Source organism: Ceratotherium simum, chromosome 15 (genome assembly GCF_057802395.1).
Source record: "Ceratotherium simum simum isolate JZ-2026a chromosome 15, ASM5780239v1, whole genome shotgun sequence".
Classification (NCBI taxonomy): domain Eukaryota; kingdom Metazoa; phylum Chordata; class Mammalia; order Perissodactyla; family Rhinocerotidae; genus Ceratotherium; species Ceratotherium simum.
In genome coordinates this window covers 8,874,170-9,308,883 of record NC_141914.1, presented here as the reverse complement: position 1 = coordinate 9,308,883, position 434,714 = coordinate 8,874,170, and the positions used below count along the sequence as shown (strand labels likewise).

At 37.5% G+C, this 434,714-nt stretch overlaps 3 protein-coding genes, 1 long non-coding RNA gene and 1 pseudogene across 11 annotated transcripts; 2 read left to right on the top strand and 3 right to left on the bottom strand.

Annotated features, from left to right (window-relative positions):
* Positions 1-63,103: 63,103 nt before the first annotated feature.
* ALCAM (activated leukocyte cell adhesion molecule) lies at positions 63,104-245,119 on the bottom strand. The gene is made up of 15 exons (XM_087439532.1): positions 244,979-245,119; positions 112,780-112,880; positions 108,797-109,016; positions 102,445-102,509; positions 101,120-101,207; positions 100,474-100,656; positions 96,273-96,400; positions 94,668-94,800; positions 90,913-91,025; positions 88,680-88,815; positions 88,442-88,579; positions 85,793-85,921; positions 83,894-83,932; positions 83,223-83,340; positions 63,104-63,216 (listed from the first exon to the last, which is right to left on the bottom strand). Exons 1-15 carry the CDS (start codon positions 245,049-245,051, stop codon positions 63,129-63,131), a joined length of 1,752 nt encoding a protein of 583 aa, XP_087295658.1. The 5' UTR covers positions 245,052-245,119; the 3' UTR covers positions 63,104-63,128.
* On the top strand, positions 245,045-345,925 carry LOC147915116 (uncharacterized). 7 transcript variants are annotated; one of them, XR_015554419.1, is made up of 8 exons: positions 245,045-245,368; positions 336,834-336,914; positions 337,189-337,292; positions 338,566-338,681; positions 338,958-338,987; positions 342,930-343,082; positions 344,999-345,093; positions 345,267-345,925. XR_015554419.1 is itself a non-coding variant. In XM_087439535.1 (3 exons), exons 1-2 carry the CDS (start codon positions 245,045-245,047, stop codon positions 336,906-336,908), a joined length of 399 nt encoding a protein of 132 aa, XP_087295661.1. In that variant the 3' UTR covers positions 336,909-336,914; positions 338,566-338,622. The 7 variants fall into 7 exon arrangements, 5 of the variants coding, with proteins under 5 accessions (XP_087295661.1, XP_087295659.1, XP_087295660.1 ...); XR_015554420.1 differs by lacking the exons at positions 336,834-336,914; positions 337,189-337,292; positions 338,566-338,681; ... (2 more) ...; positions 344,999-345,093; positions 345,267-345,925 and adding exons at positions 260,308-260,407; positions 294,311-294,479; XM_087439535.1 differs by lacking the exons at positions 337,189-337,292; positions 338,958-338,987; positions 342,930-343,082; positions 344,999-345,093; positions 345,267-345,925 and having other exon boundaries at positions 338,566-338,622.
* LOC147915115 (uncharacterized) lies at positions 295,315-385,577 on the bottom strand. Its single transcript, XR_015554422.1, has 3 exons — positions 385,423-385,577; positions 296,438-296,509; positions 295,315-295,765 (listed from the first exon to the last, which is right to left on the bottom strand). It is a non-coding gene; the product is annotated as an uncharacterized LOC147915115 (long non-coding RNA).
* Positions 357,032-412,725, top strand: LOC147915113 (uncharacterized). Of its 2 annotated transcripts, XM_087439539.1 has the most exons (3): positions 357,032-359,075; positions 362,961-363,116; positions 411,851-412,725. In XM_087439539.1, exons 1-3 carry the CDS (start codon positions 358,920-358,922, stop codon positions 411,875-411,877), a joined length of 339 nt encoding a protein of 112 aa, XP_087295665.1. In that variant the 5' UTR covers positions 357,032-358,919; the 3' UTR covers positions 411,878-412,725. The 2 variants fall into 2 exon arrangements, 1 of the variants encoding a protein (XP_087295665.1); XR_015554421.1 differs by lacking the exon at positions 411,851-412,725 and having other exon boundaries at positions 362,965-367,208.
* Positions 408,433-410,749, bottom strand: LOC147915114 (large ribosomal subunit protein eL18 pseudogene; annotated as a pseudogene).
* Positions 412,726-434,714: the final 21,989 nt, after the last annotated feature.

Genomic DNA, 434,714 nt, shown 5'->3' with positions numbered 1-434,714 from the left:
TCTTGAAATGACAATACCTTTAAGTTGATAGGATATAATCTGAAAAACAGCACAAAATAAATATGGATAATATTTATTGAAGTAAAGAAAAAATAAAAACCATAAAGGTGAAAAAAGAACAATAAAAAATTTGAATAAAGATCAGTTAGAACATCTAGAAATAGAGACTGAATAACTGGATGATGGATCTGATACATTATAGTGAAATTCCTAAAGCCTATGGAAGAGAGTTTAAAAGCAAATAGAGCAGAAAGATGGATCACATGCAAATGGATAAGTAGAATGATAGAAAATGTTTGACTTCTGCTTCCAGTAATGAAGATATAAGAAGAACAAGAATTAACCTCCTGACATAAATAACCAGAGAACTAAGCCTGCATGTTTGAACAATGTTTGAAAAACAACTGCTTTCAGACATTGGACAGCAGGCGGTTTCCAGACCAGGGGCAGAGAGAGGTGGAAACTAAACTGTATGTGGTGGTCTTACGGAGTTGAGAAGGTGGAGATCAGTGTTGAGGGAAACCAATGCAGGTAAATTTGCGAGCAGAATTCCAGAAAAGGAGAACTTTTTGCAGAAAACGTGCTGCCGACATCTGCATTGGCTTCTCCTTGAGTCTTTGATAAGGACTACAGCTCACGTGCATGAGTAAAACTCCACAAACCAGAACAACGAATGACCAGGGAATTGTAAGGAGAACAATTCCCAGAGTTCATGTGGGTGGGGGGTTATTTGAGTTCCAGCCAGAGTGGAAAGTCCTCAGTGGTCATCAGGTCATTCAGGGGATACCCAGCCACATCACGCCTTAGCATTAGGGCTGAATTACCTCTAGCATGTAGGCTACTCTAGAAACACCTTAATAAAGCTTAAAAGCAGGACTCAAAGGGATCAAATGGATTTGTAAATAACTTAATTACTTGTTAAAAAAAAGCCCAGCGTTCTTTCAAGTTAGACAACAAAATCCAGACCTTCAACAAAGTAATCAGCATAATGTCCAGCATCCAGTCAAAATCACTAGACAGGCCAAGAAGCAGGAAAATGTAACTCATAACCAGGAGAAAATTCAGTCAGTGGAAGCAGCTACAGAAATGCCAGAGATGACAGAATAAGCATAAAAGCATATTACAATAGCGGTCATAACTTTATAGATGATATTATTTATGTATTTGAAGGAAAATATGGATAAAATTAGAGAAATGTTAAACATTAAAAAAATAAAAGAAACAAATGGAACTTCTAAAGATGAGAATGACAATGTCTGAAGTGAAAACTTCACTCGACTGGCTTAACAGCAAATTAAACATAGTATTTTAAGATGCATCGACACCATACGCCTAAATTAAGCATAGAGAGAGAGACTGAAAAAGAAGGAGCATCAGTTGACCTGTGGGCTAATTCCAAATAGTCTAACATGTGTATAATTGGACACCCAGGGGGGCATGGAAAAAATATGTGGAGCGGGGCCGTCCCGGTGGCATAGCGGTTAAATGCACACACTGTTCTTCAGCAGCACAGGGTTCGCAGGTTCTGATCCCAGGTGTGCGCTGAAGCACTACTTGTCAAGCTGTGCTGTGGCGGCGTCCCACATAAACTAGAAGAAGATGGGCACGGATGTTAGCCCAGGGCCAATCTTCCTCAGTGAAAAGAGGAGGATTGGCATTGAATGTTAGCTCAGGGCTGATCTTCCTCACAAAAAAAAGAAAAAAAATATGTGGAGAAATATTGTTTGAAAAATTTGAAATTTGGTAAAAACTATAGAAGTAGATTCAAGAGGCTCAACAAATCCTAAGCAAGATAAATACCTGGAAAACTGTACCAAGTCACACAACTTTCAATTCTGTAAAACAAATATTCAGAGAAAATTCTTACAAGTAGCTTCCCTCCCTGTACACACACAAAAAATTACGTACAGAGAAATGACATTTTTAAAGTGGTAAAAGAAATAAACTCTCAATCTAGCATCTATATACCTCCAAAATAGAAAAAAGAAAACCAAATACAATTTTTTTTTCAGACAAACAAAAGCTGAGATCATTGAATTTAAGCCCAGGATGACTAGAAGAACATAAGCTTCCACAAGAATATCCAGGGAGTAGAAGGAATTCTAGGTTTCCAATTCAAGACCATTTCATTTGATGCCCAAAAGACAAGATGACCTTTTCTGATATCTGGCCTATATTAGTTATAATTTCAAATCAGTAGGGAAAATCTAGACTGTTCAATAAATGTGTCTGGGATAACTTAGAATCTTAAAAATGTAAATTTACATTTGTTATTTCATATAATAAATTTGAGCTGGAGTAGAGACTTAAACATAAAAGATGAAACCATAAATGTGCTAGAATACAACGTGGGAAAATATCTTGTTTGGGGGAAGACTTTTTGAAACAAGACGTTAAAGCCAGAAAATATAAAGGATAAAGTATGTGTGTGCATAATGGACGGACAAATGCATAACTCCCCTATTTTTCCTTCCCTCTTACAGAACTATATGAGGAATAAGGCTCATGAGATAGAGGTCAAAATATCAGTTTTATTACTGATAGAGTTGGCTGGGGAACATGACTTTGTTCCTCAGCCAGTTTGCTCTCCACCATGTGAGAAATTGGCCTGAATAGTCTCTGCCTCTGTGGGGGAAACTTAAGGGCAAAGGGAATGGAAGTTCTCCCCAACAGACAAAATTCACAAATCTCATTACGTAGAATAATATAAACACTCACAGAAAGTGAAAGGCGTCTTCAATGCATATAACTAGGGGCATTACTTCCAAATTCCCACAATCTATGTGCTCTAAATGGTTTCAGATTATAATTCTTGTGCCTCGGGGTAAGAAAGAGGCTGGACTTTTCTGGAGGTTCCATGCTTGACTCCTTGAGGGAGACGGTGGCCTACGCCTTCTCCCCAGTTCCTCTTCCATCTCCTCACTCCACAGCTGTTTTCCTCAGATCACTAGCAGGTGCCTTGATTTCTCCAGTGAGGTAGAGAGGGCAGCAGACACACAGATCTTATTTGTTACTGACTCCACCACTCTTTCCATTCAGTATGGGCAAATATCTTAAAAAATCTGAAAAACACGTTCTAAAATACTATCATCTCTGGGTGGTAAGATTAGATTTTATTCTTAATTTTTCCCCAGATCTCTTTATTTCCATCAGCAGAGGTCAAGAAGGACCTTCATATCCTGCTAGCTCCGAACCTCATGGAATCATATTAAATCAATGACTTCCCCTTATTGTGGCAGTCCTTCACTAACTCCTGGGTCATTCCCCTTCATTTCTCAAAATGTTAAGTCCTGGATGAATAAAATTCTCTCTCACACTATTACTGTTGTAAAACTTCATGATTTTAATATATAAGTCAATGATCCTTCCAACACAGTGGCCTCCTAGCACTTTGATGCTCTCTACTCCAATTATCTCATCTTCAACCCTACCTCAGCCACCCACTCCTAGGGTCACATCCTAAACCTCGTCATTGCCATAACTGCAGCCCTCCATAATCTCAATTTCATGCAGCAAGTTCTATCACCATTGTAACCCTCTAGTATCCTGACTTCTGGGCCCTCAACCCTACCAGTACCTCCTCTAGTCTATGGATCCCACCACCCATCATTCTCCCTCGTACCCTTGGGGCCAACCATTATAATCCCTTCATTGCACACACTCTCCATTTTCCTACCCCTCTCTTGTCATCATATTTTCCTGGCCATACTAAATCCTGATTAAATTAAATTTAAACCCTGGTTAGATCAAATTCTCTGCCTACTCCACACTTGCAGCCATGCAGCTGAACATGGCAAAAGAAACATACAAACATGCTGACTGGTCTCACTTTAAAATCATGACCACAAACCTCAAGAGGGTCTTCAACGCTGACTAGGAATCCTACCATCTCTACCCATTATTCTTACTGCCGTCCAGACGATTCTATATCCCTCTCTTTCTCCTCAAACATCCAAACCTCCTGCTCTACCCTCACGGAGCCAATGACTTTGCTTCCACGTCACTTGAAGAAATGAGAAAACCGAAGCAATCACTAAAATCTCCCTGAGATTGCCACTACCATGTCAACCTACCAAGGAGCATCTGTCCACGTATGAGCATCCGCCCACCTATGAGCGTCTGCCCACCTCTGAGCTTGTGTCCACCTACGAGCCACCTGCACTCTTAGACTCAGCCTCGGCACCTGACAACATAGGAGAGCTCCCTTAGCTCCTATATGAAGTCAATCCCTCTACATGTGGCTAGATTTCACTCTCTTTCCAGGCCTTCCTCTAACAATGGTGGGGTGCAGGGCAAGAGGACAAATGAAATCCCACCCCATGCACATTTCAGTGCAGTAAATATATATGTACACACTCATATATATATATATGAGTTCATATATAGTAAAATAATATTATACTGATATACATATATTGTACGTTATATAGTGTGTGTGTATCTAAAATGGTGGTGAGGAAGACACCAACACAAAGAAGAAAGCAAATATGTAATAATATTTAAAAAGAAAAGATAATTTCTCTAACCAGTAAGCAAAAGAAGAAAACAGAGATTTATCGAACACCTGCTGCGTCCCAAGCACCAGGCTAAGGTCTTACATCATCTCATTGACTACAAAAAGTAACACATATAAGGAAACTGAGACTTTGAGCAATTAGATAACCTGCCCAAGACCACACAGCCGGTAAATAGTCAGGCTGAGTTTTGCCCCCAGGAAAGTCTGACTCCAAAGCCCACGCTCCATTCACTATGTTAGGAAAGAGAAACACCATAATTTCCCGATGGCTGATCCTAACGTCATTTCCTAGACATTCTCATTTCAAGACCATGCTTTGTATACACAGCTCCATGGCACTGAATCAGGAGCTGAAATGTGGTTTGGTGAGGACTGGGCCCTCGGTGCCCCTGTCTAAGTGTGGCACGGCTGTCTTTTGCTAAAGAGCTGCCAGGACGGGGCCCAGGGCAGCAGTATTTCAGCTGTAGGTGCCCTGATTCCTAGATGTGTGGTTTCTAATCAGGTTATAAACAGCTTTGGGATTCTTCCGGATGAAATGTATCCTATAAATGTAATTTGTAGTTTCATTTGCCCTATAGTTTGGAGCTGCCTGGTGATTTAATTCTCAGTGCACTGTATTTTTAAAAGTGTGTTTAAAGAGCATCTTTTATCTTGTGGCAAACTTCCTAAACTGCTCTTGCAAAAGTTTCTAAAACAAAGGGGAAGTTCTATAGCAATTTCACAAATAACCATTTTTTATCTCTGAATTTACTTGTCTTGATACTTTATCCTCTCTTGCTAGCCCTATCCTCCAAATTGCTGTGCAGTGAAACAGAGTTTCAGCATAATGGAAGATATTCTGAGGTTAGGCGCTTAGAGGAGTGTTTGCCTCATTCAAAATTCCTAACTCTACAATTTAAAAACACTAATGTTCTTTGCAGCAGCAGGAGTGGCAAACATATTTTGAGCATATTTATTTTCTGAAAGCATGGAAAGTTAAATAAACGTGGTCTCTTTTCCTTAAGGAGCCATAACTTAAAATGTAAGGGATAGTAGTATAAAAATTGCATTTCTTATGTTGGAATCAGGAGATCTGGTCTGTATCTACCACTGTCATTGTGTACAGTTCTATAGCCCTGAGACTCCATGAAGGAGGTGGTATGAAGTTGGAGTAAGCACAGTGTCCTCATCTGGAAAATAAGAGGGCTGGACATTCCATGACTCCACGAAGCTTATAAATTGACATCAAGATATGTAGACAGGTAACTTGGTGCACTTGGGTGGATACTATTATACAGTTCACTGACTGAAACATTCATCATTTCTTTTTTTGTGGAGATAGAATTTTAGGGTAGAAGAGTGCTCTATAAATCATTTAGATCAACCTCTCATCTAATACTTAAATATATTCCCCCCTATTCCCATCTGGTGGAGATCCAGCTTCAGTTTAACTGGGCTTCCATTCTAGGTCAACCCTTATTGTAAGATTTTTACCTGTTTTGACAGTTTTTCTACAACTGGAAAGTTTCTTAATTACTGTTGTCTCTATTAGGGGACATGCATAGGAAAGAGACTGTTGAGCCCACAGACTGAGTTGCTTGGATTTAGTTTGTAAGGCTAAATTTCTTTTCCAAAAGTGTGTTGAATTTTTCTTAGAATCTTTAAATTGTGATGAACTGATGAGCTTGACAATCAAAAAGGTATTGTCACCCACTGTTCCAGTGTTCTTTATTACTTTTGGCTCTTTGTACTAAATGTTTTTGAGATTAATTTTCAGTTATCTTTTGGTTAGATTTCTTTTCTGTCTCCCTTGAAGAAATCCATAGCCCTCTACACATCAAGGCAATTTAAAGGTGGACAAAGCAGACTTCAGAGACTGTAGTCATGGGACACGTTTTGAATAAATGAATGACCTCATTTGAAGATACGAAACTGGTCGTTTGATTCAGAAATAGGGGCAGAAAGTCATTGAAGTAGAAGATTTCATCTCCTCAAGTTCAGTGTCTCCCTAGGAGGCATCTCTGAACCTTTCCACAATTGAAGAACTACCCCAAATTCTTCTCATTTGTCTTAATAATAATAAACCCAGTATGATTCATCTGTCCCACTCTTTTGGGATTTCACTGTGCTCTCAGATGTGAATAATATGAAAGTATTTAGCTTAAATTAGAGAAAGAAATATTGCTTTATTGAGACAGACGCAGGATATATTTCTTTGCATTCAATATTTGGTTGCACAGTATCTGACAGAGAGTCATATAGAGGCACCTGACTTATAAGGAAGATTTAAAAGGCACACATTTGCCTATTTAGCAAAGCAAAAAGGAAGCATTTCTATATTTGAATATTGCTCACAAGGAATCAAGGAAGATAATATAGTTATTTTATTGTAATATAATCCAGAACCTTCTGGGGACAGTTCATGGGCATATAGGTGAATCAACAAATTAGTAGATTATCTTTAAGACAGAACTGAACTTCTCTGGGCACGCTGTACCTCTCAAAGGCCAAACATCATTTTATTCATATTTCAAATATGCACAGTTTTACTTTTTCACTCATTAATTCAACAAATATTTATTTTAAAATTCCCATTGTGTGCCATTCTGGGTACCATTACTAGATATTGGGAATACGATAATCAGCGAAAGCATACAGTCTACAAACTTTCATGGGAAGACACTACACAGACAGTCATGCTAATGAATATAACAAACTGACGCAAGTTCTGAGAAGGAAAGAAACATAGTGCTAGATTTAAGGATCATCAGGTGTGCGCTCAGCAGCTTTCCAAAGGTGGTCTAATTAACCAGTTTGGGAATCCCAGACTGACACATCCTTTATCCCTTTCCAGACAGAAGTCGCAGGGATTGGATCAAGCACCTTGAATCAAGCACACTACCTAGACTTCTAACCCTTCCCCTTCACTTCAGAACAACACTGAGCTTCAGAACTATGTGGTAGCAGTAACAGTGTCGGAACTACACCGAGCAGGTATACTGACATGCCTCAGCCTGCCTCCAGGGTGAGCCAAAGCTGTACCTAAGTGACTACTTCCTCAACTCTGCTAGGAAGCCAGAGGTCCAGTGTGGTGCTGGAGCCCACTCTTGAAGGTTCTCAAGAGTTGATTACGCACATCGCTTCCCATGCTCAGTGGCATCGGGTTAGTAGCTTGACATCGACCATGACGTCAGAGGGAGAATTTACACTCTGAAAGCAATACACAGTACAAATCAGGGCTCCTCCTCTCCCTGAGTTGTTTGACATTCCACCGCTGTAGAGGTCTACTTGTAACCTCTACAGAATTTTGTAGAAGTCTTAGAGTAGAGAATTTTGTAAGTGTCTTAGAGTCCTGCCATAAGGAATGTCATATATGTGGCATAGTAGGATTAATGTGCAAGGTCTGGGGTCAATATTCCTACTTACGAAGTAGGGAAGCCTGCCTAGGCTAATCATTTTGGGCAGAATACCAATACAGGTCCTGATAATGAGCTCAGTGCCCTTCTGAGCAGTCCTTTCTCTAGTCTACAGGCCTTGTACTTCCTGGGCACAGATAGAATTGAGGTCACTATCGGAATGAAGACCAGACATCCTGTAACCTATAACAGAAATTGTAGGATTTTAACAACAGGAGACTCCACATGTGACTCAAGGCTGCAGGACAGGTCCTTAGCAAAACAATTTCCTAGGACAGGTCTCCACTCCTTAAATTTCTACTTCTTCTTCTTCTTTTTCTTTTTTTCCCACAGAGCAGGTCTCTACTCCATAAATTTCTACTTTGTTTGTTTTTGGTGAGAACACTTAAGTTCTACTCTCTTAGCAAACTTCACTTATGCAATACAGTGTTATCAACTGTAGTCACCATTTTATACATTAGATCCTCAGACTTTATTCATCTCATAACTGAAAGTTTGTAGCCTTTTGCTAACATCTCCCTATTTCTCCCACCCCCCACTCCCAGATCCCACAACCACCATTCTACTCTCTGTTTCTCTGAGTGTGACCTTTTTTTTTAGATTCCACATATAAGTGATACAATGTAGTACTTGTCTTTCTCTGTATGGTTTATTTCACTTAGCATAACACCCTCCAGGTTCATTAATGTGGCAAGTAGCAGGATTTCCTTATTTTTTAAAAGGCTGAATAATATTCCATTGTGTATGTGTGTGTATATATATATATATATATATATATATATATATATATATATATATCACATCTTCTTTATCCCTGCATCTGTTGACAAACACTTAGGTTGTTTGCATACCTTTGTAATTGTAAATAATGCTGCAATGAACGAGAAAGTATAGAGATCTCTTTGAGATAGTGATTCTGTTTCCTTTGGATATATACCCAGAGGTGAGATTGCTGGATCATATGGTAGTTCTATTTTTAATTTCTTGAGGAACCTGCATACTGTTTTTCATAGAGGCTGTCCCAGTTTGCATTCCCACCAATCGTGCACAAGTGTTCCCTCTTCTCCACATCCTCACTAACACTTGTTACCTCTTATCTTTTTGATAATAGCCATCATAACAGGTTTGAGATGATATCTCATTGTCATTTTGATTTGCATTTCCCTGATGATTAGTGATGTCGAGCACCTTTTCATGTACCTTTTGGCCATTTGTATGTCTCTTTTGGAAAAATATCTATTCAGGTCCTTTGCCCATTTTTAAATTGGGTTATTTGTTTTAATGCTATTGAGTTGTATGAGTTCCTTGTTTATTTTCCATATTAACTCCTTATTGGATATATGGTTTGCAAATACTTTCTCCCATCTAGTAGGCTGGCTTTTCATTTTGTTGATGATTTCCTTTGCTGTGCAGAAGCTTTTTATGTTGATGTTTGCTTTTGTTGCCTTTGCTTTTGGTATCAAACCCAAAAAGTTATTGCTAGGACGAATGACAAGAATCGTACCCTCTATGTTTTCTTTTAGGAGTTTTACAGTTTCAGGTCTTATGTTCAAGTCTTTAATTCTTTTTGGGTAGATTTTTGTGTATGGTGTAAGATAGTGGTCCAGTTTTATTCTTTTGCATGTGGATGTCCAGTTTTCCCAACGCTATTTATTGAAGAGACTATCCCTTTCCCCATTGTATATTCTTGCTGCCTTTGCCAATAATTAATTAACCATATATGCGTGGGTTTATTTCTGGGATGTTCTGTTCCACTGACCTATCTGTCTGTTTTTATGCCAATACCATACTGTTTCCATTACTATGGCTTTGTAGTATAGTTTGAAATCAGGAATACCTTCAGCTTTATTCTTTCTCAAGATTGCTTTGGCTATGTGGGTTCTCTTGTGGTTTGGTTCAAATTTTAGGAATGTTTTTTCTACTTTTGTAAAAAATGCCATTGGAATTTTGATAGGTATGGCACTGAATCTATAGATCATGTTAGGTAGAATGGACATTTAAACAATATTAATTCTTCCAATTCATGAACACAGAATAACTTTCCATTTATTTTTGTTTTCTTCATTTTACTTTCATCAATGTTTTATAGTTTTCTGTGTATGGATCTTTCACCTCCTTCATTAAATTTATTCCTAAATATTTTATTCTTTTAGATGCTATTGTAAATGGGATTGTTTTCTTAATTTCTCTTTCTGATAGCTCATTGCTGATGCATAGAAACACAACTGATTTTGTGTATTGATTTTGTATCCTGTAACTTTACTGAATTTTTTTATTAGTTCTAACAGGTTTTTTTGGTGGAATCTTTAGGGTTTTCTATATATAAATAATATCATGTCATTTGCAAACAGAGACAATTTTACTTCTTCCATTCCAATTTGGATATCTTTTGTTTCTTTTTCTAGCCTAAATGCTCTGCTAGGACTTCCAGTACTATGTTGAATAAACATGGTGAGAGTGGGCATTCTTGTCTTGTTCCTGATCTTAGAGGAAAAGCTTTTAGTTTTTTCCCTTTGATGATGTTAGCTGTGGGCTTGTCATACATGGCCTTTATTATGTTGAAGTATATTTCATTTATATCTAATCTGTTGGGAGTTTTTATCATGAAAGGGTGTTGAATTTTGTCAAATGCTTTTTCTGCATCTGTTGAGATGATCATATGATTTTTAACCTTCATTTTGTTTATGTGGAATATTACATTTATTGATTTGCATATGTTGAACCATCCTTGCATCCCAGGAATAAATCTCTCTTGATCATGATGTATAATCTTTTTAATGTACTGTTGAATTTTGTTTGCTAATATTTGTTGAGAATTTTTTCATCTATGTTCATCAGGGATATTGGCCTATAATTTTCTTTTCTTGTAGTGTCTTTGGCTTTGGTATCACGGTAATGCTGGCCTTAGAATGAGTTTGGAAGTGTTCCCTCTTCTTATATTTTTGGGAAGAGTTTGAGAAGGATTGGCATTAATTCTTGAAATGTTTGGTAGAATTCACCAGTGAAGCTGTCTGGTCCTGGACTTTTGTTTGTTGGGTAGTTTTTGATTATTGATTGAATCTCCTTACTAGTAATCTGTTCAGATTTTCTATTTCTTCATGATTCAGTTTTGGTAGCTTGTATGTTTCTAGGAATTTATCTATTTCTTCTAGGTCATCTAATTTGTTGGAATATAATTATTCATAATAGTTTCTTATGATCCTTAGTATTTCTTGTTATCAGTTGTAATGTCTCCTCTTTCACTTCTGATTTTATTTGTCTTCTCTCTTTTTTTCTTAGTTTGTCTAGCTAAACATTTGTCAACTTTGTTTATCTTCTCAAAAAACAGCTGTTGCTTTCATTGATCTTTTCTTTTGTCTTTCTAGTCTCTTTTTCATTTATTTCCACTCTGATTATTATTGTTTCCTTCCTTCTACTAACTTGGGGCTTAGTTTGTTATTTTTCTAGCTCCTTGAGGTTTAAAGTTAGCTTGTTTATTTGAGATCTTTCTTTTATCTTAATGTAGGCATTTATTACTACAAACTTCCCTCCTGGAAGTGCTATTGCTGCATCCCATAGGTTTGGTATGTTATGTTTCCATTTTCATCTGTCTCAAGATATTTTTTGATTTCCCTTTTGATTTCTTCTTTGACTGGTTGTTCAGGAGTATGTTGTTTCATCTCCATATATCTGTGAATTTTCCAGTTTTCCTCTTGTAATTGATTTCTAGTTTCACAACATTGTGGTAGGGGTAGATGCTTAATATGATTTCAATCTTAAATTTGTTAAGTCTTGTTTTGTGTCTTAGCACATGATCCTGAGCTCTCTGATCCTTTCTTTTGCTTGAGCTAGTTTACTGTTGAACCCTTCTACTGGATTTTTCAGTTCAGTTATTTTATTCTTCAGTTCTGTGCTTTCTGTTTGACACTTTTTTATATTTTTTCCTTATTTAAATTCTCACTTTTTTCACACATTGGCCTCCTTACTTCAGTAAGCATTTTTATGACTATTATTTTGAACTCTTTATTGGGTAAATCACTTATTTCGGTTTCTTTAAGATTGTTTTCTGGAGATTTATCTTATTCTCTTGTTTGAAACATATTCCCTTCTTTCTTCATTTTCCTTAACTCGCTGTGTTGGTTTCTGCACGTTGGATAAAACAGGGACTTCCTCTCTATTTTGACAGACTGGCATCATGTAGATGACCCTTGTCAATCAGCCTGGCCTGAGCTCATGATTGCCTCTCAAGCCTTTGTGATTGTGCAAGCTGCTGTCTTTGTTATTAGTGGCTCCCAGAAGTTGGGGATGTGCCAAGACCCATCAGTTTTCCAAAGGCGTGGGAAATGCCCATATGCCTGTTCAGGTTCCAGAATGACTACTAATTGCTTGCTCCTTCAGCTCCCTGATGCAGGCTAATTGGAAGCTCGACTTTCAGGCAGCAGATGGGGAAGCCAGGATGTTAGATACACAGTCTAGCCCCTATCAGGGAGCAACTGGGAGCTGGGTGTTTTTGCCTATGCACTCTGTGTTGAGCCAGAGGGAATAGTCTCCGAAATTGCTTATGTGCCCAAATAGAACCATCTCTTTATTTTGTGTGGTCCCTGGGGACTCATGAATGCCAATTCCTGTCAGCTCCAAGTCCTAGATGATTTGGGAGCCAGTAACAGTTGGGTGGACAGCCCTAACAGTTGGGGTGCTAGCTTCTTCCAGGGAAAAACTAGACACTTGAGTTTATTGTTGGAGCGAGCTGGGAGAAAACAGCAAGGGATGTGCCCACCAGCTCTATCAGGCTCCTGGGAGGATCCCAGTCAGCACGTGTGTGATTAGAAGCCTGAACCTCAGGCAGCAGATGGGAAAGCATGTAGTCAAATCACTTCCATGTAGAAACTGAGATGGAGTATTTGCCTGCTCCTGCTGTGTTCTGCCCTGGGCAGATAGCTGCAGGAAGTGTTTGCACATTTGAAACTGCTTTTTTTTGGTAGTGTAGGACTTGTAAAGGCTGAGCCCTGTTGTCTATCAGAGCTAGGTGATTTGACAGCCTGTCCCTCGGGGGGCTGCTCAAAAGTTGGAGCCGCTGGATGTGTGAACAAGCTCCTTCTAGAGAGAAGGTGGAGTCTAGGTTTTACTGTTGGAGTGAGTCAGAAGGGGAAAGCAGGGGAAGTGCACACTGGCTCCTTTGGGCTCCCAGGAGGATCACAGTTAGCACCTGGATGTAGTCTGATTACAGCTGGACCCTCAGGCAGCAGCTTGTAAAGTATGCAGTCAAATCCCTTCCAGGAGATGGGCGCTTTTGCCTGCTCCCTCTGCACTGAGCCCTACGCCGATAGGCATAGCCAGTGCTCATGGGCCCATTAACAACTGCTTCTCTGTTTGTTGTGGTCCTGTGGGACTCGTGAATGCAAGCCTCATTGGCTTTCGGAGCTAGGTGATTTAGGGACCCATCTCTTGAGGGGCAGCCTTAAAATTTGGGGTCTTAGGTATACAGAGAAGGCTTTCAATACAAGGAGAAGCTGGCAGTGGGAGATTCCCTCCGGATTTTCTGGGACTGTGGCAGGGATGGGGTTTTTGCTGAGAGTGAGTCTCTACCTTTCCTGCCTGTTTTGATGTGGGTTTTTCTCAGTTGCCTGATGAGTAAGAGTCACTTAGCTATTTTCTGGATTTCTCTCCGAGGGAACTGTATGTAGCTGCATAGTTGGTGTGTCCGTGGGAGAAGGGAGATTCAGGAGCTTCTTATGTCATGGTCTTGGTGATGTCCAGATTTCCACTTCTGATAAAAATGGAGGAAGGGCTCACTCAAGCTCCAATGCACCATCCTATTAGTGAGATTAGGAAGGTGAAAACTATTTTCTAGACTCCCTTGCAACTTAGATTCTTTATCTGAATTAGATTCTACCTGTTAGATGGACTGGTTTAAGATTTGGAAGGCTTAAGAGAGGCAGTGTTAAGAAGCAATGTTTAAATGTCTATTCTCTTTCTTCCTCCAGGTAAAGACACAGATTCAGTGACAGCTTCTTATTTCCAATATTATGAAGCCTGAATCAGAGCCCCGGGGCATTCTTGAACTCATAGCTCTAGTATTGGCCTCCAGTGAAATAATGCTCTTGTGAGTCATTCTTGTGTTTATCTGCAAATCATTTCTATAGACGAGACCCAGAACATTCTCTTGAGCCCTTCAAATGATGTTCTAACCACCTAATTTTCTGTATTAAACTTTTTCTTCTGAATATAAGTGGTTTCTGTTTCCCCCACTGATAAAATATTTGGAGCAAGAAGTTAACACTTCAGGATGAACATCTGGGATTCTCTTACCTGGTTTAGATTAAAGGCAGTAACGGTGTCATGCCATTGGAAAATGGAATACACAAAAGAGATTGCATGAAATGGCTAAAAAATTTACTTAAATTTTCATCCAGTATCACCTTGAATGAAGGCTAGGCTTTGTTAGAACAATAGGTTTCTAAAATGGGCCTTGAGAGAGACAAAGGGGAATACAGAGACTGTAACCTGAGTGAAGCTAGCATCTATAATCAGTTGACGTTAAGCGTAGAAGATACCCTTGATAATCTGTGGGAGCACCGTGAGAGCAAAACTGGAAGAGAGTGAATTACCAAGGTGGCCACATAGGTCATTCCTGACCCCCCTTCCCCTCACGGGAACAAGGACTAATAACTATTTAGGAACAAGACACCACTCAGAGAATCCTAGAACACGAGGGTGAGGATGAAGCAGCCCCTGCGCCACAGAGACCCAGACAGACTGCAATAGAAGGGCGAGAGAAGCAACTACACGTTGACCACACTGCCCTCTCTCAGGCTGGGGCAGCACCACGCAGAGAGGTCTGCCCTGAGCTTCTGCTTCTTCCAATGGGAAAAGAGAAGCTGGGAGGACAACTAGCCCAACCCCAGCATTGTGGGTCACTGTGTGGGAGCCCCTACTCTGATCTTGCCCCGTGGGAATCGCAGGGAATCTGCAGGGCTCAACCACTGAGGATCTGACTGTGACAGAGATAGGGGAAGGGCTTGCAACAACCAGCACGTGGATCTCGGCAGACTGAGTTCACACCTGCAGTGTCCAGGTGGTACTCCCACTCAGAAGCTTTGCTCATCTACAGAACAAGTCGGTGGCACACACTGACCAGGGAACTCAGCGGAGTACAGATCTGCTTGCTTCAGATCCTCAAAGGAGGAGTTTTGCTGGCTCTTGAGCCTGGTTTGCATATGCCCAGGCAAGCAGCAGAGTCACAGCCCACTCATTGTGGAGAGTATCTTTGGCCACATCTGACTAGAGGGGCTGGTAGGAAGACCTGGACACAGTGTAGCCCAGCAATGCTCGTGCCAAGAGACGAGCAGGCAGAGCCGGTTGCCCCCAGAGCAAAGCCAGCACCAGGTGTGGAGAGTTCCCCTACTATGCACAGCCAAGGGGATTATTCACAGCCAAGGCTGAGGGTCTTGCCCAGCCCCTCCCAACTGGAGAGCTTGTTTGCAAAAAATTGAGAGTTGCCTGGAGCAGCCGCTACCCTTCCCACTGAGGCAAGGAAACTGAGACAGAGCCTACCCACTGTGGCTCCTAGTCCCTTTGGACCAGAAGGATTGTTGAGAACCCCTGAAAGGTGTGTAGCCCAGGAGTGCTGGAGCCAAGAGAAGAGAAGGTAGAGCCGATAGTTTGCAGAGCAAAGCCGGTGGCCTGTTCGACCAGGGAACTTGGAATGTGGGTCGGCTCAAGACAACAAAAAGCTTTACTAGCTTTAGAGCTGCTTTTCCCTCTCTGCCCAGGCAGGGAATCTAATTTATAGCCCTGCTCATTGCTGAATAATACAGCCTCCAGCCTTCCCAACCAGAGGAACCTAATCAGAGCACACAGGAAGCTGTGTAGCCCATCCAACAGCCCTTGTCACAGTGGTACTAGAACACAGCACACAGCCTGTGGTTTTCCCAGCTGCAGGGCAAAACTGGTGGCCTCACCTGACCAGGGAATTTAGCGCACACTCTTGCCTGATTTGGGCCCCAAAACAAGGAGCAGTACCAGTCCTAGGCCCTGTCATGCTGCCCTGCTAGGGCGAGGAAGTTAATTAGTAGTCCGATCTACTACTGAATATATTACTCAGTCCCAACCATCTAGTAAGCCTGACCAGAAAACTAAAGCAACCATGAAGCCCATCCTACAGCCTCACTTGGGTAGTGAACCAAGCCAGCAATCCTATCCAAGTGTTCTCAGCCAGAGGCAGACCCCCATCCCTGACCTCAGAGCTCGAACAGTTGCCTCACCTCCAAAATAGACCATAATAGCAAGCCCTACCTGTCCAAGAATATTATCAGCAGACACGCCCAGAAACCCAAACTGAGTTGACTGATGAAGATCTGTCTCTGCCAAAGCAAACCCGTAAACTCTGGAAGAGGAACCTAATTACTCAAATGCACAGATACCAATGTCAGGAATCAAGAATCACAAAAAATTAGGTAAATATGACACCATCAAAGGAAACTAATAAAGCTCTATAACTGGTCTCAAAGAAATGGAGATCAATTAACTGTCAGGTAAAGAATTCAGAATAATCTTCTTAAAGAAGTTTAATAAGTGTCTGCCTCAGCATCAGCAAGAGCCCAAGACCTCTGGAGGGCATCATGCCTGCCCCATGCAGCCCACTACGTACAGTGCTCATGGAGCACTCAGCTGTCTCCCAACTCGAGGTGACTTGGCTGTGTTTTAATAGCAGCTTATGTAGTTTATCAAAGCAGAAGCTGCCTGAATTATTGATGTGCAAATTTTCTTAAATTATTCTAGTTTTAATCAGCACATTGAAAACAAAATGAAAAAAGGAAAATTTTATTATTGTTCCATTCATGTGGTAGCAAGGAAATAACTCAACATCACTCAAATGTTAGTTTAGCCAAATATTTTGGTGGCAATGAAAGGGAGTTTGGGGAAATTAGCCTTTAAAGAATTTAATGATTTGTGCCTGCATATTTTGTATCATTCACTGTTACTTCAGTCTGCTGAGTGTTTACTATGTATTTCTGATCATTAAAATGTCCTCATTGATCCTGGTTGCAGCCCCGGCTCTAGTTCTTCAGATGTTACCACCAGGAAAACTGGGTAGAGGGCATGTGGGGTCTGCATTGCCTCTCACAACTGCCTGTGTATCTAGTTATTTCAAAATAAAAAGTTTCATTAAAAAAAAGTTTAGTGGGGTCAGGTTAAGTTCACATACTCTGCTTCGGCAGCCTGGGGTTTGCAAGTTCGGATCCTTGTTGCAGACCTACATACTGCTCGTCAAGCCATGCTGTGGCAGCATCCCATATACAAAATGGAGGGAGATAGCCAGAGATGTTAGCTCAGGGCCAATCCTCATCATCAAAAAAAAAAAAGAAATGTTTAGTGAACTACAAGAACACACAGACAGACAGGTAAACAAAATTAGGAAGACAATGGCATGAACAAAATGAGAAGTTTGACAAAGCAATAGAAACCCTTGGGAGAAAAAACCAGAAATCCTAGAGTTGAAAAATACAATAACAGAACTGAGGAATTCAGTGGAAAGTTTCAAAAGCAGACTCAACCATGCAGAAGAAAGAATCAGTGACCTGGAGGATAGGACATTAGAAATTATCCAGTCAGAGGACGAAACAGAAAAAAAGAATGAACAAGAGTGAAGAAAGCCTACAACACTTATGGGACATACAAAAAGAAACAATATTAGCATTATAGGAATTCCAGAAGGAGAAGAGAAAGGAACAGAAAGTTCCTTGAAAATTTTCTGAACCTGGAGAGAGAAATGGACATCCATATCCATGAGGCCAAAGGACTCCAAATAAGTTGAACTTGAACAGTGTTACACTAAGACACATTATAATTAATTTGTCAAAAGCCAAAGACAAAGAAAGAATTTCAAAAGTAGCAAGAGAAAAGAGAGAAAGTATGTACAAGGGAACCCACTAAGACTATCAGCAGATTTCTCAAGGAAACACTTCAAGCCAGGAGAGAATAGGATGACATATTCAAAATACTGAAAGAAAAAAACTGTCAACCAAGAATACTATATCTGGTGAAGCTGTCCTTCAGATATAAAGGAGGAATAGAGACTTTCTCGAACAAACAAAAGCAGAGAGAGTTCATTGTCATTAGACCTGCCTTACAAGAAATGCTAAAAGGAATTCTTTGAGTGGAAGTAAAAGGATGCTAACTAACATCATAAAAACAGAAAACACCATAAAACTCACTGGTAATGGTAAATATATAGGCAAAGTTAGATTCTGTAATGTGGTAATGGTCAGCATAATTCACCTACAACACTAGTTTAAAAGTTTAAGAAATGAGCATAGTAAAAATAACCATAACTACAATAATCTGTTATTAGTTACACAATATAAAAACATGTAAATTCTAACAGCAATAACCTAAAATGTGAGGTGGAGGAGAAGTAAAATTGTAAAGTTTAGGAATTCTATTGAAGTTAAGTTGTTATCAGCTTAAAATAGGGTGCTATGATTTTAAGATATTTTATGGGGCTGGCCCTGTGGCTTGGTGGTTAAGTGCGCGCGCTGCAATGCTGGCGGCCCGGGTTCGGATCCCGGGTGCGCATCGAGGCACCACTTCTCCGTCCATCCTGAGGCCGAGTCCCACATGCCGCAACTAGAAGGATGTGCAGCTATGACATACAACTATCTGCTGGAGCTTTGGGGGGAAAAAATAAAATAAATAAAATCTTTAAAAAAAAAAAAAAAAAAAAAAAAAAAAAAAAGATATTTTATGTAAGCCTCATGGTAACCACAAAGGAAAACTTGTAGCAATTACATAAAAGAACATGATAAAGAATTCAAAGAATTCTGATACCAAAAGTCATCAAAATACACACAAAAAATCCAGCAAGATAAGAAACAAGGAACAATGGATCTACAAAACAGCCAGAAATCAATTTACAAAATGGGAATGGTAAGTCCTCACCTATCAATAATTACTTTAAACATAAACGAATTAAATTCTCCAATCAAAAGACAGAATAAAATTCTGGATCCATTTTATCCAGAATGGCTGAATGGATAAAAAATAATATCCAACAATATGCTGCCTACAAGAGATTCACTTTAGCCTTAAAGACACACATGACTGAGAGTGAAGAGATGGAAAAAGTCATTTCAAGCAAATAGTAACCAAAAAAAGAAAAAAAAAGCAAGGGTAGCTATATTTGTAACAGACAAAATAGACTTTAAACTAAAAATGGTAAAAAGAGACAAGGTCATTACACAATGATAAAGGGGCCAATCTATCAAGACATAACAATTGTAAATATTTATGTGCCCAATATTGGAGCTCCTAAATATATAAAGCAAAAACTAACAGAGCTAAAAGGAGAAATCAACAGTAATACAATAATAGTTGGGGATTTTGGTACCCTATTCTCAACAATGGATAGATCATCCAAATAGAGAATCAATAAAGAAACAGTGGATTTGAACAACACTATAAACCAAATAGACTTAACAGACATATACAGAACATTCTATCCAACAGCAACAGAATACAAATTCTTCTCAAGTGCACATGGAACATTTGCTAGGACAGACCATATGTTAGGCCACAAAACATGCCTTAGCAAATTCAAGAGATTGAAATCATACCAAGTATTCTTCCCTGACCATGGTAACATGAAAATAGAAATGAATAACAAAGGAAAACTGGAAAATTCGTGGACACATGGAAATTAAACAGCACTCTCCTGAACAAGCAATGGATCAAAGAAGAAATTAAAGGGGAAATAAAAGTTTCTTGAGACAAATGAAAATGGAAATATAATATACCAGAACATATGGGATGCAGCAAAAGCAGTTCTAAGAAGGAAGTTCATAGAAACAAATGCTTACATTAAGAAGCAAGAACGATCCCAAATTAACAACCTAACTCTACACCTTAAGGTACTAAAAAAAAAAAAAAACTGAGCCCAAGTTAGATGAAAGGAAATAATAAAGATTAGAGCAGAAATAAATGAAATACAGAACAGAAATCAACAGAAAAGATTAACCAAACTAAGAGCTGGTTCTTTAAAAAGATAAACAAAATTGACAAACCTTTAGCTAGACTATCCAAGGAGAAAAGAGTATACACAGAATCATAAAAGAAATACAGAAAATCTAAAAGAAATACAGAAACACAAAGAATCATAAAAGCCTACTATGAACAACCCTACGCCACCAAACTGGACAACCTAGAAGAAATGGGAAAATTCTTAGCAATATACAACTTACCAGGACTGAATCAGGAAGAACTAGAAAATCCGAATAATCAATTACTGGTAAGGAGATTGAATCAGTAATCAAAAATCTCCCAGTGAAGAAAAGCCCAGTACCAGATGGCTCCACTGGTGAACTTTACCAAACATTTAAAGAGTTAACATCAATCCTTCTCAAACTCTTCCAAAAAATTGAAGAGAAGGAAACATTCCCAAACTCATTTTATAAAGCCAGCATTATCCTGATATCAAAACCAGATAAGGACACTAGTAGAAAAGAAAACTACAGGCCAATATCCTTGATGAATATAGATGTAAAAATTCTCAATAAAATACTAGCAAACCAGAATCAGCAGCACATTATAAGGACTATTCACCATGATCACGTGGGATTTAGCCTGTGGATGCAAGGTTGGTTCAACATATGCAAATCAATGAATGCAATACATCACTTAATAGAATGAAAGAAAAGAATCATATGATCATCTCAATAGAAATAGAAAAAGCATTTGACAAAATTCATCACCCATTCATGATAAAAACTCTTAAATTAGGCATAGAAGGAACATATCTCCACATAGTAAAGGCCATGTGTGACAAGCCCACAGCTAACATCACACTCAATGGTGACTGATTGAAAGCTTTTCCTCTAAGGTCAGGAATGAGACAAAAGTGTCCACTGTCACCACTCCTATTTACCATAGTACTGGAAGTCCCAGCTAGAGCAATCAGGCAAGAAAAAAAAAAATAAAAGGTATTAGAATTGGAAAGGAAGAAGTAAAATTGTCTCTATTTGCAGATGACATGATTTTATATATAGAAAATCCTAAAGACGCAACCAAAAACCTGTTAGAAGTAGTCAACGAATTCAGTAAATTTGCAGGATACAAAATTAACCTACAAAAATCAGTAACATTTCTATAAACTAACAATGAATTTTCTGAAAAAGAAATTGATTTCATTTATAATAGCATCAAAAACAATAAAATGCCTAGGAATAAATTTAACCAAGGAGGTTTAAGATCTCTACTCTGAAAACTACAAGACACTGATGAAAGAAATCACAAATAAATGGAAAGGTATTCCATATTCATGGATTGGAAGAATTAATATTGTTAAAATGTCAATACTACCAAAATCCATCTATGGATTCAATGCAATCCCTATCAAAATTCCAATGGCATTTTTTTTACGGAAGTAGAAAAAACACTCCTAAAATTTATATGGAACTACAGAAAACTTCAAATAGCCAAAGAAATCCTGAGAAAAAATAACAAAGCAGGAGGCATTACACTTCTTGATTTCAAGCTATACTATAAAGCTATACTAATCAAAACAGTACGGTACTGGCATAAAAACAGACAAATAGACCAATGGAACAGAATAGAGAGCCCAGAAATAATTCCAAGCATGTATGGTCAACTAATATTTGACAAGGGAGCCAAGAATACTCAACTGAGACAAGAAGTCTCTTCAATAAATGGTGCTGAGATCATGGGATATTCACATGTAAAAGAATGAAACTGGACCCTTATCTTATACTACTCACAAAAATTAACTCAAAATGGATTAAAGACTTAAATGAAAGACCTGAAACCATGAAACGTCTAGAAGAAAACATAGGAATAAAGCTCCTTGACATGTGTGTTGTAATAATTTTTTGGATATGACACATAAAGCACAAGCAACAAAACAAAAAATAAACAGTAGGACTATATCAAACTAAAAAGCTTCTGTACAGCAAAAGAAACAATCAGCAAAGTGAAAAGACAATCCACCGAATGAGAAAAAATACTTGCAAACCATATATCTGATAAGCAGTTAATATCCAAAATATATAAGGAACTCATACAACTCAATAGCAAAAAAACCAAATAACTCAATTAAAAAATGGGCAAAGGACCTGAGCAGACATTTCTTTAAAGAAGATATATGAGAAGCCAACAGGTACATGAAAAGATGCTTATCATCGCTAGTCATTAGGGAAATGCAAATTAAAACCACAATGAGATATCACCTCATGCCTGTTAGAATGGCCATCATCAAAAAGACAAGAAGTAACAAATGTTGGCAAGATGTGGAGTAAAATGAACCCTTCTGCACTGTTGGTGGGATTGTAAATTGGTACAGCCACTATGGAAAACAGTATGGAGGATCCTCAAAAATAAAAATAGAACTACCATATCATCCCGCAATCCCACTTCTGGGTATTTATCTGAAGAAAAGGAAAACACTAATGTGAAAAGATATATGCACCCCCGTGTTCACTGCAGCATTATTTACAATAGCCAAGACATGGAAACAACCTAAGTGTCCATCAATGGATGAATGGATAAAGAAATCGAAGTCTATATATACAATGGAATATTATTCAAACATGGAAAACAAGGAAATCCTACCATTTGTGACAACATGGATGGACCTTGAAGGTATTACGCTAAGTGAAATAAGTCAGGAAGACAAATACTGTATGATGTCACTTACATGTGGAATCTAAAAATACCCCCCGAAAAATAAAAAGCCAAACTCATAGAAAAAGAGATCAGACTTGTGGCTACCAGAGGCAGGAGGTGGAGGATGAGGGAATTGGATGAGGTGGTCAAAAGGTACAAACTTCCAATCATAAGACAAATAAGTACCGGGGATGTAATGTACAACATGACTATTGTTAGCACTGCTGTATGATATACAGGAAAGTTAAGCGAGTTAATCCTAGGAGTTCTCATCAAAAGGAGAAAATTTTTGTTTCTATTCTACTTTCTTTTCTTGTATGTATCTGAGATAGTGGATGCTAGCTGAATATACTGTAGTAACCATTTCCTAATATGTATAAATCAAAGCATCATACTGTATGCCTTAAACTTATACAGTGATGTATGTCAATTATTTCTCAAAACTGGAAAAAAAAAAAGAGCAAAACCGAGTTGTCCCACCCGTGGACTGCAGTTAGCTCTTGCCTTGAGAGGTGCCCACCTGCACTGCAGATTTCAGACTCTCCTGTCTCCACAATCATGGAAGCCAATTCCTTAAAATCTCTCTCTCCTACTGCTCCTGGCAGAAAGAGGACTAATGAGAGTAGCAGAATCCATCAGCATGGCTGCTGTAATGGAAATCAAGTCCAGATTGTTAATCAAAATGCTTTGATTCACTGACAGTAACTTAAAATATTTGGGCACAAGACTGTTGCCACACAGGTTTTTGTTAAAAAACAAAGCAAAACAAAAAAAAAGAACTATCAAACTATACGTCTGGCCTGTGTATACCTACCTTGAATGGCTGTCACTATGATGAAGTGTCATTGCCTCTCACCCACTTACCAGACCTGTTTTATCTAGACTGGTTTATCTAGAGACCTTTGAATCAAGAGACAGCATGTCCCTTTGAAATTGTCACAAGTATGTAACATGAAGTTTCTTTATGGCCTTCCACCTAAGGCCCTACATCTCTTTACTAGAGTTGCCATCAACTAGGAGAGGGTGATACGCAGGTGCTGGCTCTGGCATTCGGAACGCCACCATGAGACAAGTCAGATTGTGGGCTGAGGGTGTGGGGTCGGGAGATAAGTGGAATTTCAGCCTGAGTCCATATCAGAATAGGCCTAGTGTGTTTTAAATACACTCTGAGGTTATTTTCCTTGTTTCTGAATGCATAGTTGGTACATACATAAACTGCAACTAGCAGAATCCCAGTATTGGCTCCCTGACCAATGGAGTGAAGACTATTAAAATAGAAGGGGCTTATTTGAAGCCTCTGAAGTAATCATTATCCACAAAACACAATATTGAATCTTTAGGGAAATTTTAGAAATGAGTACCAACATCAAAGTCTTGAGAAGTTATAGGGGTGGTTTTGTGTGTTAAATTGTGTCCCCCAAAAGATATGGTGATGTCCTAATCCCCAGTACCTCAAAATGTGACCTTATTTGGAAATAAGGTTGTTGCAGATATAATTAGTTAGGTTAAGATGAAGTCATACTGGTGTAGGGTGGGCCCTTAATCCACTATGATTGGTGTCCCTATAAGAAGTGGAGAGAGACGCAGAGAAGAGAATGACATATTAAGACACAGACACACACAGAGGGAGAATGCCATGTGACAATGTGGGCAAAGACTGGAGTGATGCAGCTGCAAGCTAAGGAATGTCAAGGATTGATGGCCACCACCAGAAGCTAGGAAGAAACAAAGAAGATTCTCCTCTGCAGATTTCAGGGGAAGCATGGCCCTACCAACACCTTGATTTTGGACTCCTAGCCTCCAAGATTGTGAGAAGATAAATTTCCCTTGTTTTACCTAATGCAAGTGGTATTCCTTTCACATCTTCACTTAACTTTCCTCTTTCATCAATGAAAAGTGTAGATGGGTCTTGGAGAATAACACTGGAATATCTTAACAGATCAGGTGGTAACTTCAATTGCAGCTGATTTACCAGATATGGCCACTTGATTGGAGAAAATCATCAAAGCCTCTAGTAACTGGTATGAAGTTATTGAGATGGCAAATGATTTTTTTTTCCTGAGGAAGATTTGCCCTGAGCTAACATCTGTCCCAATCTTCCTCTATTCTGTATGTGGGTCACCGCCACAGCACGACCGCCGACGAGTAGTGTAGGTCTGTGCCAGGAAACTGAACCTGGGCCGCCAAAGCAGAAAGCACTAACTTAACCATTATGCCGTGGGGCCAGCCCCCAAATGATTTTTTTTTAAATAATAATAAACCAAGACTATCAGAATCAATTTTCTTTCACCTGGTAGAGCCAACAGTATTTTTTACAATCTTAATTCATCTCTATGTTAACTTTCTGGTTCTCTATCACAACTAAGTCCATGGGGATTTGATCATCTCACATTTCCACAAAACATTACACTGTCCACTACATTAAAGACACCGGGCATATTGGACCTGGTGAGCGTAGTACACATAATATCATGGGAAGAAAAACGCATGCAGGAAATTGGGAGATAAACCCTGAGAAAAGACATGCCAGTTCAGTGAAATTTCTGGATGTCTGGTTTTCAGGCGTGTTATATCCTTCAAAGGAATGACAATTGCTGCACTTTGTTATACCAACCACAGAGAAGAACTTAAACATTTAGTGGGCCTCTTTGATTTTGGATGCAACATAAATCACATTTGGATGCACTGCTCTGACCATTTACCAAGTAACCTGTACAACTTTAAATATGGCCTAGAGAAGGCTCCCAGTGGTCCCAGGCTGCATTACAAGCGCTCTGTCACTTCAGCCTTAACACCAAGCTGATCTAACGATGTTTAAATTTCCTGTGGGCTATTGGAACACTAAATGGAGCCTGCCACAAACCTCCATTTGAGTTTCGGAGTTTTGAGCAATAAAACGCTCTCTTCAGCAACTCCTCTCCATTTGACATAGAGCTCTGGATTGTTGCAGGTCCTGGTAGAGACAGAAGATGTCAGTCACCATGGAACAAGTGACCGGGATCTTGAACTACCCATCTTACAGTGAGTGTCGTCTATTGCACTAAGCTGTACCTGGACATGCGCAGCAGCAGTCCGTTATCCAATGGAAGTGGTTTATATGGGATTGGGCTTGAGCAGCTGCTCATGGCACAAGAAATTGTCATAAGCAAGTGATTGACACTCACAGCACACTTAAACCTGATGCACTGATTTCTCTCTCTCAACCCACTCTTTGGTTCCATGAGCGAGTTCCCGATGACAGGTTGACTGAAGAATAAATATTGGCAGCCTGCTTTACTGATGCCCTCTTGGAAGATTTGGAAGATTGTCCTTTTATTGCTGTTTCTCCTGGCAGAATCTTCCTGGCATGGGAATTGGTTGTATTTTAAATACAGCAGAATCCCTTCTCAGAGCTCTAATTTGAGCCACAAAGCACATGTATAAACTGACTGGTAATTAATTTCTGCTTTAAAGATAATATTTCGATTTTGTTTGTTTCTATAATAGAATACGGGGTAGCTGAAATCATGGTGCTTGATTTTGACAAATTCACAGACCACTCACAAGGCTGAAGGGGTCAGAGACACGTGGGAGAACACCAAGCTTGGAATAAAAGTCTAAAATCAAAATGTGAAGTGAAAATCGTTAGTAGAAAATAGAGAGGGATGCAGAAGTCAGGATAAATGCCAAGATGTTCTAAGCACACAGGTCAACGTGGCAGGTTTGCAGTTGTCTTGAGGGTGCAATAAAGGGAGCTCCATGACAAGCAATGTAGAGTCTATTAGGGTGAAAAGTATGGAAAGAACTGGCAGGGAGATTTCTCAGAAGAGACCAGGCAGATGAGCATTTGAAATTTGGGGTTAGGTTGGATATTATTGAACAGGTTTTATCTAATAAAGGGAATACACAGAGAAGTATTCCAACCTTCCCCAAAGAACTAAACTTCTTTTAAAGCTTTTCTTTAAAAAAACTGTGAATTCTTATCTGGAATTCTAATATTTAAAATAAATAAAAGCAAAGACACTCTGATTGAATGGGAGGGATGGTGGAGGCTGAGAGCTCCCTTGTCTTGGCTTTCCGCCCCCCTCACCTTAAGCTGCCACTGGTTTGAAAACAATCAGTGTTTGCCCAAGTGTTTTTTTTTTTTTCGCTGAGGAAGACACTCTCTGAGCCAACATCTGTTGCCAATCTTCCTCTACTTTGTTTGTAGGTCACCGCCACCGCAAGGCCACGAGTTGTGTAGGTCTGCTCCCCCGGGAATCAAACCCGGGCCACCGAAGTGGAGTGCGCCAAACTTAACTGCTACACCGCCAGGCCCTTTGTCCAAGTTTTTATTGAGAGCAAGATCACTGATGCATTTTTAAAAAATAATATTGACTTAAAATGGAAGACAACCTAAGTTTTCCCAAAAAATGTACTTGAGAACCATAAAAATGGCAGTGGTTATAAATTCTTCTCCTATAGCTTTGACAACTTTTGTAGTTATAAGTCTCTTGACTCATTTTTTGCAGTCTCAAAAAAGCCTCAGTGTGATTCTAGAAGCACAGAGTAATATGAATGCTTGAAACAGGGATGAAATGTTTGTTTACCAATTATGTCTGAGCTCCGTGGGGGCTTACTCATCCTATCCTAGGCCTACCTTGAAGCAAGAATCAACATTTCTGTCAACCCCATAATAGCTACTATGGCTTTGTGAAATGACATTTGCTTCAGGGATTCACCAAAGATTTTGTAGGAGAAAGGAGGAGAGGGTGGTATTTGCATGCCACACAAAAATAGTTACGCTATTTCCCCATCAGACATCTCAGTTCTGCCTCCAAAGTTCTAATTCCTCTACAGTCAATCATTTCTCTCCCACCCTTCCAGAACTCAACTTTCCCAGCTCTCTTGGCTTCGGTTTTCTCACCACTCCTACCCTCAGATCCGGCTGTAATTCTTCCTTTTCTTTTTTCCCTAGAGAGCCATTTAGCAGTCATGCTCAGCCTCACCATTTGCTCAGCAAAGAATACAACCTCCCTACACTCCATTCCTCTGAGAAGTCAGTAAATAGCTGATTATTTTTCCATCATAATTTTTTCTATCATATTTTTAACTTACTTAGCATCACATAACCAGTGGAGCAAACCTCCATCGACAACCAGTCATATATTTTTTCTGTCTCCTTTGTTAATTATATAGTTGATAGCCGTACCTCTATCTACGGCCTCTCCATGACATATTATGGAAATCTTTCTAATATTGTATGGATTAGTCAGGAAAGGCTAGATTATGTTGCCGTAACAAAGAAGTCCAAAATCTCAGCGACAGAAAAAAAATCTAAATGTATGTCTTGCTCATTCTATACCTCTGCTGTGGGTCAGCTGGGGTTTCCTGCCTTTTTACCACACTCCAGAACCCAGTCTGATGAAGCAACCGTCATCTCAAACACTGGTGGTGGCACTGGAGAGGGACAGAGAGCTCCAGGGGTCTGGCCACTATAATTGGAGGCTTAGGCTCAGAAGTGATGTGTATCTTCTTCTCATGCCTCATCACTCATCCATAAATGGGCCCAAAGCACATTGTTCTATGTGCCTTGAAGGTGGGAAGCCAGAAATACTTGTAATCGTCACTAGCGATCACCACGTTGTGTTAGTAACTTCTCAACCACCCTAATTTTTCACCCCCACAGATGTGGCAGAGTAGTTCTCGGGTGGTGACATTATCTGTCCCTTGTCTCCTTATTTTATTTCTTACAGGGATGCATTGCAAAGACAGCTCTTTCTACTCTGCCGTCCATATTCCCTCCTCTTTCTCTCCTTAACCTCCAGTTTCCTTTTTCTAAGGATTATCAACAAAATATTTTATCCACGCTCTAGAGCAGCCTGAGGTTGAAATGTGGAATTTTGCCAAATTCATTTTAAAATGTGATTTGAAATCTTTCCTGCATTAGAATTGTCTGAAAATAATCAGCAGATTCTCAGTCTCTTCTAGTCGGTTATTCCAAGGAATGGTGAGAGCTAGCCAGCTCTAGACTTGTGGTGGATAGGAACAAAGTTGCCTTTTGTCACTTGTCTCATTTAGTCTGCTTGTGAGGGGAGCAGTAGTAATTCACCCGTGGGTTATAGTTGATTAAAAAGATTTCTCCTTTCTTTTTATGTTGGAGGTGACTGGTGGCTTGTATCATAATTTCTTTCTTTTTACCAGAGTGTCCAATACTGATTTGCATATAGTTGGGGTTCCTAATTGTCAGTTACACTGTATGATGAAACACTGATTGGTTGCTTCTTGGGAATGCAATATAAGGCAGCAGAAGCCAGGCCTTTTTTTTTTTTTGCAAAGACCTCTTATTAATTTATAATTACTATCAATACTCTAAAGTATATAATGCACTTTCATAAATAGTTTTACACTTAATTCTCACAACAACTTTACAAGTATGTATTATTTTCCCCAGATTCTCAGAAAGATTCAATTGGAGCAACAGATTCTCAGAAAGATTAAATTACTTTCCTAGTTGTAAGTGACAACAGTTGTCAGGGAAACCCACCACAGGAGCCCATGTTTTCTGAATACAAATCCAGTCTTTTTTCCACTAGTAACCTACCTGTGATAATTCTTGAAGCCAGGTATATTAGTTAAGGGCACATCAGCTGCATATAGCAGCAGCAGCAGCAGCAGCAACAGGACTGAAGTTCTCTTTTCCTTAGGCCTCCGTCTGGAGGTGGGCAGTCTTGAGCTGCTCTGGTGACTCTATGGAATTATTAGGGACCAGCTCCTATCTCTCTTCCTCATCACCCTAGCCAATGGGTGCCATCCTCGCCATCAGTTTATGTTCCAAGAGAACGGCTGGATTTCCAGGGTTTCCAACTATCACCTCCTGGTTGAGTGTTACGTGGAGAATTGCAGAATACTGATAAAAATGAGTACTTCCCAACTGAGGCTGCTCTTTATAAGCAACGTTCCCTGAAGTCCCCCACAACATTTCCAGCTATGTTTCATTGGTTAGAACTTAGCATATGACCACATCTCACTATAAGGGTGGTGGGGAAATCTGCAGAATGTAGTCTTTAATTCTGACAGGCAAAGAGCTCAAGGTAAAACTCAGTCATTTTTCTCTAAGGAGGACAGGAAGAATGGATATTGTATAAGACAACAGCAGTCTCCGCCACAGTTGGGTACCTCACCTCAATATGAATTCTCTCACCATCTCCAGCCTCCAGTTAATAATAATTAATTAAGAGATTCATTACAAAATTGATAGTACTGCATTTTATCAATTCCAAGGTGTACCCCTCCACTCACATCTTTTCACATGATGTGTCTTATATCAATAGAATCAACAAAATTGGTGAGTAAAACTTTGATTATCATTACTTGTTGACTGTCATAACAGCCCTTGCTTCTCTTTGCCTCGGTTAATCACACATGATCCATAGACGCTGCCTACATGTGGGCTTGCAGGAACCCCGGGACCCGAGCCACTCCTGACAAGCAGGACAGAGCTCCAGGCCCTGCCAGTCTTGGACTCACCTCGCTTATTCACTAACTTATTATTCTTTCATTTGATCAATAATTCAAAACTATTTCTTTTTCTTTTTTTTTTTTTTGAGGAAGATCAGCCCTGAGCTAACATCCATGCCAATCTTCCTCTTTTTGCTGAGGAAGACAGGCTCTGAGCTAACATCTGTGCCCATCTTCCTCCTTTTTTTTCCCCCAAAGCCCCAGTAGATAGTTGTATGTCAGAGTTGCACATCAAAACTATTTCTTAAGTGCCTAAGGCCAGGTACTGTACTGGGCCCTGAAAATACACCAGCGAGCCATGCCCCTGCTATCGTGGATCTTGCATTCTTGTGGGAAAAATGTGACAGAGAAAATAAACTAATTACATAAAAAAAATACCAGAAGTGATAAGTGTAAAGGAAAACAGAGTAGGGTATGAGACAAGGGTGTGTCTGTGGGGAGTGGGGAACATTTTAGAATCTATAGTCAAAGGAGGTCTCTGTGATAGGTGACTTTTGAGTGGCTATTTAATCGAAGCAGAGTGCCCATGTGCACACGCAGAGGAAGGGCACCCCAGGCAGTGTGGGATTTAGGACTAAGCTACTCTCTCAGACCCAATATCTGGCCCAGAGACCCATGGAGTGGGCTTTCATTAACTATGTCACCTTATTCCCAACTCAATTCTATTCATCTGCCTGTTAAATGTCTGCAAGGTTCTCTGTGGCCAGGCTTGGTCCACTTGCCAGGATACCACATTTGCCCTCATTGGATTCCCTTGACATTTCCAAAGCCACCTTTCTAGAACACCAGTAGTCAATTGCCGCCTTTCACTATGCTATGGTGCTACCATGCTCCATCGCCTTATTGGTCTCCCTCATCCCGTGGCTGAGTCGGCCCCCAAAGTGCCCATTAATTTTCTGATTATAAGTCTCTCGATGCTACTTTTCAAACTCTGATCTGATTTTGCCCTAAGGTTGGCCTCTGGGATAAAGCATAGCAGGCATTTCAAGCTTTCTTGTGTCTGTACTTTCTTAGATAACACCTTGTACTTGCCTTGAAATGCTTAATTCCGTAATAGGCAGGGCTCCTCTGACACAAGGAGCTATACGCGTGTAAAAAAATGGGTTAGTATGATTAAAGAAGTCCCATGGAAATGTTCTTATCATAGTTCAGTGTTTCTTCTGGAATAAAATGAGATTGATCTTTATAGAGTACACTGATATTTGCAGATTTTCCTACTTATGAATGAGGCATTATTTTAAACTCCAAGAAGAAATGGATTAATGTTCTTTTCCATAGTTTGCTCTCCTACAGTTGTTTTTTTTTTTTTAATTTTTTGTTTATTGCAGTAACATTGGTTTATAACATTGTAAAAATTTCAGGTGTACATCATTGTACTTCTATTTCTGCATAGATTACATCATGTTCACCACCAAAATACTAATTATAACCCATCACCACACACATGTACCGAATTATCCCTTTCACCCTCCTCCCTCCCCCCTTCCCCTCTGGTAACCACCAATCCAATCTCTGTCCCTATGTGTTTGTTTATTGTTGTTATTATCTACTACTTAATGAAGGAAATCATACGGTATTTGGCCTTCTCCCTCTGACTTATTTCACTTTGCATTATACCCTCAATGTCCATCCACGTTGTCACAAATGGCTGGATTTCATCGTTTCTTATGGCTGAGTAGTATTCCATTGTGTATATATACCACATCTTCTTTATCCCTTCGTCCCTTGATGGGCACTTAGGTTGCTTCCAAGTCTTGGCTATTGTGAATAACGCTGCAATGAACACAGGGGTGCATGTACCTTTGCAAATTGGTGTTTTCAAGTTCTTTGGATAAATACCCAGCAGTGGAATAGCTGGATCATATGGTAGTTCTATCCTTGCTTTTTTGAGGAATCTCCATACTGTTTTCCATAGTGGCTGCACCAGTTTGCACTCCCACCAGCAGTGTATGAGAGTTCCCTTCTCTCCACATCCTCTCCAACACATGTTGTTTCCTGTCTTGTTAATTATAGCCATTCTGGCGGGCGTGAGGTGATATCTCATTGTAGTTTTGATTTGCATTTCCCTGATAGTTAGTGATTTTGAACATCTTTTCATGTGTCTGTTGGCCATCTGTATATCTTCTTTGGAGAAATGTCTGTTCAGGTCTTTTGCCCATTTTTTAATTGGGTTGGTAGTTTTTTTGTTGTTGAGATGCATGAGTTCTTTATATATTTTGGAGATTAAGCCCTTATCAGATGTATGGTTTGCAAATATCTTCTCCCAATTGTTAGGTTGTCTTTTCGTTTTGTTGATGGTTTCCTTTGCTGTGCAGAAGCTTTTTAGTTTGATGTAGTCCCATTTGTTTATTTTTTCTATTGTTTCTCTTGCCCGGTCAGATGTGGTGTTTGAAAAGATGTTGCTAAGACCGATGTCGAAGAGTGTACTGCCTATGTTTTCTTCTAGAAGTTTCATAGTTTCAAGTCTTACATTCAAGTCTTTAATCCATTTGGAGTTAATTTTTGTGTATGGTGTAAGGTAAGGGTCTACTTTCATTTTTTTGCATATGGCTATCCAGTTTTCCCAACACCATTTGTTGAAGAGACTTTCTTTTCCCCATTGTATGTTCTTGGCTCTTTTGTCAAAGATTAGCTGTCCATAGATGTGTGGGTTTATTTCTGGGCTTTCGATTCTATTCCATTGATCTGTGTGTCTGTTTTTGTGCCAGTACCATGCTGTTTTGATTACTATAGCTTTGTAGTATATTTTGAAATCAGGGAGTGTGATACCTCCAGCTTTGTTCTTTTTTCTCAGGATTCCTTTAGCTATTCGGGGTCTTTTGTTGTTCCATATAAATTTTAGGATTCTTTGTTCTATTTCTGTGAAAAATGTTGTTGGAACTTTGATAGGGATTGCATTGAATCTATAGATGGCTTTAGGAAGTATGGACATCTTAACTATGTTAGTTCTTCCAATCCAAGAGCACGGAATATCTTTCCATTTCTTTGTGTCTTCTTCAATTTCTTTCAGAAATGTTTTATAGTTTTCGGTGTACAGATCTTTCACCTCTTTGGTTAAGTTTATTCCTAGGTATTTTATTCTTTTTGTTGCAATTGTAAATGGGATGGTATTCTTAATTTCTCTTTCTGCTACTTCATTGTTAGTGTACAGAAATGCAACTGATTTTTGTATGTTGATTTTGTATCCTGTAACTTTACCATATTCGTTTATTACTTCTAAAAGTTTTCTGGTGGATTCTTTAGGGTTTTCTATATATAAAATCATGTCATCTGCAAATAGTGACAGTTTCACTTCTTCCTTTCCAATTTGGATCCCTTTTATTTCTTTCTCTTGCCTGATTGCTCTGGCTAGGACTTCCAGTACTATGTTAAATAGGAGTGGTGACAGTGGGCATCCTTGTCTGGTTCCTGTTCTTAGAGGGATAGCTTTCAGTTTTTCACCATTGAGGATGATATTAGCTGTGGGTTTCTCATATATGGTCTTTATTATGTTGAGGTACTTTCCTTCTATACCCATTTTATTCAGAGTTTTTATCATAAATGGATGCTGTATCTTGTCAAATGCTTTCTCTGCATCTATTGAGATGATCATGTGATTTTTGTTCTTCATTTTATTAATGTGGTGTATTACGTTGATTGATTTGCGAATGTTAAACCATCCCTGCATACCTGGAATAAATCCCACTTGATCATGGTGTATAATCTTTTTAACGTATTGTTGTATGCGATTTGCTAGTATTTTGTTGAGGATTTTCGCATCGATGTTCATCAGTGATATTGGCCTGTAATTTTCTTTTTTTGTGTTGTCCTTGTCTGGTTTTGGTATCAGGGTAATGTCAGCTTCGTAGAATGAGTTAGGGAGCTTACCCCCCTCCTCAATTTTTTGGAAGAGTTTGAGAAGGATAGGTACTAAGTCTTCTTTGAATGTTTGGTAGAATTCCCCAGGGAAGCCGTCTGGTCCTGGACTTTTATTTTTGGGGAGGTTTTTGATTACTGTTTTGATCTCCTTACTGGTGATTGGTTTATTCAAATTCTCTACTTCTTCTTGATCCAGTTTTGGAAGGTTGTATGATTCTAAGAATTTATCCATTTCTTCCAGATTGTTGAATTGGTTGGCATATAGCTTTTCATAGTATTGTCTTATAATCTTTTGTATTTCTGAGGTGTCTGTTGTAACCTCTCCTCTTTCATTTCTGATTTTACTTATTTGTGCCTTCTCTCTTTTTTTCTTGGTGAGTCTAGCTAAAGCTTTGTCAATTGTGTTGATCTTTTCAAAGAACCAGCTCTTGGGTTTATTAATTTTTTCTATTGTTTTTTTGGTCTCTATTTCATTAATTTCTGCTCTGATTTTTATTATTTCCCTTCTTCTACTGATTTTGGGCTTTGTTTCTTCTTCGTTTTCCAGTTCCTTTAGGTGCATTGTTAGATTATTTGAGATTTTTCTTGTTTGTTGAGATATATACTTCTAGTTTGTTGAGCTATAAACTTCCCTCTTAGAACCGCTTTTGCTGTATCCCATAAATTCTGGCATGTCGTATTTTCATTTTCATTTGTCTCCAGGTATTTTTTGATTTCTTCTTTGATTTCTTTGTTAACCCAGTCGTTGTTCAGTAGCATTTTGTTTAATCTCCACCTATTTGTGGCTTTTCTGATTTTCTTCCTATAGTTGATTTCTAGTTTCATACCGTTGTGGTCAGAAAAGATGCTTGGTATTATTTCAATCTTCTTAAATTTATGGAGACTTGTTTGGTGGCCTAATATGTGATCAATCCTGGAGAATGTTCCATGTGCATTTGAAAAGAACGTGTATTCTTCGGTTTTTGGATGGAATGTTCTGTATATATCTACTAGGTCCATCTGTTCTAGTGTGTCGTTTAAGGCCAATGTTTCCTTATTGATCTTCTGTTTGGATGATCTATCCGTTGGTGTAAGTGGAGTGTTAAAGTCCCCTACTATTATTGTGTTACTGTCTATTTCTGTTTTTATGTCTGTTAATAATTGCTTTATATATTTAGGTGCACCTACATTGGGTGCGTAGATATTTACAAGTGTTATATCCTCTTGTTGAATTGTTCCCTTGATCATTATGTAATGACCTTCTTTGTCTCTTTTTACAGTTTTTGTTTTAAAGTCTATTTTGTCTGGTATGAGTACTGCTACCCCAGCTTTCTTTTCATTGTCATTTGCGTGGAGTATCTTTTTCGATCCCTTCACTTTCAGTTTGTGAGTGTCTTTAGGTCTGAAGTGTGTCTCTTGTATGCAGCATATATATGGGTCTTGTTTTTTTATCCAGTCAGCCACCCTATGCCTTTTAATTGGAGCATTTAGTCCATTGACGTTTAAAGTAGCTATTGATAGGTATGTACTTACTGCCATTTTTTAACTTTTTTTTTTTTTCCTCAGTGTTGTAGTAGTCCTTCTCTGTTCCTTACTTCTTCTATACAGAATTGATGGTCACTTTAGTTTGACCTCTGTCTGAAATCTGTACTCTTTAACTCCCCTCCTCCCTCCTTTTATGTTTTTGATATCATATCTAACCTCTTTTTTGTGCATTTGTATCCATTACGTTCTAATCGTGGAAATAGATAATTTTTCCTATTTGTGGTCTTCTCTTTTCCCCTTAAATCAGTCCCTTTAACATTTCTTGTAGCACTGGTTTCTTGGTGACAAACTCCTTTAATTTTTGCTTGTCTGGGAAATTTTTGATCTCTCCTTCCATTTTGAATGATAACCTTGCTGGGTAGAGTATTCTTGGCTGTAAGTTTTTTTCTTTTAGCACTTTAAATATATTGTGCCATTCTCTTCTAGCCTGTAAGGTTTCTGCCGAGAAGTCAGCTGATAGCCTTATGGGGTTTCCTTTGTATGTAACTTGACATTCTCTTGCGGCTTTTAGGATTCTCTCTTTATCTTTAATTCTGGACATTTTGATTATGATGTGTCTTGGTGTGGGCCTCTTTGGATTTATCTTGTTTGGGGCTCTCTGTGATTCCTGTACCTGGATGTCTGTTTCCTTCCTTAGGTTAGGGAAGTTTTCATCTATTATTTCTTGAAATAGATTCTCTGCCCCCTTGTCTCGCTCTTCTCCTTCCGGGACACCTATAACACGGATGTTACTGCACTTGATGTTGTCCCAGAGGTCCCTTAGACTGTCCTCACTCTTTTTAATTCTTTTCTCTTTTACCTGTTCACCTTGGGTAATTTCTTCTAGTCTTTCTTCCAGCTCACAGATCCGTTCTTCTGTATCCTCTACTCTGCTTTTGAGTCCCTCTAATGAATTTTTCATTTCCAGTATTGTATTCTTCATTTCTGATTGGTTCTTTTTTATATCTTCCATTTCTTTGTTGACATTCTCACTGAGTTCATCTATTCTTCTCCCCAGATCAGTGAGCATCCTTAACACTCTTAGTTTGAACTCTCTGTCAGGTAGGTTGCTCATTTCTGTTTCACTTAGTTCCTTTTCTGGGGTTTTGTCCTGTTCCCTTACTTGGAATGTATTCTTTTGCCTCCTCATTTTGCCTCTTTCCCTGTGCTTGTGTCTACATATTAGGTAGGTCAGCTACGTCTCCTGCTCTTGGATAGGTGACCTTATGTAAGTGATGCCTTAGGAGGTTTCCAGTGTGCTTCCCTCAGTTCTCAATGTTCCAGGGGTGACCCCTATGTGGGCTATGTGTCTTCTTCTATTGTGGCCTGTTAGCTCTCCCTATAGGCGCCCAGGGAGGCTGAGTTATGCTCCTGGCCAGCTGTTGTAATGCTCAGCTGTTTGTAGTTGTTGTGGGCCCTTCAGTCTCTTTGTCAGGTGTGCGGAGCCCCAGCACAGTTGGCTGTAAGTTCTAATACCACATTTGTGTTGCAGTATTTCTTCTAACTGAGTAGGCCCCCAGCGTGGCAGGTTGTTAGGATCAGGGCCTTACAATTGCTGTAAGCCTCTTGCCTATTAGGTCTCTTGTCAGCTCTCTGAGGATTGCAGCTGGGTGGGGCTGGCCTCAGGCACAGGAGCACCCAATTGTTTCAGGCTTTGGAAGGTGGGGCAAACCTCCTATGTGGGTCTTTGAGAAGCACAAGTCTTCTGCAGCTGACAAGCCCTGTTGCCCACAGGTCCACACACACAGTCAACACAGTCCTGCCCCGTGTGAGCGCCCCGACCCCGAAGCGGACCCAGTTTCTCCACGGCGGGAGCCCCACACACTCTGCCACCGCCCCACACTCTCCACCCGCTCCTTGTGCACACCCTGCCGCACTCAAGTCGGCTCAGTTGCCAGGCTGCAGAGAATCCAGTCACCAATCTATGCAGGCCCACACGTTGCCTGAGGGCTTGTTGTTGGGTGGGGCCAGTCTCTAGGGTGGGCTGCCTGCCCTGGCTGAGCTGGATTAAATCCGTGCTCTAGCGGGTGGGGCAGACCCTGGGCTAGCAGGCCTCAGGGAGAACTCCAATGGCGTCTGTGTCAGCACGCCCACACCAGGCCTCAACAATGGCCGCCGCCAATGTCCCAGTCCCTGGAGAGGTCTCACCCCTCACCGAGATGCACTCAGGGCCTATTAGGTGAGTCTCTTTTCACCCCAGCACTGTGCACCTTTCTTTCTGGTGATTTTAGGATGCTTTCTGGAACGGGTGAGTTTGTGCGCGGGCCCTTTAAGAGCCAGTTTTAGTTTCTTTGTGAACCGGGTTTTCTGGGGGTGCTCCCCAATGCTTTAGTAGCAGGCAAAGTCAGATATTATGCTGCTGGTCTCGATTGTGCTGGGTCCACAAGATGCCCACAGCGGGGGCGCTCCCGGCTCAGGGCCCCGCGCCTCCAGGGAGGCTGCGTACCTGTGAGCTGCTCCCGGCGGCCGTGACGCTGGCGGCTTGTGAAGGCGGCGTTTTTCCTCTCCGGAAGGGAGTCTCTGCCTCTTCCACCTCAGTTAGGATTGTCCGTTGTTGCAGGAGTTCCTCTCATCCAGTTTTCAGTTCTGTCTCACGGGTAATTTTTCCACGAGTAGTTGTAAATTGGCTGTGTCCGCGGGAGGAGGTGAGTTCCGAGTCTGCCTACGCCGCCATCTTGACTCCGCCTCTCCTCCTACAGTTGTTTAATGCCATTTTTCTGATGATCATCCAAAAGTTTTGATCCTCATAATCTCTTCTGAAGACTAATGGCAATAGCTTCTGAAATAATCTTATTGTTTCTAGGGTCTAACTTGGCTTATTCATCATATCACACAGACTTGTTTATATTTAGCATATGGTGTGGCATTGGTATGTTAACTTTCACTGGATGACAGACCACCCCAAAACTTAGTGATTTAACATACAACCATTTATTTAGTCGAAAGATTCTTGGGTCAGCCGAGTGACTCCTCCGATCTGAGCCAGCTTGGCTGATCTCTGCTGGTCTGTCACGTATATGAAGTCAGCTGACAGATCAGCTTGTGGCTGAATGGCTTGGGATGACCTCCCTGGCCATCAGCCAGGACTGACAGGGACAATGGAGCCTCACGTCTCATCAAGCAGTTTAGCTCAGCTTCCTCACGTGGCAGTTGCAGGCTTCCAAGATCAGCAAGTAGGCAGGTCCCAGGGTGTTTTTGTCATGTTTCCTAATGGCTGTAGGCCACAACTCGTCAATGGTCAAGCCTGGTTTCAAGGGTAGAGAAACAGACAGCATGTCTTGCTGGGAGGAGCTGCAAAGTCACATTTAAAAGTGGTGTGCGTGAATGTTTATAGCAGCTTTATCATAATTGCCAGAAATTGGAGGGGACGAAGGTGTCCTTCAATAGCTGAATGGATAAATGAACTGTGGTACATCCATACAGTGGAGTCATATTCAGTGGTAAAAAGAAATGAACTATCAAACCATAAAAATACATGGAGGAAACTTAAATGCATATAGCTAAGTGAGAGAAGCCAGTCTGAAAAGGCTACATACTGTGTGATTTTAATATAAGACATTTTGAAAGGCAAAACTATAGAGACAGTAAAAGATCAATGGATACCAGGGGTATGTGAGGAAGGAAGGATGAATGCATGGAACACGGGGGATTTTTAGGGCAGTGAAACCATCCTGTATGATACTGAAATGGTGGACATGGACATGCGTTTATCAAAACCCAGAGAATGCACAACACAGAGTGAACCCTAATGTGAACTACGGCTTCCAGGTGATAATAATGTGTCAATATTGGTTCATCAATTGTAACAAATGTACCACTAATGCGAGATGTTAATAATAGGAGAAACCAAGTGCAGGAGTAGGGGGAGAGTATGTGGGAAATCTGTTTTTCTGCACAATTTTTCTGTAAACCTAAAATGCTCTAAAAACCAGTCTATTTATAAAAAGGGGGAGTGGTGTGCGTAAAGGGGTGAGAAGAATTTGTGACTGCTTTTGTAATCTACCACAGCATCTAAGACCATTCGACAGCTTCCAAACCTTGCTTTCCAGATTCATCTCCTAATTCATCTCCCCAGGCCACCTGGTCCAATGACCTAGCAACCAACCATTCCCTAAATACAACTGCATTTCTACAGCCTGGCACATTTTCTGATGTTCTTCCCTTAGCTGGGGAGCTCCAAACCTCCCCTTCTTTGCGTATTAAAGTTATTTTCATTTCTTCACCAGACTTGATTACTCCCTTCATGAATCCTGTCAGCATCCTTTAGTCAAAAAGACTCCTTCTTCCCCTGCTTTCCAACATCGCCCTGCGAGGACCTTATTGATCCCGGTCGACCTTTCATTATGCTCAGTCTTCCCATCTGTTTCTGTCTGTTCTCCATGAGAGCCGGTCCCTTGTCTTATCTTTCTTTGATTCAACCACAACACTAAGCACAGTGTAAGGCACATAACTGGAATCGAGTGAATGTTGATTGGAAACAGTAATTAAACACAAAAGAGATGTGATAATTCAGTCAGGAAAGCCTTGTTTTCTTGACTTTTTTCCTAACTAGTTTGAATTTCCTGGTCTTATTTCACTGCTAATGACCCACATGCTATTTCATTTGTAAAATATAAAGAACAGTTTGGGGAGAAAGTTATTAAATTACACAAATGACAAATGGTTTAAATTACACAATAGCAAATGGTTTCATGTAAAGTATGCGGTAGAAAGTGGGATCAGATCTAAGGTGCATAAGGAATATCACGTTTAACTTATGGACTGTGGTGAAGGAAAATACATATAAATTATTATCTATTACAGCCAGCAGGTTTCTGCTGTAACTGATAATGCTAATATTATAAACATTGCCTTAGACACAGTTTCATAAGAATATATTTGGTAGCCAATCCTGTACCATTTGGGGGTACATCTTTCTTTATCACCACGACAATTGGAAACAGTGGGATTTGAGTTTCTAATTTTCACTGATAAGCAGATTGCTTCTTCCCAAGTTTTGAGCTCCAGTGGCCTAAGGTCTGCTCACTTTTTCAAGATCATTTCTGTGCAATTGAAATAAAATGATCCATTAGTCTTTTAAGCACAGCATCTGTGTTTCGAGGGCAAGTTGAGAACAGAAGTCAAAATCGATTTTGTGGATGAGTCTCAGAGGGGTACTGGCTCTTCCCCTGCAGGAAAGTTCCCATCCGAGCAGAAGGCAGCGATAATTACGACAGAGTGACAGATATGCGTAAGGTTAGTACACGACCTATGGTGGAGTTTTAAACTGGTAACAACTGACATAACTGAGTGCGAATCTAATGCTACAGTAGCTGAGAAAAACCAAAGAGAGCGATACCGTCTCAGTGTCGCACATCTGGAAGGGAAAGAAAGCCAGGACCCTAACTATACACGGGATCTAACGCTGCCTCTATGAGGGACGAGCTGGGCTGTGACAGGGGCTGAGGAGGGAGACTTTCCACTGCTGGGAATCTCTAGCCTCTCCAAAACTAGGTAATGATGTCACATAATCCCCTGGGGTGTGTAACGTATACTTGCCAATACAGATGCTTGTGGGGATGTGCTTGGGGAGTACTGTTTATTTAGAAAATGGCCCTCAGAAATATATATATTTTAAAGTGTGTACATAAGACCAACATAACACCAGAAGAAATAACCCATAGTAAGTAAGAATCTTAGGTTAACGCACGTAGCCCAGAATGTAGGAAAAAATGGGCAAGATCATGATATGTATAGACCCAACTGGGTATCAACGTCTTACCCTATAAGCAAGACATGCTAAGTTGGAAAAGCTCCACCGATTCATTGACACCCAAAGTTCTGGTTAAAAAGATACCCTCCTGTTGTTTAGTTCTCAGTGATGGAGCCTAGAGCTGATCAGATCCATTCCATTGCCATCAACACCAGCCCAAGAAGTCATCTATACCCTTCCCCCCTCCAAAACACACACACACTCATACACAAACACACACACACACACACTCCTCCAGCCTCAAGGGGAGGAAAGACAAAGTTCTTCGTGTCTTGAATCACAATAAAAAATATTTACCCCATTTGGTTGTTTTGATTATCAAATGAGCCAATATTTATAAAATGCTTAGCACATAGAATTCTCACAAAAATTGCTGCTGCTGCTGCTGCTGCCTGGCTCCAAGGTGATATTTAATCTTTGTTGTTGTTAGTGGCATGGAGTAGATTCTGACTCCTAGCGACCCTGTGGACAGCAGAGCAGAATCCTGCCCGGTCTTTTTGTGCCATCCTCTCCCCTTCCGGCACTGTGTCAGACAAGGCTCCACTGCCATTCACAGGGTTTTCATGGCCAACTTTTCCGAAGTGGGTGGCCAGGTCCTTCTTCCTACTCTGTCTGAGTCTGGAAGCTCTGCTGAAACCTGTCCACCATGGGTGACCTTGTTGGGATTTGAAATCCTGGTGGCCTAGCTTTCAGCATCACAGTAACATGCAGTCCTTACAGTATAACAACTGACGGATGGGTGGTGGGGTTCCCTGACCAGGAAACGAACCCAGGCCACAGTGGTGGGAGTGCGGGATCTTAACCACTAGACGACCAGGCCTGGCTAATATATAATTTAGGTATTAACAATTATGCATGATGAGTCAGTTGTGGTACAATGCAAAGAGCTGGTCTTAGAATCACATCAGCCTGGGTTTGAAACCACTTACTGACCACGGAGAAAGTTTGGCTAACTTAACCTCCCTGAATCTCCACTTCTTCTTCTGTAAAATGGGGCAGTAACATTTGCCTCAGGATTGTTGTAAGGAATTAATGTAAAGTAACCAGGAAGTAGGAGGTGATTGATAAATGTCAATGCCTTTCACCATTTCCTCCAAACCTTTCCTGTGAAAACCTCCACTCCAGTGGAGTGGCCACACATAATAAGTGGGTTAAAGCCCCATGTACTCCTTCCTACTGTGAGTGATTGATGGAAGCCCGTTATCGCTCTCGGAGCAGCAGCTGCTGTTGACTGCCACACACAAGTATTCCCCGGAATGTGCTGTGAGCAGATAGGGATGTTTTATTGCCTATAGTCAGCTGACCATTTCTCTGGAGGAGTGAGAAACCCAAATAAAGTGTGTGAACCAATGCTGCCAACTGAATCAGAATATGGCCCTGGATGGATACAAGAGTGATCACATCCTTACCTACCCCATTTCTAGCAACTCCACATGCTTACATAGTACTGAAAAACCCGTTCTTCATAATTGCACATCTAAAAGTTGCCCCAGTTTTTATGTTCATCCCTAAATTTGTTTTGTAAGATTTCTTCCAGGAAATTTCAAGCCGCTCTCTGGATTTCAGCTATTGTATGCCTTTTTATCTCCTTCCACAATCTTCTCCCACTCTATTTTCTACCCAGATGTTAGCTATTAGATTTGAGGTGAATACTAAATGTGAGTCCTGGACTAACCGTTCTTCAAAGAGGCCAAGTGATTTTGGAGGCAAGGGCCTGGGTTTTACAGTATGATGTAGTCCTTATTGTCTATCTGTATGGGATGTATGTCAGTTAAACCTCAACTCTCTCAAATGTCACATGAAGATAATAATGCTTTCTGGTAAAGAATTATTGACACTTAAGTGAATGCATGAATGGAAAATGCTGCACATGGAGTTGATGATCAACTTTTTAATCTCCTTTTTGTACATACTGACTTGCTCAGTCTATCTTCTTGATCCACCTTCTGCTAAAAACTCTTACTCTGAACCTATTTCCCATTCCAGCTAGCGGTGTCACGACTTCAGAGAAGCAGGTGCTAAGCGGCTATAGAAACGCCTCCAGCTTCTAACTCCAAAGCTTTAGTGCTTGGTGGCAGGGATGGGAATGAGGGCTTCCTGGGAAGGAGAGGTGACACTATGGTCCCACCTTCTGTGAGACCTCAGGTGGCCTGACAGACAAGAACATTTCCTGGGCACGCACTGGGCTCAAAGCACCTGATTAGGCTCCATGAGGGATGACAAAGGAAGGAGAGGATGGGCCTCCCGCCTGGCTGCTCTGTCTGCCAACTGCTTAGAAGCCCGAGAGGGCAGGGGAGTCAGGTTAGCTGGAAAGATGTCACAGCACCATGCATGCTACTCAAGAGGAGCTAATCTTAAGCTGGCAATACTCTATGTGTTAGCACAGAAAATGTTCATTCCTGGAGTAAGGGAATTGGCAGTTAACCAGATCCAGGGCACCCAGGGGCCTTGTAAATCACAGAGCTACTGAGCAACTTGAAAACTCCTCTGAGACAGCGAAATGACGTGTTCCAGTCACAAAGGAGTACAGAAGCCTCTGTAAACCGAGAGGAGGTGGGTGCGACCCCTTCATAGAGAGGCCAGAATCTAGGACAGCAGCAACAATAAAGCCATAGCGAAGCCAAAGTCCTCCTGTTGTCTTTATTTACTCAGTCCTTTTTAAATGTTCCAATTTGTCGTTTGTGGATATTGCCCGATCAGGAAAATCTCGTTTCCCCAGAGAAGGGCTGGGGTGGTGGGGCGGGGGAGGCGAGCAGAGGCCGAGGGCGGGCTGGTGGCGTTCTGCCGTGGATCCATCCCCCTGCCTGGCCAGAGTGCGCTCTGAAGAGCGGGTTGTTCCACCACGAGATAAGGTGGGGTGATTTCCCCTGCTGTCTCAATTATTTCTGAAATGCAAACTTGCAAGCGCTGATTCATGGGCTTGCATTTTGGAAAAAACCCAAGCCCTCCCACGCAGTCACGGGCTGTGTTCTCACGGTTTTTTCCTGTGGGGCTCACTCTCCCCAGGATACTTGGATTCTTGTAGAAGCTAAATTGAAGCAGGAAGATTAATCCGGGTGGGTTCCATGTTAGTCATTTTATACAGACCTTCGAAGGTGGATGGGTGACAGGCATTTCTCATTACTTATAATAACACTTTTATTAAGATGGCTCTTTTCTCCTAAGGATCCTCCGAGTTCAGTGTGCCTTAGAAGACTATTGCTATTCATCACAGCTTATTTATTTAAAAATTGGTGTGAGGTGATATGCAAACAAGCAATCTAAAACTTTCCTTTAAAATTACATTTATACGTTTCCATTATTACATTTTTATATTGCCAACAGTGTATACTTTCCTGTTTCAATTAAATTATATTTTTTAAAAGGCAAGTTTCAGAGTTGTAGCTTAAAACAGTAATTAAAAACAACCAACAGTCAATAATGCTTAGAAGCAAAGAGAAAGAACTCCAGATTTGTGACAAAAATACTAGGTTTAGTTGAGCTGTACCACTTTAGAAAGTATTAACCTTTCCAGCTTCAGTGTCTTTAGGTATAAAACAAGGATAAAGATGTCAATTCGACTGAATTGTGGTTATAAGAATTGAATGTGATCAAGGGCACAAAAGCTACCAGGTGAAAGAGTTTATGATAATTAGTGTTTCCCTGGATAAAGAGCATATAGGGAATAATTTTCACAGAATTGAAGGATAGCTTTGAACAGAGGTTCATATCTGAGGATTATGGCTAAGGATCCAAAGATGGCTTCTTCAGGAAGCCCATGAATGGCCTGAAACAATGTGCAAAACTTCTGGTCACCTATGTATGTTGGGACTCGCAAGTGAACAGAAACTGAACCAACACTAGCTTATCCAAAAATGAGCTTAAATAAGTCAAGTACAGGTGGAAGCCTGGGTACCTTGGGAACAGTTGGAACCAGGGCTTAGAATACAGCCAAAGTGCTCACTCCACCTAGGGGTTCTTTTTCTTCCTTAGGTGGGCGTTATTCACTTTCACACAGCCATCCAGAATCTTGGAAACACATTGAGGGGCATGGATTCAGACGATTACATCACCCATACTAGAGAGGAACTGAAACTGGTTTTCTCTCTTCCCAAGAAGTCCCAGAACAGGACACTGATCATCCTGTCTTGATCAGAACCAATCACTGTGGCCAAGAGGCAGGATATTTGAGATGCTAGTGGGGACTGCTTGCATGGCATAGAGCAGGGGAAAAAAAATTTCCCAGGGAAAAAAGATGCTTGAGTGTGGTGCTGGGGAGACAAAATTCACATATACGGACTATTTTGTGGGAATTCTCTCTCAGATTTTCAAATGTTTTCATTCACCATAGAAGAACCACGTATCTGTAGATCTGAGAATGAAAAGGATGTTTCCTCTTATAGAAATATCTTGTGACAGACATTTCTTAAAGAAACCCAATGTTTCTGTGAATATCTAAAAAGTTTTCATTTCACTTCAGTCCTATAATTAAAAAATTAATGAAAAGTATTATTTATTAATAACCTTTACATAAACAAATTATTAATATTCCAGTTGAAGTGCACAGAAGACTAAGCTTTAATGATTCTCAATGGGCATCTTAAGATCTATAAAAATGGCTATCTGTAATTAGATGTCAATTTCAGTCAACAAATATTCGAAGACTTATAATGCATAAGATTTGAGCTAGATGATGTCAAAAGATAGTTGACAACTTGGGAAAAAGATCCTTAATATTTGTGATGGTTCATTTTATGTGTCGATTTGCCTAGGCCATGGTGTCCAGTGGTTTGTCAAACACCAGTCTCACTGTTGCTGTGAAGGTCTTTTTTAGATGCGATTAACATTTAAATCAGTGGACTAAATAAAGCAGACTAAGGCCAAAGGGCCTTAGTCTGGACCTGAGGACTAAGTAAGGCCTCATCCAATTAGTTGAAAGCCTTAAGAGCAAAGACAGATTCTGCCTCAAGACAGCAGTATAGTAACCCCGCCTAAATTTCCAGCCTGTTCGACAGATTTCAGAATGCAAGTGCCCACAATATGTGAACCAGTTCCTTAAAAGGTCTCTCTCTCTCTGTATATATATCCTATTGGTTTTGTTTCTCTGGAGAATCTTGACTAATACAGTATTCCTAAAATATAAAGAGCATCTAAAATTGAGAAGAAAAAGCCAACAACCCAAGAATAAAATGAGCAGTGGCAGTGCAGCAGCAGCAGCAGCGGGCCCTCCCCAAGCTCCCCCCCCCCGTGGCGTGGAGCCGGACCAGCTGCTGGCGTGTCCTAGGGCAGCCGATGGCCCTGTCCCGCGCCCGCAGGGTGGCGGCGCTCCCTGCTGAGCCACCGGCGCAGGGCCGAGAAGGAGGCACCCGCCGTGGAGCAGCCCAGATAGTAAAGATGCACCTGCGGGTCCTGATCATCCTGCCCGAGACGGGGGGCAGCATGGTGGGCGTCTACAACAGCAAGACCTTCACCCAGGGGCAATCAAGCTCGAGATGAGGGGCCGCTGCCAGGGCGAGTTCCGCATCACCTGCAAGCCTGTGAGGCCCGGTCTCCTGGCGTCTGGGCCACATCTTCTCCCGCTTCTTCCTCTTCCAGACCCCTGCTCGCCCAATAAAGTCACAGACCTCAAAAAAAAGTGACTGGTCTGTGACTTCACATAAAAAGAAATACAAAGGATATTTAATGTTGCTCAAAATAAGAGAATTCACATTAAAACTAGATTAAGATATATTTCTTACATATCAGAATGACAAAAAATGAAACTTGGTCACACTCCTTGGTTGTGGGAAAACAGGATGCACACACGTTGCTGGCAGGACTTAAAAAATAACAACTTTGTAATGAGCACTCGGTAATATCCAGCAAAACCGCATCCACGTTTACCCTTTGACTCAGTAATTCAACTTCTAGGAATATGTTCCAAACATACACTGGTAAAAAATATGAAGTAAAGTGTGCACAAGACTATTCATTGAAGCTTTATTAGTAATATCAAAAAATTGTGAACAACCAAAATGTTGACCAATAGAGGATTGACTGAATCAATCATGGTGCAGTCACAGAATGGAGTAGTGTGCAGCCAGAAAAGGGGATGAAAGTGATCTCTCCATACTTATATGGAGTGATGGCAAGGGCGTATTATCAGGTGAAAAATGACAAGGAGCAGAATAGTATTGGTAGTACACTTTTGTGTAAAGGTGGAGGAAATATGGAAATATGAACGTATATGTATGTGTATGTATGTATGTATCTGTCTGTATATATATGTACATACATATTTACTTATATTTTCAAAAAGAAACAATGGAAGGATAACTAAAAAAATCCAATAGTAATGATTAACTGTCAGGAAGGAAGCATACAGGGTAGAGGAGGAGATAAGATTGAAGTATGAACTTGTGTTACGATTTTGACATTGAAATCACCTAAATATTTTATATAATAGAGAAAAAATATATTAAATAGGAAAAACAATTTTAAATTAAAAACAAACTGAAACAAATGAACTCAGTTGTTGATTATATAACAACACAGAGACAAAAGTAACTTCAGATTAAAAAAAACTTTGTGGCTACTTTTAGTAGTATATTGTTATTTTAAAACTACAATGGGTATATTTAAGATAAAAATAGGTAATTACATTAACATATTTAAGGAAGGAGATTTTTAGCATGAGAAAACAGCAAAGAGATTCCTATGTGAAGTAAAAGAAGTTAAAAACCTGCAAAATCTTAAATTTAAGTTGGAAACTCATTTTTTTCTCTTAAAAAGTTACCTTTATTTCCTGACTTTGTCCACAGAAAAGGCCTAGTAGCAATGAGAACCCATGTGGTTTGTAAATATGATTCTCTACTAAAATATTCTAGGACTCTTGGTGAAATAGCTGATTTCAGCCAGACCTGGGGCAGTTCCTCAAAAACTTAAAAATAGATTTCCCATAAGATCCAGCAATTCCACTTCTGGGTACCTACCCAAAAGGATTGAAATCAGAGTCTTGAAGAGATATTTGTACACCCACGTTCATAGCTGCATTATTCAGAATAGCTAAATTGTGGAAGCAACCCAAGTGTCCATTGAAGGATGAATGGATAAGCAAAATGTGGTATATGCATACAACGGAATACTATTCAGCCTTAAGAAGGAAGGATGTTCTGCAAAACGCTGCATGGGTGAACCTTGAGAAGATTATGCTAAGTGAAATAAGCCAATCACAAAAAGAAAAAATGCTGTATGATTCTTCTTATGTAAGATATTTAGAATAGTCAAAGGCATAAAGACAGAAAGTATAATGGTAGTTGCCAGAGGCTGGAGGGAGGGGAGAATGGGATTTGTTTGTTAACAGGTGTAGAGTTTTAGTTTTACAAGATGAAAAGAGTTGTGAGGCTAGATAGTGGTGACGGTTGCGTAACAATGTGAATGTAATTAATGCCACAGAACTGTACACTTAAAAATGGCTAAAATGGTAAATTTTATCTTATTTATATTTAGCACAACTAAAAAAAGAAAGTGAGACTACCACACGTGTGCCTTCTGATGTGATTTGAAAGGAACTGCTTATTACAACCTATAAGAGAGGTTTGCCTAAAGAATTGCGCCTAAATCTACGCAACCATCCTCATTCACCAGTTGACGGGGAGTACAGGGTGACGAATGAGTTGAATTTGGAATGATACATAGGATTTTGAAGTTTGACAGGAGGAGGGAGGGGTGAGAAGAAATCATGAAAAGCAGGGTCCAAACCTCAGGAACACGGGAAGAACAAGTAGATCCTGAGGGAAATAATAGGTATTGAACTGTCTTCTGGAAGACCTTGAATGTCTGGCTGAGAAAGGTGTAGACACAAACAAATAATAATAATGGCAATTGCTTCTGAATGCTTTCTGAGAGACCAGGCACTGAGTCTCCTGTACTCCTTTACTTCTCACAGCAATCTTTTGCGGAAGGCGTTATTTTTGTTGTTTTACAGATGAAGAAGCTGGGAGTTAGGAAAGGTTTGAATAACTTCCCCAAGGACACTCAACACTTAGAAACAGAAAACGTTTCAAAGGTTCAATGTGGTTACTGTCTTGACTGTACAATAGCAAATTCACTGAAGAGAGGATTGCTTAGACCTTTCCAGCTAATGCAAATCGCTCTTTGTGATTTGTCCTTGTCTTATTTATTTATCATGTACTACATTTCATCAATTCAAAATGTCATCTGTTGCAAGACTTACAATTATTTCAGGTACTAAGAAAGAAAAATGCTGTCAATTAAACTATCACACAATGTTTTATCATTTAGAACTCTTTATTGTTACCTATGGAAGGAATTCTTATAGTATTAATTAGGCATTTATTTTGATTCATATACGACTCTTACCATACATAAAATCAACAACATTGGGCCGGCCCCATGGCTTAGCGGTTAAGTGCGTGCGCTCTGCTACTGGTGGCCCGGGTTCGGATCCCAGGCGCACACCGAGGCACCGCTTCTCGGGCCATGCTGAGGTTGCGTCCCACATACAGCAACTAGAAGGATGTGCAACTACGACATACAACTATCTACTGGGGCTTTGGGGAGAAAAAAAAAGGAGGAGGATTGGTAATAGATGTTAGATCAGAGCCGGTCTTCCTCAGCAAAAAGAGGAGGATTAGCATGGAATGTCAGCTCAGGGCTGATCTTCCTCACACACACACACAAAAAAATCAACAATATTACCAAGCTATGTTGGCTAAGAATTCCTAAAATTTCTTACCATTCAGAGTATGATTTTTCCACATTGCTTTTCAATTCAGTCATCAAGTCTATTTTTTTCCACACATTTTCTTTTGTGCCATCAAGAGCCAAAATATAGCTAAAGGCTGTTGGTGCTGGGCTCTTAAGTCAGTTTGCAATGATATGGAGGTAGCCTACCTCTGAGTTCCATTAGGAGCCTACTCAACCTGTTTGATCCTTCTTCCTCCTTCAATTGTTTATCTCCTACAGGTTAAAATAATGTTTCTGATTTTCCTCCAATGCACTGAAATTTAATTTTGCAAGTTTCAATGCTGGAGTTTTTCATATTTTCTTATAAAGTGACAATACGTCATGATTGCTGCCAGGCAAAGTTAGGCATCGTTGGGCATGACTTGTATCTTGATTACAGAGTATGTGAGAAATGTGAGAAAGAAAAATGCAGGACTTTGATTGCTGAATATGATAGTTAAAAAAAAATTTGGCTTAAACACGAGCATATGGAGACAGAATCTAACTAGAGTAGCCAGGTAGCAGACTGCCTGGGTTTAAGTCCTCTCTTCACTTAGTACTAACTGTGTGTCCAGTGGCAATCTCTCCCTCTGTCCCTTCCATCTCCCGTCCCCTCTTCCTCCTTTCCCATACATATTTATTGAGTGTCTGTCATGAACTAGACATTGTTATAGGTGCTTGGAATTCATTAGAAAATAAAATAAGAATCAAACCTTTATGCAGCTTGATTTCAGTCTTAAAGAAAGAGAAGCATTTGATAATTGTAGGGAAAAAGACACAAGTACTTTTTCCCTAGTATCAATGTAGACTCTTCCATAATTACTTTTCTGAACTTCAAATTCTTTATTTGCATATTAGATGAATAAATTGTGTGTATGTGTGCATATTTGTATTACAGTTTAAAATCAAAATACAGATGGAGCTATCTTCTACAAAACATCATGTATCCTTCAAAGTGAAGAAGAAAAACTTCTGTCTAAGATGATGATCAGTGAAATGCAAAAAGGGCAACAGCATGGAAAATGGAACATAAATGAGGTTTATGAAATTATCTTAGTTATATTTCTCTAAGGTGTTGTTTGCAGCCCAGATGACCCTCTCATTTAGCACATGACTTCTTGGTTAACTAGTTTGCCTTTGGAGTTACTTTGCTGTCATTCATGTGTGTTATGGATTTTATTTTTCCTCCCTTCAATCCACTGAGAATATATATCATCACAGAATGCACACAGTCACTTTGAATTTGAAATATTTCCATGGATTCCTCATATGGGAACAAATCTATTATTTTGTACAGGAAATATTTTTTTCCTTTGCTTGATATGACAGGCTAAAGAGCATATCATTTTCTGGAATTTAAATTTAAATGAATCAATGCACTACCTTTGATTTGCCTCTGTTCCTTCTCAGCCACACACAGTAATTTGCATTAATCAAATTAATAATAAAGGGATTAAAATTGCCAGTTTCTAAGGGAGGGACATGTCAGTGGTATTAAATGTTGCATTTGGAATGATTGTCCTTGCATGTTAATTATAAGCTGCCTGGGATGCAGAGGAAGTTCAAGGAAATGTTGCTTGAACCGTGTGTTATCTTAATTTTGGAAAAGATCCTTTAAAGGATGAATTGCATTACAATGGGCTTTCTAATCAGACCATGTGTTAATTTAGATCGACGACCTCCAATCCTTTAAGTCCACTGGCACTGGCAGTGAATTGCGAGGATTCTATAGGCTGTTTACAAAGTTACCTTTCAGGACACGACAGAAGATGTATTTGTTTACAAAATCAAATTTGTAATTGTGTACAATAGAAAGATCATATCATTAGTTGTAACGGTGATCAGATAATTTGTTCATCTTGTGTTTGGTGTATGTGTAAGACTTGCAAATTAGGAGAAAAGTAGAAGGGATGGTAAGAAAGAAATCACCACTAACATGGTTCTTATCTACAATCACCTAATTTCTTTCAGCAGCCTAACTGATGTCAGTTACAGACTCCATAGCACAGATGATCATTTTTCCTTTGCTTAGGCATACCAGTAATAATGAGGCAAAATTAGCAGTTGTTTGGTTGCTGTATTGTCCATTCAATGACTTTCAGTCTAAAGAACCAGACACACAAGCAGAAAAGAGCCTTAGTTTTAAGTTCCCTGTCACTGGATGGGAACTTGGGCAGGGCTCATGAATTTTTGGTTCACTGAGAGATAATAGACAGTTCTACAGCCCCTTGAAATCACAAACATAGTCTCAATTCAGCAAGTAAGATTGTCCAGTCCAAGATGTTGATCACAACTCAGTCTTCATTGTGAGGTAAGGCTTTTCTTTTTCCATTTTGCCCTAAGTAAATAAGGTTTGGGCACAGAGTGAGATGTGACTGCTTTTTTCTCCATTGCCACCCCATTCTTACTTTGTTTCTGCAGTTTCGACTCTCTAGACTTGAAGTATGGAGAAGGAGGAGGGAAAACGCTAGGGAGGTAGAAGTTGCTTATTTGCTGATGAATTCAAGGTCTCTGGCCTTAGAGGATTTTTAAAGCTGTCTCTTTTAATTATTTAATTATTATTATTATTTTTCTCCAACATAGCATACCAAGTCACGTAGTTGCAATAGAGTAAGATATAAAGGAGGCAAGAACTAAACATTGAATTGGAAGAGGTGATGTCACCCCAGACATCACTCCATCAATCTTAGCTGTACCAGGTCACCTATGTCCATATTGCTGCTAAGTGCAGCAGACCAGGACAAAGCAAGATGAACTCACATACAGAGTGCCTACCATATACAGGTACTCTGTTCCTTTTGTCACGTCAAACTTTGACATTGCCATCTACTCTGCTGACAGCAGCACAGAACTGACTTCAGCTAAAGTGAGAATCATTTCATATACATGCAGAAGACCATTTCCAGGAATCACCACAAACAGCTAGGCCAGCATTTGCCGGAGGACTAATCTGTTAGACCAGATACACCAGCAAGTCAGCAGTTCCCAGAGACTTGCTTTCCCAATGTGGGAAAAGATACTGTTTGTAGTTTTCATATTTAAAAAACATACCTATTTCTTGGCTTACTGCCTCCATCTTTGTAATCTACACTCTGTTGAACTGGGTTTTCCTGCCCTGTGGTAATCTCCAGTCTGCACTCATTAGCGGACCCCAGTCATTTTCTCTTTAACATGAGCGTTTTATTCTTTAAAGGACAACAAGCTCTGATGTAATTAGTATTACTGCTATTTTACAGATGAGGTAACTGAGGCTCAGAGGTTTGGCATAATGCTCAAGGCTTCATTGCTAATAAATTACAGATCCCCATTCATTTACACATCCATTCAAAGTCTGCTTGTTTCTAAGGACTATACTTTTCCCATTAAACCAATAAGTACATCTATCTCTCAAGAATGCCCTGTGCCATTTAGGGGACACAAAAAACTACTCATCTCTCCCCTCCCACCATCACCACCGTTACTTCATCCAGGATGTGGTGGACAGTCACGATCTGTGCGGCTTTCAGGAAAATTTGGTGATGGTGTGTGCATGTGTAGGTATATTTAACAACTCCTCCCCGATTATTTGTTATTTAAATAGTCCTATCCATATTCTCATCTCCTTACACTAAACCTTCCTGCTGAGCAGTTTTATAAGTCTAGAGAACTTGTGCCTGAAACGTGAACACATAAGGAAAAGGTTAATGAAAGCAGTGAGAAAACTTTTTTGATTTCTTTTAAGATGTTACCTGTGATCTTTTCCATGTTCCGATTTAGTGCCTGGACACCTGAGTGCTTGCTGATTTGTATGATTGTCCTAATGACCAATGACATGAATTACTGAAAACCTAATTAGACCTTTTGAGCTGACAATATTTTTTAAGAGACTCTGACATATGATGAGGAATGTGGTGTCAGCGGAATATCTAGCCTGAATATAATTTCTAATTTTGGGAAAGGTATTAGCATGTAATTATGTGGGCACACAGAGAGAGAAATTATATGACCCTGCCTTGAAAGCTAAACTTTTGAACAATGAGAAAGGACAGATGCAGGCCAGAGCCAGACGGAACACATAATGTGCCCAGTCTGCCAAGAGACTCGTATATGATTTACATACTTAAGAAAGATCTCTAAATATCTACCTGGCATTACTACAAATAATTCTTATATGTTGATGCCAAAGTGTATTTAATACCATACAGAGGGGTTGGAGGCCCTGGGGAGTGAATGTTGGTTCCAGAAAGGTCAGAGAAGAGGGAAGCATTTCAGAAGCACAAAAGTCTAATCATTGGGGTTTTAATAAAATGGCTTGATTTTTTGTGGAAGGAATGTTCTTGATATTATCCTGACCTAATAAATCAACCTGAGGAAGTGTACCAGTTAGCTATTGTTGCATAAAAACAACCGCAAAAATCAGTGGCTTAAACCAACACTCATTTATTATTGTAGCCCATGTGTCTGTGGATCATCTGATTGACAGCTGGTGTAGACTGGACTCAGGTGATCTTGGCTGGGCTTGCTCGTGTGGCTGTGGGTTAGCTAGGAGCTCTGCTGTAGCCTGGGCTTGTCTGAGGCACTTTACCTGGTGCTGATCTGCTCCATGTGTTCTCAACCTCCTCCTGGCATTAAATAGCTTGCCTTGGCTTGTTCTTCCCATGGTGATGACAGAAGTACAAGAGGGCAAGAAGAAACATAGTAGGCCGCTTGAGGTCCATACCCAGAACTAGAAAACTGTCACTTCCACACAATTTTATTGGCCAAAGCAAATCATATGGCTGAGCCTAGTGTCAAGGGGTGAGAAAATATGCTCTGACCCTTTCATGGGGAGAAATGCAAAGTCACTGCAAAGCGTATGGAGACAAGGAAGGTAAAGAACTAGGGCAACTAATGCAAGAAATGGACCATAAAGGAAACAGGAACAGCATGCTTTTTGCAAAAGCATTTAATTTTAGGAAGCATCTTCTGAAACATACAAAGAGGGGAATGGAGGGAAACGACCTATAGCCTGGTGTAGCTGTAGTAGCTTCTTCTAAAAAGAAAACATGAGCCGAGGACAAAATCAAAGGTTGTGAGAACTGTTGCTGACATGCTTCATCACACAAAGTCATCTTTTAGCAAAAGCTCAGCTAATGCAATTATAGTATATATGCTTTGAAGCTGGAAACTCGAGCTGATTTGGAGAAGCAGATCATAGCTGAACAGCTCCCTGTGCTCATCCAAGTTTCCGAACCTTTGCTGCTTCACTCTGGTTTTTCGTTTCTAAATTGGAATGGAGACTATTTTGGTAAAGCCCACTTGACTTTGCTCCCAACCGCATGATTTCCCCATTGGATCAAAAGCTTGGAAAAACCATTTTGAAGGAGAAATTGAGAAGCAGATTTCCCACTCCCTACCCATACACACATACATACCCCACTCCCAGGAGTATGAGTGGGGAATAATGGAGCTGACCCAACACGAATGGCCTCACTGCCAGTTTCTCTTCAGTGCAATGCAAGAGTCACTTGGCAGTGATGCTGAGGGGATCAATGTAAATTTCACTCCATCTATGTTGCGGAAATCCCATAAAAACAACAGGATTAATATTTATAAATCTGCACAACACTCGAATTCAACACTGAATCCACACATTGCTATTATCATCAGGACAACAACAAATATAACGAGTCCTGTAGTGATAACTATGAAGTACATATTTAGTATTTTATTTTATTTTATTTTATTTATTTATTTATTTATTTATTTTTTTAAAGATTTTTATTTATTTTCCCCCAAAGCCCCAGTAGATAGTTGTATGTCGTAGCTGCACATCCTTCTAGTTGCTGTATGTGGGACGCGGCCTCAGCATGGCCGGAGAAGCGGTGCGTCGGTGCACGCCCGGGATCCGAACCCAGCAGCGGAGCGCGCGCACTTAACCGCTAAGCCACGGGGCCGGCCCGATATTTAGTATTTTAATGACTTCATTTTATTACATTCAAGAAAACTTAAACTCAAAAGAATGAAAGAATAACAAAGTCACTACAGGCAACTTTTTAATCTTATTTCTCTGAAAACAGATTATCAGTTAGGAATATGGGGGAAGGTCTGTCTGTTGTTTTTGTGGTGTTGCCAATGTGACCAAAAACCCATCAGCTTTTCAACAGCTTTTGCACTACTGTGTGAAAACTGAAACTCTCAAAATTAATAAAAGTCACAGAAGATTACTTCTGTAAATGAACCTGCAAATGTTTAAAAAAATAATCTTTCCTCTTGGAATCAGACTCAACAATAGGTAATGTCTATTTGTCTCTCAATACAAAGACTATATGAAAGATTTTGGTGGGCAATTCTAACCAAGCTGAAAAAAGGAGCTTAGTTGTTATTACCAACAATGTAGAAAGCCCCCAAATTTCCAAGGAAATTGGGTTTTAGTAACTGTTTAGCATCCAAGGAATGACTCTAATGCTTAGACATAAACTTTTTCTTAACAGAAATATTCCATTTCCTTAATAAGCCATTCCAGGGAAAGTGCTGTGAATCAATTTTCGAGCAGTAACTACATCTTGTTTCACTAATAATGTGGTTTTCTTACGGATGAGAATTCAAAGAATTGTATAGGGCTTCCCAAAGTTCAACTATCATTTCTGTGGAAGTGAGCATCTCAGATGGTATATGAATCAAGCCATAAATTTAAATTGCTAATTGAATCTCAATTTATCCTGGCCTACTTGGGAAAATAGAATCAGAAAGAAAATATTTATAGAAAAAGTTGAGATTTTATTTTGATTATTTATCTCACAAACAGCCCAAATTGAGTGGATGTCAGCTTCCAAAGGCACGTTTTATCAAATATTTTACCTTCTGGAGTCCATAGCCCGTTTTTTGATAATAAAAGTGTTCTCAAAGAATCTAATAATTTATTTTGAGCCTCTATGATTTTGAGGCTTTCATTTATTTCTTGATAGTATAAAGTTTATACAATTAGGTTTACTCATACAAATTTCATTGCAACTATTGGGTCTAGTATGTGCTATTGTATCTGTCTGTTACACTTACAAATCCTTCCCATCACAGTATCAGGAATATTTTCACCCCGTAGCTGCTTCCTATTTGACAAATGTTTTGTAGTTCTTCAGACAAATTCCTTTTCTGATAAGCAAATTCTATGTCCTCCTTTCTAGGAAAATGGGATAAAATAGCCCACACTGTGTTTATGTGTGTGTGTGTGTGTGTGGGTGTGTGTACACACGCACACACCTTTATATGTAGTTGAAAATCTTTTCTCTCATTCAGCTGCTTGGCCATCACAAGGTAAAACCTTTTCCAGAGCTAGCTAATAGAAAGGAACAAGACAGACAACTTGAGAATTGTATTTGCTTTTGAAGTTGTATGCCTGTGTGTTCATTTTCCAATGAATATTTGTCCATTTGAGAAGCATTTAGAAGGAAAAATGAGAGAAATTGGATTTGGGGGAAAAAAAGAAATTGAATTAGAATGAGGATGATGAAGGTGAAGACAGTGTGCTGGGAAAAGAATGAGCTCCAGTTTTCTGACTTCATGTTTCCCAAATACAGTGCATCTTAACTATATATATATATATATGTATATGTATATGTATATGTATATGTATATGTATATGTGTGCGTGTGTGTGAGGAAGATTAGCCCCGAGCTAACATCTATTGCCAAGCCTCTTCTTTTTGCTGAGGAAGATTGGCCCTGAGCTAACATGTGTGCCCATATTCCTCTACTTTGTATGTGGGAGGCCACCAAAGCATGGCTTGATAAGTGGTGCATAGATCCGTGCCCAGGATCTGAACCTGCAAACCCCGGGCCACCGAAGTGGAGCGCACGAACTTAACCAGTACACCACTGGGCCAGCCCAACAATATTTTTTATTAAGAAGCTTAGATGAGAAATATACATTCTGTGTTTAACTGAAGTATTTTTTATTGTTACAGTATGATATTTGTAAAGCCAAATCTACCGCATTGATTTTTCTAATAGCAGAGTTAGTTCTATTTGAAACATTAGACATACAATAAAGACTAATATTTATATAATTTATCATTTTCAAAGCAGTTTTCACATATTTCTTATCATATTACTTTGAGTATGAAAGACATTAGTTACTAAGGGGATCAAGCAGTTTATTCATTGCAAATCTATTTTTGGCATCCTGCCCAAGCACAGACAGATATATATTCTTAAGGCAGGGATGATAAACAATACGGTGAATAGAACTTGGACTTCAGCATCTTGAACACGGGTCCTGGCTCAACCACCTCCTGTGTCTGTGACTGTAGACAGTTATTTCCATTGTCTCCGTCTGTAAAATGGAGACAGCTCCTCTTGTAGCAGGAGGTTGAGCAGATTCACATAAAACAGTGTAAATAAGACATCAATACAGGGCCTGTCTCATGATAGGCACTTAGCATATGATGGCAATATATGTGTTTAAAAATGTGATGTGACATAGATTTATCACATAAATATAAGCGATATATATATATATCACATAAATACACGTGTTTTAAACACATATATAATGTCTAATAAAATATCTAATCATCCAAATACAGTTGAATATTATAATATTGGCCCATCATATGATTTGAACACCTTAAAATAATCATTTATAGACGGTATGAGCAGTTCATATGTCAATTAATGTTTCCCAATTTTACATATTATGAAAAGGAGGATTCTTTATTAAAGAAATTTGGGAACTATAGTGGACGGGGGCAAGCATAGCCTTTAGAATCAAATCTGTTTGATACCCAACTTATCTACGTAGAAGCTAAATGCACTTGGGAGTTATGGAACCTCCCTAAACCTTAATTTTCAGCTGTTAAATGGGGGGATTTTTAATACTATCTACAACTACTAAGGATTAAATAAGATAACGTATGGATAGCTCTAATATATAGTATGGATCAATAAATGTTTCTTTCTTTCTCTGATGTACACAGCTAGCTTTACCTTATTTTGAAGAGAAAGCATTTCTTATTTTTTTAATTGAAGTAACATTGGTTTATAGCATTATATCAATTTCGGGTGTACATCATTATATTCCGATTCCTGTGTAGACTACAACATACTCACCATCCAAAGACTAATTACCATCCGTCACCACACACATGTGTCCTTTTACTCCTTTTGGTCCTCCCTCTGGTAACCACCAAGCTAATCTCTATATCCATTTCTAAGAAAGTTCATGCCCAAGTAATTCCAAATGGTAAGCTGAATGGTGTGTTAATGGTAGATGTGAAGAAATAGGAGAATATCCTCTTAATTAAGTTCCTAGGACAGCCACATGGGACATTTACAGTAAGTATGATCCTATCATTGAGGACAGAGACACACACATTACAGAACCAATGACTGGTGAAATCTAGGACTAGCTAAAGTGGCCCACCTGACATAATAGGAAGGCATGGACGATTTGATTTTGCTGCATTCCCTCTCCAGAGAGATGGTGAGTCACAATGAGGTTTCCACTCCTTAATAAAGACAACTATGTTCTATACATGACATCCTAGCTTAGAAAGAGAAGACAGCTGTGAGACATATGTGAAGACATATTTCAGTTTTATTATCTTTTAGGCATAGACGGGTATGTTAATCCATTTCCACAAACAATTCCTGTAATCACAGATAGGGAATAAACCTTGACCTGCCAAAACCTGTTGCCAAAGAGTTAAATCGAAGAGACGAATCCTTAAAAGTTGAGGATTGTGCATTATCTTCCTTCCCAGCATCGCTATGCATATGGCTGCTATTACACAAACAAGCTTTCCTTCTTATCCAGGCATTGATTCAATAGTAATAGTGTTGTCCTCTTTTTCCCGACACACTTTCTGCCTTCTGTCCAGAGCTCGGCATTTGCTGTGTTCCACTCTCCGGGTTCTGACCGCTGCTTTTGGACTTAGCTCACCACAGCAGGAGGAAGCCAAGAAATCATAGTAGTATGAGCCTCTCTTTCTATTGTCACATTGCTTCTTTCTGCAAATATATCTTAGGAGTTAGACTTTGAACCTTTGATCTCCCACACCGAAAGAGAAAAAGAAAAAATATCTATATGGAAATAATTTCATTTTAGTGTTCATGGTTTACTATGGAAAGCAGGTGTTTAAAAATTTTAGAATTTTTTTAACAAAATTCTAAAGAGAAAAGAAAAAAGAGATCACAGTATTTACAGAGATAACAGAATGGCTTAGCCATGCAAAACAAATAACTTTGGTTTTTCCCCTTTCACTTTGGTTTAAATATTGACCAAGATTCAATTTCTTTTCCTGCCAAATAAAACTTCAATAAATCAAAGTTTAGAGGCAAAATAACATATTTACTTTTTCCCCATAATATTTTATACAGCTTCGAGTCTAATAGGATATTTTATGTATTTAATCCATACCAATGCACTACAGGAAGCTTTTATTAAACTGAGTCACTATTGCCCAGCCAGTGAATGGTCGACAAATGTACAATAACATGTGTTTCTAAATAATGCAGAAGTGGCAAAATATTATTCCTAACATCCATCTGACTTTAATCTTCCATTTATTTCTCATTGCCTTCATTTTTCATTTCATCAGTCTAAAAAACAAACACCAGTTTTCCTTTTTCCTCCCAAAGAACAGAGTTCTATACCTGGAAATCTGAGTTCATTTTTTTTCCTATAAAGTTATGTAAATCCTGGGACAAAAATGGGTGTGCAGTGTTCTCCCAGAAACCAGGCTTCTGCTTGAAAGAGCAAAGTTTAAAAGTCTAGTCACAAGCAGCTATTGGCCCATATCCAGTCTGCTTCAGAAAGTTTCCATTTATACTACCAGCCTAAAAAGTTCCTCAGGCATAAAACATGTTTATAAAGTTACAAATTTGAATGTAACTAAAGATACATAGACATTTTATTATTACACTTTCATGTACTGCTTGATAAATTATGTACCAGTTAAAAACACTAAATTATCTCAAGGTGCATTCAATATCTGTAGCGTAGTTAACAAAAACACACACGAAAAAAATATATATTCTATATTCTGTGGAAAATAACACAGCTTTGATCATGACCACTGTTAAAAATCTCCAATTCTGACTGATATCTTTTTAAAAAGGATATAGGTATAATTTTAAGGCAGTGGATAACCCAAAGGATTTAACACCAATTTTAATTACAGTGATTTCCATTATGATGTATGAAAATGGGATCCGTGATTTTTCCAAACTGTCTCTCACACATTGGTTTGTTTTTTTTTCTTTTGACAGAAAATAATTTACTAGCAAGTGTCTCTAAAGGTAAGTGTTACCCAAATTCTGTGTTAAGTTTTTTTCAGAATAGGCAAAATTGTCAGTTTGGGAGTACCATTGTCATGTACGTGTGTCCGTATGCATGCGCAATTTCCTTCGGAGAGTCAGCCCGCGGTGCAAATGCAGAATCAGCTCATCTGGTGCTTACAATCTGACTCTCTGCCTCCCGCTTCCTTGTGATCAAAATCACAGTTTTTGAATAGGGCAATGTGTGTGTCCCCAATCTTCACAAGCTGCCACCTTTGGGATTTAGGTGCTTGTGAGAAAGTTTGGGGGCATTACCGATAGCAATCAGAATCAGAAATGTACCTGCTCAGATTATCCATATAAACAATTGAAATAAAAACATTACATTATACATCAGATTAACAGCAACTCCCAGAACAAAGCTTACAGTGTATAAAAATAGCTACGTAAAAAATTTACATAAAAGGCAAACCAAAAAGAAATCATCAGTGCAGACATTTACAGAAAAAAAAAAAAAATCAAACTAAACACAACATATGACCTATTATCATGGCTGCCAAAACTTGTTGTTATTGTTTGTAATTTCATTTCATTGTTTTACTTGAGATAATTCTCTAGAATCCTGTGACAGCTTGGTAGAATGAACTGCTTAATACTTGAACCATGAATTGCTGTCAATGTCTTTGTATATGTCTTAAATACAATCCACGTTCATGCTTCAATTGGTCTATATAGTTATTTTTCTCTGAAATAATGAAAAAAACATAATTTAGTAAGTTACCACAGCAATCATTTTTCACCATCAACAGATGCTTTGTACTAAAAGTGATGGGAATTACTTTATAGGAGCCTTTCATAAAACTTCATTGTCCCTGAACCCATCTGTAATCCCAGGCATTGCTGGGTCTTCTACAAAGAATTTTTTGGAATTGTTGAGAGTCTTTATTTTTATGAAAATTGCTTAATTCATATGAAGATTATAAGGTTTTTCATGAAAATATTTCATTCCGTTTCTCTTCAGGTTAAAAAATTCACTTATCCCTTCAAATCAAACTATTTTGTGAGCTTTGTCTCAAGCTCAACTTTCCTTTGAGAATTTACTCTGTCCCATTTTGAAGAAAACAGAAGGTAATATCTATGTTTACAAAGGACCGAGGAATGAGCCTTGGAGAAGCAGAAGAAAACAATCAGGTGCTGATGCTGTGTCCTCGGCCTCCAATGGAAGGCAGAAGAGGGGAAGGAATCCAGTTTTCACTTCTTTGACCCAATGTGAGATACCAGTTTTCAGATTTAAAAAATGTCTTATTTCAAATATTCCATTTTTCTTTCCTGTGTGCATCTTTCAATTACAATTCTTTCTTACGCCCCCCCATCTTCTCTATGGAATTAACTCAGTGACCCACTCAAACTGTGACTTGCCGTTTATTTATAGTGAACCAAAGTTTTACTGTGGTTTTGGAGAATTTTTACATCAAATGAGTGAGCTACAGTAACAGTTATTCTTAAGGACACACAAAATTATTTGTCCAAATGGCTTCTCTGTTTGGGTGGCTCAAGGGAACATAATCAAAAATGAAAAGCTCAAATTGCAAGTGGCAATACCATGGAAACATACCTCTTTGGGAGATTGTCTTAAAAATCACACTCATTTAGTTATTATATATAAATCTAATCAAAATACCAATTAATAAAATTAAGCTTCTTTGCACTCAGCAAAATTTTTGGCATTAGACTACAAAATGCTAACAGAATGTTAAAAATCTCAAAATTTTTAAAAATTATTCAGAGGATAATGATTATTTTTTGGAGCATGGGGAGACTGTTGAGATTCCATTCCTCTGAGAATAGCTTCCAGTTACCAAAGTTTCCCTTTGAGAAACTCTCCTCCTGTTTTTGAAAGCTGAAATTATGAAGCATCTTAATGTCCAGGCTTTCCCTTTCGTCTCCCAGGATGTTTCCTACTTTCCTAGGAAGTATTTCTAGAAAGCTCACATGGCCCACTCACCTCGACAAGTATAACAGTTTCTCTCTTAGGCTTCTGTTTTGTGATTGTTTTCTTCTAACTTTTTGTTTTCCTCCAGATTACCCAGGTCCTTATTTACGTGTTTTGATGCAGTCCTATAAAAGAATGAAATAAACATTATCATGTTGACACACACACATTTAACTTCTCTTTTTTAAGTTTAGGGTTCACGTTAATGTATCCTTGAAAAGCATATGTTTTACATTAAACACAGACAAACCACTAGGGCGAACAATTCCATATCTGTGAGCCTTCACTGGTAACAGAACACATTCCAATGAAATTACCTTGGTAGTGGGGTTGCATTATATATATGCTAAGAGAAAAAGAAATCAATTATTTTGAACACAGACTGTACATACTTAGTTGCACCACATTTTTGGCTGGGTTGTTTTTCTCTCCACTTTCTGGGAAGTAATTATTATCATTTGATAGCCACAATTTTCATTCTGGGCAAATACTTTGTGTAAAAATCTTCCAGGGGAGTTTCTTTAGGGCCCTTCCCTTTTGGCATTCCCTATGACGTATCCAGCCTGAGCCAGAGCCCTGTCTCTTTGCTTATGGATTCTGTTGTATTGAATAAATCAAAAGCAAGATTAGAAAGAGAACCACATTTATGAGAGAACATTGGCAGCCCAAGCTAAAGCAGCTGTAACGTGGGGGTTCTCAAATTGTGGCCCCAGACCAGCCATATCAGCCCCCCTGGGAACTTGACGGAAGTGCAAATTCTGAGGCTCCACAACAGAACTGTGGAGACAGAGACTCTTGGATGGGGCCTGCCAGCTATGACAAACAAGACCTCCGCTGGCTCTGCTGCAGCGAACTGTTGGAGAGTCACTGCCCCAGCGGCTGCCAGGCTTACACATGACTAGGTTCTATCCCTCAAGGGCCGAAATCAGGTCTTCTTAAACGCACAATTAAATTCCTTGGTTTTACCACTCAGGAGAAATCATAACTGTATTTCCAAGAGTGTACCATTTCCTCCCTCCCTCCCTCCCTTCCCTCCTTTCTCCCTTCTCTCCTTCCTTCCCTCCCTCCCTCCCTCTCCCCCTGTTCATAGCATATCAGGGAAACCACAATGCTATGGTACTCCAAATTATTACTACCACATAATTCCTAATAATAATTCTACTTTTAAGAATTTGTATAATACCAAGTGTGTCTCTTGGTTAAGGAAGCTGGGGTAGAAAACTCCATTTTTCCCTAAAAGTTGTTCTATGCTTTAAATAGAATTACTTAACTCATTTGCTAAGAATCACAACTTTACTAGAAAAAGGGTTGTAATGGTGTATGATATATGTCCAAGTGAGATAAAGACATATGGCTCATTCAAACTGGGACATTCATCATATTTAGCATGCATTTAATTTAATTTGTGATTTAAAAATTCTTAATTTACCTTAAACTACAGCCTTCTAAATCCATTTATAAGGCAGGAGCAACCTCAAACTCTGCCAACCTAGCTAAGTCCTATAATATGTGGTAGCATTTTACAAGACTGACATTAAAAATGCAAATGAGGGGGCCGGCCCGGTGGGGCAAGCGGTTAAGTGCGCGTGCTCCGCTGCGGTGGCCCAGGGTTCACCCGTTCAGATCCCGGGTGTGCACCAACACACTGCTTGTCAAGCCATGCTGTGGTGGCGTCCCATATAAAGTGGAGGAAGATGGGCATGGATGTTAGCCCTCGGCCAGTCTTCCTCAGCAAAAAGAGGAGGATTGGCAGATGTTAGCTCAGGGCTGGTCTTCCTCACACACACACAACAAAATGCAGATGAGAACATGTTGTAAATGTGAGTTTATGTCTTGAATTATATCACATCCATATTTTCTATATTGTACTAAAATAATACATCATAGTGAACAACAACTTCTTCACCATATATATTTTCCAGACAAATGGAAGAATAATGTAGATGGGCTCTCTTCTATACATATATATGTTATAAATTATATATTTATAATATATATATAAAATATAGACACATATGCATCTACATTATATATATCACATTATATATATGATTTGAGATCAAGTCTTGCCAATAAGTTACTTAACTAATAACTAATAAAGTCTTAGTAACCTCCACAGTAAAACGTGAGAGGTGGTGGATTAGGATGCTCTCTAAGGACTTTTCTTAAAGCTTGAATTTTCTATAAATCTAAGAATCCTTTCAAAAATTGTTTTGCTGAAGAATAATATCCATACAAGATAATGCACCTACCACAACAGTACAATTCTATGAATTTTCAAAAACTAAATGCATGAATTGAACCAGTACCCAGCTCAAGAAACAGAACAGTTGTAGACCCAGAAGTCCCCCATTATACTTCCTTCCATCACTACCAAAGGTTAACACAATCCTGAACTCTCACAGAAGAGTTTTACTTGTTCTTGTAATTTATATATAAATGGAATCATACCACATGTATTCATTTCTGTCTGCCTTTTATTTAAACTCAATGTTATATTTGTGACCTTCATATATAATGTTGCATGTAGTTGTAAGTTGTTTATTCTCATTGCTATATAGCTTGTCATTGGGTGAATAAGTCATGATTTATTTATCTGTTTTACTGGTGATGGGCATTCTTGCTCTGTTCTTTCTGGGATTTTAATTATACATAAGTTAGATCTTTTGTGTGGGTCTGACATGTCTCATACTCTCTTATACGTCTCATCTATTCTTTTTCCTCTCTGTGCTTCAGTCTGGTTATTTTCTATTCATCTGTGTTCCAGTTTACTTCTCTTGTGTTTTTCTGTGGCCACTCTGCTTTTAAATTCATCCACCAAATACTTATTTTTTAATATTATATTTTTCAGTTCTAAAATGTCAATTTGATTTAAAAATATTTTTAATGGTTTCAATTTTCTATTCCTTTCATCTCCTTTGACCATCTTTTCTTCAATTTTCAGTATATTATTTATAGTTATTTTAATGTCCTTGGCTGTTAACTACAATATCCAAATCATGCATGGATCTGCTTGTCTCCTTTTTCTCTTGATTATTGATTGTATTTTCTTGACTCTTGGCATCTAGTCCTTCTCATTTTGCATGACACCACGTATAAAAGAACTGTAGAGACTCCACACAACGTAATTTTCCATCAGATGAGGTCCTCCTCTTTCCTCTGTTAAGTAGATAGGGTAAGCAGCTGATGGCTCCACTTCAATCAGGGTTTGAGCTGGGTCAAGGCTCAGTTGCAGTTTTAGTAAGACTCAGTCTGCCTCTGGTTTGCCCCATTCCTAAGTCATGGCCCTCTCAGGCTTCAGATGGAGATTGTGGCACGTCTCACATTCTTCAGCACTTAAATACAGAGAGATCTAGCTCTGCCCTTTGGAGACTCTCCACCCAGATCTCCAGCTGTCTGTCCCATGATGCTTCAAGATGTGGCCAATCTCTTCAGCTTCCTTGGCTTGAGTATAAGCTCCTTGAGAATAAGGACCATGTTTTATTTATATTTTACCCACAGCACATAATACACTGTCTGAACATGGTAGGCATCGAAAAGACATTTCTTCTATTGTATTGAACTGACTTTATTGCAGTTCATATCTATTTCCTTTTACTGTTCCCTATAATACTAGTGTTCACCAATATCAAGTCCATACACACCCAGCTGCTGTTTTACACATAGGTGAAATAGAGAGAATACTACGGTGAAATGACAGAACTTGAGTGATGTCTTACACCAATCTTTTCAGATAAAACTGCACAAAATTATATGCATAAACACGTACCTTGATTATTCTAATAGCTCCTAACTATATATTCTAATATACACTAATAACTATAATTTCTATAAACCAGTAAGATATTGTGGCAATCAAGGAAAGCCACATGATTCTCAAAGCCTCTCCTTTCCTCTCTTTTATTCTCCTTGCCTTCTCTCACCCCTCTGATTTTTCCTCCATTCCTTTTCTCTATACTTCTACTTTTACTGTGTCTCTCTCATTCTCTTTCTTCTTTCAAACTCACTTCATTAACTACTATTCTTTGCCTCTAAAGTGAAAATTCCAACTTGTGTGGAACCACTAGAGAGAGTGACAGATAAGAGTCAATGTTCTGTAGGCATATTCTAAAAAAATAAAATAAAAAATCTAGCAATGTAATAAATCAATTTTGCAATTTTGATTTTTTTCAACCTGCTTTGACCTGTATGGGAAGAAGGAAGTTATATTAAGGCTGAAGATGTAATGATTTCACAACTTTGAAATAAAGCATGGACTATAAGAAGTTCTGCTACTAGTAATGATTTAAAAAAACTTGTGTTTAGTTAATCCTTACATTTATAACAATTATAAACTCTCAGAAAAATACAGAATAAACTATTTGACCTGTTCAAATAGGGAGATGGTGGTTTTAAATGCAATATATCAAAAATTATGTCAAATGTAAGTTGGCTAAATCCTCCAATTAAAAGGTAGAGATTGTCAGACTATACTAAGCAAGCAAGCAAGAAAACTAAGTGCTCTATACCAGGGGTTAAATTTTTTCTGAAAGGTCCACATAGTAAATTTTTTAGGCTTGTAGGCCACATGGTTTTGTTCCAACTCGTCAGCTCTGGCACTGTAGTGTGAAACAGCACAGATAATACGTAAAGAAACGGGCATGGCTGTGCCACCATAAAACTTTATTTACAAAAATAGGCAGCAGCCCGGGAGTCACAGTTTTGTCAGCCTTACTGTATATGAGATGCACTTTAAATATAAAGAGACAGACAACTGAAAATAAAAGGATAGAGAAAGATGTACACATCAATAGTAAGCATATGAAAGCAGTGTGGCTATATTAATATCAGGTGATGTAAAATTCAACACAAGGAATAGGACAGTGATAATGAGAGACATTTCATAATTCTAACAGGTTCAATACATAAGGAAGTCACAAGAACTGTAAGTGTGTGTATCTAATGAAAGCATAAAGCAAAAACCGACAGAACTAAAGGGAGAAATAGACAAATACACATATTTATTTAGGGAATTTAACACCCTTTTCTCAGTAGCTGATAGGATAAATGTACCAAAATTCAGAATGCATGATCATGATGAAGTAACCAGTACCTGTACTCTAGCACTGGAAGTGCATGTTTATAACCTTCTTACATTTTATGTGAAGTGATTGCATAGAATTTGAAAAAAAATCTGTAAGGATAAGAAGATTTAAACAAATTATTATCTACCTTAACCTAACATAGAGCCATAGAATACTGTACCCATCAACCACCAAATAATTTTTCTTTCAAGTGCCCATGTAGCATTCACCATGAAATACTGCATGCCTGTATGTTAGGCCCAAAATAAATCTCAATGCATTTCAAAAGACTAAAAGCTTACGGAGTAGATTGTCTTAAAACAGAATTAAATGATAAATGTTTGGAACTTAATACAGTTCTAACTACATGGCTCCAAAGAAAAAACACTGAGAATTTAACAATATTTTGAACTGAATGAATATGAAAATACAACATACTGAAATTTGTGGAATGCAGCTAACACAGCACTGAGAGTGAAATTCATAGTTTAAATGCTTATGTTATAAAAGAAGAAAGGCTAACATCAATGATCTAAATTTTTAATTTACTTTATAAAGTCAAAGAAATAAGAGCAAGTTAAAGACTAACTAGAAGAAAAAAAATGGTAATGATTAAAGCAAAAATAACTAAAATTAAAAAAAGTGATAGAAATAAAACAAAAAATTATTTATTTGAGGAAATAGAACAAAGAATACTAAAATTCATGTGGGGCAACAAAAGACTCCAAATAGCTGAAGCAATCCTAAGAAAAAAGAACAAAGCTGGAGGCATCACAATCCTTGACTTCAAAACATACTACAAAGCAATAGTAATCAAAACAGCATGGTACTAGTACAAAAACAGACACACAGATCAATGGAACAGAATTGAAAGCCCAGAAACAAAACCACACATCTACAGGCAGCTAATCTTCGACAAAGGAGCTAAGAACATACAATGGAGAAAGGAAAGTCTCTTCAATAAAAGGGAAAACTGAACAGCCACATGCGAAAGAATGAAAGTAGACCACCTGCTTCCACCATTCACAAAAATTAACTCAAAATGGATCAAAGACCTGAAGGTGAGACCTGAAACTATAAAACTCCTAGAAGAAAATACAGGCAATACACTATTTGACATTGGTCATAAAGGAATCTTTTCGGCTACCATGTCTACTCTGACAAGGGAAACTAAAGAAAAAATAAACAAGTGGGACTTCATCAGATTAAACAGCTTCTACAAGGCAAATGAAACCAGGATCAAAATGAATAGACAACCCACCAGCTGGGAGAAAATATTTGCAAATCATATATCCGACAAGGGGTTAATCTCCATAATATATAAAGCACTCCCACAACTGAACAACAAAAAAGCAAACAACCCTATAAAAAATGGGCAGAGGATATGAACAGGTACTTTCCCAAGGAAGATATACAGATGGCCAATAGGCGTATGAAAAGGTGTTCAACATCACTAATCATGAGGGAAATGCAAATCAAAACTATACTAAGATATCACCTTACACTGGTTAGAATGGCTATAATCAACAAGACAAAAAACAACAAATGTTGGAGAGGTTGTGGAGAAATGGGAACCCTCATTCACTGCTGGTAGGAATGCAAACTGGTGCAGCCTCTATGGAAAACAGTATGAAGATTCCTCAAAAAATTAAAAATAGAAATGCCCTATGATCCAGCTATCCCACTACTGGGTATCTAACCAACGAACCTGAAATCAACAATCCAAAGAGGCTTATGCACCCCTATGTTCATTGCAGCATTATTCACTATAGCCAAGAAGTGGAAGCAACCCAAGTGTCCCCTGACCGATGATTGGACAAAGAAGATATGGTATATATATATATACAATGGAATACTACTCAGCCATAAAAAAAGACAAAATCGTCCTATTTGCAACAACATGGATGGAACAGGAGGGTATTATGTTAAGTGAAATAAGCCAGAAAGAGAAAGACAAACACCATGTGATTTCACTCATATGTGGAATATAAACCAACACATGGACAGAGAGAACTGTATGGTGGTTACTAGGGGCAAGGGGGTTGGGGGGTGGGCACAAGGGGTGAAGGGAGGCGTTTACATGGTGACTGACAAACAATAATGTACAACCAAAATTTCACAATGTTATAAACTATTAAGATGTCAATTAAAAAAAAAGTTACTTATTTGAAATCATTAAGAAATTGATAACTCTCTAAAAAGACTGAGTGAGATAAAGGAACAAAATACAAGTTAATGATATTAGAAAACAAAGACGTGTTATTACTACAAAACCCACAGGCGAAAAGGATAAGGGAATCTTAGGAATAACTTTTTCTTTTTGCAAAAATGTCAACAACTTAAATAAAATTGACATTTTCCCTGAAAAACTTACCTAAATTTACTCAAGAAGAAGCAAGTTTATATCTATTAAAGAAATTAAAATTATAATTTTTGTTTTAAAGCAAATTCTCATAAAAAGAACTCCAGGCGAAGGAGGTTTCATCATTGAATTATATCAAACATTTAAGGAAGTAACAAACTCTTTCAGTAAAAGAAGAGGATGGGACTCTTTCCAACTCATTTTATTAAGCCCACATTACCCCAGTACCAAAATTTGACAGAGATATTACAAGAAAAGAAAATTATGGATCAATATTCCTCATGAATATAGACAAAAAAATTCTTAATCAAATTTTGGTAAATAGTATCCATCAATATACAAAAATTATGATACATCATAATAGAGTGGGATGCATTCCAGGAATGCAAGACTGGCTTAACATTCAATAATCAATCAATGTAAACTACCATTTTATCAGAATAAATACTATAGGGGCTGGCCCCGTGGCTTAGCGGTTAAGTGCGTGCGCTCTGCTACTGGTGGCCCGGGGTTCGGATCCCGGGCGCTCACTGACACACCGCTGTCCGGCCATGCTGAGGCGGCGTCCCACATACAGCAACTAGCAGGATGTGCAACTATGACATACAACTATCTACTGGGGCTTTGGGGAGAAAAGTGGAAAAAAAGGAGGAGGATTGGCAATAGATGTTAGCTCAGGGCTGGTCTTCCTCAGCAAAAAGAGGAGGACTGGCATGGATGTTAGCTCAGGGCTGATCTTCCTCACACACACAAAAATAAATAAATAAAATAAAATAAAATAAAATAACCTTAAAAAAAAAAGAATAAATACCATGAGGAAACAATATGACTATTTGTAGAAATAATATAGAGGTAGATGTAATGTAGAGGTACAAAGAGCATTTGAGAAAATTCAACAATGATTTGTAATAGAAACTCTTAGCAATATTAAAAAATTTCTTCAACCTGTTAAAGGACATGCGTAGCAAGGAATTTGGCCTTCCCAAAGAGAGGTCTGGCCTTTGTCCTCAGTTCCTGGGAGATAACCTCTAAATAGTTAGAATTCAACCTCTACATAATTAGAATTCTGAGTGATAGAAGTGGCTTTCTTATCCACGGTGTGCCTCTTGGACCACACCTGATCGTTTATGCTGAGGAGATGTCTCAGGGTAGGGCCATCAACACCCATTTGTCTTAGGGTGGGGTCTGGCCACACCTGAAAGAACAAGCATATGGTGTAGGGTGGGGGCTTTGGGTCATGTGATATCAGCCTGACCTGTGGGGAGGGGAGGGGTTGGAGATTGAGCTCAACCACACAGACAATTAGTCAATCAATCATGCCTACAAATGAAGCCCAAATAAAAACTCTGGACACCAAAGCTCAGGTGAGCTTCTTCGATTGGCAATACTCCATGCTTGTGCCACACATCGATGCCAGTAGAGTAACATGTTCCTGAGGACAAAGGAAATGTCACATTTGGAACCCTCCCAGACTCTGCCCTATACTTCTCTTCCCTTGGCCAATTTTAATGTATCTTTTACTTGTAATGAACATAACCATGAGTATAATAGGTTTCAGTGAGTTCTGTGAGTATTTCTAGCAAATTATCAAACCTGAGGGTGGTTTTGGGAAACCTCCAAATGAAGTTGGTATCAGAAGTGAGGGTGGTCTTATGTGGACTCTTCCCTCTAACTTTGTATTTGGACCCTAACTCCTTGCAGCTGAGCAGAAGTCTTGAGCAGACTTGGCATCTGGAAGACTGTACCCATAACCTTGCAGTTTGGCTAACTCTGGATGAAAAATGTACAGCTAACATCATACATAATGGCAAATATTGAATAAGTCCCTCTCTAAGATTGGGAATGTGTAAAAATGTCTGTCCTCAACGTTTTTATTCAATATTATATTGGAGGTCTCTATGAGTGCAATAAAGCAAGGAAAAGAAATAAAAGGCACACAGAATGGAAAGGAAGAAGCAAATTTCTCATTTTGCAGATGAAATGATTGTGAATGTAGAAATCTTAAGGAATCCACAAAACAACTAATAGAACTAACAAGTGAATTTAGGAAGATGGTTGTACACATTTCAACAACAACAAAAGTTAATTATATTTTCATATACTACTGTAAAAACTGGAAAATAAAAATTACAAGATAATTGCATTTATAACAGCTGCAAAATACATAAAACATAACTTACACATAAATTTATAAGATGTATTAAATGTCTACATTAAAAGTTATGAAATATTACTAAGAAAAATGGAAAATATTTAAGTAAATGGAGAGCTATATGATATTCATGGATTGGAAGACTAAATATTTTTCAGATGTCAAATCTACCCAAATTTATCTGTAAATTCAAAGCAACTAATCTCACAAAGCTTTAAAAAATTTTTTTGGTAGAAATTAACAAGTTGCTAAAATTTATATGGAAATGTAAAGAAATAAGACTGCTAATACAAGCAGAACATCAAAGTTGAAGGACTCATTATTATTATTATTGTCATTATTATTATTATGACAAATGTGCCAAGGCCAAAAGAAAGTCTTTTTAACGAATGGTGCTGGAATGACTTCATAAATATATAAATAACAAAAGCAAAAACCACACAAATAAACCACATTTATCTTTCACCACACACAAAATCTCATATTAAGATTATATATATAATCTTATATATATAAATCTTATATATATCCTTACATCATATCCTTAAATGTTAAAGTTAAAACTAGAAGGTTTCTAGAAAAAGACAGAAAAGTATCTCTGCCACTTTGGGATAAGCAAAGATTTTGTAAAGTGGACACAAAAAACACTAAACATAAAGAAAAAAATTGATAAGTTGTTCTTCATCAAAATTAAAAACTTCTGCTCATCAAAAGATAGCATTAAGGAAAGAAAAAATCCAGCCACAGACTAGGACAAAATATTTACAATGTATCTATAGTAAAGGGCTTTTATACAGAATATGTAAAGAACTCTTGTAAATCAATCACAAAAAGACAAATAATAAAATCATAGGCAAAAGATTTGAATAGTCATTGCACAAAAGAAGATGACCAATAAGTTCACGGAGCTTAAAATCACTAGGTCTCAGAGAAATGCAAGTTAAAACCAAAATTAGATACCATTTCACATCACCCCAAATGGCTTAAACTAAACAGAATGACAACACTAAATTTAGGCAAGGATGCGGAAGAACTGAAACTCTCCTACTCTGCTGGTGGCAGCTGCAAATAGGACATCTGCTTTTGAAAATTGTTTGGCAATTTCTCCTGATCAAATTTACCTTATGATATAGCAATTCCATTTCTAGGTATTTACCCAAGAGAATGAGAACATATGCTCACAAAAATGCTCGTATGAGAATGCTGATTTTAGCCATATTGTTCATAATAGCCCAAACTGGAAACTATCCAAATGTCCGTAAACAAGAGAACAGATTAAAATAATGTGATATATTCTAACAATGGAACACTACTCAGCAATTTAAAAAAATGAAATCATTAATATATGTATCTCAGAAACATTACGTTAAATGAAAGAAGCCAGACACAAAAGAGTACATTCTGTATAATTCCACTTATATGAGGTTCAGGATTAGGCAAACGTAATCTCTGGTGATAACAATCAGCACAGTGGTTAACTAAGGTAGCAGGGATGGTGGGGCTGGACAGGAGGGGAGTCCAAGGGAACTTTCTGGAGTGATGGGATGCTCTATATAGTGACTGGAGTAATGGTTACAAAGGCGTGTGCATTTATCAAAACAGATTTAATTGCACATTTAACGTAAGCAAATTTTACCTTAATATAAAAATGTTATACAGAGAGAAGCTAAAGCATGAAGCTTGTGGCCAGGGATAGAAAGAACCAAGCAAAAGGTGCAATGAGACACTGTATGCTGTTTGCATTTCCCATTCCATTTACTTTCTAGGTGGCTTTATTTGTCCATGCATGGAGAGTAGTCTCTGTGATTTCATCAAGTTGTATCAAATAGAAGAAGGAAGTATCTACTGAGAGGAAGGGAGTGACTAGATTTCTCTCCAGGGAAGTTGTGGTACTCAGGGCAAACCACAGCATCTTTCAGAATATCCGTACAGGTAAATCAGGCTACAGATCACTGCTCGCGGTGTGGAGTTACAAAAAAGGGCAATATGAAACATGTTTGTAGAATATGTTTGTAGAATAAGAGTTGGGTAACTTCAAATTGATTATTTTTCTTATTTTAAAGTTTACAAAACAAAAGAAAAAAACAATAAGAAATAGTAACTGAAAAGCAAAAATCTCCCTTCTTTTCTTAATCTCACTCTCCAAAATAGTAACAGCTAACACTCTCATAACCTTAATGTGCCTTCATGTGCCAGGGACTGCTCTAAGTGTTGGGTAGATAAATTATTTTAGCCTTAGGATATCTCCATTTTACACTGAGACTAATAAACTTGCTTGCAGTCACACAGTTAGTAAGTAGCAAAGCCAGGATTTGACCTCGAGCAGCCTGGCTCCAGCATCCCTGCACCAAGTTACACAGTTATACAAATATGCTAAGTGTTAACCACGGTGAAATGTACTAAATTGAAATAAAAATAGTGTTACTGGTGGGGGAGGGGGTGTTCATTGAGTATATGTATATATAAGATATGCAGATGGTCCCCAACTTAACGATGGTTTGATTTAGGATTTTTCGACTTCATGATGGTGCAAAAGCAATATGCATTCAGTACAAACTGTACATTGAATTTTGAATTTTGATCTTTTTTTGGACTTTTTTTTTGTATAAAGAAAAGTTCTAGTTAGCTACTTGCAAGATGCACTCAGAACAGACTTATTTCCATTTACCTAAGTTATACCCACTGTGTAAAGCATGTAGGGGCATGTTTCAAGACATTGCTTAAGAGATCTTCCTAACAAGCTACTTGCTAGCTTCTCTCAGCACAGACTTTTCCAGGGCTAGCAATATGCCGTACAATCCTCTCCTGATGCTGTGCACTGGCAGCAAGTGCAGCTCCCAGGCAGCCATGCAATCACAAGGGTAGACAACCAATACACTTACAACCATTCGGTACCCATCCAACCATTTTGTTTTTCACTTTCAGTCCAGTTCCAATAAATTACATGAGATATTTAACATTTTATTATAAAATTGGCTTTGTAGCAGATAACTTTGCCCAAGTGTAGGTTAATATAAGTGTTCTGAGCATGTTGAAGGTAGGCTAGACTAAGCTATGATGTTTGGTAGGTTAGGTGTATTAAATGCATTTTCAACTTATGATATTTTCAATTTAAGATGGGTTTATTGGGATGTAACTCCATTTTAAGTTGAGGAAGATCTGTAGATGAATTTTATTATGAATTTCTCCATTTTTGTTACTGAAAGTCCACTCTCCCTAGCAGGAAGAAGCCTTTAAAAATTATTCTGATCACTTCTGGCTTGGTTTTGAGATTGGTGTGGTAAAAATAAACATAATTTAAGGGGCCAGCCCGGTGGCGCAAGTGGTTAAGTGCGTGCGCTCCGCTGCGGTGGCCCTGGGGTTCGCTGGTTTGGATCCCAGGCGCACACCAACGCACCGGTGGTTAAGTGCGTGCGCTCCGCTGCGGTGGCCCTGGGGTTCGCTGGTTTGGATCCCAGGCGCACACCAACGCACCGCTTAGCAAGCCATGCTGTGGCGGCGTTCCATATAAAGTGGAGGAAGATGGGCACGGATGTTAGCCCAGGGCCAGTCTTCCTCAGCAAAAAAAAAAGAGGAGGATTGGCAGATGTTAGCACAGGGCTGATCTCCTCACTAAATAAATAAATAAATAAATATAATTTTATGGATGCATCTTTTTTAGCTTTGGAAAATTTCAGAGATTTGAAAGAATTACAGAGGTTAGAAATCCACATACTATTTGGAGAGAACAAAAATTTATCTAAGTAATGCTATAGCAAAATATTTTTCAGTCAATTGATTTGAGGGACAAGGTTAGGCATTTATAAAGAATGAGTGCTTGGGTTAAAATACAAATTATTATGGTTATTTGTTTTAAACTTTCTTCATCGTTCAACTTTTTCGAAACTTTAAATATGGGAGAAAATTGAAATCATGGAATCACAATAAATTTATGTTGGAAGAAGCCCTGAAGGTGACCCCCTAGTCTAATCTGTGAGGCAGAAAGGAGTTTTGGCATGGGGTCAGTGGGCCTGGGTTCTCATCCTCGTGTGTCAAGTCTGACCTGCAAGTCCTTGGACAAGTCCCTCCTGTTAAGCACGCTTGAACAACAGGATCTACGCCCAGGCTGGTGTGAGGAAAAACGCAATAGTATACGTGAAAGCCCCCAGCAGGTGACAGAACTCACCAAATTGAAGGTGAGTCAGGGAGTTGTGGCCTGAGGCCATACAGCTACTGAACACAGACGGGGAGTTCAAACCTAGGTCTCAACTCCTCGTTCTGTGTTATTTCCATAAGTGCAGTACCTATTTAGGGTTCAAGTTGCTTTTAAATAACTTTTTAGAAGATTCTTCAACTTTTTTTGTGAGATTTTCCCCAATATTTTAAACTTGTTTCGAGATCTCCTTCAAAGGAGGTAGGGACTAACCTGGTGATGTCTCCTAAATGTGCCTTTACGCTAACACTTCAAAGCTGCTAAGAGACCAGATCTTAAATGTTCTCACCACAAAACGAAATGATAATTATGTGACGTGATGGAGGTGTTAGCTAATGCTATGATGGTAATCATATCGCAACATGTAAATGTATCAAATCAACACGTTGTGCACCTTAAACTTACACAATATTATATGTCAGTTATATCTCAATTAAAAAATAATTTGGGGCCGGCCCCGTGGAGGTGTAGTTAAGTGCTTGTGCTCCGCTGCTGGCGGCCTGGGTTTGGATCCGGGGCACGCACCGCTTTTCAGGCCATGCTGTGGCGGCGTCCCAAATAAAGTGGAGGAAGATGGGCACAGATGTTAGCTCAGGGCCAGTCTGCCTCAGCATAAAGGAGGAGGATTGGCATGGATGTTAGCTCAGGGCTGATCTTCCTCACAAACACACACACAAAAATAATTTAATGGGTGATGCAGGAGGTTGGAAAAGTGAAGGAGGATGCACGTGGCAGGCATAACCAATACATCACAATCTTGGGGGGTGGTATCATTTGAAAAGATGGATAAAATATAATAGAATTGTATATTTGGAAAACAAAAACAATACCCACTTAAAATAATTCACACACGAAAGAGTTCATAAGACTTTAGGTTTTTCAAAAGCAGGCAGATGTATAACAAATTTGAAAATGCTCTTAGAGGGGGCATGAGGAATCTTTAACACTTCCTAATTAGAGGGGCATCTTCTATGATTTCTAATTTATAGTATGCCTGGGACACACCACAGAAGGGCACCAGGACTACTGCTATTTAAGACTGGGACCCAGGCAATGTGGAATTGCCACTTTCACCTAACTGGTCATTGAAACCTGGGCAGATAATTAAGGTCATGTCCAACAGACTAGTTACTTTTCCCTCTTCCCTGGTCATAGCTCTCAGCAGGGTGAGTCTTCTCTTGGGCCAAACTTAATACAGAACTAGAGGGAGAGAGAAGGGCTCCAGTCCCTGCATCTCAGGAGGACAGTGGTCAGCAATTTCTGAGTTTGAAGAAGGAAACAAAGAAGAATAAATAGTCTTATTACAACTTTCAATTTTATATCCTTAGAGTTTTTAAGACTTTCCAAAGAAACTCTCTACTAAAATAGAGAATCCTTGTGTCCTCAGTAAATAGAAAATGGCCTTTCCATTTGGGCCAATAGTAAATACGGGGACCATCCATTATGTAAAAGATTAGGAGATCAAAATAAATGTAATAATACTGAATATGTATGAAAACACAGTGCCACCTGAATGCATTCAGCATCATGGTTCAAAGCATATCCTTAGGGTGGGTAATGTGGGGATGGCACACGCCCTGGCTCATGGCAGGTGCTCAGGGAACAAGACTTCCCTTCACCTTTGAAAAGATCATTAAAACAAATATTTGAAGTTAAAAAAAAAAGGCATATATACAGATAGCTAGAAGAGATTAAAAAAATTGAAACATTGTGTTTTGATGCAAGCCGTTTCCTCAGGAAATGTTTCAGCTCATATGTCGTAGGAGAAGGGAGGGCCACAGGAGGTTCTGTCGTTTGAATGGTCAAGGACCTCGTGACTGACTGGATGGGGACTCCAGCATTTCCACATTAGCTTATTTCCCCTCTAGTCTACTCTGCTATTTATAGTTTTATAGAATAATAGGGCAGTTTCTTTTCTTCCTTCTTCTGGCTGCCTGCATACTATGAGTAGGGAAAGAGAAAGAAATCAAAACTTGGATTAGCCTGACCTCTAATACAAGAGCAGAGGCCACGTCAGCCTTGCCCTTTAGAGCATACCATCCCATCCCTAGACTATGTGAAATCAGCAGGTAACCAAAGTCACAGATGAAATTGTAATTTCAAAGAAGTCCTGATGAGGTATCAAAATATATTTGAAAGTACGTGGGGTATGGAAGAAGATAGTACTACATGTGTCATCTAGATTGATTTCACTGAGCCTTAGATATTATGAAATAGAGTTAATTGCATTTACCTCATTAAATTGTTGAGGATTTCAGTAAAAGAACAAAAAAAGAAAAATAAAAAAGAGTAGTAGGTGTTTACATAGTATTAAATGAGGAAAGTCATTAAAAACGTGCTATAAATGGTCCTCCAGCACTATCTTTTCAATTTATTCAGTGGGGAGCCAATCTGCCCTCATGGGAATGTACATTTGATTTTAGAGGGAGTACTAATTGTAAATAGAATTCAGGTAAAATCAACTTTCTTGCAAGATCCTGTTCCCATATATCAAGAGATATTAATGAGAAAGGTTTTTGAAAGGCTTAATATTACATTATTTCTTGAGGTTTTAGGGTTATAGGCAAATCCTCTTTAGTCTTTCCCCCAATTTGTGACTGTCCCTGTTTTTTCTCTGAGACAGTAGTGGAATAATATAGCATTAAAGCAGGAAGAACTGACAGAGGATATTTGTGACTTTTAGACTTCCATATTGTCTACATATTACACAATAACTTTATGAACATAGTCATGAGATCCACAGTTGCAGAAGATAAATCTCTTGGTAAGTTTCCAAGATTCACACAATGTGTATTTTGAGATTACAAATGTCTGGTTAATGCTTCCTCCCATGTAGTGATAAGAAGTGTGGTGGTCAGGGATCTCTTAAATGCAACCAACCTGGAAATTATGGTTTTAATAAACTTCTGAATAAGTTTGTGGCTACATCATTCTGCCTTTACATTTTTCCTTTATCTTTGACTCTTAATTTTTTGTTTGTCTTTGTACTCTAAGATACACAGGAGAGGATCTGGAACTCAAATAGTAACATTTAACTTCCTGCAGAGCTAAAAACAATGTTTAGACGACAGGATGGAGAGAAATGGAGTAAATAATAAAAAATAATTATTAGATTATCTCTGGTTCTTTAATGTTCTCCAACCTGTTAAACAACTAGACATGGAGTGGGCTTAGTCAATTAATACCTTTTGCCTAGATGTCAGTTAATACTCTACATACATGGGAAATGATCAGAATCATCCATTTTCACTATTGAAAAATCTCCAATTTTAAAAAATCTTTCAGTGAGAAGTTATATGAATCAAAGCAGCAGAGGAATTATGAGTCCTTACTCTGCAAGGAATATGCCCTATCACAATGCCAAACATAATTGCTAAGCATTGCTTGCTGCAGTTCTCCATATTTGAAATAAATAGATATAAAAATATGTAGCCCCTATTAACGGAATGGGGAGTGCATGTTAGCTGAGGAGCCACTACGTATGTTAACAAATGTACTCTTAAATTCTACTTGGGCATAAGAGATTGTTTCTCTCATTTCTCTCCAATGACTTTTTATATTGCCAATGCAAAGAATTTCCCCTAAATGTTGCTCAAACTTTACTGCTTTGCTAGCTATATCACTGAGGCCCTTAAATAAAATGCTTGACTTGTAATTTAATTGTTGCCCAAAGTTGTTTGCAACAATGGGCGACTCACTAAGATTGTTGATGGTATTATTTTGCAGGATGGTAAACACAGGGCTATATTTCTTTAGGTATCTGGAGAAAAGTCTGGACCATATCTTCATTAAAAATCTCTCACATCCATATTAAATGGTGCCAAATTAGCTAAAGATAAAAATGAAACCCTCATATTGATTTGTAAAGTTGAAGGAATTATCGAGAAGGAGAGTATAGTATACCCTCTAGTACACCCAAAAATGCCCTTAGCAATTCATAACTTGAAAGCTCTTATTATGAATCTGCACATACTCTGGACAAAGGGATTAACAATATTTCACATTGCAAAAATCCTGGCTTATCTCAGAGGGCACTAGCAAGAAATAACTAATCAGGAATACAAAGCACTTACTATAAATCTGAAGAGTTCCATAAATTTGTAATAAAAACACTTTGATGCTTGGGATGAGAATTCCAATTTACTGCTTTGATTACCAATAATATTAACTCTAGCAAAGTTGGCGCACTTTCAATTAAATAACAGTTATTTAGCCTAATGATCAAGTCAGATGGTAAAAGTTGCACTTAATTTAATGAAGTACTTTAAAGGAAATGCATGAATTCTTAACCTTTAGCCTAAAGACACTGTGAAGCCAAGTGTCCAGCATTTATTTATCCATGATTTTAATTTTGGGTCACCATATGGTAATAACCTTGAAGTAACAAAAAAACCCACTCACACACACATAAATTCCTTCTATTCAAAGAAGGACAAATGGTGTCTGATGAGATACTGGCATTAGAATAGGCTGATTAAGGACATTGGGGGTGCTCCAAAAAGAATTTAACATTCATTTGATCATAATGCAGAGAACTGCAGGTTATTTTTCAGCTCAAGTCCAGGATACAGGGAAATTTTATTTTCGTTCTTTGAAGAAATGAAATTACTTTGGAGTACATCAGAAATCCTAAGTAAATAAAACGGAAATACCCTCAAACCCAAGCTGTTGGATTTGTGAGTACCTTCTTGCAGGTTCTAAAGGGAGGATAAGATTGTGATCATCAGGAAACTTACATGAGTAGAAGAACTTCTATATGACAGATATCGCCTCTGGGCAACTGTCTGCATGTCTTTTCACTTTCACGGCACAGGCAGTCTCCTGTATTTTCCTTGGAAACCATGGACACAAACCCACACGCAGTGTTTGTATGTCAAATATTCTTTGGGAAAAGGAACACGTTTGTTACCAAGTGCGAGTGGGGACTGCTCTGGATTGAGGAGGGAGGTGCAAGATCAGAAGTGACTGTGCCCCAGTGTGAGCGCGGACATGTACTTGAACCACAGCACACAACAGGAAATTATCAAAAAAGAGAAAGTAAGGCCTTAGTGATTAAGCACCAAGACTCTAAAACATCATTACCTTAAATCATATACAGTTCTGTCCTTTACAAGCTGTGTAACCTTCAGCAAGTCATTTAACCATTCTCTGCCTTAGTTTTTGTAATGTAAAGTATGAATAATAATAGTATCTACTTCATAGATGGATTGTGAGAACAAAACAGAGCTCAGGACATGCTCATATTATGTGACTTTACAGCTTCTGATCTGTTGACTTCCTTTGACTGCAGCTCGATTCAAATATTGCTTCACTGAAATTTCCATCTTTACAGGGTACGATCACGATGGATCCTGAGTGAGTCTGCTTTTTCTTTGGTTTTCTTTTAAGTTAACTAAACTGAGCTGCTGAAAGGGGTTATATCAGACATCAGGAAAATATAAAATTAAGTTCAAAGTTGTCATTAGCTATACATATTCCTTTGCAAAAATCAATTTTCTCATTTAACAGACAAAGGGGTTAAAAACCCATGTTTGAAACCAGAGGTATACCACAGAATCACCAATGGAATTTTTTAAAAATGCAAAAGCTAGAACCCCATCTCTGTCCAATTGCATCTGAATTTAGGGTCTGGGCTAGGGTGATGGGAAGTACTAGGCATGTGTGCATCTTAAGATTCTTCATTGGTTAATTGGATTTTCATTATAAACTACTGTTAGATAATTTGTAAGGTTGATACTACCCGTATTATTTTATGACTCTAATAATTTTTAATCTAAACACCATCTAAATCATTTTAAAGTAGTCTTGGTACTTTGTTTAATCAATTTTTTTAATTCAAGCCAAAATAATGATGATTTTTTTCTCTGAATTAGGTCCTTTTATGGAGCAAAGTGACCAAATAGAATAGAGGAGTAGTGACAACAAAATAATTCTACCTCCCCAGCAGTTTCACTGCTGGCCAGACCTGTGACTGCAAAGACACCTGACACTCCATGCAGGCTGTCCTCGCCATTTTCCATTAATCTCCACCAACCTCAGCCAAACGGGTTAGAATGGTTGATCTTTAGGCAGTATATGCTCTTAAAAAATCCACTTTGGCATTGAAAAAAATCAAATAATTTAATTCAGACTATTAACAGAGAAAAATAGGGAGACATATGAAATCACACCCCAAGCCATGTCCTCAATGTTGGCAATGTAGTCACTGTGAGTGGAAAGCAAAACATGATCAGCCTGATTTGGCGCATAGATCTTTGCTGTTATAGAGATGACATGCCCAGCTGCAGTGGGCATAATTGACACATTGTATTTCCTCTCAGTGAAAGTCAAGGAACAAGGAAGATCTTTTTCCCACAACTTACTTTGATTTCTTCATGTACAGCCAGTAGACGACACCAGCAACCAGGGCAGCGAGGAGGAGACCAACAACGATTCCCACAATGAGTTTCGCCTGGTCATTCACCTTTTCTCTGTTTTCATCTACAACAAAGAAGAAAATTCCATACAACTACAGACAATGCCAAGGATTTTTTTTTTTGCAGGGGAAGGGTCGCCTAAGCTAACATTTGTTGCCAATCTTCCTCCTTTTTTCTTCCTTTTATTCCCCCCAAAGCCCCAGGACATGGTTGTGTATGGTTGTTAAGTTCTTCTGGTTCTTCTATGTGAGCTGCCGCCACAGCATGGCTGCTAACAGACAAGTGGTGCAGTTCCACACCCGGGAACTGAACCCAGGCCACTGAAGTGGAGCGTGCCGAACTTTAACCACTAGGCCGTCAGGGCTGGCTCTAAGGATTTTTGAAAGAAGTCAATCGAGTTATTATTTCTTATTAAAAATGACTAAGGCTCACTACTATGAGTAACATGCAAACTTGTGATTTTAAAGGATAAAATTTTAGCATTCTTACTATCTTGTCTCATCCACTATTTTAATTCAAGTTAAAATTGTGGCAGCTAAGAAAATTACTTATACAATGACACTTGATAAATCTTGAGCTGACAGTCAAGGAAGAAGAGTCGGCAGCATAGTACCTACCACTTATCTCGTCTGCCTCATCGTGTTCTGGAATACTTACTGAAATGAAAAATGTTAATATGAAATTAAAAACAAAATTTGTTGATATATGAAAGTCACCTTTACCATTATAGTATGATGTAATAATACTCAAAGATAAAATATCTATTCTACAGCTAAGGGTAGAAAAAATTTACATTTAATAGAGCCTGAACTTCCCTACAAAGAACTTAATCTTGTATTAAGGAAAGGAGAGTAGTTAAAACTGCAAAGTATTAAGCTACCACAGAAAATTTCACAAATGACAAGCTATGGTATTAATCCGAAATCCATATTAATTTCCCCACTATCTACCACCTTTTAACAGGACTTTCTTTTTTTAAGAGAAACAAGTTGCCACATGTGAAATCTCCCAAGCAGTCTCTCTCAACTTTTCTCAAACTTTTCCTGCCTCCAGCAAGGAAAATTCATTTTCATTCTTAGGGTCAGGTCTCAAAGTGGTGGGGGTGGAGGTTAAAACTGGGGGTGTCTCAGAAGCGACAAGGCAACATACGTGATGTTTGCAAAAGCCCTCCAAAGGACTCTGTTAGCGCCACGCTCCTGGCCCATTTTAAGAACCGCCACTGTGGTGGACTATCATCTCATATCAAACTACATAAATATTCTTCTCCATGCATGGGCCTGAATCAGAACGTCCAGGGATGTTTGTTAAAATGCAGAGTCCCAGACCCCTCCTCATATACGGTCAACTGGAATCTCAGGAGGTGCTCGCTGAATTGGAAAATGAGTATATTAAATGTTGATCAAGCCACTGTAGCGTCTGGAAAACCACTATTCAACGGGTAAGAATAAAGAGAGACTTGTGTTCAGGAAGAAAGGATCAGTTCCTTTTCTAGTTGGGACAAATCAATACTCACTGAATTGAATTCTGAGAAGTCAATGCTCCTATTTTAGAGTTAAAGTTGTTTGGTTCTTTTCTCTTGTCAATCCATCAGGCTTTTTTATTCCAGTCACAATCTATTAAGGACTATTATCTTTGGACAATTATTTTCTGCTAGCTCTAGCTAATTCCTAGCCAGTGTATCCCTATCCTGCTAACACCACAGAGAGAATTCCAACTGACTGAAGAATAAAAGTTTAGAGGGTCAGCTAGCATCCTTTCCAGAATTGAGCCTCATTCTAGGCCAGTCCTGATTTAAAGTTGACAGAGCAATAGGAACAATGACAGAATTGAAGATGATGGATAATTTCAAATTAAATGACAATTGCTTTCAGAAGAAGATGCTACTGGTATGTATATATTACCCTGACTTTAGTAGTGACAGATTTTTTCATTTTTTCTGAGATAATCTCATTTGTCTGATTTTAGCTATGGCTTGAACATAATATTCAAAGCCATCAATTTTTAAAACTAGATTTCATGGATTCTAATACCAATTTTACTACCAATTTGCAGAATGACTTTAAGCATGTGGCATGCCTGTACAAAAGAAGGGTAGGATAAATACCACAAACAATTCGAATGCAAAATAATAGATTAAAGGGAATTAAAAATTTACCAAAATTAAAACTGTTACAGAAACGTTTTAAGATAATCTTTGAATTGTCTGTACTCTGAACACAAATCATGGATTAAATAAGAGCAACTCAGTTCTTATCATCTGTTGCTCTTGGGAACTATTCCTATATGAGATAAGGACCCATAAAACATGAAATGATTTACCTGTCAAGACAAGGATTGTACAAGAATGGACACCAGGAGGAACAAAAAGAACCTTATGACGATGATACCAAATGCAAAATAAATAAATAAAACTTACCATAATGTAGTACAGGAAGATGGAATTGAAGATTTTAAACTAATGAAGAATAACTTCAAATTTTCTTATTTTTTTTTAATGCCAGAAATGAAATACTCACTAGCAGAGACATTCAAGGAGTTTACTGTTCTCTCCAGCTGGTTTTCTGCTGTGCAAGTTAACGTAACATTCTCTTCAGGGGAAATGATAATTTTACTATAATACCTGCCATTGACATAAGGAGATTCCTCTGTCTGGAAAAGAAGAAGGAATACGGATTTAGAAATGGAAATGGATTAAAAACACGGGGAAGAGTAGTATGAGTGAAATAGGGTTGGTGGGCGCTCTGCAGAGCTATCTGGTGTTCAAGGGTACGTGTAAGGTCACAGATCAAGACCATTCAGGTTTATATTCACAGCAGGGAGGAAAAAGAGTAGGGAATCCATAATAGGATTTCTGTTTATGTTTCTCTTGTAAATTCTAATAATTAAATTAAACTCTTCGTTTTCAATAGTTAAAATTTGGGATGACAGTACTTGTCTCAAAATATTTAATTAGCCGTTAATCATTAATTTTCCCTTCATAAACTTACGAATTTAATTCTTATTTGTAAATTATGACATTGTTTTTCATTACAGGGGTTAATTCCTTTATCTTAAACCATTATATCTAAGTGCATATGTATATATGGGAAAATCAAACTATTTTTTCTCAATTTTCCTGAGCTAAACACAGAGGATGGGTTCCTTTTCAGTGACTTTCAGTAAGTTCACTTGGTTTTTGTGAGGTGTCGATGAGGACAATCACTGCATTTAATTCCTCCAAACATAAGAGACAATTCACTTTAATCTCTTTCCCAGGACTTGACTCCAAAGTCCAGCTCGGCTAAAGCGAACACGTATGTGTGCTCTTTTCTCAGTCCTATTATACACACCGATTCTTCCAGGATTGTTCTCTATTTGCTTTCTCCTGACTGCATTGTGAGAGCCTTGAGGACCAGAGCTAGTCTCATGCTTAGGAATATCGTCCAGTCCCTGGGGCAGGGGCCGGGCAGAGGTATCAGTAGTTGTAAAATAATAGATTCACCATGTGATTGAGGAGGGAACAAATAAAAGATTATGGATGGATCAGCACAAAATTAGAACAAGAAAAATAACATATCACCTAGAAGGCCAGAATCAATCCTTCTCGCTGACAATGAAGAATGGCATTATTATATCTATCCTCATAGTAACTTCACCTGCTATTTTTCCACTTCCCACTAGTATTTTTCATATGACTTTCTCACTGACTCTTTGTTTTTGTTACTTTTATCTCTACAAAATATATTTGCTCAGTTCTAGGATGGCCTTTTAAATCTTTGTATCTTTTCATTCATCAAATACTTATTGTGTGCTTATTGTTCTATTTTCTATGCTTACATTATCAATACCTAAAGGTTCTTTTTTGCTGTAATTAATTGAACTAGAGAGCAAAAAAGAATAGAGGAGAAAAGAAACAGTCATTTTTGATGCTAAAACATAGACCTGTACATTGTCAGCAATTCAGGTGGTTCAGGTCTTTACCCTGAATCAAGAAAACTCCATTTCCTTATAGTTAAGAGGCCCAGAGCCTCTTTGTCTCCCTCGTGCATGCTTTCCTACTTGTGTGTTCCCATCACACCTAACCAAATCAGAAGTCATTTGCTTCAAGTGCACCCACTCCTTTGGGGACCTTCCATACTTGAAGCTTGGCAAATATATATGCATCACCCATAGGAGAAAGAGCTGAAATTCACTTTGCTCTGCAAAGCGACATTTCCTAAGCTGGACCAGCAGCTCAACTTCCTTAGACAGAGAAAGAGTGGAAATTTTAATTTAAAACTAAATTGCGACTCTGCTTTATGCATGCCTTCTCAGATTTCAGCTGGGTCCAAAGTGGGGAAGAAGGCAGCACAGAAGATTCAAATAATCAAATAGCACCTCTGGGTTCCTGAAAAGTCCACTCAGTGGTTACACTGAGACAAGGGACATGAAGACTACTGTAGAGAAAATGGAATTAACGAGTATGTCAGTAGCCCAAGCAGATTGGTAATTTAGTGGGATTACAAATCTGAACCCCTGGTAACAAGCCAGATTCTCATTTTATTTTTTTTTGTTTCTCTGTTATAGAGAAAATTACTGGTAGTAGTCATAAGTTCTTAGCCCTTTACTAAAATGTCCCGACAAAGGTACAAATACTAAGGTTCGGTTTCTGTCTACTTTTGTTCAGAAGGAAACATCCTAGACACTATATATTAGCTAGCCTTATTCTGGCCCTAGCCCTAGTGTATGCAAATCAGACCATATGTTTACAAATAGTGACTGTCTACTTCACCACCTCCTAGGGCCCAGTTTTAAGAAGGAATATCCCTTCACGTGCATAAGTAAGCAAAGTAATGGAGGCCACTTATACTCAGATGCTTAAGTTTATGATGCAGAAAAGTGTGTACCTTAATGTTTTAATCACCCAAGTTTCCGGAATTAACAATCATGGACCAACATTCAATTTACATCCAATTTTAAAAACAGTTACTGACCACAACATAATGATTCTTTCATTCTCCATGGCCCTGGGATTTAAAATTTCTCTTGAGCCATGTTCTTGCTTTGGGAAAATTAAGAAGTTAGCAAAAACTTCCTCTGAGAATATACTGCAAATTTCATGTTGCTAGTAAGCCAGCCTACAGTTTAGGTACCTAAATAAAACCCCATGTTAGACCAAGGGCAGCATATAACAAGAAGACAAATACTTGCTTGGTTTATGACGCTTCCGCTGCCAGTAATTGTCCACTGTATAGCTGGCTTCGGAAAACCTTCCACGTGGCAGATTATGGTTTTAGACAGTCCACTGGGATCAGTTTTCTTTGTCATTTTGATTTGAGGTTTTCCTAAAATATCATTACGATTAAAATAAGATGTTGAATTGAGATCATGAAAGAAACCAGATATCAAATTCTCAAAGGAATTGCAGCTCAAGTATTTTATTACCTTCTACAACAAGAGTCAATGACTCTCTTTTCTTTAGTCCTTCAACTTCCTGCAGAGCAGTTTCGCAGACATAGTTTCCAGCATCCTGATAACGGAGACTAGAAAATGATGGGCTAGATCGAAGCCTGATGTTATCCTGATTAAAAAAAAAGTTAATTACTTCACATGGCACAATTATAACTCTCAATGTATTTATTATATAATAATTAAGCCTAAAATTATTCTTCTGGGTCTAATGAAAATGTAAGCCTCTTTTTCTTAACTCAGATGCTTTCGAAAATAGAGATTTCCTTTTTCCTTTGTAGTTTTAGAGTTAGACATATCAAAGTTTTATTTCAGACTCTTCCATTTACTGAATTTATAATTTGGAACAAGTTCATAAACTTCTGAGACTTGATTCCTTATTTGTGGAAATGGGGTGATAATCTTACCACACTGAATTGTTATGAGGACTTAATTATATAAATAATATAATGTGTCTACATTAAGGAAAGTTCTCAATTGATAGTAACTACTCCTTGTAACAAATGTAGATGAACTAGGATTGACGGACATTGGAGACCTGTGCTACGTAATCAACAATGGGTATAAATGCCTGAAAGTCATTTTATAGAATACAGTTATCAAGATAGGGTATCAATTACACAGTCATGGAAATTATGACAAAAATGCTTTCTTAAGAAACTCTTAATAACAGATTGCTATCCTAAATTCTATGAACAAAGGAAATGCAACATTTAATTTTTAAAATCCCTTGATATACAGAAAATAACACTATTTTACCAGGAATAGAATGCTCCTAAGCAGAAAATTAACGCAGCCCTAAGATCACGTGGTCTTTGTCCACTATAAATTTTTCCACTCCCTATCAACTAACCGACGGCCAGGCAATACTGGTCCGCGCTACTGACATTAGGTATTCAATTAACAACAGTGACTGCAGTTGACATAGACACTGGTTTAGCTATAGTAAACTTAGTTTCTCTAGTCCTGTAGTAAAACACTATGAGTGTTCAAATGATGATTGAGTACTCTAGTTGCCTAAAACTTGTCTAGCCCTTTGACCATCAACCACTACAAATATATCAAGTTAAATATGCAGGCTATGGAGGCACATTTTAATTACCAAGTGAGCAAAAAGTTGCGATGAGGCTGTTGTTAAAAGAGTGAAATAAGAAACTGAGCTTTAAGAGTAAGAGGGCAAATAGCAGAACATCTAGCATTAAAAGTGATCATAAAGCAACACAAAATAATTTATATTTTCATCAAGAAGAAATTCTAGTAATAAATTTCTCCACAATTTTTTATAAAGATAATTCTTGTCCACGCCTAAGTTAAATGCTTTGTATGAGCTGTCAACACATCACCGGTTAAGTGTTCTGTTATACGCCATGCACTGGGTGTTTAGAAAGACTAGCCAAGGATGTGAGTGGGGAGTCACAGTTACATCTTTTCCTTTGGTGATAATCTTGTCTCAAATCACCAATCACCAATCCTACTTTCTCACCCTAAAATGATAGCAATGATTGGGTCCCCAGGTAACGGCCCACATTCCAGATAATTACGGAACAGAAACACTCACTCAGGAAATACTGACTAAGCTCCTCGTCTGTTCCAGGTGTTCTGCTATGGCCCAGGGGTGACAAGGGATCACCACCTTCAAGGAGCTAGTAATTCAGTGGAGCCCGCATTCAGAAACTTCAGACCCGTTTCAGCAGAGACGCAGAAAGTTATGCGACTAGAGCATAGTATTTACATGCAGTAAGCCTGAGCTTGAGTCTCTGTCAGTGACAAGCTTTCTCTGGGCTCAACTTCTTTATGAATAACGTGGGGAAATAATAAATGTCCTGCATATTTCACAGGGTTTTTGTGTCATGTGAGAATAATGCGGGTTAAAACATACTGTGAATTGTTAATCCCTGAAGTACACAACTGTATATATGCGTGTCCATGCACACGTGTGTAGGTGTCTAATTACTTAATATACACACATAATTAAATTAATGCTCCAAACTAAGTTTCAGAGCATCAATTATGGCTGCCATTCTGTTCTTGAGTACCTCTAAGATCTTATTGTGACATGATTTGTACTATTATATATATAGAGAGTGTGAGTGCAGATGTATAAACATATTACCCATGAGCACATATATTTGGATATAATACAAACTGCAAAAGAAGCTTAACAAGGAATCAGTTCAGACAGTGGGATATTACCAAGGATATTACTTACTTTCATCCAGACCACAGTGGCGTTCCTACTAGCAGATATTGTGCATGACACAGGCAGGGCATCGCCAATCTGCTTGGTCACTTCCCCACTTGGGTTTAAGGACAAATCCAAATCTGTGAAGCAGAAAATCTGCTTGAAATGTAAACTCCAGGAAAGTAAGATAGTCAAAATATTTTGGAGAAGAAAAGATGACAGAAAAAAAATCCTTTTAACTGCACTTGAAAATGCAGATCTTATTTCCATGGCTGAAATAACCGAACTGCAGCATAATCAGTCTAGCGTTTCAAGCCGGTTTTGAGACCAGTTTGGCCGAGTGAATGGCCAATCTAATTGATTATGCATTTATTTGCTGTTAGCGTGATTTATATTTTGATTGCATGTAATTATTCCCCCTGGGGTCTGTCACCTTAAGAAAAAAATTCTTAAATCACTTCTGGAAGAAAATAAAGATGATGACTAGGTAAATATTACAAAAAGAGTTGGTAAGGCATAACGTGGGAAAATCAAGTCTATTTGGCAGCAGGTAATAAACTAAAGAACCAAGAGACAGTCTATGTGTCTCTTCAGAAAGAGTTGACTATAGTATTTACATATGTTTTTAAAATGTTACTCTATGTCTCATGCAGTTGAAATTTTAAATAAGATCTACTGTTAGGGACACCGTCAGCAGATACCATTTTTTAAAAACAGAGTATAAACACATCTAAGGATGGAAAATAATGTCTATAAAAATCTAGTATCGTGGTATGATCTGTGTGAGGAAAATCTAATTCAACTGGACATTTATTGTACAGCTACTGTATTCCAAGCACCGATGAGAGATGCAGAGATGAATAATGAAGTTACAATGGACACTTTTTGAGGTAGAGGTAATACGCACTCAACTGACTACAATACACAGCAGCATGAAATCAGCATCTGGGAGCAAACATGCTATAGATTAGGAGCTCAATAAATATTTGCTGAAAGAGTAAAGCAAGGACCATGGACAGAAGTACAAGCAGAGACTTCTGGGAGTGTGGAGAACAGAGCCAAACTGGGCTGCAAAGCAGTAAGGAAGGCTTTGTGTAGGAGACATATCTGTCTGCAGCCCCTAAGGGTTGAGAGGGCTTAGAGAAGTGCAGACACAGGGAAGAACTCGGCCACATAAGCAAAGGCAGAGAGTTGAGAGCTTGGCAGAGTTCACAGTAGTGAGTAATCTGGTGTGAATGATGATAACACACAGAAGATAAACCTGTAGAATTAACTGAGGCCAGACTCTAAAGGACTGTCCTTGCCAACCTGGGAGCTTGGACTTGATTCTATGGCAGTGGGGATTTGCTACTGCACCTTGTGCTTCTCCCTGGTTTTACACGGTATAATCACAATTTGTTGATTGTTTGCAACATCATTTTTCATACTTGTTTCTCCTGCTAGGCTGTATGTGCCATGAGGGTAGGGACCATAACATGAGTTGTCACTGTGCATTCACAGTGCCTGCCACGTGGTAGGCTCTCAAAAACTATTGTTGACTGAATGAAGGGAAGAAGCATGCTCTCTGATTTTCTCATTAATATTAAAATATGCATTATCATACAGAAAAGTGGAGTTTCCTCAGAATATTTGGGTGAATAATATTTAGATAAAAATTCTATTCAGGGAAAGTTAGAAGCTTTTATTAGCAGGACAGTTAACTTGGCAGTGATAAGATAAAAGAAGTGATTTTAAAGGATGATGATGGACTTTGGAAGTTCTGGTGAAGAATCTATAGGTGCATGAGTTGGCGGAGGAACAGCAGCCCTTTCATCAGCACTATGGATGTGTGGGCTGAAAGCAAGGCATCTGTTCTGCAAATATGTGCAAGGATGGTGAGGTACTTCTCTAGTCATCCTCCCTTTACTCATCTGTGGAAAGGAAATAAATCTCGTTTTTGGAAAACAAACAAGCAATCAAGGATAAATGGGCAAAAATAGAATTTTTATGTTTTCATTTTCATATAATTTAGAGTAAAATCTTGATTTATGTGCAATACTTTTTTCAGCTTTTAAAGAACAATATAGGCCTCAAAGCCCAGTGTTACAGTCTACCCGTCAAAACCCACATGCATTTAAATCCAGTTAAATGCACTGAAATCCAATTAAACTGTTACATGCTTTTGTTTAAATTTTTCTTTTTCTTTTCACAGAGATCATCAAGGTACCATGTGGCTGCAGCCAAGTCTTTGGCCTTATCAGCCTGCTCTCTATCCCTCCCTGTCTGATCTGCACTGATACACATAAGAGCCCTCTCCATTTAGAATCCTGAGTAGCTAGCATCTCTCAAACATAAGCACATCTCTAAGCACAGGATTATTGGTTATTGGCCCAAAGATCTCATAAGTAATGATATTAGAGAGTTATTCCACAGGCAATTCTATCTGCTGGTTATCTTCCCTCACTTCACTATTTTTCTTTTTCACGGAAGAAGATGGATAAATGGTCCCATGACTGGCTGGTCCTCAGAGAAAAAGCAGCACTGTTGTTATCCCGAGAGCTCACTGTTTTCTCTCTAACTAGCCCCTGATGGCAGGCACACTCAGATCCGTGCAATATGAACATGGAGCAAACAGAGAAATGGCCTGGCTGTGAACATTTCTTAACAGTCCACTGTTTCTACAGGTTCCCCAGGGCATGCTCCTAACATCAGACACTTAAAAGCAACCATCTTCTTACTCTGTTCCCCAGTGTACCTCCTTGTATCTCCCTCAAAGTTTTAGCTCATATCCTACACGTTTCCAAACATTATGGGTAGAGTGAAAGATTTAGAACCATTTCCTCAGAATAACTTCTAAAGTCTTTCAATTTTGAAACAAAGAAACTCCTCACACTCAATGAGATTGTAGTGGATTGCGTCTAGAGGAAACTTATTGTAGTGGATCATGTCTAGAGGTACAAAGGACTTATTAGAAAGTTTGGCGTATACCTCCAAGCAAGGTTGAGATTTGTTTCGCCCAAAGCACTCTGAATTCTAGTATCACCAGGGAGCAGTTCAAATTAGTTGCCCGTTTCCATGATGTATCATGTATATCAATAATATAGACTGTCAGGAATTACAAAATAAAGAACTCAAGTAAAGTGTCTATTTTCCATGCATATCTTTTTCTATTACACTGGAGTAAATATAACTTTTGGGGTACATGGAGATCAAAAGCAGGTTAAAAGTGAATAAAAAGGTATGTGTAGGGTAATTTTGAAGAGGTTCTGTTTCCAGAAATTTTCTATCCTTCTCTGTAGAAGCCAATAAATGGCTTTTAGTGGTCTCTACCTCCTCTTCCAAAAGTTGAGTCTACAATGACTTTGTGTTGCTTAGGTTTGAGTGTTAATAGCATTCTGTAATAAAACAAACAAAAAAAAGATACTTAATCTACACTTTTCTGGGCCAAATGCAAACCTTGTGAACTTAAGAATATCTAAATATTTTCTTAAAATATAAAATGAGTTATCTCTTTAAGATTCACGTGAAGATTTTGTTGACACCACAAAATGAAGACACTGAGAAAGAAGATGGAGGTTTACCACTGCTAAAAGTTGCAATTATTAGATTCAGGCAAGATTTCAATATTGCAGTGCAAATCTGAATGCAAGCTGAGCTTGGTCTGACGTTCTTCAGGGAGTCTATTGAAACCAGGTTATTTAAGAAAAATATAGCTGCAATTTATTTGAAAAGATAGCCAAGTTAGACTATCAGAGGCCTTTGAAGTGACGAGGCCTTTGATAATGAAGAATAAGGTGACTCACAGTGAACAGTGACGGCTGTTGAAGCAATCATGCTTCTTTTGTCTATCAGGGAGCATTTGTAGTCTCCTGTCGCATTGCGCCTCACATCTGTCAACGTGTAAGTATTTGAGCTTCTTATTCCTTCGGGCTGTCCCTTTTGATAGAGGCAAAATGTCAGATGATTACACTTGGTAGCTATAATGAGAACAGTTGTATTTCTTGATGAAAATGACGTTTTCTCAGATAAGAAAAAAAGGGAATGAGTTTTTTTGATTGGACAAATAAGAGTACAGTTTGTATTATCTGATACCTGGAAAAATAATTAATATTTTGGTTCCAAAGAAATTGAAGAGCTAATTTACATTGTATCAATGACATCTATTTTATTGAGAGCATGGCTTGTGTTTGAGGTTTAAAGCAGCTTTTTAAAAAATTTCCAATATTTTATTTTTATATTTATGCCTTGCCTAATTTGACAAAAAGATTTGAGGAAGCTTGAAAGAAAACATGCCAGATATACAAATGAAAAGGAGAGAAAGGAAGGAAGGAAGGAAAAGAGAAAAGAAAAAGAAAAGAAAACAATTAATAACAAACTAAATAAAGAAAAAATGTAGATGAACTAGGAGTATCTATTAACAAAAAAAGATAATCACCAGGTATTGCTGCTAAAACTATGACACAAATCTGGCTCTGGTCTGTGATAGCCAAGGTGGAAACATAATTAGTTTCAAAATCTCATTTGCACATGAGATACAAACAGTGTGTCAATTTATTAGGAGAAACAAAGTTTTTTGTCAACATTTCAATCTAAAAGAAATACCTTATCCTAGTCTTCTGAGGACTGCAGTGGCTGATATCCTTACACACCACTGAGGACTGCAGTGGGTGACAGTTGTAAGCAGAGCCCTGCAGTAAATGCAGTGTTGCGCTGTCTATGGCTTCTCTCAATGGAAGGTTATACCAAACACAAACTGGGGAAGAGCTTTGGGAGAGCAAACAAGCATTCTTAGACGAGCTCTCTCCTAGTCTGGCTCCATGTCACTATAACATCCAGAGCACACTCTAGAGGAATTTTCCAAATTATCCTCTATACATATCATTTCTTTCAGCTATGATACTGACAAACGTTGAGGAACTGACCATTCAACACTATATACAATGGCAAGATACAGCCCATAGCTTATTCTATCAAACTCAATACAATGTGCAACAGCACCATCCCCACTTCTGGCTCAGAGATGTGTTCGTGAAGGCATTGTGGGTAGATTTAGAATCCACAGACCATTTGCTGTCATCATTCTTCACTTTTTAGTTACCTGCTTCTGAAGAGCAGATTCTTATAGTTTATTGGATAACGAACCTTGAGTTTTTGCAATTATGGTTTCCTGTGATCAGATTTTTTCTCTTTTGTCCCTGAAATCTCTTAACATTGAGAAAAAAGGCAAGAGTGCTGGCAGATGCCGAAATAGCTTTCAAAGGACATCCTACAGGTCCCTTGTCCCCAGGAAGAACATCTTTTCTTACTTAAGCTGCCCAAGTACATACAATTCTTAATGTCAGCCAGCTGCCCAGCAACATGGCAAAATGATAGTAGTCTAGCTCAAGTAATAATCCTTAAGTACTTACTGGTAAGTAAAACAAAAACTCCGCAGGAGGAGGGTTACCATTTCCTCGGCATTCAAGAGTGATGTTGTCCCCTTCTTTGATGGCATTTTTTGGTGGCAGCACCTCTATTGTCACCTGCTCTGTAGGATCTGAGAGAGCCACAGACACAAGTTAACCATTTTCGTCAAGCACCAAATTACTCTGCACATACAATGTAAATGACTAAATTATACACAATTTTCTCAAGAAGCTAGTAACGGTAATTACTTAAATGTATCTTTTTATAGAAGGATTGAAGTTAATAGCTACTTGCTATAGCAAGTACTAATCTTAGTTAGACCAAACTACAAAGAGACCCTGTTACATAAAAATCAATTTCTCCTTAGCAAAATATCTTTAACTGAGGCAGGAATGACCATAATTATTTTATGGTAAAAGACCAGTAGGAACATTCTCACTATATGATTTCATTATAAGGACACTTAACTATATTATATGAATCTTACAGTTTGGAAAGATTGGATCAGCGGGCAAAGTAGCTAAAGCTATTAGGTACCCTGCACTCCTATTACATAATAATACCTTTTACTAAATAAAGAGTCATGAACTAAACAACGCCAGCAAGATTTTTGGCATGCAGGAGAGCAGGTCTGCTTTCAAAAAGATAAATCCCATAAACTGAGTGAGATGCTTAACACAATCAACAGGACTGTAAGTGTACTGTAATTCCATTCTGTTCATTGGAACCAAGATGCAACTTTCATTCCATTTTGGTCATTTTTATGGAGAAAATAAGGCTAAAGAGTATTCTTTGTTAGAGGCTATGGCTCAACAGTAAGATGCTGAAGAAATTAAAGGCTGGATACAGTGGACCTAGCTCAGGTGAGAATCTTACATCTCACTACTCCCTACATATCCCTACATAGTAACCAAAAGAGTCTACTCAAATTTTCTTCCACCCATCTCTCCACTTATCTTTCTGTCCAGTCATTTATTCATTTGTTTAGCTAATATTTATTTTGTGCAGGCACTAAGTGCTGGAGTTATAAATTTGGAAACAGCTTATTCCTTGCCTTCAATGAACTTTCAGTCTATTTATGACACGAAACAATTAAGACCATACCAACATAAAAACTGCACATGATGTAAGCATAGCGAGCACTCATAACTTATAGATGCATGAGTCTGGGAAGCTTCCAGTTGGAATTGACCCTAGAGCTGAGTTTTGAAGAATAAATAAGTGTTTGCTAGATGATAAAGGTAAATTGGTGACAGTATATGGATTGCCTTGTAAGTAGTATTCTACAGGAGGAATCTGGAAAATAGGACAGACTATAGAAGTAAGTGATGAAGAAGAGACATAGTGCAGGATCACGGGACTCAGGCATATTGAAATCAGGAGTGTGAAGATTAATGTGAGAGATCTGGGAGAGTCACTGAAGAATTTTAATCACAGCAATTAACATGGTCACATTTGTGTTTTAGACAGATATTTCTGGCAGCAGCGAGGAGGGCAGTTTGGGGTGAACAGACAGGAATAGTTTCTCGAAAATCGTGCAGAAATACAGGCAGTGAGTTATGGTAGCATAATCTTAGGCAGCGTCAGAAGGCAGAGTCAAATAAACACAAAGATTAGAGAGCTAGATTCTATAAAACTTCATTCCAGACTGAATAGGGTGAGGTGGGAGTGGACTAGTGCATCTTTCTCAAGATGAATTGATCCATTTTCTTTTGCTTGAATGTACTCTTCTGTTCTTTCCACCTAGCTCCCTCCTTCTCTTCTCTGAAGTCATCCTAGAGCAGTGGTTCTCCAAGTGTGGTCCTCAAATAAGCAGCATTAGCACCACCAGGGAGTTTGTTATAAACGCAAAGTGTTGGGCCCCTCCCCACATGTACTGGATGAGAAACTTTAGAACAGGGTCCAGTGATCTGTGTTCTAACAAGTCCTCCAGGTGATTCTGATGCACTAAAGTTGGAGCATCGCGGTCCTTGGGCATGTGAGCTTTTAGGACTGTTCACTGAGTTCCTGTGTCACTCACCACTTGCTACCTTGCACTGACAATTTCCTTCTGATGGAGGCGTCTTATTTCCCTATTGGAGTAGTAAATTCCTTGAAGGTCAGGACTATGTCTTAAAGGCTTTTGTGTCTTCTCCATGAAGCCCAGCACTGTATACATTGAGCCCTCTCAAAAGCCGTGCCAAATATGCTGCACACAGCCAGCCACAGTAAAATCATTTCCTTCATATTCATCCAAGGACTTTTTTGCCCACCCAGCTCCTCATGCCTGACACACATACACTCCTGTTCTTTCTGAAGCCCAATCCTTATTACTCATCTCTGTGTTCTTTCCTGTCTTGTACACCTGCACTTATACCAAGATAGTTCATTTCCAATTGAATATTTTTGAATAGACAGAATTCTGCCTTAACTTACAGAAATAACAGCTTGATTTTAGATAAGCTGTACATGATGAAATTCTCTCAATCCTCACTTTTAAATCAAGTTGAAACGTATTTACAAAGTTTAAGGCAAAACAACCCTTTATTGTTAGGACAAGTTGAATTTCCGTTTTGTTCTTATATAAAGTTCTGCACTTTATGGAACCAAAACAAAAATGTAGATGAGATAAAATTCTCCTAAGGCTCAACTGGCATTTCTGCTCTTTCTCCAGAATAGACATAGAAGTATTAGGTTATTCTACAACATATGGCAGTATTACAAGAATTTCTGATTCACTTAAAAAATAATAATAAAATTTTCTTGTATTTTTCCCCCAAAATGCAAAAAAGATATCTGTAGCTCTCTGCTTATGTAGTAATAATGATTGTATAGTAATAATGACAATAGTACTTAACAACGAGCATTTAATGTGCCATATAGTGTGCTATTTTAAAGATTTTATTTATTTATTTAATTTTTTTTCCCCCCAAAGCCCCAGTGGATAGTTGTATGTCGTAGCTGCACATCCTTCTAGTTGCTGTATGCGGGACTCGGCCTCAGGATGAACGGAGAAGTGGTGCCTCGATGCGCACCTGGGATCCGAACCCGGGCCACCAGCATCGCAGCGCGCGCACTTAACCACCAAGCCACAGGGCCGGCCCTAGTGTGCTATTTTAGATTTGTAATTTCACTTAATCTCCATAATGACACTATGAGTTAAGTATTATATTTTTCCCATTTCAAGATAAGAAAACTAGACCTAGGCTGGTTAAGCTACTCTTCTGGAAACACACAGTAATTGACAGCACTGGGACTGGATAGCCAGCATGTTTGCTCTTAATTATTAGATTTCTTGACACCGGTCTTACAGGAAAGAGCACACAGCATTGGAGACGAGGATTCTAACCCAGTCCCTACAGCTAATTTAGGGCCAGTCTCTGGGTTTCACTTTACTGCTAAGTAAAATAATGGAGTTAGACTAGATGATCATGAAGGTTCCTTTGCAGTCTAATCTTCTAGGTTTCAAATCTATGAAATAAAGTTAACCAAAACATCTGGGAATACAACACCCTATTTAACTTATGCAATTAATCTCATTATTAAAATAAATCTCTTCACTAAAATGGAAATCCTTTATCTGGAAGATCAACCAGTCATAAGCCTCTATTCATCTGTCATTCATTCAGAAAACCATCAGGGGCCGGTCCCGTGGCTTAGTGGTTAAGTGTGCGTGCTCCGCTGCTGGTGGCCCGGGTTCGGATCCCGGGCGCACACCGACGCACTGCTTCTCCGGCCATGCTGAGGCCGCGTCCCACATACAGCAACTAGAGGGATGTGCAGCTATGACATACAACTATCTACTGGGGCTTTGGGGGAAAAAAATAAATAAATAAAATTATAAAAAAAAAAAAAAGAAAACCATCAGATGGCATTTTGAACTCCTATAAAATTCATGGGTATGTGCCAGGGCTGAGGACTACCAGAAGAGATCAGACTAAATTAGAGATCTTGTCTTTAAGGAACTTAGCATCTAGCAGAATACAGAAGAAGTGCTCATAAATAAATAAAACAAAGTAGAGAGTGAAGGATATCATAAGATGGGTAAGCATTTATTCTTAGGTCTTCCAAGCAGGAAGAGATTATTTGGGTGCCATGAAGTAGAGGCGGGGGGTTGGAATTAAAATCCAAAGAGCATTTGGATTGGGACTTAAATGATCAGTAAGTATTTGAATATTCTTTCTAATACATTAAAATTGCATAATTATATATTGAGTTACTTACAGTAAATATCAAAGACTGCTTGTTCAGAATCAACTGTTTTCTGGCCTGATGGTCCATAGTATGTCACAGAGCAAGTGAATGGAATACGTAAGTCAGCCTTGGTTGCCTTGTACTCCAGGGATGAAGTCATAGTATAGAGCTGAGTTACTGGATCCATTTGGTTTTTAAAAATTATGACCACCACTGGAGAAAATAAAGAACACAAATAATAGGAGTTTTCATCAAAAAAATCACAATTTTTAATTAAATGTCACAACACCTTTGAGAAGTGGTTTGGTCCTTCTAACTGTATTTAACAGGAGGGAAAACTGACAGGTAGTGAGGTAGGGTGTGTTTTCAAAACCGTGAATCAGAGACATAGACAGAAATAGCATCCTGGAATCTTATCTCCCACTCACTATAATTAACTTCTAGAACATGCCATATACAGAAATAATTTTCTCTGCTCTTGATTCTTCTGCACAAGGGCTAAAATGGTATTTTAAAAATCACGTAATGATTTAATGGATACTTAAAGCAACAAAGCACAGAGTCATAGATCAAAAGAGGGCAACACATTTAGATGCAGGATAGTCTAAGCAATGCCTAGACAACAGAAAGTCAAAACAGGGCGTCTGAATGTATTGCCCAGTTCATTTACACCCACCTCCTTCCAAAGGCTGCAGCACTCTCCCATTCCTGTACCACGTGATGTTGCCATCTGGATAGCTGTCTTTTGAAATGCAGTCACCCAACTGCAAAATAACGAGGAAATGTTATTACCTTGGTTCCATCCGTGGTTGTCAATTTGGAAACCCAGAATCCTCAGGGAATTTTAGAGTTATTCCAAAGGTCCCTGACCCATTCATTTTCCAAATACCAACTAAGGACTGAAAAAATGCTGTCTTGTATAAAAACAATGTCTTAAAATTATGGTGTTGCTCAGTTAAAAATATGCAATAGATGCTGTCATTATTAATAAAATCACATTCATTTAAAACCACTACCAAATTCACTTGACATTATTCATTTTTAACATTAACTAAATAACATAACTACACGAACATTGGCTATTACCATGGTTCATAGATCTGTGCGTGCAAGAATCATTAACAGTGCTAAAGTGGGGCTGCCTTTCCAGTTTCATATCTCACATATTTCAGACTACATATACTTACCATGATCTATAATCCCCACCACTTTTCTTCAAATGTGTTTTAACTTTAATATTTAGTGTTTATCAAACACTATTATGCAGTAAAATTTAATCTGATTCAAAAAACTCTGGACTTGTTTTTTTCTCCCACAAAGGAAAATTTAGCTATTTTTAGCTAGTGAAAATGAGATTATTAGTCAATTGATGTCCCCAAATACGCAACTCCAGTTTTGCCCCTAGTTCAACACAGCCTCCCTTCAGACCTCTACTAACGTGATCATTCAAATCTGAGCTTCTCCCACCTTTACTTCAACTTTCCTGTAGTTTAATTTGTCAATAGAATGAAGTCCAAATTCCCTACATGACATACAAGGGTTGTCACCAGCCAGCCTCTCTTTGCCTCTCCAGATTTATTTCCTGCTGCCCTCTCTCGGCCACTGTCTTAGCACCCAAAGTTCCAGCAGTGCAACTAACTTGATGTTTCCCGAAACGTCATTCTCTTTCACGTCGTGTTACTTCATGTTGTTGGAAAGCCCTTTCTACCTTTGGCCTGGAGAAAACCTACTCATCCTTCATGACTCCATTAAACATTCAGGTCACTCAAACAGGAAACATTTATGCCTTTTTTACTCGTCTCCCTCTTCTCCCTTCAGAAATGGCCACACCTTCCTCCGTGTCCCCACTCTACCTCGCGCAGACTTTCTGACTGTTGCACCTGCAACACTGTCAACTCCACAAGAGGCAAAGTTTGTCTTATTTGTCCTGGCATCTGAGGCCAGGAGAAGGCACTTAATCCTAGGTTAAGTAAAGGCAATTAATCACAAACAAGTTCTTACCTTTTTTAGCTGCTCAGTTTCGAGAAATGGTGCTTTGCTTACAATTTCAGGTTTAGATGGTTGCTCTAAAGTTAAGTAGAGAAAGGTTTTAAGTACACATCGAAGAATAAAACGACATTTGTAATTTAACTTATACAAAAATAATTCATTTACTCAAAGTAGAAAAACAAGCGACAAAATAAAGAATAATTTCCCATATAATCTGTAACCAAGAAATCTGGTTAGTCCATCCCCTCCAAATATTGCTTTATTATCTTAAATGCTTACAACTCCTTTGAATAAAATAAGATTTACGTTTTCTGGATTCTTTATAAACAGTGAATATGGATTTGATAGTGAAACAGAGGTTAATGTACTAAATAGGCTGTATTCTCTCCAATTGATTACCACATCCACTTTCTACTTATCAGTAGCTTCCAACTCCTTAGGTGAAGACCTGAATCCACATGAATCAGAATCACAGGGGTACTTGTTTAAAATGCAGATTTCTGAGCCCTACCTGGCCTACTGAATCAGAATCTCTGGGGGAAAATCCTATAAATCTACATTTGCAACAAGTTCTATAGGCGATTCTTGGGTGCAATGAAGTTTAAGAATCATTGTTCTAAAATCATGAGAAACACAAAGCTAGGTAAGGGATGTAGAAGCCTAAGTTTCCAATGGATCTCAAACTTTATCTTTTAAATTAAGTCACGTTATAAAACTGTAAATGTGAGGAAATCTTTCAAATTTGAAACCTGAGATAAAGGACAGAAGTATTTTAAACACAGGAAATTCTGTAAGCATAAATTCTAATAGAGGCCTCAGGAAGAACTGATTAAAAATTGCAGTAACAAGGTGTTACTTAAACTTATTTTAAGTTATTTTATTCTGACCTGCTAGGTTTCTATCATTGATGGATTTTTTTACTTTTTAATTAGCTCTAACAATTAGTCTAAAGAAAATAAATATTGCCTTATTGTCATTGATTTTGAATCTCATGGAGCAGAATTATTCTACTCTCATATAAATAGACACATAAAAACAACTAGCTATTCTTTCTTTCTTAGTCTTATTGTTTACCACCTCCAATACTTATGATTTTGATTACCAAACTACAGTAAATTGGCTTTTGTATAATTATTACTCAATTTAGAATTTAGTTATCAGACATGTTACCTACCCAGACAATTACAGAAAACAAGGATGAAGACAAAAAGTCTTTGAAGCAGCAAAATGGATATCAGCAAGTCTATATGTGAAAAAAATGTAGCCTTCAGGTTAATATCGAGAGTTAATTTCCCCTTTGCGATTATGTTTTATATTAGAAATTAGAATAATGAATAATAATAGTAAATCTGCCTATGTGTTGAACTCATGCACTTAATTATAGGAGGGTCTATTTACTACGAGTTCTAAATATATAATTCTCCTAATACAATTTTCACAAGAGTGATTGTCTATTTTCTAAATATGCAGATTGGAAACAAATCATAATAAAGATAGAAAAATAAGAAAAAGAAATACAGAAGAAGACAAAGGTATAACAGAGACAATTACATTAACACAAGGAAGAAGTGACACCTGATTGTTAGGCATGTGACCAAAAAATTACAGAAAACTCAAAATATACAGCCATTTTTGGGAAACATATGGTGGGGGATTAAAGCCTTCCCCATATCAGTAAGCCTTGATGTTATCACTATTTTAATGTAATATCATTAACGTTCATAATTACAACTCTGAGTTACCGATAAAATGTTAAATGCTGCTTGGAATTTAGGTTTTAAGGCAAATGTCTAATCCACCTGAGAGAGAGCTGCATCCAAAATACCTAAACAGAATGAAAATTCTTGGGGCTTAAGTAAATCAGCCGAAGTTCTCTGGGAACTAAAATCAGTTATTTAGTGACATCTCTCTGAGAGCTCAAGAGAGGTAAGATACTGTATTAATTTATGTGGTCAATCAAGAGTCAAAACTAACAAGAAAAAAGAACAAATAGTTTTGTGTCTCTTCTTCAGTAGTACCTATGCCTGGAAGATGTGGAGAGATTTGAAAAATCTTCTTCAAAAACTGAGGCTATTAATACAAAACGTGGGTTGGCGGTTTTGCCAAGTTGTACTACTTTCTATTTCACCAAAATTACATACCAAAACAGCTGGGCACATATTTCATCTTATGCAAAATATATGTCTCTACTCTGCTTTCTAAACCCTGTGATGTGTTATCAATGTACATAAGATCATAAACACTTGGTGTGTTACAATGGTTGGTCCTTCACACATGGCCATGTGTACTTTGCCTTCATAAATATTTTCTAAATCTATTATTTCAGTAAAATGAAACTGTAGCAAACCCAGGGAAACTTGATGAAAAGATGCTTAAAGTTTAGTCCTCTTTACACGGTTATTCACCCTTCTATTTGGAAGAGAGAGTCACAGTGGGTATTGTGGAGGTAATAGTAATACCTACTGCATTTCTTAGAGTTATTTTCTCCTTAAACTTTTGTTTCAAGCCCTATATATTAAGTACATATTTTGTATGTAATTTTCTCTTATATTAGCCTATAACAATCGATGAATATTAGTTGGAGGACCATAAAAGAGGACACGTACTATTTTAGCAAAATTGCATATTGATTCCAAAGTGTTTAAAGAAATACTTTACATGAATTATGTCTCAATATGATTCAAGGATTCATAACCAAGTATAGAACTGAAAGGAAAAGTCATGCCACAAATTTATTTGCATTATTAAAATAATTATGTCAAGAGTCTCACAGCCAGGTGAGGATGGAATGATGAATATAAAACTGCTCTGTATCACCCACAGTGTACAGTGTTATTAGCAAAAACCACACACGGGAGAGCTCAATTTGATATGGCAGAAGAGCGAGAAAAGGCAGGTGCACTGGTTACATTGATTCAAGAGTGTTTCTCTCAGTACTTTGCCAGTAATCACCCCTCATAAATCCTGATGTACTTAAGTAAACCATTGTGTGCATGGAATCATAGTTTATTTTTCTCAGGAGAAGGGAAAGATATTTTTTATATTTAAAGAATCAAAATGAAATATATGGTGTAGGTCTCATTTGTTAAATAGGTCATTTTCTGCTTTCTTCATCCCCCCCCCCCAAAATTACTTGCACTTTGATTAATGTTCACAGGGAGGGTAGGAGGAGGAATGCTCAATTCTGATAAAACATTGAGAACGTTATCTAAATGGAAGCTCTAAAATAACAGTATGAGGCCAACCATCACTGCCCATCGCTAAGAGAAGAGCTGGTCCAGATGTACACAGACTGTATGTCATGGGAACAGTCTTCCTTGTAACATTACAGACACCAGAGTACAAGAGGGCTGACAGATTAGCCTGGATTGTGGTCTTCAATTGCTTTTTTAGAGCTGGAGTCCTTCTCCCATTTTTTTCCTGTGAACGAATTATCATTAAAAAAAACTTTGAAATACTGAGTAGGTGGAATTCTAGCTAATCTAGTAGAAGCAGCTCCTCACTATCCTCAGCACTCTTTATTAGCTCCTCAAGAGGATCGTAGGAAAACCACCAGCTAATCAAAGGCACACATTTTACTGACGAGGAAGGAATCGTAGCCCCGGACAGGGGAAGTGACTCGCTCAAGGTCAGAAATTAGCAGCAGATCTAACGAAGCTAAGTCTCCGGATGGCCAGTTCAGTGATTTTTCCATTATACCACTGACAGCCAACTGGCAATCTGGGCACCCATTTGACCTCTAAGACTTTTGCATAATGATTGGAATGAATCTTTGGGAACATTTAAAGGTCTACTCTTGCTTCTGAATGGTTTTATTAACTTCAAATGTGCATTAAATGCAAATATAGTTTGATTTTGATGACATTCAACTAGGAAAAAAAAAGCTGTGTCAGTGGTGACAAAGCACATGATTTATTTGGATCCGGGTTGCTTTACGGGCATGATTTCTTGCATCTGAGGTACAGTTTAAAACTAAACAAACAAATCCACACCAGAGGTAACAAAGTCATCAGTCAGCACCTCCAGTTTGAATACAAACAGTTTGACTTTGCCCATGAGGGTGGCACTCTGCAGCAAGCTGATCTGGATTAGCTCACGTTAACCACACTCAGTTTGGTGGTACACAGTGCATGCTGCTAGGTGATTTGGTAAGAGACAGAGGACTGATGGACAAGCCTAGTAACTCTTAAGTGACTGCAATATACACATCAGAGAATGGAAGCCTCCCTGTCACAGCTGCTGTTTGTTTCACAAAGAGTGACCCAAAGTAAATTCATTATTTTCAAAAAAGCAAAGCCCCTATACACTCTTGCAAACACTTTCTTTATCATGAGCTGTGTTGTTCATTTTATTGCACATGGAGTGTCCCACGGTTTCTGGTATAAAACGCCATTTTCAAGAGTGTGTAACTTGTCTATTTAAATTCTCCCTGGCCCAGAGCCTGGAATGCAAATTCTGTTTCTGAGAATCACTTTGTTTTCAACAACATTCAAAAGAGAAGGAGTAGGGGGTGCTATCGGCATGTGGGGTGTGAGTTTGTTTTCACAATCATAGAAATCCTCTGTGTTCCAAAACAGCTTACACATTTTATCGAATTAGACCAACTGAATTTTTTTCAGATTGCTGTATGGCATTTTTTTAACGAAAGAATATTCTGAAAACTGTCACAAATGATTCTTCTAAATGGAACAACTTGGATTTTCTCAACTTCCTTATATAGTATCTTGATATTTGGTAATTTTAACACAGTGAAAAAGAAACCTGACAATGACAAATCAATACACATAACCTTTAGAGTGCTGTGAATTAATCTCTGTAGCCACTGTGGTACATTCCTGATATGAGCTTATATTTATGACCTCATGGCCTAATAATCAAAAAACTTTGGTTGCTCTATTTAGAAAAAGTGTCCTCAGCAGTGCACCACCCATCTTTCTAATAACATCAAAGTGAAAGAAAAGAAAATACATGGGACATTGGCAAATACAGGATGCAGATTATTTGGGTTTTTAATGGAAAGGGGCATGGTGGGCAAACACTTGGTACTTGGTTTGATTCATAAAATGATTGAGAAAGGTGGATGGTTTCTGGAAAGTGCCTTCTCAGCTGAAAGATAATCAACTGAAACATGTAATATGCTTTTACAAGGTTCTTCTGGAGAGCAAAGGTTTCCTTTGATAGTATAAGCACTCTTTGAATCCGTGTCATGAGCCCATAGGAGCTTTGAAGTTCATATAAATACTTAAGGGAGAGTCCTACTTAGTTGCATAGGCTATTACAAGAGAAACAGGAAAAATCCATGGCTACTTGCTGTAAGCAGAAAGGCCCTCTGGGTTTCTTTCTTCTCCATTTATTTTAATAATTTCTAGATGCTATCAAGTTATCAGAAAGCAGAGGGAAACAGTTGAAAAGTGAGACCTTCTTCCCTAATTAAAAAAGACTGGCATTCTGAAACTTTTGAGACCTATTTTTCTCCCTGTAATTTCTAAAATATTATGATGTAACAGAGGTGGGACTTTTTATTTGAATATTAAAAGATAAATGCTTTAACTAGAACTTCTCAAGTCATTCATTTGCATAGCTATTTGCACAGTAACATTAACTATATATTATCATTAGGCAAAGTAACTTTGCCTTAATGACTACAGGAATTACTCCAAGTTTCTTCTACAAACTTCTCTTCTGCCAACCCTACTACACTTTTTCCCCTTGGCGTATTCCACATACACATTCAGTGCTGGTGAACTTCTTTATTGTAGGGCAATTTTCTAAACCAACTGAATACTTTGAAGAGGTAAATCAACAAGCATTAAAGATCAGGATATATGTGTGTGTGTGTGTGTGTGTGTGTGTGTAGGATACACACACACATATATAGAGAAAGCTTAGAACTCTAAGTCATAAGATAATTTGGGTTTACCTGTATTTTATTGTTTTTATCTATCAAAATGTCAATTTTACATGGTTCAGCCTAATACATATATATGTATGCATGATATGCATGATTGTGTATGTATCACGTATCTATGTATATATCACAAAACATTTATTTGTACATTTGTACAGTGAAAGTTAAAGATCACATGCCAGTTTTCACTTAGCAGTACTTCATATCACAGGAAATTTTACCCAAGAAAACAACAGAGAACATTCTTTTAGCTTCTCACTGCAATGCTCCTATTTGAATTTCAGGTGTTTTGTTTTCCTCGCTGACAGCATCCATGGGCAGAATGAAGATCGCTAGAGGTCCTCTTATATAGATGCCTGCTCTGGAGACACTCCAGAAAGTTCAGTCTTATTTCTAAAGAACATTTTCTTGTCCGAGCCACCAGTCCCACTTAGGAGTTATACTACAGATACTTACTGAACACCTTGACTATCGTAGGTGCCTCAAACACGTTGTCCTCAGTGACTAGCATGCACACAAATCTCTTCTCGTCACTGATCCTTGCATTGCTAATAGACAAAGTGTAGTTTTCTGAGAGGTTCAGTCTGTCTTTGTATTCTGGAACATCGTCGTACTGCACACTTTTCTTTGTAGAGGACCTGAAGGCAATAAATACTGGGGAGCCATCGGGCTTTTCCTAAAAATTAAAATAACAATAGATTTTAAAAACCAGCATATTCATATGTTTCAAGATTCCATCCAGAGTAACAAAATTTCCTTGGCTATACTCTTTCACCAATATTTATAGTTCTGTCTAAGAAGAATAATTTTGAATATGAGCCTCACATAAATCTTTGGTTTGGAAAATGACTTTTCATAAGAGGAAAAGCTGTAAGTTCTTTCACAGGTATCAGTTTAAATATGGGAAAATGAAAGGACAAAGCTCCAGGAATCTGAGCTTTTCTTGCATCTGGAGGACAGAATTAGTGACTGTTTTGAAACTGACAAGGGCTGGCCTTATGTCCAATATAAAAGAAAAAATAGATGGAAACAAACATACAAATGTACAAAATCATATTCAGCTAATCATCACAGCAAGCGCACACTTGGGCTGCAAACACTCGTTTAGAAATCCTGGGCAATTATCTTTTGCATATTCATTACTTTAATTCGCATACTTTAAATGTCCACACCTTTCAATTTCTGCCAAAACTGTCACAGCTGACCTTTACACATAACCTGGTTTAATGAGTCTTCATGGACGAACAGCATTTGCCCTTGTGAAGCAATCATGGCCATTAAGCAACAGAATCAGATTAATTACTAAAATCCATAGTTTTACTATCTCAGTTATAAAACTTAGCTCAAAGAGCTTTCATATAGAAGCTTATTATGAAAATAAAATATAATCTGGCATATACAATTACATCAAGAGCACTGAGACATATAATTCAGTTCTTCCTCTGCTCCCACAAAAATTCTCTTACCTAATAACCAATTTAATCTAAAATAGAGGCCAATCCCTCTTCTATTTACCCCACAAGGCCTTTGAGAAAATAAAATATGATAAAACATTTTAAAGTGCATGGCAAATTTCAAGGTGCAATGGGGAGTTACCTTTTAAAAATTATTAATATTTCTTACTGTTATGGACTAAATGTTTGTGTCCCTACCCAATTCATATGTCGAATGAATACCCTAACACTCAGTGTGTTGGTATTTAGAGATGCAACTTTGAGAAGTAATTAGGTTTACATGAGGTCATGAGGATGGTGCCCTCATGATGGGATTAGTGCCCTTATAAGAAGAGGAAGAGACATGAGAGCTCTCTCTCTCTCCATGAGAGCACAGAGAAGAGGTCATGTGAGCAGAAAGCAAAATGGCAGCTGTCCGCAAATCAGGAGCAGGACCCTCACCAAGCATCTGCTGGCATCTTGATCTGGACTTTCCAGACTCCAGAACTGTGAGAAACAAGTATCTGTTGTTTCAGCCCCAGTCTATGGTATTTTGTTATAGCAGCCCAAGCTAAGACAATTAAGAAGCTAATCTTGGAGTCCAAAAGTTTTAGTTGGTTGAATATCTGAATACATCGATAATATTCTCCTTAAATCTTTTAACTTTGTCACAGGTTTATAAAACAAATTCTTGCCCTAAATATTTCCTTCATTAAGAGAAATATGTTAGACCAGTACCTTAAATTTCTGTATTCATTCACCTGTGAAAATAAATAATAGTTACTAAATTTTGAGCACTTAACTAAATGCCATGTACTTTCTTTGGATTTTCCATGCATTAATTGACTCAATACTCATAACAACCCTGTAAGTTAGAGTTATATTATTAGCTCCATTTACAAATTAGACAATGCAGGTAGAGGCTGGTTAAATAACTTATCCAAGTGCCCAGCTAGTGTATCTGAGCAGAGCCAAGATTGGTGCTCCGCCTCCCGGCTCCATTACGACTGCACTGGACCACTCGTGGGGCAGTCAGATGCCTCTTCTGTACGAGGCCCTGAGGCAGGTGCTGGTGGGAGTGGGGTGTGGAGGGGGCACAGGGAACCAGGACCTCCATTTACAGGGAGATCACCGTGCTGTAGGGGAGAAACGAATCCGCCCTTCCTCTATCTTTTCTCCCTTTCACTCTTCCCAAACCCGCCATTTGTCTTCAGGTCACATTAAATTAGAGCTTGCAGACTATGTCTGCAAATCAATACAGCACATGGTACTGCAAATGTATCTCATCAGTTTATTGCTGAAGCTTTTTGCTTAATCAACAATTTGAAAATTGCCATTATTGTTTGTTTCCACTACCACTGTGCCAGTTCAGTTTGGGTGAAAAATTTTCCCTGGGTTATCGTCAGAAATGTCTGTGATCACGGAAGTTTTTCACCATCTGTGTTCCATTAATTCTGGCAGTTAGTTTGACTCAACAGGTGAATTATGTGTAGACTCCCAAACCCTCGGAATTTTAGGGGTGTGAATAGACTCTGTTTTCATAGGCCTTAACTTCACATTTCCACTTTTATAGGGAACCAGAAATAGTTCAAAATTACCCCACGTGAGCTGGATCACAGGAGGAGACAACAGAAAGGCGCTATGCCGCCTCACCTCCTCTCTCTCCATTCACATGCCCCTCCCACAAGCACAGCGTGCTTAGAGCTTTGCAGCCCCATAGTCAGAACAGCTAACATTTTTCATGCAATTACCAGGTGCCCAGCACTAGGTAACTATTCTGATATGAATTACTTCAAGTAACCCTCACACACTATAGGGAAGATCATTTTAATGATCTCATTTTATAGATGAGAAAATGGGGATTAATTCACTTTTCCAGAATCCCACAGCAATTATATGGTAGAACAGGACGGTCTCACTTCAGAACCCACATTTTAAAAGACTGTGTCTGACTACCCGCTGAGTAAAACCTTAAATGCATTTCCCAAAGTGTTTTCTGCAGAATGTTTGTTCTTAGAGATATTTGAGGGGAAAAGTGTGTGGTTAAATATATCTAAGAAACGAACCAAACTCAGACAATCCATATCGCATTTTACTATATGAAAGGCTCTGAGAAGTGTGGCAATAAAGAAATTTTTAGAAAATTATTTGACCGTCAAATCCTTTTCCTATTCAAATACCTTTTAACATTTCAAGGAGCTAGCGAAAATCTGCCATTGTGTTCAAAGGAACATATGTTTACTTTAAGCTAAGAAACCACCATGAGTCTCATGTGATCCAGCACTGGGAAACTGTGCCACCCAGGAACCTTTTGTTGATTTTGGTAATTAAATAGAGATATTTCATCAGTTGAAGTTACCTAGCCACTCCACATCCACCTACCAGGATATCTACCCTCCGTTTCCAGACCCATCTGTACTCAATACCTGAGAAAATATCAATTTGCTATCTGCAAGAAATGGATAAAATCAACAATGTTAACTATAAAAAGGACCTACCGCATCCACACAGTTCTAAGATAAAATACTAGAAACAAGGTTCTAATGCTGATGACTAACTCCCAATGATTATTTGGGTACTCTGCGTACTGGTGTCTTTCAGCTTTGCAATAGCCACACCAAAAAGAACATGAGTATGTGGAGAAGGGCTGCCATGTCCCTCCAAGCTCTGCTCTGTACTCCCTTGAGTTTATTCTGGAAATAATAAGAATAAATTATAAATAAATTAAATAATTTTCCCTTTGCCCCTAACACTTAGGGTTGAATCTTTCAGACTAATACGATCTAACAATTACGTTTATTGGCTTTATTTTAAAAAAGCATTTGTTAGGTGAGACTTAGGAATTATTCTTTTGAAATAGTCAACACATTAATTCTACCTTCCTCCATTTGTACCTACAGTTGAATATTGTCATTATGTTAATTTGAAATTCACATTTACTCACAAAAGGAATTTTATTTCAAAAACTAGAGGCAATTAACCAAGTCGAAGGTAGGTCACACTTACATATTTCCATTTGCCAAACATGAGATTCTGAGGCACCTTGAGTCGGCAAGGCATGACAATGGTCTCTCCATATGCTGAATTTACAGTATCCCATCCAAGGCCTTTAGGAAAAAGGAAAAAGAGAGAGAGAAGATTTTAAGTGTTCTCTTGAAGTAACAAAGTAAATAACTTCAGTTCAAGGTGCATGTCTTAATGAAGGTTATCCGTTATAATTTTATCTTAAATGACATAGAAAAAGTACTAAGCCAGAATATACTTCCTATTTAAACATCAACAGTTCTTATTTAGCTACTAAGCCTTTGAATGTCACACAATTCAGATTTACAGACCCCCAATTTTACCAGAGAATAGCTAAGTAGTGTATTCCAAAGGAGCAAGTGGAATCTCAGCGTGTTCACAGGAAAAAATTTCACTATAGTTCATAGACATGTGGGACAAAGATTAACATGCTTAAAATTCTCAAAACTGCGTTAAACATTTTTGTTTCATTTGAAACATTCATTTGAAAATATTGTCAAATTTATCTTCTGGAAAATTTAAAAAACTACTAAAACCTAAGAACTAATAAATGTAAGACCACAACTCAAGTTTAATTATAAGGGAGAAAATGGGCATGCAAATGGCTTAATGTTTAAAATATTAATTTTAATTTTACATAAATTATTAACATGGTAAGAATTTATACCATGAAAATTCTTCATAAAGTGTTGCTTACAAAGTGATTACTCTGCATTTTTTGTAGACAATCTAACAAAAACCATAGTTTGCTACTGATGTACAGAAAATTCCTGGTCTTATTTAATTCTTTATTGAGAAAAAAATGTAAATGATACATAATTAAATTGTCAAAAAACCCCACGATTTTTGCATATGTATTAACATACTATTCAAATCTAGATATATTCATGAAGTTTAAAAACTCAGACATTTAACTTGGCAATAGTATTTAGGAAACATCTCAGGGTTTTTTTAATCTTATTTTTATCATTATCTTACAATGATCTTTAAGATTAAGTACTTTTACAATGAAATATCTATTAACATATGTCATAATTGGATATAGAATGTGAAGGAGTAACTTTATTTTAAAACGTAGGAAAAAATAAACAAATGATATTTTGTCCACCAGGTGGTGCTACAGTGCAAAACTAAAGCAAGCCACAACACATAAATAACACCATCTCTGGACTTTCTGTAGAAACAGCACTGGGTGGAGACCATCTTTCACTGCTACCCATCGATCATGGCGTATACAAAAATTTCATATAGGGATGAAAAGCCATTAACCTTAGTGAAGAAAAATAAGGTAATAAAATTTCCATTTTAAAATTCTGTCAATTGAGGAGACTACTTCCCCTTAAAGCAATTTTGCCCCAGTGAACAAAAAACATTACAAAGAACACAAATATCATGTAAATATGCCACACTACCACCAGTTTCTAGCTTTTTAACATTGTTAAAATAAAGAATGCAAAATACAAGCCATGAGAATGTGTTATTCACTTGCTATTCAGACAAGAAGTTTACTAAAATTTTTTTATTATACATTCAATTTTATAATAAAAAATTACCTCAATTTGTTTAGTGTTCGCCACACTAACTTTAATTTCTTTTTACTTCAAACCATTGAAAAGCTTAAGACTTTAAAGACTTTAAACTTTGTTAAAATAAAAATTATGAACGTTTTGATATGTGGTTACGGACATACAAACTAATGACAGTTAAGAAATTGCTTTATTTCACAATACAGTACTTGTTTCTGCAATACTTTGGCTCCTAAATGCAGAATGTCTACTGTGTATTTTAAGATCTGTTTATGCCCTACACAGGGGCAGGAGTGCTAAGCCATGGAAACCATTTTGTGATTTAATATTTTGCTTTCTCATCAGTATATAACAAGGCACTTGAATATGTAATAACTCTAAGATGATGTGGATCTCTACCTTAAATCATGGCAGGACGTGCACCTCTAATTATCTCCTATCACTATAAAGCACACCTTCTTTTGACAACTGACAGTGCTCCCATGGTTGGTCAAGGAGTGGAAACAGTTTACAGAGCTTAGGCACAAATGGGGTGAATCCTTTGCCAGCTACAGGAAAATATGAAAACTCCTTTTCCAAAAAATTTAATGCTTTGTCCTTTCTTAGAGACCATTTTTCTTTTCTCTTCCCTACAGAACTTTAATGTGCCCAATTTTATAACAGATTTTAAAGCTGTATGGATTTCCAGTACACAGTGTATTACTGTGATGAAAGTGCATTACAACAGGGAAGGGACCACCTCTTTTTAATCTTTGCGTCCCCAGGAACAATGCCTGGCATTGAATGGGCATCTAATAAGACAATTTCTCATTTGAATGTTGTGGAGTCCTTTCCATTTTGGTTATCAAATTAACGTCTTTGAAATCAGGGAGGAGCTGATAACAGTGGAACTTTGAGAATTCTTATTCCTAGCATATACTGTAAAGGCTCTCATATATTGTCTTCATTGTGCAGGGGACATGGATTTGTGGATAGATGGCACTCTCTGTTTTGAAGAGAATCAAACACAAAGCAAACATTTTTATAAGACTTCATGGATGAGACTATAGAAGAAAACATTCTTCCCCTTCCCTTTCAAGAGAAATTAAGGATTATTTGTGCTCTGTGATTTGTGAATGATAATATGTAATGCCTTTTTCCTTACTCGTGATGACCACAAAGCAAAGAGCTGTTTTTAAAAGTACTTGAAAGTTCATGGGTTGGGACTTCTAATGACAGCTTGATATCCAAAATTAGCCAGGACAGGACGCTTTAAAGAATAACAACATAAGAGGAAGAAGGCATGTGACAAGGAAGGCAGGAGGGAAAAGGCCAACAGTTACAGACAGAGCACTGGTCCACAGACTGTGGGCAGCAGGAATGATAGTAAGTTGGATGGCACCAAAAGCCACGATGGTGATGATTTTAGGAATAATTTTCAAGTTAGCTGCAATCATCAATTTTCCTCTTCCAGTGAGAGTATACTGACTCCCAGCTTCATCTGATGGAAAGACTCAAAGCTGCACCTGTGAGGGATCTACTGTCTCTCACCCCCTAGGGATGAGGGGCTGCAAAGACGACTGTGATTTGATGATGAATTAGCATCCTGATTTCTAGAGATGTCTCAGTCTTTGAGACGAAGTGCCAGTGAGACGCAAAGTACCTGTCCACACATATGATTCTGTTTATACTTTTCATAGAAGCAAGAGATTTTATCCTTGAATTGCCAAGTCTGAATGGAATTTAGCTTACTAGAATTCCCCTGAAACTTTCTCCCTGTAATATTAGTTGGTTAAATTATTCATGGTTTTGTAGCCTAGAGATTATTGGACACTATTGTAAATATGGAATGTCTATGATGTCCTTCCTCAGAGATGCTAAATATAAAATATAGAAGGAATGTGTGTGTGCATTTCTGTGTGCTCCATGTTATATCTATGCATATATGTATATGTTATAGAGACTTTAAACTGCAGTAGAAAGCTTCTATATTAAAGGTGTTCTATAAATATGAGATATTATTATGAATTAATATTACTGCGGTTATCAAAATGTCTTAACATAAAATATAAAAATGTGTTATATTTGAGGGGCAGTGTGTAATTATTTAAGCATTTTTTATGAAGAGTTATTAACTAAAGATAAAGAGCAACAGAACTAGCAAGGCTACATAGGAGAATTTAGTGAAAATACAATGGGAAAAGCACAGCAAAAGAAAAATCGCTTGACTAAACAATTCCAACATATATAATCTCAGGGTAGTGATCATAAAATATAAGACAGCTATACTTATGCACTTTGGATAGCAAACAATTTAAGGAAGCACTGAAACAGACTCTGGTAAAATTCTGAAGTTAGGTGAACACTTTTCATTTCTAATTGAACTAATAAAAATGTAATAATTGTGGCCATACTGGTGAGATATACTTTTTCCATATAAACATTCTTCAGGACTATCAAGTTCCGAGTAATCATTCTCTTTGCATTGCTGACACATAGCCATTTGAGTTGAGGTAGCTTAAAATTCAGAATCTGCTACCACATTTCAAGCAGAAGAACAGCAAGGAATATAGAGAATAGGATGAGAAGCAAACAGAGTCTATCTTTTACCTGCTGTAATTTAGCGTGGTTAATTAATTTTTATGGCACTGATACTTTAATGGCATCATCATCCTTAAAAGCATTTTTGACTCTGCAGCTCTGTTAGGTGCCCTAGAAGGGTTAATCACAATTACATTTGGCTCAGAGAACCAAATTCCAGTTCTGCAGAAATTTTAGAGAAATTTATTTGTGCAGATGAATTGTTGGGGAGGAAGTAGGTAGAAATGAGAAAGATATCCTTAGAAACTTTCATAATTTTGACTAATTTTGACAGATAAACATGCTAGTGTCCCTATGTGTTATATAAATGAATTAGGATATGCACAACTGTAATTAAACATGTCAATATTCTGTAACATAATTTTATAGCAGTGTTTCTCAACCTCATTACTATTGACATTTTGGGCTGAATAAATCTTCGTCATGGGGACTGTCCTGTGTAGTGTAGGATGTTTAGCAGTATCCCTGCCTCTGCCCAATAGATGCCAGTAGCACCCTCCTCCCAGTTATGACAGCAAGAAATCTCCAGTCATGACACATGTTCCTTGGGAGGCAAAACTGCCCCCTAAACTCCCATCTAGTAGAGAACCACTAGTTTAGACCTTCAACTATTGGTTTCTTTCATTCAATAAGACTATGGTTTAGAATAACGGGATCACTGTTGTAAAATAGCATCTTAGTGTAGCTCTGAATAATCACTGAATAGGAATGGAGGGATGGAGGCAGAGAGGGCACATGACAACACTTGGTTATGCTCAAATTTGTTTTCCTCACAGAAACATCTTACGTGATATTAAACTATCATAGGGAGATTGACCCCTGACTCTGGGAATTTGAGATCCAATCTCTTTACAGAAATTATAAAAAGTACTCTGTTTTAGCAAATCTCCTCCATGTACCACAAGCACAAATTATACATACTATATATTCTTTCTAAACTATACATATCACATATATTTTATTTAATATGATAAAATATCATAGTTCTATTGAGAGAGGTTGAAGTAGGTGCCTTTAAGTGTCTTCCAAACCTGTGATTTTATGATTCAATGATACCAAGTTATCTTGTAATTCCTCCCATACTTTATTGCATTAAACAAGAGTTTAAGATTTTTGTCAAGGTTATGTCATATACAACAAGTAAGGTGTGTGTGTGTGTGTGTGTGTGTGTGTGTGTGTTTGTGTGAGATACAAGGTCCTGTAATCCCAAGTAATTTGGAATGAATGGCGGATGGGAGAAGACATCTGAGGCAATCTAATGTTATTTTGAGAAATAGAGAAAAGGGTTTCTCTACCCTCTTTTTCTTTTTCAATTTTCCTTCAACAAACTTGGGTACTTGGGGGCCAAGCTGGGTCTTTGCTAAATCTGAAGCAGAGATACATTTGTTCAAAATTCACTTTCTGCACTGCCTTTCACAAGTGTCATATATTGTAATGTAGGTATAATTGTGTAATGCCTATAAATAAGAAAAATAGTGATTCTTCTTTTCTCTTTCTCCCACCAGTTCCTACAATTCTATAAATGCATTGCATTATATCTTTTAGATAAATGGTTAGGCCACTGTGAAATAACAGTTAGAGGGAAGAGGACCATCTTACTAAATTTTGAAGCACTACTAGTACCCAGGAATATGTTTTAAGATATGGGCTCTTTACTTCAAAGTTTAGTATATTATAACACTCAAAATACTTATCGGTTTAGTAAACTATAGGTCAATATAATAATGCATATTATATCTTAGAAAGGAGATCTACAAAAACAATACAACTTTAAAAATACAGTATCAGTACTTGCATTACTGTGCTGAAAAATATCTTATCAATTTACTATTGCCTGAAAGTTCATTGTACTATAAGCATGGAATGATCTATGAGGCTGGATAACACAGTTCTTCCCAATTAATCTAGGCTTTGCCCCATCTCTGCTTTATTTTTATCATTGTTCCTCAGGCTCATCTGCCCTGGCTGAATTCCTACATAACCTTCAAGGCTTATCTCACAAATAATTTATTCATATATTCAATCACGCATCAAGTATTTATTGAAAACCTACTACAGGCAAAGTGCGAGATGTTCTTTGTTGGAGAAATACACTCCTCAAGGAACATGACGGAATTCATGTGAGCTGCTTAATAGGTAAATCAAGTGCTGTGGGAATGCAGAGAAAGGAATTCCAGCAGCGAGCTTGAGGATATTGGTAAAGACTTCTTGGAGGAAATTTCATTGACCTGAGCACTGAATAAATGTTCCTATAGATGGGAAGATCAGAACTACTTCACCAGCATGTCACAGCCAGGGAATGTGCAGAGGCACTGGGTGTCACTTGGTTTTCTCTTTTAGGCAAACTCCATTTTTTATTATAGCAGTTTTCACAGAGTAGATCTTTGGTCTTCACAAGGAACATCTCCTAAGACTGGCAGTTTTCCCAAATTCTTAAACGCACATAAAATTTCCCTAATAAAATGCAATAAACTGTTAGATCTCTTTACTTTCATCATCAACACTAGCATTTGGATTCCTTTTGGGGCCACTTTTAAATTATAAGCAAATATTTTATTTAGAAATGCTTTAAAAGCAACAGAATTGATTTAAGTCCTGGATCTTTACTTTTGTTTTCTGAGAGATGCCTCATGAATTTTAAATCAGCTAATGTACAGATTCGATGCTTGTTAGAATTTCTTAACTTGGGATCCATGAATGAAATTTAGGGCATCAATGAATCCTCTAAAGCTATTTTAAAAACCCCAAAACCGTGGTATACTAAAACATTTGTTTTTATAGAAAGAGAATTCAAAGCTTTCATCAGATTGTCAAAGGTAACCTTGAATAAAAAATAAAATGTTTCAGGTAACTATTAAATTTTAAAATGCTAATACCCTTTGATCCAGTAATTCTGGGAATCTATCCTACAAAAGTTTGTATATAAAGATATATACAATTGTATATAAGGATAATACAGCATTATTTTGAACACTAAAAAAGTGGAGGAACCTAAATGTTCGCTAATATAGGAGTAATAAAGTGTATATCCACACAATGTTCTGCATGAACCCATTGAAAAGAAGTGAGAGTCAAATATGCTGTTTTTCTTTTTTTCTCTCTATATTTGAGTATTTGTAATTTTTATCATTCATTCATTCATTGACTACTGAGTATCTACTCTGTCCCAAGCTCTATTCTAGGGTGGGTGATGCATCAAAGATCAAATGAAAAAAACAAAACAAAACAAAAAAATGTTCTCATGGAGTTCAAATTCTAGTCATACACCATATATTTAAAAGTTTCATTTCTTTTCCAAAAAGAGAAAAATTATAGGTTTAATTCCTCCAATATGCTGCAAGCTATTTGAAGGAAAGCCTACATTTTGAAGACCGTTGCCGCACCGCAAAGGTAGCAGGAGCCCAATAATAATGGTAACACGGACCCCGCGGCACCATATTCAAACGCACGCTCTAACTCCTTGTCCTTATAGCCCATATCCTTCTCTCTGCATTTCACACTCCAGAAAACCATATACTGTTCTTTGAAATTCTAGGGAATCCAGCAAGCTGAGGACGAGGGGCAGTGCGGTGATCAGAAATCAATATCTTGACATTTTTCCCAAAAAAGCTATTTTTGCTTTAAAAAACTTTTTAATGGAATATAACATACATGGAAAACAGCACAGAGATCTAGACTTACATTTGAAATGTCATTAAAAGCGCCAGACTTTAAGGTTTCTCTGGCAACCCCCCTCACATTCTTTTTTCTCTTGATGCGACTGGGATTCCCGTGCATCTGTCCCACAACCGGCCTCTGTTACCAAGTCATCATTCCTCAGTGATGAGAGTCTGACCAGGCTATGGGGTCTATGCCAACATGCCAGAATACTACATGTTCCTTTGTGGGGGCAAACTTATATAAAAACACTTCCTGCTCTACGTGGGGGGAGGGGACAGGGAGAACACATTGTACCCCAAATTTTAAACTTTGCATATGGAAACAGCGATATTCTATATTTTATTTTAAAACAGATTTCCATAGTGAAGGAGACTAAACAGGAGAATGCTTAAGCCTATTTTCCTTTATACTATATAGTTTGCTGATTACAAAAATTAAAAACGTGTATGTAATTAATAATTTGTTAGTTGACGTTCGTAAAGTTGACTATTCTCTATTATCACACTTCTCCTAATTATTTAGAACTTGACACTGTGTCTTTAAGATGCTCATATAAAGAGAGTCTTCCAATCAGACAGTTAGTCAATACAATGAAAATAACCAGCAAATATTATTTTCCTTCTGCTCCCCTCCCCCAGTTCAGTCCCCTGCATTAGTTCTTACATCGTCTGTATCCAGATCCTGAGGACTTCATTTGGGAACCAGCTCAACTAAGGAGGGAGGTGAAAGAAAGCAACATCTGAACACTCCCCCAGGTTAAAATAATGCAAAGGAAAGGTGAATACATTTATGCTCCATTGCTTTAAACATTTTCTCAGCATGAAGGTCCAGGCTTAACTATTTAAGAGTATCAGTTCTATTTGAACGGCGAAAAGTTACATTTTCCTCTGCGTTTTGCCATATAAGTTGTATTGAAATTGTGAATACAATTCAATTATTTTAGCAAGAACAATAACTGTTCTGTATTCATGAAAACACTATCAACAGGAAAGCAGACACAACGCTTCACAAAAGACCTTAATTGCATCATCTGAAGTAATGGAAACTTCTGGAGTTGAGACTACAGTCTGTCTTCAGAAAGAGTTCATAGTTATTGTGGCATTATTAAATTTGTTTTCTGCAAATAATTTAATGCCATGACAACAAAAAGACCTCTTGATTTGAGAAAATCAAAGCTGTCCTTCATAACACTCTCAAAGTTCCAAACAACAAATTCCTAATAGCTTTAATATTCCTCAAACGCCTTAGAAAAAATACATCACAAAGACTTTTAGCCAATAAGATCATTGTTCTCAGAGAGAGCTTCTGTTAATAACAGCTTGTGCTAATTGTATTGCTTTAGCATTTAAAGTAATATTCAGCAGCAGTAGACAATTTTATTTTACTGAGGTAGTGAATTACCAAGGATACCAAAAGAATTGTTAGGGCTACTGAATGAGCAGAGTAGTAAACTTTTGCTTCTGGATTGGCTGAGTGATCTTGTCCAGCCTGCTCGCTACTGATGTATTCCACATTAAGTATCTAACTAGATACCAAAAAATGTTTACATAGGTTGAAATAGGTTTTTGCTCTTTTCTTCATATGAATCCCAATTAGCATTGCCTGTATTTCCTGAGGATATAGATTTGTACAATCAAACATGGTAAGTAATAAAGGTTAAAAAGCTGTTTAATAGGTTGTCCCACATATTCGGTGCAGATTACTGGCTGATTTCTGAGACATAGATTTGTGTAAATTCCATGCTTTTAATTGACAACTCCCCAGAGATGTTGTAATATAAGTTAAAGTCATAGGAAGAAAATGATGGCTTTCTGTGGCATTTTCCCTTTCTTTGAGAACTAAACTCAGCTTGCTATAGAATCTAGCTTTCTAGTTTTGAGGAGGAAGAAGAAACATTTGTCCAGGATAATTTTTTTGAAAGAGATTAAAAACATAGGAAAGATAAAATTTAAAAATAAAACAAAGAGTTTCATACACTTAGAAAATCAGCATAATCTGTCATATGAAACTGAAATCATCTTCCAGAGTTAAGAGATCTTATGTCACCTCAAGAACCAAGGAAGCATGGAGAACCATACCCATTGTAGCTTGTCCACAGTGGGCGCTCAACAAAGCTACTCTGGAATGCATGAATTTAGAGAGGCAATACTGTCATCTATTAATATCAGCAATAACTTTTCATATATGCCATTTTCCTTGACAGTCATTATTCTTAATTGATGAGTGGGAGGAGAAGTGGGAAAGAGAACAAGATAATTTAGGAAGGCAATGAGTAGAGATGAGAAATAGAGGAAGCTGCACTGAAAGGCAGTTTGATCATTTCTAAGGGTGTCAGAATGGAGGACTGTTTTAAAGATCTTGTGAAATTTGGACCTGAACTTGCCACCAGCTTTGAAACTTACCCTTACTGCCAAAGATTTTAACTCTGAAAGCTTCATCTTATAGCCCCAGATGACAACTGTGACTTTAAAATGTGCTATATTTATGTTGCAATTTAGGAAATGGTTTAATGCACCACAGAAGAATTTTTGGAAGACTAGCTGTCATGGACAAGGCGGGCAAAAAACCCCCAAACAACTAGATAAGGAAAAGAAGTTCTTAGAGCAGGAAAATGGCTCTTCTGCAGACTGCAATCACAGAGGAACACAGGCACGTGGATAGGGCTCACGAACACCCGCCCTGAGAAAGTACCTGCATTCAGTTGGTTTTCCATGCTTGCTACAGTTTGCACCATATCTCACCTGCTCTGCTTCACACCTTCACATCCTTATTCAAGCATCGACGAAATAAATACCTCCTCTTATTTATTATTCAAGGGAAAAATGTGAGGTGTGATGGACATGAAAATGTACCTCATAGACCCCCAACTGCAGGAAATATAACTTTCCAGGGACCCCAACTGCTGCGCTCTAATATCCACCATTAACTTTGTGCTAAGGCCACACTTTCCAGGAGCTGTTCCCACTCATGCCTGAGAGCGGCAGGGAAAGGAAGGCAGGCAAGGTTATGGGAACCAAGGGGCTCCTCTGAGGGCTGACTATGGTTAAGGACTCCGATTTCCTGACGAATCCTCCTTAGACTGCACGACAGTCTAGGATGCGTCCACCCAACCTCCTTTCCCTTGGGGTCAGATTGACATTGCAGTCTGACGATTCTCCCAGCCCACCAGCTCCCTCCGCATTTTTTTCTCACAGAGGTGTCCCCCAATACAATCCTGGCATGTTTAATCCACTTGGCATCTGCTTCTCAGAGGCTCCTGACTAACACATGGGGGAAATTAGGCAAAACTTAACTGTATTGACCCTTTGACCTTAGTAGACTACCAGATTCCAGAAAATTAGGATTCCAATATGGATGTGGTGAAAAAAACTACACTTTGATTTAGTAAAAGGTTAGCTAAATTAAAAATAAATAATACATTAGAGCAATAATAGTAATAATAATGGACATTTTTAAGGTGCTTTATAGTTTGCAATATTCTTTTATAAGCATTGTACATTTTTGCATTTGGGCCTCGCAAAATCCCTGTATGATGAGCAAATAAACTTGTATGGTGAACAAATATTATGATACTTCATTTTACTGATATGACAGTGTTTGCCCTGCAAAGCCAAGAGACTATTCCAATGTCACCAAGGCAGTAGGTGGTGGAACCAGAGCTCAAAATTATTCTCAACTCAAGTCCAATTCTCACCACTATTAGATATACAGAAAATGATTACATGTTCTTATTTCATTTTATATGGTGGCTAATTTAGGAATATTGTTCGAAAAGTATTAAAATGCTTTTCAAATTTAGACTGAAAAGTTAAAAAAAAATAACCCTACAGACTGGAGGGTCTAGAAAGAAAATAAACTAATATATTTGATTACCCCTCTCTCCATGGAACATTATATAGCAATTGAGCATTTATTGCCAGGAAATATACTAAGACCTGTCAATGATGCTCACCTAATTTTCAAAATAACACAAAAAACTGCAAATAACTGAGGAGGTAGGCATCTTTCAGACAAGGAACCCAGAGGTATAACAAGGCCCTTTAATGTAGACAAGGCATTCAGTTAACAGGCAGAGTAGCACTTTATCTATGCATTTCAAACACCCAGCACAGATAATAGACTACCAAGAAAAATTTATTGGATGAATAAAATGGAAAGGCTGGGATTCAAATCAAGTTTTTCTAACATCAAAACCTGTGCCTTTCCTCTCCATCAAAAATACTTTTCACAATTACAACTTTTAAATGAGTTGAAAATTGAAGTTCACACAAACACCTGTATGTAAATGTTATAGCATTTTTATTCATAATTGCCAAAATTGGAAGCAACTAAGATGTCCTTAAGTAGGTAAACGGATAAACCAACTGTGGTACATCCAAACTATGGAATATATTCAGCAATAAAAAGAAATGAACAATCAAGCCATGAAAAGACACGGAGGAACCTTAAATGCATATTGCTAAGTCAAAGAAGTCAATCTGAAAAGGCTACATACTATATGATTTCAACTATACAACATTATAGAAAAGGTAAAACTATGGAGATAGTAACAAGATCAGTAGTTGCCAGGGGGTTGAGGGGAGGGAGGGAGGGGTGGATAGATGGAGCATGGGGAATTTTTAGGGTAGCGAAATTATTCTGATACTATAGTGGTGGATACAAGTCATTATACACTTGTCAAAATCCATACAATGTACAAAACAAAGAAGGAAACAATGTAAATTATAGACTTTAGTTAATAATAATAATGTATTAATATTGACTCATCAATTGTAACAAATGAACCACACAAATGCAAGATGTTAATAATAGGGAAACTAAGGGATGGGGACTGTTGAAGGAGTATATGTATTTCTCTACTTTCCATTCAATTTTCTTGTAAACTTAAAACAGATAAAAAATACTCTACTAATTAAAAAAAAAAATTGATGCACATAGTTTCTTCAGCCTCCGGAACGCATTCTATATTTAGAAAATCTCATCTAAATTCCCTTGGTTACAGTGGAGGGAAGGACATAAAAATCTTCAAGGGCAAAGCATCACATCTACCAGCAAAGGTGATCTACCAGGCAGCTGAATACCCAGGCAGATCTCAGCAGCTGCTGACAACACCAAGACCTCTGCTGAACAGAGGGTCCTGGGTGGCTGTGCTGCAGCCCAGCGATTGCTGTTTTATAATTATGTTTCCTACATATTCCCAATCCTACTGAGGTGCTAATACATTTGGTTCATCTTTCCATTTAAAAGAGACAATGTCTTTGATAATTTGTTCATGGTTACTGCTCAGGTAGATAATGACACTCAGAATTCCCCTAAACTGAATATTATAATGTTACCTCTTTGGCTCTGCTATTTTTAACAGCTTTTAAAGACAATAGTGTCACTAAGGTTTAAAAAAGTTCACTGTTCCTACACATTGACAGGACACCAGGTTATAGAGACGAGCTGTAAGAATCTCAGCAAGGTTTCAGATTGTATCATGTCTCTGTTTATGAATCTTATTTGGGTTCTGTAACTGAAAGGACTCCTAAAGCTCTCCCCCCAGGAAGTAATTAATTAGAAAACAAACAAACAAAACAAATAGAAAAGACTGACATGCTTAGACTGTGTCACTGTCTGAAATCCAAGGGTAATTTTCAAGTTAGTTCCCTCTTAAGAGTCCTACGGAAATATGCTATAGGTATGTGTTCTTCAGCCCTGATTCTATCTCTCTGTGTATATAGAACAGATGATAAAGAACGTCTCTAGAATCAACTTTAAAATGTTTTCTTCTTCATCATTGTTGAATTGCAGGCAGCCTCAATATACACATATGATTATTGGTACATGTTCAATCAGTAAGTATATATTAAATACCTTCTAGGCAATCAGTATGACTTTAGAGACTGTTAGTCAGAAGTCCATTAGTTCTTACTCTTAATTTTAAAAACCGGAAGCTATTCTACAAAGGAAATTTCCAACACAACATCTTACCTAATAGTCACCTGAGGTAAACATACATGGTCAATGAAAATAACTGATACACATGTACTTCAGAAAGACATCATCATGGAAAGGTGCTATTCATTCTAAAACCTTTGTAGCTCTAAGACAATTTAGGATGCTGTACATAGGAAAGCTAGTGCAATCTATTGAAAATGGAAAATTGCATGTACCTGAAGAATAGACTATAGTAAACGTGGGTTACACATATATCCAATATTGTTGATATAATTGAAAAACTATAAAAGATATATGCAAAACATCAACAGCCATAGGGTGCATCTCATTAGTATCAAATAAGACATTTATTATTGACCCATGCCAAACATTCCTCAATTTTTTCTAAGAATTTTTTCTATAAACTTTTGAAAATCAAATTTTCCTTAATCCAAAAGATTCTATTTCATATTAATTCAAATACACTGGACAGACAGCTATTGACTGGCTACCATTGGTCAGATGCTATATTCCTGCTGGGCATACAAACATAAATAAGTTACCTATTCCAAGAAGATTAAAACCTAGAAGAGGCAAATGAAACACAACTAGCAGCACAGCAGAGCAGTTAAGACATGGTCTCCGGACTCAGACTGCAAGGCTGTGATTCCAGCCCTGCTACTAATAAGGTAGGTGACATCCAGAGAGTTGCTTCACCTATATGTGCTCATGTTTCCCAACTGTGAAGTGGAAGACAATCATAGCAGCAAGCTCAGCGGGTTATTGTGGATATTAAATACATTAACATGGGTCACTTGCTTAAAAAAGTGCTTTTCATACAATAAATGCTCAATAAATGTGAGCTATTGTGAAAAGATGTTCAACATCACTAATCATTAGGGAAATACAAATCAAAACCACCAGATATCACCTTACACCTGTTAGGATAGCTATTATTAAAAAAGTCAAAAGATAAGCGTTGGTGAGGATGTGGAGAAAAGGGAATGCTTGTGCACTGTTGGTGGGAATGTAAACTCGTGCAGCCACCATGGAAAACAGTACAGAGATTCTCAAAAAATTAAAAATAGAACTACCATATGGTCCAGCAATCCCGCTTCTGGGTATATATCCAAAGGAAATAAAATCACTGTATCGAAGAAATATTTGCCCTCTCATGGTCATTGTAACACTTATTCACAGTAGCCAATATATGCAAACAACCTAAGTGTCCATCAAGTATGAATGGATAAAGAAAATGTGGTATATATACACACAATGGAATGTTATTCAATCTTTAAAAGAAGAAAATCCTGCCATTTGTGACAACATGGTTGAACCTAGACATTATGCTGAGTGAAATGAGCCAGACAGAGAAAAACAAATAGTGCATGATCTCACTTATATGTGGAATCTAAAAAAAAAAAAAAAAAAATGAACTCATAGAAACAGAGAGTAGAATGGTGGTTGCCAGGGGTTGGGGGGTGGGGGAAAAGCAGAGCTATTGGTCAAAGGGTACAAACTTTCAGTTATAAGATGAGTAAGTTCTGGAGACCTAATGTACAGTATAGTGACTATAATTAATAATAACGTATTGTATACTTGAAATTTGCTGACAGTAGATTTCAAGGTGCTCACCCCTACACACACACACAAAGGATACCTATGTGAGGAGATGGATATGTTAATTAGCTTGAATGTGGTAACCATTTCACAATGTATGCATAGATCAAAACACCACAATGTAGGGCCGGCCCCATGGCTTAGCGGTTAAGTGCTCGAACTCTGCTTCTGGCGGCCCAGGTTCGGATACTGGGCGCGCACCGACGCACCGCTTCTCCGGCCATGCTGAGGCTGCGTCCCACATACAGCAACTAGAAGGATGTGTAACTATGACATACAACTATCTACTGGGGCTTTGGGGAATAAAAAAAAAAGGAGGAGGATTGGCAATAGATATTAGCTCAGAGCAGGTCTTCCTCAGCAAAAAGAGGAGGATTAGCACAGATGGTAGCTCAGGGCTGATCTTCCTCACAAAAACAAAAAACAAAAAACACCACAATGTAGACCTTAAATACATACAATTTTTATCTGTCAATAGTACCTCAATAAAGCTCAAAAACCTGTTACCTATTATGTCTCTCTGACTTTTATGTAGTGGAGTAAAAGAGATTATGTGCCAAATGTTGTGGGAGTAGAGAAGAGATTGATGAATAGACTGGAGAAGGCTTTACCCAAAAAGGACATTCATATTGACCTTCACAGATGAAGATTTCTTCAAGTAAAAAGGAGAATGAGGGAAACTGCATGCAGAAGAAAGGCTGTGGGCCAAAGGCACGATCGACCGTGTTCGGCCAGCGTGGCCGAGGGTTAGGGCGTGTGAAAGGCAATGAAGGAAAACACAGCTGGGAAGGGAGCTTTGGGGGTGATACTTAAATAATAGCTTCAAGACTTTGGACTTTCTCCTATAAGGAATGTGGAGGCAATAAAAGTGTTTTTGGTGTATTTTTAAGGATGATAGCGAAGTGCTCAGATTTCTGCTGTTGAAAGTTATCGTTAGCAGTAGCGTGGAGGATAGCCAGCCGGAGAAGGGACTAGGGGAAGGTGACCCTGCTAGAAAGTTAAAATGTTTAGAAGGTCATGGGGTCATAGTGAAATAGGGCTGGGGAGTGAAGAAGAGGAAGCAGGGTGAAGAGGAGACGTTTCCAAAGCGGAATCCCATGAGCTTCAGTGAAGTCGCTGCATCAGGCAGCAACAAAGTTCACATTTCCCAACGTTGCTAAGTATGCTGCTCACGTGAAGAACAGCTAAGACTTGTCTCTGTAGGAGCACATCACACACCATGTGTGCAATCACACACTCACTAGGCAAATAGGAGAGCCGCCTCTTTGTGTTAGCTCTTTGGACAAGCTTGAGACTAAACAAGCAGAACAGTCCAAAGCAAATATTAACTCCGGTGGTGTTAGGTGCCTGAATTTCTAAACACAAATTGTTAACGTAACATGCATTTTGGCTTTAACACACGCGAGCCCTTTTCGGTAAACACTATGAACTACAGGAAGAGAAAAGCCCAAAGCTGGAACTGAAATAGTCCAAAAGAAATATTGCCTTTTAAAAAATTTTTTCTTTTAGGCTTTGTGCTTACCATTAGAGCTTTGATAAAGAAAGCACAAAAATAAAATGTAAAAGAAAAAGACCTACCATATTGTGCTTTTCAGTCACCACTAATTTCCTTTTTAGAGCAGTTTCTGAATTCATCTGGAACTCCAAAAGTGTTTCTGAAAGCACTGAGGAGTGGATCAAGGACCTCATGCAAAGCTCTGATATAAAGTACAAAGCCATCATGCTATTATTGTGCAAACATTCCAATCCAAGTGACAGTGTGACCAAAGGTTGTTGCCAAAGACTATTGCTGCTAACTTCAGTTACCAGTGAATTTCAGTTTTGACCCGATACAGAATGCCTCCCTCTCCTATACAGGCAGAGAGTGGAAAATACTGCTCATCTATCTTTCTCTTAAAATATCTCTTTCCAAAGTTGCTGGTAGCCAGGAGCTAGCAGCCTCTGGTGTCCTTGTCTTTCTTTCCCTGCTGTACAAAAGGGTAATTGAGCAATCTGTGCTCTGGTCTGCCAGGAAGTCAGTCCATGCCACTAACCTGCACCTGCCTGGTAATGGCCTTGCTCCTATTCACCAGTCAGTTGTTTTTGTGAGCTCTCCTTAAATGCCCCCACTCTGGGAAATAATTTCCAAAATTATGGCCTCAAGACCCCAGGATCATGGACTGTCATGTCCACCCAGCTCTTCATTCTTAAAATGTCTGCCATTGATGTTATGTAGCAAGATGTTAAGATATCTTTATTAAAAATTCATTATAATATCAGTTCTGTGATTCACAGGTAAAAGAACACTGGCGTAGGAGTCTAGAGACCCGAGTTCTTGCGTCCTCTTTACCTCTCAATCATCGTGACCTTGCTTTCCTGGGCCTCAGTTTATTCACGTATAATATGATATGAAACAAGGCTTAAATATTCTAGGATTCACATTCCCCAATATGAGAAAAGCATACAGCTAATTTTCAGCTGGAACTTGAAGCCATATTACTTTTGTGTCTAAACTGGCAAAAGCTTAAAAAAAGAGAATATGTCATATTTCTTATTTTCATTTTATAACTTAATTTGCTGTTGGAGTTTCCATTGAATGTTTTAGTAACTTGACACTGAACAAACTTTGCTTTTGGTTTCTAATTCTGTATCAACTGATGAGTGTTTTTAGATGGAACTTGAGTTTGCTTTAGATTGGTTATGACCATCACTTAAGAATTATTAGAAATTTTTATTACATTGCTTCAGCATGTAATATGCTTTGAGTATTGGCATGTACCATGTTTTATGTCTCTCCAATAGTACTCTCATAATAAGCTCAGGGGTTTAGAAACAGTGCTGCAGCAAATTCTAAACCAAGTATAGAATCATTTTGTTTAAATACGGAACCAAAGGAATTAATACTGTTTTATCTTAATTACTTTCATTATGGATAATAAAAAATTAACTGCGTTTCAAAGTTAGAGTAATATTTCATGTATTCACGATTATTCAGATATAATTTTCTAGGTAACTGAAATCTAACCACTTATGTACCATATAGATTTCAAATTTATAATTCTTTTAGATGGAAAACATTTGTACCACGTTACATACTCTCCTGCTTTCCAATCAAATTATACGATAATAATTAACACATATTGTGATTAAAAATGCACTTTCCAAGTCATCTTCTCTTAATCCAAATATTATTCAGAATATAAATGAACTTTTCTGTGATAAGTCAGTTACTTCTATAAGCATACACTACGCTATAGTTCAGTGAGGATTTTGGGAACTACTGAAGTGATTAAACCTATTTGTTGGTATACTAACCAGCCCCACCCCAACAGGATAATGAAACGGCTGTTTTGTTTGAAATGATTTCCCTTTTCTTTCACTATTGTTGTCTTGCTAATGATGACACTCTTGCTAATGACGACAGCTCGCATTTGCATAGGACTTCAGAGCCTACAGAGAGAGCCCTTGCCAACACATTGCTCCATCCTGTGATTGCCTCGAAGTCCCTTTCCAATTTGCCACTTAACTGCAAGGCCTTTGAAAACAAGATAATCAAACTGAAAAAGAGAGTCTATGTAAAGAGTAAACAGTCTCTGAGTGAGGCCCCTAGGAGTCTTCTTGAGAATAAGGTTTGGTTCATGGACATCAGCATTTACTTTGGCTGTTCAGAACCTTTGTGTTTCCCAGGGATCCCTGGCTGGGCTCTGAATGGTTGAGGCTGGCACATAAGAAGCCTCTGGCTCTATGAAATATGTCTGTTACTGTGCCTTTATAAGGAAATGTCTAGTGATTTAGAGACATTGTACATCAGAGTGAGAAATAACCTTAGAGATTATTTACTGCAGGTCACTCATCATTTAACTAAGGACGCTGAGGATCAGAGAATTTTTAGTGTTAAAGGCAGAACTGACTTAAGGAAACAACTCTTCTGATTCTTGATCCAACATTCTCTTTATCAACCCCAAACTTTGCATTTGTTCTAAATCACCTTGGTATTTTTAAGACACTGAGTTTTTGGAAGTTTGGCAGAAATGATATGAGAAAGATAATATATTTTCAAATGTAGGTACTATGACATGCAGTGAAGCATGTAATCGAATGATTGTCTTTCTTGCTATTAAATTCTAACTATTGTATCAGTATTTTCTCCATAGTTTCTAAAGATAGAGAAGATGCTTTTTTCTTTCTTTCTTTTTTGCTGAGGAAGATTTGCCCTGAGCTAATATCTGCTGCCAATCTTTCTCTTTTTGTATGTGAGTTGCCAGCACAGCATGGCCACTGACAGACGAGTGATGGAGGTCTGTGCCCAGGAACTGAACCTGGGCTGCTGAAGCGGAGCATTCTAAACATAACCACTAGGGCACTGGGGCTGGCCCGAGAGGGCACGTTTTAAAAGAGATATTGATTTTTTTTAAATGTCATCTGACAACCCACCACACACACAACCTATATCTTGAAAATGCAGAATCCTAAAATAAAAGGAAAGAAGGGAGGGAGGGAAGGAAGGAGGAAATGAAGGGAAGGAAGAAAGGAGGAAGGGAGAAGGAAGGAAGAAAGGAAAGAAGGAAGGAAAGAAGGAAGGAAAGGGGAACCGGGAGAAAATTGAGTCACTCTTTGCATATTAACATTAAAGAAATATGGCAATTCTTGTGTTTCAATAGTTTTCTCCCATCCTAATATAAACTAGAATTAGTTTGTGGTTAAGTCGGCGTAGATATTTCAATTTCAGCTTTCTGGTGGCAGGGCAAGCGTGGCTAAATCGATCACTTCTATTCTAAGTGGTGGTGTGACTGAAAAACATTACTATTCCCCTAAATACTTCACTGTCAACTAACCAACACAATTAATACCAAACATGTTGGTGTTCAAGCGAGTGACAGCTTTGACTTCATATTTAATTCTTCTTAGGTATTGAGGGTAGGAAGAAAATGATTACCTATTACAATCTTTAGTTCATTCTCTTGTTTGTCAAACGACGACTGGAATAGAAGGAAAATGGAGCAAGGGCCTTGAGATTACAATTTTTCATTTTAATAGAACATACATAATGAAATAAAAGTGGTCTATACATATCTCACTTTAGAAAAGCCAGATTTTTAGCTCTTTATTACCTAACAACTTTGCACCATGTTTATACTTAACAGAAAAAGTGAAGTACACTTTTTCCCTTGGTTAGGAGAAATTGGCTTGAATACTTGCAGATTTATTCTCATGACATATTCTTGGTGATTCATATATTTAGCCTTGGGAGTAGCATTCTGGAGAAGAAATTCTACTGTCAATTAATGTGGAAACTGTGCTGGTAAACCAAGTATAACATCTAAGAAATAAATGGGGGGATTTTAATTGATATGAGTCCTAAACAACACCTGTAATGTGTGAGAGCAGATCCTGAGTGGACTGCGTGAGAGAAGCCAATTAACCCGCAGCTCACCGACCTTCTACAAAGACGCTCTGAAAACCAAGTGGTTGTTAGGTCAAGTAATTTGAAACAAGAAAAGATAGCAGCTATTATATTAATTTAAAGGACCAGTATTCATTAGTATAACAATTCTAAAAATCTAGTTTTAAAAAGTCGTTCTCCCTGGGGATTCCTAGCGTTCAGTGGAGCTGGAGTCCTGAAGAATGCAGAAGAGAGAGCTAATCATGTTTGAACCTGCTGTTCTCTGTAGAAACCACATCAGCTTTCCACCAGAGGATCGTGAGGAAATGTGTTTGTTCTGCTTGCCATCCTGCTAAGGTTTACCCTACTTAATCATTTTGTTTAAACTTGATAGGCCAATTACATCAAACCACCACCTCTCCACCCTGCAGATTTTAATCAATGAACAGAAATTAATTGGTATGGAGAAGGATGGACATGAACTAATTTATAGAATACATTTTTAAGGCAAAAAATATTTCTTTTCTCTAGCAATATAGGATTAAAAGACTTTTCTATGCATGGTTGGAAATCAAAGCCATGTTCAAGTTATGCTAGGTTTTTGGCTGGGAATTTGGAAAGAATTAATAAAACATATTTTATCACTGGGCCCATTTACTACACTGACAATACTATAGTATGAAGAAAAACCCACATAATTTCTACATTCTTTGCTAGCTATAATTTACATTCTAGTCTGATCTTGTGTCTTAATTGGTAATTCATTTATCAATTTTGGGCCTCCTCTTACCTAAAGTCATTTACTCAGTATGAAATACGTGCACATTTTAAATTATTTTCTAGGTCTTAGATATTGAAGATATGGGATCTCCACTCTACATGGTTTTGAAAATTCTACTTTGCTTGGATTTTTACAGTGATTTAAACATCATTTCTATTCAGCTGGTACATTTTAACCACTTTCATGAACTCAGAAGTAATGTCGTGACATTATACTATTGAAGTTGATTGCCATTCATTTCCCTAAAGAAAGGTGAGACAAGTTGTGTCCTTCCTTTTGTTGAACATATACATCATTCTGAACACATATCAACACAATTAACAAACTCTGAAAGACATCAGTATGTATATAACATATTGGAGAAACTGTCTCACTCTATTTTAGAGCAGTTTGTGATGGAACTAAAGCTATGGGGAAAAATACTAAAGGCATTGTACCATATGCCATATTGTATTCTTGTTTACAGGAATAATACAATAGGGATTTAGCAAGAGGTCATTTTAATTATTAAACTAAAATGTTTCTATTTGAACTTTTGTATCATTACTAGATCATTCTGCGTCTCTGAAAGTTTTTATACTGGAGAACTTTACTAGATTCCTTCAAAGCCAGCTGCCTCTTGCAAGGTGCGGGGGCTCCAGGCACAACACTTACAGGTATTATAAACAGTGGAATACTCCTAGAATCTTCACTAATGGAACAAAGTTAATATCTTATGTCATATTGACCAGATGACAGCAAGACAGATAAATGGACACTATGCTAATAAATAGATAGATAATTAAAACACACACATGCACACCACACACAAACACACAAACACAGCAGGCTGACAAACAGAACATGCTGGTAACAAGGTTATCTAACTTAAGACAAATTGCATTGTGATTCTTCTCTATTAGTATTGAGACCTAAGTCCTGAATTTCTTAGCACATTACTCACATATTCAATTTTTAAAAAATTCTGTTATGCTGATGTTTCACATTTTAGTTTGTCTGACTGGAAAGTACTGAATAGTGAGGCAGAACATTGTAGAGAGTGGGGAAAAAACCCCAAAGGTTTGGTATTCAACACTTCTGGTCTGAACCCTAGCACCATGACTTCCCAGCTGTATAATCCTGAATATATTTTTCAACCTCTATGCCTCTCTCTTCCCCAAACTGTAAAATGGGAACAATTGTACCTTTCTTTCAGCATATAGTGGATAACGAATGTAGGACATCAGTCACTCCAGCACATAGTAGGTGCCAAAGGATAGACCAATCTCCCCTTTCAAACAGTAAGAGCCAAGGAAATTCTGTTTGGCAACATGTGAGTTCAGTGACCACATCTTCCAAATGAAAAATTGGGACATAGTTTGCCAAGTATAAATGCATTTATGGTGACAGCAGGACAGAATATTTGAAAGTGGAAATGTCACTGTGAAACCTTGATGGGTGTTTATCACACCATGAGGAATGTAGACGTCAGGAGAGGGTCCAAGCACATTGATTTTAAAGGAATTTTATTTTAAAACCTTTGGTGTTTTCACTTAAAAAAAAAAAAGAGAGACTAACTAGAGCACAACACATATCCATAAAGTCATTTTCTCTAAAAAGATACCTGCATTATACTGCATTATTGTAAATTGCAGTGGTGACCAATTCTGATAAATTATATACAGATTCAAATTTAAAGACAGAGAACTTAAAGGAAGCTCCTTATCACCCCGAATGGCTGAGGAATACTTTTCTTCCTTCTCTATCTCCTTTTTCTATTTAGTCCAGAGAGAAATCGTTTCTTATCTTCAATATATTCTGTGACCTTTTAAAATTTCCCCTTTCCTAGGAAGAAAGGATCATTGTTGTTTAAAGAAAATAAAGAGAAAACATCCTCATGGTTTTCTGGGTTTAGGTGGCAAGTACATTTTATTTGCATTCTTTTCCTTAACGGATACAATAAAACTTTCTTTTCTTCATTGATTCAATTCAAAAATAGAGTAGAAGACTTTTTCATAGCTACTAAGAATAGTTAGAACAAGGTAATGGGATGAAAGAGGAGATGGAAAAAGCCTATTCAGTTCATTTCACATTGAGAGCTAATCTTTACTACACATCTTCATTGCTCCTTCTTGGCTCTTCCTTATACTTCTGCCATACAAACACACACACACACACACACAGACACACCCACATTTTTTTTAATTGGACAACCAGAATATCTAACCTCACTGAGCCGGGTGAGAAGTAATCTCTTCAGAATGGACCTCTTCTATTAATAACAAATTACCTCACAACTTTACTTTAAGATAGTCTTATCTACGTCAGTCACTCTGTTCTGTTAATGTGCCTAACACCAAGCATGTCAAAAGACCTGATAGAGAACGGCAAACGAGAGGGGGCATGCAGAGTGAGGTCTGTGGTTTCTGGTACACCCAGTCCAACAAAACTGAAGACAATGAGGGAGATATAAAACATATATTTCCTCTTCGGTGACTGAAGAGGACATAAAGCTTTTAAAAAATCTGTATAGGTGATAGTGTTTTAAGTGTTAATTTTTCTTCTCCTTTCCCTCCATCTTTATCTCATATTTCTCCCTGTCCCTGCACACAAAATAAGAAGTAAAGCTCTTTGTAAATTCTTGAAAGAGAATTGACTTTTTTTTTGAAAGACTATCAATCCACTTTGAATGGCATTAAAACAATAATATAAAATACTGTTATGTAATAAAGATATACCAGCAGCATTACACTTCTATATGAACTAAAATTATTGGCTATGAAACATTTACCTGATTTGCAAAATTTAGATATATTCCTCTATGTGACAAACATTATTTAACGTTAAGAAACTGTAATGCATTGTTGGGCTTTGTTATTATGTTGTGCAATGTTTCACACATAGAAAACCTTTTGGATCATATCTATCTTTCCATAGTTCCCTTAAGTTTTTCTGACAGAAAAAATATTGGGTATTTTCAAATTCTACATATTTCAAAAAAGACTTAAAGTGAAGCTATCAGCATTTCTGCTAAGCATTTTAAGCTTATCATGAATAGACGTATTTAGGCTTTGAGAACAGTCAATTGTTACAAGTTAAGAAAAAGCTAGAGAGAGAAAGCAGAAAGAGTTTAGTTTTCATTTGTAAAAAGTTTACATGCATTGTTTAACTTACGACATCCCAGGGCCGGTCCCGTGGCTTAGCGGTTAAGTGCACGCCCTCCGCTGCTGGCGGCCCAGGTTCGGATCCCAGACGCACACCAACATACCGCTTCTCCGGCCATGCTGAGGCCGCGTCCCACATACAGCCACTAGAAGGATGTGCAACTATGACATACAACTATCTACTGGGACTTTGGGGGAAAAAAATAAATAAATAAAAAAAGACACCCCATCATTCTATGATTCTCAACGCCCTAAATTTTCCCCTACTTGTAGGTAGAACCGTCAACCTATTCTCAGTTAATCATTTATTTGCAGCCAAAGGCAGTCAATGGCACTTTGATCTTGTTTGCTAATTTTAGACATGAACTGATTCTGAGCGCTTTCTGTGTAAAATGGATTCCACCCTGTATACTCGAATATAACCTCAGGTTTTTCAGACAAAAACAAATTCTTATTCATGTTGCTTTTTTCTTTTTTAAAAGTTTGATATCTCACTCTTCCATTGCTTGAGTTGAGTCTGTCATCTTTTTTGGAACCAGGACTCTATCTTTCACTGATTCTCTTTCTCTCTATACCTATCTTCATGTTTTTTTCTCCCTCTGTAGAAACAAAACAAATGTCACCCTGTTCATTCTCCTCCTCTTCACACCAAAATGTCCTCCTTGTACTGTAGTTCATATCAAAGAGGAGCCTTCTCACTGAGACTCTGAAAGACCACCAGCCCCTAAGTGGCTTCAAGGGCTTGCAGCATGAAAGAAGAATAACCTAAAGAGCTGAGTCACTTTCTGGTGGATCCAGCTTTCTGACGTGGAATGCGCTGTCAGGTGCAGTGGCAGAGACCTCATAGCGCTCACGAGCTCGTCACCTCAGACACCATTCAGACATGGAAAAAATGGTGTTATTTTGCTGAAGAGATTATAAAATGTTCAAAGCTCCCCGGCAAAAAAAATCCCAATCTGAATGAGCAAAGAGGGAGTTAGGAAAGTTTTTGAAAGAACGGAAAAAGAGCATTAATTCACCAAAGAGAATAGAGGCATCTGGCAGTAGCAATAGAAAAAGGAGAATAAGATAAATAGATGGGGACATCCTAAGTGTCAAAAGAAAGCATTGTTGCCGGCAAATTGGCACTGAACATATCTTTTTTAAGAGGGACCAAACCTTTTTTCCTTCTTCTGAGGTAAATGAGTTGCTGCTTCGGCAGAAAAAAGAAAAAGAAAGAGGGAAGGAAGGGAAGGAAGGAAGGAAGGGAGGGAGGGAGGAAGGAAGGAAACTCCATCATCACACAAAGACCCTTTGCTACATTCTAGGATATGTCTGACTAGTGATGTCATGCTTATTCTTCCCTTATAAAATACTACCAAATCATGCTGATTACAAGAAATGTGAAAGTTAATGGCTTCGGAAAGAGCAATGAAACTAATTTTACACAAAGTATACAATAACCTTTTTCTAAAAGGCCCAAAATCCTCACAGAGATATCCGCACTGGCCCTTCTTTCCAGCAAGCAATTGGTAAAGAAAAATTGGTTTCATTCTACAGTAAAGGAAATGAAACAGGGAAGCTCTTAAATGGTTTTGATATATAGGAGGATTTTAAACACATCATCTTTAGTCAGACAAAACAGTCCTGGGATCAAATGTCGGCTTTATCATTTCTAAGCTGTGAGCTTGAGAAGTTACTTAAACACCCTAAACCTCAATTTCCTCCTGTGTAAACTGGGGATAATGATGGTCTTTATTTCTTAGAGTTGTTGTGAGGCCAAAATGAGTGAATTTAAATTACCATAGTAGAAAGCTTGATACGTCAGAATTTTTGATTGCTGCTATAAAAGATTACCACAAGCAAGCATAGTGGCTAAAAAATAAGAATTTATTATCTGATAGTTCCTGGAAGTCAGAAGTCTGACATGAGTCTCACTGGGCTCAAATCAAGGTGTTGGCAGGGTTATGATCCTTTTGGGAGGCTCTGTGGGAGAATCCATTTCCTTGCCTTTTCCAGCTTCTGGAAGCTGTGTGCAGTACATTCCTTGTCTTGTACCCGCTTCCTCCATCTTCAAAGTCAGCAACATTGCATCTTTCTTTTTCTCACTGCAGCAGGAAAGCTTTCCTGCTTTTAAGGACTCATGTAATTAGGTTGGCCCCACCTGGATAATCCAGGATAATCTCCCCAGCTCAAAGTTTTATCACATCTGCAAAGTCCCTTTTGTCATGTAAAGTAACATATTCATGGGTTTTGGGGAATAGAATGTGGACATCTTTCAGGGGGAAGTGGTCATTATTCTGCTTATCACAGCCTGGTACATCAGAATGTGCATCATAAATCTTATTACTTTATTATTACTATCATCATCATCATTACTATTTTATTGGTATTAGCATGGTCATACACCTATAGACTCCTATAATTTAGGTATTATTTAGTGACCCTGCCCTCTAACACACATTCACACTGCTCATTTCTCAGGTGAGCAATTAGAGACCAAGAGACGGAAAGTGATTTGCACCAGGCCATCCAGCCAGTTGATGCTGATTTTGTACAATTCACAGTTCCTGCCTCCACACAGTGCTTCCCCCATATTACAAGGCTGAGAACAGTAATTTAAAAGGTGTACCTAATATTTATACCTAATTTGAAGTTTATTTTATATAGAACCTCAAAAATATCAAACTAAATTTCTTAATTTGCATAATCAGGAACATAAAAAAATCAAAACAATAATTTTTCTACTTTACATAGAAATGCTTTAAAATGTGTTAGGGAGAATGCTTATAATTGCTAAACTTCACTGAAGTCAGGTTAGAATTTAGATTTGGAAAAAGTGAGTTTTTAGAGCACAAATATTATATTTCTATGCCCATCTTTTCGCTTGCTTGCTTTGTCTTGCATTTTTATTTCCTTTCCCTTTTTTCTTCCCTAGTTCTGAATGAATATGCTTCTTCAGAAGGAAAAATTAACACCTTGAGAACAACTTATTTCATTTCTAATTTGTGACAGCATTATATCACTAACCTATTATTTCATTTTTCTTCTAAAAGTTTCCATGTTGATTCAAATAGGCTACCCACCAAAATTGTTTGAAATATGCTGGGTTACAGTTTGAAAATGTCTACCCATTCACCCTGCTAGAGAGAAATAAGCATAGACAAATGATATCTAACAAATCTAATAAGCCAGTAGTTCTATTTTGGTTAGATAAACACCATATATAGACAAACCTATGCAAAACTATGTTTCTATTCTCTAGCACATTTAAGTCAAATTATGATAAGGTGTTTGATGGGTATTATCTCTTATTCCTCCAACAAACTTATGAATATCTCCACTTTTTAGTTGTTCCTCCCAGGCACACTTTTCAAATTTCTATTCATCAGATGTATGGCAATATTAAACTTACTTGAATAATGAGAAACAGTGATAGAAAGGTTCTATCAATATTTAAATAAATCACCCCTAATCATTACTCCTTTTTGTAAACTCTGCATTATTTTTTTTCATTAGGACCCCATGGGAAGAGGTTACTTTATTAACAGAATAACTGGTATTGTCTGACCAAAAGCCTATTTAGTAATAAATTTAGCTACTTGAAATATGCATAGGTGATGGAACTTCTGGTTTACATGTAACTTATAAACTGATAAGTATAATTTTCCACAATATCCCAGCCATGTTCAATATATCTTCTCATGGTAGTGTTACATCCCTTAACATACAAATGTCCTGAGTATAAACACAAGCATACATGATGCTCAAAGTGTATATTATTCTGTTACAAGCTGGTTTTTCTTTGGAGAATTCTTCCCTATTATTTTGTATTCAAATTACAGGTTAATGTTAGGTAGAAACTACAGATATTGGAAATTCATCTTTCATTTATGGGAGCTCATACAGGGTCAAAGATAATGGCTATTCAGAAAGCTTAGTGCTAAGAACATCCAAAATTTATTGAGTCCAGTTCAATAAATGATGAAAGAAGAACACTTTTACTCCTGTTTTCAAAGGTACTACAGGCTAAGAGGATGGAGTGTCACAAAACAAATCTGAACAGATACAGGCTTCCTCCACTATCTGAACGCTCACTTTATGCCACTTTGCTTTTACCAAAAACCTAGATAAGCACCTGTTTTGCTAACAGAAAGAAATCCAAAGGAGATTTTTCCTTTTACGCAAAAAGGCAAAGAGGGAAAATAGCGTTCAGCGTTTGTTTTGCAGCGAGCCTATAGAGGCTAAGCAGACAAGTACATTGTTTTATCTCAAGCCTTTCACATCAGCCACAACAGACGACCAACCTCAACCCTCCACATCCAGGTAGGCAGACATAGAAGAAGGTACAGACGGTAGTGACCTGCCTGCGCTGATGGATTCAGACAATGAGATGTTAATAGATGACCATCTTTCTCTCCCAGACCCCAGTCTCCTGTACCTCCCACCACCCCAGCCTCCAATGATTCAGCCTAACACACCGTCATCACCACCACCACCACTTCTAGCCTTCCAGTGTGCCCATTGTCTTCCCAATACTAGTAAGTGAAACTGCACTGTACATACACTGTTTCTACTTTATACAGGCTCTGTATTTATCATATCATTCCTGCTTTTATCATATGTTAGTGTTATTTTAGATTTTGTGTGTTATTTGGTATGATTTGGTAGGTTATTTTTGGGGTCTGGGAATGCTCAAAAATGTTTCCCATATAAATTAATGGTAATTGCTTCTTTGCTTTACGCCATTTTGGCTTACAAAAGGTTACATAGGAACACTCTACTTTTGGATAGCGGGGAAACCCGTATCTTTATTTCCTGGACTTCTTTCGTTAAGTGTTTACATAATTTTATCCAGCACGGTCACTTGATATCACTCTTCTAGTACTAAAGCATCAACTGAATGTTTGTGAAAGGGTAGGGGCAGAAGAGGCTCAAACGTTTGGTATTTAGAAAACGTGAGATAATAAAAACTTGACTCTAATGCCTAAACAAGGAAGACACTTGCAACCTAGAAACTCTCAAAAAAGAAAACCTTTAGGAGAGAAGCCACTTGCAGATATATTTTTGAGCCTCACTTCTCCAAACTCCTTAGTTACTTTGCTAGGGAAACAAAATATCTTAAAATGTATGTTGGAATCAGAACTGAGTGATAGGAACTGATAGCAGCAGCACTAATTCTGCTTCTGAAGTGTTATTGGCAGACGAGTGGAATGTGAAAAATAACACAGGTGAAAATCATTAAGTGGTGACCCAGCTGAGTGCGTTCAAGTGATGTAGGAGAAAAAAATACCCAGATACATTTTTTTTTACTGTAATAAGTCTTTTCTCTATGCCAACACAGTCTTCAGAGAAGGTAGTTTATATTCAGTCCAATAAAATAGATTGGATTATGCCTAAAGGCAGATAAATGTGTATAGTTACACTGACACCTCTTTTATATATTTTTCCCTGGGGATTGAAATGTTCTTGATGAGATTTTCAAGGTAACTAACATATACCTATTTAATTATAAAATTATATTAACAAAACATGTTTTGACATTTTGGGTGGCAATTTTCCTAAAATGTATTGAACACTCCACTGATTTAGCCATTAAATGGATAAATCATAATCTATCCACTCTGGGGGCCTAATCTATCCTGTTTTTGATGATATGAGGCTCATAACTATTGTGCTGTATTTAAGAGAATGAATCCCCTGAGGTACCATCATGTTGTTTCAGTGTGCTAGACATGCATTCTAGATTGCTGTATTTTTCTAGATTCTAATTCTTCAATCTCATTCATCACTGTCAACCATCATTTCTTTAGTATGTCTCCTTTAATGCTTTTCCCTTCCTTTCCTTGCTACTTCTAAACCGTCTTCCACTAAAATGAACTAAATCATAGGAGAGAATCACACAACTGAGATTTAAAATCCAGAAGTCTTAATTTTTCACATAAGAAACCAAATCAGTAGGCTCTTAATTTTTTTTCATTACCTAAGCACTTTCTCCTCTTTACTTAAGGATAGATACAGAGCTAGTTCTGCATGAATACTATTGTCAAAATTGCCAAAAATCTGACTTGTGAATGAATATGGTATACATGGATTTGCTTTTTTTCACCTTAAATGATCAGAATATAATATGTAGTTGGATATGAAAATAAAGTGGTACTTACGACATGAGAGCTTGTTGGAAATAAGAAGCTCGGCACCACTCCCATCCCCAAGACCTACTGAATCAGAATTTGACAATATCCGTACATGATATTTATGCACCTTAAATTTGAGAAGCACTGATTTATAACATAATGCTCTGCAACAAACAGCTCTCCAATGATGAATTTTAACTCCTACCACACGAGAAATCAGTATTTTCTGTTCTTGGATCTCAATTTTTCCCTTGAATTCTCTTCAGTCCATCTTACTGGAGTGTCTTTGTTATATGACATACACTAAGCAAAAATTTTATCTTCATGATAAAATTTCAGAGTTTAAATAAAATTGTTGCAGATAAATAGATACATTATTCAAATCTATTTAGAGCCACGAATCACAGGTTTTTAAATCCTTAGGGAACATTATAAATCATCAGGTTCAATCTAACCCCCTCATTTTGCAGAAAACTGAAATCCGGAGAGGTGAAGTGACTGGTTTACCACATTAATCAACATCAACATGCTTTACTTTTACTTTATCTTAATCACAGGTCCACACATTCATTTCTGGCTACTCAATTCTTTCTTTCTCTTTCCTTTCCTCTTCTTTTTTTTTTTACTTTGTTTTCCGTTGAAATTCATGCACTTTTTTTCCATACATCAGTGTCCAAGCTGTTCAATGTGTTTGTTCTTCCTTAGCTTCTTCTCTGCATATCTTTATTACGACTTGTAGTAGGGTTCCCATTTATTCACGCCTCACTCTTAGTTCCAGCTTTGCTGCTGGCCCTGTGTCTAAACTAAAGCGTTATCCATTTTCTGCTGGAGTTCTTTAGTCTTCATCTCTGCCTGAATTGACCTTTTCATTCAGGTTGACGGTACTCTGTGCAAGCCCCTTCAACTTTGCTGGCTCAATCTAGGAACTTTTCTTAAACTAGCAACTTAATCTTTTCCTATTACATCACTAGCTATCCTGAGCGGTTCTTGCTCTCTATCTGTAAGTCTTGACAGTGTCATCTCTGGGATTAGGATAAAAAACTCATCTCCACCTCCCTCTCTAACCCCACATTTAACTCTGAAGAATAAGTACTAATGTTAGTCATAGCAAAGGTATGATTGTAGGAGAGTATCATTTCTGGTGAAAGAAACACAAAATTAAGAGCTCTCGCCTTCTTGGGATCTGCTATGGCTCTTGGATCTCTTGTCTTCTCTGCATTGTTTTTCTCTTATTCCTCCTGCAGCTAATAGAGAACATGAGGCAGGAACACTTCATTTCCTTCTCACAAGCCTATGACATAAACCAGGAAAAGAGGAACAGGAGTTGACTCCACAAATTAGATTTTAGTCTAGGCTTTATGTTAGGTATAACTCCATTAAAGGGAAGTTCAGCCCAGCTGGCCAAGGGCAGAGATTACATAGGGATTTAAGTTTAAACCCTAATTAGCAATAAAAAGTATTAATTTACCCGGAATCTCTCTTGGGCATTACTCTCTTTCAGGATCTGGGAGATGGATGCGACTGGAAGAATAGAACGAAAGGAGGCTTTCTTATTGAAAATGTCAGTGGGTCCCAGACAATTTTGTATGGTTAGATTTTTAAAAAGTAGTTATTCTACCTTAAAATTTTTGACTCTTGAATCTTAGCTGGTTTCCCCAAATGGAAGCTTTCCTTTTTATGGGGCTTATAGATAAAACTCTCGCAAAACTAGGCAAAAATCCTCTTCCTTCACTGGTAACCTATTTTGAATCTTAGCTTAGCACAGCAACTAAATAAATAAATAAACGTCTTGTACTCTGCTCACAGAGATAGCACAAGAATAATTCACTGTTAAAAATAACCTAACGTTCAATGCAAGTGTTTATTTTCAACATATAATTCATTCATTTTAAAGTTAGGCCTTATGCTAACCAATTTGAACATTAATGTTGAAAGATAAATAGAAGCTACTTCTTGAAGCAAGTTTTCCACCTATATTTTTAGGAATGCCTTTGGATTAGTTAACTGTCAGAAGCTGACCTTCCTAAACACCTCATATCTAGTGAATTAATTTAACTGTATATGCAGCCTGTTCTGTGGTAAATTACACAGTAAACAACCAGTGCAATTATAACAGATGCATGCTCTCTAAGATGCATAAGATGAGAGTTCAAAATGATGTCGAACACATTCTGCCCTTATTAAAAACAAAAGCTAATTCCCCCTAATATGGACTTTGTCATGCAATTTGCTCTCCTTCCCCTTCCCTCCCCCTTAAAGAAGAATTAGTGAGATACAGTTAAGCATAATATAAAGACACAATTGAAATTTGCTGAATGCCCATTTGGAAGGTAGGAAATATATCAGGCTTTATAAACTGGCATAATAGTCTTAGAGAACAACAATTTATGTGAAAATTTAGTTAAAGGCCACAACATCTCAAATAGCTGAGTACAGTAAGCATCCACTATGCATGAAAGCATTTTTAAAAAGTCAAGCTGAGCTTTAGAAGTATCTATCACAATATTAAGATCTTCATTCAATAAATTGGACTGGTGTCTCTCCCAGTAGGACTGTCATTGTAATGACACTGCCCAGCAGGGTGCTGTTTTATGAAGCATGGGAGGATCAATGCTTTCATCTAAAACTATTAATTTAGAAAGTTTCAAAGTTACTACAAATAGATGAACTCTTCTAATGCTTTAGTTAGAAGTTATTGAAACAACTGTTTAATCAAAAAAGTTTTGTAAGCAAGAACTTTCCAGTAAGAAATCTGACCTTGTTACTTTGGCAGCTGGTAAACCATCAAGAGGAGCAAGTCCTTGCTTGACTCAGATGTTAAGAATTATTCTTTTTGGTAAATTGATATAATTTGTGCTAATCTGTATAGCAGAGTCAAAGCTTAAATTTGCATGCCATTATTTTGATTCATATAAGTTTGCGCTTTTCTTAAATTGTCTTTACAAGCTGGTAATTAATATTTATCATTAGAGTACTCAGTAACAAATCAAATACTAGGTTCAAAAATATGGAATAGCCTTTTTTGAGGTAAAAAATGATCACATCTTGGCAATTTCATATTGTTTAACCTAAAACTAAGGTTGGTAGATATATAATTTCATGAATACCATGATTATCACTCAACCCAGATGGTTGGTCTGCACTATATATTTATTGAATGAATGGATAAATGGTGGATAGTTGACATAACTCTTTCGTCTATCAGTCTTCTTATGGACCTAATGCTTAAATTGAACTTTCCTAGTTAAACCATATTGATTTAATGCGTCTTTTGCATTCTAGGAAGCATAGAAGCAGATGAGTTTCTTAAGTTTTTGGTTTATGGTTACATGTAGTTTTTGGTTACATGCAGTGGTCTTACCCTCTATCTCTTCTCTTTTTTCTCTCTTTATCTTCCTCCCTGTGCGTGCGCGCACGCACACACACACACACACACACACACACACACACAATGTGGTCCTGTCTGAAGTCTCAACAAGACGATTATCTAATAGGGTTCCTTTCAGAACTGTAATCACACGATTTCTTCCAAACATTTATCAATGGAGTGCTCAAGGCAAAACACAAGGGCATTTTTTGACCAGGAGCAGTCTGTGTGTGAGTGTTGATGACAGCAATTTGGACGCACCATCCACAGCCTTCTTTGTACGCCGCATTGGAGATGCAAGATTTGGCTTTGCCACGATGTCTACTTTTATTTTTATCTCCATATGTAAAGTAGAGTTTATTTTCATAACTCAAGATTTGATAGCTAAAAATTGGACAATGAAGAAAAAGTTATTATATTCTAATTTTTGAGCAAGTATTTATGGCACACTCAGTGAATATCGAGAATGTTTTGAGATTTCTACTATTTTCCAAAGAAATCCTTCCTGACTTTAATTTCGTTTATGGGCTCAGTGAAAAGTTATTTGCTTTCCTAAGGTATGGGCATGTACCGGTTCACTAGCTTCCCAATCATTTCTCTGGCTGAGCAAAGCCTTCATTTTGGTGGCACATATCCATGACAGGTGTTTATTCCACATGTTTCCATTGAAAGTGTATTAACCTGAGCACCTGGGGATAATTATCATCATGTACAAATGCCTTTGGATGTTAATGATTTCTCTTCTCCACTCTCTTTTGATTGTCTTGACCCTGCTATTACAATGTGCTAATATCTTTGGGTGTTCATGGTACTGATAACACCCTGAAAGTCATCCACATTGACTTTGGTTAAGAAAGTTTGAGTTTTGGTAAATATTTTTCATTATTTTATAATGTGCATACTCAATAAATAGATCTTTCTTTTTTTCTCATGAGGATATGTATTAATATTGACTAGTAATATTAATGTGATTCATTGATCTTTGTTTATCTGGAATCACTCAGATTTAACATTTTTTTCTTGAGACGTGGGTGTGGCAATCATATAAGATGCCATTTGGATTAAGCTTGTGAAGGAAAACACATCACCAATATCCTAATTATAGTTATTCTTGATTTGGTTTCCCAGTTGTTATATAATAAAAGTAATTCATCCAGTAGAACAAAAATGACAATAGTTGCTCTTTAACTTTCATATTCATTCGATTTCAACACTTTCTTACATAGTTGATTTGCTGATATATAACATGAACTTGACCTAGATGGCTATATTTGTCTACTTTTATTCCTCAGTAAATTGCTTCTCACCAAGAGCGCTGTCCTGCTTATTTCCAATACTGTATGTAAAATATTAGAGCTAGAAGGATCATTGTATTGAAACTTTAAATTTTACAAATAAAGAAAAAAAAGATAGAGAAACATTGAGACTTGTTTAGGAACACCAGCTTGTTAAAAAGTACTTGGTAACTTAATTGGGTTTTGTAAAACAGACAGACAGCCTAAGCTCTGGCATTCAGAATATAGCAAACTATAAATCTGATAAAAATTGTTCATCATTACGTGCAGTTCATGTTACCCCCTTTGACCCCAGAGTAACTTGTGCTCACGTGTGTTCTATGATACACATTCCTTGCTGACCTTCATGGTATCTTGCTCTCTTGCCACTCTTCTGTCCTCTCTGAGCGAGCCTTCTCTTCCCTGCCTGCCTGGCTGTTTAGGTTACATCAACTGCATCCAGTTGTGGGGCTCTCTCTGTCTCTATATCCAGCCCTGACTGTGCTCCTGTGGTCCAGACCCACATCTGCAATTGCTCACAAGTCCTCTTCACCTGAATGTTTCACAGACATGTTAAACTCAATATAGCCCAACCTGAACCAATTATTTTCCTATTCTCCTCACTCTATCATCCATAGGCTTCTTTTCTTCTTATATTTTCTACTTGGTTACAATTCAACAATCCATACAGGCAGCCAAATTGGGCATTTGGGTGTCACTCTAGATTTCTCTATCACCCTCAGTTCCCACATCTCATCGATCACAAAGACCCCTTAACATCTTATATGGATATCTGCCATCTGTCCCCTCCTCACCTTCCCCACTCTACCACAGCTCACTGTAATACTTAACACATAGTAGGTGCTCCATGAATATTTATTGATGAATGAACAGAATAAGATCAAGCAAATGAATGAAGACTAAGACATAGTTTCTACCCTTATTTAACTCATTGTCTAACAAATGGAGTGAGACAAAGAGATATTTACATGGTGCATGCCATGTTCCAGGAGAGGTCACATATGAGAGGTACTTCACCTGAGCTGGGGATCAAAGAAGTCTTTCTGAAGAATGAAAACCTAGGTAATGAATAAACACATTTACTCCTTTATAATCTACTTAGTTTTCTACAAATCTCTTTAGATTGAGTTGCAGGAGAAAATTCAATGATGACAAAGGGAAATTCAGTGGTTTCCACAAACACTAGTTTGGCTTTTCTATTCTCCAGGTAGCCATGACTGCTGAGACGTTCTTGGGCACAATCTTTCCTAAAGGATCTCAGGTCTCTGTCTTACAAAATTAATGACTCACACAGAAAGACTTGACCCCAAATTTTAGTCACAAATCATGAAACATGAGGCTTCAATTAACTAGCAGATCACATTGTTCTAAAACTTTTATATGAATTCAAATGAATCCTATGTTTTAATATAAAGTATAGACTGTACAAACATACTGATAAAGCTATAGGATCAGATTCAGTGTCAGCCTTCTTGTGAGGTATGCTCCAATTCTGGGCTGATCTCAGCTATGTGGTGACACTCAAAATGAATGGGCTTTTCTAACGGTCTTTACTAGATTTATTTGTTCTGAAATGGACAAACCATGCACTAATAATAATAGTAATAATAATAATGATTCAACTTTTCCTAATACAATCTCTGTAAAAAAATTCTACTTGAGAATTCAGAAATTTTTTCCTTTATAATATAAATTAATATTAGCAGGAAATTATCAAGTTTCAAGCAATATTTCTTGGCTCTTTTCTTTATTTGTTTTCCATTAAACTCTCTTTTCAGGATTAATTAGTCTGCAGTTATGAAATCTATCAAATAATAACCCTGTTTACTCTCTAATTACTAGATATGATTCATTAAATAGTGAAGATGCCAATAGATTTAATTCTCATTTTGAAGTTAAACATACAAACTATCTCTAATGAATTAGTCAAACAGCTCAAATAACACCTGCGTGATTTTATGAAGAATAGACTAGAAAATACCTAAACAACAGAGGGAAAACATAGCTTTATATTTTTTCTATTGAATTTTTTTTGTACCAAGAAAACCTACTATCACTAAATTTGTACCACTCTATGTCTTAATTCCCATTATAAAATATGTAGGGAAATTCAATAAACAAAAATACTCCCCTATTTGGTCCTTTTTGGTAAAAGCAACATCTAAAATCAGTGTTTAGTCTGCACTACTTGCAGAATTAGTCTTTTTGAAAAAGATAAGAAAAACTTATTCAGAATTACGCACCACCTTTTATCATCATTCCACTTATTTTTAAGTCCTGTTAAGACCTAACATTACATTTTTAACTTGGCAACCTATAACCTGTGCTATGAATGTTCTGTCCTTCAGAAAGGAAAGCAAAGCCATCACTTCCATCAGTGAAAAATGGAATTCCAGTTGTTTCCCAGTACGGGAAGATGAATCACATCAAGCAATGCATAATTAAGTCTTCTTGGTTCCCCTTGCAATCAGTGAGTAACATTGAAAAGGTGATTATGGGCTGCAGTTATGTGCTCAGTTTTTGGTTTGGGAAAACAAAATATTTTTATATGTCTTATATAAGTGCCAAATCTGATGGCATTTGCTTTATTAGCCCCATTAAGCAACCTGAGCTCACCAATTTTCTCCTAGCTTTCTGGCTAAAAAATACATTCCACTTTCCACTATCATGGCTGCTGATGGTTCTGGTTCTTGTAAACAGTGTTAGGAAAAAAAAATTCACAACTTCTTGTGTCCTAATTTTGTGCTACTCTCAGCTTCTCTGGGGGTCAGCAGATAGGGCAATGAGATGAGTTATGCGCTGTCACAGCCTGAACAAAATCCCATCAGTCAGACAACAGGATTTCACTCTCTGGTGCCTTCTTCCACTAGAGTGGAAACAAAGGAAAGAATCCCCAAACAAGTAATTCTGTTGAATTACTGTGTAAGACCAGGGGAACAAATGACAGTGCTTGTATCTCTAGTAAGCACCTTCCAACATGAATGAATTGTTTTCAGAAAATACATTTTATGTGAAATTTTATTTCATAAACACAAGAGGTTCAAAGTAACAGCACATAAAACTTTCAAAAAATCTAAAGTCAAGCTTTATTTTATGTATGGAGAAAAGTTCTCAACCTGACCAGATCTTTTTTGCTGTGTGTGTATTAGCCTAGCATGCCCTTCAACAATCTCAGAGGACTGCCATGCTGAAGCCATGCTTTGAGGGGACTTGGATCTGAGCTCCATGATTTTCTGTTAAGTCAATGGCTCAGAATTCTGCTCCATTCTCAAACCACCTCTTAGGAACTATTTCAAAGACTTCACAGTACACACATACACATACACACAGACACACTCCAGCAACATGAGCTTTAAAAAACACTGACTGGACCAGAAATTTGAGGCCAATGAATGAATAAACTTTAAGTTATTCTTCCTTCCACTGTGTTTTTTCCAGATATATTTATTTTTGTTAACAGATTGTGCCAAAATGTGTATATTTGTGTTGTTAGGATGGGTAGTAAGGAATGCAGAGATGCTATGAATAAAGGCTGACCTTCTATTTCAGATTGTACCTGATATGGGGGAGGAGTAGATTAGCCACAACTGAGTGGAATCCCCATAGTATATGATCTGGTTAAAGCTTTGCAGATATAGACATTAGGTGGGATTGGATTTTAGGGGACTGATATACACCATTAAGTTCATAAGGAATGGCTATTTAATCCAAATACAAAGAAACAAATATTGCAAAACAGATGTATGGAAAAAAGATTCATGATGCTAATAGTAAACATAAAAAACCTGCAGTGGCTATTTTATATCATATAAAATAGACCCAAACAAAGAGTATTACTAAATATAAAAGAGGCATTTCATAATAATAAAAAAATTAATTAATAAGAAGACATAGTAATCATAAGTGTAAATGAACCTAATAACAGAGCTTCAAAGTACATGAAGCAAAAATGGATGGAATTAAAGGAAAAAATAAACAATTCTACAGTCATAATTGGAAATTTCAAAAATCCTCTCAGCAACTGATACAACAACTAGACACAAAAAACATAAAGATGTAGATAATCTAAACAACACTAACAATCACCTTCACCTAACTGATATTTATATAATACTAAAGCAAATGCAAAATACACAATCTTTTCAAGTACACATAGTACATACACCAAGATAGGCATATGTTGAGCCATAAAACAAGTCTCAAATGTAAAAGGATTAAAATCATAAGAAATGTGTTCTCTGACCACTATGGAATTAAATTAGAATCAATAACAATAAAATCTAGAAAACAATATTTGTTACTTAAAGTACTAAGCTTTAGTTACTTATGAAATATATTTATGAAGAAAATAACCTTCCCAAACAATAGATATGATGTATTACTCTAGTATCCTCAAGTGTTCATAGTACTTAAGAGCTGAAAAAGAACTCAGAGGTAAGCAAAAGGCAGTGGTCTTACTTCTAAGCGTCTTTAAAATATTTAAATATATGTGGTCAATGAGCTAGTTAGTGAAATTTCTTCAGAATCTGTGTGTTTTCATTTTAAGACCTTAAAAGAAAGGGATATGAATGGAAATAATAATTAGGAAATTGGGTATCTATTTTTGCTACAATTCAAATCTCATAAAACTCATTAATCAATCTTTGGTATTCAGTATTTTTCACTGATTGTACCTATTTGTAAATCTATTTGTTAATATACAATCAATCTTGAAAAGAAATCTCTGTTAAATATGTACAATATGTTGTACAATAAAAGGAGAAGATTTTTGTAAAATATTGACTCCATAATTTAAAATACAGTTGCTGAACGATTTGCAACCTGATCAACAACAAAAATTTTAATTCAGTTCTTTAAATGTGACTGGCAATAAGCTTTAAAAAAATTTTTTAATAGTTAAAGCACTAAACATTTATTTTATTAGACTTATTTAATCAAACACTAATCTTGTATTCTGTTTTAATTTTTGAAACATTTATCTTTTTAAATCTAATTAGAGAAGAAAAATTCCACTGATTATGTATTTATTAATTTGATAATTATTTTTAAAATACTTTCTATGTACATGTGAAGCATTACGCCAAGTTAGGGATATAATCATATCCTCTGCTCTAATAATGTTTATATCCTAGTGGGGAGGAAAGAAAGCAAATAAGAATACAAAAATAGCTATTTAATTATAACAGTGCTAAGAAGGTGAAGTAAATAATGATATCAAAACATGTAGTAGATGTCCTCAAGTGACAGAAAATGGAGCTGAGCTTTGAAGAATGAATAAAAGTTAACTAACCAATGGAGAGCGGTTTGGATAGAGGAAGGAATAAGTGAGGCTGTGAATCAGAAGAGAGAAAATGTGTTTGAAGGACCCGAGAAAAAGCCTGTCAGTGGAGCACAGAGAGAAAGGAAGTATGGTCTCCAGGTAAGGCTGACAAGGTTAACTGAGCCTGGGAGGCCAAACAGAGGAATTTTTTTCCTAGGTGCAATGGATGGCCATTTGAAGCGTTTTAGACAGGGGATTTAAAATGGAAAGAAATAGGAGATATTCTGGATTTGGAGAGTGAAAGAAGACAAAGCGAACGATGGTTCCCAGGTTTCCAGCTTAAGTAACTAAATGGATGTTGATGCCACTTGCTAAGATGGCAAAGACGGAAAAGGCAGAAAGCTATCGAAGAATTATAGAGTACTTGTTGGGACATATCGAATTTTTGTGGAGGTGGTGTGAGACTTGCAGAGGAAGAATTTAGGCATACAGCTCACTATAGAAGCGGACATCAGAGAAGTGTTTTGGTTAGATGTAAATTTGAGGACCATTAGCACACAGATGACAATGGGAGCCATGGTTGTGAATGTGCACATTTAGAGAAAGAAGAGAATTGGTACAGAAACATGCCACCTGAGACTCAAGGAACTCCAAGATTTGAAAGTCAGGTAGATGCGAGTGAGGCAGCACAGGAAACCCAGTGCTGGGAAAGGAAGGAGTGTTCTGTGGTGTGGTGGAGGACTAGAAAATAGTTTCTGGAGGGAGGAATCATCAATAGCTGGTAACGCACCAGAGAAGTCATGGAAAATGAAGATGCAAAAATCCCACTGTTTTAGTAATATAGGCCACTGTTGACCTCCGGAGGAATCATCTTTTGTGGAGGGCTGAAGCTTGAAGGAAAATTAGACTCTGAAGAGAAAGGCATGTGTAGAAAATGAAGAAATGGAAACAGCAGTTGTAAGTAGCTCTTTACAAGAAGTTTGGCTGTTAAAGAGGAGGAAGGAGAAAGAAGATGGCAGTTGGTAGAATGGAGGAAAGTAGGGTTATGGAAATACATTTAAGATGGGAGAATTCTGAGCATGGCAATGACAGCAAGGATTCAGTTCAGAGGAAGAGAGTATAGAGGGAGAGAGTGCAAAGTTCCTGAGAAACTGGGAGAAGCTATGACAGGTCTGAGTTATTGAAGCTTTTAGAGTCAGTCTGATAATCAGAGACAACATTTTAAAAGAGTTTTCTCTCAAACTTATTCAAATAATCTGATATTTTGCTGAGCATGAAATTTATAAAATCTTATTTGATGCTGGAAAAAACTTTACTGCCAAATTTTGTGTGCGTGTGTGTGATTAAGTCTCCTGTATTTAAAACTTATGCCCCAGTTAATGAAAAGTTATAGATATGTTTTATCTACTCAGCAAAGACCATTTTAAAGGGAAATGCTAACTTAACCAGCAAATTATTTTCAAGCAAGTATACAAGTGAAACAGATGAACAGAATGCAATTTAGTGTTTTATTTCTGTAGATACACCTGAGTGATTTCTCCTCAGAGCCACCTGAGTGTTTTTTAAATCTCATTTTAAATTTTGCTACCTTACAAGCCAACCTCACATGAAGGATATTATATAGAGTTATCTGTACCATTTTAAAATGTATTCATTGAGGAAACTATAAACTTAAAACTTTGTGCATTAATAGACTTTGCTTGATGGTTTCAATTCAAAAGCCAGGCTTCAAAATATACCCCTTTTGCCTGCTGACAATGTAACCAAACACTCTCAAGGATAAAAGTAGGTTAGAAAGTGCCTTGCTGGGTTCTTAGCCACAGCAGGGGGCTAGGTAGGTGACTCCGGCTATAGCTATAAGAATGAGGCAGAATCTAAGATTCTAAGATTAGATGACTCCACCAGCCACAGTTCAGCCACACAGCTGTTAGATAATCAGATATTATTTGCTCTAACTGAGCTGCTATGGGAATGATCTTCAACTGGCCAGTTGAATCAATGGACTGGCTGGAACCTATACAGCATTTTATCTGTGACACAAATAAAAAGAACTGGGAAGCCAAAAGAGACTTAAAAACAATAATTCTTACAAATAAATTATACTAATAAGTGAAATATTAGATTTAGAATTATAGTATGTCTACTGTCAATGAGCTCCACATTCTTCATTATCGAGGTAGCAGAGAGCTATACCTTACTCCCAAATATGAAAAGAGAAAGTGATTGACTTTTGAATGTAAAATGATAATAAAGCTTCCTTTCTTCCTTTTTTTTTTTTTCAATAAGAAAAGGCTTAATCCTGAACATTTTCATTTGTCTTTAGAATCAGAGCTACCTAGCAAATGAGATCAATTATGAATGAAGTTATGCATCGTTGCTGTAACTCTTAGGTGTTAACCTCATGTTCTGGGGACAATTTAACAAACTGAATATCCTCTCATAGAACAAGAGAAAACACATTCTCATAACATTTTCCATGTAACCCCTCCATCTAGTCTAGGAGTTGCAGTATGGAACAAGCTGGAGAGAGAGAAATTATATCTCTCCGATACGTAAACACACGAAGCTGCTTCATGAACACCACAGAGAGGGGCTGACATGCAGAGTGCATACCAACAGTTCTTTTCAGTGTCTAATTACATCTTTAATTCAAAATTATGAGAGGGCAAGTAACAGAACAGCATCAAAATTCTTGTAACAAAGTCTACATAATCTATTTGATCTTGTTGGAAAAACAGCATATGTTTTGGGTAATTGCTAAAACCTCAAAGGATACTTTCCCAATTACTGAGAGTAAAACCAAATGCTACAATACCTAACCACTACCTGTGGACCTGATAGAACCAGAGGTACATATCCACAGTGATGGAGTTGAGAATTAAGTAGTCATTGACCCTTAAAAGCAAGGTTTCAACCTTGAGTGTAACCTTTGAATAACTGGGTACAACAGACATTTGAAGACAGCCACCTTAACTTTTTAAAGAAAAACTGTCTTGTTCCCCTTTATTATCAGCAGCCCACATCAGCTAGTGGCTTAATTGACCTAAATACCTTTCCAGGACTTCAGTGGGGGAGGATGGTGTAGGAGATGAAATGTGCCGTGCAATTCTGTGGACGGGAGTCTTATACACACATTCCTTAGTCATAATGCGCTTTGGTGAGAAATTGTAAGCATATGACAAAGGAACTTACTAGGGCCATATTGTAGGATTCCTGAGCAGAGGTGAGTGTTCATTTGAGATTTGTGGTTATACACTTTATATGAGATTAGTTATAACAGTTGTGTAATTTTTCTCCAGTAATGCTCACCAGGTTGTATGTAAGTCTAGAGTAGGTGGATAGCTGAATTTATAGAGTTTTGGGGTTTGATAAGTAAGAAAAATGGAAGATGAAAGGGACAAGAGAATTATAGTTTTTAAGGATCTAATTACAATGAAAGATTATGGGATCTAGGTTGGAAAAGGAGGAAGAGCAAGATAGGGGAAGGCTGATGGATCTTGAAAAGAAAGTGTCTTGTCACGTCAAGACTTTTTTGGAGTAAGGTAGAGAAAGTAAGCTAGAAGGATATGTGACTGTGGTCAGAAAATGGGATGTTTGAACCTAAGATTTTGAATGTGCAGCCATTAATGATAACGACACAGTACAAGGGTCTACCTGTGTAGCAGGGTCTATGCTAACTGCCAGAGATACAAGGATAAGCAGGACAAACGTGGTACCTGCCCACATGGATTTTGGTTAGTCCACTTGGACCTCAGTTTCAGACACAGGTATGTTACAATGTAGATTGATATGAATATTTAGCCTACCAGAAAGCCCAGTTTTAAGAATAAAAGTGTCGAGATAAAATTCTACAAAAATTGAGGAAGTACTACTTTTGCTCCATTGCTTAGAGAAGAAAATAGATATAAAATCTATCAATCTAATGGTATTTTGCAGTCTTTCCTAACATTCCTATAAATATTAATTGAAACTATCACACTATAACAAAAACTCTGTTACGAATGCGCTTATAACTTGAGATTATGGAGATATCTTAGCAAAATTGACCTTTAACACACAGACCACAAACCCAAGAAACTCAGAGAACACCGAGCTTGATAAATGTCAAAAAAAACTACACCTAGGTATATCATATTCAAACTTCAGAAAATCAATTTTAAAAAAATCTTGAAAGAAGCCACAGAGAAAAAAAGACCTTACTGATACAGGAGTAATCATGAGAATTATCTGGTTTCAAAGAAGTTGTGTATTTATTTTTTATTATTATGGAAGTACGGTGCTTTAAATTTCAGCTGATCAACTCCAGTGCCAATTTTCCAAGTTATTTTGCCATAACAGTCTTCTCCCCAGAAGATAAATAGTGTAAAATTAAGTAGCATTTATGTAGAAGTTCTCCACACCACCAAATGTGTCTTGATAAAGATGACTCCTTTTATTTAGACCCATTTTCTATTCGCTGACCTTTTTATAGGATAATAATCAGGATTTTTACAGCCAAGATGGTCTTAGAAAATGACATTGTTCTTTCTCATAAATTTCTTTTTGTATGATTTTCTTTTTCTTTTCTCAACAGTTTGGCCAGATTAGATTTAAATTCTGGCTTCCAAAAGAGAGTGATTTTAATTATTGAACAGTAAAGAATCTTATTCCCCACATTCTCAAATTTTATCTGTTCCACACTCATAAAATCTTCTAAGCAATAGTCAAATTAAATGTCTATAAACCAATAAATTGATCTACATGTATAAGAATAAACAGCTCTCATTTCTCTTATTTTGTTTCTTCTCCTTTCCCTGGTCTCATTCTTTTTTGGGAGTTGAGGTTGAGAGGAAGGACAGGAAATTAGTATAAAAGTAAATGTAACATTTCACAGAGCAGCTTGGAGATTTAAAAAACTCTTTATATACTAACAGTAAAATGCTTGGAAAATGGGATGTTCTGACTAAACTTTCTCATGTACTTAAACTAGGGAGGAAAAACATTTTTTTAAATTTCAATCCTTAAAAACCTTTTGAAATTGATTTATTCTCCTTCTTAGCATATTAAGTATTATCTATGGAGGAGAATGAACATATTTGATGAGTTAGATTGTGTGACTCAGAATCATCATTATGAATAACAATTCTCATTGTACATTTCTGGAATGGTGTAGGAGTTTGGACTGACTATATATAATCTTCAATAAATGCCATAGAAGGTTCTCTTCTGAATAAATCCTGTTTATCACTTGTTTTTTTTTTCTCACTTCTCTTTCTTTCAAATCCGAGTGTTATACAATTCTGATAAACTGAGAACTATAGTTAATCATATTTATAATAACTTTAACTTTATATGTACAATTTTCAATTATCAAAATATGAATTATTTTAATCATATTTTAACCCCTAAACACTCACTTCTTCACTTCCACTGACATGGCTGCGTATCCTATTAATTAACTCATTTCTTGACACAAGTACATTCCTTATTTACTGTGGCATTGAAGAAAGTGAAATAAGGGTTCTTTTGAGTCATAAATTAATTGTGTAAATTCCTTCTTATCCTGGTGAAGATATGAAGAACTTTTAGGATGAGAGAGATTATAAACCTTCTTAATCTGGAGTGCATGGAAGATGCGATGTTTATCCAAAGGAGAGGACAGGAAACTGCATAATAACCCAGGTTTTTCTTAGAATGATTTTCAGTTTATCTACCATGTACAAAGCACCTTTGAATCTTGATACTGGGTTCCAGCCTTCTAAGACTATAGAGAGCAATTGAAAAATGCGTGACTTTCAATTTAGGTAAAAATTGTAGGCAGAAATTAAACCTATCATGTGCTGAGTACTTGCCCAGTGTCAACCACATAAAATATTTTATATATATATATATACACACACACACACACACACCATACTCACAAATACACACACACATATATATGTATAGGGTATTATTAATATTCATGGTATCCCCAGGAGGTAAGAATTATTATTTTTGTATTTATAGATATGAAAACTGAGGCTTAGTGAAGTTAAGTAACCCAGAGAGTTTATGTTCCAATATGAGATGGAGATCACATTGTCAGCTGAAATGGTAAGAAAAAGATGAGAATTGGGTCCTAAATGGTTGATAAATGGAAGAATATGAAATACACTTGAGGGATATTAAAAGGAGGCATTCTAGAAATATATAAGAGCACTTAAAAGCTTGGAGTAGAGTTCTGCTTCTAGAGCTCCTAACAGACCAACTTTCCTTCATGTAAAAAACTGAAATCTACATACTGTGGAATGAATATATATTTAGTATATATTTTGCGCACACACCTTATTTCTCTCTTTGGCCCTCAGGCAAAATTCTGTAAAACCAGAAAACCTACTCAAATTCACCCAGTGCCATTCTCTTTTTCTAAGTTCAACTGTCAACTCCTCTCTATTTTCTGCTTGCTTTTGGTTTCTTTCTAGAGCCTTCAAGTTATATAAATAACAGTAAAACCCATAGCCAGCCCTGGTGGTCTAGTGGATAAGATCCAGCGCTTTCACTGCCACAGCCCAGGTCCGTTTCCCCGTCAAGGAACCACACCACCCATCCGTCGGTTGTCAGACTGAGGCAGCTGAGTGTTGCTGTGATGCCGAAAGCTTTGCCACCAGTATTTCAAATACCAACAGGGTCACCCAAGGTGGACAGGTTTCAGCGGAGCTTCCAGACTAAGACAGACTAGGAAGAAAGACCTAGCCACCTATTTCTGAAAATTTGGCCATGAAAATCTTATGAATAACAGCAGAGCATCCTCTGATAGAGAACCGGAAGGTGAGAGGATGGCGCAAAAGGACCGGGAAGGTGGACACAGGTTTGCTAGAAGTCGGAATTGACTCAATAGCACTAACAACAAAAGACTCATGGTCTTAGTGGCTTAAGGAACAGAGTTTGGGGCTACCACATCTGGAGAGCAAGGGGAAAATCTAGGAAAATAGAGGTAGGGGGTAGGAGGGGGACATGCTATACATAAACTCTGCCTAGAGACTCTAAGAAACCTAATTAAGGCTTAACGATCGGAACAGAAATTTCAGCTGCTGCCCACAGCAGCAGGGATGAAGTCTGGAATTAACTGCCTCATAATAATCACTCTTTGGGAGAATATAACAGAATCCAGAGTCTGTACAATGTATTATTCATATGTCCTGTATACAATGCAGAATTCCTACACACATGAAGAAACAGGATAATGTGACTCACACGTGATGAAAAGACAATCAAAGGAAACTGGCCCTTGTGAGATCCAGATGCTCAAATTAGCAAGCAAGAATTTTAAAGCAGCTATTATAACTATGCTCAAAGACATAAACATCTATGCTAAAAATCAATAAACAAATAGGAGATAACATCAAGAAATAAAAAGGAACCAAATAAAATTCTAGTCAGTCATGGGCCACATAATGTTATAGTCAACGATGAACCGCATATATGATGGTGGTCGCACAAGATTGGGACCATATAGCCCAGGTGTGTAATAGGCTATACCATCTAGGTTCGTGTAGGTACAGTCTATGATGTTCACACAGTGATGAAATCACCTAATGACACATTTCTCAGTATTCCCATTGTTAAGCGACACATGTCTATATTGAAAAATACAATATCTGAAATAAGAGGTTACAGTGAACATATAACATTTTTTTAGATAACCATCAATGTTTTCAGGCATGCCAGCTTCACATTTTATGTACAAACACACTGCAAAACTGAACTGAATATCATTTTTATGTGCTCTAGGTCATTGTTTATGGTCCTGTTCAGCTCTGTTAGTAAGGAATTGTTTTCAGAAAAGGGTAGAGAAAGCAAAGTAAATATTTTGACAACCTTTCACATACACTGCCCACCACAGGCGTGGAACCACAGCCTTCTTCCAATGGACATGCCTGTTCATGGGTTGATTCGCCTGCAATGCTGACAGGATGCAAATATCATTCATATTTTTTATTCCTTTATGAAAAATTAATATAAAAGAATGGATGCTGGTCAAGTTTATAGATACAGTCTGACTGTAAAAAAAAAAAGATTTCACTATATGCTACTACTTGGGAATGGTATGGAGTAGTCAAAACTATGCCATTGGATCTCTTGGCATTACTATCTAACCAATCAACGGTTGAACAACCAAACTTCTTACTAACTTGTCTTTATTAAGTGGCAACTAACAAGGTGGTTTTATTATATATTTTATAGTTATCCTGGTCTGTAGCCATGTCAGAGAAAGAAAGCGGTAAAGCCACAAGTTTGGTAATAGGTTGTCTCATTATTTCTTGGCTAAACTTCAGGTACGTTTCAGTCTGAATTAGACACTTTCCTTCTCCTAAACCTGCAATTTATTCTCCTACCACACCATATACGTAACTCAATGATGAAATTAGCACATTCTGTTGTAATTATCATTTTATTGCCTGCATCCCACATCATATTCACTTCTTGAGGTTGGATATAAATTACTACTACTTTTTCATGGGGCTACAGGCAACTGCATGGAAAGAATCCTCAAAACTTGATTCCTATTTCCAAACCTTGACAAAACTGAAAGACTGAAAATGAGAGGTGAAAAACGAGGAAAGAAGTTTTACAAGCTATCTGAGGCAGGGGTGGTCAGATGATTACCATTACAAGAGCCACAGTGCTGTTTTGCAAAATGAGGTCCCTCATTTGCATTGCTCAGAAGTGTAAATTTTACTGGATACACTGTAGGCACCAAATAAGTTTTCGCACTTCAGAATCACTTTGAAAATCATTTGAAACTGCAGTTAATAAGAACCAATATAACTCTGTAGAAACCACACCCTAATCACTCCTGATAAATTTAAGGCATCTCCAAACCTCACTGAAGATCCTAAAATATTCTCCTAATCAAAAATGTGTCACAAAAGATTAGGAGTTAAATTAGCTAAGAATGTCATCTTCTAGGAAAGATTATAATATGAGAAATGGGCAACTAATAAGGAATATTGAAAAAGGAGAGCTGTGCAGTAAAAATGTTTCCCGTGTGTCTCTCATAATCTCCACGGGAGAAGATTTTTAAGGCTAATGTCCAATATTAGTTACCTACCCAGAAGTATTCCTAGGTTGAAGAAGATCAATTCAGTAAGCTAGTACTAGATGAAACTATCACCCTTTATGTAATTCTGTGTTCACGAAATAACTATTTAATCTATAGGCTGACTTTCTGAAGGAATCTACCCACCAGCGCACCAAAGTTTTATTAGATAAACATTTCTGTTCTCAACAGGAGAGAAGAAAAAGAAAGCAATATTTACTTAGCATGTAATATATTCCAGAGAGGTTCCTATGCACTTTCATATACAGCTATGTAATTCTCAGCAGAGTCCTGAATAAGTATTACACTCATTCTACAAATAGGAAAATTAAATTCAGAGGGATTAAATTATATCTCCACAGTTACACAGCTGTTAAATGGTGAGACTAAGAGTTAAACCTCATTCTATGTGGTTCCAAAGTCCATGCTGTTTCTATTCCACTGCAAATTGATAAAATGGCATTTTGCTCTATAAATCAGTTTCTGATGAGCCTTCTTAGTGTAAATCACTTCTGCAGAGCCTACTCACACACTCTACATGGGGCTGATAAACTCAAAAGTCTAACTCATTCAAGCTGTTGAGACTAGACGCTGGGTCTCCTGGTGGAAAAATCCAACAGCCATGCTTCTAGCGTCAGAGGATAGAAGTCAAATATCTGCTTGCTCATTTGACCTGGATCTAGACAGAATCAATTCAGGTCATTTGTCACTAATTAATATGTGCTAAAACAATGTCCTAAACATTCAGGGTTTATAACCTTTTCATTCTGCTTGTCTCAGGGATACCAGAGTACTGTCACCTCTTGATTAAGCTGGATGGACAAGTTAACCTTTGAGCTACATCCTGGCACATGAAAAAGAATGGCTTTGATAACTAATGAAGCTGGGAAGAGAAAGACTTTTTTTTTAATATAAAAAGAACAAATGGATATAAGAAAAGCACTTAAACACTTCTTCTAGAAGGAGCAGAATCTTCAGAACGTATGCAGCCTTAATAAGTGAGTAATCATTAAATGAAAATGTGAAGATGGCACGGTTTTAAAGAATGCTTTTGCCTGATCTCTGGCCCCTGGTTGCTGAAATGGCTGTGATTTGCACTTAACAGCATAGTCATCCTGGCTTATTCATCCATGCTTTCTTGGAGAACATTCAAGATGACCAGAAAGTCACTTATTTAGGTGTAGAGAGCTCTGAAAATTAGGGGAATCTGGACCTATAAGGGCAGGAGCTCTCCCAAAATGTTAAACAGTCAAGAAAGTGAAATCAAAGAGCAGGAATAAAAAGGCAGCTATTGTCACATTCTGTGAATTAGACATTAAGGACCAGAAATACGTGCTTGAAGAAATTTTAAAAAATCAGGTACTAGAAGACTGTGTATAAGGACTGCTTTCAATAAAAGGTGAATGCAAAATTAGCATTGTATGGAGTAGATGGCAATTTAAAAACTGGCATCACTTTGTTAGTGAAACTTTCGTAGAGCTGAGTTTGGAAGGACAACACTGCCTTCTTCTTGCTGTAATTTTCCTGGTGTTTAAAGTCAGAACCTATTTACCTGTGTCGTAATATGCAGTGGTCTAGATCCCTGGTCAGGTTTAATCTGAGATATAGATATTTTCAGGATTAAAAGCTGCAAAAATTCCATATTTTTTTTAGAAGGATTTCATTAACAAATGCATTTTAATGCTTATCTACAATAACACTCGGAGTAGAAACCAAAATGAAAAGTTTCCCAAACTTGCCGAAGGATTATCAATCATGTTGTGTTTAGATAAACAAGTTGTCTTCTTAAAGCTAGAATGCGAAAGTAGGTATAAACTGGAGACAGCTGCTCGCAGACATTATGCTAAAAGTGGTCACAAGCTCCTCAAATCACAAATAACCAGTTGGTGTAAATGTCTTACTCATAATAACTTCCATTCCTTTGATCCTGACCAACTCTTTCTTTTTCTCTCTTTATTTTTGACTATGCTCTAATCATCATTATACTTTTGGTCATCTGCTGAATCCCTCTTGCTCATAACCAATCTTGGCTAAATCATGTCTTCTGATTCGTCTGAACCTGCTCCTTAGCAGCTCAGAATGTTCTGGAAAAAGTCATGTAACAGTGTTGACTGACACCACCATAAATTTATGTTTACACATCTTCTTGTCATCTCCAGTTCAGAAAAGACATCTTTTCAAACTATCTTTCCAACTCACATCTTTACTTATGCCCTCTCTTGAATCTTCTAGCTCTTTTTCTCCAAGGTTCTTTTTCCCGAGCCCATGAATAATATAAACAAGTATCTTCTATCTTGACAAAACCTTTTTTGCCTCTTCTAACTACTAGGTGTTACTATCTTTCTCATTATCAAAGTTGCTAAGTATATACCATATTATTTCATTTATAAGAAACTCAAGATCAGACAAAATTCATCTATGATGATAGAAGTTGTAACACTGGTTGACTCTGGGCAAGGGGTAGAGGAGATTGACTGGAAAGGGAATGGGCTGGGGTGATGGAGAAGTTCTATATATTGATTACATTGTTGGTTACACTACTGAATGAGTTGTCAAAACTCATCGAACTATAGAATTAAGATCTAAATGCAAACTATATCTCAAAAAAAGTATTGGAAAGTGTAGCATGCCTTCTGATATTTCCTCCACCAAACTACTCTCTTACACTTTCACCTCTTGTTAACTATTTCCATCACAATATTACAATGTAGCTACTTTTCCAAAGACAACCAGAGTCCTCATACTAAAATTCTATTAATCAGCAAATGTAGTCACCATTTCTGGGAAGGATTATTGCCTGATAAGTCTTTGTTTTCTTTCTTTTGATGATAAAATATAGTTTCCTATAAAATAGAAAACACAATACATTATTCCAAGGGCATGCAATGCAATAAAATTTATTACTTGTCCTAGTGTGCTTACAGTTATGAAGGAGAAAATGTAAAGAAAAAACTAGGCCCCTCAATCAAAGACAGTTGTAATCTCTTCGCGGATTGAGATTTGCCTCGCTTGAGTAATCTTAAAAGTCACCTATACATGTTTGCTGAATAAAAAAGTTTCCTTTATAAAATACTATTATTTTTACTAACTGAAAGCTCTGTATACAGAAATTTTATGTTTGGGAACCAGGAATATGCACGATATGAACAATGCTAACTTACTAAATGTTTTCAATTATTGTTCCATTATATTATATTTCATAGAGTCGAACAGTCCTCTAAATAGAAGCTTTCAGTGAAAATTTTGGTGAAAAAAATCAGAATTTACCAATACTTTATAGTAATATGCTTGAACAAGAAAAAAATGTATTTAACTATCTAAGACATGACTGTCCTGTTCTGTGCACTACCTTGCACTGATATGGAGGTTGACAGATTGGCGTTTTGAGAGCAAAAGATATTTCACAGGCACTAAATGAGACAAAATAAACTGCATATTTTGTTAGCTTACTTTAATCTTGCTTGTGGTGAACAAATATCTGTGCATTATAAAAACTTTCCTTATGAAGAATGCAAATTTTATAAATTGCCAGTCATCCAGATAAAGTAATTTGCAGTCCCTGGGAAATTGCTATACCTTCTATTGACTAAGTGACTTTAGGGAAAATACATCAGTAACAAAACAAAATCTCCCAAATCTCTAAATAGCTTTATTGCATCTCTGAATCCATGGCCTCAATATTCCACAGTTACATATTATAACACATTCACTATGAAAAATGTAGTAGACATCTGTGTTATCTCTAAAAGTCAACAAAGGATATTTTTGGAGTAATTGCAAATTTTAAACTTTTCAAGAGAATTAGTCTAGTCTTGTGATGCAGGTGGTACCCATTGAATAATCCTCTTTTTCTCAAAACCCTCCAAACTCCCAATTCTTGTAAATTGCCAATCAAAAAACTTAACAAGAAAGCTTTATTTTTTATCAAAATGCTTTAAGAAAGTGTGTCAAGTTGTTCACTGTTGGAAAATTGTGTTTTTAAAGTTATGTAACTTAAAGTTTGCTCCACCTTTACCTTCTTAGCATGTAGACTTCCTGGACACAGAAATAGACAAATTAGGAAATACGTTTGTGAAGATAAAAATTCCATCAGAGCAGGCAGTAAAATGCATGCAAGAGAGCCAACATTAGAGAGACAACCACCCTAATGGCTGCTGCATGAGATAATGTTGTGCTGACAAAGTAGAAATAGGACTGAGGGAGGTGAAATATTACTGAAATTCAAATACTGGGATGTTCCTTTTGGGCATATAATTTTTAATCAAAATTATTAAGTGATATTGATTTGTATCCCCTTTCATGATTGAAATATGGTTTTGTGAAAGGTACGCAACAAAATAAGATTAAATTGCATTACATTTGTTACATAGTGTGTCAGCTATGAAGGAGTAGCTTTTTAAAATAATATCCAAGATACAGATTTAAGGTGGTCATGCAGACACTATTTTTCTTGCACATATGGATCTTATCTCTCTCAATTTTCAAGTTAAGTTTAGAGAGTGCACAGCTAATATTCTGTGTGTCTTGGAAAAGTGCCTGGATTAGAAGACTGTGAGAAACAGATGGAAAGGTTAGGCCAGAAATATAGCATTTTTAAGCTGAACGTCACTATGCAATACAAGCTTTGTCAGTAGAGAATTTATATTAAACTACCTAGACTTGAACCAATGCTTTTGGAAGGGCTTTCAACTGTTAGATCGTGTTATAAGTTAATACTGAGTTTGAAACGTCAACATAGACTTTCGTCAGCTTTATGTTCTGCCACTTACTTGGCTATGGGCAATGCACACTTGAATAAAGTTTTTTTCTCCCAGTACTTACTCATATTCATTGATTACCAATGTAATTATTTTTTAAACACATTACATTTTACACTGTTAAATATGGGTCCTTTGATAAAGAATATACTTCAACTGTAAAAACACATTGTCATATTTTAGAGAGTATGAAGGCATTTGCTGAAGGTAGAAAGCCAAATAAGTTTTATATTTATACATTTATATTATTTTTTCATAAAATGAAATATATATAATCAGAAATTTGGGGGGGACATAGCAGTATCGCCTTCCCCAGAATAGTTTTTTTCTCTCTCTTTTATTCTCTCTACCAATCTCTCTGCAAATCTATGTTCCACCTGCTCAAAGGGCATGAGAGGCAAGGAAACAAAGTACAAAAATACTACTTATACTGATTTTAATATTTGTCCTGATGATAAGCATTCATTCGATGGCTGTTGAATGGAATGTATTCATTGACTGACCAAACTGTTATTTTAGTTTGGTTACCCTCTTCTAATTTTTGTAAACTTTTGGTGAACATGAGATTATTTTATACTCATTTGCTTCTAGAAATATTTGACATGAGTATTTGACATTTGATATAGAATTTCATATTCAAAATATTATTTTTTGACTATATTTTCCCAGGATTACGGAAATTCTCAAGTAACTCCACTTCTTTCTAGAGCAATGAAAACATATCTAGTGTGACTTTTCACGTAATCGATCTGTAATGAGGTTGGCTTTGCCCCGTACCCACATGCATGGGAGAGCACATAGATAGCATTAACAGACACTGTCATCCAGAGCCTGGAGTAGTGCGTAGCAAATAGTAGGTGTTTCCTTGCTTAATTAATGAATATCTCTGTTTTATCCTAGGTCAAGATAGGAGGTGGAAGAGAAAACAATGGACTAGGAGTTAGAAGAAATGGTTCTAGTCCTTTCTTTGTTTGTACTTAGTGTAAACTATTCACTCCCTTTCCAAATTATTGTCTCTAGGCTCCATACTACTTGTCTTGCTAGGAAGGTTTTCTCCCTTGCTTACTGCCTCTGATAGCCACCCATTCTTCACGTTTCAGACAACATCCCACTTCTTCACATAATTCTGGTTTAACTTCAGCCATTGATCTCTCCCTTTCTACACTTACAAGTTGCCAACTGACACCTCATTTTATTTAATTTAACATCTAATTGTGTAATGGCTTATCCTACTCTTGAATTGCTTGCCACGTTATAAGTCTTTTTTCCCCAATAAGGCCCTAATCCAGCGGTCTCGAACTTGTAACTGAATTTCTCTCATTATATGTGTTTTATTTGACCATCACAAAATTTCAATATTTAGCCAGTTGCAGATATTCATGTGAGATTGCATAACGAAAAAAATATATATACAGTTTTCTCGTTTCTCTTGGAAAAATACAAGAACTGGTCACACTGGGCCTGCATTCTTGTTTGGCAGTGATCAACCAGAGCTGAATAGCTACTGCCCCCTTAGTCTAGGAACATATTTCTATCAATCCCCACCTAGTTTACTTACGTTCTCTGCCTGGAACCTGTGGGATACGTAAGATTTTAACTCCTGTCTGATACTCCATGCTAATATAACACCTCCTAACACACACACACACACACACACACACTTCAACATTACCTGAAGTCTCTAGAAAGACCTGAGGTCTCCGTCTATATATTGCTTAGGCATTTCATATTCAAGATGTTTAAATTTTTAAAAATTATCTAAATTGTCAAGTTATCTTCCTGTTTTCTATGTATAAGGAGAGTGGGATTCAGTGAAAAGTGATGTTAAACCTACTCCTTCTTTAATTCCTATCTTCACTAATGGCATGTTGGGCGATTAGAAATTGAAAAGCCATTTTGACTTCTCCTTTACATCTCTGTTTCCAATGAGTCCCCAAGTTCCATCAAATGTACTGGCAGAGAGAACAGTCAGGATGGTGGAGGGGGATTCATTTCTTCTCTCCATTCCCACTGCCTCTGCGCTCAGAGTCTGCAGTTGGTGAAATGGTGCTCCTCTCTGTGTGAGGGTACCTGTCCTTAAAATTAACAAAGTTCTACTAAGAGAGTCCATTTAGCTTTGACTTCAAATTCCAGACACCAGAGTCAATTTATAGTCAACAGTAAATGAGTTGTTTTTAGCGCCCAAACTCACTTTCATGGAGCTTGCAAAATGGCACCTCAAACATTTACAATGATCTAAGAGGCGATTGGTGAAATGTTTTGGCACCAGCAAGTCTGGCAGGCAGCCCTCAAGACAAGCAGCATTTCAAGCTATATCCTACTTGACTTTCTCTATTAGAAGCCCTGTGTGTGGGAGAAACAGGAAATCTGCGCAGCACTTTTAAAGCAATGTGGTGAATTATAAATTAATGAGGCTTTAGTATGGGAAGGGAATAACATCTGCAGAAGAGCGGATTTCATAAAGACAAAAGGGAAAAAGGTTTCCCTTAATAAAACATAACCTTTCTGCATGCACAATCAATTCTCAATTAGTCATACCAGAGAGAGTATCCACCACAGACTGTCAAACGGTCTCACTCTAACGGCTTCCTTCCCCCCACACTGTTCTCTGATTCTGCCTCCTCCCACCCCCCCAATATGCTCCTTGAATTAATATTTCCAACAATTTTCTTTAGTCTCTTTCTGCCATCAAAAAAATCCAATTGACTTTTTATTTCTATAGAGCCTCTACTGCATGGTACAGCTTTTCCTCCCACAGTTTCCTGCCCCTTCTCTGCCCAAGTCTAATGCTTAGTCAATCAGAGTGGGTAGGAAGCCAGAGGAGAACAGGAACTAAGAGGAGAAATGATTTTCCTAGGAGGTTCTCCAGTTCCTTCTTTATACCTCTTTAATGAGCAGACAGCAGTGAAGTCATCATTTTGGAAGTTCAAAGAGACTACAGGGAAATTTGTTGCAGTGATTTTAAAATTCAATGCAATAGTCATGGATTGAGTACTTGCTATGTGCAAAGTCTTCTACTAGGTACCACAAAAGAGAGAACCCTAAAGGGGCTTACAATCTAATTAGAAGAAAAGTAGAAGACAGTTTTACAAGTAACCATGACATACGATAGGGCTTGGATCCTGGTATCATCACCAATTTATTGTCCATCTAAAGCAGGCAGGTGGCCATTCAGCAATTTCTTCAGAAGACATTCACTGAACATTCTCTATTTGTCAGATGCTGTGTAAAGCTCTGGGGATATCAAGATGAACAAGATAATCCCTCATCTTCACAGTCTATTAGGGAAGTAATGTGAAGAAACAAACAGTTACAAACATCACGATTAAAATGATCATTTACATATAGAACACATGGCTATATGGGCACCAAAGAGAAAGTTTCTATCTCTGCCCAGAAATGGGCAGCAGTGCCAAAAAAGTCCTCACAGAGAAGGAGAAGCGTCTTGAAGGGAGAGGAGAGAAGGGAATTTCACACTGAAGCAGCAGGAAGTGTGAAAGAACCTTCTGCATTCTGGACGAGTTCATAGTTCTGAATGATGAGTGGACTCACAGGATTTGACAAGGATGGGGGGAGATGATAAGAGATAAAACAGGGAAGAAATATAATCCTGGAAAGCTTTTGTTATGTGTTAAGCACCCAGCAGAGTGCCTGGTACACTACAGGTGATAACTTTTGTATGAATAAACGAGTGAATAAGGGGTTTGGCTTTTATCCTAAGGGTGTTGCATATTTACAGAAGGATTTGCATTTGGGAAAAGTCTACAAGAGGTGAGTGGAATGGCTGGATTGGAGGGAATGAGATTGACGGTAGAGACCAGACGGGAAATTCCTGCAATTGTCCATGCAGGATGACATGAGCCCCAAATAAAGGGACAGTTGAAAAACTGGAGCAGAGCTATTTTAGAAGTGAAATGACATAGCTTTTTGAATAACTGGATGCAAAGAGGTACGAGAGAGCTCAAACATGAAGATGTTTTTCAGGTTTGTGGTTTGGATAATTGAGTAGCTAGGGGTGCCCTTCATCTAGATAGAAAATCCAGGAAGAAAAGCTGGTTGAATACCCACCTTAGTCACCACATGCTCAGCAGAGAGGCCTGAGGTATCTATTTGAGACACATTTTATTTTTATTTAGGTAATTTTAAAATAAGCTTAAACATCTAGTTTACCAATCCAACTTAAACAAGAAATTGAAATAATTGAGTAGGTAGGTGTTCACAGAGCAGTAAGAAGTGATAGCCAATAGCTTATTCAAAGAAAGAGACAAAAACAAACAAAAATTAAAAAAAAAAACCAACTAGGACACTCTTTATTTTTGCCATGCTTAATGACATTTAACATTTCTCTACATGTTGGAGTGGAATCCTGCCTTGGCCCACATATGTCTGGCTTTCTTACAAAAGTCAATGGAACACCCAGTTTCACTGACAGGTAAAGAACATGGTCCTCATTTAAAGAAGCAACATAAAACCACTGCATTCACAGTTCTTTCCAGACACAGTAACCTTGAACTCGTTATTGCTTAATATACATCAAGCATACAGTCAAAATAACATCTTAAGATTGTACAATGCTTTGCAATTCCACCATTCCTCCAAAATTTATCTCTGAGTTGAGTCCCTAGTGGCAGATGTTGGTCTGCACTGGGTTAATTCAAGTATAAAGTTCTCTTTTTCTGAACTGCATGTATAGTAAAGAAGGCTATAATAAATAGCTCTAAGAAACTAGCTTTTTATCTTTATAACGAGCACGTTGTTTAGGAGGTTTTTTAGCACAATACCAGGTATCCTTTCATTCATTCAAAATGTATTTATTGATTATCTATAATTTTCCAGTCTCTGTGCAAGGTTTTGGAGATTAAAAGATGAATAACACATAGCCACTACCATTAAGGAGCTTTCAAAACCATGGAGGGGGAAGATGACTAAACAAATACTTATAGTACAACGTTGTAAGTGCAATGACAGCAATGAGTCTCAATTGACAGCACTGCAGAGGAGGGGCACCTAACAATGCCGTTCTGGGACCGCATGAGGGATTTCTGAGCAGTGTTTCAAGTCAGCCATGTGAGGAGTGGCACAACATTCCTGGTAGAACAGAGGGTATGTGGGAAGACATGGAGACTCTAGAAAGTTTTTCTCAGACTCTAGAAAGTTATTCTGATTCTTCCGCACAGCTGAACACGGGAACTTGCAGCACATCTGATATCTCCCTGTTTTTTGTGGACTGCTAGTCACTTGTGCTTTCCCCCAGCAGATGGACAGAGCCTCATAAGACACACTTTGTACTAATATCATCCCCAGCCTCATCTTACTGGTTTTACTTATCTGTGTCCTGATTTCCTTACTTTCTTAACATTATTTTAAGAAATCTTTAAAAATGTATTTTATAAGGAACATTAAGTCCTTTGGCATTAGGCAGAGTATAGATAAATAAATAACTCTAATGGAGAGTAGGGGGTGGCTTACGGTAGTAGTAACAGCATTTACAACAAGGCAAATAATCCCAAATGCCTGGAACGGCCCCTGAGAGCATCAGTGTGTAACTGACATTCATGATGATCACCCATAAGTCATTAAGACAGGTTCAAACTTCGTATGTTCTATATAATAAAGCACATTATTTTTGAATACTCAGATCATTTTTAAATCGTTAATTTTGTAAATATGTGTGTGTAAACATACAAACCTTTAGACAAAGAGAAAATCTGCCTCCCTGGAATTGTTACTCCCTGAAGGTCACAATAAGCAGAAGCCTTCACGTGTTTGACTTAGAAATAGTTTTATTTTAATATAATATCGCTAAAAATCTACCTATGGACCCTGCTGTATTCAGATTAAGAAGAACTGTATCACCATTCTGTACTTGAATGGGTTTGGGCTGAGTGCATATCTACGTCTAAAATACAAACAGGAATCCAGGGAAACCCAGGTACTTGCTTGACGAGTCTTATTCAAGCTTGAACAAACAATTACTACACAAGCTATGAATATGCTTTTGCTGAAAATGCATAGAAAAACAGCAGGAAAGGATGCTTTGTACCTTATATAATATTGAAATCATTTGTAAGGGCTCAATTTAGAGAAGAATGTACCAGTATCTATTTGCATTTTGTCATTGGCAATTTGTAACTGTTTAAGTCATTCAATTTATACTTTTATGTTTGTCGTCCATGTATACCATTTCTACATTGCCTTTCCTAGATTTTGAACTTATCATCTCTAAGAAATATTTTTTATGAAAATCAGAACTTGGGTAAATATTATCATACACATAACCAAGCTTATAAATAAAATTTTAGTTTAAATAGTGTAAAAGACAAGAGTTTGCCTTAACTTCTTCAAGTAATTGAACAAGAGTTTGTTGTTACATGATAAGTCATTCATTAAACACATTTTTTTTTTTTTAAAGATTTTATTTATTTATTTATTCTCCCCCCAAAGCCCCAGCAGACAGCCGCATGTCATAGCTGCACATCCTTCTAGTTGCTGTATGTGGGACGCGGCCTCAGCGTGGCTGGAGAAGCGGTGCGTTGGTGCGCGCCCGGGATCCGAACCCGGGCCGCCAGCAGCGGAGCGCGCGCACTTAACCGCCAAGCCACGGGGCCCATTAAACACATTTTAATGAGCATCTACTGTGTGCCAACACCATGCTAGGTGCTATCTAGCAGTAAGCAATGAGAAAGAGCTATTCAGAACTTCTCTTTCTAATGGGATATCACTGAGAATTACCAGTTGATAAATGAAGGAGCCAGGACTGGAGCACAGGCTGATTGACTCAGGGTCCATTTTCTAAGCCTTTGAGATACTCAGCTTCCCATATTGAAAGATGAAGTTACTGCAGAGGAAAGCAGGAGAGACAACACCCTGATGACATACTTGAGCACCTGGATCCAGCCATGCCTGGTACCCTACCCTTCTACTTCCTAGTACTCTAAGCCAATAAAGTCTCCTTTTTCTTAAAATAGTTTGTCTACTGTTAGTTGCTACTAAATGAGACCTATCTAACAGATAATCTCTTGGATAATCTTGTGCAATTAGTCTCTATGGGTATGAATAAGTTAAGGGAAGTATTATTTGATAATAGTATTAGTTGATAACAAAAGCAAAGTGCTTGTCATAAATCTGCTAGAATTTTCAGAATTACATTTTTAAAAAATTATGAATATAATGTTATCTCCCTTTTAACAAGGTCAGAGTGTGCTCTTGAGCAAATTATTTACTCTCCCAGTTCCTCAGTTTTCTCATGTGCATAATGTGGAAAATAATAGCACATAGGGATGATTTGGCAATAAGATTAAATGAAATAATAAATACATATTTTTATACAAAAATTAAAATGTAGCTGGCAAATTAAAAGTACTCAAGCATAACACAAATATGATTATTATAACTATTAGTTTTCTCAAAGGGGCTTATGGTCCCCACACAATTACAGAAACACTCCCCTATGCTTTCAGGCGTATTTTCTCTTAGAAGTTATATGGGACAACAAATGATTGGTTCCAAGTATTTTAAATCCTTCTTAGAACGCTAAGTGGGTCTACGTGAGGTGAGATTGGGAGATCACAATTGGCCTACGGTGTTGGGAAGATGAGGAAGATGGTATGACATCTGCATACCAATTTTGGTAGAATTTCTACCAAAATACCTCTGCTTCCACAGAGCATAGGGGAGCGACGTCGAGGAATAATATGGGGTCTCAGTCCCTCCTAGAGGGAAAGGAAGGAAAGAGAAGAGAGATTCCAAGCATGAGGAGCAGATAAGGAGAGAAAAATCCCATGACGGTGTGATTTAATCGGTGGAGTATCTCAACCATTACCTGGAGTGGCTACTCTATTATACCCGGAGCCCCTTCAAATTGATAAATCAGTGGTAAATACTCATGGAACTATTGTTAATAGTTTTTGGGAAGCAATAAATAGCGCCCAGAAGGCAGTAAACATGTAGAACACTTTAGGCTTCAAAGACACAGGGACCTATCACACTTTGTTAATGAGAGATGTGATAGTGTAGCATGACAGACTAGTTTAGGTTCAATTGGCAGAATTTTTAAAATTCATCGTTTGGAAAAAGACAAGAAAATAATCCTTTGATGAAAGTAGTAGGCTGCCATTGAGGTTTACAAACACTGCCACTGTTCTCTTGATTTTCCTCCTGTTTCTCATTACTTTCAACCCATTAAAATTTTTTGACAAACGTAAATCCTATAAGGCTGATCGGTTTGATTAACCTAATAAAGAAAAAAGTCAGTCACTTATCACCCTTCACCTGACATTGACATAAAGTCTTTACGTGGCACAGTTCCTGGGTTTTGTCATTTGAAACAGGGCAAGGGATTGCTGGTAGAATGAACAGGCTTGCAGTGCAACAGATTAATTAAGCAGCTCTCAGGAATGATATTGAAAGGTAACTGATTAATTGAACATTGAAGCCATCTAATCAAATAGCAGACACAATAAATATGTTTCTTCAGAGACAAATTATGCTCTGATTAGCATATTCATTTATACCGTTGAATTAACTCTTTATGTGCTTTTTAAGCTTTGCTTAGCTGGTAATAGCCACCTGCTACAGATTCTCTTTCATGTAATTCTAAAAACGCCTGGTGAACATGCCTGTATTCCTTCAAGATTTGAGCAGTTTATTCATTAAATATGCAAACTTTCTGTTCACAAACAAGGTGAAAAATCCACTGAATATTATTATTATTCCACGTAACCTGCAGTCAGGCAAAGCATACAATAGTATTGAAGATGAATCAACAAGAATCTATTTTTGCTGAACTCAGGGTTTAATAAGAAAAAGAGGATATACAGTTGGGAAAATATTAATGGCAAAGATCCACCAAGTGATTCATATATGAAAATACGTCTTTTGAGCTGTGAAAACACGATTATTATTTTTTTTTTCATATGAGCCTGTGGAAAAGATGGTCAATTTACAACCAAGAAGTTTCAGTAAAACAAAGGGTGCCCTTAAATCAGGGCAACCGGGGGAAGACAAATTCAGAGCCTAAAGCAGTTCATTTGTCCTTACACTGGCTTTCCTTTTGCTTGCACTGAAACCCTGCCCCCATTTTTGACAGCCAGGCAGGACCCAGTCACCACAGCTGTGCAGCTCAATGAATAGCAAGTCTGCTCCCTGTGCCTGTGGATGCTTGTCATCAAAGGGGGTCTGTCACCCTCTAGTCCAGAGGCGAGTCCCCTGCCAGCCTAGAGGAACAGAGCTTCACGGGGGAAGGGCAGGAAACCCCAGAGATAAGAAACATGGCCTTGTCAGCAGCTGAGCACGGGCAGCTTGAGTCCTCGTGCAGAGTCCTGATTGGATTCCTGTGTCAATGACTTTCTCACAGAAGTTCAGCCTGCACCTCAGGGAGAGCTCTCCAGGAGAGAGGTCCTGGGAAGGCCTCTGCCGCCACAGATGTCATGTGGAAAACTGGATGGCGCCATGGTTACTCATCTCTCTAAGCTGAAATTGGCCTGAAAGGCGGTATCACGTGTAGAGGCAAGATGTCACAGAGCTCTTAGCTGAAACGGCATTCAGAAGATGACTGGAATTGTTCTTTTTAACAGGGACTAAAGAACTGCAAGGGATTTGCAGGAACTTAAAGGAATTTGACCAGATCAGTCACTAACCGACCGATAATCTTATACTACATAACATTTTACATACTACTTCTTTCTGTTTATAAAACTTTCCACTTTAGGATTTTATAGAAGGTGGAAATGTAGTAAATATATATACACATGAATATATATGGTAAATATAAATACATGAAAATTGGTTTAAATCGATCAGAAAAAGCAGGTCTCTAAATTCGAACTAAAATGCTTTCAGGATTTTTCTGAAACACTTACAGTTCAGCTTCAGATGACACTTAAATAACTAACCTCGCCTCTCAAAAAAAGAGTCTCCCATACCATTAGAACTTCATAATCGCAACTGCTTTTTGTTGTTGGTGGTGGTGTCTGTATATCAAAGGTTTGTGTTAAACACATCCAGTTGCAGAAATCTAGAGATCTATATGAAACAATATAATCAGAATTATCAAACATCTTCCTCCTCGTATTTTTGGTCTACTCTTTAGAACATTATAAAGAGAAAAATAAATACATCCTTTCATTCTATTCATACGTTTATTGGTAACAGTGTTATGAAAGAAGATTGAACTCCATTCCACTGCCAAACACCAGCATTACTTGATAACAAAAGCAAAGCAATTGTCAAAAACATGCTAGAATTTTCAGAATTATATATTTTTAAAATTATAAACATAAACATCTCTCCCTCTTATAAGACACGTGGTGATTTACCTTTAAAAATATACTCGTTCTCTTTAAAATTCTGAAATCCACTCCTGCACTAAAATTACAAGCTTTTTACATCCTTTCCTCTTAGCTAATCCTTCTAAATTTCAAAGATAAAAATTACCTGTTCATTACTTAACCAACAGTTACTGTATCTGAATATGCAGAAATTATGTGATAGAGTGGTTTGATTTATTTTATGTCTTCAGTGTTAATTTCTCTAATTTTTGTTGTTGTTGTTGCTCTTTGAGCTCATTATAAAAACTATTATTGTCTTATAGACTAAGATGAATGAAGGTCACATAAATAATTTATTTCATATATCATACATCAAATAAATTGTTGGTTGTCTCCTGGATATACTTGGAATGTATGAGCCATTAAAAAAAAAATATATATATATATATATAATTTCTTTCTAGAGATGCTTTGAATATTCTCAAAGGAAAGGTCATTGTTCATATTTATGAAGACAAAACAGGTTGGTGTCATGATTTATTATGATATAAAACTGCATCAGTGATTGCTTACCCGACTGCTTATCTGTAAAGAAGAGGGAAAGAGAAAAAAGCAGGAAAATAAAGAGCATGAATACATTTGAGAGGTATATATAAACTAAAACTATATTATTAAGCATTTTGGTTCTCATTGTGACAATAAACACTTTGTGCACGGAGGGTCCTGATTTAGATAGTTACGGCATTTTTAATTACTTTTTAATCTTCAGAACAAATTTTAAGATGTATTTTGGGGCCTTTTTGAATTGATTTTACATTAGACTTGGTCAATATTTTTGTTTACTTATCGAAAACAAAATTACAATACCCTTGTAAAAGTAAGCATAACCACCTCTATTTTGGATGCATTATAACAAGCAGCATTTCTTGCTCTCTGATGGACAAATCACATGGTTCTTATAGTCAATTTTTTAAAAGACCCGTTAAGAAACTAGTGGTAGTTTAGTTTTATATGAAAGTTATAAAATTACTTCAGCCCTTACACTCTGCTATCCAATTACCCTAGATTCTCTTTATCACATCAGGAATGCTGTTAAAAGTTCAGTCTATGTTTTTGGTACTGTGACAGCAGTCCTCCAAATTGGGTATGGATTGAATGAAAGTAGGCATTAAAGAAACATTTGATTTATCTTTCTAATACTGTGAAAGCAGGAGAGTTTTGAATGTAGTTCAAAGAATGAAAGCTATAACTGGCAGGATTTGAAATTACGTATGTCAGCAAGTTTATATGTAGAACTATTTGAAACTTATCTACGCCTATTTTAAATAGCAAAGACATTTCATTCTACATTTGCCCAGTGTTTAAGATCCAAGCCTCCAGATATATGTTTTATTTTAATTTTAAGAGAAATTATTTTAAGTTAGGTATATTTTTATGTATTTCCTGGTTTAAAAAGTCTATTATTTTAGAAAAACCCCAGCTACAATTTCAAATAATGAATTATTAAATTCTGTTGTACACCTTTTATTATTATTCAATGTCTTTTAGATAGTCATGGTTTAATTCCTTGGTTCTCAATATTTTTTCAGCTTTTAGAAAGATCATTTGCACAAGATACTTGGCTCAGAAACACTGCACACGCACAGTAGGATTTTCAACAGAAGTGGAGGGAACGGGGAGGAGGCATATCCGATCTGGAGCAAGCTGGGGAGGGAGGAAGGCAGCTTGAAAAAAAATACCTCTAAGGATCATGATTTAACCCCAGGAATATATGCTTGTCCTGATGTGAAAATCAGTGATTAGATGGATAATGTTTAGACTTTGTTCTCCAAATAATACATATAATATTTTAATAGTGTACTTCATATCTTAGAATGAGTGCACTCAAAATAAGAATAAGAAAAAAAATCTTTAAGTTGAAAGAACTATTTTTATTAAACAGTGTGACTTCTACCCCTTTTAATAATGTTTTGATCTGTTAAATGCCTCTTCCAATCTGAGAACTTGGAATGTACTCATTTTCACAAAATCTTTTTTCCCTTCAATTATTTGATATTTTTCTCACTTATTCTAAGGAACACAGCAAAAAAATATTTTCATTACTCCTTTTCAGCAGAAGAAATAAGTTTTAAAAATTACTTGGCCAACATTCTGCAATGCTTTAATACAGTTTGAAAATAATAATGCTCGTTCTACTTAAGCCCATGGTGTCTCTAAGAGCTGGGATGGACCTAAGTGTGTCCTGATAACTCAAACCTAAGAGCCAAAAGAAGGGTATAAAGGCACAAGATGCATGGGTTCTAGTCACATTCTAATTCTATTCAACAATACAAAGTCACCCAATCTCAAACCCAGTATCTACCCACCTCTAATCTTTCACTCTTCCCAATACAGTCACAAATATATACAGAGAAAAGGAAAATATATTGGTATGTGCTAAACACCCTTGGTTATTTTTTAAAAGCTGATGACAAAGATGCTTCACTTGTAGTAAATAATGAAAATTAAGGCCTAACTATAAAGTTTTGAAGCTTGAAAATAAGTTCTAAATGTCATTCCAAAGGAACAACTGAAATCACCTACATGCAATGGCAACACCCTGGGAACAAATATATTGCCACTCAGGGCGACTGCTTAAATGGATGCAGCATTCATTTAGATATTTAAGTAGAGCTGGATCTGCTTAAATACTAATCTTGTTAACTCACTATTTTATAATCATATCTCAATATTGAGGAGAAATGCTAAGCCCTTCTTTTATGAACCTTACACTATAAGGAGGATTGGAGCCTGGTACAGGCAAAAAAAGTTTTACAGATGCTTAGATGATGCGGGAAAAGATGTTTGAAGGTGAATTGTGAAGGGGATGGAATACTATTTCATTTATTGATCACAGGATTTACAAGAGGCAGCTTGGGAAGGATGCATTGTCAAGGTCAGCTGCACCTTTAAATGCAAGTTCACACATTACTGACGAGGTACAGCTCCATATGCTTCCTCCTGAAAATCTGTGAAGCCTTTTCCTTTCAACTGATTAAAGGAAAGGAAAGTTGACAAGGGAAGTAATGAGCTATACATAATAAATAAGGCGGCAATGTTCTCTGCTAGTCAATCTTCCCTTTTATAAAAATGGGAGCAGAAATCTGATTCAATGCATTGCCATAGACACTAATCTATGAACTTTGGCCATTGTATCAACTACACTGTTGAGGCTATTTAGTTACTTAGTTAAATAATATGTGTAAACATGGAAGACAGAACCAATTATCTGGTTCTGGGCTAAAAATATGGTAAGCTCACAAGAAAAGTCAGATATTTCGAAATTACATAAGTCCTTTTGGTCTTGTTTGGTCACAAAGTGACATGAGCCTTTGGCAAATGCTCAAATGATATTTGGGCTTCTGTTCATAACCCGGTGATTATGGTTGATGCATAGAACCAAGTCATAAATTCAGGTCTTATTAGTTTATATTAGCTCAGGCACCAGCAGCTCACAACAAATGTTCTTGAAAGGATTCTCTAACTCATACAAAGACCATAGGTAAAAAGAAAAAATAGAGAAAGTTTCTTTTCAGTGTTTTCTCTCTGTTTTACCTTCAACTTTCTCTCTTGTTTCCATGCCCTCATTCCATTCCTCCAAGCAGATTCACCAAGACCCAAACGGCCAGAACTCCCAGAGAAACTCATACCTCTCCTCTACCACCTGAAAAAAATATCCTGGGGCAGAAGATCTTGATAGCACAAAAAGAAAAGCAATTTGTTTGGTTATCTCATGGAGGTGATTTATGTGGAAGTGTGAATTGACTTAAATTTCCTGCCTGACTTGCTTTTAAAAAAGGGATTATTAACATAAACGAATCTTGATTAGGGACAGGAGGTGGCAGGCCTAGTGCTCCTTGCTAACTTCTTCCCTAGGGCATGTTGGAGATAAGAGGTCAGTAACTTGGCAACACTTTAAAGACTGTCAAGTGCTATGCCAACTTTTTTTTAATTGAAAGTTTCTTGTTTGCTGGCCCCTGAGCTTAGTAGCACTGCAGGCAGGGACGTAAGGAGACACTCTCCAGTCCGTGACCTGGAGAAGTCATAACTTAAGGACGTTTTTCACCGCCCATCCCCCAGCCTCCCACTCCATGACAACCACAAAAAATTGAGTAAAACTACACAAAATCAAACCAATCTGAAAAGATCCTGTGCTACTCCAGAATGGGCAATAGGTAATCAATAAATATTTTGCTTTTTACCTTTAGAATTGCTCAACAAATGGTTTATTTATTTTTCCTATCACAAGTGCTACCTCCTAAAAGGAGTTTTCCTTTCCTCTTTCATGTTCTCTTGACTTTCCTGCCCCCAAGTTGACTTAGCTGCTATTCCTCATGCGTCCACAGCTAAACTAATCCTAAGTGTTGTCTCTAATTCAGAGGTTGTTTTCTCCCGATCCTCTCAAGACATTTATCCTCATCACTTTAATCTTCAGTGATAAGCAGAGTTCCTTGCAAATACAAAGTGGCCTTTACATATTGTTGAGTGAATGATGTATAACTGATATTTTTCCCATAGGAAAGACATACTACTGTGTATCTAAATAATCTCTACAAAGAAAAAGTTTACCCTGTGTGTGACCATAACTTCATATTCTTTGGAATGCAAGATAATAAGTCAAATGCTGCAATCTAACAAAAAAATTGTGTCAATTCTTATTAAGATGGGAGTAAGGAGAAAAGGATTTAAAATAATCATTAGTGAAAGAAAATTATTCAAGTTTTACTAAACCTTTGACTCAGCAAATTGAGGAAAATCGGCTCTGAGGCATTAACATTTGATACTGTTTATCTTTACGAAGGCACTAATGGAAAAGTACATCTTCTAAATTTTGTGATTTTTATCTGTTTTTTAAAACAATATTTACAAATCAGGCTAAGGGACAGGACTTCAATCAACCACGACAGTGTTTTCTGACAGAATTCATTAAAAAATTTCTCCCATTAATACTAAATATTGCTAGAATGATTTTTAAAAAATTGTTTACAGTGCCAATGACCAATTATTAGGAAATGATTTGTAAATATTTTATTTGATTTATTTTATAATCATAAATCATAAGGGAAAAGAACATAATAGTTTGTTCACTTGGTATTTTGACTTTTAAAGCTAAATGGGATAACTACCATCTTTATGATTATCAGTGCTATAGGTTGAGAATTTTTATTCAAAATATTGATTTATGCCCTGAACTAAATAAGGAAGTGAGAGAAGAGAAATAGCACGCACATTCAGAAATTACTGAATATAATGTAAGAATCTGAAAATAAAACTGCAAAGATGCAGAAATAAAATATTTTCCTCTTTTAGAATATAGAATAGTGTCATAAAATCTTATTTTTGGAAATTCTCAGGAAAATACTTGAATGTTAATGTTAAAAATTTTAAATGTTAAAAAGTAAAATGTAATTTTTGTTCACTTATTTCTTTCCATCTTTTTTTTAATAAATGAGAAGAACTGATATTATCTATGTAACAATATAGTTTTCCTTTTATTTGTATTACTTCCATTAGCATCTAATCATGGACACTTTAGCTTACATTTCTTATTTTACTTTTTAAACAGAAATTATTGATATGCATTTCTCTTATGATGATGTAGCAGAGCAAGGAAAAGTAAAGAAGAAAACTAACGAAAAGAGCATGGACTACGTTCTACAAATTCTGCTAGGAACTTTCACATACCTAATTTTATTTAAAGACGAACTCAAAATCAAGAAGGAGAATTACTGTCATGCACAAAAATAGTACATATGATTTAAGATAAAATAACTAAATTGTAATATTAGAATAGTAATTTATTTATTAACATTTATTAACTTTATTTCTTGATGATATTCACAGACTAGGAACGAACTGTAAATATATCCCTATAACCACACTTTTCCTCCAAATATCAACAATAATAACAACAAAACAACAACAAAAATAGCAAGTTCTGCAGCCACAGGGATTCTGCTCCCTATGAAGCAACTATACATTTGCTCTGACCTTCAGCCTGGAAGACTCCTTCAGGAAATATAAAATAGGCCACAGAAGTTAGTCACTCTGTCTTGGGATCAGATTCATTCTGTGCCCTGAACACTGGTGTCCTGATCTTAGTGCACCTGACCTTTCAGATTTTAGATCAACACTTGCTCCAACTTTCCATTTTAGAATACGAGAAGCTCAGAATTCCACACTGAGCCCAGTTCTTCACAGCCCCAATTTCCATTCATTTGTATTATTTATATTATGACTTTCTTCCCAACAGAATCATAAGCTCATTTTAGAAAGAAACCATTTCTTTATCCAGATCATAGTAAGTATAATTTGTTGAGTGCCTACCACGTGGACAATGAATTCCATTTGATTTTCTATATATGCAGAAAAAAAACAAAAACCCAAACATAGAAGGTGTTTTTGTTTTGTTTTGTTTTGCCATTTTTATTGATCATGAAACTGAGGCATATGTCAATTGCACATGCCACTCAAATGATCTAAGTCACTGATCTGGGATTCCATTCCAGTCTGCATCATCACCATTACAGGACTCTGCACTCAATATACATTTATAATTTAAATAATTAAATAAAACCTCTGAGACCTATTGACTGTGAGTTAATGATTGTAAAATTCTTTGGTTCCTGACTACTGAGAAGTACAAATCCTCTGCCATTTATCCTAATCCCCTCACTCATTAATCCTAGGTACCAGCAACCACAGAGCCATAGTCTCTGCTTTCAACCTCTGGCTACTCCAACTGTCTCATCCTGGCATGAAGAACAAACATTGCACCTAATTTGCACTTGTCATATAACATCCCAATTCCATATACTTTGGTCGGTAGAATAACATTATTTCTATATGTTTTCTATACAGTATCTTTAGCAACATGAATGGTTCATCGTAGGGAGAGCAGTTTGATATTTTTCTCATTATCTACACTTGCCAGATAGTTAAAGATTGATGTAATATCCAAGTACTGAGAATTTCAAGAAAATAATAAAGCCTATTATATTTAATTAAATGTTTATACAATAAACTAATTCATTGTCACACAATTTTGATATCTATTCCATGATGAATCATTTTCTTTTAACATTTATAGATTAAACTCTTCCTAGTAGATACTAAATAAATATGTTACTGAATTATAGATATTTTTCATGTTTTTCTGAGTTTTTAAATTTTAACATTTAAAAAATTATTTGTGTCCATCAAGTATAAAGATAGATAAATAAAATGCCATGGAGTCATAATGTTGAATAAACAGATTAGGTCAACAACATGGGAGAGTTATGTAAAAAGCAAGCATGTTAAATTAATCCTAAACCAGTATATAGTCTCTGGAAAATTAAGGATTCTCCATCAGGCACAATAGCAGAAGATTATTCATTGGAATATCAAGTTTCATATTATAAGGAGGATCAAGTTCTTTATAAAGAATACGACAGATTCGAGTAAATATTTAGAAAACAAACGCTAAGAATGGGCAGCAGAGGGCAAAGTCATGCCTGAAAGATGATTTTACTTTACGTAAGGAGTTGTTTTACAGATTCATTTATTTACAAATAGGTTTTGAGTTTAGGCTACACCTTTTCTTTCAAAATTTAAATGTGGCCTAAATTAAAGATTGATAAAAAGATATATTTTCCTGCTACGAAATGTGAGAGTTTAGGAATCTCTTCATACGCATAGCTGTAAAAATAGGTTGCCTCTAATTTGGATACAACGGTTTAAGTGTGGTATTTTGTATTCATTTGTAATTTGAAAAGGAGTTCATACTATTGTAACGAATTTTGGGGTAGATCTTTTAGAAGAAAAATTTTTCATGTTAATTTACATCCTTTTTCCTCTTTTGGAGGAAAAAAATGTTAAGTCAGATTCAGGAAGAAGTTATTATCCTGGAAAAATGATATCCTAGTAGGACAGCAGTCCCTTTCATATTATAGCTAACTAGAGTTTCCCACCAGCTACGTACAAAAGGCTCATGTAATATAGTTGAATTAATCAGAATGTCCTTATGCATTAAACTTTTCTTCCTTATTAACTGTTGTGGATGAAGTGTTCTAATATTTTAACATATGAGAACCAGGCAGCACTCTTTCACAAAGCACCTGGGATTTTTAAAAAATCATTTTGTTTTTCTTCCTTTAGAAAAGAAGAAGAAGAATTCTTTCAAGTAATATCAAGAATGCTAAGAAATAATCTTTTAAAAATTTCCTTGCCTCAAGATGTACTCTGGGGAGGTTGAGGGGTAGAAAGGATAGCAAAATTAAAACTAACTATCTTTTCCAGCAAGTCATATTATTATCATGGAAATAGTAGTCCAGAAATTGGGAAAAGCTTTAAAAAATAGGCTCCCCAAAAGGTATATGAAAAATAATCTTTTTACTAACAGAAAATAAACATACCATATGACATATTTTAGGTTTAAAAATTCTGTTAAGTCTCGGGCCGGCCCTGTGGCTTAGTGGTTAAGTGCGCGCGCTCCGCTGCTGGCGGCCCGGGTTCGGATCCCGGGCGCGCACCGACGCACCGCTTCCCTGGCCATGCGGAGGCCGCGTCCCACGTACAGCAACTAGAAGGATGTGCATCTATGACATACAACTATCTACTGGGGCTTTGGGGGAAAAAATAAAAATAAAATTAAAAAAAAAAATTCTGTTAAGTCTTTAGAGGCTTATAACTATTATAGGCAACAATCAATTGAAAGGAAAATAAAACAAAATCTTTAGTGTTTGTCCTCAAAATTATAGTGGGTGGAAGCATGAAATAAATTAATCAAGCAAATCAGTCTTAAACCAAACTTGAATCCAAATAGTTCTTATATCATATATTATATTACACTAATTATTATGTTTGTGTCCTCCCAAAATTCATATGTTGAAATCCTAACCCCCAATGTGATGGTATTAGGAGGTGGGGCCTTTGGGACGTGATTATGTCATGAGGGTGGAGCCCTCATGAATGAGATTAGTGTCCTTATAAAAGAGATCCAGACGGCTCCCTTGTACTTTCCGCAATGTGAGGACCCAACAAGAAGATGACCATCTGTGAACCAGGAAGCAGGCTCTCATGAGACACCTAATCTGTTGGCACCTTGATCTTGGATTTCCCAGCTTCTATAATTATGAGTAAACAATTTCTCTTGCTTATAAGCTACCCAGTCTGTGGTATTCTGTTATAGCAGCCTGAACAGACCAAGACACCAATATTTTGCCAGAGGTCAGCACATAACTCTATCTTTCCCACCATAGTAAGCAACACAAGGATAAGGAGTTTTGTCTGTTTTGTTCCCTTTCTGTGTCCTCAGTGTATAGGACACACAGTAACACAAAAAACATAGTTACTGAAAGAATGGTACTTTCCTTTCTGACTTCCCCTTTCCATCTCTTGATTGGAGTGGATATTTATTGCTTGAGGCAGCCCAGCAGTCATTCAGTCTTCTGGGAACAGGGTCTTGATTGTCATCGCATTGCCACTCCTCGCCATTCCTCAGCCTGTGCAATTCAGGGAGGTTGACGTTGTTTCCATTCCCAACTTTGACAGGCTCCAAAGATGAGCACACAGTTAATTTTTCCAATAGGAAGAGTCCATTCAATTGAGCCATATGATTGGCTCAGATGGGCATGTGGCCCACACCAGGCCAAGGAGACTCAGCTGAAGAACTTTTACTGAACTACCAGGAAAGAAACACTTTTTAGACTGAAGTTGCTGAGTGGATGGACTGTAATCCTGGCCAATGAAGTTGTCCAAATGAAGTCAAAACAAAAGAAAACCAAGCCAAGTGATGGTAGGATGTATATTTTGGCATCATCTAAGCTCTGGATTCTAGGCCTGAAGCCAGTTCTATCCCATTATTTTGAAGTTATGTGACCCAATAAATTTCATTTTCATAAATCTAGTGTGAGATAGAGTCCTGTTACTTGCTACTGAGCCATAGCAAATGCATCTCCTAATACCACTGTATTAATTACTTAAAGACTTTATTTGTAGAAGAAATGAATAGCACCATGCTGATATCGAGTCATATAACAACCATGGGAGGAAAAAAATGATAGTCATACTGTACTCTCAGAAAGTCCAGCAGTGTTTGCGTCCTCCTTTTGATTTACTCGGATTAAATTTCAGAAGGAGAAAGAGCAGTGTTTATTTCTCTGTTAACAGCCCTAGATGGTCTGTTTTTCCTTGTGTGACTTGCCACTGGTTGTTTCAGCACTGTGGACTACAGAACTAAAGTAAGTTATAATTAAACATTACTTTTTCTGCAAATAGTAAACAACAATGGGCATGGTTTAGAAACAGAGAAAGAACAACCTATATTTTAGAAAGAGTTACAATTTATTAAATAATATATAAGCCTAAAATGGCTTCAGGAATCATCAACATATATGCCCTCATTTTACAGTTGAAGCAAGATAAGGGACTTTCCCAGTGTCCTATCACTAACTAGTAGCAGAGGCAAAGATTATAATATAGCAAACCATACTAGGATTTTACTTATTTTTATAATTTCTTTCCAGAGACTTGTTTTTAAATCACATACATACGAGTTTAAAATATTCATTTAAGCTTAGAATTCTATTCACATGCAGAAAACTGGTTCAGCTTCTGCATACAAGTTATTATCACTGGAAGGAATGGCAAGGAATTTCATAATGTGATCTACTAAATAAGGGCTCATTAAACAATGATTTCATTAACACCCTGAAAATTCCAATATAAACTTAGACAAGAGTTAAGATATAAACTGCTTCACGTCTAGAGAATTAGCTATCTTTTAGGTCAGTGGAATATAATTTGTCTAATGCTACTTTAGTGTCCTGACAAATTTAATTTATCCCTACTTACCAGTAAGAACAGGTCTATGAATTACTTTGGTAATTGCCCAGAGGATAAAAAGGCCAATGTAGAATACATTTACATATATTAAGGTATGAAATTTTTAGTGAAGGAAATTCAAAACCTGAGACAAAATATTCAACATACTATATTGTTGAAATACTGACAAAACATTTTAAATTAAAATCTAATTTAAAAGAAACAGATCTTAGCAAAGCTAACTTTTAAGTGGAAGCACATTTCAGTCTAACTTACCATGGTCCATAGAAAACTAAAACAGTTAAGCTGAAATCTTATGTATTTGAAACTTTTCCCAAAATTATACTTTGTTTTTCCTAATTGTATCTCATTTTCAATATCAATCATAAAAACAATTTATAGTAAAATAAAATAACCATATTATGTGACAAATAAAAAGTGCTTTGGTGTTCCTGGATGAAAGGCTTTGTGTTAATACAACACGTTATTAATTCTATAAATACCAAATAGTTTAAAAATAGTTTAAAAGAAAAAGTCATTTCATGGGGAGAATAGATTTTTAAGTTGATATGAATCATAAGGAATTCTTAGTATCAAGGGCACTTTAGTCTTATAGCTAAGACCAGTCAGTCTTATAATTAAGACCCTCCCAGATATCCCCGTTGGCAGGACAATGAAGTAGGTGACGTCGGGGGAGGGAAATATGAGGACAAAGAGATGCCTCCATTGCTCTTAACTAATTACCCAGTCTTCTTCCTGGCAACAGACCCAGGAGCAATTTTTGCAGTGGGATAAAGACTAATTGGTAGATTCACTCTGACCAGCTCATCATATGTCCACACGAAATGTAAATACACTGTCCATTATCCAGTTTTCAGGACGTCAGAATGTCTGGGAGTGTGCATCCATTTTTATACTGTGATGGAGTAATGTCAGTCTCTGTTTAGAAGCCTAAGCCTTCTTCTCAGCACCATCCAAAGGAGGTAAAGGAGGAATTTGGTGGCTTAGACATAACTCTTATTCATGGATTCTATGCAATGTAATATCCAGGGTCTTGTAGGGAAAAACTCCTTGGCTGGAATACCAGGATGTCTCACTGAACCTGGGGAAGCTCTGATTCGAAAAACGCAAACTGAACATCTATTTATCGACTGAGCCTGCTTGTCCCTTACTGACTTTGGCATCGAGGACCTGGCATCATCTGGGTTATCCTGTGACAAGCATCTGGCAATAGCAGAAGAATTAAGCTCAGAACAGTTCTTAGAGATGTATCTCACATTGTAGCCTGATTATTATAGCTATAAGCAAGAGCTGTCATTGTCTCTGGAAAAAGGAAACAGTGATATTTAAAGTGATAATATTTGTGACCATGTTTCCTTTCCTATGCAGTCATTTCCCAAAGCTCAAAGTGTTCTGAACAAAGTTCTCCAGCTTCATCTGTATATAAAAATATACACACACATATATATATGAAAATATTTTTAATGCTGATATTAGCGGGGCAAATTGGTTATGAAACTGGTTAACGTATGCTCCTAAGTTTCAGAACATATGATTAGAACAAGAGTGTGTATAATGTACACACTGGCTTGTGCCAGTCATTGGTTTTGCTCAGACTCTGCAGGATGATTTTCCTTCTAGGATGCATTTTTCCATGCGTACATTGGAGTCAAAGGGTTGGTATATGGCAGATTATCTAAAAGTGAGGATAGTAGCCGTATGTACCCTGGCATATGACAGAAAGATTTTTTTAAAGGTAGCTATTGGGAAATAAGGTATGAAATAAATGTAAAAGTGTGTGTCTTGCAAGTCAATGATATCAAAATGTCACTGTAATAAGGCGCTTGTTATCTGTGAAGCACTGTGCTAAGTTTGACATTTTATATTTCACTAAATTCTCATTAAAAACCATATGAGATAGACACCATACCTCCTTTTTACAGATAAGGAAACTGAGGCTCTCAAAGGTTAAAACCTCCGCTAAACCAATTTTACAAAAGAGGGAATCAGGATTTCAACCCAGATCTCCCTGGATCTGAGGTTCTTGTCTTTTTCACCACAAAGTGCTGCCTCAAACATCAGCAGCTTTCTAAGGGCAGTGTAACAGAAAGCGATTCTTGCAGGATTGTATTTAGCACACGAGATGTAAACATAAAAATTTATGTTTAATTACATCTCACACATTATTTTCAAATGTTTTGAGAAAAAAAGAGATTTATTTCAGTTTGTTTTATTTCAATTTTTCTACAGAAAAAAAATTAGGATCTGATATGCATGAATTCTTAAAGCCTTTATTTTATTTTAAACAAACCTTAAAACAACAAATTTGTAAGTTGTATATTTTGCCATTGTCAATAACTCTATTTGAAAGAGCATTTCCATGGAGACCTCCTTATAAGTAGGAGTTTATCCTTTCCTGACTATTCACTGAGAATAGATTATTTATACATCTAATTCTGGCATAAATGTATATGGAGGAGATTTACAGGCTTAGCCAATCCTTCCATTTGACAGACCTGTTCATTTTTACACTTCAAGTTCTGCTGCAAGAAATTCTCATTCATATTGGAAACACACCCCTATTAAAAAGCATTTGTTCAATAAGATTTCATTATAATCCAAGAAATGTGCAGAATTGAAAAGTAAATTACTACCTTATTTTTAAATGATTTGGTCGTCAGTTTGGAAAGAACAGCTTTTGAAATATGACAGTTAATGACAATGCTTCACTTCTACTTGCTGTCATAATTCATAACCAAAACACGGTGGAAACTTATTTCAAAAACAATAAACACACACCCATGAGAGCATAGACACTTTCCCCTGCATAATTGTGTGTTATGTGTGATAGACTGACTGCTTTAAAGCCCTATTCTTTACCCCTTCCTGTACCCCTTCCTCCACATTTGCCATGTGACTTTGCAGTTCCTCTCGCTAAGGAGGCACAATCTCTTTCCCCATTTCTTAAATTTGGGCTGACATTGTACCTTGCTTTGGCCACTGTAGTGAGAGCAAGTGTGACGGAAGCAGAGGCTTGAGAAAAGCACTTACATCACCATGAGAACAGGCTGGGCCGTCCTCCTTCATGATGAGAGGCAAGCATAGACCAGAGCCGAGTTGCCCAGTTATGCACCTGAGGCATAACTAGTGTCAGCTGACTCCCCTAAGCACTCTGCAACCCCTCCCACCTCTGCCACATACACAGGAGTAAACCCAGCCAAACTCAGCCCAGATCAGCTGAATCCCACAGACTCACGAGCTAAACAAATGTTTACTGTTGTTTGCTGCTAAGTTTTGGTGGTTGATTATAATGCCACATTACTGTGGCAATATCTAAATTATATACTATGTCTTTTCTCCTTTTGTTTCTTTCAAAGGGTATAAGTGGGAATCTGCAATTAAAGATAAAGTTCATCTTAATAAAGTACATTTTCTATTTCTTAATTAGGAACTAGCCCATGAGCACATTTCTACATTTAGGTTTGCATTAAATTACCATTTGTTGAGCATCTACTATGTTTTTGTCATTGTGCTAGGAACTTCCCAATATAAACATATAGTTCAAAAGATAATATCTGGAACCATTTGAGCAACAAAATAAAGTGGTAATAGACTATAATCCAAAGCACAAAATAGATATCCATGAGCCCATACTGATATAAATGACTAAATAAATAAGTAAATAAATGGGGGAGAATAGGTAAAGCTCCCATGCAGAATAATTCCAGATAATTTAGGTAGATACTCCACCCTCAAGGAGGTGGAGCATAGATACCCACTCCTAAGTGTGGGCTGTGCATAGCGACTTCCTTCCAAAGGGTACAGTATGGAAAGAGGAAAAAAGAGTAACTTCACCATGGAGAAACCTGACAAACACTGACTCAGCCAGGTGATCAAGGTTAACATCAACCATGTTAACAATAAGCCATGTTGATAGTATGTACCTTTGATATGATGCGAAGGGAATGGCATTTTGGTTTTCCTCCCCCAAATCTACAACTCCAATGCAATATTATCATTAAAAAAACCCAGGCAAATCCAAATAAAGGAATATTCTACTAAATACCTGACTAGTACTCCTCAAAACTGTCAAGATCATTAAAAAAAAAGTGGGGGGAAAGTCTGAGCAACTGTCACAGTGAAGAGGAGCTTAAAGAGACATGATGACTGAATGTAATGTGCTATCCCAATGTTCCAGAAAAATGACATTAGGTAAAAACTAAGAAAATGTGTATAAAGTATGAACTTTAGCTAATAATTATGTAATTATTGGCTCATTAATTGCAACAATGTACCGTACTGATGTAAGACGTTAATAATAAGAGAAATTGGTTATGGAGTCTATGAGAACTCTGTATTATTTTCACAACTTTTCTATAAATCCAAAAATATTCTAAAATTAAATTTTATTTAAAAATGTAGTGTCCATGAAAATATGTGTCAATCAAGTATGCATTAAAAAAAATTATCATTCACTGCTCTATGGCTCTTTCCTTCATCTGGTCTACAGATTGAAGGTTTTGATTGGTTATACACACCTTTTTTGTTTAAGCATTGTTGATCTGTTTGCCTTATCTTTCATTACCTACTTAGGTTCTCTTGGTCTTTCAGGCAGCGTTCTAAAAAAAGATCTGAAAATTTGTAATTTCCCAAACAGTGCTATAGAGAAATAAATTCTAACTGATTGCCAACTTAGTGTAGATCATTAATAAATGAATAGTATCTCATTCTGAAAGATAAAATAAATTTTGTAGGTTAAAATAATTAATTTTAATTCAAGAATAGATTTAAATGTCAATTGCACACTATTCTAACATAATTTTGAAAATAAAATGCAAATTGCATAATCAATTAGTTCTCACTATCATTTTCTAAAATTGTCAAATTTTATTTCTTGTCACATTCTTTCTTGAGAAGATTAATGGTGGGATCAGAGAGACCAGCTGTTTAAATATTCTTTTTATTTACAATGCTAGCTTAATAAATAACCAATCTGCTTAGCAACTATAGCCTTTTTTCAGCTGAAAAGCTTTCATGGAGATCCCCTACATATGGAACATTATTATTTTTTAATACTAGGCCGTTATCCTTAATAATTTAATATTATGAGACAAACGTTCAGTGCAGTGACAAAAATAACCACTAGCGCGTATGCTTTGTGGCTTTAAGAAAATTAAGGCCATCCAATGGGCTTTGATAAACAGGTCTAAGAGATGAAGGAAGCAGGTGTAGAAGACATTTAATAAAACATGCTTCTCATTTTTATTCCTTTTCTGTTTGGTTTCTTGGGAATCTCTGTTTGACAGTGAACTGCAATACAGTGAACTGTATTTGCTTCAGGCAGATGCTTTGATTTCTCTTCATCTACTGATGTGGCAACCAAAAGAAGGATGGTAGAAGGTATGGTTGAAACCTAACTAAGTTTTAATAAACATAGACTTTTGCAGATAGAGCGATAGTGTTAAACAATTTAAAATGTTGGTTTAATGCTTATTATTTGAAGTTGGGCAATGTATGGAAGCACAGATTACAGATTCTAACCACCAGTTATAATGGAATCATATTACATTTGATTTGTCTTGCTGCAAATAAGAATATCAACATGAACGCACTGATAGTGTTTGTGTCCAGTGTGAAGGTTATATTGAGAATAAATGGAGAAATGTAAGTTAGTAAGTCATAAAGATTAAAGATTCCTTTCTTCCTTTCTTAAGGGCCTGTTTATGCCAGCTCCAGTCTGGGGACCAACGCCAGCATATTGTCGCATCACCTTGTTTTCTTGCATGTCCTCACAACCACACTTTCTAGTTTTAGTAAATTTTTTTGGTTAACAATTTCAGACATCAGCAGTATTAATCTACCTTTGCTTTGCATAATGGTCCATACCTCAACATCCACGAGTCCACAGGAGAGACAAATAGCGGAATTATTAAGAGATATATAAATGCAGTGTTTCATGAAATACCTTTTAAAAGTACCACTTCTTGAAATACTTATTAGAAGTCTGGACTGTAATGTCTACTCCTTGCACTTTGTTCAACATCTAATTCCCTTATTAATGAGATTAGCAGAAAATTAAATAACGGTGTTTGCATATACATTCCTAGCATTTATCTATAATGCACGTATTATATGTGGTACATTAAAAATATGTATAGAGTACTCAATCTCTTCCAGTGCCAAAAAATGTGAACATCACAATATTTTCGCAAGACGAACTTTTAGAAAAGCATTTTGTTTTCAAATAAGAAAAGAAAGTGGTTCAAGGATATAAGAAGAAAATTTAAGTTCAGAGATAGAAAGAGAACTCTTGATGTGCATGGTTTTCTTTTTAGACTTTATTGTTTCCAGGTTTATTAAACCTTGAGAGGAACATTCTGTCAAAGGGGCCTTTCAAACCTGGAAAATCTTTTGGTCAAAAAACCTAAGCTTCTAATTCTAAGGTTGTCTGATACTATTTACTCAGTCAGGGGGAATTTACAAAGGATGTGAGTGGTGTGATCCCAGGAGCACATAGCAACTTCAGGCCTTTCCAGGCATTCAAATATTTAGTTCAGATGCTTTGGGATTTCAAATGAAGGATTTAAAAATATTTTCCCTTCTTTTTCAAAATTCTTGTGTGAGGGGAGTGGATAAAATACATATTATCTCAACCTAGCATTTGATTTCCCTACTATTTTATTTGAACGGACATTATAGGTTGTCTCTAATCCTGAAATGCTTTGTCTGGAAACTTCCTTTGTATGTCCTTTGTAGACATTTCCCAATGGAAACAACTTTGTGCACATGCTAGTTAGGTTTTCAGGAGAGCCCACAGAAGCAAGGTAAGAGTTGATGCAGAGCTGGAGAAGAGAAGCCAAGGAAGAGAGGTAAAAAGCACAGGTGGGTTAGGTCATGTGGAGCAAAGTGACGTTCAGGATATATCTAAGAATCTGATAAACTCTACGGACTCTCCTCCTCCAAACCCTCAAAGCTACCCAAACTTTGCCTTCATTTTCATGGAGTAAAGAGCACTGTGAAGCTCATTTAAGGAACCTCAGAAGCTCAGGGAAGGTGTCAGACAAGGCAGGCAAACAGACGAAGAAGGGTGGCTACCGAGGGGAGTAGAGTTTTCCAGTCTCCAGGTCCCCTTTCTTTCCTCCACCACTTCAGGGCAATCTTCAGCCTACAGTGATGAAGCAGTGGGCACAGAGGGTGGAGTGGCAGCACTGAAGTTTTAAGGCAATCTAAATTCCAGTTTGCCTTTCTCCCTCACCTCCTTTTTTCCCCTCTGCCTCCCAGCTGTTCCTCACCCCCTCTCCTCTATCTCTTTACTATAGATGAAAGAAAGGCACAGTAGCAGCAAGGGCAGCTGAAGCTTGTCAGGAAGAGGTGCACCGCCAATGGGAGTCCTTTGCTAAGAGTGGTAAGGATTTCCTTTGCCGGCCATTCTGCTCTCCTTGCCACCCTGGCTTCCCTCTCTGCACATATTCTATTCCCCCTGTGTCTCCTTTCCCTCCACTTCCCCACTGTGCGAGGAATCACTAAGAACTGGAAAAGGTTCTCTGGAAAGTATGGGCAGTATTAATGATAAGAAACGGATTTCCTTTTTTCCTCTTCCTTCACCACTCCTTAAGGATCACTTCTAGGACAGGACCATCCCACCTCTTATTGATGAAGGTAGCAGAACTTCCAGGTCTCCCCATAAGGAATGACTGGTCAAATGTGAGAGAAATATCCCCATCATTGTATATAAGTACAAGACTATATTTTGCTGAATTGTGCTTTTATTTAATCAATTATAGAAACATTTTAAAAATAAGTTTAAAAAAGTCTTTCTAATGATTCTTTTTTGTTTTTGTTAATCCTAGCCATATTTATAATGTCCAGGAAAAAATACATTTATAAGCTAATATTCATATCGCATTGAAGTGAGTGGTACTTCTACACTGGGCAGACCTCCTTCAACATAGCCAAGGCCAACTATGCCCCTGAGGAAAAAGTCCTTTTCGAAAACATACACTGACATACACTCTTGAACTTCGCCAGCTGTTATATTCTTTCCTCCATTTTCTGTTAATCCTACAAGTAACCAAAAAGATATAAACCATCATCGCTGTCCCAGGAGAGATGTCTAGGGATTGGATCTACATCTTACTGAATTCTGGGTGAGCTAAAGAATTTTATGGTATTTTGCCCAATGAGATCCAAAGTCTAATTCAGAGAATCCTGATTGCTTAAGCAGTTACAATCCAATGTGTATAACTGGAAAGCATTGAAGGTTTTTCTTCACGTCAGAATATTGAGGGGTTTTCTTTTTAAAAAACACTTCTAAGTATTTTTGATTTCTGAGATAATATTGAAAGAACTTAGGTGTCAAGAACCTTTAAAAATAGAACAGATATGGAAATATGATTCTTTTGATTTGCTGCTAACCATAAAGATCATTTAACTTAACCTTCTAATGTTACCAATTGTGAAACCAAGGCCCAGAGAGCTTAAATGACTTGCCCGAGGTCACTCAGCAAGTTAAAGTCGCTAAATATAGATTGAAAAATACCCTGACTCTCACTCAAATTAAATTTCCAGTTCAGAACCAGTTTAAAATGAGGAACATAGACAAGACGGGTCCTACAAAAACTGCAAAATCGAACTCGGTTTTGTTATGATCTTAAGGCTCGCATTCTCTTCAAATGGAGGAATAGGTCTCCTATGAAAAGAAAGAGCATAAGTGAAATCTTCCAAAGATCTCAGTTTTGAAAGAGAGACTCCTCATTTTCTAAGAGATGAACAAATCACCAACCACACAGCAACTAGGGCAAGACTATTCCCTGCATTCTGAAAGGATATTTGCCATTCCAATAATCACATGATGGATACTACAACTCTACAGAATCACCCCCCTTACAGTAAAACTTAAGGCAAGCAAAAATGCCTAGTAGCTGTAGTATTAATCTTTTTACCACGTATATATTAGCGGCTATTTAACTTATGCCTACTTATTATAAGGCACTGCATGGTACATTTAAAACATAAGCTTACAGCTAATCAGAAGCTAATTAAAAACTTTACACTATAATTTTCTGTGCTTGCTTTCATCTGTATTTTTACAGGAGTAATTATATGATTTTTACAGTGTAATCTATTTAATTTTTATGATAAATTATACTTTAAATCAGTGCTGGAGAACAAAAATCAGTTCTCTAGAATCACAGGCGTTCAGCAGAGGCACTAAGGGCACAAGATTCCTCTAATGGGGGCTTCTCCTCTGGCAGATTGGGACGATCCACTCCGGAAGAGGAGGGAATTCTGGCTTCCTGGCCCTGCTCAAGCCTAGCTGGCTACCATACACCAAAAAAAGAAAAAAATAAATAAAAGCAAATAGAACCAATGTATTGTGAAACATATAGCACAGCCTGAACTCAAGTAAGAAAATAACTTTTTCAGAGATCAACACTGAAAGAATTGTAGAAGTATTTAACATTCATGAAGCACAGAACAAGATTGGAAAGGTTCTGAATTTTCACATTGATTCCTCTGTTGTTAAGGTAACTTGAGGCATCTTGGAGCCTCATTCTCCCTATCTCTAGATGAGAGTCCAAATAGCTGAGCATGCTGCCCCCCACAGGCTGGAGGCACTCTAGTGAAATTACGAGTAAAGACCATGTAACACACTCTAGAGTTCAAGTCCTGGTTCTACCCCTTACTCCATGGTATTTAACACAATGGCAGACACATGGCGGGTGCTTGGTTTTGATGTGTTCATTCTAAGTGAATGAGGCCAGTCTCCCAGGTTGGAAACTAAGTTACTCTTTCCTCTTGTTCTCCTACCATAGTCATTCCACGAACAAAGCATTTGTTTCTTTGAAATGTCTATGGTGTTCTGAACATGGTTTCATTGTCTGAGGCCGTTTTAGTCTGGCTGTGACTTCACATCAAGATTCCTGTAAAGTCATCCTCACTTCTCTTGCTAGTCTTGTCCTTTTCCAAAGAAATCTGCCTTTTCCTGTCACCTTTAGACATACCCAAACCTTACCAATGCCTTCAAATACTAACCTTAACAAATCCCAAATTATGATGCCTGTCTTTTAAGATATTCTCTAAACCAGCCTCCCAACTACTCAATATTATGTTCCCACAACTCTAAAATCAAGCAAAGTTAATTCTTCAGTATAGTACCATAAAAATTCTCATTTCCATACCAATATGCTTTTGCTCTGAAATGCCCTCTCTTCTTCAATGTAGTAAAAAGAACATGATTTTTGGATTCAAAAAATTCTAAGTGTCAATCTGAATTCTGATACTTGACTAGATATGTAATTTAGGATAGCCTGGCTCCTTGTAAAATGGGCATAACTACCCAACAGGCTTTTTGTGAGGATTAAATGAGATAATAATAGCTAATAATATATATAATTTATTGAGAGCATACTGTGGATCAGGCCCCCTTCTATACCTTTTGCATGTATTTATCATTTGATGCTCACAATAACCCTATGAAGTAGGTAAGATACTGTTTCTCATACACGAGGGAATTGTGGCATGGAAAGCTAAAGCAATTTCCTAGGAAATAGTATGTGGCTTCTGAGCTGGCACTCTTAACTACTAAAAAATATGTTATCTAGACTAATGTACCTGGTATATGCACCAAAAATGGTAGTAAATGAATAAGTAATTCAAAATTTTAATAAAAATACATTTCTTTTAAAAGAATACTAGTTGTATTTTCCCCAAACTATTCAAATAAGGGTAGCTTATTTGACTCAAGATAAAATAGTTGCCATGAATCAAAGTTACTGACTATATAATTAGATCCTTACAAGCTCTATTTTCCCTCTGTGAAAAGTCCATGAACTCTTAACTACAGGCTCAAGGTTTATTAAAGCGGTGATTGCTTTAATAATACTAAGGGATTGCTTTAAATACTAAGGGATTTTTTTTCTTTATGTTATAGAATTAGAACAGCATTAATATATAGAATAAAATCACACGTGTGTATATAACTTTCTAGTTAAATGTGTGAAAATACTGTTACCAACTAAAGTAATTTGACTAATACTGAACTAACACAAATCTTAGTCATTAGAGACATACACATAGTCCTGGCAGAGCATTAGATAGAAGCATAGTGTACAGAATTTAAGAAGACCTGATTATATGCTGTTTCTTTTCTGAAAGAACAGATCCAAAAAAAAAATGTGCAGTAAAATATGATTAAATATTACTTGCAGTTTAAAAAATTATTTAATACTGAAATCCTAGGATAACTGATTCAGCCTAATGTCTTTATTAAATCAGTGCCCCAGCTCGTCCTCCACTGAAGGACTCTGTACACAACGAGACTCCATTGATGATGCAGACAGTCAGTGGTCACCATATTTATTTTTTCATAGGCCCTGAAAAAAGTGCATCACATATTTTTATTGAATAGAGGGTGGGAGGACTTAGCAAAGAACCAAAGATATTACAGTAAAGAACTGAGGATATTAAACAGTAATACAATGTTTATAATAAATTATTGCAATAAAGTTGTTACTCTAGAGACTTCTTGATTCACCACCTATAATATAGGAATGAAGATCTCGTACAAAATTTCTATTTCTTCTAGCTTTTTCAAAAAGGCACTAGTGGCCAGTTCTTGCTTTCATTGCTAACACTAGGAACTCACATTAGAAGATTACAGTAAACTATATCACTTACCTATATACTGTGTTGTAAAATGAGATGGCTACTATATTTTCAAACAGAACTAGTACATAACTGTTAGTTATGAGTCTAATAATTTCTGAGAAGTGTGTTCAGTTGTTGAACTATGTCATTCCCTCGAGTAATGCCTACTCTTGCTCTCTCTGGCCATTAGTGCTTTCTCCCGCTTTCCATCTCACTGACTCTTTAGGAAGTGGCTAGAGAAAAGGACAAGTTCATCTGGCATAATTTCATAATTATCAGTGACTAAAACACCAGTTGTTTGAAAAGCTGTTCTATCTTATTATTGTTCAATATTCTGCTCCATAATACACCAAAGAAATCCAATATTGTACCATAATCATAACATCCAGCATGTAGCCCACATTAAATGATTGCTACAGCCCCCATAAGGGGCATAAAAGCACTATTTTCTATTTATCCCTTGTGGTCTGGAAGAGCATATATTTTGCCCAAGGCTATAAAATATCTCAGAGGCAAAGCAAAAATTCAGAAGCATTAATTCATTAATCAGTCTCCACAAAGTGCATTGATTCAAGTAAAAAGAGGTAAGTCAACAAATTTTCTGCTTAAGTGCATTACTAGTACCACTAGAAATAATGTTGAAATTACTAGTTGTTTTAAAGTATTGTCACCCCGGAGGGCCAAAATTGTTCAAACCTGAGGCCCCAGAGTGGAGTCAAATGTTTTTAACCTCATCAAGGTTTTGACTCAAGAATGAACAAAAATCTCCCAGGAATTTTTTTCAACTAGAGCACTTCTTTGGAGCTCCACTTTAAATGCCATGGATTGGGCAAGGTTGTGGAACGTAGGATTTCTACGGGTGACAACTCTTAATCCACTTTTCAGAGTGGCGCTTTTCTATCAGAAACCATCTCCTTCTGGATCCTTCATTAGGGTAGAGGAGGCTGAGGAAAAGAATAGATACTATTAAAAAGTGATCTATTTGTTTTTCTATTTTAAAAATAGTGAGGAAGTAATTCTTCAAGTTACCAATTTTATTGGCGTCTTATGATAAAAATTTATTATAAATAGAACATGCAGTCATTGAGATCTGGTATTTTCAATGTTATGTTCAACACAAAGACTTAATTTTTTATGGACCTCAAAAGAAGCATAGCACAGATACTATTCTTTTTTTGTCTATCAATTTTGTAATTTGTCTCCTCATTTTTATAGGTTCCTCTCATACATTTAATTCACTCAGCTAGAAAGTTGGTGGTGATAATTAACTGTGTAACCAGAGCCATTTACTCATTCTCCACAAAGCTATTTCCTCCCCTCTAAAATAAAGCTAACACTCTTACCTCAGAAGATTATTGCTAATGTTGAGGGAGATAATATACATAAAACACCTAACATCTAAAAATATGTTTTAAATAGAGTCTGAGGAATATAAACAAATGTTTACTAAATCATTTGCTCACAGGTTGCCAATCCTGAAAAAATTGTTTCAGATTAAAGTTACGACTAATCTATCATTGACTTCCTAACTTAAAATACAACCAAATTGTGTCTAAAACCCCTGAATCTTTTCTCCATACTTCCACAGAGGTGATAAATCTCCCTCCTTTTACCTTCCTCTCTTCAGCACACACACCTTCCACACCTCCATCAGAATATATTGGGCCCTCATCTATGTTCCCATAGCAATATCTCCATGATAGTCCTCATTCCCAGTGCATTATGGTTAGTTGTGAATATGTGTGTCATTTCGGCTGCACTGTGAGTGCATCGAGAGAAAGAACCTGGTACCTGCTGGAACATGCTAGGCTTTTTCTAAATGATTGCTGAACTGAATGGCCCAGGAGTGGCGTTAGGAAATAGATGTTCTATGAGCGAAGGAAGATAGTATTAGAACAAAAATTATTATTTGATGCGACACATAATTTCCAAAATTCAAATACATAATTCCAAATACTCTCATCCAGCAAATCAATTCACTGAGCTCCCTGAGAGTTCAGTTTGGAGTTAGTTCATTGGGCTGATGTTTAGATGCAATATTTCTTCAGAGCAAACATTCTTCAAGCCAAATCTGGGTTCTTTTACAGAGGATACCAGTGTGTAGACTCTGTCCTTGAATTTCTCTAAGTTAGAATGGTCTTCTCGGTATTTTGCAATACAGAACTCTGAGAATATAATAAAGAACTTTACATTACGTATCTTGGCACTGAACACTTTTGGAACACTTTTTTTATTTAGAAAAATCATAAGTTTTGTCCCAGGTGCTGCAAGTGTTCTATACCTGGCAAACTGGAAAGGAGAAAGCTGCCCCTTCTGGAGTGAAAAGAAAAGGCCACTTCTCATTTTCCACATGTGGGTCCTGAGTATCTTTACTCCTTGTAACGATTTCTAGGCTGTGTGCTATTTGTGGAATGAAGGAACTTCAGGGACTCTTAGTGAGCACAATCCTGAATCGACTCCTATCCAGTTCTTCCCAAAGTACAATACAGATGTCCAGTATTTGTGAGAGGCAGCCACAGAGATGCGTACATGGTCCCTTCCTCGTGGCTCTTTAAGCTCTATCTCTCTGTTATATTGGCTTTCATCTTCACAAGTAAAGGCCTCTTTGAGAAACCAAGAAGAACAATGAAAATTCTCCTCAGAAAAATGCAAGTGAGCAGATACCACAAAATTTTTCAAAGACTTAACAGACACTGCAGCCTGTTCCACATCAAGAACCCCTGTACTTCTATTAAGTCAGATCACCAAAAACAACGTGCATGCATCACATCACATCAAATCAGTTTAGGTGTCCATAAGCATGACTTAAATTGAGGTACATGTCGATGAACTGTCCTAAACATTTATTGAGAGCCGATATAAAAAATAGTCACTTAAAGAATATATATATATAGATACATACACACACTTTATATATATAAATACATACATAACTATAGCTAAAATCTTTTGTTCGTTGTGTTCCTCAAAGTCTTCTAAATAAAAGTAAGAATGATTTTTTACTTTTTCCTTAAAAGTAGAACTAAATATACTCTCTTTACATGAATCTTTTTTCGTTTATTTTTAAAAGCGGAATCTACACAATCATCTTATTTCTTTCCACTGGATTTAAGAAATTAGAAGAAAAACTAGTGTGAATTTCATGAATGCCTTCTATGTGTAGGGCACTGGATAAGGTGCAACACCTACTTAATTTTAGTTGATTACTATAATAGTGCAAAAAAGCAGGTTTTGTCAACCCTACTTGAGCAATGAGAAAACTGCGATGCAGAGAGGTTAAGCAGTTTCCCCAAAGTTACCTGTTTGGCATGTGGCAGAGCATTACAACACTCTCTGTGACATCAACATCAAGAGTCCTTCAAGTACACAGTGTTGCCTAATGAGACACTTAGTGAACAAAGACAATCACTACCTCATGCGTATCCCTGGTGCTATGGACTGAATTCTGTGCCCTGCCCCCCAAATCCATATGTTGAAGCCCTAACCCCCAGTGTGACTGCATTTGGAGATAGGGCCTATTAGGAGGCAATTAAGGTTAAATGAAGTCATTAGGGTGGGGCCCTGATCTGATAGTCTTAGTATCCTTATAAGAAGTGACATCATAACCATAGAGTTCTCTCTCTCTCTCACCCCCTCCCCTCTGCCACCAAAATGTGAGGACACAGTGAGAAGGTGGCCATCTGCAAGCCAGAAAGAGAGCTCTTACCAGGAACCGAACTGGCTGACACCTTGATCATGAACTTCCCAGCCTCCAGACCTGTGAGAAAATCAATTTCTGTTGCTTATGCCTCCAGTCTATAGTATTTTGTTATGGCAGCCCGAGCTGACTAATGCACCTGGTATAATAATATCTACTTTCCTTTCAAATCACTTCCGATCTCTCTTTTACCTTATATTTAAAATGTCCCCAATGTATGCTTTAATTTTGTAAGCAACTTAAATTCATTGTTATAAGAGATGGAAAAATAATTAGAAAAAAAGAGAAGAAATGAAGGTAAGAAAGAGAAAAGGGGAGGAAGAGAGGAAGGAGAACATCCAACAGTGGCTCTTTCTAAGACATTAGATAAGTCAACCATCTGTGATAAAATTGGAGCACTTACATTTTAGGGAATTTTTAAAAGTATTTAATATTTGCTAATCTTTCTGAATTTAAAATATGAAGTAATATTTGTGATTCTTCAAAAATTTCAAAAAAGCTTTTGTATTTGTGCTTATACATATAAAAAGGCTTTATCTCTCTCTCTGCCCACTCATCTTCCATATACAAGTCCAGATGGTTAGAGCAGTGAACCCATCACTGTGCCAGGCACACAGTAGACACGTAACAAGTGTTCACGTGGGGGATGACACTGAATTCTACCTTCACTATGACCTTCTTCACAATGTAAACTATGAAACTATACTTACTTGCATGTCTTTATTATTTATTTGTTCTCTAGAGAAATTTAGTTTTTCATAACCACCTGTTTATTTTGACCACAACATACTGTGAAGTCTTATATTAGTAGCAGCTACTTCAACTGCAAAAATAGAACTCCTTTGGGACCACTTATAATTTCTAGTACTCTACATTTTTTTTAAATTCCTTATAGGAAATTTTACTACCCCCTACTTTAAGGCCTAACAAAATTTGGCACTTTATATTCATTTTCCTTCTTTACCTCTGAACTCTCCCTGTCAAAATGACCCTTGAAACATTGCAGAGTTAGTGCGTTCTCTGTGACATAGTTTGGGGCATCACTGTTACCAATTCTCAAGGTGAATGTAAAATAGCTCTCTCTTGATTCATTATCTCACTTTTCCATCAGTGCTCTAGAAACATTAGCCTTTCCTGGACCCCTGTTTTATATTTTCATTTTTATTAGTAATGTTTTACATAGTCCAAAGTTAACTTTTTGACACTATTTTCTCAAATATAGCAATGAAAAGAAGTGGCACCCATCTGAATGTAACTCAGAAATCAAGTTGTCTATTGAACTTAAACACTTTCCAGACTTTTCCCTAAATTCAGTTTCTTTGCCCTCACTGTAGCCTTTAAGGAAGTAAATGATAATTCAAACTGTAATACCACATTTTTTTTTACATTTTTGAGAAAAACGAGGGGAAATTTAGTATTTTGTATACCTATACAAAATATATGATACCTATCATATAGGTATATACATACCTATATGATAATTTTTATCTTACAGCATCCTCCTTTTAGTGAACCATAAAAATTGCAGGTCCTGTACATGTACTGGAATTTGGGGGAAAAGGGAAATGATCTTAAAAGAAAGCAGAAGGTGCCAACTGTTCAAGGAAACACAGAAATGGAAATTAATAAGGAAGGTTTATTTGTAAGAAGGCAAGAAGATGGCAGGTGGGTGATAATATATAAGAAATACAAGAAAAAGTTTTAGAGTTTGGTGTAAAAAAAATAAAACTCAGAAAAAATTCCATTTGTGACAAGTTGCATTTTTTTCTTGAGTGAATATTTAGGAGACTCAAGAAACTAAAGATGCAATTGAATACCAAAAAGATTAAGCACTAACTTTTGTCCTAAATATATTTTTTACAACGTGGCGCTCCACATTTGTATTTTGGTCATCGCAGCCTTCTGAAGCTAAAATCCTCTAAATTCTGAGGCAGATGAGCCTTAATGCATCAAATTAACTTAGTAGCAGATCTAAAGCAAACCAAACAAACAAACAAAAGACCCACATATCAGGAAAAAAAAAATTCAATTCCTCAACCATCACAATCCTTGGTTTTAGAAAAGTTTGCTCTATGAGGTGAATTTGAAGTGTCATTAATTTTTTTTAATCTCACGGTTGTGCAGACTGATTTAAAGAAGCACACTTGCTTGACTGCAGCTTCAAGAGAAATGGTGTCATACTCAACCTCTCAGCTGTTTCTTAATGGAGAATTAACTTCAAAGCTTTTTGAGTGTTTAAATTCTCACTCTAAAGCTAGCCAGCACACGCAGTGTCCCACATGAGAAACAGAAATCTAATTTTTAAATGGACGGTGGGTGAAGATTGTATTTTAATATTATTAAAACCAAGAGTCACCTCTTCAACCCCTTTATTCTCTGTTTTACCTTTAAAAAAATCGAGCAACAATTTTCAAAACACACCAGATTTGCGTTAAAGCTTATACTCAATGAATTTAAAGACCCCTGTAAGAAAGACTGAGCAGAACCATACATCACAGGAGGAAATGAGAACGAAATACATTTCTTCACTCAGGGTGAGCTGGCACCACTGCACCACATAATCAGACCCCTCGAATTAATCAGCAAAAGGACAATTTTTTTCCTGGCACTTTTAAACATTAGATCACCTCTTCTCCTCAAGTTATAGAGGAAAAAAACCCTCATTCCTGGAAAGAAAAGGGGGGGGGGTGAGGTAGTGAGGTAATAATGCCTCCATTCCCAGAGATACTAAGATGGTTCATCATCAATCATCCAAAGCATATTGACAACGAGGGAGCACATTCTGTTCCGAATGTCCTAGGAGAACACACAACGAAAGGGCATGACTGCTCCACACGAATCAAAGTCACTGCTACTGCTGCAAAAAAACCCCTTCTAAATATAAATGGAAAAAAGAAGAAGTAATTTTTATAGAAAATACAATAAGTGATTTACATATTTTTTAACTTTCATAAGCATCATGAGGAGAGTATAATTATCTCCCAATTTCCTGATGAAAAAAAAAAAAAAAAACCTGAGACTAAACAATTTGTTCAAGGTAACACAGTCAGCAAGTGGTCAGGCTGGGATTTGAGCTCAGGTCTGAATCGTTAACAAGTCTATTATCTTCTCACTATCGTTCATTCATTCCACTCAACAACTATTTACCAAATATCTATTGCTCATGGATGTTACGTATTTGGGCCAAAATGGTGAAAAAATGGAATTGTCACTGTCCTCAAGGAACTTAAGAATCAGTTGGAGAACAGCAGATCTGGAATAAGTAAACAGAACACAGTGAATGTAGTGTAAAAATTCTAGAGGATTTAATAAGGTCAGCAGGGGGTAGAGTGGGAGGGAGGAAGATAACAGGAGAGCTTCTGGGAACGTCAATAGACCTGAAGGGTGGGAGTTAGCCAGGTGACAAAGGAGCCTTAGAGACACAGGAAATGGTGTGTGTAAAGGCCTTGGGTGGGGTGGGGCAGGGGGACTTGCGGGGAAATAAAGGAAGTTCAGTAAAGCTGAAGCTTGGGTAGAGAGGGGATGAATGGCACTAGGAATCAGACAAAGAGCAGATTGTGAGGGGCTTTTCTTGTAGCTCATATGGAGGATTTTCGATCTTCTATGAAAGGTTATGAGATGCTATGGAAATAACTTAAGCAAGCGGTAACATGATCAGATTTGAATTTTCTAAAAATCTCTCCGGCTATAATATGAGAACAAATTGTAGAGTCTATAAGAGAAATGTGGGGAAATGAGTTAGGAAGCTATTGCAGCAGCTCAAGGAAGAAATGATGGTGGCTTGAACTAAGCGTATAGCTATGTATAGAAATGGAGAAAATGTGCTGGGATGTGCAGATATCTAGGAAGTAGAATCAACAGAATTTGTTGATTGATTGTTTGTGAGTTATGAGGATGGAGATGTGTCAAGGATAACTCAGGTTACTGGTCTAAAAATTGTTGGATAGTGGTGCCACTTATCAAGATTAGGAACACAGAAGGAAGAGTAATATGGGGCAATTTGATAATAATAGCATCATTACTATTATCAATAATAATGATGATAACCAATTGTTGACCTCTTAACTGTGTGGCAGAAACTGTGCTAAAAGCTTTATGTATACTATCTCATGACAGATATGTATGTATCTATGAAAATTAGAAACACCACATATCTGGTGGTGTTACCAGATATTTTAAATCATATGATAATTATAAAACATAATCTCCATACATAGTATCTATCAAAATTATGTATGATATGATATGAAGAATATCAGTAGGAAAATATACCAAAAAATATATATATATACACTTACTTTACGCCCAAAAATATCTGAATTGTTCTGACTATATTTTAACTATACCACCTACAGAATGACAGTAAAACCTATAGGATGAATGTTTTCTGTGAAGTCTACTGATGTTCATTTATGGTTACTTCAAAGAAAAGCCATTGGTAAAAGTATAATGAAGACATATCTTTTCACATAAATTTGTAGGGATGACTGAAAAAAAGAGAGGGCGCAAAGACAAAAATCATGGTAGAAAAAATACAACATATAATTCTATCAGTAATAACTAAAAGGTTATACATTCAAATAAAACTAATTTATATACAGCTACTTTGATTCAACATACTCATTCATATGGCTTCCAGAAGAGAACCAATAGTTTCCAGGGCTGGCATTCCTGTGGCTGTGGGGCTGATCAGCAGGTTGTTTTCTTAAGGGCATATCAGTCAACTGTTGTCAGTGGAGAGAAACTTTCATTTCCTATGCAAAAGCTGGTCCCGGAGGGCCTATTATTTGGTGATCCCTGCTTATCTCTGCTTACTTTACACAATTTCTGCCTTTTTAAAATTTACTTCTAAAACATAGACCTAGAGACATCTGTAAGATTTATTTGTTCCAGGAAAACCATATGTTTCATAGTTCTTCTTTCTAAAGAACTTTATCTCAACTAATTTATCCTTAAAACCTCTCTGAGACCAAAGTGATGAAGGCAAGTAATTCATGTTTAGTGAGAAAGAGCCAATTTAGGCACTTTGCCCAGAGTCTCTCAGTAAATAAGGATGGAAAAATGGGCATCCGTCAACTATTTCGCCATGCTCTCTAAAGAGGCCTTTGCAACCTTTTCAGACTACTAGGCTGACAGGGCATGCAAAACAGTGCTTTCCGGAGAAGCCAAAACTACAGAAGCAGCCATGGATATTGTTAGTGCTCTATCTAAAATATCTCTTGAGTCACCTCTACTCTCACTGCAATGGATCAGATCAGGTCTGTCTCTTGCTCTTACATTCTCCAAAGCTTCCTAAATGCTCCCCCTCCTTCCAAATGCTCTCTCTGCAAACATATCTTAAATACTAGCATCAGCCTTCCCTTTTTCAAACACAATTTAGGTCTTGTCATTTCCCTAGTCAAAAAAGCCGTAGATGTGTTCTCAAATCCCTTAGCCTGGAATTCAAATCCTTCTTCAATTTGATCACAACTTACTTTTTGAACTTTATCTCCCATTATACTCTGACTCTCAGCCCATTTATTACAAATAAACATACACACACCCTGTATTCTAGTTTCCCTGAACATGCTCTGAGCTTTCTCAAATCTGAGTCTTTCTTTGTTCAAGCTGTTTTCCAGAGCGCCCTTAAACTTGACAGCAGCCTTCCCGTCCTTCACAGGTCAACTACATAAGGAAGCTACCCAATTCATCCCCAGTCAAACAAATCTATATTTCTCTTCCAATCTTATAGTACTTTGAATGTGCATCTCTTCAAACACTTTCACTGTTATCTTGAACTGAGTTTTTGTCCATCACTGGATTTTGCCACTCAATAGCAGAACTGTGTCTAATTTGTTTACATTTATCCCCCCATCAGCATTGGCCATGATGTTTTGCATATAGTAGGCACTGCATTTGCTAAATTGAACTGAATAATGTTTGATAAATAACATCATAGCATGTGTTCACTTTAGGCCTAAGTAAAGATAATTATGTACTATGCCATTTCCCTCCATTCAGTGAATGCAAAATTTCAAAAATATTACACATTCTATTTTCCCATTACTTTTCTTTTCTGTTTCTTCAATAACAAGAGATTGTAATTAAAAGGAAGCCTACAAAGATCAAACACATGTTGCAATAAGGAGGCGCTGCAGACACATTACCCATTCAGTATTAAGCCTGCTCTGTGTCAACGATAGAGATTCTTGACATTGTTATATCTATAAGTCCAAACAGCTTTTGAGTTAAATGTCAATCCTCTCATTTTACAGGTGACCATTGGAGGTCAGAGATGGGATAGGTGACTTACACTGTAGCCAGCTATTAAGTGCCAGAGCAGGAACTAGAAGTAAGGTACGTTTGACTATAGAGTCAAGACATGTTCTAGGCTATAGCATGAATCCCCAGGTGTGCAAGATTGAAATGATGTGCAAATGTGTATTGAGGAAGTGGAGAAACTATTTTGTATCCTGATTTATACAGAAATTTAACACCAGAAAGAACTACCATACAAATATAGCTTTTCTATAACTGTCTAACCTATAATACTTAACCTAAAATATATGGTGTTACCAGATATATTTTAAATCATATGATAATTATAAAATATAATCTTCACTGACATATTAAACATCAGTTACTGTGCAAGCATTTAATTCACTAATTAATTTAATCCTTACAAGAACACTAAGGTAAATACTATCATTATACACATTTTACAGATGAAGAAACGGAAACTCAGAGATGTTATGTTATTAACCTATCCAAGGTCACAATGCTAACTCATGGTAGAACTTTGATTTAGAACCAGGCGTGCAGAAATGGCAAGATATATTTTCTAACTATATGCTCAAATTCATATAATCCAGGCAAAACGTAAGCATCTGAAAATACTAAATTTAAATAAACCTTTTTATTATTGTTTATCATATGATGAGGAGCACGTATACATGAGATTTATAATCATTTATTTTTAAATGTTTCCTTGGAGAAATTCTAGCTATAGCTCCATTAATATATCCATCAGTTCTTATTGAATATTTAATATAAAATATTAAACATACTGGATGAACATTAATATTTATTTCATATTTTATTCACGTTTTCTCCTAGTATTTTCCAAAATTAGGGGGCTGCAGAAAATTTCTCTTAAACTAAACAAAACCATAATTTGTTTTCTGCTGGTGTTGACTTCTGGCGCTGTAGCTAAGCCGTTTTTCTTCTGAAGAACGTAGCACTTAAAATTGTAAATCATCTTATGTGTAAAAGAAACAATATGGCACTTAAAAAATATATGATTCTGAATTAAAATTCAGGCATTTCCCAAACACAAAGTACAATACGAGATCAATAACTTGCATGAAAACAAGTGTGTATGGATCACTAATTTTACTAGTTTTAGGTACAAAATCACTCTACCTTGTTGTACCTCTAACAGTGTTACTGTGAGAGGGATATATTTGTTTAAATTTTGAGTACCACATTGCAAATTTAATTACATTTATACAACTTAAACATTATCTACTGTATCAGTTCACAGCGAGAATAAAGCACATTTGTGTCTAATGCTTTTTGACGTCCAGGTTCATTTCTTTTACCATAGTCCTAAGAGTGTGAAGGCGGAACGTTGAAGGAAACTGATGTCCGAAATATTTGACACATAGATCTCCTTCTCCCCTTATGGGTACTGTTCTGAGATATTAAAAATTTAAGAATTACTTTATAAAATCATAGATCTGAAAAGGACTCGAAGTTTATCCCCATTTCTCCAGGTTTCACTCATATCATCCTATAGTGGTGCTATGAGCCCTGGCATTCAATGTCTCCAGGGGAAAGATTCCATTTCCTCCTTCAGCAACCTATTTCAGTTCATAAAATGCCCTTACCACTCTGAGACGTTTTTCCCTTTGTTCCTGTTTACAATATAAATTTTTATATGTGATTAAATCATTTTTATACTTTCATCTTTAGGGTAAATATATTCTACTCCTTCATTTTAGGTTATATTTCTCTCAAGTTATGAGACCCCAAACAGAGGGCTGTAGAGATTTCTATATGTTCTGCTCTTTAGCGTGGAAGCTGTTTAGGCCAGCAGGTACTCAGAGTCACCCGAGGACTTCTGTTGCTTTAAAGACAGCATTGGTAGAAGACCCTGTTCAGCTCTGAGCAGATGATCAACCTGCATCTCTAAACTTCGAACACTGCACACCAATTGCCCTTTGGCTCTTTGCTGATTTTGGTGAATGACGTCCTCATAGACAATATCCTGTAAAATGGGACTAGTCCATGTTATAAGAGTTATTGTGAGAATTAAATGAATTAAAACGTGTAGAGCTTAGACCAGTGTCTGGTCTACATAGTAAATAGTCAATAAACGTTAGCTATTGCTCCTGACGCCACTGATGCTATTTTTATTACTTCTATTACTGTTGCTGCTGCTGCTACTACTACTGCTACTATTTTTACTACTTCTTCTACTAGTACTGCTACTACTATTACTACTGCAACTGCTACTGCTACTATTACTACTACTGCTGCTACCGCTGCTATTGCTACTACTGCTCTTTTCCTACTACTATTATTGCTACTACTATTACTTCTTTGACACTTGTTCTACTGCTGCTATACCCAACAGATACACTTTCTTCCACCAAGTGGGGCATCTAGAGTGAACTGGAATGCCTTGGGAGGTTGGGGATCACCTGTTCCCAACTCCCAGTTCCTCTTATTTGTACAGTTAAGCTGGGTTGTCCCTGCTCACATGGCCTCTAACACAATTATTATCCACGGTTGACAAAGACACTGAGGCAAATTGACACAGATCGGGGCCTCTAGATTTGCTGGCTCTTCATCCTTCCTAAGATCTTTTGTGATAGTCTGTCATTTTGTAAGATCTGCAATATTCTTCCATTAACATGAATAATTGAAAGTTTGCCTAATAGAAATATCTTTCAATATTATATGATGTTTACCAACTCCATTAATGGGTTAGGAGAAGTACTGTATGCAAGTATGTAGAAAATTCTAAGGATAAACCAAATATTAAATTTCTCAAAAAGGTCTATGATAGGAAATCCTACTTTTTCCCTGTAAGTGGATGTCAAAGGAAATTTTGAAAACAATTAACTTTTTCATAGCAATTTGTATTTTCAAAGTGCCCTACAACCATTTTTAATATTTATTCCTCAAACAAATCCCCACAGGGGAGGACGGCATCATCAAACATTTTCTCACAGATGCAGAATCTAAAGTGTGGATATGAAGCAATTTAAGGATGGTTCAAAATGCGATTAGATTTCATACGCTCTGAGTTGCTAGCGTGCTAAGTCAATTGAAGCCTGCCTGCCTCAGAAAGGTAAACAGAATAAATGAGTTAGCATTCAGATTTACAAATAAACCAACAGTGGATCATAAACCAAGTTAGTAAAGCCTATTTCCATGGAGGTACAAGCAATAATGGGGTACAAAAACACATACACAACACATAAACACACACACAAGAGAAATGGACATTAACTCTTCTGCCCTGATTTGCATGGAACCACCACTAATTCTCTGATGGATTTTATGGTAAACATCACAGCAGAAACTACCTCCTTTCCTCCAACTTAAGACAACTTGCCTTTGTAATTTCTAACGCAGCCTGTCCAACCTGCCTTTCCCATTGTGCTAATTCTGGGTGACCCAGATTGGTGATCTTGGAGACTGAAACTGCAAATGGTACAGCTGTTCAGATGGCCCTGTTATAATATCAAAGGTGACCATGAGGATGAATAAAGACAGTTGTTTAAAGTTACAAGTGCCAAATTCAAACTGATGTAGGTGTTATTATTTTAAACATATAGATCAGTCGGGCCTAAATTCATGGTAATCATATAACCCCTGTTGGTAAAGCTTGGTACAATAATCCATTTATTGTTAGCACAGGAAATTCCTAACATATGCCAAAGTATCTAGAACTGGCACATTTTTTGACAGAAATTTCCATTGAGTAGAAATGAAATCACTAGATTATCTAAGAGTAAGTCGTTTTACTTGCTTTCTGTATAAGCCACATAGTTGAAGCGTATGAGGGGAAAATTTGGTAAAGTTCCAGAAGTATTATTTTTATCTTCCTCTTTGGTGTTTATCATTGTTCAATATCCAAGAATAATATAGTCATTGCTGTTTCTCCTCTCTGTTTTTCTCTCTCAAGCAGTGGTTCTTAATCATGGCTACCCATTAGAATCAACTCCAAAATCTTAAAAAAATGCTGATGCCCAGGCCCCAGGCCCCAGAATTTTTATTTAATTGTTTGTGGTGAGACTCAATTATTAGTATTTTTTAAAACTCCCAAGATGATCCTAAATTGCAGTCAGGGTTGAATACCTGACCTAGAGGCATTTACTTTGCTTCAGTGCATCTAAGTCACCTGGTCATACCTAATAAGAAGAAAGTCAGTGGTCATTGAAAGGGTTATAGTATAGGAGTGGCAACTTTACATAATTTCTTCTACCTGCTATGGAGAATACCCTCTGAAAGAGTCAGAATGATTTTTAAAAGAATTTTTAGACACACTATAACTTCTGTGAAAGCAGGGACTATACCTGTCTTAGTTACCATTGTATTTCCAGGTGTAGTTCCTTATTAATAACATAATAAACACAATAAAAATTTACTGGGCAAATGAATGAACAAACAACCATACTGATAGCAACTATGAATTTATTGGGAAGGAAAACATATTTCTTATGACAAAGTTATCTGAGTACTATCTTCTCCCTAAAAATTCTGTCCTGCTCCTCCCCTGTGTTGCTCCTGTGGCATAGTCCCCAACGAAGCTTCCCAGGTAGTTGTATGTAGAAGTCAGCAAGGTTCATAAGTCTCGGTGGTGTTCCATCAAGTACAAGATAGAAATTCCAGAGAGACAGCTCATATCTCAATTTGTCATTTAGTATCTAGTTATAGTCATCTCTATTCAACACAAAAGGGGATCACCAATGACCAAGATGTGGGTCTTCCTTGTGAAATCAGTAGACAATTTCTATGAAACTATCAACGCTTGCAGCACTTCCTTATTACACTCTGACCAAGGCTCAACTTCCACGTTTGAGGGAAACGTCTCATATCCGCTGTACAATTCTGAGAGTTCAGCGGTTGTTCCTTTTTCTGTAATAATAGTTTGTTCTCTTCTTTACTAAGAGTTTCTAATAACAGCTCTCGTTAATGAGTGCCTACTTTGTGTATAAAGTGCTTTAACATACATTCTTAAAATTTAATGATCCCATGACTTTATTAAAAAGGTATTACCTTCCCCATTTTACAGATGGGAATCAAAGGATCAAAGGTTGAACTAATTTTGTCAAGGGTGCATGCTAGCTGGTGACTGAGCAGGAGTTTAATCCCTGGTCTATCTGACCCCAGTCTCTGAACAATGGACTAGTTACTATTCTCTTCTCTTCCCTCACCCAACAAATCCCACCACCAGCTTCACCACCACCACCATCCCATCTTCAGAAAACCTTGCACTTGAATATTTCTTCAATTCTGTCTAGGAAGAGTTCTTTCTCTCTATCATATGATCCAGCAATCCCACCTCTGGGTATATATCTAAAGGAAATGAAAACAGAATATCGAAAAGATATCTGCACTCTTACCTTTATTGCAGCATCATTCACAACAGCCAAGATACGGAAACAACCTGAGGGTCTGTCAACAGATGAATGGATAAAGATGTGGTATATATATGTAATATTGTTCAGCCATGATAAAGAAGGAAATCTTGACATTTGCAACAACATGGGTGGACCTTGAGGGCATCATATTGACTGAAATGAGCCAGACTGAGAAAGACCAATACTGTATGATAGCACTTATGTGGGGAATCTAAAACAGACAAACTTAGAAAAACAGAGAGTAGAGTGGTGGTTGCGAGGAGGTGGGGGATGGGGGAAATGGGAAGATGTTGCCCAAAGAGTACAAACTTCCAGTTATATAATTAACAAGTTTGGGGATCTGATGTACAGCATGGTGATTATAGCTAATAATATTGTATCATACACTTGAATGTTGCTAAGAGAGTAGATCTCAAATGTTCTCACCATAAAAAAAGGAATGGTTGGTAATTATGTGACAAGATAGAGGTGATAACTAAATCATTTTGCAATTTATAAATGTATCAAATCAACACATTGTACACCTTAAATTTATACAATGTTATGTGTCAATTATATCTCAATAAAGCTGGGGGGCAAAAAAGGAAAAACAAAAACACACATTATGCTTGATCAGTCTATTACTAAAAGTTTTCCTTTAACACTCGTAACAAATAAAATGAAAATTTCTTATTTAGAAATTCTTTTAAAATATTTTGTACATGTATAAATGATAACACTTTATGTTTGTTATTTATAAATTAAATGACATTTAGTGCAGATGGCAAAAATTAGTATTCAAAACCTAATAATAAAATATCTGTCTTTGCCAATTTCAATGGCAAATTAGAAGCTTTCAAATGTCTAGAAACATTCTATAAGAAAAATACTTCATCATCTTATGATCCAAAAGAGAGATATTTACTTTTTTCATTCTTCCTTGTTTAAATTCACTTAAATTAACTTTATCAGCCTTCATAGGACAATATAGTTACTCCTTTCAGCTATTATGCTTTTAACTTATTTGAAATTAAGTTATTTGAAACAATTTATTTAAATTAATTGGAAACAAGAGTAGTGACAATGTATAAAAATCTGTATAGAAGAATAAATGTATTAACAAGTCAGTTACAGAAAGAGGGTGATGGTAGTGGAGGATGGGGTCAGGAGATTTAGGACACTGTTTCCTACTTTTTAAGAATGGTTTTTATATAAAGGGGTGCAGGCTGTCTGCTACGTAAGTTAATTTTAGCCAATGGATAGAAAATTACTCTGGATTCTCAGGCCAATGGCAAATCTGCTGAAAGACAGCCAAAGTTTTCCAAACAGAGTGACCCTTGTTCCTTTGTGTGAACTGACTGGCTCGTTTGGATTTTCCAGGGAGGGCGAGTTTTCACGGTTTGGGTGGTTAGAAAAGCCTAACCTGCAAGATTGGACCGAAGCATAAAATTATCGAGATAATAGCATTAAATCATTATGAAATAGAGAAATTAACATTAGTGGCAATAACTGGGTATAGTTTCTTGCTCATCTCGTTCACTGTTTTTCTTTATATTGAAATTTGATAAGGAAATTTAAAGAGTTGCAGACAATAAATCTACTTAGGTCTAATATGTGTATACATGTGAAATAATATATATTTATCATGACTACACGTTTCTTGTTAGCTACTCTGAATTATTTTAACTAGTTATCTGGCATATGGATAATAAGTAAATTACTATTCTGACATAATGTTACATTTTTATTTATCTTTTCAGATTTATTTATTTTTTGCTGAGTAAGATTCACTCTGAGCTAACATCTGCTGTCAATCTTCCTCTTCTTTTTGTATGTGAGCTGTCACCATAGCATGGCCACTGACAGATGAGTGGTGTAGGTACGCACCCAGGAACTGGGCCCAGGCCACTGAAGTGGAGCACACCAAACTTAACCACTAGGCCACCAGAACTGGCCCTATTTTCAGATTTATAAAGTTTAAAGGGAAGATGAGTATTGTAAACATAGCAACAATGACTACCTTAAGCCTCAGAAAGATAACAGACATGCAATTTCCTTTAAAGTTAAAATGTCTAGAACAAAAATATTTACTGAAATGTGTTAGATACTATGATGGATACAGAAATAAGGCTACCAGTGTCCAAACTTTATTTGAATAATTTCTGTTAAGTCTGAGGTGCATTTATTTTTGAAATGGAAAAGATTATCAAACTCAAGTAGCATTTTTTTAAAAATGATAAAAAGTCTATCACTATCTGTGTTTTAAGTGAATTTCAAATACACCTTATAAGAAATTCGCGTTTGGGGCTGTGTTTCTAATGTACTTCGGGTAAACTGCCCAAAGTCACTTTAAGATTCACAAGGAAAAGGGCTGAGAATTAGAACAAACTAAAGAAAGTGTAAAAGTAGTTAAAAAAGAAAAAAGGCTCACGAGGGCTTGAAGGCCCTTTTCCTGCTCTTGGCAGAAGGAACAAAGCGAAAGGCAATCTCCAGTGCTAAGAAAAATGCAGACATGAATTAATAGTGATTAAAATTGGTAAATATTACCAGCTTCTTTATAAATATCTCTCCTCAACATGCTATGTTTAATAGTTTAGGGTACAAAAGATATGACCAAAGCAAAAGCCATAAAAGAGGCTTTCATACAAGGGAAATAATTTATACAACAAACACAAGTGTAGTCATTCCAGCTGGCATGCTGCTATCCATCTTAATTATTGCAGTAAATGAACCACTGGCCATCACTTTTAAAAGACTATGGAAAACTGGAGGGTTACCAAAAGATCAGAAAGAAATGCTTTATGTTAAAATAAAATGATGATTAAATTGGAAATCTGGCCATAATGCTGATGATACATTTTTATGGGGATAAACAGAGTAGCTTTCTCTTTGAAAATTATATCTGACCTTGTAAATTTCTTGGTAATTTGATAAGCAGCTATACAATTTGTGCACTATCCGCACACCAGACTGCATCTATACAAAGCATTTTTACTACTGGAAATAAGTGCAAAGGGGGTCCTGCAGTGGATGTGGGTCAGCAGAGGGTCGGCTTAATGGACACAGGGTGGATAGACATTGCCTTCCTCTGGAACAACTGTTCTTAAAGTGTGGTCCCAGGGTTAGCAGCATCAACAACATATGGGGACTTGCTAGAAATGCAAATTCTGGACCCCACATCAGAAGTACTGACTCGGAAACTCTAGGGGACCCAAAAATCTATGTTTTAGCGAGCTCTCCTGGTCATTCCGATGCATGTCCGAGTTTGAGAACCACCATTCCCCTGAAACGAAAGCTCCCTGGGACCACATTGTTTCTGCTGCTCTCTCCCGAGCGCCCAACCTAACACAGTAGTAACCCGTAGTAGGCATTCAATAAATACTCGTTGAATAAATTAATTAAAAAGAAACCTTTTTCTAAAAGGAAGTAGATTTAAAAAGATATCCTTAACCATCATTTTAGGTATTTTTAGTGCTTGCAAATAATTTCATTTACAGAAGTTAAACTTTTTTAAAAGCTTCATTAAAATGGAGCTTCATTAAAAACTTCGTTAAATTCGAATTCTTATGCAAATTTAGAGTCAGTAGTATTTGAAAAACACAATGTTCTTTAAAAAGATATTATGGCGGGGGCTGGCCGCTTGGCATAGCAGGTAAGTTGGCGCATTCTGTTTTGGCGGCCTGGGGTTCACCGGTTTGGATCCTGGGCGGGGACCTACTCACCACTCATCAAGCCATGCTGAGGCGGCGTCCCACATAGAAGAGGTCCAACCCTACACCTATGATACACAACTATGTACTGGGGCTTTGGGGAGGGAAAAAAAAAGAGGAAGATTGGCAACAGATGTTAGTGCAGGGCCAATCTCCCTCAAAAAAAAAAAGTGGCTTTTGGTTGGAAAAAAAAGATATTATGGCAAACATAACAAACGATTTTGAATTTGTGGATGGATAGTTTCTTATTTTTTTTGTTGTTTGTGGGAGGATTACTTGAGGAGGAATTGGTTTTGAAAACTCGACTCTATTACTTATCATTCTCTATAAATGGCAGAAGTATTTTTTTAATTTAGTCATCCATTTAAACTTTTAGCTACCACTTTTTGCTACTCAACATAACATAATATATTCATGTAATTTTGTATTACAAAACAACTGTAGCGTCTTGTATAGGATCAATTCATATACATATGCATACAACCTGCAACAGATATGCTGTATTTTTTCAAATCATTATTTGCAGAGAATGAACAAAAATCAAAAGTTGAAAAAATAGTCAGATTTGTATCTGTAAACTCTAAACTTATATTGCCAGTTAAATAAGGGGACAAATGCCAAGAGGAAAATTTATGAACCTCAAGGGACAGAGTAATGGCCATCATCATTTCCACAAAGTACAATTTTAGGAGACAGGCTTTTATTGTATTTTCTTTTTTGAATTATAAACTTTAATAGAAAATAGGAAATTGGGCAAAGTAATACATTTGAACTCTAGCATACAATTTGATATAGCCTCACAAAAAAAATGTTACTTTAAAAAATTAGTTCAATTCATCTGCAATAGGAAACCTGTCACCATGAGCTAAAAATTGGCTGAAAGCCAATAAACAGAAAGTTAACAAACACTTTAATGCCACCTAATGACAAACACATCCTTTTTATAAAAAGTACTATTTCACATGCTAACATATAACAAAAGAACTATAAAACTGCTAAGAAATAAATCCAGAGGCCATACTCTTTGGAAAGGAATGATAACCCCTAAGAGGTTATCAAAGGATAATCTCTTTTCCGGAACACTATCTGTGGACTTAACCACGCCAGTAATTGTGGACACCACGAGCATCAAGGACAGGGGAAGAGAACCAGGGAAACAGAGGACCAGGCAGTGGGGGACGTTATGGTTTCATCATTTTTTAACTCCTAGGTAGTAGATATTGCTGAAGAATGTCCAAAACTTTATTAAATCCACTACAGTTCTACTTAACTCAACTGATACTAATGCCATTATCCACCTTTTGGTTTTGTCTTTGAAGAAGAAGCCCAACAAGTTCCTAAGCACTCTTCTGCCATTTATGGGCTCCTTCTCTTCCTCCAACTTTTACACCTTGCTCAATCAATCCCCATTTGCTTCCAAGTTTAGTTCAGCCCCTTTGGCTTGCTCCTTCTATTCTGTTGGCCCACACACATATTTAGATCACTTCTATTCCAAGCAATCTCAAAGGATCAAACCTCTCATCTCCTTAACATCCTATTTCTTTCCTTATGATCATCACCAAACTCCATTCTCTGTCTGCATTGTACTCCAATGATTTGTGCAGCTGCTGCGTCCTCTTACACTTTTTGAATGCAGAAACTGTATCTTACTCATCTTTATCCAGCACAATAGCTATATGCAATGGCTTGCTCATAATGGATGTCCAATAAATTTTAGGTTAATTAAATCAAATGAAAAGTGCAGTAGTAAGCAAGTATTACTTTGCTCACCCAGTCCCTTGTGTTACTACATCCCCAGTTTTCACGAAACTGCACAGAAATCTGTCAACTTCCCCTCCTCCAATCATGGTTGATTGCTACTAAGTCAGTACCTGATCCAAGCTGAGCCAAACAGAATCCTTTCCGTGCAAATTTGGAAGTGGAACTAGGCAAACCACACTGGCTAGTTTACTGAATGGAGAACTAAATCCAGGAGCTATAGACTACCATATGGCATTAGAATCAAAATATGATAGTCTGCAGGCAGAGAGAAGAAGGCACATGAAGAAAAAGAACAACTGAGAAATGGAGACAGAACTGATAGTGTTCATGCCCTTGATTCTAATTAGTTCCCAAGTCCTCAGTCCTAGCTGTATCATCTCCCTTGGTTATAGAGATTTCTTGTACCTTCATTATATTTCCCCCGTTTTTGCTTAAGCTAGATCTCGTAGACTCCTGTCACTGCAATAAAATATCCTAAATAACACAGGTGCCAGAATCATGGGTCATATTTAGTTAATTGCTTTTAACTTATTAAGACAAAGGCACATATTCAGGGGAAATAATCTAAAATATAAAGCTGATATGAAAAGTCACTTGAAATCAGATAGAAGAAATATATCACATGAGTATACACAGAATAAGAAAGTAAGAAAAGCCATCTGCCTGTGGGGAGTGGGAACCCATTTATTTCTTTGGATTTCTATATTTCCATCTATTATCCAAGGACAACAAGTCCTAGACATCTATCATACTTATAGGATTAGAGTGACCATATATAGAACATCACCCTGAAAAAGTTCCATTGAATATTGTTCAACTTAAAACATAAAAGCATACTCCATTCCGTTGAGGTCACTAAATATATTTTTTAATGGAGAGGTATAAAAAGGATCCAAAGTAACTGTTAAAATTTTTTTTTTTTTTTTGGTGAGGAAGATCAGCCCTGTGCTAACATCCATGCCAATCCTCCTCTTTTTTTTTTTTTTTTGCTGAGGAAGACCGGCCCTGATCTAACATCTATTGCTGATCCTCCTCCTTTTTTTTTTTTCCTTTTTCTCCCCAAAGTCCCAGTAGATAGTTGCACATCGTAGTTGCACATCCTTCTAGTTGCTGTATGTGGGACGCCGCCTCAGCATGGCCGGACAAGCTGTGCGTTGGTGCGCGCCTGGGATCTGAACCCAGGCCGCCAGTAGCAGAGCGCGCGCACTTAACCACTAAGCCATGGGGCCAGCCCCCATGTTAAAAATTTTTAATAGCACAAATCCTTCATCAATAAGTTGGCAGGAAAGTCATCTGATTGAAATTTAAATCACACGTGCTGATTGTTAACTTGTGATAAGCTTTAGGCATAATTTTGTGGCATGAGGTACATGCTTTATTTACTATGCTTCCAATTATAACACTATGAAAACCTCTCTCTGACCCATGGTCATTATTACCTACCCTGCATTCGTTTCACTGATTATAAAACTATTTCTACTTTCCACACTAATGGAAAGGATAACTACATGGAGCAAAACCTTCTAAGGCCAGTATGATGGATTCAGGAAAAGTGAAGGCAATCTCTGTAAGCCACTGAATTATTAAATAATTTTCCAAAATATAGTCATTGGCTTGCCACACTTTCTGTATGGCTGCAGTTAATCTTAAAATGGAAAAAAAAAAAAAATCACTTCCCAGACTAAATAACTTTGCTCATGACAATAAATGCATGAATTCCAGAAGAAGGCCATAGAGCTGTATAGTTCTAAGTCCACACAATGTAACTCAGAAATAAGGAAAATAATTTTCAGGAGTATTTTGTGGAATGTTTCATGTCTTGTATTTTATTAAAAACAGTGATAATATTAAAAATCCTCTGGGACAAAGGTCTGTTTTACAAAGTCAGCCCAGGCTGAAGGAGTCAAAGGACATCCCTGAGGTCTTAGTAAATGGAAATGGTAGCAAAGAAGCAGAGAAATGTCTCCATGGGCCTCTTGAAGATGGAAAAGCCTAGACTACAGGGAGTGAGGGTTCCTGAGTCCCGGCTTCCTGAGCATGGCTGTGTGTGTCTGTAACAGGAAACTAGAAGCGTCTCAAGATGTCTGTGCTTCCCTCCCCCTCCTGTGTCTCGTTTAGTTACTGACATCTCAGACATACGGAGTGAGTCATGGGTTAGGGACACACACGGAGAAGTAAAAGTGGAACTAACCACAATCAACCTGCAGCCCCAAACTATTCTGTACTTTCTTAGTGGCCTCAATTATCTAAGAATTAATTTTAATTCTTTCAGTTTTAGGTGTTTTACATGCTGTTACCATAATTAGTGAAAGTGCTACAGTACTCTGGCTACTGATGTGGCATTCTTGAGGAAATGGACCAGAAGTGTACTGTGAAACACACAAAGCCTTTTTGTTTGCTCCTGTAGCTGTTGCATTACTACGGCAATTTGAGGGATTCACAGTGCCTTTCATATACTATTCATCCCAGCTCATAAAGGGAAAGCACTTTTCCATAAGTCAGCCTGGCTTCAATACTTGACAAGTGAGGTCAGTTATAATACTCTAGAATTGTTGACTACCCACAGGCAGGTGTTCGCTATATTTTTAAATAAATAAAAAAAACCCTTTTACTCCATCTTAATTTTAGTATTTTATTCTTGCAGTTGTTTCTTTTAAAACATGTTTACATATGTTTTAAAGTCTAATCTCTTTTGAATTAGGTTGTGACTAGCTGTGAACTAAATGTCAGATACAAAGGAAGGCCTAGAAATCAGAACGATTTGGATTTCTAAATGCCAGAATACACTCTAAAAGACATCATTCCCTGCACTGCCAGGATCCAAAAGAATCATTTTATGAGTGATCTTTCTGAAAAATGCCAGAGAGAATAGTTACAGGGAGATTGTGGCCAAGTGGTGTCTCTTTGAATCGGGGAAGTTATAAATATGTTTTGTACAAACCTATACTCAAAAAAGAACCAACCTTTTTTTTTTTTTTTTGTGAGGAAGATCAGCCCTGAGCTAACATCCATGTCAGTCCTTCTCTTTTTGCTGAGGAAGACCGGTTCTGAGCTAACATCTATTGCCAATCCTCCTCCTTTTTTTTTCTCCCCAAAGTCCCAGTAGATAGTTGTATGTCATAGTTGCACATCCTTCTAGTGGCTGTATGTGGGACACGGCCTCAGCATGGCCGGACAAGCGGTGCTTTGGTGCGTGCCCGGGATCCGAACCCGGGCCTCCAGTAGCAGAGCGAGCACTTAACTGCTAAGCTACGGGGCTGGCCCCCAAAAGAATCAATCTTGATGTTGCAAAGATTTCTAGGAGGGTGAAAACTCTGTCTAAAACTGTAATGGGATAATTTAGCCCTGCTAACTTCCTCCAGTGAACTCCCAATGAAGAGATTTATATTCTTCCACTTCTCTAAACAGTCCTTAAATTAGAATAAAAAACATCTTTTACTTATAGATATGTATCTTTTGAAATTTTCTACAATTGATAAAAATAATTTGGTAATACAGTTCTTCTACATTCTGTGTAGTAAGGTTATATCCTTGAAAATCCCTGAGGCCTCTAGCTTCCATTTACGAGGTGCTAAATATTCAACATATCAGCCAAACTATAACAATGATACAATTATTATTGACTACTTCCCCAAATTGAAAATTACCCATATTTAGGTGAGCTTAAAGTTAAAATTTGGATTATATAAATTCCAAATCATGCAGAAATCTTACACGCAGATTCATAGAAATGAACAGATTGATTTTGTTCTTCTATTGTTATACTCTTATTTATAATGCAGAAAAATAGTCTAGAAGATACCAGAAATCAAATAATCCCAAATCTGAATAATATGTTTCATTTGTATATTTATATAATGTATTTTATTTGTAAATATGACTAGAGTAACATTTCCTAAACATTGGTTCTCCAAGTGTCTCAAGTCAGAAACCAAATTATAAAAAATGTTAAGCAAATTTTTTTACATCAGTAATTAGCAAAGCTTATTTGTATCATGAATTCTAAGAGTGAGTATATGTATGCCCCATTTCACAAGTGAATTTGATCATGGCCTAATTATTGGGATCCCAAGAATTTGGGAAACATTTCTCCAAGGCTACTATGCCACAAGCTTCTAAAATAATCCATTCCATTAAATGTGGTTCAACAACCTTTGGTGTCAGAAAATTATTACTGATACAGAATTTAAATTCCTCTTATTGTATGTTTTCTTCTCATACTCGCTTGCCTGTGATCACAGGTGTGAATTTGTTAACTATACGTTTGAGCAACCTTGAGCAGTCATCACATTGGCTTACAATTTTATGTTTGTAAATCACTTCAAAACACCTATCAACAAGCAAACTCTGCAATCTCATTTTAAACATGATTTAAAGTTCAGTGTGGACTAGTATTTTTTTAAAATGCCAGTAAAAATGAAGGATCATCTTAATTCGGATATGTTTGTAGGTTTACTGTAATAAATCAGAAAACTTTCATGTACCTAAGGAAGAGAAAGAGAAGCAAGAAATATATAAAAATGAGTATAATTGTTATTCTAAAATTTCATAATTGTGGAAAACACTATATCTAATTTAATGTCCTAATTTCTCAATTCAAAATAAGTAAATTACTACTCGAGAAGTGTCTCTTCTACAGTTTTGGTAGTAGCACCATTGTTACAGTAATCTTCGCACTAGTAGTTTATTTAAAAATCATACACACACATTATAAATATTCAAATCATATGAAAAAGTATGCAGTTAAAAAAAAAAAAAAAAGCTTCCCTCCTCTCTCATACCCCATGTCTTCCTTTTAAAAGATAGCCATGATTAAATGTTCTTGTATTTTTTTTTCTGGAAAAAATTCTATATATATACAAGCAAGTTAAGTAATTGCATCTGTTTAAATACATATCCACTTTTATGCACACGAGCATAGCATACACATTGTTCGCTACCTTTTTTTTCTTACTACTGATCTTTACATTTTTAATAAATAAGGATAAAGAAAACTGTCGTGGGATAATTTTCGACTTCACGTGGAAATTTTTTCCTCTTTTCTGTTATATTTGAATATGTGTCATATTTGAACTTTTTCTTGGAAGGTACGGTATATTAAAACATTCGGTTTAGGATGTTGACAATAATGGCAGTATTAATAATAATAGCTAACATTTCTGAAGCCTGTGCTACTGCCATTCGCTTTGCTAATCACTTTCCAAGGATTATCTCACTTAGCTGTTTCAACAAACTTCTGATATAATTACTGTTCTTCTTTTCATTTTACAGATAACAAAATTGACCTAGAGACATTACATAAGGAACAAGTTGCTTAAGTGGGCAACTTTTCCTCTTTTCTTTCACAAAATCCTTAATATTTAGTCTCTAAATCTTGACTGTAAAGCTTCAGGGCTTTGAGCTCTCGAGAGCTCAAGATCCACAGGGTGTGGGTAGAACTATTTGGAATCTAATTATTAAGTTCAAAAGACAACCCATTTTACATTTTAAAAGAAAAAGAAAGAAAGTCTGGTTTCTTAACCTAAAATAAGTTTTCCTAGAAGGATGTTTCTATAATCAAATATTAAGCTAAGGTTCAGGAACAACATCTCAACACTCAAAAATCACTGACAATTTGAACCAGGAGGAATCTTAAGTTACAGTTTCTTCCTATCACTTTACAGATAAGAAAAATGAAGCATTTATCACCAAATTTATTATCATTTCATACTGATCTCCAAGTTGAAAGAGACATCAGAAAATCTCCACCTGAGGTATGGAGTACATATAAAACACACCAGACAGACAAGTGGCTATAACGTTTTGTAACACTATCTGGGATAGTGGTGTCCGAGTCTTCCCCAACATTAGCAAATTCAAAGTCAAGGACTGGCTTTTTCTTTCAGCAGTTGAATCCTGTTTCATTATTATTGTTGTGGGACAGCTGTCTGTGGAGACAGGGAATCGTGGATCAGTGTTCTCATCATGGCTATTAATTCACCCTTTACCCCTTCCTTCTCCAGACCTTAGCCCTTCCTCACAGGACCTCTACTCTATAATGTTTAATCAATTTTATTGTCTTTCTCTGAACCAAATCCAACTTCTCTATATCTTTATTTAAAATATAGAAACTGAAATGAAATATAACACTGTACTCCCATGAAGTTTGTTCAATGTTGAGTAGGGGAGAAGTTGTATCCCTCCTTGTCGATCACAGTTTCATACTGTTCATGCTTGCCTATATTGTGTTTTTTATTTCTATGGCTCAGTTATTTTATCTATGGTCCACCGTGACTGGACATGTCAATCTGTGAAATGTTACATGGCTAGCTCTTAGTTGGCATACTGATGAGGACAAAAGAAGAACAAATAATACGAAAAAAGACAACGCAAGATCATTCTTATTTGGCAGTGGAATAAAATGATACAACACTCACAATCACATGGAAGGAAGCCCCCCTCAGTTTCAGCCTAATATCGTCATTGAACAAGCAAAGGAAGAACAGAAATACGAAGTGATGAACCAAAATCCCAGGGCTGCTGACAAAGGCAGAACTGAAACCTGGGGCTCACGTTCCCTCTCCAGGCTTCCACATCACTCTGCCATTGAGCACTAGCAGTCAGGCCTCACCAAGGAGGAAAGTTCCTGGTCACTGTTATTAACCCAACGATGATCCTGGTTATTGTTATTGATTCGACAATGATAAACGAACACTCACAATTCAATGTTTTCTAGTTTAATCACTAAGTAATGAAGTGGGGGGAGTGTATGCCCTGTTTGCATGGGGCCCGTTTTCTTAACTTCTTTTTCATTTTATTTTATTATGTGTGAAGCAATTATATTTAACAACATAGTTATGTGGTTAACAAGTACACACTGGTTCTGGTGTGAGAATCAATGCCATTTTTTAAAAGTTAGTAGTACATTCTGCATGCTGCAAACATCTAAAGAGAAAAAGCTAATAGATTGTGGAATATTTCCAGAAGGCAAAGTAAATAACCAACAAACAAGTAAAGTAAAAGATGATCTTATGTTTGAAGTGTTTCTGGGCTTTGTTTGATGGTTTCTTGGTTTTTTTGTGGGTGGGGAGGACTGTTTACTTTATTTTTATTTCCGCCTGCCATTCCTGTAGCAAACTCAGCCTGTTTTGCTGTGTCATACTGCTGTGGAAAACATCACTACTCTTCAGTTATTCCATTTCTCCTATGGAGAAATCTCTAAATTTCTATTTAGAAAATGACCTGGGGTAAAAAGAGGGGATATAACTCAAAACCTGTCAATTAGAAATATTATAAACACTTAATATGATATTAACCAGAGTTAGACTGAAACTACTGAAAAAATAATGTTTATTGGGTAACTTGCTCGTACTACTTATGATGTTTGTTTTCACGATGAAGAATTAAGTTCAGAAGGATAGCATTCCAAACGTTGGAGACGGTACTTGGAATACAAAAAAGGAATATAATGATGCTAGTTATTTGGTAGTTCCTGATTTAGGGCTTTGTGTACAAATAGGCATGCTTCTCATAGATGTGCTTAACTTGATAAGAAAAAATATAATATACCTTTCCACCCAATTTTAGTTTTTTAAAGAAAAAACATCACAACTCACTAAGAAAGCAACTGAATATGTATATTGACTTTAATATGGTGATGGGCCAAGTCTAAGCTGTCAGGAAGCAGGGTCTAACGTCTAGGGGTAGGGGCCACGGGGAATAACGTGCCTAGCCAATGAGAATGGATTTAATTAGGCTCTATTTATGAACAAATGAAGGGAGGACCCATAACTAGAACCAAATCTGCAGTTTATGCTGGCCTTGCATATTCCTATTTAGTTGGCCCATGCATGAACCATTGTGTGGTTGATGCCAAACAGATGTAGACGCACCTGTTCTGACCAAAGATATTTCACTGGTTGATTTTCGTCTTCCTAATTCTGCTTTTCTAGTATCCATTTCTTCTCCCTTCAGACTTGTTCACCTATCAGATTTCCTTTTTCAGAATTTGAGTAATCCCACTCATCACACTGTTGTACTCTTGTCTCTTATTTTAACTTCCTCTTTAAACTTGGGAGGTCAACTCTCTTCCAGCCCCCGCCCCACTCTTCCGGGGGAGGGAAGCAGAAGCTCAATGCTCCAGTCTTATCTCGGGCCCACTGACCCCTGGGTTTAGAGCAGGTCATTCAGTAGTATATCAACAGCATACGTTCCATCCATCTGTGGGGGGGTTGTTTTAAAAACACTGTCTTGCTAGATTCTCGTTGATTCAGGTATGAAACTGAACCCGTAACGACAGGCCTCCAGCACTCACCACAGATCTGAGTATACACAGATATGCTCAGTTGGAAACCAAGAGGTACCTTGTATATTTATGTAATTTTACTATTAAATGATATTTCCTAGCATTGCTTAACTTCAGTTTATCTATAGAATTAAGCAACCGAATACCATTCAGATTCCTAAACTCTAATAAAGAACCATGAATTCACATTCTGCTATTGTAGAATTTGACAGGCACTGCTAAATTTGGTCAATAATTCTCTGGATTTCAAGAAAGCTTTGCATCAAAATTTCTCTCAAGAAGTTTCTTTCTAGCCATTATTCTTCCCCTTTCAAGATAAGAAATTGATTGTTAGTTATCGAGAGGAGAGATTCAAATTTGGAATTACTAGAATGTACTATCAACTAGGTAGCTCAGTGAAGCAAAAAAGCAAAATTGTTCTATAGTACCATGCTACTGGGCCACATAAATAACCTGTGGCAATATCTTTTTTTAAACAGCAATTTCCCTTTCACGCTAGCTTCCAGGTCTTGTCCTTCTTTGCTCTCTGTAGAGAGGTCCCTTCATTCCCTTCTGTACCTCCCTCAGCAGTGCAAGCTGCCCCCTTAAGCATCACTTGCCCTCTACAGTTTTTACAGAAGACTCACATTTCCTGTGATCACATCCTTTTACATAAAACCTAACTTTTATACCGATTTGCATAGCATAAAATAAGGCTTGTTGATGAAAATTATTTCACCACATTAACCCTGGATTCTGTTTCCATGGAAAATTGAGAGCTCTGTTATTTACACATTGTCTTACATGTTTGTAGGAAGATTATTTTGTTGGGTCACAACATTGTTAATACGAAACCTACATTAGATGCCAAGAATCCAAGAATCCAAGAATCCACAGGAATGGGTAACATTTTTTCAAGTAGTCGAAGAGATTTTTAAAAAAATTGTTATGTAGGCTATATTATTAATCCAGACTTGACAGATCACTGATATGGCCCAACCAGATTTATGTATTTAAAGGAAGAGAAAGTCCAATTTACCTGGCTTTTATTTGATAATACCTTTACCCTGACTACCTTTTGATACTTATGCTATAGTACATTCAAAGTCCTATTGAAAAGGCTGAAAGTGAGATTAAATTTTGTAATTCAAAAAATACATTGTTGTTAAACTTAAAATTGGTTTTACAAATATATTGGCCATTCTTTTGTAAAGTACTACTGTGCATGTAGCATAGCAAGTTTTCAATAAATGGGAGCTGTCAGTGACAACGTGCTGGATTCATATTGGTTTATCTGGACAAGTACTCTTATAACATATTAGAAAAATTTTAGAACTCCTGGGCAGGAATACAGGAGACAATTTGACTATCCCAGGTTGTAAAAGTTAAAATTCAGAATAACTGGGAAGGATACAAAGTAAAGCAAGGAAATAAATCAAGGCTTATAAAAAAGGCTTTAAGTAAAAATTTATAGGAATTAAGATTATTTTGCCCAGAGAAGAGTCATCAGACAGACTTAAAACTATTAAGTTTTCAGCTATCAAATATCATCAAATAATTAGATACTGTGATAAATCCAATTCTGTACTGATTTTTTTTTATCAGTAATGGCCTGTTTCTTAAAATATGTTAGTTTCAAGAGCACAAGGTTATTTTTCAGTAAAAATAAAATCGTTCCATTTCTTTCATTAATTTTTCTTAGGTTTCTGCCTGCATTTTCAAAATTCTTCAATAGAAAATCCTTTTGCAAAAGTAACACCAGGTTTTCTCCAAACTATCTCTAATATTTTATTGCTAACAGCATTCAAGGCATGGCCCACAATACACATGTATTTTTTGTGGTACAAATATATTAAATATTGCCTGCATGATATCAATTTTCTCATGAAATCTTTTCTATACTATTTTTGCCACATTCAGAAAAATGCTCTGATCCACAGGTTTAATCTAAAAATTAAAAACAGAAGAAATAAAAATATTACCAGTCATTTACTGCCTTTTGAGAATGAATTCCTACAATTAGCCTAGAAAAACCTACAGTTTTAAAAATAAATTAATTTAAATAAATTTCTATATTTCTCTGGATGATCTTACATTTAACATTCAGTGTCTATGGAAGCTTTGTAAGAATACAGTTATCAAAGTTTTTATTTTATGTTAACCTGGACTGACACCTGGAAGAAAAATTATACTAACTTTATTCCATTCTTTTAATACTTCATTTGCATAGCTTGGGTAGAATATGGCAAACACTGTTTTGTTTTGTTTAAAAGCATAATTCAGGAGATTTATCATTCTCTAATTAAATTTCTAAAAGCAAATGAAAAACTGTCTCAATATAGATGTTTTTATTCATATGTGAATATATGTTGCAATTTTAAATAGGTTTCATTAGTAATTAAGATTTCTAATTGTGACTAATCCATTTATTCAATCATTATATTTGTACCGGGGATATATTATATACCAGTAGACACTGAGTGCAAAAGAGATTAGGAAGACACAGCCCCTGCTATGTCTTCTAAGGGAAGAGTGACAAGAATAAACAGGCAACAGGCAAGAAGTGAACTGAGCTCTGGAACCACAGAGGACAGACACTGGAGGGAGATCAGGGGAGAATTTCTGGAGGAGATGGCATCTAAACTGTGTTCTGAAGGATGAGGATACCAGTTATTCAGGCAAAGGGAGGGTGTTGGCAGATGGTGGAAAGGAGAGAGTTCTAGAATAAGACAGTGACATGAATAACAATCCAGGCAACAAGAAGGGCATGGTACACTTCTAAGTATGGCTGGAGCATGGAATTCCAAGAAAGACTGTGTTGAGAAATATAAGTACCATCTTAAATGCTGTGCTAAGAAGTTTGTATTTTATCTTTACTCTAACAGGGAGCCATTGGAGTATTTTAAGCAGAGCGGTTACAAGATTCTCTTCATATCTGATATCATTTGGAAGGTAGAGGGGAAGAGATTGGAGGAAGGCTAGACCGGTTTGGGAAATCTGTTAGACTATTGTTTATTTTTTTCACTTCCTTAAAATGCTATGTCACCATGCTCTATTTTACTCTGAATCTAGAGTCCCCATAAATCTGTCTTTTAAACACACATACTTTCAGACTCCTGAGTTACCTATGACCAACTTACACACATGACCTGAAACAACAATATGCTCTCAGACATTGTGAGCTCCAGTCTGCAAGGTGTCTCGTTTTAGCTTTAAATTTACCTTTAAATTTAGATATTAACCTCAGGATTGCAATGCAATGATGTTTCATTATCAGATGAGAACTGTATTACAGTGAACATGATACTAATAATTCATGGATAATGTCATGAGTTTGTGAATAACTTGTTTTTTAAAGTAACTGGATTCAAGGTTTTGCCCAATAAATGACATCACTCCCACTCATATTCCATTTCTAGAGGAGAAGAATAAGGTGGCATAGGGAGCAGCTACAGCTGGCAATGTTATAATTTTGAGCAACCTGGGACCTCTCTTCTTTATGTAGTCATAGGAGTAAATTGGGTTTATAATCATAGTTTGGAGAGGGCGGAAAGATTAACTCAGATTAAATACTGGAACAACACTAACAATTTATGGAGAGTTTATCATTTGACAATCACACTATTGAATGAGCTTTACGTGTATTAATTTATTTAACCTTCACACCCGAAGAGATAGGTACTGTTATCCTTATTGCACGGATTTGCCCAGTGTCATCTGGCTGGGAGGGTGGAGAGTGGAGACACAGGTTTCAAAACCAGACACTTTGGCTCCAGGAGCCACATTCTCAAACTCTAATCTATAACGGAAAGTAAACACAATAAAATGAGCACTTACTTTAGAGAATGCTTAAAATTGTAATGAACAAGCCATCAGCCTCAATCCCCAGGCTGCCCTCTTAGCACGGCCACAAGAGCAAATATCTAATTTCAATATGAACTGTTTAAAAGCCGTCTCTGTGTTGGAGATTCTTAAATACGGCCAGAGAACTGGGCCATTTCTTTAACGGACAGCATTTTAGTAATAAATTAGGAGGTCTAATGCATGGGATTACACAATTTTCTGTGGAACTCAATAAAATCATTGTCATTTAAAATAAAAACTAAGTGGCGATCATCATTTAAAATTTTTTTTCTTAATTGGACCTCAAGTAAAAGTTATTGATTACCATCAATTCAAACCCATACAAAGTTTTCTTAATTCATGTATAACTTTGAATCTTAGAATTTTTAAGCTGCAAAGATCTTAAAAATCAAATGGTAGAGTACTTCATGACAAAAGTGAACCTGATAAATTAGGGTTAGGGTCACACAGGTGAAGGATATCAACTCAGATTGAAAATATAATTGCAATATCTAAATTAAGGGAATATTTAGGAAAATGAAAAAAAGGAAAACATGTGCAGATAGACTAGTTCCATATAGAAATCTATAATCATTTGGTTAAAAATCTGGCAGAGTAATTGAGAAAATACTAGCTACTTTTCCTCTCCTATTCAAATATATAACTGTTTTCATTTAATAGGTACCATAAAAATAATATCACAAATATTCATTGGGGCCAGCCCAGTGGCACATCGGTTAATTAAGTTCGAGAGCTCCACTTCAGCGACCTGGGGTTCGCAGGTTCAGATCCCAAGCACGGATCTACACACGGCTTGTCAAGCCATGCTGTGGCGGTGTCCCATATAAAGTAGAGGAAGATGGACACAGATGTTAGCCCAGGGCCAATCTCCCTTAGCAAAAAAAGAGGAGGATTGGCAACGGATGTTAGCTCAGGGCTAATCTTCCTCACACACACACACACACACACACACACACACAAAATTCATTATTTTACCATTGGAAATAAACTTTGTTCTCCTTTGATACCTTGCTATATTAGAGTCAAGTATGCTTCTCAAGAGTATATCTACCTTAACTTCTTCTGGCAATTTATTATCCAAAGGGTACAAAGAACTAAGAACTACAGTTTTAAAACATATATTATCTGTAGAAGCATTTTTTTGAATCCCATTAATAAGAGGAGGATATTGTTTAATTTCCAAAATAGCATTAATTTTAAAATTGTAGATTTAAATAATTTCACTATTAAATTAGAGAAAAATCATAATAAATAGAAGCCTCCTACAGCACTCATAAAAGGAAAGTAGTGGAGCTCCCTCTACTGAATTATAGTCGAGAAATGTGCCTTGTATTTAAAAGCCTAATTTTATCATCAAAATGACTACATTTTAATAATTATACATTTTTTCTCTTTCTAAGGTCTAGTATCTTTCAAATTATAGAAGCACATATACAATATCAATTTCTAAGAATAATGTTGTACATTACATATGTCCTTATAATTTTAGAACATGTCTTCTTTTATTCTCAATGGTTTTTGTTTGCAGAAGTTACATTTTAACGCTGTAATTTTCAATTTGTGTTTTCCTTGAGTTGATAAAACTGAAAAGTTACTTGACAGACATTGGGACTATGAAATATCCTAATAAGAATATGAATTCCAATTTTGTTATGGCACCCCAAAAATGCACCTAAATGGAATGGAAATATATCTTCCAATCAGTAAAAGAGGGTATTTCACATATTTTTCTGATATGAATAAATCCACATTATAATATTATGATTACTGAAAAATATGATTCATAATAATTATTAGTGGTTGAGGATCCACTGTGTGCCAGGCACTGAGAAATGCACTATACACTCATTACCTTTTCAAATAGTCATATCAAATGAACTTGGTAGTACAGTTATGCTCATTTTACAAATGAGAAAATAGAGACAATAGCTAGAAATCAAACTAATGCTCTGACCCATAACCCAAGCTCTTGAGCTCTTGTGCAATGGAATCTGTGCTATATACTGACAGTATGTGAAATCTGGGAGCAATGACAATCTATAAAAATTAAGCAGAGAATTATTATTTTTTTAATATCATGGAGGTATAGCCATATTGTCTACAAAAAGTCACTACTCAGACAATTCAGATACTTTCTAATCAAATATTTCAGATCAATTCTAAAAATGATGACCTCTAAATCATACCCTGAAACTCTACTCTTTTACTGTTTTATCATTTATGTTAGGAAAGAGACATATTTCTTATCATCAAAGAGAAAACAGCTGAGCAGATGCAGGATTTGTTTTAATAAACAGATACTTATTTGACATTCTAGTATGATAAGAAAAGCAATTTTATCTCATACTAAACAGTCATTTCTAAAAGAAAATTTCTATTTGAGGACTAGATTACCATCCTTTGGGGTTGGGTTGTTAGGGGATTAATCCAACAGGGTAAATCCAAATATGTATTACATTCTACTCTTAGATCTGATGGCAACAGCAGTATTCATATTTAAAGCCATGCCCATCTTTGCGAAAATCTAAAACCTATGTCTTATAACCAACATAAACATTTCTCTTGGAATGTCATACCTATCATCAGGTAGAGAAAATGCTTACAGAATAAAGTATAAATGCCACAAGTTTGAACATTAAAACTAAATGCTAGGCAGAAACTGCTTTATTCAAGAAATTACAGTATGCGCATACCAATATAACTCCATTATGAATATTTGTTGCCTTGTTTAAAAAGTATATCTTCAGCATATACTTCTTGAAAACTCTTCACATACATATTGTTATGGTTTTTCTACATAAAAGTGGCTATAAAAATACATTTTACTCCTACTTTCCATAATAGGGCCATAATAGGCCCAAAAATTACAGGGTGAAACATATTTAATGGTACTGATGTTTTTTATAAATTTACAGAAGATGGTACTTTTTATCAGCTCATAATCTATTTTGATGAGCCTATTAAAACAAACTTTGGAAGAATTGTTCAAAATATGGTTTACTTAAGAATAACTGAAGTCTCTTTAGTAAGACCTATTACACAGGGTTTACAAAATGGCATTACTTAGACCATGCACACAATGTATATTGTGCCTACAATGAACTAACACAAATATTTGGAAACCATTTGTGTAATGAAAAACAATATTAACGACTCTTAAGGCTCACATGTAGCAACCTCTTAATCCACTGCTTCAGTTAATCTGATCCCACAGGGTATGAATCTTCCCAAATGGAAGAAAATATAGCTTACAATTACAGTTTATATTCCAAAAGTTAGCCGTCTTATGTGGAAAGAGCAATGATAATAATTCATGATAAATGTACTATTTCCCCCATTTTTGGCTCCATCTCATGTATAATAAAGTTAGGCGCCAATCCATCTATACCTTTTGCCTTACATGTGAGGGTGTGTGCCTATTACTCCTATAATTTTCACTTTTCCCATAGGCTTTAAATAAATAAGAACCAATCTATTATCCTGATTTAAAAAAAAAAAAGTTCAATTAATAGTACAGAGTTATAGAGGAAATATGAGGAAGGGGCATCCTCATATACTTTTGTTGAGATTTTTTAAAGGTAGATACTCTTTTATTTTTGAGATATAATTGACATATAACATTGTATTAGTTTTAGGTATACAACTTCATGATTTGATACATGTACATATTGTGAAATGATCACCACAATAAGTTTAGTTAACATCCGTTACCTCACGTAGTTACAAAAATTTTTTCTCTTGTGATGAGAACTTTTAAGATCTACTCTCTTAGCAACTTTCAAACACATAATACAGTGTATACTCTTTGAACAGTAATTTTAGAATTTCTTTCTAAATGAAAAATACACATATTCTCTAACTCAGCAATTTCACTTCCAGGACATTTTCCTGCCAATGTAATTGCACATATGGGCAAGAATATGTATTAGGATGTTCACTGCTGTGTTGTTTGTAATAGAAAAGATTGAAAACAATCTACATTTCCAAGAACTGGTGAAATGGTTAAATTAATTACGGCGCATACGATAAAATCCAATACACCATGTTAAAAACTGTAGAGCTATATGTGCTGATATGAGATAGTCTCTTAATCTCCAAAATATACTGCTAAGTGAAAAAGGAAAGGTACAAAATCATGTGCATAGTATGTTCCCACTTGATTGTTTTAAAGGGGGGAAGTGTATATACAAATATTTGCTAGTGTGTGAGTATTTGAATAAGATCAAAGAGATCCTCTTCTAACCCCACAACTGGTAAGTAAATTAGGAAAATTACAGGAAAGTATTTGAACAAATTCAAGGAATTCCTGGCCACTTCCAGGAGTGAGAAGCCATGTTCCTTCCCACCTTAGTGTCTTCACTGACGCCATTCTCTCCATGCATATCTTGTGCTTGATTATTCCTCAGCACATACCTCAGATATCACTTCCTGGAGGAATCTTTCTAAGTTTTTCCTAAACTCCAGACCAAATCTGGCCACTCTGATGTAAAATGCTCTTTATTTGTCCTTGTAGTACTTAGTAGAACTTCTAGCAAACAATTATATAATTAGTTGATTGATGTCTGTTTCCCAGACAGAACATAATTTCTTGGCATGACAGGGCCTTAACTGTCTAGTAGCTAGTCTATTGCAGTGTCCCCAGCAACAAGCACAGTGCTTTGCACATATTGAGCACTCAATAATATTTACTGAATGCTGTTATATATGTTGAATGGTTAATTCACATGAGTTTTAATCTTGGATTGGCCAACAATGTGACCCTAGGCAAGTAGGTAAGTAATTTTAAGGTTCTTTATAGCTTCCAAGCCTTGACTCTATGAGTCTAGGCGTAAATGAAACTAAGAACATTGTCATCTCTAAAAACTGTGGCTAATTTGCTATTGAATTTTAGGTACTCTCTTAACCTGTGACTTCATCTATCTCAGCTGTCAAATAAGAGACCTGAACAAGATGAATGTCTAAGGCACCTTCTCATTTTTCCAACAACCCCTCTTCTATCACATTTTAGCTTCTGACCATGAATTGCATGCCTTTAACCCTTCAAAATCAATCTCTCTCTTTCTCTGCACCCCCCCCGACACACACATTGAACTTTCCATAATTTTATTCCAGTGAAGGTAAGGTTTGAGCAGAAGGAAACAGTATTCTTATTGGACACTGCTTGAGCCTCTATAATCTGTCATATTTCTTGCCAAAAGATCTAGAAGAAGATGGTGGTAAATTGTGAACATGGTGCTAAGGATCTGCAGTAAAGGTCCTTGCTGCTGCCACATCCCCCACTATTATTGTGCGAGGTAGGCTGATCGCAAAATGGGTCCTATTTCTCTCTCCTGGCCTTTATCCACACCTTTTGCAAAGTGTTTTTAGCTTCTCCATTCAATAGGTGGAGATGATTTCAGCTTTGAATTGGAACTGGGCTTGGGACTTGTCTTCACCAACAGAATGTGGCATAAGTGATAGTTTGCCAGAAGCCTTGTATGCTTCTGCTTTCTCTCAGAACCCTGCTTCCACCAAAAGCACAAGCCTAGGGAAGCCTATTAGAAAATGAAAGACCATGGAGAAGAGCCAATTTTCCCTGAACAACAACCAGCCAACTCCCAGAAGCGAAGATCCCTGGGCAGACCCACAGCAACTACAGCAGAATGAAGACATCCAGCTAAAATCAGAGAAACACCCAACTGTCCAAACTAAATTGCCAGCCTGCAAAATAATGAACTACATGAAATGGTTACTATTTTAAACCACTATGTTTTGGAATACTGTATTATGCAGCATAGTTAACGGATACACTGTGGTTCAAAAATATAGTAAAAGTAGCTAGACTGCTTTTTATGTTTTTTGCTTAATTTGGAGCTAGGTAGATTCCATATCCGGAAACCTCCCAACCATTAGGGAAAATCCTTGGGAATATACTGATAAGGGTTTTAGTCACAGTGGCCAATGTCCTCTCCCTTCCTTCTGCCCTATTAATGAAGACAAAACTATGGCATCCTTTACCTTATGTGCTTCAATGATACGCTCTCACCTTTCCTTATCTCCATCCACTTTTGGGGTTTTCTGAGTACCTGAGACACTCAGAGATAATTCAACCAAATAGCACATGGGTGCTTAATTAGGAATGGTCAGTCTTGATATGAACTGTCCTAGACATGTTGTTGGCTGCCCCAAGTCAGGTCACCATTTCTAACTGATAAAACTGTAGCTTCACGTACAAAAAGACTTGAGGGCTTCCTTCAATTTTATAGACATCCCTGGTAATTTTTTTTCTACATCCAAATTGATAGTGGAGCTACTGAGAAACCTTAGAGAAGAACAGGATGGGACTTGTGCAATTGGCTGAGAAAGGATTTCAGGATCAGATTGAAATAGGCCTTCCCTAGATAACGCCATATTCAGTATGGTTCCCAGGTGAATTTCAAACACCATTATTCTCTTGGCATCTAAGGTCAATTGGGTTTCCATTCCAAACCATGAGATCCTTAATGTTCCATACCCACTACAACATTCTGGGGTTCCAGGCTATAACCTTGTCTCCCTCTTATACTTTACATTAAAGGAGTATATAACCCCTTGTTGATATTTCACTGTAGCTGATACTTAAATAAAAAAGGTTAGAAATATGCACTTCATCAGGATGAGGAATGCATGTCTTACAGTTAAGTACTCTAAGACAGACATATAGAGGGGCAAGTCATTAATAATTATGATGAACATATAATTTGTCATCCAAACTGCACTTTTGAGAGTGAAATAAGGTACCATTAATAATTGAATGAGGGCATCAGGCATAAACCAGGACTATCTTGGATACACCAGGATGTATGGGTCATGGAGTGATAGAGGAGAGAGTTTTAAGGGGGGGAAGAAAAAGGGGAAGTAGGCCAGAGAAGCTGGACATCTGTCTAATTTCTGACTAATCTATTAGTTTTATTATCTTGCAATACTTTGAATTCTTAGAAGATCAGACATAGGCATGTTCATTGAAGTACCTCAACTCAAAGTCAAATTAAGTAATCCTTTCATTAGAAACTGTTTCGGATTGATCACAGCTCTGATTTGCCCTTGAATGGAATGGATAATTGACAACTGACTGGATAAATAGGAGAGGAAGCCCTAAAAGCTAATTTCATTCTTGGAACTGCACTACAATAATGGGCTATGATAATAGGTTACCATAAAACAATTACTGAATACCACAGCACATTTGGAACTAGTCCCAGCTGAAATATATATGATCTTCCATCCAATAATAAGGGGAGGGGGGAATATAAATTTTGTTATTTAAACAGAGAAATTAGCTGGATGAAAATATCACTAACTCCAAATATATGATAATACTTTGTACACTATAGGGATACTTATAATAACCATAGGATTTAACCTTATCAAATAGCCTATAATATCCTCTTCTTAAATATAAAAGATATATTTTAGTCTTGACTTTGCTCTCCATTGGGAAGGGAAAATTCTGCCCTAATAAAAAAAAGGAATAAGAAATATAGATGGACATTTTTCTGGTCTTTTTCATTTCTTGTTGAAAATAAAAAGGAGCTGATATCCAAAAGCAATAATAAAATAAATATTAATTCATCACCCACCACTCCCAAGAAAACCTTCTTTAGCATTCCAGTGAGTTAGCTCATTTCTTAATAAGCCACATACATTCACGTGTAAGAAATGAGATGGGTCTTTGTGAAAACCTAACAATGAAGAATAAAATTAACACTTGGAGAGGAGTTAAATTTAAGTTTCTATGTATACACAGAGGCACAGAGACTTTTTCATCACAGCTGCACCTCAATTGCTCTCCTACATATTTTGGATATATAATGCATGTGTCTACTTGAGTTAATAGCTTCAGAGAGCTAGAACTCTTTGATGATGTTTTATGTGAAATAAATGGCCAGAACAGAAAGAGGTGTGTTTGGGAATATAAGACAAGGTGATCATAAAGCATTTAAAATACTATATGACAAAATGCTGCCACCTTACACCAAGTAAAACAACTTAGATAACGCTCAGTTTTACAAAGGTCTATGTTTAGTGGCTTGAAAAGCTGAGAAAGAAAAAGAAAAAGGAGAGAAAAAGAAAAGAAACATTTATGCCTGCTTTTAATAAAATGGTCAGTGATAATTAAGTAGAATAACTTAAAGAGTGTTATTTTATGAATAACATAATAAAAAGTCTTAATTAATAAAGCATGTGTTACTTGAAAATTCAAAATGCTGAGCAAGAGAATTACTAATCTTGCCAAAATCAGAACCATGCATTACATAGGGAGAAAATGTTACAGATGGGAAATAAAAAGGAGCACAAAAGTAACTTTCCCAAATAACTTTTAGTTACTTGACATAGCTAAAAACTGAACACATGAGTACTGACTCCAGTATAAAGAATTTTCTAGTAACACTGAAGACTATTAAAGTAAATATTTATTGATTTTCTTCCTTTTAATAGGTCAACAGTAGCAAGCATTCTCTTCCAAATTTCTATTTAAAAAGAAAAGTTGGTTTGAATTTTCCAAAAAGTTTGGAATTTAGTTATTAAAATATTTTGGATTTCTATAGATTTGAAAACAACAGGAAAGCATTAGTATTTCCTATTTCCTACTGTATTTCACTTACAACCATGGTGCAAATCAATTTCTTTGTTTAGGAACATCTTTAGGGTGGACATATGAGTCTTTGTCACATGAACATATTGGCATAAACCATAATTTACAATTTATCCTAGGAACTACATATGCACTTTAAATAGAGGCAGGCTTCCAGGAAGGATGGGTTACACTAATGGGGTTTTTTGAGACCTAAAAACCCTTCCTACTATTGGAGTCTCTTTTTCCAGTGGGAAACTAATTCCTCTCCACCACATATTTTTTGAATAGCTCTATTCAGACCTGGAGGAGTAAGCACAAGATATTATAATCAGTTTATAAAATAAGAAAAAAAAGACAGAAAATTAGCAATTGAGGTCCACTGACATTTCTCTAGTAATATTATTAATTTATATGAATAGTGTCCATCCAGACTATCTGAAAGCATTAGAAAAATACAATTGTAAAATGACTCTGGTTTGCCCACATCAGCTTTTTACCTTAGGTTGTTAGAAACAGAGCTTTGAGCTAAGGAGATCTCAGAGGGTAGATCCTTAGTCCCCTGTTTTACTCATACATGAGAAAGCTGAAGCCCAAAATGGTGAAATGACTTGCTCAAGAGCCTGAGCCAAGCCTACAAAAGCAGCTTACTGAAAACAGAACCCCATTAAATTGTAAATTGCTATTGGATTGAATAAATCATCAAGGAAAAAGCAATACTTACTGGCTACTAAGCAGTTTGCAGTTTTTAAATTAATAAATTTTAATAGTCCCAGATCAGGTGGTCTGAAAGGACATTATTTGAGTTGATGCTTTTCCCAAGGCCTGTTGAGGTAAACTGATACATTCTGAACATAAAATCCCACTGAAAAAAAGCTTTAAGTGTGCTTATGTCTTCGAATGAACCTTATATCAGTGAGCAATTAAGAAAAATTCCAGAGAGGGGGGCACACAGTTGATCCAAGTCAAGAAACAGTTAACTGCAGGGCCCTACCTCCTTGTAAATAATCAAGGAAAGCCTTTTTTAAAGCAATACAAAATGTCACCACAGGCTGACGCTCTTTCTACAAGAATAATGAGATGCTTGCTCCCTGGACTGCTGAGCACACACTTCATTGCCTTTATCTCTCAATTCGGTTTTCGCGGTTCATATATATTCTCCCGTCCCTTCAAAACAGGTAACATGCCACGCCTAAAGTATATCAATGACTATGGAGCGACTACAGACCAAAAGACCTGCAGGAGCAGTTTCACGAACTCGAATTTTTGTCCTCTAGGTCTGGGCACACTGTTAAAACTGCTCCGGAAATGAAGGGCGGCAGGCGGGGAAGTCAGTCAGTCCCTTTGACTAAGCCGCCCTTGGCACCGCATCCCCACCGGGCTCGTCTACGCAGAGGGCTCCGAAGGAGGCGCACTTGCGGTCCCGGACTGGCGCTCTGAGTCTGGACATGGCGCTTTTAGTACCATAATCCTTTCTTTTAAAACACATTGACACTGCACCGAGAATTTTGCTCGTATGCCAGCCCGGTAAATTCAAGGAAACCACTGATCGGAAGGTCTGAGGCTTCTGACCCCGGGATCAGCCGTGGTTCCGAATGCTCCCCGCTCGCCGAAAGCGCGCAGCTCCGTGCCGGCTAGAAACGCGAGCTGGCGGCGCAGCGAAGGAGGTCTGAAAGCGTAACCTCTCCCTTTTTAGCAGTTAAATATGCGGAAAAACCTGTCCTCCGAGGTGGCCCAACTGAAAATAAATTCCAGGGCGACCGCACGGCACAGGAAAGCGGGCGCGTGCGTGTGGTCCCGGGGAGGGGGGTAGGTGAGATGACTCTCCGTGGCGAGAGGGTTAAACTGAAAACCGACTGTGGGCGTGTGGATCTTTGCATTCAACGAACTACCTCACCCCCGTCCTCCCTCCTCTCCCGGCCCGCTCCACAGTGAGTGCCCTTCCTTCCCACAGCAGACACTGGGGTCGTGAAAAAGTCAAATCCACACTGTGCCAAACCCAAGGGGGTCTCCCCTTCTCACCTCCCGGGTGTTCTCACTCCACCCCACCTGCTTTAAACCCGGCTCCACTCTCGTTTCACAGTCCCCGCCCCAGAGCCGGAGATTTGTCACAGACGCCTCTTTCTCTAGCCACAGAACAGCAGGTGAGCTCATTACTTCACCCAGAAACGTAACTTTAACGAAGAGATGGGGCCCCGGCACCCGCCTCCCCCGCACCACCCCCCACCCACACGGCAGCGGCAGCTCACAAACACAGGTGAGCATCAGGCTGGAGCCCCCAGCCCCACTTGGCCCCTTTTCCTGGGAGACATCCAGAGGCTTCCAAACCTCTTCTTTGGCCTCAGCTTGCCAACAATTTAAGGGATGTGCAGAAATTAAAAGATGCGAAAAGAAAGTGAGTTTTTCTTTGATAAAAACTAAAGAAAAGGGTAAGAGAACAAACAGCCAAATAACAGGAAGTAGGAGTTTTACTTGTAAATGTCTACGAACGGCTAGAGATCAAAACTTCAAAGGGCGAACACAATTCCAAAAAATCCTCAAGTCTAGCGAGAAAATGAACCTGCTGCTCTAAGTGACGGCGAGCACGCAGAACGCCCTGTTAGGACCAACTCGTGTCAGCCGCCCGGCGGGTCTCAGGATGACAGCGCCTGGGGACAGGGGACGTCCCCAGGGGCAGGAAAGGGATTCCCGGCGAGATATTTTAGTTGCCGGGGCTTTTGCATCGGTTTCTTCTGAGACCCAGTACAGAACCGAGAACTGAGATGAAATCATAGGTCCTGAAATACTCCCACAAACCCCTCACTAAGGTCTCACAAACCTGGGCGCTAACCCCAGTGCAGACTGCGTTCCTCGCTGCCATCACCCCTGCACTCACTACCCACCCAGACAATGGGGGAGGGGGCGTTCAACCGCGATTTAAGCTTTAGTAGGTTTTTAAGGGAGTGATTCAAGTCCTCCCTTTCTCTGCTACCCCTCCCATCCCTTCTTCTCCTCATTCCAAAGGGAAGTTACCAGGGGCTTCAGCACGAAAAAGTGCAGGCAGTTACTGCCTCCGAGAGCTACGCGAAAAGAAGGCTGCCCAGAGCGCAGTGACGTGGACTGTGATTACCCAGAGACCGGAGCGACTGGCTGAGGGCGAGAGCTCGCCGCCCAGGCGGGAGGCGCAGGGGGAAAGGGACACAGCCGGACGAACCTTGCCCGCGGGCCCTGGAGCCCCGACCCCGGCCGCACCCAAAGTTCGTGGAGATCTACCCAGGGCCCCCAGGCTGCCCAAACTTGAGCCAACCGGCTGAGCCCAGATGTGCGGCAGAGGTGACTGAACCCGGGGCCAGCTCTGTGCGCGCACCGCCGCCCTCTGACCTCCCCCGCGCGCCTGGGCGCACCGCCCCGGGGAGCAAGGCCCGGGCCGGGGGACCTGGGAAACTGCCCCGGCCCAGGTCGGCCTGGGCTGCCCCAGGCCCCTACTCACCTGGCCTGAGGACAGCGGCGGCGATCAAGAGGCAGAAGACCAGACGGCAGGAGGGGGCAGCCTGCGATGCCATATTCCTCCTCGTCGGGGGCCACCGGCAGAGTCCGCGCCGCAGGAGGGGGCGTCGTCCCCGGCCCCGCGCTGCCCGCGCGCTCGCGCGTCGGGACGCAGGGACAGCGGCTGCTCCGGACACACCGCCCCCTGGGCTGTGGCGCTGCCCCTTGGGTCTCCGCCGCACGCAACTTTCCACCACGCAGCGCCCCAACTCCTCCTTCCTCCCCTCCAACACCGCCCCTGGCCCCTTCGGCTGCTCCTGCCGGGACCGGCGACCCTCTCTTCGCGGGAGACACTGGAGTAATTCGGGAAGGTGTACGTGGTTCTTTTTGGCAGGTCTGTTATTCTCCTTTTCTTGGAATAATAATATGAATGGTAGTGGCAGTGTGCAGAAAAAGCCTGGTGCTAGGAAGGAATCGCTGTGGGTGGCAACAGGGGTCCAGGCGGTCTCCTCAGGTGACAGCAGCGGTGGCAGCGACAGCAGCGGCGGCAGCGACAGCAGCGGCGGCGGCAGCGGTCTCCGGGCTGCTCTGAGTGGAGGGACTGGAGGCGTGTGTAAGCGGCCTCTCTCCTCCTCCCCCCGCCTCCTGCTCCCTCCTCTCTCCTCCCCGCTTCCCAGGACGCGGGCCGAGCAGGTGGTTGGAGCGCGGATCCGCAGCCTAGAGGCGCTGCAGGACCGGGTCGGAGCCGGAGCCCGGCTGGGGAACTCCGCGCGGGGGCGCGCGCCGCGGTCCGGGCGCCCTCCACGGGGCGGGGCTTCCGCGGGGCTCCGCCCCGGGGCCACCCCGCCAATAGGGAGCAGACGCAGGGGTGGTGCGCGCCGGGCCCCCCCGGACCGCCACTTCCTCGCGGCGTTTCTGTCGCCCTCGTGATGCGGCTCTCGCTTCCCGCTGCCCGCCCAGCCTCCCCCCGGTTCAAAAGGCCAAACTGCCCTTTTCTTGCCCCCAGACGCCCGTGCCACTAACTGAGTCCTCGGGGACTTTTCGGCCATGACGTTGCAGCTCCCTTCTCCTATATAGAGAGCGGCGGGGCCGGGCGGTGGGGGTCGGGGAGCTCACCCGGGACCAGCACCTGGGTCCAAGGGCGGGAGAGAAGGAGGAAAGAAGGGGTAGAGGAGGTGGCACAGGTGGAAACTCGCCTTCTGGGAGTTAGCAGGAACAGCTACTGGTTGGCGGGGGGCAGCCCAAGTCCCACCACCCCCTCTCCCACACACCCTATTGGAAGGCAGATCACTTGAGCCGACTGCCCAGCACCAAGTAGAAAAATATTTACTCTCTCCCCGGGGAAATTAAATCCGGAATTTCTAGACCGTGCTTCGTCGCACGGATTTTCCCAGTGTCTACAAAAGCCAGAGCATGTGTCTCTTGTTTTGAGTTAAGCGGCGATTTTAAGTGACAAATAGAAAATCCTCAAGTTACTCAGATTAAAAGCCAAGCTCCTCCTTATCGGTTCCAGAAAGCCAGGCACCCCAGCAGATGGACAGGCTTCTCGGGCAATTTCTAAAGATTGAACCACCTCCCAGGCGGAACATCGGGAAGCTGTGTCGCTTTCGGATCAGGCAGAGAGCGTGAAGGAATATTTTCCTCCAGAACACCGGGGTGGAGCTGTCGGAGCCCTAAGTGGCTCTAAATCAGGGATGTGAGATCACAACTCTCATCCCCGAAGCATAATAAAACCTTGGTCCCCAAACCACTTCGCCGGGGCATTAAATAGCCTTTCGTGCATCACGGGGTCACCCCTGTGTGAGGCTGGTCTCCAGCGGAGAATGCCAACTAGTAAGAGTCACATACTGCGCTTTTATCAGAAGGCTTCGAGTCAGTCACCAGCTAGATGAGGGGTAAGGGGAGGTGGCGACAGGAGAAGCTTCATAACACACACACACACACACACACACACGCGCACACGCACACACACACACTGATCTTTGAATTCTTTGTCTTTTCATGCTCCAAACTATTTAAGCTCCATTTTCAGTTGTGATTTTTGTCAAAAGCCTGCCGTCTTGTCTCCCGGTTCTCCTTACATTAACAGTGTTCTAGATGAGAGCTCTTATACTATATTTTTCCTCTCAAAATAAGTAGTTTCTCCCACTTGGTGTTAACATTAACATTTCATTTGCATCTTTTGAACCACCAGGAAGGTAATGCTAGGAGGCAAATGCCTTTTAATTCATTATTCCATGAGCTAAGTTGGACTGAATTGCTAGCATTCCTATGGGATCCTGTAGAATTCCTTTAGAGAATTGTTTTTCTCTTAACAGTGGTTCTAAGCAGCCTCTAATAGAACAAATCATCCTAACTATATTAGGATTTCCCTACTCTGTCTGTCTGACCCCCTTTATTTTGGGGTGGGAGTTAATACAGCATGATTGTTAAAAAGTAGACCTGCAAAAGGCAGACTGTCTGATTTAGGCTCTGACATTTACTACCTGCATGATCTTAATCAACTCGCTTAAATTCTCTAAGACTTGTAGAAAGTAATAACAATAGTGCCTTACTTATAAACAGTGTCCCTACTTGTAGAAAGTAATAACAATAGTGCCAGCCTCTTGAGACTGCTGTGAGGATTAAGTGAGATTACACCAATAACTGGCCAGGTGTAGTAGAAGGAGCTTGGGTTTTGAGGAGTAGTCAGAGTCTTGTTAGAATCCCTGCTCTGTACTTACTCAGCAAGTGACCTTGAGCAAAAGTCAGTCTCTCCTAAAGTGTGATGACATATTAGAGAACCACCTCCAAAGACGTGCAGCTGAATTGGATCAAAATACATCCTATAAATTAAGAATATTCTGCACACACATACGTACGGAATTCTGGAAGCCACTGACTGTATGTATATGTATTGTGGGGGATCAGAATTGGCCACCTCAACACATGTCTCTTTACCTTGATTATTTTCTCTGAAAGAAACTTTGACCTCCCCCCACCCCAATAACTGCCTAAAAGAATTTAAGATAGAAGGTCTGTCCCCAAGATAGGCCATCGCCATAGATAACTCTGGGTATGGATAGACTGGGAGGGTCCTTGCTAAACTCATTCTTATCAAAGCTCTGAAAACCAAGTAAAAGTAGAAGTTACCCTTTGTAAGAGACATTTACATTCATCAGGGAAATCTCCATTTGTAAACGTATCTCCCTCTCTGTACTGGCAAGAAGCAGGGATGACCTTATCTCTAGAAACTCTTATCAATGCAGAAGGCAAGGACTTAAATCTGCATACTCTTGTTTACTGTGCTTTTCTGGTAATCTCCTATAGCTGACTCCCCCCACCTCCAACATCCTCCTTTCTCTTTACCTGAATATGCTATTTAAAGACGAGAACCTCCACCATTTGTCAAGTTACCCAGTTTTTCCAGGTCTCCCCCATGTATACATGTTACAAAGCTTTACTTGATTTTCTCCTGCTATTCGGTCTCACGTTGATTTAATTTGTAGCACAGCCAGAGAGGACTCAGAGTGGGTAGAGGATAGTATAATATATGTATAGTGTATGATACACATGTGTGTATAATCATACATATAAACTAGGACACACACTAGGAATATGTCCTAGTTAGGAAAATGCCTTGATAAGCCACTTGGAGCAGTAACTCTAAAGGCTATTAGTCATATATTGCTAAGGCCACAAAAGTGATGGCATACTGCTCTGTACTGAACAACATAGTAAAAATTAAAATAGGAATTACAAAATAATAAAAATGGGAATTTGGCAAGGGGATTGAAGGGGGGGATGCTGAGGGAAAGGAAGGGACAAGGGCCAAGCCATACAATTATGAGTTTGGAAATGGTCAAAGGCCTTTAAATATATTTTAATTAATTAATTAGTAACAATTATTAAACATTTACTATATGTTAGGTTATTCTAAGCAATTTGTATGAATTAATGGAATAATTCCCCTTGCAAAAAAATCCTATGAGGTAGATGCTATTATCATCTTCGTTTTACTCATGAAGAAACTGAAGCCGAGAGATATGAAGTAACTTTCCCAAGGTGACACAATGATTCATAGTGATGGTAAAGCCATGGTTCTACCCCAAGGACTTCGATTCTAGAGCTTCATTCCTAACCACTTTGCTCATCATTATCCACTTTGCTTATCAGAGATATCTAACAATAAATTGATGCCTTTAATTTTAGTTGAGGGGGGGCCTGATTTAAACACAAATTCCTTCATCTTCCCAAAACTTTAATAAAGTCTCCTACCCTCAAACACATTTTCCTTGAGGAAATTAACCAATAAGACAGTGCATCCTCTCTGTATGAGCCAGGAACAGTGCATATGAGATGTCAAGACCACTTCTAGACTGAAAAAATTTAGCATAGGCAAGAGCGCAGAGTCAGAAATAAACTTGAGAATATAAGCTGCACAAAATAATGTAGTGGAGAGATTTTTGTCCTTCAAAATCTAGGGACTGGGGAGTTGGAACCACCTTATCTAGTTCTTAAGATGAAGAGTCTTCCAGCTGCATCTGGATCACAATTGCTTTTGTTACAACTGAGAATACGTAGTATTTCAATGATATTTACCAGACAGTTTAGTCATGCATCAGAGCATCATAATGGGTACTTCTTACTGCAAGAGGCAAAAAATGAATAACGTTCAGCCAGAGCAAAACATATTTCATGGTACTTGGAACATGAGAAGAGTTTTGCATCTTCAGTATAAAAGAATTCATCATCAGTCAGGACGGAATGCTCAGAGCAGTGACACAGCTCAGTAGGCAACTTTTTTACTTAGAATCTGTTGAGATCAGAACTCAGGACCCCCCTGGCCCCTTCCTACTGGTCAGGCCAGGACCCTTTGCCCTGTACTGAAACAGTGACCCATCAGTATGTGACAACACAGTCAGATCAGGCATGTGAGCATTTGAAGAGCTGAGGTGATTTTTTTCTTCTGATTGATGTAAACAGTTTCCCACTGGAGATGAAGTTTCACCAAAAATGGTTTTGGAGGCTGGTTGATATTTGTTCCTGACTATCTTATATTATATGTTCTGTGTGCCTTCCTAGTTTTTGAACAAAGCTTGTATGCAATTCAAGAACACGCAGCAAATCTGATTCATTTTCTTCTCTCCACCTCCCCATCGGTGATTACACATTTCTAGCCAATACTTTGCAAATACATTAGGCATTCTCTATATAGTTATGTATGAATCATAGTGATGAGAAAGAGTTCTTCTTTATAGAACATAAACCTTGAAACAAACTTAGAAAGGAGAATGATATAAGGAAATGAAAGGGCTTTCGGCTGAGTCTTCAGTGATGGGACTAGTATGATTCTGGTACCACTTCCATCATGTGAGTTTTTTCCCTAAACCACCAAGCAATTCTCAGACACCAGCTGGGTCCTACAATTCAACTCTATTCTGACACTATCTATCTGGAAAGAGCGTCAGCCAGATGGGAGAGATGCACAGGCAATGTATGTGGGAAGGAGAGCAGAGCTTCCATGATCTATGAGCACGCCACTTTCCCCAAATCTCCAGCTGCTCACCACCCTGGAAGCCTGCTGAACCCCACCCTTTGGGTTTTTATGGAGTCGTCATTACATAGGCATGACTGATTTAACCATTGGCCATTGGTGATGGAACCGAATCTCCAGTCCCTCTCTCCTCCCAGGAGGTCCAGGGGTGGGGCTAAAAGTTTCAACCCTCTAATCACATGATTAGGTCTCCAGGCAACTAGCCCCCCTTCCTTAGATTACCTGGGGGCTTTCCAAAAGTCACCTCATTAGCATAGCAAAAGACTCCTTTGTTGCTCTCTTCACCTAGGAAATTCCAAGGGATTTATGAGCTCTGTGCCAGGAACAGGGTCAAAGACCAAATATATCTTTCTTATTATAGATCACAGTATCACAACTAGGCAGACCAAGGTTTAGGAAAGGCAAAGAGAATGAGCCAAGTCCTAGTCACCATAGTGAAAACTTGAAAATATAAAGTGAGGAAACTTAATCTACAAGAGGAACAGAGTAATAAAAGCTATTTGCCATCAGTGCAAATAAAATAAAAAGGGCCATGCTGTGAATAGAAGCCTGTCTAGTAAAGGTTCTAAGTGACCAGGCAGAAGACAGGAGACGGGCAAAAGCTGGGCTATTGCACTGATGAGAAAGATTGAAATAGAGGGCTAAGTGGGATTTATATTAAGTCTAGGAATATATAACTATTTTAAAGAGGCACAGAGATGACATAGGTATAAGATGAAACTCTGTTTCCTTTCTGGAGTCCGAGATTTTTTAAGTCAATAATTCCTAAAAGCACTCTAGATATAGACTGCAGGACAGATGGTTATCTGTCCCTTAGAAAATATTCTCTTGAATTTTATTGTTTAATTTCAATTGTTAATAATAATATCAGTCATTGTATTAAGAAAATTTTGCAACTCATATCCTCAATAATGCCAGCTAATCAAGATATATCACTGGCGCTCAGGAGCGCAAGAACTTTCAAAGCCTATGGTAAACATAATGTTCTTATTTCAGACTGTAGTTTGCTCAATGTCTGGGTACAGAAAGAAGTGCATAGCTATTGCAGTCGAAGTAGAAATCTGCTTAGTCACTTTGCTTACTGTCAGATATGAGGAATAGAGAAAGAATCTACCTAAGCTATTTGACTATGAAACTTACACTATGACTATAAAATGAATGTCAAAAACTCTTAGTGGACTAAAAACTCATAATTCATTAGTGATTTCAGTAGGTGCACAAAATTTACTCAAAAAGTATAGCAGTCTGGGTTCACTCTGCCAACTTGAGTGTTTCTCTTCAGAGGTGTCTATATGTTTCCAATTTTCAACTGAAGTAAACAGTTCTTTCAGTTTTAAGTAGAAAGTCACTCAGAGTGTGGTTATTCAAATGTTTGACACCTGAAAAGAAATTTCAACTTGATTAATTTTCAAAAAATTCTTCAGAGTTATCTCTACTTGCTTTGTCATGTATCTACTAGCCATTACGATCTATGATAATTTCATTTAGGATTTGAGGTGGACATATAACGACTATAGAAATATGAAAACAATGTGTATATGATCTTCTAAAACAAACAAATCACCGTAGATTTAATGGACTTCTGGAAAGCCAAATTAATTATATACTAGGCCCAGGTTATCCATACTAGTTCCCCTTAAAATAAGCAAGATCGTTGAGTTTACAGGAAAGTATTAGGAAACAATTCTTGGATAAATGCATAATCCCTGAAGAGTGATATAAATTAGCCAAAAAAAAAAAAAAAAAAGAATAAATAACACTGAATGAATGCTCATTGATTGTGTAATACAAGAAACAACCTTAGAATTTTAAATGATTTTCAGGGCCTTACAAGTAATTTAGATGAAGAGCTTCCAATCCTTATTTAAATACAAATCTTTTTCTTCTAATAAAGGCTTACTCTAAAGTCCAATTTCCTATTCCCCCTGTTACATCCAGTCAACCCATAGTGGTCTATTCAAACTATAGTGGTCTCCTCACTATTCCTAAATATACCTGCCAAATTCCCACGTCAGGGCCTTTGCTCTTGCTGATTCTAACCTTTTCCCCAGTTATTAGAGTAGTTTACGCCATCACCTCTTTCGAGGTATTTGCTCAAACGTTAACTTCTCATTGAAGCTTTCCATGAACAAGTATTTAAAATTTCAACCCCCAGCCCCAATACTCCTTATCTCCCTTTCCCGCTTCATTTTTTCTCTATAGACTCTATCACCATATAACATAATATATATTTAACCTACATATGTTGAATATTGTCTGCCTCTCTTTACTGGAACAAATGCTCAATGAGGGCAGAGATTTGTGTCTGTTTTATTCTCTGCTGTATAACTAGAAAAGACAGACACACAGTAGGCACATAATACTATTTGCTTAATGATTTAATCAATTCATGAATACATGAATAAATAAAAACTTATTTTGCAAGGTAATCAATAATCTGATACAGGTGGGGCTGCTTTGGCTCAAGTTTGATAAGTAGCTTGAAGTTTCACTTTCTCCTTTAGACACTTTAAGGCTTTTTAGCACAGTTAGAAAACCCACCACCAGTCTAGCCACATCATGTGACAGATGAGGTAGTAGAGGTCCCAGGAGCCAGAAAACTTAACCAAAATTCGCATGGCTGTGGTTACCACTCTTGCTTAAATGCAAATGGAGCACTTTCAGGTAGAGTAAATACACAAGATACCCTGTAAGTTTTAAATCAAATTCTCAGGATAATAAAAAATTTGGATGCACATCAGACAGCATTAACCAATTTCAAATACAGTGCATTTATCCAAACTCTTTTCAGAACAAACATTCTGAATAACGTTCTGTATAACATTTCACTAAGGCACGATTATGGATGCAGTATCAATACTGGGAAGTCTACAGAGGTGGTTCAGTATTCAGGATTTTAAGCCTCAATGTTCTTTATACTTTGTTCTTTACAGGGGAGATTTGGGAAAATTATAATTCAAGGCAATATATTCCACAAACATAGATGATTCATAACCTATTCAGCTAACAGTGCTATAGGACAAATATTTAATTTAATTTAACGTCCAGCATTTTAACATCACACGGAGGTGTTTAATGTGTTTACTTTTCTTTGTAAGGGCAAGAAATTCACTTAATAATTGTATCTCAAGGTGAAAAGCTTGTGAGAAAATACAATACGTATTAAAACAGCTATATAAGCCAATGCATAAAAAGATTTATAAACACATATATGCTTTCATCGAAATCACCAGAATCTGTGATGCGTTCTAGCTGTCAAGAAGGTGGATTAAATGATTTTTGGCTATTGCTTTCAATTTTGAAATTCTGTTAAAACTAGTTAATTGATACATCTCTTAAGGAAAATGATTGGCCTTTTTATAGAGAATGACATCCAAGTTAGAGAGTGAAGCATTCTGTCTAAGAGTGGGTAACATATCAGGTTAGAAGAGAATGCCTAAAGGGCATAACCCTCAATCCTTTTTCCTAGACTCAAGGACACTTCAAAAGTGTGCAAGGTCCAGGGTTATTCCTTAGACTTTTTCAGGGCTGAGACAAATCTTGAGTTCAGGATCAAACGAACACTAAATTCAACCTTTAAAGGCAAAGACGTGTCAAAGAGCAGCTTAAGAAGTGTGTCTAGAGGGGGAATGTATTCATTGGCCTGCCTGAGAAGATGGGCCTTAGTTACTCAGGTCTTTTCCCCACACCAGCAGCTGAGTCATCTTCTATTCTCACTTCCTACAGTCTTCAACTTCTGGGATCTTCCCAGAAAAACTCCCGAATTACTCTGTCTTGAGGTGATGCTTCACTGTGTGCTTGACTTCCAAGATGAAATTTAGGATGAAAAGAACTTTTTTCTAATGCTGATTTGTCCGTCCAGTTCTAAAATGATCAGCATCTCCGTCTCTTTTCTTCTCCACCCAACTTCATACCTTGTCTTTTGCCTATTCTGTGAAGGCTCAGCATTTTAGGTTAAATAATAAGCCAGGATAATTTACGAATGAACGAATGAATGTAGTGTGGTCTGTGTGCCAATGAGAAAGAGATGTCCAAAGAGAGATGAATCATAGGTCAGAGAAACAAAATAAAATAAATCAGCGTATCTCAGAATACAAGCCAAGACGGAAATTTAGCTTTCGGTATTTCCCCATCCCCTTTCCTCTGCCTTTTTTTAAGTTAGGGAGACTTTATTTTTATAATCTCAGTCAGCCTGCAGGAATTCGTCATCAGGTTGGGAAATTTTTACTAAGGTTTTTGTAATCGCCAAGATACTCTCAACCGAAAATGACAAAAACCCAGCTTAACCAAAAAAAAAAAAAAGAGGAAGAGAGGGTGTTTTACTGGGATTTGAGCAAAGTTGTCAAGGCTTTTTGTCCTTTTTTCCATATCTTAGCCCTACGTGCCTTTGCTTGTCTTTCACTATTTTCTCAATTTCCTCTGCTGCAGCCCAACTTTCTCCATACTGAAAAGATGATTACCTTCAGATCTAAACCTATGTCCACAGATATTGAAATCCTAAAGGAAGAAATACTCTCTCACTCATGGAAAAAATTTCATTGGTTCTTCTCATCTGTTGAGTAATTTACCATGCATAAGAAGATCCATGACCGTGGTTGGCCAGGCCTCAGTCATGTGTCCACCCCTGCAGCCAGAGGCCAGGTGGGCATCACACTGGACAGAACCTCAGAATCACAGGGATGGGGGCCACTCCCCAGTGAGCAGACAAAAACAGCAGACATCCATATAATTGGATAATATATCCAATTATATAAAGGAAATATAAATTTCCTTTATATAATTTTTTCATTGATTCTTAGGACCAATATGCTTTCCATCCAGATTGTGTACAAGAGCTTTTGATTATCGGGGGGAAATAGAAATATTCTGCAACATGGGAAACCTACTTTTATTTTCATCCTTTCTTTTAAAGGGCTAGATTATTGCCCCAGAAGGAAATCAGACATTATTTGCAGGGGCTAGCTAATATTTTTTCTCCTCACAGTCCTATGCACTATCTGATTATGTGGGGAATAAGAGAAGCATGGGTGTTGTTTTATACTTAGAAAGATGTGAAATAAAGTGACAAAATTAAATATTCTGAAGTCTTCATAAATACATTTGTTTCCCCTGGACACAAGGTCAATATGAGAGAGTCAGACAGTCTGACAGAACCAGTGGGTGTTTCCCCAGGACCTCTTTTGAAGGTGAGCACTGAGTAACTGTTCTCAACTTTATTGTCCATGTATTTGCTAAGGCTCATTTTCCATCACTTTATCACCTTCATCAGCCTGCTATTGTCCTTGCCATAAAGAAAGAGGAAAGTAGATAAATAGCTAGAAATTCATATCAGCCAATCTTTTTGATTCCCCTCACCCTGATTTCAGTCTTTTAAGCGTGTTTTCAGTTTTAGCAGTCATTAAGACAAGTGCCTGCTGAAAGTTTCAGATAAAATAAGTCAATGTTTAGGTGTCCTTTTTTCAAGCAAATTGCAACCCCTTAGGAATGGTGATTTTAAGCAAATAGCTGCCCCAGCAGCTAAATCACACTTTCTACTTGACCTAATCTCAATTAGCTCAATCTACCTACCTTCTTTGAGTGTAACTAACCCAATCTCCATTCCAGCCTTCATTCATTACTCCTTATTTCTCCAAGAATTACCCCAGATCTCTTCCACTTCTCCTCTCACACGTTGCCCCAGCGTCTCCTCTTCCATGGGGCGGTTGTATGCCGGAGGCTCTCCAGAGCTGCTTGTGCACATCACTTCTGACGCCGCCTTCAATGATGTCACATGGACAGCTTGAAATTCGCCATTGTGTGATTGTTTACACTCTATGGAAATTGGAAATTGGCAAACACTACAAATCAGGGCTGTTTTTGAGAGCTGGTTATTAAATGTTTACTAACACACTACTGCCCATGGAACTGACTTCGTCTTCACTAACCACTCTAATAGTGGTTAAGAGCCTGAGTTTGGTGTCAGATAAACTGGAGCTCCTCTGTACAGTATTTATGTGACACTCTGCCAGTTATTTCACCCCTCGAAGTCAGTTTTCTTAAGTGAAATAATACATGGGAAGCCCCTGGTACAGAAAGCTGCTGAATAACATCGGCTGTTTCTCCAAGAGTCCTCGACCCTTCACGTCGATACCCTTCAAAGCTTTGATTAGCTGTTTCTGGTTCTAGGTTGATGTCATTTGTATTTTCTCTTTCTTTCACCATAAAACTCCCGTCTTAAAAAGGGTCATCAGAGTATCTTGCTTAATGTGTTTGGTAGACAGTGAATCTACAATAAACACTTCTGTAGGGCATATTCATAGAGTAGGCAGTCAGACAGTCAGGAATGGGTGCCCAGTGATGCCTGAAAAGCATTTAGCAGCAGATAAAGGCAGCAATGACTAGTGAAGAGAGCACTAGATTAGGAGTAAGGACCCCTAAATTTCAATCTCAGAAAAGAGCATACAAAAACTGCAAGAATGCGGGATAAGATACAGCTAGTTTTGAATCCCAGTTCTGTCTCTATGCCGCCTTCATCAAGTTACTGATCCTAGCTTCCTCATCTGTTAAATGGACTTAAGAGTAGCTTTGTACTTACCCTCAAAAGTTAGAAGGGTCAAATGTATTAAAGAATGCTAAGTGTGTTGACAGTAGTCTCTAAATAAAAGGTGACTATTATCATTCTCTACTAGTTGATTGTGTGGTTTAATCTTCCTAAGCTTCCGAGACTTTAACTATACCTATAAAAGTAAGAGGGCTGATTTGGTGCTCTTTATTTTGAATGAAATTCTTTGTGCCTAAAGCCCTTTATTCTAGGAACAGATAGAAGACTTAATGCCAATATTCTTTAGTGAACAAAATCTCTCTTTTCCAGACTCACCACTAACCCAGGCCCCCATCATCTGTACAGCGAGTTTCCAACCAGTGGCCCTACTACCTGGCTCTACTCTCCATTCTCCAGACTTCTGCTTTGTCATTTAAGACAGACAGACAGATACACAAACTTGATTATGTCACTCTCTTTCTTTAAAATCTCTGCTGGAGTCATTTTACCTACAAGATGAAAGCTAAACTTCCTGGCAAGATCTCTAAAGTCCTTGACATTCTTGCCTCTAGTTTCATATTTGCCCTTCTTAGTTTCACATCACAACACTCTCTCATGAACCCGATGCCTCAGTCACCTTGAGCTCACTGTTTCCTAAACACACCGTGGCAGACATTCTCAACTTGTTCCATTCCACATACAGTGCCCTCAGCCTGAAATGCACCTACTATCCCATCCCTTTGTTTTCCTGGGATACTCCTACTCATTTTTCAAGGCCCACCTCACATGTCAGGTTACATTTGAAGCCTTTCCTGAGTCCCCCAGGCACTGTTAGTCATGTTGCCCGTCTTTCTACTGCGCTGGCACTGACATCCTCGAATTGTATTTATCTGTTTACAGGCCTGGCTCCTCCACTGAAACGGCAACTCCTTAGTAGTGACGCGCCACAAGTCTGGAGCCAGACTGTCTGGTTTACAAACCCCTGCACCAAAGCATACTAGATGTATGAGCTTGCGGAAGCTACTCAACTTTTTTAACCCACAGTCTTCTCACCTATAAAGTGGAACGTTCCATTATGAGTCCTTATAATAATTAAGAGAGAACGTGCGTGTAAAGTTCCTACTCCTATGCCTGCTGTCAACACAAAATAACCAATACCCATTCTACAGATAAGAGAAATAAGGTGACTTTACTTGAATCAGAGTGAGGATTATAACCCAGGAAGGCCTTAGAAAGCGTTCCAGAGAAGCATGTTTTCAGTACAGTCTTAAATCTTTTTTAGAACAAAGAACATACATTAAACACACGCAGGATACCTGTTCATCAAAATTTCAAAAGGTATTCGGTTGCAAATTAGCAGGTCAACATGAGGGTGATGTCAGGAAAGGAACCAATCCGGACGTTACCAATAGGGCATTACTGATAGGGTGTTACCTGTAGGGTGTAGGCAGGGAAGTACACATTCTTAAGAGAGCGCATTCTTTACTTTAGTGGTTAAGCAGATGGACAATGTATGTTTGATAGGCCATAAATCAGGCTTTTTAGTTCAAGCTGAACCAGTTTTGAACCCAAATAGTTACCCCATATACCCCAATATGTGAGAATCTCTTGTCACTGGCATGTATTAAGGGCTCAATGAAAGTTATAAAAGATGATGTTGATGATGACGATAGAGGAGGTAGGAGAACAGGAGGAGAGAAGGTGATAAAAAAGAAACCTCACTGTCTCAGTCCGTGGACCACTTCCCTGTGTGGGTGAAATGAGTGGCTGGGCTACTTTACAGCACAGCTAAAAGGACAGATACCAGCTCTTCTCTCATATCTGAATCCACGATGTTGAATTAACTCTTGCAATGCCAGAAACTGAGGTGCTGATGCAGAGAGGGAGTAGAGGAGGAAAAGGAGGGGAGGGGAGAAAGAAGGGAAGTACTGTGTGTGGGGCGTGCAGAATACAGGTCGAATTACCCTACTTCACAGCTTTGTCTAAGCATTTTGATTGTTTTTATTATCAGGAACTGAAACAGTTCCTCCTGATTAAAAAAGAGAGTGAAGAGGTGCAGATTCCCAGTCTGGAGGGCAGCCCCACCAGTAGGCACCAAGTCAGGGTCTGAGGGCAGGCAAAGCAAACTCCTTTGATGTGCTCTGAGATCCTGAGGGCAAAGCAGCAACCCAGCGAGGGGTTGGAATGCAAGGGGCTTGGAATGAAAACGCGTGCGCCTGCAGCAAGAGAGCCTGCACCAAGGGAGGGAGGGACACAGCTCACTTAATAACGAAACCCTTGGACTAGAAGGACTGGAACATTGAGAGTAGAAGTCCCAGGTAGCGGAATAGTGTACTCTGAAGGTATTTAAGCTGATAAAACACCCACACAGGACACAAAAACTGAGACAAATTCTTTCCGTTAGTCCAAATGACCAACCGGGAATTAGACTAGGGGTGCGGTGGGAATGGGATACGAGAAAATAAACTGGGGAAGGAGAAGAACCGAGGAGGTGGAGAAGCAGTGCTGCTGAATTTATTTCAAAGAGGAAAAAAAAACTGCTGTCCTATTTTCATTAAATAATGGATGCTCCCCATACCAAAGTCGAGGCTGATTCCCTTTGCACTTGGAGAGAAAACAAAAAATAAAAACAGGAAAAAGAGGGACGGATGCTCGTCTTTTTATCCTCCTCCCTCCCTCCAACCGAGTCCTTCCTTCTGCCCCAGAGCCCGCGTGCGAAGGTTTCCCTCCTTTGCTGTCCGAGGCTTGTGTCCTTCCTGCCCCCGGCAGATTGCCGTCGTCTCCATCCCCTAGACCCGAGCTGGGTTTGGTCCCGAGATGGCACAGGCCAGTCCTCTCTCCCTCTCGTTTTCTCTCCCAGCGGGTCCCTCCGCTCCTTCTCCAGCTGTCACCTGCCCCCACCGCCCCCCGCCTGCGTCCGGAAACCCTCGGCCGGGAGGAGTGCCCCGTGACTCTCCAGGAGAGTCGGTGCTGTCCCAAAGGGATCCCGCACCCTTGCTCCTCAAGAAACCACTTCCTCTCTGAGCGGAGGGTGATTTCCACGGCCAAGGACCGTCCTGTCTACATGCCCCAGGACAGACCCCGCGCGCGTCCTTGGCTCCCGGCTCGGGGGCAGCTGGGGCTGGGACCCAGGAGAGCCCGGCTGGCGGCGCCCTGACCACGGGCGGCCAGGCTGGGCACCACCCGCCCCCGGGATCGCGGGGCTCCTGCCCTGCGCAGAAGCGGTCGTGGTCAAGGTGTGGTCCCTTCACGTGGTCCTGGGACTCTGTTTCTCCAGGTGAAGGCCGCAGTCTGCCTGCCTCGTTGATTCATCATTTCTGGAGAGCGAATGGACTGACATACATAGAGGAATGTCACAGATGTGTTAAGATAAGCAGGTACGTGCCATGTCTTGTCATTATCACTGGCAAGAAGTCCAAGCTTTTCCCAAATTTTTGTCTGGGCGCCCTCCTAGTAGCCATCCCACCCCCCACAAACTTTCATTATAAATGGCGCTATATTCCAGATAATGTTGTCTAGAAATGATGATTGCACTTAAATCAATGCCTGAACCTACCAAGAATAAATACAACTATGTTTACTGGAAAGAATTCCTCAGCCACCAAGAATGTATAACTTCTGGAAGGTGACTCTTTGAATTGCTCCCCTGGAAACTGGAGACAGGACTGTGAAATGACAGCACAGCTGAGCTGGTTGCCCAAAGTGAAAGGCCTGCTCCTGTCTTAGGGGTTCCAGGGGATTGTTTTATTTTTTAGGTGAGAATGCTGATCTTGGAGTAATTGATACCTAGAAAGTTATTGAATTGAGGTAGGAAACAAAATCATAAGAAATCCTTGGGCAATATCTGAAAGGGAGCATTTAATTTTCTGTCACTCAAGGAAAAGGAACAGTTCAGCTTTCAAAATGTATCTGTATTATATAGTCAGTCAATAAAATATAATCCCCATTCAAGCAATTAGAGGAGCACGTGGGGTTGCAGCTGGGATTTTTAGCTTCGTTAAAGCAAATAAAATACTGTAGAAGGAATGAAATCAAACTTGTTGAAACTTGGATTTGCAGAAATATAAGGTAGCTTGGAGAGGATGAACTCAGGTGGAAAATGACCTTTTTTATTATGTTCAAGAAGGCATTAGAATGTCAGCAGAAATGCTAGAAAGGAGATTTATTACCATACGCACAGTTGACAAGTTCCATTTTGTGGAGTAGCTTGGATGGGGGAAGGAAACCAGCATTTCAGGAGGTGGTTAAAAGAGGTCTGCCAAGGGTTCAGTAATCCAAGGAGACCTGAATGAAGAAGGAATGTGTTCCTTCAGTCGGCTGAGAGCCTCCCAGGAGCCTCAAAGGACCATATTCCACCACAGATTTGCTTATTCCTTGTCAGAATATTTGTACTAGATGGATTACATGAGATATGAGATGGGCTGGATACAACGTGTGTACGTGTGTGTGTATTCTTCTCACTCTCAATGGAAAATTTCTCCTCCTTACTCTCTCCCTCTCTATGTGTGTATGTGTGCATGTGCGAGTATATGTGTGTGTATCGATGTACATATATTCAGAGATGAGGAGGGCATTTTCAAAAATATAAATCATTTTTGTAGTAAGTTGAAGTTACACATATGTATTGTTCTACTTTTTTTGTGTGTGTGAGGAAGATCGGCCCTGAACTAACATCTGCCAATCCTCCTCTTTTTTTTTTCTGAGGAAGACTGGCCCTGGGCTAACATCCATGCCCATCTTCCTCTACTTTATGTGGGACGCCGCCACAGCTTGGCTTAACAAGTGGTGTGTTGGTGCGCGCCCGGGATCTGAACCGGGGAACCTGGGGCCACCACAGCAGAGCGGGCGCACTCAACCCTTGTGCCACCGGCCTGGCCCCTGTTATTTTACATTTTGAAGGCCACATTCATTTGAGACACACACACTTCTCATGTGGTCTAGAGAGCTAATGTTAGGATTCTCGTTTTAGAGATGAGGAAATGAGGATGAGAGAAGGGAAGTGATGTTCTCAATGTCCTTTTCACTTTGCCACAAAAGCTTTCACGGTATTTGTGATTCATAAGCATGGACTTTAAACCCACATGGGACCTCAAAACATCCCCTTTTCTTGACCATTTTCCCGTCTCCTTTTTAGTTTGACTATCAAAATTTCAACAATTCTCCATTATGCTCACTTCCTGTTCTTCCCTGCTTTGTGTTTCTCCTTTGCTCTTCTAGTTAACACACCTTAAATTTTACATATTCATCTTGTTTTTTGCTTGTGCTTTTCTGCTCCAGAGAATACGCTTGGTGAAGACAGGGAATTATTTTGGGGGGTGGAGGTGGGACTACTTTTTTCTGCTGTTTCCCCAGTGCCAAGAAAAGTGCCTAGCAAATAGGTACTCAATAAATATTTGTTAATGAATGCTTGCATGCATGAATGAATGCTTAGAAATAGTCCCTTTGGGTCTAGTTAACATCTGTCTGCGACTGCTTTTTGTAAGGGAAGGGTGCTATGTAATTATTACAAGAAAAATAATCAAAGTAAGCTCACTGCAGGTTCTTGGAGACTCAATGTGGAGATGATATTCCCTCCTTGTTTCCCTCAGTTTTTTCTGACTAGCAACAAAATGTGGTGTTGGAAACTCATTTCGGATCCCCAAATGATGTCTCTGCTATGGCAGGGAAGAGTTTTGTATGTCTTGTGTCTTTGCTGCCTCCTACTCCCCTTCACCTTTCTCTTGTGTGTACGCAAGCTCAGGAAATGCCCCCTGCCTATACCCAGCCAGGAATGTGATTTTCCTGGCCTAGTGCCTTTTACTTAGGATCTTTCCAGACTTTTTCCTCCCTCATTAAATTTACCTACCCCCTCTTCCCATTCCCTCTAGTATCTGCTTTCCATACTGTTTTATGCTTCCTAGGTAATATATTTTTATTTTCTTAGAATGAAATGGTCTCAGGTTTGGAAGGCCACCTAGGACATCTTCTGTCCCAGTGAAGCAAATCTTCCTACAGCATTGACAAGTGAGAAGCAGTATGGGTGAGAACTCAGTCTCTGGACAGAAGACAGATGTGCTTCCTGCCTTTTACCAATTTTGTGACTTTGGGCAAATTACTTAACCTCTCTGGGCTTCGGGCCCTTCATTTAAGAATGATGACAGGGCCAGCCCCGTGGCTTAGCCATTAAGTGTGCGCGCTCCGCTACTGGCGGCTCAGGTTCGGATCCCGGGCACGCGCTGACGCACAGCTTCTCCGGCCATGCTGAGGCCGTGTCCCACATACAGCCACTAGAAGGATGTGCAACTATGACATACAACTATCTACTGGGGCTTTGGAAAATTAAAAAAAGGAGGAGGATTGGCAATAGATGTTAGCTCAGAGCCGGTCTTCCTCGGCAAAAAGAGGAGGATTAGCATGTATGTTAGCTCAGGGCTGATCTTCCTCACAAAAAAATAAATGAATAAATAAAACAGTTAAAAAAAAAAAAAGAATGATGACAAAAGAGATCTCATCTCTTAGGGCCACTGTGAGTATTAAATAAGAAAAGCAGAGAGAGTGGAATAATTCCTTGCCGGTAGTAACCACTAATAAATATTAGCTATTACTAGTACGTCCTTGATAAATGTCTTCCAGACTCTATTTCAGTACCATCAGTGTTGGGGAAGATGACTACTTTTTTGAGTCAATCAGTTTTTTTTGAAGACACATTGTTCACCTGCTGTAAAGATGCTTTATAATTAGCCTAAACCTGCTTCCTTATAGCTTCTATCCACTGGTCCCCAGTGTTTACTTGGAGAAACATAGAGTATATATGTGCTATTATGGACTGAACATTTGTGTCCTCCCCCAAATTCTCATGTTGAAGCTCTAACCCTCAGTGTGATGGTATTTGGAGATGGAGCTTTTGGGGAGATAATTAAATTTAGATGAGATCATGAGAGTGGTCCCTCATGATGGGATTAGTACCCTAAAAAGAAGAGGAAGAGACAAGAGAGCTCTCTCTCCATGAGCAGGCACTGAGGAAAGACCATGTGAACACACAGGAAAATGGCAGCCAGTGCAAACCAGGAAGAGAGCCTTCACCAAGAACCAAATCTGCTGGCACCTTGGGCTTAGACTTCCCGGCCTGTGGAACTGTCAGAAATAAACATCTGTTGTTGACGCCACTCAGTCTATGGTATTTTGTTATAGTAGCCCAAGCCGATTTGTGCCCTCTCATTCATAAGGAAACATTTAAAATTTCTGAACACAATTATTATAGCCCATCTACATCTTCTCCATTTCAGGCTAAGATTTTCCAATTCCTTCAACTATTGCTCATCTGTAGTGGTTTCCCACCCCATCACCGACTGACTGCTTTCCTCATGATGACGTCTAATTGACCTACGTTCCTCTTCAAAAGCTGCATATGAATAAGATGCAATAGCCTACTCATTGTTTAACTAATACAAATTACAGGGGAGATATTATCTCCCAGGATCTGGACATTCTATTCTTAATGTCCAGGTGAGATCTCATTAGATTTTTTGGCAACCATGTCACATGGTTGGAGGCATGTCTAGCTTGTCAGCCACAAGTTAAAAACGAAGTAAGAACTTCAGGTCTTTTTCACATGAAGCACTAATAATCTAGTCTGCCCTGTTCTGTAAATGAGTAACTAAGAGCAGGGTTTAACATTTATTCTTGTTAAGTCACACTAAAGGAACTTCTGGAGACAATGCCTTCAACCTGTTGTTCTCAACCTTTTTCCCCTCTCAATACACATTAACGAAGGTATTCGCATGAAATACAAATGCCCTTGGGCACACCCATGATTATTTGAAATTTCCATCTGCCAGTTTTAACTCCACCCTTTACTCTTCTGAGCAAAAAAGCATATCAGAATTTGAGTGAGTAAACCAAAGAACTAAATGTGAAAAGCAATAGCCTAAAGCTTTTGAAAGATTACATAGGTTAATATCTGCACGATATTAGGGAAGAAAAGAATTTCTTACACAATGTCAAAAAGCAAGCAGGCAGGCACAAATAATAAAGGAAGAAGCTGAGACATTCGATTTCATTAAAACAAAAAACATTACCAATCGCCATCAACAGAATGAAAGATATTTGCAACACATATATTCCACCAAGGACTAGTATGTTTCTCCAAATTATAAAGAATTCTTCAAATTATTACAGAGAAAAGCAATTAATAAAGATATGGGCAAAAGACTTAAATATGTATTTCACAGAAGAAGAAACCCAATGGAACAAAAATTATATGAAAAAATTAACAATAGTAATCAGGGAAATGTAACTTAAACTCAATGAGCTAGCACTTGATACCCACTAAGGTTATAAAAGTTAAAATGACTGACAAATACCAAACGTGAGGGAGGAGTTACAGTAATGGGGACTCTCATACTCTACTAGTGGGGGCGCCTACTGATACAACCAGTTTGGAAAACCTTTTGGCATAACCTAGTCAAATTAAACATGTTCATATGCTATATATTACACAGGATAGATGCCAAGACGCTGTAAAACAAAATCCCAGTGGTATTTGCCTCTCATATAACAGTCTCAAGTGAATGGTCCAGATTTGGGGATGGCCTCTTCCACGGTCATTTGAAGATTCTTCTGTCTCATTAGTTGGCCCTTTGGCCATTGTCCATTGTTTGCGCGGTCTATAAACCAGATTGCAGGCACATCAGTGTTGCAGAGTGTGGGAAGGGGAATGAAAGCATAGAGGAGCACACATCCAATTTTTAAAAGACTAGACCAGGAAGTGTCCTGCTTCCTTTCCACTCTGACACCATTGGCAAGAACTTAGTCACATGGCCACAACGGCTGTAAGAAGGCTGGGAAATGTCTTCGCTAGTCCTCTATTTTTATAGAATGAGAAGAGAGTGGATAGTTATGAACAACTTCCACCATACTCTATGACACAGCAATTCTACTCTATACCCTAGAGACTAGTTTCTAAATGTGCACCAAGTGACATTGTAGGAGAATATTTATAGGAGCATTGTTTTAGTAACAAGAAACCTGGAAATAATTCAATTATCCATCAACAACGGACAGAATACATGAATTGAGGTGTACAATGGAATACTGTATGTCACAAGAACAAACTAAAGCTACACATCAACATAGACTAATGTCACAGCAATGCTGAAAAAGTAAGCAAGTCACAGAATATATGCAGGATAATTTCTTTTATATAATAAGTTAAAAAAAGGGCAAAAGTTAAAAAATACAATGTTTACAGATACCTACATGGGTGGCAAACTGAATTTAAAAAAGAGAACAAGGGGCCGACCTGGTGAGGTAGTGGTTAAGTTCACGTGCTCTGCTTTGGTGGCCCAGGGTTCGCAGATTTGGATCCCAGGAGCGGACCTATGCACCGCTTATCAAGCCATGCTGTGGCAGCATCCCACACATAAAGTAGAGGAAGATGGGCATGGATATTGGCCCAGGGCCAATCTTCCTCAGCAAAAAGAGGAGGATTGGCGACGGATGTTAGATCAGGGCTAGTCTTCCTCACCAAAAAAAAAAAAGAGAGAGAGAGAACAAAATCTCAAAAGTCAAGATAATGAGTCTTTTGTGCAGAAGGAAGGGGAAGAGATTGGGAAAAAGCACTCAATAGTACTGACATGGCTCTATTTCTTAATTAGGTGATGATTACATGAGTTTCCTCTCTCCTGTGTATATGTTAAACAACAAAACCTTTCCTGAAAAAAGCAAATTTAGAAAGTAATTTTTAAAATTTTGTGTTTTAAGTATATAAGTAACAAATTATTTGTGACAGGTAGTTTGCAACACATGTGTCAAGACAACATAATCATTGTTGTACCCAGAGGATGGATTCGTAGAGGGAATTTCAGCCATTCTGGGACCAGACTTCAGGGAAGACACTTTGAAGATGTTGGGGAATGAGTGCCACTTGATCATATAACACAGACTTCATCCTTTTCTGTCCTCTGGGTAGTCAACTCATTCTGTGCCCACCTGTATGGAAGTCATGCAACAGGGCACGAACTCCGTGCAAAGCATTTAACCCCAATTCTGATTTTAACAAGTAACAAGCCCATTTCAGTGTTCTCACCAATTCCCTCAGTGCAGCACAGTGATGAGAACATGGGTCTAGAATCAGGGTGCTTGGGTTAAAATCCTGGTTCTGCCCTGTAACCACAGACCATCTTCTTCACATCACTAAGTCTCCATTTCTTTGTGTATAAAATGGGAATTTTAATAGTATCTATTTTGTAGGGTTATTGTAGTGGTTAAAAATATAATATATAATTATTTCACACATGCCTATTATATAGTATGTGCCTAAAAATGTTAAGTTAAAAAATACAATGATAGAAACATTTTTTTCAGTTAGCAATTGGTTAATACCAAGAAATGTACAAATGTAACACACTGTCTGGCCAAATACAGAGTCTTTTTAAATTTGTTACATATGTGCAAAAACTAGTTCCAACATGCAGTAGCCCTCACATGTAGTGGGCACTCAATAAATCTTAGCTTCCTTTTATTTTAAGATATTTGGAAGCTTTGTCCTGATTCTTTCACTATGTTATTATTCATGAATTTACTAATTAGAGTCACAGTTGTAATTAGGAGGGAGAATATGCTACAACAGAAAGTCAATCTCTCCAGAGTGTCGTAAATTTTTGTTCTGTAATTTTTGCTTGTGTGTGGAGGTCAGACTCCCAAGGGGTCAACGATGTAAAATAAAGTAATGTAAAATTAAATGGGATAACTACTTGTAAGCTTCTAGTACTGTAATGATGTATAATAGAAAGTTCAAACACTTGAATATTCTTTTCCTCATTTGGAGTTGCTTTAGATGCTGTATAGAACACTAAAATAAATCCTTAATACATCTGTGTCTTTGGAATTTGAGTCTAATTTTTGGAAATAGCTAAAAGCCACACAGAGCCAAGTGTGGTGAATAATATAAGTGAACAAGTTGTGTAATACCATTTTTGGTCAAAAATGTGTTATGATAAAATTAATGAGTCTTTTACTCACAGGCTTGTAAACTGGCTCTGAAGGCAATTCCAAAAAGGAGTTCCACACGTGGTTTAGGTGATGACAATATATTTGGGATAATATATATATATATATTTTTTTTACAGTTTTCTTTCTTTTTGGTGAGGGAGATCAGCCCTGAGCTAACATCCATGCTAATCCTCCTCTTTTTGTTGAGGAAGACCGGCTCTGAGCTAGCATCTATTGCCAGTCCTCCTCCTTTTTTTCTTCCCCAAAGCCCCAGTAGATAGTTGTATGTCATAGTTGCACATCCTTCTAGTTGCTATATGTGGGACGCGGCCTCAGCATGGCCGGAGAAGCGGTGCGTCGGTGCGCGCCCGGGATCTGAACCCGGGCCACCAGTATTGGAGCGCGTGCACTTAACTGCTAAGCCACGGGCCGGCCCCAATTTGGGATAATTTTAAAGACTATTTTTCATCTCGTCAAGCCATGGTGACTTCACCCATACGCGGTACAGCCATATCAGTTATTAAAATATTGAAATAATTCTGTACCTATTCTTAATAGCCCATGACCTAAATTCCCCTGAAGATGGTTCCCCCACTTCCCAGCTGCCCCTGCTCCTGCACTAGGTTAACTCACGGTACAGCAAGGGGTCTCGAACTCTGCTTTAGCACTACAGCCAGTGTCAACTCTGGTTGATGCCGGTGCCATTCAGTTTGCTAATTATTTTGAATATTGCTCCTGTCTGTCATACTGTCTGACCAGTAATTTCATGGTTCTGGCAATGCTCATTTGGATGTTAAGCTTGGGTGGTTCATATAATATCAACAACATCTTTCTGAGATGACTAGAACAGAAAATTAGTAGTTCTTCTTTGGAATAACTGATCACCCTCAAAATTCTTTCCTTAATAAGGTGCTACATGCAGCAGACTAAGACTTCAGATATATCTACCATCAACAAATAAATGCTTTCTTGCTATTTGCAGTACAGACAGGAAAGAATCCTAAATATTTCCAGAGTTAATTCCAACACCCTTATAGGTGTTAAAACGTAATTAATTCTGCCAATGATAATTCTATGGGACTCCTATGTATGATAAAAATAAGTAGAATAAATTCCTAGATGCTCATAAGGCAGATAGTACAGATCAATTATATCTGGAGATGTGGTAGGAAAAAAATCTTTGAAAATCCACTTAGGTACTTATGGTCCGGTTGCTTCCACAATTTTCAGTTGTTCTCCGTTGTACTCACCTCATTGATATTTTTATTGTTCACAGAATGGTGATTGTTTCATTTTTGTCATAAATAACCCCATCTCATGGGCAATTTTCTATTAGGGTTTCATTTGTCATTAATTGCAATTGTCAGCTGTTGACATCACGTGATCACACATTCAGGCTGTAGCAGCAGTTTCCCTGAACTAATCCCAAAGAAGCTGCTTTATGAGGTGAACATTGTGTTATAAATGTTATAAATAAAATATCTTATAAAGATGTTTATGACTTTTTTCTTTATATATTCCTTTATATACATTTGAAAGTACTTCTGCTTTCCTCATCCTGTCCGTTGCATTTTGCAAGAAAAGGAAAAAAAGAAAGAGCAAGGGAAAATAGAACCAAAGACCCTGAAGATTGCCAGGGTCTCCAGCACCTAGCACAGTGCCTGGCACACAAAGGCATGCAATCAATGGTTGGTGAATGGAGAACTATCTAGGCTGGAAATCATGTGCCTTAAGTACTTCCATCAGTTACAATTTTGGGACTCTTGGCTGCAGGCCTTGTGGTAGCCAAGAGTGGAGTTTGGGGGCTGCGCGCACTGACGCACTGCTTGTTACGCCATGCTGTGGCGGCGTCCCGTATAAAGTAGAGGAAGATGGGCACGGATGTTAGCTCAGGGCCTATCTTCCTCAAGAAAAAAGGGGAGGATTGGCATCAGATGTTAGCTCAGGGCTAGTCCTCCTCACAAAAAAAAAAAAAAAAAAAGAGTGGAGTTTGGAGCAGTCAAGGCCCCTGATCCTCCCCCACTTAATTTTTAACTTCAGAGAATTGTATAGTAGATGATATTCAGGTTTCTGGGCTCTGTTGTCAAAAGCTTTCTCATTTTGAGTAAAAGAGCCACTTTACAGGCTATGGAGTGAAACAGCGTGACAGAGATGTCAAAGTCCAGACTGATACACTCTCCTATAGCACTGTGTTTGAAATAGCTAGAATAGGCTAATGAAACAAAGGGAAGGAAATGGAAACAGAAAGATGGTTTTATGTCTCTTGCCCGAAGGGCTAATGCCTTGGGTTCTTTGTCACAAGGTGATAGGGCCTGGGTACAGCAGCATGTGGAAGTACAGTACTATGAAGAATCATATAATTTCATTGATCTCTTCTCTGAGGATACAAATTTAGTGATTAATAGTTGGTTACGTTTTTTTACTTGGGAAAAAATCAGACTGGAGTGATGTATTAGTTATCTCTTGCTGTACAACAAATTACCCTAATACTTAGTAGAAGGAAGCATTTGTCATCTCTGTTTCCGTAGGTCAATAGTGTGAGAGCAGCTCAGCTCAGCAATTCTGGCTCAGAGTCTCTCGTGAGGGAGAGTGAAAGTGTTGGCTGGGCTTCAATCACGTGAAGGCTTGACTGGGTCTAGAGGATCCGCTTCCAAGATGGTGCACTCACATGGTATCAAGTTGGTGCTTGTTGTTGGCAGGAGGCCTCAGTTCCTCCCTCTGTGAGCCTCTCTCCTCAGTGGTGCTCGAATGTTCTCATGACGTGGCTGCTGGCTTTCCTCACCACGAGCAATCTGAGGGAGCACAAGACGGTAGCAGCGACGTCTTTATAACTTAGCCTCAGAAGTCACAAACTGTTACTTCTTCAACATTCTGTTGTTAAGCAGATCAGCCTCACTCATCATGGAAGGGAACTACATAAGGATGTGAATACCAGAAAGAGATGACAATTGGGGGATCATCTTGGAGGCTACCACAAATGCTCAAAAATTAAATATAAACACTGGGTACTGGAGGGCCGGAAAGTGGTTGTATCCTGTCTTCAGTTCTCCATCTTCCTAAAGGCTTTTATTAATTTTGTGTCTACTAAGATTATCTCATTTAATTCTCACCACAAAACCGTAAGTGAGATACATTATTGATCTCATTTTCAGGTGAGAAAATGGAGGCCTAGAGTGATTAAATGACTTATACTAGGTTACACAACTAGTAAGTGACTGGGTTAGGATTTAAATTCATTGCCACTCACCGGTTCCATTTAATACAATGCAATAAAAAAAATAAATAGATGGGGGTACTGCAGCTATTTAACTAATAAATATAAATAGAAGATGAGGTAGAGTCGGGGGATTATGATCATGTATGAGATACTATTCAGGACAGATCCTGCCTGAATTTCTATTAAAACTGGATAAACTCTCTTAATCACTAAGCTGGAGCAGTTACCAAGATCCAAGCAGTAGCTTTGCGTGCTACAAACATGATTTTATCTGATTCTTAGGGTCTTAGACACCAAGTTCCTCACTCAAGTTATTTTAAGTTTAGGAACAATTGATTTATAAATAAAAATTTATAAATTTATAAGTAAAAATTTTTATTAAAAAATAGTTTACTATATGTCTATAGTGTGTCTATATCTATAATATAGATATAGATATGTATACATCTATAGTACACTATATCCATAGTAACTATATATTTTGTATATATGTATATATACAAATAAATGTATGGTATATATAGATGTGTATTTATGTGTGTATCTATGGTATACTATATGTAACATATAGTATATATGCTACATATAATATCTATTTATATGTATATATAGATATATAGATATATACTAGATACTATAGGTATATATAAATATATAGATATGATACTATATTTTATCAAATTTTTTTGGTCTCAGTCAATATTTTGTATATAATCTCTGTTCTTATATATTGATTTTCTAGTTTGTTGCAAAATCACCATGCTTTCAAATTCTTGGAAATGTACTGCCTAAAATATCCTCTAGCCTTCTTATAATGATGCCTATACCCCAGATTAGTAATATGATCCCTCTGTGTGATCATTGCTACTGTGAGGATAAAAATTATCACAATCAGGTTTAGTACAAAGAGAAAAGGAACATGTTCATCAAAAGTTGGTTTTTTTTGTTTTCAGTCGGATATAGTGGAACAGTAGATTGCAGAGACAGAATTCACAGTTTACTGTTTTGTTTTTTTTTTAAAGATTTTATTTATTTTTTCCCCCCAAAGCCCCAGTAGATAGTTGTATGTCATAGCTGCATATCCTTCTAGTTGCTGTATGTGGGACGCGGCCTCAGCATGGCCGGAGAAGCGGTGTGTCGGTGTGCGCCCTGCGCCCGGATCTGAACCCGGACCGCCAGCAGCAGAGCGCGTGCACTTAACCGCTAAGCCACGGGGCCGGCCCGAGTTTACTGTTTTTAAACACTGATGAATTGGTCATATTTTGTACTTGTATATTGACAATCCCTATAACGTTATTTGAAAGACAATCATCATGTTTACCTAAGTTAATCAGGAAATACGTGAAAAATTAGATATATGTTCACGTTAATCTACCAAAGAAGTATAACAGACCATTCGTTTTCTCTAATGTAATTTCTTCACTCAGCTCTCAACCATCTACTTTAACAAAAAGAGGGCTGTGTCTTGGATATTTAAAAATAATGACAACGGTAATCCTAAAATGTATTGAGTTCCTAGTAATGTAATAAAAAATGATGATTTAAATTAATGCTTCTTAAACTATGATATTTCACAGCATTTTATTTAAAAAATGTGTTTTCTCTACTGTTGGAGTCTAGTTGTACTGAACTTTTAATGTTCACTACAATAAAAAGGAACTTTGGCATACGTAATATTTGGAAAAAAATAATGACAACGGTTAAAATGTATTGAGTGTGCTTTGTGCTCAGCACAGTGCTACTTAATGTGTGTAATCTCATTTCACCTGCTCATAGTGATTCTATGAGGTAGATCTAATTTTCTCCGTTTTATTGAAGAAGCTGAGACTCTGAAGGGTTAAGGAATTTGAGATCACAGTTAATGAGCGGTATAGTAGGCCAGCCTAATTCAGAACTGCAATATATGGTTTCATCAATTATATTATCCTTGCACTCTTCAAATCCTGAATAAATGGGTAATCAGTAAGAGAGAGGTAATTAAGGGCCTTGTATAATGAGAAAATGGTTCATCTCTAGATAATCTACAAATGGGAGTTGATTTTATGTTTTAAAAAAAGCAAAAAAGAAAGAAGGAAAAATAAAACAAACAACTAAATATACAAATAAAGATCAGTCAAGCATAGTTAATGGTGGTTGTTGGAGGAGGTCATGGAGAGGATGTGACCACTGGTTGACCCAAGAGCTGGACCCCGGGCAATCAGCAGCTCCTGCCCCCTCCCCTGTCCTTGAAATGTATGTTCTGCCCACGTTTCCACAGTGGGAGCTGTTTTCAAGGACACAGCCTTGAGAGAGCAAGGTGTTGTTGAGACCATCTGAACATTATATGTGACTTAACCCAGGAAAGGCACCCATATAAAATTTTAAGAACCTGGTGCAGAGATCTACTTGACCTGTGGCACCCAAGACCAGCCTGGTAAGTAAGTTCTCGTGCTTATTAAACTGCCATCTACCAATCTGGAGTGGCTGCCTCTTTCTTCGGTCTCCCCTTGATCTCCATGTATGGAGGCCAATTTGCAAGCCAACAGTGGAATATTCAGAACTTAATTTTTATTGGAATTAAAATTCTGCTTGAATTCTTTCCTAACTTTTTAAGCTATGATTATAGAAGCCTGATATTATAACATGGGAGTAAACATGACAACTGTGTTTTTGAGATATTGCTTGTAATTACCGGTAGAGATAGGGATAGTAGAAAAAACATCTGCAAGATTTATTGCTGTTTCTTCATGCAGGAAGAAACCAAGTACAGATTACTTAGAGTTTGCCTAAAAGATCTATGAATTAATGTTATTGTAGATTGTTTATTTTTCCTGTGTTCCTTATACTAATGTGACAAAAAAATATTTAAAAGGAGTAAGGAAAGAAGAGGAGAAAGATAAATTCAAAACCACAAGATATATCTTATAAAATTAATTTCTCTCCCACCAACTCTGCTCTCTTATTTATTTAAGTGCTGCTACTTGGTTTCCCATAACTTCAGATACCTACTAGTTGAAGACATACAGGCTGTAGATTATTCAAATATTTGTTTTACAGGAATGTGCTTTATACTATTACAAATTCACTTACACCTATTCCCAGTGTGTTTGAGATTAAACCATGAAAATATATAAAAATAGTATCAGCCCATTATTAATGTTTCAGGACTTCTTCCCATTTTAGACAGTAATCATGTGACAGATTATGTGAATTCCCAATTTGCGGTTAAGAAAGTCTTTTCAACTGTGTTTACACTACCGATATTTCGTGTATCATCTTCCTTCACTTTAGTCTGCAGTTGTATCTTACTCTAAGCTCCTGAAACATGATTATTTGTAACATTCATTTGTGTCACATCCTGCTTTTTGTCTAAGTTCCCTGAACAGATTTCCATCTTTCAAAACACAAGAAGTTAATTGATGTAGGAGAATGTGTACTTAAAAAAAATACCTCCCACTGAGCCTAGCAATTAATATTTGTTGAATGAAGTAATATAAATACAAAAGTTATTCAGCTGATATAAAGTCTCTTCAGAACTTGTGTTGATGTTATGCACTTTAGTAGAAGAGAATAGGTACATACATTAATTTATTAAAGATTTTTTTGTGTGTGTTTGAGGAAGATCAGCCCTGAGCTAACATCCATGCCAATCCTCCTCTTTTTTGCTGAGGAAGACCAGCCGTGAGCTAACATCTATTGTCAATCCTCCTCCTTTTTTTTTTTTTTCCCCTTTTTCTCCCCAAAGCCCCAGTAGATAGCTGTATGTCATAGTTGCACATCCTTCTAGTTGCTGTATGTGGGACACGGCCTCAGCATGGCCAGACAAGCGGTGCCTCGGTGGGCGCCCGGGATCCAAACCCCGGGCGGCCAGTAGCGGAGCACATGTACTTAACCGCCAAGCCACGGGGCTGGCCCCTATTAAAGATATTTTTAACCAGAAAAATTACAGGTTGAAAAAACCCCCCCACTTCTTTGGCACTTCTGCTTCTTTCAAAGCAAACAAAAAGAGGTACATGGTAAAAATAATTTCATAAAAAATGATTATTAAAAGAAGAGAAGACAGTACAGAGTTTCAGCATTAGTAATTTTTGTTCAGTGTCCCATAAAGCACAAACATAGATTCTTTTAATAACAAAGTAAAAGTGGAAAAATGCAAATGTCAAAAAAATTATTTATGTCAACTTTGAGATTTGATAGCTAGATGGCTTCCTGTACATTATTAAATTAAGTCACTAGTTCATTTTCAAAAATCCATTTTCTAGGTGGTTCAACAGATGTTTACTAGTCAGTTTTAAATGGAAAGGCATATTAAAATAATTCAAATTATTAACATGCAATACAATTTTCCCAAAGATGGAAAAGATGCAATGAAGTGGCAATCTCTGTGTATTTCTTTGCAAATAGGATTTTAAAAGTGTATGAGCCAGTCAACGAATTTGGGAGGGAAGTCTTGCTATTTGCCAGACACTTTTCTAAGTGCTTTTTTAATGTATTCCCTCATTTAACCTACTAGATAATGCTGTGGGGTAGACATTGTTATCATCCTCATTTTAGAGCTAATGAGAATGAGGTTTCTAGAAAGATATTTTCATCCATCATCTTGTAGCGTGTGAGGATATAGTAAGCTCTTCTAGGTACTGTTTCCTGCCAACTCCTCTATGCTCATGTTTCCTTACACTATTGCTCAGCTTGCAATATACTTAAGCTGCTGGTTCTTTGTAAACTCTTTTTCATTTCTCAGAACTCACTGATCTCACCTAGTGCCTAGTTCTCCTTCATGAGGGCTCACAGACAGAGCACTTACTGCGCCACACTGAAGTTATCTGCTGAACTTATCTGTGGCAGCTGTCACTTGGCTGTTAACCTGCTGAGGGCAGGGACTGCATCTTACTCACTTTCAGTCTTCGCTGGGGTTTCATAAAAAATGGAATGTGGTATGGGCTGTACTTTCTAGAAAGCTACAATTTCAGGGCATAAAGAGTATATGAAAGGGGAAGTGGGACAGGGAAGGGGGAAAGGAAAATACAAGGCCATTGTTCTGAGCTGGTCACAGCTTCACAAGACAACGCAGCTGGCTGCTCAGCAATGTGGGGTGTCTTCTGGGGCCGCCACATGGAAACACTACACCTTGGAAGAGTCACATTGGAGGGGGAAGGATTGAGAGTTCGTCTGCGTCCTCCTTCCTGTCTGTTGTCTTTCACTGGTTAAAGTTAGACCCGTGGGATGTTACCACTCTCTGCACTTCTGTATTCTTCACTGGCAGCATAGGGAAGTACTTCATCTGATCCTCAAAGTGGTGGGAGCAGCCATCATTTAACATTTTGATTTTTTGTTCATTATGGATGTTTTTTGCATTAATTATATTCTTTAAAATATTGCATTAAAATGTACTTTGTATTGATTACTGAGTTTTTTGCAACCACTTAATTTTTGTACATTAAGTGAGTACCTTGCTTAACTCACCCCGGTCCCAAACCTTCGATACAAGTCCATATTCCCGCACGTCTGGGTTACCCCACATGACACTAGTTTAAAGTGGACAATTTGCCTATCACTAGATGCAGGACTCCAAAGATCACCAGGCTCCAGACAAAGTCAGAATCACCCTAAGGCACTTTCATCCATTCATTCATTCAACGAATACCTATTAAGGTTTTGTGCGCCAGTAAAGGTGCTAGCAGACAGCTGTGAAAATGACAGACTGAAACTATCATATCTAAAAATTCAATTTCTCTTATGATACCCTTCAATTATTGTTTCTGGAAATTTGTATTGGTACATAACTAGTCTATTTGCCTTACGTAATTAAAATTTATGAAATACCTAGCATTCTTAAGGGGAACCAATGCATCATGCTCAACTGTTTGCTTTCACAACAAAATTATCATTTTATGGGAAAATATTGACAGCAAAGTTTAATAGCATGCCCTACTTCTAAAGCAAGTACTCAACCATTTTTCAATTTTTAAAAAAGTTTTGGTTGACAGGAACCTTTTATCCATGTATATAAACTATTGCAGGATCTTATGTACTGCTCTTCTAAATTTTTCCTTTATCCTTGATGTACGATTTTTATTAAAATTTATATTTCTTTTAGTTTGGATATTTGTTTTAATCTTCACTTCTTTTTACTGCACATGTTAAATGATAGAGAACAAGAATAATGTATCTATATATTGTTTACTATATTTCAAAGAGAGATAATGATACAACAGGATAGAGTTCAGAGAAGGGTAATGATAACGATGTTCCCTGTAGCTGAACTTCCCAGGTTGAGACACCACGTCAAAACTCACTGATATACTAAGTATGTACTAATATACTAATATATTACACTAAGTATACTAGTGTATACTGCTGTAATTTTAAGGAAAAAAATTAATTTGAAGCAGAAGTTGATTCATTACTGCAGCACGTAATTACTTTAAACTCCAGTTGTTTTGGAGTTGATATCGAGGACTTGCTATCCTAGATAATTAGCAGACGCAGACTTGAATGAGTGACTAAGAACATATGGTAAGAAGAAACTCAGAAAGATAAGCTAGATATCGTTGCAAATTTTAAATGAGGTGGGGGAAAAACTGAAAACAATCACTAGGGTTTACAGCAGAGAAGGCGTCAAGAGGACGTTGTGGTGAGCTAAGCAGGGATGCCTGTAACAGCAATGCCTGCGCCCCTCGTGCTAACTGAAGCCTCCGGCTCGTATGTTTGTGAAGACCAGAAAATAAACCTGCAGATTGTGGTTGTTGACGATGTAGCGAGACACAGAAGGCGAATTTTTCCTACATGTTTTATTTTCAAAGCAATAAAGCAAAAGTTGAGGCATTAGAAGGAAAGATAGTAAAAGGATCCATCTCAAACTGGTCTACAACTTTGGTCTTATGAAGGGGAAATATATCAGGGTGTTATAATAAGAGGTTGAGTATAAATCCCCAGAACATGACAAACAAAATTGGAAAATAGATAATGACCATGGCAAAAAAAGTAGCAGTAATAGTGTTTGCTCAGTTACAGACAGCATGACTTAAGGAAATTTGGAATAAAAATGTGCAAGAGATGCTGCTGATAACCAGTATTTCCTGGGCATGTTGCATATTTCCTAATTTTCTTTTGATGAGTCACTTTGTGTTATAAACTATTATTTATTCTAACAGGACAATGCATGGCAATTACTCGTATATTTTCTCATGTTATTAAGATTCTTTGTACATTGTTGATAATCAACCCTGATTAATCAGAATAAATTAGCAAAGTTAAATCTGCTCATATATGTCACCCTCTGTCTTCATATTCATATTTAAGGAATCAGGGCACAAAATAACCCTTTAAATAACTTCCAATCAATTGCTCTTTTAAAAACAGGACTCTAGTCAAATTAGCAGCGACGTAAAGCTTCATTAATTTTTCTACAGAAAAATATCCAGTTTTTATAGACTATTTTACGTATTTATTAAAAACAGTACCTTTTAGGGGCCGGCCCGGTGGTGTAGTGGTTAAGTGTGCACGCTCCGCTGCTGGTGGCCCCGGTTCGGATCCCGGGCACACACCGATGCACTGCTTGTCAAGCCATGCTGTGGCGGCGTCCCATATAAAGCGGAGAAAGATTGGCATGGATGTTAGCCCAGGGCCAGTCTTCCTCAGCAAAACGAGGGGGATTGGCATGGATGTTAGCTCAGGGCTGATCTTCCTCAAAAAAAAAAAAAGTACCATTTAGTAAAACTTCCATGTTTCTTGAGGATTTCTCATTTTTCAATGCATTTATGTTTAGTGTATTATAAGACAAGGACACACTTGATACTCATAATGTAGTAAGTAGCAATGAATATAAGTATATATTACTTCATTAGTCGGAGATTTGTATTAACTGCAAACATTATTAAGGGAAACACTCAAAATGTGTATTATTGTGAATGGAAATTGCATGATTGTCATATTTTTTAGTGATTTAAACTGTTTAGGAAATAATATTAATTATGTTTATTTCTATAGTCTCCTTCATTTTAAAAGCAATTTAGGTGGAACACTTTTTCTTTAATTGCTATGATTTATTTCCAAGTTCCTCATACCATCATTACAAGAAAACACTTTGAAGTTAGCATATTGGACCACTGATGAGTTGTGTCCCTGTGTACACACTATAGTACATCTCACCCACAAGATTAGTGATAGCTTATAAATGAAATTTCATCCTTGCTTCTCAGCAGCTGTGTGGTAATGCTAAGGAGTCTGAAACATTCTTTTAGACAGAAGAAACATTTCATAATTATTTTCATTTAAAATCCAAGTATCTTACCGTGGCTTCAAAGGACTCCTTTTTAGAAGATGAGTTTTGAAAATCATTAACACTAAACCAGTAAGCAATTTATAGAAAATAAAATAATGGTCATCCCAGGCAAATAATTTCAGAAGCAGTTTTGTGGTTATTCAGGAATAACAATGTGACAAATACTATCTTAGATACTTGGAATCATTTTGTAATTTCTAAACTCAAAAACTGGAAAAATCAAGCATAACAGAAAAACTAGTGTTGGAGACATAAGAGATCACTGCCTTCTGCTTGGATAGGGCTTGTAAAGGAAAGCCCTGCTCACCTGGCTCGGTGAAGCAATAGATAATGGAGTTTGGCTTGATCTGTGGAGCTAAAGGATCTACTGCCTTTGAACAGCAGAGTATTGACCTACTTGTTACAGGAAAAACAAACAAACAAAAGGCACATCACATGCCCTGTTTCATGTGTATGGATTTCTACAGTCTTGAGCAGACCAGCAAATGACTTTTGAAACAGAGACTTTTAAAAATTGCTATAACACCCATCCCTATTTTGTTGAAGATTGGGGTTTTTTTTTCAGGCTATAGGGGCAGAATTTCCGTCTTCTCATCGTGAGATTTACATGGTTCTCACAGCTCATTCAGATAAGAAGAAAAAGACCCATTCTTTCTGCCACACACAATATCCTTATCTGTCTCCCAAAATGATCTGTCTAATGCAATGGGCTGGTCTTCTCACTGCTGGACCAGTCACTGTGAAGAGGTAACCAGCTTGGGGCCAGGGAGACCGCCACTTAATTCATCCCTGCACGGTAGAGGTAGAGAAAAAGTAGTTCCCCAAAGGGAGGGACAAAGGGAAAATGAAAAATTAAAAGATGTATCTTCCAAGGATGACCAAAATCTCCTCTGAAAGCAACTAAAATTTGAAGATTGAGTTGTGGGAATCGAATTATTTTCCTTCTTCATGCAGACAGCCTGATTTCTTTTTCAAATATTATCCCCTACCCACCATTGCTCTGCTGAACTATTGTGCAGCTTTTCATCCAGAAGAGAAGGAATATTGTCATCTGCCTTACACTCTTAACCCTAAGGGGACTAGAGGCTGCATCATTCAGTGGAGTGAAAACGACTCAGAGCAAGAGGTGTGATAGGCAGTCCTGGCTGCTCAGCAACCTGTGGAGGGCACATCTCCTCCAGTTAACTTCTTCTCCACTATCTGCAGCCTAGGGAAAGTTGTATTTGATGCCAGGAACTTGTGGACAGACTGTGTGGGTTGATGCGGGATGCAGTGTTAGAGTCTTTGGAAGAACAGAAATACATAAATTATCCATGCACAGGGAATAGTCTGAGTGATGTGCCCAAGTTTCACTTCTGAGCTTTCAGCAAAGATTTGCAAAAGAGCTTCTCTCAGAAACATACTCATCATTACCTTTTCCCATCTGAACTTTCTTAAATTGGACTTAAGTTTTCAACAGTCTACTGAAGCTGTGTTGTGGTTCTCTTCTTGCCAAATCTAAGAACATTTACTCTGTTTTCTTTGTCTTGACCCTTTTGAGGTCTCTTTAGACTATCATTACTTATGGAAACTCTGTCTCCTTAACCTTCAGTATCACTGATGTTTTCCTGCTTTATTTCTACAACCTTGTTTGAACCAATTCTTACAGTCCTTTTGTGGCTCTTTGTCTTTCCTCATCCTCTAGCTAGGGGTATTAACTAAGACCCAATTCTTTGACTTCTGTTCTCTTCTTTCTCTCTGTCCATTTCAGAGACAGCTGCTGTCTGTCTTTTTTCCTCCCCCCCACCCCCCCTTCTTTCCTTCCTTTCTCTATGTCTGTTGGAGGAGGTCATCAAGAGGACATGACAGCCAGTTGAACTTCAAGCTGGACCAGGGCAATCAGATCCTCACCCCCTCCTCTGTCCTTGGAATGTGCATTCTTCCCCTGTTTCTACAGTGGGAGCTGTTCCAAGGACACAGCTTTGAGACAGTAAGGTGCTGTTGAGACCATCTGGATGGTATACTTGACAAAGTCCAGGTAAGGCCCCTATATAAACTTTAAGATTCTGGCCACTGGGAGTAGAGACCTACTCATCTTGCGGCACCCAAGACAAGCCTCATAAGTAAGTTCCCTTGCTTATTAAACCTGCCACCTACCAATCTGGAGTGGCTGCCTCTTTCTTCAGTCTCTCCTTGCCCTCCATGTATGGAGGCCAGTTTCAGATTTCACCCGGAAGCTCCTGAGGTTGCAAACCAAATCTCTCTCCCCTCCCTCTTGTCTTTCTCTTCTTTCCTTTTTCCTCTAGCTCCTGGCTCAACCTCCCTGTGATTCTAGTGAGTTTTCTTTGTTTTGTTTTGTTTTTAGTGGGAGAGTGATATTTCTTTAAACTAATGCCCTTGAATTGACAGGCTCACACATGTTTAAGTATTTCCAATCCATATCATTAGCCCTAAATTCTTATCCTATTGGCCAGTTCCAGTTGAATGTTATGGCATTACATCAGTATAGACATGCTTAACACTAACATCATCGTCACCATCCCTCTCTTCATTTTTGTCATTGGTACCTGCCTCCAATCAGATTCTCAGCTCTTAAGAAGTCTTCTATACTACTCCAATATACAGATTTTCCTTGACCTAAGATGGGGTTATGTTCTGATAAACCCATCATAAGTTGAAAATATCGTATGTCAAAAACACGTTTAGTCCACCTAACCTACTGAACATCATAGCTTACCCTAGCCTACCTTCAGCATGCTCAGAACACTCACATTAACCCACAGTTGGGCAAAATCATCTAACACAAAGCCGATTTTATAATAAAGTGTTGAATATCTCTTGTAATTGATTGAATTCTGTACTGAAAGTGAAAAAACAGAATGAATGGATGGGTACAGAATGGTTGTAAGTGTATCGTTGTTCACCCCCATGTTCACCCTCGTGATTGCATGGTTGACTGGGAGCTGAACCCACTGCCCATGCCCAGCATCACGAGAGAGGAACAGACAGCACATAGTTAGCCCAGGAAAAGAGCAAAATTCAAAATTTGAAGTACGGTTTCTACTGAACGCATATCCCTTTTGCACCATCATAAAGTTGAAAAATCATAAGTTGAACCATCGTAAGTCCCAGATGTTCTGTACATTATTTTGCAAAACAAGCAAGCAAGCCAACAAACAAACCCGCTGGGCTAATCCTGTGAAAGGTCTCTCATTCATCACTGCTCTCACCTTTGTCTGATAGTTGTCACCTCACCGCAGTACCAACTGCTACACTTTCCTAACTCTTCTTCCTGCCGTTAGTTTCTCTTTATTCCACCCACCTTACTTACGTTATAGTACCTCTTTGCATGGTTAACTTGTATAACACCTAAATGTGAAAACTGGCCATCCAGAACACTGAATTAATCACGTTATGTTTAATTGTTATATATTCCAATAATTTCTCTTTGAATCCACTCCCCTCGAGTGGGTCATTCAAGATAGTCCACAATCTGATCTTAGGTTGTAATTTGTTTCTATAGCCTGATCCCATCTTTGCTTGTATCAAATTCTATTCTGGCTTTAAAGTCCAGTAAGGATATTACCTTTTAATGATATTCTCATCAGTAATTCTAGCCTGTATGGTCTCTTGTTTCTCTTAAATCCTATATTTTGTGCCACACATTTAATATTTCTCTCTCATCTCTATTTCTATCTTTCTATCCAGCATATATTTTATAGTATTAATTTTATGTTTACTATATACTAAATAAGTATATTATCTCATTTAATCCTAAAATATCCCTATTATTATTCTTATTCTAAAGGATAGAAAACTAAGGCTTAGAATGTTTAAAAGTGTGGTTTTCCACTATACTATACTGAAGTATTTTTCCTTGTATTATTATATCAGTTCTTAATAAAATCCTTGATCAACTAGGTGTACCAAAAACATGAATACAATGAATAAATGGATGAAAGTTTTAATGTTTTAAGTCTAAGGCTGCCAAATGGATGATAGGCAACTTAAAGCAACTTAAAGTTTCATGACTTAAACTAATGTGAATGTCCCTTATGACATGATAATTGTAAACACTATAATGGCTAGTGCTTATTAAAACTTCACTCTCAGCTATACTGTACATATATTTTCTTATTTAATCATCAGAAAAACCTAATTAGATAGTAGTTTTTTGGGCCGGCCCCGTGGCATAGCGGTTAAGTGCACATGCTCCGCTGCTGGTGGCCCAGGTTCGGATCCCAGTTGCGCACCGACACACCGCTTGTCTGGCCATGCTGTGGCAGCGTCCCACGTACAGCAACTAGAAGGATGTGCAGCTATGACATAACAACTATCTAGTGGGGCTTTGGGGGAAAAAAATAAATAAATAAAAATTATATAAAAAAAAAAGATAGTAGTTTTTGCAGCTACACATTGGAAGAAACAGAGGTGCAGAAAAGTTAAGTAAGTTGTCCACAGGCACACAGTAAGTGCCAGAACCAAGAACTATATGAGCTACATTCACTTCTTATTCTTGTGTACTTCAATATGCAGCCTTTCAATCAATACGTGGTCACGAAATACAGGTACCCGCCTGAGCTCTCCCAGGGGCTTCAAAGAACTGAGAGTGAAAACAAGCTTGGGCACACCTTTCCCAGGTAGACTGAGGCTGCTTACTCCAGTGCTGTGACAGTGCCATCTTGCATCTGGTGGTGTACTCCAGACAGTGCTCGAGGGTCTCATTTTCCAAGTCCGTTTGTCTGAATGGCCCTTTAGACCTTTCTAAGTTTTCCTCTGGGAAGAAGCTAAAGACATTACTGGTCTGCAGTGCTCTGAGTCCAGGGAGAGTTGGAAATCACAGGAAAGTATAGGCATCCAGAATCAGATTGAGAACTTTTTGGGAAAATAGGATGAATGGATGAAATGAGGGACTATTTTTGTATCTATAGCATACTTGCTACAATCAAATTGAAAACATAACCTGTATTTGTGAAATTTTTATTTTGTTGTAAGTTATTACCATTTATTAATCTGTTGAAAAGAGTATAACCTTCCATTGGCTTTTGTTTTAAGATATGGGCTATAGATTAGGATGTTGAGGAGAAATATAAAATATTATAAATTACTTAGAATATATAGAGCTTCATATAAGTACTTAAGAATATTACAACGCCTCTGGTATGCAACTTGCTACCCTATTGTTGATTCGGGGACATTGTAGATAATGAATGAGGCCAAATTTTTGACGAAAAATAGGGATTTTCTAAACATGAAAAAAAATCACTTAAGAGAATGATGATTGAGTGGAAGATAAACGATGTTATCCTTAGAAAAATGATTTACTGAAATTTTTGGCAAATTGAACATCAGCAGGTAATTTGTTTTGTTTTCAACATATTTTTTCTCTACCTTAAGTACAATGAGAAATATATATATATTTTTTGCTATCACATAATTACTGATATTTAATATTAAAACCACAACCATTATATCATCATTTTCTGTTTCTATTTCTAGTTCAATGAGTAATGAAAGTAAATAATACTATGCTCAGTTAAATGTTAAAATTCAAAAGAAGTATAAAACATGCAGAATACTAGCACATCCAATATTTATGAGCAAAAGTGTTTGGCTGGTCTACATGACATTTGCATTTTTCAATGATCACAGAATCTCAAGCCAAAAGAAACAAACAAAAACTGTTTAATGGATTTCAATCAAATCTAATAAATATTGGCAGGCAGCGTTGGAGAGTTGTGAAGGCTACTGGAGGGCAGGGTAGGTGGAGAAATGCGCACACAACTATAAATTTCCTTTAAAATAGTATGGCTTAGTATCACTTTATTTCAACTTTAACTCTACAGTCAATTTTTATCCTTTCATTGCATAAGTCTATGTTGTATAAAGTATGCCAGAGCCTGTTTTCAGATAACTGGTGCCAGTAAAAGCTGTACTAAAGAGACACACAGTGAAAATCTACATCAGGACAGATTTGTAAATGGATGAAATATTTTGGTGTATGTTGTGCTCAGTTTCAACACAAAAGTTGTTCAAGAGTCTTCTGTCACATAAAAGATGACATAATTTATTAAGACTTATTGTATGTCAGGAACATACAAAATGCTTTAAGTTTTCATGTTTGCAAGTCCAGATCACAGTGCTGAAATGAAATGTAAGAGATATGTCTACCCAGTTAGGGCACCAGGGCAAAGAGATGTTGGTTGAGTCCAACACAATTAACTACCCCTCCTTAGCAAGAGCTAAAGTTATGCTTTATCCCAGGATTGTATAATGGCAACAAAAAGATTGGTCAATAAATACATTGTAATCAATTGTATAAAACTGGAGGTTAATATAAACAAAAATATATGAAGCAGGTTATAAATACAGATTTGTAAAAAATAAGGTGTATCTAGAGATGTCTGATTATTATTGCAAATATTTAATGATGAAATAGCTTCCTATTATGCTCCAGGACCTTTCTCAATATGACTTTTCATAGACAGAGAAACTGAAGGTTAAGGGGGAAAAGAACTTCGCCAAAGATTGCACCACTGGATTGCCTGGGTCAGACTTTGATCCCAGGCCTGTTTCAGGTTGAAGGCAAACCCTGTGCTCAGTTTATTACACTGCACTGCTTTTCCATACCAAATCACGTCCACCCGCTTGGTGAACCTAGTCGTGTTTCTGTCCAGCTCTGCTGCCTCTTGTATATTCTTTGGTCCTTTTGTTTCTTCGATCCATGTTGTTCCTGCTGTATCCCATGTTGTTTATTCTGATTTGATCCAAGCTGATATGTTCACTGTAATGAATTTATTTTCTCTATTTGCAAATGCTTAGAATTCAGTCCCTAAAATATTAGACTTTTGGCCCTAGCAATAGAGGCTGTGGTGCTATCGCTGTTGCTCTCTCTTTTTCTTGCGTTTTTACTTAAATCACAGCAAATGAAGAGAGGCAATAGATATTCTATGTCTCATCTTGAAAGACCCACCATGGCTCATCAAGGGGTTTTCCTAACAAAAGTGCCTACCATCATCTTTTCACCTAATTAGGATTTTTTTTTTCCTTTCTACTATGCTGTGAAAGGGGTATGTTGACTGAGTTGCCAATTTCTCTTGTCTTCAAGCTGAAGCAAGTTCTTACCCTGCCCTGCTAAGAATGAGGATTCCCAAAGCCTTCAGCAGGTGTTTGAGTAGTTTCTGTGAAAAAGACTGATTAGAAATGAAAGAGCTAGAAGCTAAGGAACTTAAGATATTTTTGAGAAATACAGTAAGTGGCTCAACCTCTCACGTGTCCCTAGTTCTATGACAAGGTTAAGAAAAGGGTTTATGACTCAACGATCACGCAGATCTATAAAAGGGGGAAAGTGGTTTAAAGGATTAGTGACAATGAATGAGTGGAGGAACACTGTTTGTTACACGGACTTGAGTCACGGATTCTTTTCTAGATCTTCCGGTTTACATTCATTTTGAGGGTTTTGTAAACTACAGAAGACATTATAATGGCGTCCATATTATCGTGTAGGGGAGGAAGACCTATCCTCTACCCACTCTGGGTCCTTCCAGCTGGGCTACGAATTAAATTGACATGAGACAGAATAACAGGAGAAAATAAAACAAAGCTTTATAACACGTATGCATGGGAGAGACCCAGGAAAAGCTGGGTAACTGGCCAAAATGGCCGAGCTGCCAGGTTAAATAGCATCTTCAGCTAAAGACAAAGGAGGATGTTCGGGGTGGTGGTTTGGGATTTCAAAGGGGAGGAAAGCAATTCACATGGAGGTGGAAAAGCAAACGTTTGAGAATGTGGCCCAAGAAACAGAATTTCGATAAGATAGGCTTGTTGGTACCTTTCTTATCACACCTATTTTACATTACACTATAGTTATCTCCTGGTATTAGCTCCTTCCTGGAACAGGCCTTCTATCTTAAATTCTTTTAGGCAGTTAAGGGGAAGGCCAAAGTTTCTTTCAGAATCTTTTGAGCCTTTATTGTCTTCATCTCACTATAATCCGCATACCAGAGTGGCACATCTTGGGGTGGCCTGCCCTGAACCCCATCAATAGCTTTTGGCTTGCTCATGAGAAAAGGAGTGAGCAGGGATTGGGGCTGGGGATAAAGTCACCTCCCTCCAGCACATGGCTGTGTGGAAAGTGGAAACCCAATGAAATTGGAACACTGAAGTGAGGAAGGTGGTGTTGGTGAGTAGAGTTGGGAGTCAGGTGATGAGTTACCAGTATACACTGAAAATTGTGTCTCTCCAACACAGGGTCTATGGATAAATCTAAAGGCTTATATCCAACTAAAAGCCTAACATTATTTCTTAATAATCATCATCCTGTTTTTTGTTTGGTTCAATTTTAGAAATAGATGTTTCAGTCAAGGCTGAAAATGACCACTGTTTCTACATTCTTAGTCTTGTCCTCCATATTGTCGCCCCTGAGTCTGACCAAAGGACAGAAGAAGGTTAAAATAGAGAAATGGTTGCTGTAGTTTTGCAAGTAACATTCTGAGTCCAAGGAATTATGAGAAATCCTTTCAGTTTTATTTTAGAAAGAACTGTGGATAAATTAATTTTGATTGCTCTGTGCTTAAACTGTGCCTCCCAACCCCCATTTCTTGATCAAGACTTCCAGGAAGTTGAAAAAAGATAAATAAAACAAAATATAATGAAAATAATTGGCAAAGTTAGAGAGACAACACCTCAAATGGAATTCAGATGAAGTCACACATAAATGTATTAGGTTAAAATCCTTTTATAAGTAACTTGGTCTTTAAAAAATTGAATTAAATCAATGGGAAGCCTGGGCTCAGCCGTCAGGTCCAATTCAATAACGAAGGTAGAGTGGAGAATACTGTTTCTCATGGAATTATTTCTGTAAGATAAATGATTGATTGAAATCATCAAATGATGACTAGGCATATTATCTCTCTAGGTTTTACAGTTTTATGACATACTCATTTGCATTCTCTAACTTCCAGGACTTTCTTATAGCTTATCCAGTAACCTCATTGATTTTAAAATTTTAAAGCTGAAAAGGACATGAGAAATTTTTTTTTTCAGATGAATTTTTCAATCTCAACACTGAGTGATTGGACCATATCTATGTTATTATAAATAAAACTCCTCAGACATGTTTTCCTCAGGATGGACTCAAATTTAGCATACTTTATATTAATGAAAATTCTTTCTCCACCCCAAATTAGAAAGCTATTTTATCCTGAATATTTTTACAGAATGCAATGCTAATATCTTTCTCAACAAATTTTAAGATTGAATCTTGATATATTATCTTCCACAATGACTATATACATATAATCCATTATTGACTACTGACACACTAAGAATAAATAAATACAGGAATGGTTTATAATACAAAAAGTATATAAAACTATGTTAACAGGAATATAAAAGCAGGGTAAGAGTTTTTCACAAGTTTATTAATATATAGTCAGCAACTATCTATTGATTAATCTATCTCAAATGTGATCTTGACACGAGTTAATTATAACATTTAAGTTTAAACTCTACACTTAGTCTGTAACATCTTAAAATAAATTTGAATTTCTTTGTTTGCCAAAAGGCAAAAAGCTTTCCTATCATATTGCAAAGCTTGTTTTAATAGATTCAAGAAGCAAATGCACTGTCAAAAGCTCTTGCATACCTTCAAATCTCCATCTATTGGTTTGTGGCTGTGGTCTCTTTTAAGTATCATTTAGTGAATTTTATTGGCAGGTGTGGTAGGTTGAACAATGGCTTCCCTACAATGGCCACATTCTAATCTCTGAAACCTGTGAATACATTTTTTTACAAGGCAAAGAATTGAGATAGCAGATGGAATTAAGGTGGCTCCTCAGTTAACCTTGAGATGGGAAGGCTTTCTGGATTATCCACTGGGCCCAATGTAATCACAAGCATCCTTGTAAGTAAATGAGGGAGGAGGAAATCAAAGGACCAGCTTCCAGAAGCTACAAAAGGCAAGAAAATGGAATCTCCTCTAGAGTCTCCAGAAAGGAATGCGGCCCTGCCAAAACCTTGATTTTAGCCCAGTTATGCTCATTTTGGACTCCAGAACTGTAAGATAATAAATTTGTATTGTTTTGATTCACTAGATTTATGGTAATTTGTTATAACAGCAATAGGAAACTGATATGCTTTGTTGTGTAGCCTCAAAATTTTCTCCTGCTGATTTTAAGTAAGTTCGAATAAAAGATATTTGAAGTTTATAATCCTTAACTTAACCTGTCCTAATAAGATTTTATTCTGGAAATAATATGACTTTTCCATATTTCCCAGCAAGAAACAAAAAATCTTGGTAGTGATGGTGGTGGTTGTGGTCTGAAGACTTCCTTCAGATCTTGATCAGATTTCATTTGAGCAGGCTTGTCAAATCTACAAATCCCTTTCTCCAAATACACTGGGCCTGGGGACATTTGAAAATGAACCTTGGCCCTAGAATCTTCTAGTTAAAGTTTGGAATCCTTTATCCACTCTGGTAACTTTGCCGTCTGTCTTGCTGACTTGTCTTAGGATTCTGCTTCTCTGCTGAGCCCCCTCTGATGGAAACCTCAGTGGTTCTTTGTGTTTTACTGTAGGCATGATCATACCCTCCTTAGTTCTATAATCTGCCCCTTCAGTGCCAGTCTCACCCAAACTCAGGCTCAGGGTCCAGACGAGCTATTGCTCGTCATCAGGAATTTAGATAGATTCAACGTCTGTTCCTCTGAAAGAAAGAAACGAGGTTAATCTGCAAGCCCTGCCTGAGACTTACCTAGGGAGAGTTTAGGATGTTTCTCTGGCGGAGAATATGACAGGCTTCTAAATTTTTAAAACAGATTTGCCAGTTGCCTGAATATTTGGAATCTAAAGCACAGGATTTCTTTTTCGTAAACACCACGTAATATCACTTCTTCAGGCGATGTCAGGAAGTCTAATCAAGAGTCGACTGTGAGTGAGCACTTGCCATCAGCTCTGTTGAGATGTAATAATGGAGGCTAAGAATATATTAACTATTCATTTCTCCGGGTTTTCCAAACCAAGTCTCCACATCAAGTTAGGTCAGCCAGAATAACATACCCAAGTGATAATAACTTAGTTCCTTTCAGAAATATTTTCATGGATATATGATTTAATGTTATACTCTAAACTTTTATAGAAGGTCAATATAAGAAATGGCCATTTGAACACTTCTTTATTGCTTGAGAAATGGTAGCTGAAGACATTGTCTGTTATGTAACCTAGAATCTCTCTTGTATGACTCCACATGATAAAGACCTCCTTAAATTTTGTGTTGAGGAAAACAAAATATGTCTTACCAGGCAAAATTTTATGCTTCTTTTTATTAGCAAGTGAAAGCCATATAAGACAATGAGTTTCATTTACAATAATAGTATGCAAATAAACAAACAAAACTTCATAGAGTCACTCAAAATAAAGCTCCTTCTGTCATAACTTAACAAAAAGTCTCCCAGAATAACTTCTCAAAGTTGTAAACATTGATTTTGAACGCAACACTTTTTCCTATCCCATCCTTCAGGGAAATGGGACTTTGACAAAAACAAAATGGCAAGTGAGGCCTCTCAGAATGATGTTCATGAATCCCCCTGTACATAAACTTGATAGGAAGCAGTGCAGCGTCTCTGTTGAGTGGTTAAGACTCTGGTTTAGTTAAATTCCAGATCATCCCACTTATTAGCTGAGGCCTTGGGCTATTTATTTAAGCTCTCAGTTCTAATTTCCCATCTGTAAAGTGGAAATAATATAATATCCACCTTTAAGGATATAATATAATGGAGATTAAAGGAGGTGATTTTTATAAAGTACCTAGCACAGTGCCTGACATAAGGTACAAGACTTAGTAGCTATGGATATTGTGTGGGATGTGGTAGGTGATGAGGAGGAGGATGATGACGATGACGATGACATTAGTGAAGGTAGACCTAGATGAGGACAACTCTCTCTTCCTTCACAATCTTTTTGGCTCATATCATGGTGCTTTATCATTAGCTCTCTGCTGAAGAAACACTTGCCCTTAGAGGCTGAATGGGCCCAGGTAGGAAGAATGAAGGTTTTCTCAGGAATGATTCTGCACTATGTTTTCAGGGAGGAGTGTAAGAAGTGTTAAAAGTTTTCTTCTTCCAATTGGAGGAATAAGATTTAGATTGAATGGGCTTTTTTTTTTTTTGAGCCTCTTGCCAACTCTGCAAAGACAAATATGGTTAGGTTAATCTTGGGGTAAGGAAGAGCCGAGCTCTGTTTTGTTTTGGGGGGAAGAAATATAAAAGGGGCTCTTTGAAGTTCATGCTTGGTCTAGCTCACATCATAAGGTTGGGTGACCCTGTAGGGATTTGTGCAGAATCCCCAGCTGGAATAAAAGAGTGTGTATTCCCTGGAGCAGTGGTTCACAAACGTTTTGGTCTTAGGACCCTTATACTTAAAAATTACTGAAGACGACAGAGTTTTGTTTATGTGAATTATAGTTATTGATATTTACTGTACTAGAAGTTAATATTGAAAAATTTAAATATTTAATCACTCATTTAAAAATAGTAATAATTAACCCATTACATGTTAATATAAAACCTAGTTTTATGAAGATAACAATATTTTCCAAAGCATTTTTCCAGAGCAGCGTTACAGTAGTCCCCCCTTACCCACAGAGAATCCGTTCCAAGACCCGCAGAGGGTGCCTGAAACCACGAGAAGCACTGAACCCTGTATATAGTTTTTTCCTAAACATACAGACCTGTGATAAAGTTTAATTTATAAATCAGGCACGGTAAGAGGTTAACAACAATAACTAATAATAAAATAGAACAATTATAACAAAGTACTGTGATAAAAGTTGTTGTTGATCTTAGCAGCTTCAGCACATGATTTTTTTTCTGTCCGTATTAAGTTGAGAACTTTCGTTTTTTTCACTTAAAGGAAGTCCTTCACGGCTTCTCTTTGGCAGATCTGAATTGCCGTCATGGCCACCCTTGCTCTTGGGGGCCATCAGTGAGGGTGGCCTGAACACAAGCACTGTGATACCGCGACAGTTGTCTGATAACTGAGATGGCTACCAACTGACTGACGGGTGGGTGGCATGTACAGTGTGGATCCGCTGGACAAGGGGATGATTCATGGCCCGGATGGGACAGAGCGGGATGGATTGAGATTTTGTCAGCTATTCATAACAGCAGGCAATTCAAAGCTTATGAATTGTTTATTTCTAGAATTTTCCATTTAATATTTTTAGGCAACAGTTGATCACAGGTAACTGAAACCATGGAAAATGAAACCACAGATAAGGCATGACTACGGTATTTTACATTTTTTTCAAATTTACTTAATATTTGATTTAATAAAGGCTGAATTCACGTATCTGCTTCTGCATTCAGTCAGTTATAATGTGACATTTTGGTTGCAATAAACAAAGTAAATCCAATGTCACAAAGATATGTAGTTGGAAAAGGAAGGAATATTTTAATAGCTTTTTGGAACAATTTGGATGTTCTTTTTCACACTACTCCACTCTACAAGTGTTCATTTCTTAAAGATTAGTTGCAATGTGAAAATCGAAACTATTTTAATGAACTTTTTGACTCCATTACATTAAAATCATTAGACAATCTTTGCATATTCTACCGTGCTCGATTTTGCATTTGTCATTTGGAAAATGTTGGTCCACTGAATTGTGCAGATTTCTAAATGTTGAAACGTTTTATTATACATGATTAAATAGTAACATTTGTTAATCTTATTAGAAAAGTCTTTCCGTATTGAGAAGGCGTGAAGCTCACAGAGACGGATACAAATTTCTCAAAATTCCGTTTTTTGCTTGAAAGCTCAAATTTTCTCCTTGCCAGCAAATACTGTCAGTTGTTTTCTTGAAGTGTCAGGCTCATTATGTTCATTTTTGAGAAAATATCTGCCAAATGCCCACGTCTGAATAACCGTAGTTTTTCTGTTCATGGTTCTTTCAAGTCAACTTAGTGCTCCATGAGAAAAGCGGCTAGTTCAGGTTACAACTCCAACAATTGCATGAGAGCTTTTCCTGGAGACAACCATCATACGCCAATCTACAGCAAAAGCGATTTATATTTAAAAAGTCATGCACTCAAGGGTTGGGATGAAATAAAATTAATAATCTTTACTGCGTCATTAAGGGCATTCGTAAGTGAAAGTGACACTTTTACCCCAAGTGTGTAGCGTAAAGAACGTATTGACTACTAATTCTGTTTGGTCCTATTGCTTTGTTTTGTGCTTAGACATCAGCAGTTTCGCCCACTCTTGCTTTTGCAGCATCAGAGCCAATGTTCAGATAGTGATATAGGCAAACAATCTCTTAGTGTTATTGTGAACTGCTATGTCTTATTTCTGGAAACCTAAGTGAGCCGATGAACTGTTACGTGGAGTTGAGACTCTGAGACTGGAAAGAAGATTCAAAGAACATGAGTGGCGATTGTCTATTTCACCTAAATCCTCCAACTGTTACTTCTTATCAGATAGATCAACCCTTCTAGTTCCTCATTTTACGTACCAAAACCAGGAGAACCATGAAGACTCTGATGTCACTTTTTAAAATTATATTTTAGTGTTAATTTAATTAGTTTGGGTCTGTATAACTCAGTCAGTGTACCCATTTAAAGAAGTGTGTGTGTGTGTATACTTATATACCAATTGTATAATTTTATAGTTATCTATAGTCATATGGGCTATTATAGGATAAACTGTGTTCCTTCTAAATTCGTATGTTAGTGTCTTAACCCCAGTACCTAGAATGTGACTGTGTTTGGAGATATGGTCTTTAAGAGATAATTAAGTTAAGATGAGGTTGTTAGATTGGGTCCTAATCCAACATGATTGGTGTTTTTATAAGAACAGGAGATTAGGACACAGACACATGCAGAGGGAGGACCATATGAAGACAGAGGGAGAAGACAGCCATCTAGAAGCCGAGGAGAGAGGCCTCAGCAGAAACCAACCTTCCAGCATCTTGATTTCAGACTTTTATCCTCCAGAACTGTGAGAAAATAAATTTTTGTTTAAGCCACCCGGTCTGTGATACTTTGTTATGGCAGCCAGAGAAAACTAATACATGGACTATTAAAACAAATTTCAAACATCAATTCAGAAGCACAGAGGGAGATCAAGATTAAATTATATTTGATCATTTTGGAAAAAAAAAGCAGGATGGGATACCGACTGTGGCTGTTTTAGTATTCATAGCCAAAGCTTCCACCGCCGGTCCTTCTGGGGCTGTGAGATTCAGCTTTAGTCCTCATGCTGCTTCTCTCAACTTTCAGTTCCCAAGCACACACTTTTCAAGTGAATAGGCTGTATTATCAAATATTATTTTTCTTAAAGACAAAACCTCAGCAGTACCAATAGAATGCTACTGCCCAAATAGATTATAGATTTGACAGTGTTCAGCTGTCAAATGTGGAATGTTCTAAAGCCTTGTTATTCGAAGTGCATCTGCAGACCAGCAGCATCAATATCATCTGAGTTTGTTAGAAATGCAGCGTCTTGGACCCCACCCTAAACCTACTAAATTATCATTCACATTTTTAAAATATTCCCATGTGATTCTTATGCACAGTAAGATTTGAGACACAATGCACTGAAGGAATGTGTCTAGAAATGTATCATTTTCTTTTATTGGATTCAAATATTCTATAGAAAGGAATTTCCTGAAAGAGTGTACAATATGTGGGAGTTTTCTAGGCAGCAAACAATACGCTTGTTTTTGAAATCATTTTTACAATATTTTAGTCACCAGGGTGACAGTATATTTTGCTTGACATATGACTTCTCTCTTCTAGGAAAATCCAGAACATGAGGTGGTCCTGGAGGAAGCAATGATATTTCTCTTTCAGTGTCAATACTTCATGGGGAAAAGCGTTTATTACTACAGTTGCCAAAAAAAAAAAAAAGAGAATCTCTTACGTGCATTTTCAACAATTGAAATTTTTTTCTGATTCCTGCTGTCCTTATTTTTTTAAGTATTCAGTGAAGATATGCCCAAATCCACTACACATACAATGTACATATTTCCTCATTAGATCATTACTAAGTTGTACGCCTAAACTAAATTGCTTCACAAATTAGTTTGTTGAGTTTAGGCTGGAGTCCAGCTAGTCATCACAAAGTGGTAAATAGCTGGGTGTCTTAGACGTTTCTCCTGTATCTTTTGTAGAGCCGAATTGGATGTATTTTCCCAGGAAGTACACTGTGGGACTTTGGGAGTCTGCTCAAAGTCTCTCCTGTCAGCAGTAGTGTTCAATCTGGACACCTACTCAGTGAAAGCACTTTTCTGATGGTAACACCACCAACAACCTGTCAAAGTGAAAAAAAAAAAAGGTTTTTTTATCTTCATAAAGTGTTGTGATTGAAACTCCATTCTAAAGAAGTTGCCAGCAGTATCATTTTATTTGTAGATCCTAAAATAATATATATTGGCATAAATGCTGTAACTGATGTTTAGGCCTGTCATATATTAAATATTTTAATGGCAATACTAATTTTTATCTATAATTTCCACATGGAGGAGTTACATCATTTATTTGCACTCTTAAGTTGTTTACACAACTGCGAGGATGAATTTAAACTTAGACATACAGTGGTGTTCTGTGATGGAGGGATTCACTGCTAACCCACATAGCGTGACCTCCACAAATTAAAGTAACAGTCCTCCGCACCCCGTATGCTGACATTTGGCAAGCCAGCTGGTCTAGCTTGTTCTTGGAAACCCATGTCATCTTTTGTGTCCTCCCAGATGTTCCTAGTGATAATTGCCAAAACTTGCCCAAATAAAAATAGGAGAATTAGAGAGGCATTTGAGATCTTTCCTAGAAAATTTAGTAGAGGAGTACTTTTATACCTTCAACACAGTCATTTCTAAGAATGATGCAGTCATTAACCACTTGAAGAATTACAGCATGGTATCAGTTAATGATCACTAGCATTTTTCATATTTAACAATAGTTTATTCTGGGTGAATGGGCTGACCTTGGAATATATAATGTAGTTGTACAGGGTTCCAATGGTTTTTCAACAGTTGCATTTTCAACAGCTGTACTTCTAAAAGATAAATGCAAACACATGGCAATATGTTACAACTCAGTATCCATTTTCTTTTTGCAAAATAGAATGACCTTAGGAAAATGCCATTAATTATGTGAGAGTTACCAAACTCCTCCTCAGGATTTTCTACAGAAAAATCCTAAGTCATTAATAGTACATTTTATGACTTCACTAAAAATTTGCGTCAATGTGCTAGTTAAAAATTTGTACAAAGACTAAAAGAAATATACTCATTTTCTCCTTTTTAAAAAATAAGTTGTATTGAGTTATTAGTATTGTATTTGTGTACAACAAAATTCACCCTTTAAGTGTTCACAACTATATACAGTTGATATTAGATGATATTTCAAAGTAAATGAAAATAAAAACAACATATTAAAAAGCATAAACTATAAAATTAAAAAATTACCTAGTTGTATATAATTATAGTATATAGTTATAACAGTTACACAATTATATTTGATGAGTTGTGACAAGTGTATATAGTTGTGTAACTTCCACCACAGTTGTCATGGGCTGAATGGTGCCCACCCCCATTCATATGTTGAAACCCTGACCCCCAGTACCTCAGAATGCGACTATATTTGAAGGGTCTTTAAAGAGGTAGTTAAGGTTAAATGAGGTCTTAAGGGTGGGCCCTAATCCAGTATGACTAGTGTTCTTATAAGATGACAAAATTTGGACATACAAAGAGACACCAATGATATCCTGGCACAGAGGAAAGACCATGTGGAGAGGCAGCTAGAGAGTGGCCATCCTGAGCTCAAGATGGAGGCCTCCGAGGATGCCAACCCTGCCGGCATCTTGATTTTGGACTTCCCGCCTCCAGACCTGTGAGGAAATAAACTTCTGCGGTTAAAGTCACCCAGGCTGTGGTATTTTGTTATGGCAGCCCTAGCAGATGAATACAACAGTCATGATAAGAAGATGTTTCCGTTACTCCCGCAAACGTCTCTCCTGCTCCTTTGCGTTCACTCCCCTCCCTCCACTCTCAGCTCCTAGTTATCACTGATCTGATAACTCTTGCTATAGCTTTGCCTCTTCCAGACCAGAACGCCATGTAGATGCAATCATACAGTATGCAGCCTTCGGAGTTTGGCTTATTGCACTTAGAAGAAAGCTTTAGATATTCATGCCTGTTATTGCGTGCATCAATAGTTTGTTACTTGTTTATTAGCAAGTAATATTCCATTTTTCACATGCACCACAGTTTGCTTATCCATTCAGCAGCTGGATTGTTTCCTCTTTTGGCTCTTGTAACTACAGCTAGAAACATTCTCATACAGGTCTGTTTGTGGACATCTGTTTCTATTTCTCTTGGTAAATACCCAGGAGTGGGATTGCTGGGTCACGTGGTAAGTGTATTTACAGTTTCATAAGAAACTGTTAAACTCTTCCAAAATGATTGCGCCATTTTGCCTTCTGCCAACAATATATGAGAGTTCCAGTTGCTCCCTGTCTTCACCAGCACTTCGCGTTTTCAGTCTTTTAAATTTATCCATTCTGGTAGGTGGATAGTGTTACCTCACTAGAGTTTTAATATTCATTTTCCAAGTGACCAGAGGTTTTGGACATCTTTATATGAACTTATTACCATACACATATATGGTCTTTGCTACAGTGTTTAAATGTTTTGCCCATTGTTCACTGTTATTTTTCTTCTAATAAAACTTCTTTATGTATTCTAGATACAAATCCTTTATTAGATATGAGTTTTGAATATATTTTCTCCCAGTCTGTGTTTTGTCTTAAAAATTCTCTTTTTTTTCCAGTTTCGTTCAGATATAAGTGACATATAACACTGTGTAATTTTAAGGTGTACAAGTGATAATTTGATATACGGATATATTGTGAAATAATAACCACAATAAGATTAGTTAACACAGTCATCACTTCACATAGTTACCTTTTTTTTTTCTCTTGTGATGAGAACTTTAAGATCTACTTTCTTAGCAACTTTCAAGTGTATAATTCAGTATTGTTAACTATGGTCACCATGCTGTACATTACACCTCCAGAACTTATTCATCTTATTATTCATCTTATAACTAGAAGTTTCTATCCTTTGACCACCTTCACCCATTCCCTGCCCCCCACCCCGGCAACTAACAATCTACTCTCTATTTCTATGAGTTCAGTTTTTTTTAGATTCCACGTCGAAGTGAAATAATATAGTATTTGTCTTGCTGTGTTTGACTTACTTCACTTAGAGAAAGGCCCTCCAGGTTCATCCATGTTGTTGCAAATGGCAGGGATTTCTTCTTTTTTATAGCTGAATAACAGTCCATTGTATGTATATATGTATATACCACATTTTCTTTATCCATTCATCTGTCCATGGTGACAGGTTGTTTTCATGTCTTGGCTATTGTAAATAATGCTGCAATGAATGTGGGAGTGCAGACATCAGTTAAAGATAGTGATTTCATTTCAATCAGGTACATACCCAGAAGTGGAATTGCTGGATCATATGGTAGTTCTCTTCTTAATTTTTTGAGGAAACTCCATACTGTTTTCCATAATAGCTGTACCAATTTACATTCCCATCAACAGTGTACAAGCCCTCCCTTTTCTCTATATCCTCACTAGCAATTGTTATCTCCTGACTTTTTGATATAACCATTCCAATAAGTATGAGATAATATCTCACTGTGGTTTGATTTGCATTTCCCTGATGACTAGTGATATTGAGCACATTTTCATGTAACTGTCGGAAGTTTGTATATCTGCTTTAGAAAATGTCTATTCTGGTCTTCTGCCCATTTTTAAATAAGATTGTTTACTTTTTGGCTATTGAGTGTGTGAGTTCTTTATGTATTTCAGATATTAACCCCTTATCAGCTATACGGCTTGCAAATATTTTCTCCTATTCTGTAGGTTGCCTTTTCATTTTGTTGGTGGTTTCCCTTGCTATGCAGAAGATTTTAGTCTGATATAGTCACATTTGTTTATTTTTTGCTTTTGTTGCCTTTGCTTTTGGTGTCACATCCAAAAAACTCATTTCCAAGACTCATTTCCAAGTCAAGGAGCTTACTGCCTATGTTTTCTTCCAGGAATTTTACAGTTTCAGGTCTTAAATTTAAGTCTTGACCATTTTCAGTTGATTTTTATGTATAGTGTAGGATGGGGGTCCAATTTCATTCTCTTATGTGGCTGTCCAGTTTTCCCAACACCATTTATTGAAGAGACTATCCCTTCCCCATTGTATATTTTTATCTCCATTGTTGTAAATTAATTCACCATGTATGCATGGATTTATTTCTCTATTCTGTTCCATTGATCTATGTGTCCGTTTTTATGTCAATACCTTATTGTTTTGGCTACGTTAGCTTTGTAATATAGTTTGAAATCAGGAAGTGTGATGCTTCCAGCTCTGTTCTTCTTCACATTGCTTTGGCTATTTGGAGTCTTTTGTGATTCCATACGAATTTTAGGATTTTTTTTTTTTCTATTTCTATAAAAACGCCATTGGAGTTTTCATAGAGATTGCACTGAATCTGTAGCTCGCTTTGGATAGTATGGACATTTTAAGACTATTAATTCTTCCAACCCATGAAGATGGAATGTCTTTCCATTTATTTTTGGCGTCTTCAATTTCTTTCATCAATATCTTATAGTTTTCAGTGTACAAGTCTTTTACCTCTTTGGTTAAATTTATTCTTTTTTGAGGAAGATTGGCCCTGAGCTAACATCTGTTGCCAATCTTCCAACTTTTTTCCTTTTTTCTCCCCAGTAGATAGTTGTATGTCGTGGTTGTACATCCTTCTAGTTGCTCTATGTGGGATACCGCCTCAGCATGGCTTGATGAGTGGTGCGTAGGTCTGTCCAGGAGATCCAAACCAGTGAACCCTGGGCCGGCAAAGTGGAGCACGCTAACTTAACCACTACACCACTGGGCCAGCCCAGGTTAAATTTATTCTTAAGTATTTTATTCTTTTTGATACTATTGTACACGGGATTGTTTTCTTAATTTCTCTTTCTGATAGTTTGTTGTTAGTGTATAGAAACACAGCTGATTTTCGTATGTTGATTTTGTATCCTGCAACTTCACTGAATTCATTTACTAGTTTTAACAATTTTTTGATGAAGTCTTTAGAGCTTTTTATATGTAATATGTCAACTGCAAATAAAGAAAATTTTACTACTTCTTTTCTGATTTGGATGCCCTTTATTTCTTTTTCTTGCTAATTGCTCTGCCTAGGACTTCCAGGATTATGTTCAATAAAGGTGGTGAGAGTGAGCATCCGTGTCATGTTCCTGATCTTAAAAGAAAAGCTTTCAGCTTTTCATCATTGAGTATGATGTTAGCTGTGGGCTTGTCATATATGGGCCCTATTATGTTGGGATACATTCCCTCTAAAGTCAGTTTGTTGAGAGTTTTTATCATGACTGGGTGTTGAATTTTGTCAAATGCTTTTTCTGCATCTATTGAGATGAACATATGATTTTAATCCTTCATATTGATTTTGTGGATGTTGAACCATCCTTGCATCTGAGAATAAATAAAAGGATCATGGTATATGATCCTTTTATTGTTAGATTATGTTTGCTAATATTTTATTGAGGATTTTTGCATCTATGTTCATCAGAGATATTGTCCTGTAATTTTCTTTTCTTGTAGTGTCCTTGTCTGATTTCGGTATTGGGTAATGGTAATGCTGGCCTCATAAAATGAGTTTGGAAGTGTGCTCTCCTCTTTTACTTTTTTTGGAAGAGTTTGAGAAGGATTGGTGCTAATTCTTCTTGAGATGTTTAGTAGAATTCACCAGTGAAACCATCTGGTGCTGGAATTTTCTTTGTTGGGAATTTTTGATCACTGATTAAATCTCTTTACTAGTAATTGGTCCATTCAGATTTTCTATTTCTTCATGATTCAGTCTTGGTAGGTTGTATGTTTCTAGGAATTTATCCATTTCTTTGAGGTTGTCCTGTTTGTTCATGCATAATTGTTCATAGTAGTCTCTTATGATCCTCTGTATTTCTGTGGTATCAGGTGTAATGTCTCCTCTTTTATTTCTGATTTTATTTATTTCAGTCTTCTCTCTGTTTTTTCTTGGTGAGTAAACTAAAAGTTTGTCTATTTTGTTTATCTCTTCATAAAACCAGCTCTTAGTTTCATTGGTATTTTCTATTGTCTTTTTAGTCTCTTTTTCATTTATTTCCACTATGTTCTTTGTTATTTCCTTCCTTCTACTAACTTTGGGCTTAGTTTTTTCTTCTTTTTCTAGTTCCTTGAAGCATAAAGTTAGGTAGTTTAAGATATTTCTTTTTCTTATTGTAGACATAGATTGTTATTAACTTCCCTCTTGGAACTGCTTTTGCTGCATCCGTAATTTTTGGTATGTTGTATTTCCATTTTCCTTTGTCTCAAGGTTATTTTTGATTTTCTTCTTTGAACCATGTTTGTTCACTAGCATGTTATTTAATCTCCACTTTTTGTAAATTTTTCTTTTTTTAATTGATTTCTAGTTTCATGCTGTTGTGGTTAGAAAAGATGCTTGATATGATTTCAATCTTCTTGAATTTATTAAGACTTGTTTTGTGGCCTAACATGTGATCTCTTCTGGAGAATATTCCATATGCGCCTAGAAGAAAGTGTGCTCTGCTTTTGGATGGAATGTTCTGTAAATGTCTGTTAAGCCATCTGGTCTTACCTGTAGTTTAAGTCTAATGTTTCCTTATTGATTTTCTGTCTGGATGATCTATTAATTATTGAAAACGGGGTATTTAAGTCCCCATAATTATTATGTTGCTGTTAATTTCTCCCTTCAGGTCTGTTAATATTTGCTTTATATATTTAGGTGCTCCTATGTGGGTATATAAATATTTACAAATACTATATCCTCTTGGTCGATCAACCCCTTTATTGTTATATAATAATCTTCTTTGTCTCTTAGTACAGTTTTCGGCTTAAAGTCTGCTTTGTCTGATACAAGTATAGCTTCCCCTGCTTTCTTTTGGTTTCAGTTTGCTGGAATATATTTTTCATCCCATCACTTTCAGTCTGTGTGTGTCCTTAAAGCTCAAGTGAGTCTCTTGTAGGCAGCACATAGTGGGGTCTTGTTTTATTATCCATGCAGCCACTTTATGTCTTTTGGTTGGACAGTTTAGTTCATTTACATTTAAAGAAAATGAAAAAACTGGGAGGTGAGCTTTTTTGCCTGACTATCTACATTGGGCCCAGTATATAGCTGTAAAGGGGGAAGCTCCTACACTCATTAATAACTGCTTCTTTTCTTCTCAGTCCTGTGGGATTCATGAATGCAAGCCGCTTTGACTATCAGAACCAGCTGATCCAGGGGCCCTTCCCTTAGGTGGCAATCACAAAAGCTGGAGTGCTAGACATATGTATAAGCTCCTTCTAGGGAGATGCTGGTGACTTGGAGCAGGCTAGAGGGAGAGGGAAGGGAAGGTATTCAGAGGCTTCACTGGTCTCTGGGTTGGATCACAGTCTGTCCTTAGATTAGAAGCCTGATGCTCAGGCAGCAGGTTTTTTTCTTTCTAACATTACACTTTTTTGGGGGGGAGTGGGAAGATTGGCCCTACACTAACATCTGTTGCCAATCTTGCCCTTTTTCTTTTTTCTCCCCAAAGCCCCGGGACATAGTTGTGTATCATAGTTGTAGAGTTGTAGCTCTTCTATGTGGGATGCTGCCTCAGTATGGCTTGATGAGCAGTGAGTAGGTCCACACCCGGGATCTGAACCTCAAACCCCACGCAAACTTAACTGCTGCACCACCGGGCCGGCCCCGGCAGCAGCTTTTAAAGTATGCAATAGACATCTTTTCAGGGAAAGACTGGGAGATGGGTCTTTCTGTCTGCTTCCTCTATGCTGAGCCGGGGGAACCCTGGGGAGAGAGCCATTTCGAGTCCTCGTAAGCCCCTTAAGAACTGTTTCTTTGTTTGCTGTATAGTCTTGTTGATGCAAGCACCATCTTGTGGATGCGCTTTCAGAGCTGGTTGTTTGGGGAGCTCATCCCTCAGGTAGGAGTCTTACAAGTCAGGGCACTAGATGTAGGATCTAAACTCTTTGCTCCTCAGAGAGAAGCTGGGAGTTGGAACTTTCCTCCTCATTGTGTGTGCTGCTCCAGGGATGGGGTTTATGGCAAGAGTATGTCTCAGCCTTTCCTACTCATTTCGATGTGGGTGATATGGGTAGTTTCTCGTTCACTCAGTGTTTAGAAGTCACTAGCTAGTTTCTAGATTTCTTTTAGACCGAATTGCTACATGTGTGGCTGTAGATTCAGTGTATCTATGGGAGGAGGTGAGTTCAGGAGACTCCTATGTCGCCATTTTGGACTCGGACAAATGACAACAAGAGCTCATTGCTGGTGGAATCTAAAAACTTGAATCTTTGTTGGCACAAATGTGTGCTTTTTAATTTGTTGCTTTCTTTCAAAGTGAAGAATACTTACTCAAAAATTTCCATTCACAGTTAACAGTTGTTGAGGGGTATGTGCTAGTGATTATGGTGAAAGTGTTCATAGTATATTTCTTTGGTAATTTCAATGACTGAGTGAAGTTCCATTTTGTATTGTATGTTTTGATTGCTTGTATTCGTGAGGAGAAAAAAAACATGCATGTAAATAACCAGAGATATATCTAACTGTGAATAATGAAAGATGTGTCATCTAGGAGTATACTATGTATAAATAGAAGTACTTTTTATTTTATTATTCAAAAGAAGATCAGTTCATAAATTAGCCTCTTTAATTTCCCTTTTAGTTTTTTTCTTTTTGCTTCTAATATGCATAACTTATTAAAGGTGAAGAGTGAATGATTTGGAGGCCAATGATTAATAATGTTTGGCTTACCTGGATTTTAATAATTTCCAGCTGAGCTCTTCCATTTATTAATGTGGGTAATTGATATCTGCATTTATTGTTATTTTTATGAAAAATAACTTTTTAACCCTACAAGTTTCTGTGTTAGCTGGCATGATAGGTACAAAAAATGACTCGGACTCAGATTTTGCTTACAAGAAGCCTGTTTTCTGGGAGTGGCTACAAGACATATACATTTAAAAATTTCAAAAAAAGAAGAAATGTTATAACTGACAAGGAGTTATATAGGTTCAGAGAAAGGAAAGATTGCTGGAGAGATGGGAGAAAGTTTTGTGGAGGTGGTAACATTTGAACTCCATTTGAAGGCTGGGCAGGATTTGGACATGTGAAAATGGGCAAGGCAGGATGGGGAGGGAGATGTTTAAGAAGAAAGTGCTTTGTTAGCAAGGCAAGCTATAGGGCAATCTTAAGAACTCAAGTTGGAAAACTTTGAATATTAGGCTAAATTTTTGGAATTAATATAATAGGCCATGGAGACTTTGGAGCAAAGAACTAAAATAATCAGGTCTGAGTTTCAGGATGATTAACCTTGGCAGCAGTATATAAGAAGGACAGTAGAGAGGAGAGATTGGAAGTGATGGGACCAGTCGGAAGCTGTTTAAATGTCTCAAGAAAGAGGTGATCAAAGTTTGAAGATTGTAAGGAGGATGAAATGAAATAATCAACTATAAAAATATTTTAGAGAGAGAATTTGGAGGATGTGGCAATTAGCATTTGTTTAGTAGAAACTGTATCAGTATTTTTTTGGGTGTTGTGTTTAATGTATAATGAGTCAGATGGGTCAGGGAACTTATGATATGTGAAATCACACACACATACATAAATATAACACAAAACAGGCTATGATATGTCACTTGAGAAAGGTACATAGAATTATAAAGATATTAGGTTGAAATGGGAGAAAATATATAAACTAAGAAAAAGAATAAAACCCGAGCTGTTGAAAAACAAGAAGAAAGCAAGAGGAGAGCAGAAATCTTGGAAGACAGAAAACAGACCCGATAGGGAAAACAATTGAGGAAACATAATGATCTAAAGCGTCAGAAGTATGAACAGTCGTTTGCAAGGTTGCTCAAGAGGAAAATCTACTGCTTTCAGCTTGACCACGTATGGGGAGTCCTGTTGGGGAAACAGACTTGCACAACTGTAAATTAAACCCGTGCCACCCACCTACGTTAGTTAATAGTCCTTAATGCAGCAATGTGAACAAATGCTTAAGAAATAGTCACAGCGTGAACGAGAATGTTCAAGATAAACAGCTATTCCTGTGCAAGGTGGGAGAGAACGCGTTATGAGAGATTTGGGAACACGTTTCACTAGTAAAACTAGAAAAGACTGCTATGAAAAAGGAACAGGAAATAACAAAAAGATCTTTTAAATTAATCTGATTACCAAAACTAAAAATAAAATTAATGAACAGATAGAATAATAGACTGATTAGGGCTAATGATCAAACTGGTGACATGGAAGTTGAAATCAAGGAAATCTCCCATACCATAGTGAAAATGTCAAAGAGATGGAAAATATGAGAGAAAAGTCAAGTGCTACTGAAGATGACCTTCTAGGGCCAATTTTCTCCTCATTAGAATTCCAGAATCAGGGCCGGCCCTGTGGCTTGGTGGTTAAGTGCGCGCGCTGCGATGCTGGTGGCCCGGGTTCGGATCCCGGGTGCGCATCGAGGCACCACTTCTCCGTTCATCCTGAGGCCGAGTCCCGCATACAGCAACTAGAAGGATGTGCAGCTACGACATACAACTATCCACTGGGGCTTTGGGGGGAAAAAATAAAATCTTTAAAAAAAAAAAAAAAAAAGAATTCCAGAATCAAGGAACAATGACAATGTAGGGGAGGATATAATTTTTATAAATAGAATATTTCCCTTTCCTCATAAAATTTACTATTCATGAAAATATTTATTGAGAATATGTTCTAGAAAAATGAGAAATGAATGCAAGATTGACTCTGACATTAGAATCAGGAAACTCTGAAAGCTCGTTATGACTTGGAAAAAGGAATGAAAACCAAAACCGCAGAATTAACCTAACGACAATGGAAAATAATTGGAAATGGCAGAGGGTTGTGGAGGGAGAGATGTGTAAGGCAAGGAGGAAGGAGTAAAGGACTGGGAGCATGGTGGAAAGTCAGGAGGAGGGGCTAGGGTTATAAGGCAGGACCATTGTCAACATCTTTCACTACTTCTTTCACAGTTTTACTGAAGTTTTCTTAATTGGCCAATCCTTTGTTGTAACTCAAAAATCTCACAGTAAACCTTGAAAATAAAACATATAAAAGTTGTCTATACAATAAATTATAATCCTTGCCATCCTCAGGTAGCCACTGCTAACTCTTTTGGGTGCTTTTCTTTCTTTATAAGTTGCTTTTATTGATGGCACATTTTTCCATATTATTGAAAACTGCTTGCAAACATAACGCTTAACGTCTTTACAATATTCCATTCTATATACGTTTCGTAATTGAGAGAGTTGACTCCTAATTTCTTAAGCAACTCTTGGCCAGATCAAAAGGTGATAAACCGTCATTATCAGTAAAAACTCTGTGGAAAAATTAGAAGTTGTTTAAATATTGAGATAATAAAATCAGAATATGAGAGTTTGGGGAAAAATTGGGAGTCTCTAAGTGAGAGCTTTTACGAATCAGGACTTTTATGTGTTAACCCTGCAAAACTTGTATAAAATGTTCCTGGGTTTGTTCAAAATCTTCAACTGCTGTAGGCAAGGTTGGGCTACCTCAGTCTCACTGTTTCTCTGATCCAAGGTCACATGCCAGTGGTTTTTTGTTTCTGATTTCTGTATCCTCTGCTTTTGGCAATAAAGTAATTTGGTGGGTAATGGTTTAGTTAATTCTTTCCTAAGCAACCTCAAATCCCCACTCTCTAATTACCTGAAAAGACATGTAATTTATTTAACAGTTATTTGGTTGTTTCCACTTGTTTGATAATATAAATAAAGTTACTGTGAATATCTATGTGTACAAATCCTTTTTAAACTATTAGTTTATTTCACGAGCAGAGATTCAGAGAAGGGAAATTTCTGTCAAAAGTTATACATTGCCTGATCATTTTCTTTAAAAATATATGTAACAATGGTGTTTTAGGGTTAATTTGATTTGAAACCCACCGACATTGATTATTCACATTTTCAAAATCTTTGCTAAATTGATAGGAGAAAATGTTATATTACTGCCTTAATTTAATTTTTTTATTATAAATTTGGGTGAATTTTTTCACATATTACTCATTGGATTTCTTTTTTAAATGAATTGCCCCTTCGTATTAATTTTCTATTAATAAGTTTGTGTCCTGAGGGGGAAAAATATCTGGACACAAATTGAAACTCTGAGTAAGAGGGGATATGGATTGTAATTTTTATAGATATTTTCAGATTGCTGTCTGTGAGGTTATACCAGCTAACTTTTCCACAGTTCCCGATATCTACTGAGTAATACAACTTTTTGATCTTTGCTTATCTGACAAAACAAGATGAATATTTTGTTTTACTTTTCATTTATTATACTATGAATGAGATTTTAAAATCTTTTTATATATTTAAGATCCATTTCATTTCTTTTTCTGTGAGAAAATTTCTTTTTTATATATTTCAATAGTTCATTCTTTCTCTCTTTGATTTTTTGTATGCCATGTTTTGGCAAGCAGATGTTTTGTTTATTTGTGTAGTTTATTGTGTCATTTTTTTCATGAATGGCTTCTGATTTTATTCTCATACCTTACGTCTTTTGGAAGTGAATAATAAAAAACAATTCTCCCAATTTTCCTTATATATTTAACTTTTTTCTTTTAAGGTTTAAACTTTGATCATCTGAGTATATTTTATGTGTAAGACATGATAGAAAATAAGTTTTTCAGATGTCTACCCAGTTGTTCAAATATTGCTTAATGACAAAGTCCTCTATTGTCCACTTATGTAAAATGCCAGCTTTATTTAACATATACTAAATTGAGTCTTGTTCTGAATTATATTCTTTTCCATTGTTCTGTCTAGTCAAGCATCAATACTACACTATTATACAAGTATAGCTTCATAATATTTTTAACATTTTATAGAATTTACTGATTTATGATGTATCCTTTTTCATATGTTCAGTTCTCATACAGACTAGAACCTATTTTCAGGTCTCATTTTTTAAACAATCTGTCTATTCTTGTGCAACTTTTATATTGATTTAATTTTAGTGGTTTCAAATTATTTGTAAAATTTTCTCAGGTTAATTTTCCACTGTTACTATTGTTAAACATTTTTTTCTTAGTTATTTCTTCCTGTTTATAATACCAAAATGAGCTCAAATATTAGCTTTCTAACTGAAAAAAATTCATTAGAATGTTGGTAGTAATTTTGCTAATACAAGGAATTTGAGAAAAATTGGTTATCTCTTTATACTTAGTACTATCTTATAGGAGAAACATGTCTAGCTCTGAAGCTAAACTTTCCCAAACCAATCTGAATATATGAGTGAGAGCTACAAGCCCTTAGTACTGAGGAGACCCAAGGAAATGCGGCTGTGGGCGCCTGTCTGTCAGCCACCCTCGAGGCTCTGTCTGGGTCACTGACTTTGGTTTCCTGTGAGACCCAAACTAATTCTTCTATATTCTTCAGGAACATATTCAAGGATCAATATTTTTTGTCTATGTGATGTGTAAAAGTAAGGGTGTGTTTTTAAGTTGTTTTTTTTTTTTTTGCCTGAAGAATTACAATTTGGTCCCTGATCTATTGTCAGTGATTATTTCTGGCCTAGTGAAGAAAAATATAGCCAAGCAGTTAGAAATAGGAGAAATCTCAGAGCTTACTCTATCATAATTCTCTTTTAATTAGTCCTTACAGGTCTCAAAGGGAAATACTAAGAAGAAGCATGTAACAGTACCTTTTCTTGTACCACCTCACATCTTCATGGGAAAAATCAACAACCATTTGTTTAGCTCGTAATTTTCTGGCTTAGCTATACTGGCTGCATTTAGCTAGGTGGTTCTTCTGTCGATCTCAGTTGGATTCGCTCATGTACCTGAAGTCAGCTGCCAGTCAACTAGCTCTCCTTCCGCAGGTTGGCTGGTTGATGGCTGAGGCAGCAGTGGGCCACATGTTCCATAACATCCTGCAGACGTTAGCCTGGGCTTCTTTCCATGGTGCCAGTGGCAGAAGTCCCTAGAACTGCAAGAGAAGAAACTGCAAGGCTTCTTGAGGTCTTGGTTCGTAACTGTCACAGTGCCACTTCCAGCATATTCTATTGATCCAAGCCAATCACATGGCCAGCCCTGATTAAAGAAGTGAGGAAATGGACTCCACCTCTTGATGCGAGGAGCTACAAGTATTATGGCTAGTTTTGAAAACTGGCACAAGCATCCAAGAACTGCATTTGACAACAGAGGACTAACCTAGAGGCAAGGAAATTGAGCACAGGTCCTAGATACTTAAAGGGTCTTTGCTGTGTATTCTCTAGTAATGACAGATTTCACTCCCTAGGTGTGTAATTTCACCTCATGGTACTGTTTGAGGAAAGCATTCTGCAGATCTGTAGTGGGCCCCAAGATTCCGTATTTTTTTTTTTTTTTTTATTGCAGTAACATTGGTTTATAACATTGCAAAACTTTCAGGTGTACATCATTGTACTTCTATTTCTGCATGGACTACATCATGTTCACCACCAAAATACTAATTACAACCCATCACCACACACATGTACCGAATTATCCCTTTCACCCTCCACCCTCCCCCCTTCCCCTCTGGTAACCACCAATCCAATCTCTGTCCCTATGTGTTTGTTTATTGTTGTTCCGTATTTCTAACAACCTTCAAGCAGATAGTGATGCTGTTGGTCCGCAGAGCACACTTGCAGCAGTAAGCCACCAGAGCAGTGCCACTCAACATATGGTTGATGTCCTGGCAGCATTAGTGTTAATTGTAGGAAATGCAAATTCTTGACCCACCCCAGACCTAACGAATCATAATTTCTGGGGAAGGCCCTGACGTCAGTGTTTTGACAAGCTTTCCTGGGGATTCTGAGGTACACTCAAGTTTGATAGCACTGCTCTAGAAGGTACTGGGTAGGAAATGAAGGAGTGCAGCCAAGGAGGAAGAGAATCATAAGAAATTTACATCACTGGACTTATATAGTACATGCAAGATTTGTTCCACCAAACATGAAGCCAGGCCTTTTGAAGAACACATATAAACTGCAAAGAATATTGCCAAACACCAAGAGGTGGATGTAAATGTAATGCTTTCCCTGGAAAAAAAAAGATGAGTGATTGTGGTTGGCAATACCTGTAGAAGAATTACCCATGTTTTCTTTATATTTTGGCAGCAGTCTAGAGCTGACCATTCCTGTGTTATGTTTTTATTAATGTTCTCGTAGTAAACACTGAAGGAAAGCCTGTCTCGTGTAGGACTGTGAGTCTAATCAATCAAAGTTCAGGCATGTTTTACTACTGTCAGCTATGATTTGTTCTTTTCATTTTCTTGCCACAGAATTCTGATAAATTCATTCAAAATGGTCCAGAGCAGGTAAATATACAGCAGTACTATCATAGCTTAAATTTTTTTCCAATATGCCAGTCCTTAGTGCAATGCTTGGTACACAGAAGGTATTCATAGTAGACTTGAGGAATTACACAGAATTTATACAATTCTATGATATATACAATTGAAATTTAATCCAAAAGGCAAATTATTTGTTGAAGAGTTTGAATACTTAGTTGAAACAAAGTTATCCCTTTGTGGTGCAGGTATGAAGCCCCATGGGAAAAAATAAAGAAACGTTTCAATTCTCAGATTTTTTCTTATACTTTGATATTTGCCCATAGACACTATTTTAGCTGATTAAGACAAGACTTGGCTTCAAACTATTTAAAAGGTGTGTGTGTGTGTTTTAAGCCACTGGGCCACATCAAATATACAGGCTCTATTTGTACTTATCTGTAATTATCTTCAGAGTTCACAAAAAGAATAGTCTTTGATTCATCTCATGTTGTTTTCATCCTACTCATTGACACAGTCAAAGATTTGATATTCTGATCTTTTTTTTTAAACTATTGAAGGGTCTACCCATACTTATATCAACAATGAAGAACACTGGGCGTAGCATTTTTACTGGCTGTGTGACCTTAGGCAAATCACTTTCCCGCCCTAAGCTTCTTGGTATTGCCTCTTACTTGATGAAGATCCCTAGGAGATATTCCTGACTAGTCCAAATACCAAAAAATAATTGTCCTTCTTCTAAGTAATTGGTTTGTTTTGATCCCATGGCCTTGATGAGTACTGTAACTGATTTGGGGAGCTGGCTAGGTAGACAGATATATAAAAGCTAGATGTGTTACAAACCTAACATCTCTAACTCTTACTTTCTTCATCTTTAAATGTAGAAGTTTTGTGTAAATATAAGGTCATTTCCAATAAAAATAAATGAACAAGGTGTTTTTTTCCCCAAATTTTGTAATTTGATGAAAGTTTAGGAAGTCAAGCATGCAGAATTTTGTCTCTATCTCTATGCTGGCTACTATTTGGTTATTTCAAAGTATCCAGGGATTAATTTTCTAGTTATTATATTTTGCATTGTGTAGACATTTCCTCAATTACTTTCCAATTTCTATCATATTCTTGGAAACTGAAAGGCTAAGTGTGTATAATGTCATTAACAATGGTTTTTGGAAGTGCTCTGCCAGTGTTGATACTGATTCACAATCATATCATTGTCATTCAGTCTCAACTCTACTGGATGCTTTTTGGATTCCATTTTGAAATGGCTGAGGGACTAAATAAAGTACGCTATGAATTCATGATATCTTATTAATGTATTTAACAAGTTAACTTATTTCTAAAATAGTTTCATCATTTTACAGCTCTTTTTATTTGTTTCTTGTAAATTTTTTATGGGTTCTTTGGAAAGAGTTAAGAAGAAACACTAATAAATTTCCTCCCCATAAGCAATATATATCATCCACTTCCTCTAGAATGTCTCTAATCTTAGTGACTTCTATTACGTTAATTTCCAGTCTCTACAAACAGAAAAATTCTACAAATTTTCACATTAGTACATGGCTGAATATAAGAAAATATCTTCAAAAATAGTAAAGAAAAGATTCCATTCCATAAAAATTACCAAAATGAATTGTCTAGGGCATCTTAATCCTAGAAACTATTTCCACAAAACAGATCTGTGCCAGAAGTTGGAATCTTTTTTTTTCTGTCACTAGTGGGAACATATTTCACAAAATTCTCTTAAGCATCTCACGAGGTTTTCCCTTATCCTTAGATTGTAATTAGTTTTTGGATGGTGAACATGATGTAATCTATGCAGAAATAGAAGCATAATGATGTACACCTGAAATTTATACAATGTTATAAACCAATGTTACTGCAATAATTAAAAAAAAAGCAAGCAAGCAAATTAGCAGGTGTAAATCATTACGCCTTCATATTGGCAACCTATTTCTTAGGATGCTTAAGAGTTCAACATGGCATAAACTTGAGGAAATTCAAATTTATTCCATCATGTGAATATACCTGGTTCCATGCATGGTCTTCTCTTGATTCTTTTCTAAAGAACTCATATAGTGGGATTCCCACTTCACAATATCTTAATAGATATAAGCTGTCAATAAGGTTCAGCTTCTGCTAGACAATGTTTGATTTTTTAAAAAACACTAAAATATAAATTCTGGTTTCCATTCATTTGTCAGGAAGAAGAATGTTTATCCTACACGTTCATTCCTTAACTTGTCTCAGAAATGCTTCAACACGGCATCAGTGCTCAATTCATGTTTTCTCCAGAATTGGATGCACAGAAACCTATGATTTGATGCAGTTAGTGAGAATCATCAGATTTTTCCTACTATTTTAGCTCTGGGTGGAGGTAGGGCAAAGCTGGGCACTCACTAAGATCAAGGTGTGTTCAGAAAGAAGATGTATTCTTTAAAACATGGAGCATATTGTCAGAGAGACCCTTTTATTTAGTTTCCTCTGTGTCCTCTGTGCTGATAGCACTGCGTTAGCAGTTGCAGAGTAGGCGGGGACATGGGAGGTCCGACATGGTACAGCACATCACAGCATGTATGTTCCACACGGGAGTTTTCTTAGAACATTAAGCTACAGTCCTGGAATTCTTTTTCTCTGAAAGTTTTTTTTTTTAATTAGCTTTAAAGTATTAGCAATTTTTCAACTTCCTCTAGTCACATGTTATCGATTAAGGTTCTACTTATTTTAGAAATTTGTTGTTTTATTTTAGATTAAAATTTGCAAATTTTGAGTATGTGGCTGTTTCTGAATTACAAATTCAAACTTCTCATCCTTCTACTTTATAAGCACGATGACCTAAGGTCCTCTTTCAATTGAACTCCATTGCAGTTCTTTTGACTTTGCTTGTTGGTCTTTGAAATCATGGCTAATTTGAGAGGGATAAAGAACTCTTTAAGCCCTGAAGTAGTGACAACACTACCTCTATCCAATTTTCATCTTTTGCAGAGCTAGTCAGACTCTGGAATATTGGGGTAGGAACCATCTAACCATGTTCACATAAGTACAGCAACTTTAGACGTGGGTATAGGGGATAATAGATTGATGGTTTAAATATGAAGATAAGCCTACTTAGAATAAAGCAGGTCACTTCCTGGAATGACGTTCTCGTCAGAAACTGATGTCATCCTTAAAAGGGTGATTGAAGAGAGTTTAATGAAGGCACCATTTACACTCGTGGATAGGACTAAGGGAAACTAACAAGCCCCATGTTTCAGGTACCAGAAGCATAAATTTCTTAAGTGAGTTATTTGATCTAATGATAAGAAGGAGTCACCCCATCTCCATCTTTTAGTTATAGGTCATATTAATTTTGACTATGGTTATGGCAGCACACTATACTGGCTATTGGTTAAACACTTATACTGCATCCTAAAGGAGTATAAATCTCAGAAACTTCATGGGATGGTATCTCAAATGTATATCAAATGACCTTTCAGATGGCCATTTCACTATTTTTTTCAAGCTAGTTGTTTCTTAGTGATAAGGCACATTGTAATATGGGTATGAGCCCATTTTTACATTTTTTTCCACATAAAATAAGTTGCTTTGCCAGAGGTGATGTTGTGTGGGATGCCATGGTAAAGGAGAAGGCATTGTATAGGTCCACAGATGGTGGAGATGACAAAATCATTGAAGGCAGTGAAAGCATATCTCTAATGTATCTATTCCTCTGATGAAAAATAATTGTTCTGACAATAACAGAAATTATTATTCTATCAATAATCAATGTTTCTGGTTGGTCCCCCAGTGAATGGTACCGTATTAGGGGTTCAGAGTTAGCTTCGGCAGTTGTGGTAAAGGGAAAAGGAAAGAAAGAGTTCCCAGGACTTAATGAGAGCTCTAGCATAGGAGAAGAATAGCCCAGGAAATGTCAAAGAAAAATAGCCACTCACATATTGCAGAGCATCAGTGAAAGAGCTGAAGAATAAATACCTTGGTTATCTTTTTTCCCACCTTTACATCTTCTTCTGACCATATACAACCAGAACCCAGAGAGCAAACCTATTTGATGCAGTCCATAAAGTCAGTGTCCAGAGTACAGCGTATGGAGTTGGGTAGAGAAGGGTGGAGATTGGATCTAAAGAGGTAAATGGAGAACTTCCCAAACTGTCAAGCAGTCCATTGAGTAAGCAGAGTCAAATCTGGGTATAGCCACAATGCTGAAAGACTTTTAAAGACTCTCAAACTCAATAAACCACATTGAATTATTATGAAATATATCTTGATGTCAAAGCTTGACTTCAAATCCTTTCTCTCTTATTTGTTGGTTGAGTAATCCTGGACAAGTTCTTAAGAAACCTGATTCCCAATCTTAAGGTATTTTCAAAATGGGTGCTGAACATGCTCTAAATCAGCATTGTTACAGCCATAGCCAGGATTCACAGGTCCAGGAATCAGAGTGGAAATGGGAGAGGTGCCACTTATTCCTAGTGATCCATCATCAAAATTTTTGCCTCCTGTCCCCATGACCCTATGCTCTGCTGGCCTAGAGGTGTTAGTGCCAAAGAGAGGTGTGCTTCTACCGGGAAACACAGCAATGAGCCCATTGAACTGGAGGTTGAGACTGCCACCTTGTCACTTCGTGCTCCTTATGCCTCTGAATCAATAGACAAAGCAAGGATTTGCTGGCTGGGACAGTTGACCCTGATTACCAAAGGCAAATTGCACTGCTACTCCATGTAAGGAAGGACGAGTATGTCTGGAATACAGGAGCTCCCTGAAAACTTTTCTTAGTATTACAATGCCTTATGATTAAAGTTATTGGAAAATTATAGCAACCCAATTCAGGCAAGTCTACTAATGGCCCAGACCCTTCAGAAATGAAGGTTTTGGCTACCCCACCAGGTAAAGAAACACAGCCAGCTGAGGTGCTTGCTAAGGGCAAAGAGACTATGAAATAGGTGGTGGAAGAAAGTAGTTATAAATAACACTTATGACCACATGGCCAGTTGTAGAAATGAGGACTGTAATTGTTACGAATATTTCTTCCTTATTTTGTTATGAATATATTTGTGTGTGGGTTATTAAGCAAATATATTTGTTTTTTCCCCCTCTGTTATCCTCTTACATAACATAAAATGTATTAACTTTATCGTATTTAAGTATTGTTAATTTTACATCATAGTATTTAAGTAATAGGATGTCAAGGAGAAGAGTGAATATCACCCAAGGGCTTTGCATCCCCTTTGAGGAAAGGGGTAGTGCTTTCTCAGTTATACACAAGATAGTTGTATCATGTGAAGAGGAAGTATGACTTTGCTATTTTCTTTGTTTGGAGATTAAGTATGGTTTAAGGAGATTGGGTGCCAAGTTGACAAAGGGTGACTGTAATGGTTAAATTTTACTGTCAACTTGGCTAGGCTATGGTACCCAGCTATTTGGTCAAGCACTAGTCTAGATGTTGTTAAGATATTTTGTATAATCAGTTGACTTTAAGGAAAGCAGATTCCCTTGATAATGTGAGTGGGCCTCGTCTAATCAGTTAAAGGCCTTGGACAAAAACCAAAGTTTCCCAGAAAAGAAGGAATTCTGCCTTAAGACTGTAACATCAAAATCTTGCCTGAGTCTCCAGTCTGCTGGCATGTGCTATAGATTCAAACTAAAGACTACAACACCACTCTTGCCTGAATTTCTAGCCTGTCACCCTATTCTACCAATTTTGGATTTGCCAATCCCCACAATCACACAAGCCAATTTCTTAAAATAAATCTATCTATCTATCTATCTATCTATCTATCTATCTATCTATCTATCTATCATCTGCCTTATTATCTTATTTGTTCTGTTTCTCTGGAGAACCCTGACTGATACAGGTGCTAAAAGTACTTCCTTTCTGTAGATGGTATTCAGATTAAATGAAATAACTTATGTAAGTGTGATGCGAGTTGGGTGCTTTACTTGCAAGAAACAAGTAATTTAACTCAAATTGGCTTACGCAATAAATGTAAATTCATGGCTGTGAGGTAGGTTATTTTTTCCAGAGTTGGCCGCATTGATATACGCTCTACATCAAATGCTCTTTTCATAATGTGATGTTGACACACTTCCACAGAAAGATGCAGTTTATGTTGCCTCTCCCTGAAAGAGGGTACCATCTATAAGAGACCCAGTCAATAGAATGAAGCAGAGGCAATCCTGCCTGAATTTTGAAGTTAGATCGTAAAAGGCAACACAGCTTCTCCCTCTCTGTTTCTGTGTGTGTGTCTGTCTCTGTCTCTCTCTCTCCTCTACATGCTTTCCTTTCCTTTGGAACCTAGCTACTATGGTGAGAGGAAGCCCATTCCACAAGGGAAGCCATGTGCAGATGTTTGAGCCCCAGCTAGTTCCCCAACTGACAGCCAGCATCAGTTTCCAAATGTGTGAGTGAATGAGCTTCAAATGACTCCAGCCCATAGCCTTCAGGCCTCCAACTATTTCAGTTGGTTATGCAGAAGAGGTAAGCCATCCCACAGTGTCCTGTCTGAATTCCTGACCTATAGAAACATAAGAAATAATAAATATTTATTGTCATTTTAAGCGAATAAATTTTAGGGTAATTTTTCATGCAGAAATACACAATGAATACAACTTGCTTTATTGAAAAAAGAAATCTAATGGTGGTATAAGTTTTAGATATGATTTTTTTCATGGATTGGTTATAATTCTCTGTGTTTTCTTTTTTTTCTAAGTACTAGTTTCCTTTGTGTGTTGGTTTTATCCATTATGGAAGAAAAATACCTACGTTTGTTGCACTGCCTCACATCTGTATAATATATGGTCCAGAGCAAAGAGATCACTTTTGTTCAAGCATTCCCAGAAGGAATCCTGAAATTCAACATGATTGAGCTATCTTAAGTCACATGGTCACTTCTAAAATAATCTGGGGTCTAGGCATATTGAATGTAAGCATTGGCTTATCGTGGTATATTTTTCTCACTCTTAGAGTCACAGAAATTCTCAAACCTATATCAGAGTTTCTCAGGAAAAGGAGAATAGATACTCTGGACTCAACCACAGATTTCTACTATAAATATATGGCATAATTTGATATGTGGAGTTCTTTATACGTGACAGTTATGATTATTACTTAGTTTATCCTTACGGTCAAATATTTTCTCATGTATTACCTTGGTATTCATCAGTCACCTAATCTTTTCATTACTATCTCATTCAAGAAGATACAAACAATGCCATTATGCGCCAATCTTTTCCTCTTTAATTTCAAGGCTATTTCTATAAAGCTTAGTAAATGTGCCTATCTCTATCCGAGTTAGCTACAGCATTCACAGGCTATGTTTAAAATTAAGCCATTCTATGCATTCTTTCTTGAAATTTTCTTCAGAAAACTTGGCAATGTTAGGTGACAGCATATGTTTAATGTTGTTAAAAGCAGAGTTATTTTTGCAAAGCACTAGAATAGTGTTTTAAATCTACAAAAGGTACACCCCACAGAGATCCTAGAATAGCATTTACTAAGTACAGAAGGAAGAGAAGTTGGAGTGCATAACATGAGTAATGTAAGATATAAAAAGTTAGTGTTAGTGGTTAGAATATTTCCCCATTTCTGTTCTGAAGAATGTCAGTGTTGTGGGGGAAAAAAAAGATTTCAGAAGTTAAATATGTTTAGAAAATGCAATGGATTATCTTGTTTTTTTGGAAATTCAGAATGCAGATCAATACATTAAAGGACCTAAAATTTCTCTAGTAAAGGGATTGTTTCATTTTGCTAACCCAGCTTTTCCCAAACAGGTTTGGAAAACAAAGATGGATCACTCATTTTTAAGAGATATTCATCATTAAAAATGGAAAGAACAGTGTGATGTGTACTAGGGAGTCAAATGATGAAATATGGTTTATTACTAACAAAACGAGCCACGAAGCAAGAATTTAGTCATTTGAAGCTTCGAAGTAGTGAAAGAGGAGAACAATGTAAACCTGCTGATGTTATCTTAAAGTGGCAATTTCTAGTTTCAGCCAAGAAGGAGTAAACCCTTTCCACCCTATTTCTACCGCTGATAACAATTAAAATCCCTGGACAGAAATTATAAGGCAACTATCTCATGACTCTGAAAAGTGAATAATAGCAGGCAGATTCAGGAGAGAAATCAAAACCCCAAAATGACCAATGTGGCAGTAAGTTTCCTGTTCTACTTTTTTTCTTTCCCTGATCTCCTGGCTTAGATCTAGGCAGTCTAAATCATGGAATTTCGCAGTGTGCATGGACAGAAAAAGCTCCAGGAAAAACTTGTTTTTCAGGCTAGAAAACTAGGAAGTGTGGGCACGTGCACAAATCCCCGTATTTTTTCTTTCTCTCTTTACTCCCCTGACCCTGACCTGAGACAAGCCCTGTTCGTGAAGCTGCACTCCTGTGTTGGCAGTACTAGTGGGAGCAGCAGCTGCATAGGTACCTAAAACAGTGCGAGAGAATCCTCCTCTCTAACCAGAAACACTTGGAAAAGAGAAGCATGTGATCTGAAGTATGTGGAGGGGATCACAATTATTTTCACTCTCTTTTCACTTGCTACCTTGTCCAAAGGAAGATCTGGCTGTGGGAAGTGTGGACAACATCAGGAGGCTAAAACCCTGGCTATCTAGCTAGGACACAAGGAAAAGAGCCCTTGGAAACCAGAAAGTGTGAGGAAAACTATGGAGAAGAGGGAATTGTGTACGTTAAATCTGCCTATAAAGTCCTAGGCTAGTCCCTGAGCTGCACTATGGAACTGAAACAAAGCACAATAGGAAAGATTTGAGAACTCAGCTATGGGGGCCAGCCTGGTGGCGTAGTAGTTAAGTTCGTGCACTCCACTTTGGCGACCCGGGGTTTGTGGGTTTGGATCCTGGGCGTGGACTGAAACACCGCTTATCAAGCCATGCTGTGGCGGCATCCCATATAAAGTAGAAAAAGATGGGCACAGATGTTAGCCCAGGGCCAATCTTCCTCAGCAAAAAGAGGAGGATTGGCAATGGATGTTAGCTCAGGGCCAGTCTTCTTCACCAAAAAAAAAAAAAAAAAGAACTCAGCTATGATGTAGACCACTGTCCAGGTCCCAGACTTGTCCTTGGGTAGTACACATATACAAAATGCACCAAAGTAACTCACAAAGGCTTTGAAAACTAAACTGATATTGGAACCACAGTTGACAGAAGACAATTTGGAACACATGGTCTGAACCTAAGTGGGTTGATTGCCTGCTGAAACAAACAAGCAAAAAAAAAAAAATCAATATTCTCTGGAAGTTTTTAATAGCACTCACAGTCTCATAATATTTAAAATGTCCAGGATACATTCCAAAATTACTTGACATACAAAGAAACAAGAAAATCTTAATTTGCTCAAAGGAAAAGACAATCAACAAATATCAACCCTGAGATGACCCCAGTGTTGGAATTAGACAATATTATAAAGCAGCTACCATAACTTTACTCCATGAAGTAAGGGCAAACACTCTTGAAATGAACGAAAAGAGATAGAAGCTACAAATAAAATAATAATACGAAAATTTTAGAATGAAAAAAATTGCCATAACAGAAAAAAAGTTCACTGGATGTGCTCAGTGTAGATGAGAGAAGAATTGCAAATTTTAGTATAGATTAGTACAAATTATTCAAATTGTACAACAGAGGGAAAAATATACAAATGAAGTGAGCATTGGAAACTTGTGGGACAATACCAAAAGGTTTAACATTCACATCATTAGAGATTGAGGAGAGGGGAAAGAGACTGATGGAAAAAACTTTTTTGAAGAAATACTGGTTTAAAACATCCCAAATTTAGTGAAGGATCTGAATTTACAGAGTCAAAAAGCTCATTGAAACTCAAACAGATAAACTCATAGAAAACATCACCTATATACATCATAATCAAACTGATGAAAGCCAATGATAATGAAAAATATTAGAAGCTATGGATGCCAGAAGAGAGTGGAACAATATTTTTTAATGTGATGAATGAAAACAATATCATGAAGAACATCAGCAAAAACATCCTTCAAGCGTGAAGGTGAAATAGACACATTCTCAGATGAAGGGAAACTAAGGGAATTCATTGCCAGTAGACCTGTTCTAAAAGAAATGTTAAAGAATAGCCTTTGGCTAATAAAAAAATGATAATAGAGGAAATCATGGAACTTTAAGAGTGAAGGAGGAACAATAGAAATAATAAATATATAGGAAAATAAATATATGGGCTACTTCTATCCTCTTAATTTTCTTAAACTATATATGATTCCTGAAAGCAAAAATATAATATTGTAAGGTGGAGTTTAAAATGCATATAGATCTGATTCGTATGTATTAGTTTTCTATTGCTGCCATAAAAAAATTACAAGTTTAGCAGCTTAAACAATACAAATTTATCTCACATATCAGTATATCAGAAGTCTGACATGAGTCTCACTGGGCTAAAACCATAGTGTTTGCTGTGTTCTTTTCTGGAAGCTGTAGAGGAGAATCCATTCCTTGCTCACTAAGGGTATTGTCAGAATTCATTTTCTTGCAATTGTGAGGCTAAATACCTATTTCCTCTCTTGCTATCATCTTAGGGCTGTTCCTAGCTTCTAGAGGATGCCTACATTCCTTGGATCATGGCCTCTTTCCTCCATCTTCAAAGCCGGCAACAGTGATTCATGTCCCTCTCACACTTTGAATCTCCCCTCTTTCTTCTTCTATCACATCTCTCTGATCTATCTCTACAGCCAGGATAGATTCTCCACTTTTAAGGATTCATGTGATTAGACTGAGCCCCTCCAGACAATCCAGAATAAGGTTAAGGTCCTTACCCTTAATCACATCTATAAAGTCCCTTTTGCCATGTAAGGTAACATATTTACAGTAATTAATTCCAGGAATTAGGGCATGGATATCTCGGGTGGGGGTGGGGGCATTATTCTGCCTACCACAGCATATGAAACTACAACAAAGGGGAGGAAGATTAAAGGGAACTGTATGGTCATAAGGTTTTTACCTTTTACTTGAAATGGTAAAATATTAATTCTCACTAGACTGTAATAAGTTATGTATGTATATTGTAATTTCTAGAGCAATCACTAAAATACAAATATGTATATATATGAAATACAGTAAAAAAGCTGATAGAAAAATTAAAATGGAATATGTATCAGATATTTATTGCTTCATAACAAATTACCCCAAAACTTAGTGACTGAAGACAACACACGTTTATTATCTTGTAGTTTCCTTGGGGCATACCATAGGCATGGCTGTGTCTCTCACAAGGCTGCACAAACGGTGTCCACTGAGGCTGGATTCTCTTGTGAGGGCTCACCTGGGGAAGAATCTGATTCTTAGTTCATACAGTTGCTGGCAGCATTCAGTTGCTCATGGGCTGTTAGTCTGAGGGTCTCAGTTACTCGCTGACTGTTAACCAGAGGCTGCCCTCAGTTCCTTGTCACATGGACCTCCATACCATGGCAGCTTGCCTCATCAATACAGGCAAGCCAAGCAGGCAATAGTGAGATAATGCCAGCAAGGTGGAAGTCAGAGTCTTTTAAAACATAATCATGAATTGATATCCTATCAATTTTGCTATATTTTATTCATTAGAAGCAAGTCATTAGGTCTAACTCGTATTCAAGAAGAGAGGTGTGCACAAAGGCATTTTATATTCTCTTGCAGTTTAGCAAATAACAAAAAATGTAGTGGCTTAAAGAAATCTGAATTTATTATCTCACAGGTTTTTAGGTCAGAATTCTGGCATTGTGTTCTGTGCTGAGGGTCTCAGAAGGCCTAAATCAAGGTGTAGTCTGGATTAGGCTCTTATCTGTAGGCTGTGTGAGAGAATCCACGTTCAAGCTCATTCAGGTTGTTGATCAAATTTACTTCCTTGCGATTATTGTTCTGAGGTTTCCATTTCCTTGCTGGTTGTCAGGCCATAATATCTCCCTTGTGTTTCAAATCTCTGATTTCCTCTTCTGCTACCAGCTGGAGAAAATTCTGCTTTTAAAGGGGCACATGTGATTAGATTAAGTGCAACCAGATAATTTCCCTATTTTAAGAGCAACTGTGCCATATATCATAACATAATTATGAAAGCAATATCTCATCATATTCACAGGTTCTGGGTATTAGAGTATGGAATCTTGTGGGCCAATTAGGAATCAATACCAGGAGTCAGTGAGCACTGGGAGCCAAGTAAGGAGTTGCCCAGCACTGAACATCAAGCCTTTTCAAATAATACCAAAGAAGGCAGGAGAAGTGAAACAGAGAGCTTAAGAGCAAGAGAATAAACAAAAAATAAATAATAAAATGAGAGAAATAAATCCAATCATATCAATAATTACATTAAATAAATTGTTCTGAACACATCAACTCAAAGACCTAGATTGCCATATTGGATAAAAATCAAAACAACAAACAAACAAAAAGATAGCCCTCAACTTGTTTTATGCTGTCTACAGGAAACCAAGTTGATAAACAATGATATGGATAGGATAAATGTAAAAGGATTGAAAAATATATAGCATATAAACACTAACCAAAAGAGAACTGGATTGGTTATAGGGATGTTAGACAAAGTAGACTTTAGAACAAGGAATTACCAGGGATAAAGAAGAACATTGCATAACTAAAAACTGGTCGGTACACCAAGGAGATATAATAATCCCAAATGTGTATTCGCTTAACAACAGAGCTTCAAAATACGTGAAGCACAATCTGATAGAATTGAAGGAGAAAAAGACAAAAATCCACAAATATATTTGGAAAATTCAACATTCCTCTCTAATGACTAGAACAAGTTGATAATAAATCAGAAATGATATGGAAGACCTGAACAATGCTATCAACTAATGTGATCTAATTGATATTTATGGAACACCCCATCCCACAACAATAACAGCAATACACATACTTCTCAAGTGCATTTGAAACATTCCCCAAGATAGACAATTTCTGGGTTACAAAAATGTTTTAACAAATTTAAAAGAATTTAAAATAATCCATAGGTCACAGAAGAAGTACCAAGGAAAGTTAGGGAATATTTGGAACTAAATTAAAATAAAACTAGAACATATAAAAATTTGGGAGATGCAGCTAAGGAAGACTTTAGAGGGAAGTTTATAGCATTATAGGCTTATATTAGAAAAGAAGAAAGTATTCAGATCAATAATATAACGTTTGACCCTGAGAAACTAGAAAAAGGTAAACAAACTAAACTCAAAACAAGTAGAAGAAAGAAAATAATAAAGACAAGAACAAAAAAACAGAAAAACCATAGAGAAAAATTAATGAACCCAAAGCTGGTTTTTTGAAGAGAACAATAAAATTGGTAAATCTCTATCAAGACTGACCAAGAAAAAAAAGAAGGTGACAAATTACAAACATCAAGAAGAAACAGGGACTATCACTACAGACTCACAGACTTTAAAAAGATAATAGAGCAGCACTATGAACAGCCCTGTAATAACAAATTCTATAACTTAGACATATTGGGCTCATTTCTTGAAAGACATAAATTACCAAAACTCACTTAGGAAGAAAGAGATAACCAGAATAGTCCCGTATCTACTAAGGAAGTCGATTTCACAGTTAAAAGCTTTCCTCTCCCTACCCCCCCAATATTGAGTTCACTGGCAAATTATGTCAATATTTAAGGAAGGGATGACACCAATTCTACACAATTGCTTTCAGAAAATAGAAGAGGAAACAATTCCCAAATCATTTTATAAGGCCGGAATTACCCTAATGCCAAGACCAATAAAAATAACAGCAGAAAAAAAGAAAACTACAGCCCAACATCTTCCATGGACATTTACACAACTCAAGAAAGTATTAGAATCAAATCCAGTAATATAAAAAATTAGAATGTTTGACAACCAAATGGGGTTTATCCCAACAATGCAAGGATGGTAAAATGTGATTAAATCAATCAATGTAATGTATCATATTAACAGAAAAAAAGGAAATTTTCATTATCATATCAATAGATTAAAAAATGCATTTGAAAATATTCAACATCCATACTCAGCAAATCAGGAATAGAAGGAAACTTCTTTAACGTGATAAAAGGCATCTATACAAAACTTATATTTACCATTCTACTGAACAGTGAAAGACTGAATGACTTCCTCCTATGTTCAAAAAAAAAACCAAGGATGACTGCTCTCATCACTGTTCCTCAATGTCCTACCAGAAGTCCTGGGTTGTGCAATAAAGAAAGAATAAGAAGGAAAGGGCTTACGGATAGTAAATGAACACATAAAACAGTATCTATTCACAAATGACATGATTGTCTGCATAGAAAATCCCAAGGAATCAGCCAAAAAATTTACTAGATATAATTAGTAAGTTTATCAGTGTTGCAGTATATTAGGTTATGATTTTAAAAATCATTTATATTTCTACATACCAGCAAAGAATAATTGCAAAATAAAATTTAAAAACCAGTTTCATTTACATTAGCTCCATTATACACGAGTATAAGTCTAGCAAAAATATGTGCAACATCTGTATGCTGAAAACTATAAAAAACTGGTTAAAAAAATCAAAATCAGGGCCGGCCCCATGGCTTAGCGGTTAAGTGCGCTCCCTTCAGTACCGGCGGCCTGGGTTCGGATCCCGGGCGCGCACCGACGCACCGCTTCTCCGGCCATGCTGAGGCCGCGTCCCACATACAGCAACTAGAAGGATGTGCAGCTATGACATACAACTATCTACTGGGGCTTTGGGGGGAAAAAAAGGAGGAGGATTGGCAATAGATGTTAGCTCAGAGCCGGTCTTCCTCAGCAAAAAGAGGAGGATTAGCACGGATGTTAGCTCAGGGCTGACCTTCCTCACACACACACACAAAAAATCAAAATCAAATAGAGAGATAGACAACGTTTATGGATTGAAAAACTCAATATTGTTTGGACATAATTTTTTACAAATTGACCGGCAGGATGTTTTATAGATATTGAAAAGCTGATTGACATTTATTTGGACAAACAAAGGAACTAGAAGTGCCAAAATAATTTTGAAAAATAGCAAAGTTTGGGGATTTATATTATCTGATTTTAGGACTTACCCGAACATGACAAGACTCAGTGTGGTATCGGCAAAAGCATAGCCACGGGGACCAATGGGACATAATAGAGTCCAAACATAGACCCATACAAATACAGTCCACTGACCTTTTGACCAAGATGCAAAAGCAGATCAAAAAAAGAAAGCATTGGGTTTTCAAGAAACGGTGCCAGTGCAATTGGAAATCCATATACAAAAAAATGAATCTCAACATACATCTCATGCCTTATACAAAAAATGTACTTAAAATGAATTGTATACCTAAATGTATAAAACTTTTAGGAAAAAAGTAGAAAATTTGGGGGATTTTAGATTAGGCAAAGTGTCTTTGGATATCCCAAAGGCAAAATACATCCAAGAAAAAAAAATGGTAAACTGGTCTTTATCAAAATTTAAAACTTTTGCTCTGCAAAAGACATTGTTAAGAAATTGAGAAGACTGGAGAATATATTTGCAAATCATATAGCCAATAAAGAACTTGTACCTAGAATATGTAAAGAGCATTTAAAACTCAACAAGAAAACAAACTCACTAAAAATGGGTGAAAGATCTGAAGAGATACTTCACCAAAGAAAAGATAAATGAGCTCATGAAAGATACTTAAGAACATTAGTCATTAGGGAAAGGCAAATTAAGACCACAGAGAGATACTGCTACACAGCTATCATAATGGCTAAAATATAAAACCTGAGACTATCAAGTGTTGAAGAAGATGTGGTGAAACTCGGACTCTCTTACATTGCTGGTGTGAATGAAAAATTGTAAGGACACTTTGGAAACAGATTGGCTTTTCTTGAAAAGTTAAACCTACACTTACCATATGACATAGCAATCTCACTCCTGGGTATATACTGGAGAAATGAAGACATATATACATATAAAAACCAGTGCATGAATGTTTATAGCATCAATATCCACAATTTACAGAGTCTGGGAACAATTGAAATAGTCTTCAATGGGTCAATGAATAAACAAATTTTGGTACCTCCATACAATGGAATACTACACACCAATTAAAAAGGCACAAACTATTGAATCTCAAATACATTATGATAAGTGAAATAAACCAGACACCAAGGTTACATACTATATTATTGCATTTTTATGATATTCTGGAAAAGACCATACTATAGGAAAAGAGAATAGATCAGTTTTTGCCAAGGATTAGGCAGGGAAGAAAGGAACATCATGAGTGCACTTTTGGGAGTGAGGGAACTGTTTTGTATCGTGATTGTTGCCACAAAACTTGATGTATTTTTAAAAAGTCACTAAAGTGTACACCAAAAAAAGTGAATTTTGCTGTCTGTAAATTAGGAAATTAAAACAAAAATAGTTTTAAAAGAACCTCACCTATGATTAAGTTATAAACAAACTTTGACACAGATTGTGTATGTGCCTGTAGGAAAAAAAGTAGCAGCAATTTAATTTTGAAGATCAAAACTCCTTTTGAGAATATCTTGAAAACTATGATCCTTTCCCCTGACTGTATCCTGTTAGACATTTTAGGACATACGGCTCCACAAACACACGGGAAGTTCTAACTTTGGGAGGTTCCCTGATGTCCTAAGCTTGATTTTTGTTGAGTTTGGTGGTCCATGGACCACAGATTAGAACTCTTGCCCATAAAACACATCCATCAGGCTTCTTTTCACACTCAGGAATGTTGACTCTGTAGTACTCCAGGCTTCCCTTGTTCTCCAACAAAGTTTTCCCCCAGCTTATCCTTTAAAAATTAAAAACTTTTTTTTTTTTTTAAATAGCCAGAGGTAATGTCCGGAGCTGGATCTTTTACTACTGTAATAAAGGAAAGATGGTGGAACGTCATGGCACAGGGAGCTTTATCTTATAAAGGAGTTTTCATACTGAGGGCAAATTGAAGTAAATAGAAAGATAAACTTCAAAGATTCCATATATTTGATTTGAATGAGTCCTGTTTACATTTCCCTGGACTAGGATGATAAAAGTTTTGACTACATACACACACAGACACACACATCTATCTTCAAACAAATATAAATAGGAGAAAGTCTGCTTTCATGTGTTATGTGAAAGGTTTGTTTGTTTGTTTAATATAGCTGGCATAATTTTCATACGAAAGAGATGTACGCCAGGGATTTGCATATCAAGGTACCATTGGAGGTAGTTTCATATTCACAGAGAATCGTAGGAAGATTTGAAGTTTTATTTTTGGAATTGAAATCTTACCTGTTTCCCTGTAGTTATATCTGCAAGACTTCCTTGATAAGGGAAATGTAGAGAGTTAACAAATCCATCATCTAGTTGCATCTAGAATTCCATGTATTTTATTTCATCACTAGGAACCATTGTTCTAGTTTGTATAATTTTTTTTAAAATTTTTTGTTTATTGCAGTAACATTGGTTTATAACATTGTAAATAATTTTTTTAACTGATTCTCAAAGTTCCAAAACAAAAATGATATGTATTCTATACACAGACAAATATATACATACATAAATTGTTTATGCACATACGTGTATTTCTATATGGGGATTTAGTAACTATAGAAACATGTTAGCCTGGCATGGATCGGCAGCTGTATATAGTGTGTGATCTTTTAATATTTTCAAAGTGGCTGCAGTTCTGGGGGAGTGAACATGTTTTATAATATTGGGCAGCTTCTGTGCATTCAGTTGACAGGAAAGACAAAAAATTATCCCAAGTTTCCAGAGGAAAGGTAAGATGGATGGAGGTAGCTGATCAGGGCATATTTTGGTGACTCACAATGTACAAGACAATATAAACTATGAGATCATATTTGTGACCAAAAAATGAAGTGAAATGTCTTGTCATCCATCTAAGAGAGAGAAAAAGGTACCAAAGGAATGTTGTGGCTTAATGATGAAATTTCCTGCTGGTCATGGTTCTCTTCTAAAATATTAAATAAGAATTTTATATAAACTAGTATATACCTGTATATACATAGCATATTTTTAAAATGGGAATAAAAATTTTGCATATTTTAATTTCCCTACATATTTTTTTTCCAATTTAGATTCAACATGCTGATTTTCCTTTTGAAAGACTTGGTTGCTTTATTTCCTAACTTTTGCAAATATTTATTAAATGTCTACTATGTGCAACTAAACTATGGTTGTTGTATTCAAGAATTTCATAATTGAAAAGGGAAGATATTTGTCTTTCTTCTAAAATACTTCTTCCCCTCAAAATTATGTTTTCCTTAATTTCTTAAACTGAAGTTACCAAATCCTAGTCTGTTTATAGAGAGACAATTATTTTCTCAAGCATTTAGAGGACAGTAGTTTCCATACTTCCTCTATGTCTGTTGTGAAGTAGAGATTGTATCCATGGTGTTATCATTTTAGGAGTATAACATTGGCAGACATTTGGGTCCAATCAAGTCGGCAGAAGAACTGCTTAAAGATATTACTGCCTTATCATGTTAAATGATTCTGCATAATTGTGGACTGCTAGGGAACGAGAGAGTCAGTCAAATCTACATGGAGCTGTGTGAAATAACATGGTTAGTAGCAAAGGAGCTAGAAAGACACTAGTTCTAAGTAAAGACACAATATTGCTCTACTTTTATTGATTCGTTCATTTGTTCATTCACTCAATAAAAATTATGAGTACCTACTTAATATGTTTCTATCTAGACCAGTGTTTCTTAATCCTGGCTACACATTAAATTTACCTGGGCACCTTTAAAAAAAAATACAAACGCCTGGGTTCCACACCACATCTAGTCTAGCAGAATCTCAGGATGGAGGTGGTGGTAAATCTTGGGAATCTATAATCTTATGAAGTTCTCTAGACGATTCTAATAGGCAGCTGGGATTGAGAGCAACTGGTGTAGGCCTTTGGGATATGCAAAATTAATGAGACTTTTTGAATATTTAATAATGGAAAAGACTCATAAGTATCTGCTTCATTTATCTTTCTTTATATAAATTCTTTTATTCTGTTTTAGAAGCCACACTTTCCTGGGTAACACTTCTTAAAGCATGTTGTCAGGTGAAGCTGTTGTTGCACGTACACTGAATTCTGAGCAGGGGATATTGGTACTTTTAGTTACATACACTCATTTTATCCTGTCTTTACCCTGGTCAGAGCATCAGAGTAATTTGTTATTTCCTGAAAGGGTTAAATGCAAAAAGCACTGGGTGAGACTTGTTTTCCATTTGAGTAAAATGGTGTTCTTACTTGTATTGAAGCTTTCTTACAAGAATATTAGACTGAATGAAATCATAAATATTAAGCTTACTAAACTTTTTGAAGGTTATATGCTTATACACATTCAAAAGCTTTTTTGGTTTTGATAATATTACCCTTATCTTTGTCAATTAACCATTTATCTTGTTTGGTTAAAATGTTCTAGAAATTGAAACAATGTGTTTTCTCTTTTTACTCTGAAAATGTCTGCTGTGTGATTGAAAACACCATTGAGTCACAGAGGAAGATCTTATGATCGGATAGAATTTCTTAATCAAATTGACTTATGCTCACTGATTTCTGAAGCATCAATTCTGAGAATGTGACAGCTCTCCATAATTTCTTCCTGAGGAAGCTCATCTATTCGCTTGCCCGATTTGACTGCATTTGACTGCTCCTTCCAAAATAAAAAATGAAAAATGCTTTTGAATCTGTCAATAAAGAATGGGCTGAATTTTGGTTTGAAATCCAAGCCAATGTATAGTTCATGTTATTACCCGTATTAATTTGTTGACTTCAGAACAGTCTCCTGAGGAGACTCTGGCTGAGATCACACACCAAACCCTGAACTAATTTAACAAGGAAGATGGAACATTCCTATTGGCAAGATATGCTTACAAGTCTACCATATTTTAGGGGTGGGTAGGTGGATGAAGATCAACTTTTTTTTCAAAGTATGTTAAATGGATTTCTCTAGGATAGAATCTGAGAGACATCCCTCTACTGAAATGGGAAAAAATGAGGTTAGACAGGAAGAAAACAACCACTCTCCACCATAACAGAGCTGTACAATAATAAAAAGAAACAATGATGCTTCTAACACTAAAATACTAACTTTATGAATTAAACTTACCATTTAACTTTTATCCTAAGACCTATTATAGATTGTTAGAAATCACTAATGTCTTGGGCCAGCCCTGGTGGCCTAGTGGTTAAGTTCAGCATGTTCTGCTTCGGTGGCCCAGGTTCAGTTCCCAGGTGTGGACCTATACCACTCGTCTGTCCATGGCCATGCTGTGGTGGCAGCTCACACACACACACACACACACAAAAAGGTAGAGGAAGATTGGCAGTGGATATTAGCTCAGAGCTAATCTTCCTCAGCCACAAAGAAAAAAGAAAAAAAAAAAAAGACATTGCTAATGTCTTATTCTACTTATAGAAGAAGATTATAGAGAGAATTCAATAATTCTAAAGAATATGTGCATAGACTTGATATTTCAAGTAGACCAGATGCAAATAATGATACTACTTTTATAAAAATTCATGGATAGACAACAAAAGATAAGAATATTTGATAAAATGTAAAGCAAAAGCATTATAGATAATGATGTTTTATTCTATTCTTCTTTTCTATATAACCCTCAATTTATCTAGTATTCTCATTATTTCTCACTCCTTTTTTTTTCCCTAACAGTGTTCTTTGTGCTATTACATTTGGAAAGAATCATTCAGTAGGGAATGCAAACTAGGCTTTTAAAAGTAGAGGTCAATAATATGTAGGTTGTAAATTATTCTTTTAGGTTGCCTCTGATTTTTCTAGTTAATTATTGCAAGCTTTTCTGTTAGTGCTATGAACTTTTGACTTGGGCTTACGTTTTAAAAGATTTAATAGTAAAGGGTGCACGTAAAGAATGATCTAAATAAATTTACTTTGATGAAGAAAGAATTTAGGAAAATGGAGGAAATATAAGCTGGATGGATCACTTACAGAAACACAGCTAACCATAGTAATTCTCTGAAGGACTCTCTAAATCTGGACTTATATGATGACAGAAGAATTTTCTGAAAATTGTGGAACCTACTCTTTAGTGAAAACTGTACAAACCTACTATGCCTAACAGTCATGCATCACTTAACAATGGGGATATGTTCTGAGAAATACATCGTTAGGTGATTCTGTCATTGTGTGAACATTATAAAGTGTACTTACACAAACCTAGATGGTATAGCCTACTGCACACCTAGGCTCTATGGGATAGCCTGTTGCTCCTAGGCTACAAACCTGTACAGCATATTACTGTACTGAATACTGTAGGCGATTGTAACCCAAGGGTATTCGTGTATCTAAACATAGAAAAGATACAGTAAAAATATAGTGTAAAGGATAAAAAATGGTACACCTGTATAGGGCACTTACCACACAATGGAGTTTGCAGGACTGCAAGTTGCTCTGGGTCAGTCAGTGAGTGAGTGGTGAGTGAATGTGAAGGCCTAGGACATTACTGTGCACTACTGTGGACTTTATAAACACTGCACACTTGGGCTATACTCAACTGATAAAAAAATGTTTTTCTTTCTTCAATAATAAATTAACCTTAGCTTACTATAACTACTTTATAAACTTTTTCATTTTTTTTAACTTTTTGGCTTTTTTTGTAATAACACTCAGCTTAAAACACAACATATTGTGCAGTTGTACAAAAATATTTTCTTTATATCCTTATTCTATGAAATTTTTTCTATTTTTAAAATTTTTTATTTTTTTACTTTTTAAACTTTTTTGTTAAAAACTAAAACCCAAACACACAGGTTAGCCTAGGCCTATGCAGGGTCAGGATCATCAATATCACCATCTTCCACCTCCATATCTTGTCCTACTGGAAGGTCTTCAGGGGCAAAAACACACAAGGAGCTGTCATCTCCTATATTAACAATGCCTTCTTCTGGAATACCTCCTGAAGGACTGCCTGAGGCTCTTCTTGAGGAGGTGTCACTCTTTTCAGAAATATGTCCATGGTGGTTTGCTTGATTTGTTTCCTTTTCTCGTCATAGATTTGCTTGTATGCAGATAATGTACCCTGAAAATTCCTCTCAAGAAAAACCTTTTGTTTTTGGAGTGAATGTTTTCAAACTTTTTAAGGAGCTTGTTGAGGTCTGCAAAAGCTTCTGATAAACTCTTCGCTGTGAATTTTCTTGGGGGTTCTTCTTTTTCTTCTGCTGCAGTTTCCTTTTTTTTGTCTCTTCTTCATCCATGTGTTCCTGTTCCAGATCCAACAACTCCTCAATAGTTAACTTCTCAGGAACCACCTCTAGAAGCAATGTCATCCTCATCCACACTAAGGTTAAAGTTTTGTGCCGTGTCAACCACAGCCTTGTTGATTTTTGTAACATCCTCACCCTTGGCAAATCCTTTGAAGTTGCAGAGGAACCTCTTGAGTGTCTTCTTCTAGATGCCATTCACACATTCCTTGGTGACATCACCCCAAGCCCAAGCAAGGTTCTTGATGCAGTCATAGATGTTGTAATACTTCCAGAATTACATCAGTGTCTTCTCAGTGTCTTCCTCAGTTGCAGCAATAGCCTGGGCAAAGGTGATCCTTAAAAGCTGCTATAACCCCTTTATCCATTGGTTGGATCAAAGAGGTGGTGTTTGGAGGGAAAAACACTATTTTGATATTGGGATGAGGATCACCAATAAAAGCAGGTTGTTCAAGAGCATTGTCAACAATAAGCAAAATCTTGAAAGGTATGTTATTCTCCAACAGTACTTCTCCATTTCAGGGGCATCTTAGAAGAGGAGCTGGGTCATCCATGACTTCTTACTGCTCCTGTAGTACACTGGCAGTGTGTGCTTATTGAAATGCTTGCAGGCCCTGGGGTTCTCACTGTGCCAGATCACAAAGGTTTCAATTTGTAGCCTGCAACATTGCCCCCAAGCAAGACTGTTATCTTGTCATTAAAAGCCTTACAACTTGGCCTCCTTATGGATGAAAGTCCTTTTAGTCACCTGTTTCCAGAATAGGGAGGTTTCATCTATATGGAATATTTGCCGTTTCAAATAATTGTCCTCCACAATCAGCTTATTTAGCGTTTCCAAGAATTCTTCAACTGCCTTTACATCAGCACTTGCAGACTCACCACTCACTTTCACATTATGTAATGAGTAATGATTCTTGAACTGTTTAAACCATCCCGAGCTTGCAGTAAATTCAACCACAGTTGAGTCCAGCCTTTTCTTTCAACATCACAAACTTCTTGCTTTGGCTGTGATCATCATGGTGTTGAGAGGGATATGCTTCTGTCCAGGTCATTAGAACTTTCTCCATTTCTGATATAGGCCCTTCTTGAATTTTTGTTATTCTCATTGCCTTCAATAAAGCAGATCATTTAACAGCTTCCATCACTTTGTTCTTGTTCTTCAAGATTGTAGCTATGGTGGGATGCCTGACTGATGAGAAATAACCATCACTGATTTTCCACCTTCTTAGACCTTAATCACTTTAAATTTTGTTTCCAGGTCAATCACTCTATGTGGCCTCTTACTGGCAACATTAGCAGGGGATTTTGTACACTTAGGGGCCGTAATGAACAAAACAACACAAGATTAAATCAAGCACAAGAGAAAATGATGCAATCAAGAGACACGGTAAACACGAGATGTATGAGGCTGCTGCCAGTATAAATGGCATACTGTTTTACAGTAAGCTTTTTTTAGAAGTAGAAAGAGTACACTTTAAAATAATAATAAAAAGCATAGTATAGTAAATACATACACCAGTATAGTTGGTTATTATCATTATCAAGTATTAGGTACTGTAAATAATTGTATGTGCTATACTTTTATACGACTGGCAGTAGGTTTGTTTACACTAGCATCATCACAAACACATGAGTAATGCATTGTACTATGACATTACAATGGCTAAAATGTCACTAGGGGATAGGAATTTTTCAGCTTCCCTATAATCTTATAATGAACCGTCATATATGAGGTCTGTCATTGACCGAAACGTTGTCAGGTGGCACGTGACCATATAACAAATGGCATAAAATATAATATTCAATGTATTTTTAAGAATACCTGGTGGATTCTGGTATCAGTCTCTAATTCTTTCCCTCAAAGGAAGTAGTATTATTTCTTTACTCGTTTGGTTCGTAGAACAGTTAACCGTGTTGATCTTGTCTAGATTCTCTTTAGGCCTGTTCTTTTCTCATGACGTCTTATCTATGGTGACATGTCTTCTTCCGCCTTTAGGACCCTTATTACTGAAACCAATATTTTTTAGTCTTTAATTGTTAACTTCAGCAATAGCTGTGGGACATTATAATTCTGTCACTCAAATCTGAGTGCTCTGTATCTAAGTGCTTTGGGATGCCTTCATTCTTTTTCTAGGATCAAAAAGTTTCTGCCAGCATCTTGTTTGTGTTCACGCGTATGTGCTGTGACGAGAGATGATTAAAAGTCCCTTTGGTAGCAATGAGTCTGAGGTGAAAGCAGTTTCTCCAGTCACATAGCACCTTGACACTTCCTGTGTAACACCATTAAGCATTGCCCAGGCAATGGTGGCTTGGAACACTACTATTTAATTATTTAATATTCCAAATCTGCGTGTACTGGTAATACTTTATGCCTTATTAATATTCCTGCCCTGACATTGCTCCCCGCCCCTAGGCCCTTTTTGAGCCATTCTTTGCTAATTATGTGGAGGAGGAGAGTTGGAGAAGAGAACACAAGCACTAGAATAAAGATCTGGATTTCTAGTGGGTCCTCCAATAGACTACACCAGGTGCCATGAATCCCTCGAAATAATACACAAAGCTTGCTAATTATGTATATTAAGAATCAATTCACAATTCTTAAATGGGCCTTTGACCCATAAAAGATTAGATGCTCCTTAAAAATAAGTCTTTATTTCTAAAGCTTAATGCTTTGAATTAGTCACAGTATATTGCTTAATTAGAAGGTGCCTTGAACTAAGCACACTAAGAACTGAACTCATTCTTTGGTTTAATGCTTTATGTATTAATAATAGCTATGATTTTCCTCCTTTCTAGCCAAGAACTTCTCAGTATATATTGTGTGAATGACACAGTTTCTCTTTTGTGTCTTAAAAAAAGAATTTCATTACCTTAGAGAAGTACCTTGTCACATTCCTATCCTCATATTAACAATTTTTGTTGATAATCTTATTTTTGACCTCATAGACTTGAATGTAGATTATTTCATGACTTTTAGTTATTTTTGACTGTGTTATGATACTCTAGAGCTTTCACTATGGTGTGATCCTATCTTGAACTAAACCAAATCTTATCTCATTTTTTAGAAAAAAATTAGGTTATTCTTTTTACTAACACGGGAATCACCACATGGTGCTAAAGGGAAATCATATTCAATTCCCATACGAACATTTTCTTCCTCTTAAAAAAACATTACTTACATAGCACTCAGTTAAGTGGTTCACTGCTCCCATTTATTATTCATCATGTTCCCAGTTGTTAAGGGGTATGATATGCTTGGGTTTCTCCTTGGGGAAATGGCCCCATAGAAAAATGAAACCAAGGGTTCAGAATAAATGAACTCAATAGCCAAATTGGAATTACAGTGTAGTCTTCTCCTTAGATCTTGAATGACTCCAAATTCTCTATCTTCTCTATTCTTGCAGACATTATCCTCTCATTTTAAAGATCATCTGAAATTCAGCTTCATTAAAAAGTGAAAAATAACTGCTCCCCAACCAACAAAATGGAAAACCAACTTCTTTTGCCTAAGTTTGTGAGATGATGATTCTATTACATTTACCGGGAATTCAAGAGTGGTTATTCAGGTTATATTCATAGACATAAAGGAATTTTCAATTTTGGGCTGAATTTAAATCAGTTCAAATAATTGTTTAGTGACCATATTTAACCAATCGGTGGTGTCTACTGTATAAAATAATCAATGTAGTCCTATGTGTATAACTGTATAAGATAAAAACTAAAGTTTAAAACACAATGTAATTTTTCCCCTCTGCTCTTAGCCACAAGCCATTTGGATTGACAATTCCTGGATTGAAAGCATGAACATGAATGGAACTATCATTGTAGTGGTGTGACCTCAGGTAAATCACATCACCTCACCGTTTCTTTGTCCACAATTTCGGGATCATAACCTGCCCTGTATGAAAATCAAAAGAAAGAACAAATGATGGAGTTCCTTTGTAAAATGACACACTTTACAAATTTTACAAATTTACAAATTGTTCTCAGCAGATGTTTCCCACACTTCCCAGAATCTTAGCAATGGTGAAACCAGTATTAGTGAAGCAGCTGGAAAGGACACGGTATTTGTGCATTTTCCGGTTTACGAAAATTCCATTCTCACTTGTTTTCTAGGGGTGCTGTCCTCGCAACCATAGGCTTGTGCTAATTTTCAAGGCTATGTTATTTCGTCTTCATATGTCAGCATCAATATTGCTTTCTTCTGACTGTGATTTCAGGTGAGCAAAATAATTGAGCAACAAAATTCTGTACTGGTAATAATAACAACAAACAGAAAGATGCCCTCTGATTTTCCTGGCATGTGTTTGTTCAGTCTAATTGCTTTGACATATTTTATACACACGTGCACAAACGCACATGTGTGTGTAACATAAATATTTATATATTTCTAAATTTGAGCCTAGTACAAACGGGGAAAAAAATGTTTCTTATAGATGTTTTGGTAGTGGCTGTAATCCAGCCAGATTGGAAGTCCTGCTTCAGTGGTGGGACAGCTGGCGGGATGAAATCCTTCAGACTTTTTTTTTGGAAGAGGAAGTCCATCTCCTAGTCAAGATGGCTGGAGAGTAGAGCCCGTAGAATTCCTCTCTCCTCCTTCTCTCTCTGGATCTGGCTCCACAGCCAGGATTGTTCTTGGGAACTGTTTCGTCCTTATAAATGCACAATGTCCAGGGTTAGGGAAACCATTCTTTTGTCTTCCTTCATATCAGAAAGAGCATGAGTCTAACACTGCTTTTTCACAATTTACTCTTTCTATTCTTTTTCATTGCTTTCTCATGGAATGGGAAATTCAAGCTGTTATGTTCAATCTGATTCTCTTAATTATAAGTAGTGAATTTTTCTATGAGCAGATTAAGTGTTTTAAATAAATGTTACCCTCTTGGCTTTATTATGGACTTCATGTTCGCTCTTCAAATATCAAACATTACAATTTTTGTAGGAATTAAAGCTTAAAAGGTGATAGCAGATTTTTTAATTCAGCGAACTTCACGTAAGTAGTTTTTCATTTTCTAAAAAATAAGAAATAGGTTATTGACTCATCCCATTGAAATGTAAATGAAAGGTATAATTTTAAATTTTCATATAAATTATAAGGTACGATATGTGAGTTATATTGGTTTATAGGTAGTGAAATAACCTTTTAATAACATAATCTAGAATATTGGGCATGCTCTGCATTTTTCCCCCCTGGTGAATAAAGTCAACTCACAGCTATATATGTATTATGTGTATATATATGTACCCTACTTATAAATCTGGCATTCCAAAGAATGGGTAATAGTTATAGTTTATAGTTAATATAATTAAAATAAAATAAATGAAAGGCCTTTAAACTTTTTTCAATGAGCAAAGAAAAAATACTCTAAAATTTTGTATGCATATATGCATATATATATACATGTATTAGTGTTTAGTTCATAATGCCTTGCATTTCCATGTATTTTTAAATTTCCTTTTAAAGTTGTAATAACATGCAACTTTCCTTTTCAGGCTGTTGTCACTGTTTTCTTCTTCTGTTCTTCAAATTTCCATAAAGAATATGGCAGATTCTACGATTCAGAGAATTTTTTCTGGTCTGGAAAAATGCGAGACTGTTGGAGTATAAAGTAAGCACCCATTGATGCTTATACTATTCTGTAACCAGAAAGAGCAAAACCTCTAGAACTAAGTACTCGGACTGACAAGAACACACCCTGATCCAAATCAGCACACATACCTGGAATAGTACATAAGTTGATTTTTATTTTCGGTCAACGTGCAGCATACCAAGGCCTCATCATTAGCGAGAGCGAATCATGAAAGAGGATCCTTCCTTTATCCCCAAATGATAAATGTGGTTACACAAGAATGTTAATGTGAGGGACTTTTCTTTTTCTTTTCAGGTGGTGATAATTGGGGAAGAAAAAAGAAATGTAAGTCTATTTAGTAATAGGAACCACATTCCAAGGCAAAGTAATTGCATATAATTATCCCTTTCTTTTCAGTTTCCAAATTTGATTTTATGTAAATCAGATGATTGTGAAACAAAGACTCTTACGATAAAAGTTAAAGAATCTTCTTTAATTTTCCTCCTAGAATAACATACTAGGGATATATATGCTTTAACTCTGAATTTTAATCTCCTCTTTGTGGCTGACTACTGTTACTTGGGCAACTTGTTTTAACATTTTTATATCTCAGTTGACCCTTCTAAGTGAAAGACATCATTAGAATTTCCAAAAGAGACATTTAATAAGAAGTAATTTAGTATGGATTTGAAGTGTTCTTATTACTAACTTCTAGTATAAGACTAGGTTTCAGAAATACCTCCATGTCTGTGTCAAAACTTCACTTCTCAGCTTCTCACAACGGACTTGCTCTCAAGCGTTCTGTTTGATTATAAGTCTGATTATAGGCAAATATGTACCAGTTGCATCAGGCCTCTGAGTATTGGTTCAGAAAATATGGTTGCCATACACACAGAGCTAGAGATGCCCTTCAAATGCTGAAGAAAGGTCTGGGATCCTGGCATGTAGGCTGATCTTTTCTATAACCTAGGCCAGTATCACTTTTCTCTCTGGATCAGTCTAGGCCCAACCAGGCAGAGATTTCAAAGCTTGTTCTTATTCACATTTATACACAAAAATATTTGCTTATTCATGTAGAAATTATATGTAAGTATAAACATATTTTTAATAACTTTATTGAAGTATATTTCATATGCCACACATTTTATCCTTTTACAGTCTACAATGAAGTGGTTTTTAGTATATTTGTGAAGTAGTGCAATCATCACTATCTAATTCCAGAATATTTTTTCTCCCCCCAAAAGAAGCCCTATAGCCACTTGCAGTCACTCTCCATTCTTACTTCTATCTAGGCCCTGGAAACCTCTATCTACTTTCTATCTCTAAGGATATGCGTATTCTGGGCATTTCATATATATAGAAACATGCAATATGTACCCTTTAGTGTCTCACTTTTTTCGCTTAGCATAATGTTTTTAATATTCCTCCATGTTTAGCACGTATCAGCATTTTATTCCTTTATGTGGCTGAATAATATCCTATTGTATGGATATACTGGTTTTGTTTATCAGTTCATCAGTTGATGGATATTTGAATTGTTTTCACTTTTTGACTATTATGAATAATGCTGTAATGAACATTTGTGTATGTGTTTTTATGTGGACATGTTTTCAGTTCTCTTGGGTATATATCTAGGGGTGGAAATGCTAGGTTATACAGTAATTCTATGTTTAAATTTTTGAAGAACTGCCAATTTGTTTTCCAAAGTGGCTGCAACATTTTACATTCTCACTAGCAATGTCTGAGGAATTGAGTATATTTAATAATATATTTAAACATTCAGTTAAAAAATTAAGGGGAACCCACCAATGTAAATGATAAACATATTTTGATTTTGGATCTAAATGATACTTACAATTGTTAGTATATTAAGTTTCTAGGAAAGCATTACAACTTAGAAAAGTTGTTACAATTAGTCTACTAGAAAACAAAACTTTTCCCCTACATGTTCAGATTATAGCAAGGACTTAAATATACAAATTCAAATATAATCATATGAAATTTCCAGAATATAAATCTTTGCTGGACTAAATTGATGCAAATAATCCTATTCAATAGGTATTTGTTGACTAGGAAATGAGAGACCTTTTGGGAACTTTTCTCAGAATGAATGATTCGAGGAGAGAGTCTAGAGATGATATATTTCTGAAGTCATTAGAAAATAAATTTACTATGGATATACTTGCAAAAGTTCACTGAGATTTATGTCCAAGGATAGTCATTGTTGCTTTGTGTGTAATATCAAAATCAACAACAGTAATAAAAAACGAACAAAGTTTTTCCAATAGGGTACAGATTGAAGAAGTTATATATTTACACTATTTCATATAAAACAGTCCTGGAAAAGAATGAGTTAGGTCACTATATAAACGGATGAAATAACCTCTAAAATAGATTTTAATAAAAGTAGAGAAGATGCTTAATATAAAATCTTTATATAAAAAATTATAATTGAATATGTACATATATTTAGATGTAGATTCTCCGTGGCCAGAATCATTAGAAACTGTAAAGAACAATTGCCCTTGAGGACAAGGATGAGGGAGTGTGAGGAGAAAGAGATTTTCATTTTTCATTTTGTAACTTTGGATACAGTTTGAACTTTCTAATCTTTATACATGTTATTCCTTTTATTTGTTTCCTCCAATAAATATCATCAGGGTTATCTGGGTAGTTAGATTTATATTCTCTATAGTAAAAGTGTTGTAGTACTAAAAAGACACAAAAATCATGGGATAAAGGCTGACATAAAGCTGACACAGCAAGGCGGTTACATATGCAAAGGTAATGTAGCCGCTCCCTGCTGGATAGGCCTCATCATGGTGCTGTCTAATTAAAAGAACAGAACTAAAAGCTGGTTATGGTAAAGTTCAGGGGGCACTGGGAGTTGACGTTCCTTTTTGGAGTCAGCTTGAATCCTCAGAACCTCGCCTGCATCCTGCCTGGCTTGTGTTTCAGTAGCCTGTGGCTGATATCCAGGGGGGTAATTTAGAAATTGTGCATCATAATTGCAGTTGAGCAAAGCCAGGCGCCTGCTAAAACAAGGTTTTTTATGTTCTCTGAGGGTTTTCAAATAGACGTGAGAGAGGAAAATGGCACTCTGATGGAGGATTCTGTGCCAGAGAGTCCTGGTGCCCTGCTGTCCCATAGTTAATCTGACTCTGAAGCGTTTGTCATTCAGTACTTGTGTTGGCCTATTTGATTCTGTGGCCGACACCCTCAATCCGGAGTTGAGCCAATCAACTGTCCTGGCTGAGTTTGGGTGCTCTGGCGACTCTGCTTAAACTCTGACTAAATCAGAAGTCCTAGGGTATCCCAGAAGGGGAACATAGAACTAAGCAAACATTGTGCTTTTATGAATATGAATGAGGAAAAATTGGAACCAAATTTCTCTGCAGTGTTACACCTCACCCAGGAAACACCTATTTCCTAATCTTTGCTGTCTTGTAACGTCACTAATATTAATGCATTATAGCGATGGTGCTACACTGGGGTAATTTTGCAAATCCTACCCCTGGGACGATTGGCTATGTCTGGAGAGTTTTGATTGTAGTCATTGGGGGTAGGGTGGGGTCGGGGGGGAGGGGGTCTGTGCTGCTGGCGTCCAGTAGGTAGAGGCCCCTGATTCTGCTAAAATCCTACAATGCACGGAGATCCTCACCACAATAAAGAATTACAGTAGTCCCCCCTTATCAGCAGGGAAACGTGCCAAGACCCCCAGTGGATGCCTAAAACCATGGATAGTACCCAACCCTATATATACTACGTTTTTCCTGTACATACAGACCTATGATAAAGTTTAATTTATAAATTAGGCATAGTGAGAGATTAACAAGAATAACTAATAATAATATAGAACAATTAGAACAAGACACTGTAATAAAAGTTACCAGAGATCTTAGCAACCGCAGTATATTTTTTCTTTCCTTATAAAGTTGAAAACTTTCACCTTTTCACTTAAAGGAAGCACTTTATGGCTTCTCTTTGGCATATCCGAATTGCCACCATCACTACTCTTACACTTTGGGGCTACTATTAAGTAAAATAAGGATGACTTGAACACAAGCACTGCGATACCACGACAGTTGATCTGATCATCGAGATGGCTACTAAGTGACTAACAGGAGAGTGGTGTCTCCAGTGTATGTACCCTGGAGAAAGGGGTGATTCATGTCCCAGGCGGGATGGAGTGGGATGGCGCAAGATTTCATCATGCTACTCAGAATGGCATGAAATTTAAAGTTTATGAATTGTTTATTTCTGGAATTTTCCACTTAATATTTTTAGACTGCAGTTGGCCACAGGTAACTGAAGCAGTGAAAAGCGAAACCGTGGATAAAGAAGGACAACGGTATCCTGTTGGAAATGTTAATAGTGCTGCAGCTGAGAAACCCTGAATTAGAGGAGCGTATTCAAAGAATCTTCTGAAGATCTTTAGAGGTAGGAAATCTCAGCCGAATTTAGGTGCCACCTTTTTTTTTAGTGGCGGGTACTCTCTAAATTGCAGTCTCACCAGCCACACCTCTGTTCACTCAGAGAAAACTTCTTTTTACTGGGCTAGTATGGCTACAAACTCAGAGGGGATCTTCTGGGCTCTGCGTGGTGCTCAGTCAGGACTTCAAAGGGAATGTAACTCTAAATCCACCTTGCGAAAGAGCAGCAGGATAGGACGGGAACTCTCTCTCTCTCCCTAATACTTTAGAATCCACTGTGCTTTTCGGTATTCCTCTACCGAAAGTCAGTCTCTATATTTCAATCTCTCTTGTCTTCTGTTTTTTTGAAGGTTTGTAAACATTTTTTCTTTATTGTGGATTCTCTCTTTTCGTCTACCTCTTTGCCTTTCCCGTCATCTGACGTTTCCTCCTCCTTTTTCTGTCTCTCTTGTCTTCCATTTCCATCCTGTCTCCCTCCAACTTCCTCATGTATCATCGCTCCCTTCTTTGATGTTTTCTTCCCTCTTCTGCATTCATCTCTCTCCATGTGTATCTTTCCTCCACTTTCTTTCTTTCTCCTTCCCTTTCTCATTCTTTCTGTCTCTGTCCTTCCTTTTCTTCACTTTTTCTTTCACATACTAATAGAGCTAAGGTATAAACTAAGGAGTTGTGCTTATTGAATACAAATTTAAGTTCTTATTTTATATTCCTCTTAGTAAAAGAAAAACACAATTAATTTGCATTTCTTTAAATTGTAAGATCTTTAAAATCAATCATAAGCATCACGATGCCTCACTGCCTCCAGCATGAAACATGGCACCTTGCATGGGGTGCACATGTGGACATATTACCATATAAATGTCCCTTGAATTGAATTACATGTGGTTCTTGATTTCCAGCTCCTTCTCAACTTTTACCTCTTAATCTAAACACCCCCCCACACACATGCACAAACACACACACACACACACACACACCCTGAGATGCTGAAGGGATATATTAATGATGGTGCTGTTAGGCTCTGTGCAGACTTGATGAAATCACTATAGGTGAGGAATCCTTTTACTGCCTCAAGCTCTAACAGAGAGGAAAGCTGGCCATCTCTCTTATGCATTGGGCCACCAGTGGCTGCAGATTTCTTAAGTTTCTGCTGTGATCTCAGATCCTGGGTGAATTTACAGGCTTAAGTCTCCCAACCCTCAATGTCCTCAAATAGACTCTGAGTGGTTACAAGTCCCCAAATCCTTAGAATGGATTTAAAGTTTTGAAGTATATTTCACCTTCTCCATAAGGGGAAGGGCAAACAATGATTTGAAAGGTGACTTTCTGGCAGGTGTGTGTCTCCCTGACTGTGAATACTCTGAAGTGGGCAAATTGTCTAGACTGTACTGTGCAGTGCTCTGGGGCCATACACGTGCTCACGCCTTGGGAGCTATTGTTGACTCCTTATTGGTTGAAATGCATTATGTTTGTATGAGCTTATGCCTTGACCATCAGTTTAAAAATCACATCACCTGGTACTCTTTAATTTTCAAAATGTCATATGAACCTCCTTGCCCTAGGAAGCAGAGGATTTTTGAGATGGTTATTGAAGCTGCAGAGATGTCATGTGGAAAATCCCCATGAAGGTGTGTGCTTAATCCAGCCCCAGTTTCAGCAGCACTAAAATATGTTGTCGATCTCAGGCCGCTGGTGGTTAAACTTACTAGGGTTAGAACATCTAAAAATAAACGGGGGAAAATGCCACGTAGGGATGACCTTTTGAAAGAAACATTCCATGTCTGAGACCTAAAGTTGCCGACAGAGCACATGAGCCATAGGGGTCTGACAAGAAAGCATTAAAAGGCACCTCCTGCTGGAGGAGGAATGGCTTTCATTTCTTTTTTCTTTGCTAATTGATGACTTTCACTATTGTTTTAAAAGAAATCTTCTTATGGCCAGAGAATTTGAAGGTCTGCTATTCATGTAAAGACAGAATCTGACAGAGGATCTATTCGGAACACGGGCACATCGTGAAGGTAACAAGAATTTCTTTCTTTTAAATCTATATCTTGCCCGGAAAATTTACGTTATGAAAATATGCAGTCTACTTTTGACTATGATTCTCTTCTAAAACTTTACTTCAGACATTTTCCAGTGTGCACTAAATGTTGCACATTATAAAGCTTCTCTTCTCTCCACCCTCCCCCAGCCCCTGCTTTGCAACACTAACGGCAGTTCGTGTTCCACTTCAGATAATGAGCAGGATGAGCTGCGGGTTTCAAGAGGATTTGTGCTATCAGTTGACAAAAACAGTGAAAGGGAGCCTGGACTCATTCCCTGTTTCCTTTTAACCATTTGCTGGGACGGGAACCACGTAGCCATTAACGTATCTCAGAGCGATATGAACAGAAGTGCCTGCTCGGTATATTTTAGATATATTAAATAATAATATTTCAAAGGGAGTGATTTGTTTGCCTTTACAGGGACTTAAAAAAAAAGTAACTTGAATATTAGTCTGGTTCACCAGTTCAGAATATTGGATCCTGTTACCAAAGTGGAGACAATACAGGCCATTTGTGTGACGGGCACTAACACTGCACATGGACCTCTGGGAGCAGGCCAGACAGATAGAGCCAGCAGCCCTGTTCCCTGGGCAGATTTTCTGGCCATCACCGCTGTGAACTGAGCAAGAGTATCACTTAAAGGTCTCTGACTACAACCTCACTCAGTGTTGAAAAGGGAAGGAGAGAATGCCCTTACCTGACCCTTCATGGGATGCTCAAGGTAGGTATCCCACTGTCTCCCAGGGACTTATTTCTCTACCAGCCTGCCAGTTACTTTTTTTAATCATTGTCACATTTAACATTATTACTCGGAATTTTGCACTAATTGTTTTATTTTAATCATTTTTTGAAAATTAAAAATACAGAAAAATACAAAGAAGAAAATAACTATCATTCATATTCCCACCATCCAGTAATAACTTGGCATGTTCAAAGAAAAATTGCTATGTTTTTTTGTAAAAATAATTTATGCTCACTGTAGAGAATTTAAGCACTACAGAAAAGTACAAAACATTAAGAAAAAAAGCAAACCCCACTATTTAGGAATAATCTTCATTCCTCTAGGGAACACTTATTCCAGACATTATCCAAATAAATAACAGAAAAATAATTTTACAAATATTGGATTGTACTATAGATGTCTTCAAAAATAAAAGAACATTAATTTTACTTTTACTTGAAATCAATGGAGAAAAAGAGACTGAAATGAAATTAAGGGAACTATTGAACCTCAAATAAGTTTCTCTTTAACCAAAGATTTTCTTAAAAAATTTCTTTAAGAAAAAAATTATAAAAATAATTAAGACTTTGGAGTCACCGTGTTTTTTTAAAACAAAATGTCTACAATTTTAAACAATTTAAGCCCTGCTGTGAAGAATTTAGCACTTTCAACACATCTCAGCTTTCCTACGCTTATATCCTGGTTCTTGTTGCTTATGAAATTGACTTGGAATTTTCTAGAAATTTAAAATTCACGTTTAGTGTCATAACCATATTTCCCTTGGTTGTTTGGTCATTTTATGTCTAAATGGGTCAGCTTCATGCACACAAAGGTATTGTTTATTTTTATTTTTTTTTATTTTTTTATTTTATTTTATTTATTTATTTATTTATTTTTTATTGCAGTAACATTGGTTTATAACATTGCAAAAATTTCAGGTGTACATCATTGTACTTCTATTTCTGCATGGACTACATCATGTTCACCACCAAAATACTAATTACAACCCATCACCACACACATGTACCAAATTATCCCTTTCACCTTCCACCCTCCCCCCTTCCCCTCTGGTAACCACCAATCCAATCTCTGTCCCTATGTGTTTGTTTATTGTTGTTATTATCTACTACTTAATGAAGGAAATCATACGGTATTTGGCCTTCTCCCTCTGACTTATTTCACTTTGCCAAGACTTGGTATTGTTTATTTTTTTCGCTGCTCTATCTCCATCACCTAGGGTAGCACCTGAAACATAGTAGGCGCTCAATACTTATTCAACTGAATTTCATTTATCTCAACAGTATTTACTGAGTTGAACGAATACATGGCTATACTTTTAGAGAATGAATTCCGTGTTCATTTCTATGTCTTTTAATATAGTGTCTCTATTTCTTGGGTGTGTATATTTATTTAAATCTAAATTGTCTGGATTTTGTTATTTTTTTTCCTGGTAAGGGCTATGGGTAATGTATTCCTGGAATTTTTTTCATGTTTAATAATGTCTTCTTGGCATTTATAACTGAATGGTATCTCGTGTGGGTATAACGGGTCACAGTTTCTGCCCTCCGGACTTCGCAGACATCAGTCCATTTTGCTTTCTTTAAATGTCAATGTGAAGTTTGAGGCCAGCCTGATTTCTTTCTTCTTTTGTAGGTGATGTTCTTTTTTCTGCCTTGATATGTGTTTAAAAGCATTCTTTATCTTGCATGTTGTCTATTTTTTGTCAATTAGAGCCTTTAACATATGAATCATACTTATTTTAAACTCCCTGATAATTACAACTTGGTGTCATACCTGAATCTGGTTGTGTTGATTCTTTTGGCTCTTGGGAGATGTTGTTTTGTCTTGCTTTTTCAGAAGCTTAGTAATCATTTGTTGATAGCAGCCATCTTGTGTAGGACAGTGGAGATTGAGCTAAATAGTTTCTATCCCTGGAAATGGATACACCTTTCTTCCTATGCAGGCTAGAGTGGGTGTTTGACTTACTCTGCTCTGGGGTTGAGTGGATTGGGGTTTGTTGTTGCCTTGGTTATCCTCAGTATACCATAGACATCCAATACCCATAGTGGAACCCTGTGGTTAGGATGAGGGCCGATATGTCAGAGGGTTTCTCTCAGCGCTTGCTCTACCTCAGCTTTAGGGTGTTCCTCTTCGAAGCACCTCGGGGAGGGTCATCTCCATGTTCTGGTGCAGGATTACATTGTTATTAGACTGGTGGTGGTGGTTGTGGAAAGTTGCATTCTTTGTTATTCTGATTAAGCCTCCATCTTCAGCAGGCACTGTGTCCCTGGGTAGCAGGCTATGACCTTCTTAGTGCCCATGTCCCTACTCCAGCTGTAGTTCTGAGTATAGGATGCATTTCTGCTCCTCCCTCAGAGGTAAAGATTATTTTCCCTCTTTTTGTTCCCTTAGCAACAGTGGGTTTTTACCTAGTGCACTAAAAAGGACGGATTTTGTTGCTCTTCCCCTGCAAATTAAATCCTGTTCCATAGAGGTAATGGTAAAAGAGTCCCTGCAGAGATTTGTGTCCCCCGCAATGTGGCTGCTGTCCTCCCCATACCCCCCCACATACACACTACGAAGGACATCTTCTCAGGACTCTCAACAAGTGGGGCCCATAGAGCAAAAATCAGCAAGAGAATACAAACTCTCCTTGTATCTTTCAGCCTGATGGGCTCTCACATTCTCTCAGCAGCCCACATTCTCTCCTCCAAGTTGTTAACTACTCTCCCTGAAGTCTTACTGGTTTGGGGGCTATGCCTGCTTCAGACAAGCAAATGCTCACATGTGGTCTATTCCTGCAGGCTCCTGTCTCTTTGCAACTGTGCATCATCCTTCCCTACCCCTCCCAGCAGAAACCAGAAGCCTATCTTGAAATCTAAAAGATTATTATTTTGTAATTGTTGACATTCAACTGCTCAATACAATAATATGTATAATCACAGAATGGTGAGGCCATCCTATGTTGAATTTTCCTCTGTGTTCTTTTAATCTATAGTCTTTCCTCTTTTTTTCCCAAGGAAATTTTCTTGAACTACATCAATGAATAAAGTCTGTTATTTATTTATTCATTTTATGAATGGATTCCTTACTACAGGAACAGAAATTATCATTATAAGGGAACATCTTTGTCCGTTTTTTCTTTTAATCGTTTGCCTCTCTCTAATTTGTTGAAACTCATTTTCTTTTGGTTTGGTGATAACAGTATTTCCTCTATCTCAGTTCTGCAAATTCTGAAAGTCTCTATTGTGTCGCTTGCTTTGTTCTAACCTAACTTTTTTGTCAGTTAAGATATGGTTTTAGTCTCAATTGTTTTCTTTGGGTCTTAAGTCACCTCTTTGTATCTTATTCTTTTATTATCCATCCTGGAGTTCCTATTTTACTGAATTAATGGTTTTCTTAAGTTTTTTTATATCATGGAAGAATTACGAGGAATTCCCCTCTTTTCCATCAGGTTTACTTTGTTCTAGTTTGTATTCTTTGTACATATCTTTCCTTCTTTTTTAAATGTAATGTACTTTTATGGTATGGTGTCGTGCTCTGTCCAGAAGCCAGAGACCACATATACCTGCCTGTCCAGTGCGTGTAAATGACTTGTGTATTCTACAGGACATTAAAGCTTTCCTGAACTGAACTCATCATCTTCCTCCACTCCACAACGACCAGTGTATACATTCTTTCTCTACAGCCCATCTTGGTTAAGAGCACTACCATTTATCTACTTTCCCAATGGAGAAACCTGGGAGTCATTCATGAATGTTCCCTTTTCTTTATCCCCAAGAGGCTTTTGCTGTTATTTAGGCAAGAGATCTTGGGGTCTGATCTTAGGCAGAGGTAGTCTGGACATACAAGAAAACATAAGTTTGGGAAGGATTCATGACTTATCTATTGCATGACCTTGGTCAGATAATTTAAATGCACTAAGCTTTATTTTCCTTATTTTAAAATGGGGATAATATTAGCCCATATCTCATTTTATGGTGAAATTTAAATTAGGTGATAACTCTTGGGTTTTCATAGTGCCCTTTTTGTAGAGACCGAAGCCTAGTAAGGTACCTCATACAGGATAGTTAATATTATTATACATCTCAAGTGGATTAATATACCAAAAGTCACATAGCTAATAAGTGGCAGATATGGAATTTGCAACCAGGCCACCTGAGATCCAACGTTACACTTTCTTTTTCTTATGGTGCCACACACTCTTCTGTGGGTAGACTGGAGGGAACAGCAGAGTAGAGGACAGACGAGTACCAATCCAGCAATGGGTCAAGGTACGTCTGGATTGGATGCACAGAACTTTCTTCTTTGTCACACAGCAAAGGAGGATTTTATCACCTGAACTTGTAAAGTTTTTCTGGTCAAGATATCTGAGTTTTTATTTGCATTTTGACTTTTCCTGCTTCTGTGCTATCCACTGTAAGAAAGCTTGCTCATCCCTTTCACCTTCACCTATACTGATAAATCAGGGAAGCCAAGGCTGTGGTCACAAATTTTATTTGTCCCACCTGGATTAGTGGGCAGACAATCATATGCACAGTGATTTCATGCCCAGGAAGCCTCAAAAATCATAGATCAATTGGCAGACAGACTGTGAAACATGCAATGTTTATGATGATCTATGTTGTACAATCTATGAGATAGCTTGCATATATAATGCTCATCAGTGTGGAGTCATCTGGGGAAGCATCTGCTGAATTTTGTTTGCCAGCTTGAGGAAAAGATATTGCCAAAAGTTGGCAAAGGCATTTATGTTCTTATTGTATGAAGCAAATTTATACTTTCTACTGTGACTCCTGGAGTGAAAGTGAAGAAGCATCTCCCCGTAGAAGTAACCACAGGGCCACACCCACCATTCCACCCTCCACCGAAGATGTGCCATATGCCGCGGAATCCTCAAGGGGTTTGATAGCAGAGAGCTTTATACTAATGGAGTCATTTTCTTTAGTGGAAAAACACAACTGGGAAATACTCTTCTTAAGCAATAAGAGCATCACAGTGTGCGTATTACATGTACACCTAGGGACAGGAGTCTCCAGCTGTGGTACTTGCAGTGATTTTTAGGGGGCCACACACATCTGTCAGTAAAAAGAGAAAGGGCTTCTGAGATAAAGACTGTGCTGGCTTTTCCCTGCTCAGCTTTCACAGAAATTACATATATGCATAATAAATTATTCGTGATGAAAGTGTATCTCTGGAAATGTATTTTTAAAGAATCTTATCAAAGCGTAAACTCTTAGGCTCAGATGGAAATATAGCTCATTATAAATTGCTCAATTATGGCTTCTATTTTATCCATATGATTTGAAGAAAATTTCACAACTCCATATGGTTTCCAGCACAACATAGAAAATATTCTTTTCTGTCTGGCTGTCTTTACCTTGAAAGTCTGTCACATAGTTTAATCAACTTGGAACAAGGCGGAATCTGAGATTAGGAATCACTTTGTGTTTGTGTGTGTGTGTGTGTCAATATTTTCCCTGCTTAGGAAGCACCAGGCACTAGTGAAATACTCTTTAAACCATGTTATCACTCAATATGAGTCGTGACCAAGCTATTTTCCATAGGGACAGTAACTTTTGCTCATTTACTTCCAACAGTGAGTGCCAACAACATATCAAGCATTGACCTATTTCTGGCCTCATGATAGGTGTCCTGATCAGATCAATTCAAACTGATCCTCTATACTCATCTTAGCACAAGTGTTCTTCCTCTTTACTTTATAGCGTATTTCAAATCTCACTGAGATGATCTCCTTTAAGAACCATTCCTGGGTTCCTTCCCAGGCCAGGGAGTACACTTTTGAGGTTCTCAGAGCTTTCAGTAATACCTCATTCTTTTTTATATCAAAATTTAGAGGAAACTTGTCTTTGCCTTGCCCTTATTTCTTTAACAGAGAAAACAAGCTTTCTCATTCTCTTTCCTGTAGTCACTGATGCCTGTAACCATATTTTCATGATGAAATCCACAGTCAAGATTTTTATTTCCTCTAATAGTATGACTCAATTCGGGAACTTCTTAGTTTTTTTCAGGCAAATGTTTCTTTCTGATTTATCATGTGTTATAAATTTCTTGTCATGAGCCAATTGCTCATGGCATAATCTTAGTCTGAATTGCTCCACCAGTGTTGTGATTGTCTTGATTTCTCCTATTAATGGTATCTAAACATAATACAAGGTGACGTCCTGTCATAATTAGTTCAACCTCTCTTGGAGTAAGTTTAGGCTTTATGGAATCTGACTTCATTTCTGAGGGTGTTATGGAAAGATAGGCTATTTGGCACAATACTACATTATCAAGTTCTCTTCTTGTTGCCATATAATCTTATTTGAATCAATCAATACTTGATTAAGTATGTTTGGAAGTTAGGAATTTTAAAATTGGTATATATATGTAAAAGATTGGCATGTGGATTATATGGAGTGAAAGATTTAGAGACACATTTTGAGTAAGAGGCTAATTAAATGACTGGAAAATACTAGATATTCCATCTTTAGCCTATCAAAACACAAATTCTTTTGAGCGACTTGGAGATCTAAAAAATTTATTGTCAATGTGACAAGGTCAGCGGATGCCCAAAAAATGATTTAATATTTTAAAGAGTTGTAACCTTATGGTCAATTTTTAGAAAAATGTTAAACTGTAGGCCATTTGGTAGCAATTAATAAATTACATCTTAAAGCTTATTCAATTATAACTGAGTAGTTAGTCTGAAAGCAGAAAATTGCCACTAATATAAAGGTTTAACTTCTTTCTTTCCTGCTCCTAGATCATTATTTGCATGCGTTCTTATTATGCTAATGTACTTGGAAGTGCCATGGATAAGGTGCTTAAAAAATAGCCACTGAATTTTCTAAATATATATATATGCCATAAAATAAAAGAAATCCAAAATTAATACCCACTAGGAAACAAAGCTGTCTAGTTTGTAGCGTGTTAATTCAGATTGGTTTGATCTAGGAAGTCATTAAAAGATGAAGCTTTCTTTTCATTTCCACTACATTAAATTCTGGTTCAGATGGATTACAATTCATTTTCCTTGTTGTTTTATGTAGCTATGATTTCACTCTGAATGAAAATGAATTTATAAGCAATTGTAGAAGAGGTTGAGACTTTGAAGATTAGAAGACTTATTACATAGCCTTCAATACATATAAAAAGTCATGATGATCCTCCATTATAGAAAGAATAGCACTTAAAATGTGTACCACATGGTTATATTGCCAATGAGTATACCAACTAAATGCAAAAAATCAGATGACATCAAAAAGTCAGATGACATCATCAAAGAATCAGTGTAATTAGGATTGTGGAGGATTCTGAAACCTGTGGAGAAGCTTTGGGGTTCCTGATGTTCCCCATATCCTTCTTCCAAATTAAGTTTTTCTTCACCCAGCACTCTTCACATCACTCTTCCCTCCAAGCCAAAATTAGCAGTGAAGAGATAATTGTCTTCTCCACTCTCCAAGCAAAACTGAGCAGTTAAGCTATAAGTGCCAGGTCTAAAACTGAATTTTTTTTTTTCTTAGTGACCACCCCTGAACCATCTGAAGAAAAGGCAAGGAATAAATATGGACTCTGGGAAATCCTTGTTAAGTATCCATTCATTCTGTGTGAGTCATTGTATAATGAACTGTGATAGGCAAAAAATAAATAAATAAATAAATAAATAAATAAATAAATAAATAAATAAATAAATGATAGTTCCTTCTTTTGAGGAGCTTATAATCTATTAATTTTATACAGTGAGCCTATTTGTATGAGAAACTTTCTTATACACAGCAATATATAGGCATCAAACCAGAAAATGGTAAGTCTAAATGAGTAATCCTGTCAAAATATTCCATAGGAATTCATAAGAGCCATGGGTTCAAGTGATGACAGAAGACATCACAGAGGTGTAATTGCTGATTGGCCCAATGATGTGTCATTTGCTGGTTTTCCTAGGGCAGGGATTGGTAAACTCTAGTCCATGGACCACATTTGGCCCACTCCCTTATTTTGGTAAATACAGTTTTGTGGGAACAACTACACATTCATTCATTTCTGTTCGAGTATGGCTGCTTTCGTGCTACAACAGCAGAGTTGAGTACCAGGATCAGAGACGCCCTGGTCTGCACAGCTGATAGTATTTACCATCTAACCCTTCCCAGAAAAAATTGATCCCTTTCCTAGGGGTTTACAATATTAAAATAGAGAACCTGGTTGGTCAGGGGGAGTAAGTTTAGGTTAAAGATATGTTCATCTTTAGACATCATGACTTTGACGTAATTGTGGGATATCCAAACGTATAGTAGATAGTTGATGGGGCTCTAGAACTTATACAAATGTTCTAGGCTAAGACTACTGTTTTGATCACATTCCAGGAGAAGGGCTGCAGATCACATTCTGTGATATAAGAGATATATTTTTTTTTTTTTTTAAAGATTTTATTTATTTTATTTTTTCCCCCCAAAGCCCCAGTGGATAGTTGTGTGTCGTAGCTGCACATCCTTCTAGTTGCTGCATGTGGGACTCGGCCTCAGGATGAACGGAGAAGTGGTGCCTCGATGCACACCCGGGATCCGAACCCGGGCCGCCAGCATCGCAGCGCGCGCACTTAACCACCAAGCCACAGGGCCGGCCCAAGAGATATATTCTGATGGATATTTTGTAATGATAAAAAAGAAAAAAAAAAACCCTGGAAGTCTAAGGACTTTTGAAATATTCTTTAAAGTACATTTCAGAATACTGAAAACAGCTCAGATTATAGAAGGTTAAGGAATGCGAGTTGAGAAAATAAAGCATGTTCAGGAAGTTTGGTTCTAAATGGAGAGAAAGAAATATGAATGTAACTTGAGGGGCATGAGAGTTACGTGAAGATTTATTTCAAGATAACGGATCCAGACAAGTGAATACTTCAAGGCAGACAGAAGAAGTCACTGAAGTAAAAATGTGAAATATTTTGGTAAGAGGAAAGGATAACCAAGTGTGAGTACGTGTCTATATGGAAGATCCCAAAGGACTTGGTAGTGGGTAGTATTTAGGAACACAGATGGAGGAATGTATTAGACAGAACTCTTTTGGTTACAAGTGACTGAAACCCAATTTGAACTAGCCATGAGCAAAAGAAGGGGAACTTGACTGACTCATGTAACCAAATTGTTTGTTCTCTCTCTTCTTTCTCTCGCTCTAAACTCATATCTTTGCTTCTGTCTATGTGTCAGATTTAGTCTTTGAAACTAATTCCATAACAAATGTAACAAGCCATGAACTGCCAGATGCTCTTGGGCCCAGATTCTTTCAAAGTCTCATCCTAAGAGAAAAGGTTCTATTTAGGAAAATTACAAGACAATTCTGTTTGGGTCAACCTGATTCACATGTGTGTACCCCAGAATAAACACCTAGACATTATCCCCTAACTAGTGGGGATCTAGTACCTTCTTAGTCCCGGCTTCAGTCGTGTGTCCACCCCCTCCAACTAATCACTGTTGCTGGGACAAGGAGGTAAATCATTGGCTCAACGTGGCTCAAGAGCCCTCCTGTAGGCCTATCATTGTGTGTAAGATAATGGTGGAGCTCCAATTTAAAATCCTTCTTAGAACAGAAAGAAGGAAAGATCGTGGATAATACAGTCTGGTCTGCTGAAGAAATTGTTATGAACTGGCAACCACTGTGATCTGTGACTCTTGTAATCAAGGCTGCTGGTCACTAGTATGGACCTGTTTGACTGAACTGATGGATTGCAGCTGGTGTTCATACTAATTGGTCTTGGCATTGGTCATAATTGGTTGAAACAGTATTAAATACTTTAAATATAACCTCTCTTTATGAGAGGATAGTCTTAGAAATAAATTATGTCGTCTTATACCCTAAGATAGGAAGGAAGGAAAAAAGAATGACTATTGAGACAGAGCTTTAAGTCGTAGACAAAATAAAATGAGAAGCCTCACTAGATTGGACTAGAAGAGTAAATGGACTGACAAGTCAATTTTATTTTAAAGATAAATTGCAACACTGTGAATGAATCCAAGGGTAAACTTGGCAGTCACTGTTTTAAGCACTTTATACACTGTAGTTCATTTAAAACTCACCAGAACCTTTGAGGTAGGTATTATTATTTTGTAGAAGGAGCAACTGAAGTTTGGAAAGCTCTTGGGCTGGGTTGCTACTAACTGGTGGTGCCAGAGTAAACCGAGGTCTTACTCTTGTGTTCTTCTGCCTCTCCTAAAGTTAATAGCTTACAAAACCATGGTACTTTTGTCAAAACTAAGTTATCCTTGTTACATTATTATTAATTAAACTATGGACTTTATTTGGATTTTACCATTTTTCCACTAATATCCTTTTTCTCTTCCAAGATCCAACGTAGGATACACGTTGCATTTTGTTCTCTCCTGCTTTTGCTCTCTTTCTCCTCTCTCTCCCTCTCCCTTTCATTTGTGTTGCTCCAACTTTTCCATTCTCTGATCATATCTTTCTTTTCCTTTTCCACTTTTCCTTTCCTCCGCACATTGTTTTGTTTTATCTGATTATTTCCTGCCAAATTGATATAATTAAAAAAAGAATATTTTGAAGGGTATTGAACTAGCTTGGGAAGTTTCACAGTTGCCCGGCAACGGGTTGTTTAACATGGAGTTGTTGTTGTTTTATTGTAATAAATTGAGAAAAACTGGGTATCACATCTGTATCAGTTCAACTCCCTTTAGAACCATGACCTGAAGGAATATATTTGTTCTTGCAGTCACTAGTTGAAATCCAATTCCCTATAAAATAAAATGTAAAAAAAAAAAATCGAATTTAGAAACCAGCTTCTAGAATGTCACAGGATTTTCCACTGGAGATTGCCATAGCACCCTATACCCTTGAAGATAGTAATGCCTCTGGTTACATAGATTGGTTGTTGGACCAGAAAGTGTTGTTTGGATAGTTTGCTCTAAGGATGAATCAGAATGCTGCCATGCCAAGACACAGTCTTGGGCCCGCCCGTGGCTTAGCGGTTAAGTCGCGCGCTCTGCTACTGGCAGCCCAGGTTCGGATCCTGGGCGTGCACCAACGCGCCGCTTCTCCAGCCATGCTGAGGCCGTGTCCCACATACAGCAACTAGAAGGATGTGCAACTATGGCATACAACTATCTAATGGGGCTTTGGGGGGAAAAAAAAAAAGGAGGAAGATTGGCAATAGATGTTAGCTCAGAGCCGGTCTTCCTCAGCAAAAAGAGGAGGATTAGCATGGATGTTAGCTCAGGGCTGATCTTCCTCACAAAAAAAAAAAAAGACACAGTCTTAAGGTCAAAGCAACAGGCATGAAACCCAAATTCTGAGAGTAAAGTGAGGGCAGGAAAGCCAGCTCATGCATCAGTAGACAGACAAATGTCATTGCATGTGATCAGCCTGAAGACAAAAAACACTTTTTACTGGCAATTGTTTTCAATTTTTCAAGGTAGAGGAAGGTGTCTTAAATTGAAAGTGATTGTAGAGAGATGGTGAGGTGAGGACAAAATCGTGAAGAAGGAGATAACTTCTAGAACCAAATCTCAGTTAAAGATACAAATGAATCCTAGAGTAGTAAGGACTATTGGATGGGGTAAAGGAAAACTATATTGGACATTACAGAGACTTAAGAGTCTTTTAATTTTATTTTGTTATAATTTATGCAAAAACAAGAGGAAGAAAAGAGATCCTGTAAACTTTACAAAGTAACTATCACCAAATGAGGAAGAATTTAAGACAATGTTATTTTCCCTTAAAGACAGTTAACTTGAAAATTCACAAGAATCACAGTTAACTTATTTAAGGTGACATACATAAGTGATGAAGCAGCTCCCAGGGAGCCCCGAGGGACGTGCTGCACTGTAATTAGATTGGCACCCTTCACAAAGTCGCTTTCTTGCTTGCTCGCACTTGGAATCTTTTAATTCGCTTAGCTTATAAGTGGGTCTAAAAAAACCCGACACACATTAAAAACCTTCCCATCCCATGAGCCCTGCAATTTAATATGCATGAAAATTACCCCTGTCTTTTGCTTGTTTTGTTTTATTTTTTTCCAAGACACTGATGTTCCTTTGTTTAAACTGATGGCACTCACAAACTGCTCTACCACCAATTCTTACACGTGTATTAATTTTGGTAATGGGTTTCTGCAACAATGTGGCTGCTGTTGTTCCTGGAAGGTGGTACTCATGTGCCACTTCACTTGCTGTGAACTATTCCAAGCAATATTCGCGCACAGCAGATAGAAAACTTTTTAATACGCAAAGTAAGGGGTGGGCAACAACAGTGAGACACAACGACAAAGCTCTCAGGTAGGCTGAATAGAATCAAAGGATGAGCAAAATTCTGAAGAAAAAATGAAAAGTAATTCATCTGGCTGTACCTTTAATTACTCTCTTTTTATGCAAAGAGAGAATATAGAATATCACAAGACTTCTAGGAAGTGAGAAGACAGTTTCCGTCTGAAATAGATGCTGTTTAATGGAAATTGTCAGTGATACCACTTGGGAATGAGAATGTGTCGTATCTGCTGGCAGCATCAGATGGAAAGAGGTTTTATCACGTGAAAAAGAGCTGCATGTGTCCAGTCAGGCCTGCAGCATGTATTCTCGTTAACCATGTTCATTGTGTTGGTAATCTTTAACATTCATTAGGCCAATCTCCAGGGGAAAATGACATGCTTAAGGCTAGGGATCAAGACACAGGTAGCAGGAATTGATCCTAGAGCTCACTTGAGCTGTCTTAAAGAAACCTTTGTAGTAGAAGTTATAAAAACATCAATAGCAACATATCGGTAACCAGTTGTGTTATCAGAAATATATTTGCTCTTTGTCCCCAATTCCTGAAACAAGGATTGTAAAACCCTTGTCTTGCCCTGAGTGATAAGAGTGTCTTTTGTTATTCGTAAGGAGCCCCTTTGGATCACACCTGAGTTTATGTTAATGAGGAGACAGGGTGGGGCCTCTAGATAGGCTCAGGGTGGGCTGGTCAGCAGAAAGGTGAGTGATTGCAGGGTTGGACGTGTCAGCCCCACCCACGACCTCTGGGAACTGGAAGGAGCAGCTGGAGATGGAACTCCCTAAAAGCCCTTGAACAACAAAATTTGATGAGCTTCTACGTTGGTGGGCACATCGAGGGGCTGGAAGGTGGTGCACCTGGAGAGAGCGTGGGAGCGCCACACACCACTTCTCCCACGTTTTTCCCTATGCGTCTCTTCCATTGGCTGTCCCTGAGTTGTGCCCTTTACAATAAACTGATAAACGTAAGTACAGTGCGTCCCTGAGTTCAGTGAGCCATTCTAGCAAATCTCAGACCTTAGGAGAGGGTCATAGGAACCCCCGATATAGCTGTTTGGTCAGAAGTACAGGTGACAACCTGGACTTGCGATTGGCATCTGAAGTGGGGGCAGTCTCGTGGGACTGAGCCCTTAACCTATGGGATCTGCATTAACTCCTTGTGGTTGGTGTCGGGATTGAAGTGTAGGACACCCGGTTTGTATCCATAGAATCAGAGGATTGGTTGTTGGTGTTGGAAAAAACTTCAGACCAGTTTTTTTTGGAATATCAACCACATGCCAGAACATGGGACTCTAGGACCTTGCTCCTCAGAGCAGCAGTGTCAGTCTCATATGGGAGCTCGATGGAAATGCGGAATCGCAGGCTCTACTCCGGGTTTCCTACATCAAATTCAGCCTTCCACAGAGGTCCTCAGGTGAGGTATCTGCACAATGAAACTGGAATCACTGTGGGAGTAACTTTACAAAATCCCTCTTAGGATTTATTACCCAATTTAAGAGCCCGAATTTGTCCCTAGAATGAAGTCTAAGCAGGTATGTCTCTTGGAGATTGCAAAGGAAAATGGAATTCGCGTGTGAGACTTGCAGATTTTGGTCTGTATCTTCATTACTCAGAAAAGCATGAGCTGTTGCCATCTGAGGCTGCTCGCTCAGTATTCTAACCCAGTACTTACTGTCATATGCAGAGGCAGGGTGTACGCTGCCCTGTCCTCTTGCGTTTTTATACAGGAGAAATGATGGGAAAACAAGGAGCTGTGGCTGGAAGTGCAGAGGGAGAAAGTAATGGGCTTAAGAGTAGAGCACGTACATCTGAACACATATAGTTTAATAGCAGCTGGCAGAGCCATTGTCCCCCTTCATGACAGCCATGAGCACTGCCACTACCACAGCACCTGATGAGTGCGAATGGGTGGGTGGGAGGGAGGAGGTGCTCTTACAGAGTGAAGAACCTGGGTGATTTTTTGTTTAATCTCTGTCTTCTTTGCAGACCAGAATGGTAAGCGTATTTCTTCGCCATCCATATTGAACATCTTTAGATTTGCAAGAAACAGATTTCTTACAGTGCTTAGTAGTTTTTGAAGAAAAATTCTCTCCTACCTCCTCAAAGAACTTCTGTTTCTGTAGATTTCATTTTTTAATTCATTTCCAAAGTCTCTTGTATCACTTCTTTCCCAACAATGAGAGAGCCTTTCCATATGTGCTTGGAAAGCTGTAGCAAATCCTGGCTCTCACCTTCAGATATCAGCACTAGGGGAGGGGGTGGGAGAATACTCTGTGGCAGGAAGGAAGACACGATGAAATTAGAAAAGAAATGAGGTGAAGAGACAAGTAATGAAAAGGGGCAGGGCTATTTAGCTATAACTAGCTGAGGGAAAAAAAGGCTACAAAAATTGGTACGTGTTCCCAATATTAACTATTTCATATCTGAGCATATGAAGATTTGCATGCCTAATTTTGCTTCCTTTCTTGAGAATCCACAGCACACAGAGTGATCCTAAATTGTAGCAGGGGTAAAAGAATACTCTAGTTTTCTTCTGGTTATCCTTCCTCACCATCTTCTTCTCAAAGAATAAGCTCATCCTCACCACACAGGCATTTCTTGGGAGGGATTTACCACACACTTTCCTTCTAACTGGGCTCAAGCCTGTAATTTGGACCTGTTTCATTCCACCATTAAAGAATGCATGAAAATAGGGCCGAGATGAGAATTTGACTAGTCAGCAAACCATGATAAGCTCAATTCTTCACATTTATGAAATGAAACCAGTTTCTGCATCCCATCTCACTTGGTAGAGTGTCATAAATTTGGATTATATGTCAATTATCCAAATTCACTTCTCTGTACTTTCTCCTTTGAATATGAATGTGATTTTAATTTAAAGCTTTCTTATGCACAAAACTTCCTGTTTTATGTTTTAACCACCATCCTGGACTATTTCACACTCGCCAAACATCTTCTCTTTCCAAGGTCATCTGTTTCACAGCATCACTGGAAATGAAGTGGGACGTATAGTTCTGTTTAATCAAATTTTATGCTCTCTTGCCTCCATCTTATGGCCTCTGTGCTAATTGATCAAGTTTTCAATTAAAGTCTTCCATCTTTGTTTTAATTCTTTGTTAAGGTTTTCATTCCGTGAGATGGTTTCATGAGATCTGAGTGGCTCAAACCCCTGCCATCCTCTCCCATATCTGCCCACCGGCGTTTGCACAGAGACCCGGTTCTCTGTTCCTCTCTGACTTCATCCCATTTCTCACAGTTAAATTTCTTCTTGGACTGGCTTTGTCTACTACACCCAGAATCTTTAAAATTTTGATTTATTTGTTCAAGAAGGGATTAGCGTACTTCGTGTGTTATCAGGGATTTAAAAAATCCCTCTTTGTACACTTTTCAGCTGTCTTGTTCCATAGCAATCAAGAAAATTGGAAGTATAGTCTCCTAAACAGCAGTTAAAAAATAACTGTAGTTAATAAACGGCAGCCATATGACATTCCCCGTTACGCTGGGTGCTTCACTGAGAGGTCTGTCTAACCAGCTGTAACATGACTCAATTGCCAAACCCCTTTCTATAGATCAGTTAAGGTGCTAACACATCAAATACACGTTAACACTGCATCTCTCGGGTTACACTGATTACCCACTTCTATACTTGATAAAGGAGAGTTTCATCCCCAAAGCTGGAGTAAATCAAATCTGCCTTGAAATTCACAAAAGGATGGTATATTAAAATATAATAGTTATTAAAATCAATATATTTTAAACAACCCAGGAAAATATGCCGACAGGATCAATGTAAATAAGCTTTGGTTAGAAGGCCTTTGCTCATGGCAAAATAATTCTTAAATTCAAAATGTGGAATTTTAACTTTAAGTTTGTCATTTTCAACACTGCGGGAGAAATTCAGACAACATCGTTTCATAGCAGCCCGTGCAACGCGTGACAGGCTGTATTAAGGGTTTACTCTTTACAAGTTTTACAATATGAAATTCTCACTTTATGATAATCTTCAAATAATGCGGGAAAGCTCATAAAGTATATTTCTTTTGCCTGCTTAAGATGCAAAGAGCAGGCACGCTTCCTCACCTTGGTTACCTGCATCTTAACGCGGGACTCGGGCTCCGATTGGGCCGGTGGATCTCGGCGCCCCTGTGAACGCAGGCTCTTCACCCTGCAAGCTGTGGTTTGTGGAGCACGTAATATTTTGCTTCTACAAATATGTTTTCAAGATTCAGGAGCTAGTGATAGTTTTAACAAGATTTGTTTATACTTTTACAGCTTCCTTTATTTCCATTCACCGCTTGATATAGATTTAGCTTGCAGTATGGATCAAAATGCCACAGAGCAGTGTTTAAAGATGGGTGTGTCTAGGGCACATTGGATATCAGGCCCCTTGAAAACTGGAAAACTAAGAACTCTGATTTGTGAAATAATTTTTCTCCACATTTGAGTTTGCTAAATCAACAAAACCCCAATCCCAAGCCAGTGTGCATTTAAGGATATATTCTGGAAAGGAGCATAGAAACGTAGTTAGGGAGGAAGTTGCGTGACCTACTCTAAAATGTCCCTATGTTTTAGGTAGATAATATATAAAATTAAAAAACCTTAACTGAGCATTTTGCCAAGAGTATAATTGTCTATTTTACATGGATACCCTTGAGTCTCCAGATATAAAAGTCCTCAGCTGTCCCAGTGGTTGCTTGTCTTAACAAAAATCACTTTGTTTTAAAAATTTATGATATGTTGTGGCTGATCAAATTGAACCATACCATATCATAAATTCAAAACCAATTTTGTCTAAGAATGTAAACTATCAGCTAAAAAGGCACTTTCCCTTACATTCTGTTGTTTTTAAGGCAGGGGCTTCCCACCTTGAGGACATAGAAGAATCACTTGGGAAGACCACACCCCTGCAGATTCAGATCCAGAGGATCTGCATCCAGGTGATCACTCCCCCCCATGTCATTCTGATGCAGCTCATTCTCACGAAGACTGTCAGATCACACTGCGAGGTACATGGTTTTAACAGGTCTACACTCCAGCTTCTTATATAGACCATGAAATTTATCTGTGTGCTGGAAGGTCTCAGAACCTCAAACGCTTTGGTTGATTTTTGTGGATTACATGGCCAAAAACTATGGAATATTCTCTCTCTTTTTCATCATAGTTCAACTTAGTATTTGTTAGTAACAAACTAGAAAGGCAGCCTACCCTGCATGTTCTTATTTGAAAAATTTCTTAAGATGGCCATCTTCTTTAATTTTCACTTTAGTAACCCTGTTTCAAGGGGCTAAATGATCTGTTTTCTGGGTTTAGGTGATTTCTTTTCAGATAAAAAATGTTACGCCTTGGAGTGGACGTACTGACTTTTTCATTGTTTAATCTCATTAAAGGATCAAATAACCCCGATAAGACTGATTTAGTGTTAGTTGTAACTTTGTTTTTAACTCCACTAAGGCAGGTTCTTTTCCTTATAAGCTTGAGTTTGAAATAAAATGACAAAGTTGAAGATCAGTTGTGTTAAATCTGCGTTGGTGACATGGTCCCCTTACTTGCTATTTTCATTGTCAGTCGCTGAGGTAGCATTTATTTCCTTCAACATCTGTGAGCGACGCTGAAAGCCCAATTTTTGGAAGCCCAAGCTGATTAACTGGAGAGTAGAAATGAGAGTGGTGGTTGATAGGCGATCCTGACATGTTCACAGACAGTGCTGAGTTGCATTTAGTAATAGAGAGCTGGGGAATTCCAGATTCTTATTCCCAATAAAATTCTTGTCTCTGAACGTGCAATACATTGATGTTATTATCCCATGTTTCTCCACTGCTATAAGCAGGTCAACCTTATTGAAGAGTATATTAGAGTAGGTCCAAATTGCTCTGTGCATTCAAGTACACGGTCATTCACAGTCCTTATCTGTTAGCTGAAGAGTGCACATGGGAGTTTCCCTACAGCACTTTTTCGGGTGGGACTACCCTTTGAAGAAATAATCTTGCTGGTTAATTATGTTCATCTAAGGAGATTTTAGATCTGTGATGGCAGGACGCTTCAACGGAGAGGTTGATGATAAACCCATTATGTACCCCTTTTCTTCCAATCCAAGGGCAGCCAAACTGGCTTCTCTAATTTTAGCTCCAGGCATAGCAACACGAATCTCCACATCCCAGACTGGAGTTTATCTTCCCAGGGGAAACTGGGCAAGGCATGAATTTGAAAAGGAATACGAAATTTATCTTCTTAAGTGCTTCTCCAGAGAAAGTATGCCCAAACCTTCATTTCCTTCTGAGCTGTTGCAACTGTTTGTCTTTCTGCGAGAAAGGAAACTGTATATACTGTTGGGGGTGAGCCAGATTAGGGGAGAAAGGGAATATAAATATCAGAGAGATCAGCAGATCCTCAGAATGGAGCTTTCTGCCTTTTTAAAGATGGTGGTTTATTTCCTCCAATAGTTTCCTCCTTGAAGTGATTTGGGAGAAAGGTGTTGGTAAATAACATTAATCATAAGGGATTTTCCATTCAGCAGCTTGAGAGAAAGCAGAGATTAAAAGCTATGTTACCCCACATTGGCATAAGCAAGATCAAACCATCCTATAATGTAGTGAAATTGACAGTGGACCCAGAGTTGGAGAGGCCAAGGCTGGCCCTGTGGGAACAGCATCCTGGGGCAGGTCAAGTTATTTCTGCAAGCCTCTCTTTCTTATCTATAGGAATGGACTAGCATGATCATTCAGTGTTCTTAGCCTTAAAATTCTAAGATTTTAAATCGGGCCTGATTATGTTTCTTCTACTTCTGGAGTTGGTAAATGTCTCTCCAGAAGAGATGCTTGCTTGCGTATTTCCTTTGAGGACTGAGGGGCCAGCCCTGAAGCAGGGTACAGGTGTAAGCTTCAGGTGGTTTGAGCAGCCAGCAGATCTTGTGCAAATTTAATGGATGAGTGCTTGTGTGTATTTTCTGGAGATCACAGGGTTTTGGTGTTTTTTTTTTTTTGAAATTAGATTCTCAAAGGAATTTATGACCCCAAACAATTGCCCTAAGGAGGGGAAGTGTAGGAGAGACTGTACCTGTGCAGGTCCTGAGAGAAACTTGCAGATCAGGCTGGAGGGAGCTGGAGGAGGCTCACACCTCCTACCTCCTGTCTGAGATATGCCAGTATTTAAAATAAGAACTTAGAGGAGATATTGTCATTTGATTGGAATTTTCAAAACATTGTGCCAGAAAGTAAAAAAGTGTTCAAAACAAAAATAAAACAAATTCCACGATGTTGAGGTGTGTCAAAGGGACACAGAAACCAGCTGAAGGAGCTCCCAATGGCCAAAGCTGGAACCATTTGAGCAAGAAAATAAGGTAGTATTGGATTATAACCCAAGTATGAAATAAGTATCCACAAGTTCCATACTGACTAAATAGATGATTGAATAAATAAATAAAGTGGGGAGAAGAGACAAATCTCCCGTGCAGAAGAATTCCCAATAATTTATGTAGGTACTCTGCTCTTGAGGAAGTAGAGAATATCTCACCACTCCTTAAGTGTGGACTATGCACAGTAAGTTTCTTCCAGAGTGCAGTATATATGGAAAGGTTGTGGAAAATAAATGACTTTACAGTGTAGAAACCTGACAAATACTCTCTCCAGTCAGGTAATCAAGGTGAGTATCAACAGTGATAAGTCATATTGATAGTATGTGCCCTTGATACAATGTGATGAGAATGGATATTTACATCTATGGTCTTCGTCCCCAAAACACATTATCACTGTCTAACCGTAAGAAAAGCATCAGACCAATCCCAATTGAAGGACATCCTACAAAATACCCAACTAGTAATCTTCAAAACTGCCAAGATCATAAAAAACCTGGAAAGTCTGAGAAACTGTCACAGCCAAGAAAAGTCAAGAGAAGATATAATTACTAAATGCAATGTAGTATCCTGAAAGAGAGAAAGGACACTAGGGGAAACTCAGATAATCTGAGTGAAGTATGGGCTTTAGCTAAAAAAATATATTGTAGAGTGTTTGTACACGTGTGTGAACGTATCCCGGCAATTGTAATGAAATTTATTGGGAATGTGATATTGTGCAATCATTAAAAGCAGACTCTAGAACTTGATTTCCAGGGTTCATATCCAGGCTCTGCCAATAATCATAAGCTGTGTATCTTTCAGTAGTTATTTAGCATCTCTGATCTTCATTTTCCTTAACTCTAAAATCAATACACATAGAGCTCTTAGGACAGTATCTGGCCCACAGATACATAATTATTATTAATTGGAAAAGTGAAATAGTGTAGAAATATGAGCTTACATATTAGCCTATACAGATATACTGTGTTTAACGATAATGGTTACAACTAATATTTGTATAATGTCTCACAGTTTATAAAGTGATGACGTGTGCTTGAATTTATTAGAGACTCGCATCACTACGAGCTATTTTGATGTATTATGATCCCCGCTTTACAGGTGAAACCAGTTCAAAGAAGTTATAGGAGATCATAGATAAATGCCAGAGCTGGGATATGACATATTCTGATTTCAAAGCCCATGTTCTTTCAACAATATAAGGCTGCCTCTTAGGCAATTTCTACTTGCAAACTCTCCAGAATTTTTAAATTAAAAAAAGAAAAAGAAGTCCTGAAGATATTGCTCCAAAGTTTTGTTCTCAACATTTTATTATATTATTCCTCACAGCACCCTTAAGGAGAGAAAAGAATAAATACTGATTTCTATATTTTGCAGATGAAAAGATAAGGCTCTAAGATTTTTCTTCTTCTCACATCAGGAATTTGTTAGAATCTGGGAAAAAATCCACCTTAAACCAGACTCACTTTTATTATTTGCTCCAATATGCAATGATCTGTGCTAGATGTTGATGGCATTACAATGAGAACTGCATTAAGATTATTGCCCTCAAGGGTTTGGCTGTGTATTGTCTATGCCTCCTTTTCATCTAATCCTAAATTAGGCAATATATCCCTTATATAGGCATTTCATGCTTGAAGTTTAACATAGCATGATTATATTTTTTACAAGCAAATGTTAGACAAAAGATAACTATGAAGTTTTTAAGTTTAACAAAAAACAAACAAATGCAATTTATACAGTGAACAAATTAGCTTTATAAAAAATAAGATTAACTTGCATAAATTTGGATTTTTCTGAAATTATGTACATGCACTTGCATACATGTATAAATTCAATAAAAATATACATGTGTATAAAATATGTATGTATGGCATTGTCAGACCATTTATGAGGGTACTGTGTAGAAACATCATCCTACAGGCGTGTGAATATGAATGTTTTGCAAGGAGGAGTAAGGGGAAGACAGAAGCCAAAGCTGACAGTAAGTCACAAGTTTATTAGTTGTTTATTATTATGTGACAAATTATCCCCAAACTTAGTGATTTAGAACAATAAGCATCTCACAGTTTCTGTGAATAAGAAATCTGAGTGACTTTGGCTCAAGGATTTTCAGGAGGTTACAGTAAAGGTGTCAGCTGGGGCTGTGGTCTCATCTGAAGGCTCAACCCAGGGAGGATCTGGTTCCAGGCTCACTCACATGGTTGTTGGCAAGATTCAGTTTCTCACCAGTTGTTGAATGAGATCCCTAGATCCTCACTGGCAGCTGGCTGGAGGCCTCCTTTAGTTCCTTGACACATGGGTCTCTCCATCGGGCAGCTGACAACATGGCAGTTGACTTCCCTCAGAGCGTGAGAGCAAGTGAGTGCCCAAAGAAATTAGTCTTTTTGTAACTCATTCCTGGAGTACGTTCCATCACTTCTGCCATATCATTTTGTAGAGGTTAATCACTAGAACCAGCATACATTCCAGGGAAAGGAATTACACAGGGTGTGCACACCATGAGGTGCGGATCTTGGGGAGTCATCTTAAGGTCTAGCATACAAGCATAGTTTTTATGAGAAAATACTGAGAAACACTGAAGGAAATTGTCTGTTTTGGCCCAGGGACAGATGAGGTTAGGGGGCATGGCCCAGCTGATGGGTTTTATCTCAGATGTCTTAGTGGGATATAGGGTACTGCCTCTCGTCTGCAGTTGTGGTATATGGCATTGACAGCTATGTCAGAGACTGGATAACTATTTACCAAACTCATTTTCTCTCCTTCCTGGGCACACAGCTAGAACATATTTGCAAACATTCTTTGCAAGTAGGTCTGGGCATGTGACCGAGTTCTAGACAAAGTAATTCAAATAGAAGTTATATGAACCACATTCAGGTGGATGCAAAAAACTCCCACGCACGACCCTCTGTGTTCTTTTCCACTTCAGGGTGGACAGGATAGAGATAAACTCAAGGGTGACTTTGTAAGGCCCATGTTGAACATGGCAGAACTCAAGATGAAAGGAACCTTGGTACCTGAATATATGACTAGAGGGAGCCATCCACTGATCAAGAACATTCATTTTGAACATTCTGTGAGAAAGAAATAAACTTCTGGTGAATCAAGCTACCGAGCACATGCAGTTCATTGATTATAGAAGCTAGCATTGAGGTAACTACAAGAGCCAGGTATCTGAAGTAGCAGTCCTGAACCAAACAATTCAGCTCCAGCAATGCAGCCTAATCAGAATGTCAGACCATAGCTTAATTATTCTTTAATCCAAATGCCTAGCACAGTTCTTGGCACAAGGAGCATTCTTTGGAATTTTGGTTAAATGATAGATGCTGACGGAAGTTAGTCAGATAATAAGTGGAGGTGACGTATGTAAGGTTTAAGAGCTAGCAGAAATAATTTGAGCCTAGAGCAGCATCCTAAATAAAATGTCAGACGGTTGAATTTTTTTGTTGATTCATTTTGCTGTTGTTAATGCATTGCTTTCAAGCCTTGGTGTGGAATTCTAGAACTAACTAAACAGGTAAGAAAATGGAAAGCCCACATTAGGAGTGTTAGAGTCAAATAATAGATTTAAGAGCAAAGAGTTTAGAGGCTCTAACAACAATAAATTCTGTTTACTAAATACTTACCTTTTCAGCCAGCTTTTATTTTTATTTTTTTGTGAGGAGACCAGCCCTGTGCTAACATCTGCCAATCCTCCTCTTTTTCTGCTGAGGAAGACTGGCCCTGCGCTAACATCTGTGCCCATCTTCCTCCACTTTATATGGGACGCCGCCACAGCATGGCTTGCCCAGCAGTGCGTTGGTGTGCGCCCGGGATCTGAACCGGCGAACCCTGGGCCACTGCAGTGGAGCGTGTGCACTTAACTGCTTGCACCACCGGGCTGGCCCCAGCCAGCTTTTATTTTTGACCCAGATATATCACAGCCCCTTCTCCCCAAAGCCTATTAAAGACTTTTGATTCCTTTAGATTGCATAATATTTTGTAAATTGGTTCTGTGTGTTTATTCTCACCTATTTTTATTTAACAGCCACGTATTAAGGACTTACTATGTGCCAGGCATTGTGCCACATGCTGAAAATACTTAGATGGAAAACATATGAGCTGTGTCTTTGAGGAGTTCAGCCTAGGGAATTTTACCATTGGAACATGCTTTAGTGGGCAATATCTAAAGTGTGAGCATTAATAGCATAATACTTGCAAAGAAAGTATAAGTAGACTACCACAAATTGATGTTAATATCCACCTAATTTTCCTCTTCATTATTGCGTCCCCAGCTCTCAAACTCTGGACATTCACATGCACTGGAGTCTTTTTCTTTTTGCATTATTTTCTGGCATATTTTCTTTTACATTGTTCCATTTGGTTGTTGTTAAAAAAGAAAGAAAATAATACACGCAACATGCAGCAACCCTTTCTATATTATTTGGATAAAATGTTACAACTTGGCAATCAGCAGGATTTTGCTTCCCTTTCTGTGTCAAATGATAAATCTCGAGGGGCAAAACATCTGGCCAGCAGCTTGGGGCAAAGCAGGCTGCAGGATCTCTGTAGCTGGGAGATGGAGGAGAGGGAAGTGGGGCACTTAAGAAACGAAGGCCTCTCTCTGAACTTACACGTATCCTATGGGTTTGTGGAACAGTCAGAGTCCTGCCGAGGACCAAGGTTTAATGGAGCGAAGGAAGGCTGACCCAGTTTGAGGATTGCTTTTCTATATTTATGCCACTTTTTCATTTTTTTCTCGATGCTGCTGCGTTCTTTCCCACTCTCTTGCTCGCCCTCAGCTAACAGCTAGTGCCCTGAGCGCTGATGTGGGCCTGGCCCTGGTCTCAGTGCCTTGCTTAGCATTACCTCATGTAATACTTGTAACAACCTCCTGGGGAAGGGACTACTGTTACCTTCATTTTTTTCAAAGGAGAAACTAAGTTGAATACAGGTCTAACCCTTGCACATCTAGTAACTGTGCAGCAGTGGCTGTAGGGCCTGCCTCTTGCTAACTTTATCTTCTGAATATTGCTCCACATTTTACCTAAAATTCTTTACTCTCTCTTTATTAAAACTGAGAATTAGAACTGCCCCAAATATCCATACTTACCAAATCACCAGCTTATTTTGATAACTTTATTTTTTTCTCTCTTCAAAAGTAATCATATTTAATTAGAAAATAGAAGTAAGCAGAAGAAGGAAACAGAAATCACCCATAACCCCTCCATCCAAGAGCAAACACCGTTACCACCTTTGGTATATATCACGTGCATATGAACACACACGCCGACATCCAGTGGGCCTCTCTTACATGGTAAGTCTTACAGATACAGAATGCTGCTAGATTCTTTCAAGTTTCAAGTCACAAGCACCCACTCAGGCTACTTTAATTGATGATGTTTTCTTGGATGAGTAGTGTGGAATACTCCTAGTGGATAGAGCTCTCATGCCAGATTAGCTTCAGGTAGGGTAAATTTATCCTGGATTTGCTCAAATAGCCTTGGTTCAAGCCTGTTGATCCAGCATAAGTATTAGCAGCATCCTTTTTCACTGCTGAAATTTTCCCGGTTTGGATGATAAATCATGTGATTATCTTGTTCATGGGCCACCGGCCGGCCAGTAGAGGACTGCCGGGTTAAGTTAGTCAATATAGATCCAAGAGATAGAAAAATAAGTGGCGCTGCCATATTAACATTCTCCTAATTAGACTGATAACAAGGAGACAAATACTTAATTAAAAAATTCTACCTGAATAACATCATTAGTCAAATAGAATTAACCATTATTTGGAGAGAACACAGGAGCAGGCTATGAAAACTCACTTGCTTTCAAGTGTACTAGGATCTTTTGCAAAAGGATGCTGGAATGAAAATGTACCCAAAGAATTTTTAAAATCTGATATCCTACAGATTACATGTTAGGCTACAATACATTAAAAATAGAAACCAATAATGAGAATGAAATTAGAATGTGCCAAATGCACAAAAACTTAAAGTATTCTTTAAAAGTGCCTAGGTCAGGGAAGGAATCCAGAATGTAACAAGAAAATGCAATGAAAACATAAATACAATATATAAAAAAAGTATGGAATGCTGCCAAAATAGCACTTAGGAGAAAATTTATCACTCAAAATCCCTCTGTTTGTGTGGAAGAAAAGGGAAAAACAATGAACTAAGACTTCATCTAAAGTATTAAGGAAAAGAATAAAGCAAAATGCCAAAAGAAAATAGAAAAAAAGGAAATGATAAAAAGTAGAAATATGTGGGAACAATAATAGAAAAGGGATCCAATTCACAATAAAGCAAACACTACGTACTTAAGAATGAATTCAAGAGCTGAAAATGATGCATAAACCTTCCAAGGCTTATGGAGAGAATACTGAAATCAACGGGGAGGGAAACTGTATTTCTGAATGTGAAGACAACAATATTCTAAATATGTCAGATGTTCCCAACTTGCATTACAGCTTTGACATCGTCTCGGTGAAAGCATCGACATGATTGTCTTTATAAACTGACAAAAAAAAATCTCTAAGAATGCCTCTGAGAGCATAACCAGGTGAGAATATCAGAGTTTTCTGAAAGAGAGAATTGAGAGTTATTAACTCCCAGGTATTAAAGTTCAGAGTAAAATGATAAAAATAAAAGCAAGGTTTCCTTTTTGTGGAAATAAAATAAACTTCCGATATATTAAAAATTTAAATGTAAAGATTTATGTTACAGAAAGAAAGAAAACATGGCAATTGCCTAGAACTTTGGTGTGGTCGCTTTGTAAGCAGAGAAGTGATAGAAAATATCAAAATGGAAAAGAGCCAGAGATGATGCTATAAGTGTTTAGTTTCTGTACAAAGAAAATATCACAACTAAATTAAAAGAACAAATGCAGAAACAGTTTCAGAAAAAGTGAAAACATTTTAAATCAATATTGTATAAAGTGTTCATTTAGAACTTTAAGAAAATTTTCAACGACATACCAAATAATTAGAGGATATTATATAATAGTTACTTAGTTGAACAGATATTTATTGAACTTCTAGGTTCTGAGGATACTTACAAAAATATCATCATTGCCCTCAAGGAGTTTGTAGCTGCTAACCACATAAACATATGGGAAAGAAATGCAAATTAGAGGACTATGAAACCATCTTACACCTACTTAACTGGTATGATTAAAGCTAAATATAAATCTTTAGTATAGATGATTTTTTCAAACTTCCATTCACGTGGCAGGTATTCTTAAAATCCACGTACATTTTTGTACTTTTAAAATTTCACCATTATTCACATTAACTGTTGAAATATTCAGAAATTTATATTAGCAAAAAGAAAACATCATTTCTAGCATCCAGAAATAACTATAGCTAATATTTTAATGTACATTTTCCTCAACTTTTTTCTATGCATATTTATTTACCAAAATAGAATCATATAATGATATTGTTTGTAATCTCTTAGTCAAGTACATAGCATAAGTATTTTCCATATTAATAGTATTCTTCCAATTATAATTTTCATTAATTTCATCAAATTCTATTGTAAAGATATGCCATAATGCATTTCACTAATCTTCTTTTGTTAACTTTCTGTTTCCAGTTTTTCACTATTATGTAACTCATTCATTCAGTAAATACTCATTACATTAATTGATGTCTTAGGTTCTGTGGACAGAGTGACAGACACAGTACACGTGGTTCCTTTCCCCATGGGGTCATATTTTGGATTGCTGTTTGGTCATGCCATCCTCTTTGGGCTCAACTTGAGGCATGCAACACAGGCACCACACCCTATTGCTGCAGTATTCTACCTTCTCAAGGGGATGCCACAACCCTCTCCCACACCATACTGTTAGACCACAAGGCTCATGCTTCCCCGGGGCTCCCTGCTGCTCTCCTCCCTGTAGACTAAAAGAAAAGAAATATCTGACCCCATATTAGAAACACTTGTCCTTTTATTGCTGCCTAGGGCTGAATTCTATAAATTTGGATTGCTTCCTATATTCAGGAGACTAAGACCAAATTCATCATGCTTAACTTCTTTTTATCCTTGGTTATCACCTAAAATGTGAATTCTTGCAAACACCAAACTGATTCCTACATGTATTTCTCAAATGCTCAGTGATGCCTTTCTCTTAATTCAAATTTCTACCTCTCTGCATCCTCCCAAACTTTCTCACGGTGCTGTATGAAATTCTCCCTGCATTTCAAACAAGCTTACCTATATCCACAAACACTTTTCCTTATTAGCTCTTTATTTTCTCTGAGGAAATCACTACCAGCCTCTTATAGTCTGCTCACTGTCTCTAATACCCAACTACCTTAAGGTTGGCTGAGAAACTGGTGTTGGTAGGGTCCTTACTATGCATTATTTTACGTTTTCTTTCATGTCTCCTGCCCTAGGCAGTGGTCCTAATTTGTTTAATTTGTATTTCTGTGTTTGTAAATGTTCTTCCAAGTGTGGTTTTTTTGTGTATCAATTTTAAATATATTAAAAGATATTGAAGAATGACATCAGTAAGATGGCAGAATGAGAAGTCCCAGCCATTGCCCCTCCACGTAAACACACATAAGACAATGATATTTGAGCCAAAATACCTTTCTGAGAACTCCGGAGACCAGTTAAGAAGTTACAATACCCCAGACAAGCACAAAAACAAGAAAAAACACATTGAAACACGTAAGAAGAGCAATTTCCCTTTACGCATGTCAGCCCCTCCCCAAGTCGGCACAGTTCAGGGCCAAGAGAGATCTACTGGGCAGAGTTCTCCCTTGGAAGAAAGAGTGAAGCATGCATTCGATATCCCTTGCCTTTTGGCATGCCACCCAAGAAATCTACCTCTGTATGACCTCACACAGATTGCTGAGGCAACCAGCGTCCTTAGAATGCCCGGGGCGGGGTGGGGCAGCTAACTAAGAAAAGGAAAAGGGGTGGGCTGGCGGCTCTCAGTAGCCTGCATGGCTCTGCGGCATTGAGAGAAAAAAGAAAAGGGGAACTTGCACTCAGCTTCCTGGCATTCTAGCCCTAGGGAAAACCCTAGGGAAAAGCGGTGGGTGGCTCTCGGCAGCCAGCATGATGGTGCAGGATTGAGAGAAGGGGCTCAATCCAGAGACTTCTCCATCAGGGAGGAGAGAAAGAAGGGAACTTGCATCCAACCTGCCAGCACTCCAGTGCACTCCCCCACAGAAAAGGGGTGGGTGGATCTCAGCAGACTGCATGGCTTTGCAGGATGGATAGGGGTGTACAATCCTGAGACTTCTCCTTCAGGAAGAAGGAAGAAAAATGGAGCTTGCCCCCAGTTTCCTGGCGTTTCAGTGCGCTCTCCTAAGGAAAGGGAGTGGTTAGCTTTCAGTAAGCAGCATGCTCCTGTGGGGTTGAGAGAAGATGCCCAATCTTGAGATGTCTCTTCCAGGAGGGAGAGAAGTGGAGCTTGCTCCCAAAATCATGGCGTTCCAGTGTATTGCCCTGGGAAAAAGGTGCAGGTGGATGTGAGCAGCCAGCACAGCTCTGTGAGACAGAGAAAGGCACACAACCCTGAATCCTCTCCCCAAAGAGGAAGGGAAAGGGATAGAACTTACACCTGACAGTTGCCAGCAATATTCTGGCATTTTAGGAATGGGAGAAAATATTTGCAAATCATATATCTGATAAGGGGTTAATATTCAAAATATACAGAGAACTCATACAACTCAATAGCACAAGAACAAGCAATCTGATTAAAAAATGGGCAGAGGAACTGAATAGACGTTTTTCCAAAGAAGATATATACATAGCCAACAGATATATGAAAAGATGCTCGACACCACTACTCATCAGGGAAATGCATATCAAACCACAATGAGATATCACCTTGCATGTGTTAGAATGGCTATGATTAAAAGTCAAGAGATGACAAGTGTTGGCGAGGATGAGGAGAAAAGGCAACCTTTGTGCACTGTCGTTGTGAATGTAAATTGGTGCAGCCACTATAGAAAACAATATGGAGGTTCCTCAAAAAATTAAGAATAGAACTGTCATATGATCTAGCAATTCTACTTCTGCATATACATCTGGAGGAAACAAAATTGCTATCGCTAAAAAATACCTGCACCCTCATGCTCATTGCAGCATTATTTTCAATAGGCAAGACATGGAAATGATATGTGTCCATCGAAGAATGAAAGGATAAGGAAATACAGTATATATACACAATGGACTATTACTTAGCCATATAAGAAGGAAATTCTGCCATTTTCGACAACATTAAAGGACCTTGAGGGCATTATGCTAAGAGAAATAAAACAGAGAAAGACAAATACTGTATAATCTCAATTATATGTGGAATCTAAAAAACCAAACTCAGAGACAGAGAACAGATTAGTGGTTGCCAGCGGCAGGGGGTGGGAAGTGGGTGAAATATGTGTAGGTAGTCAAAAGATACAAACTTCCAGTTATAAGATAAACAAGTTCTGGGGATGTAAGTACAGCATTTTGACTAAAGTGAACAATATTGTATCACATACTTGAAAGTTGCTACGAGTAAATCTTAAAAATTCTCATTATAAGAAAAAGAAAGAAAGTGGCCAAAAGGCAAATTTCCTTGCAGAGTATCTTTGAGAGAGGACTGTAGGCTACACCATCTTATTTACAACTATTCTAGCATTTGTAAAAATGCTTTAGCAAAATATTTGAACTATTTTTTGCGAAACTTCCTTACAGCAGTGCTTCAGGTCAATTTCTGGTAGAATTGGCATTCCTGCTTGTCAGGAAGCCCCTTTTTGTCCACATTGAGGCTGGAGATGGGAAGTTGGGTACTGGCTAATTTGATTATCTTCCTGTTGATCAGCTTTGGCAAAACACACTTTAATAATAAGAAATGCAGATTTGTATGTTAACTTGCATATGACTTCATATTCTCTGCATGTTTATATGCAGGAATCTCAGAGGCCTGGGGTAGGAATGTGTGCCTGCCTGTGCACACCCAAATGACAGACATTCTTTAAATGTCTGTGGATTCTGTCCCTTCCCCCTCTGTCTCCTAGTCGTAAGCCACTCAATGTCCTAGTTGCTAGACTTACCCTCCTTCAACCCTTCAGCCAAAACAGCACACTAGTATAACAATGCTTCTTATAATTGAATACGCACACAAGCCATTTGGGATCTTGCAGATTTGGCTACAGGGGGTCTGGGGTGGGACCTGACATCCTGCCTCTCTGACAAACTCCCAGATGATACTTCTTGCTCCTGGTCTACAGATCACACTTTGAGCAGCAAAGGTCTACAGCAGGAGTCAGGAGACCTTCTGTAAAGGACCAGATAGTGAAATTTTAGGATTTAAGGGCCATAGGATCTCTGCCCAGCTACTCAGTTCTTCGGTTTTTATCGTGAAAGTAGTCATACGACAGGACAACATGTAAATTAGTGGGTGTGGCTTAGTTCCAATGAAACTTTATGTACTCTGAAATGTGAATTTCATAGAATTTTCACATTAGGAAATTTTATTCTTTTTTTGATTATTTTTTCTTCATCCTTTAAAAGTGTAAAAACCATTCTTACTCAAGGGCTACACAAAAACAGGCAGCAGGCTGGATTTGGCAGTGTGCCATAGTCTGTCAACCCTGCTCTAAAGCAGACTCTGGATGCACAGACCCAAGTGTGGTTCCTTGCTCAGGCACTTACTCTTTCTCAACCCAGTCACCTGACCTCTAAGAAATAACCCACCTACCAAACAGATAGAAGACAATTAACAAAATGGCAATACTAAGTCTTTCCCTATTGATAATTACTTTAAACATAAATTGATTAAACTCCCCAATCAGAAGACACAGAGTGGCTGAATTGATAATAAAACAAGACCCAACTATATGCTGTGCAGAAGAGATCCATATTAGATCAAGGACACACAGGCTGAAAGTGAAGGGATAGAAACAGACATGCCATGCAAATGATAAAAAAAAGAGAGCAGAGGTAGCTATACTTATATCAGATAAAATAATTTAAAAACTGTCACAAAGGACAAAGAAGGACATTATATAATGATAAAAGGATCAATTCATCAGGAATATATGGCAATTATATATACATCAGAGCACCCAAATATATGAAGCAAATATTACAGAACTGAAGGAAGAAATAGACAGCAATTCAGTAATCGTAGGAGACTTCAGTACCCCACTTTCAACAATAGATAGAACATCCAGATAGACATTGATACAGAAACAGAGAACTTGAACAACACAATAGACCAAATGGAACTAACAAACATACACAGCAAATTCCACCCAACAGCAGCAAAATATACATTCTTCTCAAGCACATGCAAAACATTCTCCAGGATAGATCACATCTTAGGCCACGAAACAATTCTTAGCAAATTTAAGAAGACTTAAATTATACATGTCTTTTCCAACCACAATGATATAAAACTAGAAATCAATAACAAAGAAAAATTGAAAAATTTACAAATATATGGAAATTAAAAAATACAGTCCTGAACAACCAATAGGTCAAAAAAGAAATCAAAAGGAAAATCAGAAAAGATCTTGAGACAAATAAAAATGAAACAACATACCAAACTTATAGGATGCAGAAAAAGCAGAAAACTTTTAGTGGAAAAAGAGGAAAAACTTATAGTGGAAACACCTACATTAAAAAGAAAAAAAGATCTCAAACAACTTAACTTTACACCTCAAGAAACCAAAAAGAGAAGGTTAAACCAATCCCAACATTAGAAGAAGGAAGGAAATAATTAAAAACTAGAGCATAAATAAACACAATGGAGACTACAAAAAACAATGGAAAATGCACTTTTATTCAACATTGTACTGGAAGTCCTAGCCAGAGCAATTAGGCATGAAAAAGAAAATCATCCAAATTGGAAAGGAAAAAATATGATCTCTGCTTGCAGATTACACAATTTTATATAAAGAATACCATAGAGACTCCACATACACAAGAAAGTTGTTACAACAAATAAATTCAGTAATGTTGCAGGATGCAAAATCAACATAAAAAATTGGTTGTGTTTCTATACGCTAATAACAAACCATCTGAAAAGGAAATTAAGAAACGATTTCAGTTATAATAGCATGAAAAGAGGAAAACACTGTAGAATAAACTTAACAAAGGAGGTGAAAGATTTCACTGAGAACTACAAAACATTTCCAAAATAAAGAAAACATATAAATGGAAAGATAACTGTATTCAGGAATTGAAAGACTTGATTGTTAAAATGTCCATACTACCCAAAGCAATCTATTCCTTTGAAAATCCCAAAGACAATTTTTATAGTCATAGAAAAAACAGTCCTAAAATTCAGATGGATCCACAAAAGACCCAGAATAGGCAAAGAGATCATGAGGAAGAAGAACAAAGCTGGAGGCATCACACTTCCTGATTTCAAATATATTACAAAACTTTGGTAAGTAAACAATATGATATTGGCATAAAGACAGACATATAGACCAACTGAACAGAATAGACAACCTAGAAATAAACCCATGAATGTATGGTCGCCTGATCTTTTGGCAAGGGTGCCGAGAAGACACAACGGGAAAAGGAAAGTTCTTCAATAAATTGTTTTGGGAAAACTGAATATTCACATGTAAAAAATGAAATTGGACCCACACTTACACGATACACAAAAATCAACTCAAAATAGATTGAAGACTTAAACATAAGACTTAAACTTAAAACTCTTGGAAGTAAACATAGGGAAAAGCTTCTTGACATTGGTCTTGACAATGACTTTTTGAATATAACAACAAAAGCATAGGCAAGAATAGCAAAAGTAGCCAAGTGGCACTACATCAAACCATAAACCCTCTGCAAAGAAAAGAAACAATCAGCAGAAAGAAAAGGCAACTACAGAATGGGAGAAAATATTTGCAAATCATCTATCTAATAAGGGGTTAACTTCCAAAATATATAATAAATTTGTACAGGTCAATAGCAAAAAAACCCAGATAACTCAATTAAAAAATGGGCAAAAGACTGGAAAAGATGTTTCTCCAAAACAGATATACAAATGACCAGCAAGTATATGAAAAGATGCTTGATGTCATTAGTTGTCAGGAAAATGCAAATCAAGACTACAATGGAACATCAAGACTACTTATGAAATATCATCTCACACTTGTTAGGATGCCTACAAAAAAAGATAAGTATTGGTGAGGGTATGGAGAAATTGGAACCCTTGTACATTGTTGTTGGAAATGTAAAATCGTGCAGCAGCTGTGGAGAACAGTATGGAGGTTCCTTGAAAAATAAAAATAGAGCTACCATATGATCCAGCACTCCCACTTCTGGGCATATATGCAAAAGAACTGAAATCAGATCTTGAAGAGATAGCTACACTATCTTGTTCATTACAGTGTTATTCACAATAGCCAAGATATAGAAATAACCCAAGTGTCCATTGACAGATGAATGGATAAAGCATATATGATATATACATAGAATAGAATATTATTCAGCTTTACAAAAGAAGGATCCTACCATTTGTGACAACATGGATGAACCTGGGGGGCATTATATACTAAGTGAAATACAACGTTCACCGAGGGACAAATACTGAATGATTCTGCTTATATGGGGATCTAAAATAGTCAAACTCATAGAAGCAGAGAATACAATAGTGGTTGCCAGGAGCTGGGGGTAGAGTGTGGTTAAAATGCTGAGTTGTTCAATGGGTATAAAGTTTGAGTTTGATTGATGAATAAATTCTAGAGATCTGTTGTATGATATAGTGCCTGTGGTTAACATTGTTACTGTGCACTTCAAAATTTAAGAGGGTAGATCTCATGTTAAGTGTTCTTATCACAAAACCAAAAACAAAAAGAACAAGGGTGGTAGAGGAAGCTATGCATGTGTTCAGGCAGAGAGTATATGGGAAATCTCTGAACCTTCCTCTCAATTTTGCTATGAACGTAAAACTGTCCTAAAAAATAGTCTTCAAAACAAAACAGGCCAAAACAAAGGGACGCAAGGAAACTTTGGAAGTGTTGGGTAAGTCTATTTCCTTGATTGTGGTAATGGTATAGTGGGTGCTTGTATATGTCTGAACTCCTCAAATCGTATGCATTAAATATGTGCAGTTCTTTGTATATCAATTATACCTCAATAAAGCTGTTTTTTTTTTAAGTTCAATTAGAAAGGTATGTTGCTGACAAAGTTATGGAAAATATTCAGTTGTACTAAAAATCAAAGAAATGCATAATAAAACATTTAAATCTATCAAATTAGAAAATACATTTCTTAGAATTAAATTCCAAATGTTTACAGTAAGATAGCATTATCATGCACAGTTGATGGGAACATAAATTGGAACCACAGTTCTGGAAAAGTTTGACAATGTGCATGAAGCCACTTTCAAATTTCTGGCTCTTTGATCCATCAATCTAATTTCTCAGAATAAACATTAAGAAGATAGTGATGTGGTAAAAAAAATTGTATACAAGTATGCTCAATTTAAATGTTCAACAAACGTTAACTGTTAAAATGAATTGTAGTATATACATGAAATAAAATATTATACTGCATTAAAAAGGGTATTATGTTAGACATTTCATTCTGTTTCTTATTTTATTTTCACTCGGTATTATGTCCATAAGAGCCCTCAGTGTGGCTATGTGGACACCTAATCTGTTCCATCTTACTGTGGCATCATGCTCCATAAGGGTACATTTTCCATATTTACACCTATTCTCTCTCCCAATAGTAGATGCCAGAGAGCCTCCAATTTCCTGCTAAATTGAATAATCCTGCAATGAAAATCTTTTTATAAATTACCCCTTAAGAAATTTTATAAGATTTTCTTTAGAATATAAAGACTAGGGATTAAAAGGCTGAATGAGAAGGTATGCCTATACTTAATATGGATAAATACTGCCAGATTGCCACATTACACTCTCTCCTATTAAGATCCCTATACCTGTACTTCCTTTCCATTTTCTGCATTATTCAGAGTTCTATTTTTGCAAGTCTAAAAGACTTAAAATGTTACCTCATTGTTCTTTTAAATTGCATTTCAATGACTAATGATGAGTCTGAACATCTTTTCCTATGCTGTCAGCCTTTGGTTTCCTCTTTTTGAATTGCATCTTCATATCCTTTGCCCGTTTTTTGGAATGATTCTGTGATTTTTGTTGATTTAGATTAATTTGCAGTCTATTTTAGATACTAACCTTTTGTATGTTTAGGATTTAAGAATATCTTCTCTCATTTGTTTATCTTGCAATCAAGTTTTCATCATGTCTTTTATCTCACCGAATTCCTTATTTTTGATGTAATCAGTATTCGTTTTTTTCCTTTATAGTTTGTGTTTTTGAACTTTTATTTAAAAAGATCTTTCTAACCCCTAACTCTGCATTTTTTTTTTAAAGATTTTATTTATTCAGTTTTTTCCCCCCAAAGCCCCAGTAGATAGTTGTACGTCATAGGTTCACATCCTTCTAGTTGCTGTACGTGGGACTCGGCCTCGCGTTGGACGGAGAAGTGGTGCTTTGGGGCGCTCCCGGGATCCGGGCCCGGGCCGCCAGCATCAGAGCGTGCGCACTTAACCGCTAAGCCACGGGGCCGGCCCCTAACTCTGCATTTTAAACTAACTTTATTGCTCCATCTTTCAGGGTAGACTATTAATCCATCTGGATTTCATCTTTTTATGTGGTGTTAGGTAGAGATCATTTACTCCTCTGTACAGCGAGCTAGTCTTTTAACGCTGTCAGTGGCAGGCAGCCTGTGAAATGGCCTCTAATGACCCTTGCTCCATGGTATTCACACCTTTGTGTAATCTTCAATTAAGAGTAGGTTGTACCTAATGACTTGCTTCTAATCAACAGAATATGGCAAATGTAATGGGATGTCCTTTCCAAGGTTGGGTTACAAAAATACTGTGACTTCTGTCTTGTTTGCTCTCTCTTACTTTTTCCTTCTTTCACTCTGGGGAAACAAGCCGCCATATTGTGAGCTGCCCCACGGAGAGGGCTATGTGACAAGGGACTGAACTATCTAGCCAACAGCCAGTGAGGACTTCAGGATTGTCAACAGCCCATAAGTGAGCTTGGAAGTAGATCTGTGGCCCACCAACAGCCAAGTGAGCAGGCTTGGAAGCAGATTCACCCCCAGTGGAGTCTTAAGATGACTGTAGCCCTAGCCAGCATCTCATTTGTAGGCTAATGAGAGACCCTGACTGAAGGACTCAGCTAAACTGGACTCCTGACAATTAGAAGCTGGGAGATAATGAATGTTTATTGTTTTAAGCCACTAATGTTAGGGCAATTTGCTAATGTTAGGGCAATTTATGCTATAGTAGACTCTAATAAACCATTAGCTAAATCTAATCTGTCCTTTATTAAGTTGTATATAACCTTATCATTGATTAATTCCACTCTTTTTTTATTGCTAACTTTGCCATATGCTCATATATGATAGAGTGTATTCCTCTGCTTTACTTCCTTTTTTAAAAAAAGAATTTAAAAATAATTTAAATTGAAGAAAAATGAAATCACAGCATATCCAAATTTGTGGACTGCAGCTGATTTCTGCTGAAAGGGAAGTCTATATTTTTAAGTGCTTGTTTTAGAAAACAAGAAAGATCTAAAATCAATGATCAATGATTTCACCTTACAAAGGTAGAAAAGGAGGAGAAAATTAAACCCAAATCATGTAGAAGGAAATCAATAATAAAAACAATTGCAAAAATTAGTAAACAGAAAATAGATGTCCAATAGAGAAAATCAATAAAAGAAAATCTGGTTCTCTGAAAATGTCAATAAAATTGATAAAACCCTGAACTGATGTCAGCAAATGTTTCCTGTAAAGGGCCAAATGTCAAATATCTTAGGATTTACTGATAAAGTCTCTGTGACTGATACTCATCTCTGCTGACTTGTCATAAAAGCAAGCATAGATGATTTGTCAGGAAATGTGCTCAGATGTGCTCCAATAAACTTTTGTTGACATTGACGTTTGAAGTTGGTATAATTTTGTGGTATCATAGAGCATCATTCAACATTTTTTCCCAAATATTTGAAAGTATAAAAACCATGCTTAGCTTGTGGGTTATACAAGCACAGTAGTGAGACAGATCTGTTTCCTGACTGCAGTTTGCCACCCTTTGCCTAAAAAGAATGGTCACAATGAAAAAAGAAGTCATATTGTCAGAATCAGGAATTGAAGAGGAGATGTTAACAGAGGCCTTAAAAACTTTAAAAGAATAATAACTATATACTACTAAAAACTTTATAGCATAAACTTGACATCTTAGTTGAACATAAAAAATTCCTTGGAAGATAAAAATTACAAAACTGACAGCAGAAGAAATAAAAATTCTGAGTATCTCTAATGTACTAAAGTTATCTTATTCATAATTAAAAACTTTCCTGTAAATGAATCTCAGACCCAGAGGGTTTCACTGGTGAATTCTAAAAAACATTTCAGAAAGAAATAATAACAATCCTACATAAGTTATTTCAGAAAATAGAAGAGTGAGTACATTCCAACTCATTTTATGAGAACTGTATTATGCTGATATCAAAACCAGACAAAGGTATTTTAAGAAAAGAAAATTATAAATTAATGTACATCATGGACATAGATACAAAAATCTTTAACAAAATAATTGCAAATCAAAACTAGCAATATATAAAAAAGATAATACACAAAAAACACATTTGACAAAATCAATATCTTTTCAAGATATAAACTTTTGGCAATCTGGGAATTGAAAGGAGTTTTTTCAACCCGATAAAGGACATTGATGGAAATTCTGTAGCTAATATTATACTTAATGATGAAGTCTGAGTTTCCCCCCTAAGATTGGAAACTAGGCAAATATGTCAGCCTATTTATTGGAGGGCCTGGAAATTTCAGTAAGTCAAAAATAAATAAAAGGCATATAGATTGAAAAAGAAGAAATGAAACACTAAAGTGCAAGCCAATTTTAACAGGCTGATTTTAAGATTTATATGGAAATGCAAATGTCCTGGAATAGACAAAACAATTTATAAAGAAGAACAAAGTTAGCCGATTCATAAAAGGGTTCTGGTTGCCAATTACAATGTGTGTGTGGGGTTTTCACCACCACCAAGCAATTCTATGAGACACCAGCAGGTTGTCCTACAATTCAACTCGATTCTGACACCATCTACTGGAAGATAGGGTCAGATCCCACACGTTAAGGGTTCAGTCCTACAAGAGCCTCCTCCCATTTCAGACATCTATCACAAGTCCAGGTTGTCATTGGGCTTCTCACCGATGGACTATAGATTGGAGGTTTCAATGATCCTCTCCTCAGGTTCAGTTAATTTGTTAGAGTGGCACACAGAACACAGAAATACATTTTACTTACTGGATTGCCAGTTTATTATGAAAGGATATAACTCAGGAACAGCCAGAGGGAAGAGATGCATAGGGCAAGGTATGGGGAAAGAGTGAAGAGCTTCCATGCCTTCTCCAAGCATGTCACTCTCCCCCTATCTCCATGTGTTCACCAACCCAGAAGTTCTCTGAACCCCATCCTTTTGGGTTTTTATGGAGGCTTCATTACATAGGCATGGTTGATTAAATCAGTGACCATTGGTGATTGAACTCCATCTCCAGCCCTCTGCCCTCTCAGGAGGTGGGAGGGGGTGGGACTAAATGTTCCACCCCTCTAATCAAGTGGTTGGCTCCCCTGGCAACCAGCACCCCCATCTTTAGAGGATTTCCAAAGTCACCTCATTACCTTAAACTCAGTTGTGGTTGTGCTACCAAACCAAAATGAGTTTGCTCCCTAGTGAGTTAAAATCAGACTCTCCACCAAAAGTAATTGTCACTCAAAGTAAAATACACTTGCAGCAAATAGGAGACCACACGGAATCATTTCCAAAGTTGTGGCTGTCCCCAAACAAAGAGAAGCAGGTCTTTTTATTTCGGGTGGGGAATGAGTATTGGAAAGGGAAGTGTTGTCATCACACGTAGGGGTGGGTCTTAGCTGGCGCAGGCACAGTCTGAAAACATGCTCTCACATACCTCACATCTTATGCTAATATGGCCCAGCTCCTCCTACGGTGGAGATTTTAGTGTCAAGATGAGGAAACGGGTGTTTTCTGGTCATCTCTAGGTCATCTGTGCAGGCACTGCCCTTGCAGTGGGGCTCATCTAGTTCAGGCCGGTTGATGCTGGTATCTCTTCCCAACATAGCCTTGAAAAACACCCTTGAGGGAGTGGCTAGCACCTTTAAACTTCCTTGAGCTGCTTAGGGAGTGCACCAGTGACAGTTGAATGGACTTGTTATGAATAACAAGACATCCATTTCACCTTTATGGCTCTGAAATGATTTCAGGAACTGAGGACAAAAGACCAAATATTATAACAAAAGATTCTTCCCGTTGCTCTTATGGCTCAGGAAATTCCAAGGGTTTTAGGAGCTTTGTGCCAGAAATGGGGAGGAAGACCAAATACATATTTCTTATTATAAATCGCAGTATTACAACTCATAATACTTGATTTTAAGACTTGTATTAATGCTACAATAATCGAAATAAGTGTGGTATTGGTGAAAGGATAAATACAGATGAACTGAACAGAACGGAGAGTTCAAAGACAGATCCACACATATATAATAAATTGATTTTTGAGAAAAGTGCTAAGGCAATTCAATGAGGAAGGGGAATACTTTTAAAAAAGTAGTTCTGGAACATTTCGATATCCATATGGAAACTTACCCCTTACCTCATCCCATTCACAAAAATTAACTTGAATAAGAGCGTAGGCCTAAATCTAAGAGTTAAAACTATGAAACTTCCTAGGACAAAAGAGAGCAAGCAAATATTTCCTATATAGGACACAAAAAGCACAAACCATAAAGCACATAACGATAAACTGGACTTTTATAAAACTAAAAAAAATTTGGTCTTCAGAGGACATTATTATAAAAGTGAAAAGATGAGCCACAAAAGGAGAGAAAATAGTCCTGATACATTTCTCTGGCAAAGAACTTGTGCATATTATTTGTAAAGAAGTCTCAAAACTTGATATTGAGAAAGCAACCTAATAAAAAGGAGGGAGAGGGCCAGCCCAGTGGCACAGTGGTTAAGTGTGCACGCTCTGCTTCCGAGGCCCAGGGGTTCACAGGTACAGATCCCAGGCGCACACCGACGCACCACTTGTCAAGTCATGCTATGACGGTATCCCACATAAAGTGGAGGAAGATGGGCACAGATGTTAGCCCAGGGCCAGTCTTCCTTGGCAAAAAAGAGGACGATTGGCATTGGATATTAGCTCAGGGCTGATCTTCCTCACACACACACACAAAAAAAGTAGGGGGCCGGCCCCATGGCTTAGGGGTTAAGTGTGTGCCCTCTGCTACTGGCAGCCCGGGTTGGGATCCTGGGCACGCATTGACGCACCGCTTCTCCGGCCATGGTGAGGCAGCATCCCACATACAGCAACTAGAAGGATGTGCAACTATGGCATACAATTGTTTACTGGGGCTTTGGGGGAAAAAAAAAAAGTAGGGAAAATATTTAAGTGAGCATTTCACAGAAGAAGATACATAAATGGCCAAAATGCACAAAAAAAGATGCTCAGCATCATTAGTCATTAGGACAACACATATTAAAATCACAATGAAATACCAGTATATAAAATTCCTAACAATAGTAAGGTGGTGAGGACATGGGAAATGGGAAATGGCACAAGCACTTTGGAAAACGATTTTATAGTTTCCTTATAAAGTTAAATAGATACATGTTGTACCATCCTGCAATTCCACAAGGAAAGCTGAAGACCACACAAAGATGTGTACATCAATGTTCACAACAGCTTTATTCAAAATAGCCCTCAAATGGAAAACTGTCAAATGTCCATCAACAGGTAAATGGATAATCAAAATGATAGTATGTCCAAGCAATGGAATACTACTCGGCAATAAAAACGTACTGGGCGCCTGATACACACAGCAACGTGTATGAATTCTAAAAATATCATATTCAGTAAAGAACCTAGGCAGATAAAAGTGCACACTATATAATTCCATTTACATGAAATTCTATAAAATGCAAACTGATTTACAGTTACAGAAAGCCGATCATTGTTTTTCTGGAGTCCTGGGCTGGAGGAAGGAATTGACCGAAAATGGATATGAGAAAATTCTTTTAGGGAAAGGAAATGTGCTGTATCTTGATTGTGGTAATGATTTTATAAGTATATATAACTTTCAAAATTCATTGAATTGTACTCTTTAAACGAGTTCATGTTATTGTATAAAAATTATACAGCAATAAGGTTAATTGAAAAAATGTTTGGGAAAAAATCTAAATGTCTAGTAATAGGGGAATATAAATATATTGCGGTATATTCAACTACATGTTTGATCATTATTTGGCTATTAAAGTTGTTTCTAGGAAAAATTTATTCTGTTATAAAATTAAATAAAAAATATGTGGAATGATTCAACAAAATGTATAAAAGTTACTAATCTCATCTTATAGAAAAGATCCAGAAGAATATAATAACAATAAGTGTAAATAATCTGATGGCCCATTAGAAAAATGGTTAAATATTGGTTAATCATTTTCATGGAATACTCAGAGCAGTGCAATTTCAAGTGAGTCAACAGGTAGCACTAAAACATATATGCTATTTCCACACATATTATTTTCTATATTTGTTACAATTCTGAGAAATTGATGTGTTTTTACTTTTTACAGGTGAAGCATGAAAAACTAGATTTAGTAACTTTTCTCTGAATTGCTGCTTTTATGTATTTCCAGTTGGAGAGTCAATTGCTACTACCTTTTTGGAAGCTTATTTTTAAAGAACTATTTATTCAAATAAAATAATGTACCTACTCTTTTATCCAGTAATGTCACTTTTCATAGATTTATATAAATATGAATGTTTTGAGACTAAATATGCATGGATATTTATCGCAGCATTGCTATAATGGCAAAATAATTGGAATCAACCTGAATGTTCAAAAGGGGGTATTGACATAGTGCAAACGTGTATTCAACTACCCTAAAATAAATGTGAGGCACTCATCCTGTGGAAGAGTATACTGTTATTAAGATATGAGTTAGTTTTACACATGTGTGTGTGTATATATGTGCGTGTGCATATATATAACATAGACTGTACGTAGTCCATCCTCATTGTTCTTGGACTCTGTATTTGTAAACTCTTCTACTTGCTAAAATTTATTTATAACACCTAAATCAATACTCACAGCACTTTCACAGTCATGTGCAGAGTGGCGAAAAATTTGAATTGCCCAATGCATGTGTTTCTAGCTGAGACTGAATAAGAGGTTAGTTCTGCCTTCTTGTTTAAGCTCTCATACTATAAACAAGTGTCCTGATTGTGGTGTATTTATTGCCACGTTTTTCACTGCTTTTTGGGCTGTTTGTTGGTGATTTTGCTGTTTAAAATGGCCCCCCAAGTATAGTGCATAAGGCTGTGTAGTGTTTCCAGGCGCAAGAAGGTTGAGATGTACCTTGTGGAGAAAGTGCGTGTGTTAGATAGGCTTCTTTCAGGCGCGGGTTATACTGCTGTTGTCTGTGAGTTCAGTGCTGATGAATCACCAGTATTTGTTACACAAGGTGTCTTTAAACAGAAATACACATAAGACAAGGTCGTTATGTTGATGGGTCGATGAAAATTTTGCGGCAAGAGACCTTCAGGAACCTAACCGTGAATTTGGCCTAGGACAATGACTCAGTATTCACCAGTGCGGTATTCAGGGTGACTTTATAGAATGAAACTGCCATGAATAATGAGACTCTATTGTAATATATACACATATATGTATATATCTGAAAGCTTGACTAAAATGTATTTGCGAGAAAAGCAAATACAATCAATCCTTTCCTTTATTTCCAGTAGAAATAAAGCACAATTTTACCAATGTCGTTTATATATTTGCACATATTTGTGTAGCTATGAAGAAAAGCATGGACAGATATGCATGAAGATATTAATGTCATTTTCCTCTGGGCAGTAAGAATGGTATAGGTGAGGAAAGATTGTTAATTTATTTTTTGTTGTGAGGAAGATTAGCCCTGAGCTAACATCCATTACCAGTCCTCCTCTTTTTGCTTGAGGAAGAGTGGCTCTGAAGTAACATCCGTGCCCATCTTCCTCTATTTTGTATATGGGGTGCTACCTCAGCTCGGCTTGATGAGCAGTGCGTATGTCCACACCCGGGATTCAAACCTGCGAACCCCGGGCCACCGAAGCAGAGCATGTGAACTTAACCCCTATGCCAACCCAAGATTGTTAATTTTTAAAAAATATATACCTATGTGTAAACTTTCTTATCACATATTACTTTTACTATAAAATAAATAAAGGAAATGAAAAAAACATTGTTTGCCCAAGGTCAGAGAACTAGTAACTAAAAGCAATATGACTATTTTCTTTCAGTCATTAATTTATGATTCCTAATCCAGAGTTCTTTTTGCTACATCATGTTGTCATTAACATTAATACATGTGTGGATCGTACTGGTATCTAAATAAAATTAACAACAAATAATGTTATGCTCTGATGTTCTATAGATGATCTGTAGATGTGCCTATAAAAGGGAATTTTGTGAGTTGTTAGTAGAGTATTTAGTTGTTCATTACTTTATCCCCTTTCAAGTTAGATGTAAAATAATAGTAACAGTATATCAGGGAGGATCTGAGGGCGGTAATGTGACATCATTATGCAGAATTTGAAAAATATCCTGTCCCTTCGTATAATACCCTGGACTACTCAGTATAATAATCTATAATGACTAACTCTTATTGAGTACTTGTTGAGTACTTATTAAGTCAGTTACTTGACATACATAATTCCACAATACTTCAAATTGTAATTTAAGCTTCATTTCCCCCTGAATTTTCTTCTTTATCTGTTAATGGAGAAGGCCTGCTCCTGTTCAGTGCCTCAGAGGAGATATGAAGATGGGCAGAAGGTGGAAATAGTCTGCACACCTTTCTGATTTTACATTCCGTAAGTCAGAGCCTTGAGAGAGATTTAGATATGTTTCAGACTAAGGCGATTTGTGGCGGGTCATGTCAGATACTGTTAATTCTCCCCAATATCTCTTTTCTCTTTCTTTTACAGTAACAGTTCCACTTTTAGTTCTATTTCTCCCAGGAAAATAACATCATTTCCTAGCCTTCTTTGAAAACCCACTGAGGACACGGGAATAAATTTTGTCTAAGGTAATCTAAGTAGCGTGTCATAGACCAGATTTGGGCACTTTCTTTCCAAGTGGGTCTGTGCATCCACTTTGCCTCTATTTACTTCTTTGCCTTTTCTGTTTTCCTGACACTCAAAATGTCATCATGATGGCTAAAGCCAGTGCAACCATGAGTTGATCTCAGTTACGGTGGCCATGTGTGGCGGAACCACATGGTAGAAAGATTTGGTGTCGCAGATACACGCTATCACTCCTGGACAGCCCACTACTTACTTTTGCATGAGGGAGATTGTACTTATATTTCATTTAGCCACTGTCATTTTGGGTTTCTGTTACTCATAGTTTAGCCTCTTCCTAATTAATACTTGAGTTTATAGGGAGGGGAATTGCGGAAAAAACAGGGAGAGCAGGCACTTCTCCCGCAGACCACAGAGATACTCTCTACAACTAGCACGTCAGGAAGGAGCAGAAGGAACCTGCACTCTTTCTAAGCCAGCAAAGAACGACTGCGTGGGATCTCTATGAGGGTGGAACCTGGGCAGCCTCACAATAGGTGCCGTGTTTGCAAGGAACAGAGAAATGCTATGAACTCTGGATGTCTTATATATGATGTAATTCTGGGAACAGTTGGTCAAATATTTTTAAAAATTCAAAGCGTAGTGTGTGTTGGGTAATTATTTCTTTCCTCGTTAACAGAATAACATCCACCTAGTGCCACCAACCTGCTAGGTATGCTGCATAAATTATTTCATCTAATATCTATAGGGACCTAGAAGATAGAAATTATTATTTATACAGAATAATATTGATAAAGATAACTGAGAGAGTTTAAGTAATTTGCTTAACATCACATAGCTAGAAAAATCATAAGCAAGCTAGCTTTCAAGCACAGGTCCATCTCTTTTCACACATGAATAAAAAACAAAATTAGTTCTAACATGTTAGAAATCATTAAAGGAAAGTTCTAATGAAATTCTAAATAATTGAATCCTGAATACCTGCTTGTAAAATGATATATCATTTTATATTATATGTATGTAATATACATAAATATGAATGAATCACATACTTGAAATTCTAAAGAAGAAAAAGTATTTTAATATTTTACATGCATTTTAGCAATTTGAGGCAAGACCTTGTTTAGTAGATCTGGTAGTCTAATACCTTTAGGTGAGATAACATACGTGGTATTCAGACACATATCTGAGAGGAATATGCTCCATAACGTGACAATATGTAGAAAGAATAAATACTTTATATCTTGATGTTTTCTAAATTAAAAAAAAAAAAACTTGACTGGATCCTCCATTTTTTTAGTGTTAGCAGGAAATAAAATCTCAGTTATGCCTGTGGCGGCTACTGATACTTTTCCAGGATCATTTAAAAGTTCTGAGAGATTTACCTAGTCCAGAAAATTTGGGAAAAGGTTTCTAGTTTTCCATATATCTTGACGGCCACTGTAATCCTCACTGACCGTACCAGTGTGGCGCATTCTAGGGAAGCGACTCTACACTCACTTGGCCAAGCTCAGGCACAGTTATTTTCTACTCCCAGCTCACAAAGCTGTTCTTAGTGTAGATACCCCAGCGCATGACCTGAGTGCCAAACATGCACCTCCTAGAGCTCATTACGTAGCAGAAATCCTATCTCCTAATTATGACCAGGGTCGATTGCTTCTGCCGGTAGGGTAACTCCTTCCTGTGACTATTGATCTACCAGAATAGGGGCCCCAAACTGGTAGCAGCCATGGTTTTTTAGCTGGACTCCCACTGTATCCTCAGGTGGAAGCATTATTCCTCTGGAAAACAGGACTCTGGTTTTAGAGAGCCCACATTTGAGAGGACGGGAAGCACCAATTCCAAATGGGCTGTTGGGATTGAAGATGAGTAAGATGAATAGGGACTCTCCTAATTCCCCATCTTGGTTCATGGGCATATGTATTCTATTGAATGTGGATACTGTGCCATACAGTGGCCATTGGGTTCTGCATCCTGAAGGACATTTCCCTATCATTGCAGGGTGTTATCTCCAAGCTGATGTCTCACCTACAACCCTAAGGGTCCATTTTATCATTCTCTCTGGCCAGCCACTTATGAATGGTTTTTGGTATGTAGTCCCTCCAGATGCCATTTCCCCTAATCCACCTATTCCCAGTATTCCCATCTTGCTCCTTCTGATCCCTGACCAACCAGTCAAGTAGTGATGCACTGCCCATGAATCTTACAAAAAGTAACTGATTAAGTATACAGTTTGAAGCTCTGTGCACTGAGGGGATTTCCTCCATTTGTCTTTTGGGATTACCCCTTACTGAAGCTACAGTACAGCAGCAACTCACTTTTCAGCTTGGGCTTATATGTCAAGCGGACTCATTCTATGAACAAAGCTTGAGTTTTTTTCTTCCTCTGATAGGTGATCATAGGGAATCCTCTATGAGGCCATAGGTATGAGCTAAGGGAGAGACACAGACGTAAAAATGGTAGGTGACATGGGGGTCTGGACCACTTATTTGTGTAGCTAACTTGTACCCTCTAGACCTGCTCATGTGTAACAGGGAGCACTCAATTTGTCATGGACTCCAGTGTGAGAGTTTCGTCGACTAAAAGCATGCCCATTCTGATTTAACATTCCGAAGTTAGAAAGCAATTACAAGTCTGTGTAGATCAGACTTGGGTCAGGCCTCTATTTATTATATAACCTCTATACACCCTTACTCTAATAGGTGGGTCATGATGGAGGTTTGGATCTTTGAGTACCCAACAATCTTCCATAGGATGGTTCTACAGGAAATTGGGTATTCTTCTTTATCCAGTTATATTTAATGAGCAAAGAACAGGAGGACCCTTTGGGGAAGGGCCAAGGAGTGTATTCAGCTTGTCCTCACCTGGTCCTTTTATGATTACAAAATAACTACTGTGGTTCCAGGCCTTAGATACAGATATGACAACGTCAGCATGTATGTCTTCATTTATATTAATAAAGGAACTGTCCTCAGAAGTCCCCAGCAGGCTTGCCTTCATGTTTCATTGGCCAAAATTGTGTCAAATGTCCTTACTTAAAAAAGTCATTGAAAGGGGTATGGGGTTTGCATGATGGCTTAGTCCAATCAAAATTTATCCCTGGAGTTGGGGACAGGACCACTTTCCCTGGAATTTTAAGAGATGAAAAGAGAGAAAAAAAAAGAAACAAAGCATTTCATCAACTCCTCTAACTTTGTTCAAGTCTTCTCAAATATTATCCTTAAAACAAAACCACACATCACCAGCAGGTTATGTCAACATATGACCTGGGAGAAAACCACAAAACTTTTCTACCCTCCTATGCACCAGTACATGCTAGAATGCAGGCTAGTGGGTATTTTTGTGAAAAGAAAGAAAGCATTTCAAAAATAAACCTGACCATTTTTAATGTTTGTTAATATGAAAACAAAATGATAATCTTTTATATGTATACTGGAAAGTTCATTGCAGTAAGCTTTGCTTAGGCTGTTTCCACCAAGTGAAGCAATTCAATTAAGAAAGTTAATTTATCTGAGTGGATCTGTTAGTATCATTGGACAGCAAAACAACAACACAAAGTGGTTGTGAATTGCTCAGCACGTACTATCATTAATACCCTCTCCACATACACACATGCACAGACTTTATTATAGGAAAGTAACTTCTCTATAGGATACTTAGCTGACCTGAATGTGAGTTACTTTCGCATGGACTTAGAAGATAAGGTAGAAGGACGCAACAATAAAACGGCTCAACATCCTTAATGCTGACTAGATGGCTGTGGAGCTGTCAGGCATCCTGAAGACGGCGTTGCTTTCAGCCTCCTTAAGGTGCAGAGGACTCTAGACTTGTTATTATTAAGCTTAAGCCAGGTACTAAGTGCATGAATTTGTCAGACAAAAGACTGCCATTGGAGATTAAGGAATATTATATTTTAGAAATAATACATTCTGCCTTTGTGAATAGCACAGAGTCTGATGACTGGGTCTTTGTAAACATTTTATAAAGACATAAATAAACCATTTTTGACTTGAAATTGCAACCATTTTGAAAAACCTGAAAGCTGTTTGAGAAAGGAAATGCCAAATTTATTGCAAGTCAGTACAAAAGGAAACACTTGTCTGTTGAATATGTTTCACAGAACTATATAGTTAGTGGTCTCTTAAGGTATAAAAGAATAGCCCAATGTTTTTGTATATTTTATTTTGATGGCTATCTTATCTGTGGAGCTAATAGAAAATCAAGTACGGCTTTGTGAAACTGAAAGGTTTTCAAACATTCTTCTACTGGATGACTGAAAATAAATAAATAAAAGCAAAGTGATTTGGGAACTGTGGGTAGTGGTTAGCTACTTTCCTTCTTGCTACAGGGTTTAAAAAACAACCTATGAATCCACATTTTTATAGATTTCATTTTCATTACACAAAAGTGATATATTATTATTAGCCAAGCAAGTAAATTGTTACATGTCACACGTGGGGCAAGATTTTGCTTTTTCTCTTGTACAGATACATATCTTGAATAAAACCTGGCAACAAATTAGATGCTGACCCCCAAGTATCTGCATTACCGCAGGCTACATCAAGAAAATGAAATCCTCCTAGGTTTGTGCCGTGGATCTTTATTCAGATGATTCTTTCTAGACTGATGCTTTGCTGAAGTGAGACTGGGATTGCTGTTCAAGATTTATTCTTCTTGTTTTCTTTCATGAACTGTGGAACATGTGGCCTCTATGGCTTGAGAGGGAAGGATACTTTTCTCTGACTCTGTATCGTAACAGATTTTCTATGGAGATTATTCCAGATCAAAGAAGTTTAAACTGATTCTTCTTCGGGGCTAGTGTTCAACTCAGTTTCTATAATACTCTGGTTTTCTTCCCCCTGTGAGAAGAAAAGGAAGGACGGTGAGAAAAAGATTGTACGCAGATTGGTTATCTTGAAAGATAAATGACCATCTCTGTGATTTGGGGGTAGGCTAATAGACCAATTAGCATCTACTGCCATGGGTCTTCTGAGTTAGAAGAACAGGAAAACGTGATGTGGGGTTACCTTACGCATCATTACTGTGGTACATTAGTAATAAAATCAAAATGAGATGGAGGGTCTCAATGGCGTTAAACCCCAAGACAAGAGGGAGAAAGAGTAAAGAACCAAAAGGTTAATTAAGGGAAAGCTGGCCTTCTTCTCAGCCTCTGGTCAACTCTCCTCACTCTCCCACCTCTGTCCTCCCCACTGCTACTCTACACTCTGCTGAAGTAAAGCCATCCATCATTTCTTGCATGTCTGCTTCCCAAATCTAGTCATAGATGACTGAGATATCCTCTTTTTGTGAGCGGCAGCACTGTTAGTCTAGAAGAGCAGATGGGCAGCTTGGTTTGAACGAAATGTCAAGCTGACTGTGGAGCTTGCCCCCACCACCTCTGCGAATGACTAGTCTTAGACACAGCTGCTACAGCTATTCATCTGAAGCTAGACCAAGATCTCTTCTCGATCTCAATTTTTGCAGTCAAATTTCAAGCACAGAAAGACAATGATAGAAAAGTTACTTTGACTTAAAGTTTACTTGGCATGAAGCTCTAAATTGATTCTCTATCTGCTTTATAGCTGCCTATAAATACCTTCCCAGTAAAGTTCTTACAAGTCCTTAAACTCTACATCCAGCAACCATCATTCTTCACCACTAATTAACCCTGCTCTCCGATTTCTACATTTGTGCCAACTACACTATTATACTCCCCATTTCCTAAGTGAACTCTTGTGATATTATTTCTTCTTTCACTCCTTAAATGCATATTTTCCGAAAGCTTGGACCATAATCCTTTACAAGAACTCTTAGATTTATACCTTCCTCCCTATTCTCACTGTTAGTGCTGAGATGTAAGCTTCCAACTTGCAGGTACCAAACCCTTTTACCTGATCTTTGTCTCTTTTTGCTTTATCACATTTGTTCATAGAATAGGTGCAACATCTAATGTTTGATGAACTCAAACGCTGTGGGTTTCATTGTCTGGTTTTATAAGAGATTATATGGCGACAATGGGTGACTTAAGTAACACTATGTGCCCCGGTTTTCTTGTCTGTTACCTGAGGTTAATGATCTACCGCAGATAGTTACCATAAGGATTTTAAGGAGACTTATTTAAACTATTCATCACAAGAGAAGCATTACATGTATTTGTTATTTTTGTTGTTGTGTGTTATCTGAAAAAAAATTCCACTTTTGTGCTTATTAATTAAAAGTCCAGTAGTTTTCTGCCAACTATTGGATACAAATTCCTCAATGTGGTTGTACTGACCTTCTGTTATATCATCCTTCCTTGCCTAATTATTCTTTTTTTTTTTCTCTTGAGGAAGATTAGCCCTGAGCTAACATCTATGCCAATCTTCCTCTATTTAGTATGTGGGTCGCCACCACAGCATGGCTGATGAGTGGTATAGGTCCACGCCCGGGATCCGAACCCACAAACCTGGGCCACTGAAATGGAGTGCGCTGAACTTAACCGCTATCCCACAGGGCCAGCCCCTGCCTAATTATTCTTAATCTTTCCCCTCAGCTATGGGTAAACAAGCTGTAGTCTCTACTCTTCCCTAGAAACCCAGTATCCAATCCCAACTTTGTGAATGTTATCCTTTGTTTAGAAATTCAAACCCCTTCTTTCATAACTGGGTTTTGTCTCAACTACTTCACACAATATTCTTGGATGAATCCACCCCACAGTGATTTTTTATCACCCCACAACTTTTTTTTTGTAAACTAAGCATTCAACTTGTGCTCTGATCCCTTCTGCTGATTTAGGTATTTGTGATAGTATTGCTCTCTATAGTTTTTGCTTTTATGCAGGTCTTCTCAAATAGGTTATCAGTTCCCTGAGAGCAGGAACCATGCCTTCTGCCTTCTTTTGTAATTCCACAGTGTGTGGAATAGTGAAGTAGACAGTAAGAGACTAATAAACACTTGTCTAATTTAGTTGACTAATGGTTTGGAAGTTTTCTATCTAGATTCCTTTGTATATACGAATATTCTTGGAAAAAGTCCAAGACAAAGGGAAAAAAATTTCAATTCACTTTGTCTTTAGCTCTTTAGAGCTTAAAATAGCTAATTAAAAATAAAATTCCCCACTTAAGAAATTGGTAAACTAGAGTACAGTTTTTGTTAAGACAAGAAGGTTTTAGAAGATTTTTTTTTTTTTTGAGGAAGACTAGCCCTGAATTAACATCTAATGCCAATCCTTCTCTTTTTGCTGAGGAAGACTGGCCCTGGGCTAACATCATTGCCCATCTTCCTCTACTTTACATGGGATTCTGCCTCACAGCATGGCTTGACAAGAGGTGCATCGGTGCGTGCCTGGGATCCGAACCCATGAACCCCGGGCTGCCAAAGCTGAGTGGGCGCACTTAAACACTGCACCATCGGGCAGGCCCCTAGAAGATATTTTTTAATCTGATGAGAGGACAATTTTCCTTCTTTCCCCTACAGTCCTCAACCTCTTGTTTGATCTACTCTTTTCTTCTTTAGCCAAACCTACAAAATTCTACACAATGAGGTCCCTTCACAACTTCCAAGCCCATGCCACCCATTCTCCCTCTGATTTCCTGCAGCCAAGCTACACCACCCCCTTTCTGTTCCTCCAACACACCAGGCTCCTTGCAGCTGCTTAGGTCCATTGCATTTGCAGTTCTGTTTGCCTAGAATGCTCTTCCTCTGACTCTTCTATCCACTGCTTCCTTATGTCCTTCCAGCTAAACTCAAGGTACCTCCTCAGGGATCACTTCTGTGACCACCTGTTCAAGGGAAGGCCTTGTCCTCTTCACATCACCCTCTGTCATATGACCCTGCTTATTTCCTTTATGGCACTGACTGCAGCCTGAAATCATCATGTCTACTTTTCTCCTTCTTGTTTGTTGCTGTCTTCCTTCACTGGAATGTATGCTCCACAATGACCGGGACCTCAGTCTCCATGTTTATTGTTGTATTTATAATACTTATAAGAGCACCTGACATACAGTGGGCGCTCACATAATAAATGAAAGAATAATAAGCTTATAATAATAAATTTAAGCTGCAAAATATATGTATTATCTATTAAAGTATAAAATAAATATTCTTAAAAGGGATGTAGTGAGGTGGGGATATGAAATGCTGATCACTTACATGTTCTCCACAGAGAGAAAACGGGTGTGGAGTGAAGTTAGTCTCATATAATAACCCAATTACTTTGATACAGCAGGGTTTCATTTCTGCCCAGCTGTGAAAGGACTAATGGATCTTGGGTACACCTGTTTTTCTTCCATGCGTTTCCTGTCTATTGTATAGCAGATGAAACGAAGAGAATTATTTTAATAGCTGCTAATGTTTTCAAGCAAAAGTAAAACATGCCTTGCCCTCAGAGCTTGCCAGGGTTTCTGACTCACTCAGCCAGTTAGTGTAGAGCGGAAATAAAATTTACCTCTGCAATTTCTGCAGACTCTCATAGACGTGGAAACAAAACAATGTTTCAGTTTAGAGTTTAAGAGTTTATGCGATGATATTTAATATATAAATTATGGACTCACTAATCTTGGGAAACATGTATACTTCCTTTGCCCACTGTATATCATTATCCTTCTATTTACTGTTAATTATCACTATCCATGTTTATCTCCTGCTGTCAGCTCTCCAGTTCTCCCAGTATACAGATCTCAATCTCCAACAATAGTCTGATACTTATTCTTTTCTCCATGTCTTGACTGATGTTGCTTCCCTGGCCTAGATTACCAGTTTTATTTCAAGGTCTTGTCCAAGTCTTACATCTTCTATGAATTGTTCTCTTCTAATCTTAGTTGTTGTATTTTTCACTTGTGTCCTTATTCATTTGATGTCTAAAAGTTTTCTACTTAAATAAAAATCTCTATATGTTCTCTCTCTAATAAGAATTTAAGATTTTGTAGGGAAGATACAATCCATATATTTCTTTTTCAATCTCTATATCTCCTAGCACTGTCTGAGCTCATCATGTGTGGGTGCTCAATAAATATTTGCTGAATTGATTTGGATTGTGAGAGGCCATGGAGAGAATAGAAAATAGAAATCTACAGTGTAGAGTAAAGCTCAACTAGGTCTGTGTTTCTAATCTTCTTGCACACTAAATCTTTGAAGAGAGCTTCAATGAAGTTATGAAACTAACTTGTCTTTCTTCTTGTAAAATCAGAAGTGTCAATAAGAAAGAAAAAAGGCAACAGCCTGAGATAGAAGAGAAAATTTTAGATATTAGATCAGTGAAATTCATTTCAGTAATTTAAATCTCTTTGCTAATTTTGCTCTCCATGGAGACATATACATACACAGTCCAGGAGACACTACAGAAGCTAAAGAGATATTTGGCAATAGCTCATGAAAGAAATATGGTCATATGGATTTAAGCAAAGAGCCAACAATGTCTCTTAGTCAGCAGTGTATATTTGAGAAACCCACCTTCCTGTGCTTCCCTCTGTCCTTGTTCTGTATTCTCAAAGAAGCCTGTGTTGATCCAGAGGATGAGAGGAAAAATTAGTCAACTACTGGTTCCTTTCAGTCTCATATGTGGAGAAACTTAGTCTCTCCTAACAATCAGGCGAGCTTTCTAAATCTCGATGATGAAAACTGTGCAACTGGTTGTTTCCCTGTCTTTCTCTTGGTGCACAGGAAGTTTTCATACCACCAGAGAACTTTTCCTGAGCTTAGGTTTTCTGGCATAATATTTTTATTTCTCCACATCTCATTTACCGAATTCAGTTTTTCACCTGACTTTTTTTAAAACATATTTTTAATTTCACGATTTCTCTAATTTTCAATTTCATAAAACTTTTTTGGAAGTAGGTGAGGCAAATAGTATTATTTTTCAAAGATCTTGACCTACCATTATAAGCGTATACCCAACTTGAGGTAATCAAAAATATGATGGAGGAGGTTTTTTCAGCAACATACTTTCCCCCCTTCCCTGCTCTGGACCGTGCAGTAAATGTTGCTATTCTCTGAGAATAAGTAATTGCAGGGGAGTATCATTGCTACTCTGGCCTCCAGGAGAGGTAGGAAGTAACATCCTATTTCCCTGCAGCACCGTGAGGGCAAACCTCACCAAGTTAGTGGTGATTCCAACTGAAGGAGAAAAACAAATATATTAATACAATGCCAGTAAGAGAAATATATTTTTATTTCAGAGATGAGATAAAGGATATGTGTTTGTATGAACTGCCTGAATCGAGAGGCTTAACTGGGCAGGAGAGCAGCACACTTCTTTTAGGTCTCTTGACATGCAACCCTGGAAGAGAGGGGTTCGGAGAGGAGAAGATACAGGAAGACTGATGAAATCCTCACAACTCATAAGCACCACCCATTGTGTCCTGTTGAATCAATCAAGAGAAACACAAACTTCATCTCTGTGAGTAGAATCATCTAACATTTTGTTTGCCCCATTCAGAATCCCTTCTTTCTGATCTAAATCCAGTCAAAATATGGATGACTCTATTTCGGAAGAGAAAATACCATATTGAGTCTCTGGAGAGTTAGAAAAATCTATACTGGAATAAACATTTCGATAAGTATTATTATGCTGATAGAGCAGTACATTATACAATATAATGAAATATAAATGGTTTCAGGCCAGTAAATTTTCTTGATAACCCAAATTATCCTTATTCATTGCAGCTTTATGTTTTAATCATTTGCAATGGAAGTCATTCATTCTAAAGTGTATTATATAATGATTTATATAATGATTTACCTTTCTAAACAGAGCATAACGATCATTATATACTCATTTTATTAATGACCAAGAGTCATCAGAATGAAGAATAATTATTATTTGGTGCTATAATATAGAAGTATTATTTACAGTCTAAGTGAGCAGAACCATCTCAGTGACTCATTAGCTTAGTACAATGGGCACTCCATCTTCTCATGGCATGATGTGGGAGAACACCACACAACAAGAAGTTGAAAGGTTAAATGAATAAAGCCTGGAGTAAATATTGAGATGCAGACAACTTATAGATATACTTGCCTCATGAGACCAAAACTCAATATTACTCTGTTGTTTCAAAGTGCCTCTGAGGTAGCTTCACATTTCTCCTTAAAATTAAAGTGAATGGTTTGAAATGGGCATAACCGACAGGAGAACAACATTGCCCAAAGGAAGATGGCGCTAGCTTTTCCATTGTTTTCCATTTTTGATTCTGTCCAAATGCTGTATTCAGTGAAAATATTCTGCCCTTCTCAGAGATGCAGTCATCTCTCAGTTACTCCTGGAAGGCCCCTGTATCACTCATCAGGATCACTAACGTTGTTTTGGTTAAGTGTCTGTTGTGGGGATACTTCCTGTTGTTATTCAGCCCTGGTGAAGTTTGGGTGATAAACAGATAGTATCATCGTAGGTAACCAAAGCATCCTTTGAAGGAAAGGACATTGTTGTGCTGTCTATGTCCCTTAATCTGATTGTGGACTAACTCCCCTTCTCCCAATAGACATGAAAATTTTAAATAGTGATATACAGTGAGACTTGCCATGATGCTGTCCCAACAGATTTACTGCAGGATTCAAACTATTATTTTAATTTTTCAGAAAGTTTTTCTGACCCAGTATATTTACCTAGCTGTTAATAACGTAGAATTCACGTCTCACCACACTCATTCATAAAGGAAGGAGCACTGTCTCCTTTCCAGACTGCTCTGCTCTTTTCTTCTTTGTACCTCTGATCTGATTTACAAGGTCAAGACACTTCTGCAGAGCAAAGGTGCTCTCTCTTTGTACTTAATGGGAGATAATCTTAGGGAAACAAACAGAAGTAACAATTTGATCAGAGACAACTGTAACCTGACAAATAATAGCTCTTAGCTCTTCATCACACTCCAACTTAGTCTTTGCTAAGTATATGGAATTTTGTACATTTCTCATTTCCCCAAAAGGCTTACCTTCCTAATAGCATTGAAAAGTGGCTGTGCAGAGGAATGTTCTGTGGCACTAACTAGTAATAGCTTTTTCTCTGAGCCCCAAGCCCTCTTAACTGAGAGACAGATAAAACCCCATCATCTAGTTCATTTTCTCTAATTCTTTCTTCCCGTTGCCTCTAGGAAAAAAAATTAGAAAATAGTTGGCAGCACATTAAGGACACAAGGCAGAGAAAAATGTAGGTTCCTGAAATGTTTAAGAGAGATGGAAATCACCTACTTTTGGGAACTGCCTAACGGAATTTAGCTGGTGCATTAGTTATCCAAATTACCTCTCGCTTTTATTGCACAGACCATATACAGCTGAATTGTTAAATGATGTGCACTTTTTTTATCTAAGAGCAAGATTGGACACTTAATCAGGTCAACAATTATTCACGCATTAGCACAGTCTTCTTCTTCAAGTGTAACGGTGACTCACTGGGTATATAGTCATTATTACTGATTAGCAGGAAATTATTTTTGCGCATCAGTGGTTCACGAGAAAACAGCTAAATTTATTATGCTGAGTTATTTAACAGTTGGGCCATGAGAGAACTCTGGTGTTACTGTTGTGATTAAGTCTTTCTATACATACCAGTAGATAACTATGGAAAAACTATACTGCAGAGTTACTGTTACAGTTGAATTTTGTTACTAACAGGTCCAAATTTCTGAAGTTTGATGCTCACCTTGGACATTCATAATGCCCTTCCACAATAAAGTTCCCTTATAGGTAAATTTATTTCATCAAAAAGGAAATGGGGAACAAAAAAGTAAACCATATAAAAAAAGAGTAGAAGATAAAATATAAACAGAGAATAAGTGTAAAAAAAGGAGGGAAAAAAGTGACCAAGATGGAAAAAATGGAATGAGAGACATACAATTTCACTTAGTTTGAATTGTTAATTGAATAATATTTGATGAAATATCTAGAATTCTCTTTGGTTTATGCAATTGATCTTTAATATTGAAAATGAGAGAATTGAAATTTCATTTCAATGATTTCTACAGAGAAAATATTCCAAGAAGAAAATTTGCAAAACATTACTGGTGTTTGTCCTTTTGGGAGTGAGAAGATGCATTTCACAGATGATGTATTAACTTGATCTTGATCTTAATTGTGATCTTGCTCATCTCTACCACCTCCTATTCCACTAACTCAAAATAGGATTATTTTGAAAAAGAATCAAAATATTATATATTTTTATCTGTATATATATCAGCATATATTGCTAAAAGGTAAAGACTCCCTTTTAAACATAGCCATAATATTATCGTATCTAAAAAACATTAGAAATAATCCATTAATATTATCAAATATCAAGTCTGTGTTCAAATTTTCTCGATTATATAATAGCTTGTTTACAATTGTTTTGTTTAAATCAGTATCCAGATAAGGTCAAACATTGCATTTATTTTGATATGCCTCCTTAGTATCTTTTAACCTATAGGTACCCCTCCTAGTGCAGTCAGCAGCCACATAACGACATTTCAGTCAATGACAGACCACATATAGGAGGACAGTCCCGTAAGATTAGTACCATATCGCCTGGGTGTGTAGTAGGCTGTACCATTGAGGTTTGTGTAGGTACACTCTATGATGCTCACACAACAATGACATTGCCTAGCGATGCATCTCTCAGAACGTATCCCTGTCGTTAAGTGATGTGCGACCATAATTTTTGTTCCTGCAATTTATTTGTCGAAAACCAGATTATTTGTATGTCTTGATTTGATTCAGGCTCCTAGCTTTTGGCAAAAACACTTTCCATGTGGTGTGGTAGTTTCCATCAGGAGGCACATAATATCTGGTTGGCTGTCTCTCTGAGGTTACGGTCGAGAATTTGTTGACTTGAGTATTTTTTTACGTGAGAGAGACCTGTTAAATGCTTGCTTGCTTTGCTCTATTAACCACTTTCTAAATAATGGATTCCTTATCTACCATCATCCAAAGTGACTAATATATTTTTAAATGTCATTTTGAACTTGTGGATTTTAACATATTTGTCATCAATCCATATTGCAGTTTTAATTTTTATTGCTACACAAATTGTCCATTTTTGTCATGAAGAGGCTTTTTAAGTTTGCTGTTCCTCTGTTCTTTGGATATGACCCCAGAGTCTTTGATGGGTTCCTTGCTATCAGGTATGACCTGACGACCAGGATCATCTTCAACATCTCCTTTTCCAAATCTGGAGTTAGCCATTGCTTCGATGATTGCTTTTAGTGGGAAATGGTATTTTGAGAATAAAAAAAAATAAAAGCTAGGGTTTATTTTTTTGTTGGTTTGTTTTAACCAATGGTTGCATATTGTTTCTAGGACTTTTTCTCTTTTCAGTAGACAAGCTTATGAATATCATTTTTTTAAGAGAAAGCAAACCATGAGTTTATAATGACTTTTCCAATTCTAATTTATCGTTATAGAGTTCTAATTATTTATTTATTTATTTATTTATTTATTTATTTATTTATCTATTTATTTATCTATCTAATTATTATCTAATTATTATCTAATTATTTATTTATTTATCTAATTATTATTTCATAATTACATATTTGCTTTTTCATATATTTAACATTTATAAATAGTTGCTTTAACCAATAGTATATAGTTTGTTTTTCTCCAGTTCTTTTTGTCTTCAACATACACTCCACTCAGAAAGGGCAGGCAAATCACTTTTTTTAGTCATTTGAAATTATTTTCTGTGTTAGGTAAGACAGCAGCTAAATATATGGTAAGTTTGATTTTGCTTCTGAATTTTGAGGATAGAGTTTTTCATTTTAATATAATTATTTCTTATAATTATAAAATATTTGTTGGTTCAAAACACATCTACAAAGCAAGTATACTCAGAGAAGTCTAACCTCTATCCTTGCTCCCCCAACCATGTTCCTCTCTCCTTCAAAGAAAAACATTTACTGACTTTATGGTTTATCCTCTTGTTCTCTTTTGAAACCAAACAAATACATATTCATATGACCTGTTAGATAAATGTTAGCATGACTTTCTTTTTTCACTTAATATTAAATCTTGGAGGTTACTCCACAGCTGTCTATGGAGCTATCTTATTTTCCTTTGAACAGTTACATTATATTCCATTGTGGGGATTTTAAGTTTATTCAACCAGCTCCCTACTGATGAACATGTGTTTGCTTCCAATCTTTAGCTATTACAAATCGTGCTTTAATGAATAATCTTGTGCATAATTTCACCCATATTCTCACCATTGTATTTTTGGGATAGATTCTTAGAAGTGAGATTTCTGGGTCAAAGAATGAATGCATATGTAATTTTGATATGTATTGGCAAATTCTTTCCCACCATTTTGCATTCTCACCTATAATGTGTGAAAGTGCTTGTTTCCCCACAGTTTCACCAACAAAGTATATTATCAAGCTTTTGGAATTTTACTATACTGATAAGCAAAATAATGGTGTCTCAATATAGTTTAATTTGCATTTATCTTATTAAGATGTTAATTTTTCATGTTTAATTGGTTTTGTGTTTATTTTTCTGTGAGCTATATGATATGTCTCAAGGCTATTTTTATGTACAGTTGTTGGCTTTTTGTTTTCTCTCTTTTTTAAAAAACATTTTTAATGTATTAGGAATTATGACAGGTTGCAAAAAACTCACTCCTTCACTCCTTCCTGTGTCCATTCCCTTCACAATGTTCTTTTTCAGCCCTGCCGTTAAAAATTTGGAGTCCGTTTCGTGCTCATTTTGTACCAAAGTTAGGCTTGGGTCTTGTTTTGGTCAACAGAACATAGCAGAAATGACCTTGTACCTCTTCCAAGCTTAGGCCTCTAGAGACTTGCATGCTTCTCTCAGTTTCTTGGAACCCTGCCTAGCTGCCATGTGAGCCAGTCGGGGTTACCCTGCTGGAGGATGAGAGTCCACGTGGAGCAGAGATGAGCCATCATTGCTAAAGTCAACTTAGACCTGGCAACATATGAGTCAGCCGGCAGAAACCAGAAGAACCAAAGACCCAGTAGAAAATTCTGACCTTAGGGTCATGAGCGAAATAAACTATTTTTGTCTTAAACTTCTAAATTTTGGGGTGTTTTGTCATGTCGCACAAGCTCACGCAAGGATAGCAGCTCTGTTTCCATGAAGTATTGCAAACGCTTTCCTCAGTTTGTACGTTGTCTTTATAAATGGCTAAACAATCTGGGTGTTTTTCTTTGCATTTCTACCTTATTTTAACTTTGTTTTTTTACTTTTATTTATCCTTTCCAGTTGTTTTTCCCACAGGCAAATATGGTTTTAAACAGTAGCAGCACAGGGAATCTATGATTTTATATTCTTCCTTTTTAATTTAACTATATATCATAAACATTTTCCTATGTTTCTATATTGTGCTTATAATTACAAATTTTAATTACAAATGCTTTTATGCCCTTAAGTTTACCATAATTTATAAAACCTTTCTTTTCTTGTTGAACATTTATTTTCTGTTTGTTGCTATTATAGATAATGCTATAATGAGCAGCATTTTGCTTTATTGAATTGTTTCCTTATGATAAATTGCCATAAATGGAATTACTGAGTCAAAACATATAAAAATCTTTATAGTTTTGGCTATATTTTGACATATAGTTTTTCAAATAATGTAATGTAATGCCACCAACAGTAAGTATTGTACTCTTTCTAGTTACAGATGTTTATTTTTTACGGATCGTGTGTCCTTTTTCTCAAAGTATTCTTGGAAATGGTTTAAAAATCAAAAAGTACTAATATAAGGTGTAAAACCGCAGTCTCTTGTCCATCCCTCCCCACAACACTTCTTCACTCCCCCCACGGAGGCCACCTTCGAGTCTTTTAGCCATTTTCTCTGGTGTTCAGCTAGGTTCCAAAATAACTTATTTTTAATATCTTCTTCAGTTTCAGATGTTGTGTCTTGACTTCCCACTGTGGAAATGGAAGATGTAGCTCTTTTAAACCCTCTCACACACGTTTCCTCTTCCCATCAAACAAACCCAGTTTTTAATATATAAGTTGAATCTTTATTCAGATTTTTAGTTATCATGGCTATGTATATATACTGTTTAATTCAGAGCCAAGTTGAGCATTATTATCAAATTTCCTTTCTTGTACAACTCTTTTGTTTGTATTTTGTGAAGTTAATTGCCCTTTATTATTGTTATTTAGTTTTCTTATAATCTCTGTCTAAATATTCCCCTAATCCTCAACACTTCTAAGTCCCATTTCCCACTAAATCAAAGTTGTCAAATAATCTATTCTATTTTTTGGAATAGGAATTTTGGAAAATTCCTCCCAGAACTTTAATTCTTTCCTCTCCTGCTTCAGTCTGCCTGGCTGTTCTCTTGGCCCGATGCACATCTGTCATCCTCACACTTCTTGTTCTCCGGGAAATTCTCTTCACCTCTCTCCTACGCTCTCTAGATCCACTATTTCACAGATAACATTTAAAAAAAAGGACATTTGTTGTTTGTTTTGTATGCCCAGCATCTGAAGCCTTGCTGTGATTGGGGAAATCCTCTCTCTGTGGACATTGCAGGAAAGTCAAGAGTGACTTACTACTGCACAGCAGCTGAAACTGCTGGATTCTCATTTTCCCTGAGACCCTTTCATTCAGGACACAAATTGCGAAAAGGTTGACTTGAACCTGGCTCATGACGCATCAAGGAAGGACAGGGAGGCTCTCTCTGGTGGTAGGAAATAACACTGTTTGTCAGGTGGGGTTCTTGGTGTACGCAGGGGCAGCTCCAGGCCCCCAGCCAATACTTGCAGGGGCCTCTTGTAGTTAACTGCCCTCTCCATCTCATGATGTTCTCACGGCCTTCTTAAAACTGCTACGGAAGCCAACCTTCACCATCTGGAACCCGGCCAGAAACCCTAGCTCTGCAATAACGTGATTGGCCGGAATCAGTGTTTTTCTCACCTCGCTTCCCGCCGAGTGTCTGGAGCCGTGTGTATCTACACTGTAATCTCTGAGGTGTCCACAGGCAAGATCCCCAGTGGTTTTGTGCCCAAAATAAAAAGGCCTCAGTGACCTGTTTTTTTATTTTTTATTTTTTTTGCATCCAAAATCTTTTTAAGAACAAGGCAGGATCTGGAGTTAGTTTTTGTAACCACAGTGAGACCCTCCGCCTCTGGCGCGCTCAGACTTCCAGCCCTGGGAGCGCAGCGGCGCGTAGTGCGCCTGTGCGGTTCCCGGGCCTGGCAGAAATGCCTCTACACCTCTCGGCCCTTGTGAAGACCGGAGAGCAGGACGGTGCCACAGCGCCGGGGGGAGTCCAGGGCCAGCTGGTCAAAGGTGAGCATCTTGCTCCGGTCCCTGAGGATGCGGTTCTGGCGCGGCTGCTCACGCGCAGCGCGCACACCGGTAGTTTGGGCACCTTCTGGTCACACACGTCGTCCGTTCTAGTCCCTACAAGCGCAGCTGTTTTGTCTTCCGGGCCAGGAGGCTTCATCTTCCGGATCATCAGCCAACGGGGATAGAAGATGCCATTTGGTAGGACTCGTGAACGTCTTCAGGACAACTTGGGTGAAGGTGCAGCTGGCTCCTCTGGCGAGACACCTGCACTGCCTGACCAGCGGCCTTCAGTAGATGTCCTGCTCTTAGGCTCTTGCGCCAAACCTTTGGGTCCTTGTCGTGGAGGACTCCCATGATGGTCCCATCCCCCCTCCCCACCCCCACCACAGCTCAAGAGATGTAAAATGTCACATCTCTTCAGTGACAGTGCTGTGGCATGCCTTGTTTTTCTAGCCCTCCCAATGATTCTATAAATTATCCACATCTTCCAGACAAACTTCATCTAGGTCATCATCCAGGGTCCTCTGTTGTTGTTTGGAACTAGGAACTGTGATTGATATAGAGCTGGAAGATACGTTGCGCCTTCCTAACGTATGTACTCCCTTGTTTTGATGGAGAACATTCTCCAGCAGTTTCAGGTAAATATATGGAGGGAGAAATTTTTTGAGAATATGTATACTGGAATTATTTTTTTCTGTTTTCACAGTTGATAGACAGCTTGAACTTAAATTTTTAAGTAGCAAATAATGCCTCAGCATTTAAAAAGCATTTTTTCATTTGTTTCCCCTTTCAGCATTGCTGTGGAGAAGGCTTATGGTACTGTATGCACAGTCCTTAGTGTGTTAGTTTTCTCTCTCTGGAAAATTTTAGGATCCTCCTTTATTCCTTAGGAGATGAAGTTTTGCAGTGATGGACTTTGGTCTGAGTTTTTCTTTATTTCCATTTATTTCTGTTGGATACTTTATGCTCTCTTCAATGTGGAGATTCATGTCTATCAGTTAAATTAGGGGAATTTTCCTTGTTTTATTTCTTTGATAATTTTTTCCCTCCCATTTTCTCTGCCTGCTTTCTCTGAAACTCCTATAATATAAATGCTGGCCTTCCCGAATCAATCATTTTCTTGTCTTCCTATGTTTTCTCTCCTATTTTTCTTTTGTTTTTTTTTTTTTTTGGGAGATAGCCTCAACTTTATTTTCTAATCTTTCTCTTATTTTTAGTTTGTGCTATGATATCTTAGTTTTCTAAGAACTTTTTTTTGTTATCTGAAATGGTCTTTTTTTTTTTTTTTTTTGGTAGCATTCTGATTTGGGGCCATAGTTATAATATTTCTTTTATTTCTTTAAGGACAATAAAATATTCTTTAAAAATTTATTTTGCATCTTAAATTGCTTTGGTTTCTTTCTTTTTCTGCATGTTTTCATTTTCATGTTTTCTATTAGAGACTTTCCACAACTGGCTGGTGGCGCTTGGCCTCATGTTTATATTAGGAGTGGGGCGCTAAGATTTCATCGGAGCTCTGCTTTCTTGGTAGGGGCTGGTTTACTGATGGATTTTCTCCATGGGGGAACTCAGGCCCTTGTTGTGAAGGATCTCCTATTGTCAGTATGGGTGGGATTTTTTCTTTTGATCTGGTTTTCCTTCCATTTCCTGGTTGGGGCATTTATACTTGGATGCTGGTAGTCTAGGCACCAGGAGGGGCAGGGGATGGTGCACTCAGTGTTCAGTAAGTGAGTTACCTCTTAAATCCCATTTTTGGTACCTTACTTACCTCTTACCCTCACCTGTGCCTTGTATCCTTAGATGAGATCCTCTACTGTTCGACTCTTCCAGAGAATAACCTTTTATCTTAAGCACAGGTAGGAGAGAGAGAATTATTTGGCTGGTTGGGATATAGCAGCTCTTTTTAAAGATTCAGCCACTTACCTTGCTTTCTGTTCCGCCTTGCATCTTCATCAAAGAAACGGATCCCTCCAATTCCTCAGGCCCCTGTGGTGTGAAACTGCTAGATTCTTGTTGTTTCCCCCCTCTTCTCCTCTCACACACACATCTTCTCCATTCAGGTCTCCTAAATCAGTAATAACTGCCTACTTGGCTTCCAGTTTCCAAAACTTATCTCTATTCTACATTGCTCTAGTTTTCTTTGATTTTGTAAGTCTATCCTTTTTAATTTAAACACACCATTTTTTCGTGTGTTTTAGATGGAGCAGAAATAAACCCGTGTGTTAAATTCACAACGCTTAACCAGAACATTCTAAGTACAGTTCTTTAATAAGTAAAAATCAGGTGCTAAGGAATCCTGCCATGGACAGATTGGGTACTAAAGCCTATAGTGGGAATGGAAATTCTGAATTCTGTTAACTTTCCCTGGGCTTTTTTATGTATCTACTCTTCATAGATTGGAGTTTATTAGGATTGGTTTATTCTAGAATTGTATATCTTTCTGCTTTTCGTCTCCTACTGTACTTGGTATTAGAAATGTGATGCTATTATTGTATCTTACATGCCTCACCTCTAACTCTCTTTCTGTGGGTAAGATCAATATTATCAAGATTATGAGTGTGGTCACTGATATTCCAGGTTCTGGTTCTGTGTGCTGTGACGTAGCTGCGTCCATTAATCGACTCTGCTCCTGAGGTTGCTCTTGCACAATACCTGTGTCCAGAAAGACCTCTTTGTCTTCGCCTCTGAATTTTATTTTCTTTCTAATGTAATTTTATTTTAAGATAATAAACATTTGCTAAGTAATATTTATGTAACTGTTATGTATTATTAATTATACACATAAGGCATTCCAGCCTCCTATTTTCCTTTCTAACCAAAAACAAATTATAAGTGTTTAGTAAAGGTTAAACATCGTGGATAGAGGGAAAAGAAGAGTGTAGAAAGATAAGAATGAAGATTTATCAGGCATAGAGAGGCACAGAAAGAAAAACAGAAGAAAAATAACTATGGGTCAAATTATCATCTGATGTAAAATAACTGGATATTTACTTTCATTTAACTACATCATGTAGCATGTAAAACCTGACTCTTTTTTTCTTCTTTCAGAATAAGCTGCTGGAGAATTATTGCTAAATAATATAAAGCATGTTGTTACAACGTCACCACTGAAATCCAGAACTTCATACCTGACAGAGTGCTTTCTTAAGAAGTTAAGTGACCAGATGGGACTAAATGGGACCAGAAGCCAGAGTATATTGCGTATTCTGTCTCTAATGCTCATGGAACACGACTAAAGCATTTACCTACATGGAGAAATACCAAATGGATTACTTAAAATGGAGAATTCCTTTCTGTAGAAGTCTGTATAATTTTATGCTGACATCCTGCTGCCTGTGAAGCTCTCTGGAGGGAAAAGAATTGGCAAAATTACCTATAAAATCTCTTTAATATATTTGTCATTTAAATTTTTTTCAATGACTTGCTTTGTTGTGAAAAACATTAAGTAAAATGCCTGCCTATTTTACAATAGCTTTAAAACTAAAAACAAGTTATGCAAAGTAGAAGAAAAAATGAGCGTATTATTTTTTCCCCTTAGGCAGATATACAAGGTATGCTTTTAAGTAAATAAAAGGTTACCGAATGCCTTCTGGCTCTGTTGCTAGCCCAGTATTACCAGGAACATTGTTATCTACTTAGAGAGTATCTGTTTGTTCTTGAGTGAGTTGACAGTAAAACCTTAAAGCATGTCATTTTTGTTTTCAGATTGGAAACTTCTTCTATGGCTTCACCTTCCACCCTGTTTTGTTTTTGGACTATCAAATCTATTTTCCTTCATACATTTTTGTTTGTCTAAGTCAGGAATGAAAACCCTAGGTTCTTGAGGACAGTAGGTTCATACGTCATCAGGCTTGGGAAATTTTAACTTTCTCCTTCTTTCCTTATACTGCTCTAGGCTTCATATTCTAATCCTAGTGGCACGTTGCCCCTGGTCGCTGAATCGTTTGCTTCATATTGATTCGGCTTCAGGTACTATGTTTTCATTCGATACATGTAAAATTTTCCAGAACAGGTACTTAAAAATGTTCACGTTTTTTACAGTTTAATATTCCATTTTAAGACAAAAAATATAGTATTGTCCTCCGTTTTCATTTATCCAGTGCTTCCTGTCTTTACTCTTTATCCTCACCAAGTTATATCAATGCTTTTCTTCCCTTCCGTGCTGTCTGCTCCAGTACGAACAGGGATTCTCTCTGAGCTCGATATTCTCTCTCAGGCATCTAACATCCAATCTTGCACACAGTAGGCACGCAATAATTAGTTCATTATAAAACACACTGATCCTGCCCTTCCATAAAGGACACATACTACTTGCTCCTTTCCGTGTTCGGTAATATTGATTTCATATTTTAATTGCTGGAATTGAAGATGAAAAATGATTGCTGAGTTGCCTTTTCAACCAGAGTGGTATGTGTTCAGTGAATAACAATAACAGTAACGCCTTATTTCACTGATTTTAAAAATACTTCACACCGATCCCCCGCCACATTTTAACATCTCTGATTTTGGAAAGCATCTACGTTGATGGCCTGCCATGATTTAATTGAAAACTCTTCTTCTTCTCTCCCTCCCTCCCTCCCATCCTTTCTGCCTTCCTCCCTTCATTCCTCCCTTCCTTCTTTCTTTCTTCCCTTCCTTCTTTTCTTTCTTTTTTCCTTTCTTCCTTTCCTTCCTCCCTTCTCTCCTCCCTCCCTCCCTCCCTTCTTCCCTCCCTCCCTCCCTTCCTTCCTTCCTTTCCTTCCTTCCTTTCTTTCTTTTTTCCTTTCTTCCTTTCCTTCCTCCCTTCTTCCCTCCCTCCCTCCCTCCCTTCCTTCCTTTCTTTCCTTCCTTCCTTTCTTCCTTTCTTTCCTTCCTTCTTCCCTCCCTCCCTCCCTCCTTCTCTCCTTCCCTCCCTCCGTCCCTTCCTTCCTTCCTTCCCTTATTCCTTTTCTTCATGGATCATAATATAGTGATGATATATTTTAGAATCAATGCAGACCTTTATTTGATGAAATGGCATAGCTACAGTTAGTTGAAGTCCTATTGCATGTTAATGTGCATGAGGTCTTATTATTTTTCTGTTTTACAGGAGGAAACTTAGGCCCAAAAGTTAAGCAACTCACTCAAAGTTATATATCTAGTAAATGGTGATTTTTGAACTGATACTATTCTAGTCCAAAGATTGTGCTCTTTGCATGAACTAAAGGCACATCTATTCTCCACATGTGAAGTATACCTGGACAGAGCTCTGAAGTTGTAGAAATAGAATCACGTATGCTAGAGTTGGAAGGAAATTCAGAGGCATCTATTTTGTAGATAAGGACATGCATTTTGTAGATAAGAAAAGAACTCCAGATAAGTTAAGTGATTTGCTCTAGGTAATAAATCTAGAAATTTGCATACACAGGACTAGGACAAAAATCACGCATACTTGAAGTAACAAATTCAAATATTACAGAAGTGTATGAGAAAAAACCAAAATCTTACCCCACCCCATCCTGGACAGATTCTGCCTTTCAGAGATATAGTGTATATCCTCCAGTTTTCAAATAGGACTCAAAATAGGGTCCATGATGCAAGATCTATAAAGCTCATCCTTAAAATTATTTTGGAAGTCAAAAGGAAAATATTGCTGCACGTACAGCTCTTCTAATATGTCTTCTGCTACTTTATTAAGAAAGGAAGAATTGACATAGAGAATGTATAGACTTTCACAATATCTGTTACGTACTAGGAACTCATCATGCCTTAACTCCTTTAATCCTCAACACAAAGTTTTGAGATGGGAACTAGCTATTTTATGAATGAGGTAACAAGAGTTTAGAGAGGTCAAGCAACTTACAAAAGGTGTAAGGATGGGACAATTGAGGACTCAGACTCTTTGGTAATGAAGATTTGGGTTACTAAACCCTGGCTTATTGAGGTTTTGGCTGATGGTAGAGATAATAACCAATGGGTGATGGAAGAAGGGAGACTAAGATATTAAAGTCCCGTGACCAATTTCAGAAAGGAGGACTGTAGAAGTTTTGTGTAATTTTACTTGACTGTTAATTTTTTCATTTTCTTCATCTCTTGGCTTCCTTTTTTTGTGTTATATACATACTGTTGCTGGTTAAATTTACAATTTAGGTAACAGAATATTCAGTGGGACTCTTACTGAATTTGAGGAACAGTTAATATAATCACTGATGGATACAATGACTTTTCAGATTGTTTCTCATTTGGGGGAAAGAATAAAATCTCTTTTAAGAAGGATAACTATACATTGTTATATAGTGATATAAAGTTGTTTTGTTGTTGTATTGGAGTCAAAACATGTGTAGCAGGGAGCATGTGGAGGTCGAGAGTCAAAGGAATGGACTGTGTTTCTTATCTGTTTGTTGCCTATCAGCTCCAAATTCACTTATTTTGCCTGCTCCGTGAAAATGGATCTGGGCCCTTTGCCAGGTAGCACAATGTTAGGCTTTGTCTGTACCGAGGGATGGAGAGATAATGTAGGAGGAATGGGCTCTGTTTTCTGGTTTTGGAGTGCTTGATCAGCAGGCTCCCGTAGCATGGGCAGCTTCCTCACTGCTTGGCCTCTGCAGCCCCTGCAGTGTGCATTCGCTGTGCTGGTCCCAGCTCCTGCAGTGCATGGCAGCCAGGGGCACCTAGTGGCCAGCATCTTCCCCTTGGTTGGTTTTGCAGTGAGAGGCACCTCTCTGTGAACAGTTTTTACAGGCCCATTAGAGCACAGAGTTCTAGCAAGTTCTGCCAGCAAGGCACGACAGCAAATCCTCTGACATTCAGCGGCTCATGGCTGTCCCCTCTCCTACAAGGTCTGTATCTCAGCCCTGGGGTAAGGGGAAGGCATTTGTAGGGTGTTCCCTCTCAGTCCTAAGGGTAGTGATTGCTCTTTATATCTGCTATTCCTATAGTTTTTAGTTTTCTTTACATTTTACTAGCCAATACCTCCTTATTCCAATTCCTTATTATAGTTAAAAATTCATTATATTAAACTCACCTTTTTCAAATTACTGTGTGCTTTTCTTTCCTGTTTAAACTCAAGACTGTCTGACCTTAATTTCCTTGCTTTTAGACCACTACCCTGTACTACCACTGCTCCTTACCATTAACAGGGACAATTTAAAGCTGATAATAATATGGCTTTGAATATTTTTTAAAGATAAATAATTAATACTTACGGTAGTAGAATCATAGAAGGGTGGGAAAGAATGTTAGAAATCATTCAGTCCAGTATTTTTTTATTCAAATATGGAAACTGAGGCCAAAACAACTTCAAGGATGCTGAGATCCATATTTTGACCATTTTTGTATCACCATTTCCTGTCATAGAGTCAATATTTAGTAAATGTGAATTGAATTAAAATGAGTGAATTTACTTAGAAAATATTTATTGAGTACTGTGCTTGTAGGTACAGGTGGAATGACGATTTAGACAGACTTAGTTCTTCCCCTCAAGAGGTTTTCAGGCAAGCAGCAAATTTGAAATCAGAATTACAACTTTGGTTAAACCTAAGTCCTCATTATTTTGGTTATTATCCGCAACCTGAAATGTGGGTTGCAATCGAAAGCTAGTATTCATTGTGCAGTTTTTATACTTGTGTCTAAAGCTTCATAGGGAAGAGGATCATGTGGATATGTTTAAACTGAAGTTAATTTAACTCTGATACAGCTGTTAGAACCTGCTATCTTCTAGAACAAGTTTTGTATAGTTACCTCTAAAAGCTCAATTTCCAGAGCACACATTTATGGTTTTACTTTTTTACTTATGGGGGTATTATCTTTATGCAAGAATCCCAAACTCTTTTAGATTTTCATTTGGCAGAAACCTTCTCCTATGCTTCCTAGAATAATGGGTGACAGGAAATAAGGCCACTATGTACTGGGGTCAGCTTGTGAAATACCTTGAATACTTAGCTTATGAGTTTTAATAATAAGCCTTGGCTGACTTGGCTTATGAATTCTGATACCTTGCAGAAATTTAATAAATGTCTATCTTTAGCACATCTTCATGGATATATTTCTTTGATAATGTAGTTTTTGATAATCCAGACCATTTATTTTGTTAATGTTAATTTACCACTTTTCCCCCCTTGGAAGAGAGATTACTATGCATTTTAAAACATTAAGCTCTATTTCAGACAAATTTCAGTTGAAATTTAATCAAACATATATTTTTTAAAATTGTGGGCATAGACCGAGGGATATTATGATTTTGCTGTCTTCATAAGTGGTTGTGCTGTCCTATATTTCATGCAAATATCTTGCCTTTAATTGTTGAGAGGAACTGTGTATCAGAACATTTCACAGAACTTGGAATAAATCCTACCTTTAAAAAAATAGAATTTCTAACAACTAATATATTTTAGACAAAGGATTTGTCTGATAAAAAGTTTTTTTCTTAGGTAACATTCATCAGCAGATAGATAAACTGAAGGAGATAGTAATTAAGTGGTTCTTTTAATTCCATTTCATAATTTTAAGATAAATTGAAAAGCTGAGAAAAGTGAAAGCTGTTGGGCTCTGAGAACGAACAAACAAATGCACAATACCTTTATCAAATAGTAATCTTGATGTTCTCTTGTTTCAAGTAATAGCTTATCATGAAATTATAATTTTAACCATTCATTTTGTGTCTAATATCATCATCTTATTTATGTTAATGCTTAAATTGGTGACATAAATATAATATCTTGGACATCATGAATATTTTTGGAAGTATCACCTTTTCTGCTTTCCCTCCTCCTCTGCCTTATATTTCTTTGTGCATTTCTCGATGATTCTCAGTTCTTAAACTCATTCCTCTGGACACACGCTTATCCCTTGCCTGTTCAGAGCTTCTGCTGGCTTCTGAAAGGTCATAGCAGACACAAATTCTACATGGATGGAGGAGAGGAAGGATTCGGTCCTTTGCTTCCACTCATCCCTCCGGAGGTCATTTCTTTTGTGATGGTACTTTAAAAATGCTTGCTGATTAAAAAAAAATTATTTAAAAAGTACTATGAGTAAAGTATTAAAAAAATAAAACTCTCCTATAACCTATGAACAAGGGAAACCACACATACCATCTTTAGGTATTTTCTTCTACTTTTTTCGATATATTTTGGAGAAATACTTAAGACTGTACTTTATAAAAATTAACAGCATACAGTTTTTATTTTATTTTATATTTTGGGAATTTCCCCCTCAGTGAGTAATCTTCAAAAACCTGCTTTTAGTAGTTTCATGACATTTCATCGTATGGAATAGCACCTTTTAGTTGCTCATGTAAATGGATTTTCAAGCAATCGCACAGTTTATGGAGGTGTGCTGTCCTGTAATGAACCATGGGGACATCTGAACATGTTGCATGTGCTCTGGGGAATGAGGCAGACAGATCTCCTGCCTATTACATTCTTTACCAGCGAGAACTTGCCCCTCTCGTATGATTGGCCTGGAGGGATCACAAAGACAGAGACAAACCTGCCTCAAAGGATTGTTTCATTCAGTGAAGAATGGAAAAAACAGCGGAAGCTCATCTTCCTCTCTAGCATGATAATTACTAAATATGGAATCCATAAAGGGAACAATGAAAATCTAAGGCAATTATATAAATAATTTATGGAATATCCATCATTCACCTATAAAAGTAAATCAATACTATATTTTGATCTTAAAGCACTAAGAATGATGCAATCTTCGTCTAAATCCTTTTTTTTCAATTAACCCTCCCCCCAGTTTTTACAATGGGGTGATAGCCAGTGTGACCCTTAAGTTGCCAGTGTGTCTGCCTTCTGTAAATGGCCACTCAAGATAACAATTGAATGTGACTTCCCTCAAAAATATTTGTTTCCAAAAAATCTAAACTCTTTCTTAGAGTAACATGTTCGCAATGGCAAATCTAATGCTAATTGGAGAGGGATTTTTCTATGATGGAGAGTTTTATTTTTTTCCCTAGTAGTAATAGTAGGCTGAATTCTCTAACCAGGTTTATTGCTTTCAGGAGCATAATGATGTTGGTGAACAGGCACCGACATGGTACAAATCAATGGAGTTGGTGAGTATTTTGAAGTCCTCTGTTTTACATAATTTAATATCTCATAATAAAAAGGTCTGTGACTAATATTTAGATTTGAAAAGCTTTTTTTATATGAGAAAGATTATGATCATTTCTGGCCTTAGAGTGCACAAATAGATAAGCTACTTTGAAAGCAAGAATTAAACGGAATGTTCACCTATCTGTTCAGATGATAGAACAATTTAATGGTTTTCATGAAACATATTTGAAATATTTTGCTTGAGACAATGCTCTATATTTAGGTAATGGTGATATTACATCCTTAATAAATATATGAGCTATTTGACTCCTGATGAGCATCTTTTATTGAAGTTTTCCCGGATGTCTAAATTTAGCAATGGGTGTTTTTTTTCTGGGCTTGCAATCAGACCTTGACTGTAATTTCAGTTTAAATCTTTTGCATAATTATTGTGAAGTTGATGTAATGGAGGAAAACAAAAAGTACATGTGTGTGTGGGAGAGAGAGACACATAAAGAAAGAAAGAGGAAAAGCAGGGCAATATTTTAAAATAGAGTTTGATGGTTTACTAGGAAAAAAAAAAACCTTCCCTGGGCCAGCCCCGTGACATAGTGGTTAAGTTCGTGCATTCTGCTTTGGTGTCCTGGGGTTCGAAGGTTCAGATCCCGGGTGCGGACCTGCTCGCCACTTATCAAGCCATGCTGTGGCAGGCATCCCACATATAACGTAGAGGAAGATGGGCACGGATATTAGCCCAGGGCCAATCTTCCTCAGCAAAAAGAAGAGGATTGGCAATAGATGTTAGCTCAGGGCTAATCTTCCTCACCAAAAAAAAAAAAAACCCCACCAAAACTTGTCCATAAATGTTACAAACAATGATAACAACAACTCATGCAGAGTTTTAAAAATTATTATACACTTTATCATTCTTGCAGTGTGCAATAACTTTAATAGGATGTATATATTTGTTTTTTATTATAAGATTCACTTTGGGATCAATCATTTCCCTGCAGCAGTGAATCTCTTTTTAAGGTATGTAGCCAGAGAAATACATTTTTTAAAATTTGCTTTTTGTCTGAGACTATTTGCAATATTCAGTTAAAAGAGAAAAATAGCAAGCAAAAGAAATAAATTTTTTTTAGTTTGACTGCTGTGTGAACTGTAAACTTTAGAGCTTGAATGAATTTACAGCTCGCCTAGTTCAATATTCTTTTTTTTTTTTTAAAGATTTTATTTATTCATTTTTTTCCCCCCAAAGCCCCAGTAGATAGTTGTACATCATAGGTCCGCATCCTTCTAGTTGCTGTACGTGGGACTCGGCCCCGGGTTGGACGGAGAAGTGGTGCCTCGGGGCGCGCCCGGGATCCGAACCCGGGCCGCCAGCATCAGAGCGTGCGCACTTAACCACTAAGCCACAGAGCCAGCCCTAGTTCAATATTCTTCCTTTCACAGATGAAGATTCTCATGTCCAGAGAGGTGGCCTGACTTTCATCAGAGCTCCATGGAGGCATGGTTGGGAGTGAGAGCCGACGCCTTTGCAGCCTTGGGCAGTTTCTTGACTAATAGTCTGTGAAGATGAATTTGTTCTCATTCTTATTATTTTAAGCCCTTGTGTATTTGTAGATCTCATGTAAGCGAGTACTTTATCATAACAATTTTATTTATTATCTATTTCTAATAATATGCATGGCCAACATTTATAAATATTTTCATTTTCTGTATTAGGTAAAATTCTCTTTAAAATCATAATTTAAAAACAGAATATTTGCAAAACAATGTCTTTTAAGTATCAAAATGAAGAAACGGGAAGATTCTGTTGTCATGTAAGAGCAGGCACCATTTCTCTGTGATTACAACAAATAAGAAACTAGGCATGCTGATCAGGTCCTCTTCTAAACACCACTCGAAATTTCTTAAATGACTTTGGGTAAGTCCCTTAAGCTATTAGCACTTATATTTCTTTATTCCAAAAAGGTGATAATAGCTGTCCTCTCACTGTTAACCTTTAACCAATATGTTGTGCCCATATTGATTCCTCTTTTATTGAAATGTTAAGTTCCTTGATGTGTCTGTGTTCATGACTGGGTTGAATATTTTTTGATATCCTCCCATTAGGGCTGTAGAAAGAAGACTGAAAAACAGATGAAAATTAATTCTCAGATTGGAATTTTGGTTATTGGTGTGAATTTTTCCTAAGAATCATTTGATCAAATGCAGCTAGCTGATGGCAGAGGTTACCCTAGAATGGACTTCAAAGTTGGTCCCCTGACCTGAAACATCGTTACCTGAAAACTTGTTACAAAGAAAATTCTTGGGCCCTATCCCAGGCATACTTGATCAGACACTCGGGTTGAGGCCCAGCTATCTGTGTTTTAACAAGCTCTACCTATAATTTTGGTGCATGCTAAAGTTAGAGAACCACTGGTCTAAACTAAAAACAAAAAATTAAGATAAGCTCATGGACGTCAAATCATTTCAGACTTGGCAATAGAATTAATGCTGTGTTGGATATATATTTTTTGATCTTCACTCGAGGGACAAGAAACTTTGTGTTAAGCCCACATGGACTGCTTATCCTAACTTTAGTGTATCACTGAAAATGTTGAAAGAAGTCAGGAAAATCTTGAAGTTTTGATAGCCAAGTATTGAGATATTGAAAAAAGCAGAAGGACATCATTAAGGAAAATATGATTGCTGCTGAGATGTTGGTATCAGAAATCTAGTAATTTCTTCTATATACAAATAAAAGCTGAGAAAGACGACAGGGCAGTCTCAAAGATTTAGCACATGTTAAAGATAATGATCATCTGAGAGTGCTACTTATGTTCAGCATTTGTTTTTATACATAAAAGTTTGATTTGGTATTAAAATAATGACAGTCTTGAGGTTTAGTTTTGTTCTTTGAGATTAGGAAATCAAAAAGCTAGAAGGATTTGTTTCATTACAAAGATGTTAAAGATTTATATACTTATACTGGAAGCAATTTTGTTGTAGTAGAAATAACTTTTTTCAGTGAAGAGGAATTATAAAGTACACCTAATTTAGTGCTGGACAAAATAATTTTTACAGGTGTAGTAGTTTGAACTATGTCGCTAGTACTAGCATGGAAGAAGAATGATATTGGCAAATGTGTCCAAGGCTTGATTTGGACATTGCTGGCCGTATACAAGTGGTTCTCAAATAGTTGTTTTAGAGAGGTCAGGGGCAAAGTGGTGAGTTTGTCAGAATTACCTGGATGTCTTATGTTAAACTATTCATGTACCTCAACATCTCACATTCCCCCAAAATCTGTTTCACATTGCATCCATAAAGAATAACTGCATTAGGTTATGTTAAATCAAAGATGAATTGGTCTTTAAGAATAAGTCTTTGTTATTTTCATTATTTGCATTGTTATTTGCATTGTTATCTTATCTGTAATATTCATATATCTATCCAAAGTAGATACAAAATATTACATATCGGCTAAACTTTAATATTATGTGTTTCTGCGAAAATGGAGGAAGATGGGGACAGGCAATAGTTTCATACTGATTTTTTCTCTTATGTCTTTTGTAAGCTATGATGATTTTTCTATCTATAATGGATTTTTTTCCTCCAAATACTTCTACCTTTCTTTTCTTCTAAAACAAGCCATAAAGGATATTAAAAATGAGACTGAGTGTTGGGGAGGTTGGAAGGCCTTTGCCAATCGATCCCTGTAAGGAAGATGCCTCTAAATATGAAGTCACCTATTGATTGTTTAAAACCCTACTATTGCCCCTAATCCTTTTGATTCATTATCATTAATGGAATGATGTAAGTTTGTTAACATCCAGTTTTTCGAGGATGCTGGTTTTGTGAAAAGAAATGAAAGTGACCACTTTAGACTTCTGAATTCGGAAAGTGAAATTCTGCTGTTAGTGCCTTTCAGTCTTGATTAACCCCTTCCTGGCTGTCAGCTCTGTCGGCAGTTCTACCCAATCTTCTCTGCTTCAGCCCAAATTAGTGCTCTGGCCAGGGCCCTTGGTCAACCTCAGTTCTTGCCTGGCCCCCTTCTCTTCTCCTGACATTCTCTTAGATCCGTAGTCCCTGTTGCCCTCGTATCAGTGTCATCAGCTGCTCTGTCAGGTCAAGTAGATCAAGACATTCTTTTAAAGCCCCATCTGTTCCTGAAAACATGCTAAAGGCAGAGATAATGTTGAGACAAGGCAGTGTCACTGTAGATGTTACAGATGCATACCCTGAACTTGAGGAACCCAGTATACTTTCAGAAATAAGATATATACCACACAGTGGCAGAACACAGGTCTCTCAGAAGAAATCAAGTCATCTGTAACGTGGTGTTCTCTTAGTATCCTTCTTAACATTTGTTAGTTTCTCATTATACCTTGCTATGAATACTTGATTAATGTCTCAGAGGTATATTTTACAAGGGCATGGTCTGTGGCTGTGTGGTTTGCTATGTGTGGACTCTGATCTTAGTGCCTAACACATAAGGGCTTAAGAAATATGAGCTGGAGGAGTTCTGAACAAGGAAACATCTCTGAGAAATGGGGGAGCAAAGAAAACTTCATCATGTGGTATAAGGTGAATTTGAATAGAGCTTAGAACTATTGGTAATATACGTAACAATGGGGTAGTATATAGATAGAGAGGTGGTTGCCCAGTAATCCCAGTGAGGGAAGCAGCATGGACACAGGGAACAAGGTCAACATATGAGGGATGTTCTGATCTAGCTGAAGCAGAGAGTTCCTGTGTGGAACAGTAGAAGATGAGATTAAACATGTGAAGTAGACAGATGATGGAAGACTTGGCTCAATGGTATGTTGGAACTGGTTTGAATTGGTTCACAATAGCCTATTATGCACATCTCTTCCCACCTTTGGGAAATCAGCCATGATAGAATATTTACTCTGTAGAATTGGCAAATGGTACAAGTTAGGGCTCTCCCCGCCCCAATAAACACACACACAGAACCAGTTGTTAAACATTTATGAGGAAATCATTGCACTGGATGTTAGACTTCAGAGGTGGTACTTGTTTCTAGGTTCAAGTAAGAGACAGCAGGATGAAACAGAAATATTTGTAAGATTAAAAGCCACCACTTAGCATCATTATAGTGTAGAGCTATTGCAATAAATAGAAGCTAAAAGTACTGAAACTAGTAATTTCAGTTAGAAAATAGCATGCAAAATTGATGGTTTGGGAAGATTTGCTTGTTCTGCCACTCTTTCACACTAATCTATTGCTTTCATTCTTTTTCCTCAAGCTTCTTCAGGTCAGTGAAACTCCTCCCATTCTCAGAAAATCATCCTGTTGTAGGATAACCTCAATCCTGTAGAAAAGTGTGACAATGAAATTTTTAAATTTTATTTGCTTTTACATCTATATTTCTCCTTATGAAAAAAGGAAATGAAATGGGCCAGCCCAGTGGCGTAGTGTTTGAGTTCCCACACTCTGCTTCGGCGGCCCGGGGTTCATGGGTTCAGATCCTGGGCGTGTACCGACGCACTGCTTATCAAGCCATGCTGTGGTGGCGTCCCGTATGTAAAGTAGAGGAAGATGGGCACGGGTGTTAGCCCAGGTCCAATCTTCCTCAGCAAAAAGAGGAGGATTGGCAACAGATATTAGCTCAGGGCTAATCTTCCTCACCAAAAAAAAAAAAAAAAGAAATGAAATGATTTCTTGTATAAATAACACATTGTAAAAAATTGGATGTTTAGAGGTGTAAAAGAGAAACCGATAACTCATAGTTAGCCATTGTTAAGCATTTTGGATTATTCTTCTAGGGATATTTCAACTTCCTTTCCTTCTTTCATTTTTCTTTGCAGTATTTCCCACTTTGTTTAGTCTTTCTCCTCTTCTAGAATGTATCAAGACAATATAAATTCACCTATTTTTTCTCCTAATTTGAAGTTTTATTTTTTTCCTTAGTTTTTAAATCCATTTATGGATTAAATGAAATTTGATATAAATTATAAGATTGGCTTTAACATTTCTTTTTTTAATTCTTTCTCAGTTGTCCCAACCACCATTCAATGACTATTGCCTTGAAATGCCACTATTATCATCTCCTGAATTTCCCTAGGTACTTGGCTCTGTTTCATGTTTTATATTAATTTCTTTTAATGATTCAGTCATTTGCTTGTTCTGCCACTCTTTCACACTACATTCATCCAATGATTACTGGATATTATTATGTATGGGCACTGTACTAGGTGAATGGTATTGGAACAACTAGCTCCATCCCCAATTAACTCAGGGTTCTTTTTAAAACTATACCTAGTTCAGCCTCACTTGGCCTAACCTAGTCCAGTGTAGCTAGTCTAGTGAATCAGATTATTTTTAAGTTCTTGTCTTGTGAGCCTAAGATTGAGGTAGTGCAGTAGTGGAGGTGAAGGTGACAATGACAACCAAGAGGGAACAGCAAGGGGCACACGGATCGAACCCAAGAAGGGAAAAGTGAGTTTTGATATGGGGCAAAGTCATATAAAACAAATGGTTTGTCTCTGACTTGAACGCCTTAAATAGCCCTAAAAAGAAAAATCTATATTCAAACTCTGTGTTAGACATAGAATTACCCTAAGTGACATATTTTTAAACAATTGACTCTTTGGAAATTCACATTCATTCACTTACTTGGAGAAAACAATGAGGGCACATATATATATATACATATATCTATTACAAATTTTAGTGTAATAAAAATTAAGAAATTAATAAAAAAGAAGTTCCTGTGTTTGTGGAGCTTACCAACTTGTACTTAAGAAGTCAGAAATAGCATATGCAGCACTATGGGTGTAGGAACAGAAGCATGTAAATGGAAGTCTCGTCAAAGCCCACAGAGGAAGTGGGCAGAATGCCCAGAAGAGGTGATACTGGAATTGAGTCTTCAAGTTTGAATGTGAGTTCTTCAGAAAGGGGAGTGGAGAATGTCATGCAAGGTCAAATATTTCTCTAAGTAGAGATATGGAGAGTGAATTTCAGGAAAGAAAAGAACTTGAGCAAAAGTTCAGAAATTAAAAAAAAATCACTTGTGCTTGAAGAAGGGCCAGTTTCCTAATGCATCTAAATAGTCCCGTTGTGTAAGTGGGGGCAGAGGAGGCTAAAAACTGTTGGCTTGGGTGCTTTCTTAGAAGACTTTCTTGGCTACATACACAATATTTATTGCAACCTGTTTTCCTTACAAATAGAACCCTAATTTTTTCACAGCAATGATGTGCCCAAGAAAAATGTACATTTCCAAGACTTCTGGGGGTGGGCATGATACATGATTTTTTATGTGTTTTATTTATTTCAACAAGTATTTATTAGTATCTAAGCCAGGCACTGTTCTAGGTACTGGAGATACAGTACCAGAAAAAATAAAACAGATACAATCTTTAATCTAGATGAGTTTACTTCTACTGGGGAAAGGGAGGACATTGAACACCTCCAAAAAAAAATGTGTAAAATGTTTAGTATGTTACATAAATACTATGGGGAAAAAGCCAAGTAGGAAAAGTTTTTGTCTTTAAATAGGATGGTCATGGAGAGCCTCATTATTGGAGCAAAAATTTCGAGGTGAGAGAGTGCTCTCTGTTGATTTCTGGGGAGAGAGAATTCAAGGGAGAAGGAACAGGAAGTACTAATACCCCGAGTAAGGAATGTGCCTACTGTGTTCAAGGAAAATCAAGAATAGCAGCAAAAGATAGTCAGAGAGGAATTTGGAGGGTAGTTGCTCTAGAATGTTCTAGGCATTTCACTCTATGTGAGATTGGAAGTCATTAGAAATTTTGAGAAGAGAAATGACAAGTTCTGACTTGCCTTTCAACAAGATCTCTCTGGCTGTTGTGTTGATGGTAGACTATAAGGGACAAGGTTGATGGCAGAGAGGCAAGTTATGAGGTTATTAGTCATCCAGGTGAGACATGTTAGTGGCTCAGATCAGGGTGGTAGAAGGGAAGGTGAAGAGAAGTGGTCAGAGTGTGGGTATGTTGTAATTTGAACATAGGGGATTTGCTGAGAGATTGCATATGGCGTGTGAGATAGCATAGGAATTGAAGAAAACTACTCGAGTTTGTCCTAAACCAGTGATAGGATGTTATGACTATTAATTGGGAAACCCAGATGAGAAATATTTGGGAGAAACAAAGTTGTTTTTGTTATTGCTCTGCTTTTGTTATTTCTTTTTCTAAGGTGCAGAAATTAGGGATTTGCTTTGGGATTTGTAAAATTTGAGAGGCCTACTAACATTCACATAGAGCTGTCAAAGTGACATTTTGATCAGGCAGGGGAGAAATCTTGACTGGACATATTAATTTGGATGCTGTCAGCATAAAGACATTTAAAGCATTGATTCTGCAAAAGATCATCAAAGGACTGGAGGTTGTTAGGAGAAGAGAAGAGATACAAACTGAGTCCTGGGGCTTCCATGTCAAGAGTTCAAGTTGGAGAGGGGGATTAGCAAAAGAGATTTAGAAGGAGAAGCCAGTGAGGTAGGAAGAAAACAAAGGGTCTGGGGTGTTCTGGATGTCAAGTAAAGAAAGTTTCAAAGCGAGTGGAGAGATTAACTATTTCAGACGTGTGCTATAGTACAAGCTAGAAGACAACTGAAAATGACCATTGAATTTGGCAGTGTGGAGATCACTGGTGAGCTTGCAAGACATATTTTAGTGTGCTGGTCCAAATTAAAATCCGGTTTAATTACGGTCAAGAGAAAATGGGGGGCCAGCCCCGTGGCTTAGCGGTTGGGTGAGCGCGCTCCATTGCTGGCGACCTGGGTTCGGATCCCGGGCGCGCACCGACGCACCACTTCTCCGGCCATGCTGAGGCCGCGTCCCACATGCAGCGACTAGAAGGATGTGCAGCTATGACATACAACTATCTACTGGGGCTTTGGGGGGGAAAAAAATAAATAAATAAAATCTTAAAAAAAAAAAAAAAGAGAAAATGGGAAGAGAAGTATTGAAAATAGTTCTGACACATAAGTCATTCCTTCAAGGAGTTGTGCTATAAAAGGGGCATGTAGGTTTGAGATTTTTTTTAAACTAAGATGAAGAAATGACAGCATGTTTATTTGCTGACTGGATATAATGAGACAGGGAGCGATAGTCTCTGGTGGGTGAGATGGAAGGAGATCTTGTACACAAGAGAAAGTTTTGGAAAAATATCCAGTCTTGAAGCTGGTAGGTGAGAAGATGTAGTGATGGAAACTTATCAAAATTTTCTATTGCTGGCTTCAAGTTCCTCGGTGAAATATGAAGCAAGGTCGTGAGCTGAAAGTGAAGATGTGCTGTGGAGGTATGGAGGCTTCAATAGAGGAGACCGTGTGAACTAGTCCTTGCTGGCAGTGGGGAAATGAATGGACCAGGAAAGCCTGCTGGGCAGCATGAGGCTCCCTTCCACTCTTTCCTGTGTGGATTTGTGGATGCAGTGATGAAGGCACCACAGCAATCTTGCAATCATGGCTCAAGATCTGTGAGGACAGAAGTTTCACGTGAATAAATGGAAAGAATCTTTAACCTGTTCAGGCATTTTGGAGCCATTCTACCTATCCTTCACTTACGTCTGGCCTTCATGGTACCTGAGAAAAACAAATGTCCATTTGGTTAATCCTTGGTAGTCAGGTCTCTGTACATGTGCTCCTGAACTCTATCCTAACATGTACCGTGGGCTTGGACTTACTTGTTAGATGAAACGGGTCACTGAAGTTTTTGAAGAAGGATATGGCATGATTGGTCCTGAGATTTTTGAAGATTAGTTGAGGTTCTCCCACCTTTCTCCCCTAAATGGCAAAAGTAGATTGAAGCCAGTTGACTAGGGTATTTAGCTGTTAACTAAAATTTCATGGGGTGGAAGCCCACCAATCTAGTAAGGATTTAATAAAGGTATTTGATTTGCGTTCAACTGCTGTAAGATAGAGTCTTGCAATCCTTTTCAGGAATTAAGTAAATTACACTTGCTTAGGGCTTTGGAGGCTCCTTGTCTGTACTAACCTAAATTCCTAGTCCAGGACTGACAGTATTGATGTTAAGGGGAGAATTAAGTTCATCCAGATTAGAGATGGTATCTGTTTTGTTTTTTCTAGTACTGTATCGCCAGTACCTAGAACAGTGCCTGTCTTAGATACTAATAAATACTTGTTCAAATAAAATAAAACACATAAAAAATTGTGTATCATGTCCACCCCCAGAAGTCTTGGAAATGTACATTTTTCTTGGGCACATCATTGCTGTGAAAAAATTAGGGTTCTATTTATAAGGAAAACAGGTTGCAATAAATATTGTATATATAGCCAACAGAGTCTTCTAAGAAAGCGCCCAAGCTGATATTTTTTAGCCCCCTCTCTCCCCACTTACCCAACAGGACTATTTATTTATTTATTTATTTATTTTCCCCAAAGCCCCAGTAGATAGTTGTATGTCATAGTTGCACATCCTTCTAGTTGCTGTATGTGGGCCGCGGCCTCAGCATGGCCGGAGAAGCAGTGGTCTGTGTGCGCCCAGGATCTGAACCCGGACGGCCAGTAGCGGAGCGCACACTCAACTGCCAAGCAGCAGGGCAGGCCTCCAACAGGACTATTTAGATGCATTAGGGAACCGGCCCTTCTTCAAGTGCAACACGTGTTTTTTTGTGTGTGTGAGGAAGATCAGCCCTGAGCTAATATCCATCACCAATCCTCCTCTTTTTTGCTGAGGAAGATTGGCCCTCGGCTAACATCTGTGCCCATCTTCCTCTACTTTATATGGGACGCTGCCACAGCATGGCTTGCCAAGCAGTGCGTCAGTACCCGCCGGGATCGACCCTGTGACCCCCGGGCTGCTGCAGCAGAACAGGCGCACTTAACCCCTACACCACCAGGCCGGCCCCAACTTGTGATTTTTTTTAAAATCTAGAGGTTGGTTACTTAGTTTGTGGACTATACTGGTTTCATTAGCATCATTTTCTTTCACTTCCCTTTGTCTGACTTATAAAAGTTTTCTATTTCCTCGACTTTTTGTTCAGAAAGTTCTTCAAAAGTTTGATGAAGACGACAGTGGAAATTAATGACTAAAATGAAGTATTTTGTTGATGTCATATCCCAAGTGCCCAAGTAATGTATATATGGAAACGTGCATAAGTATTATTATTTTTCTTTTTTGTGAGGAAGATCAGCCCTGAGCTAACATCCATGCCAATCCTCCTCTTTTTGCTGAGGAAGACTGGCTCTGAGCTAACATCTATTGACAATCCTCCTCCTTTTTTTTTTTCTCCCCAAAGCCCCAGTAGATAGTTGTATGTCATAGTTGCACATCCTTCTAGTTGCTGTATGTGGGCCGCGGCCTCAGCATGGCCGGAGAAGCAGTGGTCTGTGTGCGCCCAGGATCTGAACCCGGATGGCCAGTAGCGGAGCGCACACATAACCCCTACGCCACGGGGCTGGCCCCGTGCATAAGTATTGTTTTTGGCCTTTTTTTCCATCTCCTAGGTTTTGCATTGTTGTTTCTATTTTGGAAGGTATATTGTGTCATAGGCATTTTATGAAGGAAATCCACTTAAATGGTAATACTAACCTTCTTAGTGTGATAAGATAGATGATTTTATTCTATTACCTTTGCTTTTCAGTAATTTCATTATTTTTAATCCAATGAGAGTAGTATTAATTTTATTAACGAAAAATATGTTTAAATTTTTAAAATAAGTCTTGGAAAGAAATAATTAGTAAATACCTCTTTAATCTTCTTCTAAACCCACCTGGGTGATAAGCATAAATTTCAAGCAATATTAGATTTTTAACCAGCATCAAAATACCAGTTTAGTTATCTCGCTGAATTAACCACTGTTTTGATGCTCAGTAGCATCAACATTTATAGACTCACACCTAAGTGACCCTCAGAGTGGTTTTCTTTTATGACAGAACTTTAAGTTCATAACCTCAACTACAGAGGAAATGAAATTTCCTAAACCAGACAGATGCTTGCCATAAAAATATTTCCTAACCAATTGGCAGGTGGAATGACATGGAGGAAAACACCCAAAACACCAAAGACTAGGTGGTAAAGATCATTTGCACGTGAATAGATCAGAATTTCCATCAAGCTCAGAAACCTGAGTGTTTCCACAATGCAAGTAGTTCCTAAACGTGATCTTTATTTTCATTAAACAGCCCATTGCTGACATTTTTACACCAGAGACAACCACTACTTTGCTAAAGAGGTAAATGTCTCTGAAAATTTTTGAATTTTTTTTTGTTTCCGTTTACTTTTTGTAAAATAATTTGAAAAAATGTATTATATTCTTGGAGTTTTATGCATTTATTGTTTAAGAGAAAACATGTGTCAGCAGCAGTTAAAATTGTAGTGTGTCCTTAGTAAGGTACATTTATTATTAGTAAATTAATATCATGAATTAGTAATTTATATTAGGATTTGTAGTGAGGTCCTTGCTGCTATTTCTATGAGTATCTGGACTTCTCTACAGATTTTGTAGTTTGAATATAATATTGATTATCTATCTATCCATCTAGATAGCTAGATACATATCTGTATATATGTATATATATTTCTTTGTAATAAATTATTAAAATGTTTATGTACTATAACAAAATATTTATGTAATATAATTAAAATATTACCCAGTTTATAAGAGACAGTGGGTCTTGAGAATTGTTTTAAGGCAAATTTGCTTTGTAAGAAGCATGGAAGAAATTTATAATGAAATGGAAATTTGGGATAGATGACTATTTTGTTTTAATTAACAAGTGGTATACAATCTTCCACGAATTGATTTCTGGGTCTGCAAGATGGCGCTTGACAAGAAAGAGGGCTGGAGAGTGAACTGAATAATATCACTTGAGCTTGTTGTCTATTTTTACAGGATTGTAAGTTTCTGAGGGACAGTTAAACTGAGCATAAATTCATGCTTTTTCATAGTTCTCTGGGTTTACAAATTGGCTATCTGACAGCTTCTTGCTCTCATGAAATACATATTTTCTTTCCCAAATAGATAAGAGCTTTTTTTATTGATATAATTAATTGTTATTGCTAGAGAACAAATTTTAAAGCATTGCCTACATAATGTTCTAACAATTGGTAAATTTATAAAGAAGTGCAATTTACACAAGTAAGTTAATTTATAAACACAATATTTTTTTTTCTAGAGAGGTAAAATACTCTTAAAAACATTTTGTATTTTCTTTTTGTAAAATCGTTTGATAAAATGTATTATATTCCTGGATTTTTTTTGGGGGGGAGGATATTTATTGTTCAAAAGAAAACCTGTACCAAAAGATGCACCAATTAAAAATCTTCAAGTTTTGTAAGAAAAATAAATAAAAGAAGCCAAATGGCTAGAATCAATTTGGTAAATTAAGACTTTAGTCTAGTAGCTGGGTCACATACTCCAGGGACTGCTTTGGCTGGGTTTCTAGTGGTGTTGATCAGTCAGTCCAGACGCAGAGTCTGAAGATTCAGGATTGACACGCTCCCGGGGAGACAGTATGGTTTGTTTCCCATGCTCCTGAGCTTGAGTGAGAGGAGTGGGAGAGGAGATGGACAGGGGAGAACCAAAGAGGAGAGGAGTACGATGCAGGAGAAAAGGAATATTACGGAAGAAGCAATAACAGGGGTACACGTAGCTATCATTTAATATTTAGACTTTAGTAAAATATTAATTTGAAAATAGTTAACATTCAGAGATGATGATTCATTTACCTAAATTTGTAATCATGGTCAAAATACACTTTATTCCATATTTACCAATGCAGGGAAATGTGTTTTACCACAGGAATTACAAATGGCAGCCATCTGAGAGGTCACAATTTGGGACTAATAACCTGGTTAAAAAGATACTGCGGTCGATGAATAATTATAGACTACATACAGAGTAGTGACAGTTATTATAATTAAGTACTAAAGAGATTCTGTTGGTGCAAAACCATATAGCATTTTGATTAAGAAGGTGGACTCTGGAATCAGACTGCTTCCATTGCAAATCTGAGCCTCACTGACAAGCTGTGTAATATTGCACAACTCACTGTACCTCCCTTATGCATCTGAGAAATGAAGGTGATAATAACAAGACCCAAACTCAGGACTTTGAGGAGGATTAAATGTATATTGTGTGTGATTGTATCTATGTGTGTAGTTGTATCTGAATATGTGATTGTATGATTGTGTTATTGTGCATTGTGTAGGTGCATGTATATGTGTATGGGAAGGTGTGCATGTGGTTGTGTGAACATGCATGTTTATATAGCATATGTGATTGCATAGATGTATGTGACTGTGTGCGTATATATATGTGCACTCATATGTGGGTTGAATGTGCAAGTGTGTGGAAAGTGCCTGGAGTACTTGACAGATAGTAGATCCTCCATGGAAGTAAATTATAGCTCTAGATGGTAATTGCATTGAAAGAGAAAGAAGAAAAGGAGGGAGCAGAGGGGACAGGTTGGGAACATTTTAACTATGGAACAAGTTGAGTGAAATGAGCACACTTTTGTTTGTGTTCAGAAGGCTGAGGATTAGTTAGGAAGATTAAAGGTGAGGGATTAATTTAACAGCTACTAAAAAGAAGACAAAGGGGCACAGGGAACACCTCAGAAGGAGGTGAATGCTAGTCTCAGATACACACAGTTCATAAATCCATGAATGGGAAAATCATGTAGAGCTCGCTAAAAAATCTCCTCGATTCCATTCTAGGTCCTTTACACTGACTTTTCTCATGTAATTTTTAAAGGGTAGAGGTTTTCTTCATTCTGCTAATGTTTCTATGGGTCCATATGCTCATGTTCCAAAAACATTTGGGTTATATGGACCTGGGGGAAGTTTTGGAATTTTCCAGCAGTGCTTTAGAGTTCTATTTTTTTATTTTTTCCTTCTGATCTCTCATTAAAATTTAGCTTATTTTAGGAGCAGATTATGTGAGTTTATTACTGGCTTGTGAGCTTTAGAGTTAACCTTGGACAGTATTTATTAAATGTCTGCACAAGAAGAATTTGTGTCACTAGGAGGGTAAATATACAAGTTAAATATACAAGGGTGATGCATGGTTGGTAACTGTCTTTACTTCTTCTGTTTGCTGTTACCTTTGCATATTAAATATTATCTAGATTCTAGATGCATAAGCATGTTGAGTCAACATGTAAAAATGCACCCCATTATGCTTTTATGACACAAATTTCTCCTGTCCTGTTCTAATGCAAATTACAGGATAAATCCTCTCTTCCAAAGAAAACCTATAAAGGGGTTCAAATGAATCCAATAGGTCTATTTACAAAGACAACCAATGAAGAAGAAGTTATAACAGTGATAAAACTCTGAAAGTTACCTGAGCTCGTATCATTTTCTAGAAATCTGGCAAATGGGAAGCATTAATATTTTCATGTTACAGCTAGAGAACAGAAATGAACTCGAGGCAGAGTGACTTGCTCAAGGGTGTACAGTGAATCAGTGGGAGAATTGGTGAATTGGGATGGCAAGTTCAATGACCATCTGAGTTAAAAAGACATTTTATTTGAGAAGGTTGATGAGAGAAAAGGGTTCATTTGGGTATACTTAATGTAGCTTGTACTAATTTTTACTTTTTTATTCCTTTATAATTTTGCCATACTTGAAAAAAAATAAAGATTTCAGAACCATCTAGTTATTTTTAAACAGATTTTTTTCCATTTTTGATCTCCATATACCCAGGAAAGTATATTTTTAGCATTTGTCAGAGATGCCAAAATGAAAGTCAAATTCTAATTCATTAATTTCCAAGGCACAAGTGTGTGTCCTCTGAAATACTTAGGAAGATATATTTGCCTCTTCTATTTTAGTCAGAGGAGTCATCTTCTAACCTCTTTACAATTGAGGCTTCTCTAAAGAAGTGTTCCTTATGTTGCTTTACTTAATCTGTCCAGAAAGTTGGAAGTTCAGGCCGATATGCATAAAATGAATCAAAGGTAATTCAATACACAAATCACTTAT

Excerpts from the sequence above, each read along its gene's own strand:
- LOC147915116 (XM_087439533.1), top strand. The coding sequence starts at position 245,045 with ATGCCATATTCCTCCTCGTCGGGGGCCACCGGCAGAGTCCGCGCCGCA. Across the intron at positions 245,369-294,310 it reads TACGTGGTTCTTTTTGGCAG|GAGATTAGGACACAGACACA; the intron begins GTCTGTTATTCT and ends TTATAAGAACAG. Across the intron at positions 294,452-295,251 it reads GACTTTTATCCTCCAGAACT|GAAAATCCAGAACATGAGGT; the intron begins GTGAGAAAATAA and ends TCTCTCTTCTAG.
- ALCAM (XM_087439532.1), bottom strand. The coding sequence starts at position 245,051 with ATGGCATCGCAGGCTGCCCCCTCCTGCCGTCTGGTCTTCTGCCTCTTG. Across the intron at positions 88,816-90,912 it reads CCACTGTGGTCTGGATGAAA|GATAACATCAGGCTTCGATC; the intron begins GTAAGTAATATC and ends TTTTTTAATCAG. Across the intron at positions 83,341-83,893 it reads TGAGGCAGACGAGATAAGTG|ATGAAAACAGAGAAAAGGTG; the intron begins GTAGGTACTATG and ends TCTTTGTTGTAG.
- LOC147915113 (XM_087439539.1), top strand. The coding sequence starts at position 358,920 with ATGAGCTTCTACGTTGGTGGGCACATCGAGGGGCTGGAAGGTGGTGCA. Across the intron at positions 359,076-362,960 it reads TTTACAATAAACTGATAAAC|GCAGGGGCTTCCCACCTTGA; the intron begins GTAAGTACAGTG and ends GTTGTTTTTAAG. Across the intron at positions 363,117-411,850 it reads CTGTCAGATCACACTGCGAG|AATAAGCTGCTGGAGAATTA; the intron begins GTACATGGTTTT and ends TTCTTCTTTCAG.